At 38.0% G+C, this 511022-nt stretch overlaps 2 protein-coding genes and 2 long non-coding RNA genes across 7 annotated transcripts; all 4 read right to left on the bottom strand.

Moving 5' to 3' along the window:
- Positions 1-197570: 197570 nt before the first annotated feature.
- LOC307159537 lies at positions 197571-199189 on the bottom strand. Its single transcript, XR_013821400.1, has 3 exons — positions 199098-199189; positions 198880-198928; positions 197571-197599 (listed from the first exon to the last, which is right to left on the bottom strand). It is a non-coding gene; the product is annotated as an uncharacterized lncRNA (long non-coding RNA).
- A 2601-nt stretch (positions 199190-201790) lies between these two features.
- On the bottom strand, positions 201791-449838 carry LOC307159534 (transmembrane protein 132C). Of its 4 annotated transcripts, XM_079872967.1 has the most exons (11): positions 449720-449838; positions 447076-447326; positions 446930-446963; positions 370685-371570; positions 325741-325881; positions 264868-265051; positions 239919-240062; positions 212105-212310; positions 209531-209804; positions 208235-208426; positions 201791-204685 (listed from the first exon to the last, which is right to left on the bottom strand). In XM_079872967.1, coding segments are annotated over exons 3-11 (3225 nt in total). In that variant the 5' UTR covers positions 446931-446963; positions 447076-447326; positions 449720-449838; the 3' UTR covers positions 201791-203488. The 4 variants fall into 4 exon arrangements, with proteins under 4 accessions (XP_079729093.1, XP_079729092.1, XP_079729094.1 ...); XM_079872966.1 differs by lacking the exons at positions 446930-446963; positions 447076-447326; positions 449720-449838 and adding an exon at positions 446868-446912; XM_079872968.1 differs by lacking the exons at positions 446930-446963; positions 447076-447326; positions 449720-449838 and adding an exon at positions 445687-445710.
- Positions 214038-215574, bottom strand: LOC307159536. The gene is made up of 3 exons (XR_013821399.1): positions 215512-215574; positions 214894-215003; positions 214038-214124 (listed from the first exon to the last, which is right to left on the bottom strand). It is a non-coding gene; the product is annotated as an uncharacterized lncRNA (long non-coding RNA).
- Positions 449839-471502: 21664 nt separating the features above from the next.
- aacs (acetoacetyl-CoA synthetase) lies at positions 471503-509426 on the bottom strand. The gene is made up of 18 exons (XM_079873062.1): positions 509098-509426; positions 507744-507847; positions 505684-505804; positions 502011-502124; positions 498561-498658; positions 495058-495172; positions 494860-494941; positions 493613-493763; positions 491050-491130; positions 489992-490116; positions 483244-483308; positions 481343-481465; positions 477859-477972; positions 476452-476577; positions 475824-475893; positions 475612-475670; positions 474447-474649; positions 471503-474335 (listed from the first exon to the last, which is right to left on the bottom strand). The coding sequence occupies exons 1-18, from the start codon at positions 509228-509230 to the stop codon at positions 474198-474200; spliced, it is 2022 nt and encodes a 673-aa protein (XP_079729188.1). The 5' UTR covers positions 509231-509426; the 3' UTR covers positions 471503-474197.
- Positions 509427-511022: the final 1596 nt, after the last annotated feature.

Raw genomic sequence — 511022 nt, 5'->3', positions numbered from 1 at the left:
ACACACACACACACACACACACACACACACACACACACACACACACACACACACACACACACACACACACACACACACACACACACTATTGCTAATTATTTTACATGTTAAACAAGAGAATAAATACACAGTAGAGAGCACAAAAACAATTGTTCATTGAAAAGTAGTTTGCTAAAGACAATACATTTATGCCCATGTGTGTTGTTTTAGCACTATTTAAATAGTAATTATATATAGCAATATTATTAAATAAGTTAAGTCGCCTTCATTTATATAGCGCTTTTAACAATATAGATTGTTTCAAAGCAACTTTACAGTGAACAGAGATTGTATTGGCTGTACAACTTTTTTAACTTTTTAACTTAGGGGCCGCTTACACGACACCGTTTTAACTGAAAACAGAAAACTTTTAATGTGTTCTGGTCGTTCATTTGGACGACAACAGTGTTTGGTGGCTCGAGAACGCAAACTTTGAAATAGGTTCCAAGGTGCAGGTTTAGAAAAATTTTGAAAAACATTATCATCTCCGTGTAAACTCCAAAAACGTGAATCTGTGAAAACGCTGACGGCGTGCACATGCATATTACGTGTATAGGTATAAATAGAAATCAGCGTTAATTTTTGGAAAACAATGGCATGGTGTGTAAGAGAAAACTTGTCTCAGATCAGTGGTGTCTTTCATCAAAATTATGACTTGGGGAATTAATGTTGCCATAATAGAAATGTCTCTTTTAAACTAAATTCCTCTCATGTGAAAGTACAATGCTAATTGCGGCAGACAAATATCTCTGGCTATTGTAAACAAGTTGCAGTCTATAATGAAGATTATGAAGATAAAAAGAAGTGATCAAAATCTTTAAGTACATCTAGTGAATTTGCCCCAAAAATAGCAAACAAAAAATAAGGCCATTAGTGCTGTGCAGTATATGATGGTCATAGCTGTTACTGTACTATGGATTGTAGCGTAACTATTCACCAACCATCCTTTTTGTAATCCATGGACACAAACTCAAATTAACAGTCTTCCTTTTGCTTCTCTTTCTCTCTGTCTCGCTCCCAGGTAGAGTGATGAGGTGACCCAAGTCAGTCAGTAGATCTGGTGAATAATCATGCTGTTAGCTTGCTAATATGATCGGGGGGGTTTCTTCTCCGTACGGCCCCCTGTGACTCCTCTCTCATTACACAATCCCCACAGGAGATCTTCCTCCCTCACTCGCACACCTTGCAATGAAATCGTCCTGCCTTTGCCACTTTAATCCCTGATCTGAGACCAGTGCTTAGGAATTACACCATAGTGTGTCCCAGTGGGGTTTTTCAGACTTCTGATCTGAGTCCAGTTTGAGACCAGTGCTTAGGAATTACACCATAGTTTATCCCAGTGGGGTTTTTCAAACTTCTGATCTGAGTCCAGTTTTCTCTCCCACACATCACTTAATGCCCTTGAGAAATGCTTTCTGTACACTGTTAGAAAAATCTGTAGAAATTACAGTATTACTGGCAGCTACTTGCCAGTAACTTACTGTAGATTTAAATTGATGTTATTTACTGGCAACAATTTGTTCAAAATTAAATGAACATTAAACATTAACAAGTCTTTATCTTTACAGAATAAAACTAAAATAACATCCTCATGCAAAGCATTCTGGGAACCAAAATCTGAAGGAAAAAAACAGAAAAAGGTTGATGAAGATTTCTGGTTCCCAGAATGCTTTGCATTATATTGTTATTTTGTAATTTTATTCTTTAAAGACAAAGACTTGTTAATGTTTAATGTTCATTTAACTTTGAACAAACTGTTGCCAGTAAATAACATAAATTTAAATCTACAGTAAGTTACTGGCAAACAGCTGCAAAACTACAGCAAATTTTTTACAGTGTATGTTAAACCTGATTTGTATTTAGTAGGGTACATAATATTGCTTTTTAACAATTTGTTCAAATGTTTAACAAACCATGAAAATAAAATACACACCAGAGTGCACAAAAAGTCAATTGCTAATTGTTGTACAGACACAATACTTTAATGCCCATGTGTGTTGTTTTAGCACTAATTGCCATGAGCATCTGCGATTGACGGTCCGAACGCATTTTGCACTAGCAATATTAAAAATGATTAATTTTAGATGAATCTGTATACCAGAATAGTTCGGGCCATATGTTATAACAAGAGAGCCATAGTTGAGCAAGTGAAGAATAAGCAGTTTTGGCCAATACAATAGGAGTTTATGGGTTAGAGCATATGCTAGTGAGGGAACAGTATAATTTATCTCATCCTGATGAGTTGTTAAGCTGTAGTTTCTGCCTTGTATAAATAATTAGTGCCTTGTTTTAAATCCATTGCTACAACATGAATAATGTATGAGAGGGGTGGGCAAGGGCGGTACTAATATAGAAGATCAATTGATTGACAGGGAGAGACAGTGTGGCCAATGTGACCTCTCTCTGATGGATCATTTATCTCTCTCCCTGCTCATGCTTCTTATCAAGAACAGCCAAACTATTTAACCTGATACATCACTGAATGGCTGTAGGCAAGAAAAACTCTGTTTTCCCTTATTTAAGCCATTATTATTTACAGTCAAACCATGAATCAAAGCTAAAGGTGTTAAGCTTTTTTTCAGCCATTCCATATACGTTAAGCAACAGGGAATATGTACAATGAGTGCAGAGATGTCTATCTCCAAACAAGACCAAAAAATCAAACAAAACAAAAAACACCATAAAAAGTTCCAGGATTGTGCACAGTTTGGCATAATTGGCTTGTTTTTCAATTAATGTGTTATTAATTTTGAATTGAATTGGTCACACCCCAGAGGAAGATGAATTGAAAAGACTGGAAGTGGAATTTACTGAAGGTAAATGAACTCTGGGAAATGCAGTGTACACAATCAATTTACATTAAATTCATCATATTATTAAAATTTTTTATATATAACATCATATTAAGTAAATGACTTTTGCATATAACGTCATATGAAAGATCTATCTATCTATCTATCTATCTATCTATCTATCTATCTATCTATCTATCTATCTATCTATCTATCTATCTATCTATCTATCTATCTATCTATCTATCTATCTATCTCTCTCTCTCACTTCCTCCATCCGTCTGTCCAGCAACTGTATTGGAATTAAAAAGTATTCTCAATCCACTTCTGAATGTTACACAACACACAAAAGTACCATCAAAATATTCCAAAGTAGAAACAGAACAAAATTTGTATTAATCCTGTAACGGACTGCGACACGTTCACCCTTTATTTTTTACCAATAAACATATGGTAATCCTCACTCTTCAGAAACCACTTTGATCAGTTAGCGGTGATGAAGGCCAATGAGGCCACGGATTGCATGAGAGAGTGTTCTCTCAGAACTCAACAACACCGACAAAGCCTAACAAAGCCCTCAAAGCCATACGAGGGTGGCTAACATTGGCCCGAACAAACAGAGGCTTTGATTGGAATCGAACATTTGAACAGAATGAACACTGCAGTCGCCAGTTCATGCTATCAGTCAAACCATGTGTTTACTTAACAGCTTCCAAATCCAATTGCTCTTCCATCGTATTACCAGATAAACCATTCCAACTTCACCCTGCAAACTTTTTCTTGATCTGCTGGGTAAAGTGTCACTTAATACGCCCTCAACTCTTGAGCTTTCGAGACACGCTGGATTTAGCATGTGCCATTTTCCAGTATTTGTTTATGGCTTATTTGTTATATCTCTGCTTGAATGGATATCTGTCTACATCCTGAGGGACACATGGAGAGACCAGGTGTGGGGGAAAAGTCTCTCTCTTGTTTTTGACCTCCTTTATCCATCTCTGTCATTCTTTCCCTTCACTTCGCTTGAGCATTGTTCATGCTCTGCGGAGTAGCTGTAACCTCTGGTGAAACACAAGCGACGGGAGGTAAATCATTCAGGCTGCATCTGGGCTCAAACTCACCCTGCAGTATTTCAACACGGGTCTGACCTGAAGACTAATAGCAATGTTTTAAAACCATACAGCCACAGAGCACTTTCCGATTACCTTTGCTGATTGCTCCAGCGCTTTACTTCCTGAGCCATGTAACTTCACTGATTTCTCTTTGGATGAATAGAGGCCGTTGTTTACCTGTACAGACGTATGCTGCAAGTCAAAAAATTCAATCAAAACCACGTTAGCATACCACTATCAAACTCCTATAGCAAGGGAAGCATTTCTTTGAGATTATATTTCATCCTTATACCGGCGTGCAAGGTTTTTCTGTATTTGTATGCTAATATAACGTGCCCAAAGCAGATTTTGAATTTGTTGCAGAAGCCTTTTTATTCTTTGGAAATATCTGTGGCCAGCTGTTGATAGCCATCAGTCTGCGTGTCATCACAGAGCGTGATAATATTGTATCATTATTCAAATGTCTTTATCTCATGGCGGGGAAATCAGAACAGTTTCAATGAGGAACAGAATGAGGCCAGGATATTCTTTCACAGATCAGTACATGGATATGGCAAAGACATATCAAAATTGCACTCGAGCGGTATATGTAATTCTTAAGAGGCGATTTGCAGCAACAAAGTGACCGAAAATCATTCATTTTAAAACGGATTTATAAAGGATTCGGTCTCTCTAACCCCTCCTTTTCCGAAAGCTTACAAGTTACGCGAGTTCTGTAATAAGATTACTTTTTTCAAGTAACTACAACCCCAAATTTAGAACATTTTGTAAAATGCAATAAAATCAAGAATCTGTGATTTGTTCATTTTGTTAATGTTTACCACTGTGTCACATCACCTTTCCTTTTAATTACACTTTTTAAATGTTTGGGAATTGAGGATACTAGTAATTGTTGATGTTTTACACATGTTGATGGTTTGACAATCTCGCCTAATACAAGACAGCCGCTCTTATTTAATCTAATAATTTACTAATAAGCAAAAATGGCTTTAGATAAACATCACATTTGTATTTCAGTTTTTTGTTTTATTGCTGAAGTAAGAACTTTTCAACCTATTCTTCTGCAATCCAGCAGCACAGCTGAAAGGTTTGTTTGAGCTGCACCCTCATACTGTACAGGCGTGAATTTGCATTTCCTTCAGCCTAATGAGGCCAATGAAAACCAGGCTGGCATTATGCAAATTTGTTACAAGACTACATAGGTTCGTGCAGGAATGACTGGAATTAAGCTACTAATGACTCGTTTCAGGCAGTTCAGAGTCGGGTTTTTTTTATTTTGGGAGACAATTGCTTCATTTATCGTGCACTTTTATCTTTAAACTTTGCAGATCATTTACATTCACAAACAGCTATATTACACACTAAATATCCGATTGGTTAACTATCCAAAAAAGTATAATAGCAGCCTTTTAAAGGCAGGGTAGATGATTTGTTCCAGAAACATTTTTTGTTATGCTAGTTGAAAGTCTCTTCACATCCTGAGAGTAATCTAAATCTTAGCAATCTTAACTAAGTTAAGTGATCTAAATGTATTTATATGTTTATATATATATATATCATTTGTTGAAGGCCTGGGACCATAAAATGTTTGTCCAATCATTGAATTCGGTCTGGAATGATACGATGTCCTACCTGCCTGTCAACATATGTATTTTCATAGCGTTTCATGCTATGCAGAGTTAGACAGACGTCAGTCACCGAGCACCGCAACTGAAACAGCAGCCGCCTTTTACAGTTCCTCCTGAACCAAAACAACAAGATTATGTTTCACGCCATAATACTGTAATTTGGAAGAGATGGAAACCCGTGACGTTATACTGCTGAGCGGTTCGTTACTCTTTTTTCAATGGCAACACTATCAACGCCAAAGTGAATCTGCAGCAGTCAGGTGGTACAGGTCAGTGCTTTTTAAGTTGTTTATGTTCATTATTATTGTAATGTTATGTGCTTTGAGACATGAGGTAGTTTAACGCCGTATCTCATGACGCATTAGTTTGCTCCCTGCTGTGTGCGTTCTTGTGTTTTGATGGAGGAGTGGCTTTGGAGACGCTCTGAAGGGAGGGTGAGATATTTTGCTTTCAAAGCTAGCTCGCTATTGCTAGAATCTCAGAAAATTGCCTACCCTACCTTTAAGTATATGCAAGTGAGCAGTGATCCCATACAGCGATCCCAGCCAATGAGAGTGCAGACAGTAATTGGATTCCTGATACTAAAAATAAATAGTGCAGCAATTTGATGTTTTTTTTTTTTTTTTTTTTTTTTAAATCAATACACAAAATGTGAGTTTAGAGTCTAAATTGACAATGATGAGATGATAAAAGAGTACCTAAGACAATGAAGAGAAAAGACGTCAATCTATTAAATGTTTGGTTGAACACAGAAACAATAATTCAGCATGACCAGTTTAGTACAATTGAAGTGAATGTGCCAGTTATTTAAATGAATCAGAAAGACTCAAGAGTTTGAATCAATCTAATGATTTAGCCTACTTCCTGAAGTATTCACTGCTTCTGACTCACTGACTGGATTTTTAATGTGTAGATAAATATTCACAAAATATGCCTATTTAACAAACAAATTGCATTGTTTTAAGCAGTTAGGCTCAATTATGAGTGCAAAAACAGATTTATGAAGGAAAAACTAGTGAATGCACATTTACAAAGAAATAGAGGAACAAAATTGATTTATCAAAATTATTTCCTTCACAGAAAAGGATCTGGACTGAAAAGAACTGCAGCAAAACTTCTCTTATCATGCATCGAAAGAATCAGACTACAGTGGCATTCAAAAACCTGATATCCACTGTCTGAATGAATGAACACATGGAGTCATGGCTGTGTAATATCTACTTGACTGAGCACTGCGGAGAGATGAACTGATGAATGTGAGACGACTGCAGTGTCCATATCTTCAGCCGCTCAATACTCATTGAGCAAATTACCCAGAGCGCATTTCACAGGTGAACACGAGAGCAGCCTCTTTCAGATCCACTGTTTTGTTAATGGCTGAACTGAAGCTTTCCCGGGTCTCAAGGACAGTGAGGGACGCTTCAGCGGACATTCACTAACATACGAGTTTGCACTCTAACTCGCAGCTGTGAGCACCAAACGAAAAATCAATAAAACAAGTTTTCTGTAATTGAATGTGAGATTCTCCTCTGGCTGGGAAGCTCAAGAGGAAGTATGGCTGTAATCAATGTAAGTGCCGTTATACAAAACCATTTAGGTGTCAATTTGAGGCGTGAAGCCAACAGGTTTGGCGCTGGGCATGGGAAGGAAAGGTCAGAATCTGACCCTTGTGTGATTGGCGAGCTCCCTCTGAGTCGACTCGCTGTCTTTAACTGGATTTTAACCTGACTGTCAGTTGAGATTGCAGACATGCATGGGAGGAATTCCAGCAACTCGCCAGCAATTCCGGCATCCACAACAACTTTGCCAAGTATATTGTGTTCCTGGGTCAAAATCTTTTGTTGGTTCTGGAACAACATGATCAGGGCATAAGTGTAGTTTTAACAATGCTAATAACATTTTAAATTCTTTATTAAATATTTTATACAGCATAAGAAGAATATTTCACATGTTTATATACAATCTGCATGCAAATTTTGCAACTTTAAATGCTAATCTTGAGGCTTTAAAAATGTATCAAGAATGGTTATGCAATCTAATGTTTGTTTAGATGTTGTTTCTTGGCTTGACACTTGTCTCAACTTGAATGTACTAAGCAATAAATGGTTCATTTTATGGTTAAATTTCTTCATTCCTTAAATGTATACATAGTAGGTGTGTGTGTGTGTGTGTGTGTGTGTGTGTGTGTGTGTGTATTAGGGATGCACGATATATATCAACCACCATATCGGTATCGGCCGATAAATTATCATATTTAATGTTATCGTTATCAGCCTGATAAGAAAATTTGGGTGCTATTAAAGCCGATAAATAATGGATTATTTCCTTCAGCTGAGACACTTCAGATGTGTATGTTTCACCATGATGCATTGCTTGAAATATGATTGGAATCTCTTCAAAAAGGAAAATACAGTGAAGTGCAACGTGCAGTGCAAGTCCGTCATATAGACTACATAAAATGATCATGAGAACATTATAATTATGTGCTTGGGACATGGCTTTTCATGGTGAGACTTTTGTTTTTGTAGCAGGCTCTAAAAAATTATATACAAATTTTGATTTCGATTTATCGATATATATAACAATTTCATTTTACAGGTGAAAACATGGGACAAAAATGACCACAAGAAATATTGGTAGGGACTACCTGAGGTGAATCTGCTTGGCAAAATCAGTCACGTGACCCACATGCACACATTACGTTTCTCTTTGGCTGTCTCATTCTTATTCTGTGGCTCATTTTCATTTCTACCAAGTGGCTGCATTTTGGAAACAAGAAGGTATTAGGTGAGAGATTATCTATTTTGATGCAAAAGGAATGATTATGTGAAAGGATCCAATCAATGAGCATTTAGGCATATTTTGGTGATAGATGTGTGTTTTGTATCAAAGGTCTGCGTGTGTCATAATATAGCACAGCATGAAAGGTCGTAGAAGAGAATGAGGAGGAGATTAGGGTGAAATCGGATGCGCTTCACTGGCGTGCATCTGTGTTTGCTGGTTTCCACTGGTGTATGACTGTTTGAACACGGCTCTTTCCAATAATCCTGTGATTAAATGTGAGGAGCCTGCAAAAATAAATTCAGCCACAGCCAAACATTAGAATTCAGTGAGAATGGCATTTCAGAAAAGCGTAATGGAAACAAACTACAAAACAAGTCTGGATTGAACGTCAAGACTAGGCCACAAGAGGGAGCAAGAAAGCCACATAATGCACAGTAGAATAAATGTAAAAGAAATTTACTCACGGCTTGTCAACTGCAAGGCTTTTAACAGAAAAGTTTGTCCACATAAATACGTCCACAAGTTTACACAGTCAGAGGCTTTTAAAGGTTTTTTCTGTCACTTTTATATGTTCTGTTCAAACAAACTCAGTCCAATCAATCAAAATGCTGAAAGAGAGACCAATAAATAAATAAATAAACCCTGAGCTGGTCTGCTACATCTGAACAGCAACCATTTCAGGTGATCTTTAAACCCGAAAAAGAGAAAGCATTGTTTGTGAGAGTTCAAATTCCCAGGCTTAATTTTTTCAGACTTCATTTTATCATTATTATTAATTTTGGAGCATTTGTCATGTGTTATTGCCTCCAAGAAATATTTTTCTTGCCTATAAACTTATAAATATGGCAGAGTTTCATCATAATAATAAAAATAAACATGCATTTTTAAGCCAACTGTATTTCTAATCGTGAAGTTCATGTTTTAAACTGGAAAGATTCAAAGATTTAAAATAAATGTATGCTGGTGCAGTCTTTATGTAAGATGGCAGATTGTTCCAAAGCTCTGGAGCGGCCACTGAAAAGGCACAATCTCCTCTCAATATGTCCTTGAAACAGTCACCCGTAGACTACTGGTTGACATAAGTTTTCTAAAAGCCTTATGGTGGGATGAAAGGAGATCAGAGATGTATGGAGAAGCCAGTCCATGCAATCCCTTATAAGCGAACAATAGTGTTTTGAACTCAAACCAATTCAAAGCACAACCTTGGATCCCAGTTTGCTGTAAACGATTTAAAAGAATGCCATGATCAAGAGTGTCGAAAGCCACGCTAAGATCCAGCAGAATAACAGCACATTTATCAGAATCGACTATCAGAAATAAGTAATTTGCAGACTATGTACTGTGTGGTGATCTGAAACCAGACTGATATTTATCCAAAATACCATTTTCCTGTAAGAAGGAAGAAAGTTGATTAAACACAACCTTCTCCAAAACTTTTAATAGAAACTACTATTGATTATTGACAATAAGCTAGGACTGATAGTATCAAGTATATCTGATAAAAGGCGAGGATAAACAACATCCAGTGAGCAAAAAGTGAACTTCATTTGTCTGAAAATTTGTTGCAGATGACTATGAGACACTGGAGAAAACTCCAGGTAGGTCCAAAGAAGAGGCTAAAAAACATGATCTTATAACATCAATTTTGTCGCAAAAAAACTTAAGTTTTCACAGGCTATAGGAGAGGGATCAGGATATAAATTAGAAATCGGATTTAGCGTATTATTTATGGTATTAAATAGTATTTTTGGGCATTTTTAGCAATGAGATCTGAAAAATATTTCAATATTAAACGTAACAGCTTTTTGATAATGGATCATACAATCTCTAACACATTCATAAGATATTTGTAATGTGTCCCTCTTTCACTTCCTTTCTGCTTTCCTCCATTTCTGTCTAATATCCCTAGTTTCATCATTAAGACAATGTGCACGACTTCGTTCTCTTCCATTTAAACGGGGCATCCAGTATGGTTAAACATAGCATATTGAACATATTCACTAACTCAACTGGATTTGCTCCAAAACAGTTTGACTCAATTTTGTGAGTTTTTGGGGAACTAATATAAGCATCTAGGAATTTTTCAGATGTAAATGAGTTAAAAGAACGAGCATACCGGGCTATCGGCACATAATGTGGTTCAGGGCTAGGAACGTCTATATTAAAAGTAATAGTCTTTATGATCAGACAGAAAAAAATTCTTATAACTACATTGCTAACTTATAAGCCATATGATAAGATCAAATCAAGTGTCGTGTTAAAAAAATTATAATCTTTAGGACAAACTTCAGTGAGTGGACCAAGTTCACTGGCATGACGATAGCACTGATTGTAGTTTTTTCTGGTAAACGAAGTCGGGACTGTGCTTAAAAGAGTACAAAATCCGGCCATGGTTGCAGCTGGAAGCCAGACCCACAAGATCTGCATGACTCGGGCCTTCATGCAGCGAGGCATGGAGGTGCCTCCTCACGCGTACCAACACACTGCCACGTGTTCCCTGTCTTCTATAGCGTTTCTTCCTCTGGTGGTATTCGCAGGCCGGTAAGCGACATATTTCAGATAGCAAGAAGGTCGAAAAAGGAAGTTCAGGAATCTTGTCTCCCCCCATAATTCAGATCCAAAAAAGTTTCAATAGTCCTTCTTATATTGAGGAGAAACGAGCGATCATAAGCAAGCGATGTGGGAACCTTTTGTGCAGACAAACACAGAAACAATACGAATATACTCAATAAAGAGAACACAGACACCAGGCGACGGCTTGCCAACACCACACTGGCGCCATCTTGGATAGAATTGCAAACAACAAGGATAGATGCCCACAATACACAAGCGTCAATGTTCAAGGTCATACATGGATGAGTGTATAACATTCATATATTTACATAGTGTTGATGATTTCCTTAATATATCAGTCTTGTTGAATAATTATCAAATTACATTTAAAAAGGACTTTGGGACTTGGGCCAAATGTGGCCCAAACTCTGCAGATTGTATTTCATATCTACCAGAATGCATGCTGTCCAAGTGTGTTGAGTGGCAGGCTGGCAGCGTATATGTGGCATGCTCTGTCCTGTCGGGCAGCACTAGACCAGAAGAGTTGTTGGTCTGTCTTTGTTAAACTGGAATGGCTCTTGCGTGCTGTGGGTGTCATCTGTGGATCAGCTCACTGGCACAGATATCAAAACTCAATTCAGATTCTCTTTTCCAACATGATTTCATAGAGGGAGAGAAAGAGGCTCTCAGAATTGCATCGGAAATATGAGCTACTTTAGCAGTCATCACGTCTTGGGTTTCGGTAATTGTGTGGGAAAATGTACTGGAAAGTGAATCGGGCATCTGCATTGTTCTGATTTAGACTCCGAATTGTGCCGTTGGGTTTACGAATTTGCTGGTGGACCATCAGAAGTTAAAAATGGAGAGACAGACACTTCAGTGGTTTGATAATATCCACTACATTAAAATGAAGCTTTTCATCATGTGATTTCACAAGCAAGATCATACCAAATGCAGTCAGAAAGGCTTTCGGTCTATTAGCCCCCTGCTGGTGTCATCTCACTGCTAGAAACATGCTAAACGTTTCCCATTACATCTTCTAACCGAGTGTTTGATACTAATCATTTGTTTAAGGACCATCGAGAATGCGCTTGAATGGACGGATGTCATAAAATGAGTCTTTGGCCCTGTTTACAACAGGAATTAACATCTCGAGTTTGATCACAAACGGTCAGCACTAAATAGGCTATGTAAACAGGGTCCAAAACATTTTATCATACGATCACTGAAATCATATTCAGAGATGCTTATGACTAAAAATGCATTATGAAGACAAAATGTATTTTTGGGGTTGTCAAATTTAAGGGTTTAGTTCACCCAAAATTAATCATTAATTACTCATGTTATGAATAGTACTATTCATAGTATACAATGAATTTTAGTGCAATTAATAATAATAACAACAATAATAATAAACAATAAAAAACAACAACAATAAAAAAAACAATAAAAAAGTGAATTTTTATCAAAAAAATTAAAGTTGCATAAAATAAAATATAAAAATAACTTAAATTAAAATAACATTTTGTAATGTCTTTGAATTATCTTAATTTGGAAGCTTTTCTCAGCAAGTATCGATTAGTTGTCAAGTATTGATCAATTAATTAATCAATATCAATATGTTATTGATTGACAGTATATTTGCATTTGAATGTTTTTGTTTATATACTTTAATTCAGCAAGGATGCAAAACATTTACCAAAAAGGACAGTAAAGTCATTTATAAATTTACAAAAAGTTTTTTTTTTTTTTTTTTTAAATAAATGTGGTTCTTTTGAACTTTCTATTCATCTAATAATTCTGGGGGAAAAAATTATCACAGTGAAGCAGCACAACTGTTTTCAACACAGATAATAAGAAATGTTTCTTGAGCAGCAAATTATCATATTCAGGTAATTTCTGAAGGATCATGTGACTGAAGCCTGGAGTAATGATGCTGACAATTTAGCTTTGACATCACAGGAATAAATTACATTTTAAAATATATTCACAAAGAAACAGTTATTTTGATAATATTCTGTATTCTATATTTTCTGTATTCACAGTAAATTCAGTCTTGGTGGTGAGCATAAAATACTTCTTTCAAAAACATTAACAAATCTTACAGAGCCCAAACATTTGAACGGTAGTGCATGTATGCGAAATAAAATGTTCTAGTGGTATCTACCTTGTTCACTGTGCTTGAAAATGTAAAGACTGTAGTGCTTCCCACTGCTACAGCCGTTGACACTGGTCCTCTAAGCTGAACTGCCTTGTCATCTGTACATATGTAGTCCTCAGTTATCTGGACCCCCCCCATCTGCCCTCACACTGTGCGTTTCATCACTTGCAGCTATCAAGGAGCCCTGCCCCTGGTCACGATTAATGAGCCCAACGCCTCCTGGGTTAACTGAAATTAATAGGCAGACAGAAATTTACATTTCTATTCGAGGGTAAGAAAGGATTGATGTAGCCCATTACTAAGACAGCAGAGAGAGAGAGAGAGACAGAGAGAGAGAGAGAGAGAGAGACAGAGAGAGAGAGAGAGAGAGAGAGAGAGAGAGAGAGAGAGAGAGAGAGAGAGAGAGAGAGAGAGAGAGAGAGATAAAGAAGGAAATAGAGGAATGGGAACATGCCATAAAAATGTATGAGGTGGAGTTATGAGTGATCAGGTGTGAGGTCTGCCTGTCTGGATATATTAAGACAATCACAAGGCTTGTTGAGGTGTTGGTCATGTGATGACAAGCTGATGTGCACTTGATGACATTTCCCTGAACTCAAGGTCCTTCATTAAACAGGCTGTTTTGTGGTTCATGAATGATTTGCTCTGTTCACAGATTGATTCATTTTCTCATAGGAAGGTGGGAAAGTGTGACTTATTTGAATTAGCGCTGTGAATTAATTTGTCTTTATTAGCATGGTACATCGCTACATACAGTGCTGACGAAGACCAGTGTACCTCAAGTGGTTTTGCTTCAGGACTTTACATTGGACATCAAGTGGCGACCTAAGGCAGAACCAAAATTGTTCATTGTACAAAAGTTTCTTACAAAATGGTAAATGTCTTTCAAGTGAAAAATGATGCATAAATGCATTAATCTTACCATGAACTGCACAGCCCCAAAAATAAGTCATTAAAGGGATAGTTCGGCCAATAATGATATGTGTATATGTGTACGTCATACGCCAGCATCCATCTCCCGTGAACGCGCATCGACCGTTGCCGGAAGCAAGATATTTTCATTTATAAAGTTTTAAATATGTATATTTTTACGACAAAACCGCACGGATTACCCTCAGAAGGCCTTCGTTTATCCCCCTGGAGCCAGATGGATTACTTTTGTGAAGGATGCATGCACATTTTGGGACTTGAAGGAGTGGACCCAATAACTTGACATTATAACCACTGAAAGATCTAAGACATTTTCTAAAATAACTGAAAATGTGTTCGTCTGAAAAAAGATTGACATATGCATCTCGAACGGCTTGAGGGTGAGTAAATCATGGGTTAAATATCATTTTTGGCCGAACTATTCCTTTAAAGAGGACCTTTTTATGCTTGTCAACTTTTTTTAGTGCATAATGTTGCTGTTTGAGCATGAAAAAGGTCTGCAAAGTTAAAAAGCAAAAAGTCCACTCCAAAGGGAGCTATTCTCTATATCAGTAAGCAGTAAGCACTGTTTCTGAACTCTCTGAAATGCCTTCATTGTAGTTTTGAGTTTTTTTTCCCGGAAATGCATGGCACACTGTAAACTCTAATGCTCAAAATAATTAATTGGTTTGAGTAGGACAAACTTAAATTAGTCAAATTAACTTTTATGAGTATTTAGCACTTTCTGTTTCTTTCAAGTTCAAAGAACTGATATATTTTAAGTAAACTGAACTGTTTCATTGTTTTGAGTTTTATTAAATTATTTTTTAATTTAGACAACCATAAGTTTAACTGAAACGGCTGGGATGTATATTTCCCAGCATGCTTTGCCGATGGCACTCGAAAGGGAGAGTAAATGCTAAAATTAAGTGTAATATACTGGGGTTTTTTGTGCGAGATTAATGTTAAGAGGGAGATTTAGTAGTGATTAATGTTTTGTTATGCTAATTTAGAAGAATGTCTGTTAATTTTGGTTTTAGGATAGTTACCATCATGGTGACAAGTGGTGCATGCAGCTTGATTTGAGAGCAAATAAAACCTTAATATTGCTGCACTCATACAGCAAGTGCTAACTGTATAACATACTATTGTTAACATGTTAACAAATTAGTATATTAGCAAACTAGCTTGGTAAAACTAGCTAAGTTTATACTAATAAAACTGTTCACATTGAAATTACATGAAAGTTTTAAGTTAAATGTATGAATTAGTGTTCTCAAACATTTCAATTTAAGAACAATTAAAATGTATAAGTACAAAATAAAAATCTGCCAGTTCTGCTTACTTAAACTTTAAATTTCTTAACTTAAAAAAATTGAGGCAACTGATTGCCTTACATTTTTTTGAGTTTTGCCAACTTATTCGGGTTTACAGTGCATAATATTCCTCATTTAAATAATTACCGCCTAAAGAATACGAAAAAAAGGCCTGGTTGAGTTGCGTTCGCAGTGTTTTGAAACTCACGGTTATGGTAAGGGTTGTGACATTTCTGAAACGTGCTCGAAGCAGTTGACCAATTACAACTCACTGGTCTAGCCTAACAATCAGAGCACATTGCGCTTTTCGGAAGGAGGGGCTTCATAGAGACAGGAACTAAATAGAGTGTTCCTGACAGACTGGGAAGACAGGTGCTGCAATAATGTAAAATATGTGAAAAATAATGTTTTTGAACATTCAAGCATGCAAACTTATTTTAGAAAACCCCAAAAACAAAATCAAGAATTTGTAAAAAGGCATAATATGGCCCCTTTAAAGCTGCAGTCTGTAACTTTGTGTTAAAACATTTACAAAATGTATATAATAATCGAGTACATCATGATACCATTTTCCAAACCGTGTTTGTCTTATCCTGAATCACTACAGTACACCTATAATAAGCGTTTATATTCAGACTATTTTATACTGGTACGGGCCGTACCACTGCGGAGTAGCCCAGCACCTGCATGACTCGTCATAGACATTGAGAGAAGTAGGTTCTACTACAATGTTCTTCCACAAGACAAATGCAGTTCTGTTTATTTACCACTAGGTCGCCAAAAGTTACGGACTGCAGCTTTAACATAAAATATATTAAAATGTATGGAGATAAATGTAGGTAGCTTATCTATACACAAATACCACATAGTGATTTTTTTAAAAAAGTTTTTTTTCTTTCTTTTTTTCCTTCTCCAGAATTAGTTTTAAATCAATTGATTGAAATAGATCCACGACTCGCATTTAGGTCATGATGACCCACCAGTTGAGAATCACTATGCACTATAATTTAAGAGTTTTTGACATGCTCTGGACAGCCAATGGGATGGATTCTTTGAAGACATGTTCAGTTGTGAAGAGAGAAAGGGAGTTAGATTGAGAGTTAGTTTGAGGCGAAGTGCCGGTTCAGCAAGAATTTAATGGAAGATTAATTAATTGGGTCTTTTCTGCTAATTGACAACTGACATGTGGCTGCTCTCCAAAACTTTATCAGAAAAAAGGGAAAAACTCATCATCATGGTATCTAAGCCAGGCACAGCGCCTCTGCAGATATTTCTCTTCTTCTCATCTCATCTCTCATGTGCCAATTCAGAACAGACTAGATAGTTTTACCATCTAAAGTCCAAAAGAAAAGTGACATTCCTCTCGACCTGCCAAGCTTTCAACGCTCGTTTAATAATTCACATGCTTAATTTTTTTATTTAGTTAATGTGCTTGGAAACCACGAGCCCAGCTGGATAACTTAATTATATTGCTTCATTTAGCTCTTCCACAACAATTATGGGACGATAATAATTGGGCAAAGGTTTCATGCTCCATTTACATATCGGTGTCATTCAATGGTGAGGAAAAAACTTTTAATGTTTGACTAGTCAAACGCCCGTTTAGGTGAATTATCTCCAGGGCCAACGAGCCTGAATTAAAAGGTCTCATGTTCAGTGAAAAGGATGCTCATATTCGCAACAACATGAAAAGTGATTAAACATTGCAGTGCCATTAGAGAGACAGACCACCAGCTATCCAGAAAGGGACCGCACAGTTTCACATGGATCAAGCAAATCAACTGTAAATCCTGGCGTATTACTATACTAATCAGGATTTTTTGTGTGTGTGTGGATCCTGTAAATCCTGGCGTATTACTATACTAATCAGGATTTTTTTTGTGTGTATATATATATATATATATATATATATATGTGTGTGTGTGTACACATACAGTACTGTGCAAAAGTCTTAGGCATGTTAGTATTTCACCCCCCCCAAAAAAGGGTTTTAAGTCAGTTATTTATATCTTTTTCAGTAGGAAATATCAGTTTACATTTCCAAACATTCCATTTTCCAATAATTGTAATAATCCAGTGAGATTTTTGTATGCACAAGGAGTCTGACAACAGCCGGTATGATCCACACAGAGATCTGATCTCACTATTTTCTCAGAAAAAAACTGAGACAGACAAAATCCAGAAGAACTGCAGCAATGTCTCCAAGACACCTGAAGAAACCTTCCTGCTGCACTGTGAAAGGTTTTAGGCACTGCTGTAAAGTGAGGATGCTTTCAAAAATAATGTCATAAATAGATTTTCTTTATCAGTTAGCTTCTATTCTATTCTATTCTATTCTATTCTATTCTATTCTATTCTATTCTATTCTATTCTATTCTATTCAACTAAATCCAAAATTGGTGTGACGCCCCTTTTGTCCAGGTACATTTGCACATAGGTTTTCAGGTAGCTTTGCAGGTTGTTATTTTTGTTATTTATTATGAAGTTATTTTTGCCGTTACTTTATGAAAACCAGTAATGATGTCCTAGCAAACATTTTTGAAATATAAAAAGTTCTTCTACTTATTGAAAATCATCCACCAGGGGGCATAAAAAATAAAAGGCTTTTCAGGAAAAGTATTGAAGAGATGCCTTAGAAAGCTGATACATGGCTTTATAGGGTTAAGTCAAAAGGACACTTTAGATATATATTAGAATAGAATCCATTGCATAGAATCCTAAGCAATGGTCCCAATCCTGAAATGTGTCCAAAACATAATGCATTATGTTGATCTCTCAAACCCAGTCATAAATGAATCTCTTTCTGAAACATCTCCCATCAGGCAGAAAGCTTACTGTGTCTACATCTACATGCATCACTAAGTGACTTTAAATCCCTCCCAGCCACATTGGAAATGAACATGTTAAAGTGCAATTTTGGAAAGCAGCTGCAAAGCCTCAAGTGGGCTTTTTTCCCTCTTCGTATGCATAGAGTCATCTCTTGTTCTTCAAATGCAGAACAATACCAAATGCGTAACTGTCGGCGAGCCTTATCTCTTTCACGTCAGAACTCCATTTCAGCTCACCACGCTGAATGTTCGGACCAACTCATCGCCATTCAGTGCGCTGAAATAATGGAAATGCTTAATTGCAAAGATGCCATCAGTTTAATTGAATTACCAGCCAACAAAGCAATAATACAATTCGTAATAGCCCACAAAAGGACGGCTCTTCAGATAAGGAGTAACTTTGAGTGAGAGGAGAGAAGAAAGATGTCTGAATTTTTTTTCCTGTTTCGAGGGACATGGACGAGCTTTACAAAGTCATTTGTATACAAGTCTTGTCTTGTCTTCTTTAAATTTACGAAGCCTCGGTCAAGAGCCCTAGATCGTCCTTTATTGAGAGCCAAGTGAGGTGTATCCTATTCCAGCCAAATTAATGTCCACGAAGCTGAGACCTGTTCTGACTGACTGATCCTATATTACAGTATTAGTGGATATAGGCCTGGTTTTCTTCCATGCTGTCTATACATATATTTATTTATTTATTTTTTTGCCCTCAGAATCTGTCAAAGTATTCCACAAAAAAAAAAAACCTCTGCTGGGATGAACTAGGAATTGTTGTCATGGCAGTTATTCAGGTGGTTGGATACAAACCAATGAATAAGTTCCCATGTTTACTTTTTATTGTATTTGAAGAGAAACAACAGTTAACCTCTTGATAATATGATCTAATTCTCTTAATACAATTTCAGACTGATTTAGAACGTCTCCTACTTTAAACCCTCTGGATGTTGCTGCCCCCCTTTACATGGATTACATATATTTCTCATTCTGTCACAGTTTGTCATTTGGAGAAAGGCCCCTAGAGCTCTGAGACTCTGACTCACTTGCTCTGCAGATGCGGAGGGAAACGCTTGTCATTTCGGTCATGTGGCCTTGATTGCTAATTGGCCGCTGAGTTCTAGACATAAATGCTGATTGGTCGTCTGCCACTTTTGAAACTTGGCATAAAACGTTCGATATTCTCGGATTTAATGTGTATACAGGGCATTACATAATTCACAAATATAATATAGAGAAAATAGAGTCATGTTTCACTGGTTAAATATTAAAATTTGGCACTGCATCACTGCTAATGTGGTCGGCTGCGTTTTGATAAATCGCTTGTATTTTTCCTCATTAGTACATCAGTGGATGGATAAAAGCATCCACTAAATGATAAAATGTAAAGTCATCTCACATCTAGAACAAATATTTTCTTGGAGAACTGTATGAATTATACAATTTAAAGTACATAGCAACTAACTAAATATTTACTGTAACAACTTTCTACTGTAAAGAATGGCACAGCGTTTAATTTATGATCGTTACAATACATGTTTTCAAATAAAACATTTATTGTGCATACAAACAGAAGCACCATTTCAGGGTCTTTAAATAAAGCTTATCGACTGATCGAGAAATGTAATTTTGCCCCGTAATTTAAAACCGTGTTCTGTGTTCAGGTAACGGTAAATTGGAATGTAATCAATACAGTGACATACAAAGAGCAACAAAAATGAATCTCCTCTGAATTTTACTTTTAAATGCGTTTTCTCTGTAGATCCTTTCTTACCGAGCGTATTGGTAAACACAGCGAGCATACATTTTCTTTGAACGCTCATTGATTGGAACCTTCTGCCATTGCTCATTGTCTGAAATACAACAAGCAGAATTGTCATTATCTGGCCTGTGAGAGCTCCCTGGAGGAGCAATCATGAAATTCACTATCGCACTAGTATTTGGAACAAGCAACATTGTAAAATACTGCTTACTAGTTTTAAAAGTGATTGTATACGGTTCGGTTTGACCATTGGTGGCCCGAGTAACTGGTAATGAAGACACTTGGGCATGCTGTGGGTCTCCATCCCTTCTTTCTGTAATTCTGGATGTTCAAGTACAAAACCAAGCTTTGAGTTTCAGGGACTCGGACCTTTGCAGAGTCTGTAAGAACATGTTCCACCAAAGTTCATCCTGTTTTTCATCCCTCACCACAATCTCTCTCTCTCTCTGAGGAGCGTGTGTTTGTCATTAGATAAGGTTTTAGTAACTCTCTACTAAGCTGAGCTTTATTAGGAGTTAGAGGTCATTAGAAACACACTGTGGAGTCAGAAGTAATGCAGTATAATATCAGTCATCTTCATAAATGGCTGCAATATATATCATTGCATTTCAAACAACACACCTTTCATGAGAATAAACCGCTTTGACTCTTGTGAATAAGCTCTGAGGACTGTGTGACTGTGATCAGAGATGCTGACTGGAATAACACAGCACTGGGTTGGAGCCTCTTCTTGCTTACAGCTACGCGATCACAAAGCAAATTGAGGTGCTTGTGGTTTGTGCTGGAGGCTTTTTAAAACTTTTTATATTCAGGCATTTTGAGTGATCAAAAAAAAAAAAAAAAAAAAAGTAGCAAAATAAACATGAAAAACATTGTTCATATGATGTTGTGTGTCCAAGTTATATAATCCTCCATAAATTCTTTACTGTACTTACCCTAATGGTGTTCCAAACCTGTGTTTAAAGATTTTAAATTGTCATTCACATTCATGAGAGATAACTGTTCAAATCATGAACAAGTATTTGTTTTGAAAAATATATTTTAAGGAGTTCACAAAACTGGTCTGAGTTTGACAAATCAGGTTCTTGAGTTCAACTAACACTTTACAGTAAGGTCTCATTTGTTCACAGCTCTGCACACAAAGCTAGCATGAGACAAAAAGACACGTAATATGCTGATTAAGTCATATGAATCACTTTTATGATGCTTTTTAAAAGTCCTTTTTGAAGCTTGAAAGCCATTCACTGTAATTAATTGCATGCAATTTTTTTTTTCTAAAATTCTTATTTAGTATTACAGTAATATGGTCACTGTGACGTTGCCAAGACATGTTCCTGGAGCCGGACCCGGAGGAGGGATGGAGGGCCAGGCCCGTGGAGCGGAAGAGGACCTGGAGACTGCGGCAAGACGGGAGGCCAGGGCGGAGCAGGCAGTGCAGGCGACCAGGGCGAAGCAGGCAGTGCAGGCGACCAGGGCGGAGCAGGCAGTGCAGGCGACCAGGGCGGAGCAGGCAGTGCAGGCGGCCAGGGCGGAGCAGGCAGTGCAGGCGGCCAGGGCGGAGACGACCCTTCAGGCGGCCAGGGAGGAGACGACCCTTCAGACAGTTCAGGAGACCAAAGCGGCGCGGCCTCCATGGTCCTATCAAGGGACCTCCTGCCAGGGACAGGCGTGGCAGGGGCCATCTCTGCTGAGGGCTCAGGCGACGTGGCGTCAGCCATCTTGTCCGGAGACACTGGCGTGGCGTCAGCCATCTTGTCCGGAGACACTGGCTCGGCGGTGGCCATCTTGTGCGGAGACACTGGCTCGGCGGATGTGACGTGAACAGTCTCTGGATCGGCAGACGTGACGTGAACCTCAGGCTCGGCGGATACTGTCAGTTTGCAGGACTCCTCTGCAAAACCCACAGTAAGAGTTGATCCGGCCAGCAAAAGAGCATGGACAATATCATGTTGAAGATTCCAGCTAGGGTGATGAAGTGGCATAAGGGAGCTGAACGGCTCGGATAGTCCTCCACGGAAAAAGATCATTAAACATAACTCGTCCATACAGGTTAAGTGAGCCAGCTCCAAAAATTCCAGTACATAGTCCTCTAGACTGCGGTCTCCTTGTCGGAGACGCATAAGTCTCACTGCTGGATCCATGTTTGCGAAGTTTTCTGTTACAAACTGCTCCGAGACACGAAGGTTGAGATTAGGGCTGGGCGATATGGGCCAAAAGTCATATCCCGATATATTTAGGCTGAATATCGATATACAATATATATCCCGATATTTTTTCCGCAAAGTGAGAGCAAATGTTCAGTCAAAGCTAAATATGACATGTCACAAGTAGTTTTATTGAAACCAGCTATTTCAGTGAACAAATGAATAAACAATAAACAGGTTTCTTCACCTAGGGCTGCACGATTATGACAAAAATCATAATTGCCGATTATTCCCTTCGAATTGTAATTGCGATTTATTAATTATGATTATCAAAGTTTACATTGAATATATAAACAAATTTTGTGTAAACATGTTATAATTTGCCTATATATACATACATACATACATACATATATATATATATATATATATATATATGTAAGCAAATTATAACACGTTTACACAAAATTTGTTAACACACACAAGTACTTTTCCCCTTAACATAAATTGTAATAATATGACTAATAGTAAAGACTAGTACTAATAAATAAACATTAGGCCTATGCTAAAGCTATTAAATAGCAGTCCCAAACTAGTTTTTGTTAATACAATGGTGGTATGAGCCACTACAGTCATTTAAAAATAAAAATAAATAACAAAGAAAAATAGTAGCATTTTGGGGTTATTATGGAAACGACAGTTACCATGGTGAATACACAATATTAACAATAACTGTTAATGAAACATGGAAACTGCTCCTGGTGAATAGAATGAAAATACCTGCATTACTTTTATTTCGTGTAATTTACAACGTAACGGCGTTGCATGCTCGTAGTTTCTTTTGCACTTTATATACAGTGAGGCGATACAGCGCGCGCCGCCGCATTTGCGCGTGCAATTGAAGAGTGCCCTACGAGTACAGGATAACGGCTGACAGGACAATAAAGTCCACTTTTCTGAGGTGAAAAACTTTATTTCAGCGTACACTTATGTTACTGCCTGGTAGTTCTTATTGTGCTGGGCTTTCTGAAGTAGTCATGATTCGCCTCTCTTAACATGCTCTAAACACACGCAGAGTGGAAAAGGAGGAGCGGGGGCGCGGGGATCACAGCGCAAATTTGAACTATATCGATATATGCGATATGGTCTAATTCCATATCGCATTTAAAAAATATATCAATATATTTTTTACATCTATATATATCGCCCAGCCCTAGTTGAGATCCAAAAGCAGCTTTAATTAAGGGGCAATCCAGACACGTAATCCAATATACAGGCAATACGTCAAAACACAGGTAGGCCGTCCAAACAAACAAACAAACAAAAACAAACAAACCAAATCAAAACAGGCAGGGGTCAGAGGCAAAAGAGTAATCCACGGAACAGGCAAAAAATCCAAAACCCAAGAGACATGAAACCAGGGAAAACGCTCAGAAATGCAGTGCAATAACATACAAAACTTTGCAGTGAGTGAACATGGTATAAATAGGCTGAGACTAATAGGGTGATGAGACACAGGTGAATGCAATCAGTGATGATGAGTCCGGGCAGTGAGTTATGGGAAATGTAGTTTGTGAGGGAGTGATAATAGTCTGGTGTGGAGTGCCCTCTTGTGGCTCTCAAGGACACTCCAGCTGATGACCGTTACAATAACACTGACTACGTTTACAAGCTGTCAATATTCGGGTTATGGTTGGGTTAAGGTCACTATTTGGGTTTCTGAAACATTCGGAATAACCCGTTTACATGCGTGAGCAGAGAGAGTTACTCCTGTACATGGAATTTGTAATCAATTGGCAATATCCCGATGTAAACGGCGACGCACGGTTAGCGTCTGGACGTACGGACAACCTTAAGACGCAATATTTCCGATTCTTCTTCCTGTATCCAAGACAACAACAGCAGCAGCAGCACGCGGATAATGAATAGTTCGGGGCAGATAGCGATCGCCTTTGTTTGCGCTTTCCTCCTCGCTCCAAAAGTGTGGTGCTGTGCTGCGTCTCGCCATGTTTACCTCTACTTCTTGTTTACTTCCGGTATACTGCACACGGGTTTTTGTATGCGCCGTCTCTACTCAAAAGACCAAGATTCCTTGCGAATAGAACATGCGCAGAACACAAATCAATGTTCCTTTTGATGGGGATATGCCGATACGCGTTTACATGACCAAATATTCGGGTTTGAAAAGGGGTACCCCAGGGATCATATTCAGGTTTTTAAAAACCGGGATATGAGCATATTCGGGTTTTTTCCAGTGTTTACATGGCCGTGCGCGACCGGGTTATTGCTAATATTCCGGTTTTGAAGGGTTATTGGCTGCATGTAAACGTAGTCACTGATGTAGAAGCACCTAACAGTAAGCCAAAACTGGATGTAAACTTGTCCCACAAATCTAATTGGTTGATTGAAATGTTGTTCCAATACCAACAAAGATGTTGATCCAGGAACATGTTGTACTTTTATATCATAAAACGAAATTAAGCAATTCTTGAACTTTTTGTACAAGAAACCGGTTGTTTCTTTAACTGTAGTACAAGAAGCATTATTCCAGTCATTTTTATTTATTTATCCTTTGGCTTTTTTAATCTTGGAAGGTAGTAAACAGTGGGGAAGTGCTGTATTTGCAGAGTTGGTGCCAGAAAGCATTACTAAAGGGGACATTTATTATTGTAGAGAGGCACACTTGTGTCACTTTCCAATTCATGTTTTTGTTAGACAAGTATATGCATAACTATATAAAAAATATAATTGCACATACATTAAAATATATCACAGATTCAAAATAAATGTATACACCTCTCTACCTAACAAGAAAATACAATAAATGGAATGAAATGAATAAGTGAATACAATGCAATACATGAAACAAAAATTAAGAATAAAAATATAAATGAAAAAGATAATCAGTAGGCTAATCAATGGTAAAAAAAAAAGTATAGTTTCATAATGATTATTTATTTATTTATTATTATTATTATTCATATTAAAATGGAGATACACATATTGTGACAGAGTAGGCTAAATCCCATGGGAAATATATAATAGTAAGTTTGAATGTAACATTTGGGCTGCAGGGCCTGCCTGGAGGTTGTGGAAGCAATGCTGTACTGAATCCTCGTTTTCAGCGAATCAATCGGGTGAATCAATGACTCATTCATAAAGAAATAAAAAATTCATGGAGAAATCTTTACCTGGGGATTTTTCTTTTGGGTTGTAGAATGGAAAAACTCCCATAAATACTGTGAAAGTGAAAAACAGAATCAGATGTAGCTATACACCGGAGATAGAGGGTCACCACAAGCTCTGTGTTCTTCATCAGCTGTTCTTCTGCATTACATTCAGAGCATCACACACAAACTCTCTCTCTCTCTATCACTTTCTCCCAAACGTTCAGAAGCACACATTCACACACACTCCAGCACGACAACACACAGTGATTAGTACAACAGGCACTGAGAGGAAGCCAAAGGAAAACCATTCGCCGTCACCTTGGTGATTCTCCAGACGCCACAGGCCCTGAGATTGCCTATCAATCACGGATAGTTTTCTCTTTCTACACCCTCTCCTTCTCCTCCCCAATCCGCCCATCCGCTCAGGTCCAGTGTACGGGTGGGGTGGGAGACAGCAGAGACAAATAGGTCCGTATTTAGGGAAACAGAATATCAATAAACAGCAAGGGGAAACGCATCTACATCTCGCCAAGAGAAGAGCCACAGGTCTTAAACAACAGCCCTGAAAAATGAGCCAGCCAGAGACCAAGAGAGCTATTAATCACATACTTGTCTGTCTGACACGTACACACACACACAACGATAGAGCAGCGGATGCTAGCCTAGCCAATAAAGGAAGAAGGAGGAACATAAAATGCAGTCCTTGTAAAGTCAATTTTCATAAACTACATCAAAGTGAGGTGAGAGTGACAAACACGGGGCGGATGGGTAGAAGAATGTTTGTGTGCGTGAGGAATGAGGGTCATGCTGTGGAACAGGGACGTTAAACAGAGATTAACCGTCACACGCTCTTAAAGCGCCAACGCTGACTGATTTGACGAAAAAAGAAAAGAAAAGAAAAGAAAAGAACGCTGCGAATCTGCATTGCTAATGCTCCGCGCGCTTATGTAACGCCGCAGTGTTCACGCTCTCTCATCCCCTGTGTCTCTCAGTGTGAAATCCGCACAGGTAGCCTCATTATAATGAGTACCTTCTGTTTACTCACCTGTCAGAGGAGGCAACGCCACTGGGCCATTTGATCTCACGGAGTTTCCAGGCTTGATTTTTCCCCTTTTCCTTTCTTTCATGCCTCTCCTCCCATCACAGCTTGTTACATATTTTGAGTGATGTTTCCGGTAACTTCAATGTTAAAAGGATAGTTTACTTAAAAATGAGCCTTCTGTCATCATTTACTCACCCATAGTATCATTCAATAATTTATTTTTTACGAAAATATTCACATTTCTGTTTTTGTGCAATTACAACCAGTGGATACTAAATTATGGAGCCTCTAAAAGGACAGTGATGAGGAAAAAATGAGAAAAAATGTTTTGCCAAACGTTCTTCAGAGAAACTTTGCGTTCACTTGCAAAACTATTGCAAATGAATGCAAAACTGGTGATGGAAATAATATGAAGTGGCAGGGAAAACTATATTTCAATGTTTTTTTTTGTTGAGCAAATTCAAAATTTCTTGTTTAAACGTCAAAAGCATTCAAACATAATTTGTCCCTCCCATCTGATATCTCCCATCACCAGGTCCCATTTAGGGCTCTGTACTAAATCATTTGACTCATGCACTATATTTCGAGTCTAAAGGCTGTTTTGTGTGAGAAAAACTACAATTGATGTCGTTTTACACTGATAATCTTTCATTCAAGCAATTTAAGAACAAATCATTCAGACTGAATCATTTGAACTGAATAAACTGATTCACTGAAAAGGCCTGATTCAAGAGAACGATTCATTCACAAATCCAACATCACTTCGTACAGTCATAAAAGCATCAAGAAAACAGATAATACCCTTGAGAAATTTCTCTGGGGTGGTGGGAGAAACACGGACAATTACAACTTTGACAATAAAATCACCGACAACTTCCGACCAGTAAATCCTGAATTTACCTAATGTAAACAGAAATGGGAAGACTCTCATTAAATAACGGCAGTTGGAAGTGGAAAAACCACTGTACAGACATGTCTGTATAGGACTCTTCTGCTCTCTCTTTTTTTAATATAATATGCTGTCTCAGCTAAAGGTAGGCAGGATTTTGGAATCTCTGACATTTCATGTGCGGTTTTATGGTTTAGCACAGCCAGCATGATTGTAAGTCCTTAAGCTCTCAAAGGGGATGCCAGTCATACATTATAGTATCTACAGACATGACTTTCAGGGTTTGATGGACTTTACTGACAAGTAAATGACTTCCACATGCATTGCAGATGCCTCCAACTGAACAGTATAGCCATTAGCGAGAAAGCAGATTTTGTGATTTACATGTAGTCCCAGCTAACAAAAATATGTTTTTGGAATGATGGCAAAACATTCTAAAAACGTTAAGTTATGAAAAAGTAACTTCTGTAACTTCTTTAAATGTTCGAAACTGCCTTTTTTATTATTATTATTTAAAAAAAAATTAACGTTAGGGGAACTTTCCATTCTATCATTTTGAAAATGTTATGAAAACGTTCATCAAGTAAAAATAACATTATAAGGACGTTCCATTAACGTTATTCACAGAATGTTTTATGGTACATTATGAAAACATTCAGCAAATAATAAAATAAGGACATTCCAAAAATGTTATTCTAAGAATGTTTTTCTCTCAACATTTGTGAGGACATTCATCAAATAATGTCATAATGATGTTGAACGTTAACTGTTCTAAGAACATTAGGTCTCCTCATTCACTAATAATTAAGTGGATTATTTTGTATTTGTACGCACAGGAGAACTTCACATAAAAAAAATAAAAAATAAAAAAAAAATTCTAACAAAGCATGCTATTAAATAAAACTTCCAGTTGGTTTCATATTTTGTTTTATAACGAATTGACATTCATGCATTCAAGAGGTGGTTTAAGTGCCCAAAATGAAGTCTACCATTACTTTAAATGTTCAACTAGGAAGAATTAAAAAGTTCAAGGGCACAGTCTCTGATTTTTGGAAAATAAAACATCATTGTCAAAGCCTGTTTATGAATATGCAGACACCTGTAAACTCATGCAAAGAATAAACAATGATCCTCCAGCATTGCCACTGATCCCTGTGGGACTTTCTGGAGGAATGCATGCCCTTTAAAATGAGGTCAACTGAATGCTGCTTTAGCTGTCTATATTTAATGTATTGTTCATAAGCAAGTTCTCTAAGGCAAGAATGTAACCTTGAAACAAATGCTTTATCAAATGGAAATGTGTGGGAAAAAGTGTTGTACCGTGCAGCAAGTGATGTGAAGATATGAGAGGAGCTAAAATAGAAATCCATCAGCCTTTGGAATGGAAACATATCTTATTAACCAAAGCTACAAAAACCGTAGGCAACAACCAAGTACCATTACTCTAGGCCACACCACACGGCACTAAAACAAATGATTAGTCTGTAGTTAATATTGCAACATTTGTATCGTTTGTTAAGTCAAGCACAGAACAGCCAGTGTCCTTAGGAACAGATCTCATGGCAATCTTTGCTTCTATTCTATGGGAAATGCAACAACAGCACCTACTTCAATCAAATATATGCTTTCTCACCATGTCTGACACTAAGAACAGGAACTCATCTAGTTCATTTAGTGTCACTTCCTTTGAGGTGCTATACCTTTAGGAGAAAATTGTGAAATATGTGCTTGAATATGGTCTATTATTTTCAAAGATCTCCATTTTACACTCCAGTTCCTTCTGTAGAACTCATTAATATTGTAATAGGGTGGTGAGTTCAGTTAATACCCTAAACCGGCTCGTTAGAGTTACTTCATTATAATGATATGAATTTAAATTAATGATCTCAGCTCGGCATTATCTGTAAAGCTTGTCAGAAGTCTGTGTTCCAGATGAACAGGATATCAGACAAAGTGTTAATCATTTGCAAAAGCTCATCACCACGAAACTAGCTGCTGTGCATTTAGCGTTAGCTCAGAATCAAAAAAACAAAAAAAAAACAAAGTTTTGTAAAACCAGATAATTCAAGGACAACATAAATATAATGTGCGACACTTTCATTAATACTTAGTTCATTGTGTTTAATCTAATAGCAAACATGCGTGTAAATCTAATTAGAACAGAGCATCCTTGGGAATTAATTATTGTGAATATTTTTCTTTGTCTTGTAAAAACACAGAGGGTGACTTTTCCTTACTGCAGGCATCTGGTAATGACTTTGTCTAAATACCTCAACCCATCCCAAGATGATATGCATAAGGTAGAGGATGTGATACGATGAGTTGTGTTTTCTGGAGACGAGGAAATCCCCAAGCAACCACAGTTTCAGCTCATCTAGGGACCTGACTGAGTGAAGAAGCAAATGCTCAACCAACTAACCAACCAATCACAAGTGAAAAATTTCATTTTAAATATGATGCAATAAATTGTATTGTATTTACACTGGAAAAAGTGCTTGTCAAAAACTATTCTCGGTTGTTTCTAGCTGAAATAAACAACCCGATCTCATGAAAATTCGTACAGATTTTACAAGGTGGCTAATTAGTACGAATTCATACGACCTCACTCGGACGAATTTTTACGATTTTTGCTAAATCGTACATTTTATGAGTTGCCCAATTCGTATGAATTCGTACCAATGACCTACCTCTGATTTTGTGACTCTTTGAAAGAGTCACAAAACTTGTAAGAAGCATTGTAATATTTTGCAGAAATGTCGCCACAGGCACGTTTTTGCAATGAGCCAGAGTTCTGCAACCTTCCTATAAAAATAAAAAATAAAAAAACTGATTAAAACAAATGTAAAACACTCTGAGATGCGTTATTTGATAATCCTGACAGATTGATAAAAACCTGTGCTGGGTAGAATCTGCTCATTTTCAGTGACATTATCTTTCTCACTATGTCTAGATGATTAGCTAATTGCTATTTAGTCACCTCATTAGGTTCCTCAATCAAATTTCACACTAATTACGTACTGTAGGTGTTAGGTTTCTGGTTGCAGCAACGAGGGAACAGGATTTCAGTGCAGCAGACTTTAACAATAAACTTACAGAAAAAACGCTCGGGCAACTAAGAACCAGGACAGAACAACCAGCTTAACATTAACGTCGACAGACACTGAACAGGACAAAACACAGGGCTTAAATACACAGAGCAGGTATGAGGGAAATGAGACACAGCTGGGACAAATTAACTCAATTACAGAAACCATAGTAACAAACCGGCTTGGGATGAACTAATGGAGGAGTGGCTAGAAACTGAACACAATGAACAGAGGAAGTCCAAAAAGAAACGTGACATTACCTCCCACTCCACGGGCCGGAGCCGATGTGCGCTGCCCACACACACAAAACAGCCGTGATGACCATGATGAGCGCTGCATCCTCCGTAGCCGACTCAGGCGTAGCGGCCATCTCGTCCGAAGACACAGGCGATGTAAGATGTTTCTTTTTTTTCTTTAAAATATCTTCTTCTGTGTTCCGCAGAGTTCCAACCCAGACAGCAATATAGTGTTGCCCAGATCCGAATAATCTACATTTTTGACAACACTAGATTGCACGTAGTTTATTATTTCAGATTCCTTTTTAAAAGACTACAATTGAAAATTTATATTATATCAACCCGCCACAGTGGCTAGTATAAATGACTGCGTTATATGCCACCGATGAAATCCACCCGCATTTGCTGGGTTGGCGGGTGTTAGTGTCAAGCCCTGGTTGAAATACAAAACATGGCATATTTTTGGTATGAGAAACATTACCTCCATTATCCTGCAGAGTTATGCTCCAACCCAAATGAAACACAGTGAAACAAGCTAATAAATGTCTTCAGGATTACTAGAAAGCTAAAGGTAGGTGAGTAGGCCTATTTACCAGGTTTGGAGCTAAACTCTGTAGGACAGTGGTCCTGCAGGATCACTCCAGGATCCCCTGAGGTACGTGGATTTACGCTTTTAACCTTCCCTTTAAAGCACATTCAACTGTGCCTTCTTCCCCAGGATTTGTTCCTTCCTCTGTATCCCATATGTGACAACTCTCTGTCTTATGTGATTGGTTGGGTATCCTTCTCACTGGTAGATGAGCGAATAAATCTGCTTCCACCCCACTCCTTTATGGAGATGGAGTGTCCTTGGTTAGAGTTTGCGGCCCATCTTTTATCTTTTACACAGGGTTATTTGTTAAAGACTATGCCCTCTCCTCACTTCCATCTCTCTGCATGTCTTACAGGACCAGAGGCAGGTTTTCTATAAGACACAGCATGAATTATGAAACGCAGGCAGTCAGGAGGTGATAGACAGTGAGTCATAATGCATCTACAACACTGGTGGAGTCACTGTAGCTGTTTTATTACGTCAAATGTGCCTGAAGACAACCCCAGTACATAGACAGAAAATATGCCTCATGAAATGAGAGCATCAGATCACACACACACACACACACACACACACACACACACACACACACACACACACACACACACACACACACACACACACACACACACACACACACTCTAATTTGATCAGTTTAACTCTATAAAGCAGGGGTGTCCAAACTCAGTCCTGGAGGGCCACTGTCCTGCAGAGTTTAGCTCTAGCCTGCCTCAACACACCTTCCTGGAAGTTTCTAGAATGCCTAGTAAGACCTTGATTATCTACAGTAGTTCAGGTGTGTTTAATTGGGGTTGGAGCTAAACTCTGCAGGACAGTGGCCCTCCAGGAGCAGGATTGGACATCCCTGCTATAAAGGGATCCATAAATGGCAAGGTTCCTTGAGAAGACAGAGCATCCCTCATGTTAACAGTTTGTTGAAATGTGTTTGCCTAGTAGGTTGTATTAATACAATAAGCCACTTGAGGTTCACTAATTATCAATTTTATTTAATTATATAATTATTCATAAAAGGGTTTTATAGGCAAAACCTATAATTTAAAAGAGGTATTCATATTGACCTTGATAGTACTTTCTGATCAAAAGGAAAGTAAGTCTTCTCACTCATCTCTAGAGTGAAATCCCATGGGGTTACAAGTCAAAGTCCTTGAGTCAACCCAGTCATAAATTTCTCTCCTGGGAATGTCTGCCGCTCTCCATACTGTCAAAGTCCCATTCTCTCCAGCAGAGACAAATGGACAGGCCCTGCTCTGCATCATCCGCTAAAAGTGCGGCATCTCCAGAGTACAATTGAGTCTTTTTCTCGAAACTCAAGGAAAGACAGTTAACTGCACTTGTAACAATGAAGACAGGACCAGAAATTGGGCAGCTCATTTTTCACACTAAATCCCTGCTCATATTTTTATCCACACAGTTACTCTGTAATGTACTCAAGATTATGTCAAATGGTGTCTAACTATATTTTGTATATTGAGCATGAGAATCACAGTTTTTCAGTAAGGCAGGTCATATGTCATCTACAAAGTGAGGTATACTGAAGAGCATTTACACTGACACTGAATCAATCAACACACTTACGTTGATTCACATGTAGCCGACAGAAAATAAGCAGTGATAATTGTCATATTTTACTACACTGTTCTGTCTGCATCGGAGGAAAAAAATCTATTTAAAGAACAGAACATAATAAAATCATTTGGTTAAAATATTGTCACATGTTTTTGGTTTATGTCATGTGATTCCTTGTTCCATGTGTAATGTTCTGATTGTTTCTTTAGTACATGTGTCTTGTTTTATTGGTTCCTTTGTTTCATGTGTTCTCCTGAATCATGTATTTTAAGTCCTCATGTTTGCCTTGTCTAGTTGTGTATTCTGTAATGATGCCGACATGGAAGCAGACGAAGATGATAACGTAGCGAAACCAAGGGCAGTTTAATTACAGTGAAAGTCCAAAATTCTAAAAACATGAAACATAAACTATAAACAAAAACCAACAAGACCTGACACAAGGAAACATGGAACAGCAATTTACTTCAATACATGACAACTAGACAAGGCAAACATGAGGGCTTAAATACATGATTCACACATTACAATGACAACCAATGAGAACACGACACATGAAACAAAGGGACCAATGAAAACAAGACACATGTACTAAAGAACCAATCAGGGGTGAGTTTCCCGCACAACGACGTAACTCGCTGCTTGACTACCATAGTACAAAGCATCGTTGAAGAGATCAACTAGGTAGTCTCGACTGTTTCCTGAAACCGTATTGTTGCAAATTGGTCGTTCAACCACGTTGGTTAATGATGTCACGCATGTGGTGGAGTAATAACTACTTTTAATGAATCTGTTTGAGATCGAAATAATGCTAGATGTTTTGCGATAAATTACGGACATGGCATCTGAGGACTGTTTCTCAGATTTATTTTGCAGATTTCCAGATTCAATTATAGGCTTGTTCTTACGTAGTAGAGCATGTTCGCACATGCACACTCTTAAAAAAAGGTGCTTTAAAGGACAAGTTCGGTATTTTACACTTAAAGCCCTGTTTACAGATCGTTTCTGATGAAATAGAACGGTTAAGATTAAAATTTGGACAAATGCTGGTGTCCCGAGAATTTTAGGTTTCTTTCGCTTCCCCCCCACCCCCTAGGTCCACAGTTTTACAACGAATGGTAAAACACCTGTTGGAAAGCATCTTTTGCAGTGATTTTTGTGTGAGCATATCAGTGAACACCCCTGACCACTCGGTGAGTTTCACGTCTTTGTAAACGAAAGTTTAATGTGTTTTAGGAAGGACTGTTCCAGTGCACCTATACAACCAGTCTACTGGTGGGGGGGAAAGCGAAAGAAACCTAAAATTCTCGGGACAGCAGCATTTGTCCAAAATTTAATCTTAACCATTCTATTTCATCAGAAACGATCTGTAAACAGGGCTTTAAGTGTAAAATACCGAACTTTAAATCTCTTGACAAACTAAAAGACGTAAATGACATTTGTATGCATTCTAAATAAAAGATACAGATTGTACTGAATGTCAGCTTGCGTATTTGGCTCAAGATGAGGATTATTGACTCCACATTATTTAACTCCAAATTTATTGATTGAAACTATGCCTCTAACCACAGCTCGAGATCTATCGTTCCAACCACACAACTTTGCGATGCTGTTTGCGAATGTTCGTTAGAACTATGGTTTCGGGAAACACAGACTCGTTGAACTAAGCTGATAACGACGGAACTTGCGACCATAGTTGGCTAACGATGCTTTTGGGAAACGCACCCCAGAACATCACACATGAAAAAAGAGGTGTGTTCGACTTCATGTGGAGCTGCGCAGACCGATCGTGGAGAGTTACTGCTTAGAGTCGGAACTGAAAACGGAGACATCGAGTTGGACACTTTCTGCTTCCTGTAGTGATGTTTGCATACTTTATCATAGACAAAGTGGATCAGATGCAAAACTGTCAAATACACAGACGTTTCAGACGTTTTCATGAAGCAACAGAAACACTTTTCATGTCTACTGCTTAATACAGTGCAGCGGAATTGATGGTGTCAGAATAAACGTGAAACATACGTCATCATTGTCATCGATGGCCAGATGAATCTGGCCAATGGTGGAGCAGCTGTGTCATCATCAGAGCTTGTGCAGCCGCTCTGAAGAAGCTGCGCCGGTTGAGTTAGCCGTCTGCTCTCGAATCGCTCTTGCAATACTTTGATGCCATATGTCAAAGTGACGTGGCGTCGGCGCTGTCTCAAGTCGGACAACATTTCTAACTGGCATACACTCCTTCAAGTCAGACCGTGATTAGTCTGAACAGCGCCGAATGAAATCGAACACACCTAAGGAAACAGATGACCAGAACAAGGTATAACATGACAAATATTTGGTTGTTCTATAGGGGGAATTTTCCATGTAATCCGTTTATGGCAACATCAATCAATCAGTTAATCACTCTGTAAATAATGATACAAAGGATTATAATAAAAATGTGAATTAAATTTGAAATGCATTTAATTATGGATTTAAACACATGCAATTTTGTTTTAAATGTAATAAATGTTTTTTGTTTGGTCACGTGTCTTTTTTCACGTGTCAGCAGTTGTCTGAGATCCCCATGTCATGTTGTAGAGAGGTCGCGGTAACTTTAACACAAACACACACCACGGACAGGACCTGAGTGGAAAAACAGTGTGAAAGTCAGTGAAACAAAGAAAAGTGAACAGCAATGACAGAGAGAATGAAGAATGAGACTTTTGAACTTGGGGTCTTTGGTTCTCTGTGGTTCTCCCTTGTTCTCTGTTTTCTCTCTCTCTGTCTCTCAGGAGTATTGACCTAAAGAGGCGAGCTATGCCATTGGACGGAAACAGAAGCACATTACTCACTGCTGTGCATCTCCACGCAAAGAATCATCACTTCACACTCCTACCTCCCAATTAGCTGCAGAGATATAGGTCAATAGATGCCTGCGTGTCATTAGAGAAAAATGAACAGAAAACAAGCAGCTACAGGGAAGAGAACTTCACAGATGCTCTTTTAGAGAGGATACAAAGTAATGAGATCTGAATATAGAAAATGCCATATCAAAATATATACAAAAATGTTGAGAGATCATATTTTTGTGTAAAATCACAGAGCATGTGACTGGGTCATTTCATTCATTTCTTTCTGAATGCTGTAACTGCTTAAAAAGAAACATGCTTGTGTTGTATTTTCTATAAAAGGAACTCTATGAAAAAAATAGAAATGGGTGAAACGTCAATTCCAACAGGATGATGTCATTAAGGACCTGGCTTTTGTTATTGTGTATTACAGTATGTACTATATATTACAGAAAACACAACTGAAAGTGAAATTAAGGACGCAAGAACAAAATTATGTTCAAAACATATAAAAAAAAAGCACAGATGAGAAACAGTTCTTGATAAACTGCCAGTTGTTCATTTTAGAAGTTAGTCCATATCACCTTGGGCAACATTTGCTCAAGCTAGATTTCATTAAATAAACATTATTTAAATTCATCCTTATATTCACTTTATTATAATATGATATTAAAACAAAATACAATTTCCTCTTTTAAATGTTTAGAAAGCTAAACATTTTGTCCATTTTAAGACATATACAATATTGAAAAATGTATAGTATAGTAAATGATATGACCATTATATACATAGATATAGTAAAGTAAAATGCACAACCTTTTATATACTATTATTTAACATCATATTATTTTAAAAACATTCGTATTAGATCTTGTTTACTTCGCATTTAAACTGAATTTCACTGAGGGAAAAAACATATTTTTAGATGCAAATTTTTGCACATAAAAAATGAAATTAATTGGAAAAACAGGATGGTATTACTATCAGACTATAATATAGGCAGCTTATTTGCTGCGGCAGTCTGTTCATGACATCGAATCTTTTCGTTTTGCTTGTGGCAAATAGTTGCAAGATGAGTCTTAAATGATTTCTGAGAAATGCTGTTGAACTTTAAAAAACACCTAAACAAACGATTTTGTAAATATATATGCTAGATGACTGTCCTATGTGTGTGTGTGTGTTTGTACATAGTCCTGGCTGTGTAAAAAGTGGATTGGACTGATCCACAGAGCACCAAAACACTCTTCGCCAATCAGCAATAGTATGCACTCATTTTGGGGTAAGAGAGAGAGTGAGCAACAGGGACATTTGAAGAAAGACTGCAGAAAGAGAGATGACAGAGACATTACTAAAGAGAAAAGGTCAGAGGAATATCATTGGAAAATATCACTGGAAAAAGAAGGGTTATGGATCAGGCAAGAGCTTTAAGATTTGGTCAAAAGCTGCTGGAGAGACGTTAGAGAGCGGAAGGCCTGGAAATTGATGCCAAGGCTGCTTTGTTTCTGCTTATTATGTGAGAAACATTGGTTTCACAGAACCAATCACAGCTGATTCACCCATACTTGCGCAAGCTGTCTGATGCCCCAGTTGTTAGTCGCTGCCTGTGTTGCATAGCGAATGTGTTGCATATCAAATATCAACCATGTTTCTCAGAAATCGCTTACTGCACCTTTAAGTAAACTAGATAGCCAAACTGTCACTTTTGGTGCACAGTTTATTGCCCTCTCCTAAACATACATTAAATAAAGAGGAGAAACTGGCCAGAGTGCCCTAGAATATCTCAATGGATATTTCTTGACCAAATCTAGCTCCAATATGCATCAAATTTAAAGGTAGGGTAGGCACTTTCTTAGAGGCTAGCAATAGCAAGCTAGGTTTGAAAGCATAAGATCCCCTTCAAAGCGTCTCCAAAGCCACGCCTCCATAAAAACACATCATCTCCAACAAAGCATTACGCGAGACAGCATTAAATTACCTATGTCTCAAAGCAAATAACATTACAATAATAAGAAATGGAAACAACTTCAGAGCGCTTACTTGTACCAACAGACTGCTGCAGTTTCATTTCGGTATTGATAATGTTGCCATAGAAATGCATAAATCCAGGACGTAGCTCAGGGTAGAACGTCACGGGTTGCCATCTACGGTAATTACGACATGGTGTGAACACAGCATAAGCTCGTTGTTTTGATTCAGGAGGAACTGTAAAAGGTGGCTGCTGTTTGTTTGCAGTGATCGGTGACACTGGGTGCTTCTCAATACTCAAATTGATGCTTCCTCGTTTCCTCGCTCCTCCGTCCTCCAGCCTGTGACTCGGAAACAAATCAAAGAAAGCCATCTTGAAGGACATCTTAATTCTAATTGCACCGAGGAACGAGGAGTGAGGAGTGAGGAAGCTTCCAGAGGAGCTATGAGCGAGGATGCACAGCTGTATCTTATGCGGAAGTCTTTCTTGTCAAGAAGCCTGACGGATTTATAAACTCTCCTCCCCCTTCACATCTGTCACAATAAATTTTATTTATGCTTTACCTTTGCCCTACCATACCATAGACCTACATCTCACATATATTTCAACAGGGCATTTTGCATTATTATTATCCCTCAGAGAGTCTTCGTTTAGCAGTCACACTCAGTGCCTTCCCGGTCAGAAGTGACCGGACACCTAAAAATGAAACTTCCTCCATCCCAGTAAAAACCAATGCAATTTATTTTTGTTCTATAATTTTTATTCTTTTTAATTTAGTATTTTGAGACAATTTGATTGAACTTATTAATATTTATGCAATATTTATTGTCCATTTTTTGCCATTGAAAATAATGTTTTTTTTATTTATTTTTTTATTTTTGTTTATTTTTTTTTCTATGCGGTATTTTCGGTTAAAATAGAGACTAGGCTTTCAGAAAAAAAATAAAAATAAAAAAAATAAATCAATTTATTAAACATAAAATTAAATAAATCATGTTATTGCATGGGTTTACCACTAGATGCCTGTAATAGCTCTAAATGGAGATGCTTGTGAATTCTAGTTGTTTTTGGACCAAATTACTTACTTTTAAGATGTGGATTGATTGTATTTTTTTTAGAAATTCTCAAATAATACTTTTTGCCAAGGTTTATAACATTTTATTAATGATTATTTTAATAATTTTAATAATTATTATATTAATTATATATATATATATATATATATATATATATATATATATATATATATATATATATATATATATATATATATATATATATATATATATATATATTAATTATAATTATTAATTATGTTATGTTTTTCACTCTTGATGTTTTAGAGTTTCACCCCTTCATTGCTGAGCACTTTTTTTCTGCATCGTGGCTGATTTGTAGCGAATTTTTGAGTTTTTGTCAATTTCCCATTCATTTCCTATGGGGGTCATTTTTGACCGAAGACCATGAGTGTGACTATTTTTTTTACGACCACTTAGCATGCTCGGATCATGACCTCAATTTTTTTCTGTGTTCACATACCTAATGCCAGAAAAGTCACAAAGTTTCGTAACATTCCAATGAAGCTGTGATTTTTAAAAATTCAAAACAGATTTTTTGTAATCTGAATTTATTGGTGTGTATGTGTATAAAAGTGTGTTTGTATGTGTGTGTGTGTGGGTGGGTGTGAATTTTTTGCACTCTTGATGTTGTAGAGTGTCACCCCTTTACTGCGGTGTACTTTTTTTTAGAATCGTGGCCGATTTGTAGATTGTACAGACAAAAATTCAGAGAATTTTTGTGTTTTTGTAAATTTCCCATTCATTTCCTATGGGTGGGTCATTTTTGACCGAAGGCACTGAGTGTGACTATTTTTTTTACGACCACTTAGCATGCTCGGATCATGACCTCAATTTTTTTTTTGCATACACATACCTAATGCCATAAAAGTCACCAAGTATCATAACCTTCCGATGAAGCTGTGATTTTTTAAAATTCAAAACAGAAAATTTTTCGGTCAGAAGTGACCGAAGACTCTCTGAGGGTTATTTATTATGAGTTTCTTAAATAACCAAACTTCAGCAACATAAGGGCAGATCCCTTGAGCGCAGCTGATGACGCTGTGAAGTGGCAATTGAGTGATCAAGAATATTAAAATGGACAAATAAGATTTCCTTCTATTCCTCAAAACTTCTTTACTTGCATCCTTCCCTTGCATTCTATGGGGGCTGGAACTGAGACACGAAAGGAAACGAAAGGAAACGAGGATGCACAAATAAGAAATAAGAAGCACCCTGTGTGTTGACAACTCTGCATAGCCTCACAGAACACATTGATGATGAGCAATGTCTGCGCACACAGGGTGCGTGTAGGTATGGAAATAAGTTGACAGGCAGGTAGGACATCCTATCACAGCATTCGGACCGTATACAACGATTGGACGAAGATTTTTTTGGTCCTGAGACTTTCACAGAAGATATATTTAAAAAAAATATTTAGACCACTTCTATTATTGATTGCTATCAGGATGTGAAGAAAGTTTCATACTGTATAACAAGAAGTGTTTGTGAAAAACATTGCCTACCCTAATTTTAATACAGTATTCAATGAGTTAAAGAAACAGAGAGTACTGGCAGTTTATGAGAGCTGCTGGTAAGAAATAATTATGTCCCTGTACTGTGAATAAAATAGCCCAGAATGGCTGATTCTGTGTACCCCATATCGCCCCACTTCACACACTGGTCATGTATGATGGGGACGTGTAAATGTACATCATTGCAGAAACTAGAGTTCCGCCTAGTGTGCCGCCTCCAGCCTTGCAAACCACCAAGATTGAGATGGGATTTACCCAAACCTCAAGGTAAATGTCCTGTGGTCTAATCTGGGCTACTTTTCCCTAGCCTGTGTAAAATCTGCCCAGGGGGCAAATGGATTCATACCCAGGGGCCAAAGCCAAGCTCCCGATCCAGATAAATCTTGCACTTACCTCATTATTGTTTGCGGTTCACTCACTGGCACCATTAAAACAGAAGGATACAAATCCTGGATCGGGAGAGACAGAGCGAGAGAGAACCCACAGAGACAAGTCGCAATATAACCCTGACAGCAAGGCTGAAATGATTAAGTGCTCACAAAGATAAAAAGATGGAGGGAAGAGAGGAAAAAGTCAGAAAGGCAGATTAAAGAAAAAAAGAAAATGAGAGACAAAAAAATCTCTTCATTACTGTCACTAGCCCATGTAACTTGTAACTCAGGCTCATTACTTCTATATGCTATGACAGCCGTCGCCGGGGAGAGTCCACAGGGCACGACTCTGGTCTAAAGACGGGAGAGGCATAAAGATGAGAGGATGGTTGGAGAGCAGGGTCATAGGAATGCTAAAGGAGACATGTAGTCATGTGTATCATGGCCCTGCTGTATTCTTAAGAGTCAAGTGATAGGGGTCAGGAGCACAAACAGATGTCTGAAAGAAGAGCTTGTTCACACAAAGTCCATAGTGACTACATGACATAAAAATATAGTAGGCCTAGTCAAGAACTTTTTTTTTTTTTGCAGCAAAGCTATTCACACCAATCCAACAATACTCTAACAATGTACTAAATACACAGTGGTGTGATGCAGTCAGACGGTACAACAATCACAAACTCCCTTTGAACTCACAGTCTATTTTTGTTCTTTATAATTCACATTTTAGTTTGCTGCTAAATTAACACATTTTTCAAATATCTGAATTTAACTTGTGGTCAATGCTCAAATTGCATCAGAAGTGGTGGTGGTATATTAAAATCAGTTTCAATCAAAACTTATTTTACAGACAAATGACATCAATCCTGCAAATTTACGTACAATCCCGTGCTATTATATTTGAACTGCTAAAATTGTAATTCTGTGCCAGTGAATGTATAACACTAGATGGTCTAATTTGGTTTCATTTTAGTTAGTGATTTGGTAACATTTTACAATAAGGTTCTATATGTTAAGCATTTATAGATCTAGATTAATGAAAATAACTTCTAAATACTACATACTGTTCAAAAGATTGGGGTAAGTAAGACCTTTTTGTTTTTAAATAAACGATAGGTTATTCAGCAATGGCACCAAAGGTAACAGTACATTTTAACCATTTAAATATTTAACAATATTTTTTTACGGTATTTTTAGAGCAAATAAATGTAGCCTTGGTGAGCATGAGAGACTTCTTTCAAAAATATTAAAAAAATTATATTTCAAGTTGTACAAATTAAAATTAGTTTATTACAAACTAACACAAATTAGCAACAATATATATTAATACAATTAACATTAATTTACATAAAATATCCTGAAATAAAGATTTTTGTATACCCGAATATCGGAAAGTTACCAATGTCTTAACTGACCTATATCAGGGATGTAATTTTTCCATATTTATACGGATTTCCGTATTTTCCGACCTTAAAAGTATGACCCACGTGAATAGTATAAAATAATTCAAATGTTGTTTTTTTGTCTTTAGCTGATCACATGCCTGCTATATGCATTGGCAATCTCTTCTCTTAAACATGTTACTTAACATTACCAATAAAATTACCTGCAAAGGTAAACAAAGACAGTTAAAGAGATATAGTAACACAAATGCAAGAACAATCATGAATCAAAGATGATTTGTGACCAGTAATCGCCTGAAGACGAGGTTGCTACCAGTTTGCCTGTAAACGTCCCACAGGTCCCACCTGTTTTTAGAACACACACACACACACACACACACACACACACACACACACACACACACACACACACACACACACACACACACACACACACACACACACACACACACACACACACACACACACACACACACACACACACACACACACACACACACACACACACACACACACACACACACACACAGTTTTTGACATAAAATCAATTTCAGATCACTGATTAAAGGTTGGATAAATGAAAAACAATCACACTACCAGTAGCAATACCACTGGGATTTTTCTAATTCACTGAAAAATATATATATATATATATATATATTTTTTCATTTATATGGGGGTCCTGGCAACCCAATCTCATTTAGAAAATGTAACTATTTTTACGAGGTGGAGATTTTGTATGAATTTGTACGATATGAATTGTTTTTTAGAAAAAAGTAAGCAGAAATGCCCCTAGCCCCCTCCCTAAACCTAACCACCACTGGGGCGTACAAATGAGATTGTACAAAAATGCATGAATGAGTACGTACGAATTCAAACAAATTAGCCACCAATTCACCAAAATGTAAAATAGTTACGAATTCCCATGAGACTGTGTTGAGTCCAGCCAGACCAACCCTCAGTTCCTCAAGACTTGTGGTTTATCCTATTGATATTAAAAGAAGATATTAAAAGCAAACTTCTGAGTGTTTGTGTAGTAAGCTGTGTGAAGCACAGACAGCGGTGTGAGTGTATGTGTGCTCTCTCTGCTGAATCAGAGATGTAATTAAGATTGGCATTAGCTTGGCTGGATAGAGGCGTGCCACTGCCAAGAGCATCACCACATGGAGAACAGGCCTTCTTTAATTAGGACAAGCCTCTGTGATGTAGCACCTTCTGTGTTTACGTGTCTGTTGGTTGACAGAATAATAGTGCAGTGGTTTCTAGGAGTGTGTGTGAGGCTCTGTTTGTGTGTAGACTCCTATGTTCACTTCACCTGATGCAAAATGACAAAAGCACCGGGCGGTTTCTTAATTAACACTGTGACCTTTTTGCATGCTTTTATTTAGCCTTGGTGATTAATATACAGAGAGAGAAAAAGAGAGAGAGAAAGAAAGGGATGGATTAAGGCCTAATTTAAAAGGGGAAGAAAATAATTAGTTGTAACTGTGAGAGGGTGAAAAACATGAATCTCATAGTGTTCTGAGAAAACCACACTTCTTCCCTTGAGGAAACCAGGCAAAGTTTCAAGCTCACGTAAATTTTCACTTCCATTACGGTAATCCAGATAAGAGAAGATATCATTAATATCAACAGAGTTTAAGAACTTTAATTACTCTTAGTAATTAGCAGTGGTTTATGAGGTCTGTAACATCAGTGATATCAAAATAAATATAAAATTACACTGTTATTTTATAATTACTATTATTTATTTTTTTACTATTTGATTATTAAGCAGACTGAATAAAAGGAAAGAATAAACAATGAGAGAAGAAAGGAATCTCTTAAACACAACATATGTCGCCCACATGAACACCAACAAAAAATGATACATTTAGTCCTGGTTTGCTTAACACTTTTATGACAGATATCTTGCGACGGAACTTTCGAACATCCAAAACAATGCTGTGTGCTGGGACAAACGTGCTCGCTGTATGTGAGTATATATATGATGGAGCTGAAAACTCGGGAAGAGTCCCTTGTTGAAAAAAACATTTATTTCTAATGTATTGCATTAGACAACAAAATACAAAAGTTAAATCTGCAAACAAATGCTGACTATGCTTTCTGAGCCATTTTAAGCAATAATGTCTGATTTAACTGATTTGAAGGGGATTTTAGAAGCTTTATCAAGTCTGTTCCCCATCATATTATCTTTGAGCATGTTCCATGTTTCAAAAGGTTTTTAACGTTTTTAAGGCTTAAGGCTCCAAAAAATGTTTGGGACTGTGGCTCAGAACAACAGAGCAATCTGAATAAATGAATTTGCTTAGTTCCTGTACCTTCAACATGTGTGCGTTCAGTGCTTTCAGCTGTCTCATCTCAGAATTTACACTCCCAGAAACACTCTCCGAGGGAGACGGCTGGAAGCCGCTTGGCATTTTGCCACACATACACAGACACACACAAATGCAAATTTGCTTCTGTATAAACCCCAGCAATTAAACAGTATAAGTCACAGTTAATCTGTTGGTTGCAGTTTCTTGCGCTCATTTTACCAGCCATTTTTTTCATCATTTGCATGCAGAGAGAAAACAGGAAAAGTGGATATGATGGTTCCTTGGAGACTGTGAGGAAAGAAAAGGGGAAAAAGAGAGAAAGAGATAAGGAAAAGAAATAAAGAGAAGAAAGAAGGTGAGAGAGGCAGACGTCACCGACACAGTCTATTCCTCATGGCAGAAGTCAAAACACTTTGTTTACTCACCGTTGCAGAGAGATGACGGTCTGCACATGCCCGGAGCGCTCTCACTCTGACCTCCTGCACATAACAGCTTTTCTGCTTACTCACAGACTTTTTTTGCATAAGAAACCCCAGAGGAAGTCAGTGCCCAAATCACCATGACCAGGAAATATGTCCCTGGACGTCACGTATGATGGAAAAGAAAGACCCCTACTGGTATATAAGCAAAAAAGTTTGAAAAAGTTTTTCAAAAACTTAAAAACAAAACAAAAAAGAGCAGGTGGTGGCATTTAATATAAACATGTTCATTCATACCAGGGTTATTGACTAAAACAAAAAAACAGAACAATGATCAAAACATAGATGGAGTAGATCGCTTCCATCAACACCCCCAAAGCTTCCACAATCCCATAACTCTTCTCTTCCTGGGTCGGCATTTCATTCGGTAGCGCTATAGGCAGTTTTGTAATCTTTGAAAAAAACGTGATTTCTGTCACCAGTATCATCAAATATTATTGACAATTAGCATACAGTTTGGATTGGCGGTATGGTTCTCTTCTGGGCAAGAACTCCCTGCGCATCCATGCAACCTAGCATGAGCAGGGAGAGCAACAATAACCCCCCTTAGGGTAAACAGAACAGAACCATCATCGATGTATTGCAGATATCATTCATTTAATATACACCATAATTCGAGAATTAGTCTGATTCAAGGGGGAATCAGAATGCCAAATCCTGACTAGACAAGAGGAGAAACGGCGGGTAATTAGCTCCTGAGAAACGCGATAGCTGTTGATAATACTGAAGGAGTTTATATAGTTTAGTTTAGTAGTACTTTATTGTTCTGCCTTAGCTGAAAATTGGTCATTGGTCTCACCATACAATCACAAAGCAATTAACAATACACAATATACTTCAAGATTAAAATATTCACATTTCCTTCCACTTATTCAAAAGACTTATTGCATTTGGTACAAAAGTTTGTTTATATATTGCTTTGGGTGTTCTGTAGCGACGACGTGATGGCAATAATTCAAAAACATGATTCAAGGGGTGTGTTGTGTCTCTTGCTATAGTCAAAAGCTTTTCTCTAAACTGCAATTTGATATAACTGTGCGCCTGATTTTTGCTTAGATCCTATAATTTTTCCTGCTACTCTTGTAATTCTGTTTAATTTTACTTTATTCACAGATGCAACTCGTCCAAACCACACAGTTATATTATACCCTAAAACACTCTCAATTAAACTTGTATAAACTCTTTGCAGAACAACCTGACTTACAGAAAATTCTCTCAATTTCCTTAGCAAGAACAGCCTTTGATTTGCTTTCTTACAAATAAGATTCACATTATCAGAAAAATTCAATTTACAGTCAATCATGGTTCCCAAATACGTAAAAGTCGTCACAATTTCAACTGTTTGATCACATAACATTATTTCTGTTACAGGCTCTGAATAATTTAAAATCAACTCTTTTCTTTTACTTACATTTAAATACTAGTTTCAAAACCTGCTCATCGTACTCAAAATGTACAGTCTTTCCATAAAAGAGCCACAAGTGCCATATCATCTGCATATTTGTATAATTTATAATTCTCATGCTGCACTCTTATACCACTTGTATAAACAGAAAACAACAGAGGTGACAGGACACATCCTTGGGGTGCCCCCGTGTTTAAAGCAGGGCTCAGTAGTTTAGGGATTTCTTCGCTGTATTCTTGCTTTTTGCTCGCAGGTTTCTCTCTAGAGCTCCCCCCACAGCTTCGGAATAGATATTTGACAACACTGTTGTAAAAACTCGTTGGTGATTCTCAGACACCAGAGGCTATAGATCAACGACATCAAAGCAGATGGGACATTCTTTAAAGGGGGGGTGAATTGCTGTTTCATGCATACTGAGTTTTTTACACTGTTAAAGAGTTGGATTCCCATGCTAAACATGGACAAAGTTTCAAAAGTTAAGTTGTACGTTTGAAGGAGTATTTTTGTTCCAAAAATACACCTTCCGGTTTGTCACAAGTTTCGGAAAGTTTTTTTCGAGTATGGCTCTGTCTTACGTAAGATAGAGCGGAATTTCCTTATACGGGTCCTAAGGGCACTTCTCCGCGGCCGCGCGCGCACTCGCAGACCAGAGAGAGAAGAGAGCGAAAGCAGTACGTTACCTCAAAGCGCTCTGCTCGGCTTTAGGGAAGTCAATGTCACCAAAGAAGTGGGTTTTTGGTTGGCAGGGCAAGACAACCCTGCACAGATTCCCAAAGAACCCAGCGTTAAGGGAATAGTGGATGGAGTTTGTTTTTTCGAAGCATCAACGGAGGTTGTGCACGACTCTTTGTTCCCTGCATTTCGACGATGATTGTTTTATAAACAAAGCCCAGATCGACTTATTTGCAGATCGTCTAATGCTTAAGGATCGAGCAGTCACGGTGAGTAAACTACTTCAAATGTCTCTCTGTGTTGTTGTTAGATCAGTTAGCACAGCTATAGCATACCGCCCACACGGCCCACCCCCAGCCGCTCGGTTTTTTCCGGAAAGACTCGGTACAGCCAATCTTTAACTTATAAATATAATAAAACTAAAGACGTTTTGGAGATATGAAGGATGCAATACTACTCTATAGGTACTCAAGATTAACAGGAGATTGAGTGAAAATGAGCATTTCACCCCCCCTTTAAAACGTCTTCTTCATTCAGGTTCGAACAGCGTGAGGGAGCGCAATAATGACAGCATTTTAGCAGATTTCTTTTGGCCGTAAAGGAATTGTTTACATCGCGAGACCTGATATCACGCGATACTTCCTGACGCGGCGGCCGGTGGCCCGCCGGCTCAAAGTTGCAAGTGCGTATTTTCCGCTCACGGGCACCAGGGGAGTGCGAAACGACCACCATTTAACACGAAATAAGTAATATAACCACTCCAATGACTCCGAAGCTGTTCAGTTAAGGTAAAAAAGTTACTTAGTTCACCTTTAAAAACGTAATATCTGATTTAAACCCCCGAACACAAACCCGCTGTGGTCTACTTGTTTAAAAATTCTTTATCCAGTGCACTATTCCTCCATTTACACCTAGAACAAGGAGACATTCCAAGAGTAAATGTATCTGCATAGTATTAAAGGTAGAGGTATAATCAATATAAAGAACACGCACATAAGCCTTCGCTTGTTATACTGTAAATGGCTAGCAATTGTATCAACCATAGTGAGCGTTGCATCCTCTGTCCCTCTTTGCGATTTGTATGCAAATTGCAGTACATCTAGTTGCTCTGATATGTTAGCCTGGCTAACGTCAGACCTCGTCTGACGTGGTCTGGGAACCACATGTTCATTTTCTCGTATTTGAGGCGTGGTTTACGAATGCCCAGAGCCGTTTATTGGGCGCTACGAATGTCTATCAAACATGAATGTACTATGTACGTACTATCTAAGGCTGCATCGAAAGGTAACTTCGCGTCTGATGCCATGTTGGATCCATAGATATAAACAAACTGCTTCGGTGTGTCGCATAGACGTCGTCATCGTCTTGCCGCTCCTTCCCCGTTCTGTGATTGGTTCCCTTTTTGAATAAAATCACGCTGCACTCAAGGCAGCATGGGGAAACCCAGGCTACTGATATGTATGGTTTCAGGTGATAACTAACTACTCTTTCCATGCATTTAGCAAGTATTGATGTAAGAGCCACAGGACGAAAGTCCTCTAGATTTTTTGCTCTCACTTTTTTAGGAAGGGGTCGTATAAATGATAACTTCCATGTATTTGGTACAATCTATAAGTCTAATAAAAACTGAAATAATTTTGTTAAGGGGTTAGTTAGTTCATTTGAACATATCTTTAAAACTTTGCCCTTAAGGCCATCTGGACCTGGTGCTTTATAGGGCCTAATGCATTTAAGGGACCTTCTGATCTGGTCACCTGTCAACCAAATGGGCGGCCCCACTGGAATCCTTATCACTGATTTCTTTAATCTTATTCCAATTGTATGTATACAGTGATAGACGTCGTATTCCTATAGGTAGACGTGGATAAACTGAGAGTCAGCTGATGCGAGCTTGACTAACGTGACCTACCAGAACCGCTATGCTTGATTTTTCAACCTTTTTTTTTTTTTTTTAATGAAACGTACCTATAAGTGTTGCAAAGAATGCATGAAGCTAGAAAAAAATACGTTTAATTTATTTTTAAATGATCGAAAATGCTGACACTGGCTGGCAATTTTGTTTATATAAATACGCTGGTGAGGGAAGAGCATCAAACATTTTGACAGTATTAGTTAACAAAAAGAAGCTCTCTGCTGGAACGGTACAGTATATGCAACGCTATCTCACGACCAATTCGTATGAATTTTTACGAGTGATTAAAAAGGTGGCTAATTCGTACGACCTCACTCGTACAATTTGTCTAAACCCACGTGATGGGTAGGTTTAGGGGCGTTATTCGTTTGGCAACGTGTAAAATTCTTACGAATTGCCGTGAGATCGGATTGGTCAGTCATGTTTGAAGGAAAACGACTTGTAATGTTATCTGTATTGAATTTGCTTTTAATGAATAAGGTATGATTCACAGAGCATGGTCTTTCTAAGTTTTTTAAGGTGATAGCCCCTGAAATCCAGCAGTGAGTCTGTCATTTAGCTTTCACCCTGCAGACATCTCCAATACCCTGACAACATGCGGACGGCTGTGTGTGTGTGTTCTCCACTTTTGAATCTCCCACTGAGTGCTGAAGCATTCGGATGTGTTCTTCCTTTTCGGTGTGATCAGACAGCACTGGCGGACAGAAGTCCGATCTGCTTTCATTAGCCATGCTGCTAGGAGAATACACTCGCGTATGCCGATATCACACCTGCAGGAACCTGAACACGCTCGCTCGTGTAACCTCACCTGTTTCTGACATGCTTCATCAAACACATTCATCTCTCTTTCTCATTAACACGACACTGTTCTGTTCTCTCTCATTGTGCGAGAAGGAGGATTCTAAGATAGACTAGAACGGTTTCTCATTTGCAGGATCACATGAGGTGATGAGTTTGCCTCTTATATTACTTGCTTATCAAAACCCTCTAATAGCTGAACAACTATATTACTGCAGGCTGGTGCTCTCATTCATTTTGCAGGAAACACAAAATGTGTGTAAAGGAAATTGAAAGTGAACTTGCAGTAGTGCGAATAGGGTCTTTATCTTGATCTGTGCGCTCTGATAAAGCTCAGATTGAACTGTCAACATCCTGTTTACAAAGACATTAGGCCAAACGTTCCTTGCTCCATACATTTTCTTAATCTAAATGGGTCTTCATTTTCACCTTTTCAAGCAAAACGGCTTCATCTCCCTCTCATTGTCCTTCCTTCAGTTTTCCATCTGTCTAAACTCCTCTTTTCAAACTGATAAAGGGATAGTTCACCCAATAAAGAAAATTCTGTCATCATTTACTCGCCATCATGTCATTCCAAATAAAATTGTGAAAATCTCTCTCTCTCTCTCTCTCTCTCTCTCTCTCTCTCCAATGGAAGTCAGTGGTCACCAAAATTGTTTGTTTATAGCATTCTTCAAAATATCTTCTTTTTGCCATATTGCTGGAAAAAAGGGGTTTGGAATGACATGGGTGAATAAATGACAGAATTTAAATTTTGGGTGAACTATTCCTTTAATCCCACACATCTTTTGGCCATTAATTTATTTACCAATGAAAATCAAATCACCCGTTTGCCATTCCAAACCTTTATAATTTACCTCCATTAAACACAAAAGGAAATGTTGAGTAGCAGTAGATCTTTACTTCCGTATTGCAACATACATCTGAGTGTTGCAGATTATCAAAAAACATATGCATCAGTTTTTGAAAGGATTTTGACATGTAAAAACAGAGGCAGATGAATGAGAGCATGCAAGTGTGGGGTTTAATTTATACGTTAGAGAAGTCTGTTGTTTCACACAAAAAATTTCAAACGTGCACAAATGAATTGTTCATAAGATCCATGACATGCATTTAAAAAATAGATAATAAATCTAGTCAGAAATGTCATTTTAAGGTGTACTATTCCTTTAAGAGAGTGAGAGAGAAATAAAGAAAGAGACAGAAGTTTTTCAATTTACTGTATATTGAATGTATTTCTCTGTGTATTTGCATGTGGCTCAAGTGACATTTCGTTGTATCACACTGTCAACTCTGACTTTATCTCTCCTCCAAAAAATAATAATTGAAAAACGCAGTGAAAATATTATAACCATCACCACTGGCCCAGTTCTTATGCTAAAGTACAAGCACATACCTGCAACAACAATGTCCTCAGCCTCACTGCTAACTTAAAACTTTTCTCATTCGGCCAGCTCGAAACACTCTGGGATCCAAAGGAGCCAAAAGAGAAATGTCCTTTCTAGTCTTTAAACCCCTATGGCACTAGACACGTCTCCCTGCGTGGATGCAGCTCTGCTCACATCAGTGTAATGAGCAGTGATGTTCTGGACCATGTTCTACATTGTATGTTTGACCCTGATTACACTGAGCCGGGCCCGTCGGGTGGTCAATCCTTTCCCCAGCATCCTCTACCCAGCCACATCAATTTAATGTCTTGTCCTTCCCCTCCAATGAAATATAAATGACACATGAAAAAATGCAAAAGAAACCAATTCCACCAGGCTGGACGTGAGTGTTTGCACCAACGATTTCAGTTTGCTTTTCATCCGAGACCAGATTAGACACTTGACCCAGACGCACCCGACAAGATTAAGTTACTCCTTCTGGACTGAAGGCCCTCAGGTAAAGGCACAGAGAGAGAGAAAATGTGCGAAGAGATAGAGACCATGTGACAGTGTGTGAAAGAGACAGAGTGTGAGAGAAAGAGAAAACAATGACACTAGACACAAGCAGGGAGTTTGCTTACAGGTAAGTTACATATTATTTAACCAGAAGAACTGAGAAGAGAAGAACTGGCTCAAACAATCTTTTGAACCACACAATGGGTCTCATTCATGAAACATCTGTAAATATACGAGTAAATATGTTAGTAATTTGCACGTAAAGAGACCTTCCCGAAAACTGTTCTCCTGATTCACAAATACTTCGTAAACGTCAGATGTGATAGTGAAATGTGTGTGTTAATGAATTCCAATCATTCGTAAATGGGACGCGCGTGCACACTCATTCTCAATTACCATAAATCCCGCCCATTAAATCCGACTGACAACTATATATGGGCATCATATTATGACACCAAACGAAGGATTTCAACATGTCTTCTCAAAAGCGAATGAAAAAGAGAAATTTCTCAGATGCAGTTGACGCTTTTTACATTTCGTCGACATCGAACGCACATGGCACCCTTTAGCGTCAATATGAGACGCAGATAGAAATGGGCCAGAAGGCGCCTCCTAGCGGTCTAACCCTAACCCTACACTAGACCTAAACCTACCCATAACCGAACAAAGCTCTGTGCGTGTCATATTGACGCTAAAGGGTGCCATGTGCGTTCGATGTCGACGAAATGTCAAAAGCGTCAGTATATGACGCCCAAGGATGAGAATGCGTTGGAAGTTCATTCAAAACGCCACATTTTATTTTCAAGCGTACATAGTGGCGTATCAGGTCCTTAAAAAAAGGAAGCTTGGCAGCATATTACAGATGCAGTTAACGGAGTTTCATCTGTTAATCGAACAGTCCCAGAAGTGAAAAGAGTCCCAGCCCTATTGAAAGCAATTCATTATTTGATTAAAGTGTTCCGTTTGCAGATGCTATTACTGGCTCTCATAATAAAAGTAAAAAGAAAAACCGTATGTAATTACTATATATAATATTTTTTTCAAAATGCTGTGTAAATATGTACCCGATTAAGGTGAATTAAAATGCAGCCTTATTAATGAGCAATGATGAATTTTAATGAATCCGAAAATTTACGCCAGAACCACTTTACACACGATTTACACAAAAATACGTTCTGCTCGTGTTTCATGAATGAGACCCAATGTATGTATTTGAATTTCTGTAATATATACAAGTAAGATAAAAGTTTAGGGTTAAAAAAAAAAAAAAAAAATCTGACTCCCACACTGCAATGCACTGTAATGAAACATGGCTGACATATAGTTGGTTGTTTATAGGTAATATTTGTATTATATAAGTGGATAATATTTTAATATATAATTTAATTCAATACAATAATATAATATGTAGGGGTGTGGCAATACACCTAGGAGCCGTTTACACGATATCCTTTTCAACTAAAAACAGAAAACTTTTTATGCGTTTTGGCATTTACACGACACCACCGTTTTGGGGGTCTGAAAAAGCAAGCTTTTGAAAACGTGTTTCAAAGTGCAAGTTTTTGAAAACAATGTAGCCCATGTAAACAAAAAAGCTAATTTTTGAAAATGGTGAAGTCATGGGCATGCTTATTACGTGTTCAGTCTATAGGCACGTAGTACTTCTTTACAAAGTGACATTGCCAACCACTGGCCTGACAGCAGAATACAACGCTTCTAGTCATTTTTTGCGGATCCGTGTGTTAACAATGCTGTCGTCTGTATGTGAAAAAAGCAAAAGAAAAACGTTTTAGTACATCGCTGTCATGTAAACGTACCCTGAGCTCACGAGACAAAATTGGGTTTTTTGAGAGTGAGACGATATTTCAACATATTTTGGATATTTTCGATATTTAATAGGATTTTTGAAGAGATTTATTAAGAAGTTTATGTTTTTATTCAGCAAGGATGCAAAAATTGATCAAAAGTGACAGTAAAGACATTTACACTCACCAGCCACTTTATTAGGTACACCTTGCTAGTACAGGTTCATTCATTTTGAGCCATTTAGCTGCGTAACGCACGAGAATGAACTTCACTGGTTCATGTGGAAGCTCAAATGTGCTGCGTAACACACGAGAATGAACTTCATTGGTTCATGCAGAAGCTCAAATGTGCTGTGTAACAAGAATGAACCTCATTAGTTCTTGCGGAAGCTCAAATGTGCTGTGTAACACACGAGAATGAACTGCATTGGATCTGCGGAAGCTCAAATGTGCTGCGTAACAAGAATGAACCTCATTGGTTATTGCCAGTCAAGCAAACATAAATAAAAGCCTAATTTCAATCTGTTCAGCATTTAAAGTGATCATGTCTCTTTAGAAAATTTGGACTAAACTGCTCATTTTATGCGGATTTGTTTTACAACTTTTTGAAGCGTCAAAGTGTTAGTTGAGTAGCTGTCTGTGGCGAGCAGGACGGGGTGGCATGATTGATAATGAGCGACACCCGCGCGACGCACCAATCTCGGATCTCTCACGGAGGAGCGGAAGCATAAAAGGAGGAGCGATGACAGTGAAAGACGAGAGAGGACAGGCCTGGATTCATGTTTTATTATGTGTGGCGGCAGTCATCCGTGAGGGGCTGCCGTCTTTCCTTTCGTTTCGTTTCGTTTTGTATTTGTTTTTTGTTTTATTAAAGTCTTTGAATGTTAGCCGGTTCCCGCCTTCTTCTTCCCATAACAACATACTGCGTTACACTGTCTATGGAGGGACAGAATTCAGATTTAATTTTATAAAAATATCTTCATTTGTGTTCCGAAGATGAACGAAAGTCTTACGGGTTTGGAACAATGAGGGTGAGTAATTAATGACACAATTTAAAATTTTGGGTGAACTAACGCTTTAATTCTTTATGGCATAGATTCAACAATGTAAAAACAGAGAAACATGAATAAGTTAACAAATATTTATATGTAAAAAATAAACTGGTGCAAGCACAGTGTCAACTGCTGTTGCTGCCCATAACCAAAGTTAATGTCTACAGAGTTGACAAATTGTTACTGCATTTATGCAACATCAATTAAGGTCTCTTCTATTCACTTCTGACTCTGATGGTTTTGAATTTAGAGGCGTCTAGGGCCATCGTAGGCAACACATCTTGATGGGATGTTTAAGAACAGCTGGCTCTCAAGGTTTCTTCTCCCACAACACTTCTGAGCACCATCTTTGAGACCATCACCTTTCAGTATACGCTCCACTTGAGAGGGCATCATTTTGTGAGTGCCCTTTTCCACTGTGTGAGTGGAGCTTGTTCTCTGTAATTAAATCGGCTTGGGGTTCTGTGTCTGAGTCCATACTGCTCTATTCAGAGTTCTGCCCTGGGGCTCCAACACTCAAATTAACCTTTAACTATTATAATCACCTTGGAGACACTCTCGTTCTTCCTCTCTAAGTCTGAACTGAGGTACTGAAGCAGCTCATTGCAGTTAAAATGAACACAGTCCCGACAAGTGACAAGAGATGGAGAAGGTTTTCCTTCTACACTTCAATAAATGATGCAAGATGGTGCAAGAAATTACTTTCTAACGCATTTTCCTCTTGTGCTTTTGCATACATGCAATTTAGAACTCAAGCAAAATTGTACCCAATTGTGTTTATACCAGAAAATAGTGTTTTTTTGCATCAAAATGCATTAAAAGGACAGTTCACCCCAACATGGAAATTATATCATACCATCCTCATGTCTTTCTAAACCCACAAGACTTTGGTTAATATTCAACAGAAATTAAGATATTTTTAATGAAACCTAAGAGGTTTCGGTCTCTTTATAAGACTATTAAACCGCTCGATTCATATGGAATCATTTTACGACTGCTTTATTACTTTTTTGGAATTTTTAAGTTTTGGTTTACTTTTAATAAACATAAATATATAATTATTTTTTGAATACTAAGCAAAGACTTACAAGTCTGGAACAACATAACGGTGAGTAAATAATGACAGAATTTTCATTTTTGTGTGAAGTACCCCTTTAAGAATGCACATTCACTTGTCATATGTATTTCTTATATCTACATGGCTACATGGCAGTTTTCCACTTTTAGCTGTTTGTTTGGTTTTCAGAAAGAAAAAAAAAAAAAAAAAAAATCACACAAAAAATCAAGAAGGCTTGAGACACTAATTTTTCACAGTGCTTGAACAAACATTCTCTGCCTTCTTTTTCCATCTAATCTATAGAAATTGACAAATGGAATATATATAGAGAGCACCCTTGAAGGCTAACGTAATACATCCAAACTCTCAGAGGCTATGGCGGTGGTCAGCTCATGACGATTCAGTACCAAACTTTGACCACCTCAGCTTTAAGTAACAAGATTGTGAGGAGAGTGAAAGATGAGCTGAAATGACACACTCACCCTTGAATTCAAACAACAGCAGGTGAAAGTCCAGATGCAGTAGAGAAGAGATACCATACAGCATGCAACCTTAGAGGTCCCAGCTATCCAGAAGTAAACATTTCTCTGCTGCATATCGTGAGACAGGCTGAAATTGATGTCAGGTCTCCAGGCGCCGCTGAACCAACGAAGCAGGATGAAATTTTTCATGGTAAGAAGAAATAAACACATCAGCACGTTGTCTTTGGTGACCCCAACAAAAGTGGCACCATCATATGTGCAACGCTATGAATTTCAGAAGCATCTTATTAAGCTGAAAAAGCGTGGTCTGCAATGCTCAAAAAAGTGCAATTCGCTGATAGACAGTTTACCAAATGAACTCAATTTAAGGAGTAGTAAAACAGAATTATTTTGAAAGATGAAACAAGTTAAAGGTGATCCTTTAAATTGAATTCAAATGAATGACAGGTCGCATAATGTGATAAGATCTTAAGGATAATTCCATTAAAACATAAAACTAAACTTCTATGCTACAGCAATTCTTAATCTTTTTTCTTACTTAAGTCATCTATTCCAATGTTTCCATGCAGAGATTAAAATTAATATTTAATCTCAGACATTAAAATAACAATTATAGCGGTGTCAGTACCTGCCAGAAACTGCTGGTAACAGTGTATGCAATCCTTCTAACATTAGACGCTTGGTTTTGTTAACATGAATGATTACATCTGTTTGATTGCATTCCCAACTGAATATTAAGTAACTGGGACTGGGACAAAAAAAAAAAAAAAAAAAAAAAAAATTCGGCCCTGGCATTTTGGCCCAGACCGGCCCGCTACATATGATCATAAACACAACCGATCTTTGCACGCCCTTGAATATTTATACCAACTCCTATTCCTTAAAACCACTAATGCCATGTAATGTGTGAGTAGGAATGAGTAAGAGTAAACAGATGAAATAACTACTAATGTAAAATACAATTGAACTACTCCACAGTGATGAATCCTAAAACAAGATTTAAGCTGCATTGGCATAGCAATACCAGTGTTTCCCACAGGATTTTTGGTAAATCTGTTTGGTAAATCTCTGTTCCTCTTGGGTGGTTCGGGGCATGCTCCCCCGTAAGAAAATGTTGTGCTTTTTAATGTTAAATTCTGGTGCACTTTGAGAGTTCAAAATTAAGAGCTCCAACCCATATTCAGTGTGAAAATTAAACAAAGAAAACTCAAAACTCTTTTAGTTGTGATACAGTGTCTGTCTACATTAGGCCTACACTACTGCATAATGATAGTTATAATATTAATCCCATGACAGTAATAGCCATATATTGTAAAAAAAATGCACTGATTAGTTTTGTAATAATTTCTATACTTGAAAGAGATAAACACATGATCTTTTATTTTGACGGAAACTGCATCGAACTTATATTTTGGCGGAAAACAAGGTTTACAAACGCGTCACATTATAATTCTAGTAAAATGCGTAATCGTCAAATATGCAGATGTGGACATAATGCCTAGCTGGGTAATGGGTTCCACTCATAGCCTAAGTGTTCTGAAAGTAGCCTAGTTCTGCTTACCGCAGTTCTATACACTCACTCATTTCTCTCCTTATCCTCCTCACTATCCTCTTCAGCCACTTGAAGGGCCTGTTTCTTTTTTTCACTGCACATTCATTGCGTTTCTTCTCCATCTCTCTGACTATTTTGACAGATACACGCTGACACTGCACGCTCGCACAGAGCCCAGAAGGGGAGGTGTTTAAAGATGTGATTGGACCAGCCCAGTGTCAATCAAGAAAAGAACCAATGGATCTACTTGTTTCATGGGCCGGTCTGTGAGAGAGAAAAAACAAACAAACAAACAAACAAACAAAAAAACTACGCTGACTTTTTTTGTCCAATGCATTACACTGGCACAAAGATCCCAGCGCCGCCAATTAAGCAAAACTAAACGAATGGGCCGCCGATCTACGAGTTTTATGGGCCGTTCAGACAAAAACAATAATATCGTTTATATTTTTAAATATATATATACAATATTATTATTATTATCATTTAATTAATTTATTAATTTATTTTATTTATGTTTTTAATAACTACTTTTTTTTTTTTTTTAAGTATGAGATGTATCGGCCCAAAAAGCACGTAGTCCCACTGGAAAAGTGCCCGGTCTGCATGTCTGTGAAACTTTTCATCTTCGTAGATTGAAAAGACCGAGTAGAGCAGAAGAGGTGACATTTTGTGGATTAGCTGTGCGCTTCTACTTCTGCAAACATTATTTTTCAATTGCAAGTGTAACTTCTGATGAACTTTTTTGCCTAATGATATGGCTAAGCTTATTCCCAAACTCTCGATCTTTCTCGGCATGCTGTCAGCGTTCTACTCAAATAAGTCCCCAGCTAACATCTTTCCCTCGGCTCGCAATGATACATGCCACTGGAGTGCTGCACATTAGCCATGGATCAGCTCGCCAGGCCCAAATAAAAGGGAAGCCTCTAACTAGTTTATAAGAACCGTGTAGACGAAGCACCTATTAATCAAAGATGCGCCCTGTAGTTTGATGTTTAAGGCTTGTAATCCACACAGTCTGTCCTAAAAGATATTAAGACATTAGTTGGAGCAAATGTCTGAGAAGACCAATCAGAAAAAGCACAATGTTGAATATGGGGAGGTAAAAAGCTCTAGTATATTTGCTGCTTAACCAAAAATAACTCTTGACTCAGAGTCATAAACTGCGATTACACTATTTACGACCTTTCTGAGAAGGTCTCCTGAAAACTACTGAGTAAAGGAAAATTGCTTGCCTAAAATCTCTTAGTGTGTCATGACATCGAGGGTTGAACATCAAGCATGTTCCATTTCTGAAATACTATTAAACCCTTTAAAAACCAAATCCATTTCCAAGTGTTTTGGTAAAAAAAAAAAAAAAACATCCATTACCGATGTCATTTCCAATAATTTCTACAGAATTTTTTCACCATAAAAAAGTCCATATCAAACTAAAAAAAATAGTGCTGATGAATTAAGTGCTTATTCTCAGGGGCATCATGTACTGCTTTTTGAAGGGGCACCGGGCACCAGTCACAGTCCTGAAAAATAAGACATGACCAATAGGAAAAAGAAATAGTTTTTAAGAGTTGCTTTTATAAAATGTGTTAGTGGTACAGCTTTCATTTAGTGTGAAAGGGCATCCAGGTTCAAATCCTGACTTTCAGCAATTGAACGAGACAGCTATGATCACCATGCATTTTTGCTGTGTGGAAAAGTGCAGTTTTGACAACTATAAAAATAATAATAATATGTGTTTCGTGCAACATTGGATATGAAAATTAGTGACTTCTGCCACCTCGGTTTAACCCTCTTTGACCGAAAATTTTTACTGTTTTATTATTTTTTTAAAGAATTTTTTTACTTCATCGGAATGGTACGAAACTTTTTTCCACTCACACAAAAAAACTCATGGACATTATTCAAAAAGGTTAAATGGTCCTAAAAAAAAGAGTCACACTTGTACTCCTCTTGGTCAAAAATGACCACATTGGAAATTAATGGAAAACGAATTTCATCTAGTGGAAACTTTTGGTACTGCTCCCAAACAAAATCTTAATGAAAGCGAATTTTTTTGGCTGGTGCAACCGAACCCAGGTCAGTTATTTGCACAGCAATTGCTTTTTGAGTAATATAAAGCATTGAAGTATGTTTTATATTACTAACCACTTCTAAAAATTACATAACATATCTTGAAAATAATACTAAATTAACTTTTACTCTCCTAATCGTGTCCCATGCAAATCATTATTCATGTAGTGCAAATGGATTAAGTAAACTTCAGTTTTACAAGTTTAAATGATTGCACACAATGTAAAGTTGTTACAAAATACTTGCATTAATTCATTTTAATTAGCAAATTGAGCAAAGCAAAAATTGTTCATTTGGAGTGCAGTCACAATTCTCTGATTTCTTTACACTGGATTGTAAACTAATTTTATATATCCATTAACTCCACATTATGTTTATAAATTGTGTCTCTGAGCACCAATTTTATTGTCCTTTTGTAGTATCAAGAGAGGTTTTTGAAAGGCTTCCTCAATATCATTTCAAACATATTACGATTGGCCCATAAGCTTATTAAATCTAATCAAGTGGGGATTTCAGCTGGAATGCATCCAAAACATTCTTTCCCATTTCCCACTGGGGTACAAGAATACCTCTAACACACTGAAGAAAAAGAGAAGTCTCCATATCAAAAGGTAAATAAGCCCCTTAAAAAATCTATATTCATCCACACTTGATTAAGGCAGAACACTAATCTTTAGACGGAGGCAACGAGCGACCCAGTGTGTTTTTCTCATTTTAATTGCACTTTCCCACAGAATCATCGCAGCATTTCTTTCAGATCCCCTTTGTGTGTTTATTCATAGCAGCCGCTGCAAAGGTGGATCTGTTGTTTAACTGTCACTGACACAGAATAACAAAAGTCAGTTCTGTCTGTTTGGCCCTGCGTAAGTACATAACTACACCGATATTTACGTGAATATATTCAAGTTTTGTGAGTGTCTTCTATATGAGCTCAACAGTTTGGGTTCCACTAAAATCTAAATTTGCTTACAACTGTCTGTGATTCTGAGTAGATGACTGCAGTTAACCTCTTGAATGCAATTCCTTTGACAACTGAAGGCCTGTTTGTTGCATGCTAATCCACAGGAGGCTCAACAGGCCTCTAAGTACATGTCCCTTTGATAAAGCACTGAGGATACTTGTAACTTGAGGATACTTGTACAAAGCAAACAACTACTTTGGATGTCTTGTAGGATGCAAAAGTTAGATAGGCCAAAGATTATGGGAATAGTCGAGGATAGTGTACTACTTTTACTATGAAAACTGGCAGCTTATAGTTAACCTGTGGACATTTTTGTTGCTCAGAGGCCGCTCTTTCATAGCTCAAAAGACTCTCAAATCAAATTCTCAAAGGTTTCTCCAAAATATTCCTGAAGAGAGATAAAAACAGAAAATGTTGACACAGAAGGCTATTCGGATACAAACAGAAGAACTTTAAACTTGAAAATTCTAGTTTAGATCTTCCATTTTTAAACGTACTGTGGCAAGAATAGTGAAACGCTGGCTCAAAACTGTCCTGAGATTGGCAACGCAGGCGAAGCATCAGTTAAACTCTGGCTCTGATCCACACTTTTAACAGGCGTCCCAGCAGTAGAAACCACTGTGTATCTCTGGCATTAAGGTGACATTCTATATGGAGATTAATGCAGCCTGACACGAATATTGATCAGCTAGTACGCATTTCACACTAGGGACTTCTGCGCTCCTCAGACAACTGCTACGGGACTTCTATCCGTCTAATCATTCTTTAACCTTCTCTCAGTGCAATCCACAATGATGCATTGTGATTTTCCCTAAGACTTCCCTCAGACTTCCTTAATTGTATATTATATATATATATATATATATATATATATATATATATGGTTAACATGGTCCAGTTAGCCCCTTCTGGTAGATGCTGTAACTACACCATTTTATGGCAATTATTTCTGTATTATATATATATATATATATATATTAGCAAGCAACATCCACTACAGTTCACAGGTTTGGGGTCAGTTTTTTCTAAATTCAGCTTTACCATCACAGGAATAAATTATATTTAGAAATATATTAAAAAAGAAAATGGTTATTTTAAAGCTGAATAATATTTCAAAATATTTCTGTTTTTATTATATTTTGGACCAATAAATGTTACCTTGGTGAGCATAAGAGACTTCTTTCAAATGCATAAAAAAAAACTCACTGACCAAAACTTTTGAATGATAGTTCATAAATATCTCAGTATTTAATAGCACATGTTTTGTTGGTTCATATGACAGGGGATAAAATAAAATTAAAATAAACAGATAGCTTTCTCCATGTATAACATATCTCCTTTGGTGCAAAGTATGTTGTTTATTCTCCCTCTTTTTATTCCCACATAGCCTAAACATTCATCATCGCACACATCAGTTATGGTAAACGGAAGCTCAAGCCTGCTTTCTTGACGTGCGAGAACCAATGAGGTTTAAAAGCCTAAATTCAATCTGTTCAGCGTATAAAGTGATCGTGTCTCTTCAGAAAATTTGGACTAAAACGCTAAGTTCATAAGGATTACTTCAAAAATTTCTTTATGAACTTTTTGAAACGTCAACATGGTAGTTGCGTAGACTGTCAATGGAGGGACAGAAATCGCTCAGATTTCATAAAAAATATCTTAATTTGTGTTCTAATGATGAACGAAAGTCTTAAAGGGATGGTTCGGAGTAAAATCAACCTAGGGTCCTTTGCACCATGACCTCGAGCCAAACCCTTTTCCCTTGGTCGAACATTAATAATTACTCCACTAATAATGCCCAGAATGGTACCAAACTTATACAGTAGTACAAATAGGTTCTGTACTCATAAAACGAGGCATTGGAAAGTTTGTAAGTACATCAGGAGTTTATTTAAATAACACTTGCCTGACGGCTCATGCTATTGCTAACCCGGACGCCTGGCAGAAAGCGATGCATAAGGATGTAGTGTAACGACGCCCAGTTCCAGGAATGCACTTATATTTTGTTGGTAGTACCAGTTTGCAACAATTATTAGTTAACACTAAGTTGTCAACACTTTGGAAAAACGAATAAAACATTTAGTTAAATTCACTATCTTTTCCCTTACACTTGTGAGTTTTGCAAATGACTTTTACGGGCTTTTCCCAAATCACGGAAGTGACCTCGACATCCAGATTAGTGGTAGCATAAGCCATCACGCAAGTGCTATTTAAATAAACTCCCGATGTACTTACAAACTTTCCAGTGCCTCGTTTTATGAGTACAGAACCCATTTGTACTACTGTAGAAGTTTGGTACCATTCTGGGCATTATTAGTGGGGTAATTTACGAGATACATCCTAGGTTCCATTTGCGCCTGCACTAAGCCATCCGGTTGATATCTCTAAATAAGCTCTAACTTTAATAATGTTCGACTAAGGGAAAAAAGGCTTCTGGAGGGGTGTTTGGCTTGAGGTCATGGTGCAAAGGACCCTAGGTTGATTTTACTCCGAACCATCCCTTTAAGGGTTTGGAACTACATGAGGATGAGTGCTGACAGAATTTCATTTTTTTGGGTGAACTAACCCTTTAATCTTTGCTCTCACAAAACCACAGACAGTCATTTTCTAACCCAATACACCTCGCTTGCATTCAACCCTTGCTGGGTTTCGTAACCACACACACACACACACACACACACACACACACACACACACACACACACACACACACACACACACACACACACACACACACACACACACACACACACACACACACACACACACACACACACACACACACACACACACACACACACACACACACACACACACACACACACACACACACACACACACACACACACACACACACACACACACACACACACACACACACACACACACACACACACAGACACACACAACTTGGATCACAGTTGAGGGTTGCTATAGCCTGGTGTTTCGAGTTTACGCAGCGTTGTTCAAATTGCCCCCCTCTTGTGGTCGTCTCCTTCCCTCAGTAATGGAGCTCCCTGCAGTGGCAGAGCCCGAGAGATCCCAGACTCCTCTCTCTCAGCTCGACACCCTATCCATTCCCCTCCACCCCCTCATCACCCACAGCCAAACTACACCGTGCCACAACGCAATAAAACAAGATGAAAGCCCTGCATGGAAAGTCAATACGAATCTTTCAATAGCTGCTCTCTCTCCGGGGACTGAGAAGGAATGGGATCATAAATATAACCCTCTCTTTCACTCGCTCTCTTTAGGAAGATCCTGGGAGAGTATTGATCAGACTGTGGCTCTAAAAGGCTTTAATTGGCCATCTCTTATTAGGGAGAGTGAAAGGTACGGGTGAGAGAGACACAGAGATTTGCTTCCTCACTCCACACAGTATGTTAATTCAGTGTAAAATGTTTTTATTTTTATGTTATTTTTTGCCGACAGCCTCAAACGTCATGTGGTATGATACAAACGAGAAAATCTGTGCGTGTGGCCTCATTTCCAAACAGAAACCTCCTCAACATGAAACTCGCCACAGAATGCCCTCCGGCTCCTCTGATGGCTTTGAGACTTGTCACTCTTAGAGATAATATCTTTATTCCTGTCATCTGTACTTGCAGACACAAAATGCTACACTGAAAATATAAAGAGATATACATTAAAGTTCGACTTTAATTAAAAAGTGTGTCTGTTGTACAGTATGTTCTCCTAAATGAAAATTACGGTGGCCAAGAGAGCTTAACGTGATGCAACTGAAGAAAACGCATGCAAATAGAAAAAAACACAGCAAATTAATCATCATCAGTTTGACAACATATGTGCTGCAACACAACCAAATACAGAAACACGCTGCAAATACTCACAACGCAGCCAAATACAAAATTGTACATATCTCAACATACTGCAACTGATGAAAACACATGCAAATGGAAAATTAAGAAAACAAATAGTTTGCTATGTGGTTTCTAGAGTATTCTGGATGGTTGTTAAGTGTTACTCAATGGTCGACGTGACATTTAAGAGCCCATACACAAGTCTCTGTGATATGGCTCGGGTGTCTCCTGCAATGTATGTCTACGGATTATTATTATTTATTTATTTTTTGCCTGTTTCATCTGCCAATTATTCTGAAAGTTAAATGTTTTTCTGAAAGTTGAATAAAAAAATAATAAAATCATATGCCAGGTAAAAATTGCTGTCATTCACGTCTGTAGCACAGACCGAAGTTTATAACATTTTAAAGTAATACTGAAGCTTGCCTTAGTACTACATGTGAAAACTAGATTTGTCAATGTTTGTTTAACTGTCACTAAAAAGAAATGACTTTTCATCACTCCATTTGTTATAAATATTCTGGGTTAAATACACATTTCATCAGTACACATGTTCCCTGGGAATTGAACCAGTAGATGTGGTATTTCAAGCACCAGTTTAGCTACAGAAACAGTAGAAAGAAAAAAAAAGTATAAACTTAAGCACGATGGATATACATTACAATATTTTATGCATTTTTAACAACAATTTTTTTTTTTTATAAAAACTGTGCTTGTTAAATTCCCAACTGTCATGCAGAGAGAGATAAAAATCAGGACACTCTGCAATTAAAATCAGAAATGAGAACCGGGTGGGTGAAAAAAGAACACGAAGTGGCCTAACATAAGCCTGCTATCTTATGAGAGAAGGAAAGAGCTATGTATTTCAAAAGCATAATCACTGAAGTATTCAAACGGACAGTAATAAGGAAATGCAATTTAGAGACACTAGCCTCCCAGCCAGATGATTGTCCTACTGCTGGCTACGTTAAAAGCTTTGAAGTACAGGTGAAGTGCAGTTATATTACTATCCTTCTCTTTCTTTTCCTTTCCACCTATCTATCCCTACGCCTCTCTCCCAGCCACAGCAATGCAGTCGGAATGTGAACATGGCATGTGTACTAGTTCCCCGAAACAAGCCTTGCGAATCAGTCAAGCATTCTTCTTCCACTGCTGCAGGCTGCAGAACAAAGTGGTGCGCACCATTCCAAATTGCTGTGGCTTGTTGCAGCCCCTGTGGTCATGTTGTCACAGCTTCTCATTCTGTAGAATAAGGACGACTGATAAGTCACATTGGCATGGTCTGCCCCTTTAGGCCAAGCAGAATGTTCAATAATGCAATTTACAATGCTCAATAGTTGTTTCTCTCAAAAGGATTGGGCATTTAGCACTGCATTTACTATATAAAAAATTAACAATGTGCAAGGCGAAGTGTGTAATTTCGGAGCCACTAGCAGCACAGAATGGAACTGAACAAACGGGTTTCATGAACACACCTCGTCTACCACTGTTTGGACAAACAGACTGTCCTCACACCATTGGTTCAGGTAAAACTGTTGTTTCAAACAAGAAGGTTGGGTAACACTTAATAATAAGTATACAGTAATAAAGTTCTTACAAATCATTAACAAACTATTAGTTTATTATTAAAGGAGAACTCCGGTCATTTTTTTTGTACATTTGGAGTGCTGTCAATACAGAGAACAACGACAAAAATCGGTGTTGCCTACACCGTGTTATCCTCTTTTTAAAATTTGCACCCTGTTGACTTCAATGGGGCAAGTTTTAAACCTGCTTTTAGCCTCTTAACATCCTTAATGTGTCATTACAAGTGCCCAGCCATGTGAGAGATTCCTTCAGAGTGAACACGCGTGAATCTGACTGCAGTAGATGTGAAAGATATGAATAAAAGTGATGTTAATTCAGCCAGCGCACATACCTGTATTTACATCCTGTTTTTGGTCGAAGTCCATAGTAATCGATTGTCGAGTTCACGCGCATTGGTTTAGTACCTATGATCACGCTCGTGAACTCGACAGGTTTAAAACTTGCCCCATTGAAGTCAACAGGGTGCAAATTTTAAAAAGAGGATAACACGGTGTAGGCAACACCGATTTTTGTCGTTGTTCTCTGTATTGACAGCACTCCAAATTTACAAAAAAATGAGCTCAATGTTAAAATTGACCGGAGTTCTCCTTTAAGTCATATATATTGTAGTCTCTTATACTTATTATAAAGTTCTACCGAAGGTTGCAATTGTGTTTGTGGCTAAATGACACACTGAACTGCACTGCACTTTTAATAAACCAGTTGAAGTGAGTATTTTTTTAAGATGCAGTCAATGGAGACCATGGAGTGTAGAAACAACTTTAGTTTAACTACTTCGAAATTAGGTACAAGGATCATGCATACCGTCATATCAAACATGACAGAAGTTGAAGTTGTGAACAAACAAAGGATTTACAAGAAAATTACCAAAACTCACCAAAATGTTAAAGAGCAAACGGTGAGGTAAAAGTACTTTCCTCATTTCCTTCTACGGACCTACAAAAATTGTGACTGTATGCTACAATTGACACTAACATGCACACAAATACTGTCTACTATTTAATTTTTAACTGTTAGTTTTTAAATCATTTTTCTGTTTTTTGCTTAAAGTTAAATATGAGTTGATGGAGGTTATATAAAAATAAAATTGATTCATTAAATTTGATTATGTATGCAATTCAATTTACTTAAGATAGAATATAAATGTTTTTAAACTGATATTCTAAATGTTACTAAACGTTAAGACATAAGCTAAATGTTACTAGAAATGTTCTAAATGTCAATAAATGTTTAAGAAACAAATATCATGGCAGAGCAGATGAGAATTATAACACTACTTTCCTCATTTGCTTTAATTTACATTATTGACATTAATTTACACAATTTAGGTACAAGTTGTAGATTTCAAAACAACTTTAATAAGCCAAATGTGGGAAATTCATACCAACGTTAACACTGAGTCCACAAACAAAAAGATACAGACATTAAAGCATTCATTAATGATGAATGTCACCTAATGATCTCTTTTAACAAGATGAGTGTTTGTTTATTACAATAAAAACAGATACAACACATTGTATGATCCATTAAGACATGAAGAATGTCTTCAAAGGCCCACAGAGTGCATTTCAAAGCATCTCTCTCGGCCCTATTTATCGTGAGAACATTCATCCATGCAAACCTGAGCCAGAGACAGCAAAGCCTTTGCCTGATAATATCTGGCACCTTCTCTTCAAATGCAATCTGACAGACAAATTATCCTTCAATGGCTTCTCCACTGCCCAAACCATCCAAGCCAGCACTCACAACTTCTGGGGTTTGACAATAACTCTCTATTTTTCGCCTAAATGATTTCGGCATTGAAAAAACACATTACTCCGATTAAATGCCCACCCCTCTCCTCAAATAGACTGTTGCATTGCTGTCAATCACAGGCAGCCATTCTGCGTTGACAGCCTCAACAGGTCATTACGCACCCTACCCAATGAAATGACCACAAATACACTAAATCAGAACCATCGAACTGCGGCAAGACTTTCCCCACATATACGAAACAGGAACAGTTTTAATCCAGAAGGAAACATGATATAAGTGTGGGGCCATTTAACATGACATATTATAAGTCCCTCAGCTGTTTGTAAATATTGATCATTGGTTCTTGCTTAACTGAACAGTCTTATTGCTATTGGAAGGCCTGGAATGTTTGACATGGGGGAAAAAAGCCGGGGGGAAAGAGAGAGACTGTACATTTGAATGTAAATGAAATATGGATTTATTGGAGGCTTCATCAAAGCCCACACAAGACTAAACTTCTGCTGTCACCAAGTGTCATTAAAGTTTTTTTTTTTTTTAATCATCCTTTTATTGAGACTTATAAATGTCATTTATTTTTTATTTAATTCTGATTTAATGGAATTATTTTCCACCTAAGATACTAGTAGGGTTTTTTTGCAGCCAAATCAGGCATAATTGAATTATGGACCATTTTCTGCCTTCACTCTGAGAAATAAACAAGCCAAATTAAATCTGTTACTGTGCCTTTAAGATTCATACATAAACACCCTGATGACACATAAAATGGGTGACAGTGGTTTGTTGCAAACTGCAGGATTGCTGTAGAGTCTATGTAATTTTAACTGCCCCCTACTTCAACAACAACCTGATTTACAAAGTGTCAGGTTCACAAAACAATCTGCACGGAAATGTACCACACAACCTGTCAAAATCAAAGCCTCTCAGTGCTCTGAAAAAGTGTCTAATTTTCTGTTTTGGCACTATTTGTAACACTAAAGACATTTTCACACCAGACAGTTTTACTACCAGGATGTATATTATGCACAATAAAATCTGATGTTCTGAAATAGCACAAACTGAAAACTGCACTTATTTTTAACTAAAGAAAACTTTAACCAATTGTTTATAATGTTCACATATTCTGAAAGTATATGCAGAGAACCAGGTGCAGTTTTATTAGGGATGCACAATATTAAAATTCTGGACAAGACCTAGCACTGCATACACATAACACATTATAGACTTCTATAATTCAATGTTAGGCTGCATTAGATCAGCCGGAACCGGGAACACTTCCCACAAATCCTGATGTACTCGTTACATCAGAAAAAGAATGGCATCTACGCTAATATTAGTCTCTCTGTTTATCCCGAGGTTTACCGCAGTCCGCCGGATCCAGGCCGTATCCAGATCTGATGAAGGACCTGCGCCTGGATGCGATGACATCGCAGTCCTGAAGTGTCAACTATCTCCCCTGTGAAGGCCTCTCTCCCCTCCCTTTACCTCTCTACAGATAAAGCGTTGTCGGGTTAATTCTGGTTCACGTGGCCACGCGGAATCAATATAAATTCTGTATTATACATTTTAAGGCCAGACAAGTAGTTTGTTGAGGGTTGGTTTGTAGGGAAGGACTACACGCCTGCGCACATATATATTCAAACACGCATCCCTATAGGCTGAACTCGTAATATGCATGTGCACGCCATCAGCGTTCTCACAGGTTCTAAATTTAGCTGGAAAATAACTTTATTCTAGAGCTGCTATAAAGCCAAAACAATTTCTGTTACTATAATTTCCTATTATCAATGTAAAGCCGCTTTGAATCTACATTGTTAAAAGCGCTATATAAATGAAAATGACTTGACTTGACAATACATAAGCCGGAAATTATTTTGACGTTATGGCTAATGGCTGAATACTGCTATTCAGTATATATTATACACAGTACTGATAAATACTGATTCAAATATTCTTTGTCTAAATAAATTTAAATTGAAACATTAATATAATGTTATGAAATTGGGCTCCAATTTCATATCTATCAAAGATATTCTTTGTAGCTCAGACTACATAGCATGGCGCTAGCAACGTCAAGGTCATTGATTCGTTTCCAAGAAAATGCATACCGGGTTGGATAAAACGTATATCTTGAATGTAGTATTTTAAAAATATAAAAACCCATTTATCCATTTGTCTCTAAAGTGCAAAGTGAAGTGACTTCACTTTGGATAAAAGAGTCTATCAAATGCAAATCTGGGAAAAATCTGAAAGCCAAAAAAGGAAATAAGCAGGCACAATTATATACCTAATCTCAGCCGATATTTATTCACCATCAACCCATAACAATAAATTAAAAGCTTGGGGCGAAATGGTAGTGCCATGTATCTTGCATCCCTAGTTTTTATAGTACATCGAACCCTTTTATATCAAATTAGCAAGTAAAATTGGATTCCTCAAGATATGATTATGACCCCTTTATATTTCTAAAGACATCAGGACTATAACAGAAAACCTTTAATGTGCTAACAGAATGATGAGGACCACATAAAATCAATAAAAAAAAAAAAATGTAAACATTTTTTTTATTTTTTTATTTTTTTTTAAAGTCTTTCATATTTGAAATGCCCTTCACGGTAACTCCAATTTCTAAAGAGTTTGTACCTGTAGGTTTACAGTCGAACATTTATTCTTATTACTTTCGCAGAAGCCTGATCGAATTGCGTTGTAATCAGAAAACTGTCAGCACATCTATCAACGCAGGTACAAATAAAAGGTCCTGTTCTGTAAGGTCGCTGAAAAAAAAAAATTAGCCAAATAAATGATTGTCCCAGGTTTGGCCGTGGCTATTTGTTTTTCGCGGATGATGAAAGTGAAGGCATATTTGGGGAGACATGGGGGATGTTAGGTAGGAGAGGGCCACGGCTTGTTCAGGTGCCCAGGGGACGAGGGCAATTTCTCATCAGAGGCTAAAACCCTGAGGCCCATTCTCTCTCATCAATGAGAACTGAGTGAGATGAAGGGAAGAACAGAAAGCTGGTTAATGCCACTCTGTGGCGGCATACAGCCAGGCTTTGCTCAGCAAGAGCAGTCAGTGAAACCAGAGACCTAAGGCGGGTGCGTGACATACAACTACTGGATTTTTATTGATTGTTCTGTTACTGATAAAATGTTTAAACGGGGAGAATTTCAACAGTGCCACTTGCCCTTATATTGCCGCAGAAATCCTCTTTAAGTTAGATGAGCACAATAGATTGTAAAATGAACAAAAATAAATGTAAAAACGTTCTTCCAAGCTGAAAACACGCTGGAGAGATTGCAGATATTCTCCCTAGAAAACAAATGGGTAACACTGATTGAAGCTTGCGTATTTAATCCATTATAAAGTTAGTACCGGTAATTCATACAAGCATTAAGGCCCGTTCACGTCAATAGGGGCTTCCTCAGCGCGTAGTATTAGTGGCTGGGGAACATACGTAATCGAGATGTTCCCTTTCAGTCGGTCACGTTCGATGTAGTCGATGTGTCGACTGATTGGGATCCCTGATTGGGATTGGGATCCCTACTAAGTGCTGCCACCTTCCAGTGCCTAGACAAAAGCCTCCTGATCTTCCCGCATATTGAGCAGATATAGGACAGGGCTTAGGCCAGGAAGTCACTGCTGTTCCACAGGACCACTGGGAAAGCGTACCTTTCGTTGGAAGGCAAACGCTGCGGAAGCTACAACCTGCCTGAAGGAGGTAACCTGTGGAGAATAATAATAATAATAATAATAATAATAATAATAATTTGTTACATTTATATAGCGCTTTTCTAGGTACTCCAAGCGCTTTACATGGAAGGGGGGAATCTCCTCAACCACCACCAATGTGCAGCATCCACCTGGATGATGCGACGGCAGCCATATTGCGCCAGAACGCCCATCACACACCAGCTTACTGGTGGAGAGGAGACAGAAGCCAATCAGTATATGGGGATGATTAGGAGGCCATGATGGACAGAGGCCAAGGGACACTTACACCCCTACTCTTTTTCGAAGGACATCCTGGGATTATTAATGACCACAGAGAGTCAGGACCTCGGTTTAACGTCTCATCCGAAGGACGGAATACACATATGGACTGAGCAAACTTAGCGGGCAGTGCAACATATGGCATGTCACTGAGGTGGCTCCAGCCTATAACGGGGGGAGACGCAACCGGACAATGACGGCAGAGCAGGCTCTGCCAAGGGAAGACACAGGCTCACCGCAGGGAGCCAAAACCGTGGAAGAATACACATATGGGATCGCCGTACGGATCACAACATATGGACCCCACCTAACACAAGTTACACAAGCATACAAGTGATAGGTCTAGCATTGGACGCTCCGCCACGTCCAACACCGAAGGGGTGAGGAGGAACTCCACAGGGTACGGAAGAGGGAACTCAACTGGAGCAAAAAGGCACACTTATCCAGTCCAAAGGAGGGGGATGGAGCAGCAAGCCAACACTACAAAAAAAACGGGCTAAGGTGAAGCTGGCTTTGTGTGAAGGGAGCCCACGGAAGCACTCGGCTTGAAATTTCTAACGAATGTGCTGGTGTCGCCCAGACCACAGGTCTTAATCTGTCAGCGAGGCACTCGTGTCAACGCCCAGGAAGGAGCTACACTCTCTTTTTGGAGGAGCTCACTACCCAGGTGGGCAAGGTGCACCATTTCACCAAGATGATGGTGACACTAATCTTTTAGTGGGCCAACCTCTGCATGGAAACCGCCTTCCCTTCTGCTGGTTTCAGAAACAGACGAGAGCTGGAGAGGTCCTGTGACTTTGCATTCTGTCCTGAATAACCACAAAGCTGGAAGAACAGAGAAACGTCAGGGCTGGGTCTGCCTCCTCCAGGGCAGCACTTGCAGCCTCACCAGCTGGTCCCGTTTTAAGGGAGAGGTAGGAACCTTGGGCAAAATCCCAGGCTGGGGTCTCATATTAGTGAGAGTTAGCCAGACCGAAACCAGGCACGATTCGTTGACCGAAAATGTCTGCAGGTCCCCTACCTTCTTGATAGAGCAAGCAAGCAGGAGAACAATTTCTTTAAAAACAGATTTTTAACTCAACTACCTGTAGTACTCAGGGGAGGTCTCAAGTGCAGTAGCACTTGGAGGTCCCAAGAAGGTATAGAGGGGTCGCAAGGAAGATTTCATCTCCTTTCACCGCTCAGGAACCTGACAGTCGTACTTCCTATATCTTGACTGCAATCTGATGTGCTTTAAGGGCAACATCATTTTAAGGGTGGAGCGGAACAGCCATGCTCCGACCCATGATCTGCAGGAAGGAAGCACAGAAGTGATCGAACACTCTCGGGGGTCCTCTCTTGAGAAGAACACCAACAACGAACAGGTTCTACTTCAGATCGTAAGCAAGCCTCATTTCTTTAGAGGCAGCTCTCGCAGAAGTATCTACGTTCATTCAGAGGTAGATAGCTGAACCACCGCAACAGAACCTGGATTTCTCCGGTTCGGTGCGGGTGCCAACGGTGCCCAATCCCTGAGAAATCTCAGAGGAATAAGTCAGGAAGGCTGTCTAAGGAACGAGGTCCTAGTTGGGCCATTACGGGGCAACTAAAAAAACCTGCTCCTTCTTACCTGACTTACACAGTGATGTGCAAGAGGGCTCACTGAGGACTTAATGCATTTTGCGTAGGCCCCACCGTCAGCTGTAAGCTGGTGTCTCCGTGTTTAAGGGAGTAAACAACTGGCAAGGGGACAAGATCAGAGCGGCAACAGATGTAACTGTGCAGCCCCGAAGATATCCCGGACAGCTGGAACGCCTGGGGATGGAGTCTCCACTCTCTTCGGCAACAAGCTCTCATGAGGCCACATGGGTGGCACGATTGAGCAGGCTGGAATTTTAAGTGGAAGAAGTGACCTCAGAAGCTGGACGTGGATGTGGCGGAGCATCCGATGCTAGACCTATTACTTGTATGCTTGTGTAACTTGTGTTAGACCGCTCCACTGGAGGGATAGCCTCGCAATCCTTCACCGCTCCTCCGTCAAGGGTAGTGAGGGAGGAAAAGCTATTCAGGCAGTTTCTGGCAGAGAAAGGTGCCGTCCATGACCTGGTAAAAAAAGGCACTGGGGCGGCGAGCTGATAACCAGCGCGGTCCGTCCCGAGACACCAACCAACCAACCGAGACTGTTCGGGACAGGGTGGAAGATTCCACTCGAGCCCGACAGCCTCTGGATTTGGCTCGGGCAACGTTACACTCCCAGAGGGAGATAACGCAGCCGAGTCATCATTTCCAGAGGTCAGCTCACCCTCCATTGTCCCCTGGAGAGGCCCAGAATAAACAGCTGGTCGGTCCATTACAGAGGGACCAGCGCGCTCAACGGGGGGCTCCACTGGCTGCGATGTGATAGAGGAGTGAGGGGCCCACAGGGTTTGGTTACCGGGCGGGGAAGCCTCACTATGATCCTCTGATCACCCATCCCACACGGCGCCGTAGCGTGGTAATAGGGACTCCACCTTCATGCATGAAGGCGAGTCTCAATCTCAACACCGCGATAGTCATATTCTCATAATAATGAGAACATGAACTATCCACAAAAGCTGCTTCAACGTGCTGTAACTCTCTCTCTATATATATAATATATATATTTCCACAAACACGTGATACAACTATTGTGACCGTCCAGGGAACGATCGCATCCAGAAACGCACGGACGGAATGACATCTTGAAAAAGACACAAACGCACCCGTGCTGCTCTTTCAGGAACTGGGACCCATCACCAGTGCCGGAGCACACAGGGGAATGACCGTGGCAACACTGAACAGTGAACTGAAACAGTGAAGCATTCACTTTTCCACCCTCTAACCAGCCATCAACAACACAGAAATTTGATGCTGTTAAAACAGCAGTTGAGAGCTCAAAGCTCGCGATCCACTGCTGTACTTGTGCTATAGAACCACCAGCCTGGGAGAGTCTTCCTAGAAGAACACACTCGCTTGTTGTAAACAACAGTACTCTTCCGAGACATCGAAACCACTGTGGAGTGGTAACTTCGACTACATCGAACGTGACCGACTGAAAGGGAACTCAGTTATAGGAACTAGCCACCAGAGAACTAAATTTGGTTTCTCTTTATTTTGACAGTCACTTTAAAGCTACAATATGTAATTTTTTCGCCACCAGAGGTTGCATTTTCAAAGAAATAACAAAGACGAAGCTATGAAGAAGAGTGGAACTATAGGAGATGTCGTTTTCACTATCCAGAGATGTATAGAATTCACGAATCATATAAATTATATATCAGCTAATAAATTAGTTTTTGAATTACCTGTACGTTTGATCACACTATGTTATGTCATCGTAATGAATTAGCTGCCAGGAACGTGAAATGTAATTCTATATTAGCCTGTTACTAATATGTGACAATTTGACAAATTTGGTGGGTTAATGCTGCGCAGTTTTACACGTTTAAAACAATCGTACTAAAAGTACATTTGAACAAACCCACAGTATTTACAAGTAATTGGCTAAATATTGTTGTGAAACACATACTTAATTTCACTGCCATAGACTTGGTCACCAGACTTGATAAAAAGAGTTACTGAAGTACAAACAAAGTGCAATATAACTGTAGTGTACAATAAATAATATATATTTGCTTACCTGTCTATTAAAGGTAGACAGTATTAAGTATAAATAGTAGTATTAAAGTTTGTCGCGAGCTCTCCCCATCCTGAAAATGCCACACTGATATTGATCCTTGTTATATTTCTTATAGTTAGTACATTAGAATGTTCAAAATGGACCATCAAAATAAAGTGTTACCCTAAATTTTCCCCTAGGGCCATTTTCCTGGTTGCATCTGCGACACTAGTAGGAACTCTGAAGTGATGTAAGCCGGCAGACAGCAACTTCATTTAAGAGCGACATTCAAAAACACTATAAACTGGAAGATGGAGGACGCCATGATCGGAGCTGTGTTTTTGTTGTGTGTCGTGGGTTTCGTGATAACAGAGATGGAATGTAGATGTATAAGTTATGTGTTTGAAAGAGTAAAAAGGAAGGCTAGAAGATGAAATCTATGACAAATTGCAATGTATCATTGAGGGTGAGAAAAGAATTAGCTTTCTCTGTGTTTATGTGTTGTTAACATTAGCTTTCTGTATGTTAGTTCGTGGAGTAAGTACACTAAAAAATTAAAAAATGCTGGGTTGTTTTAACCCAATTTTGGGTCAAATATGGACAAAGCCAAATGTTGGGTTAAAAATTTAAACCAACGGCTGGGTTTGTCCATATTTGACCCAAAGTTGGGTTGAAACAACCCAGCATTTTTTAGAGAGTTCACGAGTTCACACTTACAAATAAGTCAGATAGAATAAATGCGTATTTGGCGTGCTGTCCGAGGAGAGGGCTCCGGGCTCGGTATTTGGCCCGAACCCAGAGTACTCCCCCCGTATTCCTGGCTGTGAAGAACAAGCCAAGAGTGAGGAGTCGGGGTGGTGGAGGGATGCTGAAAACTGTCAAGGAAGTTAGGTGAGTTGACAGTGAATATATATGCTTCCTCTCATGCTGATAGGGTAGACATGGTAATTGTTTGATGAGTTGATTGATTGATTGATTGCTTGATTATTTGAACGTGCTCCTCCCGAACTTTGTTAATAAAACATCATTAAAGATTATGGGTTGTTTCAACCCATAGTTGGGACAAATATGGGCAAACCCAATAGTTGGTTTAAATTTTTTAATTACATTTTTAAATCCAACGTTTGGGTTTGTCCATATTTGACCCAAACATGGGTTGAAACAACCCAACATTTTTAAGAGTATAGTTATAGGAACGCCTTTTGGGGGACTGAATTAGCTCCTACTTCAGAGTATACATATGTAAACTGTGTGTTTACACAGCTTTTTAAAAATGGCGGTTGGCGGATGTTTTGTATGACATGTGTTTGGCCAATCAACATACACTTATGTCAGTGGTAGTTCCTATTGTGTTGGGTTAGACCCTACTCTGAAGTAGGAGCTAATTCAGTCCCCCAAAAGGCGTTCCTATAACTATACTCTTAAAAATGTTGGGTTGTTTCAACCGCTGTTTGGGTCAAATATGGACAAACCCAAACGATGGATTTAAAAATGTAATTAAAAAATTTAGGCTACGTTTACACGGAAACGATCTGAAGAGAAAACGCAAAAGTGATCACTTTTTATTCTGCGTTTAGACGAGCGTTATGGGGGGGAAATCTGCGTGCATACGGTGACGCAAAAGTGTGTGAAATTCAATGTAGTATGCACTCCAGGCGGCTAGGTGGCAATGTGAAGTACTGATCGGTGCCTTCACTGTCTAGCAGACTTTTGCGTTTTTACCGTTTAGACGGAAACGCGACGGTGGAGCGTTTTTAAGATTTCCACTCTGGAAGGTGGTTTCACTTTTTTGCGTTTTTAAGCCCCAAAAACGCCGTCGCCGTCTAAACGAAAGGCACATCTGATAAAATATTTTTACGTTTTCACCCGCGAGCGTTCTCGTGTAAACAGGGCCTTAAACCAACAGTTGGGTTTGTCCATATTTGTCCCAAACATGGGTTGAAACAACCCATAATCTTTCCCAGTTCCTGCGGTGCGAGCACACCAAAAAGCAGGTACTTCCGCTTATAGTTATAGGAACTATGAAAACGTTCCTCTGGTGTGAAAGCCCCAATGATAACTATTTTTTACCAACGACAATGATAATTTTCTGTTTATTTTAAGAGATCACTGCCGTTCTGCCACTTTAAATGCTCAAGCTCTTTAAAGTCAGGTGAATTGTGATTGGTTGTCAATGTTTTATTTTTAATTTGCTGGAAAAAATCGTTATCAATATCATTCCTCTGTCATTATTCTTATAGCTGTGGTGTGTGTGACTAAATGTAGTATTTCAATTCATTATCATCTATATTATCATTATCATATTTAGGCATTTAAAAATGATAATGCATAAAATAGTGCGAACAAAAAAAAATTCCAGTTAAAATATCTAAAAATCGAATAAATTTACAAGACATTGCACAAGATATTCAGAGAGTGTATATTTAATATAAGTGCAATTTTGTCTTACTGCACTCACACTTTTTACCCACTTAAAACAAAATCTGCCAGTGCAAGTCGAAGACAAAATACACTCATTTTAAAAATGCATCCTCTGAAAACAACTTATTATATTGTTATCTTTTGCAGTGTTGCTTCTCAAATAAATGTAGCTGATGTTAAGGCCTTCTAGATATTTTTTACTAAAAAACAAATCAAAAAGATGACAAAAGGCTGAAATCATGCGTTACATCACACTACATACACACTGGTTAGCATGTGAATTAGTCATGTAAATTTTAAACTACTAATTTCACCGTGACTTAAATGAGAGGGAAGTGATTCTGTGAATCTCTAATGGAACTCCTTTGGAAAAACTTTCCTTAATAGGAAGGCAATTGGACCGAAATGGCTCTTATTTGACTTTTATGCTATACCTGCACTAAACAAACATCCCAAAAACCATTTGTGTAGTTAACATCTCCACATTTTAGAAGACAACAAAAGAGGTAAAACCTTTTTGTAAAACAAGCTCCTGAAGCTGAGTTGTTGCACGTCCAACAACTAGTCTGTAAAAGATGAAGGGGCCACAGTGGCTCTCTCATCCGCTCTACAGATGAAACTGCTTCTCATCTGTATTCAGTACACAGAATCCATTCACTTCTCCATCCACTATGAACACAGAAATCATCCTCTCTCTTTCACAGATTGAGGAAAAACCAAATGTGAAGTGCAGTGTGGCGTAAGTGGCGACACGGCATTTAAAGAAGCCTGACGCAGGTCTGCAGCACAGACAGAGCTCTGGTGGAATAACTGGATGTTTCCTCTACAATAGAAATGCTCGGAGAGGTTGCTGCAATACATTTTTTTTAAAACCAAATGTGCAGCGATTCATTCCCACCCCGTAATACATTGCTCTTGCATGCTTGTGCAAATGTGATCAAGTCTGTTTGTGTATGGTTTCTGTGCGCACTCATGCAGACGAGCGGTTTTGTGTGTGAGTTGGCTTGGGTTTGTCTGTTCTGATAGAGTAAAGGTGAGCTACAGAGGTCACTGCTCACAGATGTTTGAGCAGGTGTCCGGTCCGAGATTCTTTTACTGGATCTGTTCCATTAAGAGTTGGCGTTCATTACCCAAAAGCCCCTGCAACAGTGAAGGCTCACAGACAGCTATTAATATAACATCTGTGGGAAATACCAGACTTTAACACCATTTTCCCTGTTCTATTAGTGAATGGCATTCATTGGACTCCATCATAAACAAGAAAAATAACAATTATGAAAAACTGAACTGCATTAAGAGATTTAGGTAACATTTTACTATAAGTTTCAACATTACTAGGTATCATGAACTAACAATGAGCAAAACCTTTAGATAATTATTTTAATTATTATCAGCTAGCTTAATTTTAATTTGTACAATGCATTTTTTAACATCATGAGCATAAATATTAAGTATAATTGTATAAATTAAATGTATTATGATTGAAGAGGAGTTAACATTAATCTGGATTACAATAACTGTTGTTCATTGTTAATTCAAGATCTTTAATGCTTCACTTAACTATTAAAGAATTGAACTGCATAAGTGTTACCCAAAAAAGTTATACTGATTGAGATTTCAATTTATAGACAATTCATTTAAAGATTGAGAATAAAAACATTTTATTTTCAATCTGTCATATTACAACAAAAGAAAAATGAAAGACAAATTTGCTGAAAACCCCATTTTGTGCTCCATCAAAAAGTCAGAAATGCAGCTAATTCTTATTAATATTTGACAAAAGTGTGTCATGCAAATTGATGGGCATGCATATTGAGCTACATTTTATACTCATATTTTATTTTTCTCAGTAGTCTGGAAGAACCTTGATGTGAAAAAACAAAGATACAGAGAAGAGAAAAGAAAAAAAAAAACATTGGGAGGGAGCACACACAGCAGGGGAGCCCTACAGAACTAACAGAGCTGTGCCGTTCCCTCAGCGAGAGGGCAGAGCACACCCAGATGGAGGGAAAAAACTCTGTTCTTTTCTTATACTTTTGCTTGACAGTGACAAAAACTTTGGCTTTGATAAACAAGCTCGTCTATCCAAATACACACACACACACACAAATGCAATTGAAATGGTGCACACAGTGGGGTTTAAAAATCTTGTTAAAAAAAACTAATTTAATTTCTAATTTAATACCGTTTTTTCCATTACCAATTATATTATCAGCATAACAATTTGGGCGAAACATTAAAATTAATTTCAGAGCTTCTCAGTATTCCTGCTTTTGCTTTAATGACAGCAGCACTCAAGCTGCACGAACCCTAGGGTTCTTGACTCAAGTTTAAAGAACCCTTTAAGCCAAAAGCATTCACACAGCAACAGAATATGGATGTCAGTCCTGTATTACTTAATATGGTTGCGTATACACACAGTACGGTTATTTACGGGAGTGACAAACGCATTCTATAACCAAACTCACACCCGTAAACCGCACTGGACAACTGTCTCTCACGCCATACAGTGCGAGAGAGCTAAGGGGTTTCGTGTGTTGTTTTGCTTTCTGTAACTTACAGCGACAGAGATATGAGCTGTGTGTCGTCTGAAGGTTCTTGATCCAGTGTTGTTTTCCACCGGAGCGGCTTCCGTCAGTTTTGTGTTCAATGCGCGACTCAAATGCCGTGTCATGCGTGAAAAGCTGGAAAGGACTTGAGACGCTATGCAACAGTTAAATGCGTCCGGCTAGCGCGTTTATATCAAAACTTCTGTCGGTTAATTAAGATTTGAAGGATGAACTCCTGGCTCAATTAAATCGTGTGAAAAGTGATAAGACTTTTCAGTTTTATGAATGTCGCCATCTTTGATATTTTTTTGGTCACTGTTGCTACTGTTAGGTAAGAGAATGCAGGCTCTTGTTCCATGTTCATACAGACAGTATTCGAGACGCTATTGTAAGTGTGAACGGGACATTTCGAGACTCACACCTTTAAGGAAATGTGGTTGTCAATCCCAAAAATTGACAGTGAGAACGAAGCTCATGTCATGGGTTGGTTTGTAGGCTATGCATAGGGCCATCACTAGCGGGGCGAAAGGTCGTGACTTTTCTTGTGGGTCCTGCGATTTCAAGTCAACCGAAGGGGCCTTCCCCCATAACTTGATTTCAAGGGGGCCCACAGCAACAACCTGCACCGGGGCCAGATACCCCAGCTACGACCCTGAGTATGCATGTATGCAATGTAGGAGTAATCGCAAAACCAACATAATCCATAAACAAGAACACAGGGCGATACATTTAGGGTAAGAAAAAGGAAACCAAAATAGACATGGGAAACTGATATGTAACTATAGAAACAAACAAGGACATAAACAATACCAAAGGAAACATAACCTAAACAGTGCAGGGAAACAGGAACTACAGGAAATGAAACATAATATCAAAATAAGAGTCCAAAACACAGAACTTACACCTGACAATATAAGTAGAAATATCTTAAAGATTAACAGGTTATTAAAAAAATGTCTTGTGATAATGTATGTTTACAATCTGTTTAATTCATTAAACTTAATTAACATTAAAGAAGAATTAAAACTAAATGAATTAAAACTAAATCCATAAAATTGTGCTATGATGGGAACCTCTAAAGGCCAATTCACACTGCATTGACAGACTCATACAGGCGCATAAAATACATTTTCTTTATTTTTTATTAAATGTTATTAAATTAGACTTTGAATCTCTGATTGTCAACGAAGACTTTTAAACCCCACTGTAAATAAATCAGAACAAATGCACACAAATAGCGCTCTGTTATCATTATTTTCATGTCTATACTTTGGGGAAATGAGCATAGCACAAATTCAGCCTGCGCTTGTTAATTAACTCAGTTTGTGTTGAACTCTGTCCTTACATCACGAGCAATGCACAAAGACAAAAGGCATCCCAGCGTGTCTGTGTAAAAGTTGTCGGTCTGTAGGGCTTTCCATTGGTGCTTTATTTGGTATTCTTGACAGCGTGTCCCAAGCGTGAGCTCCACGGCCCCGGCAAAAGCAAACACACCGCACGTTACAGGAAAAGGCACGGCTACAGTGAGGAATAGTGGAATCAAGTGTCATCTGAAGTGATTGCTCTGTCATGTTGAACAATGTCAAACACATTTTCTCCATTATCGCCAGCTCAGACTGCGGTGTGATGGACAATCTTGGAACGCTGGGAAGTTCTTCACAATTTCCCCCGCAAAGTCACCGCCGATCTATTGCCTCTGCTGCTGTTTATCAATCTGTCTGCTCTCTCTTTTATCGCACTGTATAAGATTGAAGAAGATTGTCTGATCATTTCTTTCAGGTGGGCCATGTGTGTGTGTGTGCTGGGGAGGGAGGTGGTGGTTGTGTATTGGCGTTTAGATATATTTGATGCTACAGAAGAAATCTATATTGTTGAGTCTGAAATTCCTATAGGAGAGGGAAAATAAGAAGCAGTTATATAGTTTATTGAGCTTTGAAAAAGCATTTAGAATATTGTTTTTGGCCTGTTCTAGTCACTGTGGCGTTAGTTTTTTTCAAGAGTTGTGAATATTTATTTGTGTGTACAGGGCTAGACGATGCTGAAATTTCACTGTATAAATCATGAAATTCAACTCCAAAAAATGTTTTATATATTATATATCCATGCCTATATGTGAATAATCAATTATACAAATGAAAGGGACTTGGCTGGCTTGTTGGTCATAGATGGTTTAAGTTGGTATTAGTGATAGCAGAAGTATATGTGTGTGTATACACTCACCTAAAGGATTATTAGGAACACCTGTTCAATTTCTCATTAATGTAATTATCTAATCAACCAATCACATGGCAGTTGCTTCAATGCATTTAGGGGTGTGGTCCTGGTCAAGACAATCTCCTGAACTCCAAACTGAATGTCAGAATGGGAAAGAAAGGTGATTTAAGCAATTTTGAGTGTGGCATGGTTGTTGGTGCCAGACGGGCCGGTCTGAGTATTTCACAATCTGTTCAGTTACTGGGATTTTCACACACAACCATTTCTAGGGTTTACAAAGAATGGTGTGAAAAGGGAAAAACATCCAGTATATGCGGCAGTCCTGTGGGCGAAAATGCCTTGTTGATGCTAGAGGTCAGAGGAGAATGGGCCGACTTATTCAAGCTGATAGAAGAGCAACTTTGACTGAAATAACCACTCGTTACAACCGAGGTATGCAGCAAAGCATTTGTGAAGCCACAACACGCACAACCTTGAGGCGGATGGGCTACAACAGCAGAAGACCCCACCGGGTACCACTCATCTCCACTACAAATAGGAAAAAGAGGCTACAATTTGCACGAGCTCACCAAAATTGGACAGTTGAAGACTGGAAAAATGTTGCCTGGTCTGATGAGTCTCGATTTCTGTTGAGACATTCAGATGGTAGAGTCAGAATTTGGCGTAAACAGAATGAGAACATGGATCCATCATGCCTTGTTACCACTGTGCAGGCTGGTGGTGGTGGTGTAATGGTGTGGGGGATGTTTTCTTGGCACACTTTAGGCCCCTCAGTGCCAATTGGGCATCGTTTAAATGCCACGGCCTACCTGAGCATTGTTTCTGACCATGTCCATCCCTTTATGACCACCATGTACCCATCCTCTGATGGCAGGATAATGCACCATGTCACAAAGCTCGAATCATTTCAAATTGGTTTCTTGAACATGACAATGAGTTCACTGTACTAAAATGGCCCCCACAGTCACCAGATCTCAACCCAATAGAGCATCTTTGGGATGTGGTGGAACGGGAGCTTCGTGCCCTGGATGTGCATCCCACAAATCTCCATCAACTGCAAGATGCTATCCTATCAATATGGGCCAACATTTCTAAAGAATGCTTTCAGCACCTTGTTGAATCAATGCCACGTAGAATTAAGGCAGTTCTGAAGGCGAAAGGGGGTCAAACACAGTATTAGTATGGTGTTCCTAATAATCTTTTAGGTGAGTGTATCAGTACTATTATATGTATTATTGTTAACTAAACAGGTATGCACCAATCTAATATTCAGTCTCAGTATCGGCTCTGATGCTGCAATTTTTGCTGGATTGGGTATCGGTCAGACAATCCAAATCCGATACGGTCAATACTCATTGTTGTTACTGTTAAGCTCCACAAAAGGCAAAAACAAACAAAAAAACATTATAAAGCACCAAAAGAGTTGTTGTGCACTATATTTAAAGTTGTCCAAAGTAATTTTTATAACTGAACAGTATAATTTAAAATTAATTAAAATAAGGTTCCACTGTGGCACATTCAGCACGGTCACAGATCAGCACTTATCAGTGGCTCCCTAACTAAAACTATTAAAAATCCTTTTTTTTTTTTGTTAATTAAAATAAATATAATTAAAGCTAAATAGAAATATAAGAAATAATATGTGTGATTATACATACCTTAGAGATCTTAATTGTTAACAGTTTCACACAAAGAGACAAAAACAGAAGTTAAAGGGGTAATCCACTGTTGGCAAGATGGCCATTTAATAATACTTGTATGTCTATGAAGTAGAAATGCGGGAGAAAAAACAAATCGAAACAGGCTGTGGCATTCTTTCTTGCCAAAAATTTCAACACCCATAAAGAACTTTTGATTTTGGTGGCGCCCTTCTGTCGATGCGTCTGTCCGTGGATGGGAATACTAAACGGGGAAGTTCAGCCTATAGCTTTAAAGCACTGGAGCTGTCAAAGTGATGTGTTTTTTGTCAACCGGTGAAGTTTTGCTGACAAATAAACAGAGATATCTGGGTGCAGGTAACAAGAAAGAGAGAGTACACATTGTTTATTTACATATATCGACATTGCCAATTTTCAACCAGCTTTGTATTGTTACAAAGTCTGATCAGCCATAAACCACTTCCTGTGTGCGCTCAAATAGCTTCTGTGAACGAGTCATCAAGTGCTGGCCTTGAAATTGCCTTATGAGAGCATTTTCCACACAGTATGCTAAAATGCGGTGAATGTACACAGCGTTTGAAAACAGCAATCACAGGCAGAGTTTGTCTGGAAAACAGAAACAGGATGTGTTTGTGCATTACTTTCATTCTAGTACAGAGACTATAGGCATTTTTCAATGCTTTTTGCAGTTTCCTCTTTTCATCAGCTAACATATGAAGAGTTCAGATGCAAAAGCCTCTAAGTGCCATTTGAAAATTTCATCTAGAATGGTCATTTTTATCAAGCTTGTATATTTAAGTTCAGTAATTTCACTTAAATGACAATTAATAGGTAATGTTCATTGCCATTTAAGTGAAATTACTGAACTTAAATATACGAGCTTGATAAAAATGATCATTCTAGAAGAAAATTTCAGATGGCACTTAGAGGCTTTTGCATCTGAACTCTTCATATAGTCCTTCTCAATTAAACTCCAAAGATAACTAGTCAAATTATCTAACTGTGATGCTCACATAGGTTCACATTCCCCTTCATCTGTCAAAACCCTTAATTAATCTTTAACCATTAAAAAAAAGACACATCCTTTCTTTTTGCAGAAAAAAACACAGCTTTCTCACTTATCAGTCGTTCCAATACTCTGCTTCAATTGATATTCAGTTTTGCAGTATTGATAATCGATAAAATGACAAACCTTCAGTAGCAACACATCCAGATTCTTCTAGTGCGCAGCAAAAAAGTTGTTATAGATGATCAAAAAATGATCAAAACAAGCTCAGCATGGGGCCCAAACAACCCAAATGATTGCCCTGCAACTGGTGTTGATAAATGTGCATTTCTTAAAGGCATCACACAACCCCAGATTTTACAAATTAAATTGCATGGACAAATATATATGGCCAAACACAGAGTGACCAGACATCATAAAAACCTACATTCAGACTTACAAACATTATATACTTCCTGGTGCTTTTATATATTCTCTATTGGATAAAAGTGCCTGCTGCCTAAATGTGTCACATTAGGTCACAAATTCTGTTGCTCACTGATGAGAAAAATGTCATTTTCTGATGGGTGGGTGCCCAGTATTGAGTCATCCTGGGATGGATTCAGAAGGAGAGTTTTTGTTTTGTGTCACCTCACTTCAAGGACCTGTTAACATCCACAATTCTTTGGCTGTCTCACTCTTTTTTATCTTGCTTTAACTCTCTCCGTCTGACTCAATGACAGCTATTCATACTCCCCCATACAAATGAATGGCACACAACAGCATTTCAATTAAGATTTGCCCCCTTTTTTTCCTCCTCTCCTTTCTAAACTGATAACTGGAGCCATTCAGCACATCCTATGAATTACCAAAAGAAGTAGGTCATCCATTCCTTTGCCATTTTTCTCATTTAATTTCCAATAAAGTACTGTGTAACGTCTGAGAGGCGCTTGGCTCTGCATTGATCCACAATTTAAAAGCCAACACATAAATATATAAAATTGCTGCCTTTATCTAATTAAGATAATCTGATTTTTATGACCAAGCCACATAAACTTTCTATGAATAGATCAACGAGGAAAGAGATAATCTAAGGCCGCAGTGTGATTATTTTTCACATCAAAGATCTCTTTTGATAGACAAACCTTCAATCCGTCTGGGTAGTAGAGGACACAAAACAGCTTCAGTCAGAGCCCCTGTGGCTGCCTTAGCAAAATCTAATAAAAAAACATGGTGGTGTTTCTCAGACACGCTGTGTGTGGTCATTAACTTCATTGACGGGAGCCAGGATGACACAGTACAGGGTCCTTAGCCAGCTAACAAGTCCCCCTTACTGCTCCCAGATGGTGCTCCATTGTTTTAAAGAATCCTCGTTAGACCTACGGATCCAATGTAAAGCCTGGAGACTCACACCATCTGTCCCCTTGAGAGACGTCTCACAGCAGGACTCAGTTAGCGGGCACACCTGACCGCGAGGCTGTTTCATTACGGTAAAGAATTCATTAGGAAATGACACGAAATCTCACGCACCTGTCATTGTGGCATGGTCAATGGGGTGATATGTGCTGCCTTTTATTTCATAGCCTTCATATTTCATGTCCAGAAAAGACACTTCTGACTTTATAATATAGTGTCCACATCACTGATTAACTCACTGATCTCAATGGTCTGTCTCTGCACACAGCAGGAACATGACGGGATGTCCAACTTGCTCTTATGTCAATGGAAGATATGAATGAATCTCACGATAACATGTCCAGGTCAAATGTCACCCCAAAATCGAATGAAATAAATGGAAATTAAATTATACATTTTAGAATTAAATTATATTATAATAATTATAATGTAATTATATGCAAACAAATGAATAAAAATACATTGCATAACAACAATTATAATAATCAAATATCCAATTAATATAAAATAATAATTAAATTAATATTACATTTTTATATTAAACTTAAAATTAAATACAATTCAAATAAAAATATATATATTAAATTAAACTATAGAAAGAAAAAATATTTTCTGATTCATTTTGATCATGAGGTGAAATTAATGGGTTTGATGACAACCAAAAGTCCAATTTTACCTACTATTTTCATTATTGGAATGTGTCATTTTATGTATAGTATAAGTGTCTATATGCACGCACACACACACACACGCACACACGCACAAACAATCTGCTATGAAAATAATAATAAAGTTAATAATGAGTTTTTATATTAAAGTTACATATAATTAATTTTCTTTTAATAATTCTATTTAAATAAATGTAAATAGAAATATATAAAATAATATAATATAATTTAATATTATATTGCCATATATATTATGAGGTGAAATTATTGGGTGGAGCGCAGATGATGTAACTCACCTATTACTAATGAGTGAAGTCAGCTCTAGCATCATAACTAGTGAATAATCACAGCATAATCACAACAACACTGTTGTGTGATTTATGTGCTACAAAACCAAAACACGTCCTCCAGACTCATAGACTGAAATGGGGTGAAATGTGCAGTATTAAGACTATGGCTGTTGTTTAAATAAGGTTGGATTGCATGAGTTTCGTGAGCGAACACTAAATCCCACCGGCTCAGGGGCACAGATGCAAATTGTATTTTGTGCTATTGTTTTTGGATCCCCATTTTTCTCTGAGGGAAAGGTTTGGAGTCAGCAGATTTTTTTTCTCAACAGTGGGGGAGACAAAGAGAGAGAGAAAGAAAGGAATGAGAGAGAGAGAATTATCTGTCTGGCCCTAGACTGGGTTGACCCCCCTCATAATGTATTCATAAGAAGAGACCTGCAGATTTCTACCTGTTAAAACCACATGCTTACCCAGCAACATTTCATATTTCCTCCACATGCAAATACAGTGTATTTTGTGTTGTTGTGCACTAAAAGCCATGGCTCAGAAGAATCAAATGTTTTCTTTAATAATAATAAGAAATGTTTCTTGTGCAGCAAATCTGCATATTTGAATGATTTCTGAAGGTTCATGTGACACTGAAGAAGTAATGATGCTGAAAATTCAGCTTTGCCATCCCAGGAATACATACAACTTGAAAGTTTAAGTGAAATTTAAATAATATTTCACATTACAACTGTTTTTTTTTTCTGTTTTTTTTTTCTGTATGTTTAATCAAATAAATGCAGCCTTGGTGAGCATGAATGGTAGTGTAAAGCAAAGTTTCAAACACTTCAGTCTTCATCAGGCAAAACTCCTCTATGGAACAAACCTCAGCTACAAAGAGTCAGGTAATGACAAGTCGCATGATAATAATCAACACCAAACAATGTCAAGAATAATAATAAAAATGCCTTTTATCAGATTCACAAGAGGGAAAACCTTTGTACATATAGTTACTTGTCCAAATAAAAATGTAAGAATAAGAAGCTGTGAATTTTGAACAAAATTCTGAAAACATAAAGACCTACAAAAAGACTTCATCAATCTCATTTAGATCTTTTGGAGAGAAAAAATGACCACTTGATTTTGTAATATGAAGTTATTGTGGTGGTTTCCAATAGTACCCAACTCACAAGAGATCACTATATTTCATCTAAATCATAGCTCAAACTGAATGACATTATTTTCTATGTCATTTTGAATTAAGGGTTCAATCAACAACAACAACCTCTCCTTTGAAGAACTTGATGAATTGCCAGGTTTGGCCCAAAACTGGCCCGTCCCATGAGGACAAACAGAAATACAATGCATAAAGTCGCTTTCACTGCGTGTTTTATCAAGTGGGTTCTTGAATCATAGAGAGCAATCAGACGGCATTGATTTTCTCCGTGCCTTAGTGTTTTTCACAAGGCAAAATTCAGCTGAGATTACAATTAACGCAGGAGATCTACAATCTGTCTTTCGCTACCTTCCCACTAAACTGAAAGGAAGATAAACTAACATTAATTACAGATTTGAATCCAGGATAATTGCCAAGGCCTTTATCTCTCTTCCTCCCTCCCTCCTGTCTGAAACTGCTGTCCTCTTTTCCAGACACTCAGTGGAGTTTTTCTTAACAAAAACTCACTTTAGCCTGTCAGTATCAGTTCAGTGTTATGCAGCTACAATGCTTTAGTCTTTATCTATATGACAGCACTTTTCAGGTGTCAGGTACAGACGCTGCTGTAACATCTACACAGGGGAACTGCTCTGACTGCCAAAGCCTCAAATTCAAATATGGAAATTATTTCTTTTGATGTTTGATGCTACTTTTGAATTGGGAAAATATATTTTCAAACGCAAACTAGAGTTTAAGTTGTGTATGTGGGAAGGCCTTCGTTGTTTGAAAGTGAAATGTAAAAGAAAACTCCTAAAGGTCATAGACTATACTCTGTGATAAATTATTTTATTTTAGGTTAAGACACAAGACAAATCTACCTAACAACAAAATCTACATCATATTAAGGATTGTTTTCAGAGATTGTATCTTGAGTATTTTTTCTTGTGGCACCGCCAAATTTTGTATTTTAAAGATAGAGATATAAAGATAGAGCTATAGATAGAACAATAGAATGATAGACAGAACTATGAATTGATAGATAGACAAACAGACAGACAGACAAATAGATGGACGGACGGACGGACGAACGGACGGACAGACAGACAAATAGATGGACGGACGGTCGGACGGACGGTCGGACGGACGGACGGACTGACAGACAGACAGACAGATAGATAGATAGATAGATAGATAGATAGATAGATAGATAGATAGATAGATAGATAGATAGATAGATAGATAGATAGATAGATAGATAGATAGATAGATAGATAGATAGATATAACAATCAATAGACAGACAGACAGACAGACAGACAGATAGATAGATAGATAGATAGATAGATAGATAGATAGATAGATAGATAGATAGATAGATAGATAGATAGATAGAACAAATCAATCGACAGACAGACAGACACATAGATAGATAGATAGATAGATAGATAGATAGATAGATAGATAGATAGATAGATATAACAATCAATAGACAGACAGACAGACAGACAGATAGATAGATAGATAGATAGATAGATAGATAGATAGATAGATAGATAGATAGATAGATAGATAGATAGATAGATAGATATAACGATCATTCGATAGTTAAAACCATCAATCGACAGACAGACAGACAGACAGACAGACAGATAGATAGATAGATAGATAGATAGATAGATAGATAGATAGATAGATAGATAGATAGATAGATAGATAGATAGATAGATAGATAGAACAATCAATCGACAGACAGACAGACAAATAGATAGATACTGTAGATAGATAGATAGATAGATAGATAGATAGATAGATAGATAGATAGATAGATAGATAGATAGATACAGTAGATAGATAGATAGATAGATAGATAGATAGATAGATAGATAGATAGATAGATAGATAGATAGATAGATAGATAGATAGATAGATAGATATGAGCCTTACGATATGGACTAAAAGCCATAAAAATGAAATTTAGATTTTATTAGGTCTTTAATATCATCCAAATTTATTAGTCAGCTACACTTTCCAGCCAGTGACACATAAGTCACTGTCAGCAATATGAACATGCTGTTTTTCTCTGTCTGGCAGCTGCGCCCCTCATCGTTTTATGACCCGAATGCCTTTGAGGGTCGGCTGATGGCTCTGAGTGGGCCAGCCTTCCATCTAAACTCTTGAAACCCCAATACTGAGCAGTCCAGTAATGAACGCATTAATATTCTGTTCAATATTTATGTAGCTGCTATCTCAGTCCCCCATATCAGATCTATATGGAGAAGAGCAGGCCACAAGATTCCTCTTGGGACGTAAATAAATCAATTTTGGTAATGAATAGCTCAACATGCTCATGTTTTTTCTCTGCTGCTCAGCAAATGGGAGGCAATGCCTTTAGATAATGGCTCAGAAAATAATATGTAAGAGCATGCTTCTATCTCTGGCTGCATACATACCGTACAGTACATAATCACTGATCACTTTTTCTCGTGTCTGAAACAGACATTTGCACAAATACACCACGGCAGATGCTGCATGCAGGATACTTTGAACTTCAATGCAGGCTTTCAAAGCTTTTAAAATCATTACTGACAGTCTGACTCTGAATAAGCATAAAGTGACAAAGCTAACAAGTGTCGAGGACAGTACATTGTGTGTTTAAGCAAAACAAGAGTTCAGAAAGGTCACATCAAGAACATAAAACATGGTCTTTCAGATCAAAGTCCTCTTCCCATACTGTTAAAACAGTATATAGCTCTAATAAATGTGCTTGAAAATGATATCAATATTTATGAGCCATATATAACCAAGAACAATTGAGCCATTAGTGCAGTTTTCTGAGGCAAGTATCATACTTTTAGTGAGTGACTTGAATAAACAAACATGATTTTTCCCTTGTGGATAATAAAACGAGTAAAAATAACAAACAAAAAAATACCCTAGCAACCACCAAGCAACATGATAACAACAATTTAAAACAACAAAATGTGATGTCTTGCGATGCTTCAGCCTGTGATTAAAATGGTAAAAAAGGTGCTACAGTAATTTATAATATAACAACATGATACATGACAGTCGGAAAAGCGTTGTATAGAAATACCAATGCTACAGTTTTCTATATGTCACAATAATTTGTTAACAGACAAGTATTCTTTACTTCGATGAGCTCATTGTTTCTGCCTTAAATTATTACATTGTTTAAATTGTTTTATTTTTTAGCTAACTGTGATTTGTGTACATTTCTGAAATTCATAACTTAGACAGTTACCTCTGAAAACTGATCACTCTAAATTGTAATGTGGACTCATGCATTTTCTGTAAAGCAGCTTTGAAACGATGTGTATTGCGAAAAGCACTATACAAATAAAATTGAACTGAAATACAAAGCTTTCAGACTAGAAATTTCCAGCTTCATCCTGAGCCTGTCTCCATTGCCCATGAGGCCCATCACCACAGGACTTGCAACAATGCAAGAACAATGCAAATTCCCACACTCAGATATTTAAAGTGGAGGATGGTCACATAATCCTAAGTCCAGTATCTTGGCCACCGTGGCATTGGTCCGGTGGCACCGGAGATCCCGAGACGACTGGTTGCAGGGGTGGCACGCTGTTGAGACAATCATTTCAGAGCTGAACCTTGTAATGTGTTTGCCTCTTGTCTCTATTGGCGAGGAACCCGTTGACTCTCTACAGGGATTGCCCGCTTTCCACACACCAGCCGCAGCTGCTGCCCTGCAGGTTAGCCGTAACCCCAGGCTCAAAGGGACACCACCTGCGTTAGCCACTGTTTTCAGGGTTCTCATTGAGCCTGCCCACCTCGCCTAATACCCACAGTGATACTTCGGCTGAAGCCTTCTTCACTGGTGATATAGCCTCAATGAGCAATCCCCTACTTGATGTTCACCCCCTCGCCGCGGTGAGGTGCAGGTTGGATTTTGAGGAGGAGTATAAGTATACAACTTTCTTAAAAGCCAGTTTAGATGAGAAAAATAGTCATAGTCAAGTATACACTAAAAATACAAAAAGATTAGACTTTTCAGTTATCAAGCACAAGGTAGCATGCAGTACTTCATATCTGAAGATTCAAGCAAGCTAAGAGTTTAAGCAGTCAGGTGGAAAGAAGTTGCATATGCGCAGGTGAGTGTCTCCATTTGGTTGATTTTTTCCCCCAATATACCGTAGACAAGCAAATGTACACAATATGATAATCGTACGTGTTCATACCGTTATCCCGCTGCACCCATATAACGAACAAGCTGAGCTTTTAACAAGAGGGACGGCTGAGCCACATTATCCTTCTTTCTCGTTCAACCAATCTGTTATCGTCTGTCTGCTTTCTTGTTTTCATTTATTATTCTTACCACAGTTTCCTGCATTGCACTGTAAATGCCAATCAATAAGTAACCAATCCACCTTCCTTTGAGAGGCTATTTGTCAGTCAGAGTTGTCTGTCACCAGCCAAAGTAATCATATTTCTCCCCCTTTTTTGTTCTTTTCTCATTTGCCATTTCATCAGAAGGGCTGGGGTGATTTAATGGATTGTGAAGTGGGCATGTTCCAGCAGCTAGACTGTGGCTGTTCTTGTTGCACTCAGAATGAATGTCGGCAATGCCTTCCGCACTACACACATATAGACCAGCTCTGATTCATCGCAGACCTCCTGCAGATAACTGCTGTATCGCTCGCACAGCCTTCGTAGATACAGATACAGCCGGTTTGCTTGCTCTAAGGCCCAATCTAGACTCATTATGTGAGATACTTGAGCTAAAAAGAAACCGGTTCCTTTAATGGACAGGACACCAAATGTTTACTGCAGCAGGGGCCTATTTGTACGGATATCATTTACAATTGCTGTCTCTCTGTATCTCCTCAACCAGACTAGCAGTGTGAGTCACTGTTGCATTATGTTACAATGTGATGCATAGCACCTCTCCGTCTAAATCAAACTCCAGCTGTGCTGCAGTCATCAGACGCATTGTGTGGGGCAGTTAAACATGCAAAGTAAGGCCTCCAGGGCATCCTATGCTGTGAGATTGAAAGCAAAGCCATGATAACTGGGTTACTCTTAGTTTCATAATCAGGTAATCTGTGGCTATATTTAATGTGATTCCACAAAAATTCAAGTCATCGCCACCTTCTTTCAGGGACTCGGCAGTTCTTGTATTCAGCTGTGGTCCTTTCCAAAGAGAGGATACTTGAGCGTTCATGGAACACCTCTGGGGCAAATGAGGGTCAAATGACTCAGTCAAGGGCAAATGTCAAGAGCGAAAAATGTAATTAAACCTGAATCTCTTTGTTCATGGTGTTTTTGCTGAGCAGGCAATCCCTATAGTCTATAGTGGATACTGTAAATGCAAAAACTGACTGGTTGCATGAATTACATTGTTTATACAGTATACACAACACACTACCGTTCAAAAGTTTGGGGTCAACAAGATTTTCTTTTTTTAAATGTTTTTGAAAGAAGCTCACCGAGGTTGAATTTATTTAATTAAAAATACAGTAAATACTAGGGCTGTGAATCTTTGGGTAGACAGCGAATCGATTCACGATTCATATGTTTTCAGTTTGGTTCAAGAATGATTTTTGCTCATTCAGAACGATTATATTCGAGGCGACTGAAATTCTGATTTTATGATAAAATTCAATCCGATTTGATTAACGATGTGATTCTGTATTTTTTAAAGGGAAAGTTCACCCAAAAATAAAAATGTTGTCATCATTTACTCACCCTCAAATATATCTTCTTTTGTGTTCTACAGACTGGAGTATACGCTGATTTCACGCAGCCGCCATTTTCAAATCGAAAGCGAGGCTCCGGTGGGAAGAAAACCGGAAGTGTCGCCTTTAATCACAGGAGAGTCGTGAATGCGATGGCGTATTGTTGTGTTTAATGATGTTATGTCAATTCTAAAACTGTACATACATTTCTTTCATACTTTAGACTATATACAGTGAAATTCATTTATAAATATATTTTTTTTTAAATATAATTCAGAAAGTAAAAAAAGAAGCAGGAATGAACTATATACATATCCTATATTGGATATTAACATCCAAAAGTGTAAATCGCGGCAGCAGCTTCAGGTTGGTAGTCCAAAGGCATTGTTGTTTATCTTTACTTCCGGGGTTTTTCCCACCGGAGCCTCGCTTTCGATTTCAAAATGGCGGCTGCGTGAAATCAGCGTATAAAGAAACTCATACAGGTTTTGGAATGACATGATGTGGGTAATATAAACTAGGATGAATGTGTGCTACAAAGCTTTGTAAAGAATGTTGAATGTACACATTTTTAAAAGTATAAAACAAGAACCATAAACATGCAATATACCTGTTTCAGCAGTGTAGTACTGAGGCTTCATATTCTCAAATATCTGTTTTGTTGAGTATGTGCCACCTGGTATGTGCGTCTCTGTCCATGGTGCTGAAACGACAGACTTCAGTCAGTTGAGAATAACTGCAAAAAAAAAAAAAAAAAAAAAATCTCTTGATTCTCAGTCTTGTTTTGATTTGACCTATTTAAACATATGTGATTTGAGTAATTATTAGACATATACAAGCTTCTGAAATCTCAACTCTATGCGACCAGTTAACTAGTCATTGTATTGACACATGCTATGTGTCCTGCTCTTACTCTAATGCAGGGTTCACCAATCTCGGTCCTGAAGGGCCGCTGTCCTGCAGAGTTTAGCTCCAACCCCAATTAAACACACCTGAACCAGCTAATCAAGGTCTCACTAGGCATACTAGAAACTTTCAAACAGGTGTGTTGGAGCTGGTTGGAGCTAAACTCTGCAGGACAGCGGCCCTCCAGGACCGATATTGGTGAACCCTGCTCTAATGTAATGGGCAGCAGTACTCGACAATCATGCTACAGTTTTCTAGTCTCTCATATTTCATTTGCTCCCATTCCAAGCATCACTTCCTTTGCTGCCACTATATTTCATGCAAAATTTCTATATTTCATGCAAAATTTCATGTTTTTGCCAAATCCCCCCCCCCCCCTCCAAAAACAACAAAACAACAACAACAACAACAACAACAACAAAAAAACCTGTGTTATGTGGTAACGTCTAAATTTACTAGTTTAATTCAAGTCAAATATATTTAATTTAACACCGACTCAACCTGAGCACCCATGCAATACCTCCAAGCCTAAAACAGAGGGTGCTCTCCACACTTCAAGAGTCACTTGGTTGAGAAAGTAAATGATAATAAAAGTAATTTTAAAGCTCCTTAGGGCAACAACTGTCTGTTTTCACTTTTTCAGTGCAAAGAGGCAAAATCATGGCCTGAAAAAACAGTTTTAGTTTTTTGCTAGTTTTAGAATCAACTTCCTACAACCCATAATTTTATTAGCATTACCTATTTTGGCAGGCTGATTTAATCAAATAAAATACAATTTCTGACCTGAATAAAAACAGTTAGATGTTATTTTACCACATGAAGCAAACTTTTAGGTTATCTGAAGCCAATCTGCAATATAATTTTAAAAGCAAATACCTCTCTGCTTACAATGTGTAGAGCCCCAAAGGCATAAAAAGGGTTTTAGGTATTCTTTGAGAAATCCTTCTTTAATTACAACCTAGTCTCTACCCTTAATAAAATGGCTTCCTGGCGATCGGAAATCCACACCCCACCCTCCCAATCTCATTACTGGTAAATTCTTGGCAATTGCTTGGTGCCATTTGTTTCAAATGTTCAATCGTCCAAGACAAAAGGCAACTCTTGTTGTGGTACCTACGGACCATCTGTCAGCCATGGAAACTTCTAAAAACATTCCACGGGATGAGACAATATTTTAATTACTCCCGTGAGACTGTTTCAAAGACAAGCAGGTTTAAACCAAAACCTGGTATAACAGAGAGCAGGTGGTGGGGGTGACTCTTACTCTTGGATAGCAGAGCTAGTGAAATTGTATTCATACGTGCGTCTCCGCAGCCAAGCTTTTATTATATTATTTTTAGAGATGTGTCTGTGGATCTTATTAAAACTCTACAAAATAAAGAAATGTGTGAACATTTATATATAAATAAATTGTTACGGGCATGTTTCCCAGAAAGAAAAAAGTCATTTCTTTATTCTGTAGCTGATCGTGAGGAACAATAACATTTAATTCTGGACATAACGCAATCCGGAGGAGTTCGCCAAGTTCAGAAATCGTTTTCTGAGACTATCTATTCCTTAACATTTTGACCACACTCGGCTGCATGCGATACATTTTTCTAAAGCACACCTGACCTGCTGCTGGATATATTCATGAAGGAAACACATCAACTAGTCTATCATACGCCTGCCCATAAGTTATTCATAACCAATGTTGAGTGGGCTGGGTTTCCAAAACGTCTCTGAAAGTGGCTGTTTTCAGAGACCCTCCAGACGTCATTAGGCACAGCAACGACCATCAGGAGGCTTCTGTGCAAGGCTGCAGTTGAAAGGCAGTAATTGTTAACACGTGTAAGAAATTAAACATTTTTCTGCAAACTGTCAAAGCATCAAAAGGCCCCTACTTAGAGCTTTCAGTCTCTGTGAATTGCTGGTTCATTTGCATTTCTTTCACATACAAACTGAATACACTGCTAAAATCTCATTTATTTGGGTCAATGAGCAATGATGCCAAATAAAATCAGCCTAAAACCTACGATTGACAAACACAGATTAGATCCCAATGAATTAACCAATACATGTTTTATCAAAGGCCTAGTTTTTCCTTCACCCTTTCTCGAGAGTCGTGCGGTGATCTACGTCTTAGTAAAGCAGGTTGTCGTTCTCTGTAAAACTCTTTAAAACTGATGCTACAGGAAAGCTAATCCTTCTGTAAAAGTGCATAAAATGCCATAAAATGCCATAATTACTGCAGACAGAACAGAACAACGTGACACTGTGTAATCCCAGCTTTTTAATGTCCCGTTAAGGAGGGCCGGGATTACAAGACAATGAGCTGCCTTCATGGGGGAATATAAAATATATGCGTTCATACATGCATGACTGTAAAATGTGGGAGGAAAGTATGTGACAACATAACAAATGCAACCCGGAGCACTTTAGGGATTCATTTCATTACAGAATAATGAGCCCTTAAACACACACACATTTAGCTGAAGCCCTTACTGAAAGATACAGCAACAATATCAAAACAATCCGATTTTTAAGTCCAGAAGGGTTTTTATATACAAAAAGATTTTCTTCCAAATAGATTAATTGGCTGATAATGCCACACGGATGAGTTTCAATGCATCTTTAACAGATGAAAAGCAAAACTATCTCCAAAAAAGCCCAGTTGTATAACAAGAAACATATTTTCAGATTTGTTTGCATAAAATATTAATATAAAACAGAAACTAATTATTGGCAGTACAGATTTTCAAATAAATGTACATGTATTTTCGAGATGTTTTAGTAAATGCATACACACACACACACACATAAACACGAAAACCTAGATGAAATTATTTATATTCTGTTTACATGATGGCTTCCAATTTGCCACAACATGCTTCAATTTAGTAATTAAGTTATCTGAAATGAGTTTTGTAGTGGAGATGAGTAGGAGGTATGTCTGAGAAGTTAAGGTTAACTTTTAAGTTGTTCTGGAAGTTTGTCATTCAGCCTGTGCATGAACAAAAAAGAAATTAGATAAGGGCAAAGGAATGAAAAAAAATGTGGGGACTTAAAGGAGGCTGGTGATATGAGAACATCAAAGGAATCACCTTCCTTTTTCTTGCTGTTTTTCTTGTTTCTCTTTACGCCTCTGTCTGTCACACCTATGTATCCACAGGCCAAAGGATACAATAGTGCTGCAATAAGCGTTACTTTTACTAAGGAGACCCAAAAAATATTTAAAATACGCTCTCTCTTTATTGTAGTCAAGAAAGAACCTGGAAGCTACAGCTCTGCAGAAAGCTCAAGGGAGAAACTTACAACATCCAGTTGAACTGTGTATAAAATTTCACTTTGTGTTCAGCATCATCAACTAAATCTCTATCTCTACATGTCATGTAAGTCTTGAATATCCAAGTGGGGAAGTTCTGTGTTAGGTGAAATCAGGTCATTGACAGCAGTCTGAAGCAGTGTGAACGCATCAATTGGATGTAAACGGTTATGGTAGGATTCTACAATAAAACACCCACTGAACCAAGCGTCTCTTCTTCAAAAAGGATAAAAAGAAAGTGGAACCTGGGGGAGGTTTGGCATGGCGGTTAAATATCTGGACTGGTGAGCCTCCCTTTTCAACCCCAATAGACCTTATTCACAGCAGCACCATCTTTGATTTTTAATGGGAATTTAAGCGAGGCTGTGATGGATAGATATACATCTCTTCAGTGGGTTGTACTGTTTTTTTTTTTTTTTTTATGTGTTTTTGGATTGTTCTGCTGACTGCAAAAATATCTTTCCAAAACCTTAGACAAAAAAACTCAACATGAGCTGCGGAAAATTATAAATGATCTAGGAGATTTATACAGGTTTTTACAGCGGATGCCATTGAAAACACAGTAAGCCTATCCTTCACAGCCTTGCTTTTATACCTGTCATGGTGCTGCTCTGAGCAAGGTCTATTTAACCCTTTATTGTGACCTTGAGCAAGGCACCTGAATTTTTAAGCAAATGACCAATTGCTTCCTAAACTTGAATATAATTATTTAGAAAGAAATTATATTTTAATGAAAACATTACAATATGTTGTGCTTGTTGTGACACCCTGTTCACTGCTGCAATTGGGATGCATCTCATTACATGGAGGATGAAAGTGACTGTCTGTATTACCAGCCATAAAGCATAAAGCATCATTTTTGACAATTAAGTCAAGTCAAGTCAAGTCAAGTTTATTTATATAGCGCTTTTCACAACATAGGTTGTATCAAAGCAGCTTCACAGTAATAAATTAAAACAATACATCAATGTTTGTTTCTAATGGAACGTCCATGTTTGGTAATGCTGATCAATAGTATCGTTGATTGATTAATTAAATTAAATATCCAAATATCCCCAACTGAGCAAGCCAAAGGCAACAGTGGCAAGGAACCGAAAAACTCCATCAGGTGACCTAATGGAGAAAAAAAAACCTTGGGAGAACCCGGGCTCAGTCGGGGGCCAGTTCTCCTCTGGCGTTTATGAACTAGAGACCGGATTTAACTGTAAGATTAAAAGTATTATATGAATGCCTGGCTGAAGAGATGCGTCTTTAATCTAGTTTTAAACTGGGAGAGCGAGTCTGAGCAACGAAGAGTATCCGGAAGACTATTCCAGAGTTTTGGAGCTAAATGTGAAAATGCTCTCCCTCCTTTGGTGGATCTGGATATCCTAAGGATACAATTAAGGGTAAGATGTTATATCCAAGCCAGCATGGCTTTTACACTTTCAAATAATGACTGTCCACTTTATACATCTTTCAGATATTCATTTATTTGTTGTATTTTACTGTTATATAATTGAGAATACACTGTCCACTGCCACTAAACACTGCAATCCAACCAGACACAACAAAAATATATTTTCAGATATATATTTTTTTATATAAAAAGGTTTAACAATATACCGCTAGAAATTTATATATATACACACAAATATATTTCAAAAAGATTTAGTTACTTTGAATGCATAATTTGGGCAAAAAAATATATTTAAAATGATTTGTAAAATTTATGATTTGAGTGCAATTTAAAAAAAATAAAAATAATTCACCCAAATACTTTAAAAATATATATAAGATAATGTATATATAACAATATATATAAGATAAAATATATATAACATAATGTTCGCCATTATGTTCATCAATTAATGAAGGCCTGGTGCATGGCATTTTGAATAAATGGTAAATGAAAACCTAGATGCAATTATTTTCATATATCTGTTGTAGTTTATGTTCACTGTAGACCCCATGCAATATTTATTCATTGGTTATTTGTTACTGAATTACTGTACATTCAGCACTACTATGAGTATTTTAAAGAATAAAAAATATAAAATAATATTGTAAGACAATTTTTTAAAAATATTTTTAAAACAAATTTTCTAAATAAAAATAATAATAATAATTGTAAGAAAGTATTAAATGTGTATTATATGTTTATTATAGTATGCTATTTTACAGCACCTTCAACACCTACATTACAACCCTAAATACATGGTATCCACTATGTGAAACTGAAAATAAAAATATCAGGAATTATTATATTCTTGTTCTGAAATAAAACATTAAAAGAAGAAAAACATTAATGTATTCTTCCTTTTCGATTGAATAATGTATCAGAAGGTTAAATGCTCCTTCCCCTTATTTGGCCTCTGTGTTGATCTACAGCAACAAACACCTCAGGTATCACTCGATCGCTCTTTCTCACTCGTTACCAGTGAGGTGTTGGTCATTTCCCAGCAGGGGTGGATGACCCCGCAAGGCGATCATATCAAAGTAACCTTACATCCCTAGCAGTTTCAACCACACCACCTTAAAGAGAAAAAAAAGAGCAGGCCTTTGACAACAACTCTGGCATCTGACAAGCAGGGAATAGGCAGTGGTACATGATCTTGAACAGGTAAACCTGCGTAAACACACAGAAAATGATTGTTTAGCACTTGCATGATAAACACCATTTTTTGGACAGGTCTAAATTGGAAGTTGGCACTTTAAGACCAGATGCGGCCTCCTGCTTTCTCCTGTGTCACTCTCCCCAGCCAAAGGACACAAATCTCAGTCTAACGTTTGATATAAATGCACTCTGGCATTTCTGAGGCTTCTGGTTTGAGTGTTCACAAGAGTAAACTGCAGAGGGATGAAACGAGACTTAATGAGATTTGGAGTGTTCAGATCTCACTAACCCTCCTGCCATCTGCTTCCCCTGAACGCAGGCCTGCCGAAATCATATGACAGCACTGGACAAATACAAGCGCTAATGCTCTTTTAATGAGTTGTGCCATGCGAACACACGTACTGACTGTAAACACAGACTCACGTGCTTATAGTTGCCGTGTGTGGTTAAGGATAATGCACAATGAGTATCTCAAACTGATGGGAATGTAGACAGTAGACACGCAAACACAAGCTACAAATAAGTGGTATCAATTTAGCAGTTCACATACTCAGTGCCTACTCAAATACTTGCATATTTAATTTAGACTTTAATTAGTGAGATCAGCCCACCCACTGACTGTTCACTGACCGTCTGATGAATATTGCATAAAAAAGCCAAGACCTTTCTCAGAACCGATAGCTCTAATCTGATTGGTTGACCCAAGAGTCATGGTGCAAGGGTTTTTATCAATCTGGTGGTACTTAACATTGTGTTTCAAGGCTGGTTATAAATATTGATATTTCAATTGATGCTTTCCATAATATAATCTCAATATTAATTTTGTTTTACCATGCCATGTTCCCTTTCGAAAGGGAACTCACACTACGTCAGAATGACGCTATGGGGAACGCCTCAGGCGTGACAGGTGTCTGAAATCACTATCAAATCACGGCAATCACATTGACCGGCGACAGCCCGTGAATCATTAACGTGAATGATTAACGTGCGACCTGCAAGTATAAAAGGGCGCTTTGCAAACATGACAAACATCTTTTTCGTCTTCAGGGACTGTCTGTTTGATATCGCTGGAAAAGTCGGCAAAGAAAATGAAACGCACGGAGAAGGCTGAAAGCTTCAGGAGGTGTGCGGATCCGTGCCCAAGGTATTTGACGCCGGGTGATTCACACGAACTGTGCGTTCTCTGTCTGGGCAAAGAGCATGCACAGGCGGCTCTTGAGGGAGCTGTCTGTGCAAACTGTGAGCGTTTTGCGTTGAAAACGCTCCGCTCTCATCTAGCCCTCTTCTCGAGTGAGGAGGGCTCACCATCTGTACCTCGTGGCTCAGGTCCCGCTCGCGCTGAGGCAGAGCGGCGACTCGCGTCATGGGGTTCCCAGAGGGATCTCGCCGATCGTCTTGAGAGGGGTGTTAACCTCTCAGATGATTCGGCGGATGACGAGGGTGAGTTGCAGGTGGATGACGAAGAGGATTTTTCTCCTACTGTTCCTGCAACAGATGCTCTTCAGGACGGGCAGGTGATGGATGATGAGGAGGTCATTCAGGTGGACCCTGAACCCTCTCAGCCACCCTGCCCCGTGTATGCTGAGCTGCTGGATGTAATGGAACGCGCCACTGACAGGTTGCAACTGCCATGGCGGCGCGTTAGGGGAGAAGTTGTTCGTGGCAGGCTGGACGATCGATTTCTCCCCGGCCATAGACCACCAGCTCAGGCGAGCCTTCCATTTCTTCCTGATCTCCATACTGAGATCGAGAGGGCATGGAAGAACCCATACTCTGCTCGGATCCACCGACATCAGCGGGCTAGTTTCGCTGATGTTGAGGGGATCGGCGAGTATGGGTATGTGTCGATGCCGCCCATTGACGAGACGTTTGCGAACCATCTCGTGTCTGGGCGGGCGTCGACACTGAGTGCTCCAGCCCTGCCATCCAAACCGCTCAAGACCACAGCGCGTTTGAATGGCAGAGCATACACGGCAGCGGGTCAGGCCGGTGCTGCCCTGCACACTATGGCGGTGTTGGGGGACCTGCTGGGGGATCTCGACCAGGGGGCAGGGCTGTCCCCTGAGGCGGTGGCTGAGCTGCGCCGCACCACAGATCTTGCTCTCCGGGCCACTAAACAGACTGCCGCTTCGATCGGTCGATCGATGGCGGCAATGGTGGCCACGGAGAGGCATCTGTGGTTGAACCTGGCTGGCATCGGGGAGAAAGAGAAGGCCTTTCTCTCCTTGATGCACCGGTTTCGCCCTCTGAACTTTTTGGCACCTCCGTGGAGGCGGTGGTTGGAAAGTTCAGGGAGGCGAAGGCGCGCTCAGCGGCGTTTAAGACCTGTATACCGCTGAGATCCGGATCCGAGCCCAGACAGGCGGGAGAGCCTGGCCCTTCACGACCTGAGGGCCTTAGACAGGGCCAGAGAGCTAGTGTCGCCTCTCGTGCACCCCCTCCATGTAGGAGCAGGTCACAGAGGAGGCGTGACTCCCGCAGGAAAAACTTTGACTTGGTATCCTGAGTATTTCGCTCCCCTGAGCTCTGTAAGGTGTCAGTAGGTTGAGTGTTTCACAGCCTCTCAATCAAGTAGGCTGTGGCTCCTTCGAGCCCTCAGGTAGATCTATGCTTATAGGTCGGCCCTAACCCGGGCCGCCTCTGTAGCTGGCCTAGGCTATGTTTGGGATGTTGGAGGCGTTCTGCTAAGTATAGCTGCCGCATTCATTATGTGTTAGGCTTCCTCCCCGAGATTTCAGCCTCCTCCCTTAAATGGGAGTTGTTGGCCAAGGCCCGCCCCTTTCACTGCATTCAGGGGTGATAGAGTAATGCAGGGTGGTAGTTGAGGTATGATCCTTCAGGCAGGGTTAGGCTGTCTTTTGCTCTGCGATGTGATAGTTGCCAGACCCTGCCGAACAGAGCTACTTGTTTTTAGGCCTCTAGAGCTGGCTCCACTCAGCCCGTTGAGCTGAACCGCTCGAACGATGGGTGAAAGTTGGTTGGCTTGCAAGCAAGCTCCGCTCCCCCAGGCTGGGCACAGGACAAATCCCTGTCACCCTTTGGAGCCACTTGCAGGCCCGCTCCCTGTCTAACATTTCAGGGGCATATGGTGTTACTCCCCCGCTAACTCAGGGTAGTTTTGAGTAGTCCATTCTCAGCTCTGTATTATCTACCTCACACCATGATGGCTCCGGTTGAGCAGGGAGTTCTAACTACATTTCATTCCGGTCTTTTGAACTCCGCTCCCTTGAAGCCAGAGCATTGCCATGAGCTGACGCCCATGCATATAGTAGGTAGGCCATTAAATTGGGGCCTCCACTAGGCAGAGTGGCGTATGTTGTACTCCCCTGCTATGAGGGTATTGCTTTTTTGCTGAGTACACTGCCTTTGGCAATGTGATTAGGTACCAGGATGCTGTAAGCGCTGTAGTAACAGTTTTTCTGCCTTGAAGGCTGCACAGTTAGGTAGTAGGCCCCAGCAGGCCTCCTTGACCGGGTAGCCCCTAAAATAGGGCTCCTAGGCCAGCTCACCTTCGGTGGTTGGCCCTGGTAGTTCGGGCAGAAGGCTCACTACCGAGTAGTAGGTCTTAACAGGCCTCCTCGGAGGTGGGTCACAACATTGTGAAGCATACACTAGGACAAAACTATAGGAAAAGTTTTTTATAGTATGGTTCCAGCAGTGTTCATTAATGTAGCAGAAAGACTCGCTATCAGTTAGTAGGCTCTACCGGGCCTCCCTGTTAGGCGAGTCCCCAGCAGCAGTTACATCCAGCTGATTAGACTGTTTCAGGAAGTAGGCCTCTTCAGGCCTCCCTGAAGATGGGCTCCCACGTTTTTTGGTGGTGATCAGGTAGTAGGCTTTACTAGGCCTCCCTGAGGGCTAGATCCCTCATACGGTGGTATTAAGTGGCAGGTCCCACAGGCTTCCCTGAGGTTGAACTATCAGGTAGTAGGTCTCATAAGGCCTCCCTGAAGGCAAAGCCCCATAGACAGTCAACTGGACTGCCAGTCTGGCCCACTGTCAGCTGTGGTTTTCAGGTAGTAGGCCTCTCCAGGCCTCCTTGAAAGTAAGCTCCTTCATGTCATGGTTCTCTGGTAGTAGGCCTCACCAGGCCTCCCTGGAGTTGAGTTCCAACATACCTTGAGTTTCCACTTAATGTGGTTTTCTGGTAACGGGTAGTAGGCCTCTCTAGGCCTCTCTGTAAGTGAACTCCCATGTACTGTGGTTATCAGGTAGTAGGCTTCATTAGGCCTCCCTGAAGTTGAGCTCCCACATACTGTGGTTATCATGTAGTAGGCCTCCCCAGGCCTCCTTGGAAGGTTAGCTCCCACTTACTGTGTGTTTCCACTTAGCATGGTGTTTCGGGTAGTAGGCCTCGCTAGGCCTCCCTGAAAGTGAGCTCCCACGTTTTGTGGTTATCAGATAGTAGGCTTTACCAGGCCTCTCTGAAGGTGAGCTCCCACATACTGTGGTTGTCAGGCAGTAGGCCTCTCCAGGTCTCCCTGAGTAGTTTCACTGTGGTGCTGGGTTTTTAAGCTAGTGGCCGCTTACTTTCAGTTTAGCAGACCTTATCAGGCAGCTACCGAAGGTGAGCTTGCGCCCTGGCTCGACTCAAGTTTTATTCTCTGCTACGGGTTCCCTCCTGGAACCTCTTTATCCTGCTACAGCCTGGTTGCCTACCAGGTAGATCTAATGCTCCCCTCACTGAGGGTCAGTATGAGTATGTGGTCTCCTGAGTCTGGTCAGTCGGTCGTAGGCCTCTCATGAGGCCTCCCAGTTAGATCAGTCCTTAGGCCCTCATAGGCCTCCTTAGTGTTTTGAAACACAAACACTGGGTTGATCCGTGGATCGAGTAGAGAAACTCCCCTCGCTGGCAAGGGTTGTAAAGCACTATGCTGAGTCATACTCTCCAGGATATCCCGTCTCTGAGATCCGGTCCGAGTGGTTCACTGCCTGCTTCGCAGTCCCTCGGGTTGGATGCCGTCCTAAAGGCAAGTATCCAGAGGCTCTGTCTTCGGACAGACAGGAAGTGGCCAGACTGTAGTGTCTTATATAGTGACACCAGGTCAGGCCTGCCTGGTGGCATTTCAGGTGGCACGTTCCCCTGAATAGTGACTGGCTGGGGTTCCCTCAGGTTCCCTAGCCACATTCCCTAGAAGGGACCCCTTCTAAGAAGTTGAAGTTGTGGTCCTAGGCCCTTGAGCAGGCCCAGGTAGACCTTTCACTAAACTATGTTTATGGAGGTTTTCTGTGGTATCATATAGCTTGGGCTTTGACCGTAGGGAGTGCTGTCACTGACAGCCCAGTGTGACCTGGGGGTGAGTGGTTCTAGCGTTCATTTCAATTGCCGGTTCTGACAGTTGTCACTGCCTTTGGCATGCACTCCCCTTAGCATGGTGGCGTGTATATCGTTCCCCATAGCGTCATTCTGACGTAGTGTGAGTTCCCTTTCGAAAGGGAACGTCTCAGGTTACGACTGTAACCTATGTTCCCTGAGAACAGGGAACGAGACACTACGTCTTCCTGCCATGCCTCGGGGCCTGCCTGCAACAGTCCCTTCAGACGATAGGATGTTTGTCATGTTTGCAAAGCGCCCTTTTATACTTGCAGGTCGCACGTTAATCATTCACGTTAATGATTCACGGGCTGTCGCCGGTCAATGTGATTGCCGTGATTTGCTAGTGATTTCAGACACCTGTCACGCCTGAGGCGTTCCCCATAGCGTCATTCTGACGTAGTGTCTCGTTCCCTGTTCTCAGGGAACATAGGTTACAGTCGTAACCTGAGACGTTTTCATGTACCGCTTCCCAGCAATGTCACACCACTGCTGCTGAAAACAGTTACAGCATATTTTACCAGAGTTTAAAGTCTGAATTGAATGTGATTAAAAGGGCCTGTATCACAAAATTACAGAAATATACATACATCTTTCAGTCGAGTTGTCTTCACAAACTGCATGCAAAAACACAGTGTGACTGGTATAGTCTGATTCATGAACAAATGACTCTGATAAACAGGTTCTTCTTAGTGAATCCAAAATACACAGCACAACCAGTGTAGCCTGATTCTGGTTCTTGAACAAATGACTTGAGTCTTGAGTTACTATATTTTCATTCAGAACTTTTCTATACTCATTCATGTGAGATTATAACTGAGGTGATCATTAGGGTTGGGTATCGTTTGAATTTTATTGATTTCGATTCTTGTCGATTCCCGGTTTCGGTTCCAATATGGTAATAAAATAAAAATTAAGTCAAACATTTAGTCTTTTTGAGAAACATTCTGTTGCAGCTAAATGAACAAAAATCAGCAGCCTAAAGAACAACTAACAAATGAACTAGACATCTAATATAAATTTCAAACATTATTGAAGATGAATATACAGTCAGTAATACAATAAGAACAAATAAACAAATTAGTAATACCAGAAATAAATACAACGGTTACAAAAAAATACAAATGTAAAATAACACTGCATAGTTTCCTTTTTATAAAAAAAATACATTAATTCTTAAAGTAACAAAAGTTGTTTTGTCATGTTAATGTCATTAACATTATCCATGAATTAGTAAAAAAAAAAAATTAAAAACATGTTCTTATTATAACACAAAAAAGTAAAAAAGTGTAAAAAAGTAAAAAAGTGCAACAGTGAACGTAATATAATAAAAATCGAATACAATTTAAAGTAAATAAACAAATACAACAAAACAAAATAAATAATGATAATAAAAACAATAAACATAAATTATATTACAAATAATAAACATAAATAGATCTAATGACAATCTGTATCAAATGTATGGTAAAAGACAAATAGTCAATGTAATATACTAGAAATATAATACATTATTGATATGATAGGCTAACAAAGCATTGTTTTTTGTTGTTCAAACAAAGGAACAACTTCTCATCCTTATTATTTTGATTATAGTTCACATCCAATGTACAAAAGAATAGATTAGAATAGAATATCAAACACATACACTATGTGGACAAAAGTATTGAGACACCTGACCATTACACCAATGGGGACTTTATTCTAAATACATAGAAATTAATATTGAGTAAGTTGGTCCACCCTTTGCATCTATAACAGCTTCTACTCTACTCAGAAGGCTGTCTATGTATTCAGTTGCTGCCCTAGCTCAGTTTACCCTGACCGAACGGTCATGCACTTTTTCTGCGGTAACACAGAGAAATAATGTATCACCACATTGCTTGCTGCCATTCAAGACAATATACTATTACAATGTCTACTTGAAATCCACTTTAAAAAAAATATTGCCTCAACTTTAAGCGTCAATTTCAGCAGTGTTTGAAGAGAGGCGTCGCGTCAATACACGTCAATTGTTTTAGCTTCTCAGCAACAATATATTTTAGCAGCATGGCCACCCAGTGGATTACACAGTCTTTTCAATGAAGGGTATAAGGACAAAGAGCTAAAAATTTTAATTACAGCACTTTGATCATGAAAAAAGGTCAACCTTTTTGCGCTTACAATGCACGTTAAAGGGTTAAGAGCTCATGCACAGATCCAATATATTGTTTAAGTTCCCTTAAGACATAACTGACAGTGTTTACGAGGATATTTTGACATCATTTTGTGTGTATTTGTCCGCTCAAGCGCAAGTATGCTAGCCTGACTACGTCAGACTTCGTACTTCCGCTCAATTTCATTTCGCTTCTGTACTCAGTCTGAGACAGCTTCAGAGCTTTCTGTTTGCCACCGGTCTGGAAACAGCCGGGCCAATCAACGAACAGAGGGCGGGCTGAGAGCCGTGACGTACACGCTGATTGTACCGTGGATGCGTAGATTTACTTCACATAATCTGCAAAAGTCGTTCACAGCCATGTTCACTCCGGTATTTCGCTCGATGGTTTTGTTTTCGCATCATACATGTGTTTACAGTGAAAGTTAAATGCGGCTGAGCATGCGCATAACACACGCCATAACCAAACGTTATGTGATTGGCTTACGGGTAACCAATGATTTTAAACTTCAGACAAGCGCCCCCTAGCAAGAGAGAAAACACTTCTCTGTTATGCCATTCCAGACTCTGTCTACGAACCAAAGTGAAGTAGCAGAGTCTGGTATTACCAGGCTACAAGTATGCATGAAAGAGAACTCAATTCAGCATCCGTGCACTATATGAGAGGCGGCTTTTTGTGCAAGCGCTTCTCGATGTGCATATCACAGAAAACAATGGGCGAGTGAAGAATTAAGTTCTCTTTCGCGTCTTCTTGCACTTTAATGATTTAAAACCACATTAAAATGCGCACACAGGAATCGAAAGCAGATTCCTGGCCTTAAGTGTCCGATTCCAGAATTGGAATAGATTTTCGATTCCCAATCTGATCATATATTAAGAATTTATATTTTTTTACAATAAAAGTATCATACAGGAAATTGAATATAAAGTTTAGTTTTTGATTATAGATTATTATATGCTAAATAAATGGCCTTTGAATTGCATTGTTTGGGCACTGCTGTTAATTTGTGAACATTTTTCAAAATGTAGGCCTACAAAGTTAGAAGCTTCCTTATAATTTGTAGTAATAGCTGAGACAAATGTTCTTTTAAATGCAAGCAAAATAGGCATCGTAAATGAAACGTACCCAAATGAATCGATTTAAAATGAAATGAAATCAAAATCTAATGTTATTTCTGTGGATCATAAAATGCGTATCAATAAGCGGTTGTACTTCCAAAGAACAATTAAACACTGGAGTTAGCAAAAGTTCATGACATTGAATCTTTAAAATAAACAGCAAGTAAACAAGATATCATAGAGCAAATATATTCCACAGGGCTATACATGATTTACCCAAAAAGATATTCTCAAAAGCACTCCAAAAAGATATTTTCCCACAAACCACATTTTTCCCATTTAGCAACAGAGCTGCTATTGATTTTTACAGTACAGAATTAAAAATAATACCATCTAAATGCATTCAGTGCTTACAATCATGTACAAAATAAAACAACCATTGCTAATCTTCCATCACATCAGAATCTTCTTAACGGTTAAGAGTCTTTGTGCTGACCTCAATTGCATTGGCATAAATAATCACTATGGGACTAGTGTTCTAAAACCGCAGCAGAACTCAACAATGACTCCTTGTACAGAGCAGTCTCTACAAACCTATATTTGTGCCAGTCCCATAGTTTGATGTGAAGCAAACATGGCAGTAGATGATTTCTCCCCCTCAAGTCATACTGATGTGTCCAATCTCCAGATGACATATTGATAAGGAGATGAATAACAAGACTGAAAATCTCTAAATCTGTCCAATTTTACTCTGACACCAGCTGCTGAGAGGGCTGTGCACCACAGAGTCATTGGATAGGGAAATTAATAAGGAATAATTGGGCATGACAAATCAGAAATTTACCGTCAGACCAATTAAAGCCAAATCGGTTTGACATACTCTCACCTTCTGATTAGCAGAGGAAGGAGTGGAATTACTGGCGATTCAGAGGAGGAGATTTGGCACATCTGGAGTCACTGTGGCAAGGGAACAAGAAATATGGTGCGATCAATGAAAGCATCTTAAAAAGGTGTTTGCTGAACAGGAGAAAAATTACATGAATTGTGGTTAGGAGGAACCTGGAAATGTAGTTTTTACGTTCTGTTGGCAGCTAGAACTGGATAAACTGATACATTCAGAATTGATTTTTAATTCAATTTGTAATGGTAACATCTGGTTGGATGCACATACACTAACTAGAATAAACCTTAGTCTCAACCTCAGACGTCACGCCCATTGACCGTTGGCACACAAAATGGGAAACACTTTGAGAGCTCCCAAGTCGTCATCTGATTGGATGTTTTCTACAGGATTTCTTGGAGACGTTCTTTAACGGTATGCCTGGAAACAAAGCCGTCGTGACCCCAAGCCCCCTAATGGAAGAAGAAAGCCATCGTGTTTACAACTGTGACAAAAACAGCTTATAAGGATCAACTAAACGCATGTTTTTTCAAAAGTATGTGAAGTTTGCAGCGCCATTGTTGCAGTAATCATGCACAACGCTCTTGAATGAATACTTCATTAGATGCACGCCGATCTGTTAACTTAGGGATATCGACTTTACGTTCTCCTGCACCTAAACATGATGCAGAATAAAACGAACTCTGATTGGTTGCTTTACATGTCAGTCAGGGCGGTCCTTAGCCAATGAAAGCTTCGATGGAGTCCAGACTTTCTGCCATCAGTCTGAAGGACTGGCTATGTGAGACTAGCTTTAACTAAACTTGCATGCATCCAAGGTCACTTTCCCCCCATTTAAAGTGTTTTTCATTTTTATGACAAAAATACTGCACTATGAAGTTAACACAAAATAACTACACCAACAATAATGTACTGTTGAATGTTTCTGGAATCTAATTGTATCGAGATGTTAGGTGTCTAAAGATTCCTACCCCTATGTAATACAATTATTTGATTTATAAAATAAAAAAAGTGTTTTATAAAAATACAATGCTACCTGCACAATTAATGAAGAGTCAGACTAACAGGTTCGGGCAAAAAGTGGAAAAAAAAGTGCAAAGTGTACTGAATTAAAAACCGGACAGACAAAAGAATACATTCATCACACTGAATTTTTGGTATTTGCTAAGTACTGAAGTTGCTGAAATCTTCGTTTGGCTTTTAAATTACAGCACTGTGTTCTTTTTCACATGCAAAAATAAAAACTAAAATTAAAAATATTACAAAACTGTTTCCAGACCTTTCTAGACAGCACTGTTTATTTTTATGTGCAAAGGACACTGACAACAACAAAAAATGATTTTACATTTGATGTTAAATATAAAACCCTGTAAAAAAAAATAAAAAAACCAATACTGTTTCCTCCCTTCCTGTTTGTCATCCAAAATTACACTGTGAAAAGCTATATGCTTTGTAATATATCCGAGAAATGCAAGCAATGCCAACAAATTCGATCATTTTACTGTAAGATGGCATATTCATTCAGACATGCCTCACAGACTTTTCTTGAAGCTCTCGGCTGATTCAGGATTGCATTTGAAATCAAACATGTCAAAGAAAAACATATTGGGATGCAGTACATGTAGTGTGTGTTGTGTGCCGGATCTGTTTGCAGTAAATACTATGTTTTTGATATAATACAAGGAAACCTTTCCAACAGCTTCCTCCCTCTCAACGCTTTGTTACTCTGTTGCATAATTTTAATGCTGGTTCCATTTAAGCAAATTGTTTTCCCGTTCATTTGAGCTTGTGTGTGTGTGTGTGTGTGTGTGTGTGTGTGTGTGTGTGTGCGTGTGTGTTCATGCACATGTGTTACAGCTGAAACCATACTGCTCCAGGACCATTATCCAGAGAAAATGAAACACCTCTATATCGCCTGAGGCTGCATGAACACTTCCCCAAGCTCCCACACTGCGGAGAAAGAGAGAGAGAGTGGGGTGAAAGAAAGAGATTTCCCTCTGAAATAAGGGAAACACAAAATAAACTGGTAGATCTCAAAGCTAAAACTGAAACTAGAAGAACAAATGTGACAGAATGTCAAGATTATGAGAATCAGACCACGGCCTCTGCATTTTTGGATACATTTTGAAAGAGCAAAAGTATCCCAAAGCCCAGACTACCTAGAGTTTGTTTACTGACTGCCTGATGCATATCGAACACAAACTAGCAAGTTCTATTCTAATTAACTGACTGGAAGTTTGTGGCAAAAAAATAAATAATTGTTTTTCAGAAAAATACAGAAATAGGCTCTTAGTAAAATGCAAACAGAATATTCTCAAGCACAACTGTATATTCCAGTATATATTCAGTTATATAATACTTATAATTACTTTTGGACATAATGAAATTCTAAGACTAAATTTTCAGCTAATTTCACAGTGTTATACATTTAAAGACAGTTAACACTTTGTTGCGGTATATATTGGTTAGACAACATTTCTTTCTAATTTGGCTTTTTTTGCCCATGAATAATCTGTTAAGTGGACCAGAAGAAGTCAATAGTCAAAAGTATGGCTACAAAAAAAAACCTATAGTAGCTTTCACACTTCACACTGAAATTCTTTTATTAAATATTCTGAAAAATAATATTTTTAAACCATATTTATGTAAACAAATTTCATGCAAATTGCTAATTACTACTACACCGATTTCCAATCAGAAATAAAAGTCAATGCAATGCAAACAGATACATGTCTCTGCTCAATAAATGTCTAATCTAAATCATCACCAGTTCTTTCTCTGGGCACAGTTTGACACAAACACTAAATACATATAGATTGCTGGGGTTTATTTAGCATATGTCCATTGATTTATTTAAATGGAATGCAAATATATCGCAGGCTTACTACTTGTACAGTATGTGCTGCCTGTACTCCAGTCCCATAGTTTTATATCAAAGACAGTTCTGCTTTTGACATGCAATTACACACTAGTCTGCTCACTAGGAAGAGTGACACCAACACACAGATACAGACACACACACACACAAAACATTGCGATTTTTCTGATAAAGATTTCGAGTAAAAAAAAAAGCACAAATTGCTGCATGCTGCACAATTTGTTAAAAATATTGTGATTATATATCATTATTATTATTTTAATAATTATTTAATTTTACATTACAACTGTACAATACTATTAATTACAATAATTACAATAATATTACAATCTTAATTTCTTCATTTTCAAACGTCAACCATAAGACTTTAATTTTGATGGATTATTTTCATGAAAAGCACAAGTAAGATGGTTGCAGCATGTCATGGGTGTGTTAAAGCGACCAAAACTCAAAACAGACACAGAGATTCAGCATTCACACTGAGATGCTGAAAACACGACAGATAATGAGCTGCTCATGTGTAAGAATGCAGTGCCACCTTTCACTCTGAAACACGCAGAGCATATATTTAAAGGGGTGGTTGATTATGATTTCACTTTTCTAACTTTAGTTAGTGTGTAATGTTGCTGTTTGACCATAAACAACATCTGCAAAGTTATGACGTTCAAAGTTCAAAGCAAAGGAAGATCTTTGCTTTTAAAGGACTACAACAAACGGCTTTTAGGGACTACACGACATTCCTCCCGGGTTAGTGACATCACTAACCCTAACATTTACAAGCTGAACTCAAATGGCACTGAGAACTGGGTAAGAGAGAAACATATACCACTTAATTGGGGAAATTGAAAGATGAAACAATGCTGATGACCTGGGTCTGTGGTGGAGTGAGTTTGATGTGTCAGTTAAACTTGAAGTTCTGTGGGGTGCGGACTGGATCGACTCCATTCCTAGAGTTTCCGAACAAATGTTTTTTTTGGGGTGCGGACTGATGGGGCAGTGAACCCGAGGTCAGTCCTAGTGCTCCCTCTGTCTGATTTTAGGGAAAAATCGGGTCCATCGGATACGTCCAATGGAATTCTTAGCCCCGCCGAATAAACACCACAGACACAGTGTAAGAGTAAAACTATATGCAAAATAAGAAACACTGGTGTTGTGCCAGATGAGAAGTTTATTCTATGTATCATCTTTTTACTACTTTAATTAATTTTATAACTGTATAATTTATCTCTTTTCATTCCTTTTATAACTGTTTTAATTTCCCTTGCTTTTATTTTGTGCTTATTTTCTATGCAAAGCACTTTGAATTGCCATATAGTGTGATATTTTAATTCCTTTCTATTGTAAAGCATTTTGAACAACTTAATACTTAAAGTTTTAATTTCCCTTGTTTTTATTTTGCTTTGATTTTTATTCCTTTCTATGTAAAGCACTTTGAATTGCCATAGTGTATGCAATGTGCTATATAAACCTGCCTTGTCTTGCCTTGCCTTGCATCCGTCTTTTCAAATGCAATACAGTACGTAACACTAATGCAATAGCATGTCACTCTGTAGGCATTTTACAAGTTCCCACACTAACGATTTTATAGATGATCATGACAGAATATGCTAACTGAAGATAGTTAACTCCACATCAACATAAATTCATCAACCAACCATTCAGAAACGTCCTGTTGCATTCTACATGTTGTCACTGCTTCTTGAGTCTCTCCATCATTGTCCAAGTCCAGTTTAAACATAAAAGGTAGAACAGTTTCTGACATTTTAGTGCTTGTCTGCGTGAGGTAATCGGAGCTGCTAACACACATACACACACACACACACACACACACACACACACACACACACACACAGCTCTTGAATCTCCGCCCTCTGTGTCAGGAGCAGCAGCTCATTTGCATTTAAAGGTACACACACAAAACGACTGTTTTTACTGACCCTCGAAAAGGGACAATTTTAACATGCTGTAAAAAAGAAAAAAAATGCTAAAACTTCACATACACACTCTGCGGACAACAGAGACTTATTTTACATATTGTAAAAAAAGGGCATTATACCACCCTTTTAATTAAATCACAGCCTTTGTGATTTCGGTTTTATTTCGATGAATCATGCAGCCATGTGATTATAGCTTTACTGAGCCAAATGTGAAATCTGTGTATTTAAATGTTTAAGATGTCACATATTTCCATGTGAGAAGCAGAGTGCAGATATTGCGGTCATGCCAAAGCCTGAATAGCATGAAGCCTCTTTATTATTTTAACCCTCACTAATAAATGAATATTCCAGAGTCCCACAAACAGACATTTCATCTGATGCCATTTGAATGCCATTTCCTGGTGGCCCTGATGACTTTGGCAGGCCAGACAGATGCACGCACGTGGGCGCGCGGGTCCCTACCGGATGTGTTTATCAGATTCTCACAAAGGCCTCTGGGGCAAGCTGCCATGCCGCTGACGCTGACATGTGGATGCGTGCCTGCTAAGTGAGATGGATGGGATCGGCACCCGCTCAAACAAAAGTCTCACTCTCCTGCACACACATGCGCGGACAGATGCGCACCTCCCAACCTGTCACACACACTTCAGCATGTCATCTATCTCATGCTTATCCAGCCTCAACACACACACGTAACAGCGGCCTTGTGTCCTGGTCAAAGAATTCCAAATGACTTCTGTTTTTTCCCCAACATCTCTCTTTATGATTATTTTTCTTCAGTCAATGTCTATGCAGACCGACCCTGTCACTTAACCTTTATTTCTCTCTCTCTCTCTCTCTCTGATTTTCTCTGGAAAAATAAAGACAGAGTAGGGAGATGACATATCCACTCTGAGCCCCGAAGCTCTCTTTATCACTCTCTCTCTCTCTCGCCGACAGACAGTCAAATCGTTTTAAACGAAGGCACTGGGTCAGGTGAAATAGGAGCGTCTTTCTGTAATTCAAGAAAAAGACATTTATTGTAATGTAGCATCTGTAGGTCAAAACTCATTTTTCAGTTGGCACAGGTTATGGCTTACTCCCAAGATGACATTTATCTGAACACCATCAGGCCCTTCGGTGTGGCAGGTATCTATTAGCCTTAAGTAATTTGTCACATATAAATGCTAATTATAAAACATTATTATATTAATAATGTCATCCGGACGTACAACATCGTCATTTCTGTAATTGTCATGTGACCTACCAGCGCCAGTTGCATCACTTCACTGCCATTCACAACTCCTCTCCCACGGGCTTTTGGGATATTAAAGCGTCTAACAGACGCGCACTTCGGAATCTCGGCTAAAGGTCATTCAGGTAGTTTAGGCTACTGTAAATTCTGACATACTACTCTTTCACATACGATGTTTTGCCTATTATATAATAGGGAAAACTATCTGTCACTGATTCATTCACTCAACACATTCTTTAAAAAACAGTGTCCTAACCAGACTGTTACACAGTGTCCTAACCAGACACCACGCAATAAGATTCTAGCGAGACGAGACGAGACGAGACAAAATCAATAAAAACGAGAAGTAGAAAAAATAAATAAATAATAACAAATAATCCTTACGAAAACAATAGGGCCTTCGCCCTTTCAGGGCATGGGCCCTAAAAATCAGAATCAGCCAATCAGAAGAGCGTATGTGCAACGAAATAGACAAGTATATAATCAAATTCATAAATATTAAATCATTTTAACATTATTAAAAACACGTACTGAGTGACTGAAAAAAAATCTGTCATATATACACTTGTTCACATTCACTTGACAGTTTAAATGTTCTTGTTTCCTTTCATTTATTTTCAAGATCTCAGGTGAATTATCCATTTATCTATTATTCATTGCTTTTTAGTGTGGCTATAAAGGGCGCACAAAATGATATTCAAACTCATAATAAATTTGTTTAACATTAAATAAAGCACATAATCAGTACTGGAGTGTCACAGTTGTGTTTCTGTCTGAGTCTTGTTTTCATTTAGTCACATGTCTTCCTTTGTTCTGTTTTCCGCCACTCCTTGGTTTCCACGGTAACCTTCATTAGTTAATTTGTCACACCTGTTTCCTCATTAGTCTTGTCAGCTGTGTCTCGTTTCCCTGATCTGTTTCCCTATGTATTTAAGCCCTGTGTGTTACCTTGTTCATTGTCTGATCTATGTTGTATTAAGTGTGTGTGAACCTTCTGCCTGTCTTCTATGTACCTGTGTGATTTATATTGTGAGAAAAAGTTTGCATTGGAACTTTTGACTCTTCTACTGCCTGCACCACTTTTTATCTTTTTATCTCACAATTCTGACTTTTTTTCTCAGAATTGCGAGATATGATGAAGTCAGAATTGTGAGAAATAAAGTCACAATTCTGAGAAATAAAGTCGCAATTGCGAGATATAAAGTCGCAATTCTGAGAAATAGTTGCAACTGCGAGATATAAGGTCGCAATTGGGAAATATAAAGTCAGAATTGCATGATATAAAGTCGTAATTGCGTGTTATAAAGTCAGAATTGTGAGATATAAACTATTCTGAGGTAAAAAAAAAAAAAGAATAAAAAAAAGTCCGTCTTTTTTTTCCTTAGAATTGGACTTTACATCTCACAATTGTGAGAAAAGATGTCAGAATTGTGAGATATAAACTTGCAATTATGTGTTATAAAGTCAGAATTGCGTGATATAAAGTCACAACTGCAAGAAAAAAAGTCAGAACTCTGACTTTATAACACGCAATTGCGACTTTATTTCACGCAATTCTGACTATTTATCTCGCAATTCGGACTTTATAACACGCAATTGCGACTTTATTTCACGCAATTCTGACTTTATATCTCGCAACTCTGACTTTATAACACGCAATTGTGACTTTATTTCACGCAATTCTGACTTTATAAATCGCAATTGTGAGATTAAAAGTCGCAATTATCTTTTAAAATGTTTTATTTTGTGGCGGAAACAAGCTTCCATACGCATCGGCTAGCCGTGGGTGGTTAGGACAAAAACTCAGATTAACCTTTTATCGTTTGTCGCGGGGCGTCTGGTTTTGAGACGCTGTTAGGAATGTGTTGCTTGAATACATGCAAACTAACGGGCCATTCCATTTTGTTTTTCTATTTAAAAATGCGCTAGACAGACGTGTTTGACCACTGCGCTTGCGTCTCTCGTCTTTTGTCCCATCACATGTCGCTGCGTTCATTTTTCTTTTCAACTGACCTGGGTCACACTTTTTTTAACCACAAAAACACATTCTGTGTAAATGGCCCCTAATTCTGTCATAGCTTCAGTTGGGCCTTTTTCAGTTTGACGGAGCAAAAACAGACAAAGTAATTAGTAATACTGTCTAAAATGAACTGCTGTATAAAAGCAATATTACACTTTTAAATCATGATGTTGGTCACATCCTTTTATTCACATTATATATATATATATGGTGTTTTTCCCCCCATTTTTTTTTTTTTTTTCACAGTGATTTAAATGCTTATTTTTGTTTATTAAAACAAAAGCTTTGCACTTTAACAAATTGCTGTGGGAAAATCATCTTTATTAATGATGTTGTTACAACACTGTGGCCAAAAGTAATAGTCTCATTCATTTTCAACTAAATTAGGAGATTTTGGAAGGAGAAGAAGGATCTTAAAGAAAAAAGAAAGACTTCTTACATAAATCATGAACTTAATGAACCAGTGTTAGATTCAATTGAAATGAGGACTTGTGCATTTAATCTGGAAACGATATAGAAGATACTTTTGAGGAATCTCTTAACTGTGATAATCAGAGTCAACCCATGAGTGATTAAGTTATGCACTACAGGGACGGGTAAATAATTATGGTATTTACATATTATGTGCTGTATGATACAAATGGTAAGCCTAATGCAGAATGTAATTACATTTGATGGCTTGTGTCATTAACAATATAACGATATACTGATGCAGGACAACATTGTCAGAAGTATAATATCTCTGCATCCTGTGTGGGTTTGACCATGTAAACATTAAAACAATGTTGTTAAAATGTAAATTCTCTGTGTAATTCTATTTTGTAACATTACAGTAAGTAATAAAATGTGTCGTTAAATGAACGAGTGCTGGGTGTATTTGGCTTAAGAGTTAGCAAACTCTTCCAGCACTTCCATTAACAAGCAAAGCAAATAATATCAAGCAAAATAATAACAAATCTTTACATGGCCTGTAAAAAGGATCAATAAATTGTGCTTGCATAAAAACAAAACTGTACACAAGGTTATTGCTTTCCAAGAATGCATTACTTCACAATACATCACAAAATGGTAACTATATACGGTAGGTGCTACTTTTACACATCAATGCAAATCACATAATTACGCCAAGTATTTGTTAGCATTGCATTGCAAACAGCTTATAAGAAGTGATTCACAGAGTTTAAACAATGATTTGGATCTAACATCCACTAACCCAATTCAGTTAAAGATAATAATTATGTGTGCAAAACACTAACTAAAAGAAATTACATATGTAAAATCCTCACGATATGTATTGTTATTAAAATTTAATGACATTCTCTGCAAAATTCTGTGGAGAATAAAACTAGCCTTTAAAGGGAAAAACTTTTCCAATAAACTTCCTCAGCAACAATGTTACAGTTTTTAACAAATTTGGCCGCTGCATTATTTTTTGCTCACCAATGGTATTTATTTTTAGCTGTAACACTCCCAGGGTAGTTGGTCAGTAGTCTTTCTCAAGATTATGTAAGAATTCTCTCCATTTTAGCCTGGCTACATGCTGGATGTCTAGAATCAGACTGTGTTGCCTGGCTAAGTAATGGCATGTTTGTTTATGTTTGAAAAATAGGCCATTCTGTTTGCCAAGATAGCAGTTACACGTTATAACAACACAAACAACTGGATATGATTAGCAATCAGAATATGTCTGTGAAATTTTAGGAAATAGAAGATAGAATTGCACCAGAAAAATAATAGAAAATAACACACACCTGTCACAAATATCCAGCTGTTACTGTACCTAAAAAAGATATTTGAGATATACAGTATTCCCCTATATTAGAGATTGAAGTAGATACACGTACCTCATTTTGGAACATACATTCAGAATTGAATTGAGAATGCCTTTAAAATTGCATTTCATTTCTTGAATTTGAAATTTGAATGTAAAGAAGAATTAAAAATGAGTGCAATTCAAAGAAATCCATATAACTGTAATTTTCAATGCCATGGATGGATGAATGGAAAGATATTTAATTTTATTTCAAATTCCAATTACCAAACCCCATTTACTTAACCAAAAGAACGTACATAAAGAAGTTCAGGCTTACCAAGTTAAGAGTTCATTAAATAGCCGCAGACATGTCGTTTTTGTAATTTTACTCAATAATCAAGTTGTAAATACAAATTTACTGTGCACACAACTGTCACCTCTCTATAAAGGTAACAAAGATTTCATCATTCAACATGGTCCAATAAAACCATGTGGCACAGCCATAAAATAACCTATTTCCAAAGATACGGCTATGAATAAGGGGTCATAACTAGTCCATCCATCACATTCGCAGTCAGTCAGTCATGAATTATTAGCATTCTTTTTTTATAGTCATATATAAAGATGATGCACTTTATTGCCTAACTGTTACTAAACTGTTTCAGATTCTCATTTAAAACAATTGTGATGATGATGTGTTACACTCTGTACTGCAGCTGAACCGCTATTTCCTGTTTTATAACTCACTGAGACTCACTCTGACATGTAAAACTGAGCCAAAGATTCTTCATTAATAAATTCATGTTGTATTTACCTGATGAATCCAACCATCCCTTTGAATTTGTACTAACGGCATCGGAGCCCCAATGAGCCGTGCGCTGTGACAGTTGAAAGGAAATGCGCTTTCAAAGGCATCTGGATCCAGCGATCAGCATTTACCGCTGCAGAATGACACTAACTCCCAGCAGATGGCTCTAATTATTTATTGCTCTGAGCTGAAGCCGAGATTCATAAATGATAAAAAGTCGCTGCTCTAGGTCCAAACCTTTAAGTCAAAGAATAAAAAGCACAAACAATCTCACATCTGGACCCATCACATCTAAAACAGCATTGGATAAAAGACGCTGTACAACCCTTTTTTGACCATCCGCTCTAATAGTAGCTCACACACAATCCCACATAGACTGTTTAAACACTTATAGCCACTAAATGCATCTTTATTGCTAGATCAAGAGGTTAGTGGTAAAGTAATGCAATGCAGCCTCTTAGCTTTCAGCTCATACTAAAAATGATAGGAATTTTGCGAGCTCTTGCTGATTAATGAGGACATTATCAAGGTCAGTCTCGGATCTGGCAGCAGGAGAGTGCAGTGAGAGCCCAGACACAGAGCTGTCAGCTTTAGTGCAGTCAGTGTGCGTGTGATAGCATCGTTAGCTTGACCACCTGCTGCTCAGGAACACATCGGCAACAGGTTGTTTCCATAAAGAGTGGGGCTTGAAATCGACACGGAGTGGGCCAAAGCAGAGTGGTAATTTGTTAAGACTTGCCCGTGGAGCACATAGGCCTAGAACGCCCTGCTCAATGGAGGGGGCAGCAAATTATGTCGTTTTAATTTAGAATGATGCTATATTTAATAAATTTCAGGGTGCAAAGGCTTGGCTTTAAGAGTATTATAGGGTTGGTTCATTCAAAACTGAAAATCCTCTGTTTACTCACCCCCAAATCGTTCAGATTATGTTTTTAATGTTATTGATCTTATTTTGAATGATTTATCCGTGCATAAGTTTAATTTTTTTTAAATGGTTTTGACCTTGACCTTGATTTCTAATCAAAATGTCATAACTCGATCTTCCAGTGTTTTTTTTTAATATATATATTTTTATATATATATATATATATATATATAAAATAATATATTTGAAGATGTTGGTAACCAAAGTTTCTGTCCCCATTTACTTTCATTGTATAGAAAAAAAATCATTGGAAATTAATGGAAACTAAAACTTATTTGTTAATAATTTCTCAAAATATCTTCATTTTCTGCAGAAAAAACCCCCAACAAATACAGGTTTGGAACAACATGAGGGTGAGTAAATGATGACAAAAATTAAAGTTCCCCTATTATGCTATTTAAAAAGTTACTAATTTTGTTTCTGAAGTATCCTACAATAGGTTTACATGCATCCAGGGTCAAAAAACACTTTCATTCGTTCAGTCTCTCAAAACCCCTCATTTCAGCGAGCCTACTCTGCTCTGATGGGTTAGGCGGCACAGTCAGTTGTAATTGGTCTACGGCTTACAGTGCATGTTGGAAACAAAATGGCTATTACCATATCTGAATTTCAGCCCAGGAGGTTTCCTCAGCACTTGATGCACAGTGATACGAAAAGAGCAAGTTCTCATCCTTTTGAAGGGCATGCAAAGTGAATTCACAGCGCTGAAAACAGCGCCTTCTCGACATGTCGACAACACAAACTAAACTTTTCTATGCCTCAGCAACAACTACGTTTGAGGGCGGTTCAGAGTAGACGTTGTTAGCGGGCAGCCAATGAAAACCATAGACTGGCATTATGTAAATTTGTTACACCCAGTGGGTATGTAACAGGAAGTTAGACTGGAATTGCTGATGACTCAGAATCGATTCTTTCTTTTAGGAGACACTAACTTTACTTGTTGTGCGCTTCGATCATTAAACTTGCTGACCTTTTACCTTCACAAACAGCTATAATACACACAGCAAAAATATTAAAAAGCATAATAGGTGCACTTAATTTTTGGGTGAACTATCTCTACACTACATTTTTGGCCTGTAATTGCAGTTTAAAATGCAAGTCTCCCTTTATTTATTGCTATCCATCTAAGAGCCATGATACAGCACCACAAGAGCATTATAAGGCGTTTATCCAGAATGAGCCATAGACGGGTCCGGACGGAATCTGCAGACTTGTTTCTTATTTTCATTGTTGATTTGGGATGAAAATCAGTTGATGGTTTGGATGGAGTAAAACACAGTAAATGTGTCAAAAAATATAATGAATTTGGCCAAAATATTTAATAACACAAGGGACGTGTAGATCTGTGGAGATTTCTGCAGAATTGTTTGTGTACAGATTCCATGGGGGCCAGCTATGAACCTTGTAATGTGAGTTGCTTTGAAGTTGCCAATCCAACAACCCATGTCTCATTCTAAAGATGGTTTACAAATATGGGCAGATCAAGGTGTTATAGCGGGAGGAGCCTGAATGACCAAAAACACACATACAGACACACACAGACACACACACACACACACACACACACACACACACACACACACACACACACACACACACAGACACACACAGACACACACACACGTCTGGTTTACTATCTTTGTGGGGACTCTCCAGAGATTTAATTATTTTTATACTGAACAAACTTTCTGCATTTTTACATTTCCAAAAAAACTCATTCTGTATGATTTATAAGCTTGTTTACCCATGTGTGTCTGTGTGCATTCAGGCTGAAGTCCCCACCGTGATAGAGAAACATGAAAACACACACACACACACACACACACACACACACACACACACACACACACACACACACACACACACACCATGCAACAGGTGATGGACAGACAAAATCTTTAAAAAAATCTTATGATATTCATGTAAAAATCTGCTTGGCTGACCAGTGTTTCTAAATATATATATATATATATATATATATATATATATATATATATATATATATATATATATATATCCCAAGGGTAAAAATAGATTTTCCTATCAAACCACAGTGGCGATACACTCATTGACTCACTAATTACACACACCTACAAATTACACACGAACCCAAGAAGGCCCTTGTGATGGCGTTTTAAATGTAACTTCTTAATCTGCTGTGAAAGTGTATTGGCCATATTCCACACATAGTACCATACTCAGTAAAACGAATAACCATTTTGTCAGTGTGAAGCAGAAATCATTACATATATCAGTTTCTGATTAATTAGCTGTGGCAGGTCCATCAATAATATTCATTTGCTTCATAGAGTGTGAACACAATTAGCCTGACAGTAAAGTCTGCTAGTTAGGAGGAAGGTTGCTTCAGAGCATGGTTTTAGCAAAAGTACAGAGATAACATGGCTAAATTATGTGCTGGATAAATATACATAATATTGTACAGTTCAAAAGTTTGATGTTGGTAAGGTTTTGTAATGTTTTTGCTGCATTTATTTAATCCAAAAAATACAGTAAAAAGCAATATTGTGAAATTTCATTACTCCAGACTTCAGTGTCACATGAACCTTCAGAAATCATTCTTTTATGCTGGTTTGCTGCTCAAGAAATGTTGAAAACATTCTTTTCAATAACAAATATTTTTGTGGAAATCGTGATATATTCTCTTCAGGAATCTGTGGTGATTAGAAAGCTCAAAAGAACAGCATTTATTTGAAAAAGTTTTTTGCACCAATGTAAAAGTCTTTACTCTTATTATTGATCAATTTAATTTATCCTTGCTAAGTAAAAGTTTTCATTTCTTTCAAAAAAAAAAAACTACGGTAAAAAACGGTATAGTACATGTACAGCGCTATCACAATGCATTCTGGGAACGTCATACTGCCTATGAGGCCTTAAAGTCGGCATTAAACAGAAATGAATAGTCTTTTCTGACGTGAAACGGCTTCTCGAACAAGAAAACAAATTGTAGGACGGGACTTGATTTTGACCATTGGGAAATAATTAGACTATTGGAATCTCGTGTGAGTGACAGATTGTCCCACCCTCCCGCCAGTAAACACGTCATCAGAGAAGAGAAGTTATTTTTAATAAAGATTATGATGACAGATAAATCATTAATAATAAATACTGCAATACTGCAAGACCCTATTGTTACCATTGCTTCGTAGCAACAGAGTTGTTCCTTGTATTTAGTGTAGTTTGACAAACTATTTTATTGACTAAGCTAATTTGCTCAGTTTACACTCTTGGAATTAATAACAAGTAAAAATGACATATATTACATTAACTTCGTTTTTACTGCACATAACCAGCAGAATGGCACTCACAGAAGCGGCATTAATGACGTAAAAGAGAGAACATGTTCAAAAAGATGTCCGCTTCGTTTCATCTCCTCAAAGCGTCATGCAGGTGTGCATGAACCCCTGAAGCCCTCGGCAATTTTTCAACCAAATCTAATTTAGCGCTGTTTTTTTCTTTCTTTCTTCCTTTCTCTCGCAAACATGAAAGAGTACCTGAGCTTGCAAGGTGCTTCTAGAGAGGCCAGGATGTTAATTAAGTCTCTATCTGAAACTTTTGTTAATTTTAATAGTTTTAGGAATGTGTCTGGCGTGGAGGAGGGTGGCAGGTGTAATTTCACGGATTAGGCGCGGTATGAAGGCTGCCTCTCTCCGACCCTGCGGCGCTCCCCATTCCGCTTTGAAGATAACTTTACCCATTATCACAACAATGGCACACGGGATGCAATGTAATTCATGCAGAGCCAGCGAACATGAGGATACCACCACTTACACTTCTGGGGAATTCAAAGAGAGAGGGGAAAAAGAGCAGGAGTAAGTGAATGAATTTGATTTTATGTTTTTTCCCTCCAACCTCTGAAGTGCACACACTTTGGCTTCCCGGGTGGTGCAGACCTTCTGCACATGCATCTCTAGGATATGCTTTATCCGTTTGCCTGCCTTCCTCCCACTCATCTCACATCTCTCTTCCTCTTCCTCGCTCTCTCTCTCTCTCTCTCTCTCTCTTATACACGGTGATGATAGGCCTTTCAGACTGCAGGAAATGGTTTGGCTTTGAAGTGGAAATGGAGCCTGTGGAACAGTCTAGAGTCTTGATTAATATAAGGAGAGGGTAAAGAGAGAGAGAGAGAGAGAGAGAGAGAGAGAGAGAGAAAGAAACTGGGAAAGATGATGACCCCGCCCTCTTTGGTGGATGAATAAAACTGGGATGGCGCGAGAGGAACAGTGTTGGGCAAGTTACTGGACTGACAGACAACAAAAAGTTGATGACACACAACAAGCAACCATGCTTATGGGCTCTTCAGAAAAGGTGGCTTTTATTTGGTGGCTTTGAGGAGCACTGTAATCTGTAAAGCAAGTTAATAAAAGTTATCACTTGAGATGGGCTCCTGTTCTTCCTGTTAAATCTTCAATGGAGGTCTTATTCACAGAGGATCATCATGAGATTATAATCGACCTTATGTTGGCTACATTAATTGTACTTCAGCCATTTGTGATCAAAGTTTGTACAACGATTTCACAAAAACATGCCACAAATACACACACACATGCTGAAATTACTGAGATTTTATAGAACAGAATAGAATAGAATAGAATACAATAGAATAAAATAGAATAGAATTATTCCATTTACAGTAATTCCAGTTTTTCTGGACTTGTTCTATATATATATATTTTTTTTAGACCTTTACAAGAAAATAAAAAAAGTGTGTTATTTTGATCAAAGAAACAAGTAGGATGGATCCTGAAAAATGTATGCTTCCTTTTACAAAGGGAGAGAAGATAGAGGGGGCAAAAGGAAGAAGACAAGCTGTTAGAAAGACAGAAACAGGAAGACGGTCCAATTAACGTTAGGTGCTGTCACCTCATCACAGATACTAGAGGTGCAAACACACTCACACACCAAGGTGTATACTTTGTGTGTCTACACAAGCAGTCACCCACATATTTGATGTCTGCCAAGCACACACCTGACGTTATAGCAACAAGGAAAGTAGCTTGGAGTATAAACATGACAAACTGTACTTATAACCTTCGTTCATAAATTATAATTTAATAATTCATTCAATAATAAAAGTTCATCCATAATCCATTTGACACTATGTATGTTGGAAACTTACTAAATTACTAGGCAGGCATGCAACGAATCAGCATGTTTTTCCCTTTTTCCATTTCTGGGTTGAATGTGTTAGAAAATGTGAGGAACTAAATATAAATAAAATGTGTTACAAAGGTGAATCTCAGAAAGCTTGTCAAACACGTCGGGACCATATTTAATGCAATGCATTTTTATTTATTTTTTTGCAATGACAGTGAAGCTTCTTTTTTTCATTGGAACATTATTATGACAATGAAGCATCTTCTCTTAATGTAATATAGTAATAAAATAATGATATAATGTTTCAAGTAGCCTATGTAAATATTGTGGTAGTAAATCTTTTGTAGCACTACTTGTAATTCAGATTCCAATAAAAATATTTTTAATTTTTTTTTTCTACAATATTACAGTAAAACAGTGGTGTTTAAATCAAAATAACCTTTGAGAACAATGATAATGACAAACAATGACATTTTCATGACATTCTTTTTGAAGCAGAAAGCATGATCAAATTAATTAGTTAAGAAACAATTTAACTTAAAATGGCTATTCTAATTCTACATAAAACTGCCTGAACAAATATCGTGCAGGCCTGCTTTAACAAACGAAAGTGTTTACATCACAAACTTCCTAAAACAGCATCCAGACTAACCGGACACCCAGCACTCTTTTTGCTAATCATATTATTGTACGAGTCACTGAGATTTTGACAACAATCACCTGCGAGTGATGGATGCGTTAGACCTGTGTGATCTGCTGTATCCTATGGAGAATATGCATAAGGGTGGAGGACGTGTTTCCGATGCCAGAATCAATGACCTGCCCATTCATCACACTGTGTTTCAATAGAGGTGAAGAAGACTCATCTATCAGCAAGAGAAGGCGAATTCACCGAGGCAACTTTTACAAAGTGTCTTATTCTAACTCCTCTCCTCTCTACGCTCGTCTTCTCTCTCCTTAAAGATAAATGCCTTCTGAACCAATTTGCAAGGAAATTGTACCTCACATTTGAGTTCTGCTCCCTCCATAAAAGACACAGATACGAGTGCTGTAAAACTTAATTCTGACTTGGCACGGCCACATTTTTCTTCAGAAGCTGATAAAAAGAGCGAAAAAGACACAATAGGGGGGAGAAAAAGCACACTGGAATGTGGAGCGGGGGCATAGGGAGAAAAACAGTCTTATCTTTCTTTTTTCCTGTCCTCCGCTCATGTGCTTCTGAGGATGTGGCTCTCACCTTAATGTAGACAAAGGAGGGCAGGGTTGTTATCGTCATGGAGACAGGTGCTTCCGAAGAACCGAGTAATGGCTGCCACCCTCCACACGTACCCACACAAACACAGCTCACCTCTTGACGGCAAATCTGATAAAGAGGGAACATGATGGAATCATGTGTGTGTGCATTAGATACGGAAATTGGACAGAATCATCAGTATTTTCGAAGATGTGCTTTCCTCAGGTGATTTGGCAGAATAGAAAAGCCTTTTAGTGCAAGATTATTATCACTTGATGTATAAATCTTTGAGCCTGCATGTGGAGAAAAGAAAAGGAGCAAAAAAAAAAAAGAAGAAAAGAGGTACGTGAAAATCAGCACTCTATCAGACAGGTTTATATGGAATTCATACTGATACATTATTAATAACTGCTCTTTCACTGATAAAATGATGAAGATTGAGTTCTTATTTCTTCATCTGTGCAATAAGATAATAGCGCTACAAACAAGAGAAACTATACAGAAGAATGAAGTGCTGTATTAAAAATAAATGATATGCTGTCAATGCAACACGTAGTTTAACCCCAATTTTATGACGTGACGCGAGTGCTTTGTTTGCTCAAAAAACGTAATTTACCACTTTATTTAAAAAATATTAATCTCTAATGAGCATTCACGAGTGTGTGTTGTGTTGACGCAAGAACAGACGTTGCGTTAATGCACACTGGAGATTCATATTTTACAGACGCATTACAGAAGCTAAATGGGTTGCAAACTCATGTTGACTTTAAACATGAATTGAAAAAGGAAGAGACAGAGATAAAAAAAAAGATGGGCAGGGGGGACTTGGGGCTATTCATTCAGCAAAACATTTTTGGCATTGCCCCAGGATGAAAACTCAATTACACTAAATCAAATTATTAATAACTAAAAAGACCAACACTTAAGACATTGGACAGAAATTACAGCAAAGCGTAGCAATGCTTTCCGTTCCTAATACTAAGTAAGCAGGCAAACATCTGAGTACTATGAACTACCCTGTACTTAGAAAAGTCCTGTACAAAATTCAGTCAACATTGCTTTGACACAAAAACTGGCAAATGCAAACAGAAAAAGGACAACAGAACCCTGCATGTCAGTCTATTGGTGCCAAAGTTCTCTGGTTGAAAGCAATAGGGTTAATGGCCACATCACTATAAAGACACTAAACGGCAACTTTGATATCTGTGAAATGCCGTGCTCTTGCACAAGAACCTCTTCTTGACCTCATGGTCATCTACAAACTACATGCAAATTAGCATAAGTTTCCATTCCTATTTTTTAAAACACCACAAAGAATTTAAACGCAATGAAAAACTAACATAGCTAAGGTAAAATCTATCAAGAAGAATGCCTTCTGAAAGCGACCTGCACACTTTGCAAATAAATAAAATACTTATAAAAAATGATATACATATACTAACATGAAATTTCAAACAATGGATCACTGATACCTCCATTATGTGTACATATGTGTGCGGGTGTATGTGTAATGTTTATTAATGTTTTGGCAATGTAAACTCTTGGTTATCATGACTGCAATATTTCTTGGTATCTTTAATCTTGAGTGGATGAGTGAGAATAAGTGAAAGAAAGACACAGAGAGACAGAGAGATGGAGGGATAACAAAGGCAAAACTGTTTACAGAATACATAAATATTATATAAATACACAAAATTTGCTAAATTATATTTTTGATATTTTTTAATATGGTGTACATAAATTATCTTTTATTAAAAGGTAAATACATTTTTGACTGGATATAATTTTACATCGGAATGTCTTTAAATAAATTATATTAGCCAATGGAAAGTCCAGATTGTCTGACCACTATTACCAAGACCTTGTTTTGCAGTCGAATTCAATCTAGTGTCAGGCCTGTGATAGTTCAGGACCTCATACATTGATGTTGGCTCAGGGCTTGAATCAGTAGGTGAGCTTTTTTGAAACTTTCCTTTTGGTCATAGACCTGAAAAAGTGTTCAACTGACAAACCATTTTCTGAGAATTCTCAGAAGAGGAAAATTTCTTCCCTTTCAAAAACTTCTTCCATCTAAATGTAAATGCTGAAATCATCATAATAGCATTCCAGAAGGATATTTTCTGCAGCGTTCTCTCACGACTCGAAAAGAGAAAGTTGCAGTTTGTTCAAATGAGTTGAGTGTTTATTGAATATGTGACGGGTGAAGTGAGAGATTCCTAAAATACACACATTATGGGTGCAATAACATATTTCACACAATTAATGTAATTGTGTGTTAATTAGCGGAACCATTACAGAGTTTCTCTGCAAAAACGACATTCTTTAGAGGTGATAACGAGCGCATACCCATTCAAATGCTTGCATATGCACATGTTTATGCACTCTACACGGCACATCTGTCATCATCTGTAATGACAATCTGTTTCAAAGTCATTATGACGTCTGGCATCTGGATTAAACACTTGATGAGGTCAAATTCATTTAACCTTATTGATTACACTTAGATTTTCCTGGCCTGTATGAACCAATCCACTTTGGTCAGCTAACATTATCAGAAGCCAAATATTTGACATGGGTTTATGACCTGGGGTTGAACACCTCAATGATCTCCAACCAAAAGCAAGACTAATTATGTGGAAAAACTGAGCATTCAGAAACGAAACAGTCGGGCTTCATACAGACAGCTGGAATTGGCCATGTTTAATATTCTGGGCTGAGCTCCATAAAGCGCTGTTTTTTCTTGACACGTTTGATTCTCTTTGATCAGCAAAGTCTATCTTGTCGAGAACAAGCCTGTTTCAAACATGGTGTCAATGTACAATGTGCAGAACAAACCAAATTCCAGGAACTTGAGGAAGCACAGAAAACGTTTTACTCTAAGAAAAAGGCTTCAGGATATGTCAGCGCTTTTCCTTCACATCTGAAGCTATTTTCTTTCTTTTTCTTTAGCAAAATCCTGGTCCATCATGTACATTTAAATAGGTACTTTAAGTGATACACATACTCTACGTCTTAAAAAGGACCTATTATGCCCCTTTTTTAAAATATGTAATATAAGTCTCAGGTGTCCCCAGAATGTGTCTCTGAATTTTCAGCTCAAAATACCCCACAGATCATTCATTACATTTTTGAGTAGAAGGAAAAACATGCTGTTTTTGTGCATGCATCTTTAAATGCAAATGAGCTGCTGCTCCCCACCCTGCTTTCCAGAAGAGGGCTGAGCCTTTACGTCTGTTGCCTCGGATACTCTGCCAAAAAGGAAAACATCTGTTTGGTTTTGATTATCATCTCTATAGCAGTCATGCTCACATGACATTGTAGTTCTTCATCTTCATGAAAGTTTATTATCTACATGCGTTTTAAAGGGCACCTATGCCCGTTTTCACAAGATGTAAAATAAGTCTCTGATGTCCCCAGAGTGTGTATGTCAAGTTTTAGCTCAAAATACCCAACAGATATTTTTTTATGTTTAAATTGTCACTTTTTGGGGCTGAGAAAAATGCGCCGTTTTAGTGTGTATCCCTTTAAATTCAAATTAGCGGCTGTCAGCACAGAGGGCGGAGCCTCACGAGCTCGCACTCAGTGGCAGGACAATCTCATCTCACGGAAAGATAATATCAAAACAGAAACTCTCAGTAGAGGTGTTCATTTCGACCCGGAGTTGGACAATAATGCCCACAGAGCCTGAGAATATATGCTGTATGGAGATAGAACAGGTATAGTTTAGTTTAATTATGGTTATAACGTATTTGTCATCTGCTTTTATCCACTATTAATACAAGCCTGCTGTAGCGGACCCCGTCTGAATGATGGCCAAAAATATACTGATGAGTTCAATGAAGTTTATTGTACATCACATAAAAGATGAAGCATCAGTTTTACTCGAGCGGCAACCTTCCAGTCTCTCTCGTGAAGCCAACACGGAAGTGACTTAAACTGCAGTTCATCGACTGGCCGCTAGAGACAGGCTCCAAAAGAGAGTCAATCCCATAGAGCTGGTAAGTCCCGCCCCTTCCGCTAACCCCACTGGACCTCTAGGTTGAAAAATCGTCAATGCAAGTGAATGTGAGAAAATAATTATTTTCTGGTCCGGTTTGAATTTTGCCATGAATGTGAACATATGTTGTCTGTGAATTTTTAATATAATTTTTCGTGTGAAGAATGCTACAATTTAGCGGGTAGAAGTTTGATACCGTTAGACTTTGTGTGAGAGCACTTTGTGGACTACAACTCTTCGCTGCTTTCAGACGGGAATCTGAAGAAAGAACAGCCCATTTGGTTTGAATGGTGACATTTGGGTACAAAACACACAGGCATCTCGATCTGTCTCCATAGATTATCGCAGCATTAGCACCGTGATTTGACAAGTGGAGGGAAATGTGTTATGGGGTGACGTCACATAGGCGACATGTAGTCTTTCTCGTTATGTCTTTTCCACAACTGCTAGCCAAAGAATCGTACAATATACTGTCAAACTCGTAACATGAAAAATTATATAAAAAATTCACAGACAACATATGTTCACATTCATGGCACAATTCAAACAGGACCAGAAAATAATTATTTTCTCACATTCACTTGCATTGACGATTTTTCAATCTAGAGGTCCAGTGGGGTTTTACGGATGGGCGGGACTTACCAGCTCTATAGACCCCCATGTAAAAATGCCCAACTTTGCAGCAGAAAAAAATATGTTTACAGCCTGGTACAAAAATTGGTTTTGGTCTATATAGCTAATTTTGCCCTTCATGACAACTGTGAGGGGGCTGAATTTTTTAACTCATCCAATAAAATTTTATTAAGCCTTTAATTCTGCATAATTAAGGGCGTGGTCACTTGAGTGACAGGTGGATTGGCGCTGCTGTCACTACTAGCCGTTTGTCTGCTGTCTGTTAGCCTTCATGTTACTACCTCAGCTAATTCCAGCTGCTGAACTTGGCATCTCCACCGTGTTTGTGCTTTTTTCGGGATTATTTCATACAATTTAATACACGCATTATAGCCTACCTTCGCCCACGCCGTTGGATTCTGTGGTTATCGAGTATCGAGTGAACAACCAGCGCTGTTTTTCAGTTGTTTTCCTCTGTGAACATGCATTCATGGATGTCTAACAATTTTGTTACTTTTTGGAGTTTTCAGATTTAAAATGGACTGAATAAAACTCTCTACAAACTTGGCGTGCGCTGCCGCGCTGACTGACATACATGCACATGAATCACTGTCACACACACACACATGCTGAGAGCAATATTGTAAGTTAATACAGTTTTAACTAGCTGAATAATACAGCATGATGACAGACATAGGGCCCTATCTTGCACCCAGCGCAATTTACTTTGTACACCGACGCATGTATCATTCCTATTTTGCACCCGCGCAAAGCGCGTTTTTCCCTCCACAGAAGCACGTCGCTAAACTAGGGAATGAACTTGCGCTCCCTGGGCGGTTCAGCGCAAAAAAGGAGGCGTGTTCAGGCGCAAACGTTCCTTCATGCTATTTTGCAGGTTTAGAAAACAGTTGCGCCACTAACCAGGAAAAAATAGTTTAAAGTCAGTGGCGCGTTGCGCATGTTATTCATATGCTATTTTAAGGGCGCATGCTTGGCCATACTCAATGTAGCGTGTGCACAACGCGCATACACTTTGATTCTCTCATCTACACAGAAGCAGCAGTTTTCATTTTTGCAAATCATACATTATTACGATAGATAGATAGATAGATAGATAGATAGATAGATAGATAGATAGATAGATAGATAGATAGATAGATAGACAATTCATTATAAAAGCATACATCTAGCTTACACATTTACCCAAATTCTCATACGCCTTTTTAACCGAAGTTAATTTGGGTGGGTTTCTCCATCCCCAACGTCCCTGACGAGAGCGTTGCTCTCCTTGGCTGTGAACCAATCCTGGCGCGCGCCTGGCAAATCCGCCGTTATAATAGGAATCCGCTTTAGAACAAGCACGTCTGCTCTTAAAGGGAATGTGAGATGACGCTCTGATTGGTTTATTTCACGTTACGCCCAAACCACACCTATGAATAATGAAGCTACTTCAGACCAACCCATTTTAGATTTGCGCCTGGCGCAAGAGTCATTTATCCCGCCGGGAAAATAGCAACAGCGCGAAGACCCGCCCACAAAGTTACTTGCGCTTTGCGCTTTGACACTTGCGTTTCAGATCGCTAAAATAGGGCCCATAGTCTCACTTTTAGCTATGTCTTTTATCTATTATAGTATTTTGAAGGGCAAAAACATTCACTTTATTGGCTCTATTGAACTCTATTTGCTTTACATCGTCAGCTTTCATTTTAGCGCGAGGCCCTGTGCGGTCGCCAGGGACCGACTGACAATCTGTGCGTTCGGGAAAAGTCCAGAACGGCCGTCCAACTGACGGCCGTCAGCATACATTTTTTTTTAAAATAAAGCAATATGAGCCAACAGCAGGGGCACTAATACGATCACGTATATGCTACGTGTAAAAAAACAACAACTGAGAAAGCAGAGTCGGCCTACTAGCCAGTTTGTGATTGGTCCCCGGCTGCGCAGTCGCATCAATATCGCGTCAAATCGCCGGCAGAATGGCTCGCAGAAAACCTAAGGAGAAAGGTGGATGGGAAAAGTAAAAAGTAAAAGCAAAGAGGGTCAAGTCTCTCGAGACTGATGCAGCAAAATGTAAAAAGCTCACAGCCAGCAGCACTGCATCACTTAGCCAGAATGTAGAGGACCAGCAAGTGGAAGCTGAGCCTGAGCATCCACAGCCTGGTCATGATGAGGGACTGACGCCAGAGTTAACTTCTCATCAGCAAGAGGTCCTGGTAAGTGCCAGTAGCAGGACACATTATAATAGGCTGCCTTTATCCCTATCTTAGTGAATTGCATAGTCAGCTATCAACATGGGTGTGCATCATGATTAAGAAAATTATCATGCCATTTAGTGCTGTCAAACTTAACGTGTTTAATAATTTCTGTTAGATTAATTTGAAACATTAAACGCGTTAGAAATTTATCGCGGGTTGACCGCGATTTCACTTCGTTGTATATGAGAGGTTGTAGTGAGCTCACTTTTTCAGCTAGAATGAAGACTATGGGATTGAATTAAACGGGAAAACATCAGGCATGCATTGCTACCACTCTAAACGTACTAACAAACAGGGAAGGGGGGTAATTTTTAGCTGAGGAGCCAGATTTTTTTTTTTAAAGGGAATATGTGTAGCTTTTTAGGTATTTTATTATCTAAAATCAATATTTTTATTAATAAATATGGCCTCAATGGTGTACAAATACCTATGCCAATGATCAGACTAATCCTCGTAAACGAAGAATTTATTATCTTTATATACATAGGACGGGTAGGTCCACGGAGGCTTCCATGCAGTTCCGCCATCTTGAAAAACTATAATAGCAGAGAGGGACAAAAAGTACTAGGCCAACGCGTTTCCACAACGCGTTTTCGTTCAGAACCAGCGTCACGTGACTGAAGTCAGCAGAAGCGGAGGAGCAGAGCAGTGAGAGGCGCTTGTCACTGCACCAGCAAGTTTAAAAGGATGCACACTGCATGGTTATTTATACACCGTTCATTCATACATATGCTGAGTCACAGGATGAGTCCTCGTCGTCGAAAAAGTCCAAAATAGACCGTAAAAGGAAACGTGACCGGAGATTACAAAAACAAGGGTTAATGTCGGCTAATGCAGGAGAAAGCTTTCAAAAGAGACCCTGAAGTTGCCTGCTTTCTTCTCGACAGGTAAGTCAATGTTACGGTCTTAATTACAAGCTTTTTTTTCATTGCTTGGTTGTGTACTTTATTATATAGACAGTAGAACATTTATAGTTAAAAGTTAAACAGGCTCTTTGATGAATAGCAGCTATTGAGTAAAGTAACATTAGAGAAGGCTCTGATGATGATGATATCTAACAATGCACGTACTTCAAAAAATCGTTATGAGTAAAGAAGGCATTACTACTAATTACCATAGTTAATGTTTTTCACAGTCAGTAATTCATACTGTAACATTCTTTTTTTCGTTGTTTCAAGTTTCAGTTTGTTTTAAATAACAAACCTGTTCACCCGAAGAAAAACTCGAAGTGCTATTATAAGACATCCTGTCATAGCTTTTTGGTACATAACGGCTACCATAGATGCAACGCGCATTTGAAAAAGTGAGGCGCTGGAGAGCATTATTCGTTTGAATGCAAAATACAATTTCACCACTAGATGGGAGAAATTCCTACTTAATGTCCCTTTAATTACCTGCTTCATGTAGTTCTACTTGAACACAGGGTCAGTTTCAGCAAATATGAAAGAAAGTTAGTTTTATAAGGCTTACCTACTGCACTTTTAAATTTGCTTACATTATATTTGATTAGTAAGTTATAGTAACTATATGTTTTATAATTACAAGTTTGTGTAATTTGGGGTTTCTGTAGCCAGTGACATTTCATTATTTGTATTTTATTTTCAATGCAGATGTAATGGCATTGTACATTTTTTTTTTAAGGCTGAGGCTTCATTAAAGGGGAATTATGCAGTTTTTTTTAGCTTAATTTACCTTAACTGAACAGCTTCGAGTCATTGGAATGGTTATATGACTTTTTTCGGGTTGAATGGTGGTCTTCTCACACCCCCCTATCACCTGTGAGCGGAAAAACCACCCTTGCAACTTTGGGCCGGTGGGTGATATCAGCGTGATATCAGGTCTCGCGATGTAACGAATTGCTTTACGGCACTGCACACATACACTATCTAAACATTTATATGCTAGCCTTATGTGTATCATACATACCTTCATACCACTTGGCACAGCCCTTGCGACGGTACTGAGTAGCATATAGCATTCGCTCCTTAGCCTGAGCTAACTTGATCACGTCGAGGCAGGCAGGCGTAGTTTTAGCAACCAGGCACCTAAGCTCCACCCATGTCCCGCCTCTTTGCCCATTTTCTGTTATCCGGGAGTGATGCGCAGTGACACATTGCCAAGATGGCGACGGCCAGCTCCGCCCACTTTAGGCTTCAAAAATGCTCTTCAGAAACCTACGGGTGACGTCACGGACACTACATCCATATTTTTTTACAGTCTGTGGTTTTACTCCAGAAAATCACTGTAAGAGCTGAATAAACACAGTATAGGAAGTGCACACTAAAGTCTTATCCATAAACTCTCTCTCTCCCTCTCATTATCATCAACATACACAGCGAATTACAGAAAACACTCGTTACAACTAACAGTAAACAAATATATACACACCTTTTCAGGGGGTGCTTAATAAACTGGTAATCATTATATCCGTAAAACGACTCTCCCTTCCATTTCTGCTGTGATCAGTAACGTTAGGCCTATTGCTGTGGAGACTACAAGCTGGATCATGAACTGTTGGTACAGATCCATCCTCGAGTAACAACAAGAGTAAATGAAGACTGCTGTGTTCATTCTTACATCCAACAACAAAACACCTCAATCACTTAGGAGACATTCTTGTCTACAGCTGCTCCGGCGTCGAAACAATGATTGACTGTGTACAGCTCACTCAGGGTGGGTCTATGCTAAAACTGCATTGTCCGTCAACAGTTGTGTGAGGGGCTTGTACAAAAGTATGTCACATTGCCCCGAATCTGAGAACGGGTTGTTCTGAGACAGTGCTTTTGATTTATGGGGATTTTTAAAAAAGCACTCGGTGGATTTTTATCATTATAGGGTGGCTGTGTACACACACGGCCAACACACATTTATGTTCAAACACCATGTAAAAGTGAATTTTGCATAATAGGTGCCCTTTAAAAATAATTAGATGAGATGAGAATGACTGACATCTCGCACTTTTCTTACAGATTACATGAACTGAGAATATTTGTTTTTTATATAAATTACTTCATTTAAAAGAAGAGAATTCAAGCTTCATGCCTGTGTGTCTGTATGCCTGTTTGACTGAGTATTCGCTGAGTTATTGTTCATTTTCAGACGCGTTTCAGAATGGACTACACTGACAGAGAGAAGGCAGAACTCGCTTCGTGTTTATTTTTCTTTATTTGGCAAAAAGCACAACACTTTGTTTTTATTGTGAGTATACACAAAAATAATACACATTTAACAGAATCGATTGATGTATGAAACTTGTTTGTAATATCAAAGTCAACAGATTATTTTGGAGTCTCCTTTGCACTGATAAGGAAAAAAGCGAGCAGATCATGTCGGCGTGATTGCCGACCTCAGAGGGTTAAAAGAAATGTACTAATAGCACACTTGAATAAACTTCTTTTTTGTACGGGTTATAAAGATATATTGCTCATAAATGAGTGACAAGTATTCGCTGAGTTTTGTTTCAGTTTATAGACATGATCAAGAAAAAAATTTCACCGAGACGGAGAGGCAGAAAGCACACCCTGTTTATTTTCTTTATTTTACAAAAGCACAATGTTTTGTTTTGATTGTAAGTGGACACATTCTTTTTTCCTATTTCTTTTTTTTTTTTTTTGTATGACCATAAATGACGGAGTAATTTAAGTCTATTGTGCTACTATGTGAAGAAAATCCAGCAAAACGCGCCGGCGCGTTTAAACTTCTAAACTTCTGATATATGATTTTCTGAGTGCACACATCCGAAGCACTTGGACAGAGAGCTGGATGTCAGTCAGACCGTCCTGTGAGTCTGTCAGCAGTTGTGGGCGGGGCCTGTGCAATGTGACATCACACTGCTAGAATCTGCAAACTGCTTGTTCTGAGACACTGCTTGTGATTATGGTGATTAGAAAATGAGGAAAGGGTGGATTTTTTACCATTATAGGGTGGCTGTATACACATGACACATGTATGTTCAAACACAATGTTAAAGTGAATTTTGTATAATAGGTCCCCTTTAAACAGAAATTGATGCTTAGTTTTTTAACATAAAAATGCACATTTCAGTTTTAAGATCTCTATTCACTATACCAGCTTAATACACAGAAACAACTGTAAGTCAGACTGAAAATATGTACTACATTAATAAAATTAGTGTTGATTAAGCTTGAAGTTTGGATAAAGAGGCTATTGTGTGACAGTTTCAATTTAAACGTGTAAGTATAGTAAGGACAAAGTGTTTCTCCAACTACTTCTACTGACAAAAAGACAGATAGAATACAAAACAGTATGGGAAGATTCTCTAAACAAACTCTATGCACAAACCCCATTTGCACTTTATTTATATTTTGAGGTCTACACTGGGTGAAGAGTGTCCACCCACTCAGTAAAAAGGCATAAAGTAAAAAGTCAGGAAAAAGGCACAACTGAGCAAAACATGCAAGCTATCAGTGAGACAGAAAGCAAATCCATAGGGAGTCCCATCTACTTCCACTTCAGGTCCAATAGATCTATTATAGTGGCAGTTTCAGCATAGGAAAGTGCTGAATTTCTGCTCCAGAGCTTAATAGTATAGGCAAAAAAAAAAATTATATACTGTAGTACCAGTTTCTCACTCTAAAACTTTATGATACAAATGACTTTTTCATACAAATGCATAATGGTAATTAGTTATTTTTTATCACATATTTAAAATGTATATAAAGTAATAATTGACATTTTTATGGTCATCAACGTATCATCCAGGCCACTACTCTCCAGCACCCTCACCATCCTTGCTGCTCAATCTATTGCAACACATCTTCGGCCAGTGGTTCTCTTTTTTTAAGTGACGCCCCCCTTTGAAAATATGAGAAATTTCATATATATATATATATATTTAATTTAGCTGTCATTAGATTTTATTATTTATGTTAAGTTTTTCATTGAAAAAATTATCTGCATTTTTCAATTACATTTTTTTCTAGATGAATAATAAACAAACGAAACAAAAACCTAAGTATGTCTACATTATTGTTATTTCCCATATAGTTTCTCTATTGCAAAAAAAATAATAGTAATAATTATACGTAATGGCTCTTGCAATATCCCACGATAAATAAATAAATAGTGATGCTGCTTTGCAAGAGCAATATTAAAGGTGCAGTAAGTAATTTCTGAAAAACACTGTTGATATTTGAAATTTACCCAAACAAACACACCACTCCCTTCATTGCTCCACCCCTAAAATGCACAAACACACAATGCAAGATGCGAAGCAAACTAATGCTTCACAAAAAATATAGCGAAGATGACGAACGAATGACAAGGAAGAACAAAAAATGAACATACAGCACACAAGAATATATACAAGCAAGAGTTGGTTGTTAGTCGCCAGCAGCACATCAGCTCAAGACGAACAATGACACAACAATGAAACTGTCTGATACTATAGCTAACATTACAACAACAGTATATCTTAGTTCTGTGAAACATTGCGAAACCAATGTTACTCACGTATGGAGCAGAAACAACACAAACTCTGCGTCCGTTTTCAGGTCTTCCTGCTTATGTCTCTCGAGTGCTGGAAAACTTTTCTTATATTAATGCGGGAATTAAAGCTCTGAACATAACTTTTTCCAGTGATATTGCTTTGACCTTTGCTCTTTAGTAATGTCTCTCAGCCATATCTCTACAGTCTTTTATCAAATGTCCCTCTTGCTCACTCTCTCTCCTCCCCCATCATGAGGGACACGACCTATACTGCTGATCTGACTGCATCTGTGTTCTTTAATTTGCCTGTTGTCAGTAGTTCGGGCGCAGAAATAAATTTACACCCCCACATTTTTTATAAATTACACCCCCAAAATCCTGTAATTTTCTTATTCTTAACACCAAGATAAGAAGTCAAGGAATTCGAAACTGCATGCAACTTGATTCCCATATCTGTTGTCAATGCGTTAGATTTGAATGTGTGAAAATGAAGGGGGTTTGAGAACTAAAGAAGTCTTTAATGCGCCCACACTTTGAGAACCTCTTTTTTAGGCCATATAATCCCAAAATTCATAAGCATTCTCCATCAAATTCACCTCACACAAAATCAATACTTTGCAAAGATTTACTTTGTGTAGGGTGCAGTGACTTTAGGATAGAAAAAAAGGTGAACCTAATACATATTATATCACTTCCTCTCTCTCTTTCTCTGGCAGGAGGCCTATCTTGTTCCTGCTAGTATATGCTAAAACATTGTTGTTCTGATGAACGACCTCGCCACCCCCCTCCACCTTACCGGCTGCCAGATCGGACTAAAATCCCTTTTCAGACAGCAGGAAACAGGGAGGAAAGGCAAGACTGAGCTCCCTCCACCTCCCCTCCCCTCCCCTTCTGCCAAATCTAAAATCAATAAACTGTTTCTTTCCTTGCACGACTCACTGAACCCATAAAAAAGAGTGAGTGACTCTTGTATAAAGATGACGAGAGGGATTCAGATGCCCTCTCTCCACTTCTTCAGCCTGCTCGGCCTCCGCTCAACACGTGGAATGAAAGTGTGTTTGGATTTATATGCTGTGATTGTATTGAGGTTGTGCAGGTGTTCTGGCTCGGCCTCCTGCTCGGGAGGTGCATCACAACCAATATAGACGCTGCACTTCAGATATACAGCTCAGTCAGGACATTGACCGAACCAGCAGCGTGTCGTTTGAGAAAATCAAGAAACTGAAAAAAGCCAAAACAAGCCAATAAACACACGGTCTACCAACACTTAATGAATGTGAAACACGTCTTTATTATTAAAATCAACAAACCGACAAATGCACACACCTGATTTTGGTGGTAGCTGGAATCTGTTTGTTCATAATAGTACTTAGCAAGGTGCCATTAAACATTATTTAAAATATTAATATTATTTCCTTAAATATTTATATTAAAATAATCACAGAAAACTAAGATCAATTTATAATTTTTAATCAGTTCACAAAACATTTAAAAAAAGAACATATTGAATCACCAAATTATATACAATCAAAATTAAAGAGGTTATTTAAATAATTTAAATAAATGATTTTAAATAATATTTGTTTAAATCACACACATCATTTTACAAAGCACTTTCAAGGTCAAATACTGCCAAAACTGGACCAATTTTTTTTCCTGAGGATAAAAAAACACTTGATATTCAAAGAATTTATTTATATTTTGCAATATTTTATAGGCCTAAACTGCAAATTATCAAACTATAAACACACACATTGTATTTTCATGTTTTACAGGGACTAAACCTACCCATTACAGAAAACCTTCTGCATTTTCACATTTTCAACACCATTATAAGCTGTTTTCCTCATGGGAACCAAAAATGTCCCCACAAGGACAAGGTTTTCGGATATTGCCATCTTTGTATGATGTACGGTTTACCAGGACACACACACACACACACACGCACACGCACACGCACGCACGCACGCACGCACGCGCACGCACGCACGCACGCACACACACACACACACAGCATTATATCATCAATTCTGTGAAGAGTTGAAAACAAATTATCACAAATTCCAGAACTTCTCAGTATTTAGGTGGCCAAAATTTTGCTTTAAATAAATTAACTCCACATGTTTGATTTAAGAATGATCCAAACAGAATCTTCTGCATTAATAGAAGCAAGAAAATCTGACCTTTCCTACAGAAGAGTTCACATGATCAAGGTCACAGATTTGCTTAACAGTGCATTATTATCATAACATTTCCTTGCTTTAAATTTAGCAAAACCTTCAAACTTATTTCCAGGTTTAAATTAGACTTTGCATCCTAGATTTTCAATGTGGTCTAAAACTTCTGGCCCTCCTACTGTATATTTCAAAGTTGTACAGTGGGGTTTTCTGTACCTAACCTATTTGCTTTTTTATTCAACTTTTATGATTATGTAGGGGGAGCAAAAGCCATCCACAGAGTCAGATCAATATGACTATGATGAAAGGAAGAAACCAGAGGAAAGGAAATGTGAAGAGAGGGAATGGAGATGCGGGGGTTGTGCTTTTGAAGAGAAGGAGAGTTATCTCTCAAAAGCCATTGCCCTTTAAGGATGCTTGTGTAATCAAACCCTAATGTTATTAGGACCACAACGATCTATATACATTGTATGTAGCAGTTACATAGAAGACATTGTAAATAAGCACTTAAATACCCATACTAGACAACACTTAATAAAGCAGCTGTTCTACATGTTTTTGTTTAAAATAACTGCTTTTAATTAGAAACAGCAAACAAATAGCTAGAAAAAAATAAAAAAATAAAAAAATAAATAAATAAATATATATATATATATATATATATATATTCTGAACTTTCTTTTGCATCTGAACTCTTCATATATATATATATATATACATATATATATATATACATATACATATACATATATGCATATATATATATATATATACATATATATATATATATATATATATATATATATATATATATATACATATATATATATATATATATATATATACATATACATATATATATATATATATATATATATATATATATATACATATACATATATATATACATATACATATATATATATATATATATATATATATATATATATATATATATATATATATATATATATATATATATATATATATATATATATATATATATATACATATATATATATATATATATATAGTATATTGTATATGTTAATGGGTCTTGCAGAACTGCATACCCAACCACCAAAGTCATTAATAGTTGCCCAGTGCCATTGTACTTCCACTCATGAGAGAGGAACGTTGACCTTTCAAAGGCTAGACTGGAGAGGTAACAGCTGCCACCAACAGATAATTATCCTGCTACAGCTGTGGCAGCTATATTACAGGCCAGAAGCTTCAGCCCATTGGGTTCCACACAGTTCCAAGCGGCTGATATTCTACTAAAGCTCTGAGTGTTATATTATGTCATTACAATAAAATGAAAATTGGGGAATTCCTAGATTTTTAAAACCTGAATTGTGAAGAATATCAACCTCCTTGCTTTACAGGTATAGGGTAGGCAATTTGCAATTGAACTAATATTGATTGCTATCAGAACGTGAAGAGACTTTCAACCAGTATAACAAAAAGTATTTATAATTTATTTATTTTATTTTTTTATATTTAAGATCTAAGTTTTCTGTTTAGTTAAAGATGCAAACTGCATCACTTGAACTAAAACTTTTTATTTTATGTTCTGCATTAGTGCACGTAAAAACTTCTAAAATCAGCTATTGATTGCAATTACAGTGAACTTCAGCAGTGTCTCTCACAGCACTGTTCATTCTTAACAGTTCCATTTATAATTTCAATCAGATTTGTGTTGAAGTAAATTTGCTTCCATTGATTAAAGCAGACTAGCCTACTATGTTACTAGGTGCTATTTTCTCTTATAATTCTTTTGTAAGTTAAATACAACACTCTTCTTCTTTGCCTTTCTCTCAGTTCTGTGATTCACATGTTAAATGCCTGGTAAAGCTTTTTTATTATTATTTATTTTTTAATAAAACAAAAATTGAAATTACACTTTTTACATGTTTACAAGTCTTTTTCATTATGTTTTTGATAACATTTGTTTGTTATTTGGTTGTTGTTGTTTCTTCACTGCTGATTTGTCAGTTGTGGTGCCGCCTGCCAGCGGTTATTGGGTGTTCAGCTGGTGGTCATTTTAAAACACCTCTTCTGCTTGACAGAAGTGAGCTGCTGTGACTCGGAGCCGGTCACACTGTTCCAGACTTCCTGCCAGCCGCCAGACCAAATTGTACTCTTAGTGCTTTGAGGGTTTCTTTCGATTTACCGGTGTTGTCTGATTCATTTAGAATGTGATAGAACCAGGAGAGACCTGCCCTTTTGTTTGAAACTCTTTTTCTGTTTTTTTTTATTTTATTTTTTTTAGTAAGAGTATAGGGAAGGTTGAATGTAATTTTTTCTTTCTTTTTTCTATTATAGGGTATTAACATTGCTTCTGTCTTTTTTGCTAGACTAGTTTTATTCGTTAATTTTTCGGCCGTGGGTTTCATACCACTTTATTGTTACTTTCTTTTGTTTGGGCCATGGGTCCCTCTGATGAATTATACTACTTTGTTACTTCTTTTTGTGATTTTTATTTATTTATTCTCTAATTTATTGTTTTCTCTGGTCCTTTTGGGCTGACGGCTTAATAGAAGTCCTTAGTTGTTTTCTTTTATTTGTTACATCTTACTCCTAGCAGACTTAATAAAAGGGTCAACTGTAGAGTGCAGTGTCCCATTAACTGGGTCTCAAGTCAAAATGTAGCTATGCCCCTCTCCCAAAATGTTCTGGAAGCTCAGAAATCTAACAAAACTGACAAAGAGGACTTTTCCAGACAATTATACACTCACACTCATTCTACTCAAGTGCTTGATTAATTCTGCACAGCCCTAACTGAGCATGATGTAACTATAATGGATGTTTTCTATTTAAGCTTAAAGTCCACATAAACCTGTTTTACTGAAGCAATTAGTCTGTATATGGATAACACAGCTGTTCTTCCTGCCTTCTCTCTCATTAGCCAGGTTTACATCCAAGGTTGTTGGGTTTTTTTGCGAAAAAAGGTTTAATGCTTCAAAATGATACCGATAGCTGATGGAAATGCCATTTATCGAATAAAATTTCTCATGTCGAAACAATTAAAGCCTGTTAAAGGATTAAATCTATTATATTCCTATTAGTAAATTAGGAAAACTATATGTTAGTAAACATATGTAAAATTATTTGAATAGGCTACTATTTTTATAATATTTGGTAATTTGGTAAGAATAATATCTTAATTTATGTTCCTTTTCTTTTGTAACATTGCAAGTAAAAAAATAATAATTTTGTTCTGAAGATGGAAAAAGTCAAACTGCACTGTACATTGTTAAAAAAAAAAAAGAAAAAGAAATTGTATTATGTGACAACTTGGATATTTGATTTATCTCAAGTTAAGTCCGGGAAAGTTATTCTAACACAAATTTAAGTTGTGATGGCTAATTGCAACAATATTTTTTTTACAGTGATACATTTGGAATAGGCAGTTGTTTCTCACATTTGAAAAATAATAGGCCCATTACCAAACATTCTTTTCAATCTACAGTCTAATAAAAGTAATCAAAAACATAATACAACTGCACCTGTTTCTGAATAGTGCTTGATGATCAAGTAGGCCTTGATCTAAATAGTCTAACAAAGTACAAAACAAAGTGACATTTGTTCAAGGGTAGTACGTTGAGGATTGTTGCTATTTGCAAAGAACATTTTACCGTACCAATCTTTTTTATGGATCCTACAATTTACCATACATGACAATACAAAATGAGCTGCCCTGTGTCCAAACCCATAGGCTTCGTCACATAAAGGCATGCAGTCCTCTCAGACAAGCTGCTCCATTTCGCCGTGATCTTCTGATATTTCATAATGCAGTATTTCCTATAAAGCGGCGAATTTAAATTGTCTCATTACTTTACAAATATTTGAGATGCGAAAGATATGATATACACAAAATGATGTATAGCGATACAACAAAACGTGACAATGCGTTTTTTTTTTGGGGGGGGGGGGTGTTATGTCGTCATCATGCACACCATTTTATTGGTAAAAGGCCATTTGGATAGAAACAAACTGGAGACGGCAAATTTAGCTAACTTTTTTAAACACATATTCACTTTGTCGATAACAAAACTGGATAGAAACTTGGCTATTGTCACTATACCTCTCTCTCTCTCCCCCCATTTCTTTTTCTCTCCTATATGATTTTCTTTACAGTGGCAATCAGACTTGGCAGGAAACTGACCTTATTTTAAAATAAAGACTCTCAAATCAGTACAAAGCAAATGTGTGCAGGTGCCAGTTTGTATTGATTTGAAATCTGTGTTGATTGTCTCAATGAAAGTAAAGGTCTATTTTTTTAATTGTTTAAGTACTAATTATTAGGAGTTTGACATGAAACAACAAGACTTTTTGTTAGGACTTACTTTAGGCCTTTTAATGTTTTTGATTGATAATGGACATGATGAACAAACAAATAGTAGTCGTGAACATGATAAAAACTTTCTGTAATTCCCTTCCGAGGGAACTCGCACTGCGTCGATACGACACTTTGGGGAATGCCCCCAATGTAACACATCTGAAGCATGAATGAAACTATTCCAATCCTGATTGGCGTTGCTTCATGACGTAACATATGACGGCATACACGGAAGCTACAAAGGGACGCCAGCACACAACAGAGTTAGCTTTTTGCTCTTCAGCAAGCGCTCTGACGGCTTCGGGTACGGTCCAGTCACTATGCGCAGACCTCTGAAGTTTTCGCGCCTCCATGGAGCCCTCAGGAAATCAATGTTTGTATCACACTGCAAAGTGCGCTTCAGAACACATCGGTTTCCAGTGAACGCATGCTGCAGTGTCTAGCCCAAAGGCTTGCGGCCAGGCAGTGTTTGCGTCCGCACACCAAAAATTGTTCTCGATTATTCCCTGCCGGTCCTCCGCTTCAGGGTGTCGAGAACAAAACCGAAAGAGCCTCCCCTCTGGGGAGTCCTCAGGAAATCGATGTCTGTATCCTGCCATCAGGTGCACTTCGGGACACATCGGTTTCCAGCGAACGCACGCTGCACTGTCTGCCCCACAGGCTTGCGGCCAGGCAGCGCTCACGTCCGCACATCGAGAATCGTTTTTGACCAAACCCTGCTGGAGAGCCAGTTCAGGGGATCGAGAATGAATCTCGAATAATACCCGAAATCAGCCTCGAGAATTCCCTTAGTAGAATGTTTCAAAGCATGGCAAAACCTGCAGAATATTTCTCCTTGGGAAGGGGTACAGGCTGCAGTTCCATTTCCGCCCACCGAATTTCAACAGGGTGGTTTGGACTGCAGTCAACCCACAGCAGGGTCGGGTATTGGAACAAGAAGTAAATTCACTGTTGGAAAAGGAGGCTATAGAAAGTGTTCCTCTGCCAGACAGGGAGTCCGGGTTTTACAGCCACTACTTCATAATTCCCAAGGAGGTTGGGGGGTTGCGTCCAATTCTAAATCTAAGGCACTTGAATCAGTCTCTGAGGAGATTCAGGTTCAAGATGCTCACTATTTCCACCATTGTGAGCCAAATCAAATCCAAGAATTGGTTTGTCACGATAGATCTGAAGGACGCATACTTCCACATATCCATCCTTCCATCTCACAGGAAGTTCCTGAGGTTCACCTTCAGGGGTGAAGTGTTCCAATATCGGATTCTTCTGTTTGGCCTAGCTCTCTCCCCTCACAGTTTCACCAAATGCATGGATGCAGCTCTAGCTCCGCTGAGGCTTAAGGGTATCAGGGTGGTAAATCACATCGACGACTGGCTTATTCTGGCCCAGTCGCAGGAGCTGGCAGTTCGGCATCGAGATGTCGTCCTTGCCTACATCCAGAGCTTGGGGTTCAGACTCAACACAAAGGAAAGTGTGTTGGCACATGCCTAGAGAACTACGTTCCTGGGGGTGGTGGGGGACTCGGTCACGATGCGGGCACAACTGTTGCCTGCACGTATTGAGCCCATCCATGGTGACCAGGGTAAAGCTATGCCAGGCCATCACTGTAAAACATTTTCAAAAAAGAGAGTGTCTGGGCTCATGGCAGCAGCGTCCAACATGATTCCATGTCGTGCTGGGAGCGTCATGTTGCCAGAAAGCCGTTTCAACAGACGCCTCTGCTGGTCTTACCCCGTCCACACTCAAGGTGTACGTGGCTGCCATTACGGCTTTCCACACTCCTCTGGGTGATGGCCCTTTGGGAAGACATCAGCTGGTCATACGTTTCCTCCATGGGGCTTGGAGGGTGAGACCTGCGACTCGGACCAGGGTTCCCACATGGGACCTGGCAGTGGTTCTCAAAGGGCTGGTTGAGGCCCCCTTCGAACCTCTGGAGTCGGCTGAGGTCATGAACCTTTCCCTCAAAGTAGCTTTTTTATTAGCCATTACTTTTCTGAGGAGAGTAGGAGACCTTCAGGCCCTTTCTATATCTTACGGGTACCTGGAGTTTGCTCCAGGCAATATTGAGGCTATCTTGCATCCCAGGCCAGGCTATGTGCCTAAAGTGCCATCTAATGTGGCACAGCCTATGGTTTTGCAGGCTTTTCAAACCCCACCTGACGTGACGCGGATGAAGAAAGACTTAATTTGCTCTGCCCTGTCAGAGCTCTCAAGATGTATGTCCAGAGGTCTTCTTCATGGCGGAAGTCAGACCACTTTCTGGTGTGCTTCGGGTCGCCCAAGAAGGGGCTTCCCGCATCCAAACAGACCATCAGTAACTGGATCGTTCGGGCTATCTCTATGACCTACCAGGTTGCCTTTAACTTTTGGCCGTGAGGGCTCATTCAACCAGAGGCTTGGCGACCTCTAGAGCCCTCCTTTCAGGTGCCCCTATCCAAGAAGTGTGTGATGAAGCAGGATGGGCCACCCCTCATTACTTTTATCAGATTCTATAGCCTGGACATTCCTTCTATGCCAGGCACTCTAGTGCTCTTGTCCTAAGTGTGCCTGTGCGCAGTTTCACACTGGGACAGGCAGGGCTCGTTGTGGCATAGTGGGTACTCGTTCCCCAAAGTGTCGTATCGATGCAGTGCAAGTTCCCTCGAAAGGGAACTTCTTGGGTTACGACTGTAACCCTTGTTCCCTGAGATACTGCGTCCCTTCGCCACGCCTTCCTCTGTCTGGGAGCGACTTGCTTCATTGCAAAAGCTAACTCTGTTGTGTGCCAGCGTCCCTTTGCAGCTTCCGTGTATGCTGTCACATGTTACATCATGACGCAACGCCATTCAGGATTGGAATAGTTTCATTCATGCTTCAGACGTGCTACGCTGGGGGCATTCCCCAAAGTGTTGTCTCTTCCCTTCTCAGGGAACAAGGGTTACAGTCATAACCCGAGACGTTTTTTGCAGTTAAATGTATTCATATTCATTCTTGTTTTATAGACTTTGGGCCAGATTTACTAACAGCTTGCGCCAGCGCAAACCCTCTTTTGATGTTAAAAAAACTACTGTCAGGATTTACTAAAAACACAAAGGGAAAATTTAGCGCTGAAAAGGAGTGGACACAGTAATTTTTGCGACTGACCTTATTGCATATGCATTTGTAGGAGTTTCCCTTTCCAGATGCAAAATTTATGGGAGAAGAGTATTTAAATGAATCATGCAAGGTAATTTACTAGGTTTGCACGCGTCAATTAGCTTGTGTTTGCGCCATTATTTACTGACTTGCGCGTCATTAGTTGATCCCGCGCAGAACTTTCCACTCCCATCTGCACTTTTGGAATTGAGCTCTCACGCTAATTTACTCTGTTTAGTAAATCTGGCCCTTTGTGATTAGCATAGCTATATTGAATACAATAATACACCATAGTTGTCACATTGTCACCAACAACCTAAAGGCACCCACACACTTCAAGATAATCAGGCAATTTTTAGTCCCAATTCTCCCCTTCCGACAATCATAGGTAAAGTCACGATTATCTTAATGGTTATACAGATGAATCTTTTGACAGCCCTAATTAAAACTAAAAGCACACACACACACACATAATATAACATTTAAAGTTAGCATGAAACAGAAGTTGTGTTAGCCTTTTCTTCCTTATTGTGACCTTCAACCGATTGAAATAGCTTCTCAAACATGAAAAAATTAAGGGTGGGATTTGACTTTGTCAATTGGAAATTAATTGCATCACTGCGGCTTGCTATTGCTGTGATGTCATGTGAGTGAAAGGTTGTCCTGCCCTCACACTTAAAACACATCTTCAGAGAATAGAAGAGATGATGCTGCAAGAGGTTAGTTATTTTAAGTAATAGATTATGAGGTAGGGCTGTCAAAATGGATGAAAAACTAAATTAATTAATTCATTTTTTTAATTTTTTTATTATTTAAATATTATTAATACTTGAATTATATTATAATTTCAGTTTTTGTCTTGTCTCCTGAGGCTACAAGAGGGTACTGTAAAAAATATTATGTAGCACATTACATTTTGTACTCATAGCAATGAAATAACATTTCAGTCTATAAAAAAACAGTGCATAATGTTTAAACTAACGTTTATAAATCAAGTGAAACGCGAGTGCAATGGTGAAAGACATCCGTCTAGTGCATGTCTAGAAAACAATTGAAAAGCAGCACAGAAAAAGTGCTCTGTGTGAATGGCTTGGTTACGGTAACTGTAACCAATATCTTCTCTGCATTGAGCTTCTCTATAACTGCAATGTTTTGAATGACAATTGCAGCAGCGCTGCATCTAGTGAGTTCAAGTGGATAGGCTAACAAAAACATTAAACAGTGACAACTTTTAAATTATCATCGCACCACTGATGCACAGCTAAATTTTGAATGCTACATTTTTGCATTCGAATGTGGACTTTTATTTTAAATTCGACAAATATTCAAAATTCAAATTTTAGTTTGACAGTCCTATCATGAGGGCACATGAAGTAAAAAAAAAAAAATGTGCACGGATAATTTGTTGGAAATAAATACTGCATTATTCCATAAAGTAGTAATGGTAGCACTTTATTTTACAGTCCTGTTCCCCATGATGTATACACTTATGTACTTATAGTAATAACAATAATTGGGTAATAAGTAACCCTGAACCTTCCCCTGAACCTTACCTGCATGTAGTTACCTTATTACCCAGTAATTTCTTAGCTAAGTACACTTTAAGTACACATAAGATAAAAAATAAAAATAAAGAGCAACCAAAATAAGAAGTAATTTCATGGTGACCTTGACAAAATGTTAAAGAATTGTGGTGCCTTTGCTCATTTTAAGTAAATGGAACAAGCACCAAAAATAAGGTTTTTATGGATTCTAAGGCATTATTTTACTATATTCTAATCTATATTGTAACCAAGGAAACCTGTTAGGTCTTTTCTGGTTTGTAAGGACTGTGTAACATTTTCTGGCCTATCTAATGTCAAAATATATGCGCTGCTGGCATCTATCTTGACTACTCTCACACACAAACACACTTTTCTTCCTTTTCAGCTCCACTGATTCTTCTGACAGTGCGCATAACTACGAGAATTCATTACGGTTCTTGACGAATGTGCCGTTAAAATGCTTACAGCTGGAGCGTAGCGGCAGAGGGGAAGTGACAGAGCTCCCGGCATCTCAGTGGCGATAAGGGGATTTCTGAAATTCTAATGGGGCCATTACTGCAGCGACCACTCCACATGCTGTCTCATGCTAACATCAACGGATCAGCGATTCAGGGTTTAATTACAGTAGTGACACCACTGTCTTGTGTCTCACAACAGGGAGGATGGGAGCAAGGGTAAAGACAAGCCTTAAATTGGATTTTTGTGAATCTTGGGGGCAATCAGTGACAAGAAGTTGGGGATAAGCAATAACACGGCTGTTTGGAAAACAAGGGATTTAAATTTGAGAGACCTGCTATAGAGAGCGAGGCGGCCTGAGAGAGAAATGAAAAAGAATGGAGAGGAAGTATTCAGTTTGTCACTTTGTGTTATTCTAATGATGTCAGTAGGTGGGGGGTTATGACAAAGCGCTTCCCTGACTCCGGAAAAACAAACACATACAATGTGTATCTATTTGTTCCAGGCTATTATGGGAGTGCACTGCAGCGCAGCGGTTGAACATGCACCGCATGAACAAACCCAGAGATTCACCGGCCCCGGAGCGCAGAGGCACTAACTGGACAGAAAACATTTGCCTCTTGTTGAACAGCACTTACAGCAATGCCAAGGGTCCAGTCATTTAATCAATCTATGACTTCACTGTTTGACCGGACACAACTAAAAGAGAAAGTGTGGACGATGAGGGAGTTTGTAACCAAAGATGAATGGTTTCCTTGGCGTCTTTCGTAGTCACTTAGTTTACAAGTAGCCTACAGTACTTAAAGTAAGACAAATTTGACAATTTGGGGAGAGGAGGAATTAAGCAAAAGATGAGAATATGGCCATGGCTAGGAAAAAGAGGCCAACTTGGCATGCCAATTTTGCAAATGAAGCTTGAGGTAAGTAGTTTTAAGTTTCAGCGCCATGTCGCGTTGATCAATACGCCATTACATGTTGCATTTTTATTGGCTAGACAGTGGAAGTAGGTCATAGCAGCGAACACACTGTGAGATGATCATGCAAAATTTCTGACACTGTCAGAAAATTATCGCAGGCTATCTTTGGTTGCAAGACTGTAAAAACGGCCGTATCTGAACCTCTCTCACTGTACGACGTAAGACCGCAGTTTAGAAGCCACGACCACAGAAATCGCCACTATTGATCATTTTTCATCTGAGACAGGGAAATTATATTATATATTACACATCATATTAGTTATGAAAACAATAATGTTATAAGCGCAGTGCTGCTTTGTGTACAGTGTTTACCAGGGAAGCAGTTCCATTGCTGTCCCATTAGCGCCACCTACTGTCAAAGAGTGGATTTACATTTTTTTATTCAGCCTGTCCACCATTTTTGTTCAGACCATTGAAAAAAAAAAAAAATTTATGCCAAGTTGTAAATCTGAACCAGTTGAAAGAAAATAAACTAATGTGAATTCTAAAAATCGACACAAATAAATAATTAAAAAAACATCTTAATTCTGAACCAAGAACATCACAAGACATGAACCACAAACCATGAACCATTCAAACAAATCCAGATTACTCACAAACACTTGACAGAAGACAAAACCAACACAAATGATAATTGTACACTGAAACTAAGTACAACAGAAGACACCTGGAAACAATTTAGAAGTAAAGAGAAAACATAAGCAATTACAAAACATGTGAAAACACTTTGTGATGGATTTTTAAATTAATCATAACTAACATTTATTTTTCTTGCAGGAACAACATTCATATGCTTTTGAATCTTAAATGTTTCCAAATTCTTTGGTCGAAAACTCGTGACTGAGTGTGTGAGTGTATAAATAACAAATGGGGGAAATTAAACTAGACAGATGTCTAGGTTTGAAAACTTGTGATTAACAATGAAGTAATCAAGAAAACAGAAGAACCTATTAACAAAAGGGTTTGCCTATGAAGAACCAATTAAATTGTAGGAAAATTATGTAATGTATCATGTCAATTCAGCCATGCTCCTTTTCTATAAAAACTGTTGTGTTCTTTTTGTGGGTGGGATTCTCTCTGAAATTTGTCTGAGATCCTCCGGCGGTGATTTAAAGCATATTTGAAGGCATTGTCTGAAGTCTGTCATTTATTAAGTTAGGGTTAGGGGACTTAGCTAGAGTAGGCTATACATTTTATTAAACGGGGACGTCGATTGTAGACGCTAACGTCGACTGTAGACGTTCGGGGACGTCGATTGTAGACGAGACCCAGAGAAACTAACGTTGACTGTAGACGTTCGGGACGTCGATTGTAGACGAGACCCAGAGAAACTAACGTCGACTGTAGACGTTCGGGGACGTCGATTGTAGACGAGACCCAGAGAAACTAACGTCGACTGTAGACGTTCGGGACGTCGATTGTAGACGAGACCCAGAGAAACTAACGTCGACTGTAGACGTTCGGGGACGTGGATTGTAGACAAGACCCAAATACAGGAAACTAACGTCGATTGTAGACGAGACCCAGATAGACTTAGGTCAGGTGCGAAAAAAGAAAAATCTACCACAACTTTAAAATAAAGGTCATGCATAAAAAGCAGAAGAAAACATCTGATAATCTTCTCATCCCGTCCTTCAGATGAAATGTTAAACTGAGGTCTTGACTCTCTGTGGTCATAAGAAAAATTCCATGGCACTTTTCATAAAAGAGTTGCTTTTTAAACCACCACATCAAAATCCTTCACATGAATAATACCACACACACACACACAAAATATCTCTTATTGTGTTGTGCAACCATGAGCATCCCCCTCTGTCTCATATCGCTGAGTGGGTCAGTCTCATATGCCTCTTCACTGGGAAAAATATCAGATTTCATTTTTTCACACGCTATATTGGATTACAGTGCCTATTTTTAGTTTTTGCCTCAGGTCCAAGTAGTTCAGAAAGAACACTGAGAGGTATTGGCAACTCACCTTCCTTGCACAAAGCTGAGAGACTTGACAATGAGAGTAATGAAGGGTTTTAAATGGTTTTACAACACTGCCCTTGTGCCCTGCTCTACAGCACCATGAAGAAATGAATCAATTCATTTAAATGGGTTTAGATATGTATCCCTTGATTTGTAATTTAAAATATATTATATGCAAGTCAGTTGTAAAATCATATGGAATCTATATGAAGGGAAAAAAAAAGTTTGCTTTTCTACTTTGATACCATTTAAAAGTTTAGCTGATGGGAAGTTAACAGTTAATCGCAAGAAAGGAAATGACAAGAGGACTTAACTAAACACAAGAAATAAAGATATTGTATTAAGATAACTGTACACTTGTAAACTTTAATAGATGCATATGGATTTTACTACTTATAAAATTACAGAAACAAGTCAAAAGGAAGTTGTAGGAAGCATAAATTGCTTTCTTCTAAAAGAATATAGTAAATACGTAGTCAAAAGTATTTTAAAAAAAATTATACTGTTGAATCCAAAAAAGTAATTAAGAGTACTAATCTACATGCACAAGTTTTACAAGCTCAAAGGTATTGTTATATATTCGTATCTAGGTGTATATGAAGAGTTCAGATGCAAAAGCCTCTAAGTGCCATCTGAAATTTTCTTCTAGAATGATCATTTTTATCAAGCTCATATATTTAAATTCAGTAATTTCACTTAAATGGCAATGAAAATTACCTATTTTCATTGTCATTTAAGTGAAATTACTGAACTTAAATATACGAGCTTGATAAAAATGATCATTCTAGAAGAAAATTTCAGATGGCACTTAGAGGCTTTTGCATCTGAACTCTTCATATATATATATATATATATATATATATATATATATATATATATATATATTATTCCAGATGTCAATTTTGTTGTTGTATATTAGATATTTACTATATTTTGGAGGGCTCTTAAAAGCGTGAAATGACTAGCTGTCTTCAGGTATTATAGACCTCCTTGGATCGACGTGAGAAGCATCACCTTTTCTTATAACACAAACAGCTTAAAGTGTCACAGTTACAGTAGTGAAGAAGTGCTTATTTATGTTTAAATGTACTTAGTGTTACAACAACACTATATTTCTGTCCTGCTGGGCTTTTTCCCCTCACCAGAAGAGAAACGTTACAGCTAATGCTATGTGGCATGTAGCATCAATGCTAATCAGCAACTATCGCAGCGATGTGAATAACCCAGTCTTTATGAGGATATAACACAGTGTCCTCTGGCAGGTTGATTAGTTTATCCATTACATCAAGTTTCTGTTCCTTCCCCTGGCAGCTATTTGGAGAAGAAGCAGTGGCTGGAATTTCTCTCCTCCCACAGACACGATCTCCTCCACCTGCCTGCACAGCTCAAATTAAAGATGCGGCCTCCCTCGGGTCGTTCTTGAAAAACAGACCTGGATGTGTGCATGTTTGTATGTGAGGGCATTTCAGATGATAAGGATGATAAGGACAAATGTGAGGAAACTACTAGGAAACAGCAGACAAAGAGATTAGGTGCTATGGGTATCATTTCACATGCCCCATACAACTGAAAGAATGATCTTGTTCTTATGCTTTTTAATATTGTGTTTGTGACTAGTAAAAGCTAGAAACATTTAGTTACTTTCATGTACTGATTGTGATGATAAACAACAACAATATCATGGTATTATCGTGGCTTTCTGGACATGGTCCCATAGTAGTATGCTTAATACTTACTACATAAATATCACAATAGATAATTCAATATCTTGATACATTACCGTTCAAAAGTTTGGGACTGGTAAGATTTTTTTATTATGTTTCTGACAGAATCTCTAATGCAAACCAAGGTGTATTTATTTGATCAAAAATAGAGTAAAAAAAAAAAGCATATGGTGAAATATGATTACAATTTAAAAATAACTTTTCTATTTTAATATATTGTAAAATATCATTTTTATAATTTGATTTAATTATATTATTATCAATGTTGAAAACAGTTGTGTTTCTTAATGTTTTTTGTGAAAACCGTGATACATTTTTTCCAGAATCTCGAAGCAAGTACAAAACACAACATTTATTTGAAACAGAAATCTATTGTACTATTATAAATGTTCTACATTATATATGTTATATAATTGTTATATTTATGGTCACTTTGATCAATTCAAAGCATCTTTTTTAAAATAAAAAATAAATAATAATAATAAAAGTATAAAGTATTTCTTTAAAAAAAAAAAAAAACTTATTGACCTTAAACTTAAACACCATTATGTTCTGTTAGTTTCATTATCATTCTCATCATGTGTACCTTTGTTCAGTTTTCCCGCTCCTCATTTGTGTTATTTTCAACTGTATTTTATTAATTATCCTCGTTTGTGTTTGCTATATAAGTTGATCCCTCACATTCATTCTCTGTTCGGTCTACGTTCACATTTAGTGTGTGTTGCTCTGCCTGTTTGCTTCTTAATCTTTATTAAACTTCATGTTGGAACTAATCTTCTTCGTGTGCCTTTCTGCAACCGCCCGTGACATAAATGTTTGAAGGGCCAAACCCATAAAAGAAGAATTTCTGTAAAACATCATATATTCTGCCTTTATATACAGTATCAACATCAACATTATATATTTAATAATATCTATTCTTTACTAAAACAATGAGAATAAAGTTTTTCAATAGGGGTTATGTTAAACATGAAATATCTGAAATTCTGCACTGTTTAGTCACATTCATTATGTTTCTTTCAGTCTCTGGTACTTCCCCCTGACTGTACATATCTCCATGTGGGTTTGATCTATAGTAACGTAATCGTTAATAGTCTCTGCAGCATGTTTGAGTTTTAGACTGTTTGTTCCCATTCATTTCCCCAGTGGACTGTGGTTAAAAGAGTATTTGACAGAGAAAAATACAATTTATAGAGTAAACAATTCAAGTCTACCGTGGAAAATGTATACTGCTGGGAACTTTCCGACAAGCCTAATCACAGATTTAAGAGCGTCAAAGTGGTTTTGATCAATCTACCCAGCAGTTAGAGTATTTACATAAAAGGGCTTGTTTTTTCAGCGTGAAAAGAGAGAATTTTGATGACCTGGATGAAAGTAGCGATATTGACAAACGCACCGGAGCAGCAGCTCGCTGCAGTGAAAGAAAACAAAGATCTAAATATCTAACTAATTAAAGCTTGCTATGTTCCTGTCAGAACAGTTTAAAAACAGAATGGGCAAAGCTTTCTTTTTTTTATGGACTGAGGCAAGCTTGCTTATGGTCATTTCAAACTCACTTAGAGGGTTTCCCATTAGTATTTTCATTTGCTTGCTAAAAAATGCACAGAGATAGTGGAGGGGTGGGAAATACCTGTGCCGAGAGGAGGACGAAATTAAAGCGTGCAAGAGTCAGCTGAGATGGGAGACAATCATAGTGCAATAACATGGTAAAGATCAAGGGGATGGACCATGGAAAGTGGATCTTAAAGTGATAGTTCACCTAAAAATGAAAATTCTGTCATCATTTATCACCGTCATGTCATTCCAAACCCATATAACTTCTATACTGAAAATGTATTGGCTGCTCTATTGTAATAAACAATATAAATAATACTGAATATACACTATTGTTCAAAAGTGTACTGCTCGCCAAGGCTGCATTTATTTGATCAAAAATACAGTAAAAACGGTAATACAGTAATATTACAATTTAAAATGTAATTTATTCATGTGAGGCAAAGCTGAATTTTCAGCATCATTACTTCAGTCTTCAGTGTCACGTCATCCTTCAGAAATCATTCTGATGATGATTTTGTGCTCAGTGAAACATTTCCTATTATCGATATTAAAAACAGTTGTGCTGCTTAAAAGTTTTGTGGAAAACGTTATCATTTTTTTTCAGGATATTTGAAATAGAAATCCTCTGTGTAAAGTGACAGTGAAGACATTAATGTTACCCTCAATTTAATACCTCCTTTCTGAATAAAAGTATTAATTTCTTTAAAAAAGAAATTGGCCTTGGTAAAAAAAAATAAAAAAAAATAAAATGAATGTCTATCGAGAGTGACGTTCACTAAAAATTGGATTTTACTGATGTTTTCAAAGACTTATAAACAACTAGAAAAACAAGGAAGAAAAGTTTCTAAAGTTATGCCAGTTGAATTTATTCATACATGAGTACAAATTCAAATGTCTATGTATTGACTAATGGCCTATAGTATCATTTTTATTCTGGATAGGGGTGCCTACTGTAATCCTGTAGCCCAGGGACCTCTGGTTAAGTAACGGTGGCCCTGGTCATTTTTGTTGTGTCGCAATGTCATCCAACATTTTAGGATTTGAAGACCCCAATAAGAAAAGAGAGGAGGAAGGCTGGGAGACACCAGGAAAAACTTCCTGCATCACGATTGGCCACATGACAGAATTAGTCATTGCAATTGACATTTATCATGTGCAACAGACTTGATGTGTCCCATATACAATAGGAAAAGAAGGAAAGGACGGTATGTGGGATGTTAGGTAGTCACAGCCAACTGTGAATCACTGTTTTGAATCACTCTTTATGAGTTTGGTGTAGGGCTGTCACTATTTTGGCAATCGACTAATTGGACGATTCTGAAAATGTTTCGTAGTAATAAAAATAGACCTAAGTGAACAATAGTCTTTAAAATGCTGAATAGCAATGAAGCAAAAATAATTAGTTCAAATATAGTATTAAAGGCAAGTAATTATTTGGTTATATTGAGCAACACTGTTGAAATACAATGTAATATGTAAGGGATTATGTAGAGCGAGGCGGTTGTTATAGCGAATACAACCCCGACAGGCTGATCTTGAATCAGCCTGAAGGGGTTGTATTCGCTATAACAACCACCTCGCTCTACATTATCCTGCTTATTACATGGCTACCTACCAAATAAATCAATAATTTGACACAAAATATTGATTTAAAAAGGAGTTTATTGATTTAAAAACGATTGTATTGCTTCCGCTAAAGAAAATAGTCCGTTCCGTCTCTACGGTTAGAATCCTGCGTCTATAGCAACGCTCTGTTTTTCATGGCAATGGTGTGTTATCCTTAGCAGCGGTCTGTTATTTCTTGATATGACATTCTACATTAGAATTCAGCCAAGCCATGTAATAAACTTAATATAAACAATCAACATTACGTATTAGAACAGATTCCTGCAGAGGGCACCAACTGCCTGGGGATTGTTGTTGTTACACTTTACAGCATGATCAAATCCTTGTTTAATATTAGCCAAACAACATTTAATTCAAATGTCCACTTAATTTTTTATATGTATTTTGAAATCGACAATCAATTTTTTATTTTTATGTTTTCTCCTGTGTTGGTGTATAGGTTTATAAGTGATTTGTGTTACAAATCTGGTGAAATAGCATGTTACCATTTCCAGATGAAAGTTATAAGCCCAAACTCAAGAGATGAAGTTTGTTAACCGAGCTCCGCGCATGTAAATGATAATCATGCAACACTTCACTATGAAACACAAAGCATGTCAGACTTTATATGCGTTCTCAAATGCACGTTACTTTTCTTTTTTTTTTTTTAAGTACTTTGAGTACTTGAATTTAATCTAGGAAACGTGACAGCCCTAGTCTGGTGTCACAAATTTGGCCATCTTTAAGGGTCTTACTCCGACTCTTAAAGGAAATGCTTTTTTTTTTTTTTAACTAAACATTTGCCTGCCAGTTGTTTTTTAAATGACAGATGTTTAGATTGAGCCATAGAAAACAGGGTAACTTCTGTGTAATTATCTAAATATAAGCATGTACATGTGTATTTGTCAACACAAGTTTGTTGGTTTCCATCAATGCTAAAACCTTCCATTCCCAGTGACAGGCCACCATTTGTATTTTTATTTTCAGTATAAAAGCCTGAAAACCTGCCAGAACTGGCAAACACACACACACATTCATAGTGTGTCTCCACAGCTGTTTCATACCCCTCAAAACACAACAGGCTTTTAAAAATGCATGCCAAGATATTATGACAGATTTACATTCCCAAACCGTTCCTAATTCCTGTCTCTTACCAGGAGTACACCCATGGGTAACGTTTAAACATAACATCTCTAAAATGCTCCAGAAATGTCAACATGCCTCGCTGAAACATAATAGGCAGCGGAAGCATCTATCGCGAAAGAGTCGCACAACCCCTCTAGACCTGAACGCCACAAGCGCTAGACCACTTGGCCTTGTTTAAATGCAACAAAGAAAGAGAGCAGACAGAAAAGCCACTGCAGTTCTGAGATAGACCCTAAAAAGGGAATGGACAGAGCTAAAACAAACCAATAAAGCGAAGAGAGCAGAAGACACAGCTCTCTGAGTTTAGGAAGGAGACGGTGTCTTTTTCACAGAAGCATCACAGAGATGGCACAGTCTGTGACATCTCTGCGCCCTCTCTGACCCGGGTGGTGGCATAGCCGTAATCATCCAAACTGGCAGAGATGACTGGCAGGAGACAGTTGGGACACTGCCCTGCAAATTGGCAGAGAGGGGCACTAAAGCTTTGCCCAACGCAGTGATCAAAGACTTCATTCTCCAGTCTGGCAAAGACGTACACGCTGCCTCCATGCAGGAAGCCAAGCCTGACATCTCCAGATGATTCCACCTCCTTCCCAACATGCATCTGGCTCTAGTTTTCACACCACCGCTAGAGGACAGTTGCGGTGACAGCCGATCGCAATCCTAAAGATAGGCAAAGTGCAGGGTGAGGATGAGTAATAACTATCTACATGAATATATGTAGCTACCATTCAAAAGTATGGGGTTTTAATATTTTTTTGTTTTGTTTATGAAGAAGAAGAAGAGGATTAAATTAATACTTTTATTCACCAAGGAACCATTACACTGATCAAGAGTGAGTAAATTTAAAAGTAAAAAAGATTTGTATTAAATTCTCTTCTTTTGGGGAGAAAACAACAAACAAACAAAAATATATATATATATGAAGACCTCTGATGCAAAAGCCTCTAAAAGCCACCTCTGTCAAAAATGAGATAATAATATTGAGTGAATGCTCTCCGCATATAGTATACGCTCATCAAATATTTTCACTTCAAACTCACTAAATCCCAGCCTCAGCCCATTCAGAAATGCTGGTACTTGGGTAGAAACCTATACATAGGAGCCTGATAAAAATGTTAATATTAAACAAAAATTTTAGACGGACTGAGGCTTTTGCATCTGAAGTCTTCATATATATATATATATATATATATATGAAGACACAGACACCAATGTCTCTGGCACGTCTCTGCCGTCTCCGGCACAGACAAGTGCACAGACACCACCGTCTCCGGCACGGACACCACCGTCTCCGGCACGGACATGTGCACGGACACCACCGACACCACCGTCTCCGGCATGGACACCGGCATGGACACCACAGTCTCCGGAATGGACATCAAAGTCTCCGGCACAGACACCAACGTCTCCGGCACGGACACCGGCATGGACGCCACCGTCTCCGGCACAGACACCACCATCTCCGGCACAGACACCGGCACGGACACCAACGTCTCCAGAACAGACACCAACGACTCCGGCACGGACATCACCGTCTCCGGCACGGACATCAGTGTCTCCGGCACGGACACCACTGTATCCGGAACGGACACCACCGTCTCTGGAATGGACACCAAAGTCTCTGACACAGACACCACCGTCCCCGAAACGGACACCAAAGTCTCTGACACAGACACCAATATCTCCGGCATGGACACCAACGAATTATTGATATAAAAAATTAACATTGTTACTAGTAGCAATTCAATATCAAGAATAGACATTTCAACTAGTGACAATTGAATTCTTGATATCGAAAATAAAGGATTTACTAGTAAGAATTGTATTTCTGATATGTGAAATTGGAATTTCAACTAGTAAGAAATCAATTGTTGATATCAACAATTGAATTTGAATGGCAGCCTATGGTGACATTTCACTATATATATACACAGTACTGTCCAAAAGTCTTAGGCATGTTAATATCCCCCCTCCCCCCCCCCCCCCCCAAAAAAAATGGTTTTAAGTCAGTTACTAATATATATCTTTTGCTGTAGTGTGTCAGTAGGAAATATCAGTTTACATTTCCAAACATTCTTTTTGCCATTAATTTGCCATTAACATGCCTAAGACTTTTGCACAGTACTGTATATATAAAATGTATATTAAAGTTTAGAGTGGCTGATGAAAATTCAGCTTTGCCATCACAGGAAAAAAATATATAATTTAAAATACATTAAAATACAAATTTATTTTAAATTGTAATATATTTTAAATTGCAAATTGTAATATATATTTCACAATATTACTGTTTTTACTATATTTTTCATCAAATAAATGCAGCCATTTCAGTATTCCAGTCTTTCAAGAAACGTTAAATAAATCTTAGCTCTCAGAAAAAAAAGGTACAAAAGCTGTAACTGGCGCGGTACCCTTTCAAAAGGCACACCTTTGTCCAAAATATACATATTGGAACCTTTTTTAAAGGGAACCATCCCGGTGACAGCTTTACCATTTTTTCCCGAGTGTGCCAACCCCAGAGAGAGAGAGAGAGATAGAGAGTCAATGGGTCAAAATATGCCATACATCCACCTTTAAAAATACCCAAAATGCAGCAAAACATTTACTGATTTACAAAGGAGGGAAATGCATTTCAGGCTGGGGAAAAAGTGCTTCTCTGTGGTTACCAGCACATCAGAGGAGGAGAAAAATGGGAGACAATTACAGAACAAACAAAATAGGCAGTTGTAAAGCAACAGAAAGCCAGCGGAAAAAAAGAAATTTTACAGAGGAAATTACAACTCCCGTAGCTGAAAGGTAAAGCAGCCATTTCCCTATACAAATTATATATAGAGGGAAATTCTTAAGAGCACTATTAATCAGTATGAGATTTGTATCAACTAAAAAGAGACCATATGAACATAACATGATAAATGTAAAAGAAAAAACACATTTATTGATATTGAGCGGTTGAAAATACTGTTTGTGAAGCTGTTTCATACCTACATGACAACTGCTCTCTCTGGGTCAGCGACAGCACCAACGCAGATTTGAATATTCCAGTGTAATTGTCAAATGTTTAAATGACACAAGCGAATCATTATCATTTAGGAATAAGATTGCGTGGCTGTGTAAATCGAGATCACAATCTTATAGTGATAAATCATGCAGCTCTATTTAGGAGTAAAAAAATTATTCTTCTTTAAAAATGGCGTAATTAAATGCAGCATATATATTCACATCTACATTTATGATCTTATGTTCTTAAGACACAATATTGAGAGAGTTAGAGAGCTAAAACTAGCTGGATTCTTTCAAGGTCACGGTTGCTTGATACACCTGTACATTTATTACATAAAATGAGTTAAAGTACCTCAAAGATTAGCATCTTAAAAAATGTGAGATTTGAATGAAGTGCTTTTCGTTGGCTGTCACTTTTTATCCAGACATAGTTTGTTGTCACGTCACTTTTTTTTGATTGCTTTTGTATTAATTCTTATTTTGCATTAGTTTGGCTCATGCTGTATACCATGAGATCTGTGTGCGGAACAAAACAATCCACTTCTAAGAACAGTCTGCATCTACAAATCCTACAGAGGGGTCCAAAAGCCACCGCACTGTAAATCTGGCATTCAAAATCTTATTTAAACCTTAAAATAAACAATGTTTTGGGATCTGAATTTACAAGAAAGTAATTGCATGACAAAGTTCATGAAATATTGTGCAATATTAATGCCATAATATTAATAAGATTATTATTATATAAATTCAAAATACAAGAATTAGAGATCTATGTTGCTTGCATTCCCTCTATAGACATTAAAAAAAAAAATCAAAAACAAACAAAGCAATAAAAATAACTGAAATGTATTAAAATTGCAGCAGAACAAAACTGTATAGAAGTACAGAACATAGTACAAAACATAGTCTGTTTCCTCTATATGCAAATGTTCATTTGTTTCCTTAAATGCTATTTCAAGTTTATTTATTATAGTAGCTTTAAAGGGATAGTTCACCCAAAAAATTATAATTCGGTCATCATTTGCCCACCCTCATGTCATTCAAAACCTGCATGGCTTTCTCTCCTCTGCGGAACACAAAATAAGATATTTTGAAACTGTTTTGGTAACCACTGACCAAAATGGATATGGATATTTTTTAATTAGACATTTCTTTTTTTAATGCTTTTTTACCTTTTAATTATTTGTTTACCTTTAATGTTTCTGTTGAGCATGAAAAGAGTCTGCAAATTTACAAAGCACGAAGTCCACTCCAAAGGGAGTTATTCTCTATATCAGTAAGCACTGTTTCTGAACTCTCTGAAATGCCTCAATTGTAGTCTTGAGTTTTCTTCTGGTAACGTACACGTCACAATATTCCTCATTTAAATAATTCTCGCCCAAGGCATACGCATAAAGAGGGAATAGGCCTGGTTAAGTTGCGTTAGTGTGTTGAAACTCGTGCATGGTAAGGGCCGTGACATTTCTGAAATGTGCTCGAAGCAGTTGACCAATCACAACACACTGGTCCAGCCGACCAATCAGAGCACATTGCGCTTTTCAGAAGGAGAGACTAAGGCCGTGTGTCCACCAAACCGTTTTTAGCCAGCTGAAAACGCTAGATGCTCTGCTGAAAACGCCTAGCTGTGGGCGCTTGAGAGCGTTTTTTTTTTTTTTTTTCAGTTGAGACGCTTCGTTGCTATGATACAGAATATCCGCAGCACAGTTTACTTGTACGCAGATAATTTGTTTCATACTAAAAATATATTTTTCATCCATTTAGTTCGGTTAGCTCTGCTGGTTGATGTCGTTGTACAGAAAGTGACAGTTGGTCGGTGTGGTATTAGTCCCGCCCCTCCTCCACTGTGATTGGACGGCTGTGTAAAACTGACAGTGATGAGCGCTGCGTTTTACCCAAGCGTGCCGCACAAGCCCTGAAAAGTGAAGCCAAAACGTCTCGATCGCCCCCCGGTGACTGGTCCTAGTATAGGTCATAAGCCCCGCCTCGCCGTGTTATTCAATGGGACGCGAGACCAACTAAACAATTAAATTACACTTCAAATATATTTTTTTCCAAAGGTGGTTTCTTTCATTTGCTGTTGTTTTTATCACGCTGATGTAAGTTCAAGTGTCTGTTTCAAAAATAAGTTGGTTTTTAGTTAGTTACGTGATGCGGTGGTGTAACGTCATGATTGACAGCTGTGATTGACAGGTTCTCTGAGCGAAGTAGTCACTGAAGCACCACGGACATTTTTTTCGGGATCTTCGGAGGACTGAGGAGATTGTATTTACTTTATTTTAACAAGCCTCTTGTCGTACTGCAATCAATTTTCAAAAAAGTGTGCAGAATGCACTCTCCCGACGAGAGTGAGGGCGGAGCGTTGACTTCGCGGCTTTACTTCCTGCTCACTACTGCGCAGGTCTGGTCCCGAGATCGCTACTGCGCAGACTCAAGTTCCAATATGTCAGCGCCATATCGGGACTCTGGCGGCTTCAGTTCTCATCAATGGAAGAGAGCGAAGGGGCGTCGTCCATCTTTTTTTACAGTCTATGGTTTTACCCAAAGTTGAACATTCTTCAACTCTCAGCGACCTGTAAAAAACGCAGAGCGCTCAGCGCTTCAGCGTGAAAAAAACGCTCAGCGCCTCGTTACGCTCATGGCGTTTTAAAAACGCGGCTCTCCCATTGAAAACAAATGAAAAAACATGCCAGCCGCGTGAAAAAACACTTTGGTGGACACACAGCCTTAAGACCGGAACTAAACAGAGCGTTACTGACAGACTGGGTAGAGAGGTGCTGCAATATTGTAAAATATGTGGGAAAAAAAAGTGTTTTTTGAACATTCAAGCATGAAAACCTATTCTAGTAGAACCCTCCAAAAAAACAGTTTGTGAAAGGGCATATTACGGCCTCTTTAAGCTTTAGTTTAATTATGTAGTAGTTTACTACCGGTTTGGCAGGGGTCACAGAACTAGATAACCAAGAAAACTGTGGAGACATCTACCACACGTGACGAGACCGACACAGTTTCTGCTTTCTCAGTAGCCCAATCTCAAAGCCTGACAAGGAACCAGAGGGATTGCAAGACAATCATGATATCGCATTCCTAATCTGTTTGTAGAGGTGACCCATACAAACCTCACGCACTCCCAAAGACATACATTTTCTAGATAAAACAGAAAGACGCATACCAGCCCAAAGTTTCTTCCCCGAGTCATTTGTGTGTGTTGGAGCTTTTATTCAGAGAGCAAGATGAAGAATCAAAGCCATTTCCAAACAAAGCCTCCTGTTGGCAGAATCTGAAGCGATAAACTTGTCCTCCAACTCTGTTCTACAGGGAACAACACAAAGAGCTACAACAGATGGAGCTCCAGGGGGGTCACTCGGAGGGGAAACACCTCGGAGAGGGAAGTGGGTTGAAGAGGGAGGAGTTAACACACAATCAATGCCAATACCTGACACATTTTGATTGCTAATATTTACCTGTCACTCAAAAGCCTGTAATTTCTCCCCAAGCTTGATGTTTATGGAATATGCACAGTTTGAAATGAATCTAAATGCCTCCACTGTGTAACTCTATTCCACTGGCTTTTATGTCTCTTTGTTGAATACACGTTTGATTTATTTGATGAATATGTTTTTTAAAAGTTCAGCCACATTAGTTTAGCTCGTATATCAGCATGGTGTTAAATATTTAATGGATAAATGGTTATTTATAAGAAACCATTCTATCTTTTGCAACACATTCTTACTGAGGGAGTATCACGACTATAGTTTTCACGTCAGAAATATCTTCTGCACTATTTTCAACATTATAAAACGGTTAGTTCCAGTCCTTGATTCTGTTTGGTCAATAACTGTGTTTTATTCACGATAAAACACGGCTATGACCGCTTCACCCAACGGTTCTACGTATCACTACACAATACCCCTAGCAACCACGCTTAGCAACTTAAACACATGTTCTCATTGATATTGTTCATTGAAGTATTGTGAGAGATCGAGTAAGCGAGTGTACCTACAGTAACATATTTACAGTAGATATTGCATTTACCTTAAAGGGATACTTCACCGATTAGCATTAAGCTTTGTATCAGTAGAAACCCGGTAGTATTTTTGAATGGCCGTGCTTCCCTCCCTCATGTCCCCCTGAGACGAGAGATTTCTGTATTGTGTGTCTGGAAAAAAACCTCAGATGATGCAAAAATCGCCATTTTGCGTCATCGGAGGCTTTTTTGGCCAGAGGCTAGAGACTACAGCCAGTAGGAGCTAGTAGGAGCTAGTTCTGCATGTTTTCAACCCACCCATAGGGGGTGGGATCTCACGATAAAACGCAGTTTTTCAGTTTCAAGTCAACTAGTAGCCTAGTTATATCATTTCTTCCGATACTGCCCTCTGTAACCGGTAGGCGTGGCTTGGGAGTGGCCTCGTAGGGCAGCGATGCAAGTGCATTCTGGGAGCTGTTGCCTTTCATCCACATGAGCCAAAAATACATTTTCTAGCTTTTCTCAGTCTAGAAGGCACCAACTTCTAAAATAATTTCACATTTCTACTACATAAATGACCCAATATAAATACAAATTCATCTTTCCAGCGGTGAAATATCCCTTTGAGGTAAGTCCTATGTTTGTAATAGAAAATCCGTTTGAATATCTTGCATTGCCCAATGAAATATCGACCCAGGACAAGGTATAGGACTGTGCAAGCTTTGGGTGTTGATGGACTCGATCTACTCCATCTATGTTTTGATCATCGTTTTGAATCTGATCCAGACATAGTCTTTGACAAAAATGCGATTTTCACAACCTTTTGCTCAAAATGTTGCTTTTTTTTTATGAAACTTGCCCACATTCAAGTGCTGATAAAAAGAATGCATGAAGCTAAACAGTTTTTCTTTTTTTTTGTTTAAAAGCAGAGGGTCTGTTCTTTCATTTGATATATTACATGTTCAGATATTGATCAAACAAAATATTCTATGGGCCATGAAACTTTTGTGAAAATGATCATAAAGTGCTGGCGCTGGCTGTCAACTTTTTTCAAAAATGCTGGCAGGGAAAGAGTTAAACTGGCTTTGTGAAATTGATCTGCCATTCTCTTCAAATAAATGTTTTATTTTCATTTGATTTGATTTATTTCTGATATTATACACATTGCATAAATAGCTGAAATGGTCTAATAATCATAATTATAAGATAAAAAGTTGAAATTATAACGTAAAAAGTCATAATTGTGACAAAGAAAATGTCAATTTCAGTTTTTTATCTCATTACATACTAACCCAAAACTTTTGACATTAAATTTACTTTTTATCATAATTTTTACTTTTTATGCCATAATAAAAAAAATGTAATGCCATATCTCAAAATTTCAACTGCTGCATAATTGTGATTAACCAATCGTGATTTTTCCCCTCAATGTGGCGGAAAAGGGCCTCCATAAAATCCTGATGATGAATATAGCCTAGTTCTATCAAATTCTTATTAGCTTCACTAACAAAGTAAGGCAAGTCAGCAACATTTTAATTAGCAAAGTATGTAAATGTAAAAACAAATTATCCACTAATTGAAGATAAATACTGTTTTTAACAAACCTGACACTCTTTATGTGTGGCGAGTGTTTGTTTTGGGAGGAGCCCACGCAAAGAACTGCAAGTCCACACAGCAGAACCACAGAGAGCTTCGGTAATGAAGACGGTCCTGTGAGGTATAGGCAAACCAGGAGAGACTGACACATAGCAGCAGTGCAGAGCAGTGAGTATACGTACATGAGAGAGGAAGCCAAATATATGTTTTAGCTTAGTCAACCGTTCCAATGTCATGAAAAGCTAAAATGATGAATGTTACTGCTAACTTCGAGCTCTCCCACGTCGAAGATCCCCCCCGGGGATGGCAGCGAGCGCAGAATAATTAAGACTACGGAAGGTAACTTCAAGGAAAAACGTACAGGATTTATGTCTTTGTCTAAGTACATGTAACAAATGTGACTTTTTATTGATAGTTTTTCAACGTAAAGACCAGAAACTCTAATAAAGATATTCTACACTGATGTGGAACTAAATGAGAGTCTCATAATCTCTTTTCATGTGCGGATTTTCAGTGGGTTTGTGAATTATTCCACTGTTAGCAGGACAGGCAGAGCTGAGTGTGCCGTCTCTTGCCTCACAGTTCCTCAGTTTAAAATCCCCATATTAACAAACTAAACCTAATGGATGAAGGAAAAATGCCTCCCAGAGTGCTGGTAACTAACAGAAGTGACGCTACTAACTTAAAGGGTTAGTTCACCCAAAAATGAAAATTCTGTCAGTAATTACTCACCCTCATGTTGTTCCAACCCCGTAAGACCTTTGTTCATCTTCGGAACACAAATTAAGATATTTTTGATGAAATCTGAGAGCTGGATCACTCCTCCATAGGAGGTACAACACAGAAGCACTGCGCTAAAACACTACGTGAACTAACTCGAGACCCAGAGAGAAGGAAATGAATAGTGGAATAAAGTCATTATTTTGGGGTTTTTTTGCGCACAAAAAGTATTCTCGTCGCTTGATAAACTTAAGATTGAGCCACTGTAGTCACTTGGACTATATTAACAATCTCTTTAATAACTTTTCTGGGCCAGCAAGTTTCAATCACTTAGAAGCCTATGGAGAAGTGATCCAGCTCTCAGATTTCATCAAAAATATCTTAATTTGTGTTCCGAAGATGAACGAAGGTCTTACGGGGTTGGAACAACATGAGGGTGAGTCATTACTGACAGAATTTTCATTTTTGGGTGAACTAACCCTTTAAACACATTTCTCTGTAAGCTCGACAGCAGCTCAGCTGTCTTCAAAATAACAATGCTTTTTCAGTTGCAAGCTCTTTTTTCTGGAGAGTTGCAGTGTTGTGACCAAACACTACATCACTACATCTGCGAGGCCGAGGGAGCTGGAGGAATAATCAAACACACTTTTCTGAATGGTCCTCTCATTCATATTATTTAACTCTGGAACACCCAATTTATTCTGAATACCTCCGTTCAGATGTAAGTGATGCCTGGTCTTATTAGTAGCCTATTCAAAAACATGAAAATGTATTTGCTAGAATCACACATTGCAAATGATTACCAATACATTTTTAGCAGAATATTTTATTAGTGTTGTTAACTACTATTTGTTAGAGGCCTAAAGTGTAGCTAGCTGCTTTTTTGTTCGACTGTAGACTCAAGTTACTTAAAATTATAATTAGCTTGTAGCTCGGTGAGCTAGTTTCAAAGTAGCACACTGCTCCTTTCCTTTTCTCTTTCTCTCAACACACAAGCCTTCCTGTCACCCCTTTGGCTTCTCTCTTCTTTCTCTATTTCTGTAGGTTTAGCCACAGAAGAGGTGCTTGTATGGTTGTGTGCCGTTACGATGGCGTGTCTTCCATGGCAGCGGAGCTTAGCGCTGACAGCTGCACAATAGCCAAGAGAGCTGGGGTGGGGGACAAAGTGGGAGTCCCATTTTCTGCCTGTTAAAGAGCAGCTCTGTTGATCACAGCACTGTTTCATTTACTTTAAGAGAGCAGATTAAGGGTCTGTGTTTAAATATATGGCCGGTGAATTACCAGCATTATAACTAGCTTTGGAAAAATACTTGAATCTGACTGGCTGATAGACCTTGCATGATCATACACCCCAGCAAACCTCAGCATACCTCCTCATGCTTCATTTATTTTCATGAAAAACAGCAAGCCACCTTATAGCTTAACGCTCCCTGAATACATGTGAGCACAGAAACGCTGAAATACTGGATTTACACACACGTACATCCATTTTAAGATGTGTCTTGCTGTACAGAATGGTCATATTGCAGCATATGTCATGTTGGCAGGCCTTTACTGTACTGTGAAAGCTATGTGGATGCCTACTGTCATCAAATATAATTTTTAACATGAGCTGCTGGAATATATTATAGAGCCTACCATCTATAGATGATCTGTTTCTGTAAGTTGCTAATGCTTTTACTACAGTGAGCGTGCATAATCAAATATTACTATTAATTACACTGGCTTCAAGCACACTAAATGAGATATGCAATGATTTTCTTGTCATACATCATGCCAGTTTTACTGATAATTTTTTCCAATGTGTGTTTTTTAAAGCATTTCAGTTCAGTTGTGTTTGTCATGCTTACAAACCATAAAAATGGAGCAATGAGCATGTCGGCATGAGGAAGAGATGCAACACGGTTGGAGTGTTGTCAGGTGAATGTCATTCTGACCTCACCTCTCTCCGTTTCCCAGCTCAAAATGTGTGTGTGAGAGAGCGAGAGACAGAGAGTTGAGTGCACTTGTTCCTGCAAATATTTACACCGAGAGAGCAAATCTCGAGCAACAGTCATGAGCCAATATAAGTGCTGAGCCAAAATCAGACACCAGATAAAACAACAACCTATGAACCATTTTTCAAAATGTCTACCCCGTAAAATACATCTGGAAGACTATTTCTTTTGGATGCAGGAAATGTTGTGGTCCATGTCCGTGCATTAATGTCAATTTACCCAGCTATGACATCCAATAAAAAGGCTTCCATTTATTCCGTCCTTTTTCAAATTTCTGAGAAGGATATGGTTAAATCTGTATCTGATGCTGGGCATTATTTTGTGAGATGCATTATTATATTACAATAAATTGTAATATAAATAGAGTTGCATTTAATAGAGTTGCATGTCCATGAGAGGTTATTTTGAGAAACAAAATATTAAATAGCATGCCCCCAAAAATCCACTTTCTTTTACTTAAACCTCTCAAACCAGCCATTGATATTCTCAGTATTTAATTATTCTGCAGTAGTGTCATTAAACAGAACTGCAATAATAATGACTGCTTCACTCCTGTCTTTCACTGAGAAACTAGAAAAGTAGTCCCGCTTCAAATTCACATCACTAGCTGAGCCAATGTTGCTGTGTTGGGATCCACAGAGTTTAAATAGTGCTACACAGTGTCAGTGTTTACATAGAAATCAAAGTGACTTACTATAGCAGAAACAATGTGTATGTATGATTGTGATTATATATATATATATACATATATATATATATATATATATATATATATATATATATATATATATATATATATATATATTTTTTTTTTTTTTTTTTTTTTTTTCTGAGAAAGAAAAAGAGCAGAAACATAATGCTTCAGTTTTGACCACTGTCAAAATCTCATCAAATATGTATACAAAAATATATATTTTCATATGTTTTTATTATTTACAAATTTTAGTTGTATGACAAATTTCCATCCGACTAATCTATAAATGGTGGTCATATTATGAATTCAAAATTAATGTGAATTAAGTAATTAAAAGTATGAACTTCTAAATTCTAAAAAATTAAATTTGGTAAATGCCAAACAGATGTTTGTTATCTAATTTTAAACTTAGGAATTTAAGCCTATTGGAATAACCCTATATTAACACATTTATTTAAAATGTTATGTTTTGCAGGATTTTTTTCTTTCTTTTTTTTTTTTTTGAGTCTATGTAAAATTGTAGGGTTTGATATTTCAGGAAATCTCCCACTGTAATATTTCTCATCATCATAATTATCAATACACTGAATAATCAATCATGTAAGTCAAATCCAAGATCATCTAATGAAATTGGTAAAACCAAGTAAAACAGCTGTTTAAAGGTCTGGAAGTTGTCAAAGAGATTTTGAAGGTAATAGACTGTATTTTTAAGTTTAATTGGTTACACCTCAGGTGACAAACCCTTAGAGCACAGCGCACACACTTATGCGTGAGTGCACATGCACACGGTTTAATGATTTTCAAATGTCACAAAGTACACATGAACAAACTTCGATAACATAGATCAGCCACTGCCATGGATGTGTCCAATCAGAATTTGGCATCTGGATTGTCTATCGGTAACACACAAGCGAACAAACGTTCACACAATCACAGCTTAAGTCTCAGGTGTCACTCAGCGGAAATGTGAACTGCTATAAGTACCTCTGTGAAACAGAAGGACAGAGAAAAAGAGCAATGTAGTCAGGTTGACACAGCTGTTCACTTATTTGCCTGAGTAACACTAATAATAACTCTCAGATTAGAGAGATAGAGATACAGAATGACAGAAAACGGAGAAAAAGACATTCATGTAATATTTTTATTATTAATAATACATTTAAAATCTGCTAAGCAGCTCAATGAGAGACATGATGAAGTTAGTATTATTGATCGTTATTTTCTTGTTTATTACTGTGAAGCTGCTTTGAAACAAGCTGTATTCTATAAAGCGCTATAGAAATAAAGGTGACTTGACTATAATATAATATAATATAATATAATATAATATAATATAATATAATATAATATAATATAATATAATATAATATAATATAATATAATATAATATAATATAATATAATCCAGCCTAATACTAATAATATATACTTTTCCAGCCATGCATTATATCAGTATCACTACGGGAACAATTTCACCATTTGCAGCATTTCTCACAATGAGTGCCGTGGTGGACAAGCAAATCCATCCATAATTGAACAAATACTACTGTTTTTGTGTCACGGAATGGAGTTTTAAGAGTTTTTAGTCGAGAATGTACTTATTTAGACCTCAAACATGCACCTTGTATATAAACATAGCGCCTATTTGACATTTTAAAATTTAGACGTTTTTGGCAATGTGAGCTCCAGTCAGTCAAGTCAAGTCACCTTCATTTACTGTATATAGCACTTTTTACAATACAGATTGTTTCAAAGCAGCTTTAGAGTGATAATAGGAAATGAATGCAACAAAGATTGTTTCGGCTGTACAGCAGCACTAAAAGAAAGTCATTGTCTAGCTGTCTAGCTTAAGTACGTTTTTGATTGATTCATTTCCGTTGTAAAAATCATTAGTTATCAGCATAGGGGCCGTTTACACGACACCGCTTTCAACTGAAAACAGAAAACTATTAATGCGTTCTAACATTTTGAGTATATCAAACAGGCAATATTTGGTCTTATTAATCTATTACTTGTTCCAGAGCAAATCGATTTGGCTAAGGGCAAAGTTAAAGGGTTAATTCACCCAAAAATGAAAATTCCGTCATTATTAACTCACCCTCAAGTTGTTCCAAACCTGTATGAATTTCTTTCTTCTGCTGAAAACAAAAGATATTTTGAAGAATATGGACAGCCAAACAGTTGATGGGCCCCACTGACTTCCAAAGTATGGGAACAAATACTACAGAAGTAAATGGGGCCCATCAATTATTATATTACATTATGTCACCACCAGCATCTTATCCAAAAGGTCTTGGTCAAACATCAGTAACAGAAGAAAATGCAACCAGGTTGACTATTTTTTGTTAAGCCTCCAGACCACAACCAAACCAGTTTAATCCATCCTGGACCACCATGGAAATTAAACTGGACTTTTCAGGGAAAAAAAAAAGGAGAATACCGGAGGGTTTTGCATGGGCAGAATATCTTCAAGCATTGTTTCAGTGTTTGTGTGTGCACAAGCACCTCTGCTATATATTCATAAAGATCTCTGTCCTTATTTTAAGGGTGTGAGATCTAAGACGACTCACCCCCAAAGAGGAAGCTTTTGATTAGAGGCACATCATCACAGGTGATGTTGTGCACCAGCTGCTGTCATCTCGGCTGACACGCTGTCAGAGCGCAGCAACACACAAGCTCTAATGAACCTCAGGCATACACTCTTAAAAATAAAGGTACCGAAAGGGGGAGTTGGTGGTGATGTCACAGAACAGTGGTTCTCAACTGGTTTGACCATGGGATCCACATTTTTCAATGGAATTTTTTCTTTTTTGGAATATGACCCAATTCCTAAAAGAATATTCCCCCCCCCCCCCCCCCCCAAAAATATTCATACACACAACAGTTACCATGCTGAATACACAATACTAACATGAATTGTTAATGAAATATATGGACATTGATCCTGATGAATAGTGAACTGCATGCAAATCCTTCCCAGCTTACACACAAAGTAGGCTACACGTTACGTAATTTATTGGTACTTTATTTAGTTATTTCATGACTTTCTTATTGACAACATAACTACGATGTTGCATGCTCATAATTTCTTTTGCACATTATTAAAACTGAAGTGATATACGGCATGCGCCACCAACACGATCTCACGGCAATTCGTACGAATTTTACGAGGTGGCTAATTCGTACGAATTCATTCATCCTCACTTGTATGATTTTTGCTAAATCGAATTCATACGAATGACCTACCCCTGACCCCGCCCCTAAACCTACCCATCACTGAGGTTTAGACAAATCGTACGGATTTGTACGAGTGAGGTCGTACAAATTCGTATGAATTAGCCACCTTTTACTCACTCGTACGAATTGGTCATGAGATAGCATTGGCACCACTGCATTAGCACTACAAGCACAGTATAACGGCTGACAGGACAGTTAGTTTTTCTGAAGAAAGTTAGGAAATAACGTTAGAATTATGACACTGACATATAACCTGATTAATTCTGTATCTCATCTGACCGCACTGAATCAGGACTACGTGTTTCTTTCAGGCACTCTTTACTTAAACTGCGTCTGAAAGAAGAGTCAACAGCTTTCACGCACATCTTTCAAAATAAAATCTAGCATCAGAAAAACTTAGAATTATGTTTGTTGTTGTTTCCTTCACTGCATATTCTTCGAACCCACCCACTCAAAACAGTCTTAGGACCCACTTTTGTGTCGCGACCCACCAGTTGAGAAACATTGCCATAGAAGAACCATTTTTGGTTCCCAAAAGAACATTTCATTGAACAGTTTTTCAAAGAACCATTTTTCTTAATGTGAAGAATGTGACATTTTTCTTAATGTGACTTTTCACTATCTATAAAGAACCTTTTGTTGAAATTAAAGGTTCCATGGATGGTAAAGGCTCATAGATTCATAGATGCCGACAAAGAACCTTTATTTTTACGAGTGCAACTGGTTGGATTGCACCTCATACGGCTCTGTGTTTTAAAGCCACACAATTCAATGCTCAACAAACTCAAAGCAGAGATGCTATAGAACCAGAGTTAGATTGATGAATTCACAGAAAAAGGAAGAAAAAGGCAAATATTTGCAAACATAACTGACCTTTCAACTGGAAAATATGTTTCCTACATAGTTGTGCTCATGTTCTGTCTCTCTATACGGTCTCTGTAAGTAAGCTAAGAAAATAATATAAACAAATCAATATTTCATATCCATCTATATATTTATAAGTATCCACAGTCACTACTGCACAATAATGATCCTGGACATGCTGCAGTTCTCACATTATAGAATAAATTAGGCAAGGCAAGTTTATTTATATAGCACATTTCATACACAATGGCAATTCAAAGTGCTTTACATAGAAGAAATGAAAATAATAAAAAGAAATAAGAATAATTAAAACAGTTTAGAAAAATAAAATAGAATACTGGAGGCAGGATAATTTACAGTCAGATCATCATGATCAAATAAAGCTCTCTGGATGATACAAGACCACTCGACTTCACATTATGTCCAGATCACTCTGGGGTCCTGTACCCTTAATATCTTGTAATTTCCAGATAAGATAAATTGATTACTAGGAGTAAATTAATGAGCAGTGCTGGGAACTCAAAACATGTAGCTAGCTAAAATACAAACTAATCTTCAGAAAGATTAGCTAAACTGAGTTGAAAGCTATCAATTAGAGCAGTGGTTCTCAACCAGGGGGTCTCAAGATGGCTTACAAGTATTTAAATTAATAGATTATTATAAACATGTCAAAATAATCAAAAACTCTAATCTAAATTCAAAAGCTAAAAAACACAAAATCATGTCCTATTTCCTTTTCATCCTATAACTATTGATCTTATAGAAGAACATAGAGTTTTTGATTTCAGGAATCACAAAATAATTAATTTCACATATCAATGCTACCAGCTTCTATTAATAAAAAAAAAAGCTAGTTTGAAAATGAGCAGCTTTGTAGCCTATCATAGCCCGTGTGGGAGAAGGGGGGCTTTGAATATTGTGGGGCCTTCGAGTTAAAAAGGCTGAGAGGAAGCTGCTGGTCACAGTACACGCTACATGGAAAAAGTAGCTTGCTTAAAAATATGAAGTAGCTTAAATAACTGTAAAGTATTAAAAATAGTCAGCCATAATTAATATTTTATTATTAATTATTTTAATATGTTATTGTAAAAATGACCTTCAATCCTCAATTCAGCACATTGCATTCTCTGTGTTTTCAACTATCCCTTTACTGAGTGAGGAATGTCTTTGAACAATTTAGTGGATAAAAAAATCAAACTGAATCGCAAATTTATTCAGTTTTGAACCACCTACTGAAAAAAAGTCAAAATACAGGTTCATTGAAAAACACAGGTTCATTGGAAAAACTTGCCTCTACTTCTTGTAATAGTACTAGTATGCAATCATTTTTAACCTTTAATCATTTTTAAAATCTGCTAAGGGGTAATTAAATGTAACAAATCATGTTGTATCACATTTTCTTGGAGAATTGAACATTTGATCAAACTTTGATATTTGCCAATATACCACTGAACACCATTACAACTAAAAGTTTGCTAAGAAGTTTTTCTTACTAAATCAAGGTGGTATTTGACTCTGGTCAAGCGTATCCATAGCGGACTGGTGGGATCGGCTTTGGACGGCAATTCCAAAGTGCATTATGGGTGTTGTTGATGTTTTCCTATTTGGCAAAAGGAAAGGCAACAGCCTTTTTTTCTGTTTTCTCTAGTCAGGTAGCACCGATTTAAAAAAAAAAACCACCTTTCTAATACATAGGCCGCCAAGTTATTTTAAAGCCCATTTTTTCCGGCAGTGAAGTACCCCTTTAAGTTTAGGGTAGCATTTTGTGTGAGACAGAGATAGCTGCAGGTTGGAGTAATGGGTGGACAGAAAGGTAGGGGTGGGCTGAAAGTTATACAATGCAACAAAAAAAAACTAACCACTAACCCTACTCCACACCCTATTAGGCAGCTTTTTTTGTCAGATACACATTTATCAGTTTTATATAAAACTGAACATGCTTTTAACACAACACACATTTGTCGCGGAATTAGCAAGAAGCAGTGTCACCACAGGCACGTTTTCCAGTGAGTCTGGGTTGCTATTTGTAGCCATGCTACAGATAAAAAATAAAATAAAAACTATAAAAAAACAAACAAAAAAACTACAATCGCATTTTAAACATGAACAAGGAGCTGTGGTGGAAATTCTGCTATAATATCCACACAAATAACAAAATAAGTCCACATTCTTAAAATCCCTAAAAACTTTGCACTTAAATACACCAGTCCAGAAACGGCTCGCCTTTCTATCTGTGAGAATACTACTAATATTACATCTTAAATGCTATAAACACCCCCCCCCCCCCACACACGCAGACGCTGTTTGACAATGGTTTGACACTCTTCCAAATGAAAGTGGTTATGCTGTTAAATTTCAAAGAGGACTTCTCCTTTTCCTCTGGCAACCCCAAACTCTGAAACTCTCTTGCTCTTTCTGATCACGGGCCACCAACACACCGTCAGATCCGCCGGGAAATTGCAACAATTCACTCGAAATGAAAACACGATCAAAAAGAAAATGGGCTCAGCCAAATACCGCAAGCACATATAGTCAAAATCGCACACGTCTCATCACAAAGCAAAAATAAGCGTGATGAAAAGAGTTTTTATGACACATCTGAAATGACGACATCACGCTAGGTCGTGACTTGCAAAAAGAAAACTCGCACAGTACAGCTAAGTTTTCTTTTTTACCCGAAATGGCATTTCTTGATTCAAATCCAGGATTCTTGATTTCACAATCCAAGTTTCCAGCTAGCTCAAAGCACTCCCACAGAGGTGTAAAACCCTTTGCAGGATGGGAGAAGCTAATTAGCTCTTCTCATGTACTACCACAGGTACTGGCAACTGGCTTTGTTCCCGCACTCATTCTCCCGGAGTAAAATCTACAACACGGGCGATAGAAACGCTAATAAAGGAAAATATGTTTTATAATTAATAACTGAGGAATAATTGGCACTGTTATGAAATTTGAGGCTGGGCAGTGAAGCATGATGACTTCTGATTACCCTAGACATCATATATCACATTTCCTCAGCACTCTACTAATAAACTGATTAAGTTTAGCTGGCCCAGCTGTCTCTGATAGCCCATAAACACACAGCACAATCACAGGGAGATTATTTACTACCAGGCCAGCAGAAACACCTCGGTCCTAAGAGAGGACATTACAGATGCCTGCTGCAGAGTAACAGAGATGCGCTGAGATTAACAATCATAAAATAATAATAAGAAATGCCACAAAGTCTCTCATTATGCTCAGCTTGCAGATTCGGCTAATCGCTCCATGAGGGATACTTTAAGGCCCTGCTGAAAACAGCAGAGCATGCAGGCTTTTTAAAGGGGGCACTCATGTGGAATGGACAATGGTAACGAATCAATGCAAATAGTCATTTTATGTGCATAATTGACATGCATCAGTGTTAGCGCAAATCAGTGTCAGAAAATAAAATGTTCCATTAAGGGGCAATTTTTGTCCCATGGACTTTTTTTCAGTGGCTCTTTTTTACATTTAGTTTTATTTCTAACCATATGAAACTTTTACAGCAAAACATATCAATGACAATTTTTTTTCATTCTTGATGTGAACTTTCTGCCTGTGTGGTGATTAGAATCACTGTTTTGCATCGCCGCCTTGAACTTGAGGACACGACACACGTCTGGGCCCGTATCCCTAAAGATTCTGAGAATCCTCTCAGAGAGCTCCTAACTTAACCTAAAAATTCCTTGCCAGGAGTTTTAGCTTAGAAGTGATTCCAGAACATTTTCAGTGAACTCTGAGCAAGGAATGGATGGAAAATCCTATCTCAGTGAGGAGGTGTGGTTGACCCCGTTGCTAGGTATGAGTCATCATTTCAAAAGCCGTGATTGGTTGATCCTACAAGTTTGATGAAAATGAACTTTTGGTGATAATGAGCAAAGGATGTACCCTCAAATCAATAAACATAATTATACACTCTAATCTTATGCAGACTGTAATTGTAAATAATATTTCACATTCAAGAAAATATCTGGAAAATGAATAGTAAGCTGTAGGGGTTATAGCCTAACATATCCTACAAATACAGAAAATGGAGAAAAATCCTCTGTTGGCCATTTTGTGCAGCTGCTTAGGGGAACTCCTAAGCCACTAAAAGTCCTCTTCCCTGCTCTTAGCAGATCTCGCCTTAGGAGCCCTTTTAAGCGCTAGGAATCTTGAGGAATAGCTTTTATATTAACTGGGATTTTCGTGTCACTTTTAGGGGAAATTCTAAGAAAACGTCATGACTCTGAGAATTTTCTTAGAATTTGGCCGCTAGGAGCCACTTTTTGCACAAAAATTCTTTAGGGATACGGGCCCTGGTGTGAAGCGTGAAAACGTCACATACTGACGCGTCTTGACCATACGGCAACATACGACGAAAAGGGTACCCCTAAAACGTCCATATGAGACGAAGACATAAGCGCACCAGCAGCGCCTCTTAGCGGTACCCTAACGCATACCTAAACCTACCCATAACCCAAAACGTCACATATGGACGTTTTAGGGGTACCCTTTTCGTCGTATGTTGCCGTATGGTCAAGACGCGTCAGTATGTGACGTTTTGGGGTGAGACTGTGTTACTTCATCCATAGCACGCGCACAGAGACCGCACAAATACTCTTCTCCCGCTTGAATGGACAAAAAAACTAAGTATGGCAAAATAGCCATCTTGGCAAGTATCATAGTAAACACAGTCAGTTATGTCTTAACCGAATGTAAACAGTTGAGAGAGAAATCGGATGTGTGTGTCAATATATTAGATACAATCAAAAGAACATTGTAATCAAAGAACAGAGGGAAAAACAAATCACTCACTGATTTTGCCTGAACAATTTTTGTCAATTTAACAAGGATTAATCTATATTTCATTTATACAGTGAATATTATGCAATGTTTTTTTCATGTTTGATTATTCATTTTCTGTACCTGAATATAGACCTGAAAAACTTCAAGCACTAAATTCTTTGCACTGTTCTTATTTTATAACTGACTGTTCACTTCTCTTCAGTAATGTTTTAAATCTATATTAGTTAGTTTTTGCTGTGGTATATTGGAATCAAGAATTGTGGAATTTCCCTGGTATCTAATTTACAGCTTTTTTTTATTAGATTCAGTGTTACGTGGGTCAAAACAATGAAAACAAACAAGCATTACACATGATATTCTATGGACCCCCTAAAATAGCCTTGTATTGTAATGTAAGGTAAGATGACATGACACAATTTATGGAGTAAAAAAAATATTTATTATAATATAATATAAAAAAATATTTAAGATAAAATTAGATGTCTGAGTGGGGTATAGCTTCTTTCACTAATTTAGGGTCAGTATGATTAAAAAAAAAGAAAACAAAAATAAATTAATAGTTTTATTCAGCAAGGATGCATTGAACTGATCAAAAGTAACATTATAGACTTTTACATTTTACATTGTATATAATCTGACATCAAAGTAGCTGCTGGTGTGAACACTAACTGCACTGCTCAGGCCAGTTTTGCTTCATCCACAATCAAATCTGCTTTAATTAGGTGTTCATCCATGTTGTCACTATGTCTATTTTTAGACATCTTAAAGTGTATGTCATGGCAAGAGCGAGACTTAGATATCAAACAGGCACTTTCAGCATTGCCACAGGTGATAATGAATGTCTTGAAAAATTAGTGGAGCTGTTCTCACCTTTTAGCTGTTTTCACTGTTCGTTTTTCTCTCTTCTCCCAGCCCCCATCACACACACCCCTCCTGATGCCACATACCTGTGCCAACTTAACCTGTCAGCCTGTAAATTTCAGATAATTGATGGCCATTTTATGACATCGTTCAATAATGTTGATGTAATAGTCTTAGTGAGCCTATCTCCACGTCTATCTTGTGACCTTCCAGCTCATATTGCTCACACACCATTGGCTCGGCCCTCTTTCACCTAAAGGCCTGTTAAGATAAAGTGGTTCTGCCTCTCTTCTGGATGATTTCTAAAACATTAAGATAGATGGGGTTGAGAATGGGGTTGGGCTGTTTATCAAAGCATGACTTACCTGGCCAGAGTCAGGGATCTGTACTAAAAAAAAAAAAACACTGAAGACATGCCATATGCAACCCAGAGCTACAGTATTGGAGCAAGGCTTTTTTCATCTCTTATGGGCTGATTTATTGTTGAATATTATGCTAAAGAGCCTTTGAGCTACACTGCTATTCATCAGGAAAAAATGCATCACATGCTTTTCACATCATTCACCTATTTTACCCTCTTTAATAAATGTGCAGATTGTTTTTTTTGTTTTGTTTTTTTTTGGTAGAAGATTTATCAGTGTATTTCTTTAAGAAACCCACTTGATTGGTACAGTAGATGTGCAAATGTTGAGAATCTGATCCCAGGTCGGAAGGTCTGTTTTAGTGGATATAACTGTATCATTGAGAAACTTAAACAGCTGTGGTCTAATTTAATTATATATACATTTTAAATGTCACTTATCCTGTTAATGAAGTCGTCATGAAATTAATTGTCTCAAATAAACCTTTTTTTTATCAAGATTTTATCAGATTTATCAATAAATCTATTTTCTAAATGCATGTTATTATGGAAGCTTTTTTCCACCTCTGAGTAAAAAAATAATAATAATAATAATTGCGTAATTACGTAATTGCAATTCTAAGGAAAAAAAATCTGAATTTCGAGATATAGGCATAAACTCGCAATTCTGAATATATTTCTCAGAATTGCAAGATTTAAAGTCACAATTAAAAGTCAAATAAACTCACAATTGTGAGAAAATGTCAGAATTGTGAGTTGACTTTATTTCTCAAAATTGGACTTGCAATTGCGAATTTATATCTCTGATATGCGAGATGTAAACTTCCAATTGCAAGAAAAAAAGTCGCAATTACCTTTTGTATTTTTTATTCCGTGGCAGAAACAAGCTTCCATATTTTATAGATCTTATTGTGAACAAATGACATCAACAAATGACATGCCCAAAATACAATGGACAGAATAGCCCCCAAATTTACATTATTTATTCACCCTCATATTCTTTCAAACCATATGATTTTATTTTTCAGTTTAATACACACAGTGGATTGTGTGTGTGTGTGTGTGTGTGTGTGTGTGTGTGTGTGTGTGTGTGTGTGTGTGTGTGTGTGTGTGTGTGTGTGTGTGTGTGTGTGTGTGTGTGTGTGTGTGTGTGTGTGTGTGTGTATGTGTGTTAAGATATAGAGGCAGAGACAGTGAAACAGAAATAGATGAAGACAGAAATAGAGATGAACAGGCAAGATGGTGATTTTGATTATCAGCTGTAAATCTGTAGTTCATATAAGAGTGAAAAGAAAGAAAAGCACAAGCCAGAGAGAATTAATAAGGAAAAGACACAGGATAAAAGAGAGTGCATGAAGGGTTGGGAGAGATGAAGTAGATAATGGAAGAAAGACAAAAAGGAGAGATTGAGAGGGAGGCGAAGGCTGTTGGTGGGGGTTTTATATGACTCTCTCTTGTGTGTCTGACAGGCCAATAAACATATCATACTTCCATAAAGGTGGAGCACAAAATATGGACTGAAGCGAGAGGCAGGCTAATCTTTAAATCCTCCAGCAGCCTGTCTAACACTGACTCTCCAAGGTCAGTTTATTAATGAGCAAACAGATGGAGGAGAGAAATCAGAGTGTGGGAAAAGCATGAAACTTAACCCAAACATGCACTCACACACGTGAAATGTTCACTGTTAAGATTTAATCAAGATTTTCAGGCAACCTTCCTTCAACCTTGAATTAACATGAGGAGACTGGGTAAACCTATAGGACAGAAAAAATACAGATGAGATCTCTTTAATGTAAAACTCTTACGAACTTCTAATAATCTAATAATGATACTCAGCTCTATTTTTCTTACCAATTCTCAAAATTAACGGAATGCATAGCTGATCGGATGACTAGTAATTTCCATCTACTTAATTTTGAAAAATACAGAGATTCTAATTATTAGACCAAAAACCACTGCACGTATTAACCTAGAATACTGTCTATCACTTGATGGATGTTCTGTCAAGTCTTCGTCGTCGGTTAGGAACCTGGTTGTGCTCTTTGATACCAATTTTTCATTTGAAAGACACATTTCTAGCATCTGTAAAACCGCATTCTTCCATATTAAAAATATATCTACACTACGACATAGGCTCTCAATGACAAATGCAGAACAGTTAGTTCATGTGTTCATGACATCAAGGCTAGATTATTTTAATGCTCTTATGGGTGGTTGCCCTGCACGCTTAATAAACAAACTACAGCTGGTCCAAAACGCAGCAGCTAGAGTTCTTACCAGAACCAGGAAGTATGACAGGAACACTGCATTGGCTCCCTATTAAACACTGTCTACATTTTAAAATATTGCTGATTACTTACAAAGCACTAAATAGTTTAGCTCCCCAGTACTTGAGCGAGCTCTTAACGCATTATAGTCCTTCACGTCCATTGCGATCTCAAAATTAATACCTAGAATATCAAAATGGACTGCTGGCGGTAGATCCTTTTCCTATTTAGCACACTGGAACAGTCGTCCGGGAAGCAGACACACTCTGTCAGTTTAAATCTAGACTAAAAACACATCTCTTTAACCTGGCATACACATAGAACATGATCAATTTCTGTAATTTAAATCATGTAAAATTATTATTAGGCTGAATAAATTAGGTCAGTAACCGGGAACACTTCCCATAACATCTGATGTACTCATTACATCATTGGAAGAATGGCATCTACGCTAATATTATTCTCTCTGTTTATCCCAAGGTTTACCGTACTCAGCCGGATCCAGGCCGTATCCAGATCAGATGAGGACCAGGACCAGATCAGGACCTGCGCCTAGACACGACCACAACGCAGCCCTGAAGTGTCAGCAGAGACAACTAGACTCTCCCCTGCAAAGGCCTCATCGACACAACAAAAGTTGTATTTTTTACACCAAACATTTTTCCTCTGTACAGATGAAAACGTTATCAAAATGATTTCACACTGATCCGCAGAAATTATTAAAAATGCTGTATTATGCATGCCAGACAAGTAATTGGCAATGTTACTTTGTAAAGAAAGATTATGCGCCCCCACACACTCAAAAACGCCATTCCAATAGACTAAACATGTAATACGCATGTGCATGCCTTTAGACTTCTCACAGATTCACATTTTTGAAGTTTACATGGGGATGATAACGGTTTCGCTTTCAAAACACGTTTTCAAAAACGTGCACTTTGAAACGTACTTCAGCGTTTACCACCAAAACGCTGTTATTGTTTAAATGAACAGCCAGAACACATTAAAAGTTATCTGTTTTCAGTTGAAAACGGAGTAGTGTAAGCAGCTCCTAAGTTAATAACTAATGATTTTTTACAACAGAAATGACTCAATTAAAAACTTACTTAAACTAGACAATGACTTTTATAAAGCTGTTGTACAGCAATAACAATCTTTGTTGCATTGATTTCCTGTTATCACTGTAGAGCTGTTTTGAAACAATCTGTATTGTAAAAAGCGCTACTGTATATAAATGAAGGTAACTTGACTTGGCTAATAATCAAATCTAACCAGGGTTATAATTCTTTTACATTTTATATAAGCACTTTTTATGAGCTCATATCAGTGATATTTTAATATCACTGAAATTCTATTAAAAGGTTTTTTTTATTATAAGTTTTTTTTTTTCTAGTTTCCTATTTTAACAACAGGTGAAAAAACTATTTTTTATTTCAGTTAAGTTTTGTTAGACTGGGCTGTCTGACCAATCAGAGCCGAGTAAGCTCGCAGAGAGGAGGGGTTTAGAGAGACTGAATCTTCGAACAAACTCTTTGAGAAATTAGGTGATGTGCAATGTATATTATGATAAAAAAAATGTTTTATTGGATGCATGTAAATCTATTGTAGGAGACCCCCAAGATAAAATTAGGAACATGTAATATTGCATACTATAGGGCACTTTAATAGAAATGGTAGAAACTAAAGATAAGATTTATGCTTTCCTATTGATAGCCATAAGAATCTTGATGTTTATGATAAATACACTCATGGTCATGTGTCAACTGCATTCTTACTTTGTCTCATTTGTTCCTGTTATAAATTCTCCTATAGTTTAAGGAATCTCAAGCTTAACATCTGAGACAAAGTTGATAATCAAATTAAACATAAAGAAGAACTCTCTTGAGCTATGTACTGTAAGAGCAACCTCTGAGCAAATGAAGCCTCTGTGAAAGTACCTCACATACTGACCTGTTGTAAACCTGGAAAGGCCTGTCAGCAGGGTTTGTTGTGGGTGAGAGTGGGCGTAGAGAGTGCCGAATTAGTTCTAATGAGCATTAACGAAGGAGCGCACTTTAAGGGCTGATGTACATGGTGGTATTGTGGGTGGATTTAGTTCTATTCCAGATCAGGTTGGTAGGATGTTGGGGTGCACTTCGTCCGAGCTTCACCCACAGTGGTGTAATTTGTCCAGCCTGGGGCTTAAGCAGCAAAGGAGGAAACAGCAGAAATCCCATTAGAATGGCCTTCCTGCAGCAGGAAAATTGCTAAATATTAATCAAACATTGATTAAAGTGTTAAATCCCGGTCTCATTATTCACATTTTCCTACTAGAGCTCTCATTCGCCATGTTCTAGGTAGGTATTTTATGTTCTCTATTCTCACTTTTATATTCAATATTCAGGGTGGGAAAAGCTGAAAGAAGACACACAGGGGACTAAGAGAACAATCTAAAGCTCAATAATACTTGTGCCATTGTTCAGGCCTTGTACTTGGTGGTGGAACAGAAAATAAATCCGCAAAGGTCACAATAACACATTCTCCGAGCTAACAAAACATAGGAAGATGGATGGACGGATAGATAGATACATAGATAGAGGGAGATATTGGGACACTGTGTTGACTTTGACGGATGGAAAGTTTTAGTGGTGAACCGAAGTTTTGCTGCAGTGAAACCACCCCGAGGGCTTATTCTGGACTAACAATATTTGCAATGGTCAATTTTCCATGGAAAAATACTTTGGTGTAGAAATGATTCTGCTAAAGAAGCATTTATTCATTTGTGTTTTTGAGCTACACACTTTCAAGCTCTAGAAAATAGTAACAAAACTATATAAGGTGAATGTGGTCTCCATAAAATTGACATTTTATCCTCCACAGCGTGAAACTAATGGAGAAAATGAATGCATGGCTGACCAATCTCACCCTCAAGTTACGCTTTAATGCAGAGATCGTAAACTTAAAAACACTGGCCAGGTGATCAAACAGATACAACAAATACAATTGGTTTAACAGCCATGCATTTCGAACTATATACAGTTATAGGTGTAGATATTGATTTATGAACTGAATTTCAGAGCAACTAATTTCTCCTTCATATAGCATAATGTTAGCATGTTTAGTCTACAAATGACCTGAAACTCCAATTTTCTCCATGTAGATCAGACCAGAAACATCAAGCAGGCTTTGGAACAGTCAGAAGTTATTTAAATATTTCAGGTCTAAAATACACAAATCAATTCTCACATATGATATTTGTTAATAGAATATTGTACTACTTCAACTGAGGGCACGTTGCAACAAGTGCTTCCCGTGCAAACTCCACTTTGATAATAATCGGAAAAATCAAGTTATGCTGCATCACATAGCACGTTTACTGTTTATATATATATATATATATAGCCTAAAGTTTGTTTGTTTTGTTTTTTTAAAGAAAGTAATACTTGTATTCAGCAAGGACACATTACAACTATAAAAACCTTCATTGTTACCAAAACAATAATATTATATATATTATATATAACCATGATGCTATATATATATATATATATATATATATATATATATATATATATATATATATATATATATATATATATATACACTACCGTTCAAAAGTTTGGGGTCAGTAAGAATTTTTAATGTTTTTAAAAGAAGTATCTTCTGCTCACCAAGACTGCATTTATTTGATAAAAAACAATTAAAAAAACAGTAATATTGTGAAATATTATGACAATTTAAAATGACTGTTTTCTATTTTAATATATTTTAAACTGTAATTTATTCCTGTGATCAAAGCTGACTTTTCAGCATCATTACTCCAGTCTTCAGTGTCACATGATCCTTCAAAAATCATTCTAATATGATGATTTGATGCTCAAGAAACATTTATGATTATCAATGTTGAAAACAGTTGTGTACAAATTCTTTTCAAAATTCTTTGATGAATAGAAAGTTCAAAAGAACAGCATTTATTTAAAATAGAATATTTTCTGTCTTTACTGTAACTTTTGATCAGTTTAACTCATCCTTGATGAATAAAAGTATTGATTTATTTTATTTCTTTCCCCCAAAAATAAAATTCAAATTCTTACTGACCCCAAACTTTTGAACGGTAGTGTTTAATGTTACAAAAGCTTTAGATTTCAGATAAATGCTGTTCTTTTGAACTTTCTATTCATCATAGCATCATTAAATAAAAATGTAAATAACTGTTTTCAACATTGATAATAGTCATAAATGTTTCTTGAGCATCAAATCATCATATTAGAATGATTTCTGAAGGATCATGTGACACTGAAGACTGGAGTAATGATGCTGAAAATTCAGCTTTGAAATCACAGGAATAAATTACACTTTACTGTATATTCACATAGAAAACAGCTGTTTTAAATTGGAAAAATATTTCACAATATTACTGTTTTTTTTTTTTTTTTTTTTTTAATCAAATAAATGCAGCCTTGGTGAGCAGAAGATACTTCTTTTAAAAACATTAAAAATCTTACTTAATACAATAGAAACTTTTTTTTTAAAATTGTACTAATATTTAAAAATATTACTGTTTTTACTGTATTATTGATGCAGTCTTGGTGACCATAAGTAACTTTCAAAAAATGAATAAATCTTATCAACCTCAAACGTTTGTACAATAGTGTATATAGCAACTGTTTAACAATCATAAGAGAAGCATGATAATATTTTAGAACAAAATAAATTGCAGACAATTCAAGACCAAATTGGACAATTTGACTCTGAACACTTGGAGTATAAAACAATGCTGCGGGCCGATAGTTTGAAACTTTAATGCACAGAAATTGGAAAAAGGAAACATTCAGTTCGACAAACACCCACACGAAAACCCTAATGAGCCAGAACGAGAAAAGCAAGCCCTACTTTCAGGAACGGGATTCAGGCGTGTCCCTCATTTCATTTCATCTTATCTCTATAGCGTGCCAAGACCACATCGCTACATTTACAGGCACCGCCGCTTTTTAAAATTGAATCTCTGACTTTGTTTTCGCAGAGAGCTTTCACCAGGATAAAACTCACCATGCAGGTTTTATTCCTCACTTTTATACGGCTTTATCTATCCTGCTTAATTAATTTAAGTAAAAAGCTTCCTGCTGCAAGCTATTATGGAGCAATAAAGAAGCAATTTATGAGTTTATCAATAAGAAACGTTTAGATTTCCCCTTTGAAGAGGAGAAGAAAAGCAGAAAAGTTAAACAAAAGGGAAGTGAACGTACGCGTCTGACAGGCGGTTTCTGCTGAGGTGAGCTGTTCGTCACACTTCATTCACATAGTTACTTCTTCAAAATGGGTTCAAAATTACTAAATGCCCACTTGTCCTTCAGGATATGATAGACGTTCAAACCTCATTCAATATGCGAGGACAAGTCAGTGTAAAAGGGCTGAAGAGGATTTGACCTGCTGCGTGGCCATGCATGTGAAATAGTCTAATAGTGTGGCTGTTTCCCAAACACTCCAAAACAAAAAAAAATAAAAATGCCTTACTCGCATGAGCATTCAGCAAGCCATGGAAAAGTCATTTCCACACTGGCTGCGCAGCCGGCGAGGATAGGGCCTGTTAATCTGTTTCAGATCCTTTACAGAACCGCGTCTTAGAGAGCAGGAGCGAGCGAGGGAAAACACTACATCTGAGTAATCCGCATTTGAAACAAGCTATACATCACGCAGATGGGAAAGCAGGGGAAAGGAGAGAGAGAGAGAGAGAGAGAGAGAAAAAAGTGTGGCACGGGTGGTGGGCAGAACTAACCGTTAGCTTCCTCTCATCTCTATGCCATGGGATAGCAAAGTCTTTGCTCTATTTCTGTCGGAACAAACTACCCTGGGCCCGATGAAAAACAAAGTTCTGTGCTTATTAAGACATCATTTGTCTTATTTTATTGGCCCGTTATAATGAGGGGGGAAGCGTGTGGGTGGTTATGTGGTGTCCTGCCCCCTGTGTAGGACACCATCTATCTTTACACAAAGCACCCAGCTCAGCTGCTCCGAATCGTATGTGTGATTACAATATTTGTGTGATTAATCACGGCAAAGTGACATTCTGTGTCGTAACCCCACGTTGCTGACGAGAATGCAGTGGTGACCGGTTTTTTAATAAGCTGTGCGGAGTTCTCTATGGATTTTATTGCCTGAATGTGGGGACAGAATTCAGTGTCCTGCATTTCAAATGCCTTATATGTGCGGCAACACTTCCTAAATTATTAGTGCTAAAATGTCACTGAGGTGCTCAAATTTAAATGGCTCTAAAGCTGTCCTATGAATATGGGGGACACAAGGAAAGGTGGTCTAGTTTAGTGAAATGTGAATTAGTGGCAAGTAAAACTTCAGTGGGATTGAAGGCTTTCCTGTGTGATCTCAGCTCTCCTGCTTTTTTTTGTAAATTTGGAGTGCTGTCAATACAGAGAACAACGACAAAAATCGGTGTTGCCTACACCGTGTTATCCTCTTTTTAAAATTTGCACCCTGTTGACTTCAATGGGGCAAGTTTTAAACCTGCTTTTAGCCTCTTAACATCCTTTATGTGTCATTACAAGTGGCCAGCCATGTGAGTGATTCCTTCAGAGTGAACACGGGTGAATCTGACTGCAGTAGATGTGAAAGATATTAATAAAAGTGATGTTAATTCAGCCAGCGCACATACCTGTATTTTCTTCCTGTTTTCGGTCGAAGTCCACAGTAATCGATTGTCGAGTTCACGCGCGTGATAAAAAAATGAGCTCAATGTTAAAATTGACCGGAGTTCTCCTTTAAAGCAATAATGCTGTGTGACAGGAAACAATACCAGTCAATCAGTTCATATTTGATGTTTAATATACAGCTGTATACACACGTACTGACATTTTGGAGTACACTATTATGTACACTACTGTTCAAAGATTTGGGGTCAGTGACAGTTTTAAAGTTTTGAAAGAAGTCTCTTGCTCACCGAGGCTGAAAACAGCAGCCATTACTCCAGTCTTCAGTGTCACATGATCCTTCATAAATCATTCTAATTTGCTGATTTGGTGCTCAAGAATAATTTCTCATTATCAATGCTGAAAACAATATTTTTATGAAAAACTAAATTTTTCTATAAATAGAATGTCCAAAGATACATTTGTTTGAATCTTTTTTGTAACAGTGTACAAGTCTTTACAGCCACTATTTATCAATTTAATGCATCCTTGAATAAAAGTGTGTCACGTTTTGGGTTTGTTCATGTCATGTTTCTATGTCTGTCATGTGATTCCCTGTTAGTCATGTCATTGGTTGTCATTGGTTCATTGTTCACTGGTGTCCCTTGTCTTGTCATTAGTCTGTGTATTTAAGACCTCATGTTTGCCATGTGTCTCTGTCAAGTATTGTTTCCTGTAGTTCTGCTGTTGTGTAAGTTCATGTTCATGCCTTGGTTTTTGTTTTCATGCCACGCCATGTTTTTGTTTCATGTTTTATTTTATTTGTAATAAACTGCACTTGGGTTCTTTATAACTTGCCTCCAGTGGAATCCCTTTACAAAGTGTTCATTTCTTTTACTGACCCCAAACTGGTACTGTAGATGGTCTCAAATCTAACTAGCCACAAAACAATTTTGACCCACATATATCACTAAGAAGCCCCTAAAATAGTGCCCCTTCCATCAAGATCAGCATAATGACTATATCAAAGCTGCATTATTATCACACGAATCAAGATGTGTGTGGATGTATTAGCATTCTAATGGCTCAATCACAATGTCCTCTGACTAGAGAGAGGAACTATTACTGGACCTTTGAAATTCACAGAGAAATTATTGCTTCAGTACATACCTCATAAATCACAAATAACTCAATATTTCACTCATCTCTCACTTCACTACAAACTCTGTCCCCTGCTTCTCAAGCTGTGTCTCTATAAATACACAAAGTTCATTAGCGGAAGGAGAGAGTAGCGATAAAAGGGTGAGAAGTGTTAAAGATGAAACAGACCAAACTTTACACTTACATTAAACCTGAATTTTAAGATCAAACTGGAGACTGGAAGAGGGTGGTGAAGATCAGGAGTGAAGGTAAGGTAAGAGGTAAGGAGATAAACATCGCGCACAAGTATTAAAAAGTTTGGTAACAATTTACAATAAGGTTGCACTTTTTTAACATTAACAATGGAAAGCATTTATTAATATTCTAAAGCATTTCTTAATCGTTGTCATGTTATTTCTACAATTTACTAATACATTCAAATCAAACATTGTATTTGTTAATATTATTTAATGGACAATGAACAGTTATATTTATATTAACCTAGTCAACAAAGGTTAATTGTAACAAATGTATTGCTCATTACTGTAAGTAAGAGGACCTTACTGTAAAGTGTTACCAAATTTTTTTGAAATGACTTTGAAAGATGCACAGACAAACATAAACATATCTGAAATCTCCCAATAAATTTCAACGGGCAACATTCCAATATGGTAAAGATGTACCGATAAATTTTAGCAGTAAAAACATAGAAGAATGAATGTAGATTCATGCAAAACAAAAAAAATCTGTTACTATTGCCGCTGAATAGAAATGTTCTGTTTTCATTCAGCCATGATTTATTTGAGCGAATGTGTCTACAAACATTCAGGTTACAAGTGAGCGGTATTAAGCTGGTCATGTGATCCTAAAATGGCGGCCGACCACATAAGGGCGACCCCTTCCATGTAAAATAAAGCCGCTTTTATTATGCTACTAATGAGTGAAAGAATTGAGGCTCTTTGGACTTGGTCCAGTAAACAACTACCATTGAATAATCTAATAATCACATAACAAAGTGCTAAAAAAACAGTCAGAACCAAGGGTTGGGTCGAGGTTTAGCTGGTTAGCATAGCCCAGTTAGCCCCCTGGTGGTTGATAGTGTAACTACACTATGTGGACACAGAACATCTTTCTCTGCTGATAGTAATTTAAAAGTAGCTTTATTATGAATACATTTTTAATAATTTTTTTGCAAGCAGCATATTTAATGTAAATATTTCATTATGTTGTTTTAGACATTTTGCCAGTGCTAGAGGACTCTTATTTTCCATCTGCTACCTTTGACGTGAACATAGTTGTTAGTTAAGGGTTTGAGGTTGTGCATATTAACATTCAGTGTTGTCATGACACCAAACATGGCATATTTCAAATTATGTAATTTTTCCCGATGGTACAGAGCTCAGACTCACCTTAGCAACTGCATAGCAACACCCTGGCAACCACAACACACCAGCATCAGTTACAAGCACCACTCATATTTTCTTTATAAATTTAATTTTGAGCTAAATTAAGTCTCATTACATTTTCTTTAGTTAAATAGGCAAATAAGCACTTTCTAGGATTGGTAACCCTCACAAACTCTAGGTCTCAGTTTGTTCTACAGCTTGTGAAGAACAAAATGAGTTTTTAATAGAGCTCTTTCCCGAGCCATTGTGAGCCTTAAAACACTATCAGAGGCAAACTCTCTCAGGCCTTTCTCCATTGTAGTAAGGATTGAATTAGCAAGGCTGCTTTCCATTTAACGTCACATTAAATCTCCACACACACACACTAGAGCCGCTGTCTACATTAGAGAGTGAATAACCGGGGCTCTCTGCGTTCAGCTCACAGGGGAGGTAATGGAGCATGAGGTACGGGGACGGACAGAGAATGAGGGAGCATGAAACACTGCACTTTATGATGTCTGCTAACGGCTCTCTGCTATGAGAGTAAGTGGACCTGAGTCTCAGTTTTTATAATATGCTCTTCATTCATTTAAACACCATGAGCGAAATATGACCCACGTCTCGGGTGAGTTATGGATTTGAATAGGGTCATTAGCCAGGGCAAAATTCATACTCGAAGATTCCTAAAGACAGGGATCAAAATGTTTGAGACAAATAGAAAATAAAAAAAGGTTTCTATTTGGCGTTTTTATAAAACTGTTTATTTCTAGGACTAGATTTTAAACCCAGCTTTTCAGAGTGGTTTAAGACTTTTGCACCCCACTGCCTGAACATAAATGAGACCAGCGTTGTTTTTTTAATGACAAAAAAAAGTTTTGGCAAATTTAAAGGCCCTTTCACAGCACAAGTGAAACGAATAGCCTAAGCCACAAAACATGTTAACTGTGCTGCCATTCTGGATTGCAGAAGAAAGTTCAACACTTTTATTTCAGCAATAAAAACAACAAGAAACACAAATGTGATGTTTATTTAAAGTGCCCCTATTATGGATTTTTGAAAATACATACTGCAAAGTTTTAAATATGAAAGTGCACCGTATATAAAATTATTGTCTTTCAAAAGTAAGAGTCGACTCTGAGTCAATGAAATGAATCGTTTTTCAAACGAGTCATAAGCCGTTTCGTTGTGACGTCAAGACGAAACATTAGCATATTGCCCGCCCACTTAATGTGCGCACAGACACCAGGGAAAACTTGAACCCCCTCAAACTGGCAGCTTATTCCTGCGGATACTGGATAGCATCATGTTAAGAAGACGCTGTGCTCTACAATGTGAAGGTTTTTTTTTCACTGCCCAAGGACAAGCATATGAAGAATCAGTGATTAAAATTAATCTTTACCACGAAACCTCAGCAGTATAATCCTAAACTTTTGCTGTTCCCTTTATTTTACTGATGACTTCTTCTCAAAATCTCAGAGTTCAATGCAGGATTCGCAAACCGCTTGCTCTTGAAAGATGGTGTTCAAAATACTTCGTTTTGAGTTTTATATTGTGTAGGTCTCCTGCTAACTGGTTAACTTATTATTACTGTCTTACTGAAATACTTCTGCTACTCAGTTTGTGGGCCACTATTACCTATAACTGTGTCTATTAATGCAGATTGTCTGTCGTTCTCACTACTTTGAGTAAAGATTAAGCATGGAGCAAGATTTGTTTTACCAACGTTTATGTTACATCAGTCATTCACGCTAGAGCTCGGCTAATGTATGCACTGTTATTGATACAGTTTCCACAAGTTCACCGCAATAAATTAGAAAAATACTCAGTAAATAAATAAGTACAAGTAAAATAATCGGTTTGTTTGATGTACATGCACTTGTTAATGCTGATGGTGAGGAATTACAAGTGTTTAGTTCACGGTGTAGGAAGCCTCAGGACACGCAGAGCTGACGTAGTTATGGCAATGGGCGTTTTTATTTTCGACACGCGTACTGTACGCGGTAGACCAATCACAACAGACTGAGCTGTCTGGCCAATCAGAGCAGAGTAGCTCGCGGAAAGGAGGGATTTAGGGAGATTGATTCATCTGACGAGTCGTTTGAAAATCATTGAAAATGTGGTGATGTGCAAATGTATTTTATGAGAAAATTAAACAGTTTTTTGACCTTTGATGCATGTTAACCTGTTGTAGGAAACTCCAAAACAACATTAGGAAACTTTAAAATAGCATAATAGGGGCACTTTAAAGAAATATTTGCTAGTCAGTTCGGTTGAATTGGATCATCAAAGGTCAGCAGCAAAGACAATGGTGAGATTAAAGTGAGATTAAATACATAAAGGCCCGGTTTCACAGACAGGGCTTAGACTAAGCCAGGATTAGACCATAGATCAATTAGGACATTTAAGTAATTTTTATAAACATGCTTAGAAAAAAACATTTCCGATGTGCATCTTAAAACTAAAAAGGCACTGATATATTTTTAAGATCAGTCAGTGCAAGTTTATTTCAGTGGAAACAGCTCAGACTTACATTTTAGTCTAGGACTAGTCTTAAGCCCTGTCTGTGAAACCAGGGGAAAGTGTATTTGTGCTATTTAACATTTAATTATTGCAGGTTTGTGAAATATTCAGAGTTTGCATTTCACTGTTTTTATTTACTAATTTTATTCAGGTGAGATGAGTAAATGCATATTCACATTTAGTCTAGATCTACACTAACCATCAAGTTTACACAGCGAACACAACACCTCTGCACTCCCGATTTCTCTCAAAATAGGGACAGAAAAGGTGTCAGTCAAAAAATTTGAAAAAAAACTTGCATTGAAAAAGTAACTCAGATATTTTGTTTTAAATTTAAAAGTAATGCATTACTTCAGTGTACCAGTTTTTACATCACCATGTCAAGAGTGCTTGAAACTGCAGCACTGCAAATGATCAAATGTTCCAATGGGGTCGCATAAAGCAGGGAAAAACACTGCAAAATGAAAAGAAAAAGAAAAAGAAAAAAGAAATGTAAGTAAATAATCTATAATTTAATGCATATTTGGATATCTATCTATCTATCTATCTATCTATCTATCTATCTATCTATCTATCTATCTATCTATCTATCTATCTATCTATCTATCTATCTTGTGTTGGGTCAGCACTTGATGTCCAATATAAAACCTAGGTCCTGACCACAATCACTTGAAAACCTTAAATAAAGTGCATTCATTTCAGAGAGTAAAGCTCTGGGCAATTTCTTTCCCCTCATGGAGATGTATTACTTTAATATTCTGTAAAGCATCATTTATAGGCAAAAGCTCAAGTGTGGTCATTCGCAGGTAAAGTCCTTGTTCAGTGCCACAATTATGCGTTTCTCACACACATTTGTAATGACTCACAGCGATAAAGCAAAACACTCACACTCTTACAACTTAAAGCACAGCAGTGACAGCACACAGTAATGAATGCGGAATGAAAGAAATGTCATCTAAAGACACAGGCCACTTCCCATTGGCTTCGCCAAACACAGCCATTTTTCTTGTTAATGTAGCATGTCGAATTTGTAACGCGACGGCGTGAAAATGAAAGGTTGCATGTCTCACTTGGTTGGCAATATGTATTTGATACCAGCAGTAAATCACTGCCCTGTGCAGAAACACATGTTAATGGAAGCTACTAAATTGGAATAGAATTTGTTTAGGGAAGGGAGGGAAAAAGACGAGTGGCTGAGAGAGCAAGAAAAACTAAGCCATCTGTTTTATGTCACTAGAAAATGAGACGATTTAAAAGGAAAAAGAGATGTGTAAGGGTAAGCTAATTTTCCATTTTGAATCACTTAGAAAGCTCTTTAAAAGAACAGGATGGCCCAATTGATTAAAATGGGGGGTTTCAAACTTTACAGAGCCAGTGATTCCAAGCCAGACTCTCAGGTAAACAAGAGAGGGAGGCTTTCTTTTCTATTTATTCCAATATTAATAAATGTGATATTTTGAATCCCAATATTAACTAACTTTGCAATGTATAACTAATTTCAATATTATTCTTAAAAGCCTATCAATTATTATAAATATTCATTTATTATTATAATGTAATTTAGTATGTTCTCATTTATATTATATCATTATATTTTTATATGTATGTTCTATTACTGGGAATGTCAGTGAACAAAAAATTGTAGTACCCAAAATAATGTAATATTCAGTGAAAGCCCCCTTGCCTAAATTAATGACACCTATTTGGTAAAACAATGATAATGCAGCCCCTTACCTTTTCTCTCCGCCTCTGAAACAGCAGCATAATGACTGTTCCATCTTTTCTGAGAGGGGAAAAATGGGTCCAAATTTCAAAAAATTACTTTGAAGTCCAAGTGGAAGATAGTGGGGTTCATTACAGAGTATTTTTGTGCCATCTTTTGTTGAAACACTCCAAATGAAATGTGTACAGTGGTGTACATCTCACCAACATTTACTGCACACAAACTTTACCTTGTGCTGATGCTTTTACTGGGGCTAATAGAATGTCTGGTGTGTGTCGTCCAAAAATGTAGTCATTGGTGTACATCAAAGCTGCTCTCCTTGCACTGAAAAATAAAATACATCAGAATCACAGACTATACATATGCGATGAATGAAATTTCACCCCTCATGCACAGCTGTAGCTCGGAGAAATTAAGTGAGAAAAGGATAGATATATTAATGTATGTTTAATGCTAATCAAGAGTTCAATTGGTATTTTGGAGGTGGACACATTCTAAAATCTGGTGCAGGTTCTCCCTAGACAATATGACATGAATAGCTAGTTCTCAAGAAGCTGGCTTACATTTGTGAAGTTAATGGAGACAAGCTGAAACTAAAGGAAAATGAAAGAAACAAAAATTCCATGTCAGTAGGCAACAATTTTAATGACAAAGCATTTACACAATGAGGGTATTACTGAACAAATACCAAACCAAGGGAAGTTAACGGATGTTGGTTCTTCCGCAAAATGAGAGCGTAGGGCATTGCAGGTGTTACGTCATTCTTTCTGCTTTTAGATCTGTATGTTTGTACAAAATCATGGTGTCTTCAGGTGCTAAAACGTATTTATATGAAAATATAGATTTATATACATGAACACGAAGTTGCTTTATCAGACAAATATGTATGTATATGTATATGAAAACAGGTACTCGTATATCAGAATATGACATGGTTTATGAAAAAAATTTGAATACTGAATGAGTATTTAGGAATAGATTATCTGAAAACACATCAGAATATAACTAATCAGATGAATATGGAATACAGATGAATATTCTCCATCTTGAGTCATTAGACATTGTGACACTGCATCTAAGGCCTCGTGTGGATGGTGAACGAAGAGCGTTATTGTTACAATCCAGTATATTATTCTGGTTGAAGAGGTGTCAGCGGTGGCCTTGGCAAACACTTGAGCTCAACATCTCTCTCTCACATTCTATTATATGGTTTCTCCATAATTTACAGTCACAACTGACAATAAACTGGATAGTGCTTAAACTAAGCAACATAATAGGAAAACAGTCGCTCCGCTATATTGAGAGTCAAGGCCAGAATGAAATGAAACTTCATACAGTAAAAGTCAAACCAATCCCATGAGGAAACCTGGAAAACAAGATATCCTGTCACTTCACCTCAATAAAATGAGGTATGAATGTTTTAGGGGGGAAAGGGTTTAAAATCACCCCATTAACTTGTATAGCTATTGGAATGAAGGTTGTTGTTTTTTTGTCTGAAACGTACACTGCTGTCCCTTAAACCAGTGTTTCCTGGGGACCATACCAGAATATTTATAGATGTCTTACTTTAAAAACGGATTCAACTCATCAGCTTCTTTGTTTGTTAAATAGGGAGACATCTAAAACATTTTGGGAGGTTCATCCCAAACAACTGGAGTTAAAACTACTGCCTTAAACTACTGTCAAAATGTTTAAGCATTTCAGTGTATCTTTAAGCATGTCAAATAGATGGAATCACACATCACACATGACAAAGAAAAATTCTGATAGGGGAAATATAAATGTAACACGTAAATGTATAAATGTAAAAAATATAATAATAATAATAATAATAATAATAATGGACAGTTTTATTAACAAAACACAGATATTTAAGTTAAAAGTCCAGTTTAAATGTTTTATGTAGTTTGGAGTTTTAGGGTCAGTTTTATTTACAATCAAATCATATATCATATAAATAATTTATAATTTCCTTAAAATGACACACAATTTAATGTTTTTTGTTTTTGTTTTTGTTTTTTTGGATGTGGTGTCTAGAATAACTTGATGACAAAATAGCTGATGAAAACAACTGAACTAATCTATTAAAATCTTTTAAAATTAAAACACACACACACACACACACACACACCACCAAATTACAATTAACAATTACAATGAATTCAATGTGCTCTGCTCTCCCCTACTTTTACAGTAGCTTTAAAAAAACTAAACACCTTTGAAACAAACAGAAATATAATATATCAAATGAAAAGACTGAACCCTGTGCAAATGGGGAATCAGACATTGTGACAGAACCCATGACATGTCTAAACATATTAAAGGGATAGTTCACTTTGAAATTAAATTTTGGTATGTTTTAGCTTACCTCAAGGGCATCCAAGATGTAGGTGTCTTTGTTTCCGCAGTAGTTTCAATTTTGATATTTTTAGGTCAAACCGTTCTTGTCTGTCAGTCGTATAATGCAGGTCTATGGTCACCGTCTCAAAGAGCATGCACAGAGAAGTCCAAATTAAACAATTCCCCATCGTAAGCACACATTGATGGCCTAAGACACGAAACGAGCAGTTTGTGAGAGAAAACGAACAGTATTTATATAGTTTTTACCTCTACACAACCCCGTCCAAGTGATCTGAGGGTGCACGCGCTTCCTGGTGTGTGACGTGTGTGCGCGTTCTGGCTTAGTCTGCGCAAGCGCCGGAAAGTGTACAAGAGGTAAAAACTATATAAATACTGTTCGTTTTCTCACACAAACCACTCCTTTCGTGTCTTAGGCCATCAATGTGTACTTACAATGGGGAATTGTTTAATTTGGACTTCTCTGTGCATGCTCTTTGAGGTGGTGACCATAGACCTGCATTATACGACTGACAGACAAGAATGGTTTGACCTAAAAATATCACAATTGAAACTACTGCGGAAACAAAGACACCTACATCTTGGATGCCCTTGAGGTAAGCTAAAACATACCAAAATTTAATTTCAAAGTGAACTATCCCTTTAAAGCCTATCATTTTTATTCACATGGACATATGAAACACTCAAATGGCCCCATGACTCTTCTGTGTCGATTTTGTGAAAATGTAGGCAACAGCCTTCTTACAGTGTCCACAAGAAATTTTAATCATTTTATTTACATCCTATCTCATATTACACTTACAAATAAATATTGCATTCTTACAATCTACATTTCAGTTCTACCACTGTTCATCTGTGAGCGTATTTTCACCTGAGCTTTCAAAGAGAAGGTTTCCACATCTGTCCTTCCCCACAACTCTTCAGTAATATAAACAACAAGGATTCAGGGAGCCGGGTAAATGCTGGGGTTAGTGAGGCAGAAATAGAAAGTTGCTTTAAAACCTATAGAACATGTAAAAACCATGGGGAGGTGCTCCGGCCATGTAAAAAGGGGGCAAATGATGTACATTTCGCCTCAATAAAAAGAGAAACATTCATACATTTACCATACTGGAGAGTAATAGACCATATCTACTCTGTATATTTTTCTATCACAGCAATCATATGGTTTTATAACACACAACTCAATTTTGTGGGCTTGCATTTCTACACAGTCCGTCCCATGTTCATCATCGCATCTTCAAACTTTCAGGTTGTACTTCTGGATCAGTTGCTGTATGGACAGTCAGATGGGTCAGCCTCAGATTAGCTGAGGGCCACTATGCACTTTCTGTGTTATTCTTATTGTTCAAATGAACAACCTCCCGATGGGGCTCAAAAGAAGTCCTCAGTCCTTTTTTTCCACATTCACTTGATAAAATGGACAGTGCATGAGGAGTCTTTATTCTCATGTTGCTTTTCATCATCGATGTCTTGTGTTTTTCTCCCAGGGGAGAGATGGAGAGGGAGGACTGTGGTGTTTTGGTGTTTTTCACCGACTCCTTAAACAGTGTGTGTGCAGATATAGCTGGTACAGATTCCAGCCAGGTGGAATCCCACATGTCCACGACCACGTCTCGGGATTCACACAAGAGGAACAGACAGTACAAAATAAGCGTTAAAAAACAAACACACACCTGGATCTGGGGCAGGCTGGGTGCTTTGAGGGCCTGTTTTGGTCTAGTTACACACTAATCTGGAAAAAGCCTGGGATTATCTCAAAAAATAAGATCTGTTGTATCTGTCCACAATCCTATGATTTAAATCTAAAAAAAAAAAAAAAAACTAAATTACATTAGCGACAACAACCCACGTTCATTGACTTTCATGGACTGTGATTTTCTGTACAGTTGTCAAGGTTCGTTTCCTTTCTTTTTCTGTTTGGGCTTGTTTATTTAGGGTGTCGGTAACTGGCTTTCTGTCCCTGCGCAAACCAATTGGCAGCTGCTCTCTCTGTGCCACCTGGACCGATCGTAGGATCCAGTGTGAACGTGCCAGTCTCTCTTCACCCGTTTCCCCTTTCTGTGAATTTCCTACTTAACTCGAGACTCCCAATGGATTTTATTCCTTCCTACTCCCTACTTGCATCCTCTTTCGATTCTTTAATAATTCCTCCCTCTTCTCCTCTCTCCCTCCTTTCCCCCCACAGTGCAAAGGCATTTCTGGTGAGTTTTTGTGTGTCCGCCCTCTCGCTTTCCCTTTCTTTCATTCTCTTCCCAGCTTCTACAGATTGTCTTGCAGTCTCTCCATGTAGCTTCTAAGCTCGGCCGACTGTCCCAGGTCTATGTCTTGACAGACCCACTTGATGTCGTCTTCATTCCCAATAAGGATGGAGTTGGTGTATGGCCCACCTTCGTCTGGTAGTACGGTGGCAAAGGAAGTAAACTTGACCCTTTTGCGCTTGGCAGCGCTAGGAGAGTTGTTAAGGGGTTCGATGTTTCCGCTGGGGTCATTTCCCGAACAGGACCGTGGATCGGAGTGCACATGGGGGATGCTGCGACCATGCGAAGATCCGCTTTTCTGAATGGCGCTCCCGTTGAGGAGGTACTTGCTCTCCTCGCACCCCTCGTTGCGATCTATTGCAGTCGTGCACTCGTCGTTGTGTGCCAGTGGCCCGTGGTCGCCGTGATGATCCATCAGGTCTGCTTCGTTCCCGAGCCACACCCAATCATGGGCGTGGTTCATGTTGCCCTGCTCCAGAACAGGAAGCTGTTTGTGGCGGTAGCGGAAAGCGAAACTGACACAGTTGATTAGAAAGACAAGGATAGCAAGGCAAAATACTCCAAGCAGGGCGTACATGCCAATTTCTAGGTCTGACAGACCTCTTGGAGCCTGGGTCAAGTCACTCTCTGCCCCGCCAGGTAGGTCTACCTGCACTGGATAACTGGTATAGTCCACAGGGTTGTTGTTTTGTCCTCCACCCTGCTTGTTGCCCCCGGAACGACTAGTTAGCGTAGTCTTTGGGGTTGTGCTGACTTTCTTCAGGACTGACTCTTCCCGTTCTACTGCAGTGTTTGTGTATTTCCAGCCATCTCCTCCGCTGGTTTTATCTTGTTCTAGTACCTTATGTCTCTGTTCATTTGTGCTGTTGTCCAGACCGTTCTCCTCTTGGGTTCCACTCCTCTGCTCCAGGTCATTCTGTCCGAACTTCACCTGTACGCTTCCTATGCCCATTGCCAAAATGCTCTTCCTCTTGGATTTCTGGCAGATTTCTGAGATCATCATCTCTATGCGCAGCAGCGCCCCTTGGCCCTCGCCTTCTGCCACTACCACAGGCCAGCGCTGGGATTGCTCCTGAGAGGTGGAGACCACGCTCTCATCCAGTGAGGTGATGGTTAGAGTAAAGTCTTTGGGGTCATAGATCTCAAGAGGGGTCACAGAGCCATCACTGTACTGAATCCATGCACTAATGATGGCCTCCTATAATAAAACAGAGAGGTGGTGAGAAATAGAAACATGGTTTATTAAAGGACAAGTTTGCCCAAAATGTCAATTCCGACATCATTTACTAACTCCAATGTTGTTTCAAACTCATTTTTGTCAAACACAAGATAACAAATTATTAGAGAATTGTACTGCTCGCTCTTTATTGAATGATTCATCTTTTCATTGAATTGGTTGATCCTGTTCAAAGACCAAAGTCTATATAGTGCATGAGTTAGAGTTTTGCATCCTTTTAAAAGCCACTTCAAGCCAATCATGGTAATTGCATGGAATATGATGACTGAATTTTTATTCTGGGTGAACTATCCCATTAACAACAAAACCAAATGACTTACAGTAAAAGTTAGTAACATTCTTATTTATATAGGAACTGCATCATTATCCTTGGAGAGTGAAGTTTTATATACTGTATATACCATTTAATCGTGAAAATTAGGGTTTCTGCTCTGGATGTGAATCAAAGCACAAACTGCCTGTTATAGGAACTGACATCCAATAGCCATGTTGTCAAGATTTCTCTTATTAATAAATGGCCATGATAAATGCAGGAGCACTACAAGTTAATATTTACCTTTAAAAGGCTCAGTCATTCATACATCATATAAAAAAGAAGAGGCAATTAAGTTGGAGTGCTGAAAACAATAAACATCCTCTTCACTTGACTGTGAGGTGAAAGTGCATGCCCAACAGGAAGTCCTGCAGTAAAAAGACTACATTATGAGTACAGAATGGAGCTGTGTGCCATTTTTTGGTTACAGCATCAAATTCAAGGTGGCACATCATCTTCTGGACTAACTCCCCGCTGAAACAAATTATGTTTCACATCTTTCCTCACCATCAACTACAGGGAAACACTCAACAGTATTATGAGACTGAAAAGAGTTGCTTTAAAGGGATAGTTCTGTCATGAAATTTTTGTCATGGTTTACTCATCCATGTTGTTCTAAACCTGTATGACTTTATTTGTGCTAGTAGAACATTCAAACCTTGTATGCTTTCAATGTATGGGGAAAAAAATCATGTTTATTATTAAAAATTTCCACAGAAGAAATAAAGTCATACAGTTCAGAATGACATGAAAGTGTGTAAACAATGACACCATTTTCATGTTTAAGTGAAGTTTTCAAATCAAGTAAAGTTTTCCAAAAGCGCACACAAATATCTGTAGCAGAACTTGCGAACTTTGCAAATTAATTTTAGCTTATCTAAACATGTAGACATATATAATTTAAGAAATATCAAGTACTATGCAAGGAAAGAGAGAAGTAATTATAGGATTAGTACTATAATTATATAGGTTGTAGAGTGTGTGGAGTTAATCACAAACGCTTGAGAGAGTGAAACGCAAACTGCAGATCAACTAAGCTAGTGTCAGAAATAGTGTACAAGAACAACCTTCAGATATGTGTCCACCTTGATTTTGGCAGCTTCTTCAAATGAGACAAAAAGCGTTTTTCTTAATATCCGTAATTGCTAACAACTCCAAATGAGACTCTTGCAGTGTTTTCCCACCCACTCTCATTCACTCATAGTTAACCTTGGGCCTTGTGCGTGGGAAAACGCTGGCAGAAGCCAGGAAAAGCATTTCGATTTTTAGCAGAGCCGCTATTTTAAATACTTTAATCAGATGATTCCAAACAGCACAGGAGGAAGTAGAATATTAGAGTGTTTCACTTCTCAGTTACAACAAGGCCTGCCAAAATGAACACCAGTGCCTCAATTGAGGGGCCATGGGTTAATAGAGCAAACAGAGGCTATTCTGCAGAATGTGTTTGCATACTGGATTATTTCTGCAATGGTATCTGCACTGTTGGCAGGGCAAACTGTGGACGGTTGATAGGTGTGCTTTACAATGACTCGTTTAAAATGTTGCATGGTCAGGAAAGTATGCAAGAAGCAGTCTGCTTTTTTTCCAAGTTGTTACTTTACCTGACTTTTTATTGAACATTTCAGTCTCTACATTTTGCCACATACCCTTAAAAAAAGCTCAACCAGGTAGCATGAATGAAAATTTATTCTGAAGTGTCACAATATTAGTGCCTATTTCTGATGTAGAGCTATTTTGCTTGTGGACACTTTTGTTAATCAGCAGGTTTCCTTGCAGCTGATTAAGCTTAAAAAATGTTTTCCAACAAATTCTTTCAAACTGCACTGCTCTTTTAAATTAACACACCAGCCTAAAAACTAGGCAATTGTCCTTCTCAGCTGCAATTCTAGTTTGTTCTCCAAGCCTCATATTGTCCCTGGTGTAAAATACATATACTAAAATGTATTTGAAATACATTTATTTTATGCTAAGTATACTACACATACATTTATATTTACGTATTTAATATATATATCCTTAAATTGTACTTTTAGTATACTAAATTGGTATAACTAATTGTGTGCTTAATGTACTTTAGATATAATAGTGCTGTGGTCCAACTAAAGATATACTTAAGCATATTTGATTGTGCTAAAATGGAACTATTGCCAGTATACTTTAGGTACACTTTAAATATCTTGAATTTAAAGACGGATATTATATAGAGATCATTCTATCCCTACTAAGAGACATTTTAGGCTTAATATTGAGAAATGTGCATTGCGCAATAAAGAAGAACTCCAAATGAAGTTAAATTATAATATTTATATTCATATATAAGTCTCAAGCAACATGTCAGTAAATAAGTTAACGGCTTTGTAGTATACTTAGTATGAAATAAATATATTTTAAATACATTTTCGTATAGGTTTTTTTCACTTGGGGTAATTCTGCAGTGTTCCAGTTATTCTCACTGAGGTCAAGTTCTAGAAAATTCAAGCTAATTCACAGTAACCTCAAAGTTCTAGAATGTTTAGAGACATTCAGAATAGCTTTAATTTTTGGTTCTATCCACCTTCATTTTAATGTAAGAGCGGCCTCTGCCATTTGTAACTTGAATGTGCGAGGCTTCCAGTGTCAGCTGCTTGGCTATTTTAGCTGTAAATAAACAGTCTGTTATTCTGCTTGATGTTGCAAACAGGTCTTTTTATTATTTGAATATTATCATAATCATAAAAATAAAAAATAATTTTACCGCTTACTCTTCGAGTTATTTACCTATAGCAGCTAATGAATCGAAGGGCTAGCACATCCACAGGATATAGCTTACTTCCACAATGGAAAATAAGGCCACATTTTCTAGTTCTGAAACATTGCATCCAATTTACAATAGACTCAACTTCTAATTCTAGAAGGTAACAGCCCATTCACATTGCCTCCATTTCTAGTTTTTAGATCGCTGCTGCCAATTCACAGTATTTTCAACTTTCATTATTAAAATGTACAAGTCAATTCAATTCATTATAGCCTCTACAACTCTACACTGCAACCTCTAGTTCCAGAATACTCCAGCCAATTTACGATAACCCCAGTGTCTACAACAGCCATAACTTCCACTTTTATAGAATTTTATAGCTAACATATGATTTTTCCCATACGATTCAAAGTTTATAGTAGTAAAATTAATTATTCTGGTGGTCACTTCTCGTGGCTCTCACCTGTTTGGGTGTGTGCAACAGGTCCTGAGCAGTGGTTGTGATGTAGAAGGCTCTGTTGTTGGTGGAACTGGGCTGCAGTGAGAGACTCAAAGAGCCCACCAGCTGAACTCCCAGATCAGTGATGGTCACTTTATCATCCTGCACTGTGATGGTCTTCTCGGCCAGAATGGAGTCAGACAAAGGGGATATTACCTGGGAAATAAATAAGACACCAATGATCTAATGCATGTGTCACTCTGTGCTTACCTATCTCTATGTATGTATGTATGTATGTATGTATGTATGTATGTATGTATCTATCTATCTATCTATCTATCTATCTATCTATCTATCTATCTCTTTGCATGCAATTTAATATAGTTATTTGAAAACCCTTGCCTGTCTCAATTTCCATTATATAATATGTCCCATCCTTACAAAAGTAAAGCAAAGACGAGGAAATACAAACTGACTCTTTGCAATTGGTTTACTATGACAGACAGGCAGTATGACAGGTCTACAAAGAGCTCTTAGAGTCAACGTGTCATCGTCGAGCATCATATTCTGTTAGCATGGACATAACTGACACCATGAAGATTCCCAAGCTGAGGGGAGGAAAGGAAAAAATAACAAAAATGGCAGGAAATCAAAGGGGTGGCGAGAGAACGTAAACGATAGGGAGAGAGACAACATGAAAAAAAGAACAGAGAGAATTCCACTAAAAACTGAAATCATAACCAACTCAAAACCACATGCGAGGTCTTATATAACCATCTCACATTTGGACCAACACGTGAAACATGATAAATTGCAAATGGAGACTGACAGACATGAAAACACACATGGACAGACAATGAACATAGACACACAGGGGCCTCTTAGCCAACAGAACACTTGACTTTCAACAGAACACTTGACGGGATTGAGCATTCAACACAGCTGAGATTTTAACACCTGTAGGCAAACAAGCTTGTTATCACTCACATGCAATAACATCTTTGCAATGAGGGGTGAATATATCCGGTGTGTTTGACAAGGGAGGTGTTACTATCTCTCAGGTTCTTTCTTTATTTGTCAACGGTGAATCCTATAAAATAAAGTATGCCGACTTTATTTAAAAACTGAGCTGCTCACCAAGCAGATACAGTCAAACTAACTGACTATGAATAAATTAGGCATGGGTTTGATTCCCTGGGACCACATATACTGTACTAATATGCCAAATATATAAATAGAGATGTAGATGCCTTGTGTGTTAAACATAAATAGCATCAATAATGGATAGACAGATGGATGGAAGGATAGATGGTTAGTTACCTGTATAGTGGTCATGCCCAGGTCTCTTCCCACCAGCACCCTTCCATCAATTAGTCGAGCAGTGCGTGTATCTTCCACTTTTAGGAAGTCCAGGACCATCTCTGTGATGTCAGCAGACCAATCAGAACCCAGCATGTGCACAAGCTCCCCACCAGGGTCAGCTGGCTCGGCCACAAAGTGTGTGAGAACACGTACCAGAGCATACTGATACTGCAGGGCACAGCCTCTGCCCTTCCTCTCATCCTCCTCATCATCCTCACTATCCCGGGTCGGCCTGGGCAACACAGAAAGCAGATAAGATAAGAAATTTAAAATCTACATGTTTAGAAAACAGAATTACAATTGTATTGACTATGAAGTGGTGACATGAGTCTGGCTATGTAATGAAGCCCTGAAGTACAAGGGTAGAAACATTATTATTGAAATGCCATTATGTATAATCATAACATTCAATAAACACAACACAAATGGGTTGACTTTGAGTTGGGTAATTTAAGTTGAAATAATGATTTACTAGTAATGACATTCTTAGAATAATAAAAAACAACTTAAATAAATTCTTGTGCTTCACGGTTTCCTTAAAAGGATAGTTCACGCATCATGCTTCAATTTCATGTTGTTCCAAACCTGTATGACTTACTTTCTTACATGAAACTCAGAAAAAGATGTAAAGCAGATTGGCAAAGCAGGACTTTTCCTTAAAGTGAAAGTGAACTGAGACAGGGGTTGGCAAGCTCCGAAAACGTGAAAGAATCAACACAAAATTACCAAAATAGTACCCAAACAGCCTGTACACTATATTCCAGCTCTGTGTGAGGTAATTTAAATCATTATTTACTTGTTCTCACATCTCATTTTTATTTTTGCATATTAAAACATGCCATTCAAAAAAAATGTGCGCGCGTGTGTGGTTCAGAGGTGTCAAAAGTATTTCATTACTCAGGTAGAAGTATAGATACTAGGGTTTAAAAAAACTTCTGTAGAAGTTGAAGTATCAACTCAAGTAAACTCAAGTTACTCAAGTAAAAGTGTAAAAATAATGTAAGGAAAAAAATTAAGGACAAAAGCTTAGGCCGCGCCACAGGGGCCTATAGTGCACTAGCTCACCTCCTCAAAAAAAACATTTTTCTAAAGGCCATAATGACTATACTGTTATATTAAAATGTCAATGTTGAAAAATTTGGGATGCACTAGCTACCTGTTTCAGCCGCATATATGCCCATTGAAAATTAACGCATTTTAGTACAATGCAAATACATTAAAGAACCATATATGTGTACTACTGAGCATTAACATGTTTCATGGAGCGGAAAATATTATGCTTTTTGCACCATTACGCCAGTTTCACACTGCACGCGTTAGCAGAGTGGAGGCAGCGCAGAAGCAGTGCATACGGTGAGCGGGAGCAGCACACGCCCGTTTTGCTTTCACACTGGCAGCAGTTGTCGCGCGCAGCTGAACCACGGCTTGGGTACAGGCTTTTGAGGTTGTGGTCAACTAAGCACTTTGACAAATATTGATAGGTAATTGATAGCTGAATTATATTTATTATTATATATTATCTGCATATTTATTACATATCAGCACTCATCTCCATGAAAAGCATTCTACAAAAGAGAAAAACTTTACGAAATCATTTAGATTGTTGAAACATCTGATACACATCTCATTTACAAACATTACCCATCATAAACATCTTAAAGATAAATCAGAAATGTCTGTAATTACAAACAGCAAGTTAAGCTAATAGAGACGTAGCCTATTGTAAATGAGCAAATTCATGCACATCATAGATGTCTATACTATATGTGTGCTATATTAATCTGTCTATTCTATTTACCTTTCTATATTGAGTTGAGTTGTTCGCTCGTGTGCGTTCATGTGCGCTCCACTCGTAAATACGATCTTGAACACACCATATGTCCTTGCTGGAGTGTGACGTGACTTGTGTCATGTGCAGGTGCGATGGATCGCGTACAAACCAATAGGGTGTCGGAATGGTATATGTTTATACTTCTCATCCAACCACAATCAAATTCACTCTATCCGAATGGCGCAATTTATCTGGATAGGTCTTTTTTTTTTTTTTACGATGACAAGCCGGAATGAAATAGGAGTAACGAGGCTATTTTTAAAATGCAAGGAGTAGAAAGTACATATAATTGCTTGCAAATGTAAGGAGTAGAAGTAAAAAGTCGGCTAAAAAAAGAATTACTCCAGTACAGTACAGATACCCAAAATTTCTACTTAAGTAAGGTAACGAAGTATTTGTACTTCGTTACTTGACACCTTTGCTGGTGGTAACAGTGGTTTTGTTGTTACAGGCAGATAGACAGAAACTGGCCAAATTGAAAAATGGGCCCCTTCAGACAGACTGAAGGCCAACATGCAGAATTGGGCTGTGAAAAAAAACAGACATATATCCACACACAAACAGACAGCAAATACCATGAAAATGAAAGGGATGGTGCAGGATCTCTGTGGCTAAAAACAATGTGCCCTTCTCCTCAGATGTCTGCTCACACACACATGTATATATAAATATACCTTTCATACACACACACACACACGCACCTCTTGTTGGTGATGATGGGCACCCTCCATCCTTTGACTTGGCTGAGTTCGGCATCAGAGACGTCAATCTGGAGCGGTAACCGTGGCACCCAAACTGTGAGCTCTAATTGGCTGGTCAAATAGAGGTAGGTAAAGTTCACTTGAAGTGAGACACGCCCCCTCATCTCTTTCCCATTCACCAACACCTCATCACAACCAACAGATACCTGCAGTGCGAGAGAAACAGAAAAGAGAAGTAGTGGTGGATCGAACAGTTGTGATTGTTTTGTTGATTTTGTAATGACTGTGGCATTTGATATATTTTCCTCCCATCACTATCCACAATTACACTTATCTGAAAAAAATGAAGAGCACCCTTTTTCACATAATTATGTGAAAACTGGGAAAACAGACTACTGAGTGTCTCCCTGTTAGTCTCACTGTCTTTTCCCTCTTCTTCTTCTTTTTTTTTATATGGACTTAATTTATTTCTAATCTTTTCTATATATTTTGCCCTCTTTACTCCCTGTCATGATTAATGGTGGTCTGTATCCGCTGGACGTTTATGACACTTTGATGGGCTGTGTCTGTGTGACGTTGTCATGGTGAACAGAGCATAATCATTTCCCTACCGGTAAATCACACACACACACACACACACACACAAGCTCAAGCAGCGTGAAGCAGTCACATCTCACTATTACAGCTCAGGGTCACCACGGGGGCATGATGAAATCTAAAATGAACGTGCATGTGTGTCATGTACGGCTCAAAATGGTCAAGCTTTTGTGGTCTGTCGAGTGATTTTATATCATAAACATGTGTCCTGTTAATAATGATCAACTAACAACCCAGCCAACACACCCATGTAGGGCCCAAACGGGCTGCAAATGGGCTGATATCCGGGGCCCACCTGGGCTACCCAACTGGGAACCCAGCTAATTTTGGCCGCGGTTTCCGTGGTGGCCCTACATGTGTTAGCCCAGATAGGTTGATGATGGGCTCTTGATGGGCTCCATATCGGGCCCATATGGGTAACCTAGGTAGCACCCATTTAGGGCCTACAGGAGTCTGCACACATGGGTTGATGATGGGCTCTTGATGGGCTCCATATCGGGCCCATATGGGTAACCTAGGTAGCACCCATTTAGGGCCTACAGGAGTCTGCACACATGGGTTGATGATGGGCTCTTGATGGGCTCCATATCGGGCCCATATGGGTAACCTAGGTAGCACCCATTTAGGGCCTACAGGAGTCTGCACACATGGGTTGATGATGGGCTCTTGATGGGCTCCATATCGGGCCCATATGGGTAACCTAGGTAGCACCCATTTAGGGCCTACAGGAGTCTGCACACATGGGTTGATGATGGGCTCTTGATGGGCTCCATATCGGGCCCATATGGGTAACCTAGGTAGCACCCATTTAGGGCCTACAGGAGTCTGCACACATGGGTTGATGATGGGCTCTTGATGGGCTCCATATCGGGCCCACATGGGTAACCTAGGTAGCACCCATTTAGGGCCTACAGGAGTCTGCACACATGGGTTGATGATGGGCTCTTGATGGGCTCCATTTCTGGCCCATATGGGTAACCTAGGTAGCACCCATTTAGGGCCTACAGGAATCTGCCCAGATGGGTTGATGATGGGACCCAGATAGGTCTTATCTAGGGCTCTTATGGGCCACAACAGGTATATATATGGGCTACCATATTTGTCTGTTTGGGTTACCTTATTTTACAGTAAACCCCTAAATACAATCATTACATGTAATCCACTAAACTATACTAAAATGTTAAAGGTATTCAATGAACAGAAACCAGTAGTTCACTTTTAAAGTTACTTTATTAAGCAAGTACAAGTATCACAAAACAAGAAAAGAAAAAAGTTTATATATATATATATATATATATATATATATATATATATATATATATATGCACACGTTATATATGCATATCTGAAAAATTAACCATTTCACAAACAAAACAATAACCGTGCAGCTTCTCACTCCTCTGTTGTCGCTCTCCCAACGGCCCTTTGAAAAGAGAAAATAAATCAGTCAACCATTATGCCACTTTTTTAATTCCTTTTCACAGTTCAATCAGATGTGTCAGGTTAGCCTTTTGGTGCCCCACATCAAGTGTATCTAGATAAGGGGTTTGCAAACCTGTCCTGGAACACCCCCTGCACTGCATATTGGAAGCACAAAATGTACATTTTGACCAACTTTTACCACTTTGAAGTAATTTCTAAAAAATAATTAGTGTTGAAGATCATTAAACCGTTATGCTGCCTCATAAGTCTGTCTGAAATCAGAATGGTTACTGCTCAAATAAATAAAAACTAAACTAAATCGGTTTTGTGAGGCACCTTAGTGTGTAAACGCTGTCTGCTAAGTCGTTGCCTGATAGGGCAGCGAGGCAATGAGTCAGCTGCCTAAGTTTTCAGATGCAGACTTTGTACGTTTCCCTCATCTAATATACCGGATTCATCACATTAGCTCATTTATAGAAACTGCAAGATCTGAAGTGGGTGTGCAGTACTGAGGGTTCCCAGGACAAGTTAGAAAACCAAATATTTGCCCATCATTCATCCAACTCAAATATTGCTTATTTGACATGTAAGTAGTAGCAACTTTACAAAGTCTACTCGCTCTAATGTTATGTTACAGAACATATTTCTCCTGTTTTACAACATTTGCACTGGCTCTTAGTTCAATTTTAAAAACTAAACAAGTTGGCTCCTTTATATCTTCTTCATATACACTTCCTCCACTACATCCTAAGATCGGCTTCTGCACTTACACTTGTTCTTCCACGCACTCGGACAACTTCCATGGGGTCACAAGCTTTTGGTTGTGCTGCTCCTGATGCCATCACTTCCTCTTCACTTCTTGCCTGCTGTCTGTACTATCCTGTATAAATAAAAGCAAGAAAAACTCAATACAAAATAAGTCATGTACAAGATTTTCACTTTACAGTTCAATTAGTCGGGTAGAAAACAAAGTATACAACACTATCCATTCTAAAACACATTTTATGTATTCACACAAGCAATTCTTCAGAGCCCCAACATGGAATTGTAAAAAAATTAATATTACTCCCATGTGTCAGTTACGATTACTATAATGATAAGGTCATGATTTCATCTTTAAAACAGATGAAGAAATCAACAAATTGTGGTGTTGAGCTGAGAGGGTTGTGGTCTGTTGCTCTTTGAATTATATCTTTCAATGCAGGTTTATATTGTTTCAACAATTTGCCTGACCCCTGGGGGCTCCGTATATTTCTGATAATATTTGTGGCGAAACATTACACTGTTTTAATTCAGAATCCTAACCATACATTGTAGGCTACTAATTAAAAGTAATTTATTAAATCAAGTAAAATAAAAAATAACACAAAAGGCCAATGAATCTGTACCAGAAGTGATAGTGCAATGTAGCAGCTAAAGAATAATCCTCCACCAAATTGCCAGTAATCAGCTGGTCCTTGGCGAATCTGAAGAGGGGGAAAGAAGAAATTATTCAATGAAAAGTCCTTAAAAAGCAGTATTTTCTTATATCATTCCTTCAAACAATCTTAAATTTAAAAAAAAAAAAAACGTTTGCCATTATAACATTCACACTACATGAACTGAGTAATATCAAGGGCTGGGTAAAAAATATTGATTTCTCGATTTTATTTGATTCTCATTTTTACGAAACAATATCAATTCTTAAATCCCAAGAATCGATTAGTCAACCTGTTTTCAGTTGATGAATGAATGGAACATTGTAGCGTGCATCCCATCCAATAAATCCAGCCCTAGTAATGTCATCTTTGAGACTGTTAGTTGTTACATGATGATTAAAAATGTAAACATAAACTTTAAGCATGGCAATCCCATCAGAAATGTGTATCATTGCAAGGGAAGCACACACAAAAAAAAAAAAAAAAAAAAAAAAAAAAAGTAAACAAATATATTTCCAATACTGTTATCAGTGTTTGAAGAGGTTATGTAAACATACTTCTAACGAATAAATGACTGTTTTATCACTTTACTCATTCCAACGCTTTTTTACCTCTCATGCGTTTTTAAACTAACGTTAGCTGACATTAAACACACAACGTTAACGTTACCAACAACAAAACACAGCAATGTCAGATGGTACTAAATTACATTGAAATACGTGCTTATATTGCTACAGCAGTACAAAAACACACACAGAGATAACTTATTGAACGTATAAGGTTGCATTAAGCCTATGACTGTTAACGTTTCTCATGTCTATAAACGTTAACGTTAATTTAACTGACTGCTATAAGGACTGAAAAATGTTTTCTTACCTGATATCGCCAGTATTTTTACAGACCACGTACGAACCCTTCCTCTGTTCACATTCCAGCTTTTGTTCTTCATTGATATCAACTTAAATTCGCTCAAAATTTAAGAATTCAACAGGCAGATATAAAATAATCCAGGTCTGACCGAGTAGGCTAATCAATGCAAGCAGCAGCTCAGCTGCTGCTCAGTGCGCGCCTATTTTAAATTTGAAAATACGTCCGTTACTCTCGGTCGGTGACTGACTGAGCCGCGCAGAGCCGCGCACATTCTCATTGGACAGTTTCCTGGAAGACAGACAGATTAACCAATCATGCTCAAAGTAAAACGGCGAAACAACCAATAACAATACTTTAATAACAGTTAACATAGCGGTGTATTGAGTTTTATTTGCAGTCTGTATTATTATTTAATTAATTAGTCAAATGACATGACAGTGTATGAATACAAATGTAATAATGCAATGTAAACGGTTAGGCAAGCAGACAAAATTGTAAATTCAAACAAAATCACATAAGGCAAAAGGTTTGAAACTATTATTGTTAATAATGATAATTATATTTTAACATATACTGAAGAGCTGTTATATCAAAAACATTATGAAATGCTAATTAATTGTCACAATAATGTTGAAAGGCAGATATTTCTGCTGTATGTTGTTTCAACGTACAGATCTTGTAAAAATGTCAACGCTGATTTAGAAGTGTTTTAAATCTTTTACTTTTTTCTTTTCTTGTTTTGTGATACTTGTATTTGCTTAATAAAGTAACTTTAAAAGTGAACTACTGGTTTCTGTTCATTGAATACCTTTAACATTTTAGTATAGTTTAGTGGATTACATGTAATGATTGTATTTAGGGGTTTACTGTAAAATAAGGTAACCCAAACAGACAAATATGGTAGCCCATATATATACCCGTTGTGGCCCATAAGAGCCCTAGATAAGACCTATATGGGTCCCATCATCAACCCATGTGGGCAGATTCCTGTAGGCCCTAAATGGGTGCTACCTAGGTTACCCACATGGGCCCGATATGGAGCCCATCAAGAGCCCATCATCAACCCATCTGGGCTAACACATGTGGGGCCACCACGGAAACCGCGGCCAAAATTAGCTGGGTTCCCAGTTGGGTAGCCCATGTGGGCCCCGGATATCAGCCCATTTGCAGCCCGTTTGGGCCCCACATGGGTGTGTTAGCTGGGGCAAGCTCTGTCCAGATTGTCCTCTGGTGTCTGCGGATGAATCCACGTTGAGCTGGGAAACGTGATGTAAATGTTTGCGCGTGAATCCGTGGCCAACAAAACCAAAATTAGCTGGGTTCCCAGTTGGGTAGCCCAGGTGAGCCCCGGATATCAGCCCATTTGCAGCCCGTTTGGGCCCCACATGTGTTGGCTGGGGATCTTGTAAAAATGTCAACGTTGATTTAGAATGGTTTTTGTTAATCTTTTTCAACAACAAACTGACATTATTTCAACTATATTTCAACGTTGAAGGTCGGTCATGTGCTGGCTGGGTATGTAGCCTACTCATTTCCCATTAGTGAACTGACTAGGTCTCACATAGGGAGCCCATCTGGGTTTGCCCATGTTGGACCTACTTAGTTGACCCAAGTGGGCCCCAGATAAGAAGCCCCTTTTGAGCCCATGTCCATCTGTACCCCTGTAGCCCATTTGTAACCCATATGGGCCCCAGATAAGAAGCCCCTTTTGAGCCCATGTCCATCTGTACCCCTGTAGCCCATTTGTAACCCATATGGGCCCCAGATAAGAAGCCCCTTTTGAGCCCATGTCCATCTGTACCCCTGTAGCCCATTTGTAACCCATATGGGCCCCAGATAAGAAGCCCATTTTGAGCCCATGTCCACTCTGTACCCCTGTAGCCCATTTGTAACCCATATGGGCCCCAGATAAGAAGCCCCTTTTGAGCCCATGTCCATCTGTACCCCTGTAGCCCATTTGTAACCCATATGGGCCCCAGATAAGAAGCCCCTTTTGAGCCCATGTCCATCTGTACCCCTGTAGCCCATTTGTAACCCATATGGGCCCCAGATAAGAAGCCCCTTTTGATCCCATGTCCATCTGTACCCCTGTAGCCCATTTGTAACCCATATGGGCCCCAGATAAGAAGCCCCTTTTGAGCCCATGTCCATCTGTACCCCTGTAGCCCATTTGTAACCCATATGGGCCCCAGATAAGAAGCCCCTTTTGAGCCCATGTCCACTCTGTACCCCTGTAGCCCATTTGTAACCCATATGGGCCCCAGATAAGAAGCCCATTTTGAGCCCATGCCCACTCTGTACCCCTGTCGCCCATTTGTAACCCATATGGGCCCCACATAAACGTGTTGGCTGGGAAGGAAAATGAGAGAGAAAGAGAGCTGGAGAATAAGAACTTTTAAAAGATATTTAAGATATTTTTTAAAAGAGATTTTATATATATATATATATTATATATGTAACTTAAGGGATAATCCTCCGCTTCGCGTCGGGTGGTTCTTCGCCTCTACGTCGTGCATTAAAATTCTTTAATGCATGGCTAGCCGTGGATTATCCCGCTTATACCTTGGTTATTTGCCAAGTTAAAAATAAGTTAAAGCTGTAACTGATGTTTACAGTGTAATTTTTTAACAGACGTGTAAAAATGACGGTTATTTCTTACGTTTAGGCTCGTCAGTTCTTGCACTCCGTCCGCTTTAAATAAAGTAGAGCCATCGGATTGCTTTTATTTGAATGAATTCACATTTATTTAAATTCATTATTAAAAGAGAGAGAGACAGAGAACTGAAGGAGAAGGAACAGAGAGAGAGAGAGAGAGAGAGAGAGAGAGAGATGCGTGCACGAGTTAACGTTACCTGTGTGCGTCGATCTCTTCTTTAAAGTCTAGCAGCTACAGTCCCCTCGTTGCTTAAGCCTACCTAAACGTTTTCATATGCGTCTCTCAATCTGCTTGCAAGTGTATCTGTGTTACTATGGTTACCAATGTAGGGGATTAATTTCGAACTGTAATCAAACTGACTGGAACTACCTGTGCATTAAACGGTTTTACTGCACACCTTCCAGCCAATCAGAATCGAGTATTTAAACAGCCCATGGTATAAATATATATATATTTATTTATTTATTTATATATATATTTTTTTTCAGTAAGTTTTCTACTTTCTACTTTTTGCAATACAATTTAATTATTTAAGCAGTATTATTTTACATTTGATTACTATTTCTGAACGTTTACTGCCATTTACTGTGGTTATATACCTGAAAAACTGGTCTCGAATCTCGTCTGATAGCGTAATCACCTTTGAGCGTAAGCTAAACGAGCCATGAGTGTAAGCTAAATGAGCCAATGAACATTGGCGTGCGAGATTTGCATCCCGCACCCCGCCCTGCAAAGCAGGTATGAGTGGAAGCATGCTTGCATTGTACATTCAGCTTTTCGCTTCGGAGCCGAGCACTTGTGTTGTTCCGTTTCAATCACCTGTTCGAGTGATTTACTACGAGTCAGGGAGAAGCTCTGCTTTTGAGAGCTCACTCTACCAGAAGTGTTGCTTCCTCCTGGGCGCTGGTGCACTGCACCTCGCTGACAGATATATGTATAACTGCAGGCTGGGCGACACCCAACAATTTTGGCAGATTTTATAGTCTTCAAGTAGAGCCAGACACCCAGCCTAGCACAGGTTCCACAATGCACACGAGTGTAGGCCTGGCGTCAGACACTCCGCAATGTCTGACTGCTGCAGGGGTGACAGAGGAACTCAACAGAGTTAGCCCTTTCTGGGGAACACTACCGGAGCAAATAGACGCACATATCCGGCCCAGCGGGGCGGGAGTGGTGTAGCAAGCCGACACTAAGAATGGGTCCTTTGCGCTACTGGCCACTGTGGGTGACTATACGGGAAGATACCGGCTCTACACGGAGGCAATAGAATCTAGCGAACATGTTGGGTGTCGCCCAGCCCGCAGCTCTACATATCTGTCAGCAAGGCGCCTTGAGTCAGCGCCCAGGAGGAAGCAACACTTCTAGTTGAGTGTGCTCGCAACCGGAACGGGCAAGGCATGTCTTGGGACTGGTACGCAAAGACAATAGCATCCACTATCCAGTGGGCTAACCTCTGCTTGGAGACAGCCTTTCCTTTCTGCTGGCCTCCGTGACAGCTGGTCTGAGGTCTTAAAGCTTTGTGTTCTGTCCACATATAACTGCAAGGAGCGGACGGGACAGAGAAAAGCCAGGGCTGGGTCTGCCTCCTCCGAAGGCAGAGCTTGCAGGTTCACTGCCTGGTCCCTGAAGGGAGTGGTAGGAACCTTGGGCACGTATCCAGGCCAGGGTCTCAGGACAACGTGAGAGTTGACCGGCCTGAATTCTAGGCACAATTCGTCGACCGAAATGCTTGCAGGTCCCCTACCCTCTTGATCAGGGTTTCTCAAACTCGGCCCTGGAGGGCCACTGTCCTGCACAGTTTAGACAGGCTAGGGGCGCTAGCCAGGCTCCCAGACACTGTGCAAGCAGGAACAACGGGACCACGGACGTACTCGGGGTGGAGCAGCGAGGTGGAACACAGCGACTCGACACGGGAGGCACTGAGGCGGCCCCGAAGTGGGGTCTGAGTGTGCTGTGCAACACTACCAGGTTCCAGGGTGGGGCAGAGGGTGCGTGGGAAGGCCTGGTGGTGTCCCCGAAACGCAGATTGCTGCCCGCTGGCGATAGAGGGGGATGGGAGGGTAGGTCACCTAGAACCCTCCACGTCCCATCCAGGGACCAGATATGGAGTTTCCAGAGGTCTGGACGCGGGTGCCATAGAGTGCCTCGTCTCTGAGAAAGTAGGTCCTTCCTCAGAGGAATGGGCCAAGGAGGGGCTGTCGCGAGAATCATGAGTTCTGGGAACCAGGTCCGGTTGGGCCAATACGGTGCAACTAAAAAGACCTGCTCCTCGTCCTCCCTGACTTTGCACAGTGTCTGTGCGAGAAGGCTCACTGGGGGAAATGCATACTTGCGTAGGCCCCGGGGCCAGCTGTGCGCCAGTGCATCCGTGCCGAGGGTCCCCTCGGACAGGGAGTAAATAACTGGCAATGGGTCGAGTCCGGAGTGCAAACAGATCTATCTGTGCGGATCCGAAGAAGTCCCATTTCAGTTGGACCGCCTGGGGATGAAGAAGCCACTCTCCCGGAAGCGTAGGCTATCATGAGAGCTCATTGGCTGCAAGATTGAGCATGCCAGGGATGTGAATGGCACGAAGCAACCTCAGATGCTTCTGACTCCATAGGAGGAGATGGCGGGCGAGTTACGACATGCGGCGGGAGCGTAGACCACCTTGAACGGTTGATGTACGCAACAGTCGCAGTGCTGTCCATACAGACCAGTACGTGCTTGCCATGTAGCGGCCCCTTGAGGCAGCCCAGCACAAGGCGTACTGTGAGCAACTTGAGGCAACTGATGTGCCAATGCAGTTGAGGCCCCGTCCACAGACCTGAAACTGCATGTCCGTTGTACGTGGCCCCCCAGCCTGTGGCAGAGGCATCCGTGAAGACCACAGCATGCCTGGACACTTGTTCTAGGGGAACACCTGCCCGTAGAAATGAAGGGTCCGACCACAGGCTGAGGGCAGTGCGGGGTGACGTGCACCCGTTACGTGCCGCTCTGCCACACCCATCTCGGGACTCGGCCGTAAAGCCAGTGCTGAAGCGGTCTCATATGAAGCAATCTGAGCGGCGTTACTGCGGCTGTGGATGCCATATGCCCCAGGAGCCTCTGAAAAGTTTAATTGGGACCACTGTCCTGCTTTTGATTGTTCTCAAGCAGTTCAACACCGACCAAGTCCAACTCCATACAGAGAAAAGAGATCCTCTGCACGGGTGACAGGCCGAAGGATAGGACTTTGTACTGATATGCCTGTCCCTTGAACACAAAGCACAGGAATGGTCTGTGTTGAGGGAGAATATAGACATGAAAGTAAGCGTCCTTCAGGTCGATCGCTGCACACCAATTTTGGGGATGGATGCATTCGAAAATGCGTCCGATTGGCCGTAACCCACCGCTTACAATGAAGTAGGGGCTGTATCTTCATATCGGCTCGATCGCGTCCTTCGCCAGTAGGACATCGATCTCTGCCCGCAAGACAGGGACATCGTTGCTCCACACAGAGGTGAATTGGATGCCCCTGAACTTGGGAGGGCGCCGGGCGAACTGAATCGCATAGCCGAGTCTGATGGTACGGATGAGCCAGTGAGACAGGCTAGGGGCGCTAGCCAGGCTCCCCGACACTGTGCAAGCAGGAACAACGGGACCGCGGACGTACTCGGGGTGGAGCAGCGAGGTGGAACTCGACTCGGGAGGCACGGAGGCGGCCCGAAGTGGGGTCTGGGTGTGCTGTGCAACACTACCTGGTTCCAGGGTGGGGCAGAGGGTGTGTGGGAAGGCCTGGTGGTGTCCCCGAAATGCAGATTGCTGCCCGCTGGTGATAGAGGGGGATGGAAGTAGCAAGGCATGGAAGCGTTGCTCACTGCCATCCGCACTCTTGAGACCCAGAGATAGAGAAGCTGCTCTTACTGAGAATTTGGGTACCACTGACTGAGACGCCAGTGGAAAACAATTTGACCAAACAAAAGATTCTCTGCCCGGCCCTCCACCAGGGAAGAGCAGCTGACTCTGGGTCTCCCGTCTCAGGGCTTTTTTTTTTGGCGACAAACAAACTGAGGGGCAGCCCATGAGTGACTCTGGTAGCACATCGGGACAAGCTCTTGGTTACCTCAGCCTGCTTCTGAACTGTGGAGAACCGCTGGGCACAGTCTCCAAAAGTGTCACCAATAAAGGCCACCTTGTGAGATGGGAGCATTGAGAAAGCGAACTTTGGCGATGTCTCGCATTTCAGCAAGGTTTAGCCATGGGGGGGCTCCTAGACAACCAGTGTGGACATCGTCTGAGCAAGAGCCAGCGCTGTGACTTAAACCACGGTCAGTCACTATGCGCAGCTCAACCCCAACTCAGAACTACCCTCCTGCATTGAGTGTTTTGGCCTTCCACAGACTTGTAGGGTGGCCATCACATGCAGGGAAGAGGCGGTCTGTAATTAGCAAAGCTGTCCCACCACCAAGGGTAGTGAGAGAGGAAAAACTTTTTCTACAGATTTTGGTATGTTTGGCTTGCCATATTGGTGCCAATATGCTTCCACACTGCCAAAAACTGCCACTGTGAAAAACACACACATGAGCCCCGAATGAAATGCTTAGTACCTAATGAGAAGGACCAGTAATCCCATCCAAAAGCTGTCAGGTATGCGAGACAGTGAACGTGGCCATCAAACTCGATGGCACACGGCACGCTGAGCCCTCAAGCCCTCATGTAGAAAGGCAAGACGAACAACGTGCCGACGTGGTCATGCTCTCATGAGAGAGCATAAACCACCCACGAACGCAGTCTCAGCATGGTTGCGATGCGCTAGAGGAGTGAGAGGCCCAAGGAGGTGGTCTCGTCGGGCAACGCTCACTTGTAATCCTCAGATCACCAGTGCTACAGTATTAGCCAAAGTAGCCCTTTGCTTGCCACCAGAAGAGGAACTAGATCGGGGAATAGGCAAAGGGACTCCACCTCATTTGAGGCACTTGAGTCTCGACCGCGCGTCTAGAGCGCCGATCGGACTCGGACACACACACACACACACACACACACGCCCTGAGAGGATGTATAACAGTTCCCATGCTGTGGATGTTTTTATAGGGTGGAATGTTCTGCCACACAAACACAGACAACAACAGTTGATAAAAGGTACCTTCTAGAAGCCCTAAGGTTTTTGTGTATATGTGTGTGACTCTTGAAAGAGCAATTTCCCAGAATTCCCTGCAAGGATGCTACTCTCAATTTCTTCACCTTTGCTTCCATCTCTGTTCTTGCAATTTGCACCTTTTTCAATCCACCTATCTTTCTGATCATCTCCAGTGTTGCTCTACGAGCCGCCACCCTGTCATTCTCTGCAGCAGAAATGACTGTGTCATGTCTGAGGACTGCAAGGCTAATGACATGGGAAAATGGCAGCTAAAGTGGCATGTGGCCATATCAGAACATCAAAAACACGACATGAGAAAGACATTCTGGAAGCTGGGACACAGCATCACACTTCACCAAAGTTCAAAATAAACAGCATATTCGACTAGATTTGCATTTATTGAAACACCAGAGAAATACCACTGGAAAAAACAATACTCGCAATCCCCCCCTATTTATATATTAGGGGTGTAATACACAAATATGACAGTTCGGTACATACCTCGGTATTGAAGTCACGGTTCGGTATGTGTATATGTTTTTAAACAAATTCTATTATAATAAAAAATTTCTTAAGGATAAAAACATCTTAGCTAATGCAGTAAACTACATGGGGAAAATTAACAACAGAGCCCAAATGATTAAATTTAGTTGCTATTTATTTTTAGATATAGTAATCAACACACACACACACACACACACACACACACACACACAAAACAAGTGCTGTAAATTGCACATAAGGCAGGTTTTGCATTAACTTCGAAATCTAATTATAAAGTTAATTTTCTACTCCAATTCATTTTTGAAATATAATCATTTACACAGTGGCTGTCATAACTTGTTTTTATGACAAATTTATTTAAACATACATTAAATAATCAAGACATTACTAACAGGTTACGTAAATATAATGAATAGGCTAATATAGTGCATATACGAAATGCTTCTTTCTAGAGTTAATTTCTCTAGCGAACTAACAGGCTGTCGACACTAAATGTCTGAGCTAAATGTAATGCTACGTGAGATATTCTCAAGCTGTTAAGTTTAACGCGTTAAAAATCAACGCAATTAACGCAGTTATATATATATATATATATATATGTATATATATATATATATATATATATATACATATATATATATATATATATATATATATATATACATATATATATATATATATATATATACACACACACACACAGTTACATATATATATATATACAGTTATATATTATATTATATTATCGCAGTTAATATTGAAGGAACAGGTAAATGTGGCATTTATTATATAGGGTTTATGTGAAGATTGTTTTAAGTTCACTTAAATTAAAAGTTGCATTCTGATTCCCCCTTGAATCAGAATTAAATCTCAATTATGCTGTACATTAAAATCTTTATTAATTAATGATATCTGCAATACATTCATGTTGGTTCTGTTCTGTTTACACTAAGGGGGGTTATTGTTGCTCTCCCTGCTCTTATCCATACTAGGCTGCATGGATGCCAGGGAGTTTTTGGCCAGAACAGAACCATACCGCCAATCTATATATAGTGGTCCTGACAGTGTTCCAAACCCGTAAGACATTCGTTCATCTTCGGAACACAAATTAAGATATTTTTGATGAAATCCGAGAGGTTTCTGACCCCACATAGGCAGCAGCGTCATTGGAACTTTCAAGGCCCAGAAAGGTAGTAAAAACATTGTTAAAATAGTCCATGTGACTACAGTGGTTCAACCTTAATGTTATGAAGTGACGAGAATACTTTTTGTTCGCAAAAAAAACACAAAATAAGGTTATTCAACAATCTCTTCTCTTCCACGTCATTCTCCTCAGAGAGAAGAGATTTGACATCAGTAGCGGTATTGGTATCGGTGATGCCTTCTTTCATATAAAGATTTTAAACAAATATTGAAAATATAGATTACTGTCTTTATGTTGTTTATCCATTAATTTGGAGATTAAATGTGAAATTATTACAATATAAAAATATATGAAAAACTTTAATATTAGGTTTTATTAATCATGATTATTTATGTGAAAAATGTGCGATTAATTAGTTAATTTTTTTCATTTGATTGACAGCACTATATATATATATATATATATATATATATATATATATGTATGTGTGTGTGTGTGTGTGTGTGTGTGTGTGTGTGTGTGTGTGTGTGTGTGTGTGTGTGTGTGTGTGTGTGTTTTCTCTCTACTTTCCTCCCATCTTGTAGCTGATGGCGTATTATTTCATGACTTCGGAACGAACCTGTATAAACACTTCCCTTCGTCAAAGCCAAAGAGCTGAGCCATGGGTTTGATGACACTGAAAAATCGATTTAATCTCTGTCTCTATTTTAAAGAGAGGAGGAGAGGAGACTGGGCAATGAGAGAGAGAGAGAGAGAGAGAGAGAGAGAGAGAGAGAGAGAGAGAGAGAGAGAGAGAGAGAGAGAGAGAGAGAGAGTGAGTGAGTGAGTGAGAGAGACAGAGAGAGAGAGAGAGAGAGAGAGAGAGAGAGAGAGAGAGAGAGAGAGAGAGAGAGAGAGATGAAGGCCAGTGTATCTTTGTGGAGAAGAGCACTATAAAGAGAAAATTATGTCTCGACAAGAAAGGCGAACAACCCAAAAAACAATCGGAGGTTTTCTAATACCTCTATAAAATGAATATATAAATAGAATATATAAATTCTACATAAACAGAAGAATTAATATTTCTTTAGCAAAAAATGCTACTATTAAAGGAAATAAAGCAATTAAACAGTTTATGAAGAAGTAATCTTCAAGAACCTCAAAACAATAATTCAATTATATTTTTAGAACTTTTATTAAAGGGACAATGTGTAGGAATTTCTCCCATCTAGCGGTGAAATTGTATTTTGCATTCAAATGAATAGTGCTCTACAGCGCCTAGCTTTTTCAAATGCGTGTTGCTTCTACGGTAGCCCTTATGTACCAAAAAGCTATGACAGGATGTCTTCTAATTGCACTTCATCGAGTTTTCCTTCGGGTGAACAGGTTTGTTATTTCAAACAAACTGCAACTTGACACAACGAACAAACGGATGTTTGATAGAATTGAAAGTTTCCAAAGGCAGAGAAGCGACCAAGCAATGAAAAAAAGCTTGTAATTTAGACCATAACATTGACTTACCTGTTGAGAAGAAAGCAGGCAAGTTCAGCGTCTCTTTTGAAAGCTTACTCCTGCATCAACTCTTTCCACCTTGAAAAAAGCTATCCCGACATTAACCCTTGTTTTTTGCAATCTCCGGTCCTGTGGCTCCACAAAAGTATGGTCCTCCATTATAAATAACCGTGCAGTGCAGCCTTTTAAACTTGCCGGGGCAGTCTCTCAAATCTTCTTGTCCGGTTCAGCTGCTTTCAGTCACGTGGTGCTGGCTCTGAACGAAAACGCGTTGTGGAAACGCGTTGGCCTAGTACTTTTTGTCCCTCTCTGCTATTATAGTTTTTCAAGATGGCGGAACGACATGGAAGCTAGGGCTGAACGATTAATCGCAACAAAACCGCACGCGATTTGCGATTATCTTACGCGCAGCTTGTCAGTGGAGTGCGGCTGATCGGTAGTAAATACTGCTCTATCTGAACGCCAGAGGGCGCTAAATATGCCCCGCCGCAGAAGTACAATAACGGCGCATCATTCCAGGAAATCCCTATCGCTGTAGCTGAATAAACAGAAGATTGAAACGCTTTGATTAAACATGACTTATAAATACATAACTGCCTTATTCTGTGTCAGAAGCACATCATCTCACAGAAGGAGGAGCTCAATTGTCATTATGAAGTGAGTTTGGAGTAAATGCATGTTATTAAATGTTGTCTGTTGTTGGACAAGAGGTTCATAAATGATTCTCGTGTTTGGAAAGATGTTTGACGCGTGTTGCTTTTTCAAATGCACGTTATAAGTGACTCAAACTCACAGTGCTTTCAGATGGAGCCGCGTTTACTGAGCCGTACTTAACTGCCAAACTGCGCATAAAAAATAATCGCAGCCTTTGCGATTTTAAAATCGCGATAAGCCATCTCGATTTAAGTGCGATTACATGGAAAGTGCGATTAATCGTTCAGCCCTAATGGAAGCCTCCGTGGACCTACCTGTCCCATGTATATAAAGATAATAAATTCTTCATTTACGAGGATAAGTCAGATCATTGGCAGAGGTATTTGTACACCATTGAGGACATATTTATGAATAAAAATATTGATTTTAGATAATAAAATACTTAAAAAACTACACATTGCCCCTTTAATATATGTGTATTTAATACTTTACTCAATTAAAATGTCATGCATTGTGTTGATCTCAGTTGCTCTTTTCTGCTTGATTTCTTCTTCCAGCAGAATGCTGCTTTCCCTGTTTTCTGTTCTTTTCTCCACTTTATTTCCACTCTTTCTGTTCTGTGTCTTCTTCCACTCTCTGCTCATATCTGGAGTGATAAATCACAGATTATTTGGCTGACAATGCAAAACAGCGCCAGGTGCCGCAATCCACCAATCCCATCATCCGCCCAGCTCGCAAATTACTCGGAAGAATTGGCACTTGCCTCTCAGCCGCGTTGAGGAGGAAAAGACAGAGACAGAGATTGGTAGCGGGCAAAGAGGAGGCAAGAGAGGGCGAGAGGAAGAGAGAAGAAAAGAAAGAGGAAGACAAAGATGGTGGGCATCAGCTGGAAGGGGTGGAATCAATTTCCTGGACAGGCAAGAGCAGCTCAGGTTCACTGCTTGCAGAGAAATGGTCAGATATAAAGAGAGGTTTTTAAAACAGATAGATGATCCCACACAGGGATCATTTTCACTTTTACTGCCTGATGCTGCAGATTGTTACAAGCTCATCTAAACTTCCTTATGCTCTAATGAACCTGGTACAAAATCATGAGCATATATTTGGGTAGTAAAAATACTGGTAAAGATACTTAAGTTAAAATTCTGAAAAAACAAGTACAATGCAAGTTAATTTGTTCATTTTTTAAGGCATTTTATTCCTTTTAAAAATTAAATTATTAATCAAATATATATATATATATATATATATATATATATATATATATATATATATATATATATATATATATACAGTACTGTGCAAAAGTCTTAGGCATGTTAATAACCCCCCCAAAAAAATGGTTTTAAGTCAGTTATTTATATCTTTTGCTGTAGTGTGTCAGTAGGAAATATCAGTTTACATTTCCAAACATTCTTTTTGCCATTAATTGTAATAATCCAGTGAGATTTGTGTATGCACAAGGAGTCTGACAACAGCCGGTATGATCTGATCTCACCATCATCGAGTCCGTCTGTGATTACATGAAGAAACAGAAAAAACTGAGACAGACTAAATCCAGAAGAACTGTGGGAACGTCTCCAAGATGCTTGAAGAAACCTTCCTGCAAAGCTACCTGAAAAACTATGCGCAAGTGTATCTGGACAAACGCCGTTTTAAACGCAAAGGGTCGTTACACCATATATTGATTTGAATTAGTTAATAGAAGTTAAATCATAAATAAATTCAATTTGTGATTTTATTTTTGAAAGCATTCTCACTTTACAGCATTTTAACACAAGTGCCAGTACTTTTCACAGTACTGTAGCTTTGCAGGAAGGTTTCTTCAAGCATCTTGGAGACGTTCCCGCAGTTCTTCTGGATTTAGTTTGTTTAATTTTTTTTTCTGTTTCTTCACGTATTCACAGACGGACTCGATGATGGTGAGATAAGATCATACCGGCTGTTGTCAGACTCCTTGTGCATACACAAATCTCAGTGGATTATTACAATTAATGGCAAAAATAATGTTTGGAAATGTAAACTGATATTTCCTACTGACACACTACAGCAAAAGATATAAATAACTGACTTAAAACCATTTTTTTTTGGGGGGGGGGGGGGGGGGGGGGTATTAACATGCCTAAGACTTTTGCACAGTACATGTTTTTTTTTCTTTATTATTAAAATAACCGAATACTTTAATTTAGCAAGGATGCATTAAATCAAATAAAGTTGATCCGTGACAGTAAAAGCATTTACAATTTTACAAAAGATTTCTATTTCAAAATAAATGCTATTCTTTTAAAGTTACTATTCATTCAAGAATTCTGAAAAAAGTATCAAAAAGTATCGAAATATATTAAGGTTTCCACAAAAATATTAAGCAGCATGACTGTTTTCAACTTTGATAATAATAAGAAATGTTTCTTGAGCACCAAATCAGTGACAATGAAGACTGGAACAATGGCTGCTGAAATGAATTACATTTTAAAATATATTAAATGAAAACATTTAATACATTAAATACAGCCTTGATAGGCATTAAATACCTCTTTTAAAATCATTAAAAAATCGAATCTTTTTTTATTTTTTTTATTTCAGTCTATCCACTGTCTATGTTGAATATATATCAAGGAAAACATTTAATACATAAAAACTGCAGAATTTAAAATTTCTGTGTACATGTATACTTGTATACCTGCCTAACTTTTTTTAAAATGTCCCTACCAATAAACCAAACCCACGGCCCTGAACTAGATTAATGCTGAGAACAGCTTGGTCTCTGAACTAGTTTATAGTTTGCACTCACATGAACACTGATATAAAGTTAAAGTTACCCGCTCCTCCAAGCTTGCCTTTCTTCTACAGAGTTTACACAGTAATTGAATTTGAATTTAAAGCATTTCCACTCCAGAAGGCGATAAATTCAGATTCCAGCTTCTAAATGTGACACTGCCTGCGGATAGAGACTCCCATAGTGCCTTGTGGGGGGATTTGGCACTGTTAAATGTACATTATGAGTTTAAAACTTCATCTGTCAATCTTCCCCTTTAGGTGATTTCTCAAAATGCACACCTACAGAGTAAGATTTCTGATATTAGACCCACATAGTATAAACATTTCTCTCTCCTTATGTTCACTCTCCTTATGTTCACTCTTCAAGCACTTAGCTTAGCATAATTTGATTTTTTTGTGATTGATCATAGCGCTCATCGTTGCCTGTTCCCTTGCATTCATGACGTGGGACTTAAAAGCTCAGCAAATGATCAGAGTGTCACAGAGAAACACAGAGGCGAAAAAAGATTAATAGACAGAGTAGGAGAGAGGGAGGCAAAAGAGAGTTCAAATGTGTGGTGCTAACCTTAAGTCTTATTTCTTTAATCAGAGAGCATGCAATCACCAGTCATTAGTGAGTCATGAACTCTCCAGTCCATGGGGTCTTCCCTCATTTTTTTCACACAGATTATTGTAAAAAAAATATATATTTTTAAAAATAATAATAATAAAAAAGTGACAACTTGCCCCAGTCTCTCATATTTTGTTTGCCTGGTAAGTGTCTTCTTTTCCCCAAAATATTTTTCAGTTGTAGAAAAAAAAAGTCAGATTTGTGAACAAATAAACTTAAAATTATGAGAACTTTGTGAATACAATACTGAAAATGTAAGTCGTTTATCTTCCCCTACACCATATAGCTCTCAAATGTCTTTCATTCTTGTGCACATTCAAACCTGGTGCCTCAAAACACATCAAAAACATGAAACAACACAAGGGTAAGGGTAAATAATGACAAAATGTTCAAAGTCGTATGTCTTCGGTGACTCTCTGAAACACTTGGAGCAGGCGGGTTGATTTCTGCGAGTCAGTTTGTCCTAGAATGGGAAGTCAGGTCCTTTTCAAACTTCTGAAATTGATATGCGGCATTTACATAATATTTGCATACGTATATAAGTCATGGGTGTCCCCAATATGTCTGATATTATTATTAGTGGTCTAAACCTTCATCAACATATTCTCTTTGGGAGATGAACTAAAAACAAAGCCCTTCTTTGAGACAGGTCAAAAGATACACATATTCCCACAAATAGTGTCCTTAGAAAATGGAGCAGTTGAGCAGTAACGATAAAGCCAAAAAGACCTCAAACCCGGACAGGTTCACTGAAATGAATGGGCCAAAAAAATTATTTACTAGTTATCAATAAACATTAAATGTCAACTTCGGGACTCTTTTCTTCTCCGATACCCCTGCATCTCCGCTACAATCTGTCATTGTTTCCCATAAACACCTTTAAGCGCTGTTCCATCTGTGTGAGCGTGTGTATTTGGTTACTTACACAGTATGCTATCATATCATGTGAAGTCAATCTCTTGTAACATATCTGATTAGAAAATACTGCCATCACTGCACAGCACCAGCAGCTATGCCAGTCCCATTTTCCATGGTGTCGATTTGAGTACTGTTTGGGCACACACACACACACACACACTCAAACACAGATGGAAGCTTTGTTCTAAGGTGTTTATAGTGAAAAAACTCCAGCATATTGTTGAATAATTCAGAAGAAAAGGCCTTTTAACATAACAGAAAGTTTCCATATGTCTGTCAGCATGCTGCATGTCAGATAACAGTATCTGCCAGCATTATGCTTGAAAGATAATACACATAAATATACAAGAAGTTGAAGGAACACGCCGACTTTTCGGGACTTTAGCTTATTCACCGTATCCCCCAGTTACATAAGTCCATACATACTCGTTTCATCTCCGTGCGTGCCGTAACTCTGTCTGACGGACCCACCCCTAGCCTAGCTTAGCACAAAGACTGGAGGTAAACGGCTCCAGCTAGCATACTGCTCCCAATAAGTGACAAAATTACACCAACATTTTCCTATTTATATGTTGTGATTTGTATAGTCACAGCATGTAAAAATAACAAGGTCACATGAGACACAGCCATCTTCTAACCGTATACATACTGGGAACTATATTCTCAGAGGGCGAAGCACTGCTACTTGGGTGTAGTGATTTACTTCAACTCAGAGCAAACTCTCTGCTCCTCATCATGGGGCTTCTCAGGTGCTGCGAGCATATCACTCCGCCCAAGTAGCAGTGCTTCGCCTTCTGAGAATATAGTTCCCAGGATTGTATACGATGGCTGTGTCTCATGTGACCTTGTTATTTGTACACGCTGTGACTATACAAATCACAACATGTAAATAGGAAAATGTTGGCGTTGTTTTGTCACTTATTGGGAGCAGTTTGTTTGCTGGAGCCGTTTACCTCCAGTCTTTGTGCTAAGCTAGGCTAGTGGTGGGTGTGTCAGACAGAGTTACGGCACACACGGAGATGAAAAGGGTATGTATGGACTTATTTAACTCTGGGGGATACGGTGAATAAGCTAAAGTCCCAAAAAGTCGGCGTATTCCTTTAACCCTCTGAGGTCGGCAAACGCGCCCGCGCGTTTTGCTGCATTTTCTTCACATTGTAGCACTATAAACTTAAATTACTCCGTCATTTATGGTCATACAGAAAAAAGAAATATAAAAAAAGAATCTGTGATATTTCTACTTTTGTATGTGTCCACTTACAATCAAATCAAAACATTGTGCTTTTGTAAAATAAAGAAAATAAACAGGGTGTGCGTTCTGCCTCTCCGTCGCGGTGAACTTTTTTTTCTTGAGCACGTCTATAAACTGAAACAAAACTCAGCGAATACTTGTCACACATTTATGAGCCATATACCTTTATAAACATTTAAGTGTGTACTTTTAAATGATCGGATTCAAACTGAAAACAAATATTCTCTGTTTAAGTAATTTGTATAAAACCAACAAGATGTCCAGCTTCTCAAACGCTTCCTAATTTATTTTTAATTTGACCACGCCTACTCGCGCAAAAGATATTCACATGCAAATCTCCACATAGAACACGAACGTGCTCATTACCTCAAAAACAAAACACCAAAACACTTCATAAGTCTCTGCTTTTCGTCGAGTTTGAAAGAAGCGCCATGAGCTTACATTGGAATTACCTCAGAAGAAGAAGAACGCGATTTGAAGACAAGAAAGATACAGGTAAGAAATTCTTACATATTAGTTTGTTATTGTTGCATAAATTTCACATTGCAGTTGAACTGTTGCTAGATATATGGTGAATATTATAATATTTAGACCCGTGTTTACTGTTACTGTGTTTGTGGATATCTGCTCAAACGTAGATATGTAGGATATGGTAACCATAATGTTTTATATTTGAGCGCGATCGCGTTTGAATGTATCATATTTTGGATCGCGATCGCGTTTGAAAAGCAAAACACCAAACATTAGGCTTCATGTTTTTACTATTATGTCATTTCATATCATCATAACGAATGGAAACATTTGAAGTAACATGATAATCAATATATTTTTCTCTAGCTTAGTTGTTACTGAAATCTTTTGGAAGATTTATAGGCTGCTATTTATTGTTATTATTATTTTATGCAGCACTGCGCATAGCCTATGCCTACAAGGCACAACAAACCTGGTGTTCATTATATTATATACAATATATATATTGTTGGAAACATTTGTGTGTGTGTGTGTGTGTGTGTGTGTGTGTGTGTATTCTGTGAATTTTAAAAAGCAATTTTAACCAGAAAAATCTCAAATTTATTCCCAAAATCGTGCAGGCCTTTCTCTTGATATCAGTATGTTCACTTTTTTTTTCTTTCAGGGCCCAGATGCCACTGAGTCCTGCTGACTTCAACATTCACACGAGTCTCTGTACATGAACATGGTAAAGTGAAAATCAAACACCTTGAAAATGAAAGGTATGTACAATGTTTTTAGGAATGGCACAAAGGTCTCTTTCTTTGGATCATTGTTTTCAATAAGTGATTTTTTGTCATTTGTTGTGTATCTTTGGATTATGTTGTGTTGTAAATAAATCCAAACAATCTAAAAGCCATTTTTTTTTAAATCTCCTCATTCTTTGTGCAAGGTTGCTCAGAATGATAGGGCCTGATAAGCTCCTAATAGGGCCATTGGGGAGTGTCTTTGTCTTTCTCAGGTGTGAAAATCTTACATATTAATGAGGTGATCCGCCCCTCCCGCATAAAGCTTTTTCACACAAAACACGTCGTAAAATTTTTAAATCAATATATTGTCTTATCTGAATGAGCAGTCAGGGTGATTTTCACATAGTTTTAGAGCAAATATTCTAGACTACGTGATTCAATTTTCAAAAGTCTTGTGAAGAAATAATGGGTTTCATGACCTTATTTCAGTGAGAATTTTTCTTTGTATTTTCACAAACCACGCATAAATGTCATTATCTCAAAACTACAAACTTTTACACACATGCTGCTGATATATTATTGTAGCAGAGTTTGTGCTGAATACAGTGTAATTAGACTTTAGCCATGAAAATGTCACAAGTAACAGAAATAACCACAAATGTCAGAGCATGTCAGAACACCTCCAGGGCCCAGAAAACGGCTCAGACCTCAGAGGGTTAAGCAGCGCATACTACGGCATGCTTAGCCGTTTTATGGATTGTGATGAAAAGTGCCCAACGGATACCCTGTCGTTTGTTAAAATTCTATTGGCCATCACATGCAACGGGTAGTCCTGATAATGCTTTAAAAAAGGTGTTTAATAGCTCCCGTTGGGAAGATGAGGGTTTGGGGGGGGGGGGGGGGGGGGTAGGTTAACCGCTTCCTCCCCAGTCTCTCACATGGGCTCAGAGAGAGAGGAAGGTTAGGTCAAAGGCTATTACCAGAGCTGGAAAGAGCCCCTGGGAGGGTCTCGCAGGGTCCATTAGTTGTGAGTTACGGGTCCACTGGGTAGAAACAGCAGTATTATGGGAGCTTAGCCATATCCACTGTACATCCTAAGCTCAGAAAGAAGCTAGATCTATATAGTTTTAAAAGGGCGTTGCGGTGATTGATTAGCGGCTGGGATGTTTATGGGGGTTAGAAGCAGTTTATGTCCACATTATATTGAAATTTTTCTGATTATGCACTATAAGATCCTGCTCTTTTCTAATCATATCAAAATCACCCATGTGAAAATAGAACAGTAACCATATAAAAGAGATGAGGTTAGCTGTTTTTAAATGTTACAAATTCATATAATTTATTAATTAGAATTTTTTTTTAGAATCATTTTGCTGTTTAAATTTCCCTAAGAAAAGCCTATCCACCTTATTTTTAATATAAGAGAGGATACAGTTAACTTGAATATGCAAGGATTGCGGTGTCAGCCGCTTCCAAAAGCTGTACACAAAACAGTCTGTTATGCTGCTTGATGTTGCAAATTAGTATTTGTAATCATACTATTTTAATTTATTATTAAAATGATTAAGAATTACTTTGTTATTATAGTTACATAGTTATATAACTATAGTTATTTAACTATAATATATTTACCTATAAGTCTCACACATTCACAGGAACTAGTTTACATTTGCATTATAATAAGGTGGATAAATGTCTGTTTAATGACAGATTCTATTTTGACAACTTTTGGGACAAGTATTCAATGAACTGTATCATATAACCTAGACAAAAATGGTGGAAATGTTCAATAGCCGTTTTATAGCCAAGACTTTGAGGTATGTGCCTTATAGAAAAATGCACTTTTAACAAATAAACTCACCCTAAGCAATATTCACTGGACTGAAAAGTGACAGCTAGCCCTGTTCTCCCTAATTACACAATATGCTAAGCATAATTTTCTTCCCAAAATAATCTTTTACGAGATTGAACGATCTGGAGGGTTTCAGTAATACAAATTAATAATCACTTTAGGATCCACAACATATTTAGAAAAATGACTGTGTAATCTTAATGAAAAATTGATCATATCTAAGAAATGATTTCTGAAGATAAATAATTAAAAATGAACACACACACACACACACACACTGCAACTCTTAACCTCTCTCTTGACAAATATATTTAGTTTCTGTCTTGCTCAGCTGAACCTGAGAATAGGAGCGGTCTGATGCTCCTAACCTGATCAGAGTTTTACACGATTACGGGCTCGCCGGATATCTGCCCGCCAGTCACTGCAAAGTGAATGAGTTATTAAACGGATTAGCACCGTACACCTCTCCGCACCGTGCACTCTCTTACATAGAGGACACCTGCAGTGTCTACACTAGCCGAGATACAGTAAAACCAGATGATTTTCCACAACAAATGAAAGTGTTACAACAGAGAGTAAAACACACCGTGAAAGACTGAGAAAAAGGGGTGAGGATGTGAAAGATTGATTTATAATCCTCTTTGTTTTGTGTGTCCCCATGTGTCTGAGCATGTATACACACACACACACACACACACACACACACACACACACACACACACATTCTCTCACCCCTTCCTCCATGCCTCTGTCCTTCTTGTTCTTTGTCAAATTCAATTACCGCAGACATTACTGAGGGAGTCTTCACAGGAACCAATTAAGGCCATGGCCTCGCTCTCACAGACGCTGGTTAAAGAGTGGGATTTGAGCGCTAAAGCCTATGGGATCTCTTTAGCCGACTCCTTTATTTATTTGATCAGCCATCATTACGAGAGCCCTTCAACCCACACAAACGCGGAACTGATTAACCACAGCGTGTGACGATAAAGATAAGATCGCATTCACACCTGAACCTGCAGGGTGGCTATGTGACAAGGTGACATCTTTTATAAAAGACAACATTATCCTTTAGCTCAACCCTGAATGAATTAATTTATCGCCATTGAAAGAGAATGTGGTTTGTTTGCGAGCATTATTCTTTTCTTTGTTTATTTTTATATTGTACAAATAAAGCTGGGATATGCTAGCCTTTTGAACCTTTCCCGTAGTTGAGTTTATCCTGACGGTGCACTTCTGTATCTCGTCCTCAGTTGCAACGCTGTCATGTTTCCTGTTTACACCTGTCACGCATGTCACCCGGAGTTCAAGCACACATCTTTATGACAGCCGCAAGTAGACAGGTACACCTGCCGCAATTTCCCCACCACATGTTTCTGTCATGAAGCAGATTCTCTTCCTACCCTGATGCTCTTTCCCCCCCATCACAACACCAATAAAAAATGAGCGTCCTGTAATTCCCTTAATAACACGCTCTGTTGTTCAACTTTGCATTAAGGCTCTGGAATGAGTTTTTCATTGTTACTGGGTATTGATTGTATTTAAACTACATATTGCTGCTTGTAAATGGAAATTGCCTCAGCATCGGGAAGGTTCAGTTATTAGCTCAGAGCTCAGGAGAGCATGACAACGCAGACTCTGATGCTACTTTCACGCAACCCCCAAGGGTAAAATTGACTATTCGCCCCAAAAAGCAAGTGTTTATTATATTTTACAAAAGAAACAGAGAAAGAGTAATTTATAGTACGGTTTAAAAGTTTGGGGCAAGATTTTTTATTTTTATTTGAAAAAAAGTCTCTTATGCACATTATGGCTGCATTTATTTGATGTAACAGTAATAATGTGTAATATTATTACAATTTAAGACAACTGTTTTCTATTGAAATATATTTTCAAATATAATGCTGATTTGATGCACAAGAAACATTTCTTATTATTATCAATGTTAACATTATAAACTTTTGACCAAGTTAATGCATCTTTGGATGGTAGTATACACACACACACATACACACACACACACACACACACACACACACACACACACACACACACACACACACACACACACACACACACACACCTTTTGAAGGTACACTATGTAATTTTTTTTCTCAGAATTAACCAAACTGATAATCAATACATCATAAATCCTTCTTCCAAAACAGGTTTTTATATAACCCTGCTTCACTATGGTAAGCCTAATATAAGTGTAATATTTTAGACCTGACGGGAAGGTTTTTCACGGGAAATTGCGAGAAAGGTGGATATGGAACACAGCCGTTTTTAAAAAACACAGAATAGAGGAGAGTCTGCTGACAAAAAGAGAATGTGACAGAGCTCGTGATAAAACTATAATCAAGGTTGGCTTGGCTTTTCGGAGATGGAGAGAACCGAGAGACTGAGAGAGGCGAAGCGGAGATGTCGTTGTTATTATTACTCAACAGGTGAGTAAGGTATTTGAACAGATGAATTGCCATATATACAGTAGCTCTCTAAAAGAGTTCATTGTAAAGCATGATCTATTCTGAAGCTACAGTAACGCCGCAATGTTCTTCTGCAAAATGCATGTTTTTTTGTTGTTTTTTTACGTTTATTTTTTTAACCGCTAGAGGGCCAAAAGTTACATAGTGTATACCTTTAAATAAATGTACTTCAAAAAGCTCAAAATCCCTTACATTACACACTAGACATTTGGCTATTTTTCAACAGAGAAACTTTAAAATTAAATCTATGAAACACGTCCAGTTGGGACCAGATAAACCCAAAACCACAAGTCCAGTAAAATGACCAGTGTGCACTGTAAACATCTTCAGCAATAATTACTTGCTGAATTGAATAAGAATAACCAGACAGGTTGAAATGAACAAACAGACGGGTATGACGTGGCTGGCTTGTTTATCTTTTAAGGTGTTTCTTCCTGTTACATCAGAATTTTTCATCCTTATAATTCCTTCGTTCTTTTTTTGGGGGGTTCTGCTACCTTTCATGTCTTCATTTGCATCGGCTCAGTCATTTCATGTGATGTGACACATCTCGCGTTTGTCTTCCAGACAATTATTCAGTTCTGGAAATGTCTTTTTTTGTGTATGTGTGCATTTCTGAGTGTGTAACTCAAACCCAATAAAAAGAATAACTTTGCGGAGGGAAAAACACCTTTCACAGGCACCCACTGTTTTTCTTGTCTGTTCATCTCCTCTTTGCCACCAGTCTGGGCTTCCCTGAGTCACCCTGGAGCCTGTCGCTTGATGAAATCTATCGACAATGCAAGGCCCCACCTGTCTAAACTTTTGATGGAGAGCGGGGGGCAGAGGATGAAGAAGGTAACACAAAATAAAGCAGGTGAGCTCTCACCTTGAGGACGTCCTCATCTGTGGAGATGCAGGTCAAGGGGTCATCCACCTCTCTCACCGTTCCGTCCTGTTCCACAGAAACAACCTTTACCGGCATGGCAACGCGCCGTCCAGTCAGAATTGCTGTGTTCAGGATCTCTGTGTCCTATATGAAAGAGATATTTGCTGTTTAATTTCTATATACATTTAAATTAATCCCATTAAATATATATTTTTTTAAATATTAGAATATATTTATATAAAATTTGAAATACATTTGAAACTTTCCCAAATCAATTTTTGGGAACTTTTCAGCCCTGTCCTTTTACTCTCCTAATAAAATGATGGATGGAATACAGCTGAAATCCACCACAAACACAGATAAATTGATTTGAAAATAACAATCTGAAATAAATTGAGGTGCAGGGAAAGGCAAGTCTCTCTAATGTAAAGCTGATGCCTGCTGGCACTGTGATGTTTCATATCTCACGATTGCTTGGCTTTGACAGAGATTAATTATCATATTCTCAATTATGCAATCATTTCATCACATTCAGAGAGGGTTAATGGGTCTTCATGTGGGTTTGGGTCTCTCTGAATTCATCTCCTCAAGTATTTACCGCATAAATATTTAGCATGAGAACACATTCCTCTCAGGAGAAAACACTCCTTTATTGGAGAGAAAAGAAAGCGCGAGAGACAGAAAATGAGAGCGAGAGCTCGGAGGAAGCCTGGTCGTGGCCATAATTGACATTTTAACATTATGAAAAGGCTGGTAATTACGCTGAGAGGAGAGGTCAGTTATCGCAGTATCCATAGCGATAATGAGTCATTACAACGCCATCCAGAGAGAGAAGCTCAAAACCTCCACTAGAAATACAGAGAGAGAGAGGGCAGAGATTGGAAATATAAAATAAGAGCTGCCCTAAGTAAATTTTGCTTAATTTTTATTTATTTTTTTGCTACATAATAATGCACAGTTTGAAGGTCTTATAAGGACTATAAAGAATAGTTGTTGGTAATTGATATGGTTGATAGTTCTGTTTAGTTTAACATATGCTATTCTGTTAAATTACGGTGTTTAACTTGAAACAGCATATGTTTTGTGTTTCTCATTTACAGTACTAAACAAATGTGCAATATACAAGACCAAATTTACTAGCTCTGCAAGTATCTAGGTGAATGCCTTTAAAAAACGCCTTTCATATATTGAATCTAGTCTCTTTGCCACATTTGCATCGTATTATACAATGTATTAAACATGAAACACAAATTAAACAGTAAAATAAATATACACTATTCAAAAGTTTGAGGTCAGTACGATTTTTTTAAATAAATTAATATTTTCATTCAGTAATGATGCATTAAATTGATCACAAGTGAGGTGACAGTAAAAATTTTACACTCTTACAAAAAAAAAAATATTCAAAAGAAAATGCTGTTCTTTTGAAATTTCTTTTCATCAAAGAATCCTGAAAAAATCATCACAGTTTCCACAAAAAATTAAGCAGCACAACCATTTTCAACATTGATAAGGGCAATTTCTGAAGGACATTTCTGGTGTGACACTAAAGACTGGAGTAATGATGCTGAAAATGCAGCTTTGCTATCACAGGAATACATACCTTTTGAAATGTATTAACCTGTTAAGCTGCAACCCCACTTTTGAAAAATCCCCAGAAATGACATACCCAAACTGAAACAGATACAGTTCATGAACCCTTTGCACTAAAAGCACAAGTATGATCTCATTTGAAAGCTGACACCTGGTAGTTTATTGTAAATGTAGAATTAATTATTGTCATAATGATTTTTTTTTTTAAATAGCTTCAAAGTTTTGTAAAGTTATTAGAATTTTTTTTTTATGAAACATATTAATGAAAATAAAATTGAAGTTGGCACTGGAGCAATCTAGAAATGCACTACAGCTAAAGCCACATGTCTGACCATGTTATATTTAAAATATGAAGATAATAAGTCTAAAACTCTGTATTTAGTTAAATGTTTTTCAAGATCATGTCATGACTTTATTTTGATTAGGCTACTCTAAAAATGCTACTGATGTTTAGTCGTCGTCTAAGCATCCATTCAGTCTTTTGTCTCTATTGTTTTGTGGTGCAAACGAGCCCCATTCAGTCTCAGTCTCCCCCTGCACACATTCACACCTCTCCAGCCTGGTTATGGCTCGAAATATGCATTTCTTTTGTCTGCATTATAGTTACTAACGATTGGCTATTCACAGGGTTTTAATCCCTAATTTCTTTTATCAAAGTTCTCACTTCACATTTGAAGTGCACTAAATAGTGGTCAAATGCACTAAAACATATCAGTAAGCATTCTTATTTAGAACAAAATTCATAAAAGAATAACCCCTGGTGGCAGGTGCACCTGGGCTAGCTAGCATGTTAGCTTAGCACACCATCAATACACGACCATTTATGAGATTAAAACCATGTTTGTGCTCCAAACTTACTTCATAACGCAATCGAGTGTTTTAAATAATCTTCTGTGATATAATTTGGCTTCAGATAAAAAAAAAATCAGACAGAAAACATTATTTATAGTTTTATGCACGATGATAAAGTCTATATCGATTAGCATTACATTATAAATATAATATAAAATATAAAATACCTGGCATGGCTTGAAGAACACAGGCAAATCAAATATCATAGCAAACATGTTTATTGTCTTCAAAACATCTTTTATCTGCATATTACAACGATCTCTGTAGCTTTGTGTGTAGCAGTGACGTCCTGGAATGTCACATGATTATGGCTCTTCTTCATGTCCCATATATGGATTATTTTTTGTGCATATAGCGCCCTCAGGCTATTGGTATGAATTGAAAACACTGCACATCTCAGTAAGAAGCGATCATAATGATTACATCGACGCATTTGGGTATAAATTAAATAAATATTATTCCTGTCTTTAGAAATATGACGTGAATCTATGAGAATATATCAATATTTCTCCAAGTTTGCACATTTTTGAGCTAAAAGCCCTGAAGGACGTTGTTTTGTGTATCGCTGTCATGACGACAGCACGGGAGTTTTTTATGAATGAAAGCGGCTGACGTGCATAATTCATATTAAAGGTATCGACTCATTTTTTCATTTCATAACTCCTGACACAAATTAAGACATAACTGTCACTATAAGTTTCTCAGAATACAATAGTGGTCAAATACTGAAACTTGAGTATTATATCTTTTTAATGATGTATAGTTTGTCAAGGTATAACATTAAATCTGATAGTAACTTTGAACTATATAAATAAAAAAACGCTTCAGTGCGCCCACGCACTGGTGAAGCTTAACAGGTTAAAATAGAAAACAGCTATTTAAAATGGTAAACATTTTTATTTTTGATCAAACAAATGTAGCCTTGGTGAGCGCAAGAGACTTCTTTTAAAAACATAAAAAATCCCAAAACCTTTGAACAGTGTATATATAAAGATGCAAATAATTTTTTTAAATATCCAATCAGATTTTTCATGTTTAATATACTGTATACAATATATTGCATAAGAAAAATCTGTTGGAGATTTCAGAGTTTACTCTGAATGTGTGTCAGAGTAGAAAGAACTTGATTAGATGTGAGGCACACAAACATCTATTTGAAACAATTTAGTTAACTGTGGAAGGTGATAGTAAACAGTAGACAGTTCACTGCAAATCTATAAGCCTAATTTACATAAAAAGTGGGCATGTTTATGCTAAAAAGAACTGATTTAACTGAAAGTCCCATGCTGCATCTTAAAACCTGGTTAAACTGGACTGCAGCTGGTTAGTGAAGAAATTGAAATTTTAGCACTGAAATACCACTAGTGACAAGTGCATTCGCCCCAATGACTCATAAATAAATACAGAATACTACTTGTAATTGTATTAAACTCTGTCAGATGTTTAGTCTTATATGGCTTACGCATTAAATGCGCATTAAAATCAGGCACGTAGAAACCTCACCGATCTTCTACTCACACATGTGGGGCCAGGAGTGTATCACAACTACAGCTACCGACAGAATGAAAAAACAACAGTGTGTGTGTGTGTGTGTGTGTGTGTGTGTGTGTGTGTGTGTGTGTGTGTGTTTAGAAGAGGAATGGGAATGAGAGAAAAACAAAGGAGGAGACAATGCAATAGAGGAGGAAAAATCTACCTTTCTTTAACATGAGCAGTTTTTCATCTGGCGTCCTGACAGATAAACATGATGAATGAATGAAGGCTATAGGTTCATATCTACTTTATTCCACTTATCTACATATAAAGCTAAAAAATACTACTAAAAATATGTGCTATGACACACCAGTAAAAATAAAAACAATGCAGGCCAACCTACTAGCCAAACAACCACACAGCTCAACGAAAAAAATTAAAAAAAATTGTATGATGACATTAATAATAAGCCATAATAATAAAAAAACTGGAAGTAACGCTACTCTCTGAGTCTCTTGGCATGAATGAGCTGCTTCCACATAAAAAGACACACAAACACAAACACTGCATACAAACACACACTCTTGCACGCCTCTTCATATTCAAGACATCCAGCTGCAGCTCTCTCATGCAACCAGACTGAATAAATCATAATTGAGATCCATTACGTCACATTCCTAATCTCTTTATAACCATTCAACTAATGAATTTCACACTCCTCAAGTGGAGGAGAAGAGAATGAGGTAGCTTGTACTTTACAGGTGTCAGCGTGCATTATAAATCGTCTCTGTAAAATGGGAAGCATAGCAGCGGAATGCGAGCTCGGTCAGTCAAAGGGATGGATAATGCTCTTTGACTGGTCACCTGTCTGGGCCGAATGCATTTTATAAGTGCTTGGGACAGAGATGACTGATTGGATATGCGTAGCACAAGAATACCTCTTAGAGAGGAATGACAAAGATTAGTGCATAAATAACAACATGTGTTTGTGTTTTTTATGGGGGTGGGTGTCACTTTACTTTATTGTTCAGGCTGAGTATACTGTAGGTGATGGCATGATACAGATTGTGATACACAATTGATTCCCTAGTTTCTTGAAACTAATTGAAACTAGGGCTGGTCCGATTACCATTTTTTGAGCTTCGAAGCTTCGGTAGTAATGAACATCGAATATTCGAAGCTTCGGAGAGAGGGGGCTGAACATATTCTTCTCTCTAATAAAGCTCTATGTCTGTATGTCCGTTTGCATTTTGATTATTTCGAGAACCGTTCATCCAATCGACTTCACAAGGGAGTGCAGTGTTGCATTTGGTGCAATATAGATAGACACGCGAGACGCAACACATTCAGAATTAATAAACTTTTAGTAAACTACAGAACAGCGCGAGCGGGAAGCGGCGCGCCTCATGCGAGAACGGACACTGCACTTGTGATATAAAACGCACACACACAGGTCTGTTAAATTAAGCAATACTTTTAAGGTAGTCTAATATTTTTCTGACTAACAAATTACTGACACAGTAAAGGGTCGATTTAAATAAAGAAAAACGAAATTTAAATAAAGAAAAACGAAATTTAAATAAAGAAAAACGAAATTTAAATAAAGAAAAAACGAAATTTAAATAAAGAAAAACGAAATTTAAATAAAGAAAAACGAAATTAAGTTAAATTAAAACGAGATTAATTTAGTTTATAATAACGGGTAAAAAGGCTAATACATTTTGTTTCTATTATTCTATTTTCCACAATGTCAAAGCAACGTAGCTTAACCCAAAACACAAGTTTAGGCATGCACTTCTGTCCATACAAACTCTGCGCTCTAGCCAGAGCACTCCTGGCGTCGGTTCTAGTTCTAGCATGCACGCATTTTCCACGTGGCTCGAGCCGCGCCTGAGACGCGTGTCTCACGCAGGCAGTGTGCAAACTCCAACCTGTTAACATGGGAGCCTAAATAAAAATGGACACGCCACGCAGCCAGTGTGTCGCCGGCCTTATACAAGCGCGAATGAGAACCGTTGGCGGGGATCCCAGGTGTGCCAAAAAAAAAATACAAAAAATAAATAAATTCGAATGTCAAATTTTCAAATCGAATACCAACCCACCGAACGAATATTCGAATATTCGGGTCCAGCCCTAATTGAAACTAATGCAGACTAGCATAGCGGCATAAGAAAACAATGGCAATTTATCAATATTTTATTGTATAAGCAGTATATATACTGTTCCTGCACCAGGATTGCTTGTTTCCTCACAGCTATTCAAAACTCTCCTCTTACTCCCTTTGCACCTTCCCCTCTTCTATAAAGCTCAACAGTCGGGTTCCAAAATGAATAATCCCATTCCTTTTCTCCATAGACCTGAGCTACGAGGTTGTTAATCAATATGCTTTTGTTGAAGTCATCAGTTCATTTTATTTCAATTATGCTCAACAGTAGAATTCCAGGTGAAAAACTACATTAACCATGATTCAGCAGAGAAATCTCCACCATTCAGAGAATTGTGACAAATTGTGTCAAAATAACACTTTAGCGCCCATCCACTCCCATGAAACACTGCAAATGACGTAGAGTTAGTTTCCCTACGCTCTCAAACTACTTAAATATTTGTGTGCATTTAATACAATAAACATAAAAAACGTGTTATATAATAAACATCTTTAAATCAAAAGTTTTCTATTTCTCCATTTTTTTAAAATTTGCAATGCTTCATGGAATTGTAGTTATTTCCCTTATTAAAGCCATTAAGTACACATTTCTGCACCTCTGTCTTTTTATTCGATATACAAATACCTTTTTGGTTTAAGTCAATGTTTGTAATGTTGTGATTCACCTTATAGCTGGTTGGTTTGGTTCATGGCTTATAACTCTTAAACAAAGACTTCTTAAAAAATATATATAGTTCCAGAACCAAAACCGCTGAGAAAGTTGGAGGGCACTGTTGCACTCTACTGATCAGACAAAAAGGTGGTCCCGCCTCTGCACTCATTGGTTGAGCCAGATGTTGGCAAATGGTACAGCCCAACAAACAGTAATGCTTTGATTTTGCCATTTACAGACTCTGGGAAATCAGTCAACGAATTACTTACTTATTGTTTACTCTGCACATTAAACCTGGATTGGAGTAAGGTTTAAGCATTAGTATACAGTTGTGTTTTGCATGGTCTGATAAAAATTTTATGCAATAAAAACGAAGATGAATTAAAAAATACAAGTCAAATGTAGTTCTGCTATCATCCTCTAGGGGTCAGTCACTTCAGGTTAAGTACTGTGAATGAGTAATGGTGATACCTTGCTATTGACTCAACCAGTAGGGAAAAAATCCATCCATTTAGCTCCATTCACCACTGACTGGGTTATTAGATCTAATAAAATATTACAGATTCTTTTCCCCACAATCAATACACAAACGTTATTTTCTTATATACCCCAAACACTGAAAGAGAGTCCATTTCAAAGTTCATTAGATTGCATTCACACACATGAAGAAACACAAAAAGCGGCATTACAAATCCTCAGATATCAATACATCTGAAAACTGTCTCTTTGTAGAATGAAAAATACATTTGAATAAATGCAAGCCAGCAGTAATACAGGATGATGTGTAAATGTGCAGATATCTGTGAGAGCATGTATTTTTCTCTCTCTATTGCATAACCTGGCATATGCGATGATACTTGTTTTGTCAGTTTGGCTTGGTGTGTGTGAGTGGGTTGTAACGGAGGGACTAGCAACTGAAACTAGGAGATTTTATTTCCAAATGTGCCAAACCCTGTGGGCTTGGCAAATCTGGCTTATTTATTTTGGTTTTTTTTGTTTTTTTGTTTTTTTTCTGGTGAGATTTTAGTGAAATAACTGCGGCATATTCAGTTCCATGTTTACACCTCTGTGCTGACAATTTACCAACAATTTACCCATTTTCTAACTCCACACAAACTTGCTGTAAGAAGCAACACAGTCATAACTGGCTGTAGCATACTTTATAACAAGATACACCAAACCCGGCCAAGGAGATAACATCTAATTAATCTAAACTCAATTTGCAGATTCCTCCAGTAATTTGGCAGACTGTTCCAAAAACACAGGCATCAAAAAAAGAACTGGAAACTGAAAAACTATTTACTATTCCTTATATATTAATGAAAATCTCCATCAAAACAAACAGTAAGCTAATTAGGTTAGTCATTTCTTAGTATTTTTCTGGCCAAGATTAGAATGTAAATGTAAATCATAATTTTACATTTATGCATCTGTCAGATGCTTCTATCCAAAGCTAAAAAGATTGCCAGTGTGTTCTCCCTAGGATTTAAGCCACAGGAACACATTTTGACCAAGGAAAATAAATCTACTATAGATTATACAATAGATTTAAATGAATTGCAGCACATTGCACATACAATGCACTTTAATGAATTGTATTTATCATTATTTCAGTTCAGGAAAACATTGCAACTATTATTTTATTAAGCTCTGAGGTAAGGCTGGGTGATAAACTATATAATTTGAGATCGAGAAAAAATTTATGTTAACAAGGATGATAAGCTCTGGACATTTTTACTCAATATTGATTAATCTAACAGCCAAATATAAGCGACAACAGCCAGTCAGTGCATGTTGCTAATAAGTGATTTCTGTGTGTCTCTATGTAAATGATTGTCTGATACACAAACTCACACTAATGTGACGCTCATGGTGTTTTCAACGTCTGCCATCTCAATATCTGAGGACATGAACACATGAATTTCATCTCCAGAGTTGCTTTGAGAGTCACCTCACAAGATTTTCAACGTTTCTTTTGAGAAAAACTACCGTCAAAAAACACACTGAAAATGAAAGCTTTAGCGTAAGTTCTGTTAGGAAGACTCAATCGTTGCGTCACTTATTTCCCCCACATCTAACCAATCATATGCTAATACTTGCAGTATAAAAGACTGGTACTTACACATGTCTGAGTTCGCAGATGCTGACGCTGCCAATTACCTCCATCCTCCCCACCACCACCAGGATGGTCCCTTCCCATACCTCCCAGGGGTCGGCTGCGCCCCTGCCTTCTTCTTCAGGCAGGAAATGCAGTTTCCGTTACCCTCGAATTGCGCGCTACGGACGGGGCCTACGCCAAAGAACTTTATAAAAATTTGCTTGCTGGGCTGTTAATAAATATATGCTTTGTTATATAATTCTATCTCCCGAGTCTTTATGGTAGAACTGAAATTAACGGAAAGATCTCCACGACAACCCGTCAAAATAAAACGTCCGGTTTAACTTTAAGAAATGATGACAGAAATATATCACTACTATATACTAAAAGGTAATTGTCAAAGTAATTATAATGTGATTATTTAAGGAATATCTTACAAACAAGATATTTTTTTCATCCATGTATTAAATTTATACAGTTCTGTTGTGCAGAATCTTATTTGACTTAAAATAAAAATGCAATGTTTTGTTGTAAATTAATTGTTATATTTAAATTTGATTACATTTTAAAAGCTTGTTAAAATTGTTAAAGTTTATATAAATTTGTATTAAATCATAAAACACAGAGTCATTTTGGCTATATCACCCAGCCCTACTCTGAGGCATCTGTTAAGTAAAAACTTCATTGAGCCCATTCAACTTTCCTTTCTTTTATCAAGCAGAGAGATTTACTGACATCAATTTTGGTCTGTTTCTAACATAACGCAATTGAAAAAATTATCATTTTCATTTTTGGCTTAACTCCTCTACATCATTGCTAACTTGCAAATGTGAAATTCATTGCTTTAGTTTTTCAGGTTATTAACTGAATCCTCACTTATACAGTATACAAACAGATGGCCGTGAGATAAAGATATAACCTGCTGACTTCGTCCACTCTGCACCAATATATTTAAATAGCATCATTTATAAACAAACTGAAAATAAACTGACATTTTAAGTGTCATTACTTGTGCTTTTCTCTTCATCAGCAATACAGAAAAAAATAAATGTGAAGCTGAACTTCATGTCTTCCGCCCCCCAGTCTGCTGTGGGAATTGTGCCATTAAAAGGGCTAGTGTTCATGCAACTGCCCGTTGTGAATTTATGAGAAAAGAGTAGGGGCAATAATTACTATGCAGCTGTCAAGTTCTGGGCCAATTTCAGTATCCTACTGTGCATCTTATGCTAATTTCTGCTCTCTTGCCCCCAGGCCCAATCACATTGCTATCCTTAAGCCCATTTCCTGTTTTCCCCCTTTGCCTTGATATCCAATTTTCCGTGAGCTCCTCCTGCCATAACGGCAGCTATGGCGCACGAGCCCATATATATCACAAAGCGTTAAGAGAAGAGAGGTGTCCGTGGGCACAGTGGTGATTTATGGGTCGTGTTTCCTCCCCTAAATAGAGGCTGGATGGAGGATTGGATCAGATGGGCAATGGGCGGCGAACGCAAAAGCTATAAAACTGAGAATGTCTGTGTACAGAGGCTAAAGTTTCTCCACTGTAAATAACAAACCATCAATCAGATGCCTTTAGCACAGAGACATGTGATATTGGACGATGGATAGCAAATTTTGTAATAATTGGTTGCAGTGAACGAAAGGGTTGTGATCTGTGTCTTATTAATGAACCTCTGAGCTGAGAAATGTGAATTATTTTGAGCCAAATCGTGATTATAATTGCCAAGAAGAGACGTATGATTAAAGATATGATTAAAAATATCATTGTGAAAGTGATAAGCAAATTTGATAGTGGATGTGGTGTGTCTTCAAACCTCCGTGCTCTGCCCAATTACTCTGACAACCACAAATGATCTCACCACACAGGCTGTGGTTTAGGACGCATTGAACCGAAACCCTCAAACAACAGGATCCGTCACTATAGTCCAAAGAGCAGCCTTCTCCAGGGCCTGACCAAAGCCCAATCAATAAAGCATCAGAAGGACCATAAGCCTGCATCATTCAACTAATCCAAGTAGATTCCCCACCGCAGAGCTGTATCTGTGCCACATCGGGACAGAACAAGTAGCACAAGGTGGGACAGACCATGAAAGCAGAGCAGAATTTGACAAGAGAATCTATCAAACTCTGAACTGACTGAGAATTAGAATGAGCATCATTGTAATTCTTGTGTACAATGATATTAACTAGAATTTTATCACTACCATTCAAAGGTTTGTAGAGATCACCTAAAGCAGGGGTTCTCAAATCTGGCCCTTAAGATCCATTTTCCTTCAGAGTTTAGCTCCAACCATGATCAAACTCACCTGCCTATATCTTTCTAGTGCTGTGTTCGAAATAAGCCACTATACCCTCATTCACTAATTCCTACATTACTCCACTTATATAGTTCACTTGAAGGAGTGAATGAAAACGAGTGAGTGAATTCGGACACTGACTGCGCCGGAAAGGCTGCCGTTTTTGTATAATTTGTGCTTGCTGTTTTATAATCATTTGAAACTTAAGCCTGGAACACACCAAGCCGACGCCGACGAACTAGCGCTGATGAAAGCCGACTGTGTTGTCGCCTCGCGTCGGGGTAAAAAGCTGCACTTGAACACACGAGAGAACTACAGCCGACTGTCAGCTAGAATGCACATTCTGCGCCTGCGTGTAAATGAGACAACTGTCTATTTCTGCAGATATTTTCGTCTATATTCGTCATTCAAAAAGGGAAACTGACGCTGCAGGCTGCAGATACACAAACCATAAACAAAGCAGTGCATGCTCACCGTTTTGAATAACAATCCTGCTAAACACTTTCTTTATTCCACTCCGCTCGTGTTAATATTGAAATATTTGCCAAGGAACATTCAGGTAAGATGACGTAACATTAGAACAGTCTTCTATCTGTACCGTTTTGACTTCTTTGCTTGCTATTTTGCTATTATTCTCGTGCACTGACTCGTTCACTACGCTGAACAGCCAATCGGAGTTCCCTCTTTCACCGACGGCCCGACGCCGATTCAACATGTTGAATGAGGACCAATTTCTGCCGACAGGGCGGAACACACTGAGAAAATTTAGTCGGCCGACGCACAAAAACTGCCCGACGGCCGACAGTTGGCTTGTTCCAGGTGTGTTCCAGGCTTAAGCAAACTGGCAGCTCCAGTAGTAATGAAAAGATTTATCTGGAGCTGTCATGGAAACTAGCATGTATAAACTAAACAATTTAATAATCAATTAAAAAGGAATTTATGCCTGTACGGTATTACGCAGAAGCCACATTGGACCAGTGGTTTGGAAAATTTATGGATGGATGATAAAAAAAGGATGGATGGATGTTTCAGCTGCAGGCGCCATCTTCTGGTGAGACACAGGATTTAATTTGGGACGACCATCGCAGTGCATTATGGGTATTCTCTAGCCGTTGAGCATACACCGGTTGTACACTCGTAATTGCAGTCCATTGTGGATTGAATGAGTGCCCTCGATAATGTCCACTATGGTTTTGGACACCACTACAAATGGCTGTCCCCTCAAATAGTGCCATGGGTGATTTTGGAAACAGCCTAGAAGTCCTGAAGACCTTGATTAGCATTTTCAGGTGTGTTTAATTAGGGTTGGTGCTAAACTCTGCAAGAAAAGTGGATTGCCAGGAAAGTCGAGGGCCAGAGTTGAGAATCTCTGTCCTAAAGGGACATGGTGATGTAAAAATATATGACAGGGGAGGAGATTTATGTCAATAATTTTGCGTTCTCTTATACAGTGAGGAAAATAAGTATTTGAACACCCTGCTATTTTGCAAGTTCTCCCACTTAGAAATCATGGAGGGGTCTGAAATTGTCATCGTAGGTGCATGTCCACTGTGAGAGACATAATCTAAAAAAAAAATCCAGAAATCACAATGTATGATTTTTTAACTATTTATTTGTATGATACAGCTGCAAATAAGTATTTGAACACCTGAGAAAATCAATGTTAATATTTGGTACAGTAGCCTTTGTTTGCAATTACAGAGGTCAAACGTTTCCTGTAGTTTTTCACCAGGTTTGCACACACTGCAGGAGGGATTTTGGCCCACTCCTCCACACAGATCTTCTCTAGATCAGTCAGGTTTCTGGGCTGTCGCTGAGAAACACGGAGTTTGAGCTCCCTCCAAAGATTCTCTATTGGGTTTAGGTCTGGAGACTGGTTAGGCCACGCCAGAACCTTGATATGCTTCTTACAGAGCCACTCCTTGGTTATCCTGGCTGTGTGCTTCGGGTCATTGTCATGTTGGAAGACCCAGCCTCGACCCATCTTCAATGCTCTAACTGAGGGAAGGAGGTTGTTCCCCAAAATCTCACAATACATGGCCCCGGTCATCCTCTCCTTAATACAGTGCAGTCGCCCTGTCCCATGTGCAGAAAAACACCCCCAAAGCATGATGCTACCACCCCCATGCTTCACAGTAGGGATGGTGTTCTTGGGATGGTACTCATCATTCTTCTTCCTCCAAACACGTTTAGTGGAATTATGACCAAAAAGTTCTATTTTGGTCTCATCTGACCACATGACTTTCTCCCATGACTCCTCTGGATCATCCAAATGGTCATTGGCAAACTTAAGACGGGCCTTGACATGTGCTGGTTTAAGCAGGGGAACCTTCCGTGCCATGCATGATTTCAAACCATGACGTCTTGACCATGACCATGAGTGTATTACCAACAGTAACCTTGGAAACGGTGGTCCCAGCTCTTTTCAGGTCATTGACCAGCTCCTCCCGTGTAGTTCTGGGCTGATTTCTCACCTTTCTTAGGATCATTGAGACCCCACGAGGTGAGATCTTGCATGGAGCCCCAGTCCGAGGGAGATTGAGTCATGTTTAGCTTCTTCCATTTTCTAATGATTGCTCCAACAGTGGACCTTTTTTCACCAAGCTGCTTGGCAATTTCCCCGTAGCCCTTTCCAGCCTTGTGGAGGTGTACAATTTTGTCTCTAGTGTCTTTGGACAGCTCTTTGGTCTTGGCCATGTTAGTAGTTGGATTCTTACTGATTGTATGGGGTGGACAGGTGTCTTTATGCAGCTAACGACCTCAAACAGGTGCATCTAATTTAGGATAATAAATGGAGTGGAGGTGGACATTTTAAAGGCAGACTAACAGGTCTTTGAGGGTCAGAATTCTAGCTGATAGACAGGTGTTCAAATACTTATTTGCAGCTGTATCATACAAATAAATAGGTAAAAAATCATATATTGTGATTTCTGGATTTTTTTTTTTTAGATTATGTCTCTCACAGTGGACATGCACCTACGATGACAATTTCAGACCCCTCCATGATTTCCAAGTGGGAGAACTTGCAAAATAGCAGGGTGTTCAAATACTTATTTTCCTCACTGTAAATGTTTTACATTCCACCAAGAAACTTTGCGTTCATTTGCAAAATTAAAAGTTTTGCGAGAGAACGCAAAAAGTTTTCCAAGCAAAAGCAAAGTTTCTCAGGGGAGCGCAAATGTTTTGTGAGTGAAGGCAATGAGATTTTAATCTATAATCTATGAGATTTTAACTACACTTTCTTAGAAAAGAAGAAGCTAAAATGTCATACCCAGAGCACATGTAGTTTAATAGTAGGGGTTTTGAAAAATAGTGATGCTTACCATAGAAAGCACTACTAACTGAAGATCAATATGGATTTAACAGCAAACTGCATAAAGTGCTGTAGTCTCATTTACACAGCATTACTTCAGCAGATGGAGAGCATGTGCGCTAAAAATAGAACTTAATTAAGGCACATTAACACTTTAGGAATTATCAATACATGCCTCTAATTATTTCATGGTGTCATGTCTGGGTGATTCCAATGCCAGACCATTCGATCTGGTGCAATTTGGGTTTGGGGGATTATTGACATTCAGAGAACTGGAACAGGAAGGTGTGAATGCCACTCTGGTAAGGCAGGTTGGCACTGAAAGAGGTCATACAGTAGTTAATGTCAGCATAATAACAATGACAAGTCATTTTGTTGCTTTGTAAGAGAAACTATCCAATTATTCAAAACTTTAAACTTAGAAGCTAAAACGAGAGAGAGAGAGAGAGAGAGAGAGAGAGAGAGAGAGAGAGAGAGAGAGAGAGAGAGAGAGAGAGAGAGAGAGAGAGAGAGAGAAAAAAAAAAAGAAAAAAAAAAAGACTCCCAAGGGGAGGCGGCAGTGTCACCTGATCCCCCACAATGCACTGTGTCTAAGTACATCACTGCTGGCTGTCATTATCAGCGCCATGCACCTGCTATAAATGCAATGGCTTTCATCTTGTATTTAATACAAAGCTAAACAGCCATAAAATCATCTAGCCGCACACTTCACCTCCAAGGCCTCGATGGCAGCTCGTAACTGACCATAATTAAGCTTTGAAATACAAGCTTGTAAAAGTGATCACACTAGTGAAATGTGCAGGTCACAGCAGAAAACAATTAACTCACATACTGCTCTCACCCCTAAAGAAACTGAATAATTACAACAACAATCTACACGCACTAGCAAGTCAGCAGACCACGAGCCAAAAATCAGACTAATCAGACTAAAATCAGACAAACAATAAACATGAAACATTACGCATAATGTCTGGACAAACAAGTGGGAGGAGCTGCACGTGGTCATCGGCATAAAACTAAACACACTTCTGACAGCTGTAAGCACACTTCAAGTTAACCTCTAATTAGCAGATTCATTACATTTCTCCTCCTGTATCACACAGCTCACTTGAGCATGTCAAAATCCAATTAGGAGATGTCTTTCATAGCCATTGTATGCGTCTGCATTCCCGTCTCACAATTTCAAAGGCTTATTGTTGACAAGCGAAGCCGCTAAGTCCTATGTCCCACATTTCTGTGGTTCAGTTGATTTCCTGTATGTGCTAATCAGTGTTGGGCAAATGTTAGCTACTGTTACATAAAAAAAAAAAGAAACTAATTATGATGTATGGAAAGAAATGTGACTTCTGCGTTACTGTTAGCTGCCTGAAGCTCTCTCTTTCTGAATGGCAGTCTAACACAGTGTTTGTCTTCCCGACTTTGTTGGCATATAATAACAATATATCTTATAGAAACAAAGCAACATTTCAACAAACGTTTAGGTCTTTATCGGGCAAAATCTTTGTAGACAGCTTCATTACATTCACATTAATTATTTTAATAAATGTAATACGACATCAACCCTTGTTATTTTGTGATTCTTTGTCTGCTACACAATCGTTCAAAAGTTTGAGGTCAGTTAGATTTCTTTCTTAGAATAAAATGAATACTTTTATTCAGCAAGGACACATAAAATTGGTGATAGTAAAGACATTTAAAAAGTTACAAAGTACATCTATTTCAAACAAATGCTGTTCTTTTGAACTTTATATTCATCAAAGAACATCAACATTAATACTACTACTACTACTACTAATAATAATAATAAATAGTTATTGACCCCCATTTCAGTGTTAGCATGATTTCTGAAGGATCATGTGACACCGAAGACTGGAGTATTAACTGTCGATATTTTACCATCCCTTTACAATCACAGAAATTAATTACATTTTAAAGTATAATAAAATAGAAAAACATTATTTTAAATTGTTTTTACAATTACTGTACAGTTTTTATTGTAATTTTATTTTAAAAAGTCCATCCTTGGTAAGCATACAACACTTTAAAAAATAAAAAAATAAAAACTTACCGACCCAAATTGTTTGAACGTACACTTTATAAAAAGAATAATATATTTATTATTATATTTTATAATAAATACAAACATAAATAGTATACAGTGTGTCATATGATGTACACACAATATAAAAGTACATCAAAAAAGCATCAAAAAAGCACAACAAACACAGGACAACAAAATATTAAAATTAAAGGTAAAACAAAGTATTATTATTATTATTATTATTATTATTATTATTATTATTATTATTATTAAATAAATTCAATTAATAATAGTAATAATAATAAAAATAATTTTACTTTCCAAAAAGTTCATTCTAAAAAGTAATGTGATTTTGTAAGACTGGAGGTAATTCAGGGGAGTTGAACAGCTGATGCTGCCAAACTAAAAATCATTTCAAACTTTAACAGGTGGCACAGCAGGGAGACACTAAGCATCAATATTTCACACCGTCTAACATTCACTTTTCATCTAACAAGCGTGGACCCTTGACACACACACACACACACACACTGCAATCAAAATACACTTCTAGCACAATCTCACTCTTCTTCTAAATACGTACTGTATTATCATTGATCAAATTGAAATGCGTATATACAAACATTTTAAATATAATTAACCTCTAAACCCCATCTAAAAGACATTTGCTGTGCTTTTTTTCTTGTTATTCTCTTCTCTTTCTAGTTTCCCATTGATAAGCTGTGAGAGGTAAATTGGTGAAGGCACTTAGTGTCGATGTAATGCAAACCCATTAAACACACGAAGGGAGAACGAACGCTCAGGTCCCGCCGAGCACATTCCCTCACGCAAATTCAGCTTTAAATGCTTTAATGTACCTCTCGTTTGTTCCAGCAGGCCTGAGAAAGGCAGACGTAAAGAAGTGAGGTAAATAGGAAAACAGGAGAGAACACGGGATACAAAAACAGAGCGCACACATACCATTAGCTTTAGCGGGATGCGTTTTTCTCTCTCTCAGATTAATCGTTAATACCACCTACTTTTGTCCTCCCGACAAGCCTTATCAAGCAAAACAATGAAGAACTCTTTTTGGATTATATGCGGAATACAAATACGAACGGGCAGCAATATCTACCAAATCATTCTCTCTGTCTGAATTTCTCTCTCACGGACACGCACACAATTCCATTTCACCGAGCCAAATTGCTGTGCAATGGCCCTGCTTTGAAGGAGAATGCTCGGAAAGCTCTAGAGGTGAAAAGGTGGGAGAGGAAAGGAAAAGAGTGAGAGAGAAGAAGACGAGAGCATCTTGGCAGGTCTTGGCAGTTCTGGCACTGAGACTGATAGATCAGATGTAATTGACAATTAGCTTCATGACACTCTGAATTACAGGCCCCCTAATAGGGCCAGAAACACGAGAAACTTTCCTCCAAACCCTGTTTTTGTGCCGTCTGTGTGTGTGTGTGTGTGTGCGTCAGCCTCATGACCCTCTCTGCTGTGTAATGATTCCACTAACCATGCTGTAATATCCAGGTGAGTCAGCGTTCATTAGGCTATGTGTGTTTGCTCTCCGCTGCAACCCCTTTCTCTGACACACAGATTAAGCGTGTGCTCTTTTATTTACGGCGTGACTCTTGGCTCCATTACTTTGCCTTTTGAAGAATTAGCCTCTGAAAGCTTATAAAAATTTGCGAGTGTGTGTGTATCTGTGCCCTACATTTATTCATCTAATTCTCATTCTGACACACTCACTGGACCTTCAGATGAGTCCTTAATAAAGACATGAGTATCTCACTTGTGAACAATGTACTTGACAAATAATGGTGTGCATTTTCCCTAGATTCCATAAGGTTTTGTTATAGCAAAAAAGGCATTCCATGTTCTTTTGAGAGAGAATAATTAGAAATGTTAGATGAATATAATAATAAAAGTAATAGAATGAAAAGTAGCTAGTAGGACCATTGAGGTTTTTTTGTGAGTGAATACAAACACAATACAAATTGTGAATACAAAAAACACACATCAATAAAGGGGTTGATTGAAAAATATTAAAAACATTATTAATATTAATGATTAAAATATGAATAATATTATTATTAAAATATTATTATTGGGGGGGGGGGGGGGGGGGGGATGGTACGGCCACTTTTGACAGGGAGGAGTATGAGTGTGACCCTTAAATGAGGAGCACCAGAGGGTTCAACATGTTTTTAACGGTTAAAAGTTTAGCAGTAACCACAAACCTAAATATTAGTTTATCCTAGTATAATGTAACATATAGATTGACCTACTGAGGTGGACCAAGATTTCTCAAGGTTAAGCATTTCTTTTTACTGACACTTTGCTGTAAAAGAGAAAGAAAAAAATTTCATCTTTTCATGGAAAGAGCCTTGTATTATCAGAAGTGAGTGGGAAACAGTAAAAAGTACACAATAAGAGAAAGCAGCAAAAAAAAAGTCTTTTAAGCACTCCTATGTGTCACAAACAAGTGATCCACCGCTGAGTCATGGCCCTGACAGCTGTAATTATCATTGTTCTTTAATAAACTCTCTACTAGTCAAGAACAATCATAATTGCTTTCCCTATAAATGCCTTCATATAGATTTTCTCTGTGGTATTTTTGGCATGCTGAAGAATCTTCCTCTTCCAAAAAGAAAACCCTACCTATTTCTTAATTTGATTACTTTGTTTTGCTCGTACCTTAGCTATCGATTGCATTTACTTTCTGATGGGCTTTATTTTATTTTATTTTTGTGTTGTTGATTGTATTTACAGGGTAAAACGGCCCCTGAAGAGGGAGTGATAAATCTAAGTTGGCAAGGCAACAATGAGTAGAACAGTGATCAAAGCCCTTGGTGGACTGTGTGCCTCTGTTAGGCCTGTTAGGGGCTCCGGTCCCTGGAGCCGCCATCATCCAGGCCCTCGGAATACGACGCTCTGTCTTATTCAGAAACACAAAGGGAGAGTCGGACTATTAAACACTTCGGAAAAAATGCAAAACATCACCATTTACGCTCTCGTTTTAGGACTTTCTTTTTCCGATGCCACTGTTCCCTCCACTCTTTATTTGACCTGTGGGAAACAGCCATTCATCATACCGTATTATTAAAACTAGGCATGGCAGCTCCATGTACAGCCTGTGATAAATATAGACAAGACTGCTCTCTCTCTCTCTTACACACACAAACTCTCTCGTTTGCTTTCTTTCTCTCTCCTCAACCTGCCTTTGCTAGCTCAAAGTAAGCTAATGAGGAAGACGAACAGAGATATAGAGACACCAATATGGCGAGTGTGTGAAAAAACTTGAAGAAGGTGGCATATGAAGGTACGGTTGAGAAATGAAAGGTAATGGCCCAAATGAATTGCTTCAGGCAGGACAAATGTTTAAATTTCCTGTCTTTAATTACACTGACGCACCAATCCCAGCAGGTCCAGCCGCTGCTTCAGGCCCCTCTTTCTCAGGGATGTTTTGTCCAAGGAGGCAAGGAAGGCAGAGCGGATGAGAAAATAAGCAACAGTACAAAAAATATTACAAAAAATATGAGATGAAATGATGTGTAAACCACCCATTTTCCTAAAGCTACCAACGTCGACACCATTGGTTAATCTTTCAGAAGGAGGCTGAAACTGAGGCTCTAAAGTGTGACATGATTGTGAGGTGGATGATGGCGAAAAATGAGAGAGGATGCCTACATATCACTTGTGATTGGCTGATTACCCTGTCAGTGAGATAATGGCCTCTTATCAAGTTTACAACCTTTCTGCAAATCTGCCAGAATGGGTCAAATTGATGGAAATAGATGGACTAAGTACAAAGTAAACAACTCACCATACAACCAATTCACAATTGAACTTGAAATTACATGAAATGATCTGTGAGTGAGTCCCTCAAAGTAAATACTCTGTTAAAGTTTTAAATCCACCTCCATCTCTCCAAACTTGGCACCAATGGTGTTTACCAAGGATTTTTTCACCAATGGTCCAAAAAGATGATTACAAATAATAGTTGAATTTGAAACATATAACAGAAACACAGAACTGTAATTATTTAATTATTTAATCATTAATTAAAAAGCGCATAAACATAAGAACTTGACTGGACTTGATATTAATAAATAATATGTAAAATATGATGATATCATTTTAACATATATGGTATATATTATGTTCTGTGTAAAAAATACACAATAATGGAAAAAAAAATCAAAAAGCAGTTTGTCTTTAACTTAAATATTGAATTAATTGATGTATTTATACACTTGGAACTCCTATACAAACTAAAATTGACTGAATCATTATCAGCGGTTCTTTACTGTTGCTAACCTTTTATAAAACATTCTCATGTTAATTTTTGTCTGAAATAAAAATCATATATAAAATATAAATCAAATATAAATCATAATAGTGTTACTTATACAAACTTCTAAATGCAATTAAATCATATATCACTTCCAAGCAAATTAATGTGTAATAATATAATTGATGCCACCTATAAAAAGGTGAAAACACATTAGTGTAATTCCACTGTAATACAGAGCTGTGATATCTTCATATTTGATCATTTATCTTAACAAAATACTGATCAAAAATGCAGCAAAATCATTATGTAAATGGAACAGCGTTTGTGAAATTGCAAACTGCCCTATTATTTCTATCAATGCTGTTGTCATTTGAATATTGCTACACCAAGCCATACAGTGTTATATTATAGTATAGTATGTAACTGTAAGTTAAAACTGGAATATCGAAACTGTATAAACATCAAATGGAAAATTAACCACAAGTTAAAGTTTACATTCTAAAAAGCCCAATGCCGCATACAAGATGTTGATTCCTCATTTCCGAAGTCTTCTCTACTGCCCTAATTCGTCATGAAACACATCCATCCCCCTCAATCGCTCGTGCTGTGATTGTCTTCATATCGTTCCATACATCTCCATTGCTATAACCCATTAATCATTCACACAACATGAAACAGTAATCAAAATAAACCACAATACTGCATAAGCAATTCATTTAAAGTCTCCTCTTTGCCCATCTCTCCATAGCAACGGCTCATCGCCGTGCAAATTTATAATTTCAAATACGGCTGCTATTAAGCATCGCACTCCCTCTCTCTCACTCACTTGCCCCGCTCTTGCTATCTTTCCCTAATGTAAACAAACGCAGGCAGACTGGCATTAAGCAGCACAGCTGAAAGCCCCGCCCCTCTCGTAGCTACACGGCCCGCTGGGTATTTCAGCAACTCATTGGAATCTTCAAACAACAAAGATAAACAAGTGTTCCAATTAAGAATTAATTACCGCTCAGACACTCAACTGCTTCTGCTAACTCCACTGGGAACAACACAAACTGCAGGAAACACACACACACATAGCAAGAAAGATAAGATAGAGGGGTCACATACAGAACACATACAGAAGAAAAGGTGAGTATGAAGGCAGAAGGTACGAGAGAGAGAGAGAGAGAGAGAGAGAGAGAGAGAGAGAGAGAGAGAGAGAGAGAGAGAGAGAGAGAGAGAGAGAGAGAGAGAGAGAGAGAGAGAGAGAGAGAGAGAGAGAGAGAGAGAGAGAGAGAGAAGCTAAGAAAATGGCCTGGAGGTATCACCGTCTGGGGCTTAAAACACTCTAACAAGCCCAAAGCAGAATTACACAGCACCTCAGATGTAAGGAAACAGCCACACTGATCCAATTTATAACTGGCTTTCAACACCAAAGAGTGGAGAGGGGCGAAATAGCCTCTTTCAGTACATACTCATTGTGGGTAAAATAGCGTCTACACAGCAAGGCAAATTACTGCTAATAGGTCGTATCTCTGCTGGAACTCACCAAGTACTAAAAGCTACTCTGAGCACAAATATGTCCTGTTAAGAGTTTATTTATGGGGTAAATCCACACAGGATGGGTTTTTAAAGTGAGTTTTTGATGTAGAAATGAAATGACATCTGCAGTGCAGTTTATTACTTACCATCACTGATGTATAAACTCAATCTTCTACAAAAACATTACCCTTATCACATACTACATCTTTTCTTTTCCTTTTGCCTCTTTTTTTTTTTTACTCTTTTGTGTGTGTGTGTGTGTGTGTGTGTGTGTGTGTGTGTGTGTGTGTGTGTGTGTGTGTGTGTGTGTGTGTGTGTGTGTGTGTGTGTGTGTGTGTGTGTGTGTGTGTGTGTGTTCTTTGTTAATGATCTGCGTTGGGCCACTTCCACAGGAAGTCCAGGACTCCAGCATGGACTCCTTCATCTTCTGACCTTTTCTGCCTGGAAGTCTCTGAAGTCATATGTCTCCGTCTTTCTTTACTGACAGGTACTCAGGAACTCTAACAAGCTCCAACTTTAAGAGGTTTTGACTGAATGTCAGAAAAGATGGAAAGACAAATTGAGGAAAGAGAGAATTTATAAAATAATAATAATTAAATACATTTATTTTTACAACATTTACAATGTTTAAACATACATTATTAAACTACATTAGTTAACATTAACTATCAATGAAAAACACTTCTAAAGCATTTTTGTTTTATTTTAGTTAAATGTTCATTTTAACATTTACTAATACATTATTAAAATAAAAAGGTGTATCTGTTAATATTATTAAATGAACCTGAGCTAACATGAACAAACAATAAAGTTGAATTTTTATTAAGTAATGTTAACAAAGGTTAATATATACTGTAACAAATGTATTGCTCATTGTTAGTTGCATTAATGTATTAACAAATGGCACCTTATTTTAAAGTGTTTCCACATTTTAACTTTAGTTATATTTTATATATGTACATAAAAATTTATATATATTTTTAGATACATTTAATTATAGGTAAAATGTTTTTAAAAGAAGTCTCTTATGCTCTACAAGGCTGAATTTATTTGTAACAATATAGAAGTTGTCACTGTCACTTTTGATTAATTTAATGAATTCTTGCTAAATAAAAGTATTGATTTCTTTTCAAATATATACAGTATATACTACATAGAAACAAATAATCTAGAAAAATGATATGTGATATAAAAATAGTATAACTATAAAATACACTCTATCCTCCTGCCTCAGTCTCTATGACTTTCCCCCACAGTGGAAACAGCCATTCAGCACTGCGAGAGGCTCCATGGTGAGAGCGAGCTGATGGGTGTGTGCTGGAATCATGTACCCCAGCAGGAGAGCCCAGTTTGGGGCTGTGAGAGTCACCTCTCCCCCCTGCTGAAGGCACATGTCTCATGGAGCTCCAGACAGCAGGGGATGAACACATGACCTGACCCATCTGAAGGTCAAAACACAAGGGTGATAAAAAAAAAAAAGGTGTCTAGGTCGTGGCCTAGTGGTTATCACAAGTGTTGATGCAGGACACTAAGGCCCACATCATGTCCTGATCCTCTTCTCTTTTCTTTTTCATTATAATTTCCTGTCAACTCAATAATATCTCATCAATAAAAATGGCTAAAATGTAAATACATAAACAATACCCAAATAAAAAAAAGATGAAGATAAATTAACATTTTCTCGTCTATACGTAATGCGGTCACAAAAAACGGACATTGTACAGTGGAAATTCCTCACACCAGCTTTAACTTTGGACCAAACATACCCATACATCTCCTTGCTCTTTCATCTTCACTATTGACTGCTCATGCTGTATTTTAGAGAGCACAGAGATAGCTGCTGCTTTCTATTTGCTATAAGCGTTCTTTGCGTCCTATGGTTCTGACATGACAAAGTATTGTTGTTCATATCACACAGAACCACAGGAGGCTGCTTGTCTGAAAGACTGACATACTTCCCTACAGAGCTTAATCCCTAAAACACAGTTCAGGTGGATGATTTTGTTGGATGATACAATTTCATCATCAAATTCAGCACTGCCTGCCCCTAAACAGCATATATCAAAACACAACAAACTGTTGCTGGTTGCTTTATACCAGAGTCTCATTAAAAAAGAACTTCGGCTAGGGAACTGACTTAATATGACTTTTTTTTTAAAGGAAATATATAAATAAATAGGAGTTTTGCTTAATTGTCATGAAAAATATGTAAATGAATCATAAAATGCTGCAAGACTAATGGGCGCTTCAGTTTCATTAAATGGGAATTCCGGCTAACGAAGGGAAACTTGGTGCATGTCCAGGACTAGAATGTTATTCAAAGAATCTAAATGTAATCTAAATGATACAGCATTGTTTCTCCAATCAACAAAGCATTTTCAGGACCTTATGCCAGATAGACCTGTTTAAGTGTTCTTTTAGATTAAAGAAGATATGTGTAATTGTAATTTCCATTAACCCTGTTTAAAGAGGGCAACATTTATGAAATTAATTAAGATTTCTTTTTTTTTGTTCAACATATCACTGGAATTTCCAAAATTATTATCTACGAATTAAAGAAAAACAGGGGACAGTATATTGGAGAAGTATTTGGGAATAAACACATATTACCTAAGGACAACGCTAGAAAATATTGAGATGATTTTGTGTGAATGGTGCGTTCTCACCTCAGCGATGGGTACGATACCCTGTAGGTCTCTCTGGCTGATGTAGACAGTGTAGATGACTTCGGCAGATGCTCCAGTGGAGGGATACTCTATCTGCCAGCGGATGGACTGCGATGACCGCAGGTTGATGAAATTGTCAATCTCAAAGTCCACCCACATGATCTCATAGAAGGAACCATCAAGTCTGTTGAGAAAAAGAGAAAGACAGATGTTAGATGAGCGAGCGAGAGAGAGAGAGAGAGAGAGAGAGAGAGAGAGAGAGAGAGAGAGAGAGAGAGAGAGAGAGAACAGTCTAGGATGAAGGAAGATCAAAGGCTTTAGTACTACCACTACTGCCCACAGACAGATTTTATCCTGTGTTTTGATGTCTATTCACACATCCTCCAGGACAGCAGGGGGCAGTATAACAATTGGCCTCCTACAAAAATCTAGTATAAAAAAACTGATGATGTGATGACTTTAAAAAGCCCTTGTAACAAAGAGGCCTTTCATGATATAGGCTGCATCCGACTTCTATATAATAAATGAAAAACAGTATGTGAAAAGAGCAGTAAAAAAGAAAAGTACAAAAAGTACCTGAATGACTGACTACTTCCGACGAGATACTAAAGTACGCATCTAATGGACACTTCACTATCCCACTTTACTATTTCTCAATGATGTGCAATAATTACTGTTTTATTGGCTGTTTTGGGTCTTAATGATATACTTACAATATGCAATAATTAGGGCTGTCAAACGATTAATCGCGATTAATCACATCCAAAATAAAAGTTTGTTTTTACATAATACATGTGTGTGTACGGTGTATAATTATTTTCTATATATAAATACACACACATGCATGTATATATTTAAGAAATATTTGCATGTATATACTGTGTATATATATTTATATTATATATAATTTATATTATATATAAATATTTTATATATAAATAACACATTTTCTTAAATATATATATGCATGTGTGTGTATTTATATATAGAAAATAATTATACTCCGTACACAGACATAAATTATGTAAACACAAACTTTTATTTTGGATGCGATTAATCGTGATTAATCGTTTGACAGCCCTAGCAATAATACATTGTTTATTAAAGCTGCAGTACGTAACTTTTGGCGCTCTAGCAGTTAATAAACAGAACTGCATGTGTCTTGCGAAAGAACATTGTAGCTGGAGCTACTTCTTTCTGTTTATGTCAATGACGAATCACGCAGGTACTGGGCTACTCCGCAGTTGTACGTTATACACTTATTGTAGGTGTACTGTAGTGATTCAGGATAAGACAAAAACACGGTTTGCAAAATGGATGCATGATGTACTCGCTTATTATATAAATTGTGTCAATTTTTAACACAAAAGCTTTAAATATAGCAACCTTTATTAATCTCTAAATGTGGGTTAAATCTATTACATATGTATAGTACTGTATGTGTTTTGTTTTTAGAAGGTTTATATTATAGTCTATTGTTTTTATTGTTTTTGTCTGTTTTTATTGTTATATTGTGCGAACTGTGAGTAGGCTACTTCACTATCTTCTTGTATTGCTGCTAACACACTTCATTTCCCATGTGGAATCAATTAAAGGGATACTCCACTTTAAAATGAAAATTCTGTCATCATACACTCACCCTCATGTTGTTTCAAACCTGTATGAATTTCTTTCTTCTGCTGAACAGAAAGGAAGACATTTAGAAGAATGTCAGTAACCAGACAGTTTCTGGTCCCATTGACTTCCATAGTAGGAAAAAAATATACTATGGAAGTCAATGAGACCAGAAACTGTCTGGTTACTGATATTCTTCTAAATATCTTCCTTTCTGTTCAGCAGAAGAAAGAAATTCATAAAGGATTGAAACAACATGAGGGTGAGTATATGATGACAGAATTTTCATTTTAAAGTGGAGTATCCCTTTAAGTACCTACCTACCATGAGGCCACGGGAAACAGGTTGTTAATGGCAGTAAAGCAGCGCAACTGACACTGGTAGGTCACATGATAATGACAATATGGCGAATGTAGTACATTCGATTTACATTCATACTACACACATTCAACATACTGTTTTTTAATGGTTGTGAAGTAAATACTTATTCAAGATAAGTACAGTGCCCTCCACAATTATTGAACCCCCTGGTAAATATGATCAAAATTGGCTGTAAAAAATAAATCTGCATCGATTATCCTTGTGATCTTTCATTCAAAAAATGTGCAAAATTCTAACCTTTCATTGAAGTAAAAGAATTGAAAGTGGGGGGAAATCACATTATGAAATAAATGTTTTTCTCCAAAACACGTTGGCCACAATTATTGAAACCCTTTTATTAAATACTTTTTGCAATCTCCTTTTGCCAAGATACCAGCTCTGAGTCTTCTCCTATAATGCCTGATGAGTTTGGAGAATAACTGACAAGAGATCAGAGACCATTCCTCCACACAGAATCTCTCCAGATCCTTCAGATTCCCAGATCCATGTTGGTGCTTCTCCTCTTCAGTTCAGCCCACTCATCAGGTCAGGGGACTGAGACGGTCATGGCAGAAGCTTCATTTTGTGCTCCACAACAAATTTTTGTTTTGATTTTGATGTTTGTTTTGGATCGTTGTCCTGATGGAAGATCCAACCACGGCCCATTATAAGATTTCTAGCAGAAGGCGTCAGGTTTTGATTTTTTATCTGTTGATATTTGATAGAATCCACAATGCCATGTATCTGAACAAGAAGTCCAGGACCTCCAGCAGAAAAATATGCCCACAACATTAAAGATCCAATGGTATATTAAATTGTACACATGGGGTACTTTTTATCCTTGTGTTCACCAAACCCATCTATTGTGTTTGCTGCCAAAAAGCTCTGTTTTAGTCTCATCTGACCACAGAACCCTGTGCCGTTTGAAGATCCAGTCGTGTCTGACAATTAAATTTGCTGGAATTTGTTTTTGGATTAGCGAGGAGGTTTTTTTTTAAACCCTCCCAAACAACATGTGGGGATGTAGGGGTTGTTTGATAATTTTTTTTTTAGGCTTTCTGACCCTAAGACTCAACTAATCTCTGCAATTCTCCATCTGTGATCCTTGGAGAGTCTTTGGCCACTCAAACTTTCATACTCGCCGTGCATTAAGACAGTATAGACACACGTCCTTTTCCTGGCAGATTCATAACATCTTTAGTTGGTTATAACTTCTTAATTATTGCCCTGATGGTCAAAATGGGGATTTTCAATTCTTTAGCTATTGTCTTACAGCCACTTTCTAGTTTGTGATGCTCAACAATCTTTTGCTACGCATCAGAACTATATTCTGTGGTTTTACTCATTGTGATGGATGATTAAGGGGATTTGGCCTTTGTGTTTCCTCATATTTAAACTCCTGTGAAACACGAAGTCATAGCTGGACAGTTTCATGTTCCTAGTCACCCTGGTGTGCTAAATAAAGGTAAATATTAATGGGAATATACTTCAGAGATATTTTACTCGTAAAAAATTCTAGGGGTTTCAATAATTGTGGCCAACATGTTTTGGAGAAAAACATTTATTTCATAATGTGATTTCCCCCCACTTTCAATTCTTTTACTTCAATGAAAGGTTAGAATTTTGCACATTTTTTGAATGAAAGATCACAAGGATAATCGATGCAGATTTATTTTTTATAGCCAATTTTGATCATATTTACCAGGGGGTTCAATAATTGTGGAGGGCACTGTACCTACCCAGAGAGTTTGCGATTTCAAATGCAGCCATGCTCTTTTTCACAGGTGAGCAGTGATGTGAATTAAAGTAAAAAAAATATTTAAAATATTTAAATATAATTAAAAAAATATATATGATAATTAATAAATTGGGGGATTAGCTTAATTGTAATGAAAATATTGTCAAAAATGCCAAAAATGCATGTTCTTAATAGCAAATAAAAATAAAAATTATACAAACTATTTAAAGGGTTAGTTCACCCAAAATGAAAATTCTATCATTAATTACTCACCCTCATGTCATTCCAAACCCGTCAGACTTTCGTTCACTTTCGGAACACAAATAAAATCTGAGAGCTTTCTGTCCCTCCATTGACAGTCTATGCAACTACCACTTTGACGCTTCAAACAGTTCATAAAGAGATCATAAAACTAATCCATATGAATTGAGCGGTTTAATCCAAATTTTCTAGAAAAAGCCTTGATCGTTTTATATGATGAACAGAATGAATTTAGGCTTTTATTCACATATAGACATCGATCAGCAAACATAAACAGAAGCTCAACCAAACCTGATTTAAGCGCGAGAACAAACCATTTGCGGAAGCTCAAGCGTGCTGCGTAACACGGGAATGAACATCACTGGTTCTCGCACATCAAGCGAACATGCTTGAGCTTACATTTACCATAAATGATGTGTGAGTTGATGAATGTTTATATGTGAACAAAAGCCTACATTCAATCTGTTCAACATATAAAGCAATTCAGCCTCTTCAGAAAATTTGGACTAAACCACTCAATTCATATGTTCTACGATCTCTTTATGAACTTTTTGAAGCATCAAAGACAGTGGTAGTTGCGCAGCTGTCAATGGAGGGATTGAAATCAAATTCATTAAAAAGATCTTCATTTGTGTTCCGAAAATGAATGAAAGTCTAATGGGTTTGGAACGACATGGGGGTGAGTAAATGATGACAGAATTTATCCCTTTAACCAGGTAACATGATATGCTTAACTCTAACATTAGCTAAATTTAACAAAAATCGGATTACTATACTAATAAAAATATTAGGTGATGAATACTTTGTATCCTAATTATGTATATATTAAATTACTGTATAAGTTTCACTAGAGTGCCTTCTGTTTAATGGACATAAAATATCTCAAAAGATATCAACAATTTAAAGGGTTTCTTCTCTGTAATCACATCCACAGTATACTTGAGTGCTTGATCTGCACATGAAATTAGAACAATAGAAGCTCATTAAATAAGATTTACTGTGGGAAACAATAGTAACAGCCGGTAGACAATGCATCTTAAAACAATTAATGAATAACGTGATGTCTGTGCATTAGTGTGAGTGTTAGAAACTGAGAAAAAAGAGATAAAAAGCATTGTAGCATTGCAGAACTAAGAAACCACAGTTTCTGTCTCAGACCGTTACGGGTATGCATTCACAAAACCTGCTCACCATAACACATGGAAAAGGAGATTTCAGCCAGCTTTTGCCATTTTTTGTGCAATATGCATTCGGCTGTCATTCACGCACAAGTTTTTAGCAGTATGCCAGGAAACAAAGTCATATTAACAAGATACCGAACCAAGATATTCACAAGTTTTATTTATGGCACTTAGTACTGTAGCAAATAAACAGGATATTCCCGACCACTGTATATGGCTGTGTTTTATGCACTTGAAATGATCTGTATTTTGGTGAGGCTGAAATTGTGATCAAGACTATTATTTGAATGTGCTATTATTATGCTCTCATTCATTTCATGTTTACACAGAGTAAAAAGTACAGAGAGTAAACAGTCTTGCTCTGTGATGCACACATACACACACTAAGCTTCAATCCTGCAAAATCCATTTACTTTACTGACAGGAAACTCTTCCTGATTGCTTTCTCTTGTTTTTCTTATGAATGAACGCACACAGTTAGATCACAACCTCTCTAAATGCTCCAAGTTGATCTTTGACCTCAGATCAACAGGGGCCAAATAACTGCCTCCCCCCTCCATCCTTGTTATGACACCCCCAAAATGAGTTCAATTACACTCGCCCAATCGGCCGCTTGATGGATGTGCTGCTGTCTGACCTCTTCCTCCTTCAAAAAGAATGTTCTAGAAGCAGTAAATGAATCAATAAACCAACAGACAATACTTTATTGCAGAGATGGCATACGTCTACGGGGAGTGGGGAGAGAGGGAGGGGGCGGCCAGTCAGAAAACGAGAGATAAATAATGTTATGGAGAACGAGAGCAAGGAAAAAAGAATCAGTCACAGTCCCTCTGTCTCTTCTGGAAGCGCAATGTCATTTCTCTGAATAGCATGAGCATTTTGTCATTATTCACTCATTTTGAGTCAGACAGCGATCTTGCCCAAACACTCGGCTACGCTGAACAATGAGCCGCAGACAAGCAAAACACATGCACACGTGGTCTTGCACAATTATACGCAAACACAAATGCGCTGAACAGGACTTTCACAAGCATTAAGAGGATTAGTTATGTAGAAGCAGATGAGAAGTAGAAAGAACAGCAAAGTTGTTAAGCATTATAAACGGCTGGATAATAAGCAGGGCAGAAGAGCATATGGCAAAGGAGAGATGCATTATGGGAATTCTGTGTTTCTTTTAAAGGCATAGTTCACTCAAAAATGCAAAGTCTGACTCAACCTCATGTTCTAACCTGTATGATTTCGCAAAAGGAGATTTGAGCATTGAATGTCTCTCAAATCTCATTTGTGTCATAATCAAGAAACAATCATTGATGTTGTCAAACCTTCAAATGCAAATTTTAAATATGCAAATGAAAGTGCAAATGAGAATTTTCTACCAATCGATTCACTGAAAAGTTTGAACGATTCATTCATGAATCAGACATTACTACTTCTTGAACTAATTGTCACAAATGCCTCAAAGAGAGCGGATGTCAAATTTTTCAGAGAATAACAACTTGAGTTTGGTCTGTTTCACACACAAAGCTATCATACAGCTTCAGACAACAATTTAGTGCATTAGTGAGTTAAATGAACCACTTTAATGGTACTTTTCCCTCCTTTTTGGAGCTTGAAAAATGGAAAACATGACATTCAAACATTTCTCCTTTTTCTTTATGCAGATGAAAGAAAGTCATACAGGTTTGGAGTGACATGGATGTAAATGATGACAGAACTTTAAATTTTGCGGCGTGAACTGTTCCTTTAAGAGAAGAAAATAGTTAAATATACAGTTTTACTACTATTAACTGCCTGAAGAGTAAACAGTGAAAACAGCCCTTACGAAACCAATGGCCAATAACATAACCCCTTGGAAATGTTATTAGCATTGGATTTTTGTGTTTTTAAGTGCATGTGATCATGTGTGTATTCTCACCCCCTCAGAAACTCTAATGCAATTGAGCAATTATCTTTACTCAAAGTAAGTTTGGAGGCATACAGGGAGAAAGTACAGGCACTAGTGCTTTGGAGTCAAAACACAAACCTTCAGTCAGGATTTTTCAGTCTCTCTCTTAGCCATAATTAATTTAAGCGGAGGGAAGAAGAGAGAAGTCTCATTGTCCCCGGCTGTATTAATTAGCCATCATCGATTGGTTCAGGAGTTTTTTTGGCCGCCACAGATGCCGAAAAGGTAGGAGTGTTTATCTTATTGTAGGTTAGAAACCAAGCAACTGAGAGGAAGACACACAACCATACATCATTCGCCTGTTGTTTAACTTTTGTTGAGAAAGTCATGTTTTAGAGTGCTGGACAGAGGCAGAGGGGATTGAGAAGTGCAGTCAGCCAGACTCAAAGAACAGTTTGTCACCCGTGACGGGTTCACTTAGGTAAGCGTGTACTTCAGGACATCGCTTAAAGAGAGTTTCTCTGCAAGTGTCCACAAAGAGCAAGCCAAGGGCTTTCAGTTTTCAAGATGTCTCTAATTAATCTGTCACTGCATTAAAGTATTCTGTTTGAAGAGGTTAAAGTTGTGATGTAATGGAAGTAGCAACAGATATTTTCTTTCATATTGTGATGTACATCCGAGTGAAACAGATTATCAAAAAAGAAAAAAGATAGGGTGGGGACTTGGTTCTTTCCATGTTTTTTTATATGGATGGAGGCAGATTTGAATGTGAGCTAGCAGTCGATTGTAAAAAGTGGCAGTGTTTAAGCAGATTAAGGGTGTGTTCACAGTAGACAGGTTTGGTTCGATTAAAACAAACTCCGGTGCAGTTGCTATGTTAGTGTGGTTCATTTGAATAAGTGCCCTCTGAACCCTGGTGCACACCAAACAAGAGGACCGAGACCCTTGAAAAGATGGGTCTCGATCCGCTTTCAAATTAACTCTGGTGCGGTTTGATATAAAATATATATTATATGATATGAAATATAACCAAAGACATGTAAACGAACCAAATACAGGACATGATTTCACAAGATGTGACCATAAAAAGGGTCGTTCTGCTGTTTTGACTTGTTTACACATTTTATAAGCTCTTCTCGAGCTGTCAGATACATACAGTGAGCACATTTAGCCCAGCACACAGCACTGGTTTGGATGTTCGACAAATTCCGTCGCAAAATATACGTCATAAAAGAGTGTTTTTTTATATATATGTTTAGGTTCTGTGTTAAAAATTACAGTGTGAAAGCTAAGTGAACCAAGACTAAATGTCTAATTTTCTTTTTTGGTTCAGACCAAACAAACTACAAGTGTGAAAAAAAAAAATTACTAGATAAAAAAAAAGTAAAAAATGGATGAATCGTTCACAATAAGATCAATAAAATGCATTTACAAAATAGATATGGTCAATTTTCATTTCATGCTGACTTTAAATTGTGATAGATTTTTATGATTTTATTTAGAAAATACCAGCTAAAAATTTGTGATGCCTCACAGTGCAAAAGCTACAATGATAGCTACAATGATACTAGAGCATTGTGGTTGGTTGTACAGGTGTTGCTATGGTGTTATGATGGTTTTAAGCACAATGCTAAGTGGTTATCTAATACACAGACAATGGAATTCAAAGTTTCTTGGATTAAAAATTTAATTTCAAACCTGAAAAAAATAGGATTATGAATAATCTTAAAGAAACATAGATAAATAAATAAAAATATATGAAATATACAGAATATGGTTTGTGAGTGCTGCTACCATTCAAGCAAAAGGGACACAAATCGAAAACAGAAAAACTTTTAGTTAATTTTTCAGGCAATTTTTTCATCTAAAATGTGTGTAGTAAAGAAGATATACAAAATAGAAGCATTTCAATACTGGTCTCATATACAAGTGCATGAATGTATGCCTATGTGGTCTTGCTCCCATGCAGCAGTGAGACAGATCATTCAGACCCGCCTTTGTCTTGGCTCAGGCTCAAGTTCAGCCCAACGCAGAGGAACAATCACTTCATGGAAGTTTGGTGAACTATATTTAGTGCCAGACACTGACCTAATTGCTATTTTGCCATACACAAGCAAGGCAGGCTAGAGAGTCAGCATTCAAAAGAGTGTCTGTGTGTGTGTGTGTGTGTGTGTGTGTGTGTGTGTGTGTGTGTGTGTGTGTGTGTGTGTGTGTGTGTGTGTGTGTGTGTGTGTGTGTGTGTGTGTGTGTGTGTGTGTGTGTGTGTGTCTGCATGTGTGTATGTGTGTGTGTGTGTGTGTGTGTGTGAGTGTGTGTGTGTGTGTGTGTGAGAGTGAGAGAGAGAGAGAGAGAGAGAGAGAGAGAGAGAGAGAGAGAGAGAGAGAGAGAGAGAGAGAAAGAGAGATTGGAAGAAGAACAATGTCATATCCTCGTTACTGACCGCTGGATACCAGCCAGAACTAAAGCTGTCATGGGACAAAGAACGAGAGGGTAAAAAACAGAGAGCATGAAAGAGAAAGGGAGAAAGAAAAAGAGAGGGAGGCAGCAGAATGTGTCGGGAGATTCACGGTTGCAGTGGCGTTCCAGTGTGTAGGAGTCAGTAACCGCAGTGACAGACGGGTGGAGCACAGCGGTCTGACGCTAAACTGTGCGGAGGTCCGTTCGGCTACATTGCCTTATCATACACACCACACAATAGCATACAAGTGTGTGTGTGAACAGGCATGTGTGTGTGTGTATGGCCTTGCCAACAAAGCCAAGAGAGTCTTCACATGCTATAGAGCCCAAAAGAGACAGAAATGTCATGCTAGTGATCTTTCTTTGTCCTCTCTCACCTTCATTCTCCCTTTCTCCACCTCTCTACTCTGTCAAGAACACAATGCCTCTTTCGACTCTGTCATTTCCCCATAGAGATCCTCTGCGGTATTTAGGTCATAGTGAATTTGAATCCAGCCTCGTAAAGCATATTCACTCCACAAAAACCCCACTGACTGCTCAAGAGGGCTCATATGCAGGGCTCGGTCTGTACTGGAAAACACAAGTTACATCAAGCCTATTAACTGTGAGTAAATTCAGAAGGAAATATATTTTAACAGGCAACAGCTGTATCTTTGCTGAAGCAAAGTGGATCACTGAATGATTTATCAAAGTTTCGTGTTTTAGCAGTAGGTATTCTGAGAAGTGTACCTTCCTAAATCCTATTTCCTTTGTTTCTATAATCCATGAAAAAAATGCATTTTTTCTCTGCTCGCTTCTCAACGACTGGTGCTTCCCCTCAGCACAAGTTTGGTACAGTTGGAATTCCAACTTTGTGAATATTCATAGCGAATTATCGACGGCATGAGTCTGAACCAATGAAATGTGTTTTTCAAATCCATGCTGATGTAAACAAAACCAGCTGATTAATCAAAATCACCCCGCGCAGTGGCTCTTTGTGGTATCATGGTATCCATCCTCTGAAAACACGAAAAGTAAACAGCAGAAATTTCTAATTTTCAAGCTTTTAATTCAATATTTCTTCGATATATGCCTGTTATGTAATGGATATATGGATGATAGCGAGAGTGCTCAGTCTTGTCGGAGAATCTTGTCGGACATTTTGCTCAACTTATTATTGACTACTTCAGTGATAATGTGCCATCACCAAAACAAGATGATTGTGGACATTAATGTAGCAAATCTTGAACAATGGTTGGGCATGGATACAATATGAAACTGTCATGACTGTATGAAAATGAGCTTTAGCTGTGTTGATCATTAACATATCCATGCAGGAAATATCAAGAAAATTCTTACAAAAAGTTTTTTTTTGGTTTTTTTTGTCTTTTTTTTAATAAACTTGTTTACATGAGATGGGCTGTTATCATTTTTATTATTTATATTTTGTAGCATCATTTTGCTGCATGGATGTCATGCTTCTCAAACTGCCTGCTAAGCAGAAAAGTCAGTTGGGTAACAATGTTAAATCTTCTTTATAAACATATTTTCAATAAAGTTGACATATATTATCCATATAGATATGGTTTTTGACTGTTCTTACCAGGTGTTATTTTGGTGTTATTAACAGGGATTTTATGGTATGGTTGCTAGGGAATTTTTTTTTTTTTTTTGGGAACTTTCAGAAAACTTTAAGTAGATTTTTCTCAAAATTGACTTTTCTGACTCAATCGACTTCAAACAGGTGTAGCTCATTTATTTTTAATTTTAACAATATATAATTTTTAATATATAACATATTTTTTAATATTTAAAGGGGGGGTGAAATGCTCATTTTCACTCAATCTCCTGTTAATCTTGAGTACCTATAGAGTAGTATTGCATCCTTCATATCTCCAAAAAGTCTTTAGTTTTATTAGTTTCTTTAGTTTAAAGATAGGCTGTACCGAGTCTTTCCGGAAAAACCCGAGCGTCTGGAGGCGGGCCGTGTGGGCGAAGCCAGAGCCATAGAGAGAATCCGATCTGGGCTTTGTTTATAAAACATTCATCGTCGAAATGCAGGGAACAAACAGTCTACACAACTACACAACAATCTGCATCCACTGTTCCTAACGCTGGGTTCTTTGGGAAGCTTTCCCTCACATCCAAAAACACACTTTGGAGACACTATGCAGCGCTGCCGATGATTTCCTGTTGAAGCGCGTTGATGTGCGCGGTCTCGCTCTCCTCTGGTCGACGTGTGCGCGGCCGCGCTTTTCCGGGAGAAATGCTCATATAAGGAGTTCCACTTTGGTCTACGTCATTAGATCCACGGTCGAAAAAAAACCAGCCGAAACTTGTACCAACCCGGAAGTAAGATTTTCGGCACAGAAATTCTCCGTTATTCGTCCAAAATATTTTTTAAAAACTTTGGCCATGTTATGCATGAGAATCCATCTCTTTAACACTGTAAACAACTCTGAATACATGAAACACCATTGTACCCCCCCTTTAACTAATTTTTGCACATTCACTCATTCTGACTAATTTTGCCAGTACGGGTCACATATTAAAATAGAAAACAGTCATTTTAAACTTTAATAATATTTCACAAAATTTCAGTTTTTACTGAATTTGAATACTAATAAAAAAAAAAGCAGCCTTAGTGAGCATTACAGACTTCTTTAAAAAAACATTTAAAAAATCGTACCGACCCCAATTTTATAATGGCAGTAAATATGCGACAACTGGAAAGTTGCAAAATTGCATTTATGAGAATGAACTTACAATGTGCCACATAAACTGCAAGAGTCAACAATGTACCATAATGCACAATATTGACCAAAAACAAACAAACAATATGAACTTTTTCCCACCGTTAGCTTTTTTGATCATTTTCACAAAACTTTCATGGCCCCCAGAATATGTTGTTGTTTGAATATCTAAACATGCAATGCATCAAAATCTCTGCTTTTCTTTTTTATAAACACTTGAACATGGGTAAGTTTCATAAAAAAAAGCAACATTTTGAATAAAAAGCTAAGAAAATCGCATTTTTGTAAGCAATACTTCTATCACTTGTTTCCGTTTTTTTTTTTTTTTTTTTTTTGCCTGTGTTTTGATCTGGAGATTCTGTATTATATTTTAGAAGATGTGTAATAGCACCCCCTACCGTATTACAGTGATATTACATAGATTGCCGGAAAATTCCATCAATAATGCGGGGAAGCGTTGTCTCATAAATAACGGAAAATTTGGTCAATGTCGGGGAAAGAGTGAATCAGTCTGTTTTCTAGTAAATTATATCATTCACACAAAATAAATGTACTTGAAGACAAGTAAAATTCTGTAAGATCATAATTTCCAGAAAACTGGAAAGCTTAAAGCTTCTTAATAGATTTTAAACTTTTTTTTCTTGTTTTAAACATGAACCTCATTAAATTTACAGTGAAAGCTACTGTAAGCTGTTCAGAAGGCACAGTTAGTGCTGAATGACATTCATTCCTTTATTTTTTCACATTGCTACAATAGTCATTGGCACACATTCAAGTCATATCAGTCTGTATCAGCTTTACTTCTGTAGTGGCTGGATTCCACCTCTCTGCTGTTTGTCCACGCTGTAATCAGTCAAGACAAACACCATTTGACAAACTCCAACAAATTCAGGTGCTGACTAGAACGCCACAGATGTGTGAACAGCTTATTCAAAGATTTTTATCATAGGGACTGATGGTGACTAGATATTATTCAGAAGTGAGAGAATAGAACACAAACCAGATTCAAACCTGACACCTATAGTACATAAGAACCGTGGCTTAATGGTGACCGCTGGCTGCACTTGTCTTGTTACAATACTTATTTTGTGTGAGGCAGCTGCATGCAATATATTTATGTATGCTACACACCCATAACAAGCTGATTTTTAATAAATTATACAGAGAAAGCGAGCAATGTGACAATACTAGAATGCTCCCATCCCATTATAATCGCTAAAGCTGTCACTGCAAGTTTATGCTGTTTCACATGACTGTAAGTTCAGGGCAAGCTCACTGACTGTCCACAAACAGACTCCCATTATAACAAACACTGTCTACACTGCACAATAAATCTCTTATTTACACTGTGTCTACGCTTTGTTGATTATAATGAGAGTGTTCTAGTTTTGTGGTGTCTCGTTCCCAGTGTTTGCAGTCTGCATTGCAAGCGAGCAGTGCAACATCAACCAAATTCAAAATAATTCCGAATTATGCCAATTATGTTAAAAAAATAAAGTTTCTTAAGCAAACAAACACTTTGTGTGCTGCCGCAATAGGCCTTCGATTCACCACTGCATTCATACACACAACGGATAAGTCTGTTGTCTTCACAAAACATCACAAAAGTCTTTACAAAATGATATTCACAGTAGTACACCATGTAAGAAGCACCTGCCCTAAACACTATGCCACGGCTCCAACATATACATGAAGAGTGCTTAAACAGCATTAGTGACTCATGTAAAGAGAAGTACTCATCTCCCTGATAAAGTGTTTGAGAGCTATTTGTGAGCTGGTGTCCAGCACATGCAGCTGAAGAAGTTTATTACGGCCCCAGTGCTCAAGGGTTTGGAAACTCACCAAGGCCAGTAAGTCAGCGGTGTGCTCTCTTCTGTATTGAAAGGACAGATCTACTGTAAGAGCGAGTGTGTCTGTGTGTGACAGCTTGAATAGCACTAAATCAGATGTCCTCTCTCTCCCTTTTATAACGCCCACTCACTGCTAATGGCTTTGAAACTCAGCCAAGTTTTGCCCGGGTCTTTGTTAAATCACACACATAAACAGAAATTCTGATGCATATATACAGGCAGCAAAGTATATGCGTGAGTACACATGTTTATGCCATGTAGCACATGGATAATTTAAGACAGATACACAGATAGACAGACAGATACATAGTTTACCATATGTAGCAGATGGACAGTTTCAGACAGAGGTATAGAATGATAGATGGAACATCAGACGAAAGACCGTTAGATAAATAGAATGATAGAACAATTGAATGACAGACAGACAGACAGACAGACAGACAGACAGATAGATAGATAGATAGATAGATAGATAGATAGATAGATAGATAGATAGATAGATAGATAGATAGATAGATAGATAGATAGATAGATAGATAGATAGATAGATCATGAATAAAAAAAAAAATGATACACGCATACAATATCATGCAAGTCTAAAAAAACTGGTTTTAAAGATTGACGTTTATTGTAAGGTTCAAATAAGTTAAATTTCTTGTCTAAACTGCGTCAAGCCATTATTTTCTGACAGCCACATGGGGAATTATATGACGTCGATGGCTGGATTGCGTTTACATTACACCGATACCTCTGGACCAGGACACGCTGATCGGATAACATTCCGATCAGAAGCGCGTTTACACTTGTCTTTTCAAATGTGTATGTGGACAACATCCGGATACAGGTCGCAAGTTAATGCCGAGTGTAAACGCAGCCAGCCAGCCAGACAGACAGACAGCCAGCCAGCTAGACAGACAGACAGAACGACTGATCATTCGATAGATATAACGATCAATTGACAGACAGACAGATAGACAGATAGACAGACAGACAGACAGATAGACAGATAGATAGATAGATAGATAGATAGATCGATAGATAGATAGATAGATAGATAGATAGATAGATAGATAGATAGATAGATAGATAGATAGATAGATAGACTGATCATTTAATAGATATATAATAACGATCAAGTGACAGACAGACAGACAGACAGATAGACAGATAGATAGATAGATAGATAGATAGATAGATAGATAGATAGATAGATAGATAGATAGATAGATAGATAGATAGATAGATAGATTGATCATTCAATAGATATATAATAACGATCAAGTGACAGAGACAGATAGATAGATAGACAGACAGACAGACAGACAGACAGACAGACAGACAGACAGACAGACAGACAGACAGACAGATAGATAGATAGATAGATAGATAGATAGATAGATAGATAGATAGATAGATAGATAGATAGATAGATAGATAGATAGATAGATAGATAGGACGACTGATCATTCAATAGATATAACGATCAAGTGACAGACAGACAGATAGATGGTACGATTGATCAGTGAGGAGTATTGAATTGATGGATAAGGTATCGCAGCAGTAAAGATATAGATTGTTCATGGTATGTAGCAGATGGATAGTTTCAGACAAACAGATAGAGAGAGTGATAGATAGACAAACAGACAGATAGAATCAGCATGGAGTATTACATGGATTCAAGGTATTGCAGCAAACAACAGTTCTCTCTGTTTCTCTGTGAGAGGTGAACACAGTTTTCAGACATACACACTTAGGTCAGGTGGGTAAAGCGCTCGACAGCCATCAAACACTCAGCGGCGCGGTGCGACAGGTCGGGGCCGGATCACAGGCGGCCGAGCATGAAGGAGGAAACGGAGCTGTCACAATTCCACTGTCATTCCCGCAGCATTTTCTCTCTTCTCTAACACGCAAACTGTCATGCTGACCTGCCTTGTCAGCTAAACTTCCCATGATGCACCCCATCCTCCTCCTCACTCCATAATACCTTCCCGGCTTGCCTTCAATGTGATCTGTCAATCATCACCATAGAAACCAGGTAGTGTGCGTCACCTCTAATCAGTGAGTGTGACTAACTGATCAACAGCTCTGTTCTGTCCAGTCCAGCGCTGCGGGACGCCACGGTCGATCCAGAGGAGTCACCTTCAGGGATTACAAAATGACTTTTTACACTACAAATGATGGGCTATACACTACAGTTTCGGAGTTGTGAGTCATGGAGTCATGAACTTTGTTCGTTCATAACAAATTAATTTAAGATACAGTTCAAGCCCCAAAAAGATTTTGAACACTTAAGTCAAACTAAAAATGTTTGAATTTTATTGCATTTGATATTAAAATATCAAACTAAGTGGCACATGCAAACAAATGATCTTAGAGATTTTCTCAAAACTAACTTACACCTTTGAAGGTAATTTTTCTTTTAATTAACTCGTCTCAAAGACCATTGACACGTGTGTACAGTTCAGGATTTTTTTTTTTCTTTTTTTTTTTTCATTTAAAACCTAACAACATTGTATGCTCAAAAAAGTTGTATGCGCAAATTCTCTCCAGATACATCACTTTGTGACCAAAATGTTCAGCTGCAGAGTGGACATTTAGCCACCAGTTCCTCACATGTCACAAGCTCTACAACTTCTGGAACTTGTTGTTTGGACATCTCTCTGAGGTATATTCCAGGGGCCGTATTCACAAAGAATTTTAAGGTTAAAAGTTGCTCCTAACTGGCGAATTTAGGAGCAACTCCTAAAAATAATGGGCGTGTCACTCGTAACTTTAGGACTCCTAATTTTTTTGACTAAGAGTAATTCACAAAGCATTTTAGCCCTAAAAGTAGCACCTAAGCCTGGGACAGCTTAAAAGAAGTCGAGAGGACTCCTAACTCACTAAGACCTATTCACAAACCGCTTTTTGTGGCATTTCCCGTTAGCGATGTTTTGAAATGCGTATGCGGCGGCTACAGGAGCTTCCAATCGCGAGGGAACAATTTTGCATTGTAGGCATAACTAGGGATGCAATAACGCCACCAACAACAACCAAAACTAGGATACTCATTGCATGTAAACTAATTGTAACGTTTCATTGTGAATCAAATTAAAATGTTCTTCTCTTTGCAAACGTAGGCAGAGGTTAATTCAATAATGTTGCAAAGATATTGCATCAATCCATATGTTTCAAGGCTACTAGGCTATTTGTTTTGCCTTACTCTTTATTCATTTAGGCTATTTATTCAGTTATTCATCATCTTCCGTCCTTCGCACTACTTGTGTAGCGCACGCATTCTCAGACCTGTCACCCGTCACTCATCATCGTAGGGGAGGTGTTTGGAATCATTCCCGCGTTACAATCATCAGCCAATCAAGGTGGTCACTTCAGTCAAGCTCGTGCATGAGTAATGGCGTCATCCATAGCAACGAAGGCTCACTCTTAGTTTAGGAGTTGTCATTTTTCTTTACTAAGAGTAGGTCTGAAAGGCGTTGTGAATAACTTTTAAGAGAAAACTCCTAGCTAAAATCTTTTAGTGCGATTTAGGAGTACTCCTAGTGGTAAGATAAAATGCTTTGTGAATACGGCCCCAGAACTATAAAGCCGGATCCCATCATGGCATTGTTTGGTGTGGTGGCACCAGAAGCGGGGCTGGACAAGTATGAAGCACAAGCGTCATCCCTCAGCATGTTATTTGCAAAACGTCTGATTTTACAACATTGGAAGTCTGAGGCAGTACCAACTTTTGATATGTGGATTATGGATTTAGGAAAGATTTTGCATTTGTAAAGGATTTGTTTTATCAAGGAAAGGAAAGAGGGGGAGACATTTATTAATTTGGGTTAATCTGCTGATTGTATGGATGCATCATATTTGCTGTAATGTTCTTATTAAGATATTTTCTTTTGTTGTTGTCATCTTGTTTGTTTGTTTGTTTTATTGTCTCTGTTATGTTAGTGTGTAACCACCAAGATTTGTAAGGAATGGTTGTATTATTTAAAAAAAAAATCAATAAATCATATGGGAGAAAACCCTAAAAAAATTATTTAAAAAAAATAATTCCACTGTTTATTCTGATCACTGCTTCATTTGATCTAATAAATGACATTCATACATTGTAAACATGCCTAAAGTCTCCAGATACTTTTTTGGGGCCACTCTATTTTAAATAATGAACCACATACACAAATATTTCACAGTTTTTTACTGTATTGTTTCAAATAAATGCAACCTAGGTGAGCATTAAAGACTTCTTTCAAAAACATCTTACCAACACCAATCTTTTGAATAGTAGAGCATGTGGAAAACATTTACAGTACAACTAGCCCTGCATATACAGTATATAATTTATGGCAGATAACTATAAATGCATTAACTAATTGGATCCATAAAATGGATCACACTTTTTTTGTGATCTTCCTCATCTGTAAGTCGCTTTGGAAAAAAGCATCTGCCAAATGAATAAATGTAAATAATCTACACCATTGTTCTGTTTGAACAGAGTAGAAACTAGCACAGATAATAGAGATAAATCAGTGTGTGTTTTACCAGCAGGTTTGTTTGTTTCTGTGTGTGTTCTGGCTTATTTAATGCACTCCTGCGCACTGGGAGTCGCTCTGCCCCCTCTGTGCTGCTCTTGACCGCTGTGGCCTCCGGCACTGGAGCTTGTTTTCAGTTTGTTTGGCTGGGCTAGTGTTTTTCCGCCTCTCTTTTCATCCCCCTCTCCTCATCTGCATTCTTTATTTGGCTCTGATTGGCGACCGCTGACCTTTAGAGTGGAGAGGACTTCCTGTCCAAGAAACACGCCTGTATCTCATCACACACACACATTTAATATATGTATTCTGCCACTCTGTGATTTCAAGTGGCTGTCACGCTTGTTTACACGCCACCGCATATACAGTAATAAGAGAACCAAAACAAAGGCAAAAAAATAATCACGCACACAAACGAGGACTGTCTGAGGAACAAACAAGCAACCTCAAAAAACACAGGCAGGGTCAACAGGCATTAAAGCCGACTTACCGTCTGTCACAAACACTCTCTATTATTTTGAGGCATAGCTGAAAATTATGTCATCGTTTACTCACACTCATGGTATTTTTCTGTTGTCTTTTGTCATGCTTGGTGCTTTCCAATGTCACTGCACTGTATGAAAAAGGGCAGCATGAACATTCCACCAAACATCTCCTTTTATGTTCTACAGAAGCAAGTAAGTCATGCAATACAATTTATCAAAATTATTAAGGTTTCTATTGTTGTTGCTTCTCTGTGCACTATTTAGTTCTAAAAATACATTTCTAAATGTTTTATCTTTAAAGGCATATTCTGGGTCAAATGTAACTTAAGCTCTATCGACAGCACTTGATTACACGATTACAATAATGCATTTGCAAAGTCTAGTAAGTCTTAAAGTCCCTGTAAAGGCAATTCTAAAAAAAAAAAATCTAAACACATTATAAATGTTAGAAATGTATTGCTAAAACATATTACAAAGACTGTGAACTTGTGAAGTACTGAATTGTGGAGTTAGACCGTTAAACAGTTTTTCACCGTTGCTGTGTTCCGGATTTTTTGGGCGGGGCTAAAACGGGGGCTCGATGACGTACTGGAGCCCCTGAGCTATTGGACACGCCCCTACTTGATGACGTACTGGAGCCCCTGAGGCTGCCCCCTCCCCTATCAGTTCGCCGCTCAATCGCGAGTTACTGTCAGTATTATTTACTACAGCCTACAGTTTGCTAGCTAGCTATGCCATCGTCACGGAAATGCGTATTACCTGGATGCGATCACTTACAAAACAGATCGGTGTCCTTATTTAAATTTCCAAACAACGATCATATCAACAAGAGGTGGATTAATTTTGTGAAGAGCCAGCTTTATGGAGAGCTGAGGATCACCACCAACACCCGCCTCTGTAGTGATCATTATGACCGCCGCTAGCATAGCTAGCGAAAGCGGTCATATAGGGATTGTCAAAGTTTTTTTTTTTTTTTTCCCGTCATCTACTGAATTTTTCGTCAACGATACCAGGGACACTGAAACACCGGGGAACATGAAATTTGGTGGGCATGTAGCCCCACTAGACTTTTACGGAAAAATTTCGTTTGGTCCCCGGGGGCCACTCCCCCCCCCCCCCCCCCCCGCGCTGGGCCCGTCCAAACCCAAAAAATGCAGTTTTTCCTAAATAACTACCTGAACCGTGGCACCGAGGATGAAGAAATTTTTATGGTATGTTGGTCTTAAGGGCCCACATCAACCTAGCCCATAATCACTCATTTGTGATTTGTGCCCCTTCCCATAAAAAATGAAAATGCAATATTATTCTGCTTTAATCGCCCCTTTCTTCAGTTGAGATGTTCATAACTGCACCATATTTCATGTGTATGATTAACTTGACATCCTCTGGGGGTATGCTAAGTTTCGTAGAATTTCATCCATGGGGGGGTATAAAATAAATTCATTTATGTGCACATTTAGTGACTGTACACTCATCGGCCTGTAGATGGTGCTGTTGAGCGAAGGGTTGCTGGTTTAGGATGATACTGTCACACACACACATGCAGGAATACAAACAAACGCAAGCATGCACACACACTGACATCCACACGCACAGACACACACACACAAACACACAAGCGCACACACATGTACGCACGCATACATACACACACAGACACACACATACACAAACACACACACATACACACACAGACAGACATGCACATACTACTACTTTTTTTAGGTATCAGCCATATACCCGATTTACCAATACCCAATGTGTTATGCTTGGGCAGTATACTAATGAGGTGGGTGGGACATGTTTCATGCCATGTTAGATCACATCCTGAGAGTCTACGCTTTCAGAAAATATATAGTTTATATAGTTGAATCCGTTTTCTCTTCATGGTACAGACCAAAATGTATTATGTGTACACTTTCTTCACCTAAATCCATAAAATCCCATTAATTTCAATGGGACATTTACTTAAGTGTTCTACTAGGTACAGTGGGAATGAGTTTAATTTTGTTAACATTGTTTTTTTAAAACTCTGGGACCAGGGCTACAAGATAAAACCACTTTTTGGGGGAAAAAATGTTTTTTATTTCAGTAAAACACAACAAACCCATGCCAAAGTCAGATAACTGACTTTTACCATCAATAGGTACCTCAACCGTTTGGTAGAGGTTTGTAGAAATTGAATGGGAGGGTCCTTTGAAAAAAAAATCACAGATTTTTCATACTTAGTATGTATAAGTATATTTTTTGTGGAAAGCCAGTGCAGGCCTGAGCGGCGGTCATATTTTGTACCGCCATGCGGTACATCTAGTTTTACACAGGATAGTTTTATAAACTTTCGTCGGAGACAACTGGAATTCACTGATAATCCGCTGTTACTGGTGAATGGAGCCGAGCCGACTATCTCCCGCCTCGACGTTCATCCTCCCGTCGCGCCGACAACTGGTGCCATCATCGGCAGTGCGTGCCCGCGAGTCAACTTTCCCGCGAGTGGGCGTGGTTTCAGTGCAGCCAGCGGACACGTCCTCAGCGTTTGAGAGTAGAGACGACTGCTAATTTTTTCAAGATTTTGATAGCTTATTTTATTGGCTGCTTTTTTTATCATTCAAATTCGGCTGGGTGGCTAATAATACATTATTCTGTGGTGTGACAAACTCAGAACACGTACTTAATTTTGACTTTACAGGGACTTTAAAGTCTAATAAGGCAATCATTCACCACCAGAATTTACACATCGTTCAACAGATTTGACTTTTTAAAAAAGTCACTTATGCTCACAAAGGCTGCATTTATTTGATCAAAAATACTGTAAAACAGTAATATTGTGAAATATTATTGAATATAATAATCACATCACATGATCCTTCAGAGATCATTCTAATATGCTGATTTGGTGCTCAAGAAACATTTCTTATAATTAATGTTGAAAACAGTTGTGCTGCGTAATATTTTATGTGGAAACTATGATATTTTTTTAAGGATTCTTTGATGAATAAATTATGAATGTCACTTTTGACCAATTTAATGCATCCTTGCTGATTATATTTATCTAAAATCTAGCATAATCAACAGAATCTGCACACACATACCACTCATACTCTAACTCTGAAATGATCGGTCAAGGTCGAGGTCGAGGTTAAGGCCCCGCTGGGACTGTCCTCATCAGTGCCTGAGCAAAAGTTAATGGCAAAATAGATCTAAAGGGTGAAGTGTGCTGTCCAGTGGTTAGGAAGCACATTCAATCACACACACACACACACACACACATGTGACAAGGAATGTGTGAATATTTTTCTTACCATTGTTTGCAGGATATAAGCCATTTAGGATGAGTCTGTCTGCACAAGGTTTCAAGGGCAGAAGTGATCAATAGAGAATGAGAACACTGCAGAAAGAGAGAGAGATCTACCTTGCTCTATATATAATTAGCTTGTTTAGTCTTATTTTTAAATTATCTTTATTTATTTTTTTATGATTATTTATGAAATATTTCACCCAAAAACTAAATAAAAAATTCTGTTTTTTATATTTTTTCTCTGCATTGCATTTCATTTAAAACAATCTATCTCCAGTCAAGTCATAGTCATATATATAGCACTTTATACAATACAGATCGATTCAAATTAGCTTAAATAGGAAAATAACAGAATCGATGCTTCAACAAATATGAGAGAAATTCAAATTCTGCTGTAAAGCAGCTAAAAAAAGGCAAAATAGAGGGCAATATAGGTTCAGGTCAGTTTTATGACTATGGCGAAAACTCAATCTTTGCATTAATAAAAGATCTATATTCTGGGCAAAAAATAATAATATTGCAAGCACCCTTATGTTCAGCCTTTAAAATTTGTTCAGTATCTGACATTATGCAAAATTAGTCAATAATAAAAATAATATTACTATTTCTGCACTATTAATAACACTATTCCTGTTTAAATACTGTATTTGCTCTGATTTGCAAACAAAATTGACAATTTAATTTAAAAATTACATCCTTGTTAGTTTCCTCTTCCTCTGCACTCTGCAGCTTGTAAGCTGCAAAGTGATAACAGAAGACATTTCTGTCCTATAAAACAAACTCAATAAAATATAATTTGTTAAGTGAAACTGGGACTCAATCTCTCCTGTACAAACCTGCTTAATTACCAAATATTACTTATTCAATTTTAGTCTCTCTAAGATATTTTACTGAATGACAGATTCAGTAAAATGTGTTATCTTTAGCCTAGGCTGTTAATAAAAAATAAAATGCAATTGATTGGCTAATGGGCTGCAAGTGTGATATTTTAGTTGATGTCCTCTGCTAACCCTCACCGAATCCATATTTCTGCTGAAAGAAAGAGTAATAGATATAGGCTTTCAGCAGAAAGGAAAATGCCTTTTTGGCACAAGAAGGAGTCAAGCTGTGAGTTGTGAAGGCAGACATAAAAGAGGAATGGCAAACTCATCTCCTGTGTGAATGTACTGTCCAATCTGCAATCCTCTCCACACTTCAGCAGCCCTCGCTTTAACAGAACACCAGAAAATACATCTTTGGCCCTACACACTTTCTCTCCCTCTTTCTATCTTTTTTATAATAATATATTGATTTTTTGGGAGGTGGAGCTATAGCCCTCCCTTCAGATAATTTATGAGAGCAGTTATCTTGGTACAAGGTGAACTTTACTGTATCTTTCATTCAGATTTTTTGTTTGTTTAAATACGCTTTTCTGACTTGGGGTACATATAGTTCTGCCGAATTATCAGCGCAAAGAATGAAATTTTCTCCCTAATCAAAAGTGACAGTAAATACATTTATAATGTTACAAAAAATATATATTTCAAATACATTTTTCCTGAATCCTGAAAAAATGTATCACGTATATATTGCAAATGTAAATATTAGCACAACAGCACAACGTTGATAAGAAATGTTTATTGGACAGCACATCAGCATATTAGAATGATTTCTGAGATATATCATGTGACACTGAAGACTGGAGTAATGACTAAAATGTCCCTTATTTATATCAAATTCACACACATAGCATAAATCCAACTGCATTTCAAATTTCAAACGCATTATATAAATGAAAACACATACAACCTTAGTGCAGTAACTCACACCAACATACACATCCACTGACACACAAGAACACACATACAATTGTAGCTTATAGAAAAGATAAAATAAAAACAAATAATGAAACTTAAGGAATAATTCATTTTTATGTATTGAATATCACCAGAGGATTCCATAAAGGTTCACCCTGTTTTGAATATTCTGAGGTCTCCAAAATTCAATTCAAAAAGCATATATATGATTATCTCCCCTTTCCTCTCAGATGTCGGAGGCTTGTGTCAAAAAGGATGTCATGGGTGCAATGAGAGACAGAAAGACAGTCCAAGCCTGATTTCCAAGCCTTCCTGAACCACTGGGACTTCAATCTGTTTTCCTCAGTGTGGATGGTAAAAATACCAGCTATCTTTGACTCTCTGGGGACAGTGCTGCTATATAACAGGCAAGACATTTTTTGAAGAAAAATACTATTATTTGCATTTTGTCATTTAACAGATTTGGTTTTGATTATATGTAAAGACAATACGAATAAGAAACCTAAAAAAACAGGAATAAAGGAATTCCTTACAGTAAAAGAGGGATTTTCCCTCCAACGCAGAGAATATTAAGCTATGACTGCATTCAGCCATCTGGATGTAAACACCATTTGAATGAATAAAACATAAAACATAAACACATAAGATGGATTCCAATATAAATATGGTTCTTTGATATTGTGATGGACTGTAATTCCTTCCGTTTAGATTTCTGTAATAAAGAATTCCAATATGACAAACGTGAAATCTGAAGTTAAATAGAAATTAAGTACCCTATGGCCAAATAAACCATACATTCAGAAATGGGATGCTGAAGCAAATACATAATTATTTCATGTAGAGCAAACAACGTCTTACTGTGTTTTGTATTTATGAATCAAAAACAATAAAAAAAAACATTATATACTTTACTTTATAGCCATCTCCTGGGCATTAATATCTAAAAAAGTTTCAGTTTTAAAGCATCAACATTCAGGCACATGCAAAGACAATAACCCGGCACTTCCCGACGCAAAGGTCATTCCAAAAAGGAATCCAGGTACATGATGCCTCCTTAAGTACCCTAAAGTATGCAGAGATGACAATCCCAAAATGCATTAGGACAAATGCAGTGATAGAATTCATCTAATATGGTGAAAGGAGAATTTTTTTTATAATTAATTACCAAAAAATGTTGATTATAAATATACTTCATTCAATACCATAAAGTACCAATAACTTATAACAACTGAAAATATATTATTTAACCCAAAATTAGTGTCTGTAGTGTATTTTAAGAGGAGTGTCAAGCCATTAGCAACATGCAACAATCAATCTCTATAAAATGCTGCAGTGATTATGTACTTTGTAGACCAACCCGGGAGTTAGCATCACCCTAGTTACCTAGACAAAATGCCAACAGGATGTTTTTTATTATTATTGCAGATAATCAGCTCTGTGGCCAATAAAAGTGTATGAATCTTCCAAGTTTTGCTCAACAAGATCATTTTTACAACCAACACACACACACGCACGCACACACACACAAAAACAGAACAAAAAAAATAAACTCAACTTTTATGAATTTTGTAACCTAAATACAATCGGCAGAGGTAAATTGGTAAAGTTAGGCTATAAGCGAAAACACCATGACTGCATGACGTCAACAACAACTCTTTCAATCTTTATAAAAAAAAAATAAAATAAAAATCATTAAGGATGCACTATGCTCTTTTTGTGGTACTGTGGATGAATCCGACTGCATTATTATGTTGCTTTTTTTAAACATCATGGCATCTTTCCCTTGAGTCCCAGAGGGCCACAGGGGTTCAGACGGTTGATCTTCAGAGCAGACGACCAGCAGGGGTTGAAAATAAGTTGAGCGGAGGGTCAGAAAGCATGCGGCTCTGGAAAAATCAGGCTGGATATTTAGGGAGCAATGCATGCGAGTGCTCCGATCAAAGTGACTGAATTAGGCCAGGTATCTGGCCGCCTGTCACTGGACTTACCCACACACACCCCCACTGGATATACACACTCAACAACCCCCTAATGACTGCCCATCTCTTTCCTGTCCTGCTCCATCACACACAGACTTTCTGAGGATTCTGTACCCACGGCACACACACCTGCCGAATCTGACAATTCACATATTCTAGTCTGTTTCTCAGGACAGTGCTGGGTTTAATGTACATGTGTGGGGGACAGAAGAAAAAAAATGAAAAAAGAGAGACAGAAAGACATAGAAAATAAGAAAGCAAGAATTGGCAGTCCCAAAGAAGTGTGAGAGCATCATACCCTGGTCTGTTTCAGGACGTACGGTCCAGCAGAATTGGATTATAGTTGCTTCCGTGCTTTTAGTGTAAGTGCTGTGTTTAGGCGGGCAAGTAGCAAATAAAACCCCATTTTTAATCTCTTTTGAGGGTTTAAAATTCCTATCCAGCCACATAGAAGGCACTTACTGAATTCACCTGTACACAAACCACACACAACTGTCTGGAAAAGAGAATAGCCAGGCGGAGTGAGGTTGAGGAAGACCGACAGCTGTACGTCTCCGATTCAGCTCTTAAAATCAAATGAATCGACTCATTTAAGCACAAACTCAGACACACTTAAATTGGGGTCAGTGAGGATGGAAAAGTTTGGCGTAGGTTAAAAGCACACGTTCCCGCAGAGGCTTCTGGGAATCAATGGCGGGTCTGATCTTTTAAGTGTTCTGGGACTGGATGCTCAAGGTTTGATGTTATTGGTTTGTGTGTGTGTGTGTGTGTGTGTGTGTGTGTGTGTGTGTGTGTGTGTGTGTGTGTGTGTGTGTGTGTGTGTGTGTGTGTGTGTGTGTGTGTGTGTGTGTGTGTGTGTGTGGTGTGTGGTGTGTGTGCAAGGGAGGTATGGGATTTTGGAAATGAATGAGCGGGTGTACAGGGAAAGTGAGGAAATTACATTTTTAAAAAAAGGACTGCTAAATGTATCTCATGTGGGCCAACCAAATCAACTGTCACTTGTGTTTAGGAAGAAGAACCCATGATGAATGTTTTTAAAAAGGAAAAAAATAAGGTATTTAATTTCCTCAAAGTTTACATACAAAATAAAATGTACCCTATTTACTTACAGATGTTATAGGTAATGCAGCCTTTATTAAGACTTGCCAAAATATAACAGTCATTTAACAATTATTAAGGTTGTTGTAATAAAAGTTACGGCAATTAAAAATAATGATAGATTTGAAAAAGAATCATTACCATTGGGGTTTGTGAAGAAGTTCTCAAGGATATTAAAAACTAAAAACAAAAAATAGCTAACTACACTTAAGTACTGTAACTTAAAGGGCCGATATGTTTTATAATACAAAAATGTATATTTCTAATAATTTAATTTACAATTTAATCAGAGCAATCTTCAAAAAACAACAATAATCAATTTTCAACAGGCAGATTTATCCAAAAAACAAGAAAAACAGACACATTTATAACAGTCGAAAAAAATACATGAAGGGATTTGAATTTCAGAATCATTTTTGTGAATCAGTTTTTAAATAAAACATTCAAATGAACCAATTCACTAAAAATAATCATACTTTCCAATGCAAAATATGAGAGAGAGAGATCTGCCTTGCTCTGTCTGTTAATGTATTAATTTAATAATTATTGCAATAATTAGCTCATTTAGTCTTATTTTTCATAAATTATTTATTTTTATTAAATTTTCTCGCCCCCCAAAATTATAATTATTTCAATTTATTTCATTTTCTCTGCATTACCCAGTATTTTAATGTATAATTTTATGACTATGTTGCAAAGTCGACATAAATCAATGTTTAAGTGACTGCGTTTGATTAATGTTAATAATGTTCACATTTCAAAAGAGCAAAGGAATCTAGAGATGCTTGTGCAATTGTGTATTATGTAGCATATCTTACCATACAGAGGGGTGTGTGTGTGTGTGTGTGTGTGTGTGTGTGTGTGTGTGTGTGTGTGTGTGTGTGTGTGTGTGTGTGTGTGTGTGTGTGTGTGTGTGTGTGTGTGTGTGTGTGTGTGTGTGTGTGGTCCTGGTAAACCCAACGCTATGGTGACAAAATATCCACACAAAAATGGCAATATGAGAAAATGCCCTCCGAGATGCATTCCAGATGAAACTGGACAAGTGTAAATGCCTCTGGTTGATAAAACCACATGTAAATTTTACTCCAACCAAAATGTTAAAAAATAAACTTGTGAGAGCGTATTATAGGCTACAAGACATGTTATAGTCAGATATTACAGCACTGCAACACGCATTGCAACAGATGAGTATCTGAGTATCTCTACAATACACAAAAGTAGTGAAACTAAATGATCTTACCAGTGCTGATGCAACTCTCTCTCCTATAATTGATAAATAAAATGCAGCTCATATCTGTTGCTTTTGTTGATGTGGACTCGGGAATTGAAGATCAGAATTATTTTAATTTTGCGGATACACAATTAAGTGGCTAAGTATAAAAGGAACCATTTTTACAAATCGTGTGTGAGTGTGTTTAGGGGGGTGATTTACGCTGATGTATATAGAGCAAGAAAGGAACACAGAATGTTAATTTTCCTATAATGCCCCTAAAGGGACAACATTTGCCCATATTCCTCTCTGGGAACACAAAGCCCTCACAATGGGTAAATGGGTATTGATTAAACTTGGAATTACTTTGAGGCCAGCACGTTTAATGAAAAGAGAATGAAAAAAAAAAAAACTCTTGATCCCTGGTCACTCATCGGCAGCACAAGCCAAACCGCAAGCATAGTGAGCACATTACTCCAAACCACAACACTGTTCATCTGCTCCCAAACAGACCACACAGCACAAATAACCATTTGCAGAACAGTCTGAATTTTTAGCTGAATGAATTCACCACAATTGAGTATTTCAATAGCCCTGGACCTAACTGCACCTCATACAAAGCTAAACATATTAAAATCAGGGTTACGCAAGAGGAGATTAAATCATAAACAACCTAGTTTAGAGCAACCTTATGATGATAAAAGAAAAGTAATAAATTATTTGAAAATGAGGGAACATACCTACAAGCACATGAAACAGATGTTCAGACACAAGTAGACTGAATAAGAATGTCTTGCTAAATCATCAATTGTTTAATGGATCAATCATGGATGGATGGATGGACATAATTATATTAAAAATTATGGATGGATGGATGGATGGATGGATGGATGGATGGATGGATGGACAATTATATAAAAAATTAAGGTAACACTTTAAAATAAAGTTTCATTAGTTAACTACTTTAGTTAACATGAACTAATTAACAATACTTGAACATTCATTACTCTTTGTTCATGTTAAATGCAACATTTACAAATACATAATTAAAATCAAATGTTGTATTTGTTAACATGAATGAATGCACTGTGAACTAACAAACAATGAACAGCTGGATTTTTATTAACTAACATTAACAAAGATTAATAAATATTGTAACAAATGTATTGCTTATGGTTAGTTCATGTTAGTTAATTCATTGACTAATGTTAACAAATGACCTTATTGTAAAGTGTTACCAAAATTTATTTAATAATTAGTTTTACAAATATAATTCCACAAAACACAAGATTGATTGATAATTTAGAAATAATTCCAATAATATCAATAAAACATAATTAACATTAATTGTAAGATACATTCATTCTGTAAAAGTAGTGTTCATTGTTCATGTCACTTAAAGGGTTAGTTCACCCAAAAATGAAAATTCTGTCAGTAATTACTCACCCTCATGTTGTCCCAACCCCGTAAGACTTTCATTCATCTTCGGAACACAAATTAAAGGGGTAATTAAAGGGCTTTACTAACTTTTCTGGGATGGCAGATATCGATTCTCAGATTTTATCAAAAATATCTTAGAATCGATATCTGCCATCCCAGAAAAGTTAGTAAAGACATTGTTAAAATAGTCCAAGTGACTACAGTGGTTTAACCTTAAGTTTATCAAGCGACAAGAATACTTTTTGTGCGCAAAAAAACAAACAAAAATAACAACTTTATTCAACTATTCATTTTCTTCTGTGGGCCTGTAGTGTAACAGCACAGCGCTTCTGGGTTGTACGTCAGAACGTAGGCTCACTATTGGCCGTCGCTGGTCATGTGTATGATGCGTGTGATGCTGGCCAATAGTGAGCCTATGTTCTGACGTATTGTGAATAGTTGAATAAAGTTGTTATTTTTGTTTCACTTGATAAACTTAAGGTTAAACCACTGTAGTCACTTGGACTATTTAACGATGTCTTTACTAACTTTTCTAGGCTGGCAGATATCAATTACCTAGCAGCCTATGAAGGAGTGAGCCAGCTCTCAGATTTCATCAAAAATATCTTAATTTGTGTTCCGAAGATGAATGAAAGTCTTCCGGGGTTGGAACAACATGAGGGTAGGGGTGTGCGATATGACGGTTTTTGATCGTGGACGATTAAAATGTCTCCACGATCTGCTTTTGAAGAAAAATCGTAGTATCGCGCATTCTATCAGTTGCTGTTCTGGCGCCTCTGTCCCAACATACTGAACAACGCGACATATATTCACATAAAATGTTAACGCAGGGGAAAGGGACACTGCAGTTCACAAAAGTTCATAATTTGCATGTGCTTTAATGCCTTGTCGGTTAAACATTTAATTCGCGTGCTGATGCACACTGTTCTAACGTGTGCGTTTATCAGCGCGTACATCAGTGATGCGCGGGTTGATCCAAAATGAGCGGGTGCCTGCAGTCACCCGCGTTTACCCGCGGTTATGAGTCATCCAAAAATATTTTTAATGATATTTGGGTCGCGGACGGTTGGGCCAAGTGTCTTGCAGCATGTTATCTACTACTAACATGTACAAGTTCAAATAAAGTTTTGACAAAAGAGTTCTCTTATGAGAGGTTCTCTCGTATTGCGTAAGTTACCCATAACTACGGGTAAAGTCTTCTTTTCTCGAGATCTGAAGCCAAAAATTATCCTTAATTTTGTATTTATTGTCAACGCAGTGCGGCAGCCAGCAGACCATAGTAGGCTGTATCAGCGTGCTTATTGGCTGACCTGCGGCAACTGCAGCAGCCTACCGGTGAGCCCCGCGTGACTTCGCGCCCTCTACGCGTCACAGCCCGCCAGAATGGGTGTGGATTAGCGTATATAAGGACGGGCTCAACAGGCTGATCTCTGATTTTTATGTCTTCAGCGAAGCTCTATGCATCGCTGGATCTGGAGAGCCGCCGCCGTCGAAACAAGCGACCAGCAAGCCCAGGAAGCGTCTGAGGAAGCCGGCCGTCTTCGCTGCCTTCAGCCATCCGTGCCTGCTACGCCATCCGGCAACAATATCCTTTATTGCATATTGCTTTATTGCTTTCTGTGTGTGTGTGCTCGCCGCCGCGACACACACTTCCTAAAAGAGCGCGGGGCGTTTTTCTAAAAACGCCTCGCAACTTCCGTGGCTCTTGTTAGTCCCGCCGAGGCCGGACTACGAGCCCCAGTCAGCGACGGAGACCGCCACGCCCAAAAACGCTCTCCCTCTGTTCAAGTCGCGCAAACTGCGCCGCTCACAAGGGATGACAGAAGCACACACCGGCGAAAGGAGGACAGAGAGTGGTTTAGTCCCGCCGAGGCCGGACTAACCTCCATCTCTCACACATTTCTCAGTCCCCTCTTAAGTTCAGGCGACTGGAAATATCTATATTGCAGTGAATGAGCCTGTTATGATACACGCACGCCTTCAAACGAACGCCGACGCAAAACACGATGACGCTCTCTGGCTACTCGCCTCTTCCCGCACTCTCTCCCTTTGTTGAGCCGCGCAAACCGCGCCTCTCACAGGGGATGTCAGAAGCGGACGGTCACGGGGCTGGCCTTCTTTACGTTACAAGAAAGCTACCCCGCGACGAAAGGAGGAAAGAGAGGCCGGACTAACCTCCATTTCTCACACATTTTTCAGTCCCCTCTTAAGCTCAGGCGACTGGAAATGTCTATATTGCAGTAAATGAGCCTGTCATAATACATGCACATCTGCAAACGAACGCCGACGCAAAACATGATGACGCCTCTTCCCGCTCCCTCTCCCTTTGTTTGAACCGCGCAAACTGCGCCATTCACAAAGGATGTCAGAAGCGGATGGTCACGGGGCTGGCTTCTTTATGTTACAAGCAAGCTACCCCCGCCCTCGTTTGCGTGCGTCACTCACCGGCGTAAATAGGAAAGAGTGTTTTAGTCCCAGGCGGCTGGAAACATCAATATTGCAGTAAGCGAGCCTGTTAGAGTACATGCACGCCTGCAAACAATCGCCTACACAAGTCATGTTGACGCTCTCTGGCTATTCGCCTATCACAAATTTTTTCCCACGCTCTCTCCCTTTGTCTGTGCCGCTCAAACTGCGCCGTTCACATGGGAGGTCAGAGCGGACGGTCACGAGCAATGTTCAGCACCCCGCGTGCCTCACTCACCGGCGAAAGGAGGAGAGAGAGTGTTGTTAGTCCCACCGAGGTCGGACCAACCTCCACTTCTCACACATTTCTCAGTCCCCTCTCAAGTTCAGGCAGCTGGAAATATTAATATTGCAGTAAACGAGCCTGTTATAATACATGCACGCCTGCAAACAAACGCCGACACAGACATGTTGACGCTCTTTATATACTCACGTTGACCAAAATCTTATGTGTTTCTCCCCTGTGGCTCAGTGGCAAAACCTTAGGCTTTCACGCCAGAGACACGTGTTCGAATCCTGGCTCTGGCGGCAGATAAAAAGGCTCTGGCGGCTTCTCCGAGTTCGCGGCCAGCTTTCTCACTTACAGAAAGCGAACCCGCCTCTCGCACCCTCCCGCGAGAATTATGAACGTCTAAACATATGAGCCTTCAAAGCATTACTCTGTCAGTCCCTTTAGAAAAGCTACTGCAGAAGTGCATTTTGCGTCCAACGAGCTGGTAATACAACCCGCTCACCTGCACGCAACCGCCGTTTCCACGGCAACCCAGAGAAATCTCAAGAGTGTAATGTCTGGTTGTCCGGCTCACGCCACATGTGTTTTAAGTGTAGAAAATGTGCCCACGTCTGTGTTCACCCCTACACACAAGCACTATAACCCCCTGTGTCTCTCACAGAGCCCACTCTTATAAAGCTGGCAAAAGCCGCTCGAGTGTTAGATGTCATGTGCCCACAACCCTGTGCTCACACCTACCCACTGCCCGCTCTGTTACACGGCCGCTCCCTGCCGGTCACATCACAGATGTATCTCTTGTGCCCGCTCACGAGCGGTCACACATACTGACGAATATCTCGCCCCCGCGCCCCGTTCCTCGCACAATATGTTCCCCGTCCAAAGCTACCGGGACATCACGTGTAAAACGGCCAACCATCAATATCCGCGAGTCGCCGTATTCGAGCACCGAGAGCGCGCGCGCCGCGCCCGCACCTCCGAATCAGGTTCTCGAGCCCGCGGAATGCGGCAGTCGAAACCTGGAGGCCATTCTGCCCCTAGCCTTACATGCAAAAGCATGGGAAGCTATTCCAAGCGCGTCAGAATGGGTGCTGAGCACAGTAAAGCAGGGCTATGCATTGCAGTTTGCTAGCCATCCCCCGCGCTTCTAGGACGGACCGAGACGAGAGTGAATGGGGAAGTAGCACACCTACTTCGTGCAGAAATAGCGAAACTTCTGTGCAAAGGGGCTATAGAACCGGTACACCCTTCTCTGAGCGAGTCAGGCTTTTACAGCCATTACTTTCTCGTGCCCAAGAAGGACGGAGCTCTCAGACCGATTTTAGATCTGAGATATTTAAACAAAGCTCTTATGAGAAGACCGTTCAAAACTCTCACAACCAGACAGATCCTCGCGCAGATTCGCCCGGGAGACTGGTTTATTTCCCTCGATCTGAAAGACGCTTACTTTCAGATTCAGATAATACCCCGTCACAGGCCATTCTTGAGATTCGCCTTCGACGGTCAGGTATATCAATACACCGTCCTGCCGTTCGGCCTGTCTTTAGCACCCCGTACATTCACAAAGTGCATGGACACGGCTCTCGCTCCCCTGAGATGTCAGGGCATGCGGATTCTGAACTATTTGGACGATTGGCTGATTCTAGCACAGTCAGAGGAAGAGCTTATTTCTCACAGGACAGTGCTCCTCGGCCACCTGGAAAGCCTGGGTCTCACGGTCAACTGGACCAAGAGCTCATTACTGCCCAGTCAGTCAGCCTCTTTTCTAGGTTTAGAACTGGACTATGTGGCAATGACGGCCCGGCTGTCGACACAGCGCGCGTGCCGTGTTCAGCGCCTGGCCGCGTCTTTCTAGAAGGGCAGCACCGCACCCCTGAAAATGTTTCAGAGGATGCTGGGATGTACAGAACGCCTTTCTTGTGTGGTCCCAGCACTCACTGCGCTCGCTGAGAGCTGCACACGTGCCGGGCTACAAGCATGTCGGCCCAGATAGACTGTCCAGAGACAACATTCCCCCGGGAGAATGGTCTCTGCACCCTCAGACAGTCCAGTCGCTATGGCACCTTTTCGGCAAAGCGGAAGTCGACCTTTTTTGCGTCGAAAGACAACACTCACTGCCCGAGATTCATCTCGAAGAGCGAGGACGCGCTGGCCCAAACCTGGCCCAGCTGCCCGCTGTACGCTTTCCCTCCGATCTCACTGTTACCACAGGTAATCAAAAAGATCAGAGAAACGCGCCACTCAGTGCTTCTCATAGCCCCGCGATGGGAGAACCAGACCTGGTTCCTAGAGCTGGTGAGGCTGTCGCACGTAGCCCCATGGCCGATCCCGGTGAGGAGTGATCTTCTCTCCCAGGCCGGTGGATCGATCTGGCATCCCCATCCAGAGCGCTGGTCTCTGCATGCGTGGATAATCAACGGATACCCATTGCTTTGCCAAAAGGGGTCGTGAACACGATCACGCAGTCTAGAGCTCCTTCTACGAGAAGACTCTATGCGTCTAAATGGTCAGTGTTTTCTAAATGGTGCGCTGCTAAGAGCCTGGATCCACGCACATGCGGGGTTCCGTGGGTGCTTTCCTTCCTTCAAGAGCTGCTGGACAAGGGCAGGCCCCCTTCCACGCTCAAAGTATACGTTGCGGCCATTGCGGCGTTCGCAGAGCCGACGTGCAGCCGTGCGTTAGGAAGGAACGAGCTCATCATCCGCTTCCTTAGGGGAGCTAGGAGGATGAACCCCCCGCGGCCCCCCTCGGTTCCTATTTAGGATCTTTCTTTGGTCCTGGAGGCCCTTAACCCTCTGGGGGTCTGAGGGGTTTTTGGGGTCCTTGAGATGTTCTGACATGCCCTGACATTTGTGCTTTTTTCAGTTGCTTATAAACATATTAATGGCAAAGGTGTAAATTCACTCTATTTAGCACAAACAGGGCTACCATAATATGTGAACAACTTGCATGTACATGTTTGTATTTTTGATAGAATAATGTTTATGCATGGTTTTTTAAAAAACAAAAAACTAAAGTTTCTGAAATAAGGCCATAAAACACATTCTAAATATATGTAAATAAGACTTTTGACTAATGGATGACGTTGCCTTGAATTTTTTCTTCAAAATTATGTGAAAATCATCCTGCCTAATCATTCACATAACACAATACATTGATTTAAATCTTGTAAAACACTTTTTGTTTGGAAAGGCCATATGCGGGTGGACGTGATTCACACCTGCGGAGTCAATGGGGCCCGCATAATGAGGCTGCATACGTAATGAGCCTTTCATTCAGGTGTGTGACTGAGCCACAAGAATGCAAGGACAATATATAACTGGTTTGTTGTTTTTTCCACAAATTTTGCTTGCAAATTGTACAATATCCAAGGTAAACATTTCTAGTAATTGTGCAGTTAATTGTTCTCATACTGTATTTTCAGATTTGGAATATATTCTCTTCCCAAATGTGTCACTAATAAAGCATAATAAAATTATTTAAAGAGAAGGCTTATAATGACCTTTTAAGATTTTGTTTACATCTATCCTTATATATATATATATATATATATATATATATATTTTTTAAGGTTATACAATTACAACAACATTTAAAATTGTAACAATATTTCCAGTGTAATCTTTCTTTGTATTCGCGATTCATATTAAAACATTCATTCCGATTAGAACAAAGCAAACAGAACTGACCTAATTCCTCAGCGGGATCCGTTTGCTCCTCGAAATGATACTTCCAGAACTTCTGAGGTAAATTTTTGCAGGATTATTATCAAGATAGTATTATTCCTCACAGCATCGTAAAGTACATAAGTCTGAAAGTAAACTCGCGGTGTGTGTTATCCAGCTGATGTGGGCGTTTCACAGGTTTGTTTGGATCGCCTCACATTTGCGTTTGAATAGCGCGCGCTCTCCGTGGGCGGAGCACATTAAAACTTAATTAGCTGAGATGAGAACGACTGACATCTCTCTCTTTGCATACATATTACATAAACTGTGAATATTTGTTTTTTATAAAAATTACTTCATTTAAAAGAAGAGAATTCAAGCTTCATGCCTGTGTGACTGTATGCCTGTTTGACTGAGTATTTGCTGAATTACAGTTCATTTTCGAGTTTGGGCCAAATGACCCTAAAGTCATCCTCAAACCGAGACACGGTTACGTCCCCAAGGCGATTGGCACCCCCTTCAGGGCGCAGATCATCTCCCTATCGGCTCTGCCAGCATCCGATAGCGGGAACAGTGATAACCTCCTATGCCCCGTCAGGGTGCTGAGAGTATACATCACGCGCTCCGCCGCTTTCAGCCGTTCTGAGCAGCTCTTTATTTCGTTTGGGTCTCGCCGAGGGTCTCGCCGCCTCGAAACAGAGCCTATCCAGATGGATAGTGGACGCTATTGCAACAGCTTACACGTCCAAACACCTGCAGTGCCCTATAGGCACCAGGGCCCATTCCACAAGAAGCACGGCTTCATCGTGGGCTTGGTCCAGCGGGATTTCCATCCACGACATTTGTATGGCGGCAGGCTGGGCCTCCCCCTCTACGTTCGTGAGGTTTTATAACCTGGAAGTTCCCGCCTTGCAGGCTAAACTTTTATCAGTATAAGTGATATGTACGTTCTGCCCAGTTGTTATGTGCAGACTACTCTCATGTACTACTAGCTCTTCTGGTTGAGCTGCACTGTGGGATGAGATTCTCCATACATAGACCGGCGGAGCCGCTCTGTGTCCCCCTATCTTATGCTTGTGCATTGTGTTGGCCTGCGCTGCTGGCCGCCTATTTGCCTTACAGCTGTGTAAAGGGGTGATGCTCTCTATACATAGACCGGCGGTGCTGCTCTATTTTCTCCCTATAAGGTGCATATGTACTTGTACGGCCCGCGCTGCTGGCCGTCTTTTCCATGTGTTATACACAGACCGGCAGAGCCGCTCTGTGTCCCCATGAAGTGCTCTGTGTCCCCGCGTTGCTGGCCGCCTGTTCCCGCATGTTATGCTCCCCGGGCTTCCCCGGGACTCATGCTCGGATCGTCGGCGCGCACGGCGTTGACAAGGGGTTCCCGTAGCGTAAGCAACTTACGCAATACGAGAGAACCTCTCGTAAGAGAACGTACTCGGTTACCTAATGTAACCTCGGATCTCTCTAGAAAAGGGAATGAGTATTGCGTAACCTGCCGTGCTCGCGCCACGAGCTTATTCGCTTCATCCATAAGATCAGCCTGTTGAGCCCGTCCTTATATACGCTAAGCCACACCCATTCCGGCCGGCTGTGATGTGTAGAGGGGGCGCGAAGCGCCCTCATTGGGCATGACGTCACGCGGGGCTCACCGGTAGGCTGCTGCAGTTGCCGCAGGTCAGCCAATAAGCACACTGATACAGCCTGCTATGGTCTGCTGGCTGCTGCATTGCGTTGACAATAAATACAAAATTAAGGATAATTTTTGGCTTCAGATCTCGAGAAAAGAAGACTTTACCCGTAGCGTAAGCAACTTACGCAATACTTGTTCCCTCTTCTAGAGAGAACCGAGGTTACATTAGTTATTAACTTTTGAATAAATGCTGACGCGGGACAAAATGCCCGATTTCCCAACACGTTGAACTGAGCAATGCCATTGTACCATTTTAATAGGCTACTTTTAAACGCATATAGCTCAGTAATGTCAGTTTTATGTATTTTCTGAGAGGGGGCGGGATTTTTGTTGGGAAAGTCGGGGGAGAGCCCCCCCGCACCCCTAGTTCCTGCGTCTATGGCCCAATGACACTACGATGAGCATTTACTACTTTTAAAAAATGCGGGTCAGGAAGCGGGTTGGGTACAATATTTTCTTTCTTTTTTTGCGGTCCGAGTTGCGGGCGGGTTAGCTGAAAACGTCGGTCGGGTGCGGGTTGTTTATACATTGACCCGCGCATCACTGGCGTACATGTGAGGCTCACATGCACTAAAAGCCTGTCTACCAGCGCCTGGATACTGGACTAAGTTATTTTTTGAGTCTTATTGTGCTTATACTGTTAAATACACAAAAGGTTTACATAAAGTCGGTTATGTCTAAAGTGAAAGCAAACTTGAGAAAATTGAGAGAAAATCTGCTTGTCAAATGCGTGTATATTAGACACGTCGCGCGCAGACATTAGTAATAGTAAACACGCTGCCGATTGTCCTTAAAGGGATAGTTCACTCAAAAATAAAAATCATCTCATCATTTACGCACTCTAATGTTGTTCCAAACCTGTATTAATTTCCTTCTAATATTTTCTAATATTTTCTAATATTTTTCTAATATTAATATTTTGAAGAATGTGGCCATCCACACAGTAGCTGGTCCCCACTGACTTCCATAGGAGAAAAATATACTATGGAAGTCACCGGGGTACATCAACTGTTTGGTTACCCACATTCTTCCAAATAACTTTTATTTTCAACAGCAGAAAGAAACTTATTCGAGTTTAAAACAACTTGAGAGAGTAAATTATGACAATTTGAATTTTTAGGAGAACTATCCATTTAATAAAACAACAAAATGCAAAGAGAAAATCACTCACTGCTCTTGACTGATAACTTTTAATAGTAGCTTTATAATTTATACAGTGAAGTCTGTTTTGTTTTATTTTCATATTTGTTAATTTAATTACTTTCTTCAATGCTACTGTTAAATACACCTACTTTAGCTGAAAACATAAAGCACTGTTTATTTAATTTGTATATTAAGTTGTGTATGTGTAATGTGTATCTTTGATTTTAATATTTAATAACAAAGAAAATAATGACAAAATATGTGTTTGGGACAAACAAAATGTGTTTGTTTTTAAAATACGGACATTAGTTTGGCTGTAAAGGGGGTCACACACCGGACGCGCAGCTCAGCGCCGCGCCGCGCCACGTCTAGGACAACTGTCACCTGAAAATCCGATAACATCAGCAATTTTCTGATTTCTGTAAATAAATATAAAACTAAATGTATATTGCAGCACAGGGTTAAGTCCATATGTACATTAACTACGATTTGAGACACATAAATGTAAATTTAATATAAAACTATTTAAATGGCGCTCTGTGGCGCGGCAGGATTTTGAACACGGTCCTGAGCCGTTGCTGGGCGCCGCGGACAGACGCCGCCGGTGTGTGTACTCTCATAGAGAATAATGTGTTCGAATTTAAAAGACGTGGCGCTGGGCGGCGCGGCGCTGAGCTGCGCATCCGGTGTGCGACCCCCTTAATGCTCAGTCACAAAATAGTAAAACCAACATAAAAAAGAATCGTGATAAAATCGTAAATCGTGATTTTCCAGAAAAAAATCGTGATATGATATTTTTGCCATATCGCCCACCCCTAAATGAGGGTGAGTAATTACTGACAGAATTAAAAAATTTGGGTGAACTAACCCTTTAATGTACTATATAACTAATGTTATTGATAATGTGTACAATTTTAAAGTTAGTCTGGAAGGAGCAGAAGGAATGAGAGGGGAAAGGGGGAAAGGAGAAAGAGGAGGGTGTCAGACTCAAACACATTAGGAATGCGGCCTCTTTTAGCACAGCTGAGACATTTTTAACTACACAAACACGTCAGGCTGAACACTCACCCCTGGGGCTAAACAAATTACGATTCATCAAGCCGGAGATCAACGTTATTTTCAACGAGATTTTTCAACAGAGTCCACCAGAACAGCAGCAGCAACCGCCAACCTGACTTCTCTGCTTCTGTACATGTGCAGCTACACCGTTTACATGTTACCATGTCTGGTTTCAGGTGCAAGGCAGTTTCCAATTCATAAAGACAGCCGAGCAGGATTTCTCAAACTTTTTGGCGCACAGGACCCCTTTCTTGCCCTAAACTGTTCTGAAAACTGAATTCAGCAAAGTTTACATTTTTCAAGACAAACCTGCTCCTGTAAAAGCTATACAGTAACTTGTGAACACTGTTGCTTCAAGCTCAGTTTCATAAATGTATTATTTTACAGTCAGTTTCTCTTTGAGATGAACAACAGATACTAAGCCTGAATAATTTAAAAAATATTTTATTGGTTGTTGCTTCAAATAAAATAATGTAATATTTATTAATCTCAAAACTAGCTGGTTTATTCAAAGACATAAAACATGTTATTGAATATTTTTTCAACCGAGAATACAAAAGGGAAATTTACATAGAGAGCCCAGGCAACTATGCAAGCTGTTAGATCCTGAAAAAAAAAAAAAAAGTTAGATCCTGCCAACTACGCCAAAAGATAGCCGACAGTATCTAACAGTGTTCTTATTGCTTTCCATGGTTTTGCTAGTCTTGTGCAGCCAGACCTTAAGACTGACGGCAGAAGGTCTGGAATACATAGCAGATTTTATTGGCCAAGGACCGCCCAGAGGCCATCTGACTGACATGTAAAGCAACCAATCACAGTTTGTTTTGCTCCGCGTCATGTTTAAAAGAATAAAAATGTAAAGTCAATGTCCCTACAATAACATACCGGCGTATAAAACTCTTGAACGTATTTTAAAGAGTCTATGTCGTCAACTTTACATACTTTTAAAAATCCAGCATTTAGTTGGTCCTGATAAGCGCTCATTGTAACAGATAAAAACATGATGGCTTTCTTCTTCCATGAGCGTCACAACATCTTTGTTTCCAGGCTAACTGTTAAAAAACGCGACACGCACGTCACCTGGAAATCCTGTTGAATTCAACCAATCAGATGACGACTTTGAAACTCCTGAAGTGTTCAGTCAACGGTCTATGGGCGTGATTTCTAAAGCTGGGACTATGGTTTTGCAGTGAAATTCTTGCTATTTTGCCCTGGCTATTTTTTGTTCTACTTTTTTCATATACACACAGAAGGTCTTCATGACAACCCGTCAAAATTAACGTTTGGTTTAACTTGAAGAAATTGTGACAGAGATAGATTACTATTGTACAGTAGAATGTACTTCTCAAAGTAGTAAAAATAAAAAAACATGAATAATACTACTACTACTAATAATAGTAATAATAAAATTATAAAAAAGTATTCCTCTGTTGTGCTGATTTCTGATTGCCAAAAAATAAAAGGAACTCTTAAATTTGATTACATTTTAAAAGATTAATTAAATTGTTAATAATGTTAACTTTATTTAATAGCTTGTTTGCAGTCTGCATGATTCTGATGACGTGCGAAATTCACATGAGAGCAGGAAGCAAAAAAGCAGAATGGACGAGATGGAGGAAAGTCTGTGCTGTGCTGGTTTAGACACTATTACAAGAGAAAAGTATAAACAGAAAATCACAATATATGTTGGACATGATGCTTATGTTATGAAGAGGAGCGATTTTTCAACTGAATTGAAATACTTGCTGACATCCGAGGCAGTAGTTGAGGCCGTGTTGAGTTCTGGGTCTGGTTTGTTTATATCACGCTGCCTTTCTGCTAGTGAGTTTAGGGCAGTATCGTGATTGAGAAAAATATCACCATTGTAGGTCGAGAATTGCATCGAGAATTGCCATAGGAACTCACATCATCATTCAGGGAGAAAACTGGTGAATATAATAAGCTTTTTCGTATAAACACTAAGGGAAGCAGGTTGTGAAGGTGACGGGAAGACGCCGAATAGCAAATCTAGAATTAGTGTCACTAATTAAACCCACTGCCTATCATTCAATAAAATAATCACATTGCTGGGTCTTTTTGAAGTTTTGTATTTTGCTTGGTTTAATAATTAACATTACATTTGCGAGTATGACTCTCATTCGGTGAATTAGAAGAACTTGCAAGCAGCCACTTCAAAACTGTTCACAAGCTTCTATGAATTTTATTTTGCTTGTCATTTGTTGAAAAAAAAAATAAAAAAAATACAGTGTGTCGGTGTCTGTCTGCTGCACGTGACCCTCTCTGATTCTCCTCCGTGGCCATATGGGAAAGTGAATATTTACAATGACAACAATAAAACTTCAGTTACATTTACACCTTTCCAACAAAGAAATGGATCGACTTCTGTAAGCTTGTTGAACATATTTTTATTTTGGCATTTCTACCATATGATGGCTGAAGCAGCAGCAAGTGCCCAGCGTGTGACACTGTTTTCACAGTAACCAGATCAAAATTGTGAACGGAATTCTTCAAAACTTCAGTGAAAACATTAAATGATCACACAATGCGATAAAATAGCTTCTCTTTCTGCATACGATACCATGAAGAATGTGAATATTTAACTTCAACTCAAAAACAAAACAAAAGGTAAGCAGTTATCCGTACTCATTTCAGTATAAGCCGATGCAAAACGCCACTAATGGCGACAAAACTTTTGGTAAACGATAAATATTCCTTGTGGTTCCTCAGTTTGAGAAAACCATAAATGACGCAAAACATAGGCATTTTGAGTTTGTGATAGTACTTATGTAGAAAATCGCTTCCTGCCCTCCATCTGCACTTGCGCCACAGCAATGCAGTGACGTGACGTCATGTGCAAAGCTACTACCACCGTTTTGTTAAAAAATTTAAACAAACTATAAATCGAAAAAAATTAAAACACACCTTTCTCTACATACGGTACTGTGTTCATGCTTAACTGTAATGGAATATGCACTGTACAATAAATAATGAGTAGAACTTATTATATACTATTATAAGATCACTGCAAATAGACCGTTAACTGCATAAACACACACATCATTGACGTGCCAAAGTATTAGATGTGAGAGCACAACACACCACAGGGTTACATCCATGTATGTGTGGGTGTGTGTATAACCTTGTGTTTACACTAAGTTCACGCCAGATGATGATGATGCAGCAGACAAAAGCATTTTACACAGAGGTATTACACAACAGAATTGTTTCGTAGAATGCAGCATTATACAACTGACGGCCACATAAATACCAAATCCGAGGCCAGTCTGAAAAAAAAAATGCTCAGATAAACACACCTAAACTAAAGGGAACTGAAATAAATTAGGTACAATAGGATGTTTACACGAAAATTCAGACATTAACAACTCTTTTAAATGTCATGCTGAATGGATTTTGAGAATGTGCATCCACTTCACCCCACTCTCCGCTTTGGCCTGGATTCGTCCACTCGTATGCAAATTGTCAGTTTATCTCTCCCTGTGTCACACACACACTGAGTCTATGGCTTAGACTCGCAACAGAAGGGGTCAATTGACCTTGTTAACTGCCTAAAAACACATTAGCTTTTTTCCAGCACAGCTCTCCAGCTATCAGTACTCCCCATGTTCAGCGCAGCTTCCACCTGCTGCTTTCCAAACCATTACGGACAGAAATGTACTGACCCTGAGATGAATAAATTTAGGGCATAGCTAATGTGTGCTACCGGCAGTGCGAGTGTGTGAACGGTGGATGACGTGCATGGGCTAATCAATAATCAATAGTGTGATTTAGGCTGTGTTGCCATTGGTTCCCCTGTGCATTAAATAAAACTTATTGGCATGGTGATCTGCATTTTGCCATTAGTGATTAGCAAACAGCCGCTAGGCCCATGCAGTTAAGTGGGTCTAATGTTATCTGCATTAACTACTAATGACAGCAGGGTACACCCAGATTACCAAACAGTCACCAAACAACTATACTGTCATTTGAGGTCTCCTGATAATTTTTTACAATTAAATGGTTATAGCTATAGTCAGAAAGAAACTATAGATAAATGAATAAAGTGCCCCTGGCATAGCCTTAAGTCATCATGTTTGTGCATATTAAAATTTCCATGGACTTTAGTCAGGGCAGACAACATTTAATTTGAGACAAATGAGGAGGAGTGTATTCCCCGGGGGGTCACATGGGTCACTAACCCATGAGGAATGTCGTGTAGTCCCTACCAGCCGTTTGTTGTAGCCCTTAAAAAGCAATTTCTTTAAAATAAAATATCTCCCTTTGCTTTGAACTTTGAGCAATGTAACTTTGCAGATGTTGTTTATGCTCAAACAGCAACATTACACACTAACTAAAGTTATAAAAGTGAAATCACAATCAACCACCCCTTTAAAATAGAAAACAGCTATTTGAAATTGTAATACTATTTCACAATATTACAGTTTTACTGCATTTATTATCAAATAAACAGTCTTGGTGAACATAATAGGCTTCTTTCAAAAAAAAAAAAATTGTTTAAATCGTACAAACCTTAAACTTTTGAACAGTAATATATATAATATATATATTATACAGTAGACAAAATGCAATTTGAAGAGATGTGATTAATTAATATAATCATATTTAATATAATAACATTTAATATGTTTAATAAGTGCTCTGTAATCATGAATTTAACAATAGCATTTCAATAAAATACAGTTTGGTTTGATAAATGTCTATGTACAAACTGCCTGGACTGAAGTAGCCATCTCCTCTGGTACTTAAATATGTTTCATACTCACTGTCACGTTTTGAGTTTGTTTTCATTCATGTTTGTATTTCTGTTCAAGTCTTTTGCAGTCAGTTTGTTTATTAGTACAGTCTTCCTCAGTCCCCTGCCTGTTTGTCTCCTTGGTTACAGATTGATTTGAGTATTGTGTTCAGGTGTGTCTTGCCTATTAACTTGTTAGTCGCTATGTGTTTTATCCTGTGTTTTCCCCAGTTCTACAGTAGGTCTGTCGTCGTTACTGCGTTACCGTTGCTATTTTGCTAGTTGTTCTGTTCTCTTCTTTTTTTAAAGTTTTTAAATTTCTGAGTGTTTGAGTTTGTTTGCAATAAAGACTGCTGCACATAGATCCAGTTTCTTCTCTGCTGCAACCAGACCCCTGACACTTATCAGTAGAGACAGCGAACTTAAAATAGCTGTGACATGGGAGACTAGGGACTATTGTTTAACCATGAGCTGCTAGCACAGTGGCTACTCATCTCATATTTTCTAATGAGTTTGGCAGATAGCGGTAAGGCTAATGTCTTATGTTCCTGATGAGGAGGGCTGCCACCACTGGGGCTAATGTTTAATGCCTCCTGATGACAGGGGCTGCTAACACTGGCTAATTTCATGCATGAAGACCCATTCGCATCTCGACCGCTCTACTGGCACACTGATGCTAATTACAGCCCAAAACTGCTTGACTCCTGCCATCATCCACAGTTACTCTGCTATATTTTAACCAACGAAACCATCAAAATCCCACTGCATGGACTGAGGATGGAATATCTTTGTGTGTATATGTATACACATGATGCTACAACCATGACAGTGTGATGCTAAACTTGGTTCTCATATATACGTAAGCCAAGACTACAATCTTTATACATGTAGGCCTATATTATTACCCTAAACCACTTTTAGGAGTAATGCATTGACAGCGATGTCACATGGTAACTCTTCTCAGGGCTGGCCAGATGAACAAATTAAAGTAGTTTGTAATTACTGGAATTTTTTTTCTTTCTTTTTTTTTTTTAATAATCCTTTGCACAGAAATTGCACAGGCGGAATTGGACATATTACACTTAAACCATCATACATTTTTAGTCTCCAATAAGACAAAAAAACACTACAAAATTTGACTGCAGAACAAAAGAGGATTTGTCTTTGTGAGCCCATAAGTATCCCCTTGAGGAAAACCCCTTTTGTGTCTTTAACAATAGATCTCTGAGCCAAAGAATTAAATGAAATTGTCTTTCTTAGTGAGACGCAGATGTTTGATCAACAGGCCCAACAACTTTACTGATGAAATATAATGTATAATGTATATATATGTATATATATGTGTGTGTGTGTGTATGCACATATAATGCCTCTTCAGAAAGCAGAAATAACTATTTATATATATAAATTTGTTTTCAGTGTGAGTGAACAATGACCAATTTACCATTTATCTGGGAAATATATATTTAAAATATTTACACCAAAAGCACCTGCACTTGCTCTACAGGAATGAGAACAAAACATAACGGATGTTAAAAATACTCCTGAAACTGGGTTTAACACTTGCACACACAGACAAGTTAAGAATTATAATAATGATAAATCAACACAAAAATACATTGCCTCTCCTGTCTATTGTCTTCATCGCTCTCCATCAGTCTCTAAGTTTACATACGACTTTTTCTGCTTGTTAATGACTTTCCTGCCCAGGTAAATATCATCAGCACTGCAAACTGATAATTAATCCCAAGAGTGTATAGCAGTGTGTGATTCAGGACATGTTAAGCGAATAAGTGGCATGTCATGCATTTGCTGTGTCTGACTCCGTGTGTGATTGAGAGACAGGCAAGAAGAAATTGGCCTTTGCATGTAAGCGATAATAGGACACAAGCTCAGTTAATCAGACTAGTGAATCATACGACTGGTGCTGATGGACAGAAAGAGGGCAGAAAAAGAAAGGCAAAAAAGAAATCTGAATCATTCAATTCAAAGGTAGGTGTCTTAGAAAGAGTGTATTGGTTTGAGGAGAACCAGAGAAGAGCATTGGAAGTGTTATGGAAGGCCTAAATAAAACCCAGATTAAGCCAGAACAAGGACCAATCCTATGTATATGTGCTATCATTGCTGATGAGGCTACAATGTTTGCAGCCGTTTAATCATTGAGACAGAGAATATTAGGCATGAAAAGTCCAAAACAATTATTTGGAAAGAACCAACCAACGGAAATTAAAGCACACCTGTTCAATCAGTTTGATTTTCCTCCACATTTCCTGTCAGAAAAGCAAAAAGGGACTGTCATAACAATGATGCTTCAAAAAGACTAATTAAAAGCCTGCCACTTTCAGATACTCTGATGAATGCATGATAACAGGCAAACAGAAATGTATCCTTGATGGCACCAGATTGATTTATATGATAAGTCAGTAAGCTGTATTTTTTCTTTGCCTGATAAAAATCTAAAAGGCATGAACGTCTTTCCTAATTAGCTTCTATTTGTATGTGAAAAGTTTTTCTGTAAAAAGTTGCTTTACATCAATTCATTATAAATCATGATAATAAAACTAATTCACACTTAAAAACCCAAGGTCTCTTGTCATTGAGATGAAACATATAGACTGATCAAAAAGGCAGCATCAACCTTTGAATGGCTTACTTACAATTTGTTTATGCACATTAAACTGACATAAAAGATAGTATTCTCACAAATTACACACCTCACCCAACACACCACCAAATACTTATATGCACTATCAAATACTTTGCTCTTGTCATGTTCAACTTTTGTATTCACTATTCAACATCAACTAATATCTCTTCACTCAGTAAAGAGATGAGTGAAGAGATGTACAAAAAAGACACATTTTGTCTGTGTAAGCTCAGTCCTGAGAGACGTGTGACAGCACAAACAGGTACAAGGTCATGTTTGAGTCTCACTATGACAGATAATGTACAACAAAAACAAGAGAGACTCTCCTCGACTTACAGTAAAGAGTAGATGGTACGAGAGATAATAGGAAGAGATTAGACATAATGGTTAAACACCTGACATCCAAAAGGAAAGAAAATCAGAAAGAAGGCCCTTTAGTACAGCAAACTCTTAAAGAGTTAGTTCAATCTGTTCATCATTTAAAGTAATCCAGTCTCTTCAGGACATTTGAACTAAACCGCTCATTTCATATGGATTCGTTTTACGATCTCTTTATGAACTTTTTGAAGCGTCAAAGTGGTAGTTGTGTAGACTGTCAATTGAGGGACAGAAATCTATCAGATTTCATAAAAAATATCTGCATTTGTGTTCCGAAGACAAACGGTTTGGAATGACATGAGGGTGAGTAAATGTGAGTGTGTGTGTCTATATATACATACATATACTACACTTACACAAACATTACTTTTATCCAACAACGATGCGTTAAATTGATCAAAAATGACAGTAAAGACATTTATATAATTACAAAAAATAATTGTACTAATAAATGCTGTTCTTTCAAACTTTCTATTCATCAAATAATCCTGACAAAGAAGTAGCACAGATTCTACAAAAATATTAAGCAGCACAACAGTTTTCAACATTGGTAATAATAAGAAATGACTTGAGCCCCAAATCGCCATATACTGTATATACATAATACATTTAGCAGTTATATATAGCAAAAGACAGACACAGTGGATGTGGCATCAGGCCTCATGTCCAAAAAGAAAATAAAGTGTCCAAGGGGGAAAAGTGTCTAAATAAACAGGGGATCTGGTGTCCTCATTCCTCTGGTGTCCGCAGTTTTCATTCAGGATAGTCAAGGTAAGGGGGCTGGGTCCGACAGCAGCGACTGGCAGACCGGCATCATAGCCCATCGGCTTAAATGTGTGCTTCCCATCTGGACTGCGGGTCCGGCAACTCAGTCCACATGCTGGTGCGGGAATCTCTCCATGTTCCCCTTCCTGGGCCAACGAGGACACCAGCATGCATGCTTTAGGACACGCTTGGCATTTAACAGCGGTGATGATGAAGCTCCAAACGATTCAGGTTTGCCTCATCACGTGCTGCCAGTCCTGGTTGTTACCGCGCCCCTCCTCTCTCTCTCTCTCTCACACACACACACACACACACACTCTTGTTGGGAACCTGGCGAGGGGACGGCTATTTAAGGGGTGGAGTGGCGCTGAGAATAAGGGGGAGGCAGCCGTTCCGTCACAATATATGTGTGTGTGTATATATCATCTGTGGACTGTTGGAATTCTTTGAACTGCAATTAATTCCAGTTCAAATTCGTATTCAACTTCCAGTGATGAGTGGCCAATTCATTTTCAGTTCCAACAAGTTATGTTAATGAAACTCAATTCTTAAATTCTGAATTTTGCCCCACTGATACATAGACATAGCAAGTCCATGTCTAACAAGAGGAGAAGAAACTCTCAAGCGGGCAGGGACTACCTCTCTCTCTCTTTCCCTTTGAGACTAAAGGAGCCATTTATAATGCTAATTGGTTCTAACATTATGAATTTGGGAATAACATTCTTTACCTGCTCTGATTTCTCCTCCATTAAACCCATTCAACAACACTGAACTTATTACAAAACAGAAAGAGGAAGGCCGCATTTAAACACACACCTAATCAAACACAGCTTTTTTTCTTGTGTTAACATCTGTTTCTAGTGATCCAATTACAAGTGGTCAGTCGAGACAAATTGCTGTTTACACCTGATCTCAGTCTCTAGTGGCTACCTGTGATTGGATTTCATCAAGGTGGTGGTGCACTGAGGGCTAGGATTAGAAGTCTGATTGACATGAATTACAGAATTGATGCAAAGTATGAGCAAGAAGTAGTCATCACCTAGGTTACGTAAACTGTATACAAAAAAATGTTTCCTGATCCCCAAATCAGCATATTAGAATGATTTCATGTGACACTGAAGACTAGAGTAATGGCAGCTGAAAATTCAGAATTAATAAATGACATTTTAAAATATATTCAAATAAAACTGTTATTTTAATTTGTAATAATATTACTGATTTTACTGTATTCGTTATCAAATACATGCAGCCTTGGTGAGCACATGAGACTTCTTTCATACACATAAATCCTACCGACCCCAAACTTATGAAAAGAAGTACATACTGTACACAAATGTTAATTCGAACAGATGTGATTATGTGTTTGTAATTATTTTAATTAAACTGAAATTAAACAACTTAATTTATTTAAATATGTATGTAAAAATGTAATCATTTTTAATTTACAATAAATTATTAATTACGTATTGCACACAAGTTACATATTCTATTAATAATATGATTATAGAATAGGAAACCATGCAAATGGAATGCAAAATGCAGGCATTATATGATTTTGGGGCTAGATTTAAGGATAAAAACATTTGAGTTCCCGCACAAATCTATCTTCATAGTGTGTGGTAGTTTAAGCCCCCTGTAATATATTAATTATTTGACCAGTGGGCTACTTCTGAAGGCAGCAAGTCCATGGCTCCTGTTTTGACAAATCCTGCTCAGTTTTGCCAGCTCTAAAGCCTGAGACAAATCTGCTGCAGAGTTTGAAAATGTGTGCCTAAGCTTGAGTCATGAACAAACTCTCAAGCATAATTCCTAAAATGACTGTTTCTGCATTGCATATGTACCCTACTTATCCTGTTTTAAGCCGAGAGGTCTTACTCACAGACCTGTTCAAGCCCTTCTGCCCAGGAACAGTAAAAAATAAACTTTAAAAGTTTTTCTTTTGGGAGTACTTACAGTAGGCCTATACTGAATGTGCACGGTTTGTCAGATAAGAATACAATTATAAGAATAGTTCACTCAAAAATTAAACATCTGTCATCATTTACTCACCCTCATGTAACTTTAAACTGATTTTCCTTCTTCCATGAAACACAAAAGTAGTTGTTTAACGAAATGCTGATGTTGCTCTTTTCAATACCATTAATGTGAGCGGTTTCTGCGCGGAAGCACCGCAATGAGTTCAACAACGCTCGTAACACGGATAATATAGTTCATATACGGACTAGAGCAAGCGCGTTTCGAGTTTTTATGGACATATTTCATATACTCTAGTTCTCTTGCACGTGTCTTCTTCAAATGAAATGTCCAAATAAGGACACTGATGCAGCCGTACGTCTGTCCATGAGCGTGATGACAGGAGAAATGATTCTGATACACAGAAGACAATGATGTAGACCGAAATTCAAAGAACGGACAAAAAAGTAACTATGCCTTAAAGCCCAATTTATACTTCTGCATCGAACTCACAGTGTGTAGCGTGCGTACCCTTCGGCGTACCCTGATGCGCACCTCTCCAAAAATGTAACGACGCGTCAATTCTACGCAGACGCAAGCGCTGTGATTGGTCTTCTAGAACCGTTCCCTCGGGGTTTCACATGCTCCCTCTGCATGTGTAATTGCGCGTCAACGCAGACGACGACGCAGAAATATAAATGAAAACCAACGCGTAGTCTATAGTGTAGAGCAGGGGTGGGCAAACTACGGCCCGCGGGCCACATACGGCCCGTTAGGCTGTTTAGTCCGGCCCGTCGAGTATTTAAAAAATTGTCTTATAATCGTGTTCATTTTGCCTTTTTCTTGCAATACTTTGTGTTATATATATATATATATATATATACATATATATTGCGTTGCATATATTTGCACGTTAATGTTTTTTCCTTTTTTGGAAACTTACGGAGAAAAACATGTTTGGTAACCGCTTGCACACCTGTTTAGTTTTTCCTTTGATTTGTCTGCTATTTAGTTTCTTTGCTCCTCTGGATTTGAGGATGTATCCTGACTGATTCCGTTTTTTATCGCCTGCTCTTTATCGCCCGGCTTTCGACTACGCTCCCCTGTCTGCCATGTACAGAACCCGGTTTTGTTCATTAAATGTTCTGATCTGCCTTTGCTTTTTATGTTTTATTTTATTATACATTAAATAAATTTATACATTCGTATTTCGTTTTTTTCCACAAATGTATGACTTTTGGAAGTGCAAATTGATGCCATATGCAGTTTTAATAAAGTTGAATTAACGTAACCTTCTGTCATTTTTACTTTTCTAAGTGTACACTTGCAGGTGTTTTGTTTCTAATTTACTGTTAGGCCCATTAATAATAAGGATAAACAATATTTAAAAAGTATAGGCTATAATTATCTAACATCTGACTAATTAAAAATTAACCTCAAAACATAACATGCTAAATGGGGGATATCTAGCATAAATAATGTATTGTCAGAATGTCGTCTCTCAGTTGGTGAATTTCGCGCAGACGTTGCCACAACGTATTTGCTCAGCCCGATCTCATGAAAGTGCGAATACCACGTATTGTATTTGTAGTGCTTATGATACGCAGTTTTCGCGTGCATATGTTACGCACTTTACGGCGTGTAATAGGCACGCACTCCGCAGCCCTAATCCTAGGGGTTTACAGTGCGTAGCATATGCACGCAAAAAACATTTTTGGCATATAAATGGCACGAGAAATAAAATTCGTGGTACAGATACGCACTTTCATGAGATCGTGTTTCATAATCTGCTACTGGGCCGGCCCTCTGTCAAATTTTAAAACCCAGTGTGGCCCTTGAGCCAAAAAGTTTGCCCACCCCTGGTGTAGAGGCTCCGGCGTAGGTCCAACGCAGAAGTATAAATCAGCCTTTATTCTTTCTGTTAAACTGACACGTCATTTGTTCAGAGACTGTAGTGCTCGTAAATGTAATGAATATATTATTATTAGAGAAAAAAATGTAAAATGTAAAATTTCTCCCTCGTTCTTGTGAGTGTGTTATATCGGATTATATTTTTTTAAATGCATCAAGGTGCCCTCAAATCCATTTTTTGTCATTTGCCAGCATTGACAACTTAAAGCTGTTATTGATGTTTGCAGTGCAAAATTTTACCGGAAGGGTAAAACTGACGGTTATTTTCACCAGTTACGGCTTGTTAGATCTAGCATTCTGCCTGCTTTTAATCAGACACAGAGATAAAGTAGTGCGTAAGATTACATTTATTTGAATGAATGAACTACAGCATGTATTTTAATTAATTATTAAGAGAGAGACAGGTGCGTGCCTGTGTCTGTTCAGAGGCTCTCTCTCTCTTTAATGACTTTAATTACTTTAAAAAATTAAATGTTCTTGCTTAGAAATATAAAGTAGCAATTCAGTAGCGAAGCTATTGTATTACTAAAAGTAACGGGGCAGTGTCGATAACAAGTTTCTGAGCTCCTGAATGTTTCTGCGTGTGTGCAGCGCGATCTCCGCTCTCTGTGTGCGAGTGACGTATGCGTGTGTGCGCTTCAGTGAAAACAGTGCATTAATATAGAAAGGTGATTCAACTGACTTGGAACTACCTGTGCATTAAACATTTTTATTGAGAATCAAGTATTCAGACAGACCATGGTATAAGCTCAATTAATTCATCTTTCTATCATCTATAAATTAGCCAATCCAAGTGTGAGGCTAAAGGATCTGGGGCAGTTTACTTTGTGTAATCTATTAACAGTTTTCCTCAGGGTGCTCACATCTGAAATCAGTCAAGTATGAAACCAAAGTCTCAGGGGCAGGGAAGAAATTAGCTGCTGTTTACTTACGTTCATCCAAGAAGAGACACACTTAAGGGGAAAATGAGCTGTGTGAGGTAATGTGTTTCAGAAGTTTGCAGCTAAAATGTTCTGCATGTGTCTGTGTGCGTTAGGAAGTGATGTGGTGCTAGGGTGGCCCAAAAATATTTCTTTCTCTGTCCTTAATAAAGAGTGTGATTAAAAAAGACACACCTGTGTTCAGATTTAGCCCCTAAGCAAACACACATACACACAAATAAGACACACAGGCCCCTCAGCTGCTTCAATTCTGAAGACGCATCTGCGGCCACACACCTACAGGGATTTTCACACTCCTGCACATCCATGGCCTAAGAATAAAACAGCATGTAAACTCCCTGGACACAAATACTAATTATATTCCCACAATATCCCACAAATTCCGTGCACTATTAAGGAAACAGGCTGCATATCTACAGAATACTATGCATTTTACTTCTCTGATGGTGTGAAATTATATACTTTTAAGTGTGTACTAAATCACTACACCATTGGTGCATATGTCTTGATAACAGACTCCTTTATTGTCCAATGTTTGCATTTGCATGTAGGCATTAACATTTAGCTAAACAATAAAGGTTGGAATTAAGAAGTTTATTTTATTTTATTTTTTTATGTTTTTGAAATTAGTCTCTTATGCTCACCAATACTGCATTTTGCATACTAGGTCCCCTTTAATATATTTGAACATGTAATTTAAAATGAATTGTGATGGCAAATCCGAAGTCTTCTGTGTCACATGATCCTTCAGAAGTCATTCTAAAATGCTGATTTTGTTATCAAGTAGCATTTCTTATAATTATACATTTTGAAAATTTTTGTGCTGCTTAATATAGGAAACCTTGATACTTTTTTCAGGATTCAGTGTTTCCCCTACCATTGTACCATATTATCAAACTCAGTAAACACCATACTAATAATGCATACTACAGAAAACCAGATCTTTTCATGCTCATCTGCTTTTCTGTAGTATGCATTATTAGTATGGTGTTTACTGAGTTTGATAATATCATTTATTTCTTTTAATATCAGTCTAATGCATTTAGCCATGTTAGTGTTTCAGAGCGTCCCCGAGGACGCGGGTTTCTTGACATCAGCGTGTACAATAGAAGTCCCATTTCATTGGCTAGGCGCCAACCAATAAAACGGCTCCTTTGAACACCCCCGCTCCCGCCCCCTTTCTCTCTCGCCAGTTTCAAGAGCACAAGTTAGTTTTGCACCTAATATATCGCGAAAAGAGTAGCAAAAGTCAAGGCGCGAAATTTGAAATTGCAGTGACAGATTTGAGAAGTTGCAAGTGCCTATTTGAGGTTGTATTGCGAATGTGAATGTAAGATTAAATGCAAATATACATTACAAGTTTGTGTCTGTCATTGTATTTCTGTGAATGGCATTTTATACATTTGTGACTACTTGTCTGCAGCTTCAAATTCAGAATACAGATTGTGACTATTGTCTGTGAGTGCAAATTTCAACATTCAACTTCAGATTTTTATTTTACAGGTTTTCACATTGGAGCTGTGAGTGTAAATGTTCACGTACAAGTACGAATATTTATTGTACAAGTTTTCAAATTCACATCTACGTGCAAAACTTTATTATTTAAGGAATAATCAAAATGTTTCTTCCATGTTTTAATTTGAACAGTGAAGCTCATTGTGCGGCACGTTGTTTGACAAAAAGTTTGTTTAATTTCATATTTAAAAGAGATTAAATTAATGTTTTATGTCTTCATTTGATTACCAGAAAAAAACACAACAACGAATTTGTGTGAGGAAAAAAAACATGTCATAGAAATGTATATTTTTAAATGTTGTATAAGTTTAATAATTGTATAAGTTTCATGATTTCAATTAATTAGACAGTCCAAAAAACAGGCTGAAGGGGGAACATCTTGAGGCCTGCATGAGGGTGGACCCCCATCAATGGACCCCCAGACGGGGACTTCCAATATCAGGAGACCCTTGAAATGTTTTTCAAAAGTCCTAAGAAAATTAAATGCAAAAACCACAATTGTACATTGTGCCAGTGATCACACAGTGAAGTATGTTGTAAATAGTTGTGTGATGTGTAAATAAATGTTGTTTATAAGATTATTTGTTATCCTAGGGAAAACACTGGGATTATTTGATAAAAAAGAAAGTTCAAAAGAACAACTAACTATGTTCAATGGGCAAATTTTGCATACTTCATAGTATATACTGTAGTGTAAATGAAACAATATATATAATATGAAAAACCTAGATGAAACCTTATTCTTTAAACACACTATTATACAGTATGTGTGTGTCTGAATGAGCTCTGGGCCTTTAAATGCATATACAGTTATGTGTAAGATTATGTATTCTTTCTTTGTGTCAGTAAGCCTCGCTGTGCACTGTTCTCTGTGGAGCTATTTTTGTAGTAAAATATTAAATGGTACACAGCTCATACACACACAGGGTAAGTTGTAAGTCAGTGATAGTTCTCCCAGGGCCTTTACTAATGTTTCATCTCTCTCCTACACGTGCACACAAACACAAATCTACCAGGACAATTGGTGATTTAACCCTGGAGAGCTGTAAAGTGTTTCAAAGAGCAATTTATGGCCGGAGTATCCAACACTATGAATGGACTTTATAAACCCACAGCAGATTTGCCCTTGATTTAGAATGATTCACAGAGTTGTAGTCAAATGATCTGAATGAAATTGTTTTTTTGTTTTTTTTTAAGTACAGCGAATAATAACTTCATACTTTATTCCACAGTGAGGTTCCAGATACTAAGCCCTTTTACGATTCTAAAGCCAGTGGACATATACAAACACACATGCACATTCACCTCTCAAAAGTGCTCTGGGGACAAATATTTTTCAGATCATCCATGTACAATTAACTGTCTCATATTCATTTGTGATATTGTGCTAATGATTTAATGCTTAAATGTTAGTGCATCTCAGCATAGAAAGAAAAAAATATGTTTTATACTTGTGGGGCGATTGGTTTCATTGACCATTTTTAAATGTTTTAGAAATATGTGAAGATACATTTAAACAAATGATTTTAGTCAAAAATAAATAAAGTAAAATAAAATAAAAAGAGTATAGATAAGATATAAAGTTTTTGTTATATGGCCAAGCCCTATTTATACTGTACCTGTTACAAGGCTGAAAAGTCAAAGGTGAAGTGTATAATTTGTGTCTGTTGTTTTCTGCAGAAATTACACACATCATGTTGTTCAGCAAACTCTGATTCAACAACTAGTATGTTTCACTACATACAGTTGACACATGGCATTTTTTCTATGTTAAATTGTTTTACTAGAAATATATGCAGATACATTTAAATAAAATATATTATAAAAAGGTAAATAGAATTAAAAAAGCATAATATATAGATAAGATGTACTTTTTTTGTTATATTACCAAGCCCTGTTTATACTTGTTACAGGACTGAAAAGTTAATGGTGAAGTGTGTAATTTTTGTCTGATATTTTTTCCACAGAAATTACACACATCATGTTGTTCTGCAAGTGTTCAAACCAAGCAAAAGAGTGTAAATATTTCCTCTTGCAATACGAGTGGCTTTAGCCTTGTGTCTAAAGCATTCGGTTAGTGTGCATTGACATGTAGCTGTAAACTTTGCGGGGTGAGGGGTTACCCATTCTACAGCAGTATGCTTCAGTGGAGCACTCTGGTATACAGCCCAATATCTCTCTCTCTCTCTCTCTCTCTCTCTCTCTCTCTCTCTCTCTCTCTCTCTCTCTCTCTCTCTCTCTCTCTCTCTCTCGTGTCCTGTTGCCTCTGTCCTATTAACCCCATTCCTCTCCCTCCCTATCAGACTGTTGCCTTCAGCGCATAAACACACTGAGTTTTTGTAAACATGATGCATTAGTCATGTAGTATGTAGCCTAGACTGACCACCTCACTGCCCTACAGTTTACCACAAGTTACTTGTATTATTAAGAAAGACAGACAGACAGACAGACAGACAGACAGACGAAAGAAAGAAAGAAAGAAAGAAAGAAAGAAAGAAAGAAAGAAAGAAAGAAAGAAAGAAAGAAAGAAAGAAAGAAAGAAAGAAAGAAAGAAAGAAAGAAAGAAAATAAAAAACACCATTAAAGTATAAAGAGCACAAAAAAGTAGCATAAAACTGTGGTTCTCAAACAGGGTGCAGTAAACCCTATTGAGGGGCCTCAGCAAACTTCCAAAGGGGCCTCAAGATTACTTCAAATTATGTAAAATAAGACAAAACAAGCATTAAAATATCTATTAATCAAGATATTTCATATTTTAATTCACTCCTGAATAAACCTGGATACATGTATGATTGTAAAAGTGTGATTTCTACGCCTAGAAAAATCATGTAAATTATTAAAATTGTAAAAATCCATGGCCATACTTATAATGTGTATACGTATTTCTAGTTATGCCAAGCTCCAAAATATTTTATGGAGTGGAGTACAAATATGTTTTTAAAATCTGTATCCGTAATCCTTATCCAGTAAATCACAAACAATTGCTTATCGAATATGAGGTTATCGAATATTGTTTAATCTTTTGACAACCTTATTCAAAGTCTTCTGAACTATACAATATTACTATGGTGCTTTTGTTGTTGTTGTTGTTGTTGTTGTACATGGAGCTCAATAGTGTCTGCCATTCACATTCTTTGAAAAGAGTGCCTCAGAGATTCTGCTAAACTTCTTTAGCAGTGTTCAATGGAAGACAGAAAATCACTTTGGAACGACATGAGCGTGAGTGAACAACTCCTTTAAGTGAGTGAGATAGTATTTGTGTTTTCATTATCACATTTAATCACATTATCATATTTAGGCCAAAACCCAGCATGTGTGTGACTTCTGTGCTCTACATACCCTCTATCTGTGCTCTCAATGACCCATAGACTTCTCTAATTTTATTTCCCCATATTTTCATTAGTTGTGGCTGTGCAACCGGGGGAAATACATTCTGCCTGCTTCTGTGTGGCAGTAAATCAATACAGTGAGCGTTAGTCTTCTCTCCTCCTTTCTGTAGACTGTCATCCCTAAACTCTATCTCTCTCTCTCTCTCTCTCTCTGTGTTTAGATTTCTCCAGGTTCTAACAGTTAGACTGATAACGCCTGCCGCAAACATCCAAAGGTATTACTGCAATCTGAAGAGACGCAGTCAACAATACAAGCTGGGGAGAGTGTGTTGTGATGGGTGACACAGAGGATCTAATAGCTTAACTATCTCACTATTGTAGACTTGTGATGCCATATCGCCATTGTGTTTAAAACACCACTCTGAAAAGAAGAGGGACAGATGTGGACCATTTCCACAAAGTGTAGAAATGTACTCCTGTGATGGCAAAGCTGAATTTTCAGCTGTCTTCCGTGTCACATGATCCTTCAGAAATCTTTCCAATATGCTAATTTGGTGCGCAATTATAATCAATTATTATTGGTGCTTAATTATTAATAATGCTTCCTATTATTATCAATGTAGAAAACAGTTTTTGCTGTTTAATATTATTGTGAAAACTAACCTTTTTTCAGGATTCTTTGAAGAATAGTCATTTCAAAAGCAATTATTTAAATCAGAAATCTTTTGTAATATTATAAATGTCTTGCAATCTTTTTTTTTTATCTTTCTTACTTCGATTTTGAATTGTAGTGTATCAAGGTTTCCACGAAAATAGTAAGCAGCAAAAAGAGTATTTTACTACAGTGACCTAAATATCAATTCAACAGATTTTGTGAAAATTATAACATTATATGATTTTAATTGTAGGATACAGCCAATACCTCTGAGATGCGTCAGATTCAAAGCCCCTTCTTGAAGGGGATACAGACATTTGCCATGTTTAAAACTAGCAAATTTTTATATAACATAAAAAACAGCATATATTATCTAGTTCTCACAACAACAACACATGGGGAAGAAAAGTAACGGAGCACAAAGTGTAACGTTTTCATGGAATGTGCCACCGTGTTTATTTAATGGCAAAAACAACTTTCTCTTCTTCTCTCACTGGTTTTTGCCACGGCAGAACGTGTGATCAGAATACACTAATAAAACCAACTCTTTTTTTCTCTTATTATTCATCTTCTCTCCCTCCATCTCTCCTGTCAGCGTGTGACTCACAGCAACAACTGAATCAGAGAAGCATTTAAGTGCAGGAACCAATTTTCCCCACCGTATAAAAACCACATGAGTACGAGAGCCGAGCAATTACCGGCGACGATGACAGCTTTAGGGTGACGCTCGGGTCGTAAATTTCTCACTCCGCATGCCGTTGGGAGATTTCTACATGCTTTGGATATCAGGACGGACTCCCATAAATCGCGGAAACGTCTATTAGAATTCCCATTCCGGCGTTCCTCTCTCCTAACCCATCTCCTCACTCTGCCTGGGGAGCTAACCTAGAGCGGTGCTAACGGCGGCGCCGTCATGAGGGTGACTGCTACGGGAAGACGAGGGGGAATGCGAGGAGCTAATTTGCACAGGAGGAGGACAGCGGGGCTGAGGAGGCTGCCAAGGAATCGCTGAATGGTCGAGAAAGCAGAGGAGATGTTGGAGACGCGGCGAATGCACCAGAAAATCCACGGAGGATGACTCGCGAGGCCTAATCAATCAAAGAGTGTGTGCGGTGATTAAAAAGCACTCAGGTGGAATTTGTTACAGTGAAGAGTTTTCTCTCCTCAAAGGAAGAAAAGAGCCAGTGAGTGGCAGAAACTGAAATAGGAGCCCAGATTACGAAGCCTTGGAGCTAATCATTTCTTCTACAACAGTCCCCAACAATCCAACCTCATTGTACAAACGTGGGGGGGGGGGGAAGTTAACAGAATGAAAAAACAATAAGACCACTAAATTCTGTGAAATTTCAAGTGATGCACCATATATTCTGTGACATAGCATAAAATATTATTGATTTTACATTGATGTTTTCATGAAAATTAAGCATTTTTTCCCACGACAATGATTCTCATGACTGTATTTCAGTATTTTGTACTTTAATATAGTTATACAATTATTTGTACTATTTCCGTTTATCAAATTTTACTTTAAGCATGTTATCACTTTACATTTAATGATGTTTGACTGAAAAAAATGTTCACCTTACAGTAATGAGAATGAAATCTTCACAATAATGAGAACTAAGGTGAAATGTGCTTAATTATGAAAATTATGCCACCGACTAAAACCAGACTACTTTTTTAAACAAAATATAATTCCTTGTTTCTATATTTTTAACTTTTGGGTGAAATGCAATCAAGTGTTTTGTGAGATTTATCCAAAATGCCTGAAATAGTAAACATAAAATCATACAGTAATAAAATAATTCGCTATTTATCCACATGAACTCGATTTGAAAAAGTAAGCAGGGAATGACATCATAACAGTACTTACTTCTCATTGGAGGAGCTGGCCTTCCGCTGGCAGAACATGGACAGGGAGGAGGAGCCAGGCACTACTTCTTGCTTGATTTCCCACGCTGCCAGATTACTGGGCTTCACCACCATGAAATTAATGCCTTCCCCATACTGGACTCTAAGGAAATCAAGAACACAGGATTTGAGCCTAAACAACACACCCATATACTTATTCTCTTAATATAACTTTATACAAATTATGCTCAAACACACATTTTTGTTTTTAATTTAGAAAATTGAGCCCCTTAATGATAACATACTGCATTTTTATTACTCGTTTAATAAATAATCAACTACCACCAGGTATAAAATCCCTAGCAAATGAGTTACATTAATATTTTGTGTTAATTCCACATCCAAATTTAGAAAAGCAACCCCATGGGGGTGTAGATCATACTTTTTTCTTAGCGTTGTCTCAACAACACATTAGTAAGCTAATACATATTAAACACCTCTGTTTAGGTGTGCACTTATGTACTTTGGAAAGTATACAGTAAAGTATATAATAATATGTGTACGAGTATGTGTGCATTTTTTATTGATAAACCTCTGTCCTCTGTTCCTGTCTGCTGACTCAACTATTCCTCACCTAAGCAAGATTCTGCAGACTTTATTAACACACACACACACACACACACACACACTGCATCTGCCTTTCAATGGCCTTGGAAATAGCAGAGGTGAGATTCCCATAACTTAAACTTTCCTCTGTGGCTCTCACACTTTATTCTCTTGGGTTTGGCATTACTATTTTTAGTCTGTTGTCAGTAGCTACGTTTACATGGACACCTTTTGTTTCAATCAATTCATTACCATTTACATTAAATATAGTGATCGGCTTGATGTGCGCATTTATATGTCACACGCTTCAAATTTGAAATGATTTTATTGACATGCGGCGCACTGAGTTTCCCTTGGTTTGCGCACACTATTCTACTAAATTGCTTATTTTCTTTGTTTTAAAGAGCAGACTTAATATTAATCTATTTTGGGTCCTAAATAGGAGACGACAAGCACATGAACCATAGTGACGTGCTGCTTATAGCCTATTTATCAAGCAGTAAAAACAGCCATTCCCGCACCGTCTGTGGATGAGTGTCTGAAACAAGGACTGGTGGGACGTTGTCCTGCTCCACTTCACAGATGATGAGTGGAAGGACATTTTTAGAATGGCGCGTTGTCATTCAACAACAACAACTCGTTCCTCACGTCATTTGTCATTACGTCATTTTTACGTCATTGCACATGCGCAGTTCATTACAGTTTTGGTTTTTAATCCGATCAAGTGTTTACATGTCCTCTTGATAGGATAAGAAAATGTTTAACCCACCCCTTACAATCCAAAAGAAATCGGATTTGGTCAATGTATTCCAATTGACAAGGTTACATATGACTTTTTTATTCTGACTGTGCTAGTAGTCCGATTATAATCGGATCGTTAGGGTCCATGTAAACGCAGCTAGTGTTTTAACTGAGGACTGTATGCATGTTCAAATCGAAATGCAAACCACAGAGAAAAAAATAAACAGAACTCTTTTTAAACTCATTTATAACGACTGCTAAAAAGATCCGTTCTCTTTTCTGAGTTTGGTCTCACAGACTATAAACCTACAGAGTTGCAAATAAACTTGAAGTTGCAAGAAAAAAAAAGAATTAATTAATAAATGACTTAGTTTGGCACTATTGTAATTGGTGGAGCAAAAGTAATCAAAATAATGTTTAAAATGTAAGTTACATAATATTATTCCTGAAAAACAAGAATATTAAAAGTATTCCTGTCTTTTTTACACCGACACGTTCTCATTTCCTGAAGCAGATTTATGTTGCCTAGCCACCTCATATTTGTGAGCAGAAAGCAAATGATGTAAATAGGTTACTGTGGTAAAAGAACACAACCTTAAATGAGACGGAGACTCATTAAAAAAATAAACATACGACTCTGCTCTGTTCTCTGCATAATTACACCACTGTAGCCATGAATTAAAGAAGAAATAGAACAATAAATTGTCTATCTTCTTTAATAAAAAAACACCCCCTTGAAAAAAAAAAAAAAAAAACTTGCACAGCTACAAAACAGTCTAAAAGAGCCTGTAAATGTCATGACTAACAGGATCCATCCAGACCAAAAAATAAGTAGTGCTACCTTTGTTATTATTCCTCAGACACATAAGACAGAAGACTGTTCGTCACTTTTTTCTGGCACACCCACAATACACATAAATCACACTAAAATATATATTAAGTCCAAGGGCCTGTTTCACAAAAAAACTTCTTAAGTTAAGACATTTCTTAAAATAAACTAAGAAATTCATAAGAATGTTCCAAAGTGCAATTCTTAGAGAGAAAAAAGAATTCTCAAAAATGTTAAGAACATTCGGGGAATCTAATTATTCTTTAGTTTTGTATATAGAACAATCTTACTAAAAAAAGAATAAATATTCTTAAGAAATACAAAATATACAAATATTCTTAAATGCATTCTGAAATTATAAAATAAGAAGTTAAGAATATTTTTATTCTTAAGAATGTTTTGTGAATCCAGCCCCAGGAAAAGTTCATTCAGAAACCATAGCCAATTTCTCAGAAAATATGATTGGGAAAAAGTTGTTTGTCAGTTACGATGGGTCAGTGGTTCAATAACAGATTCTTATTGTAAAGTAACCTTGAGCCTGAGAAAGGTGGTATATAAAACAACTACTTCTTCACTACATTATATGTGGTTTAGCCATTGAGCTACATGAGTTCTTCACCAACAAGACTAATTTGCTGATTTATTTGGTGACTTTCTCTGTAGGTTACATCATTACAACAGCAAGTGGCACCACCTAAATGTGGAACATTTTAAGTCAATGAATCATTCACTCAACAGATAATCAAATTTGATGTATGTGACTGATTCATAATATCAACCATAATACTGTACATTTTGCCCTGTAAAAACATATGCTGCCTCCCATTTTTCTTTAAAATTAAAGGTAGGCTAGGCAAGGTAGGTATGGTTTTGTTAGACTGGTTGAAACTCTCTTCAGATCAGTGGCGGCTGCTGGTCTTTCAAAGAGGGGAAGCTCATTTTCGGCCTACATCATAAAAATTGTCCATTTATTTATACGTAAATTCTGCCCAACGTTCCTTTTCAAGAAAATGCTCTGTGACCCTATATCGTTCCAACTAGGTGTCTTTTCCAGTGACTTGACCAGTGTGTCCTCTCAATGGCCAGCAGAGTTAGGTATAATTGTATAAATGTAATAATATAATAAAGGTATAAATAACAATATAATAAAGTATAATAATACTACTAATAATAATATATAGGCTATTTTTAATTATTTTAATATTTATTGTTTTAATTATTACAAATAATATTATAAAAATATAATAGGATAAGTAATAATATAATAAAGGTATGAATGTATAATTGTGTGAAATGTATTATGAAAAATGGCTAGCAATTTCGACAAGCAAATACCAAGAAAGAGGTAGCAGCAGTTTATCTTTTGACTATCACTTGAAAAATCCGCGATGGGACTGAGCTCGAATAGCTTCAGCGGCAGCGACTTTTTATTGTATGAAATCGCTGTCAATCAAAAGGAGATGCAGCCCCTCCAATCATCACGCGGAAGCCCGGAGTCCGGGCCAGCCCACTCCTCATTCACCCCCAGAGCGTCCGTGGGCGGGACATAATCGCAGCATTTATCCAATGACCGTCTAGTTTCGAAGCGCTGAAAAAAACTGTTCAGAGCAGCCCCATTGAAGTCAATGGACGCTGGGCTTCAACAGGGAAATGCACTGTCTGTGACGCTACGGGAATGTATGAGAAGGAGATCGAGTCAGCCGACCTGCTGTATGTAGCTGATTCTGAACGAACTCGTCTTTGAGATGAACGTTTTCTAACGCATTTTTAGTCAATAAAATGTTAACAATAGTACATATTTGACCATTAATTTTTTTGACATTATAGGGGAAGCCGAGCTTCCCTTGCAGTCTTAAAGAAATCCCCACTGCTTCAGATCCTGATAGCAATCAATAATAGAAATAACCTACATATATCTTCTGTGGAAGTCTAAGGACCAAAAAAATGTCATCCAATCATTGCATTTGGTTCGAATGTAGTGATAGGATTTCCTACCAGCCTGTCAACTTATGTATTTCCATACCTTTGCGCACCCTGCTCACGCATCACACGTCATCAGCGCGTTCTGTAAGGCTATGCAGAGTTGTAGACACACAGTCACTGAGCGCCGCAAACAAACAGCAGCCGCCGCCTTACAGTTCCTCCTGAACCAAAACAACGAGCTTCTGTTGTGTTCACAGCATAGCATAACCGTAACTACGAGATGACAACCCGTGGAGTTCTACATGGAGCCTTTCACAACCTCAGACTCTGATTTATGCGTTTCAATGGCAACACTATCAACGCCAAAATGAATCTGCAGCAGTCAGGCGGTACAAATAAGAGCTCTATAAGTTGTTTATGTTCATTATTATTATAACATTATGAGCTTTGAGACATGAGGTAATTTAACACCATCTCTCATGATGCTTTGCAGACTTTGCTGTGCATGTCATGTGTTTTGGAGGAGGTGTGGCTTTGGAGACACTCTGAAGGGAGGGTGGAACGGGATCTATTGCTATTGCTAGCCTCTCCGAAATAGCCAAAATTAAGAAAATTGATTTGGAACCAACTTTACAAATTCTGAAAACCTGAAATCAGAGTCAATTACAAACATTCCATAAACAAAAAACTACTCAAAAGAAGCATATTGTTTCTGTTTTTAAACCTCCAGTTTTGCAGTTTTAGGAACTTTTGAGAACAGTAACATCTGGATAAAAGAGCCTGCTTTCATAGAGTCACAACACAGCTGCTAACTCATCTCTTATGTAACTTCCTAGCTATTGTATAACAACTAAAAAAGTTTTTTTTTTTTTTGAGCATGTATGAACATGCATTAACATATACATATATATATATATATATATATATATATATATATATATATATATATATATATATATATATTATTTTATTATGTAATGAATAAAATCAGATTCTACATGTTAAAATCAGTGTTGTTAACTGAAAGGTTGTAGGTTCAACCTCTAAAAATGGGTGAATCATCCACCATCGTGTCCTTGAACAGGGCATCCGGATGCTCCGGGGGGGGGGGGGGGGGGGGCCTGGGGGGGGGGTCTTCCAAATGAATAAATGTTAATGTAATACTGTATATCTCAGGCCAGTGATCACATGGTCTCTAATATAAAAGTCACATGGAATGTTCAGCCAGAGTCCTATTATCATTATAATCACGGGTGTAGTAAAGCTGCATTATTAAAGAACAGATATCGACCGTCACTGCATCATTTACCAGAAAACACACATGCGCATAAATATGGTGATGCTGCCAACTGATATTTCGGTTCTCAAGACCACAATGGAAAAGCACTCTGGTAGTGAGCATAACAACGGGAAAGGTCATGTATTAGTGTGTGTGTGTGTGTGTGTGTGTGTGTGTGTGTGTGTGTGTAAGAGTGGACACCGCACAGGAAACATTCAGGTCTGCAGGCCAATCCAATTGGCATTTAATTAACTGGGGACTTAGATCAGGGAGTTTACCCTTCTAAATCAATCCCCTATCCGAGACTAAACGCTCGCACACGTACAAACACACATGGTGGATTACACAGGTGGATTAGCAGGGTTTGTCTGGCAACGTGTCGGTTGGAGATGAGTTTGCAGTTCGTGGCGTAAAGGGCGACACAACCTTTACACCAAAACAAACAGCCATGTCATTGTATGTGTGCGTGAGATAGAGAATAGTGTGTATTAGCTTGGCATCATTCTGAATTTAGACAGTGGATGTAACACAAACACAGAAATCAAAATCACACATACAGTACTAAGTGTCTGAGTTTGCATCCATGAACTGGTGGCTGCATAATATCTGTTGGTGTTGATAAGTTTGGCATTTAGCTTTTGACGTGGCTGCATTTGCACTTTCCGTTGCTCTGTTCCAGGCCCTAGTCAGCTGCTTAGAGAGGTGGCAATTTTGGGGATCACAAGTGCTCGCCAGACTTTTACAAAAAAAGGCAACCTACTTATTATGATGCCTACGAAGGCAAAAATCTAAGGGAGCATTGTATCCTTCACAGAAAAGCCAATCCCACAGTTGCAATAAGCTTGGTGAAAACATCTACTACAAAGCTAGATAAATCTGACTTTCATTTCATTCAACACTGGAATGTATTGATAAAATGTGTCATTTAAAATGTATTGTTTTACCTAAAATTTGTTTGGTACAGTATGCATTAGGATGCTTATTAGAGAACCATTAGCTTAGCAAAATGCTAACATCAAACTACTGAAATCAATTAGGAGTCTCCAATGTGGAGTGTTATTTGTGTGCTGTGCTGAGTAGAGCTGCATGATATATATTGAAATAAAATCAGTATGACGATTTGGCTTAGACTGTTTATCAGACAGCAAAAACTGTGAATAATTAAATTTATGTGCTGGGAGTTTGTGAGTGAAGCGCAGCACTGTGTCCAGTTACAAAAGTGCAGCTCATGTTGCAGTTTTAAATAAATTCAGTGCCACTCTGAAACCCGCAGCACATTTTATTTTTTTCCTGGTCATCCGCCAAAATAAAATTCTGATGGTTTAGGGCCAGATTTACTAACAGCTTGCGCCAATGCAAACCCTCTTTTGACGTTAAAAAACTACTGTCAGGATTTACTAAAGACACGCAGTGAAAAATTAGCACTGAAAAGGCGTGGACACAGTTATTTTTGCGGTTGACCTTATTGCATATGCAACTGTATATTTTCCCTTTCAGGCGGCAAATTTATAGGAGGAGAGTATTTAAATGAATCAAGCAAGGTGATTTACTAAGGTTTGCGCTAGTCAATACTGGTGTTTGTGCCATTATTTACCACCCCAAAAAAAACACACATCTTAAACTAGACACTAACTGGTAGATTGCGTTGAAATGATTTGACTGCGTCTGTGTTCTTGAATTTGCGCGTCATTAGTAGATTACGTGCAGAACTTTCCACTCCCATCTGCGCTGTTTTGGAATTGCGCACTCACGCTAATTTGCCCTGTTTAGTAAATCTGCCCCTTAACATTTTAAAATGAAGAAATTAAGACATAAGTATTATATTTAATTTAAATACTAAATTAAATGTTTATTTTTATTTTAGAATAAAATTGTATAAAAAATCATAATTATAATTTTTAAGTCCTACTGAATGGGTAAAAAACAATAGGCTGTGAATGTGGCCTATGAAAATTCAAGCGAAGAGAGATTTATAAAAAAAAATAAAGTACAACATTTAAAAAAAAAAAAGTTTTACTTTATGGTGAAAAAGATTTAATTTGGTTCTTATAAAGAGAATACCCGAGTGTAAAACTTTTTCCTAAATTGTTCAGCCCTAAAATGTTGGCCCTCAAAAAAGTCTTCAAAGTAAAAAGTCATTTTAAAGTTTTTTTTTTTTTTTTTTTTTTTTTGTGCAGATGCACTACAAAATAACCTCAATCTTTCTAGAATGATTCATTCTTTCCAAATAGAGCTATTCCAGTCCTCTGGTAAAAAAAAACTAAATCTGTTTTTCTTTCCTATCGCAACATGTATCGAAATGTCAGTTTTTTTCCAATATGAGTGAGCTTAGTCCGATTCACAAACAAATGACTCTTATGAATTGGTTCTTTTTAGTAATTCAAAGATAGACAGAAAGACCAGTGTAGCCAAATTCCTTAAACAAAGTACTCTTATGAGCTAGTTCATTTAATGAAAAGTTCAAAAAAGATGAGTTAACAGTTAATGTATAATTTATAGCATTGCCAGAGAGAGAATTTCTTTTATTTTTAATCAAAATGGGCATTGTAACAGAAATAAAGCCAGATTATTCAAAATCAAATCAAAAGCTTCTGAATTGGAATGTGAATCTTTATTGATACCCAGCCCTATTACAGACTACAGATCATTCCAAATCAGTCACTTGATGGTTAGGATGTGTAGGCAGTGGGCAGCATGTTGGTCACTTGGTTTTGGCACAGATTGTGTTGATCTGAGATTGGCACCCTCACTCTGATACATATGGTTTTAAAGCGCCGTGCTACATATCAGGGGCCGTCTGCCGCCCAGTGCCAGCATGGAGACGGGCTCTATGAGAGCATGACAGGAGCAGCCCAGCGTAAAAGTGTCCCTGAGACTCAAGCCCCTGTCTGGACCAGTGTTTGAGTGACAGGAGCAGGACAGGCGCTCTGAGATGCGCCTTGGCAACCCTCATGGTCCCTGTGGCAACCTCCTATTCCAAAGGATTCTTATTGGCTGGCTGTGACAGTTCCAAATGCCACAGGGGCCAGCCTGAGATGCCAGGTCTTTATCACTCGTCCTTCAGGGAGAGAGACAAAGATGATGTGAAAGATATACGTACTGTATATAAAATGTATTATTTTACCATGTATTTGTTTGCTATGTATTTTGATGCTTATTAGAGCACAGAATGCTAATATCAAACTATTGAATCAATTGGGAGTGTTATTGAGTAGAGCTGCACGATATATTGAAATAACATCAGTATGACGATATGGCTTAGTCTAATTATCAGATAGCAAAAACTGTGATTAATAAAATGTATGCTAGGTTTTTATGGGAGTTTGTATATATATATATATATATATATATATATATATATATATATATATATATATATATATATATATATATATATTATCCTTTAATGTTTTTATAAACTTCATGAAGCTTACACAATCTTTCTTTCTCTCTCTTTACACTCAGAGTCTGTCGTCGCTAGCCCATCTCTGTCCCTCTCAATGGGGTATATTTTGAGATCTCTATGTCCGATCTCTAACGTCTTAAGAGCACGATTGTTTTGACAAGCACACACAGACATCCTTAATTCATTACACCACTAAATTATGCATGGCTGTCTCCTATGCTCTGGCAAACCCACAGTGTCATGCTCATTTACAACTCTTTCCTGAATAAAAGGATAATCCAACCAATCAGAGCCAATCTTCCAAAACAGGACACGTCCATTAGTGATATCGCCCCTCAGATTAGGGTTGGACACGTATGCCGGTAACAAAACGTACAATTATATCATGATTTTGCTCATTTCGGCACTTGTTAGGTGAAATTCTTATAAAACTGAGGGAAAGGTGAACCAGCAGACCTTACCACACCAGGTCTGCAAACGTTGCTATAAAACAAACCTTGCCAAGCATCTGTCACTTGCCCATCCTGACTTGTACAACGAGTTAAGAGGTAAACAGGTGAGTGCATCATTCAAACGATCTAATTTAAATGTTTTTTTTTTACTTTCAACACTGATCAACCCACATATATAAGCCAGATGCTTTGAAGCCAGAAGCCATTTGTTCATTTTAAGAGAGAGGGTTAAAACTCAGTACTAAAACGCAGTACTAAACTCGCACTTGAAAGTTATAAAGTCAGAATTGTTGGATATAAACCTCCAATTGTTAGAAATAAAGGCAGAATTGTGAGATGTAAACTCACAATTGTGTTATAAAGTCTAATTCTGACTTTATAACTTGCAATTGAGACTTTACATCATGGTGTAAAGTCACGTCCACAATTCAAACTCGCAAATGCAATGTTTATATTATGCAATTGCGAGAGAAAAAAGTCAGAATTGTGAGATAAAAAGTTGCAATTATCTTTTTTATTTTTTATTCAGTGGTGGAAACAAGCTTCCATAATTATCACCAAGAGGAATTTGTCACTTAAATGTTTATAAAAATGAATGTAACTTCCCTCAAGGCCAAATATTTATTATGGGGGCAGTTAGTAAACCATTTTTTTGGAACTGAGATAATGTAGTCTATTGCTTATGTGTACCCATTCAAAGTTTGAGGTCAGTAAGAATTATGTCTCTTATGCTCATCAAGGCTGCATTATTGACTCTAAAATACAGTTTTACTGTGAAATACTATTGTGATTTAAAATAACTGTTTTCTATTTAAATACATGTTTGATGTCATTTATTCCTGTGATGGCAAAGCTGAATTTTCAGCATCATTACTCCAGTCTTTAGTGTCCCATGGTCCTTCAGAAATCATTCTAATATACTGATTTGGTACACAAGAAACATTTATTCTTATTATCAATGTTGAAAACAGTAGTGCTGCTTAAAAATGTAAAAGCCTAGTCAACTTAATGGATCATTACTGAAAATAAAGTGCATACTGTGTAAATGTGATTTTTTTTTTATATGCTTCAGAAATCTAATGTTTCCCCCCAACAGAGCATTTTTCTTGTACGTCTGTTTCATTTATGAACTACCGCAATGCTAAATTAATGTTTGCTGAAAAAGGAAAATGAACCATATTAACCTTTTTACCAGTCAAGTGAAAAAAAAAACTAAGTATGAAATGCTGTGAGCATGAAATAGGAAAAGTACATATGAAACATATTTCCTTCAGTGAATGAAAATAAATTTCCATCAAATTAACTTCACACCCACACTCCCATTTCTCATCTCCAAACCACCAGGTGATCCCTATTCAGATAGACCCAAAGGCCCTTTCACTGTGTGTTTGGCTGTGCGTGTGATTCTTTACTTTTTAATTGTGTGTAAGGATGCAAGTGTGTGTGTGTGTGTGTGTGTGTGTGTGTGTGTGTGTGTGTGTGTGTGTGTGTGTGTCCCAATCAAAGATCTCTGTAGGGAACTCCCATTAGCAGCAATATAACAATATGCCAGCTTAGTTGTGTATATATAAATCTTTAATTTCAGGCATGGTACAGACTCCATGCTGTGGATGATTTTAAACACTCTCTGTGTCTAACTAATGGCTGTTCACTGAGGAAGGCCAAAAACTCAGCCCTTCTTTTCTGTTCAGAGAATGGTGCTTCAATCATTACTTATTTTAAAGTCACCATGAAATCATAATTGACAACTCTTGTTTAATTTTATGGAATATTGCAGTATTTATAATAAATGATTTGGGGACAACCTGTAACGAACACAATATCAAATCAATAGCAAACTACAACCATACAATGATTCAATCAATTCCTGATGGACAAAATCAAGTCCCGTCCTACATTTTTTCTTGTTTGAGAAACCGTTTCAGTCGACTATACGTCACAATATGAAAAGACTATAGCAACATCCCCTTCATGCTGACTTATAAGGCTGTGAATAACTAAAAATCAAAAATATAAAGTAAAAAATTATGTAATATACTTTATTTTAATAAAAAATGTTATATTAGTTATATTAAATTTCATATATCATAGTTTTTTAAAAAATAAATCGAAATAAATTATAATATACAGTACTGTGCAAAAGTCTTAGGCACGTTAGTTTTTAAACACACAAAAATTATTTTAAGCCAGTTATTTATATCTTTTGCTGTAGTGTGTCAGTAGGAAATATCAGTTTACATTCCTTTTGCCATTAATTGTAATAATCCAGTAAGATTTTTGAATGCACGAGGAAGGTTTCTTCAAGCGTCTGCCTTGAAAAAACGTTGCCTGGACGTTCTTCTGGATTTAGTCTGTCTCAGTTTTTTCTGTTTCTTCATGTAATCACAGACGGACTCGATGATAGGGAGATCAGATCTCTGTGTGGATCATACCGGCTGTTGTCAGACTCCTTGTGCATACAAAAATCTCACTGGATTACTACAATTAATGGAAAAAGGAATGTTTGGAAATGTAAACTGGTATTTCCTACTGATACACTACAGCAAAAGATACAAATAACTGGCGTAAAACTTACGGGGTAAAAAATCTAGTGTGCCTAAGACTTTAGCACCCCATTGTTCATAATGTTAAGTTATACAACTTGAAATGTTAAATACACAAGTACAGGCTATATAGAAATGTATATTCATTTAGATAAAACAGTTTGTAAGAATATTGTTCATTGATAGCTCATGACACCTAATGCCTAAAGTTAACAAACTGAACCTTAGATGATACCCAAAAATATTAAAATGGCATATCCTCACTTAACAAAATGTAATAAACTGCTGAATAGTTAAACATCATCTTTCTTCACCTTACACATTGTTTGTTTTACAATTTAGTAACAAGGATTAGTCAATGAGAAAATGTAACAGCATTTTAAAGAGAGCCAGCAATAATGATGGCACTAACAAGGAGAGGTGGAGAGCTCTGCTCAGAGAAGGACGATTAGCCCTCAGAGGAAGTGCGCAGGCATAATTATGCATTCTATTATGCAAAAAGTAGTTATAGGGGACTTTAACACCAATTAGGGAATCATTGTTGCTGAGTGGATGACTCCCATCTGAGGATAAACTGGAGTGTTAAGGGAAGAAATAATCAGAGGGAGGATAGATGAGACTGAAGGGTGAGAAGGAGAAAGTTAGTGGAGAGTTATTATTTGCCTCCGGTTTAGGACTACACCAAACACACAGTCCTGCGGTCAAGGAGAACTGCAAATGAGGTACAAGAATGAGCCCAAGGGAACTTTATCTGCTGATGCCGCTGTTAGACAGTGTCACCTAAGACAAATTAGTGATTCACATACTATTTGATCTCATATTTTGAATATGTCGCTTTTTTTCTTAATCGTCTCCTCTGAGAAAACTCCCCTTTGTGTTGTATTTTGTGTGTGAACGTGTTTCTCAAAACTTTTAGGAAAGTATTGATGGAATCTAAAAAAAAAGTGCCAAGATTGACAAGACTGAAAAAGCAGGAGGAGGGCTGATGTGAAGGGATGGGGCCACATGCAGAGGGAGAATGAATGTCATCCAAGGCTTTGACCTTTTTGAATATCATAACACACAAGCAAACTAACTCATTTGCATGAGAGCGGAGGAGGACTCATCTCAGCTGCAACGCAGGGCTCGTTAAGAAGACAGGTGGTTTGCTCACTCTGACACACACACACGGACACACACACATCTGTCCAATATGCTGTTGACAGATAACAGCACGCTCACCTCCTCTGTAAATACCTCACAACACTTCCTCAGTGCTCACGTTTACACGGAACTATAACACTACCGTCATCACAGCAGTGCTGAGAAACCTGCATTCTGCCCTTTGAGCTTTTGTTCTGTAATGTAAACGATGCATAAAGGCAAAAATCAGGTCACAAATACACTACTGTTCAAAAGTTTGGGGTCAGCAAGATTTGTCTTTTTTTAATGAGTTTAATTCAGGACAAAATAAAGTTACAAAACATTCCAATTTCAAATAAATACTGTTCTATAACTTTCTATTCATCAAAGAATCCTGAAAAAAATGTAGCACGATTTCCACAAAAACACTAAGCAGCACAACTGTTTGATGAGAAATGTTTCTTGAGCAGCAAATCAGCATATTAAATTACAGTTTAAGATAAATTGAATTAGAAAAGTTATTTTTGATTGAATAAATGCAGCCTTGATAAGCATAAGTGACTTATTTGTGAAATTCGCATGTCATCATTATGGCTGCTGATTTTTATTTATTTTTTTGTAAAATTGTATATATATATATATATATATATATATATATATATATATATATATATATATATATTAGGTTTGGGGGAGTTAATCTTTGCGATTCATTTGAAATGTTTAACGCGTTAAAAATAAATAACGCAATTAACGCAGCACTTTTTTTTTGCCTCGTTTTAATGATTTCCTGTTGCGGCTGCTATATTGAGAAGGCTGAAAATATGCCGTCCCGCCTCTCCGTGTTCGGCGATCAGGTTTCATTCTCGCGCAGCTTTCATGAGCGGGTCTTTTCCGCTCCGTGTGTGCGGCGCGCTCTCGGTTCCGTGTGTGTGTATTTGTGTGTGTGTCGGCGCGCTCTGTCGTTAACGGCCCAGCGGCGCGCTCTCCATTCCGTCTGTGTGTGTGTGTGTGTGTGTCGGCGGCTCTGTCGTTAACGGCCCAAACGCTCCAATCATGTACCGAGCACTGGGAAAGTAAAGTCCACTCAAATAACGTGAAATTTCTCTGTAGACTTCTGTTTGCTGAGCTGGTATAGTCATGCTGGGCAACGATGGTAAAAGCTTTGATCACATGCTCTGGTAATAATAGCTTAGTAGGACTATATTTTATTTTGATAATTAGTAGAAAAAAAATCAGTTAAATTGATTGTTGATTGATTATTGAAAAAGAATAATACATTGATATATTGATGTTTAATATTATTTTAATATAGGTCTATTTTCTGTTACTTTTTTTTCCTGTGTTGTTTAATTTAATTAGGTAATTATAAGTTTAAATATTGATGATTACAAGCTTGGCGGAAATGCAATTAATTACAGCAAATTGTGCAATTAATTAGTTAATTTTTTTTAATCGATTCCCAGCCCTAATATATATATATATACACACACACACATATATATATATAGTACTGTGCAAAAGTCTTAGGCATGTTAATATTCTTTTTGCCATTAATTGTAATAATCCAGTGAGATTTGTGTATGTACAAGGAGTCTGACAACAGCCGGTATGATCTGATCTCACCATCATCGAGTCCGTCTGTGATTACATGAAGAAACAGAAAAAACTGAGACAGACTAAATCCAGAAGAACTGTGGGAACGTCTCCAAGATGCTTGAAGAAACCTTCCTGCAAAGCTACCTGAAAAACTATGCGCAAGTGTACCTGGACAAAAGCTGTTTTAAACGCAAAGGGTCGTTACACCATATATTGATTTGAATTAGTTAATAGAAGTTAAATCATAAATAAATTCAATTTGTGATTTTATTTTTGAAAGCATTCTCACTTTACAGCATTTTAACACAAGTGCCAGTACTTTTCACAGTACTGTAGCTTTGCAGGAAGGTTTCTTCAAGCATCTTGGAGACGTTCCCGCAGTTCTTCTGGATTTAGTATCTCTCAGTTTTTTCTGTTTCTTCATGTAGTCACAGACAGACTCGATGATGGTGAGATCAGATCATACCGCTGTTGTCAGACTCCTTGTGCATACACAAATCTCACTGGATTATTACAATTAATGGCAAAAAGAATGTTTGGAAATGTAAACTGAGATGAGATCAGATCATCCTGCCTGGGGATATTAACATGCCTAAGACTTTAACACAATACTGTATATATATATTACAATAGAAAGTTATAAAAATAGAATAGAACACAAAATAGAAAACATCGAATTATAATAGTAATAATATTTCACAATATTAATATTTTTATTCTTTCAAAAACTGCATTTATGCTTATAAAATTTTTTTTTTAAAACTGCCAATGGGGTAAAAAGCCAAAAAAATGATTTCTATGAAAACAAATGTAATACAGTTTTGTTTTTCAAGTAAATATATATTCTTTTAAGAATGTTGAGACATTTTCCTGGAAATTAAGACAAAAAATACAGATGAAGAACTGCAAGACAAAAACTTTAGTCACTGCGAAAGAAAGAAACCTATTTCTTTGTTTAAAGAAGATGCTGCAGTATCTGACTGCAAACCACATATCTGTGCCAAGTATCTCTTAACTCCAAGAAAAAGGACAATGTAAAAATGCATTCTGTCTTTTTATTTAAAATTCAACATAAAACCACACATAAAACCACACTCCTACGGCATGTTTATGTCTGAAAACATGACATAATCAGAACATCTTACTGTCCTTCACTTTCTTCCCCTCTCACATACACACACACACACACACAAATATATATATTTATATATATTTGTGTGTATGTTATATATGTTATAATAATTATATATAATATATATACTACATGTTCAAATGCACAAATGCCTTTTACATGTTTTGGGTCACTCAAAATTTCCACGGACTCCCTAGCACCCCCTTGCGTTCTTACTAGAAAATGTTCCTACAAAAGGACATTGTTTTAGTACGCAGAACTCTATTGGATTTTTTGTATTATTATTGGGGGAAAAAGTGACAAATTGCTAATGAAATGAAAACTGTGCAGATACTTGTACAATGGTTGTCAGTTAACACACATCGATTATGCTTTTTCAGCCTCAACAAGTGTTTTTTTCCCCAAACGAAACTGGAAAATGGAGAAAAAAATGTATTTCAAAATGTAATGTGAGACTGGTTGTAAGAAAATGGTTACTCTGATTCTACCAAAAACATCCTAAACACAATCCTTCTCTCTTTCTCTCTCTCTATCTCTATCTCTCTCTCTCTCTCTCTGAGTTAGCAGCACCGCCCAGCATGTGTTTGACGAGAGGGTGACAACGGGATCCCGTCTCCTTTCGTGCTAATTCCTCTCGCAGTCTGCGTCCTGGCATCGATGTACCATCAATCCATGCCACTGACATGCACACACACCACAGCTGTCCATCAACAGCCAGTCACAGATGTGCTCCCACCCACACACCCTCCAGGACACACCTCCCTGCCAAGCAGCATGAGTGTTGATGCTAGTCGAGTCTATATGTGTGTGTGTACGCGTGTGTGTTTATGCACTGCGACACCACTGCTGGATCTGAGCTGTATCTTGTAGAGTTTTGAAACACATTGACTTTCTCATTCTACCGCCACACTTGGGAGTTTTGAGTTTACACAATCTTTTTCAACAAGATTTCCCCCCCTCCAAACTTATACCTGTATTTTTCTGGCTTTGACAGAATTTATAGTGCCAGGCCTCATGAGCCCATTGTCAGCTTCTGGAGAAACGGTTAAGTGTGTGTGCGCGTGCATGTCTAAGTTTAGAATAGCTCCCAAGGAAGCTGTAGTATTTACCATCTTTTTGCTGTACTTTTACCTGTCGCCTCTGAACTGAATATGGGCCATGCTGCATCCTAAATACACATTGGTTGGGGAACAAATTTAGCATTTGGAAAGGTCAAATTCTAGTCCTGAACAGTGGTATATAGTATATGATATTTTTATTTTTAGTTAAAGTAATTAATTATGTTGTGTGTTCTGTCATTTGTATTAGTATTTAACTTTATTAGTATTACATGTCTATATATGTTTTTATTCTATTTCAGTTTTAGTTGCAGTTATTTTAGTCTAAAGTACTACTTCAACTAAATTAAAATGTTGCTTTGGCAATCAGCTGAATAAATAAGTTTTATAGTACACATGTATTTCAAGTAACGAATATATTTTTATGTTAACTATAATAATCCTGGTCCTGACCTGACCAACTGAGATGTAAAGCAGTTGAGAGAGACATCGGTATAGCTTTTGTCCATGCATTGAACATCATAACAACTTTGGACCATAAAGGCTTTTATTATATAGGCAAAAAAAAAAAAATTGTTTCATAATATCTTCTTTGGTGTTTCACAGATTGTCACAAATTTGTCAAAACAAAATCACTTTCATAATAAATAACTAGGGGTGTAACGATACACTCATGTCACGATTCAATATAAATCACGATACTAAACATGCAATTCTCCTGGTTCTCGCTATGTCCCGAATATCTTGCTATTAATGCACCATAAGAATAAACCATATTAAACTCTTTGAATAATCATACTTCTAAAACTAAATGTGATATGGTGATTTAAATGATGTTCGCACTTTCACTTTGAGGAGTGCCGTTCCAGCGCATGCACTTCAGATGATCAATGCCATCGATCACAGTTCTAATCGCAAGAAAGTGTGTCAAAATGACTATTCGCAACTGTAAATGGTTAGTTCATCCAAAAATTTAAATTCTGCATTTACTCACTCACATGTTGTTTTTGCACATCACGCAAGTATTTGAACGTAAGTGTTTATTACAGTCTGTTCATCATATAAAGCCATTGTGTCTCGTCAGAACACTTGGATTTGAATTAGTTTTAGAGGAATGGACTTTAAATGGAGGGACATAAATCTCTCAGGTTTCATAAAAAAAAATTGTGTTTGAATTTGAAAGAAAATCTTATAGGTTTGAAGCGACATGAGGGTGAGTACATGATGACAGAATTTACATTTTTGGGTGAATTATACCTTATAAATACAGTAAGCTGAGTCTTGGATAAAACTAAAGCTATATTGCAAATCATATCGTTTACATCAATACATATCATTGGATTTTTATATTGCGATATAACAATGTATCGTTATACTCCTAAATAACACTATAAACCCATCTGTGACACTGTTTGGACAATAGTTTTCGGTTTGGTGTCGGATTTTTATATACTTTATATACATACTTTACTATACTGTATGTAGCATTGCCTTTCCCCCAAACCTGGAACTATTGGAAATCATCATGGAGTCACTGCAGAGGATGACAATGACAGGAACAGCAGTTACGCCACTTCTCAGAACCCTGACTCACAATTTTGACTGTGTGCCCACATGAGTTGAACTGATGTGACAGAGCATATGCTGGATAAACCATCATCCCATGTCTGACTTAACAGATTTAAGTGTTCTGACCTTGTCTGCTTTTATCTCTCTTTTCTCGTTACATCCTTACTACTGTGATGGAGGATTCGTCTCGATCTTCTACAGTGATTGAGAATGTGGCCAAGATGAGTGGGCACAACATTGTAGGCATGCAGACTTCACTTTCTCACACGTCTAGGAGCATGGAGACAAAAACAGAAGTGCTTATTCTTTCTCCAAACCGCTAATAGCGCCTCTTGAAGTCTAGAAAGGTGGCCGTAGCATTACAGAAAGCCTAGCCATTGCTGTACAGATCCCTGCCAAGCTGATAATTGCCTGGTCCTATGCTTTTGGAAGTTGGAAATTCTCCTTTTCTACTGAACCCTTCTTCACCTTCCACAACGGTACAAAAAGGCTTTGTAATAAAAAAAGTTAAGAGCAAGCAATGGTGAATGAAGTATAGAAATTAATGTTCTTGAATTTAAGTACAGATAAAGAACAGAAAGTACTGTTAAAAATTTTGGATTCATTGGTAAGATTTTTAAATGTTTTTTGGAAGTCTCTTAAGCTCACAAAGGCTGCATTTATTAGATCAAAAAGAAAAGAAAAAAAACTTTAAAATTGTGAAATATTACAGTTTTAAATAATTAAAATAATCAAATAAAAGCTTCATTTTCAGCAGCCATTAATCCAGTCTTCAGTTTCACATAATCCTTCAGAAATAATTATAATATCAACGGCATAATAATTTTATGGAAACATTTTTTCAAAATACTGGTCTGTCTACACGCTGCAACAATGTTTTCAACAATACTTGAACATCACCTCTACGAATGACATTGATACGCAGAAGTAACAAAGACAATTAATGCCCAAGCAACAGTATCCTACTGCGTCCGCTCCCGCTGGCACATCCGAAACGGATCAGTGCCGACAGCACCGACTGCAGACACGCTCTGGGAAACAAATCTTACCATATGGGACTGTAGGTCTACAGGAGACCCTTTGGATCTCACTTCACCACAGCCATATTTAAGTAATTGAGCCTTAAAATGTTATAAATAGCAGACCGTAAAGAAGAGAGCTCAATCAAGACACTAAAACGGGACTTCACGAAAGTGAAAGTGATACCACTTGGCTTGGCTTAAAGATGTTTGCCTAAAGTTCTTAATTCGACTTCAACTTAATTCAACCTCTGATTAATTCATAGTGTCCTCTGCATAATAGCTTGGCTCAGCTCTCCTGCTGGCTAAACGCACTACTAGGGTGATTCAGGAAGTTGTTCTGGGTCACCGATCTTGCCATTCCTCCATTTACCTTTTCCAATCATTTTCCTGTTGCATTGCAGTGTGTAGGTGTGTTTTTCAGGCAAACCTTCCATTGTAATCTTTTGGACCCTCCTCTTCGTTGTCTGGGCTGAAAAGTGTTTGATAGTTGTCTGGCTGACATCCTTTATTGAAAAAACTTGACATACATACACTGCTTTATTTTTCTTTTTGGAGCCAATTTTCTCTTCCTGTGTGACTTTTCAAGTCTTAGTTTCTTTTTGTGTTTAAAACAAAGCTGGCACATCATGACATGCAAGTAAGAACATGAAGAGAGAGAAAGAGGCATGAAGGGAGGTAGAGTGCGAGGGGGGGGGAAAGGGAGGGATAACTGGGGAAGAACATAAAAGATAAGGCTTACATCCTGCTTGGGAGCTTGGACCTCTTTTAAACGGCGGAGATAAAAACAGATCTTAAGTATATGTGTGGTGCTGCTTTTCAAAACTGGTTTGAAACAGAATCCTGATCTTGACAGAATGACAAAGAGACTGATTAATCTATATTCAGCTTCTCTGTGGGGAGATTTAACCTCTGTAAGTTCATTTGGGAGAAAGATGATACTATGTAAATAAACACACACAGTATGATTTAATCCAGTTTGCTTACAGTATATGAGGTACAGTATCTCACTTAAATTATATATTTTTTAAAAAACATGTAATATAGAATTTAATCCATTTATTTTTTAATGGTAATTATTAACCATTTTCTATTTTAATATATTTTCAAATGTATATGTATTCCTGGAATGGCAAAGCTGAATTTTTAGCATTATTGCTCCAGTTTTCAGTGTCACATGATCATTCAAAAATCAATCGAATATGCTGATTTGAAAACAGTCTAATATGTTTGTGAACAATTTTTTTAATAAATAGAAAGTTCAAAAGAACAGCATTTATTTGAAACGTATGTGAAATAAACGTTTAATGTAAATGTCTTAACTGTCCCTTTTGATCAATTTAATGCATCCTTGCTGAAAAAGGACTTTTTCTTTTCTTTTTCTTTTTTTCTGATCTGACTTTTGAGTGGTAGTGTGGGTCATGTAACAACCTGTATAATATCTAACAATCTTAGTTGCCTGCTGTTGATCTGCCTATTCTGTCTTGAGCAAGAGAACAAATTAAAACTCAGAACTATGATGCTGTCAGGCAAAGAGTCATGTTTAATTTAAGTACTCTACTTGACAGCTGTCCATTCTGAACAAAACACACTGAACATCCACCCACACAACACACACACACAGGCCATACCACTGATTTGATATAAAAGCACACTGTCATGTGTGTGACAGACAGAGACAGTGAAAGAGAGAGAGAGAGAGAGAGAGAGAGAGAGAGAGAGAGAGAGAGAGAGAGAGAGAGAGGTTGATTTACCCAGTTAACTCGCATACGCTGATCAACATTTTACTAAGTGTGTGAAAGAAAGAGTGTGTGTTCCTGACTAAATGACAAGAGTATAGCAAAATAAATAATTTTATGTACTGCAATAAAACTTCTTCACCAATCCACAAATACAATTCCTGTTTGAGTGATGGCAGCATTTAACATTTAAGAAAAAACTGTTAAATCTTCTGTCTGTGGGGAACACACTCTTTTCTCTTCACTCTTTCACACAAACATAAACTTGCTGAACCTCCTTCATCAGCCTAAACTGAAGAGCAATACAAAAAACAATAACAAGACATCTCACTATCAGAGGCACAGACAAACAGATCTTTATTCCTATCTTTCTAACTCATCTCACTGTCTGTACCAGCCAGAATTGTTTTTATCAATTTGCAATATACCCATTTTAGATAAATAAATAAATATTTTGACACATTTATTGTTAACAGTATTTTTTCATATTACCGTGAAAATTTGTTGTGAACTCCTGGTATAATAATTAAAAATAAATCTGTCTATACTGCACAATGAATGTATTATTTACATTGTTTATACTTTGTTGGTTATAAGGAAATGATTTGCGAAGAGTGCAGTGTTCACGCTGAACAAACTCTGGCGTATTGAGCAGATTCTGACTAACTTAAAGCCTCTGATTGGCCATTGTGTTCATGCACTCTACAAACATATCTGTGATTGATACAATGTGCAACATTGCCAATACACATAAATGGAAACCTTTGAAGCTCTTCACAGAGCACTCACAGTCTCACACAAATAAAGCGCCTATCAGTGGGTAACGGATTGTCCCGGTACTGCAGAAAGGCTGGTATCATTACATTTTTAAAATTTCTATATTGACTATACCGAAATACTGATACTTTGGACAACCCATCATGAAAACGTTGAAAAGCTTGACAAATGTATTCTCTTTCTCTTGCATTTGGTTAATGGTTTCAAACACAAACCATGATTATCCTGATTTCAACATAGTTATTTGCATTTAGCATTGTTTTTTCCTACTCGTTCCTTGTCCAGTGACTTTTCGGTTTCAGTTGTAAACTACTAGTTTACTTCACTGTTTAAATGGAGACTTGCATACAGCTAAATGTAGATACTACAAACCCACACACAAACCCTAAAAGACAAATGTTCTGCAATTTTGGAATTAAAAATATCTAAACAAATGATATTATTATATAGATGATTATATTATATTGTATTATATTATATTATATTTAGTGCTGTCAATTGATTTTAAAAAAATATCAATAATAATAATTAATCACGCATTTTTCTGTAATTAATCACGATTAACATGAAATATTATGAAATTGTTTTTTTAGCCATTTTTAGCCATTAATTATAGCCATTCAGCATTACAGTATAACTGAAAGCTATACATTTTAAAATGTATTAGGCTTCAAAAATAGAACAACTTTTAATTTAAGTGAGTGTAATCCTGGTTAAATAATTTATTTAACCAGGGTTACATGAATTTAAAACAATCTTCACATTAACCCATTATAATAAATGTCACATTTACCTGTGCCCTTCAATATATCAGGGCTATTTTTTTTCTATTGGCCCAGTAAGACCAGTTCAGATTTTTACTTGCCCTGTCAAAATGCACAAAATGTTATTGTTTTCATTTGATAAATATAGATTAATCCTTATTAAAGGTACAAAAGTTAACCAGTCAAGAGCAGTGAGTGATTTTTTTCTTTGATTATCCTTAATGACAGACAGCAGCAGGTGTATTAGGCTGCTGTCACTTTAAGACTTAATTTAACTTATTTAAGACTGTGCTTGTGAGGATACTCGACAAAATGGGAATTCTGGCATAATTTTGTGTATTCTTGTCTTTAAGCGCTGTCTGAAGCAGCTTTCGTGTGCACGAGTGTGTGTCACACAGAAGGAGATTCACAGACGAGCGCCAACACTGCATTCTCTTTTGTGTCTTATCGCGCTTAAATGGTTTAAAAGCATTTGCATGAATAAGAGTGTGACCATATAATGTAACGCTAGGCAAAGGATGGATGGAAAAATGGATGCTGCGCTAATTGCGTTAAATATTTTTTAACGTGTTAAACTGAAAAAAATAATTGCATGAGTTAACGCGTTAATTTTGACATTATATTATATTATATTATATTATAAGGATCCCCAGATGTCCCCTTGATCTACACACACACATCTACACACACATGCTGTCTTTTCCTTTTGTGTGCTCTTCCATTCCGGTTGCAAATAATGCAAATAATGCTTTTACATGCATATTCATGAGCTCAGAGAAGCATGCTGGGATTCTGGACAAAAGAAAAGAAGAAAACTAGAGAACAGAAGGAGCTGTCAAAGCAAAAGACAGAGAGAAAGAGAGACAGGCCTGGGTGACACTCATTCATTTATCCTGGAAATACAAGTAAATGTCTTTTAATAACACACAAACACAAACTCACAGCACTCAAACAGAACACCAAATGCCAGAAGTGGAACAGTGGATGTGAAGATCTTTGGCACTGGATAAGGGTAAGGGATAAGGGCTGTAAAAGCATCAGCCTCAAAATCTACCGCTGAACAGTATTTTCACTCCTTATGGTGCACAAAAGGTCACCTAAACTATGAAAGACGTTCATGACTGGCACACACAACAGGAGCTACATTAGCTGCACATATACACACATATGCAGTTCTGTGCAAAAGTCTTAGGCCCCATCCACACTACTGCGTTTTCGTTTAAAAACTGAGACCTTTTGCTACGTTTGCACCTCCCGTCCACACTAAAATGGCAAAAACGGAGACCCAAAACGGAGAAGTTTAGAAAAGCTGCCGACCCGTTTTTCGTTTTGAATCTCCGGAGTGCGTTTTAGTCTGGACGGGTCAAAACGGAGGACTTTAGAAACGATGACGTAGTAGAGGCTCACGCTCGGCTCTATGATTGGGTGTCATCAGTCATGGCATATATCTTTGCTAGCAGCTGTTGTGCAAGTAAATTCTGCATTTTACAATGCTATAACTGCCTACATGCACCGGAAGCAAGCTATTATTCGAGCGATCTGTGACAATTCCCATGTGCAGCGGCGGTATCGACCGTAAATGGAGCGTTGGTTTTGGGTTAACCCGGGAAGAACCAGCGCATGGTGGGATAATTTTATCAATGAAGTTGTGTTTACACCGGCACGTGATCCGCGTTTTCAGTCGTTTTAATGTGGACGGAGATCAATTCTAATACGCAGCTAAAACGCTGGTGTGGACGGAGATCGTATTTGTTTTAATTCTCCGTTTCTAAACGAAAACGCAGTAGTGTGGACAGGGCCTTAGGCACATTAGTTTTCACTCACAAAAAAATTTCAGCCAGTTATTTATATCTTTTGCTGTACTGTGTCAGTAGGAAATATTAGTTTACATTTCCAAACATTATTTTTTTGGCAGTTTTTTGGCAATTACCTTACCATTAATTATAATAATCCAGTGAGATTTTTGTATGCACAAGGAGTCTGACAACAGCCGGTGCTCCACACGGAGATCTGATCACCATGATCGAGTCCATCTGGGATTACATGAAGAAACAGAAGAAACTGAGGCAGACTAAGGCCCCATCCACACTACTGCGTTTTCGTTTAGAAACGGAGAATTAAAACGAATACGATCTCCGTCCACACCAGCGTTTTAGCTGCGTATTAGAATTGATCTCCATCCACATTAAAACGACTGAAAACGCGGATCACGTGACCATTCACCAACACTGGGCATGCGCGTGCCGGTGTAAACCTAGAGACTTTCAAACATAGACTGTAAAAAAATGCTTTCAAACATCAAAATGTCATTTATTAATATGTATGTGTGTCAAAATGACATATAAACATCTTTTCCTATTCTATTTTGCCTGAAAACGCTTCCCTAAAACGCCCTCCGGAGATTCAAAACGCAAAATGGGGTCGGCAGCGTTTCTAAACTTCTCCGTTTTAGGTCTTCGTTTTTGCCGTTTTAGTCTGGACGGGAGGTGCAAACGTAGCAAAAGGTCTCCGTTTCTAAACGAAAACGCAGTAATGTGGATGGGGCCTAAATCCAGAAGAACTGTGGCAATGTCTCCAAGACGCATGAAGAAACTACCTGCAAATACTATGATCAGTAGTAGTAGTAAATTTAGTAAATCTTGTTTTAAGGATATTTAGATACATTTACTGGAAAACATAATAAAGACAGATTAAGATTTTGCACTGTAGAGTCCTCAAGGGAACACTGGCTTTGGTCTTGGCTGAACACTGAACACAGTGTATGCTGTTTGTTTTCTACTGGAACAAATCCAGCATCGTCTTTGCTCTTAAACTGCCTATCCAGAGAAATGGCAAGGGGATCTGTGCGTCCTGTACGCACAGTATTGGAAGTGCTGATACCGTGGATCCAAGGAGAAATGGATCTGAATTGCTTGACTCTGGGTTCACCCATCGGGAGGGTACAACATAGTGAGATTTTTACAAAATCTTTTCAATGAATGTCTTTGAAGAGAAAGCACAGAGTGCAGCGTGCAGTGGACAGTTAGGCTAAGGTTTCATTCGGTTCAGAGTGAACTCATCAGTCAAACAGCCAAAGTGCCAAAGTACCAATTCTCATGAAAAATAAACAAGCAGGAAATTAAAGAGTATCTGTATCTGATGGTGCCACAGAGAGAAGTATTATCATGGGGGAATGAAAAAGGGCCACAAAATCGACATACGTTATTTGTATTCCTGTTAACTGTGGGAAAGGGAGAAAGTTATAAAGAAAGAAATACAGAAAAAAAAATTCAGAATGATAGAGAGAGAAAAACAGACAAAAAAAACATCTGTTTCAATCTATTCAGATGAGCAGAGTGATTTGATATCAATTATTTTGAATATATCAGGTAGAGTACATGGCAAATTATCTCAAGGAAAAAACATCTCTCAACTAATGCTGTACAGGAAGTCAGTTGGCATTCGTAATATTAACTTATCCTATTTATTCATGAAATAAAAAATAATCACTGTCAGTACAGATCGTAAAACAAAATGCATAGAAATATTTTATATTTAAAAATCTGTAAATGTATGTTAAAAAAGTCACAGAGTCACTGATTTGAAAACTTAGATAGAATGAACAACAATGTAACATAGATAAGTGGTAGGTCTATTATTTGAATTTGCACAAACCATTTGACTGAGTATCAGATTGTTTTGATCTGTCCACTGTTATGGTTATCACTGCCAATCAGATCCAATAGCACATTTAAATATGGTTGCCAATCCAGAAACTTTGCAATGTGTATAGCAGCATGAAAAATATATATTATACAGAAAGCGAGCAAAGATCGCTGTCATTATAATCACTGAAGCTGCCAATTCCAACACGAGGTACTGTACACAATGCTGAACTCTTGTGAAAACTCCCGTTATAATCAATGAGGCTTGTCTACGTTGTGCAATGAATCTCCTGTTGACATTGTGTTTATACATTGTTGGTTATAATGAAATGATTCACGAATCGCAAGCATGCAGAACTCGCGCTGAACAAAAAGCGGTGCTCAACATGTACGTCTGTAATTGGCTGCTAAGCCAATAGTAGGCCAGGCTACTATTTACACATTGTAAATAGAAACATTTGATGCTCTTCAGAGAGTGCTTACAAAAATAATAATGGGAGTGTTTGAAATTGTTTTAAAGCAGCCGGCTATCAGCAGAATGGCAGGTATCGTCACATTACATGATCAGATAGATCTTTGGCGGGACAAAGACTCATTTTGGTGGTTTTTCAAAATATTGTCAATGCTGAAAGAGCCCTGTGTGTGTGTGTATGTGTGTGTTTGTATATATATTATGGGGGATTTACCTTCAAAAGTTCTATTTATGTCTTTGTGTAACACCTTTTAATGAGGGGGGGGGGGGGGGGGGGATTACAGTGCGGGTGATTAGTCGACTGGTCGATTTAAAAAGAAAACAGCTTTGCACATCCTTAGTGTGCATGTAGAGTATGAGTGTTTAAATCTATTCAAAGAATTATTATTTTCTCTGCAGAATTATTAGCATAATCATAAAGTATAATACAAAGGCCTAAATCCTTCTTTACAGACCAGTCCATACAGACAAAAATGGGAAAGTCACACCTGAGCAGAACAGTACAACAGGAACAGGAGTCACCAACTATGGCTTTTCTCCATTGAGATGATTGACATTTTCTTGTTCAGGAAATCGGGGCGGTCAGAAGATTCAGCACAGGAGAGTTTGGAACAGGCCATGTAAACATGGCAGATAAATACACTGCAGTTGTTGCTTCTTCTTAATCCGATTCTGTGCACATTCAATTATTTTTGAGAGTGACAACAATTTCAACAACATTCAACAACCAAATACACCCTCCAAAAAAAAAAGTGACAACTGAATGATCATCAAATCAGACAGCATAATTAATATCCGATATCTACACTGGTTCCTGCAGTAATGACTTAATTTTCTGCCAAGACATTATCCATTAAGTTTATAGACACTTTCTTAAACCCTAAAACTCATTCAGACTGCTAACTATTTGATTGAACAATAAAAAGACAGAAATTAAGAATAAAGAAATAAATGCGTTTTTTGCTCTCAAAACTTTGCATTGTATATGTGACCATATATATAGACAGTATTTGGAGGAAGTGGAGAAATGACAATTATCAACCAATCCTGCAATTATTGCAATTAAGCCACGTATGAAATAAAGGTCATAGTGGTGCACTTATAGGATTACTTTCCCTTTAGGGAAAATTCTACACAATACAGCTATTTGATAATACACAAACATTCACTGTTTTTGAAAAGAATACATACTAAACACACACACACACACAGTCACGCATGACTGACTAATCATAGCCAAGAGAAATCCTTCAGAATAACTAGTGTTTGTAAATAGCTTCATTGGGATTCATTTCTGAGAAAAAAAGAAAGGAAGGGTTGTTCTAAATCTCACACAGGCTGTTTTACTGTAATGTTGGGGACTTTGCATTGACTTATATTGTTTTAAAACTAAACTAATGATATTTTATATCCTTTAATCCTGCCCCTACCCCTAAACTAAACCAGAAATCTTTCTGCATTTTTACATTTTAATGGAAACATTATTTGTATGTTTATTAGGCCATTTTACTCATAGGGTCCATTGTTGGTGAGTTTAAGCATCACTGTAGGAACATTTCATCCTACAATGTATGCAAAACCCTCAGTGGTTGTGTGAATTGTGGTCTTAAACAGTGAAAAACAAAAGCAGGGCATAATCACTCGGTCTCTCTTCTTGCGTGAGGCAGTGATAAAAGTTGACGTGCATACTGATGTTCAGTGATCTTCTAAAAGCTTTCTGACTTTCCTGACTGTAATTACACAGGCACTTTGATTTTGTTTGTTTCTGCTTATTGAAGTTTCCCTCTAGAGGTTCGTATTGTGATCTTATTCATTCATATCTGCCAAAAACTCCCCCAAGCAACGCTGTCTTCTTCTGAAGCCTCCTACATCAATATGGGTTTTTATTGGGCGTTATCTGCTATATCTCATTTAGAGAGATGATTTATCCAAAGCAACTTAAAGTACACCCACCACACACAGTTATTCTGGAGTAACTTGGAGTTACAGTAAGTGTCCTGGTCAAGGGCGCAATGCTGAATTCCTCTCAAGGAAACTCTTCTATTGTTTTCCTTTCCAAGCATAGCACCCTAATCCATCAAAGCAAGGTTTTTAACTTTTTTTAATCTCTGTATTTTATCCAATCCATGTACTCTTTGTTGGGTTTTTCTAAATTTCTGCTCAGTTAATTTGAAATAAAATGAAATTCCACAATAGCTACTGACACATTGCCATTTGTGAATCCATTCAACTCCTTGCAGGATGCTGTTTGTTGCCTACAAAAATGACTGGTTCATTCTCACCGCTGTCTCAAACCACCTGAGGGGAAGATAATTTGAGATCTTGAGCCGGATGTTTTACCTTAACTCTGACAGCAAAACAGCACAGTTTAAATATCACCCCTCCTCCTCTCACAATGTCCCCTGTCAAAACAAATCCAAATGCAGATTCCAGAGAAATATATATATATATATCACAATCTGACTCTTTCAAATCCTTCAGCTGCGATGATTCTCTCAAGGGCAGAGCAGGTTTGATGACTGTCCTTAGAGTAGGACGTCACAAGCAAGTTGTCAGACAGAAACCTTGCCATTCATAAAGCTGTTACAAAGAGGAAGGGCATTCATACTTGCAGACAGATGCATATCCAGCATCCACAGCAGAGCATGTGACTGGAGCAACAGCAATTTCATTCAAAAATGCAGTTTTGCCATCACAGGAATAAATTACATCTAATATATATTTAAATAGAAAATATTTTTTCAATATTACTATTCTACTGCATTTGTGAATAAATAAATGCATTATTGGTGGCCAGTAGAGACTTTTCAAAAACTCCCAAAAACTTTCATGTGTAAGGACCCTTATCTGGCTTGTGAAAAATAATAAGATCATTTAAAAATAACGTGTCTTAAAATAAATAATTGACTTTTGATTTGTCACTGTATCAAAGCCAAAGTAATTTAGTAAAATATTATCTGGAAAATATTACTATCATATTACTTTTTTCACAGTAAATTCTAAATGTATAAACTAGATTTATGACATTTCACAATAAGTAGCTTTACAAAAGAGGTGTTGAAAATTTTGCGCTTAACATTTTTATTTTTTCTTATAGGTCCCATGGCATGGATTATTTTATTATTTTATAATGTTTCCTGGGGTGCCCTTATAATGTTAGTATGTTTTTTAGATCAAAAATTGAAATAAAATAATTTAGAAATAAAAGGCATTTTTCCTAGCCTGATTTTAGCCTCTGATTTGAACGCTCTGTTTTAAGGGGCGTGTCTGCTGTGAGACTTCAGTGTAAACGCCCACTGCTGTGATTGGCTGACATGCTTGCATATACAATAGCTAGCATTACATGTGGAACTCTCTCAAATACTTTTACTATTACAGCTATTATACATTTTTACTATTACAGCTATCGAGATTAACGAATTGTGAGAAGTTTTTTAAGTATTTAGATCTATTCCCATCACATTAAATGTGCAGTGATGAGCACTGAGCAGATGACAGCCTGTTGATCGCGTGAATGAAGATCTCATCATTGCAACGCAGTTTCTGCACTCTCACTAATGCTTTCACCAATGCAAACATGATGTAAATACAGTAAGAGCTTCGTTGTGCAGTGTAACAGCGTCATTGATTTCATAACGAGTTTTGGCAAGCGTCCAGATAAACTCGCGCTGTGTGATTGACAGCTTGGGCGATTGGAAAGGGACTGTTCTTTGATCGCTTTCTGTATATATTTTAATCACAGTTTAAATAAGATTATTTTCATCCTACAAAGAGAAACGATGTGAAGTTGATCGTTTAGTCACTGGCTTGATTAACTGATGCATAAACAGTATTGAACAATTTTGAAAGAAAGTTTATCTGTCTGAACTTGAACAATTACACATCAGAAATTCACATAACCCACTGGTTCTTCAGAGGCTCGGATGAAGGAACTAAAAAAATACTTTTGTGTTCATTTGTACATACAAACACTGAGCAACTGCCATGCTTCGCTCGTTTATAAGCCATGATGTCTCTCGAGGAAAAAACAATATCGCGCTCGCGTAGCTCATTTTCTCATGGGCGGGCCAAATTCTATTTGGGGCAAAACAGAGAAAGGGGAGGTAACCTTTCCCCTTATGACGACATAAGGGGAAGATTCCAGATTTGCCTGTCTGAGCTTTCATTTTCTCAAAGGCAAAGCAGGATACCCAAGGCTTGGTTTACACCTATCACAATTTCTAACCACTGGGAGGCTAGGGGAGGCTAGGGGAACTCATATTAATGTTAAAAAACCTCAAAGTGAAATTTTCATGCTATGGGATCTTTAAATTTGTGGCCCCCCGGGGGACCACAGTTTAAAAAACCCTGTGTTCACGTGTCTTGTGGTTGTGATGGCGCAGTGTCAGAATGATCCTAGATGGAGAAAAAAACACAGATGCTCAGAAAAACAAAAAGTGCTCCTCACCCCAGGCCAAATCATGTAACTTTGCTCAAACGCTCTGGCCCAGAGCAGCCTACCTGGGCCTTACAGCAAGCTGATGCTCACAAACATTTAGATCTGCTACCTGCGCTCCCATGCTTAGAAGAGGGGTGAAATTTCATTGTACTGAGTGATGGAGCGTGGCTGGAGAAGAAAGGGACGACCGGAACAGATTAATTCACTTTCCACACGCACACCTTCATAAAGCTCAGAAGCTCACAGGAGTGCACTGAGGTGGTACGACAGGTTACACAGCACTGGTTCAAACTGTCAAGGGTTTAGAGCAGGAAGAACAAGTAAGTTTTTACACTTAAGGTTAAAGCAGAGCTGGACTTAAGCTAAGGTTAAAGCTAACCTGAGGTTAAAACAGAGCTGAATCAAGCCTGTCCCACATAGTCCTGAGGAAAATCAAGAGCAGAAAAGTGCTGGCAGCTTCCTACTGGGGTTTCTTTTCAGTTACGACTAGTTAAGGATCTCCTGTCAGTTACAGGATTAGTCAAACCACGGAATATCTGCTGTCATCGCACTCTCGGATAAACAAGGGGGCCGACAGGAGCTTGCATGCGCAGACTACTACTCTTCCAGGCTCTGATCGTCACACTGATGGATGTGATGCCTGTCTCTCTCTCGATGAATAGTCCTGCCAGATGCAATAAATAGACTCAAATCTGCTAACCAGTATGACATGCAAAACAGTCAGATTGATAGACAGAGATGGACAGAAATCTAGGCAGACAGATTCAGTTTAGTAGACTGAGAAGCATTACTGAGAAGTAATTGAAATTAGATGTATGGTGTCTTTTTTTTTTGTCCTAACTTCATGTTAATCTTTGGTTTCACATGGTTTATTACAGATAAGCATCTAATTTTCTTAATCATTGTTTTGTTTTCTATAAAAATGTAAATATCAGAATATTTATCTTGTTTTAAGCATAAATATAACAAAATATAGTGAGGTTTAAAAGTATAAATAAATACATTTTATTATATTTTAGTCAAATATAAAGTTTCTTATATATTTACTTTAATATAAGAATGTATGGGGGGGTACTATAAAACAAGGCAAAATACAAATTTATTGCAATACACAACCTCTGACTCTGCATGTTAGTGTGTGGGAGGAACAAAGGGAGAGAGGAAGAAAATACTTATCAATGGTAAGAACAATTATTAGAATTCAAGTATAATAAATATATTTTCTTATTAAATATATTTAAATAATATAATATTGTAAGAATGTTTAGATTTTTTTATACTATGAAACAAGAAAAGGGGGGAAAAGGGACATTTTGCTAGGTCATTTTACCAAAATATATTTAGTTTATAAATAAAATAAAACCTCAATAAACCTTATAAATAAACACATACTTTAATAAATATATTCCATTTCTAAGAAAAAAATACTACAACTCAAGTTATATTCTGAAAAAAAATAATATAAATATATTTTCTTATTCAATTTATTTTTATATATAATCTTGTATGAATGTTAAGATTTTTTTCATTATGAAAAAAACAAAAATAAATGTTTCATGCATATGTGTATTACAGTGTACAACCTTAAAAATACTCTGTGACTCTGTATGTTAGTGTGTAAGAGGGGGAAACGGAAAGAGGAGCGCAGAGGGTCAGTGAGAGAAGAAACAGCAAGAGAGAGAGAGAGAGAGAGAGAGAGAGAGAGAGAGAGAGAGAGAGAGAGAGAGAGAGAGAGAGAGAGAGAGAGAGAGAGAGAGAGAGAGAGAGACTGGGGATCACAGGGATTTAGTCAGGATCAGATAGTGGTTGCAGAGCTCTTAAAACATCTGCGTTATCTTGACCTTCTCCTCAGACCTACACATACACGCACTCAGACCCTTCTGCGCTGTGCATGTGCTGCAAAGAGTCAGCTGCTAAGATCCTTCATTCCTCAGCTCTAAAACACACACACACCTGCTCACACTTACAGGTACACACTTGAGCCTCTCAAGAGCTACGTTTAAGGCCTATTCACACGAACATTATCCCAATATAATCATTAGTCCATAATTTACTCTAAAACCCTATCTCTCTATTTTACATCCATTGTACCATTGCATGAGTGCAAACATATCAGTTTACATTTTAGCATGTATTTTACAAGTAAAATCGGTACTACAGAAGGAGTACATTTTGCAAAAGGCAAGTAAAATCTGTGGTGTCAGATGTGGTATCAGGCAGAGTACATGTACATTTTTCTCTAGGAAAAAATCTACTGTATATTTCAACATTTCTTCTGATGCTCATTCATGTTTATTTCTGTCCTGTTACTATAGTAGTAAAGCTGAATAGATGATCAGTTCACATGCGCTTTGTGCTGCCGCTTCGCTTAAACTGAGGCGGCAACAGCGATCTGTCAAGCCACATTAAAGAGTGCCAAAACTATTGTTTGAATTTCATTTAAAAAAATTACAGAATTGATTTCATATCAAAAGTAACCAGGCACAAAGCTCATTGTGATTTATTGGATGGAAGGCACACTACAAATAATAGTGAAGTTTTGTTCTAGCTTCAACTGCAAACAGCACAGACTAAAAAAAATCGCTTCTTGGGGTTTAAGAATCGATATCAGTTCATCAATGTGAGAGATTATTAAAATCAAGAAATTAATATTTTCAACCAAGCCCTAATTTTAAATAGTGCAACTAGACTTAGTACTATATGACTTCATGTGCTATTCTGATTTGGCAACAAGTTATGTTTCTACCACTTTTTGTGTCCAATCTGTTTTCTTTTGGCAGCCAGGCCTGTCTGTGTTGCAAGCTTTATAGAACATCATTATTTTTGTCTTTTTTGAGGTTAACTGCCAGGGTTCATGTCTGACAGAAATTGTTCAAGGGGTCAAGATGTTCCTTTAGGCCCTCTGAAGGGAAAAACCATGTGCGGGCGGACAGGATGCTTTTGACTTGAGATTATTCCAGAGAGCCTATGCGCCTTCATTAACTGTCTCCTGACTTACTTTCAACTGCAGGGACGAAATCTGTGTGTTTTCTGCCTGCTTTACCTGCACACTTGTTCTTAGCCAATTGATTTGAAGATGCATGTTGTTTTTCCTCTGACACCACTCAATCAACTTGAGCAGGAGACCCTCATGGCAAATTGAGCCTTGCTGTTCTGTCTGTTCAAAACAAATGCAACAAAAATCAAGTCCTATCTTTTTTGTAATTGGAGCGGAGATATGGTTGTCAATCTGCACAATCTGTGCCCATTACCCCTTTTTGCGACCCACAGGGTGCTGGTGCCAAAGCCCAAGATAAATTTTCAGCAGCCATGACTCCAGGGGCGGTTCTAGAGGCGGGGTCACAGGGGCCCTGGCCCCTGCTCAAATCTGATTGGCCCCTGATTGGCCCCCGTTCCTAGGGGTGGGGGAAAAATCGATTCTTAGATGCATCGCGATGCGGACGTGGACGATTCTGAATCGATTCACAAATGTCAAAAATCGATTTTCTAAAAAAATATATTTTTTTTTTTTCCTAATAACGCAATATTGGGGGGTAAATCACATTATGAAATAAATGTTTTTCTCCAAAACACGCTGAATGTTTTGGAGAAAAACATTTATTTTATAATGTGATTTACCCCCCACTTTCAATTCTTTTACTTCAATGAAAGGTTAGATTTTTGCGAATTTTTTGAATGAAAGATCAAAAGGATAAACAATGCAGATTTATTTTTTACAGCCATTTTTTATCATATTTATCAGGGGTGCCATCAATTTTGACCACCACTGTACATTGGATGTGGTGTGCCGCGAAGAGACAGTAAACTGATGCCCCGTTCTATTTCTGATGTACTCCAAGTGCTTGTGCAACTTCTGACACAAAGGACAAATGGATTTGCAATGATCGTGTGTTTTAAAGACAAGAAAATACGACAAGGAATTATATCTCACCCCCAGATTGAACAGTACAATGGTGGGTAATAAAGAGAGACCACAGTGTGTTGTGTGCCTCAAAATATTAGCTTCTGACAGTGTGAAGCCGAACAAGTTAAAGGGATACTTCACCGTTCTTTGTAATTAAACTATGTTATTCCCTTACACAACCAAGTATGGTGACACAAAATAAAACGTGGCGCTTTTCTAAGCGGGTAAAAAGGATAACTATAATGTATGGCGGAATAGCACTTGGGAGCACTTCGACTCGGCGCAGTAAAAAGTCACTCCTGAAAAATCCTCTCCCCCTCTCCCTCTCAGTTCTGTCATTAGAACCAACGTGACTTTTTACTGCGCCGAGTCGAAGTGCTCCGAAGTGCTATTCCGCCATACATTATAGTTATCCTTTTTACCCGCTTAGAAAAGCGCCACGTTTTATTTTGTGTCACCATACTTGGTCGTGTAACTACTCGTGTAACTGTATTTTAATAGGGAAAACAGGGAGGTGTTTGGTCGCTTCTAGCTTTATCTCTGTTTGGATCCTAATGAATGAACTGAGCTAAGCTAAGTGCTATCAAAGTGTCGCCGCGCGCCAGAGCGATTGAGTGCACGCACTGAGACGAGAGAGGTATGTATCAACTCGTCTTAGTTAAGGGAATAACATAGTTTAATATGAAAAAACGGTGAAGTATCCCTTTAAGACAAAACTTAGGGACTTCACATCACGAAAACAAAGAGAAGCCCGTTGAAATTGAGAAGTTGTAGAACTGTGTTAATTAAAATGTTTCAAATAAATTCTATAGTGTTTTGCAAGCAAGGTCATGTCTGAAACTGTCTATATGGGTGCATGTAGGCGGGGGGCTTTCTATAAAATGGGGGCCTGTAAAGTTTTGGGAACTACTGAGGGAACAAACAAATTACAAGTGAACAATAGTATATTTACAAAGTAACTTAGATTAATAAATGTTGTGCATTGTTTGTTCATGATATATCATAAACAAATTAATGTTCAAAATTCGAACCTTATTGAAAAGTATAACATACTAATTTGTTTGTTTAGTATTGTAGTCTGTTACCTCAACAATCAGTGAAAAGGTATGTCGGTTCTGGTCGTAGCTTAGCATTAAATGATTGCCATTAGAATTGCGGTTACAGAGCTTTTTTAGAAAAAAACTTCATGTGATTGTGACCCTTCCCTGTGTATGCAAGATAGTGCAGGCCTTCAGGGAATGAGATTAAAGGGGTTTTACCTCTGAATGAATGGTACATGGGCCCTCAGGGACTGCTTACCTTTCCATACGTTTAAACTGAACCCACTCAACGCTGCTATCAAAAGTCAGCTAGATCAAAAAATAAGCTCCCAGCCTCTTCTGGGAGCTCAATATGTGTGTTTGTGTTTGTTAGAGAGAGACAGGTAAGGGGGAAAAAACAAATAGAGTTGCAGGAGAGATTGTTGCAGACATTCTCTCTCTCTATAGGCCTTGCCCTCTGTGTTTGAAAGCACCACGCTAAGTGCTTTCGAGATTAGAACGATACGAAATGAGACCAGACGGGTAATAAGACAAGCTCCAGCGCAGGTGCGAAGCCACAAGTGCTCATGACCCTCCATCTACATCGCAGTTTAATGCAATCATGCGCATACACACGTTTAGCTTCCTATCACCTCTCCTGTTGAACGTAATTACCCAGTAGTCCTGTACTTATCACGTCTACAGGCCAGCTTAACTACACAGACACACACATTTAGAGAGATAGAAAGGGAATGAAGTGCTTTCTGTAGTTCTGAATGGATGAACAGGTCATCCCAACCACACACACACACATACATATATTTGCCTCTGTATGGCTGAGCAGAATAAAAAAATAAAAAAATCCTGAGTGGGATTTCATTTTCATTAAGACCAATTCCCTCGAGATCCTGTAGGTCTGAGTCTTTTTCCTCCTCTTATACATCATGTCTTCTAACAGGGACTAATGATGCTCAGTGTCTGTTCAAATGAATATTTTAGAGTTGGCTAATGAGGATGAGAGAGAAGACACTATTGGAGAGATAAAAAGTAAGAGAGAAAGAGAGATTTATGGAGGTAAAGTGGTGGGCGCTTGAACATTAGGCCACACTAGTAGGCAGCCGCAGAACTGATGCACTGTGGGACACCGGACGACAGACATTAACACAATGGCTGGGTGCAGACCCGAAGAGCGGGTGTGTGTGTGTGGTCTTGGAAAAACCTACATTGTGGGGAGAAAATGTACCAGAATTTTTTTAACTTGTGGGGAAAATGTTTTGGTTCCCATGATGAAAACAGCGTATAAATCATACTAAATGATGTTTTTTGAAAATGTAAAAATGTTTTCTGTGAGGGTTATGTTTAGGGGTAGGGTTAGAGGGACAGAATATAGAGTTTTTACAGTATAAAAAATAATGGTGTCTATAGAAAGCCCCCATAAAACATGGAATCCCACAATGTGTATGTATTTAGCAACAGTTTGGGGGCGTGTAAATCTGACAAAACATCTCGAGGACATCTTCAGTTGGACAAATTATTCATAAATAAAGATAATAGTTTGTTTTTTTATTATTCTAAATATATATGTATATAAAATTATAAAAATATATATTTATGATAAATTAATAAATATAACTTAACAATAAAAGTCTATAGTACATCCATATAGATAGCTAATGTGCATGTTCAGGTTTAAATTAGTGTTATTTTGGGTGAGGAGACAGTATTACAAAGTAAAGCGCCATATAAATGCCTCATTTCCTTTCATTTTACTATCATTGATACACTAATATAGTTTTGTTAATATTTTGAATTAGACTATTTTTATATTTTCATTTTAGTTAAAGTTTTATAGTTTTGTCATTTTTATTATTTGGTTTTTTATATCTATATAGTTTTTATTAAGTTTTAGCAATTTTAATACTTCAACTTTAAATGAAAATGATAAATGTTGCCTTTGCCCACTTGTTTATTTTTTTATATATTTAATTTTATTTCAGTTCTATTTAGTATTTAGTATTCTATTTCAGTTCAAGATGTTTTTTATGGTTTTAATTTTTAGTTTTAGTTAATGATAATAACCTATGTTTAAATATATTACTGAGGGACAAATTTGTGAAAACATCCTCACAAATACAGTGAAACGTGACAAAAACTGACTTGTAAGCCCATTTTGGAGAGGTTCTAAGTATCTGACATGGTCATTATTCACCAAATTATGTTTTGCATCAAATCTAATGATGTCAACAGGTTTGTGCGAGGTTCAGAGGCAGTATAAAGTAAATGTCCTTATTAGTAGCCTACATCTTCTAATGTCTGTGTGTGTGTGCATGTGCATGCTACAGTGGCTTTTGTTTTGGCTAAAGCAGAGCTCTGTGAGGATGCATAAGATTTGTAGCTTTGTGGAATTAGCATAGCAATACTAGCACTAGAAATGTCTTTGGCACCTAATGCTGATGTAAAAGTCTCTCTCATTGATCAACCTCTGTCATTGAAACTCGCATTTGTTGCTGTACTGACCTACAGAATCCCAGCAGATCAAGATGAAATCTGTTTTCTGTTACTCCCAATAACACTGCACAATCAGAAAGACATTTATTATGTGGAACACAAAAAAAGATATTCTGAAAAATGTTTTTTGGTCCATAAAATGTTGTTCTGGACGTCCACTGAAGAAGAAAGTCATACAGTTTGGAAAAACATCATAGTGAATAAATGAATTACATAAAAATGACACTTTTGGGTGAACTATCCCTGACACACTTTGCACACTGTTTGCACAGATCTATGCAAAAGCAATGTGATGCAAATTGTACTTCATAAATTTGTTTATAAGTATGTTTACTCCTGCCCCACACCAATCACCTGAGAAAAGCACAAAAACAACATGATTTTCAGTGGAATGTAATTGTATATTCCAGATAGTACTGATTAAAAACTCTTGACAAATCCCTGAATATTTTTCTTCAAATTTAGTTTTCTTATTACATTCTGATTTGTTAACCATGGACAAAGTGTATTAGCAGATGAAATCTAAAACACATCCAATCCAAAGCCCTTTGATTGTGTTATGCAGTCAGGGAGAATGGAAATGCAGATTGTTTTCTAAGATGTGGAAGAAGAGAGAAAACAGGAGTCGGGAGGAGAGAGAAGAACAGTTAAAGAACAGCAGATACAATAGGAATAGAGGCATACAGACATGTGCTTAACATGATATGGAGTTGAGCTACTGTAGCCTATATACATGTAACCCCTCATGTCCTACTCAACCCGCTCTGTGCGGGTCTCCAGCATCTCTATTATGAGTAATATTTTAAAAATCTATATGGACGATTTCACCCATGGTATTGGTCTCAACGGTTTACGTTCACTAAAAACATAACTGACTGTGTTTACGTGAATACTCGCCAAAAACGTCATTTCAAAATTATTTTGTGTGTATTTGACTCTTTAAGTGCAATAAGCAGCGAAAAAGAACTCAATTTAGTACTCAGAGACGGCTTTATGTGCGTGCACATTGGGAGTGAACACCAAATCTGAGAAAATGAGTCAAATGAGTAAAATTATGCATAATACACGCTATCCCACACCGAAATTCAAGCCTTGTAACACCAACAATATTCATCCGGAGCGAATGAAATGAAAAGAGTGAGTGAAGGGAGGTGGGTTTGTATGTCAACTCGCTGTCGGAGAAATGAGAGAGTGAGAAAGCAAGTGGTGTACCAATACTGCGGAAAAGGTGTATTGGAAGCGTTTCAGATATTTCAGTATCGATATGCATCGAAAAATGTATGTTTTTGACTACACTACATTGCACATAGTTTACCATTTCACATGCCTTTTTAAAAGAACTACTTGAAAAATGTATATATATTATATATAAAATTCAACCCAGCAAAGTGGCTAGTGGGAGTGACTGCGTTACACGCCACTGCTGAAATTCGCATTTGGCGGGTTGGTGGGTGTTAATGTCAAGCCCTGTTGGTAAGGTGTTTTAATGTTTTTGAAGACCTTTTGAAAGTATTTTATGGTTGCATGTCTTTGATCAAAAATACAGTAAAAATAGGTAAAATATTACAATAAAAAACTGTTTTTAAAAAATATATATTTTAAAATTTTATTTATGAATTTTCAGCAGTCATTACTCCAGTTTTCAATGTTACATGATGCTTCTGAAATCATTCTAATAAAAAAAAACATTTCTTATTATTATCAATATTGAAACAGTTGTGCTTTTTTTGATTTTGCGTACATATTTTTGTGGAATCTTTGATGAATAGAAAGTTCAAAAGAAGATTTATTTGAAATAGAAATCTTTTCATTATATATCATTATAAATGCCTTTACTGTCAATGGTGATCAATGTAATGCTGAATAAAAGTTATAATTTCTTTAAAAAAAACTTTTGAACAGTAGTGCATGTTACTAGACAAAATGCAAATAGTACCCACCATTACTTAAAATTTTTCTTTTTTTATTGTGTAACTATTATTACATTGTTTTATCCGATAATGACACCGTTTTGTCAAAAACAGTATGTTTTTGTGATTAATGTCCTGTTTGGTTTCTGTCTGTCTTGTCCTAAGATGAAGTTCTTAAAATAAATTAACCTAGCCTTGCAAACTGGGTGAAAACAGAGCAAATGAGTTAAATAGTAAGCTATGCAAAACAGTTTAGACAGTTGTGCTTACTGATTTGAGAACAAGTACTAAAATTGGAAAAACGTGGCAAATCATCTGAGAAAAACATGCTGTTTTGTTCACCAAGCATCACATTACGACGTGTACATTGTTTGACAGCTGCGTGGCATACATGATGGAACAGGACAGACAGAAGAATTATTTCCAAAACTGTGATCAAATGAGATGTTCTAATTCATCTAAACTCATAACTTACTTCTAGATGCACAAAACAAAATTACCCATCTGTCCATCTGACTGAGGTTCTGTGTGCCTGTGTGAATGGTGCTTTGTCTAACAGCTTGTCGCAATATAAGGAGACTGATGTACTGTAAACAAGCCAGTAGATGTGCTTATGTTAATCAAGAGAAATCTAAATATTATAAGCTGGTCAGATCACATTTGCCTCTATGCAAAAAACAGTTCTGTATATCTACTAGTCTCATTAAAGAACAGACAATTCAACTTTTTGACATCAATATTTTCGAGCTTGTATTAACTAGAAAGATATATTAGAATAAAAATAACTAAGAAATATCTTGATTTTTAATGCTTGTTTTACCTTATTTTAAATGATTTTAAGTCATCTTGAGGCCCCATTTAAAGTCTCTTGAGGCCCCCGGTTGAGAACCACTGACCTAAACTCTATAAACTATGACTAGATTGTGTGACAGAAGACAATGAATATATAAAAGTTAACTTTGTAAGGTCGATTCAAACAGGGATGCTCCGTTCAGGATTTTTGCAGCCGATCCAGAGTACCGATTTCTTGTCATGGTGATCGGCCGATACCAATACCGATTCCGATGCTTAATATACTTAATATAAGACAAAGATAAATACAAACAAAATGGAGAAAATGGAGCCCACAAGGTTTATTTAAACACTGTCCAATAAAAAACTGTGGAGGACAAAATAAACATTTAATTTTTTTTTTCTTTTTTTTTTTTTTTTTTTCATTTATGTTGATTATATGAAAAGGGAACCGCATGAGATGGGTAAGATAGGATCAGAAGATGCCCTATATATCGGGAGACATTTGGAGTGGGTCAAACATGATTTTGACCACATAATTAAGTTTTTTGTTTTGTAGAAAGCCATTCTTTAAAGTGAATTTCGTTTTGTATAAGTTGTGTCTTAATTTAAATCAATGTTTCATCAACCAATTGCCTGGATTTAATAAATAAGAAGTAATAAATATAGCTGACAATATAATCAGGACATGGAGGCGCGGGCACGTGAACTGGAGCTCGTCTCATAAATTAACTGAAACTCAGCGGATAAGCTACTTGCCTCACAGAACCGAGAAATATGTATATAAAGATTGAAATGTCTACTTTAAAAACAACAATTCAAATCGAAAAGAAATGGGCTACTCTCTGCTTATGTAGGCTAATCCGTATAAAGTGTGCATTTCTCTATAGGCGCGTTCACTGCAAAGAGTCAGTATTGCCAACTTTATCTTTGCAGCCAGAAAACACTAGTTTATTAATAAACAATTAAAATGTATCATGATGCATAATCATTACTTTTGCCGGTTCTTTGTGGCAAGCTTTATGCATGTGCTTGAGATGCGGAATAGGCAATATATTACGATAACGCTCATGGTTTAGTATCCTCTCCCATATATATTTTTATTAAGTAATTAAATTAATTAATTTAAGTAATTAAATTAATATAAATATGCAATTAGACTAATGGCTCAAATGAACTACTACTAGTCGACTAGAAAAAAAACTTTCGTCGTGCACGGGCAGCCCTACTTATTTCACATATTTTCGAACCAGCATGTCACTGTGGGCATTCTGAGTGAGCGGCGCTGAATCTTTATAAAGACGCTCTCCGCTCTGGAGGAAATATCACCACTCCGCTTACATGCTCTGGTGTGAGACAATATGTATCAATGTGTGTCTGAGAGTTGATTGACATATTTTAGATGCGTTACTGGCATTGCCAACCTCTGGTTACATGAACGTGTCACCACCGTATCAGAACCGAAAACATGGGGATTTTTTTTAAAGACAATAATCACACATCCTATTCGTTATTCTATACTAAAATCAACTAATCGAATATTCGAAAATTGTGACTCATCCCTACTCATTAGGTTTAATTAAACATTGTCCAATGTTAGAGGATAAAATAAATTTAAACTCCAACATGGAGAAGTCTGATGTAACTCATAAGGTTTAATTAAACATTGTCCAATATAAGACTGAGAATAGAAGATTTTTTTTTAATTATAAATATTAGCTTTTCTGCATTTTGGGAAGACAGTATTTTCCTCTTTTCCTCCAAAACATATCCGGCTGTAATGAATAGCCGCTCACTATCAACACTCGTCGATGGAGCACTAAGAAGAGCACTACTGCCTTTTTTGCAGTTGCCAGTTTTTCATATTCGCCATACGTCTCGCGGTGGCTTGTCCTTAAGTGCCGAATCAGGTTCGTCGTAGGCTATTAAATGTTTTGGACAATGCTCCTCCACGCGAGATTTCTTTGTAAAATACACGACAAATAGCGAATTTTTCATTGATTTTAGAAACATCATAGTAATTCCACACCGGATGGCATGACTGCGTTGCCCCCCACGCATCATGTATGTCCTCACGTGTTGACGTCATCAAATTGTGATCGGTTTGTGAGATCTGCCAAGTTTAGTGAGTACTGATCGAGTCATAAAATCTGATTATCGGCCGACACCGATCTACGGCCGATCGATCGGGGCATCCCTAATTCAAACGTCTGTAAAGGTGTACTTTTTTCAAATACCTCTGTTATTCCATGTGTATGACAGATAAACAAGGAAAAAATACCAACTATATGACTCGGTTTTGATTTTAGAGGGAACAAATGAAGATATTTTTAGCTATTCAATCTCCTCCTCTGCAACAATGAGGGCACAAATTTGTGATTTTCTAGACAAACAAACAAACAACGGCTGGCAGACTTTTCCCATCATCGGTAGGAGGAAAACATTTAGATTTTCTCCATCTAAACAGATAGCAGGTGGCGAAATGAAAGACATCACACATCTTTTATAGACCCAAACGACACCAGCAGGAGTGTCTTTGATGTCGCAGCATTGTTCAACTAGCAGAAACAATAGCATCTTCCTCTGCCAGCATGCATCTGTCTCTCTGCTGACGGAAGTTAATTGAGATGGGAGAGACTTTTTCCATAGCGACTCTCCTGCAGATAATCGCGATCCCAGACATAAATACACTGAGATGACATCCCACAGACTTCTTGTCTCTTGGCCTAAGTAGTAAACTATTATATTTAACAAGCACATGTTGCCCTCCTACATCAGTAATATTGACTGTGTATGGATGTAAATATCCACCTAAAACATTATCAGTGATTATATGAGAGACTCGGATGTTATACCCTCTGAAACAACCTCAACGTATGCTCCTTCATCCATTTTAATGATCCTTACGTCCTGATGGCGGAGACTAATTATTGCCTATTATAAAACTCAACAGCAGTGATAGAGAGGAGCGGAGCTGGTGGGACGTGTACGGCGGTAGTCTGGAGCTCTGCTTTATCTGCAAGCTGATGAATAAGTCTAATCTATCATATGTCTGGGAAAGCCCTAAGGCCTCCAGGATGAAAAGCTGCCAGTAAGTGAGCGAGCAGCAGTGTGTTTATGTGTGAACTGTGACTTTAAAGTTCACCACACTGCATGCATGTGTATTGTTAGCATTGAATTATGGGAGTTCTATGAGTGTAAATATTTGCTCTGACTGGTTGATTCCGATTAAATAGCAATTTTTGAAAAATAAATTGATAGCCACAATTCTTGCAAACCATCCTGAAATGAATCCAGCGGCCAAAAAAACACTTTTCGTGACAATGCGATCAACATGAAGCTGCAATGGAGCCATGCACACAATCACTCACATCATCTCAGCTGCAATGGAAAAACATACTCTCCTCTCATACTCTCTATCAACAACACAGAACTAGACAGAAAAAGTAAAGACTACTTTAACTGCATATAAAATTTATAGGGATGCGCAATATAGATATACCATATTAGTTATCAGCCAATATTCAAAATTATTTAATTTATCCATATCGGTTGATACTGGATATTGACCAATAGTGGAAATGCATGCTCATTTCCTTTAATTTGAAATTAGATTACCTTTCCAGTCATTTGAAATTGAGAAAATTTTTACACCCCTACTGAGAACATGAGCACAAGACATGCAACCTTTATACAGGCGTGTGCATGTATTTTGTCCTACCTCAGTGTGAACTGCTCAGTGGTGGCAGCAGAATTCATTAGTACTTGAAATCCCACAGTCTGTCCCTGTTTAACTGGGATGGGGGGTGCCAGAATCTCGACGTCTCCATCCAGTCTAAGTCGGCTTCTGGGCACTTTGTTGTCCCCAGAAGAGAGAGTCACCGTCCCAATCCTCTGCAAATCCCCTTCTTGCCCTACAGCTTTTCCTTGTGCCCTACCCCCTATGCACTCTTTTCCCAGGGTCTCTGGAGGAAGGATGGAGTAGTGCAACTCAACCGTGATGGGAACGGGTTCCTGTGTGCGTCTACGTGGCGGAGGAGCATTGAACCAGGTCGTAGGAATGTCAAGCTGGGATACACAGATACCCATGTTTCCCTCCAGGCGACAGGCGGTTGACACAGAACCTTCCCCTGGATCACGGATGCCAACGACACGGATACACGGGAGTAGTTCCGCAGGAGGATCCATATCCTCCCATCTGCGGCCTGCCAGGTAAAACAACACCTGTATTTGAGGGCGATCAATTCCTATCCTCCTGCTCACCAGGTGTGCTCTCACCTTCCAGCCCAGAGTGAGGTGTGTAGAGGTGTGGAATGAACGTGGAAGCGCCCCCTGGAGGAGCTCTGGTGGTACTGGCGCCTCTGCAGTGAGGTTGCCATAGCTACAGTTGACTGACAACAGGGAAGTGGAGCCAGCATCGGGCAAGTGGAGAAAGAGAGGCTCGCTGCGTGTCTGCAAGCTTCCGTTACGCATCACTTCCTGTGTGGCCTCCCGGAGAAAGAAGGATGACTCTGCACCCTGCAGTTGGCAGGACACGGGAAGGTATGTGGGCAAGGATGAGGAGAACCTGGGCACAAGATCACTACCTCCACCCCTGCTCTCACACACTGCGGAGAGAAAAAGAAAGAGATTTATCTGTATGTTTATTTAATTTCAGAGACACTTCAGATGTTTTTACAAGTACAAAGTCAAGTACAAAATTGCTTTCTGTTATAATTTAAAGTGTCCCCTGGTTTTTGTTTCATCTCGTTCAACAAAATCATTTATTTACAGAGAAACAAATTAAATTAAGGCCAAGGGTCTTTGGAAAGATAATTGTATAAGTGTGTTTAGAGAGTAAGTAAATGTTCTGAATGCAACAGATGGTACAGCAAGAAAAAAAAAAGAAAAATTCAGAGAGAAAATTATGTTATAAATATACACTAAAATATTTTTAATGTAATTTATTCTTGTGATGAAAAAGCTGAACAGCATCAAAACTAGCAATAAATAACTATCTCAAAAGTAGCTGTTCAGTTGGCACAAGACCACCCAGAAACACAAGCCCTTAAGCTGTAAAACTTGAGCTGAGCCACAATTAACAAATTACTCAGGAGCTGTGAAAATGACATCACAAAATGAGCCGTAAAAATTGGCATCGAGCATAATGTGTACTTATTTGGTTGAGAAATGCCCATTTTTTTGCTTTCTTAAACAACCTGCCTTTTCATTTAAATACACATTTTCAACACTATGCTTTACCAATTGAAAAACAGGAATCATTTGTAGCCTCTTTGGCTCACATTCACACAATTGCTTCCAACTCCATTGGACAGGATATGCCACTGCAGTGCCTTTGTGAGTGTGTGTCTCTTTGTGAGTGTCAGGGTGTAATAGCGGTCGTGGAAATGCCTTTTTTCTGCTCAGGGACAACTTATTTGAACTCTTCTTAAAACATGACCAAAAATGTCAACAAGTCATCACTGAAATTGAAATCTGTCATTTAGAAGACATTTGTATCCAACGCAAAAGGTCCCACAGGAGCAACTCAGGGCTAAATGCCTTGCTCAAGGGAAGAATGGCACTACAGCAGGACTGTGACCTCAGTAAAATCCCATCCCTGAACAACTGCAGGATCAGACACCAAACTGTTCAGCTGCAAGACCACAACTTTACTTGATTACTGCTATGCAGGCACTCCTGACCAATGACATGCAGTCTTAGTAGCCAGACCTTTGAGCTGCAGCATAAAGTCTGAAAGGTCAGAAAGTTTGTACTACTCTAGTACACACTTAATTAGTAACTCAAATACACAAAGACATTTGGTAGGTACACTGGAAAACAAAAATAATAATCTGTTATTATTAATAGGCAGCTGTGGTTGCCGTAACTTTACTGTAAAATAAGGTAGAAACATTTTGGGTTTTACGCATTGAACTTAAATTTACAGTAAAAAAAACACCACCACCACATATTTAAACTTATATTTCATTAAAAGTAGGGTAGGTAATTTCAGTTAGGCTAGCAATTGCAAGCTAGCTTTGCAAGCATAAGATCCCACCCTCTCTTCAGGGCGTCTCCCTCTCCAACGTCGCCATGCAGGTAGGACATTGTATCATTGCATTTGGACCGAAACCATTTTTTGGTCCTGAGACTTCCATAGAAGATATGTTTTAATATTTAGACCACTTCTATTATTGATTGCTATCAGGATGTGAAGAGAGTTTCAACCAGTATAACAAAAACTGTTTATAAAAAAAGGCCTACCCTACCTTTAACTGATATAATGTTGATATACTAACCTACTGTACTGACTAGGACTAAAATCTGTTTCGTACCTTTATAATACACTGACAACCACCAAAAAACAAGTATCTTTCCCACAAGCTGAGGTAAATACTAATATATAGAAGGTGCACAGTGTCATGCACACAAATACAAAACACCATCATGGTAACATGACATTAAAAGAATGCAATAAACATTAATTTCACAACATAAGATATAACAAAACCCAAATGTACAGAGTCACAGAGAATTCTGGGAATGTCAATTTATGGGTTTCATTGTAAATTATAACCTGATGTGTGATTTTTCACTTCCAAAAACGGTAAATTTAACAGCATTTTGAAATGTTCTGTTAAAGGGGGGGTGAAATGCTATTTCATGCATACTGAGTTTTTTACACTGTTAAAGAGTTGGATTCCCATGCTAAACATGGACAAAGTTTCAAAAATTAAATTGTACGTTTGAAGGAGTATTTCTGTTCCAAAAATGCTCCTTCCGGTTTGTCACAAGTTTCGGAAAGTTTTTTTCGAGTATGGGCATGTGTGACGTCAGATGTAGCGGAATTTCCTTATACGGGTCCTAAGGGCATTTCAACCGTAGACCAGAGCAAGAGAGCGAAAGCAGTACGCCCATCAAAGCGCTATGCTCGGCTTTAGGGAAGTCAGTGTCACCAAAGAAGTGGGTTTTTGGTTGCCAGGGCAAGACAACCCTGCACAGATTCCCAAAGAACCCAGCGTTAAGACACCAGTGGATGGAGTTTGTTTTTCCTGAGCATAAACGGAGGTTGTGCAAGACTGTTTGTTCCCTGCATTTCGACGATGATTGTTTTATAAACAAAGCCCAGATCGACGGATTTGCAGATCGTCTAATGCTTAAGGATCGAGCAGTCACAATGATAAAGGTTCGCGGTCGTGGTTGGAACCGGGCGGTGAGTAAAACTGCTCCAAATGTCTGTGTGTTGTTGTTAGCTCGGCGCGTTAGCACAGCTTTAGCTTCGCCCACACGGCCCGCCTCCAGCCGCTCGGGTTTTTCCGGAAAGACTCGGTACAGCCTATCTTTCTTTTATAAATATAATAAAACTAAAGACTTTTTGGAGATATGAAGGATGCAGTACTACTCTATAGGTACTCAAGATTAACAGGAGATTGAGTGAAAATGAGCATTTCACCCCCCCTTTAAGATGTATAACAGTTTCTCCATATGCAGTAAAGGAACTGAACCATTAACCAATTAACAGATAGTTACCTTACCATTTTTACCGCATTTTACCTTTAAAATTGCGATTGTGTTTTACAGTATATTGTGACAATATATTGTGCACACAATATCAACCCAATAACTATCTTTTAAACTTTCTTTCCTGGCTAATTAAAATCTGTGTACCATAACTCCCACAAGTTGCATAACTGTCATCTGATTTTTTAGAAAAAGTATTTAGGCAACAGTTGGAAGCTCCACCACATCTGTGCTCACTCATGCTTAATTAAAGCATAGAATCAATCATTCACCTTTCTCTAAGGGTTTTTTTCTTTACCTCTATCATTGTAAAATCCCTGTTCGTATTTACATGTTCGCATTTTCCGCTAAGTCTCTGATGGAGCTTATCAGATCACTCTGCCAATCAAATGTAAGACAGTCTGCCAAGCAGACGGAGTGTGCCAAATGCTTCAATGAATCAGGCCCTAAATTTAAAGTTCTTTCCTGTTATAATTTTAGATCTGTACTGATAGAGCCAGTATGAGACCACATTTTGCTCTAACAGACAAGCACATGCCATGTGCCACATTTGCAGCATAAAGGCAGCTAAAGATGATTAAATGCAAGACCAAGGACAATTTAATATGCAAATAAATGCAAAAAATACAGATTTCTATGTATATTTTAATTACAATGACATCATTGAGAGTTAGATTTTGAATTGCAATCTTGCAACACAGAATATTTCCCATCTTAACTTTCTTATAATCTATAAACAATTTTTTTTAATGTGCATTTATATAAATATGTATCTGTTTGTATTTTAAGTGATTTGAACTGAAATAATCACAGACAGTGATGCAGAAAATTTCAATGCAGTGCTGGTTTACAATAATCTCTTCCCACGTGTCTCTTTAGCATCATATAAGTTCCGAAAACTTGATAAATCAGAGAACGGAGCGCAAAACAATATCCCGTTTTACACAGCAAGAGTTTCGACCACAGCTCATTATACAATAAAATTATGTAATACACAATCTTTCTTATTCTTGTATTTCTTGTTTGTTTGTTTTCTCTCTTATTTTTGAGATTCAAATATAAAAGATGTCATGCTGATTCAAAGAGTCTCATTTGCATGTTTTGAAACAGTGACTGAATGGAGACCAACAGAAACTCAAGCAGCTGTCTGGACTAGAACCAGAGGTTTATTGTGTTCCTTTATCTCTCTCACTCTCTCTCTTTCTCCTCAGGTAGAGGGAGTGAAGCATTGAAAAGGTGTGAAAATATAATGAAGATTTGGTATGGCACTGCGTCTCACAACAAGAGTTTAAACACATAATAATCCCTTCAGAGAGAGATACACCTTCAGTGATTCATTTCAAATCAACACTGAGACAAAACACACGTAAGGCCTTGTGGACCCAGCGTCTTGAGGAAGAAGAGAGGATGGTGTCGGGAAAGAGAAAGAATGAACGATACAACAAAGGAATGGGTTTAGCCTAATACAAGTTAACGAAGAAAATAAGATTCGGTCATCCATAACTGTAACCATGATTCTTGCTTTTTAAAAGAAATTGCGGGACAAGTCAAAGCTATTTTCTGTGGTAGTTTACATTACGTCTTAAATAAAGATTATATTTTATTGAAACCTGAACATTCCTTTAATGTTGTTTATGAGTCTCTCATCAGGAAATTACAGATGAATAAAGTCTTCTTTCTCACCACAAGCGATCATGACATAATTCGCAGAGCCCCAGAGGACTAACACAAAAAAAAGAAAGAATTAAAAAGTGCAATGTTTTGTGGCGGCCCTGGGGAGCTGCGATACGGAGGTTGCACGCTATAAAGCACGTAGCTTCGGCAGATGGAGGCAGCGTCGTCCCAAAAACAGCATCTCTCTGTGTCACAAGTCCGTTCTTTATGGCGCTCTCAGGGCTACAAAGAGGATCATAATTCTAAGCCCAAACACCTCCGCTCTGATTTGTTTCAGCCGCTGGTCCCAAGGCTGACGACACCCCACACATTTCTAACCTTTCACTTTCACTCTCTTTTTCCCAGGCCACTTTTCAAATGTCAAACATTTCTCACAACGCTGAAGATTTCATTGCGGCAGGCGAGACAGCATCACCCAAAGCTTCAACTCATATATACAGCGTGAAGAGTTCAAAATCTTTCCCTTGGGTTCTTGGAATTGTATTTCTGCCCATTTATTTCTGCCAATTTAACCTCCAATCAATTTCATTATGGCAGATAAAGTGACGCGCGATAAATCCTATGGTATCTCTTCCATTTTTATCCCAGGTTTTATCCCAATTCATGGAAAGTGAAATACTTGACATCTCTTAGTCTCTCCTAGCCAGACGTTGGCGTATTTGTTCATATTGCAGTTTGTTCTGGTCAAGAATAGGTTACAGGAAGAGACCCAACTAACATTTAAAGTAACCAACCACAGTTTGTTTTGTTTTACATGTTGTTTTGGAGTAGATTTAACTGAAATAGACTATACCTCAATAATATACAAGTGTGAAAAAAAAGTGTAAAGATGTGCTCAGAATTTCTGTGTTTAGAAAGTGCTGATTATTTCACAGATATTACTCAAAACAAAGTACTGTAGAATATATAAGTTGTGCCTGTGTGAAGACCTATCTATTTCAAAGATTTGATGTATCTAATCTAATCTAATCTAATGATTTCTAAAGAATCATGTGACATTCAAGACTGAAGTAACACTGGCAGCGTTAACTAGACTGGCGGTGCGAAAATATATTTAAACTTCTGTTTGCGCTGCGCAAAGAGAAGTGCACACTTCGCTCACGTGATCAGCTCTGTGTCTCAGATCACAGTGAATGAATGCAGTGAACGCTATCTGTGCACGTGCTGAGTTTAGCGTACATTTGGAAATGCAGTTACGCATTATTTTCACATTTGCATAGTAGATGATTACAGTTTTTCACTGGATTTGTAATGAGATGTGTTTGCAATTGTAAAACTTGTTTTCCGCCAAAATAAAAGCTCGACTGCAGTTTCCGTCAAAATAAAAGCTTACAGGTTTATCCCTTTCAAGTATAGAAATTAGGACAAAACTAATTATGAAAGTTTCATTTATTTTTCAGTGCATTTGTTTTACAATATATGGCTATTACTGGCATAGAAATAATATTATAACTATTATTATTATTATTTTTATTATTATTATTATTATTATTATTATTATTATTATTATTATTATTATTATTATTATTATTATTATTATGTAGTGTAATGAAACTAAAAGAGGTGAGTCCCTTTTAAAGTTCAGGTACAATGCAGACTTTTTTCTTTGTTCAATTTTCACACTGAATATGGGTTGGAACTCTTTATTTCGAACTCTCAAAGTGCACCAGATTAATGAATTTAACTTAAAAAATGTACACAATTTTCTTCCTAAAGGGACCGAGGTCCACCCACCAGTTTCACAAAATCCTGTGGAAAACACTGTGATCATAAGAACATTAAAAAATATATAACTTTTGAATGGTAGTGAACGTTTATTAAATTATCGTGTGGTTGTCACCTATATTGTTCCAAAACAGTTACTTATAAGGTTCCATTTCAGTTAGTTTATATTCAGAGTCTGCAAGCTAAAAACAAAGCCTGCTGTGAGATGAAAGTTGCTAGGCACTCCATCCTGTCCACTTTATTCTAGCCCCTTCATTGGCCCTACAATAATTTATATGCTGTAGGCTGAAGCAAACGACTTCTAAAAACTAAACACCATTCCAAAGATCCTGGATGAGACCAGAGATGGCACAAGAACACACAGCTGTATTCAGGGACCTCAGGGCATTCAAATAAAGACTGAAGAACCCAAGTATGTGTGTGTGGATATTATTCGGGCAGTAATGGAGTTGACGGATCATATGGTATTTTACGCCTGGATAAAAGAATTCTCCTCTGGCGTTTGTCCTCTGGCCCCTCATGGCAAGAGCAGCTGCTTCGTTCTGCTTCCAAAAACCGTGACCTTGTAGCAAGTGCACATTTACAAATTTTCTCAAACTTTCTGACCCTTGCTATCTCACTCACACACGCTCAAAGCCGATCTTACTCTGTATCAAATTCAGACACACCCACGTTCACTATGACATCACAGAGTAAGTCGGGAGAGCAAAAAAAAAAGAATGATTTATAGCCCTTTCAAGACATCATTTGGAATACACTTCAAACACACACTAACTGAAATGCACAACCCTGCAGGAAGCTCTTCGGGTTAATCGGCTTCCTGTCTCCAACTAAGCACTAAAACTATTCGCCACATGGATGCCCCAATAAACTTTGACCTTTGGCACAAACAGCAAACGATCCATCACCAAACTTCTCTCCAATTTTGTCTCTATCTATCCATCCTGTCTTTCCTCGTTCCAACTTTTGTCATATTTTCACTACCTGGTGCATATGTGCTTGTATATAACTCTCTACATATATATATTATGTAAATCGAGCGTAGCGTCAGTTCTGGCAGTTCACGTTAGTCAAGCTCGCATTAGCTGATTCTCAGCTTATCCACGTCTACCTATAGGAATACAACGCCTATCACTGGATACATATATTAACTCCTTCAGTATTATCAACAGCTATCACGTTTCTCAGGAGCTAATTACCCTCCTCCATCCCCAGCTCCTCCTCTCGTCCAGTCAGGATTGGCATTCTGATTCCCCCTTGAATCAGACTAAATTCTCGAATTATGTTGTACATTCAAATATTGAATTAATGATATCTGCAATACATCGATGATGGTTCTTTTCTGTTTACCCTAAGGGGGGTTATTGTTGCTCTCCCTGCTCTCATTCATGCTAGGCTGCATGGATGCGCAGGGAGTTCTTGCCCAGAACAGAACCATACCGCCAATCCAAACTGTATGCTATTTGTCAATTGTATTTGACGATAGTGGTTCTGACAGAAATACATATAGAAAGTGAGAGAGAAAGCAATACAGGGCCTCAATTTCATTTCAGAAAACTGGTGGGAATTCCCCCTTACTCCTATATTTGTATTCAGGTATGAAATACTACATAAATTGAAGGAAGTAATCAAATGTAAAATAACACTGGATAGTTTTAAAAATTTAATTCAGATACATCCTTACAATTAAAGTTACAGAAGTTATAAGGTCAAGAGCAGTAAATTATTTTCTCTGTATTTTGTTGTTTGGTTAACATTAATGACACAGACAGCAGTCGGTTTATTAGGTTTCTGTCAATTTAAGAGCTAATGCACAGATCCAATATACTGATTCACATGTGTTTTCTTTCTCAACTGTTTACATTGACTTGAGACACAACTGACTTTGTTTACAAGGATATTCACAAAGGAGGACATTTTTTTTAAAAAATGTGTGTGTGTATTAGATGCTTTAAGTGCAATAAGCTGTGAAAACATTTTTTTCATTTGGTCCTCACAAGCTGTTTGAGAGGCGGAAGCCATTTGCACATTTTGAGAGAGAGAGACAGAAAAGGCGAGAGAAAGAGGAAAGACATGGTAACGCTGAATCACTCATTCTGTTTGTGAAATTACAGTCTTACAAAAAAGTTTTCCAATTACTGATTTGATCTGATAATCTGTGTGAATTAATTCAACCAACATGGTACAGAATAAAAGTTTGTTGGAATTTTCCTCAAGCATTTTCCTTTTCTTTTTTTTTACAATCTTACCAACCCAAATCTTTTGAATGGAAGATATGTATTTGTATGGACAAAAAAATAAACCTGGCACATGGGCAACCTTTGTTAACAAGTTCCAAAAAATAAAAGAAAAACATCTTTTTAAAACGAAGATGTTGTATGCCACCTTTGAGAGGTGAAAGACACTGGACTGACTGGTCAGTTTGGCATGGGTACCATGGCAACGAAACTAGAATCCTGGGGATATGAACACTGTAGTTAGACATGACAAAGCCAAACTGCCACACTCCCTTCGGGTGTCCAAACCGACTGTATGTAAATTAGACCTATGAGAACAAAGAAAACAGATCCAATTAAAGACAAGAGGGAAGAAAGGGTAGGAAACAAAGGGGAAAAAAATATCATTATAGCACTGAATAGCATGTTGAATTCTGTCTGTGTAGCCAAGAGAGGCAGAGGTGTGTGTGAAGTGTATGCTGACTTTGATCGTCACCACCTTGCGCAAATTGATTTGGCCCTAATTGAACATTTTAAGAATCGATTAAAATGTGCTGTGCAAACACACTTAGAGAGATCCATCAGATTCTGAGCTGGCTAAAGCAGAAATTTACACTCTACCGGGACCTACAGTAGAGCCAACATTGGCACACTCCTGCCATCCGTATTGTTAGGGCTTTTAGAGAACGCTAAAGAATGAGAGTGTGCAAAATTGAGTCAGTATCATAAATAAAACAAACAACCTGATGAAGAAGTAAATTTATGTAGGCTAATCCATCATGCAAGGGTGTGGGAAAAGCTACTCACCCGAAATTAGTTAGCTGATATTAAAATACGTACAGGTACTTCTGTTAGAGCTGCACAAATCTGGGTAAATTGAGAAACACGTTGTTGTTGTTTTTTTGTTTCAAAGAGAGATCATAATTCTCCCACGATTCTGAAAAGACAACTAAACAAAATAACATGTCATTTACTTATCTAAAAAGCAATATATAATTGTTGACTAAAAGTTTTGATTATTATAAATATAACAGTAATTATCATTGATTCAACCTATATTATTATTAGTAGTAGTAGTAGTAGTAGTAGTAGTAGTAGTAGTAGTATTACTATTACTACTACTAAAACTACTACTACTACTACTACTACTACTAATAATAATAATAATAATAATAATAATAATAATTAGATATTCATAAGTTTAGTATTCACAGTGCCATGATGTCCCAAAAAATCCATTACAGCCTTTCCACTACAAAACGTATGCCCACGCCACAACCTTCATGCCACATGCTCTAAACACTTAGTGCTTCCGGATGAATACAAATATCGAAAAGACATTTTCTACCTGTGTTATCAAAGTAAAAAACTATTTTTTAGTGATTCATATACATTTACATTCTGAGGCTAAAGGCCTGTTCACACCAAGCACGATAACTATAAAGATAACGATAAAGATAACTATATATGCGTCCACACCAACGACAGATAACGGTCTTTTTATTCTAAGCACGCGCGCGCCCGGATGATCCAGATCCATTTTAAATGCGCGAGACCTTTAAATTAGAATGGATTCTGATTGGCTGTCAGTGTTTTATCGTTCGACAGCTGGAAAAAAATCGTTCTGAAAGTGATCCCAACGATATCGTTCCTCATATCTTTATCGTTATAGTTGTGGTGTGAACTCTGTTATTCTTTAATATGGAGAACGATTTTTATATCGTTTATATCGATATAGAATTATATCTTTATCGTTATCTTTATAGTTATCGTCCTTGGTGTGAACGGGCCTTAACAGTTGAAAAATGTAATCTAACTTTACTAACTCTCATGATACAGGAATTGAAAAGGCCTCAAACAGCGAAAGAGAGAGAAAGTGTAAGAAAAAGTGTGAGCAATTTGCTTGAGGATCTATAACACTGCTCTCTCTTGGGTGTATCAGGCTGTGCACATGTAAGTCTGAAACCCCATTCCCACCGAAGGTGCGAAAAAGCAATTTAAAATGGCCACCGCCCACCGATGTGGGATGGTACCACCAGGGTGGCGCTTAACCAAAACACACAGCCGGGGTGATACAGACGAGCAAAATACACTAGACAGGGCTACACCAGCAGCTGCCTCGTGTGCCAATGAAATTCCCTAATTCTACTAAAAAATACATTAACATGTGAAAAACCTTTCCTCTGCTTCCCTCGACTGTCCCAAACACACATACACTTCCTCCGTCACATAAAACACTTTATGCCTTTGGTAATTGCCATGTTTCGCCAGATGTTACTGTACATTGTACAAGTATAAATATTGTATGTGGTGTGAATGGAAACAAAATTCAAACATTAATATTATTAATATAATAATATTATAATATTTTGATGATATTAGAATATATATATATATATATATATATATATATATATATATATATATATATATATATATATATATATATATATATATTGTCATTCAATTTAAACACTTCTAATGACATCAATAGCATCTGGAAAGTGTTTTCTTCTAAATACACCTGTAAAAAAGTTTAGGGTCGGTAAAATATTTTTCTTATGCTCAGAAAGGCTGCATTTATTTGATCAAAAATATAGTAAAACAGTAATGTGAAATATTATTACAATTTAAAATAACTTTTCTATTTTAATATATTTCAAAAAGTAATTTATTATTCCTGTGATCAAATCTGAATTTTCATCATCATTACTCCAGTCTTCAGTGTCACATGAACCTTCAGAAATCATTCTAATAGGCTAATTTGGTGCTCAAGAAACATTTCTTATTATTATCAAAGTTGTGGAAAACTTGAAAAAAATGTATTCGATAGGCTAAATAAAAAGTTTAAAACAACAGAATTTATTTTAAATATATATATTTTTTAACAATGTATAAGTCTTTACGCTCACTTTTGATGAATTTAATGCATCCTCCCTAAATAAATAATTTCTTTCAAAACAAAAAATCTTACCCAAACCTTGCAATGGTAGTTTAGTTAATTGCAATTAATAATTAAATTCTCTCTGTGATCCAACAGATCCCACTAATGTAGAACCACTGCTTTACATTTTTTTTACCAATGCCCTTTTGAAGTACATGTAAACAAAAAGTGACAAATTATTCTAATTGTATACAATGATGCAACAAAGTATCAAATTCACTCTCTTTGCATCAAAACAACAGTACAGAGGGTGTGTGTCAGCGTGATAGTTGACGTCCCAGTCATAAAGCCAGAGGCAGTTGATTCATAAGTGATCATAACAGACATCTAAATCAAGCAGCTTTCGGCTTTCTTTGTCCTTTAGCAGATCAGCGAAGTGAGAGAGACAATGAGAGAGAATGATATGCTGCCAGTATATTTAGTGTTGTTATAATCTTTACAGTAATTACACAAGACAGTATAATCTTGCCATAATGAATATGATTAAAATGTACAGCGCTCTATAAGCTCAACACAGACTGCCAACACTGGGCTGTCACTGTTGAGCCAATGAAGGCCATTAAAGTCCTCCAGACTGCAAAAAATGCACAAGCATGTCCAATCACTCCTGTATAACACTCGATTTAGAGGGAAGCCTCTTAGTGTTCTCACAACAGTTTTCCTGACTCATTACAGATCATGAAAGCAGCTGACACAGACACAAGGGGGTTCTCCTTATAACTGTACTCTGTTGCTTCAAAATCTACACACTGTAGCAGTCACATACTGCCAAAAAGCAGGTAAAAGGGAGGTTAGACACTCCAGAGGAATGAATCATCTCAAATGCACCTCAAATTAGTGGTTCCTGTATTTTTGATCAAATAAATGTAACCTGGTGAGCATAGGAGACTAGGCCTGGGACGGTTACCGCATTAACGCAATACCGCGGTTCACGTGACGCCTACCGTGGGTCTGAGCTCGTCCAGCCTGATCTCACGGCAATTCATACGAATTGTACGAGGTGGCTAATTCGTACGGATTCATACGACCTCACTCATACGAATTCGTACGATTTTTGCTAAATCGTACATATTTTACGAATTGCCCAATTCGTATGAATTAATACGAATGACCTACCCCTGACCCCGCCCCTAAACCTAATCATCACGTGGGTTTAGACAAATCGTACAAATTCGTACGAGTGAGGTCGTACGAATTAGCCACTTTTTTATCATTCGTACGAATTGGTCGTGAGATAGCGTTGGCTCGTCACAGTCATCACCGCAAAAAAAACATTGGCCAGCACATGTGTGCACGTTGTGTCTAATGACATGGATTCATTGATTCTAATTACATGGATGATGTCAAATGACATTGTGTCTTACATAGATTCAAGGTTTTCTAAACAAAACTTATCAAAAGATAAAGCAAATCCGACCTTTCGCGAGTTGGGGAGCGCAATGGTCCATGACACATAATAACATTCCATTCGTATTAGAGATGCGCGGATGGGCTATTATTTCATCTGCAACCACATCACAAAACTCATCATCCGTCCGCCATGCATCTGCACCAACGTTTTTTTAACCAATTTTCAAAACCGAACCCGCCCGCCATCCCCTGATTGTTTTAAGGTCTATGGGCGATGCAAGGTGCTGCTGCCGCGAGGTTAGAAAGCTCTTGGCTGTTCTAGAAAGGAGACTGATCCAATGCAGCAAAGATATTTAAAGGTCTAAGTCCCTAGTATAGTCTATTGGTTATGTTGTATCCCCAGAATTCCAATCGGCACACAGGGACAAAAATAAATAAATAGTTTAAATAAAACACATATCAGCAAACCTGACCTTAGCAGGTCTTCTCTACGAAATGCACAATTCATTCACCGTCCCAGCCCTATGGGAGGCTTCTTTCAAAAAGATCTTACCAACACCAAACGTTTTCAATGGTAGTGCACATGGATCCTTTTGTTTTCACATATCAAGGGGGGAAATTTTTCTGTTCCTAGTGAGCTGTTTATATATGCTGTACTTTAAGGTATCGCAAACTTGGCTCCAAAGGTAAGAAACTGAACTGCTGCCTCCTAAAACACCTAATGTTGGCCAATTTTTAGTTGACCAAGTTTTGGTCATTAAAACATATTATTTTTCCCAATATGTGTGTAAATATTCTGCTATAGCACATTTAACTCAGCAACGTACTTTGAGCTGAGTCTTAAAGGTGCTCTAGGTAACTTTTTAACCTTAACTGAACAGCTTCGGAGTCAGTGGAATGGTTATATTACTTATTTCGGGTTGAATGGTGGTGGTTTCGCACCCCCCTGGTGCCCGAGAGCGGAAAAAACTCACTTGCAACTTTGGGACGCGGGTCGGTGTCAGGAAGTATCGCGTGATATCAGGTCTCGCGATGTAACGAATTGCTTGACGGCACTGCACACGTACACGCCCCTATTCAAGCACCGGCGGGCTAGCTATAAGCAAAGGGCAACGATAGATTGAGTTATGGCTGAGGCTGAGCCTGTAAAAAAGAAGCAGAAAGCTAGGAAATCTTTGTCGGAGGACCAACGAAAGAGGAAACGGGAGACTGACCGAGCAAGAAGTCAGACTCGAGTAAATATATCGGACCGGCTTTTTCAGAATGGTGAGAACTGAGAGAAACAGAAGCCTGCAAAACGGATGCTGATCCTGCTGTTGCACTTGTAAGTTAAGTATCTTTGGAATAAACTGTGTTTAATATTTAAATTTCAAGTAATTGCGACCTCAGGATGTTTGCTATTGTCTGTAAAGGTTTTTATTATGATCGCTGTCTGTTAGGGGCTTACTAGTACGCTAGATACTATAACTTTGATGTTAGCATTGTCATAGCAAACACGTTTGATTTCTGTAGTTGTTTGGCCGTTCCTCTGTCGGTTTTATTTGTGTAACTTACACTTTTATTTTATGTCACTAAGTCAACGCGTCTGATAGTAGGCAATATCAGACGCGCAAAATGTTGCACATATCATGATCGAGCTAGAAAAAACGTTCTGATGTTTTCTTAGACAAGCAAAGGTAAACCATCATTCTACCAGATGAACTTATAGACCTTGCTAATATAACTTTAGACAAATATTAGCCTCCGATATATATATTTTTTTTATGCTCATGCCCATTCTCCCAAAAACAAACAAACAAACAAACACGAAAGCAGTAGTTCGCCTCGTTCATATCGTTCGTTCCCGGTAAAAATACTAGTATGCATGACAACACAATAAATAAAAAAATCGCCATCAGTTGGAAAGAAAGTATTGCTTTACTTGCCTCGGTAGACATAACTGGTTTTGAAATAGCCGGTTCCTCTGCTCAGCTGGGTTGACAGCTGATCAGCTTGGGTGGCGAGGGGGGAGGGACAACAGTTCGTTTTTACGACAGAGTGTTTGAAAGCATTTACTACCAGACACTAGGGGGAGCTCGTAGAGAAAAAACACTCAGACTTGCATAGTGTCCCTTTAAGCACCTTCTGTGTGCCGTGCTAAGTTGCTGTCTATGAAGAACACTTCAAATTGGTCACTTATGAGCCTCACTTGAATTAGAATGTAAGTAGCAGGCAGCTCAATAAGTTTAGAAAAGAGCTAATGTGATCTCAAAAATGTTGCCGAAATATTATACAATAAGGTATGATATGGGGAATTTTGTTGCCATTTTATTCTTTATTATTTATGGGGGCTTTTCTATAAAAAAATAAAATAAAATAACAAACTCAAAGTATCCAGAACTCACCAAACATCAGACAGACAGTAGAATTCTCCAGACAGTTTGGAATTCTGTAACAGAACTCTAGAGGAGTTCAAATTCATGAGGGAGAACCCTCTGAGCAGAACCAATGCTGAAACAGTCACTCTCTTTGGCCTTTCTGTCTCCTGTCACACCAATAAGGCTGTCATGCCACAGACAGTGCTATATATGTGTGTGTGTGTGTGTGTGTGTGTGTGTGTGTGTGTGTGTGTGTGTGTGTGTGTGTGTGTGTGTGTGTGTGTGTGTGTGTGTGTGTGTGTGTGTGTGTGTGTGTGTGTGTGTTGAGAGGCAGAAGAGAAAAGTTTGCAGCTGTTTAAGAGTTGTGAGAGTTGTATGGCAACTTACTTATCTAGTTTTCCATCCTACAAGGACGACAGTAGACATTGCCGACCACCACAGACACTTCACTTAGAATAAAAGCCAAAAATTCTTTGGTCTAAAGACTATGATGTCTGTTCAACATGTTGTACTTTTGAACAAGTCTCTTGATTGCTTAGACAACGAAACATTCCACAAATTTCAAGTGGGATTTCCAAATTTCCAACACATCCTAATTTTCGTTTGCATCAAATTAAATAGGGTTGTCATAGGTACCGGTACTGCACTTCGCAGCCAAGTCGATACTGAAATTTTAAAATACACACTGCAAAGTTTCATTAGTGAAAACCATAATAAAATTCGGGACTTGCAATGTTTGATGCAGTGATAACCATAGCAAGTGACAGGACAAAAGATTTGGTATGTCAAAATAGATGTGCAATAAGTCTTAATGTGCAAGTGCAATAGATCTGCCATTGTTCTGTTATCTCTCTTGTGTTTCTTTGTTTTTCCTTTTTATTACCAACTTTTTATTTGATATTTTTAATGCAATGTTTACTTAATGTAACAACATTTGAAGGTATGCTAATGTTTTAATGCATTATTTACTCATTTATTATAAACAGCATTAAAAATTAACTAATTTCATTTATTCAATATTTTTATTTTAAAATTAAAGTGCCCCATTAAGGATTTTTGAAAATTACCTTTTTATGTAGTGTGTAACATATCTCTAAGTGAATGAAAACATCCTGCAAAGTTTTAAATCTGAAAGTTCACAGTATATAAAGTTATTGTTTTTCAAAAGTAAGAGTCGACTCTGAGTCAATGAAATGAATCGTTTGAAACGAGTCATAATCCGTTTCGTTGTGATGAGCAGTGTAGGAAGCCTTAGGACAAGCAGAGCTGACGTTCTTATGGCAATGGGCATGTAGACCAATCACAACAGACTGAGCTGTCTGGCCAATCAGAGCAGAGTAGCTCGCGGAAAGGAGGGATTTAGAGAGATTGATTCATCTGATGAGTTGTTTGAGAATCATTGAAAATGTGGTGATGTGCAAATATATATTATGAGAAAATTAAACAGTTTTTTTACCTTTGATGCGTGTAAACCTGTTGTAGGAGACTCCAAAACAACATTAGGAAACTTTAAAATAGCATAATAGGGGTACTTTAAAAAAACTAATAAAATAAAACAGTTATAATAGATTTTGCTATGGTACCGAAATTGGTACAGAGAACTGTGAAATTTTACTGGTACTGGTACAGACTACTGAAATTAAATATGGCCAGATTTGAAGGTGAATGAATAGGGGCATTGCTGAAAAAGCAAAAATGTAGCCAATATTTCTTTATACAAAGTATTTAAACTATAAAGATGTATATTTCACAAACAAATTAGCAACCATTAGCACAATCTATACATCTAGCCTGTATGTTTACATACAAAACCCATGATGTCCCATAATAATTAATGATACTTTAAAGAATTTGCTCACTCTGTGTCTGACAGAATGGCATCAATTTACAAACCTCAGTATCTAGATTGAATCTCCCTGCCAAGACATCAGGTGTCTGATAAATAGTCCAATTCAGTGCAGAAGAGATTTTGGGGTCCATTAAATTAATGGCCCCTGGGACAGCACCTACAGTCTGACAGATATATGACAGAATTATTTATTTTGATATAATTTTACAGAATTGTCTGACTTGAACTAAATTCGTTTTGAATGCCTTTAATAATATGCCTCAAAAAGACATCATAAGTCAAAACATAAGTCTTTTCTTTAAAAAAACAAAAAAAACAAATAGAATGTACATGCTTAACCAGATGGACACATTTTTACTTGGCTCCATACCTCCTGACTTATATTCACAACCCTATCAGAAAAGTGTTCACCCAAAAATGAATATTTAATTTAGTGTTGTTCCAAACCTGTAAGACTTTCGTTTTTAAGTGGAACACAAAAGAATATATGTCAATATGTCTGTATTTGTCCAAGCAATGGAAGTCAATAGTAACTAGTGGTCGACCGATATGGGATTTTTAATGGCCGATGCCGATGCCGATATTGAGAAAGCAATCTGCCCGATTGGCCGATATGAGGCCGATACAATACATGTGAATACAGTAAATGAGAGACAAAGAATATTGGTGAAACTAAATGAACATTTATTGTACATACTATTTATGCAAAATTCTTTTTGCAATAAAAAATATTTACTAAGAAATTAAAATGTAAAAAAAAAAGGTAAGGTAAGACTTCAATAAATAAAGTTTAGTGCAGCTTCTTGTCTGCTTTAATATTTGCAGTCATTTTTTCAGTCACATAAATAATTACTGCTGCTTACTGCAGGTTACAAATAACATTTATCATTAATGAACCAATCTAAACAATATTCATAAATTAATGACAAAATAGTATGAGAAATTACATACATTTTATGTACAATTCATAGTTGAATATAAATCTCACATAGTTTATTTACACTATTTACATTAAACAGGTTGTTTTACTTCAAGTATATTTAAATAATAATGATTTATGTGTTTAGTTTTGCTTGTTTGTTTCTTTAAAACGTTGCAAGCCGTCACATGTATTTGCATGACATACATGAACATATGAAAATGTATACTACACACGATATTACTCCAATCATGGATAAATAAATACAGTAGATAGTGAATAACATTTTCAAGGATTTATTTTCAAACGTAATATTATTACATAGTGTTCTCCTCTCATCCACCTCACGCGACCAACTGATCTATAATGCACGCGACCCAGCTTTTCCGTGCACGCGAGTCCGTGGGAAAACAGCGTCTAGTTTAAATGTAACCCGAGAACAACGCGCGTATCTGAGGAACAGCCAGTCACAGGATTTTTGACTGTTTGTGAGGTAAAATGTTTTCAGTTTTTCAGTTTTCGTTTGAATTCGTTTATATCACATCTGTGACCCCCACTGGAGCTACCGCTGACATATCACGGTACTGTTTGAATAGACTCTGTTAGAGTGTTATTGTGTGTAACACAATGTAGCGTCAGGTTAGAAAGCGAATGGTCATTTACTGTGTCTGTCAGATGTCTGCTTCACTTCTGAGTGGCTTGTCTTGCGGTGCTGGGCGGAGCAGAGCGAGTGTATTCAGTTCATTCACGCTCGCTCTGTTCGCGTCAGTGGAAAAAGCGCTAATGCACAGTCACAAACTGTTTTGAAATATATCGGCCAAACGCAAAGATTTATTGGCCGAAGCCGATATCTAAAAAATTCCAAATATCGGCCGATATATCGGCCTCGGCGATATATCGGTCGACCACTAATAGTAACCAAAACTGTTTGGTAACCCACATTCTTCTTCTATCTTCCACAGAAGGCAGTCATACATGATGGCAGAATCATCATTTTCGGTAAACTATCCCTTTAAGCTTCTATGAATGTTTAATGTGGTGTTAAGAATACCTTCAAGGTAGCCTGAGGTTCAGATTGTTCACCAGATATGCAGCAATGGTTAACAAAAATTAAATGTATATATAAAATATAAAAATCAAACACTGAATTAAGTTTTGATCAGAATATGGGAAGTTGTGTGTGGTGTGATGAATCGCAATGAAACATGAGTTTCCAGAGCAGTGTCTTATAAAGAAAACATCTGAGAAATATATAATAATAAATGCATCTCTACCCTAGTGAATCATTGTGTGGGAAGACTTTTTAGATGCTGGTATTGATAAGCTACTGTACTTCACTGTGAAAAGTCATTTAATGATTTAGAGTTCAGGAGAATATTGCAAAATGGCTTGCTACCCATAAATGTTAAACTTGTCATCTAAAAGGAATGATCAGATGTTAAGTCAATGTTCTTGCCCAAATTGCAAAGACAACTAAGTAGTGTCTTGAGAACAAGTCCATCATGCTCATGTTTTGGCCTGGTCTGAGTCCAGATTTGAAACATATTTGGTTTCACATTGAACTCAAACGAACTGGGAGACATACTACTCATTAACTGTTAGAAAACATTGACATTGAGTGGAACAACAATGAATTTTCTTCCTGTACAAATCTGTCTGTGTGTTGGGGAAGGCTATTCTGTGAAAGAGATAAAGTTACTTTATCTACAATATTTGTGCAATTTTTTCTCATTTCCTGACCAGTGATTTGTAATTAAAAGAACACTATATTTAGAAGACTAAATATTTTGCTTTTTTGGCTTGGTCAAGGAGTGTATATATAATAGTTCTTGATTTATTTCTATTATCCTGGCTATTGCTGATGTATATCATTAAAATGACAAAGGCTGAGTCCTGTAATGAAGGATAGTTAAAATTAACGTTAAAGAGGTGTGTGAACTCGCAAGTATGATGTCAGGCACAGTAATTTGCCCCCTTCCTGTTCGCAGAAGTGATGAGATACTTATGAGTAGACTGTGCTCACTCAATGGCTGGCTGGCTGTCTAAGTGGTGTCCGCAAAATAATATATATACATAGACAATTGGAAAAGTTTTTGGGGGAGACCTGACCTGTTGAAAAGAGATGGTATTCATCCCTCCTGGGATGGTGCTGCTCTTATCTCTAGTAATATGGCACATAGTCTTAGAGCTCAAACATGAATTGGGGCTCAGGTCAGGAAGCAGACAGACTGACTAAACCGACCGTCTGCCAGCCGTCTCACGTCACCAAGATCAGATAAATCACATCACATAGAGACTCTTTCACCTAGATATCATCATATAGAGACTGTGTCTGTTCCCCGAATTAGGAAATACAAAAAACTCCCAAACCCATTTAAGGATAAAAAAATGTAATTGATGTTCAACAAATAAAAAACAGATATAATACAAATGAATAAATGATACAGCTTGAGTTGCTGAATATTCAATCCCTTACTTAAGTACGTATTGTTAATGATATGATCACAGATTCTAACCTAGATGTGCTGTGTTTGACAGAGACCTGGATAAAACCAGACGATTACATTACTTTAAATGAGTCTACCCCCCAAGATTATTGTTATAAACATGAACCTCATCTGAAAGGCAAAGGGGGAGGTGTTGCTGTAATTTATAGTAATATCTTCAGAATTACTGAGAAGTCGTTTTAAATATAATTCTTTTGAAGTGTTGGTGCTTAATGTAACACTATCTAGTGTAAATGATAAATCACGTTTAAGATTTGTGCTGGCTACTGTCTACAGGCCACCAGGGTACCATACAGACTTTAAAGCATTTGCTGATTTTCTATCAGAGTTAGAACTGGTTGCAGATAAAGTCTAATATACATGTAGATAACGAAAAATATGCATTGGGATTGGCATTTAAAGACATTCTGAACTCTATTGTAGTTAGACAACACGTTTCAGGACCTACTCATTGTCATAATCATACTCTAGATCTAATATTATCACATGGAATCAATGTTGATGCCGTTGAAATAGGGCTGGGCGATATGGCCAAAAAAAAATATCACCATCATTTTTTTTATATCAGTCGATATCGATAATTATCACGATAAAAGTCAAATCTTTATTTCTTTCAAGTTTAAAGGCAGATTTTTGCTCCTAAGTGAAAGTTGTAGAAACCAGAGCGTTAATTGTGGTTTTAAACTACTCTTTATTGTCAGAACATATCAGGACAAACACTTGCCAAACAGATGAACATTTCAAAAATCTGAGGTAGAACATTCAAACATTTGTCATTTTTCCTTAACAAAAAAATATATCTTTATTGGACAATTAATTTCTTAGTTTCTGCATGTGCTAATTTTTATTTGGTAAAATTTAATATTCTGACTGTTTGAGTTTTATTAAACTTAACCATTGGTCATCCAGTATCATGCATTTAGATCATGATAACCTCACTATCATGGCAAAATGTAACTTTATGGTTTCTATGGTATTTGTATGAAAAACAGTAGCCTAAATACATGATTAAATACTGTAATTATATTCCATCAGTCCTTTAATACATCGTCTACATTAATAATATAATACAAATCAATATCCCACATTTCGTTAATATTACTAGGCTAACGTTACAGTAAATCCATGGTAAATGATGGGAATTTGTAGACGGAAAAGCCGCAGTGTTTCTCCTGTTTGTCAGCGCTGTTTCATCTGCCTTTAAACTTCATTTAAATCACGGAGACATTGTGTTCTTCGCTGAATTCAAGCGCTTCTCAGTGGATCTCGTGACAGAGACCAATCAGAGTTAAACGCATCTGTTCTAGTGAGCTCGCGCTGCCGTTTGGACTTTGAGCCGAGCGGATAAATGGTGTGGTGCGCGGTTCAAATGAGTTTCGTTCCGCTTTTGGCGCATAAACATTATCGAACATTTATCGAACTCTTGATATCGTTGTATCGAGAAGAATTATATCGCAATAATTATCGTTATCGTTTTATCGCCCAGCCCTACGCTGAAATACTACAGCCGAGCGATGACATCTCAGATCATTATCTAGTCTCGTGTATACTTCATTTAGCCAAGGCTGCAAAGTTGACTCCGTGTTACAAATATGTTAGACCTATCACTTCTTCCACTAAAGATTGCTTCATTAATAATATTCCTGATCAGTTTCATCTCCTCAGCATTGCAGATAGCCTAGAAGAACTCGATATTGCGACAGAAACATTTGACTCTCTCTTTTCCAGCACCTTAGACACAATTGCTCCTTTGCGCTTAAAGAAGATTAAAGAAAATAGTCCAACGCCGTGGTACAATGAGCACACTCAGGCCCTTAAGAGAGCAGCCAGAAAAATGGGGAGCAACTCAAAGAAAACAAAACTAGAGTTTTTTCGCATTTCATGGAAAGAGAGCTTGATTGCATACAGAGAGGCTTTAAAAGCTGCTAGATCTGCTTATTTTTCAACCCTATTAGAAGAAAATAAACAAAACCCTGGGTATTTATCTGAAACAGTGGCTAAATTTACAAAAAATAAATCTTCAACCCCAGATGTTTCCAAGCAGCACAGCAGTACTGACTTTATGAACTTCTTTACTAACAAGATTGATAATATCAGGGAGAAAATTATAACAATGCAACCGTCTACTATAGTATCGTATCTGACAGTGTATTGTAGTCTCTTTGAGGAAAAATTAGATTCATTCATTGCTATAGGAGAGAAAGAATTTTCTAAACTCGTTAAATCATCTAAATCGACAACATGTATGTTAGACCCTACCGACTAAGCTATTGAAAGAGATGCTTCCAGAGGTCATAGATCCTCTTCGTAATATCATTAATTCATCTTTGTCATTATGGTACGTACCAAAAACTTTTAAGCTGGCTATGATTAAACCGCTTGTTAAAAAAATGGAACTTAATCCTACAGAATTAGTCAATTACAGGCCGATCTCGATCTTCTTTCAAAGGTACTAGAAAAGGCAGTATCCTCACAACTATGTTCCTGTTTAGAAAGAAATGGTATCTGCGAGGATCTCTCATTAGAGTCACAAATGATTTGCTCTTATCATCCGATCGTGGTTGTATCTCACTATTAGTGTTACTCGATCTTAGTGCTGCATTTGATACTATCAACCACAACATTCTTTTAAATAGACTCGAAAATTATGTTGGCATTAGTGGAATTGCAATAGCATGGTTTAAATCATACTTATCTGACCGTTATCAGTTTGTAGCAGTAAATGAAGAGATGTCTTATCGATCAAAAGTTCAGTATGGCGTACCACAAGGCTCAGTACTAGGACCATTGCTGTTCACTTTGTACATGCTACCCTTAGGAGATATCATTAGGAAGCATGGCATTAGTTTTCACTGTTATGCTGATGACACTCAGCTCTATATTTCTTCACGCCCTGACGAAACTTACCAATTCAGAAAATTAACGGAATGCATAGCTGATATAAAAAATTGGATGACTAGTAATTTCCTACTACTAAATTCTCAAAAAACAGAGATTATATTTATTGGACAAAAAACCTCCTCACGTAATAACCTAGAATACTGTCTAACACTTGATGGCTGCTCTGTCAAGTCTAGTATCTGTAAAACTGCATTTTTCCATTTTAAAAATATATCTAAATTACGTCATATACTCTCATTGACAAATGTGGAACAATTAGTTAATGCATTCATGACATCAAGGCTAGATTATTGTAATGCTATTATGGGTGGTTGCCCTGCATGCTTAATAAACAAACTACAGCTACAGCTCGAGTTCTTACCAGAACCAGGAAATATGACTATATTAGCCCCGTTCTGTCAACACTGGATTGGCTCCCTATTAAACATTGTATACATTTTAAAATATTGCTGATTACTTGCAAAGCACTAAATGGTTTAGCTCCGCATAACTTGAGTGAGCTCTTAACGCATTATAGCGTTACTTCACGTCCATTGTGATGTCAAAATTCCAGCCAGTTGATAATACCTAGAATATCAAAATCGACTGCTGGAGGAAAGTCCATTTCCTATTTAGCACCAAAACTCTGGAACAGTCTTCCTAACATTGTCCGGGAAGCAGACACACTCTGTCAGTTCAAATCTAGACTAAAAACACATCTCTTTGACCTAGCATACACATAACACATTATAGACTTCTATAATTCAATGTTAGGCTGCATAGATTAGGTCAGCCGGAACCGGGAACACTTCCCATAAATCCTGATTGTACTTGTTACATCAAAAGAAGAATGGCGTCTATGCTAATATTAGTCTCTCTGTTTATCCCAAGGTTTACCGCAGTCCGCCGGATCCAGGCCGTATTCAGATCTGATGAAGGACCTGCGCCTGGACACGAAGACAATGCAGTCCTGAAGTGTCAACTAGTCTCTCCCCTGTGAAGGCCTCCTTCCCTTCCCTTTACCTCTGTACAGATAAAAAGTTGTCAGGATAATTCCGGTTCACGTGGCTACACGGAAGCGATAAAAATTCTGTATTATGAATTTTAAGGCCAGACAATTAGTTGGTTGAGGGTTGGTTTGTAAAGAAAGACTACACGCCTGCGCACATATGCAAACGCGCATACCTATAGACTAAACGCGTAATACGCATGTGCACACCATCAGCGTTCTCTCAGGTTTGTGTTTTTAAAGTTTGTGCAGAGAGAACTTAAGGGTTTTCTGTTAGAACGGTGTCGTGTTAGGGGCCCTTAAGTTAATAACTAATGATCGTTGCGACGGAACGGAAGTGAATCAATCAAAACTAACTTTAGCTGGACAATAACTTTATTCTAGAGCTGCTGTAAAGCCAAAACAATCTCTGTTACTTTAATTTCCTATTATCACTGTAAAGCTGCTTTGAAATAATCTATGTTGTTAAAAGTGCTATATAAATGAAGGTGACTTGACTTGACTTGACTTGATAGATTATGTTTTCAAATGAAAGACTGTGTCCTGATGGTAAATTCAACATGGCAACTAAATCATTTCGACATTTTCGACTTTATTTCACCCCACACACCAAAAAGGAAGGCTAAAACGTAGGTTTTCAGAATTTAATTTGATGTAATGACAGGCTACATTGCCAAGTAAAATGAAATTCTCTACCTGTAATACTTCAGAAAGCAAGAAAGCGTGCCTGAGTTCTGGATATTACAGGGTGGAGCTAATCATAAGATATAATTAAGAACTCCAACTTGTATTGGGAAACCACAACCAATCAGAACTGGCTCAGCTTGTCTGTGCTTCTTATTCTTTCCATTTATGTTACAAATAAGCACACATGCGCAAACCTCACAAACACACACACAAACACAAACTCATAGAGTCACTGAATCACTCCTGACTCCTGTCACCTTGCACCTCCATCTGCTGGTGTTGTCACCTGCTGTGGCCAATGCTGTCACTTCCAGTTTGTCTGTTTGGGACAGCCTTAAGAAAAACACACAAACACATAGCCTAAGCAGCCCCATGCAACTTTGGGAGAAAGACTTCATCTTCCACTGAGAGAAACAAAAGTAATGCCCACTGAGATTAACTAGACGTACTTACATAAACAGCATGTTTTATAGGGGTGGTAATATTTTGGTATCTCACGATTTGATTCAAATCTATTCTTGAGGTCACGATTCCATTAAAAAAAATTATTCTCGATTTTGAATCAAATTTGGATTCGATATGTGCATAGATTTGATTGTAGTTTACGGTTTTGTGTTACTTTTCTTTTTTGACTGCAGTGGACAGTTTAATAGGTTTAGAAGAAAAAAAAAACCTACATAATTAAATGTGAACCTTGAAATTTATTTAGTTTTTCCCTTCTCATTTTAGTCAACCCAATATTATAAAACAAATGCCCTTTAAGCTGACTACAATCATTACACACAGTCTTATGTAATAAAGCAAGGCAAGCAATTTTATTTTATTTTTTATATTAAAAATAGGAACAAAAAAGCAAATTTTTTTTTTTTATTTCAAGTACAGTAGCAAGGTTTATTTAACATGTAGTAAGAAATACTACCGAAATTGAATAATTCCATCCATCCCTCCATCTTCCTCCGCTTATCCGGGGCCGGGTCGCGGGGGCAGCAGTCTAAGCAGAGATGCCCAGACTTCCCTCTCCCCGGACACTTCCTCCAGCTCTTCCAGGGGGACACCGAGGCGTTCCCAGGCCAGCCGGGAGACATAGTCTCTCCAGCGTGACCTAGGTCTTCCCCGGGGTCTCCTCCCAGTGGGACGCGCCCGGAACACCTTCCCGGGAAGGCGTCCAGGAGGCATCCGAAACAGATGCCCGAGCCACCTCAGCTGACCCCTCTCGATGTGGAGGAGCAGCGGCTCTACTCTGAGCTCCTCCCGAGTGACTGAGCTTCTCACCCTATCTCTCATTTCGGCCGCCTGTATCCGGGATCTTGTCCTTTCGGTCATGACCCAAAGCTCATGACCATAGGTGAGAGTAGGAACGTAGATTGACCGGTAAATCGAGAGCTTCGCCTTGCGGCTCAGCTCTTTCTTCACCACGACAGACGGTACATCGACAGCATTACTGCAGAAGCTGCACCGATCCATCTGTCAATCTCCCGTTCCATCCTTCCCTCACTCTTGAACAAAACCCCAAGATACTTAAACTCCTCCACTTGAGGCAGGAACTCTCCACCAAGAAGTGAGCAAGCCACCCTTTTCTGACTGAGGACCATGGCCTCGGATTTGGAGGTGCTGATTCTCATCCCAGCCGCTTCACACTCAGCTGCAAACCGTCCCAGTGCATGCTGAAGGTCCTGATTTGATGAGGCCAACACAACAACATCATCCGCAAAGAGCAAAGATGAAATCGTGTTGTCACCAAACCTGACACCCTCCGGCCCCTGGCTGCGCCTAGAAATTCTGTCCATATAAATTATGAACAGAACCGGCGACAAAGGGCAGCCCTGCCGGAGTCCAACATGCACCGGGAAGAAGTCTGACTTACTGCCGGCAATGCGAACCAAACTCCTGCTTTGGTCGTACAGGGACCGGACAGCCCTTAGCAAAGGACCCCGGACCCCATACTCCCAGAGCACCCTCCACAGGCCGCCGCGAGGGACACAGTCGAATGCCTTCTCCAAATCCACAAAGCACATGTGGACTGGTTGGGCAAACTCCCATGAACCCTCCAGCACCCTGTAGAGGGTATAGAGCTGGTCCAGTGTTCCATGGCCCGGACGAAAACCACACTGTTCCTCCTGAATCCGAGGTTCTACTATCGGCCGTATTCTCCTCTCCAGTACCCTGGCATAGACTTTCCCAGGGAGGCTGAGAAGTGTGATCCCCCTATAGTTGGAACACACCCTCCGGTCCCCCTTCTTAAAAAGAGGGACCACCACCCCGGTCTGCCATCCCAGAGGCACTGTCCCCGACCGCCACGCGATGCTGCAGAGACGTGTCAGCCAAGACAGCCCCACAACATCCAGAGATGAAATTGAATAGTCAAATGCAAAAATAAAACACTATATAGTCTTCATTGTATGAATTAAATATAAATTGATTCATTTTAAAGATAAAATGATTCCGTCAAATCACTTCATATTTGTTTTTTTTATTAACGTTAATGAAACAGATGGCAACAGTTTATTAGGCTAAAGGCCCGTTCACACCAAGGACGATAACTATAAAGATAACGATAAAGATATAATTCTAAAAATCGTTCTCCATATTAAAGAATAACAGAGTTCACACCACAACTATAACGATAAAGATATGAGGAACGATATCGTTGGGATCACTTTCAGAACGATTTTTTTTCAGCTGTCAAACGATAAAACACTGACAGTCAATCAGAATCCATTCTAATTTAAAGGTCTCGCGCATTTAAAATGGGGCGCGCGCGCGCGTGCTTAGAATAAAAAGACCGTTATCGTTCGTTGGTGTGGACGCATATATAGTTATCTTTATCGTTATCCTTATAGTTATCGTGCTTGGTGTGAACGGGCCTTAAGAATGAATGCTCGAATATAGTTACACATCCGATTTTCTCCCATTTGTTTTCATTCGCATAGGACATAACAGACTCGGTTTACATTGAATACTCCACATTTTGACATAATTGTGTGTGAAGCTGTGAAAGAGAACTGAATTTGAAATCGAATGCATGTAAGAGGCAGCAAAAGATTGTTGAACTTCACAAAACAGAAAGTGGATGTAAGAAAATAGCTTAAGTATTGAAAATTCCCATTTCCACAATCAGGGCAATAACAAAAAAACAAACTCCAGCATATTCAGTTGTCAGACACAACTGGAACTTCAAAAGGGACCGGATTCTATGGTCAGGTGAAACTAGAAAAAAAAAAACCTTTTTGGCAACCACAGGGATAAAAAGTACCCCTTGCCCACGGTTAAATATACTGCTGGATATTTAATGTTGTGGGCTTATTCTTTTTGCTGGAGGTCCAACATCTTGTTCAGATACTTGGTATCACGGATTCTAGAAAATACCAACAGATAAAAAATTCAAAACCTGACGGCTTCTGCTAGAAATCATATAATGCGCAATGGTTGGATCTTCTGTCAGGACAATGATCCAAAACAAACAGCAAAATCAACACAAAAATGTGTCACTGAGCACAAAATGAAGCTTCTGCCATGACCATCCCAGTCCTTTGACCTGAACCCTATAAAAAATGAGTGGGGTGAACTGAAGAGAAGCACCACCAACATGGAGCTGGGAATTTGAAGGATCTGGAGAGATTCTGAATAGAGGAATGGTCTCTGATCTCTTCTCAGGCGTTCTCCAAACTCATCAAGCATTATAGGAAAAAACTCTCTTGGCAAAAGGAGGTTGCAAAAAGTATTTTGTGCCATCCAGAAACTTGCGCTCTGCAAGCGAACGACGTCTTGTGGTGCCATCTCAAAGAGGCACAAAATCTCTTTCTCAGACCTTTACCATGACTGTTCCCTGCAGGTGGAATGATCTGCCTAACTCAACCAGAGCTGCTGAGTCCATAGCCACTTTCAAGAAACGGCTGAAGACGCTTCTTCTTCGACAGCACTTGATCCAATAATACTAACACTTTCTCTTCTATTCTATTCTATTCTATAAAAAAAATATTAACATTTACTGCGTTAGATTAAACTGAGAAGGGTCATATCACTTGCATATTGTTGTCCTACTGTTAGTTTAACTGCTTCTATTGTTCTCATTTGTAAGTTGGATAAAAGCGTCTGCTAAATGAATAAATGTAAAATGTAAATCTATTTAATAAAAGGGGGTGCCAATAATTATGGCCAACCTGTTTTGGAGAAAAGCATTTATTTCATAATATGATTTACCTATTATTGTACTTTAATGAAAGGTAAGATTTTATATATACATATAAATATATATATATATATATATATATATATATATATATATATATATATATATATATATATATATATACTTACTTAATTAGAGTAACTTACCTATATATATAAGTTTGTAAAGGGAGAAGGTTACATTAAAAACATACATTTTAACATTATACCATATCACTACTGTTTTATATAGAATTGTTCTATAGTCTTTAATGCAATTACATCAGAAGTAACTGTAATTAAATTAATAAAAAAATGTAATGGAAAAGTCATTAAATTACAGTAATTAGATTACTTACTAGTAATTAATTACACCCAACACTGTATGTATATGTATATTAACATTAAATTGTACATTAAATATATGCATAATAAATGCATATTTAATGTAATGCATAACTATATTTAATATTAGTGGTTTGCCAATATGTTTGTTTTGGAAAACTTAAAGCCAATATAATATATACATAAAAACATAGAAAAGAGAAAAGAGAAGCATGGAAACTTACACTCTTAATTTACAAAATATTTACTTTAAATTCACAACAACAAAAAAACTGAAAAATCCCTTGACCAGATTTTGAGACTAGGCAGAATGACATCTGTTATCGACCAGGAGGGCACAGTTACAGGTCGATCATTTTAAAAATCACTATTTAATATGCATGGTGTTTCTTTGGATCTATTTGTTGAGCTGCTGGAGGGTAATTTGAGGTCACTCATCTCGTCGTGCAAGCTCGTCACTGGGCTGAGCTACAGATGGGAGGAGACCAGAAATGGAGAGAAGAAGAGATGCGACCGGGGAATAAACGACACGACTCTACCTCTGTTCAGCATCTGTGCCCTAGCACCATCTGACAGACATCTGGCATGTGTGCGAGCGAGTGTGTGTATTGATTTAATGTCTGTCTCGCTCTCTCTGATAGATGACATTGGATGTGATTAATGTCCATTCTTCAACACTGTGAAATATGAAATATGAGAACCGCACACATACTCTGCCTCTTTCTCCTCCATCTGTCTTTTAACCCTATAAATATACAATTCACAGGTACATGTCTGACAAACATTCACTACAACTTTGTTTCTCTGTCTCTCTCATACTGAATGCAATTTTCACAGTGCAATTTCCCAGTGCTACAGGTTTTGAAGGATATAGGTGAATACCATGTTCTGGCATAATTGACTAGGACCATTACAGCATTGCTCCACCACTCAAGGTACCTAAAATGCAGAAAGCGTGCTCAACTATCATCTATTAATGAATTACTGCTGCCATGATCACTAGAAAATATACACAACCATCTCTTGTCAATAAAACTCTGTCTACCAACTGCTTTGTGTGGGCAGACAATGCACAACATTAATTGCACTAGGCAAATAGAGATTTTTTTAACAAGGCACAATCAACAATAAGTCTAATTTACTGGATTCTAAGTGGTTAGTGAAGTCACACAACTGTTACTAAATTTTTCTCACATTGTCGCAGCAGTGCTAAAACTGAACTATACATTGTTAATATTTCATGCTTATATACAGAATAGCTTCGCCCACATAATGAATTGTTACTCCAATTTTCCAGTAATAATTGTGTGTACTTCAAAATGTCAATGGCAAATGGGGTCAAAGTTGATATTCTTTGAACTTTGAGTGCTGCAATACAATGCTAAACCTGTATGTGGTACTGGTGGTAATGCTGTAGCCTGTAATCCCTCAGTAGAGAGCAGTGCACTGTAGACACAAATCATGTGGTGCAGCAGTAATGCACATGCTCTTAAGCTGTAGTGATCTCTTAAGGATGCAGGTTCGACTCCCTTCACCCTCCTGTCTAATAAAAGGCAAAAAGCTAAATTATATTAAAGTCGACATGAAACGGAAGTTGTGACAGTCTTTTTATATTGTGGCATATATCCAAGTGAAACGACTTCTCAAACAAGAAAAAATGTAGGGCCGGACTATAGGGCAGGGTCTCATGTGATCTCGCCCTTGCACCAGTAACACCTCATAAAAGAAGGAAAAAGATGCCGCTGCGGGTGGGAGGGGAATTTATTTTGATTAAAGATCACGAGGTCACACGATGATGATGAGCATGGATAAATCATTTAAAATAAATACTGCAATATTCCATAAAAAAAAAAAAGAACTGTCCATTTTGATTTTATGGGGACTTTAACACATGTTTTTTAATTTTAAGATTAAAATATTCTAGATGACACCCCCATTTAGAGTTGATCATGTGATACACTGAACGTTCTAATCACACCGGTGTGATCGTACGTGTCAAAGGGTTAACTCAAATCCAACTTTCCATGACTTCAATGTACAAAATTGGACAGCGGAAAATAGTTGGATGCAGACCTTTTCAACTAAAATTCTGAAGAGGAAATATCCTTAAAATGGATGTCAACTTTAAATTAGCTAAAACCATATGTTAATAAAGTAAACTACATTGTTTTTGTATATGTGCTTGATTAATTAATCTTTTAATGGGCCTTTTCTGAATGTTTCAGACTTTTGCAGGCCAAATTTCCATGATGAAATTCCCCAGAGCTTTACAGTCGCTGACCCTTTTAAGAGGACTGGCTGGATACTCAGTCTCATCAGACCACTGAAATACACTTTAATGAGTGGTAAATATAACCCAGAGATTATGAGAGCAGATGAAGAAGAAAAGTGTAAAAGTGGGAGACAGTGAGAGCTAGCAAATCTCACGTTTTTTTTTTTTTTTTTTACAGAAATGGACACTTGAAAGGAAAATAAAGACCGTAAACTTTTTAATCAAAGTTACAAAAATCTAAAAACAAATCATAATTTTTAACATATGAATTTGTATGTTTAAAGGCGCTCTGTAGTAGTTTGTCCGTTTAGGGCTCCTGTAGAAACATGTCGGTGCAAAATGGCTATTTCAATGTAAGGGGACCCGCGGTGTATGTAGATAGAAATGGCTATTTCTAGAAATGGCTAAACTTTTGCTAACAAACGCGTTTGACATCGCACTCGACTCCGCTTCACCCACCATCCTTGGAAACTTTGACGTGATGCGCGTAACTTTAGCTCATTCTAGTGGTGTGGAGGAAACGGTTGTTATTTTAGTCAAAGCGTGAAAACGAAATTTAAAAGGTCAAATATAAAATGATCAGTCGATTAAAAATATTGATGTCAGCTAGCCTAATTAACAGCGTCGACACAGTCGATTATATCGACCAATAGCGACAGGCCTAGTGACTATCATTTCCTATTTTTATAGATAGACAATTTCATCTTTAAACTAAAAAATAACATTTTAAATTAAAGTTAATGCACTACTGCATGTCAGAAAACAAACTACTAAATAAACAATATTAAAAAGGCAAAAATATATAACAGTATAAATAATAGTCATTTTAAGCAGTGCATGTGAATCCCACTCAGTCCTTTTAATTTTGCCATTGCGTCTAGAAAGCTAAATTAATTGGCAAAATTAACATTAAGTACATACAGCTAAACTATAACAAATTATTTTTGCTGCAAAGAGTTTATTTAATTAAAAAGTCTGCCTCAATTTAATTAAGTTCACTTAGTGTTTTTTTTTTTTTTGAGTGCATATACACAACATTATCCAATCACCCTCTCAGCTCCAGCTATCTACAAACTCTCAGCTGGTTAATTAACACAGCCAGTGAATAGCTACTCTTTCATCGGACAAGACTTATGGCAAAACACAGTGGATCATGTGTAGATTTCAAGACTATGATAGCTGCAGCCAATCCAGGATGGCTTTTCAATAGTGACAGGCTCCACAATAGAAAACACCGAAACAGAAGAGGACAGGAAGGATTTATGCCAAAGCCACAGCTGAGCACAGCAAGCCAGATCAGGTCACGGTGAGACGTGCCTAATTCAGTTCAGGCAGAGTGCATCTTATCTGTATTGGCTAACAAATCTGAGCTTATCTCATCTACTTTTGCAAATCTAGCTGGTTTATCTTCACAGGTAGGAAAATAATCTTTATCAGAACAAGAAGAGGGCTTGCTCTCCATGTACACACATGCCAGAAGGCTTCAGGGAGTATAAGAGTATACACAGTTAAATAAGAGAGAAAGAAATAGTGTAGATCAAAGCATGCCCGCATTTGCATACTTTGGTCCATCCTAAATCCAAATCTTACAGTCTGACAACATTTTCCTGCATCGAACACCTGTGTTCATTCCCTGAGACCGAGTGACATTAACCTCACAATGATTTAAACAAACTATTATTTACATTCATACCACAATAATACAATGAAAAAATGCATTCAGCCACATTGATCTCTGCTGCCGGCTGTGCTTTGGCAAGACTGGCCTTTGGGAAATTGAAAACACCCACTTTTGTTGTCCAAGAGACATTTTACACTAACAGTTTTCTGATTATAAACAAAAACTTCTAAAAAAAAAAACAGTTTCCTAAATCACAAAATGTTTATTACTTGCATCTGTCACCCCGAAACACTGGCCTGTGGAGAAGTACACAAAATACAATTTCCAGCTATCATTCATGAATATATTGCAGAACAGACGGCATTTACTGCAGGTGAATCGTTATCTACGAAACACAATATTTATGACTGCTCACAAAACCATGAAGTGTTAGATTTACATATTTATGTACTTAATTTAAATACCCTGCAATTGTAGATTAAGCATTCTAAATTTGTATACTTTAGTCTGCTAAATTAGAACAACTAATTTTGTACTTAACCCTCTGGGGTCTGAGGGGTTTTTGGGGTCCTTGAGATGTTCTGACATGCCCTGACATTTGTGCTTTTTTCAGTTGCTTATAAACATATTAATGGCAAAGGTGTAAATTCACTCTATTTAGCACAAACAGGGCTACCATAATATGTGAACAACTTGCATGTACATGTTTGTATTTTTGATAGAATAATGTTTATGCATGTTTTTTTCAAAAACAAAAAACTAAAGTTTCTGAAATAAGGCCATAAAACATATTCTAAATATATGTAAATAAGACTTCTGACTAATGGATGACGTTGCCTAGATTTTTTTCTTCAAAATTATGTGAAAATCATCCTGCCTAATCATTCACATAACACAATACATTGATTTAAATCTTGTAAAACACTTTTTGTTTGGAAAGGCCATATGCGGGTGGGCGTGATTCACACCTGCGGAGACAATGGGGCCCGCATAATGAGGCTGCATACGTAATGAGCCTTTCATTCAGGTGTGTGACTCAGCCACAAGAATGCAAGGACAATATATGACTGGTTTGTTGTTTTTTTCCACAAATTTTGCTTGCAAATTGTACAATATCCAAGGTAAACATTTCTAGAAATTGTGCAGTTAATTGTTCTCATACTGTATTTTCAGATTTGGAATATATTCTCTTCCCAAATGTGTCACTAATAAAGCATAATAAAATTATTTAAAGAGAAGGCTTATAATGACCTTTTAAGATTTTGTTTACATCTATCCTTATATAAATAAATATATATATATATATATATATATATATATATATATATATATATATATATATATATATATATATATGTTTTTTTTTGTTTTGTTTTTTTAAGGTTATACAATTACAACAACATTTAAAATTGTAACAATATTTCCAGTGTAATCTTTCTTTGTATTCGCGATTCATATTAAAACAGTATTTTTGCCAGCTGTAGTAGCTCCACAACAGCGCGCATCTGTGCGTTCGTTCGTTCATTCATTCATACATACACAGAAACGCGATCAATATTTAAACAGTATTTTTGCCAGCTGTAGTAGCTCCAACAGCACGCATCTTTGCGTTCATTCATTCATAGAACAAAGCAAACAGAACTGACCTAATTCCTCAGCGGGATCCGTTTGCTCCTCGAAATGATACTTCCAGAACTTCTGAGGTAAATTTTTGCAGGATTATTATCAAGATAGTATTATTCCTCACAGCATCGTAAAGTACATAAGTCTGAAAGTGAACTCGCGGTGTGTGTTATCCAGCTGATGTGGGCGTTTCACAGGTTTGTTTGGATCGCCTCACATTTGCGTTTGAATAGCGCGCGCTCTCCGTGGGCGGAGCACATTAAAACTTAATGAGCTGAGATGAGAACGACTGACATCTCTCTCTTTGCATGCATATTACATAAACTGTGAATATTTGTTTTTTATAAAAATTACTTCATTTTAAAGAAGAGAATTCAAGCTTCATGCCTGTGTGACTGTATGCCTGTTTGACTGAGTATTCGCTGAGTTACAGTTCATTTTCGGACGCGTTTCAGAATTGACTTCACTGACGGAGAGTAGGCAGAACTTGCATCATGTTTATTTTTCTTTATTTGGCGAAAAGCACAACACTTTGTTTTTATTATGAGCATACACAAAAAAAATACACACTAAACAGGATCGATTGATGTATAACACAAGCATATAAGATAAAAATTAATATTTTTTTTTTATTTTTTTTTTGCACTCATACGGAAAAAAACGAGCCTGTCGCGCCGACCTCAGGGGCACTTTAGTTATCCAGAAATAGTGCTGTGGTCCAACTAAAGATATACTTAAGTATATTTGATTGTGCTGAAGTGCTGAAGTGGAACTATTGCAAGTATACTTTAGGTACACTTTAAATATCTTGCATTTAAAGACTTACTAATAGTGATATTAAAACACAATTTAGGCTTCATATTAAGTAATGTACATTGTTTATTAAAGAAGTAGGCCTACTCCAAATAAAATATTTATAACAGTAAGTCTCAAGAAATATGTCAGAAAATATGTTAATGGATTTGTAGTATACTTAGTATGAATTAAATGTATTTTAAATAAAATTTGGTATAGGTTTTTTTCACTAGGTATGTTGAAAACAGTTGTGCTGCTTAGGATTTTAGTGGAAACCATGATACATTTTTCAGGATTTTTTTATTAATTCCAAGGATCATTTTATTCACATAACAATGTAGTTATTAGAATTACTACTACTACTACAGTTATAAAGTTATAAAGTTATAGAAAACAAATAAAACATATAAAATATGCTGTGTTCTCGTGATTTTTTTCCTGAGGAGAATCATGAACAGGGAGAGAGAGACTCCACTGAGGACCACTTTATAAAGACAACATGCAAAATCCTGGGCCTGTCTCCTTCTCTGTCATGCACTCTCCATCCCTGCTTGTCTTACCCATACTCCTTTCATTTCCTCCATCCCGCCCCGCCCCCTCTGCGGCCTCTCACACACAGTAGAGTGATTGTGAGGGGGTAAAAGGGGAGCAGTAAAGTGGTGGTAGGACATGGATGTGCGCTGGGCCTGCGCCAGACTTTTCTAGCACATCTCCTCCTAAACCATTGAAGCACAATACAAACGCAAGTGCATTTCTGCTTTAATTAACACACATACACAAAATCGAATAAGAAAGCAACAGTGAGGGAGTGAGGGAGAAAGAGAGCGAGAGCTCACTAGGACCATAGCCAGTCATTTCAAAAACTGCTTGGCTGGGTTTCCATGGTGAAAGAATCCCGGCATCTCTGTATGGGTTCCAGAATCCTCGCTGCTGTGGCGAGACGGACCCAAAGTTACAAGGAAGTCAATGAAAAAGAAAACAAGAAAGACAAAGGAGCGCCCCAGGCCACTCAAGACATCACAGTCTATGAACACATTAACAGAATTAACAGAATGAGTGCTACATCCGGCCATGGCCAGGCCAAAACCTTGTCCATGAGTGTTAATGAACCAGACTCCACACAAACGCACACACAAACTGATGATCAACCCCTGCCCCCTACCCCCTGTTTTCCTCTTGGCTGTCCTCTATGCTAATCCAAACAGAAGGGATGGATGCCTCAGTCAGACCACCATGGTCATGTTATATGTGTGTGTATGTGCATGGCGTTTGGAGTCTGAAACACACTATGGAGGCCCTTCACTTGGCTACTTCAATGCCAATTCCAACCGTGGCACTTCTCACACGCTGGGGAGCGGAATACTGGAGGTCATACTCAACATCAAAGGTCCACAGCATGGCAAATAGAATGACAGAGGGGGAGACAGAGTGGGAAAGAGATTCCTGACTGGCATTGAAGCCAAGACTGATGTTCTCGCAGCTTACTGATGTCTGACTTCAAGGAGAATCAATGTCATAAAGAGATGCAATAAATGCCACCACCACAATTGTGCACCAATTAGAATCGAATTGAGAATGTCTTGTATTTTACTAAATTTGAATTGAATTTGAATTGAGGTAGCAAACAAGATGCAGTATTTGAAAAAGACATTTGAATTTACATAATTTTTTAACTGAAATGTTGTCAGGACAGACAGACAGACAGACAGACAGACAGACAGATAGATAATAATTCGTTACATTTATATAGCGCTTTTTCTGAGACCTCAAAGCGCTTTACATAGATGGGGGAATCTCCTCAACCACCACCAATGTGCAGCATCCACTTGGATGATGCGACGGCAGCCATATTGCGCCAGAACGCCCACCACACACCAGCATACTGGTGGAGAGGAGACAGTGATGAAGCCAATCAGTATATGGGGATGATTAGGAGGCCATGATGGACAGGGGCCAAGGGGCAAATTTTGGCCAGGATGCCGGGGTTACACCCCTACTCTTTTTCGAAGGACATCCTGGGATTTTTAATGACCACAGAGAGTCAGGACCTCGGTTTTAACGTCTCATCCGAAGGACAGTGCTCTTTTGGCAGTATAGTGTCCCTGTCACTACACTGGGGCATTAGGACCCACACAGACCACAGGGTGAGCACCCCCTGCTGGCCTCACTAACACCTCTTCCAGCAGCAACCTGGTTTTTCTCAGGAGGTCTCCCATCCAGGTACTAACCAGGCTCAGCCCTGCTTAGCTTCAGTGGGCAACCAGTCTTGGGCTACAGGGTGATATGGCTGCTGACAGATAGATAGATAGATGGATCAAGTGAAAACCTTTTATAAAGCTCCTAGACTCTCCGTTGTTACTTTCTGTTGTACTTATGTGTGTACGCCCCTTAAGACAACACAAATGAACCAACTCAGCAGGCGACATCAAGAAAAAGTGGCTGTGGATCAACATTACCTGACCCTAGACTACTTAGCAAACAACATTATCAAACTGCTTCGCTATTTTATTCTCTCACAGACATGCCTGTCCTTGACCTCCTGTGATACAGATCTTTAGATAATTTGACGGCTGGTAAAATATGAATATGAACATGCACTCCATTTTCTACATAATCGTCCCATTGTGCATCCATAGAGACCTATAAAGGGCAGGTGTACATTTCAGCTGGGATCCATCTGACTAAATGGCCATAAGAAGAGGTTGTTGATGATAAAGGTGACCCTCTTGGAGTCATGGCTTAGCAGTATTTACATAACACATGCTATGGTGCTCACGTGGGAGACAGGTTCAAATCAGGCTTGCATTTTGTATCACAAACCCATTCTCTCTCACCATTATCAACAAAAAGAGTGTCCATACTCAAGCTAAATATAAAATGCAAAAAAAGCACAGATGCTTCAGACTGTCCTCTCTCGCTATCGTTCTGAGATTATGTGCCAAAAAAGTGTAAGGAGAAGGAATCACCAATCAATCAAAAAATGTGTTGCATTCTAAGAGAACTAGGTAATTACAAGTTAGGTACTATGGTTCAACACACATGATGTGACCCTTTCATGACACCTGAAAGTGACAGGTTGATTTCAAGAAAAACAAATATGCCCTCAGAAAGTACACTTAAATGTTACTTAAAAATGTATGAATGTCATTGTGTTAAATAACAAAATAAACAGTGTCATTTTTAAGAAAATGCAGTTACACTTTTAAAGCACTTTTCACAAAGAGGTTCACAAGTTCAGAGTTTTTTAGGTTTTAAATTATAAAACAACAAATATCTTTTTTTTTTTTATTAAAAATGTTTAGTTAATGTTCAAATACAGTGGACTATATACAGTGTCACATGGTCCTTGAGAAAACATTCTAAAATGATGATTTGGTGCTCAAGAAACATTTCTTATTGTGATCAATGTTTAACCCAGTAGTGCTGCTTAATATTTTTGTGGAAATCATGACGAATAGAAAGTTTAAAAGAGCAGTATTTATGTGAAACGTGAAAAAAAATGACCAATGACGATCATCATCCTGTTGTGTTTTACTAGTGTGACAATGTGTGAACCCGATGGAACCTGTTAGTTTGTGTGTGGAGAAAGAAATGTGCTTGTAGACAGTAGTGGTTTTGTGTGTGTGTTGACTTGTTTTGATGTGGCCTGTGAGACACTTATCATAGTGTTTAGCTAACTGAAGATCTTCAGCTAGCCTGTTTTCCGCTTATAATGCAGCTTTCCTAAAGAGCTTCTTAGTTGTAAAGGGGGAAACAAACACAATCTCTCACATACACAAACACTGAAAACTGTTGCCTCTGTAGTACGCTGACACAGACTGATGTTCCCTGAGGCAGACTGAGAGAGGTTAGATCTCTTGAGCTTGGGGAGAGAGAGCTCATCTCTCATCTCATCCTCTTCACTCATGCAAAAACACAGATCTCATACTTAAGCAGTCACAACCATATGTCATACAAGTGCAGGGTCACCACTGTGATGTCACTGAATCACGATGATGTGGCAAAAATATATATATATATATTGAGGTTCATTCACATAATTTGATTCTTTGAAAAGATCTGACTTCATTCACAAATTACATGTCTACTTCTCTCACAAACGCACCAATGAAAACAAGGGGTTTTCAAAGAAAAGCAACTTAAATTTTGGTGTGTTCATCACACAAAGCTATCATATGGCTTCAGAAGACTTGGAATATAGTGCACAAGTCTGGCTCTGTGCTAACTCCACATAGGAGGTAATTAGACAATCAGATAGCAGATGTCTGTAAAGAAAATGTGCCAACACAATAAAACGGAATTATTAAAACTCCCAAAGCACCAAGTAAATCACTGATAGATCAACAGACAGACAGATAAATAGATTTACTTCAGTGTTGCCCCAGGGACAATGCATTACACTAGCATTATATAAACACAAGCGTGGAAAAATCTGTACTGTTCTCTGCATTCTAGTATGAATATCATCTGTGGCACGTTCTTTTGTTAATGGATCAGGTCATTGAAATGTAATGTTTATATCAGCTATTACAACATAAGCTGCTTTCTGTCAGGATATTAATGTTATCAGACTATTCTGCCTGGATTAAAACAGAGAATCTGCCATTGCCATGCCACTAATCTGCAAATCCAATCGCACTATGATGCTAATCTCTGCCTAATCTGATGGGAAGTGGTCTATCGCCGCTTCAAGCTAATTACTTCGTGCATGTGCTCCCATGGTACCATTCAGAGCTTTTATGTCTAGCGAAGACTTTTATGTCTTTACATTGAGACCCTGATCTGATCATTAGAGATGACCAGAAAAAAAGTATGCATATTGTGACTACAGCACAATGAAACTTATTTATGTGTTCTTTACACACCACCATCTCAGGTGTTTGTTTTTTTAAACCTACTGCTTATATTCCAGATTTAATTATGTGGTGCTTTTATACTGTATGTAAGAACAAAAAGACTGTATTTAAAAGTCTTTAAAAGAAATTATGAAATGTATTCAATAAACGGGTTAAAAAGTTTCATCAAATGATATATTGTAAAAAAATCATTTGGTACGTCAATTAAAAACAAGAATAACGTAGAATCTGGACTCCAAATCAAATATTAAGTTAAATAAAAATGGCCAATTTCAAAAAATGAATTTAATTGCACTTAAAGTGAGCTTTGTATTCTACTTTTTTCTTGATAATATTATTAAATAAATTATTCCTATGCCATTTACAACACTTTTACAAAAAGTTAATATAAACATTACAAAGAGAAACAAAAACTTTTGTGGAATTTTATCCTATGACACCAGAACTTTTAACCCTGGGTTTTACCGTTTTACACTTGTAATTTAGAAGCAGGGTTAGCACTGACTTTTACCCTGGGTAATGAAACCCTGCTCTGGAGGGCTTATGAATACCCAGGATACATTTTTAACCCCGGGTAAATTATTAGCAGTGTGAAACATGAAGCAGGATAACCCAGGATTCCATTTACCCGAGGTTTAGAATGACCCAGGGTTACTGGTCATTCAGTGGATTTTTTTTCTGATGATGACAGGACATAACTTTTGAGATTATATAGTTCAAGTACCTCCTCCTTTATGCATCTTTCTTCCCAGGACTTTTTGTCTGCATTGGGCCATTCATTTGCTCGTCTGACTCATCGCTAAAGACCATGCTGTGCCTTTTTGGGAGAAGGGCTCTAGACAGCGCACAAAAACAACCGCTGACGCAATTCAAGACAGCTGGATTCCTTGGAGCACTGTCCAATATATTCCATATGACTGATGAAGTTTTGATTGATGACACTATGCACAGTTTGGGCATCTTAACATCTCAAAGCAAAAATTCTACAAAATGAAGTGCTACAAAGCTGCACAGAGATGCAAATCCAACATAATTTATGACCACCCAAATATATGTAATCTCTTCTTGTACACCTCTCCTTTTCACCAGCCTGAGCCTCACAAGCCAATAAATCAGAATGAGATCTGCATGCGTTATTCATAAGTTCACACTGCACGAGAAAATTCATTAGCTCCTCTCTAGAATCTACCTTTTGAGTGAATTTGCCGCAGAAAGACGCATGAATAGATTTAAAGTGATTGGTTAAGGAAAACACCTTTACATTGTCAGAATGATTACTAGTTCCTCAGGGACTAACTTGGCGGTAATCTGTGCTATAACTGACTTTGCACACAGTTAGCTATATTCCTTATTGACTGCCTTTATATATTTCACAGCTCCAGTGTAAAGAGCTGTGAAAGAGCTCTTAAAAGTGCAACAGAAAAGTTGAAAGGGCTGAAGAAGGTCACGGTGAACAACCAAAGGGTTTTCTCACCCTAAATGGAGGTGAAGTTCCATTAGCAGCTCGTGCTGGCATAAAAGGGCAGTCAAGCTAAAAATAGGTCCCATTGAGGGAATAGCGCAGTCTCTTTGGACAGTGATCTGCCATTAAGACTGAATGACTGTTTCATTAGATGGATCAACTGAGGGAACTAACTCACTAATCATCAGATTCATGCACTAATGCGTGAGATCTGGAGTCTGTGAGTAGAGAGGATTGCACTCATAAATCTCCCTCAGTGACAATTTGATCACTGGCATGTTAAAGTAGTGCGTGCGTAAGTGGCTGTTTCAGTTCTCGACTCATGCTGACGTACCCTGCTATGATATCAACTCATGTTAGATCTTACCCTGAGGGGCTGAGACAACATTGCAACTTCCAAATTTTCCTGATGTAGTCCATTTGAGGTCAACCCAAACTGACAAAAATGTGTAAGACTGAAAGCAGACAGGTTGAAATCCAGAGTGCTCTAACATGGGTATTAAGACACTCGATAGCCTAGGTTGTCCATAAAAGCCTGTAGACAGTTTTTTTACTTGTAAGCGAAGAGCGAAAAAAGAACTTCGCTGTGAGTATATCCTTGTCAAACTACTAATAATACAACATAGAGCCCCTGAAAATTATAGCCATGCCACAAAAAAACTAGTAACCCATTTCTGCCTGCTATGTCCCTGTGCTAAAGTTTTCACACATCATCTTGTCCTTGCTGACTGTTTTATTCGCGCCCCTGTCCCCTCACTCTCTTGCACCCTCCCTCTGTCCCCCAACCTCTTACAGAAACACTCTCTTTTCTAAGACTGACTTGCTGAGCTCAGCACTTGTGTCACACATGCTTCATTAAACCACACAAAATGGAAGAATATTTTAATAAGGCGCATTGCGAGTTATATGCGCTTATCCACTGGTCTTTATTTTAGGTTTTGTATCTTTCATTTAAAATAATTATCTGTTATCATCATCTTTTCCCAAAACCAATCATTAAAAAAGAAGGGAAAATAGGCATTTTTGTGGTTACTTGTATAAAAACAGTCCAAAAAGCCTAGACAAGCATACACATGAGTCACCAACAAACTGTTACTGTTACTCGTAAAAATTCAGACGATTGTACTGATGAGCTGTACACAATAATGCGCAGATGCTCAGCTTTCATGCACCATGGTGTACGCAATGGGTTTGAAACTAGTGCCAGTCAACCCTTCTGATTAGATACAGGCTGGTTTCCTATATTCCCTCTCAGTGCACAGCCAACTTAGCCAGAATAAAGGGTTACAATTAATATACTGTTCGGCTCTACAGAATTAAACAGGACATTGAATTCTCTTTCAGTTGGTCATAATGAGAAGCTTTTAACAAAAACTAGTGCTAACTGAGCAAGTCAAAGCAAAAAGCAAAGTACAGAATAGATATGTAAAACAACTCATTAGCATATTATCCCTACTCGGAAAACCTACTCAAGTCAAAGCACTATGGCACACACACACATTTTTGTTTAGTACAAATGCAAATACAATGTTTGTGAAGATATGTACTACAAATTCTAGCTATAGCATACTTGCTAAGTGAAGTGAATTAGCATTGAAGTGTTTTTGGATCAGCAATTGTGTTAGGCCTGGTAGAAGATTTATATCAACAAAGGTTTATTTAAGGACAATTAAATTGTTTCAGGATAGGCTCAGGGCTTGGAATGGAGATTCAACAATTATCAATCAATCATTTCTCCTTGATTTAAGGGGTAGTTTATGGTTGGGGTTAAAGGTGCAGTCAGGAGTGTGGTGCTAATTTAAAAAGTTTTAGTGAAGAGTTATCTGAATGGTGTACACTCACATGAGATGAAGACTGTACTCATAATAGTTTTCTATAAAAAATAATTATGTTTGTATGGTGCAGGTCACCCATCTTTGTGTATTTCGCCATGTTGAAAGAATGTGAACCATGGCCGAAAAAGCAGAAAAGGTCTGAAACCAGAAGACAGAAAGTATGACAAAAACAAAAAATTAGTGTAAACATCAGTATGGCATACACCATTGTGGTATTGGTACTTAAAGTACAAAAAGAACAGTGATGCTAACGCTAGCTGAAGAACTACTGTATGCACCTTTAGGAATAAACTGTCAAAAAAATAATTCTGCCATTTTTACAGAAAAAAATGGAATCTGTGGTTGCCAGAAAAATATAGGGGGGGGGGGGGGGGGGGCGGGGGGATGTAAACATTGAATAAACAACATGTACAGTAAGTTTTACTATTTAAAACTGTAATTTAAAAAAAGGTTACATTTTAAACCAGTAAATTCAACTGAATTAGCAAGGCCGAGGCAAGCTGCTATTAAAATCTGTATTGTACATTAACATCTGCTGACAACCACCATTATAACACATGGGGAAAAAGAAAAAAGCCACATGATGAATCAAAGTTCATTACCAGTAGATTTTGCACAAGCTGAGACAAATACTTATACAGTAAATAGAAGGTGTACAGTGTCATTCAGACAAATACAAAACACCATCATGGTAACACACAACACTAAAATAATGCAATAAAGATTACTTTAACAACCTACGATGTAAAAAACTTAATTGTACATAACTGTGATAAAAAATAAGAAGAAACATAATTATTAAAATAAAAAAGCAAAGGAATATAACTTACAAACTCATGGCCATCATATTTATGGCATGCCTCAATAAAAGATTAGCCTAATATAAAATTTACAGTATGAAGATAAAAAAAAAAATATATATATATAAACACCAGCTAGAACATTAAACAGATTAAACAGATGTCAAGTAAGTGGAACAATAGGATGCAAAAAGTTTGACCTATTCCATTAACAACTTTCCTAAACTGAATGTGGATTCTGGAGGACAGTGCGATTCTACTGTAAGTCATCATCCAGTGCATTATTTTCAAATCTATTTTTCATGACCAAAACTCAAGGCAGTGTCTCATCTATCCTTAGCACTGTAAGCTTTGTTTAACTGACAGAAACACAAGATCAATAGACAGAGAGGCACAAGCATATACGTACATGTGTTCCAAGTTCCGTACATGCAACTTTGCAAAAGTCAAGGTTTGTGATGTATGCATTTACAAAAACATTGATTAAGCCTCTAAAATCAAAGCATCCCTGGGTGGCAGATCGATCTAACAGCCTGTTTGGTGCGCGTCTTTCCTCTCCTGTCCAAAGGAGTTTATTTTTGAAAAATGAAAAGACTCTTTTATTCTCCGCTGGATGGAGCAGCGAGAAGAGAGATTTGTAGCACACTCACACACTTGGTAGGCTGTGTTGAGAATACGCCCACACATGCAAAGAGCCGAATAGCAGAGGGGGAAAGCAAAAAAATGAAGAATATGGAAGACTCAGGTGAAGAAAAGAGAAAAGATGGGTTGGAGAAGGTAATGAACAATAGGTAGAGAAAACAAGTGGAAACATCTGAAATGGATGAGTGTGAAAAGAGGCAAAAGATGAGGAAAAGGAGGAGGAGGAGGAGGAGGAGGAGGAGGGGGGGGGGGGTCAGCCTGAGAGCAAGGGTCCAACTCAATCCTCAGAAGACGTCTCATTGGCCAGCACTTCAGGAGGCATGAAGCAGGCAGCAAGTGATTGCACATGCTGACTGAGACCCAAGAGAGGCTCGTGGGTCCAAAACACCACTGGACAATGGCCATTTTTTGCGTCCTCCCTTTTGCTCTCCAGAGACTTGTCCAAAAAACACCATCTGAGAGCCACTCTGGTCCGGCCAACCGTTCATGACTGCCAAACGTTCCATTCTGCACAACATGTACCAAGACGATGAGAGAGATGGCAAGAGAAAGAGAGCGTTACTCACAGGGCATGATACAACAATTGCCTGCTAGAGGAAATCTCTCTGTGAACAGTGCTTATGGAGCAATTTAAATGTACGATGGGTCAGACTTTTGCGTAGGATAAACCGATCAGGATGTTATTTACTGCCAAGGAGTGCAGCAATAGAGCTTCTCTCCACTTATTAACACCCCCGCACCATGAAAGGCTTGTTCCTTGTTCATTTTGAGCAAAGAGACCCTTGCTAAAAAATAAAGCTTTCAAGGAATTATCCAGATATCATGAGTCTATCGCACTGGTACTTTTCCAGACATTAGTTGCTGGTCATATATGTTATGAATCTTGATCTACAGCACCTGGATTTAGTCATGCTCTACAGTAGTTGCGATCACATCAGACATTTTTCCAAGACTTATTTTGAGACCACATGCATATTTGCACATTATATATATTGGTACCTACTTTTTATCCTGCACAGCTCTGATTTCAAAACAATAAATGCCAGAAACAGCAAAAAAATTCTGGCTTAAGCATGTGTATGTGTTTTCACTCTGCTCTGATTTCATGCCGAGTGCTAGCCGAGGTGAGACCAGGGTGTCCTACTACAGCTGACAAGAATATTACATTATTACCGCTTTCACACATATATACTCAAAATACTCTCACACAAACAAATGTTTACTTCACACTTCAGAGGTCAAAAGTGAGATAATTAAAATGCATGCTGAACACACAAAGTTCACCTAAAAATTTTCAAAACACAATTAATCTGGCACTAGGTTACAGCCATTTCAATCTGTACCTATATACCAAAGCAAAAAGAAAGAAAGAATAAGGGACACACTACAGCAGACACATGACATTAAAAGGGGCCATGAAATTTCAATGGAGAAAATACTTGCCTCTTCTGAAATAAAAGAGTCTGATGTACTTTTATATAGACATTCATAAATGTTTACAACAAAAAGCTCTACCCAGAGAATTATGATCACTAAGATGTAGTGATGTGTCATTTAAAAAGGAATGTCATTGTACTTGACCGTAACTACACCCTTGCTTAATTTATTACACGTGGACCCATGAATAGGCATATTAGCCCCGCCTACACTCAATCACACCAGCTCAGACTACCTGATCCACTCTGCCAACTTTACTCTGGTAAACGCTGCACAATGGCAAGTGGAAATACTGGTTTAATTCAGCAAATAATGTGTTGCTAATGTTACACAAACCATATGACATATGATAAGCCTCATTGGTGATATATGTGACATATGGGGAGAGAGTTGTGGAAGGCCTATACTTCATGTTAAACATAAATATAGCAGCAAAGACAACGTCGGCAGTATTGACACAAAATAGGCTACAGAATATTTCGTTCTGTATTGACAGGTGCAATATTTGAAAATCAATATTTTTTTAAATTACATTTATATCTGCATTTATGTCAAAACCTAGAGACTTTCAAACATCAAAATGTTATTTATTAATATGTATTCGTGTCAAAATGACATATAAACATCTTTTCCTATTCTATTTTGCCTGGAAACGCTTCCAACATGCTTGCGTGTCGCGTGAAAAATAGGCGTCGGTTCTATTTCTAGCATGCACGCGTTTTCCACAGTGTGCAAGCTCTAACCTGTTAACATGGGAGCCGAAATAAAAAAGGACACGCCACGCAGCTGAGACGCTCACGCCATGCATCCAGTGTGTCGCCGGCCTTTGCACGACTTAGAACGTCAGTGTAGAAAGGCAGGGATTTACCTCATATTGTGACATAGGCAAAATACATTTTAGCCTTTTGCATGTACTGTACAGCAGGATGTCACAATCAGGTCAGAAGACTCCATCTGGCTAAAAACAAATCGTAAAAAATGTACAAAATTACCATTGTTATTTTGGTAAATTCATAATATGGACTTTGGAGGGAAAAATTAAATACTTCAAAAGTGTATAAATAAATCACACAGACTCATATACACAAGCATATTAACAGAATTTAGTCACACACACACAGACACGCTCAGTATGTAGACTGGCCTGCTTCCCCTTGGGGCCCAGGGACCAGATGTAGTTCACTCACAATACTACTAAAAATACAGCTCTGACTAACAGAAGAGATTAATTAAAATGAACATGGTTCACAGACTACCCCTCCCTTTCTCTTTGTCTTTCTCTTCCTGTCATTCTCATGTGTGGGGGTGTCCTCTCATGTTAAACTCTCTTTCTTTGCATTCTGTCCTTCTCTGCATCTCTACTGGGATTTCAGAGTCAAATTCAATCAAGGTTAACGTTAGTCTGCATTCAACTCTTGGATCTCCTTTCAGAAAAGCCAAGACTCAAACAAGGATGGCGTCTCTCACCTGGGATGTGAGAGAATACGTCAGGACTCGCAGGTAGGGATTTGAAGCTCACTGAATTTGCGGCTGTGTGTAACAGACCAAAGCAGGTTCCACAGACTGAGCAGATTTTCACAGTGAAAGATTCTTCAGACTTTTTGCGAGAATTCTTTTAACCCCTGATACACAGCTTTATAAAAATACTTCAGGCGGAGGAAGTTCAGATTCAACTCTTGGTAAACACAAGACCTGAGAGAGTGATGTTGTGCCCTCTCAGCTGTGATGGATTCTACAGACAGAGAAAGGTCAAAATGTACCAGAACTCATAAGCTGAGAGACTTTGGTCTCCCTGAAGATGGGTAAAAGCATAGTATATATCCAGGTAAATGAGCAGATTATAATGTTTGGATGGATCACTGAACACTGTGGGTTTGATGTCTGATCAGGTCCACTGTGCTACTAATGCTTTTCTGCATCTGAACTTGGAAATACATATGTCAACTGAGGACTGTCTTCACTATTGTTCCCATATCAAAGAGACTGTAGCCTTCAATGCCACACAGATCCAAACAAATACTTTACTTCAAATGACTGCTTTTAAACCAAGCCTTCATGAACAAGGTGATCCTGATCTGAGGAAACCATCGACTAAAGCATGCCCTGATTTTAGCTGTGAAAGAAAAGTTCAATCAAAAATAGGGGTGTAATGATACATCGTTATATGTAAGGGATAATGTAGAGCAAGGCGGTTGTTATAGCGAATACAACACCGACAGGCTGATCAGGACCCCGACGCAAAGCGGAGATTTTTCATGGCAACGGTTTGTTATCCTTAGCAGCGTATTCTACATTAGAATTCAACCAAGCCATGTAATAAATCGAGATAAGTGGTGGAAAGAGTACTGAAAAAACATACTCAAGTAAAAGTACATTACATTAAAAAAATGTAGTGTGAGTAGAGTAAAAAGTACTTGTCCAAAAAACTACTTGAGTAAGAGTAAAAAAGTAGCTTATTTAAAAGTACTCATGAGTAGTGAGTAGTGAGTACGAAGCTGTGCATCCTACCCCCTTATAATGAACAATGTGCACTACAATTAATAAATGAAAAAAACATTTTTTCAAAAAATCTTTTGTTCTTTGTCAGAAAGATTGAAGAATGTCTATCATCCAAAACATTTAAAATGAGGTGTAAGGCCACCTGAGCATGCTATTGTTGCACATAAACGTATAAATGTTCATAACTGTGCAAAGAATTCAAAAACCTTTAGAAACTCACACGATAGTTCAGCATCACACACCATGAGATGGATTAAATAGAGAGATTAAAAATACCCAATTTCTCTCCAAAGTTTTGTGTTCTGATAAAGAAATGAGAATCACTAATATTATCCGTTTACCTCACCTAATAAACTGAAAAAGGCTAAGACAGTGAGCTAACACTAATTACACTGTAATTCCATGCCATTAAATATATTACAATTTAAACGTAAATGTACATTGTTCTAGAAAGGAACCCCTTCCCTTATCCCTTACATTTTACACAGCTACATTTACTCAAATTGTAATGCTGATAATATAATTTATAAGGAAAACAAATGCATGTCTCTTTGTAGTCTCGCGAATCTGTTCTTTCAGCAGCAGCTACAACAACAACAATGTTGAACTTGAAAAATGTTTTTGCGCAAGTGCACTTGCTAAATGAAGGCGGATTGTTAACGGACGTTGTTTCTTAACGAGCTGTAGTCACGCACTGACAGAAACGCAGTTCAAGTTAACGCCATGTTCATAGGTGCACTCCATACTGAATCTGGTCCTCCAATGTCAGTACAGAAGGTGTTTTTCCACAGTTTTAGACTGTCCCCAACACACCTTCACAGCGCGCATCGCGTGCTCTTACTAAACTCCTCAAGACTGAACGAGCTGCTGAGTTCTCCAAGCGATGGTGCATGACGAGCGCGAATTAATCTAAATTAAGTAAATGGGAGTGGGAATTCACCGCATTTACGCGCATATTATGAACATAGCACTTGAGGGAGTTTACATTGTACGCAATACCCCCAACCTCAAACCAAATATCATGCCCTGTAGATAGGCTAGCCTATATAAAGATCATTAAGTAAGCAGAAATGTGAAATGTACCTTAGCATATTAGAGGAAGACGCTGATATCTCGATTGAATTGATGCTTGAAGAATGCACTTCCACAGCAGCCACGAGTAACAGCAGATAGACTAGCGGTTAAAGTTTTCTATACAGAATTTGATTTGACGACTGTCACAAGACTGATTACTCGATCCAATCACACTGATGGATAAAAATATCATTTTAAAACAAGCATGTAATGAATGAGTAATGACCACAAACGGAAGGAAAATAGCAGAGTAAAAGTACTGATACATCACATTAAATGTAGGCTACTCAAGTAAAAGTAAAATTACACATTTTTTAAACTACTCAAAAAAGTTCCATTTCTAACGTGAGTATTTGTAATTCGTTACTTCACACCTACGATATAAAAATGCGATAATATGTAAACGATATGATTTGCAATATAGAGTTATTTTATCCAGGAGTCAGCTTACTGTATTAATAAGTTATAATGTAAAATATAAAAAAAAAAAAAAGTAAATTCTGTCCTCATGTACTCACCTTCATGACGTTTCAAACCTGTAAGTTTTTATTTAACTTCCAAACAAAAATGAAGATATTTTTTATGATAATCAATCTAGTGGACTAATCCAAATCCAATTCTTCTGACAAGACACCATGTCTTTATATGATGAAAAGATTTACAACGATGCGCATACTGTAATAAACACAAACATTCAAATGCTTGCATGACGCGAGTAAATGCAGAATTAAAATTTTTGGATGAACTAACCATTTAAGGTGATGATACACAGGGCAACTATTTGAGTAATGTTGCTGGGCAATCTTGCCAAGCGATTGTTGCTTAGGCACTTTCCCATTGAAAATGGGCAATAAATGTATATCTGGATAATTTAGATTGGTCGTGGGCCCTCATCTGGTTGCCCATTGATGGCAACATTGCCCAGCAATATTGCTCAAAAAGTTGCCCTGTGTATCATCACCTTTACAGTTTGGTAATAGTCATTTTGACACACTTTCTTGCAATTAGAACTGTGATTGATTGCATTGATCATCTGAAGTGCATGTGCTGGAACGGCACTCCTCAAAGTGAAAGCGTGAACATCATTTAACCAAATCACATTTTGTTTTAGTAGTATGATTATTTAAAGTTTTTTAGATGGTTTATTCTTATATGTATAGTGCATTAGCGGGAGAGGCGGGACATAGCGAGCACCGGGAGAGTGGCTTGTCTGTGTAAGACATCCAATGAATGCCTGCATTGAAAGCATACTGCATGAAAGATAGGCTACTGCATGAGAAACACATTACTACATTAAACTACTAGCCTATATGTAATGTTGAATATAATGTTTATAATAATAATAATTTAATGGGGTTAATTAATATTTGTGGGTCCTGATAATAATAAAAATATAATAATAAAGTAATAATAATAAAAAAAACGATCTTCTTTATTTTGGCTTAAAATATCACGATGAGTTCAGTATCGCAATTTGTATCGTTACACCCCTATCATTTACCCATCCTCATGTCCCTTTAAACCCATATGACTTACATTCTACTGAAGAAGACAAAAATACGAATTTAGAAAAACAGATCAAGTTTAGCAGAATCAAAAGTGTAGGCCTAGGTTTAATGAAATCTTATAAATTTAAAAGACTTTATCACATGGCTTAATACAAAATTATTTCTCTCTCGCACACATTTCAGATTTTTATGTTGTATTCAACCCACCTGCACTACACATGAAAATGGGACTAGTTTGAAATAACACTAGACTGTGCTGAGATATTTAAAGGGATAGTTCTGTCATTGTTTACTCACCATCATGTCGCTCCAAACCTGTTTGACTTTCTTTCTTCTGTGGAGCATAAAAGATAATATTTTGAGAAATGTTTCAGTGGGGTTTTTTTGTCTATATAATGGATTTGAATGGTAACCAAAACTGTTTGGCTATCAACATTTTTCAAAATATCTTCCTTTGTGTTTTGCAGAAGAAATAAAGTCAAACAGGTTTGGAGCGGTGGTAGTAAATGCATAAAAAGACACACACGTGCTGAAAATAAATATGAATGTGAATATGAATATACAAAAGAATTTAAGTCATCAGGGCCCTCACTTGTTAAGCTCCAAAATCTCAACAAATTTGCTTACTCAGAGCCTAAACTGCACTATCCACAATTCTCTGATGTGTTTTGAATTTGACTGCTATCTAAATATCTGAGGCACCACATTACGCAAGAACAAAAATATAAAGAGGAGAAAACATGAAAAGAATTCTATAGACAGACAGACAGACAGGCACATTAGATCTGTGCTTCCTCATCACAGCATGGCTAGCTTTGGGAGAGAAGGAGATTGAATTTGAGATAGACTGTTTTCTTTTTATGGGGAAGCGCTTGGCTCTCTCTCTCTCTCTCAAAGCCATTATGCTGATATTCATGCTATTTATTCTCCTGCCTGGTAACAGCTCTCAGAGGAACCATGTTGGTCTTCGTAAAAATTAAGTGCTTTTGTCTGTTTATTGACTGTTTTAATAAAAATTCACATTTAAAATGTACTACTGACATGTAATCTTAGCCCACTTATTCTCTCTCTCTCTCTCTCTCTCTCTCTCTCTCTCTCTCTCTCTCTCTCTCTCTCTCTCTCTCTCTCTCTCTCTCTCTCTCTCTCTCTCTCTCTCTCTCTCTCTCTCTCACACACACACACACACACACAACACTTAGCATGTCTGGCCCGGTTATACCCTTTGGCAAATGTACGAAAAAGAACACACATACACACACACACACACGATCACACCAATCTGATCTAATCCAAATGGAGTGGTGAGGATTTCTAACCTCTGATAATGAATGTAATTTCATTTTTATCCCAGGGACCTTCCCTAAGCTGTGCCTGAGTGCGGTAGATGTACAGTATGTGTCTGTCACTTTTCACATGAACACACACGCACACACACACACACACACACACAGGATGCCACAGATTTTGTTTGCACTGACCAATCAGCACTAGTGATTAACAGAGATATGGGTGTTTTTTAAATGGCCGATGCCAATATCTAGGAGAGCAGAATGGACGATGTCTGAAACAAATAATATAAATTCTAGCAAATAAATGGTACACAAATATGCTGAATTTAAAAGGTTCACTTGATTTATACATTTTTAATTCACTATCAAATATCTGAAAACAAAACATTTGCAGTGTGCTGTGAAAGGACTTCCTCACAGTCTACTGGTTCTGTAATGTGAGATGTGTGTGTAGGCAGATGAGGGAGGGAATAAGGAGAGACTAAGTCCCTGAGCCCTGCCGAGTTCCAGACAATGCAGTTTTTGGTACAAACATGAATACATTGCATATGCATATCTTGGAATTTAAGCAACTGGGTTTGGCTCAATAACCTAGAAGGAAACTCTCTCAAAACATGCACACAATGCAAAAAAACATAGACATGTGTTTATTGGGGGTGCTTGCCAAGACAGGAATCACTATTACTACTGCATATATTAGTTTTTTTTGTCCAAAATCCTAATGCTAATTAATGAACTGCACTATTTGTGTTGCAGATATGAATGATACGTCAAATAGTGCAGCTTTCTGAGAAGTGTGCTATTCTAAGGAATAAAACCTATGATTTTCGCCTGGAAGATGATAAAACTTGCATTGAAGGAGGGACCCAAACTATATCTAGGGACCAGAATATCAGAGACTTGCAAGTGGGCTCTTCTGACTTGTGCCAGTAAGCAACCACCTAGCAACCAAACAGCAATGCTCTGCCAACCACCCAGAACACCCTAGCCTCATGCCGCCAATTTCTAAACAGGAAGACAGCACTAACATCTAGACAGCACTAACACTAACACTTTAGGCATGTAACGATATTCAAACCAAACCGAAAAACCGCAGTACACCACCCACGGTACGTACAACGATACTCTCTGCCCCCTGCTGCCCAGCCCTGGCCCATTGTTGAAGTTGACCTCACTTTACCTTATTTCACAAAACTAATTTATCTTCTTTGAAATTTGATTAAATAGTAATTAGGGGTGTTACGGTACACATATTCCCACAAATTTTCATGTGTCTTATGTGTACAAGAAGAATACAGCGTTGTAGCCTAACCACTAGGGCTGCACGATATGAACAAAAGCTGCAATGTGCGATATGACTTGCGATAAATATTCAAATGTGAATGTTAGCTATACTGTCATGTCTTAGTGTTTTAATAGGTTCTTTGCGTGTTAGGTCAAACGTTTATTATCAGCCCGTTTCAGATTACACGATTTAAGCGCGATTTTGGCACGATCCGTTTGACGTAGGGTGTCGTGGGGATTCGTAAATGACAAAGGGCGTCGGGACGCAAGATTCGATCGTTTCATCTCGTATAGTGTGTCATAGTGGGCGACAACCTATGCTTCACGACATCATGACAGAAAGACTAGCATGTTTAATTTTTTAACGGTCCTCCACGACGGGTTGAGTATGTGAGCGAGAGTGCGAGCAACAGTGAGTGTGTGTGTGCGCCAGTGAGCGAGCGAGTGTGTGTGTGCGTGTGTGTGTGTGTGTGCGCGCGAGTGAGTGAGTGAGCGATGGACAGTGAGTGTGTGTGTGTGTGTGTGTATGTGTGTGCGAGTGAGTGAGTGAGCGCAAGTGAGTGAGTGAGCGAGGTACAGTGAGTGTATGTGTGTGTGTGTGTGTGTGTATGTGTGTGTGTGCGTGCGTGCGATTAATGTTTGCGAGTGAATGTGTGCGTGTGATGGCACGCGATGACTGGTCGGAAAGCAACGTGTAGTCTGACATGTTTCTTGTCCAAGATTTTAGGAGTCAAAATCGTGTAATCTGACACCGTGACTATCATAACAGACACAAAAATCTTGTAATCTAAACCAGGCATTATTCATCGTGTCAGGCTGTCTGTTGCGATGTGTTCATCGCGCGAGTTCCTATCGTGATGACGATGAAAATTCGATGTATCGTTTTTTACTAATCACCATTAACCATCACCATTAAAGTCTGTGTAAAGTGTCTGTGTTTGTTTCTAAACACATTATAAATGTTAGAAATGTATTGCTGAAAACACGTTACAAAGACTGAACTATGTAGTACTAACTTTACTGAAGTTAGATCGTTAAACAGTTTTTCACCAGTTTTGTGTTCAGGATTTTTTGGGCAGGCCTGAAATAATGGCTCGATGACGCACTGGAGCCACTGAGTATGGCCCCTCCACTAACACTATAATAACTAGAGCGCATTTGCATCTTGTTTTATACAGTCTATGATTAGCATCAGTAGTTCGCCCACTCAATCACGAGTTACTGTCATTACCGTTACTAGTTACTACAGACAGCCTACAGTTTGATAGCTAGCTTTGCCTTTGTCACGTAAGTGCATATTACCTTTTTGCGAACATTTTACACCGGATTGTTTTACAAACTTTCATCCAAGACAACTGGGATTCACTGATAATCCGCTGCTACTGGTGAACGGGGCCGAACCGACTATCTACCGTCCCGCCGACATGGTGCCATCATCGGCAGTATGTGCCCACCAATGAGTGAAATGTATTCTATCTAGTGTCATTGCTCAATCAGTGTGTCAACGGAGGAAAAACATCTGTAAAACATCTAACTGTATCCAGGTACAGAAATTGAATAATCAAATGTAAAATAACTGCATAGTATTCACTGTATAAAATTAAATATAATTAATATAAATTATATTGATATTAATTATATTTAATTTATATTAATTAAATATAATTAATATAAATTAATTAATTAATACACTTTATCTTTGTTAAAGCTACAAAAGTCATTTTCAATTTCTCTTTTGTTGTAACTGGTGACAAACAGCTGCGGGTATATTAGGCTGCTGTCACTTTAAGACAAATACACGGATCCAATATAATGATACGCATCTATGTTCCTTGTTTACAACACTGTGTTTACGAGGATACTCGCCCTGAGACAGGCATTTTCGACTTAATTTTGCATGCACATGTCTGTTCAAGCTCAAAAAGAAGAGAAAGAGAACATAATTTGGTGTTCACGTGTTGTCTGCAGTTTCTGTGACAGCGCGCAAGATCCAATATTCTTACGCTTATGTTTAAACTGACAGGACTTTAAAACACATGCAAATTATAAACCTTCACTCTATGATGGTTAAACTTTGCAGTTAATCCGTGAATCACGTGCATTCCGAACTGGGAGCAGCTGGCCCATACGGATAACATATCAACTACGATCCCTATACTTGTTACTATCGCGGATGCGCACGTCTTGGTATCGATGCTAAAACTATATATTGTGCAGCCCTAGACGGAAACAACTTTAAAATACTCCGTCATTTATTTATGGTCATACAAATAAGAGTAATAAAGGGTTAACTTTTATTTGTGTACACTCATAGGCTAATAAAAACAAAACATTGTTCTTTTGTAAAATAAAGAAAAGAAACAGGATGCAGCTTTCTGCCATCTCAGTTTCCTTACCGTGAACTTGTTTGTGGAGCGTGTCACAAAAATTTACCGAAACTCACATAATACCAATGTTCTGTTGTTTATACTGCTATTTTCACATGCAAAACTAAACACCTGGAAAACTAATTTTGGGATTTTTAAAGGGTCACTCTTATACATACAAAATTTGATGTAATTCTAATTTAACAATCTTGTCGGTTAGCGGTTAATGAATGGTGAACGAGCGTTGGTTGTCGGTCAGGAAAAAAACGAAATGAACATCCCTAATAAGCACCACAGCTTTATACAGTATGTTGGAAGACATGCGCTAACCACAGCTCTAACCTTTTGCAATTTTTAATGACATCAACGTATAAAAACAAGACAATGAATGATTAAATTGGGTAAGGTTTGGGTTGAAAGAAAGGTGAGGAGGCTAAAGGAAGAAACCGATGCGATGCCATCCATCCTTTCATTCTTTCTCTTTCAATCTGTAAACAGAGAAGTTTGCCAGGCCACATTAGCACTCTCTCCAGTTTCAGATTAGCATAAAGGCAAATTACTCACAAACACTTTTCAGCAGAATTCAGAGGTCAGGTACACAGAGAATCTACACAGGAAATCGGGCGGATGAATAGTGCATGGAGAGATGATGAGAGTCCTCTAACTTGTCTCAAGTTACCTCTCTCACTCTCTTAATGTTCAGTGCATTGTTCTACTGTGATTATATGGTTGGGAGTTTGGGGACGCAAAGCTATTTTAGACAATTACACACTCACTGAATGTTAAAAGTGGTACAAGCGCTCTCCTTTTCCCTCAGAAACACACACACAAAACCTCGCTTTCATACACATGCACTTACTTCCACTTTTAAAAGGGAATGTCCACATCATTTCATGATCTTCCAATGCTCTATGTCCTGCAATATGTTTGCATGTGTGTGTGAATAGAAGAAATCATGCAGTTAGCAAAATCTATACACTCCAGAAAATCCTTCTACACAGCCTCTAGCCTTCCCACACATAAAAAAAACACAAACACAAACCCATCCTGTAGGATACAAACTAATAGGAGAACCTGTGTGTGTATGTAGTTCTTTCAGAAGAGTTTGGAAAGAAACTTGGATTAGTTGAAACCAGCAAAGCACAAGAAGCAAGAATTATTTTATCCATGATGAGAGAATGTGAAAAAGAAAAACCAAAGAGGGTGATTCTCTTCGTCTTCAGGCTTCAGAGAAGAGAGTGGCAGCTCAAAAATAAAAGATTTTCACTCTGATCTATAGAGACGTGAATGAGTCCTGAACAATGATTTTCTCTTTCACAATTTCCCTCACTCTCTTTTCCCTCCCTCTTGAGAGAAACCCATACAGAAGTATCTTGTCTGCTTGTAGGGATACTTACAGGTTAAGCCCTGGGCTAAACTACACTCTACCGCACAGTTCTGGACATCCTTTCTGCCCTAACAAGAGAGAACAGGTTTAACAAAGGAAAAGATCAGAGACCGAAGACAGTGAGCAAAATTGAGAGGGAGTGCATGCAGAAGAGCTGTATGACAGCAAAAAGACAGGTAGAGAGGGAGAAGGAGGGATGAAAAAGAGAGGCAGCCAGGTGAAAAAAAGAGAAGTAGGCAGAAGAGTAAAGGCACACAGAGCATATGACTGCAAGTGGAACTCTGTGGTAATAAAACCAACTCTCCTTCCCTGCTTTCTCTCGCTCTCTCTCTCTTTGTACCATCCTTAATTACCTCTCTCAGGAATGGCAAATGAGTAAACAGCACTTAAACAGCCAGCTGGGAGAGATAGAGAAAGATATGGAGAGCGGAAAGAACTCTGAGCAGCAACAACGCGTGGATTGAGGAGAGCAGTCCGTAAGCGTATGGTGACATTACAAGAGACGCAAGCGACCAAAAACAAAACATCAACGCAACAATAAAACCTCATTTTTTTATAGAGGCCAAACAGATTTAGAAATACAACAAAAAAAAAGAGTAATATTTTTAAAGTACATTATCATAAATGCTTTGCTTGTTACATATACGTGCAACATTTCAGCCTTGTTAGATTATGTTCATTACCTGTCTAGCGATGTATGTTTATGCTGAAATATAATTAAATAAAGGTTTGCATATTAACATCTATCGCTTGTTATGTGCAGTGAGTTGGCTCATGTGATTTAAGTTTCGCGCATCAGAACTTCCATTAAGGGAACAAAGTGAGCATCGATGCTCCCTGGTTTTCACGGTGCATTGTGGGACTTCTTAGGGAGCAAACGTTTCAGTATCCTGGAAGGATTCTGCGATTGAGAAACCCCTTAAAATGGCCAACTAGGGAGCTGATTGAGACACACCCCGTGTCCACATGATCCTTCAGAAATCATTTTAATATGCTGATTTGGTAAAGCTCCAGCATTCCCCCTGTCCCCTATCACAAATGTTTTTAATATTTAAAAATAAATATTTATATATAAAATAATAATAATAATTTTAAATAGGAACTAAAAATAGGAACAAAACTAAAAATAGCTAGTTAATAAAAGTAATCTGGAGTGAAAAAAGAAACATTATTAAGAGCCTACAGTAAGTTTGTTATGAAAATTTGTGGGACACATTATAAACCCTATCAGCTGGCCTCATGAATATTAATTAGGTGAATTAATTGATTTGCATAAAGGTAGATAAGTGGACGCTAGCTATTGCAGAATAATCGCTTAAGCATTCAATCAGCCCTCTTACAGATGCAGCTGGTTCAAACCAAGGTCAAGCAAAACAAAACTCTTAAACTATGATGATGAAATTATACAGCACCAATGAAACAACCATCAATCATTTCACAAGGTTTATATTAAATGCTGCTTTGTACTTCTAAACAATGGCAGTCTATTTACTTGGCTACGTAACAATAACTGGCTTTGTACAATAACTCCCAACACATTAGCAGAGCCACTCAAAGCATCTGTACTTTAAAGAGGTACCAACAGCAGAATTCTGAGTGAAAGCAAATATCACAGGTCTCTTTTACTGCACTTACATAAAGTTCCCCAAAGATTACACACCTCTCTGCCTCCAAAAGCAGAAGCTGGAGAAGAGAGAGCAGAGGAGAGAGGGAAAGGTAAGTGCTGTAGGTTTGTCTTATCAGGGGAAAGCAGGCGGGGATATCTCTGAGGCCTCGGGGTGAAAGGAAAAACGCTGCTGCCATTTCACCCACAGAAAGTGAGAGAGAGGGGGAGTGAGAAAGGAAAAGAGGGGGGCAAAGAGACAGATGGGTTGTGGCACACACAAGCAGCGCCCGCTGTACCCTCTCCAATGCCCCTCTGCCATAATGAATAACATTATGGCTGCATGAAATGTCACCGGTCCCACCCCACACCCCCTCAACCCCACCTCTCAAGACGAATGGAGCCTCAAAATGTCAGATGTGCATCAATATCATTGTGAGCGTGTGTGTCCATGTGACGCATGGACGTAGGTGTTAGCCGAGGTTCGTTATTTTGTGCACACACAGACACACGGATATGACTATCTAAAAGTTTATCACAAATGTCCATGGATGGCACAAATTACGCTTTACAATCTCCATGATATTTACGATCATCAACTGCTACATTAAACACGCCCAAGCTTAATGTCAGTGTTCACAACATCAAAAGGTCATTTTGTGAGTGTGTTGTGCTACAAAACTTTTTGTTTCACACGTGGCATATTTGTAATGCACATTGAGCCAATAACACATTGGCTCAACAAAAAGCATGGTCCACTGCTCTGGGACTAGTGTGACATAGTTTTGCGTCAGCTGATGTCAGCTGATAAGCGTTCAGTCATTTGCCCACTGAAAAGTATACAATAAAGTTGCAAAGACAGATCTTTTTTTTTTTTTTCATTGTGACGTAGGCTACATCCAAGAGTAACAGATTATCAAAAAATGAAAACTGTATCGCAGGGACTTGGTTCTATGCATTGGATTTTAAAATGTGCGTGTTTTGCTCAAATGAACGCGAGCTTGAGTCGACTGTGAAGGGGTGAGGTTTAAGCGGACTAGATGATTGGAGAAATCCAACATACGTCACCAGAGACAAGTTATGAGACAGAGTTGTGAGATTTTCATTAAACATTATGAAGTAAAAAAAAAAAAAAGAATTAAACATATACATGGATAAATCATTCACAAAAAGATATTTATTGATATTTAGTGAACAAAAAAAATTTGATTTAGTCAAAAATATATATACTTATAAGCAAATATAAAAACATGGCAATAAAACTAATATTTTATAAATAACTCATATCCATTTCTTTGTGGATGGGCTAGTGAAAATGTCGACAGGGCAAAAAATCTTCATCTGTTCATCTGTTGCTTGTTATATTAATTGGCTGAATACAAATGTTTCAATCAAATCTATTTAATGGAACAAAAAATACAGCTGTTTACCTGGCCACCAACAGAGAGAACTGGAAATTGCTTATGAGATTCAGAATGTAGTCTTGCACCATGCAGAATGTAATTTGTTTCTTTCTATTTTAAGTTGTTCACCAAGGTAGCTTTTATGTTGTGAACAGAAGCATTATTTATCTATTACTGCATCGCAGGCGCACAGAGAGCAGTAAGGTCACGTCAAGCAGACAGACCATCTGACAGAACTTATGCCAGGCAAAGTGATGGAGTGATCTGGTGCCAAGATGAGCTATACACATATACACTCACAGAGCTGTGAGCGCTCCACCAAACTCTGAGCAAAGTCATTTAGGTCTCATCTGTGTGTGTGTGTGTGTGTGTGTGTGTGTGTGTGTGTGTGTGTATCATGGTGCCAAAACTCAGCAGGACAGGCAACATGTTGAGAAGTAATCACCCACTGAGGCCTGCGGTTAACGAGAGCCTCGATCCATCACACACATACACACACCTCAGCCACAGTAGAGGTCGGTGCCTTACGGACAACTATAGAGAACACAAGCTTCATAAATACATAAAATCCCATACCTGCAACATATTTCCGAGTTCTGGCTTCTAGAGCCTTAAAATGATTTGGAGACCACTACACAAGTGCTCTCTAGAGGGATGTGAGAATACTGGCACATCCAGTGGTCTTCACAACATCGCAATGACTTCACGGTGTTAGCTTTGTCACTGCTGCTTGGGGGGCATTGTATTTTGTTTTAATATTTTCACCTATCCTATTAAAGAGAGTAGTTTTTCTCTCTGCAATGGAGCTGCCCTGAAAGGCTTATCCACTGATCTCTCTATGGTAAAATAATTTGAGAAACATTTCATTTCCTTGAAAATGGAGCAGCTTCTTTATTGCCCTCAGAGCTTATATTTGATTACAGATTACAGATTTCATCCATCCTCCCTCGTTTCTGTCATCTCATTACTCGTTTTTCTCATTCACATCTCTTAAATAGATCATCCTTTATTTTATTTCCTCTCTCCCTATAACAGCTCATTATCCCCCCTTTGTCTTTTCTTTAGATACTCTGCTTCACTCTACACTGTCATCTCAATCTGAGGTCATCGGTACGACAGAGTTCAGGTAAACACTGACAGAACCATACTTCCTCCCAATTTGCATAATGAGGCCTATTTGACTCTAATTATCCTAACAAGTAGCATTACCCCTAAGCCTCTCATCACCCTCTTAATGAGCGTTAATTATTCCATCTACACAAACAAGAGCCACCTCTAACACCTCTAGTATCCTTTTTTTCCCCTCCTTTGCTCTCCTTTTCTCACATCATCACAGGAAAGAGAACCCAGTCCAATCGATAGAGAAAATTGCCATAGTGAGAAAGAAAAAGAGAATGATAGCCAACTAGTAACACAAAAGTGCAACTCTAATTTCCAGAGCCAATACCATATGGCTACAATACATCCTAAAGAGAGCGCGAGAATATGTGGTGTCTAGCTGATGATAATGCCAATAATTTCTCAGGCGTTCTGGGGGCATGTACGTGTTAAATGAACTGCCGGCCGAGTCTCATTAATGACAGAAAAATACCTTCCAGCAGCCTGCAAATAGATAGCAAGATGTAGGGGGGGAAATATTTTTCTACAAAGCAACAAAATAGAGATATGCATATATTCTTGAGTCACAAATATCTATTTATTCATTCCTTCTTTTTATCAATCTATCAAGTCATTGCTTTTGCTGCCCTTCCCTAATGCAAAAATCTCCTTCACAAAGTCACAGAATGAGTGAATGAATTAATAAAAGTAAAGCGGGTTTGTGTGTGTGTGTTCTCACCGCTATACGCAAATTCCAAAAGTCCCATGGTACAGTCATGCTTCAATGATCTAATGATTTTTCCCCCCCTCCTCTTCATTCTTCCTTTCTGAATCCGACTGAAATCAATTTGCTGAGATGAAAGTTTTCAATTTTATTACGTTTGCAAAATGGGAACTTGCTAACTGGTCTTTCTGCAGTTGTAATGGAAAAATTATTTTGGTCTAGGCAAACTTCTTTCTCTCTGCCTCTAAGGGTTAGAAGTGACAGAATCGAATTTAAGTATTTTGTATGAGAACATAACAGAGGAATTCTAAGGAAACATTTACCTTTAGACTCCTGAATAACAACGCTCCTTTGTTCAGGGTTATAGAGCCATCTTGGAAGTGGGGCTATCAAAACTGATGAAATTTCATGCAGTCACTTCTAGGAAATTGAAAGGAGAAAAATAAAGGAGGAAATGACAGAAATGGGGAGGGGGAGGAAAATAAATCTTTCCTTTGGGAGTTTTATTGTCTTCCTCTGGGTCATTATCTCAATTAAAAACATAGGAGATAATGATCACAGTCATTACTTTCACTCATCTGCCCCCCTCCTGTCCACTATCCCTCTTTTCTCTCTGGATGCCAATCTGTAGGGAAATATCTTCTTGATTACCCCTCTTTGGATATAGATTATTAAAAGCACACACTCACTGCTCTCACACTTCTAGCTGTGAATCTCACTGTTTTGAATTTAATATGAAGAATTTAAGAAACAAAAGCAAAAAGGCACAATTTATTGCTTTGCTAGAAAGTTTGACAGCAAGAAAACCAACCAAGAGGGTTTGTGTCTGTGCGCATAAGCATGCCTGAATGCCTGCATGGCTGTGTGTGTTTGTATGAGCGAGTAGAAAGAGAGAGAGCGAAAGAGATTTAGGCTTCACAGTGTCCCTAGAGCAAATCATCTCCCTGGTGTCAGCCAACCCTCAAACATATGCGCCCCTTGCTCGGCCTGGCTCACAGGCACGGCCAGTGTGTGTCTGCGCATGTACGTGTGTGTGTGTGTGTGTGTGTGTGTGTGTGTGTGTGTGTGTGTGTGAGAGAGAGGGCAACTGTTTGACAGCCTGATAGTCTGACAGTTTTAATCACACCTCTGGTTTTGTTACAACTGTTCAGACCTGCGGTTCAGCCACGAAACACAGATATCTGCCCTCAGACGCCGAAGGGAGGAGATGCTGAAGATGAGAGATGTTTCACAGTCAGTTTTCGCACAGCTAGGAAAATGAGCTCTAAGCCTTACTTGGAAGACAGTCCTTCTGTAAACATCCATCTGCTTTTGTCAATTAAGCTTCTAAAACTCCCTGAAGCAACAAAAACCTTTCATCCCCCAGATTTATCGATGGCGTTGTTGAGAACAGGTGCGTTTTCAGGCATTCAATTGAAGACAAATTGCAAATTTGCGGAGTAACTCTCTTACAGATCTGTCTCCTCAGTCATCAAACACTGGATCAGCTCCCACCATCACACAGACACATGCATATTATAAGTTGTTTGCCGTCTCTTGCTTCCATTTCTCATATTCTGCGCAATTCAAACTGTCCATCCTACAATATGTCAGCAAGTCTGTAGTCTAAAACAAAAAAACAAATAAATCAAACAACAATTTGGTTTTCTACAAACACAAATCTGCAAATATTCCCGTGGATATTGCACAGTTCACCGGATACAATTCCATGCATTCAAACCACATGCTGTCTCAACTTGCCAGTGATGTACTCTTTGCATGCAGTCCATTACACACAGCAGTGTGAGGCCACGTTTGTTGCGGAGGCTGGGGAAAAAACAGTAATGATGATGATGACAGTTTCAGTGCTTGATCAGCAAGTGCTGTCTCCAGAGTCAACATCTCTAATACCATCCAAGCCCTCACACACTTGGACAAACTTGTCATCCCTCACGTTGGAAAATCTTCAACACATACTGTCTAATTTTGCAATCCCCCACACTTTCTGTCCATCTCTATCTCACCCCCACAGCCTAATTGTTTGTTTGTATGACATGTCCAGTTTCAGACTTGCTGGGATAGTATAAATAAAAATAGATGTGAAGGCCACTGTGGGTCCTCAGCTGGAGAGGATTAATAAAAACAGCACGCTGCTGGGACACAACACAAGCCTGCTCATTTCATCACTGTCTCTTGCTTCTGTGGAGAGTGAAAATAGGGTGGCTCACCTTTAGCATAGCAAATATATTGGTATTTATTCGATAACCATTCAAATATAACAGTAATGCCCCCATAAACTATTTAAAAACGCCTCTTGAAATGAATGAAACGAAATGCATCGTTTACTGTAACCAAACCAGCTCATTTAACAAGCTATTATAAATTATTGACAAAGAGAAAATACTCCTGTGAGAAGAAATTAAACTTACTTTCATTTGCACAATAATACGTTTTTGATGTTGAAGACCTTTAGGTTATGTACAATCCTCTTATGTAAAAACAAAAAACAAAATAATAATAATAATAGATAAAACGTTAAAACATTGCACGTCTATGTGCTGTGCTCGTATCACTATCATAAAATTGTTGTTTCCACGCGATATTTCGTTAGACAACTCGGTGCAGGACGCTTCAATCATCCTATTTCTACATCTCTGTCTTGCTCGCTAACTACATGCATGCATAATTCATTATAGGACTGCAAAACAACAAGGTGAGAAACCAACATTTCTATTATTTATACGCTTGGCACAACAAAACCACACCGCTGCTGTCGCTGCGCGCCACAGTCTCTCCAAGCAACCAAGCGCACGAACCACATACCACAGAAGTGTGTGTATACATCTATAAATATTTCAAGTGTAAATTAAGATGTTAAAATGGGTCAAGTGGAATAGGAAGCAGTGGGCACCAACTTTTTTGCATTCGCGATAAAGACTTGAAAGCGCACTGACATTGCCCTTAACAACAGTTGTTTGAATACATGAAGGATTCTTGTAATTCTTGTAATCATGCTCGTTATATTTATTCTGCATGATTTGCCATCTCGCAACAAGTTTTGGATGTGCGTAAATGTTTCTTTACCTCCGTGGAGAGACGAGGCGAGGAGCGCGTGCAGGAACGCCATCCGTACAGCGATCATCTTTGGCTTTCTGAGTTGTAGTATATTGTCCAAAAATGACATTATGAATTGTCTAGTTGGAGAAGTTGTTGAATAAATAGCATAATCCTGTGGAAAGTCATATGATAATGTAACTGGTTCGGCAGCAGATTCGCGTTGTTGCGGTCCTCAAAAATTCCGTGTCCTTTAACTATCACCAAAATTTCGTTAGAAGCGAGAATCAATCCCTTTACTAAAGTGGTAAAGCGTTATTATAAGCCCGGGAAAGTCACTGTCATTGTTCATCTCGTGTTATTATTCCTTTAATACATAAAGTTTAAAACACAAGTATAAAGGTCCGGACCGGTGGCGTTATGAAGTCACGCGCCGTAGAAGTTGGTGGTGTTCTCCGCGCGAGAACGGTAGACGCGCGTCCTATGAATCCGTCTCTTGGCGCACGGGAGCGCAAAACCACCGGCGGTCGCCAATGACTCTCTCGGAAATGTTCCCATCTCTCCTGTGACGCTGCTTTTGCGTTAACATGTCTGCTTTTTATCTTCGCTTTGCCTAAATGAACTTACTCGCGCAGTTCTCCTGAGACAGAAAGGCCAACAGTCAAGCTGGTACTCCAGCGCTAAGAGCGGGAAGCGCGTGAAGAAGAGGCGAAAATGAGTGACATCTTAGCTAGCCAATAGGGTTTTCCGACAGAACAGGTGCACTAAAAAGTCAACCAATCGCAAGCAAGGAAACCCCTCATCCCTGCAACCAAAGAGGCAGATAGACGAGCAAAAACACATTTACTTTTACTAAACGCAAATTTTACGCACTCTGTTTAAATGTTTATTTAAAAAAAGGGATATATATGAAGCTTTACAGCTTTCCAAGACAGGATAGTTTGGATTTAGATGTTAAAATTGATTTATGGCTGTACACATATGACTTAACATGCTGACAGGCTTACATTTTACCTGCTGAAACAAACAAACAAAAAAAATGGTTTGCTGATCTTAGCAGTTTAGTTTAAGATAGTCTCTCAGCCTGGCCTCGCCACCATGAAATGCTCAAAATCTCTCAAAACCAGTCTACAAAAAGTAAAACAGAGGTTGGTTTGAGTGGTTTTCTTTTACTATGCTATACATTTTCTCAGTATATGCGTTCCTTGGAAATCAAACCTATGACCTTGGCTAAAGGCATGCAAAAATAAAGTACTTCGGGATATATTGGAAGTAATATTTAGTGGGAACCTCAGCATGAGTAAGTGTGTCTCTGTGATCAAATAGAGGAGCAATGGGGACCCCTAGTGAACGTTAACTGAATACCTTATCTCTGTGTGTGGTCTAGATTTGAAATGTCTAACACCTTCCTATTTTTCCTCTTTTAATCCATGCATTTGATGTCTTGATTTGTGAATCTACTGTCACGAAATTAACATATAACAAAACATTAGTTGAAATAATGTCTTGGTGGAAATCAAAGGTGAGCTCTTTTGATATCCACCAAGACAATTGCAGTATTATAAATTGTCTTTTGAATCTCTTTTTGATTAAAGCAATTTAAAACAAAGGCTGTTAAGTCATTAACTACCCTTTTGATGATTACAGGAGCTGTATTTGCAACCATACTTGTTTTTGTTTTTTTCTCTGGGAGGCAGAATATTTCCAGCTATTGAGTGCGTGAATGATGAATGCAGCAAGTGAATCCGATGCATTCTGTTTCTTCCCGAAACTACTCGCCAGGCCCAGCTTTTGGGATCGATGTTTTTTGGCCCAGATTTTTGGATGGACTGCATTGTGCATTTAGAACAAATACGATTGGCTCTCTTGTATCTCTGTGTCTCACTTTCTTGCATTCTTACCCTCTATCATACAGTATGCACACACGCACATATAGACATGCTTAACCATCAGAGACCCAAGTATTAACATTCACAATGTTTTTTTTTTTTTTTGTTGTTTTTTACTTAAACATGTCTTAAGGAAGCCATTAGTTATAAAAAAAGCATTTTGTTTAGGCACAATAACAGTATAATTTTGAGAAACAACATTTCCAACATTTTTTTAAAACATAGAAAGTAAAATCTCTTCACAACACAATTATGCACACAAATGTATTTGAAAAATAACATATTACAGTAAAGATATATATATAGTTGTGAAATTTTTTTTTATCTAAAATGTATGTGCGCCTTTTCCCATCACATAAGCTGTGGCAGTTAAAACACCCCCAAATTTCTTCATACTCCATACCACAAAGAAATGTTTTAACCAGTTTTGGGACACCATTTATCATCTTGGGAGACTGCGTAATGATGAAGTTAACAAAAAAAAAGTGCTTTTATAAAGAGCTGTTTGTGATGACTACAACGATTTCCTAAAATAATGATGGCAAGATGTGGCCGTCGCTTGAGGAAGTTCACCTGGCCTTAGAGAGGACAGCAATCAGCAGAAACTGCAATGATCCTCATTAGAATAAACACACGCAAACACTATTGTCACAGATACACACACACACCCTTGACACACCAAACATGAGCCCTGGTGCAGAAAGGCAGCCTCGTGCTTGTTGAACTGTAGCGCATACATTAGAATCTCATTAACAGTGGGTGAATTGCAGGGCTCAGAGGGCATGCTAGCAGGCACATCGCTGGGGCGGACAGACCAGCAACACTGTGTTACACACCACAAGGCTCTCATGAAATACCGTTCATTAGTTAGTGAAACAAGCCATCGTAAACTCAAACGACACCAGCATCCCAATTACACAGCCTATATTCCAATTAAGAAAGAAAGGCACACACAATGAAATAATTAACTGATGCAAATGAACGCCATCATGTAGGCCATCAAACCGACTGTTTGCAGTGCGCGTCACTTTTGGCTCTCCTGTGTCACATAACGGAGGAATAAAAATGAATATTACAAATTACACCCAATGAGATTGTGATATGTAAATTAGCCATGGTTCATCAAACAAGTAATCATTGTTAAAACATCTCTGCCTTTGAAATAGACGAAATGCAATCGGTCTTTGAAACGAATGCTTTTCTTTCTCTTCAATTTGCACAGAAATTAATGTTTTCCTGACTGAGGGCCTCCAGCCCTTTCAGGATCTCTTACAACCAGATCAATTACGCTCTTGAAAAGCTGTTGTTTAAATGCACGTCTCCTCAGGAGATGCAATTTACCACTGAGCATAAATCAATGCCGACGAGAAGGGCTAATTCAAAGCCCTCATTTGATGTCAATTTGGCCCTGACCGTGGTCCGTTTATAATGACTGAGTGTGTTGGGAGTATATTACCCGGAACGGAGCCGCAAAGCGTGTGCAGTCATAACTTCCTGGTCTTTTAGACATCAAAAGCACATTTCCATATTGCGCCTGTCCGGCATCGTTTGTTTACTAGCCTCTTTGGGTGAAATACGAGTGTCACGAGTCATCAATCTGCACACAACCGGAGGTGCGAACGTTTCTTTGAACTGGATCTCTTATTGAAAGAAACTGAGAAGCCTACTCCAGCATCTCACGAGGGAACACGCATCTAAAAAGTATCTGGATAATGCGGCCAAATCCTTTCACTGCCCATATTCAGCACCAATCTGTTACCGTTGCCTCTGAGATCCATAATGATAAAACAGAGAGTGAAGATAAGAGACAGGACATGACCATTTAACTGGCATGTGTGTATTATCTGTGATTCAAAGAGAGGATTTTTCAAGCTAACTAGAATTTGAAGTAGATTGCAAATCTTTTGAAAGCATTCAGAAATGTTAAGAGTCCTTGTCTGGCCCTGATGTACTGAATCTTATTTGATGGATAAATCATAGGCTAGAGGGTTAATGTAGAGTGCAGAGACAAAAGATCAAAGGTTAAAGTGAAGGATGTAAGATTAAGAGGATGCCCCAACATTGGGAAATGTAAAGTGAGGAAATATTGCTCCTAAAAATGGCACCAGCTTACATCACGCTGTAACGTGGGCTATTTATGGGAGGCCAAATGAGAACACCTAGTCTGGCAGTTTACCATTTTTTTGCAGCCAACAGAGAGGCCACTGCAACAAAGAAAAAAAAATTGCATGGCCTAGTGATTCCAAAAACAGAACATCATCATAACGCAGACAACTGTAAAGGCCCATTCACACCAAGAACGATAACTATAATGGATAAAGACAACGATAAAGAAAAATCATTCTAAATATAATAGAATAGCAGTGTCCACACCACAATTATAACGATAATGGCAGAGAGAAACTATATCGTTGGAATCACTTTCAAAAACAATGAAAGCCAATCAGAATCCATCCTGCTTTAAATAGCTCAAGCATTGTCACGTTCTACGTTATCAGTCAGTGAATGACGAATTGGGATCTTGCCTGAGTACCTGCAGTGGCATATCAATTGCCTCGAGTTGCTAACAATACAACTTGATCTGTGACAGTTTCTGCTGTCGCTGCAGGGCAAGAATGCTCTCACGAGAGCGTACCTCCAGGAAAGAATGGAGACTCCACCCTCAGACAGTCCAGCTGATTTGGGAACGATTCGGTGTCGCTCAGGTCGACCTGTTCGCGTCTTCGGAGACAACCCACTGTTCTATTCCCTGGCCGAGGGGACCCTCGCAAGTATGCGTTTCCCCCAGTGAGCCTGCTCGCACATATACTGTGCAAGGTCAGGGAAGACGAGGACCAGGTCTTGATGGTTGCGCCTTACTGGCCCACCCGGACCTGGTTCCCAGAGCTCATGGTCCTCACGACAGCCCCTCCCTGGCGAAATCCCATGAGGAAGGACCAGTTTCATCAGGGACGGGGCACCACGTGGAGGACCTAAGTGACCTACCGCCAGCAGTAGTTGACACTTTCACTTACACTTTGAAGTGGAACCTCTTTGTTGAGTGGTGTTCTTCCTGCAGGGAAGAACCTCGTAGGTGCCCTATCAACGTCGTGCTTTCTTTCCTGCAAGAAGGGTTGGAGCGAAGGCTGTCTCTCTCCACCCTGAAAGTGTATGGTGCCGCTATTGCCGCACACAACAATGCAGTAGACGGTAAGTCTCTGGGGAAACACAACTTGATCATCAAGTTCCTGAGAGGCGCCAGGAGGTTGAATCCTCCTCGGCCACGCCTCATCCCCTCTTGGGACCTCTCCTTGGTCCTGAAGGCCTTACAGAGAGCACCATTTGAGCCCTTGCAGTCAGTAGAGATTAAGATCATGTCTCTTAAGTCAGCGCTCCTGACACATTAAGATGTATTAAGATGTTGGGGGACCTGCAGAATTTTTTATCGGTTGTTGAAGTGTGCCTAGAATTTGGGCCGGCTAAACCTCACGTCATTCGGCGAGCCCGGCCTGGATACGTGCCCAAAGTTCCCATCACTCCTTTTAGGGACCAGGTGGTGGACTTGCAAGCGCTGCCCCCAGAGGAGGCAGGACCAGCCCATACGTTGCTGTGTCTTGTTCACGCCTAGCGTTTGTACTCGGACCGCACGCAGAGATTCAGAACTTCACAACAGCTCTTTGTCTGCTATAGCGGAACGGAAAGGCTGTTTCCAAACAGAGGTTGGCCCACTGGATAGTGGATGCCATCGTATTTGCGTACCATTCTCAAGAAGAGCCATGCCCTATGGGAGTGAGAGCTCACTCAACACGGAGTGTTGCTTCCTCCTGTGCGTTGGTGCACGGCGCCTCTCTGGCAGACATATGCAGAGCTGTGGGCTGGGCAACACCTTACACATTTGCAAGATTCGACAATCTCAGAATGGAGCCGGTGTCTTACCGTGTACAAATGGGTAATACGCGGGAAGGATGGCTCTGCATCTCGCTTGCTGCGCCATTCCCCTCTGAGGATGGGATATGAACGCTTCTTCTGATCCTCAGGCGAGTTCCCCAGCTGGTGAACCCTGGTGGAATTCCTCCAGCATCCTCGGCAGTCAGATGTCAGGTGGAGACATCTGATGCCAGGTCTGGTACTTGTGTGTATGCCCGGTTGGTTAGCCCCTGTACTAGACTAGATGCCCATATGTTTTGATTCCCCTCTTTAGATGATCCCATATGTGTATTCGTGTTAGAGCTGCATTTGATACTATTGACCACAACATTTTTAAATAGACTTGAATATTATGTTGGCAATAGAGGAATTGCATTAGCATGGTTTAAATCATACTTATCTGACCGTTATCAGTTTGTAGCAGTAAATGAAGATATGTCTTATTGATCACAACTTCAGTATGGAGTACCACAAGGCTCAGTACTATGACCGTTGCTGTTCACTGTACATGCTACCCTTGGGAGATATCATTAGGAAGTACGGCATTAGTTTTCACTGTTATGATGATACTCAGCTCTATATCTCTTCACTCCCCTGACGAAACTTACCAATTTACAAAATTAACGGAATGCATAGCTGATATAAAAAACTAATTATTGTTTTTTATAGAGATTCTAATTATTGGACAAAAAACCTCCTCACGTAATAACCTAGAATGTTGTAGTGGGGGAAACCCCGATGGTCCTGATGACCAAATTTGTGAGCAAGTGCTCACCTTTCTGTGGTGGAGTTTGAGAGGGATTGGCTCATGACGGTCAAGGGAACACTGTGGTGATTAATACAGATTACTAGTCTGGTACGGATTATCAAGAGAACACTGTGGTGACTAGTACAGATTACTGGTCTGGATTGGTACAGATTACTAATCTGGTGGGCTCAGATAATCCACGGTATATGAAAATCCACAGAAGAATACTGTCACCGTCAGTGACATGTCACCGTCATGGGGAAATCTCAGAGTCAAAATAAGATACACCGGTGTTTTGCCAGATGTTTATTTACTATTTTAATTAATTTTACTCTAATTTTTTTTAACTGCATCATTTATCTCTTTTAATTCCTTTTATAAATGTTTTAATTTCCCCTGCTTTTATTTTGTGTCTATTTTCTATGCAAAGCTCTATGAATTGCTATAGTGTGATTAGTAAAATTCCTTTCTAAGTAAAGCTTTTAAATAACTGTTTGAATTTTCCTTGCATTTATTTTGTGATTATTGTTATTCCTCTCAATGGAGAGCACTTTGAATTGCCAAAGTGTATGAAATGTGCTATATAAATAAACTTGCATTGCCTTGCCTTGCCTTGCCTTGATACTGTTTAACACTTGATGGCTGCTCTGTCAAGTCTTCGTCGTCGGTTAGGAACCTGGTTGTGCTCTTTGATACCAATCTTTCATTTGAAAGTCATGTTTCTAGTATCTGTAAAACCACATTTTTCCATCTTAAAAAATATATCTAAATTATGTCATATTCTCTCAATGACAAATGCGGAACAATTAGTTAATGCGTTCATGACATCAAGGCTAGATTACTGTAATGCTATTATGGGTGGTTGCCCTGCACGCTTAATAAACAAACTACAGCTGGTCCAAAACGCAGCAGCTAGAGTTCTTACCAGAACCAGGAAGTATGACCATATTAGCCCAGTTCTGTCGACACTGCATTGGCTCCCTATTAAACATTGTATACATTTTAAAATATAGCTGATTACTAACAAAGCACTAAATGGTTTTGCTCCCCAGTACTTGAGCGAGCTCTTAACGCATTATAGTCCTTCACGTCTATTGCCATCTCAAAATTCCAGCCAGTTGATAATACCAAGAATATCAAAATCGACTGCTGGTGGTAGATCCTTTTCCTATTTAGCACCAAAACTCTGGAACAGTCTTCCTAACATTGTCCGGGAAGCAGACACACTCTGTCTTTTCAAATCAAGACTAAAAACACATCTCTTTGACCTAGCATTACACATAACACATTATCAACTTCTATAATTCAATGTTAGGCTGCATAGATTAGGTCAGCAGGAATCGGGAACACTTCCCATAAATCTTGATGTGCTCGTTACATCATAAGAAGGATGGCGTCTAAGCTAATATTAGTCTCTCTGTTTATCCCAAGGTTTACTGCAGTCTGCCGGATCCAGGCCGTATCCAGATCAGATGAAGGACCTGCGCCTGGACACGACAACAATGCAGTCCTTTAGTGTCAACTAGTCTCTCCCCTGTGAAGGCCTCCTTCCCTTCACCTCTGTACAGATAAAACGTTTAATCAAAATAATTCCAGTTCACATGGCTACACGGAAGCGATAAATAATGTAAAGAAAGACTACACGCTTGCGCACATATATATTAAAACGCACATACATATAGACTAAACATGTAATACGCATGTGCACGCCGTCAGCGTTTTCACAGGTTTAGGTTTTTGAAGTTTCGCAGAGATGACCTTTTTTTTTTTTACATTTTCAAGGCTTGCTCCTTGGAACCTATTTCAAGGTTTGCGTTCTCGAGCCACCAGGCACTGTTTTGTGCAAATGAGTGGGCCGGAGCGCATTAAGTGTTTTCTGTTAGAACGGTGTTGTGTTAGCGGCCCCTAAGTTAATAACTAAAGATCTTTGCAAAGGAAGTGAATCAATCAAAACTAACTTTAGCTGGACAATATTCTAGAGCTGCTGTAAAGCCAAACAATCTCTGTTACTTTAATTTCCTATTATCACTGTGAAGCTGCTTTGAAACAATCTATTGTTAAAAGCGCTATATAAATGAAGGTGACTATTCTTGCACGGTACGGCTTCTCTGTTGGCGAGCTTGTGTCTATCCCTCGAGTCCACTCTGTCATCTCTGTAACGATATTGACTAGACACGGCGGGATCTACCACAGAGATCTTCCATATTATGTAGCACTGCCATTTTAGGTGGGACTATCCAGCTTAACGCTGTAAAAGTAAAACTAAGCAACCGACAAAACATCCAACATCCTGTCGCTTACTATAGCCATGGCTGGATAGTACAAAAATATTGCTCCCTTTTCAAAATTTAAACCCGTCTCCATCTATCATTAATAATTATTATAATATACTTGTATGATAGTTTTATCTGTGAGCCTGCAAACACTAACCCCTCCAGTTCCACAGTTTTTCCCCCCGCTGTGATAAGTTATCTGAATAAAACATTATTTTAGGCTTTTAGGTCTAATTCTGTAAAAAAGTAAGCCGATCAACAAACAAGACCCCTGAGCCGTGTGCCAATCACTGAAATAATGATAATACGAATTATAAACAAGAAATAATAACAATAATGACACACTTCCCATGATTCTGCTGTTAGTGGGGAGTGTTAGTGAAGCGTGATTCAAGCAAACATCTCACTTGCCAGTAGATTACCCCAGAGAAAGCGTCCCACCTGCAGAAAGAAGGAGAGAGAGAGGGGATGGAGAGATCGACAGATTTATTAAGAAGAGTGCAAATATTAATTTTGATCTCGTCTCACGGTGCGCAAGGACTTAATTACCCACATTTGCATATAATTGCGTCCCGTGGGATGGCCCGCAAGGCACGACTCACAGAGCGAGACATTGTTTTGGTCGTTGTGGTGACGAACGTTGCTCATCAGTCTGGCTAAAACCTTGCGGTGTGATGAGGCATGTTAGGGAGGAGTCCAACTGAGCATGCTCGGTACACACACCAATGAATTTCAATGAAGACCGGCCCATTCACCTTCTGTCCCGTGGCAGTTCCAGCGTGACACATGCTGATTTGCAGAGCTCTGTAAAGTGAGATTGAATTATGTAAATACAGTGATTTAGAATACATCCAATCTGACTGGGCCATCTTGCAATCAAATCAGCAATTTGCTGTTTTAGTTATTTACGCTCCTCTTATTTACCCGCTGGCTTGTTTGTCTGGGTGTATAAATCAATTCAGTGTCATCATGCAGATCTATATCTGTTTGTTTTTTACGTTTATTTACTCCCGAATGTAAACATTTACTTTCTTCACACTGTACATACTAGACAATTCCTCAATGGAATGTGGTGTATTCATGCATTCAGAGTGAAGAACGGAGAATGTTAAACAAACCTTCAATCACTTCCCACACACATAGTCAAATCAATGATGCTCAGTTTACAAAATGTCGCAAAAATGCTTCTGCCACCCAAGTCCCATGAAAACACCTCATCGACATGAGGGCTTTGGCCAAAAGAGCTGTTTAGCTAATGAGCCGAATTTAACACTCTGTAATAATGAAACTCAAGAGTTAAGAACAAAACACATTGAGGCCTAATCCAGAAACAGCCTTCACACATTTATTCGCAGCACACAAAGATCCATTAGTGGGTGCCAGGAATGTTATATGACTGTTGGATGACCAGAAGGAGTTGTGTTCACAAACGGAGGGAAAATAATTGTGCTAATGAACAGAAAGGAGGGATGAGACGCAGACGAGTGTGTGGCAGATGGCTAGGACGAGCCGCAATTAGAAAATGAGGGGCTGAATCTGTGCGCACATGAAAGCTAAATATCACTCTATCTGAACAGGTTCAGACAGAATTTATATACAGATGATTGTATAGAAGCGGATACACACACATAATCATACTCAAACTAGGTCTCAGGATGCAAAAGCTACAGCTCATTTATGTGGCAGCTTGTGCATTTACTACTCTCTCATTTGATGCATGCGAATAAATCACAAACTCTCATCAGAGAGAAACAAACATCACTGGCACTGTAAGAAGTGCCTTAAAACATCTGAGATATGGGGTCCCAGCCAATTCAGCCTGCGTGGATGCTTTCTGAATTTGGATTAAGGTGAAAGAGCACTCTGCAGTCAGCCAGGTACTGTGTATGTCTTTTACAGCTCAGAGGCACAGTGTTCAATTTTTGACCAATGCATGAAGTCAAATAGAAATCATTGTGAGAGTCCACCTGCCTCTAGTGTTTGACAAAATAATATTTGATTGGATGTTACAAGGACAGGGAAATCTGTTGTATGCAGAGCATGGCTTGTGGGTGACAAATCAGTATTTCACAAAACCACATCCAGTGCCATACTAAATAGGTGATGGGCAAACAGCTAGGCTAATCATTTCATCATTTGTGAAATGACATGATGCAATCTAATTATGCATTCATGTGATTGACACCTTGAATGACCAATAAAAATAGATGTATTATGTACGATTTTGCATTTATTTAATATTTAAAAAAAACAGTAAAAACATTAATATTATTGAGAAATATTAATTAATTTTAAACAACGGTTTTAATACGGTACATTTAAGTAATTTATTCCTGTGATGGCAAAGCTGAATTTTCAGCATCATTACTCCAGTCTTCAGTGTCACATGATCCTTCAGAAATCAATCTAATATGCTGATTTGCTGCTCAAGAAACATTTCTTAGCATTATTATCAATGCTGAAAACAGTTGCGCTACTTAATAGCTTATATATTAGAAATCATGAAAAATGGTATTATTATTTTTTCAGGAATCTTTGATCAATTTAAAGTAAAAAAAAAAACTGTTTAATTGAAATGTAAATTTGTTGTGACAATATATAGGTTTTTACTGTCACTTTTGATCAATTGAATGCATCCTTTATGTCTTTCAAAAAAACAATCTTACTGACCACAAACTTGGAACAGTAGTGTATTTACCTGTTTTGCTGATAAAATAATAACTGACCAATAAATGATCAGTATAAAAAGATAGTATATCAGGGCTCTTCAACAAATTTATTTGGGGATTATTCAAATAATATAATATTATATTACATTATATTGATGTTTTGAGGTGCATTTAAAAAGGTCTGGCTGTTTTCATATTGAGTAAAATATTTCAGGCCTACCTTTAATATCATATTGGCCACATTAAAAATGACTATAATGTTGTTTACAGAATTTACAGTATAGGCCTAAATAAAGGAAATCTCATCTCTTTATCTTTTTGATTATGTTTATCCGTTATTTGTCTTGCGTGTATTTGGACTACACGGTGATTAAACCTCTGGATATCTGGCTACTGTAGTGTGTGTGTATATCAAGCGGTTGTCTTATATTGACACGCCCGAATTACCGTTAGCCTGCTGCCGCGAGCTTGATGTTAATTTTGTATAACAGTTAAGTTAAAAAAATAAGTTAATATTGAGCAACTTACATATTGCTGGTTTACTTCTCTATTTGCCCCGCTTACGAAGATAGTTCCAAACAAATCCAAAGCTGCGCATGTCCGATCAACACAAAGTAGAAGTGTTTAGTTTGATTTTAGTGATTCAATGCTTCTGAACGATTCGGATGTGCGAATGATTCAGTGACTCACTCTTTAATAGGCCGGGAGCCAGGTCCACTCCTCAGGATGTTTTTTGCTACCTTTTTTTCACTATTATTTCCTATTATCTTATACCTTGGGCCATCACAAGTTGATAATGACCACCTCCAACTCGGCCCCGTTTGGTCTCAGGGGCCAAAAAACACCCTTTTTGGGGAAAAGCTTGTGGCGGAATGATGTAATTGTGAATATAAAGATACTGCAGCTACATAAATGGCCATATAACCCTAAAATTTTGCATGGTGTATCCTGACACACAGGGGAAACTAGCAGAAAAAGATTCTGGGCATTGCTGCCTTTTTTCTGTCAAATATTACCCTCAACATACCCCAAAAGATTAAAAAATGGCTGTCCGCCTGACAAAATGTCATCAAAAGTGATCATTTTCAAGCATTTTATTATATATTTCACTGCCTCAAATGTATATGAAAAACTTTCCAAGTTTATAAGCTTCAATTTAAGTCCAAGATGACCTTTCTATCTAGAGGATTATAGCTGGTATAACCAAAGTTCTCCACTGTACCTCAAATCGGAGAAAACAGAAATTTCAAGCATTACCATTCTATATTGGATTAAGCATATTTTTTACATATGAACAATGTCTTAAACAAGAGTTGAGACTTGACTTATGAGCTATATTATATGAAATGAATTACATGAAAAGTGAGCAATGTTATGCCCCTAGGTCAGGGCTATTCAATTAGCATCATTCAAGGGCCGGATTATTAAAGGGGGGGTGAAATGCTATTTCATGCATACTGAGTTTTTTACACTGTTAAAGAGTTGGATTCCCATGCTAAACATGGACAATGTTTCAAAAATTAAATTGTATGATTGAAGGAGTATTTCTGTGCCAAAAATGCTCCTTCCGGTTTGTCACAAGTTTCGGAAAGTTTTTTTTTTCGAGTATGGGCCTGTGTAACGTCAGCTGGGGCGTAATTTGACGGCACGGCACGGCACGCCTCCAGCCGCTCGTTTTTATCCAGAAAGACTCGGTACAGCCTATCTTGATTTTTTATAAATATAATAAAACTAAAGACTTTTTGGAGTTTTGAAGGATGCAATACTACTCTATAGGTACTCAAGATTAACATGAGATTGACTGAAAATGAGTGTTTCACCCCCCCTTTAAATCGAAATATTGAGAAGGGCCGGTGGGTTTAGCTTATTTATTGAAACATTATTTATTACTTATTGAAACATATAGTCCATGAGCCAGGGGGGTCCATCGGTATCAATGGGGGAGCAAATGCTATCATTGTTTTTTGGCAAGGTATACACCCCTAGTATAAGAAAAATCATGATAGCAGTGCAGCGGTGGTAGCGAAATCACTTTTTTGAGCTCATGAAGTTACTAACCCCCTAAAATAAATTCCGTTTTTGAAATCTGGTGTATATCTGGTTTAGGCTCATGCTAGGGATATTATCAATATTCTATAATATGGTGCTTGGTATCGTTGGAAAGGGGACCTTTTAGGCTTTCATTTAAGCCTAGTACTGAATCTGTCTGACAAACACAGAGGTCACATGTCTTCTTTAAACCAGAAACACACATTTTTTCACAATTTCCGCCTAAACTGTATGCTTTCTTTTATCCCTGTTGCATGAAAGAACACCACGGACACAAAACTCAACAACTTCAATACTCAAGGCACTCTGATGACTCAGAAAAATGTATAATATACCCATAATATTTATTTGTGAGAGCCTTAAATTAGACTTGTGCAGCCAGCACAAGTCTTCAAAATAGAATAGAGCCAATAGAATGGACAAATAGAATAAACTATTAGTCCAGGGCCAAATGGCCTATTTATTCATGTACAGTTGTAATAAAAAGTAATTGTTTCAATAGTGTAGTCAATGGTGTTGTAAACATAACAATTGTAAGTGGTTTAACAAAATGTTTCTATCATTGGATCAAGTGCATCTATCCATCATAAAAGTGCATCTATTCATTATAAAAGTCCATCTATCCATTATAAAAGTGCATCTATCCATCATAAAAGTGCATCTATCCATTATAAAAGTCCATCTATCCATTATAAAAGTGCATCTATCCATCATAAAAGTGCATCTATCCATTATAAAAGTGCATCTATCCATTATAAAAGTGCATCTATCCATTGTAAAAGTGCATCTATCCATTGTAAAAGTGCATCTATCCATTATAAAAGTGCATCTATCCATCATAAAAGTGCATCTATCCATCATAAAAGTGCATCTATCCATTATAAAAGTCCATCTATCCATTATAAAAGTGCATCTCTCCATCATAAAAGTGCATCTCTCCATCATAAGTGCATCTATCCATTATAAAAGTGCATCTATCCATTATAAAAGAGCATCTGTCCATCATAAAAGTGCATCTATCCATCTTAAAAGTGCATCTATCCATTATAAAAGAGCATCTGTCCATCATAAAAGTGCATCTCTCCATCATAAAATGCATCTATCCATTATAAAAGTGCATCTATCCATTATAAAAGAGCATCTGTCCATCATAAAAGTGCATCTATCCATTATAAAAGTGCATCTATCCATTATAAAAGTGCATCTATCCATTATAAAAGAGCATCTGTCCATCATAAAAGTGCATCTATCCATTATAAAAGAGCATCTGTCCATCATAAAAGTGCATCTATCCATTATAAAAGAGCATCTGTCCATCATAAAAGTGCATCTATCCATTATAAAAGAGCATCTGTCCATCATAAATGTGCATCTATCCATCTTAAAAGTGTCTCTATCCATTATAAAAGAGCATCTCTCCATCATAAAAGTGCATCTCTCCATCATAAAATGCATCTATCCATTATAAAAGTGCATCTATCCATCATAAAAGTGCATCTATCCATCATAAAAGTGCATCTATCCATTATAAAAGTGCATATATCCATCATAAAAGTGCATCTCTTCATCATAAAAGTGCATGTCTTCATGTTCATTTTATGAAGTATACGTAAGTAATTTTACCCTCTTGATAGAGGCCAGTGCAATCAGCAGCAAAATCTTCAAAGAGAGAAGCTTTAAGTCTACTGACTTCAAAGGCTCAAAGGGAGCATCCTGAAGAGCTTGAAGCACCAGGGAAAGGTCCCAAGAGGTTATGGAGGGGGGGACAAGGAGGGTTTAACCTTCTCGCCCCCCTAAGGAACCTGACGACCAGTTCGTGCTTTCCATAGATGGCACATAGATGGCAACTGATTTGCCATCTATGTGGTCGTGATAAGCTAAAATGGCAGCAGCATGTAATTTGAGGGTGGATAGAGACAGCCTTCACTCCAACCCTTGCTGCAAAAAGGAAAGCATGGACCCTATTGAACATCTTCGGGGGTCCTCTCGGCGAAAAGAAAACTACTTGATGAACAGGTTCCACTTCAAGGCACACGTCTCGTGGACGGCGTCTGTGCAGAAGTGATGGTGTTAAGTACCTATGGGAGTCACCTAGAACCAGAGATTGAGTTTCCAGAGGTCCGGACGCTGGTGCCATAGGGTGCCCTGTCTCGGAGTCAGAAGATCCTTCCTCAGAGGAATGGGAGGGACTGTCACGAGGAGCATGATTTCTGGGAACCAGGTCTGGGTGGGCCAATAGGGGGCCACCAGAAGGACCTGCTCCTCGTCCTCCCTGACTTTGCACAGGGTCCTACCTTTGAAGGTGTTCAAGCTCAAGCAGTTCAGCACCGACTGAGCGCGTTTGCTCTGTGAGGCGTGCTGTCTGTGTGATCGAATCCAACTCCATACCGAGAAAAGAGATCCTCTGGGGGTGAGTTTGCTCTTCTCCCAGTTGGCCGGAAGACGCAACTGACTGAGGTGCCTGAGCACGAGGTCCCTGTGTTTGCATAACTGATCTCGAGAGTGTGCTAATATGAGTCAGTTGTCGAAATAGTTCAGGATGTGCACACCCTGTTCTCTCATGGAAACAAGGGTCCCCTCCGTGACTTTTGTGAAGACACGGGGAGACAGGGATAGCCAGAAGGGCAGGACCTTCTACTGATATGCTCGACCCTCGAACGCAAAGCGCAGAAATGGCCTGTGTCGAGGAAGAATCAAGACATGAAAGTACACGTCGACCCTTCAGGTCGATCGCTGCAAACCAATCTTGGGGATGGATGCATTCGAAAATGCGTTTCTGCATGAGCATTTTGAACCCACCACATTTCTTGGGTACAATAAAGTAGGGACTGTAGTGCCCTGACCTCCTATCGGCTGGAGGGACTGGCTCTATCGCGTCCTAGTAGGACTGGGATCTCTGCTCGCAAGACATGGGCATCGGCTGCTCTCACTGTAGTGGAGTGAATGGCCCAATCCATCTCCGGGTCGCCCGTCCTAGGGCTGCTTGCTCTTGGCTTTACCGCCCTGCTTGGCAGGGGCCTGGATGGGTAGGGGGTTGCCTGCCTGCGACTGGCTCCTTGGCTCCACTTAGGTGGAGGCTGCTGCTGCAGCGCGGGAGCGAGGGCAGACACAGAAGGCCGCCCCGGCGACGAGCAGACTGAGGGGCTGCGGGCAATGGGGTGGAGGCAGCAGCTGACCACCGCAGCAGGATGTGCTTGATGGTCTCAGTCTGCTTTTCAGCCAGTTTCTGCTGGGCAAAGTTCTCGACCACCTTGCCTTTGAGTGCTCTCAAGCGCACCTTACCAGCTGTGAGAACAGCTTTTGTTTGCTCAAGTCAAAACAAAAGCAAAAAAAAAAGAAAGTGAGAGAATAAAGACCACTCGCGCTGCTGTGCTGTCACCCGCACCAGTGTGGAGAGGTCCGAAGAAGAAGAAGCTCACTCAGTTTCACAATCTCCTTGAAGGTATGTAGAACACATCGAAGTGCTTGGCTCCAAAAACTGATGAAATCCATATAAATATAGATGAAGATAAGGAAAATGATGATTAAGAGTTTATATTCTACACTAATACAACACACTAACATGACCAGTCATCAAAGTACAGCATGGATAAGCAGCAAAAAGATCTAATAACCAAATATATGTTTTCTATTTTATGTTTGAGCTGTATTTTAGTTTGCCATTTGACTGTAAAGAATGTTTACCTGTACAGAAGGTTACTAACGTTTACTCTATTGAAGGTTTTTTGATAAAAGACTACACACTAGAGTCATCTTTATTCCTTGTGTTGCGAGGACTTTGTGGACTTATGGAACCCGTAAGGAATGGTAATGCTTGAAAATACTGTTTTCTCCGATTTGAGGTACAGTGGAGAACTTTGGTTACACCAGCTATAATACTCTAGATAGAATGGTCATCTTGGACTTAAATTGAAGCTTATAAACTTGGGAAGTTTTTCATATACATTTGAGGCAGTGATGAATATAATAAAATGCTTGAAAATGATCACTTTTGATGACATTTTGTCAGACGGACAGCCATTTTTTAGTCTTTTGGGGTATGTTGAGGGTGATATTTGACAGAAAAAAGGCAGCAATGCCCAGAATCTTTTTCTGATAGTTTCCCCTATGTGTCAGGATACACCATGCAAAATTTTAGGGTTATATGGCCATTTATGTAGCTGCAGTACCTTTATATTCACAATTACATCATTCCGCCAAAAGCTTTTTCCAAAAAGGGTGTTTTTTGGCCCCTGAGACCAAACGGGGCCGAGTTGGGGGTGGTCATTATCAACTTGTGATGGCCCAAGGTATAAGATAATAGGAAATAATAGTGAAAAAAAGGTAGCAAAAACATCCTGAGGAGTGGACCTGGCTCCCGGCCTATTAAGAACGTGCTGAATTTGGAACCGCATAGGCTACTACTCTTACTACTTCTGACATAGAAATATTTGATAAATTATTAAGAATATAAGAGGATAATTTACTAGTTTAATTACTGAATGAATCAGTGTTTTCGAAGAGTTTAATCAATCAAGTATATTCACTCATGTTGGCACCAGTCTCGTAGGCAACAAAAGCCTGACATTATATTAATTATATTATATTATATTATATTATATTATATTATATTATATTATATTATATTATATTATATTATATTATATTATATTACAGTATATTATATTTTTATGTTATCAAAAAAAAATCTTCCTCTTTGCACTCTGCTTTAGTTTGTTTCCTAGTGTAGCTTTCTAAATTTGGCGTTGTAAACTATGAACTTTGTTGAATCTGACAAATTGCTTTTGTCTTTCTATTGTAAGTCCCCATAAAAGCATCTGTAAAATGCATAAATATAAATATTTGCAGCTTGAATGTTGCTCAGTAATATATTTGCTCATAACGCCTTGAGGAGGCCTCACAAAGGGTTAATGGGCGCACACACCTACACCCCCAACACACCAGAGAAACGAGCAGAATCCTAAGCTCTTTAATTAAAGCTGATGAGGGGTTTGCACTCAATACGCCAAAAGTTTCTGTCACTGTGCCGTTTACTGGAGTCACAACGAACTGGAGGGGAGAGCTAACAAGGTGTCATCTCCCAGATGCTTTGCTCATCATAAAGGAAGAAGGGTGGAAAGAGGACGAGAGAGAGAGAGAGAGAGAGAGAGAGAGAGAGAGAGAGAGAGAGAGAGAGAGAGAGAGAGAGAGAGAGAGAGAGAGAGAGAGAGAGAGAGAGAGAGAGAGAGCGTAAGAAAGCAGAGGGTGGGCCATTGATGACAGTGTGTGAGAAGGAACACGATGGAGAGAACAACATTGAGAAGAGAGGAGGAGAGCGACTGAGAGAGGAAGAGGACTGTTAATAAACTTCTGTTTATTAACACTACCACATCAGCTGGCGCAGTTGATGCCATCTGGTGTAATGGCCTGGGTGCCACGCGCCCGCAGGCAGATGGTACCCATTTTACTGATCATTATTACACCATCAACATGTACGTATGGCAGACGGGTACGGTCTGCACACCCCTGCCTGGCATGAGGACTGCATGGGCATATATAGCACTAACCTCTCACCTCACCCCTGGACACGCACACAAGGGACGGATAGAAAAAACGTGCAAGCTTTAAAAGCTTCTCATTTGCAATCAAGTCAAGCCACCTTTATGTGTATAGTGCTTTATACAATACAGATTGTCTCAAAGTAGCTTCACAATATAAACAGGAATTAATGATGCAAACTTCAGCATATATGTGGCAAATTCAAATTCTGCTGTAAAGCACCTCTAACAAGACAATAGTTTCATTGTTTAGTTCAAGTCAGTTCAGTGTTGGGTCAGTTAAGTTCAATAACTGTGTACAGTTCATCGATTATGGAAATAAGTTCAAGAAAACAATAGTGTCATTATTCAGCTTGAGTCAGTGCAATGTTGATTCAGTTCAGTTCGATAACAGTCTTGATGTTGCAGAGTTCATCAATTATGAAACCAATTCGATTCAGCTAAAGCAGCTCTACAGAAGACAATAGCGCCATTCAGTTCAAGTTTTGTTCTCATCCAATAGTGTCAGTGCAGTCAAAAATATCACTGACTATCAAGTGCCTTTTAAACCCCAGCTAAAGCAAGGCAAAGGCAACAGTAGTGCAAGGAACCCAAACTCCATCAGATTACAGAGATCAAGCCACTGTCATGATGTCATCTATTGAATATCTAAACCGCTTATGACAAGATTGAGTTTTGAAGAGTTTAGATTACATTTTCTCTTCATTGAGATAATGAGCTCTCAGATGCTCCATTTAGTTGTGGACTGCTCAAAATAAGGCTTGTGTTTGCTAAAGTGTCCCTGCTCCGTGCAGCCCTCCCGTCACAGATTGCCACCTAATCCAGGTAATAGCCATTAAGCAGCCTTGTCTGAACAAAAATAAGCTTCGCTCCACATGCCAAATGTGCCAGAGACATTTTTGGATGCAACAACACCCAGAGGAATATCTGAACTCACCAGACACACCCCGATCCTCCCAGGCAGGGGAAACATTTTCGCTCTGACTGTCAGTTATTGGACACACATCCAGTAAGTGGCAGGTTGTCATGAATATTCAGTATACAGTGTTTTCTGCATGTCTATGAGAGCAAGACTGAATATGGCTTGGATTCCTAATGGGATAATGAGGATCATCTGAGGGGTCCACACAGGTGGCCATTTTGGAGGATAGACTATCCATGTTTACTATAGGCATAAAAATCCTCTGTGCGTATTTGTAAAGCATTCCAATTGGTCAAAACCACATAAAATGCTGTTGTAAACAATCTTAGACAAATCAGACTGCCAAAGCCACCCTCCAGAGCATTGGCTATCAAATACTCAATTTGCACTTAATGGGTAGTTTAAACAAGATTAAACAGCCCACATGGGGAACATAGCTTTAGCCAAAAAATGACACCCTGACTGGTGAGCACTAAAACATTTAACATTCATTACATTGTGTACAAAAGCCTTTTTTATATATTAAAGGGGTGGTATAATGCCCTTTTCATAAGATGTAAAATAAGTATTTGATGTCCCCAGAGTGTCTATGTGAAGTTTTATCTCAAAATACCCCACAGATATTTTTATATAGCATGTTAAAGTTGTCACTTTTTGAGTGTGAGCAAAAACGCACTGCTTTGTGTCTGTTCCTTTAAATGCAAATGAGCTGCTGCTCCCAGCACAGGGGGCGGAGCTTCAACAGCTTGCACTCACACAGACATGCACTAAAAATTTCAAAAAACGTTTAGCCTTTTATGTTCAAACCGGATTCAGACAATGAGACTCAAGAAGAAGTGACAACATGTAGAATGCAACAGGACGATGAATTTATGTAGCTTATGTGTAGTTATCTTCTTGTCATTGATTAGCATATTCTGTTATGATAATCTATAAATCACGTTCCCGGGGGCGGGGTTTATGTAAATTTTAGGGATAGTGATGTCACTAGCCCGGGAGGAATGTCGTGTAGACCCTCAGCGGCTCTGGACCCTACCAGCCGTTTGTTGTTCCTTAAAAAGCAATTTATTTAAAAGCAAATATCTCCCTTTGCTTTGAACTTTGAGCGTTGTAACTTTGCAGATGTTGTTTATGCTCAAACAGCAACATTACACACTGACTAAAGTTAGAAAAGAAATCATAATCAACCACCTCTTTAACTGGGTCATGGGGAATCAAACGCTCCTTGATCTTTTGAAGTAAAACAGTTCATTGTACTATGAAAACATTGTAACTTTAGAACACAAACGCTGCCGAAAAAAGACCATTTATGAAAACTAAGTTACAAAACATGCTAAATGCCACAGTGCTTCACCTTTTTAGACACAAGGCAGTGCAACATAATATTAAAAGACCCCCTAGGTTAGCATACATTGCTAACGGAATTCTTCTTTTGTTTTCCTTTTTTTCTCTGACTAACTATTAGATATCAATTAACTTGTCTAAAATTTGCCTGCTAAAAATCAAGATAACTAGCTAGCTTTTCACACATTTAATTTTGATTCTGCTTTGAGGATGAAGTGTGTATTTCGGCGCCCCTAGTGGCACTAGATGGAATTGCACGTGTTTTCAAACACAACACCTTTCTGCCCAGCTTATGTTGTGAAGAATATAATGTGAAAATTGAGCTGTATTCTCAGTCTTTGTTTGTAAATCTTTCAGTTATGACTGCCTTTCTGTTGATGTTGAAGCAATAAAAAAAGCCTTTCTGCCCAGCTTCTATTGTTCAGCCAGACCTGCCCAAAAACGACACCGTTGTTGATGGAGCCAAAAGTGATCAAAACAGAACAATGTTGTGACATTACCACAGATTTTACACTTTCAGGAAGTCAACCTATGAATGACTTGAAGGGAAAGTTTTGTCATCATTTACTCACCTTAATTTTGTTCCAAACCTGTATGAGTTTCTTTCCATGAACCATCCCTTTACATTGATTATCTCTGTATAAAAAGTATTTTATGAATATTATAAATGTCTTTAACATTTACACTTATGCATTTGTCATTTTGCTGTAATCAAAAGCGACATACATTGCATTACATTTTTTTATCAAGTTCATTCCTAGGGAATCAAACCAATGATCTTGGAGTTGTTTATGCCATGCTCTACAGTTTGAGCTACAGGAATATCTCAAATTCAGAGTTAAAGAGATTTAGTTGCATATCTAGCATATCTAATTAGTTACATATTTTATAATCTGTTACTTATCTGATGTATGTCCTCTTCCAGTTGTATTTCACCTGGAAACCTGGAGCCTGAGATATGTTTTCTTGCTCTATGTCTGAGTTTAAATTAGTTGACAGTCTATCGTGAATCAGTCGATTTCTCTCAGCTTTAGCCAATTTACTCTGAACAACAAAGATGTCAACACTGTGTGGATCTACATGAGGCCTTTACAGGAAAGACCTAACCAAACCTCAGCACCGCCAAACACACACAAACCTGGTATTTTTAGACCAATTAAATCTTGTCTCACTGTAATCCACCTGAAGGACAGTGACTGACACTTCAGAGAAGATGCATACAGAGATGAACTGGTTATTAAAGAGATGGGGTTGTAAATAGAATTAGGTATTATGTTTTCAAGTACTGAAAAATTGACATTGGCTCTGCTGGGTTTGTTATAGTGGAAGCACTGGGTGAAGACACCAGGCGGATTCATTAATTCTGACAGTATTGAGTTTCCCACAGACTACTGAGCAATGACTCCTTATAGAGAGGATTATATATCTTATACCAGACAACAACCAACACCACAACAGAGTAAAATGTAAAATTACAACCCCAGAAATACTAATAAATGTGATAATTTATTGAGATTGTTCATGAGTCATAATATTAAATAACAAAAAGTTTGTAAAAATACATTTTAAAATGATTTATTGTGCATGCGTGCGTGCGTGCGTGATATGTGTGTGTGTTCCATCATTTTCAGTCACTTTGACAAAGAAACACATTGTACACCATAGAAATAGAAATACACCAGCTGGAGTGCCCTTGAGAGCCACCAGAGGGCACTCCACAACAGACTATTGGCATTCCCTCACAAACTACATCTCCCATAATTCTCTGCCTGGACTCATTGTTTTCACCTGTGTCTCATCTTCTTGTTTGCTCATCCTATATATAAGCCTGGTTCTTTCTGTCATTCCCTGTGAAGTCTTGTTTAGTGTTTGTACTGCAATTCTGAGCGTTCTGTCTGCTATTCCCATGTTCTTGATTTTGATCTCTGCCTGTCCTTGGATTTTCCCTTTTGCCCGTGACCCTGTTATTGTTTGGGCTGATTACCCGGTGTTTATAACCTCTTGCCTGTTTTCTGCATTACGACTTTGGATTACCCTCTGTTCAATAAAACTGCATTTGGATCCTCAACCTTGTCTCGGAGCAGTTCGTTACAGTTATGCACTTGCAGATAAAATAAAGTTTCTGGCAAAATTTCAATGATTATATTGTAAAAAGTAGTACAAACATAATATTAAAAATCTAAAAAATGTACTTTAGTGCATAAAACACAAACTGAGTTTTTTGGGTCAAAGTGACTCAAAATGATGAAGTGGGTCTTATTTATGAACCCAAACATGATGAAACCCAAAGTTCCCTATATTGAAAGACCTGCATCAGGAATTAAAATGCTGATCCAGACTGGTTTATGCTATATTTTGGTGCTGTGGTGGTTTAGCTGAAGGGCGCGCACTGCCATGTTTACCAGAAAAACTTACGAGGTGAAGATGATCGAACATGCTTCTGGTGAAACTGGTTGCCTTGCTGAATCCTGTTAGGATCGCCAGCATTGAAAACACAACATATGCTGGTGTATTTTGGCTCAAATTGAGCAGCTGACCTACAGCACCCATCCCTGGGGTTTCTTGGCCCTCAAGTGCAAATCTTTATGAACCAACTGGAGCATAGTATTTCCCAACCTTTCTTGTTCTACAGACCTTATGTAGCCCCGTCCCTTTTTAGCGCTATGCTCATTGTGTTCTGTTCGGTATGTATTTCCACAGCATGAAGGTAAGATCTTACGGATTTATGAATGAACCGCTCGTTTTAAAATCTCTACTAAATGTCTACTGACATTTGTTATGACATCTGCTTCAAACATTACAATAAGGTCTATCTATAGACCCCATCAGTAAGATCTGCATCTGCACAAAATCAGCAATATATTCCTTTAACTGATATAGCATTATCATTAATGTTATAGAAAAAGAGGCCATTCTGATCATGATACTCTCAATAAACTAAATGCAGTTTAAGCTGTCGAGACACACGTAGCTTTCTCTATTTTTAATAAAACAATGGATTTTGTTACTGTAAGTTTTGACAGTTCGCGGGGCAATCCCAGCTTAAAATATGTTCCAAGAATGTTTTGCCAACGTTCTCATTAAATCAGTTTTTTAAATGTTTATGTAATGTAATGTTATGCGAACATTAAGGGAACATTCCATTTAATCATTTTGCAAACATAATGTCAACGTTACTTTTGAATCTTCTCTAAACATTCTGAAACAAGTAGTAACATTTTAAAAAAAAGGTGAACATCCATCTAAACGTTTCACTTAAAAGTGTTCCATGAGTGTATAACATTACTGGAAGAATTTTGGATCATAACTTTGAGAGAACCTTGCCACAATGTTCTGAGAATGATCCCTGTTAGTTGGAATTGTAGAGAGAAAAAAAATCTGAGAATGACCTAATGGCAAATGTATTCATATACAAATAAAAATTTAAGAAGAAGCTCAACAGGTATGAAATATCACCCAAAGTGAATACAAACAATTTACATCTATACAGTTGCACATAATATAACAGTTGCACATAATGTATAGCATGGCCTACAATCATACATTTGTTTATGCTGCAATTTAGTGCAAAATGTCTGCAATCTAACCTCACATCAGCGGATCATTCGTTGTAGTATAGATTGTGTAGCATTTACCATGCTTTACATCGTTGCTTAAAATTGCTCTGCACACACTCAAGCATGTACAGTATAAACACTCAAAACCTCACAACCAGCGTGAGTAGGCATAGAACATTATGAATGTTATCTTTCTAATCCAGACAGGGTTTAGAGAACTGCAACACCTCAGCAACGCTTCCAGTAACACACCTGCTGGCTGGCAAACAAAGGAAATCTCAATGCATGAGGATAAAACATTCAAATGCTACAGTTGATGTTGTGAACAGGCTCCAAAGTCACTGAGCTATGACATCCACTGGGTTGGCACATGCTTCAAGTAGCATGTCATTTTTAGAAATGTGATGCTTCTTTGTTTCCGTTGGATGCATCTCAGAGAACAATAGACGAACATTTCAGTTTATGTCTATGAAACTAATCATTGATTTGTTAGTGTATATGACTTCATGACCAAAGGCGATTGTTGTGGTAATTCATGCTTATATCTATGGTTTTAGAGCTATGCTTCCCACATATATGCACTATATATTTTGTTATTAAATATACAGGTTTGTTATTACACCATTGCACATTTTCCTATTGAAAATTTCTGGAAAACTTGATTCTGATTGGTAACAGATAATTACATATATATAAAATAAGATTCCTAACATTTGCCGAATATCGTTAACTGAGACTGCCGCTATACTTTCGATTGCTCTTGTTTCATACAAATGCAGCTGGTGCCATCTTGTATCTAAGTTACTTATAGTAGTGAAAATGACCTCTGAGAACAGTATAATACTGTTATGTTGTTGAAGTGTTTGTCTTTTTTCTTAATGGATAAGAAAATCAATATTTCATGTCCACATATTTATTTATTTACATTGTGAACGAATATACAGAGCCTCTAAGGAAACATGGTGATGGGAAAATATGGGAGGAAACATTTTATTTCACTGCTTTTGCTTGTGAAAGTGTTCCCCGCAATTCACTTTCAAATACGCTCTCTCAAAATTATTGTGTTCTACCCGAAACATTGTGTTATAGTTATAGCATAGTTGTTCCTCCCACCCTATAATATTTAAGTCAGGAAAAGTTTGCGAACACAAAGCTTCCTCGTGGGAACGCAAAAGTTTTATGAGCGAACGCAAAGTTTCTCGGGGAACACAAGTTTTACAAGAGAACACAAAAGCAGTGATATATATTAATATATATATATATATATATATATATATATATATATATATATATATATATATATATATATATATATATATATATATATATATATATATATATATATATATATTTCATCCCCCCATCATCCCTTTAGGGCTACATACGAACATAACACTAAACAATACTCATATTGCATTCCTCTAGCTCAAACAGGTTCGATTCTCATTGGAATGCATGACCTGATAAAATGTGTAGCTCACCATGGATACAATGTTACATGAATACAAGTTGCTTAAAACCACAAATGTAATACAAGTTAAACTACGGGAAAGTGTAGGTCAGCAGGGGGATTGTGGTTGTGTATAGTACCCTATGTGCTCAGATATAGACCTACATACTGCACAATTTCCCTTCCCTTCTCGGACAGGTGCGTATATGTGTGTATGTTAATATCCAGAGGTTTGTGGCCTCAGCAGCTTTGAATCGAAAGCACCAGACTCTGTCAGAGAGGATTACACTGCTGCCAACAACATCACCAATGCAAAGAGGATTTAGGAATGATTTCCTAACTCTACCAGCACACTGACTTAATTTATTTGAGCTTTTCCAACTAATCGAATATATATATATATATATATATATATATATATATATATATATATATATATATATATATGTGACCACCCTGAATTTAGTTGGGTCACAGGAATATTGGATTGTTTGTATATATTTCTTTCTTTCTTTTATTACCTATGTCTATTTCAGTTTACTTGTATATATAAGTTTTACATTGGGCAGCTCAGCTGCATCTTCTGAATTCTGGTTGGCAGTTGAGAGAGAGGAGTTGCCGTGACGACTGTGGTGCATCCTCAGACAACAAAGAGGACCTTTAAGCAACCACTAACTATTGTCTCTCTCTCTCTCATTTACTTTTAAGGTTAGTTATTAAATTCATTAATTTAATATATCAAATGTTTATTTACATGTTTTAATGTCTGTACATATGGTTAAGGTTTCTTGATGACTCTGAAGTACAATGTTGATTAAAAGACAACAAAGAGGACCTTTAAGCAACCACTAACTATTGTCTCTCTCTCTCAACTGCCAACCAGAATTCAGAAGATGCAGCTGAGCTGCCCAATGTAAAACTTATATATACAAGCAGGGCCTGAAATTAACACCTGACCCGACCACACGCCAAATGCGGGTGAATTCTGCAATTGGCGGGTAACACTGTCAATCTACCTGCCACACTGGCAGGTAGCCAATAAGAATCGACCCTTCGCGGGGAGTTTGATTGACGGCTATCTGGCCAATCACAATCCGCCGAATCCGCCTTTTTTTTTTGTCCGACAAAGCAGTCAGGAGAGTTCAACGTTGGATGATTTGAACTTGAAAAAACGGAGTGTACTGAGTAGACCTACTGACATCTTTCCGCAGTTAAAACTTCATTCCTTCTTATGTTCATTCATGTTTATTTTATGCTATAAATTAACTAGAAAGAAGAGATGATCGGTTCACAAGCAGGCACCACAGCGATCTGTAAAGACACATTACAGAGCCACAAAAACGGTAGCCTATTGTCTACATTTCTTTAAAAATGACCAAATTTTAACGTTGATACTTTGTTTAAAATCAAAAGTAACCAGGACTGTCTTGTCTGTCAGCGTGTTGTCAGTGTCCTCCTCTCTGCTGCGCGATGTGTTTTTCATTGCGTGAGATCATGGTTTGGCGTGAGCGCGGTGTAGCTTGTCGGACATAGCAACAGTAACTAAAGCGGCTGGGTCATTCTATATAGATCAGTGGCTGGGTCTTTGCGTTTTTTTTTTTTTTTTGCAACTGTTGTTATTTGACATTTAAACGAAGTCAGCCATACGCACCAAACGCGAATATGCGTCTAAATTCGCGCCTGACGCGCTATTCGCGTCCGGGGCGAACGCAACATAACTGTGCGTTCACACCGCCGCCGACTTGAGCTTCCAAAGTTACCGGAAGTCATTCATTTTCAATGGAAGCTGGCTTCTCTCAGCTGCAAGGAGCGTCAAATTCCTCGGCGTCGCGTTTTGGGCGTTTTGAGCGTTTTGAGCGTCAATCTGAAAGTTGAGAGAAGCTCAACTTTATGGTAATGAGCTATGACGCGGTTCAGCGGCAAGCAGCGGCAAAACGCCAGCAACCAATCGGAATAGACGTCCTTCGCGCTGGCTGATTCCGGAGAAACATACGATGTAAACTTTCGTTCCTACCAAAACATTAGTTCCGAGAAAAAAATATTAATTGCAGAGTTTAACCATCATAGAGTGAAAGTGTATCATTTGCATGTGTTTTAAAGTCCTGTCAGCTTGACAGGGCATAAGAACGAGCAGAGAGAGAGAGAGTCCCGGCCGCGCGCGCGCTTACTCACCCGAGCGCTGTCTTGAATGCAGCTCTCTCTCTCCCTCGCGCATATTAATCAAAATCAATTGATACGATGGTGTCGAAAAAAAACTCTCCAGGGATGAAATGTTTTCTGTGCTGACAAATCTTGCGCGATATCCTAAATTGCCGAATGCATTGCTTGTTTTTTCTGTTTACATTTCATGGTGTGACACTTCTCTTCTCCCATGATCGAACACAGAATGCTGCTACGTCAGAGCGGCCAAAGCGTCAACAAGCTTCCTCGTACTTTTTGACAAGCGTCTTTGACTGGGCGGCCAGAGCTTCTTTGCAGCTCAAGTCGGCGGCGGTGTGAACGCACAGTAACGGTTCCTGAACGCTGTAACTTACAGCTGCCCAGCGATCAACACAGCCGCGTGTGATTTGTTTACATAGTACGAGCTGCACTCGGTCTATATCTGTATTCTAAGAGTTATTATTACTTGTATGGATCTCGTTAATAACTTGACAGCACTTAAATGTGTATTCTTACAAGTTAAAGAACAAATGTTTGTGCAGTTCCTTTTTTTTTCACCTTTTATGAGGCAAAAAAAAAAACTGGCTGGTAAAAAGTCACTGTGGCGGGTGGATTTTTAAATCCACCTGCCACAGTGGCTGGTGGTCAAAAAAGTTAACTTCAGGCCCTGTATACAAGTAAACTGAAATAGACATAGGTAATAAAAGAAAGAAAGAAATATATACAAACAATCCAATATTCCTGTGACCCAACTAAATTCAGGGTGGTCACATATATATAACATTAATCAGATGCCGAAAGTAAAAGACTTTTAATTTTAAAAATGGCAAAACAGTTGAAACCAAATATATGGTTACTAACAGACAACATGAAATCAGAAATGACATTATTTACTTTCTTAATGCATATTGCTGGTCTTAGTGAACTTGAATAATCAATACATGTAGTTACCTGTCACAGTTATGACTAGTTTCTTTGTGTTTTGGTTTGGTTCTGTTCGGTTTCTGTTTCCTGTCATTGTATGTTGACCTGTGTGTGCCAGTTAATCACTAATTATGTTCACCTGTTGTTCATTTAGTTCCCTCGTTTACCTCTGTGTATTTTAAGGGGCTGTTTACACGACAACGTTTTCAAATAAAAACGGAAGACTTTTTATGCGTTTTGGATCTTCATTTACCTGAAAACAGCGTTTTGGGTGGTCATCTACTGGCCTGGCAGCAGAACAGAGCGTTTTTAGTCGTTTTCGCGGATCCATGTGAACGGGGATCGTTTTGACAATGTACGTGGAAAACTCAAAGGAAAAACTTCTCAGTTTTAAGCATATCGTTGACGTGTAAACGTACCATAAGTCCTCCATGTGTTTTGTTCAGTTGTCCGTTCTCCGTCGACTCGCGTGAGTAGAGGTTGTTTTGTTTCATTGTGTTTTCAGCCTACATACTGCTGCAATTTTTTTCATCTTCATTGCTAAATTGTTTAATATGCTGTTAAACCGAATTCTAAAATGCTCTCGACAGTACAAATCAAAATACAAGAACTTGGAAAGGTATAAATAACAGCATCATTTTAATCACATTTTCTCTACGCAGAGCATCTGCAGTGTTCTGTGACTGTGACCCCTTTACTTTTGTGCAAAGCCTTTTCCATTCCTACACTTTGACTCATTCCATGAGTGCTCTTAAGTAAACTACTGACCAAAGACCAGGTGAGAGGGAGAAATATGAATGTCCGGCAGCTCTCGGATGTTTTTTGAAAAGACTATTATGGCTACCACTGCATTTTGTGAGCAATTTAAATGATACTTTTGAATGGTCCTCCATGCGCCCTTTGTGGTGGTTTAACTTTTAAAATTACATTTATTTGAAAAAATTAGCAATATGTTTTAACACCATCATCCGCATACATGTGATAAAGATGTTGCATGTTTACATGGAAGGATATTCCCCCTTCCATGTAAAGCGCTTTGAGTACCCAGAAAAGCGCTATTTAAATGTGACTTATTATTATTTGATTTTGAGCGTGTGTGTGTGTACACTGAGGGTGGTTTAGGGCTGTTCTTTCGGCAGCAGCCACAAGCTTTTGTACAGTGAATGTAATGGAGTGGAAAATGCACTCGGCTGCTCTTTATTCGACACAACTACATCACCAGCGGGAACTCTCCACTTTCATCTGTTTCTCTGATACACACATGAACTTCACCACCTGCCCACAGATGAACTGACAACCAATGCATTGATGTCTGCAGCACATGCATATCATCAAGATACATGAACAAACTCACACAAAGAATACTGATCAGTGCACACTGACATTTTATTCACCAGCTCAATATGTAAACCTTAACATATTATAGAACACTACTGTTCAAAAGTTTGGAGTTACGATTGGTTTTTGAAAGACTCATAAGGCTGCATTTATTTGATGAAAAATACAAGAAAAACAGTGAAATATTATAACAATTTAAAATAACCATTTTCTATGTCAATATATTTTAAAGTAGAATTTATTCCTCTGATGGCAAAGCTTATTTTCAGCATCATAATTCATTATAATAAGCTGATATGGTGCACAAGGGAAAATATTAGTTAAAAACATGTGCTGCTTAATATTCTTGTGGAAATCTTTTTTTTTTTTTCAGGATTCTATGATGAATAGAAATTTCAGAAGAACAGAATTTATTTGAAAACTATAGTAACATTATAAACTTTGATCAATTGAATGCATCTTTGCTGAGTAAAAGTTTAAAGGAGAACTCTGGTCAATTTTAACATTGAGCTCATTTTTTTGTAAATTTGGAGTGCTGTCAGTACAGAGAACAACGACAAAAATCGGTGTTGCCTACACCTTGTTATCCTCTTTTTAAAATTTGCACCCTGTTGACTTCAATGGGGCAAGTTTTAAACCTGCTTTTAGCCTCTTAACATCCTTGATGTGTCATTACAAGTGCCCAGCCATGTGAGTGATTCCTTCAGAGTGAACACGGGTGAATCTGACTGCAGTAGATGTAAAAGATATGAATAAAAGTGATGTTAATTCAGCCAGCGCACATACCTGTATTTACATCCTGTTTTTGGTCGAAGTCCACAGTAATCGATTGCCGAGTTCACGCGCGTGATCATAGGTAGCCTAACTAAACTTACAATTTAATTTACAAAAAAATGAGCTCAATGTTAAAATTGACCGGAGTTCTCCTTTAATTTCTTTAAAAGAAAAAAATATTTTGAATGATAGTGTACATCTTTTAGAATATGCTGATGTGATTTAATTCATTTTAATTAATCAATTTTGATGCATTTAAATAAAAATCCCATCCAAGTAACATCTTTAAATAAATGATGCAGTAAACTTCGTTATTTTAGCCAATTCATGTATGTTTAAACAAAGATAGAGTCTTGTTTGTGCCTAAATGATAATTAAAAGTAGCCTACTAATTAAGTACAGTAAATAGGCTACAGCATTTATATAAACATTATCTATATATTTATTTGTCTTAACTGTGATTTGTCTTAACTTATCTGTGATATTTGTTTTGAGTAGCCTATTATTTGAGTAAAAAAGCTTAAATGAACGTAATAGATCTATATATTATATACATAGCCAGCCACCGATATATGGACAAACTCATTGTCTGTGTGTGTGTGTGTGTGTGTGTGTGCGTGCGTGTATGCATGCACATATTTTGTATTGTGGTTTTAATCAGAGGATACATCACAAGGTTTTTCCACTATGCTGTGATTTATCATGATCAGAGATATCAAAAGATGACTTAACGGGAAGCAGGAACGTCCTTCATCACGCCGCTCCCCCTCTGTGTTTCTGTCAGACCCTGTCTCCTTTTTTCCATCCGCTCCAAAATGAATACCCCCTACCCTTCCATTTAAACACACTCACACTTAGATGTAAAACGCTCTCTGCGAGTGGCCAGTCGGCAGATTACATGTTGAGCAGAGGCAATTTGCTGACAGACAAGCCTGAACATTTCAATCATCTCTAGGAAGACGGGTGACAATACTTCACACGCACTCGCGCACCTGACCCTCCGGCCCTCTTACCATCCTCCTTCAATGAGCCTCAAAATTGAACCCGCACAAATTTGTCTCGTCTTTTCTTACTACAAATGATGGCATTCAAATGGGGATGGTGTTGTCTGATCTTTGAAACCTTTCATTTAAGTTCAGGCTGTCTCTATCTCTCTCTCTCTCAGATAGGATTTCATTTTGATCATCACATTGAAAACATCAGGGTGGAGAGTGAGATGAATCTGGTTTCAAATGAGGCGGCCACAGCGTCTCTCTGCACCTTTTATTTTTGAGAGGTGTTCTGGGATCCTGCTGTGACAGGCCGTCGAAACATTTACTCTTCGTTTTACTTTTACATTTTCATTTTAGTTTAAGAGAATAGCAAGAAACCTTCAACCTGCTTCCAAAAGGGTACCAAAAAAAATTACCATTACATTTAAATACCTATTCTATATAAATTTGATCAAATTCACGTTTCATAATTCAACAACTGTAATGTTTTGTTTAAATGGATTATAAGGTTTTATCTAATATGTTTACGGTCAGCAGGAAAAAACATGTTAAATGCTAATAATAAAAAGCAAAAGTTCAAATATCCAAACAAATAGGCTATTATATATTATATATCATTATAATTATTTTATTGATGTCAAAGGCTGTGCATCTAAACAAACTTCCACATGATCCAAAAGTTAGGCTGGTAAATTAAACTGCTGGTTTTGTTTGTGCCATAACAAGTTCGTTTGTTAATAATTGTGTATAATATTTGTCATCTTAATACATCTCAAATACACATTTATATTTTAATAATTTAAATAAATGAGACATATTTACATAAAATATATTAATAAATATTATGGTCACAGTTTAGAGTCCAATTTTCAATGTATAACTAAATATCAACTACGACTTTTGCCTCAAACTTCTAATTACTGCTTATTAATAGTAAGGTAGTTGTTAAGGTATATTGGGTAGAGTTAAGAGATGTAGAATATGGTCATGCAGAATTAATGTGTGCTTTATAAGTACTAATAAACAGTACAACAAAGCATTTATGCCCACAGAACTGCCACTCACTGGATATTTTCTCTTTCAGACCATTCTCAGTAAACCCTAGATACTCACTCTCACTCACCTCACTCACCTCACTCACCTCACTCACCTCACTCACCTCACTCACTCACCTCACTCACCTCACTCACTCACCTCACTCACATCAAAGCAAGCATAAAAATAATACTGCAAATCATGCGAGATGAATAAAACCACAGCAAGCCACAATAAATTCTAGTTGTTTAATTAGGACTACAGTAAGCATCTTTATACATGAAATGCATGTATGCTGCCAGTGGACATAACTGAAGCGGTCGGTCCATTGATATACAGTATATAGGCATAATATATTCATAACAAATATATTCTCAACTATATTAGTAATCATTATTCACATTCAGCAAGTAATATTATTTCAAAGCAGGAATATTACGTTAGCCACCGAGAAGAAAGCACCTTTCAATTACTAGTAGTACACCAAATACATTTATTGTAATACAATATCAAGAAAAATTATTTCCATGTATCAAAAAGGAAAATAAAACAACACTGTAATACAATGGAATACATTTCCATGGAATGTTCATGAACTTGCTGAGAGTAAAGACAAATTAAATGCTGGGGGACAAAAACGTTTGTGACAAGTGATAACGTACAGCAATATCCACAGTTGACTATCAATAAATAAGGATTTGGTAGCTTTCCTTATGTCCGCAGTCCCAGACCAGGAAAGTTCTGTCAGCAAAACTGAGCAGATATGGGGCATATGGTGGCACAAGGGTGGGCATGAGGTGAAACAGACCCGTCCCTGCTTGTCTGAAGCGGAAATAAGGACTGATTTAATTCAAGCGATCTGCACAACTGCTTGCCATCTGCACCACTATACCAAATGATTTCAATTTGAAAGAAAATGAGCCTTTTAAAGGGCCAGTCCACCCTTTTGAGTTTCATTACGTCTAGCCTCACACTACAGCTATCTCGTATAAAAAGCATTGTTTAAGTCTGTAGTGCATAGTTTCTTTTAGGAAACCAAGTAAGGGGTCCTCACTGAGGTCAAATGGAACATGTAGCAAACCCAGATTACATTACCTGAACTAAATAGACCCATGTTTAAAACAAAATCCACAAAAATCCAAAAAACAAGATGCCTTGCAGCCCAAAAACTTGCCTGAAAGGAAAGAAAAAAGAAAAAGTACATCAATACCGCTCTCTGTTGTAAACAACTGCTGAAATAACATTACTAGCGCAAAATGATTTTAAAATTATTTAAAATGCAGCACATTTTCTGGCTTTTGTTGTGAGCGTTTGCAGCATATTCTCTCTCAATATCACCAAAAACGTATTTTCTGGATGGTGGCTTGTTCACAGCTTCTGTGAAATGTGTTGATAAATGTCTCTGTGATATGCTGCAAAGCAAGTATAAAGGCATCATCAGTACACGTCTAACAGCTTGATTCTTATCCAAGATAAATCAATATTTAAAATTTTTTGTTGTGTTTCTAGTTTACAACCCACACATATGGACTGCCCAGAATTCTTCCCTTTACTATAAATGCAAACATCATATAACCTTATGATCTAATAACGTAATATTATGAGGTTATCTGGACATCATGTCACTGAAATGGTCTTGCTGACTTTCAAAACCTCAAACAACAAACAAACGCAGCTTTTTCATATGTACGCAGCATTCTGATGATACATTTATTGGGTTGGAACGTGATGGAGGAATCTCTCATGGGCAATGCCTACAGTGACAGTCCCTGGATGTGTTGATGGGAAATATGAAGAAATAGATTTGTCTGGGGATGACAAAGATAAAGCTATATACTGTACCAAAGAATAGCTCAGAGAAAGAAGATGAGCTTCAGTTGTTGATGAAAACTTTTCACAACTTGATATAAGGCATACCGTATGAAAGAGACCAAATAGAGTCATTGTGAAGGCGGCATCTAGTGTAGCACACAACATGCAGGTGCATATACAGAATCAAATATATACAGTATATATGTAAAAATATACAGAACTCTTTTTGGCCAGAGAGCTACATAAGCTTAAATTCAAATCTACACTCAGTGGACACCAGTGTGTAGTAGTGGACAACAGAGTGTAGTTCTGGACAGTATAACATACTATACAAATACAGCAGATGTGATGAATCACTGTTTACTGATAGGATATCATTCAAAAATACAAATATAGTCTAGTTTCCAGACAGGAAGTCAGGCTTTTGGGGAAAAAAAATTAAAAAGTTGAATTGAATATATTACGCCAACATTTTGTAATTAAGGTATCGGCGTGGAAAATACTTTGACTGATAAAGTAGAGGTTCCAGCAAAAAGTTGGTTTGACCCAAGAAGTTGGTATTCCTACAGGAGTAATGGTTTAACCTTAAATCCATAACATTCAGTAACATATCATTGTATATGACTCGAGCACAAACAGTGTCATTTTAAAGCCTCAAAACATACATGGCCAGATTTTCCTACACCTTCATTAAGGTTAAAGTGACATTGTATCAAAATACGAGAGGTAAAATATGGGACTGACATATCTGGTAAATTAAGATAACCGATTTGGGAATTGTTTGTGAGTTTGGTACATCTCTTGGGAATAACGCTTGGTGGACGCAATGACAGAAGCAGATAAAATGTCCCTTTAAGATCCAAGTTGGAATATCATAAAATGGCACCCTCAACATTCTACCCAAGAGGAACCCAGTTAGACTTTTGAGGAAGTATAGCGTGTACAAACTCACTCCATCGGTTCCAGTGGGTAGCTGAGTTAGAGTAGGAGCCACAACGTGGAGAAAAGCTTTGATGTTTGAAAGCTCTATAAATTCCTTCAGATTTTCCAACAGTGTCCAGAGAATCTGAACTCTTCAAAGACAGAAGCGCTGGACATTCAGGAGTTGTTGTTCAGAAGTTTTGGAGTTCAGGCAGGTTCTTGTAGAGGTCCAAGGAGTCTGGGTTTGAGAAAGCCCCTCGCTGAGTGACGTCCTTACCCGCGACCACCTGCTTTACTGCAACTTCAACCTTCTTTCCGCTAATAGTGTACTACAGGCGAAGGAAATGTAAAGTCAATCAGATGGAAAAGGTCAGAAAATAAAGCAGAGAAAGGACAAGTGAGAGTGGCTACAAAAAGAAGAAAAGTGCAAGTGTGCTTACCGGGATGTCTTTGGTTTCCAGGATCAATGCTGGGACATGTCGGGCAGAGAGAGCTACTCTGATAGCGCTGCGGATCTTCCCCACCAGCTCTTGACTGAAGGTCTTATTGGGTCCCATCTTTAAGAACAGAATCACCCTCTCTTCTCCGTCACTATTGTACTGAGGGACACAAAGACTGTCGGACACTTCCTCGAAGGCTTCCACTGGAAGAAGAGAGGCCATAACAAGGGTCTTAAACACTGTCTAACTATGATGTTAGCACATTATATATGCGATAATTATTTTCATGTTATGGCTGCTGATAATCGATAAAAGCCAGATTTTAAAATTCTGAGTTGTGAATTTGGCATCACAACAATATAATGTACAAGTACAATACTTATTTTGAGATTTGCTAAGGATTACGGTTTTATTAAAACTCTTGTGTTTTTAAAAAATTAACTTTAAGTGAGCATTAGATGACAGCAAAAGTAATGTAAAAATAACTGAAATAAGCATACAAAATTAAATATTTAATATCGACCAATATCATCTGACATTGACCAATACATTACAAAAACATTAATATACACTACTGTTTACGTTTTTTTTTTTTTTAAAGAAATTGACACTTTCAGCAAGAACGCATTAAATTAATCAAAAGTGTTAAAATGTGATCAAATTATTTCCATTTCAAATAAATCCTGTTCTTTTCATCAAAGAAAAATGTTTCTTGAATGCCAAATCAGCATATTATAATTATTGAAGGATCATGTGATACTGTAGACTGGAGTAATGGCTGCTGAAAAATCAGCTTTGCCATCACAGATATAAATGACATTTTAAAATATATCAAAATACAAAACAGGTCATTTGTAATAATACTTCTTAATATACAATTTTGACTATTTTTGATCAAATAAATGCAACCTTGATAAGACAAAGACATCTTTCAAAAACATAAAAGTAAATACTGGCCTCAAACTTTTGAACGGTAGCATATATGAACTTTTAACCATTATGGTACCAATATATCACCTATTTTGAAAAAAGGACTTGGTGGATGTCAACATACTTCATATACAATAATCTACTGTAGTTAAAGTGACTTGTGAATTTAGTCTGGTCCAAACCAGCTCAAATTAGTCTACTCATTTCAGGAAAAAGTGTGACGTTTATTTCTCACCAATGTTATAAATTTCTGAGCTCCCAAACCGAACACCATTAGGATTTAAAGTTCCATCACTGAAAATACAAACAAAACAATAATGCTTTTTAGTACAGAATTTAGGAGCATAACCAATCTCAGAGTATCACCATATAACAACACAGCAATACTATAAGAATCTAAGCAGAAGCTAGAGAAGATTATCAAAATCTGCAAAAAGTGAAACTTACCTTCTCCCCAGCATGACGACTCCTCCCGTTTTTGGATTAATCTTACAGTAATCGCCATGGGCCCAGAATCCTGAATGAGGAGTTACAGAGACAAAAATAAACGTATGGAGAAGGATGAACAAATAGCTAGAGAAAGAAGCATCTACTGTATAGTGCATCTAAGCAGAGATTTCTGACCACTGGCGGCCTGAGAACGCGAATTAAGCTGAACTGCCCTGATTGGCCTTTTCCTACTTCTCCAAACTGACAGCAATAAGGCTTCAAGTAGATTTTTCTTGTGTTAACAAAAGCTGTCAGGTTCTTTTTTCTCCCTTTCGCCCTCAGAAATCATTTAATCAATACAGCGGAAAAGCTGCAGCCTCTTCTGAACAAGCTAACGTGTCACGTTTGTTTCCTAAATCAAAGGGAAGACTTGTTTGTTTTCTAAATCAGTCAGAAAACGCACTTCCCTGTGACCACTTCTCAACTCAAGAGCTTTGAAGGAAGGTAGCGGAGTGCATCTGTGAGCCTCTGTAGGCAATGACTGCTTGAAGCAATGCATTCTGGACTGATGCCTAAAACTGCTGTCTATGGAGGCTGCTCACTAGGTTTTGAAACAGATATAGAGTCATGTCATGTGAAGGGTTACCTGGGAAGGTGGAAAAGTAGGCTTTGTGGTATTTGCTGCCATTCTCGTCGTTCCAGAAATGAGTGGGCTGGCACGGGATGGGCTTCAAACACACCAGTTCGCCACTCTCTCCCCAAACAGGCTTACCTGAAAAACACACCAAACATAACAGGGTTATTGAAGCTACAAAGGCAGTGTTTCTACCATGGTTAAGTGGTAACGTTAGGCAAAACACAAAGTACGGTAGGTAAACGGGGTTTACTGTTTTTTAAAATCACAAATACATAAGAGGTTTGTTGATTCAAGACAACAGAGATTAATCACAATTATTCTCCCAGTTGATGTAGTTCATTGGCATTATTGTAGGTGACATTGTTAATACATATTTGCTTTATATAATATTTTTATACTATATATTATTTATATAATATATCTACATTATCAACTGATTTCTATTTTAATATTTTAAAATGTAATTTATTCCTGTGATGGCAAAGCTAAATTTTCAGCTGCCGTTCCTCAAGTCTTCAGTGTCACATGATCCTTCAGAAATCCTTCTTGTATGCTGATTTTGTCCCGTGATATACATACATAACCACTTCATGTGTGATTTCAATCAAACCAGCTTTCAGATTCAAAACTATTTAAGTCAGCATGAATCCGAAGTTGCAACAGCCTTTCTTCCCTATTGTGATGTAAATATCAACCTTTTGTAAATCATCAAACCTTGTGTTATCCAAGGTTTCTTGCACAAGAAAAAATGTAGGGCGGGACTTAATTTTGGCCATTAGGAATTGATTGGATAGTTGGATCGTCGTGGTTTGCTATTGGTGTGATTTCATGTGAGTGACAGGTTGTTTTGCCCTCATACAGTAAACACGTCATCAGAAGAGATTTCGTTGCATGAGGGAGAGGAAGTTATTTTGATTAAAGAAATATGGCAATATTACATAAAAAAAAAAAAAAACTATTTTATGGTGACTTAAAATATATATTTTATACATATACATACATATACTTTAATGACTGTCTGTCATTAATAATAAATCAAAGAACTAAAGACAGAGAAAATCACACACTGCTCTTGACTGAATAACTTTTGTAGCTTTAATAAGGATTAATCTATATTTAAATGATAATTTATGCAGTGAAGACTGAAGTATTCGGTAAAAATATTTAAAATATACTGTCTATGTTTTTTCTACATTAATTTGGAGATTAACAGTGAAATTATTACAGAATAAAAATATATTAAAAACTTTAATTTTAGGAGCGATTAATTACAGAAATTTGCGATACATTTTTTGTCGATTGACAGCTCTAATATAAATATGCTCAACACACACATACATACATATACATGTATATGTCTTGAGCATATTAATGTCTTGAGCATAAAATCAGAGATAAACATGAGCTTTATCTCACCTTCACAGCTCCAGGACTCCACAGCCATGCCCAGATTTCGGGCCTGAATTTCTCCTCTGTAAACAGGCACTGTCATGTTCTGACCCATGAAGCATGAAATTATGTCTGTGCCACCTGAGGAAACACTAAAGATGTTAATATACAGTTTTAAAGGTGGTCAACATGTTCAAGGCAAGAAAATCTCGTAGGTTGGGGAAAAGACAAAGACAGAGACAGATCTTCCATTGTTCCATTATATAGGAAAGACACTTCTAAAGCAATGGGAACTAATGGGATGTTTTCATTAATGCAAACTTGCTGGCATAGTTTTCTGGTAGCTTTGTTCCCCTGCCTTCATTTAGATCGCAGTGCCTATACTGCAGCCCTTCCTTATTGATTAGTTTATCAGACATGAACAAAAGGAACAAGCTAAACAAAGGTGCTCAAATATCTGTTTGGTCCAACAACCTCAGGTCTTTCTTTTGGAAAGAAACTGGTCCACATGATACTAAAAAAAAGCTTGTTGTTTTGGTAGCCAAAAACAGTGCTGGGAAGTAACTAAATAAAAGTAGCTACATTACAAAATGACCTACATTTAAATTACAATTTTACAGTAGCAAGCAATTCCCCACCCAAAAAGTAGCAGTTGTCATCACATCATTTTGTGAATCATATGCCCAGTTAAGTACTATTAATTGAATAGAAAATCACTCTGGATCCTCCCATGATAAGCTGAACTCAAAGTTGAACTTAAAAACACTATGGCCAGATGTGGTTTAATGGCAGCCTGCTATAAACATGTTGTTTTTAACTAGCTCTCTCAGCAAGATTCTCCTCAAACTGTTGCTCCCCCATGACAGTAGTTGACCTGAAAGAGAAACCTTGTGGCAATGATGAGAAGTGCAACGGGTACTTGTGTTATTGAATTGCATGGACGCATTTTGAAACTCAATAACACACAAACATATGCTTGTGTAGCTAGAAGCGTTTGCATTCTCATATTTCTGTAGAGTAAGTTTAGGCCTATGTATAAGGAGTCACCCAACATAAAACCAACATGTGTGAGCAGCTCAGATGCTCAGTCATTACAATGCCAGCACAGAGAAAAGTGGAGAGAGAGAGAGAAAGAGAGAAAAATATATTTGCAAATTGATATTGCAAGCCAAAAGAAAAAGCGAGACAATCAATATTTCAAAATAATGAGGTTTCATGAAGGAAAATGGAGAGGAGATGTCAAACATACACCTCTGTAGATAAAAATAGGTCTCAGTAATTGACAAATGTAATGATTGTAAAGTCAGAATATAAAAGAGACAGAAAATGGGAGAGAAATAAAAAAAGACAGAGAAAGGTTGCTGGGACAATTCATGTATGTGTGTTTATGTGTGTATGTGACAGATGGTGGGTGATATTGGGGGGTCTATTGGATTCAGGTGATTCTGGGTGGCTGAAAGTGCTAAAGTTTCCTGCCAGCTGCCACTCTGCACTCAGGAGTCTGGCTGGCACTGTGACAGGAGCAGCGGGGAACAAGCCCTGTCACATATGCTCTACCTGACATTGGGGTCAAGGTCAAATCTGCCTCGGGTTGGCAGAAGTCAAATATCTAAGGGGAGGAAGGAGAAGCCCTGAACCTGGACAAAGCGAATATCGTCTCAATATTTCAGAGGCTATCTGAGATCAGGACCGAAGATGAGCATTGTGTATCTGAGCTGCTGTTTTCCAGCAGGCATCTTATGTAGCCTGACATTTCAAAAACCTCAGGAGTCAAGAAACGTCAGTCAAAGCCCTTTTCTGAAATATTATGAGGCTCATGTGCTCTGCAAACATGTCAGTTCAATGAGATTGCTGTCATGGTATCAAATATGAGCCAAATGGCAAATCAAAAAGCCTTCATGGCACACATCTTCTGAATGCATCAAAATCTCTCTGTCACTTATTTAAGATAATAAGATTACATTGTCTATTATTTCAGATTCACATATTGGTCATCTTTTAACAAAAAATGTGAAACTTTGACTAAAATCTTACAAACATTTACCATGGAAACCATTAACGCTTCAACTTCTGTTCAGTGATGTACAGTTATGTTTTATCGTAAATGAAAAGCGCCTAATGGCCGATCAGCATCAAGGACTGAAAAGCAAAGACAAAACATATCATGGCTGCAACTTCATATCTAATGATTCGTGCAGGAACAAGCACTGCACACAAGAAGTTAAATAACAAACAGCTCTGAAAGGTTCAATCTGAATAACATGACTGTAGCAGGCTGCCGCTGACCTGCCATGAGAGCAAAACTCATCTGGTGAAACCGCAGGGAAAAACTGGGCACAGGTGGTGTGTGAGAGAAACATGCTGTGAGACCCCAGTCACAAACACACACTCATGCACACAAAATCAGCAGTCCACCACAGCTGTTAACGCTGATGCTAATTTGTTTCCACAGGGCCCTGCAGACACAAGATCACACTGTGAAACACACACACACCATACTATTAAGAAGAGCTGGAGTGCTGATGATGGGAAGGAAAATGAAGAATGGGCTGATCAGGATAGGATATTGAAAGATGATATGTATTTTCAGTCATCTTTAGTCAGATGCATTTATATTGTGACTGTGCCTCAGATGCAATCAACTCTATCTGTGTCTGTAAAGGTGTGAACCAAATGGCCCATATAGAGGTATGGCCCATAGAAACTGATGGGTGTGAGTGACAAAGAAACAACATTGCTCAGAGTAGATTGCAGTGTAGATCAATCTCCTGTGGGATGTCCTTACAGTTTTCTATTGTATGTAGCCCTTTTGTCTTCATGTATAAAGTTCTGTCACACAGACAGAACTTTGGGTTTAGATTCTTTGAATGCCGACATGCTAATGTCGCTGCTGAAGAACTGCTACACTACTACCTTCAATAAATTCTTCTCCCCACAAGAACTCTGGTCAAGCTTACTTATTTTATGTATAAGAGAAATCTAATACATTGGCGAGCCACCCTAACGACGCTTGGCCAAATACAGCAAAATCTAACAATAGGATAGGATAGGACAGGACAGGAAGCAAGGAAAAAAGGAAAGAAAAACAAATTAAGTAAAATTAACGCAGAAAAGGAAGAAAGGGAGGAAAGGGAAAGGCAGGGAAAGGTAAGGGGGAAGCAAGACAAATGCAGAAAAGGGAAGAAAAGTGAAGGAAGGAAGGAAGGAAAGAAGGAAAGAAGGAAGGAAGTAAGGAAGGAAGGAAGGAAGATAGGAAAAAGAAAGAAAGAAAGAAAGAAAGAAAGAAAGAAAGAAAGAAAGAAAGAAAGAAAGAAAGAAAGAAAGAAAGAAAGAAAGAAAGAAAGAAAGAAAGAAAGAGTGAAAAGCAAGAAAGGAAAAGAAAAGAAACACAGGAAATGGAAGGGAAGGGGGAAGGAAGGGGAAAAAAAGCCAGGTAATTGAAGGAATGAAGGGGAAAATGCAATCCAATGCAATGAAATAAAATAAAAGAGGGAAAGAAACGAGAGCCCACCTGATATGGATCCCAGCAGCACATTGTTCTTAATACAGCTGTACACATACTCGTAGCTCTGAGGCTTCAGTGGAGATCCTGTAGACAGGAGTGTGTGAAGCGTCTGCAGGTTGTGTGTGTTTGCTGCAAATGGACAAACAAAATGTATTAGTGAAAAGATTAAACAATTACAATGTTAACTACATTTTGCATTTACTGAAATACTACACATTGCAAGGCATCAAAAGAAGATTTTCATTTTGTAACTACTAACAGTAGATATATAGAATAACCATACATATATGCAACCACATAAACATTTTTAATTATGTTAAAATTTAAAAAGTAAAGATTTCTGAAATCATAAAGTCCTGAAGTATAATTTGTTTAGATGGATTTTAGTCTGGAGGCAGATGGGTATGGCTCACAGTGATAAGAATTATGAACCACATTAAACTGCTGAAATGTATGCAGGCGACATGCCAGGCCACCCGTCTGGGGTCCTGTGTAGAGAGGGTCTCTCGCCCCGGTTATCAGAGCCAGTGCCACACCCCACAGGCTAACAGGTGTCGCTCTGAAATGTCAAGCAGCCAAAGGGAGAAGCAGAGGGCCAGGAAGCACGTCTCTGACCTCCAACACACACAGTCCTCCGAACCACACACATGTAAAACAAATAAATCCCCCAACTCCTCAAACACACCAAGAGCTTCATCTTTAAAGACGCCATAAATTGGCATTCAAAAAGCATTTAACTTCCGTAATGTAGCAAACCACAATATTTAGCAGGAAACATTGTAAGGCATGATTTGTTTTTATTTTTGATATTTAATTGGACAGTGAAAAGATTTTTTTAATGAATTGATTTGTAATATTTATTTGTTTTTATTTAATATAAATATAAATATAATTTAATTTAATATTACTTCAATTTAGCACAAGTTATTTAATTCAACATTGATTTAAACATAATATTAATTTAATTTATATGAAATTAGTGTAATATTAATTTAATATTAATTTACATTTATATTAAAATAATTGAACATTAAATTAAATTTAACTTGCACAGCAACAGTTGTGTCTAAGGGGTCAAGGTTTGGCTGGTTAGCATGGGCGTAATTAAATCTTGTTCCACTGACAGACATTCATAAGTAGCCGTGTATCCTGACAAAACAGGGTCGATTTTCAATTCAAGTTTTCGAGCTTCATTTAATTTTCAAGTTGTTGTTGTTGTTGTTTTAAATCGCTCTCATGACAGACATTACGGATAAACCCTGTCTTCCACTGTAATTTGCATTTTAATTCACTTTCAGTTTGTCTCATTATTATTGAATATTCACAAGCACACACACACGATTTAGTGAATGAACCAGTAGCATCTAGAGACTGCTGGGAAAGTGAGGAACAGCCTCACAGGCAAGACAAAAAAAAAACTGATGTGTCAAAAAAACATAACTTTGTATTAGGCAATTGCCATGTAAATGTAGCCTAATAGACCTGCCATTGATTATTATATCATTCAAATGTATCAGAACAACATTATTGGCTAAAAACCTTGAAGCAATGTTTAATTGAGAAATATTACTACTACGTAGACTACTACGTGTAATTTTTTTTTATTTTGGTAATTTTTATATGAATATATTTTATATTTATATTAAACTTTACGTAAAGGGAAGTGTTCAACAACATATTAATTTTGCTGCGGTATCAAAATTGATATTAAGAAATATGAATAAATAAATAAAATAAAATGGTATTGGTAATGACTACTGAAATATTGTAGTGACAACCTTATTTACTCATCCTTTGCTTTACCAGGAAGGCCCCATTGAGAGGGAGTCCTGGAAGGAGAGTCCTATTGTGGATATTTGAAAAAAAAAAGTGAAAAAAAAAAAAAAAAAAATCGTTCTACAGCTCACCTGGTTTCAGATTTCTCTCCTCCAAAACAGACAGCCATTTTGCTCCAGTCCCAAAAATCGTGATTCTGTGAGAAAATAAAAAAATAATGATGGATGTTAATAATAGGGTATATTTTGAATGTATAAACTAAAGACAAAAAGGGCTTTCTTACAGTTTGCAAAACAAAACTGCAATTTAGGAGGTACAATAAGGAGCAACGTCCTTAAAGAACGCGAGATACGTGTACCGCTGGTTGGGAAATCACTGCACTAGGCCACATCTCAGACAAACATGAAAACCACAGCAATCTAGATCTCCCCTCTTTAGAACATAGAGCAGAACACTCAGTGTCAATGAGGTGGAATTGATCTAAACGGCCTGTTGACCTACAGAGGCCTCGGTCAGCCATCTCTTGATGGAATCACTCACGGTCAGAAATCAGAGCTGGAGGTCATGGCAGTGTAATATCTGAAGAGCACAGACAAGCTTAAATGCTGTCAACATGGTTGTGTTAGTGTAATCTCCATTTTTCTAGCACAGAGTTTCACTGTGTTTACAGCAGAATTACAGTAAAATAAACTTACTACTATACAGGTTGTATAATACATAAAACTGCCAGCCCATTCCTAAATGCAATCGAAGCACAACTGTAACTGCAAAAAATAAGCCTAACCAAAGTATTAGATTTAAAAAGGGGGTCTATGCACACTATTGTTCACAATGTATAGTTCCAAAAACTTCCAAAAAATGTCATTTAGAATTTGATTACACTTTATTTTAAGGTGACCGTTACATTGTACATACTCAAATAAGTACTAAGTGATATTAATGAACTACATGTACTTACTATAGAGTTACGGTTAGGGTTTGGTTTAGTTACTTGTAATTATGTATAATTTACTGTTATTACTATAGTAAGTACAAGCAGTAACGTGTACCTATTTCACCTTAAAATACAGTATTACCTAGAATTTTTCAGAAAACTGACGACACAACCGTGAGACCATTATCGATAAACCCACACATCTGCAAATCCACAGTATTATATGGACAAGCACGAATTTTTTAAATTCTCCTTTAGTGGTCCATGAAAGAAAGAAGGGCATACGACATTAAAACAAAAGGGTGAGTAAACGTTGACTTAATTTTAATTTTGGGGTGAACTATCCCTTTGAGTACATTCAAAGAGGTTATCCATTCAAAACAGAGGGACTTAATTTAAGGGTCTGAGAACGTGTGGAATATGGTCAGGTAAAACTAACCTTTGTTTGTCTTAAAAACCATTATAAGCAGACTTAAGGGCAAAACCTGTACAAATAATGTGCAAAATATCAGGCTGCACATAAATGTAATTAAGTATCCATCTAAACTCATTTGTCATTCTCTGTTTTTCTCTCTCTATAGTCTCTATAAAGACATCCCCTGTGTAGATAGGTGTCATGACAACGTCCTGCTTGCGTGTGATTGGTGGCAGCTGGCAAGGCCTGGTTAGTAATGGGTCATTTAGGATGTAGGAAGAGCATTCGATACAAAATGAAATAGAACGTGATTTCACAAGCAAGATATCAGTCAGGCGGGGGAAAAAAAGGGAAAACTTGAGAGTGCCAATCTAATGATATGACCAACCACTGATGTGTTCCTTCCGTTTAGGACATCACAAACCTCTGATTTACTACATAGTCCATCCACTAAATTTATGACGGGATTGTTAATTTTTCTAACATTCAAGCAGTCAAGCTCGTCTAATTATTCAGACAGTTCATTTCTTACAAGCCATGGCTACTTGAACATAATTTTGGCCCCATCTGCGCATGGAAAATTACAACTGGTAAATGAGTCAAGCATGCAAACTGGCTTTGTTGGAGTTTTGGCCTCAAGAAGAAGAAACTTAATATAAGCAAATATAATTTAGACTCCCATCACAATATATGTGTGTAGACCAAATCTTAGCCTGGTACTAACAAGATACTTGGCTTATTGGTGAAAGATGCTATCACCAATGAAGCCTTGAGAAACGGCACTCAGGGGTGTCCAAACACTGTCCTGCAGAGTTCCACTGGCCCGAAATGAGTAGTGATGCATACATTTTGTTATTTGGATTGTAATAAGCTCAGTCTTGACTTTAACACCAGCTCAATTCAGGTCCCGGACGAGCCCCCAATTGCGTAATGGCCCGGCCCCAGCTTAACGGTGCAGACCTCTACAACTCAAGTCCTGGAGGGCCGTGTCCAGCAGCCTTTAGTTCCAACCATAAACAAACACTTATCAAGGTGTACAAGCTTATCAAGGTGTACAGAATTACTTGCAAATTATAGTTAGGTATGTTTAGAGTTTAAATTAAATCTTAATGCATGTATAAGCAAGCAATAAGGTACGAGAGGCTGTGCTGTATTGTGAATAAGTCACAGCTGAAGGGCGTTGTTAGGTACGACGCGAAGCGCAGTATGCCTAAAGCATATTTTATAAAAGCAAAATTATTGCTTTTATAAAACAGTTACCACACAATACAAATATTAAAGCCGAAAAATATGTATCTAAGCAACTTTCATGAAGTAAAATCACTAAAAGCATTCCTTCCGCTGGAATAAATAGTCTCTGACCGTAAACAACAACAGAAGTTACATACATTATTTCACCATTAGATGGCGGCAAAAACTGTCTTTATGAGTGAGTCGTGAGTAGTGAAGACTTTTACATTCAAAGGACTCAAACTTGTGAACACGGAAAAGCAAGACGCAACTGACAAATGACTAGGGCACAGGAAAACCCCTTAACTGTTAAAAGGACGAGATATCGCAGCGGACATTCAAACGGATTTTTATGACTGACCTGAAGGAAAATGCTATGTCTACTGTAAATGCAGGTACACTCGCTTACTCGATCTCTCACACTGCTCTACTCTCTAAGCTTCAATGAACAACATCAACGAGAATATAATATAGCCTATGTTTACGTTGCTAAGATGGTTGCTAGGAGTGTTGTGTAGTGATACATAGAATCGTTGGGTGAAGCGGTCATAGCCACGTTTTATAAACCTTAATTAAACAATTTAATAATCAATTATAAAGGAGTTTATACCTGATGATATTATTATGTACCCACATTGGACCAGCGGTTTGGAAAATGGATGGATGGATGAATGATTCAGCAGCAGGAGCCATCTTCTGGCGGGACACGGGAATTCATTCGACACGACAATCGCAGTGCATTATGGGTATTCTCTAGTCGTTGAGTTTACATCAGTTGTACACTCGTTATTGCGGTGCATTATGGGAATGAATGAGTGTACTCTATAACGTCCACTATGGTTTCGGACACCACTACAAATGGCTGTCCCCACAAATAGTGCCATATTTAACGGTATAGGGAGTGATTTCGGATACAGCCATGCTCTCTAGGATCACTAGAAACTTCCAGGCATGTGTGTAGGAACTAAACTCTGAAGGAAGGTGATCTCCAGGATCAGGATTTGGCCCCCCTGATGTTGATCTTGACAGCAAGATAAAAGGGGTTACACCAGTGCAGTTAAGGAAACAAAAATAATAAATACAATAATTCGGAGAATGAGATATTTACATTATATCGACATTATTTAACTTGTGCAAGCATAGCTAGGTAACTTCAGCAACCTAAGATTAGACTCAATGAATGTAACTCTCTGGATTGAATTTAAAACTGAATTGAAGAACTGTTTCTGGGTTAACATCAAACTATGGGGAAAGCATTGCTTCTATTGTCTTCAATTGACTTCAATACAATAAATATTTAGTATGTTCTGTCTTATGAAAGACCAAAAACAGGAGCTATTTATTTAACAGTGACAATATGGGTCAAATAAAGAGTTGTCTAGCATGACCAAGTTTCACAATGGCCCTTTGTCCAGAACAGGTTTCCCTAACACATTAATCTTCATCTAAATGGACACCACATCTGCCCACTGATTGAATATTGATCATTTGTAAACATTAAACATAATTAATCTGAAGGGAGACCAGCAGAAGATAAAAGCTAATCCAGGATCAGTATATTTGTACAACTAAACAGAGGGACAAAAGAGAGGACATGTTTTATTCATCATGTGGTGAACATCAGGGAGAGTTCTAGCTTGTCTGCAGAAGAGGGGTAGATGGGTTGATTCAGTCTGTTAATTTATTTGTATCACAAAGGCAAATGTCTACAAATTCAGACTGCGTAGAGTACACTACACAACTGATCACATACCTGGACTGAAGTGATGATCCCAGAATACATTCCCTCACAAACTTACTTCAAGCAACAGGAGAGGTGTTTCTTGTCAGTATAAAAAAAGACCATAGAGGAAGAGCTTGCGATTGTTTTTATACCGAATTGCAGAGAACAGGGAAAATAAGAAACAGAGTTAAAAAATAAAGATGAAACAGTGCATGGTGAGAGTGGGGAGGCATTTTGATGTTGTTCTATTTATTTATTTTTTGCTCCAGCTTCTCAATGCCTCGCTCTCTCACAACTTTATTCGCTGTTGCTCATTACTGCTCTCTCATCTGGATAGTGAACACAATTAAAGACTAGATGGCCAAAGTCTTAAAACGAAGTTGAAATCTGTTGTGCCACCTATAGTACAAAGTGTCAGTACGCATCTCAGAAGTCTGCACACTACAAGGGTATGAATGGGTATTTACTACGATCTGCAAATTATTTGAAAAAGACTAAAAGATCAAAAGTATTAAGCTTGAGTCTTTTTTAGGTGTACCAAACTTTTGCTGTGTTACTAGCTTTGAAACACAAACGGAATAAAGTGTTTTATAGATCGGCCATATTCCTACCTAAAAATGACCGGTCAATAAAACACTTTATTCTGCTCGTAAAGTGCTTCAATTTGAAGTTTAAAGGAATGGAAAACAAGACTGTCCTTGCTCTTTTGAAATAAAACAGGTTACCATGTAAACATTCGGAGTCTAATAACAAAGAAACAAACATTGGGTAGCACACAGATGGTGAATTACGAAATTTACAGTCGTAGAACGCGGACAGCCAAAGTATGCTTTGGGCTTAAGATCTACAACATGCATTTACAAAATGGATGATGGTTCATGGATGATGTTTCATGCTGACTTTAAATGACCAAGACTAACAGGTAACAGTTTTTGGGTTTTATCTAGACTGAACAACAGCATCCTCTAATCTTCTTTTTATCATCACAGTGAACTCTAAATAAACCCTATACAGCCTAGAGGAATAACTTGCATAACAGACTCTCAGATACACACCAGAGCTGCCTTTCAAAATTAGGACAGTTCATTTAACACATTAATTTAAATACTAATCTGAATTAAAAATAATGTGATAAAAAAACAACAACACTATTTATGCCACCTGACCCATAAGTAAATTCCACATTAAGAAATATTTCTATGATTAAAGCAATTCAAGCTTGAAGCTCAGCTGCTACTACAGGCAACACGCCTCGCCAAATCACATTTACCAAAAACAGACTGCACAGAATCAGATCACGCAGGACGCATTGTTGCATTCAGAACAGTAAGACAGAGTGCAACTGCATGGAACTGAACGCGCGGGATTTGAGACATGCTTTTAAAGGTGAGAAATGGCCAAAGACAAACATCTACACAGACCAACACTTAAAAAAAAAAAATAGTACAGAGTGAATGCGAGAATGCGTCATGCATGAATATTCAGACTGACTTCACTAACCGCAACTTTTTGCAATTAATTTCATTAAATCATGTAACTTGCGTTTAAAAGTCTGTAAGGAGTTTCCTCTGATCACCAAGGCTGCATTTATGTAAATTCTTTTTTTTTCTTCATTTACTGGTTAAAAATGACTGTTTAAACAGTAATATTTGAAATATAATAAAAAATTTAAATACCAGTTTTCTATTTTTTTCCAGTGATGGCAAAGCTGAATTTTCAGCATCATTACTCTAGTTTTCAGTCTCACATGATCCTTCAGAAATCATTCTGATATGCTGATTTGGTGATCAAGAAACATTTCTTATTCTCAATGTTGAAAACATTTATATTAATATTTTTGTGAAAACTATGGTAGAAATTTTTTCAGGATTCTTTGACAAGTATAAAAGAGCAGCATTTATTTTATTTTGAATTGCAACATAATAAATGTACTTTTTTTTAAACATAATTGTCTACAGTATCACTTCCTAGCTGAATAAAAGTATTCATTTCATTTAAAAATCTTGTATTAAAATTTTTAATCAATTGACAGGCCTAATTAAAATATTTAAAAATGAATGTCTCTGAAGTAATTCAAGCAGCACACATGGGTCTGGAGAGTAATGAAAATGTGTGCATGTTTTTTGGCTTTCCCAAAAGCTGCTGCAAAAAAATTCTCTATTTTCTTGCTCTTGGGAAAAGGCGAGACAATGAAAGTTAAGAATAGAAGCTTTCACCAGCAGCCAAGAGAGACTGAAAATGAACACACGCACACGCGCGCACACGCACGCACGCACAGTGATCCAAAGAAACTCCAGTGTCTGTTGCACTTCGATCCTTTCTGATCAATAACAGGTAAACTCTGAAAGGAACTCGATGCCACATTAGAGGTGGCCAATTAGACCGGTCTCTTTAAATCAGGTTGCCGTGGTGATGTGGTGGCATTTACACAAAGGGCAGAGCAGATGCTAGTGATAAGCGCTGCCACACCTCGGCCAATTACAGCACGAGCATGAGGAAAAAGACAGACTGAAGCTCCTGACTGTGACACCTTCATTAGAGTGTCTCTCTCACACACACACACACACACAAACTTACCCCAAACGGTCTACGAGGTCCCAGAGCACATTGGCACTGGGAATAAGAGGAGAGCCGTCGTACAGGACCACAGAAGCCCCAACGGCTAAAGAGGACATAAGCCAGTTCCACATCATCCAGCCCGTCTGCACATAAAAAAAAGAGAGACCTGCTTTAGATTGGGTCAGAGAATTTCTGTCTCGTATTTGACCAGGTTTCTGTAGATAAATATAACTATTCCACAAGGTTTAACAAACAGTGTTCAAAATGGTCCATTTCAATTCAAATATTACTCTGAATATCACACTGGACTAACTAAATATTCAAAATGATATGTACCTTCATTTTGCAGACACACAGGAAAGAAAATACATTTTCCTTACAAAGACACCATGGAGTATGATGTTAAACTGATTTATTAACAAATGTCCCTGTTGTTCCTGTGTACGATTCATAAGTGTACGTTATTCTAAAGAAGTTGGTTCACAATCTTTCATCAAAATGTAATAATGTTCTCTGCCTCTGAGATTACTTTTTTCACTGTAATAACCAAGGCTGTGGGGGTGGCACAAAATAATATTAATCATAGACTAATACAAAGAGATCTATAATACCTGTAGAAGTACACAACCTGCATGCTGCTAATCACCTGAGCTGTAAATGCCACTACTATTCAACATTTTGGGGTCAGTAAGAAAACTTTTTTTTATTACACACACACATATATACATACATATACACACGGTATATTTAATTAGCAAGGACACATTCAATTGAATAAAAGCAACAGTAAAGAATTTAAAATTTAAAGAAATGCTGTTTTTTGTAAACTTTCTTTTCATCAAAGAATCCTGAAAAAAGTATCAGAGTTTCCACAAAAATATTAAAGCTGCCGTCGGCAACATTCTTTTGATCATATTCAGTGAAATCGACACTATAATCCGACAGAACAACATAAATAAGGTGATTTTAGGAAAAAACACAAGCTTCTATCTATTTGTTTTGCAAAAATCCATGAGAAAGATACCGTTTTCCCCCATGACGGTGTAGTTACGGCATATAAGGTCGCAGATACATACCGTAGTGTAATATATGATGACATCATTGTAGGTCATGTTGCCATGGAGAATGTGTTCTTTAAGATGCTGGATGAGAGTGCCCTGGGGAATGGAGAACAAAAGGGTCAGACTGGTAACTGGGCGTTGAACATGTTCATAGTTAACATGATGAACCACACCTGTGGTTACTCTGCAAGGACATCTGTGTGACTCTGAGGGGAAATGACTTCATACATTCACAAAAAAATCACCTTGAGACAGGTTGGTGGAAAAATGGCTAAGAAAAATCTGTAATATTAGAGGAGGCATCACAAAAACATTAGTTGAGGATTGTGTTTGTATTTCTGGATGTCACGCTCTCCTCAAGTTCTTTCTCTTGTGCTGGTGTCATACGTTCAGATGGATTCTGGCTGGAAGGAGACGACCTAATTACCAAACTAAAGGATCAGCGACACTGCATGGATTTAAAAAAAGGAGGAAAAAAACAAAAACAAACAAAACATCACAAACCCTGTAGTATGCGCCTAACCTGTATCCTAGTGAAAGCATTATGAGCATGTTCATTCATTCTCTAACTACCATAACCCAACACAAAAGCAACTGAATATTGATCATCCATAGAGCTAGAAGAGCAAAAGATACGGCTGCATGTGTACGCGTGTATGATTGTGTGTTTTCATACACACAACGCTCTGATTTACTAACACGCAAGAGAGGCGTCAGACACAAACGCTGAAGGGAAAAGCTGTGAAAACGTGAAAATAAAAAAAACACAGTGCTATACACACATACCATCCAAGCACATATGACGTGTTTGTGAAGCACAAAACAAAAAAAGAGCTCAAGCACTGCTTTTCAGATGACGTTTCTGTGGAACCTGTGTATTTGTGGGAATGTGTACAGGAACCAAGGTTGATTTACATCCATGTGGGCTGCTGTGTCCCTAATGTTGGGATTATACAGGAAATGCATTCAGAACGGATGGGAATGGTGCACATAATTGCTCATCCCATCTGGCTTATAGTGTCGTAGAGGTTTTAAAATGGTCTCTTATTGCCATCTAGTGGTCTATGTTGCTGATTCAACAGATTTTGCTCGTGATGACCAACATGCATTAGGAAGGAAGTGTTTTTTTAACTCTTGTTTTTAATGTGATGCTGGCATTAATGCACAGAAATCACAACCAAGAGAAATGATGCAGTAGTTTAAGAAGCAGACCAAGTGGAAGGGTCACGGAGCCCTTAAAGGGACATGGTGATAAAAAAAAATATGGGATGGGAGGAAAACATTTTTTTTTAAATGCTTTTACGTTCTCTTGCAAATGTGTTTCGTACCACCAAGAAGCTTTGCGTTCCCTTATATCATATGATTATAATTGTGTATTTATTTGGTTTCATGTTTCATCGGTCTCTTCCCTGTGCCTTTGTTGATACCAGACTAAAGCATACGCATATACAGCACGTCATTAAAAAACATGAACTCTGGTTACCTCGTATAACTCATAACTTTATGTTTTCTGTCCGTGAGCTCCCTCTGTTGCTCTGACCGAAGGCATAGTGAGACGGATCAGGTGAGAGATCGCTCAAACCTCCTCAGATCACATAATTTTGTGGGGGAAAAAATTGAAACTCTTTCCAAATAAATGTGACAAACATATTTTATCAGTATTTTTCTAAGCCTTTGGACTTATAAAAGCCTTAATGGAGTTGTTTTGTGCATTCCTGTGATCACAAATAAATGGAAGCAGGTGCAATCGAATAGGTATGTGTTCTCTTTTTATGTGAAACGGTAAATGCCAGTTTGATTCAGCATGATTGATATGCACTCCTGACACAAATTAATAAATTGCTGTCACTGTAACATTAATTTCCTCTAAACATTGGTCAAATATCGATGCTGGAATCTTAAGTTCGTTTCAGTCATGCTCATTTTGCGATCTAGCTAGATTTCATTCAGCTGGTGAAATGCGTGTTCAGCGTGTTTTAGGGTAGCGCTGCGCCTTTTCTGGTCCGACACGCAACGCAACTTGATTTTTGCCTCGGTGCTTGAGGTCCGAGGCTATTGGCCCCGACCGGGATGTTGTTAGCCCTGGCTTGCACTGGCCTGACAGTGGAAAAGCAGCTATTGATGCAATAAATTTCATCCCCCCAAATCAGCGTTATTTTAGTTTATTTATATATTATATTAATTATATTAATTTATAAAATTAGCTTTTATTTTTATATTTTGTTTTAGTAATTCTGTTATATGCTTGACATTTTTATAGTATAAAAAAACAAACATTTATATTTAATTTATTTTATTTCAGCTTTTTTTAATTAATGATAATGAGTTTTAATAGTTTTAGTTAACAATAACAACACTGCCCCAACCAAAGTTTTTACATGGTAAATTGATAATTCAGCTGTTGATATTTGTATACCTGCAAAACAAATGCTACCATCTGTATTTTCTTTCTTTATACGTCATGTTCGGGGCATCGGAACAACAGAATGCTTCAAAATTAATCTGAAAATGGATGCCTCAAGTGGGTATTGCACAGTGCACAATATATCATTTTGGACTCTGCACAACACACACTCACCCCAGCAGAGTGCACCATGCACTTGGGAGCTCCTGTGGTGCCAGAGGAGTACATGATGAAGAGAGGATGAGAGAAGGGCAGCTGCTCAAACTCCAGCTGAGGGTCCTGATCCCCTTCTTTACCCGTGGCCAAAAAGTCCTCCAGGAACACACTGAAAAAAAAAAAAAAACCAGTAAAGGAGACAGATATTCAGGACTGACTCTATGCTAACCAGACAATATAAAACCCATATACCATATGGAACTTCATAGAGAAATGTGTAATTGATCTACTCTTCAGTTTAACTAGGGCTAACAAACATTTGACGTTTATTGATTTAGACAAAGTGATTTATAAGTGAGGAATTCCACAACACAAGTGATTCAGACACTAGAGCTATGTTCCAAACAACCAAAAGTTCTTGTTTTTTAGTTCCATCTTAATTAAGATTCCATATCAATGTGTGAATTTGAAGTAGCAGTTATAATGCCATTACATAACAGTAAAGAAGTTCCATAGAATATAGCCAAATCACATTTATTTTTTAATATTAAATAACACAACAGATAATTATCAACAAATATTAGGCTTGAGATATTTAAGAAATATTTAATAATTCATTTTATAATACATCAATGTATTATATACAAATGTACACTACTGTTCAAAAGTTTGGGGTTGGTAAATTGGCTGCATTTGTTTGATCATAAAAACTGTAATATTGTGAAATATTATTATTTAAAATGACAGAGAATAAATGAATAAATGAATTCTTATGATGGCAAAGCTGAATTTTCAGCATCATTCCTCCAGTCTTCAGTGTCACATGATCCTTCAGAAATCATTCTAATATGCTGATTTGGTGTTCAGCAAACAGTTGTGCTGCTTAATATTTTTGTCGAAACCGATACATCTTTTCAGGATTCTTTGATGAATAGAAAGTTTTCTTTTGTACCATTATATAATGTCTTAACTTTCGATCAATGAAATGCATTCTTGCTGATTAAAAGTATTGATTTCCTTTAAAAAAAAAAAAAAAACTCACTATGACGTTTGAACAGTAGTGTACGTATGTAGGAAAGCTTAGTAATTTATACTACATTCATATTTATTAATACAAGTACATTATACCTGAAACTCCTAATCATAGCATGACTCGATCTATGTTTGATGAGGTTGAACTTGAGACATTACAAATGAACACATTTTGTCAAGTGAATTGAACTTGTACGTATAATACAATTGTTAGCACACATAGATGCACATACCTGTTGGGAATCTTAGAGAGGTCCGTTTCTTGTCGAGAGCGAACGTATGGAATGACCACAACCTTCTTCAGGTCAGGGAGACCTGAGAGAGTTGATGGGGGGACAATTATATGAGGCTCCATGAAATGCAAACATACCAACAAGACGCCATGATGGGAAAAACCTAGCTGTGCGTGAGCTGAAATGTGTGCTTTATACCTTTAACAACGTTCTGGAGTTTCTCCATATGGTCGTGCTGCTTGCCGTTATACACAACAGCTGCTACTGAGAATAGCAACTTGGGCTGGATCTGAGAAATTCTGTCTAGCACTCCCTGAAGAGGAAAAGAGAGACATGAAAGACAGGTAAAACACAGGAGTAAAGATACACACACACAATAGGCTTTTTTCCTTTATATATTAATATACTCAATATATATCACAAAAAATAATATGCTATATATACACTATATAGTCGCTACTGTTCAAAAACTTTTGGGGTCAGTAAGATTTTATGTTTATGTTTATTTAGCAAGGATGCATTCAATTGATCAAAAGTGACAGTAAAGACTTTTGCATTGATACAAAAGATTTTCGAATAAATGCTGTTCTTTTAAACTTTCTATTTACAAAAGAATCGTGAAAAAAAATTCACACAGATAATAATAAGAAACGTTTCCTGAGCACCAAATCAGCATATTAAAATGATTTCTGAAGGATCATGTGACACTGAAAATTCAGCTTTACCATCACAGAAATAAACTACATTTTATCATATTAAAATAGAAAACATTTTAACTTGTGATAAAATGTCACATTTTTATCAAATAAATGCAGCCTTTGTGAGCATAAGATACTTCTTTCAAAAACATTTTTTAAATCTTACTGACCCCAAACATTTGAACAGTAGTATATAACCGATGCAGCAATGTGATGTAGTACCCCATATTAACCACAGGGGGCAGCAGTGTATGTACAGACAGAGTTCATTTTAGTCATTAAGCAATGGAGAATCTATGTTGCTTTAGCTGCTAAAGGCAGTCCTATTAATGGAATAACCACAGCCCAGGGAGGGCTTTAGACTTACTTTAATCTCCTCATAGGAGAGTGTATGTGAGAGAGACACAGAGTGGCAGGAGCGAGAGGAAAAGTGTTTGCATGTCTGACAGAGTGTTTGACATAGCTCACAGGTCAACACACACATTTGAAGACAGTGAGAATTGGTGGTTAGATGGCCTACTTTTTTGTACGCGGGAGCCGACACGTTGCAATAATATGGCCAATTCAATGTAACTATTTATATTTTATCACTTCCGCTTGTGGGATAAATAGAGTGCAGTTAACAGAAATGACTACAAGACAGTGGAAGCTCATGATAACAACTGCACCAGTGTAAGTATGAAGGCATGTGGGCATTTGAATGCCGGGTCAGCGTGGTACAGCAATGCCTGGCAGCCGAGGGAAAAATGAAGGCATTCTTTCTGCCGAAATAAAAATCTACATCAGGTAACCGCTGACAGACGAAAAGGATTTCTCCTTGACACTGACTGGATACATCAGTATTCATTGAGAGCATTTAATTTCTCTATTTATTATTTATTAAAATGATCAACTTGGCACTTTAAATTTCAGTTACTGAAGCTGAAGAAGGTCAGCCAAATGATTTGCTGTATGAAATACTTTGCAACTGTTCAAAAGTCTAGGGCCTGTAAGAGTATAAATAAACTCTTTCATTCAGCAAGAATGCAATAAATTGACAGTAGGGGTGGAACGGTACACAGAAGTCACGGTTCGGTTCGTACCTCGGTTCAGACATCACGGTTCGGTACGAGTTCGGTACAATGGAGGAAAAAGCAAAACAAAAATGCAGAAGGCAATTTTTTTTAATTATTGTGCTTGTCTCAGGCTGTACCACCAAAGGAAAATAAATGTCTTAAGCCTTGTATTTTTTAAATAGGTTTTATTAATAAAGTAAAGGCATAGAACCAGTTTATTTAAGTGCATTGACAATTGTTTTATAAAATTAGTTTATTCATTAAATTAATAAAAAGACCTTGAGATATGTTTGGTAATTGTACCTGAATGAATTTAAAATTAATTTGCTACATTTCAGATCAATATATTTGTTTTCCTTAATTTTAATTAACACTAACTTTATTCTCATCTTAATTATAAATCATTTATTTCTGTATAAAATAATACTACCATTAAAAACACATTTGATTTTCTTTCAATGTAGAATGAGTAACTTAAAAATAAACAGATTTGTGCTCTGTTTGAGGACAAGAAATGAAAACCAATGCAATATGCTGAATGTCTAAAAGATGGCACCAACAGACTGTTTTTAAATGGGGTTGGATAAATATTTTTTGCTTTTTAACAGTGTGTGTATGTGTATGTGTGTGTGTGTGTGTGTGTGTGTGTGTGTGTGTGTGTGTGTGTGTGTGTGTGTGTGTGTGTGTGTGTGTGTGTGTGTGTGTGTGTGTGTGTGTGTGTGTGTGTGTGTGTGAGAGAGAGATTTTGGTTGGGTGACAGTTGTAGGTTACAGTTTGACAAGAGTTTACAGTTTGACAAAAGCACAATGTTGTTTTATATTGCGAGTGTACACAATTATAAGTAAACACTTTGCAGTTTGAATGATGTCCTGTATGAACAAAATGACAGTTTCCACTGTTCGATCGCGCCCGCGCCTCTCCCTCACGCGCACACGCACACACACACGTTCGATCGCGCCCGCGCCTCTCTCTCTCACACACACACATAACATAATCCAGCATTGCAATCTTGACATCGCAGTCTGTTCATTATAGCCACAGAGCTTCAGAGCTAAGGCGGGGCTACAGCTTAGGTGTCCCTAAAGAACCCGCGTATCTAACAGAAGTTCCGCACTACATTAATTAATTTGCACGCAAGTTTTATTTATTTTTATACCGTGTATTCTCCGTGTAAATTCATGCACCGAACCGTGATGCCCGTACCGTTTCGGTTCAATACGAATACATGTACCGTTCCACCCCTAATTGACAGTAAAGACATTTATAATGTTACAAAAAGAGATCCATTTCAAATAAATGCTGTTCTTTTGAACTTTCTATTCATCAAAAAAATCCTGAAAAAAGTATAACGGTTTCAACAAAAATATTAAGCAGCACAATTGGTTTCAACATTGATACTAATAAGAAATGTTTCTTGAGCAGCAAATCAGCATATTAGAATAATTTCTGAAGGATCATGTGACACTGAAAATTCAGCTTTGCCCTCACAGGAATAAATGAATTAATAATACATATTAAAATAGAAAACTGGTATTTTAAATCATAATAATATTTCACAATATGACTATTTTAATCAAATAAATGCAGCCTTAGTGAGCATACGAGATTTTTTTTTTATCTTACCAACCCCAATGTGTACATAAATTTTTTTTTAATAAAGTGGCCATGCATGTGTGTTTGAAATCTGTCAACATTATAATTTCATACTTTCTGAACTTCCTTGGATCACTGTGAAAGTGAAATACCTTTCTGACCTGATCTAGCCTGTATAGTATGTTAGATGTTCTGATGATCCAGATCTCAGAGAACAAATTAAGTTGTTTCTACACACTAACTGCATACTTCATATAATTAAAGTAGTAGTATACGATAGTAGTAGTAGTAGTAGTAGTAGTAGTAGTAGTAGTAGTAGTATACTATGCAACCACTATGCATGTAAAGCTCTTACATTGACACCAAAATCTGGAGAGGTTGAACTCCAGATGGCACCTATACTTGCTGCAGCGAGCATGGCCTCAACAGCATGAATCCCATTGGGCAGATATCCTGAGGTAAAGAGAGTGAGAATATATCAGACAAAATTACATTAGAAACAGCAATGCATCACCTGAATTGTGCAAGAATAACTCTTAAGAGATGCAAGTTAATTTAGCGAGCACTCAGCAGGCACAATATATTAAATGATCTTCAGAAATACTGTGCTTTTACTGGCAAAAGAGATGATAACTGAAAATATTACACAAGGGGAAAATGATAAATACAGCACCTAAAAAGTAATGCTTACATATAGTCGCAGTTTTACTAAAAAAGGAAGTGTATTTCAATACACTTTCAATATACTTGACCAAAGTGACTTGTGGAGGCTATAATATTTAAGTCGAGCATCCAATCTGGAGCCGAAAGGAGTAAAGTTTAGCAGAAACAGTTGTGGTTGCTTGGCTAGGTTATAATCAAGATTTACTGAAAAAAAAGAAAAAAAAGATAAGAAAACAGCTTGAATTATACATTTAAAATATAGCTGAAGCAAAGACACATAAATATTACAATTAAATTAACTATAAATTAAATATATATTCATTTTTTACTTTGATAAGAAATCACCTTCCCAAAATACTTGGTTTAAATGCAATTTATATTGGGTATTGAACAGAATAGAGAGAGTAAAGATAGAAAGATACAGAATAGAAACAGTGTCCATTAGCTAAATGATACTGCGGCAATAAGGCCAGGCCTCATCAGCAAAGTGGCCATTTATTCACTCCTACTCATACACACACACGCACGCTGTAAATCAAGGAACAGACAAGGACATTTTAGTTGAGAGAAACACACTTTACACATGAACACACAGAACCGCACACCCTAACAGGATCAATATACTCAGCCTTTGTAAACTTCTACGGTTTTACTTCATACAACACACACTTGCTCAGAAAAGACACACCTCTATGAACACACAGTTATGTTTGCATCCACGTAGACGTACTTATAAAAACAGTAAAGTAAACACACGCACACATACCCTTTCCTAAACTGTCATTTCCACTTCTGTTTTTAAATATAGCTAATAATAATAATTATCATGATAACAGACAAACTGTATTGAACTGAATGCACTTTATTGTCCTGCTAAGGGAATTTTGTGTTTGTGTGTATATAAATATTTAGATCTGGTGACAGTGCAGGCCATGGGAGATGTTCAACTTACTTTCATGTTCATCAAACCATTCTGTCAGAAGTCTTGCTGTGTGTATTGGTGCATTATCATGCTGATACACAGCATAAACTTCAGAGTACAATGTTTGAACCATGGTCCATTGGGTGCACATGGTGCTCCAGAATGGTTCAGTAGTTCTTGGCAGTGAAATTGCACCCATCAAGCACAGTAGGGAATGCCATGATGTTGCAGCCCAAACATCACTGATGTTGATGTGATGTGGGAAAGAGTGAAGGAGGACTCAGAGAATATTATATGTTTCACATTGTCCACAGCCCAATATTTGCACTGTTGGCACCATTGAAACCGGCATTTGGCATTGGGACGAGTGACCAAAGTTTCGGCTATAGCAGCCAGATCATGAATATTGACTCTGTGAAGCTCCCGACAAACAGTTTTGGTGGAAACAGGAGAGAGGTGCAGCTGGTGCACATTTAATTCTGCAGTGAGTTGGGCAGCTGTGGTTTTATGATTTTTGGATACAATCAGAATTAGTACCTTGACATCCCTTTCAGACAGCTTCCTCTTGCTTCGACAGTTACTCCTGCTTAATGCGGTTTGTCCTACGTGGTGGTGTGCCGACATCACCCTGGATACCATAGCTCTCGATCACAAAGACTTGCTGTCCTGGTCACAGATGAGCCAGCGAGATGCGCTGTACGGCTGTGTACAGCTTTATGTACAGCAGTGCTATTGCTCTGCTAATTCAACCTTCACACTCTGCTCTTACTTATTGAATGTAAAATCAGTAAAGATTGGCCACCAGGCCAAAACATATATACGTATGAAACCTCCAACACTATATTGGCCAGTGTTTCAATTTCCCTGTCCAACCCATGTATGTGTGTGTCAGTTGTTCTTTTTAATAGTCAACTTATTTTTGGATCATCAGTCATCAACCGTAGTAAACACCGGTCACAAGCACAAAGATGTACGCTACTTTTAATTTCATCAAGCTGATTGCTCACTGAAAACCCCACAGTCATGTTACTTTTTAATTAGTCTTCCCATTAACGCCATAATGTTGTTCATTCAGACCGATTTGCGCACGAAAACAAAAGGCGGGATTTATTGCACAAACCAATAATTTCCAATCATATCACGGAGGCATTGCCTCCTCTCACATTCATTCTCAATTACCCCTCATCAAACCCAGCACACGCTTTAGGGGGTCTGTTAAAAGTCAATGGGCTCAGGGGAGGCAAGAGAGACGCGGTGTCCCACTGTAACTTTACCTAAGGGTGTTGCTGTTGGACAGCGTTACTTTAGAAAAACTAGTCATTTATACACTTTAAATGTCTAGTTAAAATCTAGTTTATAGTTCATGATACTTTTACTTTTCAGAATGTCCTCAATAGATTATTTGATCAGATTTAGCCTTCTGTGGATTTTCAAATCATCTCCAAAGAACAGCATAATGTATCTGTATGTCATGCAGTCATGTGACTCATGAAACAATCTTGATTGTCTCTTTGGAGTACAACTGTAAAAAATTCTGTACCATCTTGCTCATTCCCATCTATTACTCTATAGGGACTTGTTTGAATAAATCTATGTGTGTAAATCACTGAAATGGCCTCCTCCCATTTACAGCCAATGATCAGCACTGCAGATAATGAACCCAGAATGACATCAGCGATTACACAATCTATTTTTCCCCCTCTCACATCACCCACATAAAGACACCATTACTCACACACGCGGTCAAAGTGGAGGGCAGAGACGAATCGGGCATCTGAGCTTATGACCAACCTCCAGCTTCAGCTTGGAAATGTCTGAATGCACTTAAAGTGAAAAGACTAATTACCCCCGCCACGGTATAACTGCACTACACTTATTCTCCAATCAATAGCCATGAATGGCCCTGGCTGAACCCCAAATCTGAGACAGAAAAGGGGAGTTTGTGATTTTAGGAGCGACTGTCTGGCTCCCAAATTTGGAACACTTATAAAGACAAACGAGGACAGAAAGAATAAGCAAAGAAAGAGGGCAGGAAAAACAGGTTAGAGCGCCCAAGCCTGATGCAATATAAAACAGTGTGTTAAATTTGCTTGTATTTGGCCAAGTATTGGCTTGTATTTCCTCATCCCACTACTGTCATCTGGGTGTCAAATGGGTGACTGAGAAAGCACAACACAAATACAGAGACACATTGAAAGAGAAAAAGGAGGTGACACTCACCTACGACCCTGTCTCCAGTTTTGATGCCCATCTTCCTCATGGCGGCAGCGAAGAGAGCGACATCACGCCTCAGCTCTCCGAAAGTCACCTTGACGATCTCCTCATTCGCCTCAGCTACATACACACAAAAATCACTTTAAGAAACAAATCTCAATCATGCCAAAAAGACATGACAGTAACAACACACACATTTTTTTAATAATAATAATAATAATAAACACTATCATTTAAAATGTTAGGGTCAGTAAGATTTTTTAAATGTTTTTGAAGAAGTCTCTTTAGCTCACAAAGGCTGCACTTATTTGATCAAAAATACAGTAATATTGTGAAGTATTATTACAATTTAAAATAACCGTTTTCTATTTTAATACATTTTAAAATTTAATTTATTCCTGTGATGACAAAGCTGAATTTCAGCAGACATTATCTTTCAGTGTCACATGATCCTTCAGAAATCATTCTAATAAGCTGATTTGATGCTTTATTATTATCAATGTTGCAAACCATTGTGTTGCTTAATATTTGTGCACATCTTTTTCTGGATTCTATGATAAATAGAAAGTTTAAAAGAACAGCTTTTATTTGAAATATAAATATTTTGTAGCATTGTACGTGTTACAGACACTGTTGATCAATTGAATGCATCCTTGATGAATAAAAGTACTTTTTTCTTTCAACAACAATAACAAAAAAATATCTTACAGACATCTCAAACCTTTGGCCGGTACTGTATGTAAAATGATTGTTGTTTATTATTATCATTAATAAATCAACATTAGGCTTACATTATTAGTAAATATCAACACACTAACTTTAATGAGCAGCAAGAGAATTCTTTGCCATCCGTAACTGTGGTGTAACTGATATAATCGCAGTCAACACGTTCATTTTTTCCATTACTGTGTGTAATCAATAAATCAATTGAAATAATGTCTGGATCCCGAAATTCCATACTTTACTATACAGTAGGCAAAAAACATTATCTGACAAGAGAAGTGTGTTCGAATTTACAGTAATCATAAAATAGTAGGCAAAAAGTACCTGGATGACTGACTACTTCCAGCCACTACTTCTGCAGTGTGTATACGATGGACACTTTACTATCCCATGAGGCCACAAGAGAGGATTTATGAATGCCAGTGACGCTGGTAGGTCATGATAATGACAACATGGCGAATGTAGTTCGTCCGAATTTCATTCATACTACGTTTAACATACTTTTTTCGCAGCCATGAAGTTATTACTTATTCAAAATAAGTACCTATTTAAAAGAGTAGGCGATTTTGGATGCAGCCAAAGTGTTACATTTAATCAGAATCCTTTCAGGTAAATTATCCCCCCGTTTCACGAAGACAAACCAATGACGCAGGTACATAGATGCCACTTTGGTAATTACATCCGCTCAATCCTGGACCGCATCAGGACATCAATCACAATATAAAAGCACAACTATGCGCACCCCGCCCCGCGCCCCTACATGGACACTAAAACCACAAATCAAATTACAGACAGCATAATTCATTTAGTGTTACATTAGCCAGAGGTCTGCAATGACAGATTCTATCAATAAAGATAAAGCACACAAAAACACACATGCACACAGTGCTGTTGCTATTTTAAAGCAGCCATTTGTGTATAAGGTCAAACGGACAATGGCTCAAGGAGATCAGCAGAGATACAGAGTCGTGTTTTGAATCAGGAGATATTTGTGTGGCATCTGGTCATGGAGATATAGTTAATAAAATGTGTAATGAACTGTTTAACAAAAAAAAAAAAAAGCTGCATTGTCAACCATTAACAACGTCACAAGTTGTTGTAGGTCTTAGATAAATATTATTGCTTGAGGGTGCAGTTTGAGAGCGTGGAGTGAGTCACGGCCATCAGTTTCTATATCACCTGACTTACTGCCACCGCATTCAGGTCTACTGAATCTGATTATGTCATTGTGACTTAAGTGGTGATGCCCAGGTGTCCAAGTCATTCAATGAAACTACTCAATATAATGTTCACAGCTGCAAATAATGCAGAACTGAATTTTTTATTGAAAGTAAATAAATAGTATAGACATATATTCAGCTACTCTATAAAACCCTCAGCATAATGAAGCCTCAGATTTTCCTCACTGCATTCACCAACTAAGGGACAGTGTACAGTTTATTATCACAAAATAAACCAAAACTGAAGGATCGGGATCAACCTAAAAAGGTGTATTTTGCAATAGTCAGCAGCTTACTGTGCTCATTCAGCATTACAGTACACTACACTACTGTTCAAAAGCGTTGGGGTTGGCAGGATTTAAATTTTTTTTTTTTTTTAAAGAAGTCTCTTTTGCTCAGCAATGGCTGGATTTATTTGATCAAAATACAGTAAAAATAGAGTAATATTGTGAAATATTAAAATAACTTAAAATAACTGTTTTCTATTTTAATACATTTAAAATGCAATTTATTCCTGTAATGCAAAGCTGAATTTTCAGCATCATTACTCCAGTCTTCAGTGTCACATGATCCTTCAGAAATCATTCTAATATGCTGATTTGGTGCTCAAGTAACATTTCTTATTATTATCAATGTTGAAAACAGTTGTGCTGCTTAATTTTTTTTTTTGGAATCTTTTATACATTTTTTTTTTTCAGGATCCTGTGATGAATAGAAAGTTCACAAGAACAACATTTATTTAAAATAGAACAGGGTATCGGATATCGGGTATCTTGCAGGGTATCTTTTTTTTTTTTTTAAATCTAATTTAAGGATTTTTAAGACCTTTTTAAGACCTTTTTAAGACGTAAGAACAAATTTAGAGTTCAAAAACAGGTTTTGACAAAAACAAAAAGTTGTATAAAATGAGAAACCTTTTTAAGAAAAGGGATGAGTAAATTTTAAATTATTATAATTCACTCTCTGACAGCAGCTGGCACTTATGGAACAGCAGAAATATAACCATTACTTTGGTAACCCCTGTATACAAAGCAGTTGTGGTTATTTAGAGCAGTACATCATTAGCAATCACCATTCGCTTGGCATAAATCAGAAGTATTCATTGATTATGAACTGCTCTGAAACCATGAGCCTGAAGAATGCACAAAAGCATCATGTACTTACTTTGAAACGTGCAGTGCTCACATTTATTTAAATAAATCATTGCCTTTTGAAGTTTAATAATCACATGTAGACATATTGCGACTCCTGTTTTTCTGTGAAATGATAATTAAGACTTCTTATACCAAGTAAAATATTTAAGATTTTTTATGGCCTTAAATTTGATCACTAAAAACCTGAAAAGACTTTTAAGACTTTTTAAGACTCTTTAAGGACCCTGATAGAAATATTTTGTAAAATTATAAATGTCTTTACTGTCACTTATGTTTTACTGTATCCTTGCTGGGGGAAAAAGCATTCATTAAAAAAATATTACTGACCCAAACTTTTGAACATTGAACAGTAGTTTAAGTTTATAACTGGATATGAAATATTCATTTGAGATGCGAGAAGACAAAGCGTGATACGGGAGACATGAAACTAGCAAAGTGCAGAAAATGTGCTTCCCAGGGACATAGTCAATTATACAGTTTGTGTAAAATAAAAATTAAAAAACAGTTTGGCCACAGAATGCCGATTATGTAATTCATGTAAATTGTAATAAACTTGGGTAGTTCAGAGATTAGTTTTCATACTTGCAGCATAGAGAGCCACTTTGTCCTGGTCTTTGTGTTTGAGAAGGTTCTCTGCATAATTCAGTCTGCTGCCTTTAAACCACTCAGGTGCATCCGATATCCTTTTAGAAACATCAACCACCTGAAACAGAGAGTGAGCAGAGTCACACGTCATCCAGTTTAACAGAGCACATTTTTCTTCTTGCAAGCAACTATTCGTCATTTTGAGACAGTAATATTTTAGTATTTTTATATACTTATTAAAGTTCCCCCTATTATGCTTTTTTCAAATATTACCTTTCACGCAGTGTGTAATATAGCTGTTTGTGAAAGTAAAATGTCTGAAAAGTTTTAAAGATCAAAATGCTCAACAAATAAAGTTATTGTCTCCTAAAAGAAAGAATTGATTCTGAACCGCCGAAATGAGTCATGAGCAATTCCAGCCTCACTTCCTGAACATACCTATGTAACAATGTAACAAATTTGCATAATGCCAGTCTATGGTCTACTTTGCACCGCCCTAAAACACTGTAGTTATAGCTGAGGCCTGGAAGAGGATTTGAGAATTTGGTTTGTGTTGTTGACATGTTGAGAAGACTCAAAATCTTTTGATGAGGACTTGCGCTGGAATTGATACGGGGGGAAAAAACGACAGAATCTTTACTGTTCGGATCACTGTGTGTCAAGTGCTGAGGAAGCCTCCGGAGCTGAAATTCAGATATGGTAATAAGCTTTTAGATTACGACACACGTTAAGCAGTAGACCAATCACAACAGCCTGGGCAGTCTGACCAATCAGAGCAGAGTAGCACTCAGAAAGAAGGGGTTTAGAGAGACTGAATCTTCAACTAATTATTTTCAGACTCTTTAAGAAACAAGGCTGATGTGCAATGTATATTATGAGAGATTTTTTTTTTTTTTTTTACCTTGGATGCATGTAAACCTGTTGTAGGAGACCTCCAAAACTAAATTAGGAACCTTTAAAAATGGCATAATAGGGGCACTTTAATAGGGGCACTCAGTTTTCATTTTAATGTTCGTTTTAGTAATTTTATTAAGTGATTTTGGCATTTTTAATAGTTTTTTATATTTCTATTCAACTCTATTTTTACTTATTTCAGAAAATGTAAAAATCCAGTTAGTTTCAAGGAATAGTTCACCCAAAAAAATACCCCACAATTTACTCATAACACAACGTACGGCCGTTGCTGTAAACCAGTGATTATAGTTTATAAAGTTTTAATATGGATATTTTTCTTGTAAAAGAAAAGTTGCTTCCCTTTAGGAGGCATTTATTAACCTAATGGAGACGTATGGATTACTTTTATGATGGATGGATGCGCTTTTTGGAGCTTCTGGCACTATTCAATGCCATTACAAAGCTGGGAAGAGCCAGGATATTATTTAATATAACTCCGATTGTGTTTGGCTGAAAGAAAAAAAAAATCATATACACATAGGATGGCTTGAAGGCGAGTAAATTATGGGATCATTTTTTGAGTGAACTATTCCTTTTACTATACAAACCTGTCGCAATCCATGCTGTCATACAATCGAATAATAAAACAAACTTTGAGTCAGCAAATAATCAACAGAGAGCATGCAGTAAAAATAAAATGGTTGAGAAGGTTGTAGATAGAAAGCCTTATATAGACTGTGTTATTTTATTATGTTTTATCACATGACACTCCTTAAGTAAAATTACAGCTCTCTAAGACGGAAAAGCCCTAACACACCTTCTCAACTAAAGATAAGCTTTAAATATTCTCAGCAGTAGTTCAGACAGTAGTACTAAATGGTAATAAATTCATAAATGTTTACTAGTTAGGATTAATCTATGATTCATATGTGACTAATGAATTTAACCATCATCTATGTCATTTATTGCATGTATACCTCCACATAAATAAGATAATAAATATAGTTAAGGTTCACAATATTTGTCAACCTAAATAACACTCATTACACAACAAGAAATGACAAACAAAATAAAACTTTTAAATACCTGTATATTTAAATCTGAAAAAGTTGATTAATACTGTATATATAAAGAAGGCCAAAAGGTTGAAAAAATAAACCAACCTCCTCATACATCTTTGAGCAGGCGATGCCACAGAATGACCAAACCTGCGCCCAGAACTCCGGATAACTGTCCACGGACCACTGATACAGGTCATTATAGTTAGCTTCAACATAAAAGAGACATTTATTGAAGGCACCATTAGACACAATACATGCCATTATTTAATTTAGTTTAGCGATGATAGAAATCAGGACTTGGTGCATGCAATATTCAGATTTCTGGTCAACTGTTAAGGGTTTTTCAATGGGTAATTCCTATATCAATACATTTGGCCCCCTACTTTTTGTTTTGTTATTTTTTACTATTTACTTCTATCAATTTTGGACATTTTAATTGTCCAGTATTATTTGAATAGTAACACATAAGTAAAAAATAGGGGTCAAAATATAATAATTTAAGAATTAACTATTGAAAAAAAATTTTTGTCTACTAATCTGAATATTGCATGTTCCCTTTAAATAGGTATGGACTTTAAAAAGGATAGCCTATGTCCATGCAATATTCAGATTAGTAGTCAACCGTTGTGGGTTTTTACATTGGTAATTCTTAAATTACTAGCAAATATTTCAAAAATGTAATATCAATTCCAGTTTAACTGGTATCAGTTGAAGACACAAGTACTGAACCTACTATATCAGTGAGGTACTAGAGGGTGCAACATTTACTGAAACATTGTAAGATTTCTTCATTTGCCTATAAATACATACTAATCAAAGTGTATTGTTGCTATCTAAACCACAGATGTCCATCCCATAGCAGCAAATTAGTAAGTACTAGGATGTCAGGAAAATCTGAATATGAACTGTATCTTATGAATAGTAACTAAAAAAGCATAATACGAGTACTAGTAACATACAAATAGATACAGTATTAGTTAGCTTTAAAGAATAAATGTTAAAGCAGTTTGTCATAGATGAAAAATATGTCATACGTGCTGAAATGCATGTACATGATGATACTATGAAAACATATGGTGTGACAGCATCTGAAATACTGGTTTTACAACTCTTAATGTCTATGCATTCAATGCATTGAGACGCAGCAGTATGGCATGTATGAAAGACCAGTAATATGTGGCCAGACATCCGTTGTTAAGCAATTGAAAGAGTTAAATACACAAAATGGATCCTGGAGAAAATGTAGAGGGCCAAAAATTGCATCTGAAAGCATGGTTAACCTACCTGTTTTTGCATAAAAGTGGCCAAGATATAAACCATGACAATCCCAGGATGAGCTATTAATGAGATTAACTCTATACCATAGTACTATGTTTTGTTTTCCTGTAGAACAGGGGTGTGTTGTTAGCTGAAATACTCGTCTGCCTTCATTCTAGCCCAGCCTGTCTCTACTCACCCAGATTCAACCCGAAGTCCCGGTTCACTAGAGTCCGGAATCGGTCCATCTGTGTGTTTCGTTTAGAGTCCGGGTACCAGAGCACCTTTGACTCCATAATCTCCTCGCTGTTGGCCTCCGTGTCTTTAGACATGATTGGATGACACGCGCCGGTATGTCGTGAATAACCTGTAAAGACTGAAAGAAATGCACTACGGGAGTTGGACGAGCCGATCCGGTGATCGTGTATTGGTGCAGGTCAGACACATGGGTCATTTCCGAGCGTCAGCCGCACATAATCAACCAGGAGCAGTGGAAGCTCCGCCTACCGCGTAACCGCACACCACCCTGTAATCTCCACATGTTCTTCCGCTGCTCATGTAGTACTTAGGTTTTTACCACTGATCTATTTAATGTCATTCTATATAGATCAGTGGTTTTTACACAGATATATGATTCATGAACAGTTGAGTGTTTATTAATAAATATTTTATTAAGATTGCATATTTTATTAAAACTAGCATTTGCATTTGTAAGTGGTATCTGTTTCATATATCAGATAGTGATGAGAAGGAAGTCCGACTGATTCTGCTTATCGGTTCTTTGGAACAGTTCATTTCTGAGAACAGGTTTAATATTCGACGTCATGACACAACGTCATGTCTTCGTCCCTGACATCCCGTTGTGATATATGATGTTAAATGTTTAAATAAACCATTTTGAGCACATAATGTCTACATAGCGTTTCATTCCTTTTCTATCACTTCAAAGGGCAATAATAGTGTTGTCATTTAAGTTGTCCCAGTTCACTTTGTCGCAGTCATGATCTCGCTCATTTAAAACATAATGTCATTTAAACGTAACGTGAATATAAATAAAAACGTAAATATACATTTATAATAAAAAGATAATTTGATCAAAAGTGAAAAAAAAAAAGGTGTTAAAAATGTCATCGGTTCAATGAGTCAGTGACTCGAGAACCGTTCGGAGAGATTCATTCAGCCCCTTTTGCAAATGAATCGTTTATAGAGGTTTTTGTGAACCGATTCATCTGTTTGATTGAAAAGAGTCCACTCCAACAAAAAAAAATATTAATAATTGTTTTTGTTTTTTTAATTATCGGTAGGGGCATACATCGGGCTTTCCTTTATTGAACTTTATAAGGCGATGAAGTGCTGTCTACTGAAAAGGGTCATAAAAAACAATGGAGCTCATATATAAGTCTTAGTAAGTTATTTAAACATCAGACTTTACCGTGATTAAACTATATTTAACAATACATATAGTATTAAAGATATAGTTTCAATTTTAGAATTCTTACGGCCTCTAACGTGTTTCAGTATATCTGGTTAATATCAAATACTTGCACTTGACCACTGACATCTAAAGGGTCTTGGATAAAGCTGTTAGGTTTTGGCGGAGGAATATCGGACTGCTCCGCAATTAGCATTTCTTTTATTCCATTGGCTCCTAAAGCTGGCCTCACATCAGCCGAGACAGCAGCACGAGAGAAAGCAACATGGACAAACGGAGAAGCGAACCAATCAGAAGTCACACAGCCGTTCCGCCAATTCGGCCCACTGAAGCGCCCAGCCAATAGAAGAAGGGATCATGCAGAGGTGTGCCCAATCCAGAGCCTGCAGCCTGCCTGCAACATGATCTGATGGGGAAGGAAAAAATGTGAAAGGTGTGTCTGTACTACATTTTCCATACATTTTGTTGGGATTTTATGCAGTCTATTTACTTATTTTAAAAAATTTTGCACCAAAGGAAGGTATTATAGTATATAAAGAGCTGCTGAATTACTTTTGCAGGGTCAGTGATTAATGTCAAGGCTAATTTCATCTATATTTGTATAACATTTGGGAAATAGGAGTTGCTCCACAGATTTACAATGTAAACTTGTTTGTTTGTGATGAAACTTATAGAAATCATGGAATGTGCTT

The sequence above is a fragment of the Squalius cephalus genome (assembly GCF_949319135.1).
Source record: "Squalius cephalus genome assembly, chromosome: 5".
NCBI classification, from domain to species: domain Eukaryota; kingdom Metazoa; phylum Chordata; class Actinopteri; order Cypriniformes; family Leuciscidae; genus Squalius; species Squalius cephalus.
The sequence above is the reverse complement of the archived record's forward strand: the minus strand, read 5'-3'. Positions and strand labels throughout refer to the sequence as shown.

Coding starts and splice junctions, on each gene's coding strand:
- LOC307159534 (XM_079872965.1), bottom strand. CDS start 437,836: ATGTCATTTTTGGACAATATACTACAACTCAGAAAGCCAAAGATGATC. Junction 265,052..325,740: donor GCCAGCTCCTCCAATGAGAA/GTAAGTACTGTT, acceptor TTTTCTCAACAG/ACTTGATGGTTCCTTCTATG. Junction 209,805..212,104: donor CCCATCATCACCAACAAGAG/GTGCGTGTGTGT, acceptor TGTGTTGCCCAG/GCCGACCCGGGATAGTGAGG.
- aacs (XM_079873062.1), bottom strand. CDS start 509,230: ATGTCTAAAGACACGGAGGCCAACAGCGAGGAGATTATGGAGTCAAAG. Junction 491,131..493,612: donor GCATGGTGCACTCTGCTGGG/GTGAGTGTGTGT, acceptor TCCATTCCCCAG/GGCACTCTCATCCAGCATCT. Junction 476,578..477,858: donor GGAGTCCTGGAGCTGTGAAG/GTGAGATAAAGC, acceptor TGTGTTTTTCAG/GTAAGCCTGTTTGGGGAGAG.